Here is a 576,716-nt window from a genome sequence, read left to right as displayed (position 1 = left end):
TAGAGAAAGAACATTCTTCTCCTTGTCCGTCTTCTAATGGGACTTACTTAGCCAGTAGAAACACCCCCAGCTTCTCCAAGGAAGACTCCCAGAACTGTACAACAAGAATTTTTGTCTCATCTTTAATATCTGTCTTACCATAAAGTCAGCCACCCCTTGATTACTGAAATTTTTTATCAGCTCTGGCTGTGGAGCTGATCACAAGTGTCCCTGGCATCTACTACCTCTGCCCTGCTAGCGGTGTCAGCATACATTTGATTAACAGATTACAGAGATCTGAGCACCAAGATTTGATTACAGAGATTTGAGCAGAGATTTGATTACAGAGATCTGAGCACCAAGGGGATTCAAGGTGGGGCGTGAAGTAAATCACATCTCAGGCCCTTCATGTGTCCCCTGCTCCACCGGCGCAGTGCAGACGGGCTGCTGGCAGGGTGGTAGTTTGACGCCTTCACTTGTGCAATGTGAGCTGTAATTACTGCAAGGGTAATTGGAGGAAAAAAAAAAAAAAAGATCTGCCCACTGCAGTAAAATACAGCTTGTCACCTGCAAACAGGGGTGGCAAGGCCTTGTAAGGTTTGAGGACAAGAACATTTCACAAGATGCACTGTAAGGACAAGGTGCAGAAAGGGCTATTAGTTCAAATAAAATCCTGGAGATTGGCCTTGGTATGGCAGTGATGTGCGTGGGAGGCATCTTGTGCTGCTCATCTTGCAGATACTGATGCTGTAACAGAGAGCTGAAGTCTCCTTTCTCCTTGCTCCTGCCAGAAAAAGCAGAGGCTCTTGCTTAGGAATCTGTGCTTATCTGCAGTTGTTTGCCCTCCACAGCTCCCCAGGAGTATGGTCAGCTGCTTCTGGGTAGTGTTTTGTGTTTGCATTCTTTTAAATTAAAACAGTGATTTTTGGTTGTGGACAAAAGAAGAACTGTGCTCGCTTAGGGCATTAATTTAAGTGGATTTTACTATATTTCTAAGGAGCATAAACCATTATTTGGTGTCCTCCCTTTATTTAAGAGTGTATGTGCTTCCTTTAAAAATGTATTTTGTGTGTAAGTCACATAGTGATAATATTAAATGCAGTATAAAGACTGTAGTAAAACTGGTTGTAACATTTATATATTTTTCATGACCAAAGTGCTTTGCAGTTGAAGATGCTATAAACACATGCTTGCCACAGGGGGAAGTGACACATTTACACTGCAAAGGACAACAGCTGCATGACCCCAGGACCCAGTTCTGGGCACAGGAGGGGCAGACAAAAAAAATGGGGCAGGGGCATCTGCTGCGGCATGCTGTGGCCACGAGAAGATTGGGTGGCTGTTGCTGAGGAAGAGGCTATGTGGACAGGGTGGAAAATACTGCTGGGATACCGAGATGACCCCACACAAAAGCATCCATTGATACAGCAGAAGAGGAAGCAGCTGTCCCAGGTCTCCTCCTGTTGTGCCTCAGCTCTGCCCCTTCCCCCTCTCCTTGCAGCAGCAGAGGCCTCTCCACATTTGGGTCATGGTGTTCAGAATGCTCCGAAGCCTTGGGCTGTCTGGGCGCACAGCGTACTCTGAGAGGAAAAGCAAGTAAAAACAGAAAGAAAAGGGAAGAATAAGGAAAATGCTGCTATTGACATTTTCTCTGGGGTTGTCTGGTGCGGGTTTTTTCCCCTTCGTCTGATCTGTTGCAATAGGATGACGCAAATTCCAGACAGGCTGACTGCTTTCTAGCCATATCTTCTAAAACAGCCACATCTTGCACCACTCCATGTCCTTTCATAGGTACATTTTTTTCCATGGGGAGCACGGTGCTCTCCCTTCTCACCCTGTGCCCAAGGGCCCTGTGCCTTCCCTGGAGGCTGGCAGGATCAGAGAGTGTGTGCCAGAGCCAGCCGACCCTATCATCCCTGCTTATTCGTGGGGGCCCCCTGCGTGGCCACAGAAGGTGAGAAAGAGATTAAGTGCTTAGTGTGGCTAATCCTGACTGCAGTGCCCTAATGACAGTCACGCACGGCTGTACAGAAACCGCTAGTGCATGTGAACGTCACCAAACAGTCAGCCATGGAAAAGTCTCTAAATTGCTCTCCATTAGAGGGCATTCAACATTTGCAAGATTTGCAAAGTAAATTTTTTTTTTCAAATGTGCATTGACTTTTACAGAATATGCACAATGAATATTAAATACATGGCTGATGTTCCCTGAGTCATTGCCCATTACTGCACTTCAGATGCCATTATGTGGCATGACTTTTAAAAACTTTTTTTTAAAGGTCATCCTGTTTATGCTACATAATATATAATACAGTTCCACTGTACATTAGAAATGTACTTTGCAGCCTGCTGCTGTGCTTCATGGAGGTAAACAAAATTTGAAATCATGGGTTTCCTCCTCGTGGGGAAGCAGTTGTGGCAAATATTTAATATCACCATAATCGGGGGCTTTACAGACTAGTAATAAGCTATGGAGGCCTCTCTAGGACACCTTGCCACACCTCCTGCCTGCTCTCTAGCCTCTCTAGAATATTTTCCCATTCTGGACACTGTTAAATTTGATTTTACTTTACTGTTACAGGAAGCTTTGGGTTAACTGTAACATTACCTAACCCACAGCCGTTTCTTTTAGCTACAGATATGCTTGGCCCTGACAGGTTTCTGTCCCAGCAGATAAGCAGAGTTGACTTCCTGTATGTTGAAATGGTTGCAGACCTGCTCAGTCCCTATATCCACTAACTCTGTGGAAGGATTAAGCATTCTATTGCTTTATAATAGAGCAGCCTTCAAAAATGGTGTCCTGTTTCTTTCCAGGTAAACCACAGCATAGAAACTGGATTTTGAGGGACATGCAGCCCAATTAGAAACTTTCCCCTTGACAGCTCTTCAGGGAACCAGTATGAAAGGTAAGCAAATGAGTTAAAGCCACAGATCTTTGATCCTTATTTAAAAAACTTCAGGTCACGCATTGCTTCAGAAGGCAGAATACACAAAAAGGAGAGCAGCCACAGGGCACAGAACCCAACTTCATAAAACCACTGAAAGGTATTTTGGCCTCACTTAGCTGTGAAACATGTAATAGGGTTGAAAACGTATGGAAAGGTTGTGGAGAAAATGCATTGCCTGATGCCAGTGTGATGGAGATGCCAAGTAAATGAATTAAGCAGATAAACAAGGTTTCAGAGAGGTGTTAAGAGATGCAGGAACAGTATTACAAGGAGGAAACTGAGAAGTGAACTTTTTCCATGTAAGCATAGAAGTTGCAAGCCTTGCATGAAATGGAAGTCACATGATTTTTTGAGAAATATGGAAAATAATACAATTTTACATTCACAAGGTCTCTTACCATAGACTGGTATATTCTAAGAATGGTATTGGGGTTAAAGGAGCAGGCCAGGCTGCAAATGGAGGACTATGTTGTTAAGTAAGCACCTTACCAAACAGGTCTGGAGGGCAACAGCTGCCGCTTAGGTGGCACAGGCACAGGGACTCTGGGGGTCGCAGATGCTGAGGGGCAGTACTGAGCAGTGTCTCTGAAGCCATTTATGTCCATTCATAATGAACTTTACTACAAGGGTAGACCTAAACCGAGGTACCATCCTAATATATCCTCCTCATATATCATTCTTGGAATATATTCCTGATCCCTGTATTAGTTATACAATTTGCCAGAACATTCATGCATTATTACTGAGTTAGCAAAAGGCAATGTTAATGTTTGTAGGACTGATACTTTATTACAAAGCTATTTTTTATGTTTAGATGTACTATCAACATGGTCTGTAGCATATTAAAAATAGCTTGGAAAAAACAGAAGAAAAATTTCAGACACAGGCAGAAATTAGGGAATTAACTCTGTTTCTTCAATTTCTGTGCTAGAAGAGATGAGTAACAAATTATTTTCAACTGTCAACTAATGAAAAGAAACTCGGTCAAAATTTCAGAAGGATAAAATGTTTTACAGGTGAAAACCCTATGGTATTTCTGTAATGAAGTTCTTGGTCAACATACCTTAAGGTGTATTTAACATGACAGATTGCTGAGGATGCTCCTAGTTATTTGGTGCAGGTTAATTTCATACAAATACTGTATTTTCCACTGAATGTTGTTAAAATATAGGACAAAATCTTTAAAGGTAAGCAATCAAGAAAAACACATGCCAGTATGGACTAGCAGGGCAAGCATAACCTCACAAGCATAAGAAAAGAACAGACACAAATTTCTCATTTCTACTGTACAGGAACACCATTTATGCAGCCCACCCAATAATCTTATACATCAGCGCCCTCAAAAGCCTGGCTTCATAGGTAACAGTATTTTTTCCACTGTGAATCCTCTTCTCTTCAAGGGGTTGCTCAATGACAGCTGGGATGTTTCTTCCATACAGCTCACATTGCTTCAGAAACTGAATGCATTCTTGAATAACACTGTCTCGTAGCATGATCATGTGCTTGGACATGTTCTCCAGCAAGGATAGGAAACACCGTTTGGCGTAATACCACGTATCAGTGCTCAGTTTTTTGTTATACGGCTCCAGGCTTTTAATGACCCTTGAAATACCAAAATCATAGTTTCCCTTCACGCAGTAGAGGGTACCAATGACTAGATTGACAATGCAAAGATGGTAGACATTTTTATCAGGATTATCATAGGACAACTGCTCTTCCCCCTTCTCAATCTTCCTCATCAGTTCCTCTGCGTCTTCATTCTGGCTTGTCAGGATGTAGGAGACACAGAGGTTAGCTAACACAATGGCACTAACATGGAGAATGTTGTCATAGTGCTTTTTAACTATCGGCTCATAGAAGCTAATAGCTTCTTTATACTTGTTCTCTTGCATGAAGAGTACGTGAGCCACATTGAGCTTCCACACCTCGTGTTCGTTACAGAACTCCACTGATTTGCGGAAAATCTTTTCTACCATTGTGTAGTTCTTCATGTCCCAGTAGATCTTTGCCTGGGCCATCAAGACAGGCACATATTTATCCAGAGTCTCATCATACTCATTAACTGCCTTTTTTACAGCTTCATCATCCCAGTTTTGCCTAGCATCCTGTACCTGCTTCGTGAGCCTTCTCAGCTGCTCAGTCATTGTCCCTGCTGAATCATCTAGCTTGTGAAAAGCCTCCTCAGGGGCAGTTTGACAAGTAATAATGGCGTCCAAGAAGTTGTACAAGTAAGGTGTGAGCAGTTTATAGGTCAGATGGGCATTCTCTGCCAGCACATCAGCTGCCAGATCGTAGTACTGATGCTTGCAATAGAGAAGCAGCAGGTTTCCAAAAGTTTCTGGTGGACAGGGGTTCTGCAGCAGAAGAAACTGCAGTTTCTCAAACCCTTCAGTGGGCTGGCTGTCCATGTTCATTAGCGCTTGGTTGTGCAGCGTGACTGGGTCCAACTCCTCTTCAGCCCTTGGCGGCATATCTGTGAGTGCCTCCTGGGCCGCTTTCAGGTTGTGCAGCTGGTACTCAATGGCCGCCTTGAGGTTGAAAGCCTCCACCAGGGCCGTGCGGTGCAGGAGCAGAGTGTTGCCTACGCTGCGCACATCAATGCCCTCCGTGGTCATGCCCACGCTGAGCTCTGGGTGCTGGTGGATGCCGCGCTCTATGATGTCGGAGATGTGCTTGAGGGCAGGGGCATACTGCTTGGCCGCGTAGCAGCACAGCGCCATGTTGTAGGACAGCTCAGGGTAGTAACCCAACACTTGCATGGCGCCGGCAAACTTGCCGCTGGCCTCTTCGTGCCGCCCCTGCCGGTACAGCAGGCAGCCCAGGTTGATCTCGGCGTCGGCCCTCTCCGAGGGGTCCTCGGCCGCTCCGGGGCCGCCGTCTGCGGCGGCGGCCAGCGCCTCCTCCACCAGGCTCTTGGCCGCCGGGAGGTCGCCCTGGGCATAGTGGATCGCGGCCTGGAGGCGCAGGGCCCGGCCCTGGTAGGCGGGCAGGTCCAGCAGCGGGCTGGCGGCCCGCAGGGCCTCGGCGTAGAGCCCGGCCTTGTAGAGGGCCTGCGCCAGGTACAGCCGGTACGCGTCCAGCTCGGGGTGCAGCGCCACCAGCTGCTCGTAGCACTCGGCCGCCGCCGCGAAGTCCTGCAGCTGGTAGTGGCAGTAGCCCAGCAGGGAGAGCCCTGCCCGCGAGCGGCTGCTCTTCTGCAGCTCGCGGCTCAGCAGCGCCACCGCCTCCCCGCACCGCCCGCCGCCGATCAGCCCGTAGACCGCGGCCGTGTACTGCCCGTCGGGCACCGGCGCGGCCTCCATCGCCGCTGCCACGGCAACGGCTGCCGCCGGGGCGGAAGCGGAAGCCGGGCCCCTTGCTGCCGTGGCAACGGGTGGCGCCGGAGCGGAAGTACGCCCCACGCGCCCGGCCGCTACGCCGGAAGCGGAAGCGGCCGCTTCGCGGGCGGCGCGGCGGGCGGCTGGCCGCGGGGCACGGCGGGAGCTGTGGTGCCCGCCGCTGAGGCGTCCGTTTGCGGGCCCCGCCACCTCACGGCCGGGGAGCGGGGAGCGGGCTCGGGGGCGGGCGCCGGGCGCGGTGCGACCCCTCCTGGCGCCTCTCCGCTCTCCCCGCCCTCCGCCCCCAGGCGGCCTGCCGCGGCGCCACGCGCGGAGGGGCGGGGCGGCGGCCGCGCAGGGGGAGCTGGGGCCCGGCGGGGAGCCGCGTGCGCCGGCCATTTTCTGTTCCCTGTTGTGTTTCACGTCCCGGGCAGTGAGACGGGCCATTTAGTGACGATTCCAGACCGGCTCAGGGCTCCGGCTCCTGTGCGTCCCGTTTCAGTATTTCGCGAGGCTGGAAAGTGTGAAATCAAATTCAGCTCCCTTTGGTTTACTTCTGAGTGCTGTGTTATGTGCTATGTGCTATGTTACGCTGAATGTTTGGTTATGCAGTAAGTGGCACTCCAAAAGCAGGCCCCAAGATAAACGTACAGTTCTAGGACACAGGCTGTTAAGTATTTTATTGATGTCTTGGGCTTCTTGAATGTGAAACATTCCCTTCCCAGCCTACTGAGATCCAAAGTTCGTTATGGGTGATGGAAGGACAGATGTTTGTACCTTAGTACGGTACACCAGCTTTCCTGCAGCTTTAAAAAAATCAAAATTATTTCTAACTTCTCTGAAACTATTTCAAAACATAATTGTTCTTTGGAGGGTATCCCCCCCCCCCCCAGTATTTCTACTGAACAATGATACAGCCAGGATCACAAACTATAATTTCTGTAAATAGTGCTGTTAGAGTTGCCAGCCAGACTTGGTTCCTAGTCATTCCAGATTAATGCCAAGTGTACCCAGTGAAGTTTGGTTTGCTCCCAGCGACGTGCTGCAAGATCATGTTTCAGTGATTGTATCTGGCCATTCGGTTGCCTGTGTTTTCCTGGTCCTCTGTTTGTGTGGTTCAGTAATCAATTGATACAGCTCTGATTCATCCCAACAAGGTACTTTCAAAGAAAAATACTTTTTTTAAAAATCACAGCAAACCATTAAAATTATTTAATATATTTTTTTTAGAGAGATCAATAAAACCAAGTTGTTAATTTCAAAAACATGCTTTAAAAAGCTGCATCAGCATTGTTTGATCTACTAAAGCAAAACAATGAGGGTAATGGTCTTAAAGTGCGAAAAGGATGCAGAAGTCTGAAGTTACACATTTTGAAACTATGTAGGATTCACTTGCATTAGAACATACACACAGTATTTCTGTGCATGTGGCAGTTGTTTCCCATAGGCAAAGGTTCAGTGCTTATAATGGTATTCCCCACAAAACTGTAAGATGCAGTGGCTAACATGCTTGTAAATTGGTAATTAAATACAAAGTAATCCAAGAAAGAAAAGGTAACAAGCAATATACAGTATGTATTCCAGTACTGGCACATTCAAATGATGGAAATCACTGGAGTGTCTAATTTCAGCAGATTTATACCTCCCACCTCATTGTTACGTTAGAACCCATTCACATGATTTTACTCTTAAAATCTTCCATTTCTCTGACAAAACTAATAAAGAACCTTCTTGGTCTATGTTTTCCTGCTCAGAACACTCTAAGCATTGGAAGGTCTGTTATGTTTTACATAACCTTGAAATAAACCTGTTCTAAAATTTTACTCAAATGCATACATGATGTATTAGTAACCGAGACTCTTTGTTTTTATGAAGGGAATGTAAGTATTCGGCCTGTAGACTGAAACTCTCCTGTTTTTCCACTGTGATTGATTTGTCTAAATATTACAAATGATGTTAGGCACTGCTGGTTGCAGTTTTCAAAAAGTAGTTTGTGAATATTATTATTGGCTTTGTTGATAACTACAGGCACATTATGAGATTGCAGTGCACTATAAGAAGGATCAATTAGCAAGGTCACCAGTCTAGAAAAATGCAGCTGCTGTACCAAGGACACCATCTGAAGGAATACCTGAGCTAAAATGAAACATACTCATCTACTCTGCCATTATTGTCTGCAGGGCAAAAAGCGTACTAATGACCTTCTAAGCAAGATCTCTGGCCCTGCAAATAGTAGGGGCTGGCTGTGACAGAGATGCATGGGGAGTTCACTGTCCAACTGCCAGGTGAGGCATCCAGTTTAAACTTCTGTGAGCTGCCTAACCTTGTAAGCATGATTTTGCTTTGGAGCAGGAGCAAAGAGAGGCAGATGTCTGTATCTCAGTCACGCTATGAAGCTGTTCTGTTTTGTCTGTAGGTCCCAGGCTGGCAGAAAGGCAAAATGGTGGGGCACTTTTAGGGGAAACTGTCTTGATTTTACTGCTTGAATTATGGCCAAAGACACGCGTTGGATGTCTCGTTCCAACTTGGGAGGTGGGAAACCCTTCTGTCTGAACAACAGCAGAGCCTCTACCTGAGGTGTTCCTTGCCTTGGACAGTGTTTGGTTTTCCAGTGGGGTCACAGTGTCATGTTGCAGGGGAGCACTTTAATCCAGAAAGATTTTATCCAGAGCTTAATCCAGAAGTCCTGAGCTCTGCCACCAAAGCCTGTCTGCTCTGTGCATCTCCCAGGAGTGAAGCAGAAATTGGGGCTGTACCTAGCAGGTGTCCCATCTCCTTGCTGAGCACAAGTAGGGGGCTTCAGCAGGAGGGCAGGTGACAAGCCCAGCCTTGTGACTCCTCACAGGCTGGTGAGGAAGGTGCACCTGCAGTTCAAAAGCCTGCTCCAAATCAAGCAGGATTTGAATGTCAGGCTCTTTCCTGATTACACTATGCAATGCTAGGGCATTTATGCCTTTTTATTTGTTTTTATTTTTTGATATTTTTTGTGTGTGCAGAAGGGTTGATTTTGCTAAGCGGCCTCATGGGTAGGAATACTAAGTGGGATTACTGCGTGGCCTGAACTGTCGTTGAGGATGGGGATGAAGACCCAGGTCTTCTGCTGATATTTTCTGCTGATAAGGTGAGGGCTGTTGGCTGGCTCCTGTGAGACCTCACAGCCCCTAATTTGTGAGACAAGAAACCTGACGAAACTCAAGACTGAGGTTAGCACTAGTCAGTAGAACACCTAGGAAAAAGGCATTGCTGTTCAACGAGCTTGAAGCACCTTTGGGAGGAGAATGAAGCCTCAGTGACCCTACGGGTGCTCCACATGCTCACTACATCGTAGCGCTGCAATTGTAAATGCTAGAACCCTCATCCAAGGCCAAATTTCCACTACCAGCTGGGGCAAATAAGCGATGACTTGTCTTGCTGAGGCAGACCAGATGTGTTGGGCATCTCAAGGGAAAGGCCAAGCAGCAGTTTACTAGCTAGCACTGTCCTGGGTAACAATGTCTCTGCCCTCTTCTCCACATGCCCTCTGATTTGTTCTCTCCTCTTGTGGACCTGTGTTTTATGTTTCAATGGCTTTTGATCTCTCCTTGTGCAGTGGGCAGGGAAACAAGTAAAAGACATGGGAACGTCAATTTAATAACATACAGAGTCATGTTTCCTGTACACATCTTGGAAGAATTTGGCAAAACTGACAAGTACTGGGAAAATGTTTCCCTGTCAGAAATAAGGAAAAGCATATACAATTTTTGTACATTATACCAAATTTCTGTAAATTACATCTAGCTTGTAAGCACTAGCTATAAAGTTTTCCACCATCTTAAAATATAAGAAACTTGGAGTATGTTTCTTTACTGCACGCATCCACAAAAAAATCTTTTTCTCTCAAAAATGCAAGTCTCTTGCTGATTCCTAAGCTAAGTGTTAAAAAAAGTATAAGATTTTTGGTTCGTTGGGTTTTTTTAAGATTGAGCTATCACTTTCAGAGACCAAATGCTGTTCTGAGATGCACTACTGTGCCCCTCTGGTTTCAGTGGGGTTGCTTCATTTTGCCCGAGAACAATTTGATAAAGATCTAGCCGTGCTCTCTCATTTTCTTCCTTGTGATGGAGGAACAGAACCATAACATTAGTCAGCAGTTTCTGAATTTTGACCCACAATAGCAAAGATACCGAAAGACAGGAGAAATAGATGGAGGCAATTACAAACAGTCACTTGATTGATGGTTGACATTGTTAGAGCTTCAGCTGTATGTCAGGTTGCGGTGGTGCTGAATCCCCGTCCCTGCCAGTGGGTGTTGCTATGGGCAACAGCGCACTGAAGCCAATAAAAAGGAGAGGAAATAAGGGGAGACTCAACCTTGGGGGAAGCTGTAGGGTATGCGCTATAAATTACGTTATACTTAGCAATATGCAATACCAACATTCAGGAAAGCTGTGTGTACCTGCCAGCAGTACTATGTCAGTTCCTAGTACCGTTTCTCCCATAAAGTACATGCTGTAAGTTTTGTATGGCTTACAAAGCTTCCTGCTTACTATCCTGCATCTGTCTTTATTCAGGGAGGAAAGAAGTGGTAAAATAATAGCAGAAACATTACCATTTGGTGCATGTATTCACTGCTGTGCAGTCTGTGTTTCTGCTCCTTCCCTGCTTCTTTCTGCTAGAGAAAGTGATGTGGTTCAGTTGTGTACTAACAGATTGGCTTGCAATGGTACTGAAATTTCCAGCTATTCTCTTCCACACATGATCAGTGGTACAGAGTGTTTTTGTTTTGTTGTGGGTTTTTTTTAAGTGATCAGCAGATTTGTTGTTTCTGTTTGATTGTCAGACAGATGTAGTCAGCTTTTCAAAGGCGCTAACGACTCATTTTTCTTAGAAAGGAGGAAAGCTCTTTTTAGCATCTGGTCAGCTGGGCTAGATTCTGATTTCCATTAAGTTGGTGCCAGTTCAAGGTAATTCCACTAAAGTAAATGGAGTTTGGCACAGGTGTAAAACTAAGCTGAATTCAGCTTTAATTTCTGCTGCCAGACAGCCCTATATTTAGAATCCCATTTGTCATGGAGTACAAAGGCTTTTTTCCCCTATGAATGGGAACCCGTAAGCACTGCAACATGACTTCTCTTGTGACCGGTCATGCAGCAGAGAAAGCACTCTCAAATCATAGATCATAGTTTTGCTATGCTAGTGATCTTTGCACTAATGGAAAGAGACCAACTTCCAGGTAATACCAGCATCATCACACAGAAACAGATGCATTTGGTTTTGTGACCTATCATGTTTGATTAGATTTTTATGAACACCTCTACAGACGTCTGCATGTGAGTCTTGACTAGTGCTGGCTGTGCTAGCCATAATAGCATCTCAAATTGTACTGAAAGAACTGCAAGAGAAGTAAGAGGTAGTTGGTCTGGTATGATGATATTCTTCCTCTCCACCACTTCAAAATATTAATTTCAACTGGAAATTATATTAGGAAGTCTTATCCATGGTCCACTTTTCAATGTAATATAAACCTGAAGCACAAGGCAACAGATTTCTTTTTTTATTTGTATTCTACTTTCATTAAAGCCCATTAGTCTTTTCCTTACAGGACACAGTAATTTTTAAAAAAATGAATATGTTAAAAGAGCTTTTTTTAAAAGAAAAAAAACCCTCTAAAATTACAATGCAATATTTTGCCTTTATGCAAACTTCCCCTTGCTGAGAAATTTACTGCACTGTTAATATGAATTTCCTAGGGAAGCAGGGACAGGTTGGTGTTTTTAAAGATAATAAAGTTTGTTTTTAAATGTAGCAAAGGTAGGCAATTCTAAAGGCCCTGATCAATCACTAAGAAGCTTTGTTGTAAAAAAATACTTCTTTAGAATACAAAGCAGGCTTTTCAGAATGTTCAGGCATAAAAGAGGAGGGAAGAGTGAGACAGGAACATCACAAAAGCAGGCATAATTGATTCATAACATGTACTGAAGAGATGCAAAACAACAATGTAATTACATACTATTCTGTTTTCCTGCAGCTCCTTGCATATGATTTGACCAGCTTGCATCCCGGTTTTACTCTGTATTATTAATTTCATTAAGCTGTAAGTTCTTATATTTCAGTCTGTTGTCAGCTTTACAGATTTTTACAGCAGCAGTTGAAATGTAGTGCAGCTGAATGAATGCTTCTTGTGCTAAGTCTTCCGTGTCGCTCCAGATACCAGCGCAATCTCACCAGAGGCCTTTCTTTCAGTCCCACTAAGCCTCCCAGTAAAAGCAAACTATGCCGCCATCAAGATAATATCCAATCAATTAAGCATGTCTGTGAAAGCATTTCTTGAAAAAATGGTGGGCTTAAGCTTATGAAAACCTTTCAGACAGCTCTTATCGTAAAGCAACACTGACATTTGCAGGCTTAATTTATGTCTTTGAGAGACATGGGAAAGCTAGAGGAAAAGGAGGACGAGGATGCTGCCTGAGAAGGAAGCCTTTTTTGGTGCAGCTCCTCCCATTTACCTCTATTTACTGCCACGGAGTCCAGCATAGGCTTCAGTTTCACGTTCAGCTTCACTAGACACTAGAAGAAGATTAAGAAAAATAAGAGGATGAGAGAAAAAATATTGCTGGTATGTCCACTCCTTTGATGGACAGTCCAGGGAGTAACAGGATACCAAGAGTTTTAATCTGTGCCATGCCTCCACCCTCCTCACAGCCAGCTGTAAATTTCTGTCTAGGTAAAGCTTATTGTTCCATTGAGATCTCTGTATCGATCTCGCTTGTTTTACCTGAGCTTTTAAGTAAGCCACCAAAAATGTGAAAAAGCACACATAATGTGGCAGAGTTGCTGCTCAACTACTTTAGCCTTGTAATCCTTAAAGACAGTCCTTTTGAGGCATCCCCTAAGTGCTGGCATCTATAAGCAGGACATCCAGTGGTTGGATGACAAGCTGGACAAAGCTGAAATAACCCTCAGATTCTCTCCAGTGCTAGATTCTTATTTCCTATCAATAACAGCACTGTGCTTTCCAAAGCTGGCAAAAAAAATATCCATTTTTGTATGCTCAAAATGAAAGAAAAAGAAGTGTTTTCTTTTTAGGTTACACTGAAATCACCTCTTTTCTACATACCCAGTCCAAAGTTCATAGAAGCCAGTAAAAATCTTTTATCTGGTTTCAGCCAGCTTTGAATCAGCCTCAAAATTATATGATTCCTGCACACCTTTGTAAGAAGTTAATTTCACTTTCCCCTTTAGTATCAAATGCTTATAAGGAAAGACCACAAGTGCTTCAGTAGGCTTTGTGCCTACACTGAAGAGACACAGAACCTCAGTAACAGCAGAACCTGGGTGTGAAAAAAGGGTTAACCAGCTACCTCCCAAGCGGTCATGTAACGTGCCCTTTCAACACAGAGGAGTATTATTCTTTTTCTGCTTTTTTTGATTAGCAAAAAATAGGTTTTGCTGAAAGTTGGGTGTCATGCTTTCTCTGATAGCATGGAAACTATATGTATTTGTAATTTGAAATACAGGGTTAGTGCAAGATAAAAAATAATAAAAGAAGACAGAAAAGGTTGTTCTTCTAGAAGTGCACAGAATTATAAGGAAAAGAAAGGGGAAGCAGGTACCTTTGCAGTTGATAATTTCCATGATTTGCTTTAAATAGCAGGGTTAACAGCAACCACTTTATTGGTCCCCAGAGCCCAGACACCACTAAAGAATTAGATTTTTTTATAGCTAGTCTGCAAGCCATGGGAGCTTGGTTAGCTACTGAAGTAAGTCTTGGTAGATTTTTAATTGAGCTATTATATGATAATTAAGGGTTAATGGCCTGATTTTAAGATGTGCTGAAAACTTGCAATTTCAGTTGACTTCAGTAGGAAATATGAAGGCTCAGCACTTTTGAAAAATCACGCCATGAGTAAGAAGCTGGTTTGAGTGGAACTTGAAGCAAATCTGCTTGAAACTATTTCTTTAGAATACAGCAGAGACTGGGCAGATAATTTTGCAACCTTGGGCCTGGGGTAAGAGACAGAGTTTACTGCAGTCTCTGCCACATACAGTATTGTTTGCTTGTGATAGCCATTCATTTGATAGAATGGACGTGGATTTGTAACATTCCCATCACTGTGCCTCAGAGTTCCCCATTTTTAGCTCTTTATTTCAGACCACTGTGTATTCCTCAAACCTGATTTAGCGGAGTCCGAAACAGAGGGTCAGTAATACATTAGCAACACCTGAAAATACCTGAAAAGCTCACTGCTGTTATCATTAGCATCTGCATTATCATTGCCAACTCTGTGCCTAGAGGCAGCACATTAGATACTCAACTCTTGACAGCAACTTATCAGATCCTTTCTGTGCAAAGCCAGTATCCATCCCCTGGCAGTTAAGCTTGATGGTATTTCTTAAATCTTGAAAAAGTTTCTGTGAAGTATTTTTCCAATATAAGCTTTAGATGTAAAAAAAAAAATAATCGGTGTTTAAACTCGTGTTTAAAAATCAGCATATGTCAAACATCTCTAAGCACAAAGATGGCATTGTGCACTCACACCTCGTCAGCCCCGGGATCTGTAAGCCCAAAATCTAGTATCCTGTCCTAAGTGCTATACCAGCAACCTATACCTCTCACAGGCAACATAGGAGAAGGAGAAGGAGCTCATTGGGACAGTAGACTAACTCAGCGTGGCTGTGCAGCTCTCGGCTATGTTTGTGTCCATTCTGTGCAGTTTTTTTGCCAAGACTGACCCCAAGACCGTGATGCTTTCAGTCCTAGTGCCAGCTAACAAATCCAAAGGTCTGGGCATGACCTACTGCTGTGCCTGTCCCTCCAGGCCTAGGCATATGCCATGCTCTTATGGTAGGAGACAGCCCTCTCACGTACAGTGCCAGGAGGACTGAGCGTGCTTGAATCAATTAGCTTTGCGTTAACTACAGCAGAGACCAGAAGACCAGGTAAATTGAGAATGGATTCAAGAAGTACCCACACAGTTCTGTGGCAATCACTCTAACTCACAGTTAGCTGTAGACACATTTTAAGTCCGTATATTTCTTACAAATATATACCTAAGTGCATATTACAGTCTAATAACCCAGGGGCACAGAGGTTATCAGATAAATTACAAGAATGGTTAACTAATAACATTAACTTTGATGAAATAAAGGAGTATTTAAGAAAGAATAAACCATGTCTTTGATACTCATTTTTACTAAAGCACAAACAATTAATTCAATGAAATACTCACAAAATATATAGTGTAATTTTAAGAAACTTTATTTTCTTACACAGTAATTTAGATAGGGATTCTTGACAGTGCAGATTTTGCACTTGGTCTATAAAATGTCTTTATTCAGACATTGATTTGGTGTTTAAACCACTGCTTCTGTGTTTAGTATTCTTTCACTTTGGGGCTCTCTCATTCTGATCTAGGCTTTTAATTAAATCAACTACTATAATTCCTATGGAAATTAGCTTTTATTTTATTTTTTCCAAGCTACCAAAGCATTTCAGTAGGACTCTTCTGATACAAAGTACACAAATTGGATTTTATTTCTGCTTGAGATGTAATTAAAAACTCATTTGATTACTATATATCTGGCCCTGTTTTAATTATTAAACTCCAGTAATCAATTTTCTTTTATGAAGCTTCTGGGAAATTATCTCGAAACCAACACATTTCTCTCCCTTCTGGCAGGCTCTCTACCATTTACTGAATTACATTCATAGCACCTGTTCCTGATCCGGATTAAACCACCAATTTATTCCCAGAGCTATTTAAGTTTATTTGGCTGTAGCCTAGTCAGGGTTTTCTACCTCCTGGCTGCACTTTTTACTTTCCATTTTATTGCATGAGAACCCCTTGATGTACTGCTCCTCCATGCCACTATTTTTGATGCATGCCTCTAATGAACAGCTTTGCTAGTGATCTCTAATTTGGTATCCAGCTTCTTAACGCCCAATTTATTATTTGCTTTAGAAGGAAGGAGCTTGGTCTTCAACAGCTGTCTGACACGGGATACAGCCACGTAAACTCTTAGGTCCAGAAATGCCCCTTTTCCTTGCCCCTCCTTGGCGCAGCAGGCAGGCAGTGAGCTGCAGGCAGTGAGCCGTGCACAGCGGTGACGGAACCCCTGCCTGGGAGAGTTCCCGTCTCTCTGCCCGGGACCTCGATGATGCCCACTTGCAGTCCTTCCACTGCAATGCAGCTGCCTTGGTACACGGCAATTGGTACAGGATTGGTGACCTTTCCCATTGTATCCCCCTTACTGTAAAAGCTGTTGTTAACAGCAGAGTGATAAAACGTGCTGGAAAAGCAGTTACGCTGGCAGCTGCATGCTCCCGCATTAGGAAAAGCCAGGCAGGTTTGCAGTTCCCTTCTGTATCCATATATTACCTCAGATGGGTGACTAAGGTGTTGTTCAGAAAATTACTGTGTAGCACTGACTTCTTCCTACCACCCCCAATTATTTAGGTGTCTTCTGTGACTCCGTATTGTTCTGCCCACAGCATACTTTCACAAGGTGTAGCTCCTCTTACATATAAGCTCCTCCGGTACAATTAACAATATATTGTGTGCACCTGGGAGAGGTGCAGGGCTGCCTGAAGGAAGAGCTCAAAAGGGGGAGAGCATGAGATCCTCTGAGGAAGCCATTTATGGGAGAAGGTAAGGAGGGAAGTGTGTTTTTTCTTGGGTATAGAGAGGTATTTCTTAGGTATATTTTGCTAGATAAAGCAAGTCTCTTCAGGGAGAGTGTGGTAGGTAGCAGTGGAGGCATCTGTTGATAGATCTGTCTCCTGGGTTGAAGGGTGGTGGTGGGGGAGAAGACTTTATCAGCTGTATCACTTTAATCTCTGGGAAAGCATCTTAGCTGAAACAGCTGAGAGAGAGCACAGATGCGGCCAGAGTCTAAAGTACAGCTAAAGCAAATACATTTTGCTGTATTCTAATGCCAAATCCTTTTAAAGAGGAGCACAGTATGGGCTAACTTACAAACACTGCAGGACCTCCAGAGTGTATACTTCTGCCCCTGGAGATTCTCATCCAAATATTGACCAATTTTGACCTTGCTTAACTTATGAGCTTTGACAAGATTACAGCTCATGGAAGTATGGTTGCGGGTCTAATATTTGTAAAGTGAGTTTATGGAATAAGACCATATAAATTCATTTTTATGACTGAGCACATATCAAAAAGTTATAGGTCTCAGTGTTCACTCTACTTTGGAACCCAGTGGTTTCTAATGAATCACTTTTATTATGTAGGTAGTTTCTGAGTTGGAAGGGAGGACTAGTGACCGAGAAGCCGTAGGGATAAATTCAGACCTGGTGTAAGCATATGAAGCATTGCTGAAGTCAGGGGAGTCGTGACCAGTTACAGCAAAGCTGAATTGGACTCCTGAGTTTTGCTGAAGTGGCTTTCACGTGAGAATAGACAGGCCAAAGGTGAGCCATCTATCTGAAAGTCCTTGAACTTCAGATTAGTTCAGATAAAAGGGAACCTGTACTGCAGTCATCCACAGATTTGGTCTTCATAATACAATTGCTTGATGGAAGTTGTTTTGAAAACCCAAAAGTATTGCTGTATATATACCTGTGTACTAAAACCAAAAAGACTGCTAAAATTCTACTGTCTATAGGTAGAATACAGAAGATAAAGCAATACAGAGAAGATATAGGGATTAACTTGTGTCAGTCTCTGACTATGTGTGTATATGGATTAATTATTTGCCCTACTGATTCAGGGCCATGTTTAATCATTATGTTCCAGAAAAAAATACTGTATTTGTGAGGGGGCTGAGTGTATGGAAAATATATTATGGCAATACACCATTGTTGAAGGAGACTGTGTATTCCTTCTAGGGCTTACTGAGGAGAGGTCCAGGTCGTCAAGTACATAATGCATCAGTGCATTACTTGTGCATTTCTGCCAGGGAATTTTTTTCTGATGCCTAAAAATGTGATTAGATTAAATGAATGTACTACTAACTTCCCTGATAGAAAACAGGAGTTTCTTTTAGCTTCTCTGTAGAAATTGTTAGCAGTGCAGAAGGAAGCCAGTTGAGCCTGGAAAGGGATCTAATACACAAACAGGTGTTCAGATCTTCTACTATGAATTAGCATCGTGCTTCTTTCTGGTGATGGTACACTAGCAAGAGTAATGCTGCACTCCTTTGTAAGTAAACACACACACTGTAGAGGGATGATTATAAAGCAAGATCCTCCACTGGTAAAATGTGTCAGGTACTTCAGGAAGGAAAATATGTAGAGCTTCTGGTAGCCAAATGTGCTCTGACCAATATCAAGCGTGCTATGCCATCAAAGGGAGAGCAATACTGAAGGACTGGGTACCTACTGAAGTAGCTCAACTGATGTGTTGCTATAGTTGCAAATGATTCATTTGCTCATAATAATTTCATAAGACCAAGGGTTTGCTCAGAAGAGGAAGAGTTATTACTTCATAAACAATTTCTTATTTGGCTCTGCTGTTTATGGTTTTGAGTCTATGTCTAAAGCATGTGAGAGACAGAACGTTTCTAACTCTTTTCCTTCAACATTTTAACCAAGCAGCTGATCAATGTCTTCTGCTTTGCTATTAAATAGATTTTGAAAAACTCTTCAAACCGTATCAGTCTCATATGCTTATTTAGTTCTTTGAATTTGCCCTCAGCTGGGAATTCTGCAGGCAACTGTGATTCTGTTGTGTTAAACACTTACTTGAAACGTTTCATCCATCATCATTTCTACTCCTTTTCTGATGCAATGTAGTTTGTGCTTTGTCTTTCTTGAAAACTGAATGGCTGTTAAATTATCCATTTATCTTCTTTCAGATTTGCTGTACGATTTGAGTTCCCTCTATTGGCTGTCTCTTCCACCTTATCTGCCAACTTTTCAGTCTACTTCCTCAGATCTTTATATACATTTCCATACATGACTGCATGTCCTTCGCAACACATTGGGCAGATAATTCTAAATAAGACAGCAACAGAAATCGTAGTATTATGAATTATTCGCTTTTTCTCGCAAATCAGGCTGAAAGCCTTGAGTGAAGCTTAGCTTCACTAAAGTCAATGGCAAATAATGTTTTTTCTATCTTCTCCCATGCATCTCTGTTGATGGCTTGCCCTTTCAGTTGAGACCTTTTTGGCATGACTATCTGAGAAGTAAGTTGAAGTACTCGTTTGAAGAGGAAAAAGTACTTGTTTCTGCTATCTGCTATCTCTTCTTTTAAAGCAATTTGGGAAAACTTGTAAATTCTTAAAACTGCTGATAGTAATACAATGCTTCAACAATAATCTTCCTGAATTACAAAAATTCCAGCAAAAATAATATTCTGTTAATTTCCAAAAGCAAAATGAATCCTTCCCTGCTCTCAAGAAACAGAAAAAGAGGATCGAGATCTTTGTCCCCATTGTAAAAAAACATGTTTGTGATGCTCTGAAACCACCAGAACTATGTCTTTTCATGTTACACTGTGAAATAGTGACTGACTTAGAAGGGAATTGCAAATAAAAGCATTTTTTCTTCTTTTCCTAGTTTTTCTTTCTTGTAAAAGTCTTCTTCACCTTTTCTCTCTGTTAATACAAAAGTGGCAGAAAACAGTTCACTGATGCTTATTCCGTTACTGGAAGCTGTAATACAGTCATAGTATCAGAGTCTTCAAGTTCAAAAGAATTCATCCTAGGTGGCCTCGTTTAGATTAATCAGTAGACAAGCAACAAGGCAACAAAAGTGCTGAACTAGTTGACTTCCTATTTCAAGGTTACGGAAAGATCCTTCTGCAGTGCCAAAATCTCCTTTCTCTGGGACAAGCCCTTATTCCTAATGTAATCCTTAGCTACCGACTCCCCTCAGCACTAGCATTTGGCCTGATTAAGTTTCCTCTGAAGCAAATGTCTTACAAACACAGCAGAATGTGTCGCACCTGCTCTTTCTTGGATAATATTACCCCCTGGATTTCAACAGAAAGTGAGACTAATTTGATCTGCCAGTCTGTGCAGCCTCTGTCCATGGTGTCTCACATGCTGCATCCTGAGCCTATCTGCCTTACTAATCCTTGTCAGCCAGGCAGTCCCAGGAAACATAGATGCATTATCTCTGACTCTGTATCCAAATCCAATGTCAGAAATAAGCCCTGCCAAAAGTGTACATCTTTATGGTATTCTTTAGGATCTGTTGAAAGTTATCATGTTCTTCCTTCAACATGCTACAAAGGAAAAGCTGATTTCAATGAGAATCACACAGAGCTGATCAAATTGCTTCCTATGAACACATTTTTCTGAATAGCTTATGCCTGGTTCCATTTTTCTTTTTTTAAAACATTTAATAACTTCTGAATGTATTTCAGGGAATGTCTATATATTGCTCACTGCCTAGTGCTATCCCTGCCCCCTGACTAGATGCAAACTTAAAAATAGAACAGCAGTGCTCTGACTTTTGTACCAACAGTCCCAGATATGGGTGAGTGGTGGGTACAGCAAGCCATTTCCAAAATGTTCATACAGCTAAACTCTTCCTTATTAAATAATTTAAAGAGTTTTTTAAATTCTGACTGTATAGAGAGGACAGAAATATCTGAAACAAAAAGTAATTGTTTTGGCTGCGTCCAGCGACTCTTGCCTGAGTGAGGACTATCGCACACATTTTGTTCTGGAAAAGGACTTCTAGAGGAGTGGTCCAGACCCCGAATTTCTTCTACAATATTTCCTCATATAAAATTGTAGTTGAAGCAATGAGGGAAGGGGGGTAGAAGCAGTAACCGAGGAAAGGCTGTGTCAGGACATAGCAGTATAAGCACGATTCTTAAAGCATACCTTTTCCTCCTTCTCTGCAAAGGAATATTAAAAGGTTAATCTCCTGCTTTGTAATTGTAACTACATAATACACTTGTGGGGAAAAAAAAAAATCACTGTTCGTGCATAGGCACTTCCAAGTCATGTATCAAAGGCAACTCTTGAACCAGAGAAATTAAAAGCACAGAGGTAGCCATGATTGTTGGAGATTTCTGTGTATTTTTTCTATGCTTTGTAGGGGCTCTACCATTTATGATACCCTGTGCATTTCATGTATGTTTATGAGCAGAATAGATGCTTTTGCAGCTACCTCATTGTATCTAAAGACAGAAATCTAATGATAGATTTAACTACAAGGCCAGACATTGTCTTCTGTAGGAAGACAGGCATATTAGAACTCTTGGAGTTGTAGAGTGATTAGATTTCTTTCTAAGTACGTCAAACAGCATGATAAAGAAGGACTTTGTCCCTCCACATTCCATTCAAAATATTTAAAGTACTTGCTAGGCCAAACATAAATGTTTCTACTCTTCCCAGATTCCCCCTAGAATCCTGGATGGAGTAATGCAAATTCACTTCTGTAGATACTATTATATGTTTAAAGCTCTCAATACCCAAGAAAATCTTGAATAGCACTAAAAATAGCACTAAAATGGAGCAGTTCAATGGAGCACCAAGGTAGAGGTGAGCAGGGCAATCTCAGGCACGCATAAGTTGTAAAAGCCATGAGCTTCTTTATCTTCCACAAAGCCATCTCCCTTAAATTTAAATAGCTGCTGTCATTGTCACTGACTACCTGACTATGTATTTATCTGCCCAGAAGCAGAGTGCATGGCCTTTGGCCCTGCTATTCATAGTGTTACTGTCTCTGCCTAACAATGCTGTGAACAGAGCTGGGCTTCTGTTAGCATCTTTTGTTTGACGTGAATTGCTGAAGCTTTGATGTTATTTGTGAGAAAAATAATGATTAAAAAGAGTAAGATCTTCACTTTCCCATTCTGTCTGCTCCCCACAGAGAAATCTAATCTGAGTTGGGAAGAATCTGTGGCTGATTCTGCCTTAGGTATATGCAAACCGTGAAGTTCAGGACAGAAGTCTGTCTGTGTTGAACCTCTTAGCATCTCTGTACTGGAGGGTCAGAGAGGTAATTTCTTCATGATCAAAAAATTCTGTTTCTGGTTACACAAACATGTACGTTCAAATAGGTACAGAATACTCTGTGTGGTGAACACAGCTGTCAGTGAAGCCACGGTGCTTTATTTTCATTGGGATGTCTTAGATTTTCTGCTTTAATTGCATATGCTTCCCCTTTATAGAACATTCTAACAAAGAAAGGGGATGATTACTTCATGCTGAAGCTGCATTAGTAGATTTGAAATGCTCTACAGTTCAAAAAAATGCATTTTTCCTTATAAATTATTATTCTAATAAGCTTGTTTCTCATCTCTACTGATGAATGCTTTTCTTGCTGGCATTTTTGAATGAAGAGCAAGTGTGATGCAGTAAAGCGTAACTAAAGCCCCTAAAATCAGAGCTTCAGAGTAAATGGATGGCTGTTCAGCTACTCAAGGCAAAAACTCCACTGTCACATAAAAATACTCTGATCAGTGATCACTACAGTAACAAAAAAAGTAAATTCAATAAAATTATAATGTCCCAAGTGTAATAAAAAGCAATGAACAAAAAATTGGGAAGGTTTTATCCTCACAAACCTTTGATCGCCAGCGTGAGGGAAACAGATTTGATTACTAAGGTATTTTGAAATTGGAGGTGGCTTGATTCCCACATTGAGCGGCAGATGTGGGAGAGAGCAAGGGAGCAGAGTCATGGCTTGCCTTGTGCCGAGAGCAGTCAGGCTTACAGAGCAAACGTAGAAAAGTTTTGGATTTAGACACTTGGATATGGGAAATATAGCTGTGCATAATTCCTGGATGTTTTTTTTTATATATACCCAGCTATCATTATATATCTATATTCAGCTTCAAGCTCCACATTTGCTTATGATGTAGCACGTTTTGTATATCTTTGACCTTTTTTCTTCTGGGTTGGCAGGCATTCCAAGGGGCAGTCAAACAGGATTGCTAATGGAAGCAGCACAGATCTCAACGATTTGCTGTCACTCGTAAACGTAAACCTTCCGACAGAAAGAGGCCAATCAGGAAACAGTTCCAGCCAGGTAAGCAGAGGGATGTGATACACATTTCCCAGTAAAGGAAGACTCACTATCCTTTACTTGGAATAGGAGCTGCACCTCACAGTGAGTTGTCTTGAGCTACTTTAAGGAAATGCAGAGAGCAGAGCAGATGTGTAAGGAGGAGGTAGAACCAAATTTCCCCAAAGAATGTTTCAGAATGGAGAAAAAAAATAAAAAGGCTAGAAGGCTGTAACTCCCTAAAATGCTCTGCAAAGTTTATATACTGTTTTAAGAATGAAACATTCCTCATGGGCACTCCGGTATGTAGCCTAGCTCCTACGCTTTAACTGTGGAGAAGATATGGTTTGTTATAGTACTGTCAGCAGCATTGGGTGGTGTCAGACCACTCCTGGAAGTCTGGGTTGTGATGTTCCTTCTCTGTTGCATGTTTCTGACATCCACAGCTGCCAATAGCCTACACCTGGGAACTACTCTGAGCAAAGAGAATTTCAGGGGACTTCGCTGATCTGTCTGACTTTAACAGGAGTTGCCAGCGTTCACTGGTTGCTGGGGCTCTCTCTACTGTGTGGGTGTCAAATAACTCAGAGCACAGCATTAGGTCCTGCTGTAGCAACTGTGTCGGTGTGGACACATGCATTCCCCACAGAGTTCCCTTCAGGGTTCTGGATACTAAGATCTAACCACACAGATTCAGGACTTCTGATCACTAGTATGGAAAAAACCTATATGCAGAAGCCTTGATTTTGTTCTCTATGGTTTAATGTAATTTTGTCATCAAAATAAGTGTCAAATGCTTATTTCAAACATACGGTTCTTATAAGCACTATGCTAGTGAGCTATATAAGTACCACTAAGATTTTACTAATTTGTCAGCTGCCACTCTGCCTCTTTATGCTGCATTTGTAATGATGTAACCCATTCTCTCCCCACATGCAGTCCCCACAACGTATTACAATGGCGAGAATTTTAAAGACTGTATCAGGAAAGAAAAAAAAGTATCTGGGACTTAGCCATAGTTGTAGTGTTCAGCTGGCCCTAAACAGGGGATTTACAATGCCTGAATACACTGCTGATGTGATATGTGTATTGAGGTTTGATTAAGCTGCATATGAAAATTAAAACTTGGCTCCACAGCGAAGAGAGAATCTCCCGCAGCGTGATACTATGACATCAAGTTTTCTGTTTACCCCTAAGGCTGGTGCTGCAATGACTTCCAGGTTTGATGGTGTCTCTTTTTTAAGTTGTTGAGCAGCAGGCTAATAGCTGCACAGCATGATGCAAAGACAGCAGAAAGCAGGGAAATCAGATGTGAATATATTCCCCAGAGATCTCCTGCTAAGATGGAGCTAACTAACCAGAGCTTTAGTGCTCAGATGTAGTCTTCTCATGCAGAGGATGGGCTGATTATCAGCTCTTCCTGCTTTATTGTACATTTTTGGATTACAGATGCTATTACAAATCATGAATTCTGGTATAATATGCATTCTAGTGCAATATGAACTATTATATTGAAAGGAACACCACAAGAGTTTTTTGTCCGAAGTCAGTTTTCCCCATATTGTCCAAAATGATTTTGGTATTTTAAAAATACAGGTTTATATTCTTCTTCTGTGTTTGCTTTGCCTTAATTGTTTGGAAGCTGGAGGTTTAGTTTATTTCATTACAACAAAGACCCACCTAAGAAAGGGACAAGATTTACTGGCAAAGCAGCAGCCCACCTCGCTGTTTACATAAGCGCATGTTGTCCATGTCACACAACAGGAGCTGCCTTTGCTGCTGGGCACCCCCTTCATTATTGCCACCATGGCAGCCTCAGATGCCACAAGGTACAGAGGGGCAGGGGAAGCACATCATCCTTCTTGCCTCACACGCTACTGGTGACATATCTGGTCTATAAAATGAAAAGGAACTGCCAATCCATTTTTGTTTGTGTGCATGGAAGCTAGTCCATCAGTTTAATGTTACCATGGGAGCTGGTACCTGCTTCCCAGCTCTTGGCTTTGTATCATCACTGACCTGCTCATTGCTTGGAGATGTGAGGCAGTTTAGGGTACAGAGGTAACAGGGAGGACATGTTGCAGTTCCCAAAAAAAGCCTAGTGAGAACATCCCCATGTTTTCTCAGGTATCAGTGGCCAAACTGGCAGTCTTTAGTGGCATAAGGCAGTCTGCGCGGTTTCAGTGAGTAAGAAGAAGACTGGCTGACACAGTTACACTGACGGTTAAATAGTTCTATAGTGTTATTTTCCATTTACCATCCTGCTCGTGTAGCTCTGCTTTCTATACAGATAAGAGAGAAAAAGTTAAAATGGCGAAGCATATGTTATGCAAGTCAAATTCTGAAGCTGGTTTAATCCAAAAAGAGAGAAGCATTATTCTGTTCATCTACTGCCTTAATAAAGTAGTACTTGAGAGCTTATACACCTTATATCAAGCACCCATGCAGTCAGTGTAGGAGCATGATTAAATGAGTAAACTCCAAGTTAAACAGCACACAGGTTAAACCACAAATCATTTGTCACTGACCTTAAAGGCTTGGCCTAGAGTGCTCCTTAACAGTTTGGAAAGGAGCCAGAAGGGAGTGCAAAGGGTCGGCCTCGAGCTTCCCTTTGGGCCACACATACTCAGAGGTCTGACAGCAGCACCTAAGAGGCTGTCCATCTGGCACCTCTCTGCAGAGCACTCCACACCTTGCCATGATGAAAATCAGTTTGTCTCCAACAAAATAAACAGGTGCCCTATCAGCTTTTATAACTTAGAGTAATATTGTTTACAGATATTACCACCTTCAGGGAATCCACAGTTTTCTGCATAGAATTCAGACTTTTGGTAAAGTCGAAGAAAGATAAGAGTTCAAATAGCCTTCAAGGCTGTAAGCTAACTCTTTTTCCCTGGAGACGCAAGAACAATCTTCTCTGGACTCTACAGGAGCAGTAAGTAAAATTTACCTCATACAATGGCATGCAGATGCTATCAATCCACTCAAGCTGCAACCTGGGTAGTTCATCTTTCCTGTTCCGATCAAAAATGGCCTGAATTGAGAAGGGAACAAAACTGTCATGCTTTATTACACTGGAGTATTTTACAGACACATAATCCAGCACTTTGGAGCTACGATCAAATTCTCACAACCAGAATCATAATCAATATTTGCAGCAGTCTTCCTACTGCTTTGTCTGCATGAAAAATAGACTGTTTATTTTCAATTCTGTTTTGAAATTTGTAGGCTGAATGTATTTGGATTTTATAATTCTGTGATGTAAAATAAATACACTACAGTTGGAGCTGAGCTGGTAAGAAACCTTCTGTAGAAATGTTAAGTAGATACCTTTGCACACAGGGTTTTCCAGCTCAGCAAAATGAACAGTGATGGATATGGGCTGGCTCCCTCCCTCCCAGTTACAGACCCTTTCTGCAGAACCAGCCCTGTCTGTGAATCCCAAGGGTGGGGAATCAACAGATCCATTTTGGGAGCAGTTACCAATTTGTTCCTCTGGAAACAGCCTAATACATGGCTCACTGCACTGCCCTACAGAGGAAATTAGAGAGACTGAAGACTATGTTTAATGAGGCTCAAAGGAGACGGAAGAAACCCGGTTCTGCAGAGTCTGAACGTTGAGTTGTTGAGTTGAGTTTCCTCCATTCCTCAAGTAATCTCTACTTGAGATTACTTGGCTCCATCAGCTTTCCATCTACAGGATTTTAATCCTCCTTCTAGTGGCCCATCCACACCATTTACTGATACTGAATGGCTTTTTTTTTTTTTTTTAAAACTCTCTGAGTATGCCAAGTTTTAAATCTTTGTCTTTTTCTGTGGAAAGTCTGTTCTTCCTCTGGGCCCATCTCCTCAAGGTTGACATCTCTTGAGAAAATCTACTTTCCTTCTCCACCTTCTAGAAACTCTGGACTACACATATTACATTACATTAAATGTCTGGTTGATTTCTTCGTATTTGTAGCTTGCTCTTTCTGACATACACAGGTATCACACCATGTACCTAAACAAGACCAGGAGGTAAGTTTCAAGGACTCTCTGATCTTAAATGGGAATCATGGATTTGATTTTGGAAAATTCTGCATTTTCTATTCCAATAATTTTGAAAAATCCTGTAATTTTCAGATTTTTATAAGCACAACATGAGAAAAAAACCCTTGAGTTAGAAGAGAATATCACATTATCTTGATGACTTAACAACTCTCATTTAACAATAGCAGCAATACCTATCTAGGTGGCTTGTCACAGTGATATGTCATGAAGTACATCAGGTTTGACCTTGTTCAAAAATTCCTCATTAATGTGGTAAAACTCGGCATGACTTTGACTCTCGGCCATCAACTGTTAGAAGTGATGAACATTTTTTTCACATTGTGATTATCTGCTGGCCTTATCTCCCGACATAAAACACTTAATACATCTGTTTACTGGATTTTTTTGAAATTGTGAAGGGCCGAACAGAGAGGAAAATCTTCTTTCAGGATGTATGGCTTCAAAGTATCCTATGTGTGGCCCACAAATTGCTGTATTCCTTGGTGCAAGACTGTAGAGTCCAAAGGAAGAGTGAGAGGGCTCCTGTGATGGAGGAAATACTAAAGATATTTATAGCAATACACTCTTCTTTCCCATCTGTCTAGGCTGTTGGATGCAGATGTTCAGAAGACATGAGTCCAGAAGAAAGCTCTGGCTTTTGTCTTTCTCTGCTCTTCTACCAAGTCTACAGTATGTCCCAGGTGTAGATGTAATACCACCTCAAAATAATTCTTAAGGTTGCTGGACCTGGGCCATTTGCATTGGAATTCATTGCTACTTGAAGACAGTAACATTAATGTGTGTGTTGACATAAAATTACTTCCTAGTATTATTCTTATTCCTTCATTAGCATGAGAAAAACACTTTGCAAATTTTACATACAAGGCAGGAAAGGCATTTAAATCTGTATTATCTGGAATGGTACTTGCAGTTATTCAGGCCTAGATTTGGTCTCAGAATTGTGAATACCATGACTGACTGATTACTCTTGTACTGGACTATAGCTACTATTTTTTCTGAGATGTACACACAGAACTACTGTAAGGAAGAAATTCATTAGTGTCCCAACCTCTGTCAGTATACAAAGTGAAAAGCCATTTATTTTATCTGAGCATTATTTATTACAAACTTTCTAACTTTGATTCCATTACATCACTGCAGGCTCATGGGGCAAGTATTATCAAAGTGAAAACAAGTCTGAGCCACTGGAATGGTCTTTTTATTTTTTGGAAGAAAAAACATATATGTGAATAGCTTGTAAGTTAAATTCTTTAGAATATTCTGTTACTCTTCTCATGTTGCCTCCAGATAACAGCTTGTCAACATTTTGAGGTATTTAATCTGGATGAAGATTTCTCTTCAAATTGTTCATGAAAATCTTTATGAAACTTTTTTCTTAGTTCTTGTTTAACACTTTATACCCATCTGCCTATATTCCACTCAATACCAATTTATCCTTTCAATCACAGTGATATATTTAGTAGTATACCTATAGAAATGCTCTTCAGCATTTGATACATCAAATAACGGAGGTAAGACAGCTGCAGCATCAAGTAAATCTGACAATTTTGATTTTCGTTAAGTAGCTGGTGATTTTTCATTTGAATACTGTGTGTTAAAAACAGTATCTTGCTTTGAAAATTGAGAGAATAACCTTGGGAATAGGTAAAGAAAATGGGAAAAAGGGCTCAATGCAAAAGTGACTGAATTGACTGGAGAACTTTTATATGTGGCTCTAAATGCATGTCCTTATTGTACAAAGCTTTTATTTATCCCAAGATTTTTCTTTACATACAAAATACAGTTAGTTTTTCTGAATGAACCCAATGATATTTTCTTACCCTATTCAAGTTAGTAACTATTTCAGAAATGATAAAAACTTACTGAAGGGGTGAGTTTGAGTTCAGATCTTTCTCTGTCTCCTTGTTCAAAGAACTCACTGGTTACCAGCTCAGCTGCCTAAAACATAAATCATGATAAAGATTAGAGCTCTTGCTACATAATTTTTAGGGTAATGAGTTCTTGCTCAGACCATAACTTCAGCCTGTGCTGACTGTAAAGAAGTGACCGGCCCCGCTCACATGACTGCTGTCAGGCACGGGTTTGTGTAGTTTTCAGGACTGGGCGTACAGCGGGTATAAACAGCCGTAATCACCGATAAGTACACTTATCCCTTTTTGATAGGGAATTGACTGGGGGAATTGCATCACAATGTTGAGATAGCTCTCAATGCAGTTATATGCAACTTACTCAAATATTGAGAACAGTACAGAAAACTATAGCTGTTTCTTGGCATCCACAATTACATCTGTGAAAATGCTTTGTAAAATGTGCAAGAACTCTCTGGGTATTTACAGACTGTTGCCCTATGTAAACAACTTAATTAACCAATAACCCCTGTTGTCTTAATTTAATATGACATCATAAAGGTTTTTTCCCCACTAGGCTTTACTTTTTTTTTCCTGTGACTGTCATCACGATAGGATCTGAATATCTAAATATGAACTTATATTGTGGTTATCATATTGAATCAAAATCAAGAACCGGTGGGCTGGAAGTTGGAATGCATCTTTCTGACTTTTGTGAATTAAGATGTTCTATTCACAGCAGAGGTTTGTGCTTCTCAGAACACAAGATTTAAAAACAAGATCGGTTATGGAAACAACAGGAATTTTAGGAAGTCAAACAGCGAGCAATCCTCATATAGTAGCCTTTACATAGCATATTCTTGCCATGTGGGGGCTTTGAAGGTAGGCACATGTTACATTTGAGATGCAAAAGAAGGAAACTAATCTACTGAATGGCATTCAGTTCCTAAAGCTCCTGTCATGCCTGCTTATTGATTTTAAGTGTTTTCAAGCTAGGAAATGATTTCATAACACCAAGGCACAGGAGGGTGAACTAAGCAGTGAATCTGCACTTCATAAAATATCAAAATTTCTTGCTCTAGCAACTGCACGGTAGCTAACATTCACAAATCCTAAACTTGTTACAGTTGAAATAAGGAGTACCAAAATAAATTGGAAGTAGGTGAAGAGATGTTATAATGTATTCTTAAATCTTGAGCCAGGCTATCCTACACTTCGGAACTTTGTAATGTGTGCAGTCCCAGCGCACTAACAGAATTCTGGATCAATGCTCCAGGCAGAGGAATAATTTAACAACTTGGCAGCAATTAAGGGTTTGCCAAGTGTATTGTGTAAAAATAATCAAGACATAACCTGACCCCTGTCTCTTACTGCTATTCTGATCCTGCTCTTCTTGTGCCCCTTTCCCTCTTTTGTCTGTTTCTATCTTCTCTTCCTGAATTCTGCCTTCTTACATGTAGCCTTTATTCCCTTTGATTCATGTATTTTAATCTCTTTCTCCCTGGATTTTCATGGTTTTTTCCTTTCGTCACAGTTAAGGTTCAACTATTTCCTGGTTTCCCTCTGCAGACTTAATAGCCCCTCTGCTCAACAGGTAACATTTCAATCAATCCCAGACAGGATTTTTCAGTATAAAGTAAACCTATAAACTATGCTGCAGGGGAATTTTCACCAGCAGACCTCAAAAGCGGTAAGGATAACAAAACAGTTTGCCAGAGACTTCAGCGCCAATTCAGCACCATAGCACAAAGACTGACAACATGGAAAACAGACCCTAGCTGACATCTTGGCTGTCAAAGAAATTAGTGAAGCTAACTGAGTTAAAGAGAAAAAATGAGGAGAGACTGCACATGCTGCAGCTGTGGCTAGGTGGCACTGAAAAATCTAGTGACTCACTTTCCCACTGCAGGATATGAGCAACTTCCCTGATTTCCATGTGTGGTGACCATAAACAGCCTTAGAAGGACTATCTTTGTAGTCTGCTTATAAAACCAAAAAAGACTCATCTGACAAAATTGCAAGCTGAGCTGAAGCCCTCACCACATAAATGCTTTTTTACTGAGTTCACGTGCATGTAACTTTCATCAAATCCCTTTCAGGTTCTTGTTACTTCCTTGTCCTTCATCCAAGAAATCTGGCTGCTCCTGCTCACTAGTTCTCTGGTCTAGCTTCTCTTTTTCACCCCATCTGTTAAAGTCAAGCTCCTTCCAGGTGCTTAGCCACACTCAGCTGCGCTAGTGTATCTCCTATTCCCTTTTTGATGCTGTATATTCCTCCAAAACCCTACACAGCCTTCCTTCTATGAGCTTGTTCTGGACCTCAGTAAAGGACAGAGAATTATTAGCATGGATATAGAAAGTATTAAGGATGGATGCTGAGTAAGGAAAGATGCCTAGAAGAGGGAAAATCATCTGGTAAAGGACAAGGCTTTTGGGACAGGTTGCTTTCTCACATTATAATTGTTTGTCAATGCTGGACCCAAGTTTTATGTATATTTCTAAAGAGTCTACTCAGCAGAAGTCTGAATTTTTATTTGTTAGTTTCTGAGTAGAGGATGCTAAAGAAGGCTCTATACTACAACTGCAGCTTTTTTCCATCGGTGTTGAGAAAAAAAAATTCTCTTATAATACTGAAGATTTTATGTTAATCCAAGTTTGCAGATCATCTGCTGGTTTTTTTGGTTTAGGGAAGATTCTGCCCCTACCAAGGAAAAATCTGGGACAAAACAAGTAAGCACAGCTTAATGTGGCTAACACTTCATTTAATTCATCCATTTTTTTAATATGGATTTAAAAGGTTAATAAGAGGAGAGGTTGTAAAGCCAGACCTCTTCAGGTACCTACATGCTGCTCACCAGCATGTGTACATGGAAAGATTATGCAATAAACCATTTCTCGCAGAAACCCCCTGCTATTTTTTTATAGCATTAATACTGCTGTAAATTGATTCCAGTTTTGGTCCCTTGTAAGCCGGGGCCCTGGGAATATTGTCCCACCAGTCCCGCCTCCTCCCAGCCCTGCTATTAATCATGACTTGCCTGTCTTGAAATCTCCCACGGTTTGGTCACAGCTCCAAGGTCACAGGCTGTCATTAGCATTGATCTGAAAAACAGAAATGAACAATACAAGCTGAATCAACCTTTGTTGGATTTCTAAACAACTCCGCTCTGGATGCATAAATAAATAATACATATATAAAACGTCAGCCCTGGCACCTTCTTTTCCTCCAGAAAAGAATGACATGTTTGAAACCTCAGCCATCAGCACAGCTTTTACATCACAATTGTGCCTAGGAAGCCTAATGTGTTGCAGGTCATCAGATGATGAATTTTGGTATTGTGCATTGCACACTAGAAAAGAAATGATATTGCAAGGAAGCAACTGCTAATTTTGCAATACTTATAACACTACTTACATTAACACCTATAATATACTAGAAAGCATGTGCTTCACATGATATAGGTAAGGGTATTATTACATAATAACACCTGCAAACTGGATTAATTTATATGCCTATTTGTAAGTGACTGCTGTAGCAAGAGATCCTATAATCACAGGAGGCATCCCAGACACTGTTTAAGCAGTTTCTATTGCTCATCTACAATAAAAATTTAAGATTTACTATGAGCTATACTGTTCCACTGTAGTTTAATACCTAGCTACTACCATGTTTTATATGCATTAGGAGAAAGAAACCATTCAGCTGTAGAAAGCGTTTATGTACAGTACATGATGCAGATAAAAGTCTAAGAAAGTTTAAATGAAGAACAAGGGCACTGAAAATGAAGCATCGAATATATTGCCTGAATCTAAAACTAGGAATGGGTGAAATGATATGGAAAATAGAAAATGTCCAATATTTTGGTCAAAAGACCAAAAGGAAACAGAATTTTAATGAAATTTCAGATAAAATGAGACATAATCAGGCATGCATATGCAAATGCACACATTTTATTGTTTCAAAAATGTGGTGTACTCAAACCACCCACAATGTCTGAGGTTCTTAATAGGATGCATTCTCAGATCATTCTTGAGGGCTAAAGAGTACTGTGTATCTGCAAATTCCTAGGTACAGGCTAGAACAGCAAAGAGAAGCATGGCCAGTGAAAGAAAACAGCTGAGGGAGGGAAACAGACAAGAAAGATTTTTGTGTCCTGAGGCAGAATATTGATGCTTTCTGGAGAAAGAACAGAAGACCTGAGTGGTAACTGGTGAGGCTGGGAGAAAGGGAAGAAAACATGACAGACTGTGAAGGCAGAAACAGGAATGGAGAAGGTGAGGTCACACTGATTACATCCCTGTTGTTTGGTAATGTTTAGAAATCATACCGTATATTTCATATCATGGATCATATTTTTAAAACAAGCTACCTCCTCTTGTAAATCTAAGACTTCACGATATGTGAAATTCCTGAAATAAATATGGTTACACTTTAAAATAACCAGAAAGCAAGGAATAGTAGTGCTCACCGAAATACTTCTCGGTGTTTTTTTATATTCCAATCATAACCACCTTTACTGACAAGTTCAAAAAACTCGGTCCTCCTCCTGCAACAAAACAGATTATCAGAGAAGGAAACAAGACACTTCCAGGGCAGTACTGCGGTAGAAACACAGTTCTCTGGATGATATGAAATCATTGCACCTCATGTATTATTGTTAAAGTCGTTACACTGACAGTCCATTTAAGCGAAACATACTAATTTCCGAACATGTTCTATAAATGTCTGTTATCAATGTCAGAGTTGCCTAGTAAAAGTAATAGTGTATTTATGGTCTCCGCAGATAAGGAAATAAATGGTACCAAAATGTTCAGTCTTCCATGGAAGCATGAAATGTTCAACTACAGCAGAGGACAGACAGACAATAGAAACCGCCCGAAATATATACACACTTCTCTTTACTTGTCCTTGCAAAATGGTTTTTACTTCTGTATCCTGAAGGGTTTTTCTGAGATATGCAATTCCTGTTATTTCCAGCATACAGAACAGACCAGTGAGACACAGGAGCTGCAGATGTCTTGAGACATCTAGTTCTTATTGACTAGAAACTAGGTCTCCTTGCTTGGTCCCATACTTTGTCTTCTGGACTATCTTCCCTATGTCCTCAAAGATGGACAAAACATGAGCCAGAACATAATGTTTGTTTGGTGCCTTTAAATACCAAAATTCTGACTCATCATAGTCTGTAATTTTTCATGGCACTGAGACCCCAAGTGGCTCTTAATGCATGCAGTGTGACTACACAGTATGAAATAATAGATCCTGGCCCAGATATAACAGAAGTTGAAGTACAAAAATATGGAGCAACTTACCCAGAGTGACACAACATATTAGCATCAAAGCTGGAAAGCAAATACCTATGTTCTGAGTGACAGCCCAGTGCGCCATCTCATAGGGGACTGTGCTATCTCTTTGTCAAGTGGAAATGTCGTTAAATTCCCCAACAGGAGAGAGTTTGCAGTGTCTTTTATTTTCTACATTTACTTCAGCTAGACTGAAATTTTGAGCAGCGACTATTGAAAGCACAGTCTGATGGCAGCCAGTACAGGTTTTACACATGAGGAGATGCACATTTCCAGGAGCATTGCCCTTGATCAATGGACAGAATTTTACGTGGGGCATGTTGCATTATACTGGTCCATGACTACTGTGCATTATATGACCCGTCACTCCTACTCTAGGGCCTTTCAATAATGAATTTCATGACAGCAACTAAAATAGGGGGATATAAGGACTACATGATGATATCTAATCCCTTGTTTCCTGAAGTAAGATATAAAAGAATTTCACGTTACCAAATTTGCTGGGACAATGCACTGTTACACATGCAGAAAACAAAATTCAGTTCTTTCACACAAAGTCAAAGCATCATGCCTCCAGTGGAAATAAATACTGCAATGATGACAATTTTAATGGGGAAGAGTAGTTGGCACATAAACCTTATACCAGCCTACTCCCGAGCAGATCATCAACTACGTTACTGACTAAGAGAGCAAGCAGTGAATTTCTGCATCCTGTATTTCAGTGCCTAGTCTCACAATACAGAATATGGTGAATTTCATTTTGAAGTATTGGATGTTCTGGGCAATTCATATGTTACTGGACAAAAAACAGGCAAGAATGTTTAAACCTGAAAGCTCAGGAAGATGAGGTCCCAGAAACCTCAAACATTCAAATTTAAACTAGACATCCATAAACAGTAACTGAAAATGCGAGTCTCAAGGCCTTATGTCAAGCTGAAAACTTCAAAATAAGAAATACCCAGAGAATTTTTAGTGTAGGAAGGAGTCAACCTGAGGAAAGTGACCATGCATAAGGAAATATTTTAGTGTTTTCTACCAGTTGTTTATGCATGGTATCCAAAACGAAGAGGTTTGCTATTATTAAGCAAACATAATATACTAGGATTTCAGAAATAAACAGAAGTAGAACAATTCTAGAATGTCTTTGTGTAACATTGACTCTGGTTGTATTTTGCCTGGAAGGGAAAGTTGTCTTGCTATATATAGCAAATCCAGTTGCTCTACAACCCAGTGGCTCAAGACATCATTTGAGTGAATTACGACAAACTTCATTTTGGTTCCATGTTTTAGCTTCTTCTATTATCTACGAGCATCATTATTTAGAATTATCTACTAAAATCAAGTATCTTTTCCATCTGATCTTTCACTGGAAGTAATCTTTTTGTTAGTTTGTAGAAAAGGAGTGCCTTGAGAAGGTCATAAAGCCTTACTCTGCCTGGAGTTTTGCTAGCTGGAGTTTGTGATCATTAGGTTTAGGCATTCTAAGAATACCAATATAAGAATTTCCTTCTCTACAAAAATCTTGAAGATGTAGCAAAATGAATAAGCAAGTTAGGTACTTGTGCAGAAACATCTGTTCACATAGGGTGGCTTTAAGAAGTGTAAATCATCATTTCCAGGGAGTGATTTTCAGGCACTTTTGGAAGTAAAGTAGCATAACAACTACCTGATTAATGAATCATAACACAAGAGGAAAAGATAACTTATCTGCAGACTTCTGAGTAAAGAGGCCTCATTTGCTAAAAGTTTTCCGATTCATGTAGCACATGAAAATCAATTATGCAAGCAAGGAAGAATAATCTTGAAATTCAGCTGATGTCCCTTTTTGGACATTATTTCTCTGTATTAAAACTAGAAGGACAACTTGACCATGTCGTTTTTCAGCCTAAGGCAGGCGGGGAAGAGAGCTCCATCATGTCTGAGCCTGGCCTGGGTTCCCTCCCAGGGCACGGCTGCAGGATCTCAGCCAGGGAGAGCACATGGGGCTGTGCCAGAGCAGCTGCCCCCTCGCCCCTGCCTCTCATGTCTTCCTTGACAGCACAAAACATTTCTGCAGCACTTGTTATTTGTGGTGAGACAGGAGAACCCGTACTGACACATCCCTGTGGTCCTTGTATCTCACTTAAAGCTGTCAGCAAATTCCCCTGTCATACCAGCCCCCAGATAACAAGATCCTAACAGACAGCTTCAGAAAGAGTATGCTTAAATGGGTTTATTTGTCCTGCTCAGGATTTTCATGTTGTCAAGCAGAAATTTCTTCATAGACTAATGTTTAGAAGTTACTTATAATAAAACTACTAACTAAAGCTCTTAATTATTACAACTTCTCTGAGAACAGACTTGCAGGAAACAAACAATATCAGTGTGTCTACTGCCAGTACTGTTTAGAAACAGCTCATGGCACAGTAACCAAACACTGAGAAAAAGAGACAAACACTGCAGCATCCCACTTAGTATTTTTACAATTAAAAAGATACAACGTTGATATAGATAGCTGAACAATTCCAGGGTAAAGAATCTGCCTGAAGTTTTCTAAAAACTTGGTTTGGTATCAACATTCAGCACAGAAGAGGAGCGGAATCCAGGTATACCACCCGCAGGAAAGCACGACTAAATGCTACCCAGCACTGCACGCAGTAGGATGCTGGTGGACATCAAACGAAAATTCTGAAGGACGAATTACTGTCAAGACTGGGAAGGCAGTCTGCTGAAACTGCACATCCGACAGCACTTCTCCCTGTAAGTCAGGCAGGCCTGTGCCAGAGGGGGGGATGTCACACGTGCAATGTGATGGTGACACGATGACTCCTCTGACTACACGCATGCTCCCACAACACTGTCTCTGAGAAGAGCTTGCTAATAATGGTATTTGAAAAACATAAAATAGCAGCAACTTGAAATTTACTTAAGAGATCTGATTTGCAAACATGGAAAAGAAAATTGAATGAGAGAGATCCTATTATACTTATCTTAAGTTTTTTAAGACCTCTTCTCATGTGATGCAAATTGGCATAATTTGCCTCAAAAATCAATGTGTATGCTTTCATTACCTCTGCAACTGGGTCTGTAATAAATATATTTCTTAACATGTTTAGAAACTCTGAAATGACAGAAAATAATTCTAAAATGTTAATTTTCTACATGCCTGAAGAAATTACCACAAAAGGGACAGAAGAATTAAGGGACTGAGCTGTAACTGATTCCTGGGATTGCTTTGAAGTATAAGTGAGGATTTCAGTTGCTTTTTGTTGGTACAGACTTGGTACACAGTAAAGCACAACTTATTTGGACACTCAAGATGTTTCTATTAGCCTAAAATATACTAAGTATTGGACTAAATCCCTTCAACCACAGCTAAACACTAATTTTTCATATTACGTATCCTTATTGGTATTTAATAGGTCATTAGAGTAAGTTCTTTGAATTTTCATTTGTCAAATACAAGAAATGCCAATACTTACTCAAAATACAGAGTGAGGTCTGTTGCCAATATCGATTGCTTTAGAAGCTGCATAAGGTCACTGTAGTCCTTAGAGGACAAGTTAGCAAAGATGTTGTGACCCTATAATGAAAGAGATAAAAGAGGTAAAGGGCTAGCAATCAATATAGGTTTTTAAAAGGTTTTCTAACACTTTAGTCTACTGTTTCCCTGTAACAGAGGCCTTTTCTGATTCATGGCAAAACTACGACAAAATAATAATGTTAATACTGCTGAGATTACATTGGGGTGGAAGAGTTGAGGACTGTAATCAAGTACCTTGTATGTTTTTCTAAACTCTGCTGAAATTATAGCCTCTTGAGGAAAGATTTACTCTTCGCTCTGACCCTGCACAGACTCAGTTTATGGGGAAAAACTATGGATACATCTCAATCTTTCCTCTTATTAAATGTTTTGGGAAGCTCTGCATTGCAGCTTTTGAGTTGTGCTCCTAATAGATTTATCTGTGCTGCTGCTTGCAGGCACACAAACTGCTGTTAGAGCAGTCAAAGACACTAAATCAGTTTTTCATTCAAAACAGCCCATTTGCTCACTCTGCCCATTACTGCGTTGTCTTACAGTATATACAAGCATTGCCTATACAGGCTACAGAACCACAACTTTATGCAATTTAAGTGCCCTTTGTAAGCCCAACAGGCTACTTTTTAAGGGATCATGGATTAAGAAGTTGAAAGGTGCTCTATGGCCAGAATGAAAGGAAACAAAATTATTTCATATTGCCGTCTGACAGCAGGAAGGTCCTTTTGTAACCAAATTTCTGAAAACGAAGAGGGACAGAGATTCTATAATTTCTCTGTAAAATCCTAGAGAAAATAAGCTGAAAGAAACAAAACTAATGGAAAATTCTAAATGTAAGCTTAAGAAGTGGTCTTTGTGGCATCAGTCACGTGTAACTAAATTAACGTTAACAAGACATAACAGCACTACACTTTTTTTTCTTTCCTAATCCTCTATAGAATAATGAGGTTTTGCTAAACGGAGTCTTATTTTGCTGGTATTTAGCACTGTAATGCACACATTCAGTATGCACCGCCATCTACTGCTTAGGAAGATTAAAATGCTCTTAAAAACAGAATTTTCCAGCAAGAGGATTGCTATTACCATGAGGGTCTGAGGACATAGATGAGATAAGGTCTGGAGGTAGAGATGGTGTTTTTAATAGATCAGATAACTGTTGGACTAAAAAAAATAATTTGCTATACATAAAGGATGGTCTTCTCTGTGACAATGAAATGATTATTTCTTTTCAGCTAAATACTAAGAAGGATTTGAGAATCCAAGGCTTATTTATGAAACACAATTTTAAAACCAAAGTACTTGGAAGAAAATAAAGCAAAATGTATTAGGAAAATAGCAGCTCTTACAACAGGGGTAATTTACCGAGTACGTCTGTTATTCTGTAATGTCTGTTGCCTTTCTAACCTGTTCTGTGGTGTATAAAACCATGTCACTACAAAGTTCAAGATCACTTATACTGAGGTTAGGATGTCAAGAGTAAAGGATAAATAGCTCCTTTGCCCAACATGATAAAAATCTAAAGAAACAATACAATATACTATGTTTCCTTCTAGATAGCAGACAGACTACAACATCAACATGAGTGGGTAGGATATAATCTAATTTCAGCTTATTTGAGAGAGGAGACCAACAGCTCAGCTGGTGAAAGTTGGTGTATCTTTAAGCAGATTGGAGGATCCAAATCTGCATTTATTCCAGACTAAGGGGTGTTTTGTTCCATTAGCAAATAGTATCTACTGGATAAAAATCCCATAGAGTTAATTTTCTAGAAATGAGCACCTGGAGAAGAAGCTGCCTGAATGATCGAAGAGGAGGGCCTGCATTTCAAGTAATATTTTATATCTCTGAAAGAAGCTGGAGTAGATTCCAATGAAAAAAGTATTATTTTCATAAATTTCTTGATTTTTAAGCTGAAAAAGATAAAGAAAAGCATATAGACTGACATGAGCTATAAACTTTCAGAGTTGCCTGTGTCTTGAGCCTGTCTTCAGAGACACATTCAGTCATAATGAAGATTTCAGGAACTACAGAAATCACTGTTTCCCAGGAAAGCTTGTTCCAGGGGCTGAACAGTCTCACTGGTTTAGAGAAAAAAATGACACGAGCGAGCCAACCAAACAAACCAAAAAACCAAACCAAACCCCCTTCCTTTTTTCCTATTCCGAACCAGTCTGTTTAACTGTCAAATGCTGCTTTTTCTTATGCCTTTCCCTGGTAGTACAAGGAGCCATTTAATTCCTAGTATCACCTTTTAGATAAGCTAGGCTAGGCTAAGCAGATTGAGCTGTTTAAGTCTCATGCTGGTGCTCTCTGTTCCTATGTCTACTTTTTAAATAGAATGGCAAGAAACTGAACACTAAAGCCACAGCCCCATGACTCATCTCTGTGGCACTGTACACAGAAGTAAAGCCATCACCCCATTCCCATCTGTCTGATCACAGGACGTTCCCAGATGCTCTTCAAAAGATACGGCAGATCAGTATATGGTCTCCATTTGTGCTGCACGAACATTTTTGTTTTTATACACACACTGAATGCATTTTGTAACAACCTATCTGTGTAAATTAAGAAAACACACCCATTGTTTTGTAAGGACTGCATAGCCATCCTACTTTTCTCACTACACCTCTGGGGTAGTGCATGCTGCATACTGTTCTGCATAAGATATTCTAGGCAAGAACTATGTCTTTATATCTGTCTGCAAAGCAACTAGTGTACTTTGGACAGCAGAATCACTGATACTCATTTTTTTAAAATCATTTAATAGAATTATGCAAAACCATCATAAAAATACTGATTACAGAAAGACTGTCAAATAAATTGGTTCAGTAAAGGATGACTGTGATACTCTGAATACAACACCTGTGGGGAAAAGTAAAAGCTTGTTTCATCTGCCTATAAACCACTGAGCAGGATATGTGTAAGAAGGCTGAAAAAAGCTGACAATACAATTAGGATACGTTCTCCTTGTCCCTAGCTGAATAAGACAAACATAATCTCTGGGCTCTATGATCAGCATTTGTTGTTGTTTAATTTTGTGCTAGTTGTGACCTTTGTGGTAACCAATAAATAAACCCTCAAGGAGAGGGCACTGAAAAGGTACTGTGTGTGGTATTTCCTTTCTCCAGCTGAAACGGCCCAACAGCTTACAGCAAGATTAATAATAATGCTTTTGTACCTCACTTTGGAGAATCATGACAGCATGATTGAAATGGTGGTGCTCCAAGGTAGCAGAGGTACCGTAGAGCTGAGCTAAGGCTGATCCGCTCCTGAAACAGAACACAGAGAGTCAACAAATACTGCTCGTCTGCTTACGAAGCATGTTTCAGAAACAATTGAGTAACAAAAGCACGTAGCCACACACTCTGTTTCAGCAACCACACTTAAGACAGTTGACAGGATCAAAATAGTAAGTCAAAGCCAGATACAAGACATTTATGTTCCAGACTTTGCTAAATATCATCCGCTGACTAAAGATTTTCCTGGAACTACATGAAATTTTGTAATGCGACTTTCAAAGCACCGCAGTGACGCAACAGCGCTGGCACATTACTGTGCAGTAAAGACAAACAGTAACATCCTTGAGCTAGGACCGGCTGTTCTGCTACTACTTTTTATTTTTAATCCTTAATAAATGCAATGGCTTACAACGGGTGAATACAAACTTGTTTTAAAACTACAACTCTTAAAAACCAAAAAACCCAAACTCTTAAAAAACAACAAAAACCCAACTACAAATGCAGTGAGGTTGTCTGCATGTAAAATCACGTGCTTGAATACTAAGGTAAACAGAAAACATTAAATGAGAGCGGTGAATATAAAAGTAAAGTTTAGCATCTCTTTAGAATGTATTTTCTCATCATGTTTATTGTCTAAAACAAAATTAGCTTCAAAATGGACAGAGCAGGTGAGTTTTCTAAGTTTAAGGAACAAAACTCTACAGACTACAATTATAAAATTGTGAATCACTGGGAGGTGCAGAGAATAGAACTGGGTTGTCAGAATAGTTACTGTTCACCATTACTTCACTTCTGGGACCCAGCCTAAAGCAACAAGATAGGTTTTCCGAAATAAGAGATTATGCTAGAGACAAACAGAAAGAGTCTCCTAGGAGCACATACTATAAAACTGCACCATACTGATATTTAATTATCAGAAGCAGCTATATTAGAGAGAAGGATGTCCAGGAAACATCATCCCTAGAGAATGTAGTGTTGAGATATATAACAGAGCTATTTCAGACAACTGTGATATTGCCTCCATCATACACCTCTTGAACTTTCATCACACAGAACAGCAGTATTGAACACTGAAGATAAAATAGGAAAATGTGATGCTTAAATTTATGTCAGGTTGAAGGAATAAATCATAGCTGCTGTTATGAAAAATACAGCTTCTGTTTTTGGGGATGTTTTATACATGCGTGGTAACGTTCATCTTTTGTTAAATGTCTTCAACAATTTCTTTATGGAGTCGTAAAATGGTAGCCTCCTCTTCGTACTGTGGTGTCAAACAACAAGTGATAGCAGTCTCATTCTGAAATCTCTACCTTTAACTCAGCCATCCCCCTGCACAAGAGATATTGTTGTGTAATGTTACAGCGGAGAAGTGGTTAACTTAATCAGAGCCTAAAACGGTCAGGATGTAAATCTTTAGTCTCGTTTTTGTAAATTAGGAACATAAACATCAATCAGCTGAGCTTCCTTCCCATTTGTCTCTCCTTTTTTGATTCTCTTCAAGACTCAGCTGCAAAAAGGCATCTAGCAGTGCTTGGTAACCTTTGCACCATGAGCTCTGTCTGTTGAGCACTGCAATTGATTTTCCTTGCTATGGTGATTGAAGATCCAGACAGTGTCATTGTTTCATTGAGAGTGTACCGCAACACCAATAGCTCAGGAAATGGCAGCTTAGCGAGTATCAGAAACATCAGTTTGAGTGATGTTCGCTGAGGCAGCTCCCCGCCCCCCCCCAGAATGCAGCTGCCCATGCCTATACACACATTACAGCAGAGTACTTCTGCAAAAGGTAGGAAAAAATAGGCTAGTACAACACGACACCGTCTTTTGAATATCTTTGGACAACCATTTGACCAGTTCCCCATCATGCTGGAGGATCAGTAGTAATGCGGAACAGACAAAGCTGAAAATGCATGGTGTGATCTGCAGCACAAGAGAGCTTCCAGGTCTCATATTCTGACTGTAGGGGACCTGGTGAGTTCATAAAACAACATGGGATTTGGAAGTCTCTGTGTCTGACAGCTTTATTTCACAACTTGGCCAGGATGTTGTCTGGGGACATTTCCTGTTGTCTCCTCCAGTTTTCAGGGAACGCAGATTTTTGGAAAGAATCTGACCCTGGTCAAGGGCATTCCCTTGCCACCACAGTAAGAAGAAATACTTTCAAACCTTTCACCAACCTGCTTCTGCCTGAGGGCAGCAGCCTGGAAAGTAAAAATATATGCAAGTCAGGGCTGCTGAATCAGGTCCCAAGCACCTTGAACAGAATAAAATTCATTTTTAGAATTGAAAATGGTATGGGGAGCAAAATTTCATATAGGTAATGTAAGAATCTGCCTTAGAGATGCAGCTTTTTTTTGTGTTCTGATGGGTACTGACCACTGCAGGGGGTGGCCAGCCCACTCCTGCCCACCGCAGCAGGTGTCCGAACAGGCTGTGTGTGCTTTGGTGTGTGGGGCAGGCCAGGGAGGCAGCAGTGCTACAGGGCAGGGACCCTGTGCGCTCCGCAGCTGATGGGGATGTGGTGAGGCAACGATTCCAGCCACCTGCTGTAGGCAATTTGCATCAGAGCTCCAGCACGATGGCAACCGTTTCATACTTCATAAGCTAGCAATTGCTTTCTGTATGCTTCCCTATACTAGTGTGAAAGTTTTTGTGAGCGCATTATTTCATTTACCCATTTCCTTTTCTTCTTAATAGTTGTACATGGTTTTGCTTAATGCCATGCATTCCAGCCAGCAAGAACAACTCAGACAGTTTCAGTGTTTCCTGGGTTGAATACCAGAATCAATAACAACTGAGCCTGAAAAGATCATAAAGTTTTGGCACCACGTTTCAGTATGTGGTGTCAATTCAACAGTCTGACACAAAGGACAAGCCAGCAATTACCCAAAAGAACAGAGAATGATAAAGATGGATAGTTCCTCACTACATTAGAGAATAAGAATACCTGGCCCTGGTCTAAGAGGCCTGAAATTAATGCTTCATTCCTTATTCTGGGTCACCTCTTGCTCTTCTGTGGAAGAAAACCAAATTAAAGTAATAAGAATTAGAAAACTTACTTAGCTTGGAAGGCATTGTTGGTTCCCCTGTGGTCAAGGTCATGACACAAGCATCCCACAATCAAAGCTAAAATTTCAATTTCAGTTAGAATCTCCTGAAATCCTGCAGTCTGAGAGCAGAGGAAAAAAAAAAAAAAAAAGCAGCTGTAACTATCCGTAGCAAAAGGGATAAGTAATGTTAGTCCATCAAGAAACAGTCAACTTTGTTTTGATACCATGAATGTTTCAGTAAGGAGAAGATAAATGCTTTATTGTCATGTTATATTCCCTGCTGTATGTTAGATGGTTAGCAGAATAGATAACATCCTTGGAGTGATCTGTTATTATCTCTTTGTTGCATTTCCAGCATACTGTTTCTCCACTACCCAGAAGGCACTAAAGACAAAAAGAGCTGAAAACACACACCAATAACTACACACTGAGACAGGAACTGGAATGTCATATCAGAGAAATAAAACCCAAAATTGATTCCATTTTGAAATTATTGTTCAGAGAAGTGTTTAGACAGATTTCTTCAATCCTGAGATGACCATTTTAGTCAATCCCTACTGTCAGGATAGCTGAGATGTTAAATCAAAAGACCTAAAAAAGAAGCCAGATAAAATATACTCTATGGAATTGTTATGAACTATTAAGAGATTTGTTATCTGGGACACATGAAATGAAGCAGCGTGACTTAAAGAGGAAATGTTTCAAATGGCATGTTTCTGGTGCAGACACCCACTTGAATTTGGGAAAGAATTTTGAGAACTGATGTATTGAAAATCCCCATAAGCAACTCAGACCAGATATGCCTGTGTGAATGGGGGAGGTGATCCTAGAAAAATTTTGTTGCCACTGTACTTCTCCTTGTGGATACTTGCTATAGTTGTTTTCCTGCCTGAACTGCCTCATTTCAGGAAAGAAACACTACTGTTATTGCTAACCTCAGGCATCCTGAACAGATCCTGTCTGGAGAAGGTGCTGGAGCTTGTATGGGACACCACCTCTTTGGTGCTGTGCATCTTACCCAGGCAAAAACCTGGCTCTCCAACTCTTTAGAAGCACAAGGGCATAATGCCTGCAAAAAAGACTGGCTGAGCTGGAAAATTATAACACTTGTCTTTCCACAGTGCTGGTCTCCCGTGTCACTCCTCAGTTAGCCACATGATCTAGTTACTATGAAAGGAAATTATATAAAAGGAATATGAAATAAATTTATATTCAAGGATGAAACCAAGGCTGAAGACTAACAGTGTGCAAGAAATCCTGAATTCCACTGATTTTCAATGGAATTCCACCTACTGGCAAGAGCAGGGTTAAGTGATACAAAGACAGTATCAGTGGGATCACTGACGTCCTTACCTGGCTGGAACTTACAGACCACTCAGAAATGCCAGTCAGTTTCTGCAATACCACGTGAAAACTCCGCTATTCACCCTGAATACCACAAATTCTACTTAAATAAATGCACATTCAAATCCAAACAGCCTAAGTTTTTACAGTCTGAAATGTGACCACAGTTAATGTGTAGGCAGTACAAGGAGCTAAGCTCCCCCAGGTGCTCAGGAATGCATTTCAGTTGGAACTGAGGGAGTGCAGGAAAAAAGCTTTAAACAGTGCTCAGTGTTTACAGATCAGCAAGATGATCAAATATGAGAAAAAAAGATTCCTTTTGTGTTGAATCCACTGCTGTACAGAGTAATTTGAATATTATGAAAGAATTATCTTGATTTCTAGTGGGATTGCTTTTTTTTTTGGCTTCAGTAACAGCTACACAGGCAGACGAAATTCTCTAAATAGCAGTGTTTTCTCTTTTTCAACATTGTTCTTATATAACAAATAATCATCACCTATTGTTAAAAAAAGGATTAAAAATAGGATTGTAACTGACAACATGCCATGTGTTGTTTCAATCTAGAGAAAACATTCATGGCTAAGTTAAAACAACTTAAAATAGAAGTTTTTTAATATAAAGTTGATGCTGTAATAAATATTCTGTAGCATAACACAAGCTTTGATTAAATTTGAGGATTCAACCTGTATTGCAAATGTAGGAAAGCCGATTAAGGAATTTATTAACAGTAGCAATATCTCAAAAATAAATGCAACATTTTATGTAATCAAAAGTCTTGTCATTGACTATATGAGAGAAATATGGCATATTTCACTTAAAAAATATTTAATTTAAAACAATGTTACGGTCAGGGGGTATCTGCTTTGAACATAATGCAAAAAAATAGAGGATTTCATTTCCCCATTTTTTGAATTTACAGAGGGAGAAAAAATACATGGCTATAGACGACGGTGCAGTAAAATTTATTTTCACCAGAAAAGGAATGACCCATAACTCATGAGTGGCAGAGTCTCCAGTGAGTTGTGGAGGTCATTCTTTCATGTGAGGAAATGAATTGGATTCATTATACCTTGCCCCACATTTATATGTTTTGTTATTAGCACACCAGATGGGATTATAATTTTGTATTGCTTGCGTGTTCATTTTTAATTTTTGAAATAAGCATCAATGTGAACTGTGTTAGGCAAAGGCACTGATAATGAAGCCTGGGCTTGATCGTGCAGTTTACTCTCATGTGACCTCTGTAACAGGAGCAGTCTTTGCTTCAGCGCTTGTCCTCAAAATATTTGGGCAAGTCTGGAAGCGCAGGGCTGGGCTTATAATTGTTCAGTATCTAACTGGAGAGAGAAAATACATACTTAGATATAAAGGAACACACCTTAGATATGCAGAACGCTGACCAAGGAGTGAAACAACTGGTTTAAGCTTTGTTGGATTTCTGTTGCTCAGCGTGATAAACCCAGCTGAATTTTCCTTTCCTGCATTCAGTAGGAGCACGGCCAGGCCACTAGAGGCTACTGCATTACAGATTAAACATTGCTATGCTACAGCAAGCCCTACCTGAAAATGACCTAAAATAGGCTTATTGGTTTATATTTGTGGTGCAGCCAATATTGCTGACTGTCATGGTGAGATCAGGAACAGGGTACAATAACTGCACAAAGCAGGGCCTTCTTGACCATCAGAGCCCATCTCTAATGGTTAGAGAGTTTTCCCCTTTTTGCAAGAGAAAAAACAAGACACATACTAACTCAGATGGTTTGCCCACGACACACAGAGTAAGAGCAAGCCTTGTGCTATTAGCAGTCTGTTGACTCTCCTTGTTGTCTTTTTTCACAAGGCCAGTTTTCCTACCTCTGGAAGGGAGAGCAGCCCAAGCGGATCATACATCTGAAGACAACATGCTCTCAGCCAGAGCCACAGCGAAGCGAGGTGGGAAATGCGGTGAGTCCAATGCCATGGGCACAGGCATCCAGCCCTGCACATGGAATTTCTTGTTCGGTTTATTACGAAGAGTGTGGGTAGTGAAATGACTTGGCTTAAAAATACTGGATCACCTCCCACAGACAGTTGTGTCCCTCTGCTGACTGCTAAAAGGATCCTGAAATTATGCTTTGAGAACCCTGGTGAAAGCAGTTTACGGCTGAGGCCTCGCAGGCTTGCTGGTGGCTGCTGAAGCAGCAGGGATCTGCTTTCTTCTTGCCGGCTGCCAAAGCAGCCACCGCTAGCCGAGCTGGAGCTGCCTGGTGGGACAGGGCTTCCCACCGAGACCAGCCTCGTTCGCACCGAAATCCTGGCCTCGGAGCGCCACCTAGAGGTCCTCACGGGTGAGGTCGGAGGGCTCCCCACCCGCGGCAGCGCTTGGCAGAACCGAATGTAATGCCCTGCTGAACGGCACTGCCCGACTTCGCCCTTACTCCTCAGAGTAAAAAGGTTTTCATTTTTCTGTGACTGAAAAAAAACCCATGTTGTTTATAAACCTTTAAAAACGACTGATGCCCACACACTGTCATGAGATTTCATTAGAGTTTATCAGAAAGTGCCTTCTGAAACTATGTTAATTCTGCTCAGCTGAACAGCCTCACGCCCAGAGGAGGAGGTGACCCCTTCTCCCTTGCTGACCATCCCTGTTTGCTTTGCCTCACACTGAACGGTACAATTTTCCATGCCTCCGCAAACGCTCACCGCCACAAACCGACAATGCTGGGACAGACCTAGGACTAGACCAACATCCACCTGCTAGGGGATGTCATACTCCATTTTTTTTTTTTTTTTTCCCTTGCCTGACACATGAAGTTCTGCCACAGAGACAATGCCAAACGCAGGAGGCAGCTGGGAACCCGTGCACCAGGCAGCTGTGCCCTGTGAGCAGGAAACAGGCCATGGACTGTCTCAAGTCCACATTACACGGCGCTGATGTGTGCTGCGAACAGCACAGGCTGTGGAGCCTCCACCTCTACGGACAGGGTCCAGCTGCTAACTACACCGCAGAGACTGGCCAGCGCCGAGACCATAAACATTCAGTGATTAAAAATTAGCAAACAAATACATGATATCCCAGATAAATAAATACCTGTACAAATGCTATTACTATGACCACTTTAAGGTTCACAACAGATGATGCTGGCCATTAAAACCAAACATGAAAAAAATGGAAAAACTTGAATTCTTAGTTTTATCTGGAGATAAGGCAAACTCGAAATACAAAGTATAACAGAAAGCGTTGTGTGCGTACAGACATGTTGCTTCTCTTTTGCCATATTAATGAGAATATTAAATACCCAGGACCACCAAGCTTTTTATCGATACATTTACAGAAATTAACTAGCCAAATATGGGTTATTTCATGCAGTAAGGTTGCTACCGGGTAGGGAGAGAGAGCAAGAGCAGTGGTACTTTCAACAGAATTTACTTGTATGTTGAAAGAAGTTACAGGTACTGGTGGAAATACATGTTAATAAAACCCAGAAGTGTTACAGTGTCCAATGGAGACACGAGATTCACTTAGATTACTATGTTGGAAGATAATCTTAAAATGTTTTAAGGCAATACCTTCTACAACTAAGATGAAGCTAGATGAGAAGGTAATAAATACCAACATAATAAATACTTCTGGGATTTTAATCTTCCTTGGTTTTGTACTTTGCAATTTAAGAGTCTGAGATAAACGTCAAATCAAAGAGTTCCAAAAGATAAGCATTTTTGTAAGACCAAGATCTATAGTAACAAGCTCACTCCAAGCCTGCCATCTGTTTTTAGTCACTTTAATGTGCCTGTGATATCGCTGTCACTAAAACACTGTAAGGTTTTGTCAGATACGTGCCACCTTAAATTGAATAAATTCCGTGTGCATTTCTGTTGGAAATGAATGAGTTCCATAATAACTAGAAAAGAAATCAAAATGTTGGAAAATGTTTAGACAGGTAAGGCAATGTGGCAGCAAAAGCTCTTACGGGACTGTGTAGCTGGATACTTACAGTTAACATGGCAAACATTAGCTGGCAGACGTTGAAAGCATGCCTCCAGTTGTGATACAAAACCATGCGATAATTCTTCCTAACTGTCAAAAGCCACCTACACAGCGTCTGAAATGAAAAGTACAAATTGTATCAGGGCTACTAAATGTGTACAAATGGACAGAGCAGTGCCAAGACAAAAGCAGCAGATATCTCTGCAGCGCAGATGGTTACCTCATAGTCAATTTTAAATTTCTGAACCATTCCAAGTTCCATGAACATCCGCAGGGCTGCAGTAATCATGGCATCCACATCAAGCGAGAAGTCATCAAAATGGATATCATCAATGCCAAGCTCTGACACCAGAGGGATGTTTGCTGCCTGAAAATGCCAAAGGGAAAGGGAAACTTCTGATTCAAAACTTGGGTCTTTTTTTCTGTGTCACTCTTACAAGAAAGCATCCATACATCAGTTCTGACCTGCCAATAAATCCCCTGCTTGATTTGAATGCCGAGCAATAAAAGTCTTCATCTGTGAAATACAAACATGTCAGGCTAACAGAGTGGGGAAACAGTGGGAAGGAGAAGAACCCGGTACGATCAGGAAATATGCTCACCATCCCAACTGGAGCCTGCATATAGCATTTAGACTGTGAGAGCTGACCACTTTATAGCTACTGCAGTAACACAATATATTCCAATGCAAATTACAATGCTGTAATGCAAGAAACATCTGGACAGCCAGCAGCTGGAAATTTTAATTGCTACCATTCAGAAATGCAAAGTAAATATACTGCTCTGCAGAATTTCTTCATCCAAATGTCTTTACATTCATAAGCATACAAGTGCCCTTTGCTTTACACTGTTCACTACACATTCATAGAACAACAACAACAAAAAAGTTAATACAAGAAACGTGTAGGGGAAGCACTTTTCAAAGAAAAATAAAAATAATTTGCTAAATGCTGATTATGTAATAAGTCAACAACAGCAAAAGCCTTACATTTTGCTTTGTTCGTGTAACAGCAGACTCCTGTTCTGTTTGTAGGAGAGGAATAAGCTTTTCACGCACACCAAAACATACAAATGAGTGTGCACGACTGCCTAACGTATACAGTTGCGCACACAGATGTATTGTGGCTGGCCCGGTGGCAGCACCTGTGGGAGCCAGGCAGAGGTGCTGACAACCCTCAGAGGCTTGTTTGCCCTTCTTTACGCCCCTTCGGACTTGCCACTCACCTCCCTAGAGAGGGCAGGTGGAGGAGGCTGCATTTGCTGAAGGAGCATCTGTTCCCCGTCTCCTGCTGTGAGAAGGCGATGGGTCAGGTAGAAACCTCACAAAGGGGCTGGATCCAGCCCACAGGCCATGAGCTGGACCATGCTGAATTAGTCAAAAATCGCATGGACTCAGCTGGTGTGGCACATGCAGCTACTCACTTGCTCAAAACACCAATTTGTTCATGCAACTGTAAGTTCACCTTCACAGTTACAGCTTCTATGCAACCACCTTATGGTTTCCTTTTTGAAAACTTGTGTTTTGAAATATTGTACCCTAACTACAAGTCACTGTCTTGTAAAAAGCTTTTTCTGGCCAAAGGGAAAGTGCCACCTTGATAATTACTTTATGCGGAGATTAAGCTGGTTTAGCTATACCATGTAAGAAGATGACTGTGCACACCTGCCATAAAATAGCATTAACATTGCAGCGTGAACTTACTTGCTAGCTAGAAGAAAAGTCCTTTTGGTTCAGCAGCCAGTAAACCACCCCAGTACCACAAGTCACAGCATTACGCCAATGAGGTTCACTGACATACGAAATACAACAAACCCATCAAGTCAGGCATCATCCCAGGACACAGCTGAAGAACCTTTGCAGCGTGCAGGCAGAGATGTAAGCTCTGTTAACTGCACACTTTATCTGCTAGCATACTTATCCAGGTTGAATCAATTTAGCATATTTTTTTGAATAATTATTGAAATACTTCTAGGTGATCCCAACTGCAGTTACACAGCAACACCCTTTAAGATCTGGCTGAAAAGCAACGTATTTACTTCTGGGGTAAAGAATGAACAAAAATACGGTTAGGTGTGAAACAGGAATACTGACCCAGAGGCTGTGCTGTCCAGACATTCAGAGGTCTTATAGAAACTGTGACTTTTTTGTCACATTCAGTTATTCTTCAGAGCTTTGGGGGATACTAAAGATGCATACTAATATTTAGCTGATGAATACACTCATTGCATAGTAAATGCACTCTCTACAAAATGTCTCTGAGGGAAGAAACGCGTTTGTCCGTCTTGTTTATTCCTTAGACAGAAGTTTAAATAACAAAGATGTTGAAACAGAAGCACTTGATTGTAAGCAGACCCACTTGAAATTGTTATTATTGAGATTATCTTTACAGGCCTACTGCTGCATTTTCATTAACTTTGCAGTGGGCTTTGATTAAAATTTTTATACTTTTTGTCATCTTAAAAGAAAACAGATATTCTTGCTTTTTTTTTTTTTTACTGGAAACAAACACATTTACCAGCCTGTTACAACTCAGGGAGAACACTTCAAGCAGTCGCTCAACCGCAGTTGTATTTCCCTTTGTCAAACAGTAGAGAAATAACAATATATTCCAAATCTATTACAAACTGAACAACAGGATATTAACAAAGCAAGTCAAAAACAATTTCTTCCCACGTCAGTCTGAAACTTTTAAATATTTATGAGGTTTTACATTCCTAAATTTAACAGGAGTGCCATAATCCAAAATAACTGCTGAATTAATAGCCAGGAGATAACATTTGTATAAAAGAACCATTCGCTTTACAACAGCAATAAAAAGGAAACAACAGAATTATGAGTGTTGAGACTAATTTGAATAATGCTAAAAAAAAATGGTATGTTGTGGGTCTGCAGCAATATTCTGGCAGCACCTGGCATCGCCTGTCCTCAGCTTCTTATGCTAGTAATGCAGCAGTCCAGGGTTTATAGGACAGCAATCATTAAAACTTCATTTATGCAATTACAAAGATATAAAAATTATTCATAATACAAAATATTAAAACATATACATCCCTGAAATTTTGCTGCACTGCAGGAGAAATTCCAGTGGATTTCTTAAAATAGACGGCAATAACAACACTTTTTTTCCAGGAAAACAGAGGGGATGAAAGTACCATAACAGTAAGAGGAAGGGGCAGGCAATTAAAATTCAAGTTACAGTGAAATTATTTTTTTAAAGCACCCCAGTGATTTAGAATCACTTAAAAGGCTTGCTTCCTTTTGAACATTTTGAAGTTCAAGTTCCCCTTTCTAAAAACAATTAAGAACATTATACTCTGAGTCTTTTTACCCTGCGGACCAAGCAATTTCAATGCTCTTCATCCCTAAGAAAAATTCACATGACTCTTCTGTGAGCTTATGGTAAATTAAAGCCGGATGTGCCTCCTCTGGTCACATCTCCATACCCCCTGGTACTAAAGCAAAAATTGGTCTTGAAAGTAACCATGAACACAAGTTTGGTTTAGCACATGGAAGGCAACTGGTCTTGCTTAATACAGTGCAAACTCAGCAGTTACCAGACTGGGAAACTATCACCACTTGTAAGCAGCCTGAAAAAAAGCAAGTCCTGTCCCTGAACGACAGCATAAAGACAAGGTCTGTGGCTACCCTACAGTCAGATGTGCGTGGGATGGGATGGATACAAGGAGGAGGAAAAGCACCTTTGTACTAAATTCAGGATTGGAGACAGATCTTCCTTTCCTCATTGCTCTCTGCTATCGTGTAAACGGTTCCACAGCCTGCTTGGTATAGTCAACAGCCAGGAGAGGAGTGGCTGGTTGAGCCTGACCTTACACCAGTCATTGTGAAGGGGCCATATGTCATTAATGACCGTCATACTTCCAAACACATGGAACATCAAAGTGGTTTCTACTAACAATAAAGTCCCAATTCTGACCACTATAAAAGGCAGCCAATGGGAATAGAAAAATAATGTTTCTGGTTCAGTATAATAAGCCTTTGGGCTGCTGTGGATGAACAAAACCTAAAAAGGAAAACTTTAGGAAACTAAAGAATCAAAGCTATAGGGAAACTTTGAAAGGCTAAATACTCAAAATAAAAGCTACTGTTTGATGTGTACACCTTAGTGTTGCTGAAGACAACTATTTCACAATTTTGGAAGTATGTATAAAACATACACTATATTAAATGGTTTCTTTATATCCTTAGCATGCAGCCAGATAACAATAAAGGTAAGCACTCGGACTTTCTCTGGGCAGTATGTGTTCATGTGTAAATGTATGTCAGAAAAATGCAGTATAATAAGCACACACACATACACAGAGCATTTTACAACATTCTCACTCTAAGGGCTGAACAAAGCGATCACAATCAATCAAACACAAGCAAAAGGGAGACTTGTGCTGCTCTTACTGAACATATTTCCTGAATGAGAGATAGGTTTTATATTCAACTTGGTTGTTACTGCAAATTGTTTTCCTTTCAATTCTGCTTTCAGTTTCTGCCATATACCACAGCAGTACTTTTCTAATGGTCAATACTGCTATTGAGAAAACATGTGGAAAGCATATACCATTCAATGTCCTCTTACAAATTAAATTTTAACCAGTTTATAGTTATAAATAGTACAAGAATGATCCCTTGGAGTTGGCTGAAAGGAAGTGGGGCAAGCTTGCTGCCCTGAATAACTTGTAGGTGTGATAGCTGCTATAAGATCATGATAGGTGTGACTATTTTAGGATCTGGAAACACATTACCAGTCCTTCCGAACAGGGAAGAAACTTTATGGATTTCCCTAATGGTCCACACAGTTTTACAAACCAAACTTCCTGTGTGAGTTGGAAGCCTAGTTTTCAGTATGTGAAAGCTATACTAAGCAAAAGCCTTTCGTTCCAGCTAGTCAAATGTACTGCCAGTGGAGACCAGCAGACAGGTCATGTGCTGCCAGCATAAAAAAATGGTCAGAGCGAGGTAACTCCTTATATTTAGGGAAAAACTGTATCATGTCAGGACCAAATATCAATTTGGGTATTTAATGATCTCCTATAGCAGAATGTGGCCTCCTATAGCAGAATGACAGTCTGCGTCAGTGATGGAGAGAGGACAATTTCAAGGTGGTTATTACATTTTGTCTCATCTTGCCATAATCCTCTTATTCCATCATTATTTCCTACAAATTGGCACACACTGATAGGCAGCTTAAGGAGTTTCTTAAACAGAAGGCACCTACAGCTCAAGGGCCTGATTGTAGTAACTTCATTCAGCATTACATTTATATGAATATATGAATATGATCCCATTTGATACTAAGAACACAGGACAAAAATAACATCCCATGGATTGACAGGGAAGGCTTACTAAATGATTTTGCACTAGCTCTTCTAATACCATACTCTTCACAATCTTCTATATCCATATTTGATAAAGTAATAAAGTTAGATGTAAGGAAACTGGTGGGTTCTTCAGAAAACATTCTTTCTCCTTGTAAAATCGTTCACTACCATGGAAGCAGTCCAGCTAAACACAGAAAACACTAGACTGAAATCCTACTTTGCTGTGCCACCTTAAACTCCGTTCTTCAGTTCACTACCTGTTTGGATAAGACATCTGTGCCTATTATGCAAGGAAAGCATCTTGAAACCTACTGATAAGTATATTAGTATAGCTTTGTGAAAAAATAATAGCACGTTCTGCCAATTGGTATGCTCAGCTTCTTTCCCATGTGATATCAGAACTATTCTGTAACAATAACTTCAGCTACTGAATATAGTCCACTTACCATATAGCCCTATCGACAATGACATGTGGAACGGTTAGCAAGGTTTCCTAATCAGAAAATACCGCCAGACTGATGGGAAAAAAGTATTAAGAAACTTGAATGTACCTAACACATATAAAGATATCCCATGGAATATATGTCCCGATGTAGCAAAAGAACGGCAAAACAATATGGTATGCCTCTTAACTCCCGGGAGCACCATCTGAGTCAGGAGCTCATGTACTGTTTCAATAGTGTGTCAGGATCTAGACCTCATTTATAGCAAAACTGGAGCTTCAGACAACGTGATATACACCAAAAAATAAGACTACCCTTTCAAGTATCTCTTCACCTAGAATCTCTGTCAGAAGATTAGGAACTGAAAAACCTTAAAGGCTGATCATCAAAACCCGCACAGAAAGCATCAAAGTGGAGAATATTTAAATGTAAGGCCTTCTTTATGTCTCTTTCTTCTATCAAACTATACTGGAGACAGTATTTTCTGATGGCAAAGATTTTTATTTGTAAAGGGTTCTTTCCACACATAAAGGCCTCTAAAATACTTGATTATATTTATAGCCACAGGCATTTTTAAAATGTATCTTTATAGTCAGTTATTACCAGTAGTGGACAAATTCTGCACTTCTTCATAGCCATGGAAGACCAAAGCCTGTCATGTTCTAGTCTGACACATTTCTTACTCTCTCCAAAGGGGAAAGAATCAAATGTTTCAGCTCAGGGATGTTTTAATGCCCAGAGCAACCTGGTTTTTAAAGACCTCCATCTGTTACTGCAGACTGCGGCTGGCATCTCTCTGCCCTTCACAGTGCTGAGTTAGCACCTCTTTTCCAATGACCAACCGCAGCAGAAGCAGGACAGCAGCATTTAAAGTAAATTTTATAATATTTACAGTAAAGGAGAGTAGGTATGGAAGAGACTTCAAGTATGTACATGTATTAACCTCTGGATTCTGATTCTAATGAATTTTTAGTGTGATTATCACACTAACATTGCTGCCGCCTTCAGGAGTGAAACCGCACAGAATCACTTAGGTTGGAAAGGAGCTCTTGAGACCAGCCAGTCCAACACCCCTGGGTCAAGCAGGGTTAAAATCCCCCAACTTTATTTGTCCCTCAACTGCTTTCACCAAATTCCAATTCTTTGAATGAGGTCACTGTATGAAGGGATACTCAGATAACCACAACTGGCGACTGGAATGAGACAAGAGTGGGGCTTTGGACTCATCTGAAAGCAATTGGACAAAAACATGAGATAAGGAGACCACAACACTGCCACATCAACATGCTTTGCCACCGCCAGATCTACCAGACTCCCTGTTTCTGTGTGCCAGACTGTCTGAATGTTTTATCCATCAAACTGTTCAAAGACATCAACAATCCCTGAAACATGATTTACGTCTTTTAAACCTCTTCAGTGTAACGCAGCAGATAAGCAGAGCTTGCAGTTGTGAAATCAAATGCCCAAACTCTGCCTGAAGTCCCACAGTAGGTATCTGGGCCCTTTGCTGGAAAAGGTCACTCCTTGCTTTAGTCAAAGTTTTACATCTGTAAACTGAGAATAATGCTACTTCTGCATCCAGCTTCAAAATCTGCAGCTGAAGCATGTATATGTGGTGCATACTGCTTTATCCTCAACTGACAAATTAACAGTATAACATGTAATTTAGACATGAAATATGGAACAAAGAAAGTTACATCTAGTCTTGTTTCAAAAAGTTATATTGGCTTGACCATTTACCAAACATAACTACTGCTTAGTATGGATACTGGTATTTGCTTTAATTAAAAGAGAAACTTCTTGGCATTAAGAAAGCTATTTATTCTGCTGCTTTTATCAGAATAAGTAGTCATTAAGCCATATATCACTATCAAATATAGCATTTTGGATTGGTTTTTTTATCATGCACTGTGAGCTTAGGACAAAAGTATGGTATTTACTTTCTGCTTTTGGTATAAAGCTATATGTGCCCGAGGAAAGGATTTGTCATCTTATAATTTTATTTTTAAAAGGACAAGGGAAGATATGTCATTACAGAATTATACATACTATTTCCAAAGGTAAGCCCAGAATTACAGCTAAAAAGCTAAAAGTATTTGAATTTTTCTGGATCAGTGAATCAATCCTGTCTGAACATGCCACTTTCTGAAACTGGGATGCATCAAAAGGAATAATCAATTTCAGAATAAAAATATTACATTTAAAATTTTGTTACAAACTGTAACAGAAGACACAAAATACGTTATTTACATTGCTAAGAATCAATCCTGGATGTTAAAGGTGTTTCCTAGTACACAGAAATAAAATATATGGCAGCCTATAAAAGGAAAAAGAAATTTCTATTTTAAAAGAGCAGAGACATAAAATAAAAGCAATTAATGGTCTGAGCATCTATTATTCTTAAGGCCAAAGTCCATAACCACAGCAGCCTAGGACTGGAGTTTTACAGGGCATGCACATTTGACACAATGATCTCCTGAGGCGCACCAGGGAGTGTTCACGTCCTTTTGGCTTATGGTGATTAGGAAATAACCAGTGTGTCACATACTACAGGCTAGCAACTGTCGACTTTTTATGGCCATTGGTGCAGATGAGAAGCTCATACAAAGGACTCTATTCAGTCTCCGTCCCAGAATTTTAAACAAACACAAGCAGCAAACCTAGGGCAAGTATTTCCCTGATACAAAAGTGCCGAGGCATGCAAGCTGCTATTTCCCACAACAGCCTTGCTTGGTTTTGGTAGGCAGTCAGCTTTGTTGCTCCCATGAAGAGCAGAATGGGTAATGCAGGCTGCCTCATGCCTATAAATTTGTAAGGGTGAGGGAAGAGGGATGCAACATAGTCTTCTCCCCCACAGTGATACCTGGGATGGGGAAGGAAGGCTCTGACTGCTTCCTTGAAGACTCAGAAGAGGAAAAACCTCATTATGGGTTGAAGGAACAGGGTCAGGGTTCTTCTCACAGAGGACATGATGTGAAGGCACAGAATGGAACTGGCTCTTTTGGTGGCAAACAGTCCAAGCTGTGCCCTGCAGTTCTCAGCTGGACACATGGAGTGAGGAAGTATGTGAGGGAGAAAGAAGTGAAGGCATTACCAAGAACAGACACACAAAAAAATTAAAAAAGAAACAATAAAACCTAAAAAGCCCCACCAGTGCCACAATGGTGTATACACTGGTATTACGCTATTTTTTCTATCCCAGTGTACTCCAGCAGCACCTGAGCCAATCTGCAGGACCACTGGTCACATGCCACTGTGGGGCCGTGGTGGTGCTGCAGGAATGCACAGCAACAGGGCTGGACTGTGTTCCTGCTGGCCACTGAAATTTTCTTTCTGAGCACCTGCGACAAATCAGGCTGGCAGTATAGTGACTGGTGGTGAAAGTTATGCAAATATATGAGCGGGCAACTGCTCCACTGGGATGAAGTCCTATTTCAGACCCGCTAGAGTGACAGCTATAGCAGAATACTGTCAGATAGCAATAAATAATATTGAAAACACCTTCAAACTTACAACATACATTTACAGAAAAGCTACAGAGAACATTGCAGTGATAATCCTTAAAACATGTTTTTGTCTTTTTCTCCTTAGTTTTCATCAAGTTCTGATTGCAGGTTTAAATCCTATTCTGAATCCATAAATCACACCCTAGGAGCACGCAGGGCTGCCCAAAAAAGCATTCTCAAAAAATCCAGAGCTTCATCTTGCTACAGTTTTAACAAGCCAGGAGAGTTATCCTGGGCAAGGCTTCTGCCGGTCAGATGTGAACATGAACGCCAGTCCGCTCCCAGCAGAATGCGAATGCACTTCCCCCGCTGCCCCCTGCACCCCATGGAGCAGGCCAACAGGCAGCCTGCGCACCCACCCGACACAGCAGCACAGAGCTCTAGTTCACACAGCACACAGCCTAATCAACACATTTTCTGCCAAAAAAAAATATATAAAAAAGTACTTGCTCTTTCAACAAAAACAGTAGGTACTTAAATATTTGTTTCAGCTCTTTACTTGCTACCTACACATTACTAGCTTTATAATTTTTCTTTAAACAAAAGTTGCTTTCATCTGCAACACAGCCATAAATACTTGCTGCTTGTCATTCGTGAGGTTCTTAATGAAGGCCCTACAGTACATGCTAACCGGCCCCTATTAAAATACTCTTACGATATTTGACTGATGCAACTGTTCCTTTTCTTCTAGGCACCTTGCATCTGCCAAATTACTGTTTTGAATAGAACATCTTATCCTATGCTTAGACAGTGCTGCAGAGCGGCCGCAGCATCAGCCGAGGGGGTACAAATCTCCGTGAAGAGGTCTGTCTGCGTGACTCCATTTTAGGGACCCTGAGGATTGTCCATGCCTGGCAAAAAGCAGTGGGGTGCTGCCACTGACTCAGGTAGCTAATGTACAGGTAAGTGAGAAACCAGCCAGGCAAGGAGCTGGATCTGGGACCCTACTGCACCGCTGTGCCACGCAGCACCCAGCTCATCAGCACCTTCCCCAGGTTGCTGCCATGCGACCCTGGGGCAGGCACTCCCGACAGACCGGGTCTTGCCACAACTTACCATGGGGTTGCTGTCATTATGCCACAACCTTTCCTTACTGCCACCCACAGCAACAGGTCTCTTTCAGGGTCAGTGCAGATAACACAAGTAGAGATACCTGAAATCAGTTTAACAGTAGAGTTTATGAAGGCCATGAACAGAAATCTTTTCTTGTTGTTTTGGGATGGGGTTTTTTGTGTGCCCATAAGCTTGTTGTATGCCTGGGACAAAACATAAGCTGCCGCATGGCAGCACAGAAAGCAGGGTTAGCTGAGTTACCCTGTTTGGTGTGCCTAAAGGTGATGTATGGTGGGGGTGGGTGGCATGTGTGCGTGTTGGAGGGTGGGTGGGTGTGCACACGCATGTGTGTTCAGAGCTGGGTCACAAAGCACACGATGACGGAACACTTCACAGAAATGGCCTCATAAAATACTCAGTTTCCTGTTTTTGCCTGAAGTACAATCTGCACGTTTTCCGTACAGTTGCAGCAAGAAAGACAAGTGCTAGAGTCTATTTCTCATACATTTAAAGTGTTTACACTTTAAATTTGAAAGACTAAAACTGCACAACTACTGACAAATTTCTCTGTTAGAAAGTACATTTATTCTGCCTGGGATTTTGCCCAGACTAAAACATGAGACTTCCTGAGACTCAGACAATGGAGGAATGCCCCTCTAGGCAGACAATGAAACAGCATAATAAATAACCTGTAGAAGGCTGTAATCACAAATATTTTTTACGTAATATATGCCAGATATAGTTTTGCTTGGGTGACACGGAGCCATACACCCCAAATATAAATTTAGGGGTGTATTGATCTAGAAAACAAGGGTGCATCCATGTAATTTTTTTCCTTCAGATAATCCCAAAGCCTAAGTTAATACTGCACACTCACACACTCATGGGTGGGAATAGGTCTTTCAGCACAGCCTTGCTCTTACCAGCTGATGGAGGAATGCAAAGAAAAATTGCTGGATATAAGACTGTGCATGTAACACGGCTGAACCTGTGAAGATACTTCTCCTGAGTCTCTTGGTGACTCACACAAAAAGGACACTGCTGCCTGTGCTGCTAACATATTCTACTACATGCACACATACAAACATTATGATGGTGTGAAATTGCACTAGTATTACCTTTTTCAGGATTTTACAGCTTAACAGAAATGCTGCTAGGCAATCAGCTTTAAAGTGGAGCAAGGATGGCACCCAGTGGCCAAACAGATTCATCTCAGAAAAACATTTCTCGTCTGTTTCCCATTTTTCACTTCTGGGAGTTTAAATTATAAGAAGGTTCTAGCTTTAATATCAACTCGTTGGCAATGACAAAAGCCTCTAAAGGACACTGCCTTCTTCCTTTGGGGGACATTTATATTTCCTTTTGTAAAATATTTTGTAAAAAGAAAAGCCTTTAGAAATATTGCCATTAATAATTTAAAATCGATACCAGTAAACATTTATGACAAACAACTGTTTGTGGACAGAACACTGTATAGAGACAGTAACAAACAAAGAAAAGTATTTTTTCCCTTTGTAGGGTATTATGCTAGGGAAAACAAAAGATTTTTTCCTGGTTTTAAAATCAGTACAACTAGTAAAGTGTTTGTTTAATTTTAAAATCAACATTGATATTAATAATGCCAATTAAAAAATGTCTATCCAGACAAAGTTTGGTGAAAAGCAACTTGATTTTTTAATGAGAAAATTCCCAGTTATAACTTGTCAGTCTGCTGGGCTACAAAAGGAATCCAAGCACAGGTAAATAAAGAATAATTTCACATGTGAAATATTATGGTATTTTTCTGGATTTCTTTGAAGAATTTTTTCCACAAGTTACAACAAACACAACAATGGTCTTACTGGGCCAGTCTGGGAACGCAGGTTTCAGAACAATGAGCTGTCACATACAGGGCTTGCCCCAGGGATGTCTATAAACTTTGTGGGGAATAATTTGTTCCTTACTGATGGACAAAAGAACCATGATAAACCCACAGTGAAGAACTTCTGAAGTATCATCGTTTGCTGAAGTACCCCAATATTTTAAATTATTCTGGTCCAATATAAGTGCACAAGTCTTTGATAGATAATTTTTAATTCCTGCTTGAAAAGCTTTCCAAATATAAATTCCCAAATCTGTCACTAACTGAAGCATATTACTTTATTATTTGATAAGTGTTGAGGGTTTTTTTAGTCATTCATCAGATACTCCTCAGGCTTGTATGACATTTTAGATGTATTCCATGCCTTACCACTTTTTTGCATGGTCATTGGCTTAATGGTGTTAGCAATGTTGAACTGTATTTATTCCTTGGTGCTTTCTAGCTGACAAGAAATTCTTGTGGAGTATGATGACTGATCAGTTTGAGGGACAAACAACAGGTCTGTTGGATAATAGATCATTTCACCTCCACTTGTGAGCAATACTATGTCCACAACAATTGCTATTTCTAATTTGTTTTTAGAAGCATTCTCAAGTCCTGGACTAATTGTGGTTTTGGATATGAAAACTGATGCAAGAAATACAAAGCTTGCCATGTAAATAACAAAATCCAGTATTTAAGAGCAGCAAAGCAGCAGCACACTTTTTTTAGTATGGGTAAATTAATAACCATAAATGTTTTATTACTCCTCTGCTGAAAATTTGTTGTTGAAGTACCACTGTACTAGTGTGCATAATTACTAAGAAACTGAAAACCAGCCACTATTAAAGGCAATAAGCCAGTAATATTTTAAACTACTTAGAATGTTTTTTCAGTACTGTAAAAGAATTTTAGAGTACAGCAGAAATTCTTAGAATTATTATCTAAATCTGTTAAAATCTATTTCAGCTTCACAGAAGAGATTGATTTTGACCATGCACGTAATTTTCACTTTCTGTTACTTTCAGTGATTGAAGTTTATTACTCCTTAAGGTATTTAACAAGGTGATTTGGGCTCTGGTCTAGCAATGAAGTAGCTGACCTTAGAAGTAGTCACGTATTATTTAACATAGCTGTGTGTTACTGTGTATCTTTACTGTGCAGTCAGAATATCAATATTGACTTTTCAAATTTTTCCAACACTAACCCTTATGCTCCCTTCTTTTTAACCTACAGTGTAAATGTATTCAGAAATTATTCTCTATAGCATAAATACTTATGAATAAATAAATTTTGCCTGTGCATATTAAAATAATTCCACAGAAGTTCCTTATTGACATCTGCATTATGCCCTTGCCCTAATTAAATCACAGACCAGAATATATTCCTTGCTGAAGGAAGCCTATCCCTTTCAAAAAATTTAATGACCAGTGCTAAACTCATAAATGAACAGAAAAAAAATTTGTATAGGCATAAATATATGATTAAACTGTGTGTTTTATCTAGCTTTAACTGTGTGCTTTATCTAGCTTCCAGGCCACAGGTTTCTGTCTTTTGCCTTAAATGTCTCAAATCATATATAGCTGTTCCTCAAAAGAAAGATTTTTTAAAAACAGAATTTATCACCTACACTACAAAATAAACTGGTTTGGTGCAGGCTTATCATACACATGCAACACAGTTGCACAATACAAATCTCCTGCAGTCAGAAAAATGTTTAAGTCTTTTACAGAGATATTTTAATATCCCTGTCCCCTCTTTGCAGATGGGAAACCAAAAAATGAAGAAGTGCCTTGCCCTGCTCCATTGATATGACAACGTAAGGGCAAGGAATATGCCCAGTTAAGACTACACATGTTCAGAGCTGGGCAGACGAGGTGGATGTACTCCTCATGACCACTATAACACCCTTTACCCCTCTATAGCCAACAAAGAGGGCTGGCTCCTTCAGAGAGCAGCTCAGCATCGTAGCCTCACCAGGTTAAACCACTCGTAAACCCTCCCTCCATAATATGAATTATCCCAGATAATTCATATTTCACCTGCCATGGAGGGAAGAAAACATTTGACTCTGGGAGCTCCAGGTTTTCACCTGGAAATAATACATGTGGTCATACTAGAAATACAAAAGGAATCCTTTCAGTGACCTTTTGCAGCAAGTTAATCTCATCTTGATCGACTATGAGGCCAGTAAATTCAACTGGTGACATTTCAATAAAACTGAATATTTAAATTTTTGAAAGAAAATTCAGAATTCCCATTAGTTTTTTCTATTAACTATCCCTAGGCTTAGGGTAAGACACTGTAGTATGACACCTAGTTCAGCAGGAGAGCTCCTAAAGTAATTTGTAAACAGTTGCCTCTCATGCCTCTGACAGACTGAAGTCATCCCACTTTATTTATTTCTGATAAAATGCAGAATCACAGGTCCCAGCACTGAGACAAGGAGCTGAAGAACACGTTAGCAGGACAATCCAGAAGTGCTTCCACAGGCAGGTGGTTGAGAAAGGAAAAATAGCTTGTACTAAAACAATTCAGCAGACTTGGGAGTTTTCATCAAACCCTGGTATCTGCAGTTTCTGAGATTTATGACAGTAATGATCAAGTCAAAGCACATCTAATTTTAAACAGAGAAGGCATGATCTCTTTTCTGGGTGATAAAATGTGATGCAAAGAATGTAGTTTCCTTTTTTTTTTTTTCCAAGCAGTGCTTGGAAAGTGTTGGAAGGCACTGATTAATAACATAAAGTTGTGTTGTGTCAGACCAAAGGTCCTTCCAAATCCTGTACCTTAGCTCTGAGACTGACCAAGAGCAGGGAAGAGAACTGAGAAAACACTTCCTTGGTACACTCCTCTTGACTTTGGCAAGCTGCACTTCAGAAAATTCCTGAGCCACAGACGACTATCTTCATGCAACTGCCATTGTTTGCCTTTTTCTTCTGTTAATTCATCATTTTTAACTCATAACATCCATGGTGATAGGTCATATAGTTTAAATACACGTTTGCCGAAGAGATCTTTAGTCAGATTAAAATCTGTACCCTGATAATTTAATTTGATACCCCTAAACCTAAACACTGTATGAGAAAAGACCACGAACAATCTTTCCCTACTCTTGCTCTCTATGCCCTCCCTCACTGAAATGAAAAAAAAAAAAATTATTGCTATATATCTTTGAACTACAGAGCACTAGCCTGACGTCAACAGATGACAGCCTCACATTTCAAAAACTAGTATAAAACCCCCAGTATTTTACTTTTAATCATTATTTATTATTTTTAATAATTTTCAGTGTATTCAATGTGTTCCTGACTTGTTTCCATGACAACTGAAGACATAGGCACATGTAAAAGTGTATGAAATAATGTAATACAATAAAGACCTCAGTTTCATGAATTATGAAACTCAACACTGCACTTTAGGTCTTGTCTTATGTGGGCAGTGCATGTAGAAAAACAGAGGAAAAAAACCAGTGGTTTACATCTTGTGAACATGTGCATTTCTCAAAAGGAAAAAAAGTACTTCCTAACAGTTGTTTCCTTTTTTGCTTCAACTCTTTCCGTCGTTCCTTAGTTAAATACCTTGTGTTTTTAAGAAAGACAGAAAAGCCTCCCTGTGCGGAGGTAGGTCTTAACTAGCCATACCTCAGGCTACTAGAATTGAGAAATACAGGAATTGTTATTCACGCTATATTTTGAATCAAAGATTCTGTAAAGCAGGTGATACATTATTTTCTGTTGTGTAGCTCTCCTGTGTGCTGTTTGACCTAAAAAAGGGAATCTCTCACAGGGCTATAAATAATGCATCACAGTCATTAAATATTGATCTGATTTATACCATTCACAGCTGCACAATTAGGTTAGCTTTTTAAAAATACCTTCTTCTATACTACCCATAATAGGACAGTGTTTACATATTCTCTTTGGAAACTATATTAGCTAAATTTAAAGGTGATGTGTGTTTGTGGGACTGCTTGCTAAGTCACAAGGCTTGTTCATTACAGTCTCAGAAGTCAGTAACTCTTGCTAAAAATACTCTGTTCTGGACACAATTCTGCATTCTTTACTCACGTATCTTGGCTTTCTAGATTTGTCAAAAAGACACCTATTTTTAGGCTTGGAGAGCCTGTATTTCAATAGTGCACTACAGGACAATGCTATAGGATAGCATCAATCTTAGATTAATCAGACCTTGCTAGTCTTCCATTTTCTATTCCAGTAATACAAATGCTTATAGCTAAACAGTAGTGCTAGTACACAATGGAAATAATGGAATTGTCTTTTAAGCCTAAAAGATGAGAGAATTGAGTTGCCATAGCTTTTAAAAATCATACTTATTTCTAACTTCTTAAAAAAATAAAATGAATATTGATATGGGCATGATTCATTGCTGCATTACTTTAGCTTATCCTGCCAAAATTCAGTTTGAATTTAGTGTAGTTATGTAGATGCAAGTGAGGAGAAGCATTATGATAAACCAGGCTCAAGACTTAAGACATTTTCAGATATGCAAGAAATGTTTGCACTTGAGGTGAATTTTGGTTTACATGCAAATGCCACAAAAAGTAAAGTTTAATTTTTCTCCCTGCATCTACAGTCATGGTATCAGAAATCTACCTACCACAGTAATGAAGCACGTATCAGAAAACCTAAAAAATATTATGCAGTTTACATGAATTTAGCAGTTTATCTGATTTAAATATTTTTATTTTTTTTAAGCCATCGGAATTTAAATCTAAAAAAATATATCAGAGTTGAAAAATACTTAGTAGCAAATAAATATAAAATAATCTGGCAATGGAGAGTCTACAAACAATACTTACTATAAGTTGTATGTCTTCGTTGCTTTTGTTTTAATCCTATAAATAATTCACAGAACTCACATCATCTTTCTTAGAACCTGGAAGTACAGCGTATATCCCAAATAGAGGAGTAATGGTAGATACCCCGTGATTAATTCTGATTAATAATTAATTCTGATTCAACTGCCTGTTATTGAAACTCTATCAATTAAGCTTCCATATGTTTCCCCCCATCATAAACCCTACACATTTTCAGGAAAAAGGACCCATTTTACACTGCATGACAACTCAAGTTTTCACTTAACCTACATTTTAAACTGGCATAGAAAGAGGACTGGATCTTAAATTTTAACTTTTTTCAGGGATTTCTGTCAGAAAATGCTATTCAAAAGACTGACTTGCCATGAATAAATAGATGGAAGGTGGCAGAGGTAACATCACTACGCAATTTTACAAATACCAAACAAAGCTGAAGACAGCAACATCCTGCTGAAATCAATGGCAAACCTCCCATTACCTTCCCCAAGGCCAGATTACCACCTACAGAGACCAAGGGATTTGCTCAGGGTCTGAATCCAGATCTCAGCAGTTCAATTTGTGTCTACCTGGAGGGATAAGCCCCCTCTCATTGCTAAAACAAGCTCACTGGGTTAAAGGTGTGAATTTTCCATTCCCACTTCCCCTGGGTGCAGGCAGCAGGCTGCGTGGGTGGCTCCATCCAGGTCAGCAGTTGCACCTGCCTACACTGTATTTGAGGCTCACACTGGTCCTGCTTGCGCTGGCTTCCTGAGAAATGTGTGCCTGCTAGCTAAGTGCTAATGAATCCCCAAAGCTTTAATGCAAATAATGAAAAGGATGGGTGACACATATATTTACAGTAATGATTCATAGAAATGAACTCTCTTCTGAGTAAAAACCCCCATCCATTCATTAATAGAACAATTTCTAATCTTATAAGCATTTTTAAACTTGGTTTTCAGATTTTTATTAGTGAATGCTGTATTCTAGTAACACCAGAAGTGGAATCCCTTCAGCAATGTGCAAAACCCCCATTCAATGTGAATCTATGTTGCTGCTTTGTTTTTAGACATGTTGTAGAAATCAGATATGAAATAGGTCAATTTCACGACATGGTCCATTATCATACACTTATGTTTCTTTGTTTGATACTGTGAACTTCCCTCTGCATTTTCAGCTCCACAACCAGTGGTCCTCTGCACTTTTTCCCACCCTAGCATCTGGAGAAAGGCATTCATTTCTTAAGGGTTTCTTATTAAGGTGGTGGGTTTTGTAGTTTCATTAATTCTTAGACAGGATAAATAGCAACTGAAATAAATATTATTTATTTTACAGAACCTGCTCACAATGATTACGTTTAATTCTAAAGAAGATACTAGGGACATTTGTGAATTCATCCAGTAACAGTAGGAAATTATTGACAAAATTTCAAGTAAAAAATCAACTTTTACTCATCTTGCTAGGCCTTCTACACTGCAATAAAATTAATTTACTAGTAAAAGCCAGAGGAAAAATAAGCTTCAAGTACACTGGCAATTTTTCACTTTGTATCAAAATACTATTGAGATTTTAGGCAAATAAAAATTAAAGGTAAAGCATTTTATTAAGACTATAAAGAAATAAAGATGACAAAGATGGAAATAAACGACTTGAACTAGGAGGAAGAATATATAATTATTTCCAAGCTGCTGAGGTCCAGTTACAGTACGTTTGGGGTAGTACATTGAAAAATTGTTAACTCAAATGTATTGTCACTCCAAAGTCATTAATTACTGTTAGGGCCCATGTCAGTCAAGGGCCAGCAGTGAACTACCAGCGTTACTCTCATTTAGATGTTTCTATCATGTGTGTTTGTTACTGTTCTGACTGAACCAGAACATTAGATAAATCATAACAGACATTTCCTCTGACATCTGCCAATAAATCACCAGAGGGAGAGAGGAGTTTTAGCCCCAAACACCCCCAGAGGGAGGAATTGTTTATTAGCCAGTCAAGTCTAGAAGATGACCCTAATATAACAAAGGGCTTATGCAAAATATAACAGTATAACGAACAGAGAAAAGAGCAATGATTTCAGGGTAGGATGCCCCTAGAGACCCTGACAGGGAGACTGCTGCCAGAGCTCTGCACGGGGGAGATGGGAGCAATTTCATCCCACAGATGGATGGCCTTCTCTGGGGATGAGCTCTCTGTTGAAGGCCCACAAGACATGCTGCTCCGCTCTGGGTTTTTGTTGATATGTTTTGTTCAAAACCAATGGTGTAAAGCATTAACAAATAGTACCTGGCACTCATTTTGTCAGGAATTGAAAGCGAGACAACTGGATATAGGAAAGGGAAAATTTTTTCTGAAAAAAATACCTCAGCTTACTTTAAGTATAGTTTGGTTATATTTCTCATTTTTTTAATCTATGTGCTTTATAAAAATGTATTTATGTGGGTTATTAATGAATAAATGCTTTTTCACTTCCCTTTACCTTATCATTAACCATTAAATGGATAGATATATGCTGTCAAGGTAAATGGATAATGACATTTCTTACCTGGAGACTGACAAATCTATTAATGAAGACACCTGGGAAAACAAGTAGAATAGCTCCTCATCACACTAGTATCTAAGTCCAAAGAGTAACATAGCAGGCTTTTATTTCAGCTACACAGACCATCAGAGAATTGTCTTTCAATGGCTGACAGCAACCAAGGAGTCTGGCCCTCTGGTATGTAGAAAGATAGTGGTTGAATCCTGACAGTCACAGCAGCTGTATTACAGATGCTTACTCTAAGGCAAACCAAAATACACATACATATAAAAAAAATATTAATATTTATGGCCCTTTATCCCTTTCTTTTCCCTCTCTCTCACACAGTGTTCAACATTCTTTTTGCCAGACATAAAATACAACTTATTAGGCACACAAAAGTATATTCTGCTGGCTGCAGTGTTGGAACAATCTTCCAGCATGTTTGATTCCAGCAGTAGTTCAGTAATCTAATCTTCAGTTTACAAAAGGGTGGGTAACTGCACCAGTAACTACCATGGAGGGAGAATATTATACCCTTATCGCCAGGTATCAATACAGAGTTCTAAGGCACAGACATTGTTCAGGAAATAATCTAAAAACCAAGTAACTAAACAGCAATAGCTGCCCTTCTTCAGTCCAGGTAACTCATCAGCATCTGTTCTGCTAGATCACCCATGGCTACCCCCTTCCACTACAACCATCCTCATGACACAGAGAGCAGCAAGTCGGCCAAGTATCAAAATAACCATCAAACAGCTATTTTTCAGCCAGATGGGTGCCAGGGAGCCACAGCAGGCAATGCCAGCAGTGCAGGGTCACAATAGCCCAGATTTCTTTCCCAGAGACCTCGCCACAATGTCCGATGCACTTTGTGTACAGGAAACCAACACCGACAGCCACCATGAGAGCCTTCCAGACAGCTACAACGCTGACTCCTCATAACCAAGGAAAGTGCCACCAAGTTTCCCTAGTGCTTCCTCAAGCAGAAAAAGACAAACAAAGCCTACCACAAAACCAGCTCTGGAGTGCTGGCAGTGATGAAAGAGCAAGGTCACCATTCCCCCTCATCTCTACTGCTAGGCAAGGCAGGATTCAGTGAGAGAACACATAACTATTTGTCCCTAGCAATGCTATACGTTCAGCACACATCACTTTACAGTTCTGCCCAGGGCACTTACAGAAGTTAGAAGAGGATTTCTCACCTTCAGGTCCAGTCTTCTGAGCCTGTGCACAATCTTGATAGTGAATGCTTTCCTTTTTTAGCAAACACAGGATAACTTCCACACTGTAAGCATGTAAAGTCTCCAGCTCCTCTTGTTTTCTCTAGCTTCTTCCTCACCTCTCACTGTGGTATGACTTCCCTATGGTGGTTCTTGCTGAGGAGGCTACCAAACCCATATTGACATGCTGTTCCAGCAGCTGGTGCTGGGACAATGGTATTTTTCTGCTGTGCACCCATCACTGCAGCTCCTTATCCTTTAAGAGATTTTTTTTCCACCTTCCCTGCCTAACAGCCTAACACGTAATACATCCTTCATAAACCATTGTTAAGATTTTCTGCTTTTGATGTAAAACTTTTCTCTCAGATAATCTGCATCCTTTTTAATTTACTGTTATATTTTCAGAAATAACTAAAAACTTAAATCCTTACCTTGAATTTATCAACTTCTGCCTTCGAACATGTTGCATGATAAGATAACACCTGCCCCAGAACAAAAGATAAAAAAACATTTTTGTAGACTTGACAAGTAAAAATAATAGGGCTCTGTACTGCTGTCTAATTGGTGATGTTTAAAACAAATTTAGTTAATATTTATGCATGGTAATTCAGTTCTGAATGTCAGCATATAATAACTAATTGCAGGTTATCAGGTATACATTTGGCATTTATGTTTCAGGGAATTTTATAGGGAATCATGGACAGTAAGTGATTTAATATTATAAGCATTCCTACATTGTTCTCTCCTGGAGTTCTACAATTAAAAAGAGAAAGAATTTAATGTAAAAATAACAGTAGATTTACAGGCTTTAAATAATGCCTTTTGCTATACTGTAAAGCTTTAACGCCTTTGCTAGTGGCACATCACTGCATGCAAATTAGCACCTCTATGCTATACCTGACATTCTCTGCAATATCGTTCTGGAGACAAAAGCATCTAATGAAATGCACAAAGTACTGCACATCTCTTATTACTTATAAGTATGCATACATTTACATGGAATACATTATATCCTTATGTGACAATACTAACATTCAACAAGCACTCCAGAAGGTGCAAGAGCCTGCGTTCTGGACCCACCGAGGTCTGACTGCGTGAGATGAGGTGCTGGTCCATGAGGAAGCTCACAGAGCCAGAGCACTCCTAGCAAGGACAGGTCCCCCCCACCACACAGCAACACCCGATCTGATTATGTACTAAAGCTTTGATATATATTTCTTATTTTGAAATTGTTTTCATCTATGAATGTCTCTGTTACTCATACAAATACCTAAACTCTATCTCAAATGCCCTTGGCTTGCAATACGTTGTGGCAGTAAGTCCCAAGATGTATTTATTCATATCAGTTTTAGAGATGTCATCTTTTACAGTAACAGAAAATCATTCCTGCACTATGAAAGAATAAATAACAAACACCAATTCACTTGTTCTGTCCTACGTTTTACTTTCAATAACTATACATCATGTCCTTCCTCAAAGAGTATCTATTTTTCTGTCCAACCATACTGTAGCTTCTCTCAGATATCTGTAAGATTAGTAAAATTATGTCTCCTGCTATGACAGATTACACTTAATACCAATATTCTCGTCAAGTTTCTCTTTTATCTGCATTCATTATATTCCTCTAGATTTTTACAGTCTTCCTTAATATTGATTATTCTAATCTTCGAATCATTAGCAAATTTTGCATCCTTAATATATAAATTAGCCTGGTTTTGAACCATACGTCATCCTACTGTCAACCTTTCCCCATCAATTGCTGACATTTTGGTCTTCTGTTTATTAGTCAATCTTATGAGAATTCTATATGAAAAACAGTATATCTGGATCTTATTATGGTATAAATCAAATTGATTTATTTTACATTTGATATCAATGTCATTTTCAAACGCCACTCATTGCCACCCTAGCTAAATACACAAATACTAATTAAGTGTTCTACTACTGAAAAATGGATTCACAGTCCTTCAGCATATACCATTCTTTTGTTCAGCACTTTTCTAATGTATCTTCAATCACTTTACACAAATATTATCATGAGTTGTTGCTCATTTATAGAAAGAATTACTCTTCACTGAAGCATAGTGGCCATTTATCAAACCTATAATCTGCATTCAAGCTATATAGCTATTAGCCTTTGTTAGATAAAAGAAGGAAGCTGTATTTTAAACTAAGAAACTTAAACTTCCTTGATTTCAGTGGTAAATAAACTTCTATGTTAACTTTCATTCTTCTGTATCTGAGTGTGATATCTGGCACTGCTTGTTTTTCTTGCTAGGAGGAGTAATATTATACAAATATCTGGGGGATATGAGGGTTTATAGTAATTCATGACTATGATATATAAAGAATAAGGAATCTTGCAGGAGGTCTTTTCCTCCTAAGTGAATACATATAGAGGAATAACAAAAAAAAAAAAGCACCGCTTATGCTTAGAATGTTTTCTAACACAAACAGTCCTATTGACTTCAAAAACATGTTACAGGATAGATCCCTGATATATAGGTAACTATATCCAACCCTAAAGCAAAGAGAAAAATAATTATGTCCCTTTCATAGCAATCCAGTTTGATTTTTGGTTTATTAGAGAGAAATTCACATCTCAACCAGGTCAACACTATTTTTGTAGTTCTTACTGTAATGGTGGGTATTGCATAAGTTCAAAGGAGTTACACAGGTAAAGGGTGCACGCACCAGGGATAGCTAGATGATTTTCTTCTCTTGTCACATGTGAATTTTAAAACAATACTGAAATCTGAGCAACATAAAACATTCCTCCAGTGAAAGGGTAAAGATTAATCAGTCTTGTATAATGTTTTTTGCAAGATCTTAAATTTCATTCAAATCGTTCTTAATTATTGTTTTAGTAGGAATAATAAAGATTTGTAAGGCTATCCTCAAAACTCCAAGCTTTGTTCTCACCAAGATTATTTTTAATGTGATCATGTTCAAAATCTCCAGAATATAATAGAGAATATAGTGCTTTGCTGTTAAATCGGCTTAATGAAGTTTAAATAATCATAATTTTTTGAAACATTCTGCCTTTTAGAGTTTGTTGTACAGCAGGTGGTAGACTTCAGTCTTTGTGAATGGGGCATGGGGGAACAGAAACAGGAAAAGAAATTGCTACAAAGGCAACAGACAAAAAAAGAGAAAGCTTTGCATCCATTTAGCCGGTCTGTATGCATCTTATAGAAAGATGAAATAGGTTGGCATGCCAGGACCTTGCATTATGTATTGGCCTTGAACCACAGCAGAGCTCTTAGTGAGCTGCCAGCCATCCTGCTTTGACTTTATTCCAGCAAGACACGTATCTGAGAAGGGTTCAGCAGATGTTGCTTTTGATACTAAAAAGCCCTATGATGATCGCTTTTTTCAAATTTTTCCTGCTCACAGTATGTTTTACTTACACTTTACAATAGTATATAAACAACAATAAGCTGTTTAAAGTACCAAATTCAAAGGAATTCTCAGTTACTGATGGACAAGAAAATACATGTAATGTCTAGATTAATTCCTACACTTACACCTGTAAGAAACTAGATTCACCATCATCACTGTCCCCACTTCCAATGTAAATAACATAGGCATCAAGTGAGATATCCAGGTTCAAAATCACTTAAGCTGTGCATGAGCTCCGCAGCTAAGCACAGCCTGAGAAAGTTTCCCTTCAGCATTATCTTAGTAAGACAACACACTAAGGTGCAGAGAATATCTATATCTAGATATAGAAAATGATGCTAACTACAATAAACTCAGAAGCAGGAGGTTTCTTTACATGTGATGGTTATGAGCAAGAAGAGGTTTCATTAAGATGTATACATACGTCAAGAGCCACAGACTGTTTTGCCCAGGATTTCTTCACTTGGTCATACATAATGGTGTTGTTGATGCCCAGGCCACAGAAAATAACAAAAGCCTAGAAGTAAAAAGAGAAAAAAGAAAAGAAAGTAAATTATAAGTCAATTGTAACACAAACATAAAGATGAATGCTGGCTTAATCATGAAAAGGAATTGCATGGAAATATTAGGAATAATCATGCTTAGGCGGGTTATCTTGAAAATGTAGCTTAGTCACTGGCCTCAACAAGATGAGAAAGATCAGATGCAATAAGCTTGTTTTAATTAGGATGCAAACTTATTAAGCGAGAAGTTCTGAGAATTAATGTCAAACCACAAACACAGACAACATATTCTTTCCTCCTCCCTAGAGTAGCATTTCCTCCTCCCTGAAGCAGCATTACCCAAAAATACCAAATCCTGCTGAAAAAGTATGTTATTGCTACAAAATTGAATGCCTCTTACTTCAAACAGTCGCTGGTCGGCATCGTCAAAGGGTTTCCCATCAAGCCTGTTCAACACTTGAGCCACCCCTTTAGAAAGAGTTAATATGAATTATAATCTTAATTTATTAATTCACAATGCAGAATATTTCATTCATTGGTAACATTTAAAATACATCTTTCAAACTGAAAAGCAAAATTGCAAATATTTATTCTGAAAATCATTAAACAAACATAAACATGAAAGTCTGGTTGTTCTGATACCAGGACTCAGTTTATTACTTTCAACGATTATTCTTTACCCTTCAAGTATAATACTGCAAATCTAGAAGTTGCAATGGTTTTCACAAAAGGTTTAAGATCTTTTTGGGAAAGAACCTGAGCACTTTGCTAATAGCAATCATATAAGTTGTCCTAGCAATGTGCATTTTTTTAATAGAGTTTAATCAATCAGTATGTTCATTCCTATAATCTTTGTTGGTTTACAATCACCTGGATATGTAAGTCCTTTCTTTCCTCATGACTGGTACATAAATTTACCAAACAAATTGAAAAAAAAAGTGATTGCCTTAAACCACTTGAGGTGTTCAAAGCTCTTGGCTCTAGCTGAACTGAGTCTTACTACAACAAACTATTTCTATTTCATTTAGCTACAATACGCTTTTAGAAAAATAGCGTAAGAGCTAAAAGCAGTCAAGGGTTCAGTTTCTTTCTACTTCTTCAAGGTAACATGAATTCACAACAAACAGTGAGCCACATTTTTAATACTCAATTCTGACATCATCTCTGCTGAATTAGTTCAAAGATCCTGATCCTGCATGGCACCAAGGGCTTCAGCAATGCACTACTGATCTCAGCTCTCATTGACAGCTACAACACACAGGGATCCAAGTCTGGCCTTTCCAGTTTAAATTGCTATTGCTTCAACTTGAATTCTTCTGTAGAAATTAACAAAGGAATCTGACACTGTTATTGACAAATGGCACTCCTTTGTGGAAAAGCAGGTAATAATGCTGGGCCAACTATCATAGCTGGGAAGCATCCTATCAAACAAGCAATAAAACCCTGTCATGTCCTGATCCAGCACACACCACGGGTACTGGCAACTCTGACAGCTGCTGTAGCCTCCCTGCTAAGTCTTCCCTGACTGTGCAGTTCATCGTTAAAGAGGGCAATGACCACTTTGCTTGAATGCAGAAACAGTTGCTTGAGTTGTGTACAAAAAAGGGAGACCCAAGAAAAGTATCAAAGCATACCGAACATTTTTCACTAATATTATTATAATTTCTATTTTTATCTCATTAGTCTTCAAGTTCCAATACAATAAATAAATACGTCACAATAGGAAAGTTAAAAAAGTCCATACAGTATCCAAGTCAAAACATTCCTTCTTGGATACTTAGCATGCATCCTAGCTTACTTCTTAACAATATTCAGCTGGGAAAAAGAAGAAAAAGGAGCATAGAATTAAAAAGACAGAACTAAATTTACTTTAGCACAAAAAATGATGCAGCTATGAGGAAGGTCTTACCAATTATTTGGTGGTTGCTATTCCATATAGGAACACACAGAACAGACCTTATGTGAAAGCCAGAAATCTGGTCAGCCTAAAACACAGAAATGAGAACTTCCATTAGTAGTAGGGACCATTTGCACCCTTTTACATTCTAGTAATAGAAAAGTCAAGGAGTAAGTTTACATTTACAAATATCATTCCATATGGATCAGCTCTCACTCAGAAAATATTTCTGCTGAAACCTCATTCATAGTAAGAGTAACCAAAAGTCATAAGGATTACCCTAAAAAATTGCCAGAGAAAATACAAACATCACCATCTTCGCCAGAGAAAGCTTACACTTTTGACTTTGATTTGGAATTAAAGACAAACGGTAATGGAGGCAATGCTCACACAATTCCTGGATTACTTACACTGGTAGATTAGTAGGGCAAACCTCTGCTGAGTAAGGGTGCCTTAGACATACTCTTCCCAACTGCCAAACTGAAATTTGATTTAGCAAAGCAGCTGTAAAATGAGGCTTACAGGAAATATGCATTTTCAGAAGAAAGATGAGAGTAAGTAGGGAATTGTGCAGAAATGCAAGCTAGGAAGAAGTGGAAGGATGGGGTCAAAACCAAGACTTGAGATTTTCTGTGTAGGTTTAGTTGGTCCCATAGCTCTGAAGAGAACATTCTGCCCCATTTACTGTTTTCTATCTAATGTAGTATAAAACTTTGCAATTTATTGTAAGTGTCACTGATTCTCTTTTTTCTACGGTTAATTAGCTTTATTCTTTAAGGTCACTGCTGCAAAATCTGAAGAAAAAAAAGTATTTTTTCAAAAGAGATTAGAGCAAGAGAGTGGGATGAGCCCACTCACAAGAGATCAGGAGATGTTCTCCTATGAAAATGTTAATGCTACAGGCAATCTGTAATAGAAGTAAAAGACCAGCAGTAATTCATCAACTGGAGGCAAGATGTGGTCGCTGTGAACTCCTAGCTAGCAAAAGATATAATTCAGGTTTTAACTGGAGTGCTGCTTATTTGTACATACACAGAACTCATCACCGAAATCAGCGTGGACTGCCACCTAAAATCCATGGGAGTGGGGAAATAACTTCCTCAGACGTGTCTTAAAATGAACTCTAAAGTGAAAATACTTTGGCATTAAATTGTTGGTGAATGAGTTGAAAATAGAGTGTCAACATTTGAAAATGGCGATTAGTATTCTGGGAGCAGAAAGAGGGTGTTTTTAACAGAAACAAAGAACAGAATATCTGTTCATAACTGCAAATGTATGTTTGATTTTATCTAAATTATACGGGATAATATGTTCCTCTCACTACACTTGACTATAGAAATAACTGATTGTGACAACTTAATTTAAGAATTAAATTTTCATAGGCAACCAGCAACAGAAGAGAATTACTGCCCTTTGTATTAAGTGCTTTCTTTTTCTCTATACAAATTGGGCAGTGGCTCTAACTTGGAAAGGACTAATGTGAAAGGAATAAGAGATAGCTGAATTATTCAGGACATAATATATTAAAAGTGCAACTGCAAACATATCAAGGATTGGCATGATTTATTTTACCATATCTCTTTGGCAAGAAATAGACCCCAGGCATTAATTGTACTTTTTGAATTTTGGAACAAATTCATATCAACACAGTTTTCTTGTATACTTTTACAGCAGGTCCCTTTTATTTTTCTTGTTTTGACAGGTTCTGCTGGTTTGAGAGATAATCCCTTTAATGATACACGGGATAAAACTGGAACCAAGCAAAACTCCCAAGATGAAACACTTCCAAGCACACTTACTGTAGTAATACAGTTTAGCAAACTTGCTGACCACTGATGAATGTGCTGCCCAATTGCTGGCCAAGTCCCCACAGTAATACTGTTTCACTGGATAGAATTCAGTGAAGATTTTGTCCTTCCATATGCCTCTAGTATTTATTAGGTGTTAAGTATATATTTTTGTCTGTATCAACACCTTCCTAACTGAGGCAGGAATGAATACCTTAGGATACACAAACAACTTTTGTTAGGAGTGATATATGTATCCTGGAGAAATAACTAATCCAGTGTGTGTATTTTATTTGTGCAAATTAAAAGGTTAGTTGGCTAAGTTAGATCACAAACAACATTTGCCTCTCTAGGTTCTGTTTACACTCTGTGTATGTACAGTCCCAGTCACTCCAACAGCTAACAGCAATGGTGCTGCTAACACTGAACATCAACAGTGGAATTTTCAGCAATAAAAATTAGCTTGCATACACTCAAAGCACTTGATAGGGGAAGGTAGCACTTATAAATAGAGAAAAATGAAACAAGGACAGACTAAGACTGCCTAAAGTCATACACTAATTCAGTGACCTGTGTTTACTGTATAAAGCCATGTGAATACCAGCAGACCAGAAAGAGGACATACTAGATAGAAAAAATAATGCAAAATAAATACTCACATGTTTTACAGCCACTTGGATATAACGATAAAATTGTGTTGTATTAGTTGCAATGCCAAAAATATGATGTATATTTACATTTCTAAAAATCTCTTACTTCAGCATCAAAGCGAGGATCCTGATAAGCATCACTGATGTTCACTGGGAGACCCGTGGAAGCTACGAGTTCAGCAATGCTATTATTTATTAGCCAGTCAGAATAAGATGTTGATTTCTCCACATTGTCTTTGAAACTATCAAAAGGCATAGCAAGGGAAGAAAAGGACACAGTCAATGTTGCTTGGAAGTCCAGCATGTGTTACAGGCATATTCACAGGAATAGCAGAACCATTCACAGTTATTAATGCTAACTAAGCATTACCTATGGAACAATAATTTGGTATTTATTGAAATAATACACCAAAAATTTTCACCTTTACACAATTCTTTCTATTAAAAATAGCATGGCTCTCCCAAGTAAAGTAAATACAGCACTGAATAATGAAATGTATTTACATGTGAATCAAGAATGTGAATATGTTTCAAGTTTCCATGGGATACTCATCAAAAGCAATTCTAAATAATATATTCTGTAGAGCTACCTAAAAGTACATACTTTTAAGATTTTAATTTTTCAAATTAGTCTAAGAATTTGAGGTATTTTTAATTCATGCTTCCAATAATTTTCCTGTCAAAGGAAATGCCTTTCTTTTTTTTGTCTGAAATGCCAGACCTGAATGGCTGAAGAAGCGATCATGAATTAAGTCTGCAAATCAGTAAAGCAAGTGTGTTGCAGCAGGTGGATCCACGTAGGCATACAATACGTGAAGGTTTGGGGTTTTTTTGCCCTGGCTAAGCTTCTGCCACAACTACGGAGGGGCTAGAGATCTGTGAGTAAATGAGCTTAAGACACTAGAATTATGGGTTCAACTCACCACACTCCACCACAGCTTCTCCAGAAAACTCACAGACCTTAAAGTCCTCACCTTATACCTCATCTAATCAGCAGGAAAGTTCTCATTGACTTATTGAAGAACAGGTTTTGACACTGGTGAGGTGTAGCTATTCATGTGTGAATAAACAAATGCATTTTGTCTTAGTTTTGAAAATAAAACAGATCAATTTTCAAGACCTGAGAAATATCACCTAGAAAAAAGTGCCTCTGAGCAGCCATGGAGAAGACTACAATAGCTTGAAGCTTCAAAGTAATGCACATGAATGAAAGAAGGATGAACAGTAAAATGCTTGAATGACTCAAAGTGAAAAGATTGATTTTTGTCAGCTGCATTGATTTTCTGGAGACTAATTCAACTAAGTCACTCATTTGAAAGAAAACTCAATATTCTTAAAATACAATAAAGATAGATGATTATAATAATAATGATTTACATAAATAAATTAAAGTGTATCAACTTTCATTTGGGATAAGGATTTTGAGTGACTGTAGTAAATGTTATGTGTATACTTTGACAGGAACCTTTACATAAATATAATGTTTTTTGAGCTAAGTAAAAAATTCATATTTATAATTTAAAATTTATTTCAGGACATCAATACTTGACAAGCAAAAACAAACTTTAAGGATAAGAATCTAATTTCAAATGCATAGCTCCCAGTTAACACCTTAAAAATCTGGATGATATTATCATTATAATGTAAGACATTTTAAATTGGGACTGCATTACGGCTGTCACACATTTTAAGCAGCAAATGAATTCAATTCAAAGAAAAAAGATATAATTCAAGAAGTTTAAAAGTATGTTCTGCTATGTTGTCTCCATTCCTAGCAAGTGCTTTACAACCGTGCTCTAGAAGAGAGGCACTCAACTTTCACTAGGAGGAAATATCAGTGATTAATTCTGATGCAAATCACAGCCAGCTGGCACTCTCTCCATCCTCAGCAGTTCAAACCCCTCAGAAGCTACTCTAAAAATCACAGCAACCATTTTTTCTGAGCTGTGGAAAGCCATGAGTCCTGCTGGACTGATGCAGGCAGCTGCATGTCACTATCTCCCTGTCTTGCCCAAGCACTAGCAGGATCGCTGCATGCCAGGCAGGAGAGTAAACCCAGCTCAAGAGCACTGAGTAGTGCTGCAGGCTCCCCTTACAAAGCTGCGTGTCTTCCTATCTTCCCCAAAGCCTCTCTGACAGGAATAGCAGCAATACAGTGGGGAAGTGGTACAGGCAAAATTGCAGGAACCTTCAGTCCTCTCTGAACAGTGACACGAACCCTTCCAGCTCCTAGGACTACAAGAGCAGAAAGATGCCTTAGGAAGCATAAAAATACTGCAGGGAATGGGGCGATACCCGAGTGCACATCATCACAGGGACAGCCACAGTGAAACAGCAGTAGCAGGGGTTTCAGCACTTTCTCGTTACCAGCCTAACCAGTGGGGAGCACAGCTGTTTTTTCCCACACAACCCACACTGGCTCAGGCAGCTGACCTCTCCTCTACCCCTGGTGCTCAGGATGCAGAAGTGTAATCCCAGCTACACCATCTGCCAAGATGACTTCTGTGTAGGAAAGACATAGCCCACAGTGCCTTCCCTCAGGCTCATCTTCATCCGGAATACATCAGAACTGAACTCTCAAGGCTTCTAAGATTTATGTACTCTTTTTTCAAAGGGAGAAAAAATTTAGGAGACTTAGCAAACCTGTACTTCAACAACAAAATGATTGGCAAATGAGAGCATCAGTGTGCCATTACGGATAATAAACAGACGATCATGGTGTGTGCTGGAAAAATGCAAACTGAACAGGTAATTCCAAGTATGGTCTTGCAAGGTGTTTCTTTACAACCAACAGCAAAGAAAAAAAGACAGAAATATTCATTATAATATTTAGGGACTAAACAGGTGAGCTTCTATTAGCCATATGGAAGAAGGGCAAAAGAAAAGCCAATTTCTTCTAAAACTGTGTGAGAAAGTATTTAGGACATTAAGAGTTATATTGTCCTTGGAGCTTCTCTCTTTTTCAGTTAAAACTTAGTACTGAACTGTTCTCAGCCTATAATCTCTTTGGATTTCCACTAAAATTTCAAAGAAATAATATTTATCTTCACTGGTGTAATGATGAAGAAACTCATCCTGCCATTTTTTTCCACATGAAACATGTCATGACTTTACATCAGTTACAGCTGCAGAATGTAGAATGAAAAGAGCAAAAACTTACTAGAAAAAAACGCTCAAATGTCAAGGGCTCACGGTGTTCTGTATCCTAAATAACCTTCATTTTCCCACTATAGAGCCAATAACTCAAGCTGTGCCTGTGCTAGATCCAAATGTGACATCACATCTGCCAGTCTAACCTTGGTCATTGTAACACCAACTTTACTCTCCACTGGATGAAAAATGAAAGAAAAAGCAATAAATCTTCCTATAAAGATGCACAGAAGCGTACCCTTACAAATCTTATAAAGACTAGCTACCAGGTTGCATGTGTTTATTCATGTCTCATACGGAAGTTAAAAGAATCTTGACGACTATATGCAGAGCAGGCTACTACAAATTGCTCTGTGGTAACATGCTAATATAACTATGGTAACAAGAAATGAGCCAGCTTGGTTATCTTGACACCACTCTACGTTGTTTTGACTAATCTGGCTACAGATCAAGTTTGAGAAAAACAGGAATAACAACCGCATCCCTTGATTCATACTCCTGTCCCTGAACAAAAGGAATGTATTTTCACCCATTTAATTGACCTAGGAAAGACCAACTGCTACTCTGAAGCTCTTTGTCAAAAGCAGTAACTTGTGATTCCCAGATGAATCAACAGATTATTTATTCATATTTAAACCTTCCTATTTTTTCCCACTTGTTTTCCATTTGTCTCACCATTCCCATCTCTAATCTAGTGGATAGGGCATGGAAGAGACCTAGCTTCTGCCTGTCTTTTTGCATGGCCCTGGACTCTGCGGTCAGCTTGCACATCTTAAAAATAACACTACTCATTTTTGTAATGCTATGAAATCAATCCATCAAAAGCATTAAGAATTACGACCTGTTGTAATCTGGAGTATAATGTGCACATTCACCTTAATTAAGTGGTAGCTTTTCACTACACTGCGGTTGAAGAAAGAAGGCAAGTTACCAAAAATATTTTTAAAATATGCTTAAAGGGCTTAAATATGGCAAAGCACTAAGTAATCTTCAAGTTTGCTAAGCTATGGGTGGCATGTTGGACAGAAATCTAGGTTTATCATTATGGCAGCCATTTGATATGGAAAATTTCAATTCAGAATCAGTATGAATTGATTTGCATAAAATGTGTATGATAATCATTGAGTTTGTTTGGTATGTAGGACGTTTTACATGAACTGTTACCAGTTGTACTGTCTTGTAGGAATTGCAGGAATCCCATATGGACAAAAAGCTTTTTCTATGACTACTTACAGTTAGCCTTTTATCAATGTTTAAATACAGATCCTACTAAGCAAAACATATACTTCTATTTTGACTGGACTCCAAACAAGAGTCACAGGAACATAATTTCTGGGAAAATACACATTCTCTGAGGTTTTTAGGCTTTCCAACTTGACAACAGAAGCAGAAAATTTTACTGGAAACTTTCCAACTCAACTGTAAGGAGTTTTTTTGTAAGAGATCAACAAACAACCTAAAATAATTTTGTAATTTTTACTTCAGTATTAACTATGCAAAAACCCCATGTGTCCTCCATGAGTTCAATAATAAAAAGTCATCAGTAATTTCTTCGTTTCTTCTCTGATACACTGATGCAATCTTAGCACATACATATATACAAACATACATATAAAAATATAGGCATGTATATTTATGCAAGCAAGTCCCCATTTGAAGCAAGCAGGAGTCTTGTCTGAGTAAAAACTGTAGGCTCACACTCTTCAATCATCTCTATCCGAAGTTCCATAAGAACAGAAAACTGTGATCAAGCAAATTTAAAACTATGTGAAAAAGAATCCATTACCATAGAAGACATGAGCACTAACCTGTTGTCAGTATCAGCACTGCATTTTGGAGATAACAACTCAAAGGATTTAGTAAATTTCACCACCTGTCACAAAAAAAGTAGCATAATTGTTATTAAGATGAATAAATATGTAAAAAACCAGTAACATAAGCTTCCTGTATTTAAAACATTTTTATCTAATGGTCTTAGAATAAAAATTCAATCTGTATTCCCCCAATTTCCTCCAAATTCATGTTCAAAATACATATTGTGCACAGTTCACTAACAAACAATACCAAATCAAATGATATCTTCAGATTCCTTTATGAAACTATTTTCTGCAACAATATATACCTCCCTTCAAAGGGCTCTGGAATATGAATTATGGAGGCTGATGCAAACTTCATTTTTCTAATATAGAAAAATAAAAAGAAAAATACATTTGCACTACTAATTCCAACCTATTTTCCTAGAACTTATGTGCCAACAGCACATAAGTGAAACATCTTAAGAGGGGCTAGTGTGATATAGAACACAGGTAATATTTCTGGATGCTAGTATGGGTCCCCATCTTCCACTTTGGTTCTGTATCATAAAAGCTTTTCGTACAATGCACAAATAACAGTATTTTTGACATGGCTTCACAATCAGTTACTCTATGGGGTTCTATTTTGATATATAGGTTAACCCTCCAAAATCCAGGGAAATGAGGAAAACAATTCTGCCACTTGTAAAAATGACCACATGGGTGGCAAGTTGCTATTCTCCTACTCCAAATTAACCTAAGATTTATGACTGTTTAGAGAAGTTTAGGCTTAACTGAATACCTTGGCTGTCCACATTTCAGATTTCACATTTCAGGTCTAGAGGAATAAGAACTCATTATCTGTGGTTTGGAAAAAAAACCCCTCCATCCTCAAAGGTAGAAACAGTACCAAGAGCAGAAGAATGAAGTGAAAAATGCCACCCACAGATTGCTACTAACACAATGTACTGTTCTGTGAAAAATAAAAATCATATTATACTTGCAAATATAGTGGCATTTCATAAGAATGTAGTAGAACTGTATCTTGTAATTATAAAATCAGTGTGGGGGGTCTAAAAAGAGAAAATAAACCAGAAACATTAAAATTCTGTAACAGAGAATATATAAACAAAATACAAACCTAGATCTTGTTTTTATGAAAGCTAGTGTAATTTAGGGCATACTCCACTGAAAGTATTTCATTTCTATCAGTTTAAATTAAATGAGAAACATATCTTTCCTCAAGGAAAGAAAATAATGGCTTTTTTCTGCCATACACACAAACTTGTGATTCTGTCTCTGATAATCATTTAGACTTGTCACAGCCCAGCAACAAATAATCAATTACAGGGTCAGTGAATCCAAAGATACTTGGATAGAAAAAAGAATGATATTACAAGCAACACTTTTATCCTTCAATTACTTCTCAAATCAGTAGAAAGGAGGACAGTTTGTGTTGAATAGCCTGAAAACACTGAAGAGATCTATCAAGCTAAAGGCAGCTGCTTTTTTACTACTAATAACAATACTGAAAAATGTTAAACATGTTTAAAAAGGCTCTCATATCCTATGAATGGCAGTATTACAAAGGCCGAGTGAAAGCACCTGTCAAAACTGTGCGTGAAATCCAGCTCTTGATAAATACTTTCATATAGCTTACATTCATCTGTTCACCTTAACAGAGCTCTGCAACAAAATCATTATTCCTTGGTCAAATGGACAAAGCAATTGCAAAAACCAAGCATACTTCAGTGATACTGAAAGTAAAATTTTCACTTCACCTGCTCAATGCAAAAGCTTCTTCCTATCACATGACCAAGTACGTGACTATCTAGACATTCTTACACAAATACGTCTCTTCCAATGGATTTTCTGTTACCTCAGGAGAAAATTACTAAGTCAAAATAACAAAAGGATTTACCTTTTCACAGCATTTTCATTATTAAGGAACTGTGACCAGCTATCGTTATTTATTTTGCAAAGTATTAAAGGAACTTATTAAAGATGTGCAAACATTGCTAGTCCCAAACTTATCCCTGCCAACAGCTAGAGTGAGTGGAAAACTTCCAGGAAGGAACAAATCCCATGAAGTAGTGGCCACCAAGAGTAGCTGAGAAGACTCCATGTTGTGGCTTCAGCCCTTACTGTCTTGCTATTCTTCCACATTAAAATACTGGATTTTACAAAAAAGCATTCATGAGTCAGGTTCAGAAGCTGACTCCTGTGAAGACACTGATTAGATTGCTGTAAAGCCCACTGAGCTCCTGAATACACAGGACGGTCAGCTAACAAAGTCCTGATGAGTTTATTTTTATCTGTTATTTCTGAAAGACCAGTAATCTGACTCAAGATATAACGTTACATACTAGAATAGAAATTACCTAAGTATTTGTGTGCTACAGTTAAACCATAATGACATGTGAAATTATGAACACTTTAGAAATACCAAGATGTCTGATAATTATTTATTTTAATGTATGTAGACAAGGTTAGTCCTAAAAATGACGATTAAAGATTTGGTTGATGATGCAACTGTTTCTGGTTCTGAAACTGCCTGCAAGCACCACCCATGTGATAAGTGATTAGGCTGAAAATGTGAGCTAGGTCATAAATTCCAGGTAAATGTAAATGAAGCTAAAGAAAGGAAGTTTCTTTCCTTCTCATGGCTATATAATGAAGGACAGGAACTGAGCAGATAAGTATCTGTTAACAAATCAGGTCATTTTTCTTTCTACGCAGACCACAGAAGCACCCTGCTTCTCAGTTAAGCTGTCCTAGCTGCTCTGTAGCAAGCATTAATTCCATCACACAGACAACTGAGAATCAAAGTGTATCCAGTTGTATCACACCTATGAAAAATACAGTTAGATCCATCAGCAACTTACAGACACCTCAGCCTTCAAATGACCAGAAGGAAACATAAATGTATCTTTTCAGTTTCCATTTGAAAAAGTGACTATACTGGTTTTGGCTAGGCTAGAGTTAATTTTCTTCATAGTAGCTTATACTGATTTAAAGTTCTGATGAAAACAGCGTTGATAACACAGGGATGTTTATATTACTGCTGAACAGTACCTACACAGTCTCAAGGCCTTCTGTTTCTTACTCTGCCACCCCAGTGAACAGATTGCAGGGTGCACAGTAGATTGGGAAGGGACACAGCCAGGACAGCTGACCCCAACTGACCAAAGGAATATCCCACATGACACCATGCTCAGCAATAAAAGCTAGGGGGAGGAAGAGGAAGGAGGGAGCTTTCAAAGTCAGGACATTTGTCTACCCAACTAACCATTACATGTGATGAAGCCCTGCCTTACTGGAAATGACAGAACACCTGCCTGCCAATAGGAAGTAGCACACAAATACCTTATTTTGCTTTGCTTGTGCACACAGCTTTTGCTTCATCTACTGAACTATCTTTATCTCAACCCACAAGTTTTCACACTTTTACTCTTGGTTCCCTTCCTCATCCCACTGGGGTGGGGAAACGAGTGAGTGGCTGTGCAGTGCTTAGCTGCCTACTGGGGCTAAACCACACAGTGGTGTTGATAAACGTTCAATCTGTACCTAACTTATACTTAAGAATAACATGCTGGAAGAATACTTGCTGTCCAGTACTTACATATGATAGGAAACAGCTTCATCACAGTAAAAGCCGCTGCTCTACCACTCAAATATTAGCCTTTCTACAGAATGTGCAGCCATACTTACTGGTGATTCGATATCTTCCAGAAGTAATACTGAGCACCGTTCACACTTCAGCAGAGTCTGGGCCCGATGCATTATTTTCTTGACAATTTTCTCTAGGTCAGTCTGTTCCTCAAAGAGATCATTCACTACTTCCAGTAAAGCCTGCATACAAGGACAGAAAATTCTTGTATTGGTTGTAGAATTAATTAATACATGGAGCACTGCAAAAGACACAATCTCTGGGATTGATTTTAATATGAGAAATCCATTGAAATCTTCATTCAAAGAAAGTTCTTAGTGATTATGGCAACAGAATTGGGGTGGGGGTATCTGAAGAAAGAAAGAAGTACTTCTTAGCTCACAACTGAGCACAATCCAACTCCTAGCAAACAATGGGAATCTTTCAAACTATTTCACTGTGGTCCAAAAATGAAACAATGGCTGTAATGGCACTCTCCAAGTATGTAGTATGGATTGAGTTACTCGATTTGCTATATTGAATTTGCTGGTGCATTTAAACTCCATTTTACTAATTTATTACCCATTTTGCATGTTCAAAGCTGGAAAGAAAAAAATCACATCAATACTTGCATATTCCAATAGCACTCTGATCCAGTCTTTACCACTAACAACATGTCTGTAAAATACAATGTTTTAAAATGAAGGGCTTCCTCTCTCGTTTCATCAGTGTCAAGAACATGTTCTTTCTTACCATGGGTCCAAAGAAGTGTGCTTTTTCCTTTATCCTGATTTAGGGCACCAACACTGAAGAACACATAGGTAAGCATATAAATGTTACTGGTCTCAGCTCTCCTAACCCAGTGGTCATCAGCAAGATGTTGGTCACAGGCACTGGAAGTTGCCACCACTGGTTCTAGTTTGATAAGGAAGGCAAATCATGGGCTTGTCCATCATGTGTTACTTGCCAACTAATTTCAACCATGAACTAGGCCAAGCTAAAGACCACCAACAGAAATGCAATTAAGTATGGGCCACCATGTAACTGCCAAATGACAATGATAATTGTTATGCTTTGGAAGGCTGAAGTGGCAACAAGAAACAGAGAATCTGTATATCTGATCCAATTTCCTGATGTGTCCAACCACCAGAATTTACCATATTCTAATGAAATGTCCCTAATACTCTTCTGCTGAATGCTTCCCCCAAAAGATTAAATGCCAACTCCTCAAATTAATGTTCTGTCTTTTTCTTCATAGCTGTGAAAAAAAAAGTCTGTCATTGTTCCCAGCAGGCTGTGAATCTGCAGCAAATTTTAAGTCTCTATGTTGTCAAACAATTGTTTGAAGATCAAAGAAAAAAAAAAAAAAGAAAAAAAAGTCTTTGGCAGAAAATATTTTTTCCCCAAGTCTCCTTTCCATCTCCATCCCAAAAACACAGTGGTCTGTAGTCAGACCTGGGCAGAAGACAAGCTCATATGCTTCTTGACCCTTAAATATATACACCATTAGAAAGGGCTATTGTTAGTTTTCAAAACCAAGTAAACTAAAGTTTAGTTAGCAGAAAGCATTAGCTTCTACACATGGGAAGGTCCAAAGTCCTGAATATACAAATGTCAGTGCTCAGTACACAGACCCCCCCCCCACTGTAGTTTCACCGGCTTGTAAAGCAAAAGCAGGTTCAACACTAGCAGTCTATTTCTATTGAAGCTCTGGAGCTGTGATCCATGGTAACAGAAGTATCATTTCCTGTCATTGCAGGAAAGGTAATTTTTTTTTTTTTTTAAAGCCAACAATTATCAAAACCACCTCAAAATTACCATTTTATTTCTTAAAAAAAAAACAACCTCTCTGAGAAGAAAATGACATTCAAGCTCCGCATTATTTTCACTTCTTTGGAGCCTCCTGTCCCAACTCATGCATGGCATCAGCAATCATGACTAATGTGAGTAATGTATCTATACAGACACATGCTGCCAAACCCCCTCATATACAGATTTTTTTCTTGCTTCCTTTACAAAGATATATCCACATTATTTGCACATGAATTGAATATTTCAAATTCAGGATGGCAAAGGTTTGATATTACTGGAGTTTTAAGAGAGTTTGAATCTCTGCCAAAGTAACACTCTCTCCTGCACTGCCTATGTCACAAACACAATTGTTTCAGCACTATGAAACAGGGAACTGACATCAGGAAACAACAGCCACCACCACGAGCGTATTTCCCTCCCACGCTCCCTGCTGGCTGCCTCAGTCAAGATAGTGATCTGTTGAAAATGCATTTTTTGAAATAAAACATAGTCAAAACTGTCTGCTTAGCAAACATATTTGCATAGCTGGAATCTGAAGAAACAATAGACAGAAGTTTGATATTCGTCCAATATACATTGTTTTACTTACCCTGCTTCTGTCATATTCCTTCCTTGAAGCTGCAAATAGCTGGGCATTGGATATGGCAATCCCACAGAATGGGAGATACATCTGCATCACCTAGTACCAAAAGAAACTCCCAGTCATTAAAACCAATGCAATTAGACACTCATGATACTAGCAAAGAGATCTAAACGTAGGGGACATATCCCAGGAGGGTCTCAGCTTACTCATTCTTTAAAAAAAACACCTGAATATAAAATAAAATCATGGGCAAGGCACATAAAATGGGTGGAACAGAAACTGAATGGATAAGAAAGAACAAATACATTTGAGTTCACAGGTCCCAGCAGTTAGGGTCCTCTGTAAGTTGTCTGGAAAACCGCAGATTCTCAAGTCTGTAAAACGTCCGCTGAATACTACATTAAATTACTGCAGACACTACAACTTCCCTAGAACAATACGTACTTTTCTGGACTGATTTTTTGTTCCAAGCTCAAGAAGCAAGCTTGAGTTACATGTCTGCTGATTTCTAGAGGGCGTAGATTTTGGAGAATACCAGCACAGTGGAACAGCACATTGATCCAAAACTATTAGTCAGAAAGCTGACTGTCTTCTCAAGGGGGGCAGGGAGTTCAACACGCATGAGGAATTAGGCCTTAATGCATCACCCTTCATTAAGAAAGACTGGATGAGAGGGACTGGGAAAATATTTTGAGGTGCTGGCTATGACTTTAGGCATACCTTAGCGTGGCTGTGTGAAATGAATAAACTAGGCTAGTCAAATATTTGAGTACCTGTAGGACTGGCACTTTCACAAGGATGACAATGGATCAAAGTCCAATAACATTAGCATTTTTAAGCGACATACTGATAACAAGTTTATAACATACTGCCACTGATTGATTCCCAAGCTTAGGTCTGAGATATTGAGTACATTTTAAAGGTGCTGAATAGCCTTAGCATTTGCAAAGCCAATGAGAGTTGGGGCACTCTGCCATTTACAGAGCCAAAAAAAATGCTGCAGCAGCTAACCTTTCTTCTCCACAGTCTGTTGACTGGGAGATCCACCATAAAAAATCTTTTCTGTGACAAGTTTTGGCATTGAGAAAGTGGCATTTATCTTTGAAATTCAATTTAATTAGAAAAATATTGCTAACGCAGGGAAGTAGGCTATTGAGACTATGTGAGGAAAAAACCCCAAGAGTAGGAAGCATCCAGAAGAACCGAAACAGCAGCAAGTGCTGTTCTACTTTATCTTCCTTAAACACTCCATTGGCTACATGTCTACTTAGTGCGTGTTTGAGTAATGATGAGTTTTCGAAAAGTACCTTCAGATCCTCTGAATTCTGCACCTTCACAGCTGCTATTCTGTCAGAATAACTGCAGATTTTAAGGGTGCAGACAAATACACCTATATTGCTAACGCGCAAACACTTTACTTTCATCCTCTTCCCACAATGGTTCTCTCTGAAGGAAAATGACATACTTTAGACTCTACAAATACTCATCTTTTTGGGGAGGCAGTAATTAAACTAGCCAACTATCACAACAGATCTACAGGAAAGAATACACAAAATGGAAAATCAAGTGTAAAAAATTGCTAAGAGGAGTTCATTTTTTAATTATAAGAACTTATCTGAGTTCTTATATTCAGTTTAGATTTCCAAAATGAAACAAGAAGCCCTATCTATACTTTTTTTGTAATAGTACTAAATATCACAGCCAAGTAAGAGATGCAGAGCAGAAAACTTTAACCTACCAAAGTGAGACTGGGTACATTTTTACTTAATAAAAGTAAGTAAAGACTAGTATTTATTCCCCCACCCCAGCCCTGAAACCTCCATTTCCAAACGTAATATGCCCCTGTGGCAATGGAAAGCATACAAGAAGTTTATGAACCTTCGGCCATCACAAAAACAGTTTGCAAAGATGTCTTTTTTAGGAAGAAGAAAAAAATGATTTTGCAATATTTAAAAACACCGCTTTCTGGAAGCCAAATTCCAGGAGACTAACTCTATACAGAAATTAACATCCATAAAACAATGGTTTATGAAATGTCAAGAGTCTGGAAAGCTGCTGACTTACATCACTGTTTTTGCCACTTAAACTAATTGTGTAAGGTGCAGTGCAACTAAGAAAGAAACACCAAGCTGTTTAGGATAATCAGCAAAAGAAATTAATAAATGTCCACAGATATGAAGAAAAAACCACAACCATCAGGTAGAGAGGAACCACCCTGTAATAACAGATTAAAAAATTATCCCTGTTTACCTAAGAACAACTGGCAAAACAAAAGCCTACAGTCGTTCCTCTTCTGTACGTTCTGAATGGTAAGGGTAACTGCTGCCTCAACAGCTTTTGTCAAATTATAATACAGTACTAAATAAACAAAGAATAAAGACGTTTCTAATGGTAACTGAATTTTAAATAAGTTTGGGGTTTTTTTTAACCAAAATTGCAGAATGGAGTAGAATTACCACATTCTGATTTCAAATTACAAATTTAAACCCAAACTACTCAAGACTGCTTTACAAGTACCTCCAACATGTTTGTGCTGTGGCTGTTGGCAGTCCATACAAACATGGAGTAACGTAATCATCTCTCATCTGTCTGAGCCACATACTGTAAGGAGCTGGTATTATTATGTCAGATTGACTTCGGGGATTTTCCCTCCAAAGAGAACACAAATTGTTGAGGAAATGGCACATGCCACCATAAGCTGGATATATCTTTTTCTCTTCCTTCTAAGTGATAGATACATAATTACTAATCCTCTGGTGCTCCAAGGTAAAAACATATTGCATCACTGAACCATAATGCACTGTATGTAATAGAAGACTGTAATTCTGTTTCCACTTCTGCCAATTACTACTATTTATCCTTAAAAAGAAGGATGTAAATTTTCATGAGCATAAAATACAGTCCATATTTTACTGGTTTAATTCTCCAGCATGGATATGCTTCCATAATATAATACTGACTTTTGGTAACAGCAAATAAATTGGGTAGAAGACTAAATTGCATTGTAAGGACACAGTATCGAAAGGTTGGCCATAGAACATTGTTAAGCAGTGTGTGAAAGGAAATGACACAGATAAATGACATGGTTATTTTAATTTTCCTTGGTGAGACAAGATCTTGTTAACAAAGAGCTGTTTTCTTTTTCCTTGTCTGCTGTTCTTCCAGCAGCTCTGAACAGGCCAGGACAGCTTGCCTCTACCAGCCAACATCCGTAACAGGTTTTACCAAATAGTTTTATTACACAGTGAAGCCAACCTGATGCTGGATTTGCAAAGGAATTACTGACACCTGGTCCAAAGGTTGAGTATGCAACATATTTCCATTACACCAATGCACAAAAGAATGGTGTGAACTCATGGGAACACCTAACATACCCTTCTGAAGGACATAAAATAATTACGCTTTGCTATACTGAAGGCCATTAAAAAAATAATTTCCAAGCAAAATGGATTACATCTGAAAGAAAATTTCCTTCCACATCTATTTTGAACTAATGACAGGAAAAGAGCCTGCAGATTTATTAAACAAAGTAATTTCCTGAAAAAACAGATAGACAAAATATAAACCCATCAAAAGTATAGCTTTAACAGGTACACCTCATTAATTTATTCTGGCAAATAAGATTAGTTGTAATGATTCATCACAGTTCTTTGTGGCATATTAACAAACAAATCAGTAAATATGTAATAGTATATTTCATAAAAATGTTCCATTTGAGCAACAAGCTAATCTAATGAACACGCTGAGATGGTGGGAGACAGTACTATTTTTTTGTTGTTGTGCCAACTATAAGGCATTCAGTTACAGTAACTGCAGGTTAACAATATTATATTATGAATTACTTGAGCATTCAGGGTCCAGATAACTTGAGCCAGTTTCTCATAACTAACCCTCCAAGAAGTGCCACATCCTTGGATAGCAACTACACTCACCTTTCAAATTCACAGCAGCATACAAAAGCTAAGAAGCTGTTCAATAAACCGTTCAACAAACTGTTCAATATTTTATCAGGGCAGGAAACATTCTATGAAAAGAAGATGAAGTAATGGGCACTATTACTATATCTCATTCTCTTAATTTCTAAATTATTTCATTATGGGGTTATTTTATGTTAGGAGTATTAAAACACAACTACCAAGGGAATGAACAGGATAAGTATCAGAAGCTTTAATAATCAGTTATGCAACCATTTACATTTTCAGCTATGTCCTGAAGATGACATATCTTTTCTGCAAAAATGACTGCCTTGACCATAGCTATTTTTTCCTTCCCATAGAAGGACATATTCCCATTGCCTTATTATCGCCACATCTCTTCAAACTTGTAGGCCCAAAGTTAGACCTTTAAATCCACAATAAGAACTAAAGCAGTAGCTTGATGCTTGGAAGTACAAAGGATTCCCAAATTCTGCAGTATTAACTGCTAGGACAAGAAAGCTGCAACCCGTGGTTGTTTCACTGCTTCTCTATGGCATCAGTTCTGAAATCCAAATGAAACACACCAGTTGTCCCTCAGAATTTCAGAGGACAATCTTCCATATGTTTCCTCTTCATAATCATAATTTTATAGAACAGAAGTTCCATACCTGGCTGCATAGCTGCCTGGGCACATCACAGCATTTTGACACCTACACTACAGCATCACAATGTCTTCAGATGTGACACTCATTTTCCCTTCATATGGCTTTTCATAGATCCTGAGACATAGAATACCTAAGTTAATAGGATGCTTATCAGTGTGCCTTTGAACTACTAAAAATAAGTTAAAGGTGTCTCTCGTGATCTGCGCTTGGGTTTCACAATAGTTTCATACATGATATAAATTTTTTTAACTGTCAGAAACAGGCAGGAGGAGACCTCTGGCCAAGCTCTTTCTGACGACACTGGTCCTCAAAAGAGACCACCTTTCCCTTCATTGCATGGCCTGGGCATGATGGTTCTTAAGGAACCTGCAAACCCCTCCTTTGCTACCAAGAAAAGCCCTTGCTGGCTTCTACTTTAAAAGTTCAAAAGAAAGCTGTTTTCTAGAATTGGGTGTCTCATCAGAAACAAGTTTTGTTTTCTCTCTACAATAAGAAGGCATAAAAGCCTTTAGTTTCCTAACTTCAGTGGTTTTTTACCCTCACAAATAGCACAGATTCCACATTAACCACAAAACAGTATAAAATATTACTTTCCTTACCCTATTTAGGAATACAGGTGTTCATATCTACAGATCTCAACATGTTATTTTAAAAAAAGGAAAGCAAAAGACAGGTAATAATATAAGCAATGAAGCTGCACGCATGCAGACCTGCAATGCAGTAATTTACTAGCTACTTCTGAAAAATAGCCAATGCTGCAATGGCAGCACACTGCAGAGTTAAAATGCTAGCTTCACGCTTGCTGGCTGGAAATCAGCCCTGAGTCCAGCTTCAGCTAAATGCAATGACATTTACCCTGCCTCCCCTGCATGCAGTTTTGCCTGCACTAAGCATCCTCAGAGAGCACCCACTGCCATAACTATCTGATAAATATAGTCTAACTCATGGCTTCTGACATACTCCAAGCATCCCCCTGCCTGTGGTCACAAAAGAAAACAATTCCAATGTCTGATGGAAGAAAGGAGCCCTTCAGCAAGGCTTGCATACCCAATCTGGCACAAACTCCAGGTTAAGCTCTCAGCAAATGCTTGTCTGGTTCAACTGTTTTCTTTAGCGGCCACAGGAGCAACTTTTCTTTACACAGCTTGCTTGGTAAGCCTGGGGGGGAAGTAACCTAGTACAGGCTTCCTAGAAAGAGAAAAAACAAGTCCTTTTAAAGTAAATGTTTTTATTATAGTTTAAAGTTATGTTTTGTGAATGTACTTAAAACCAAGTCAGGGAAGCCAGCTGCTCTTTGAAACAATTTCGAAAGTGTTAAAAATGGGTTCAGAGAATGAAATATTCTACTGAATTCTGGAAACGATAAACCAAAATCAATTGCGCTGCGGTTAAGCACAAGCTTTCATCAAAACTCCATTACTTTCTGCCAACTGTGGAGGGTCTGGTTATCCATGTCTCTGATAAAATCTGTTCATCACCTAGGTTTGCAATTCTCAGAAATATTTTCCAAAATTATTTTTCCACCCCAAACATGGGCAGAACAATTACTTGGTGGAGACACCCCATGAATTATGGGCATACAAATAGGGCACATAGCTCCTGCTTATATCAGTGAGCCTGCCAGAGGCTCCTGGGCCAATTTTCTATTGCCTCTAACTTTTTTTTTTTTTTTTTTTTTTTTAGTTTCCATTTGCCTGTGATTACTATTTATGCAGTACCATAAAAATGCCCTATTGCTCACAAACATACAGCAGCATCTCTGTCCTATAAAGCTCACTAGCTAAGGAAGCTTTTGGTGCCTGTGAATAGCCTGAAAAGGACCACAGGAACATTCCTTCAGCACTGACTCTGCTTGCCTGCCTCATATAATTACTGGCACACATTCAAACTAGATAACTGTGTCACCAGACAGATTACAACACACGTCTCCTGTAGGAGCAGACTTATTACAGTTTTAAAACCTGAATCCTATGTAGGTCACTGTCCTCACAAGCCATGGCACTGGGAGACTAACACATGCAGGACCAAGGGGCAGGAGAGGGCAGGAGTGCTGCTTAAAACGTCTTCAGCCTCAGCCTCTTACCTTTTTCCAGGCCCCCATCACTGCCCCCCCGGTTGCTACAGCACAAACCCCATCATCTCTCTTTTCTGCTACGGGCCTATGATCTTTAAACTGGGGAAACAAATGAACACATTTAATTTGATTTACAATAATGTAATTGTTAAACCATTTATCCAGTCAGAACTATACACATCTACTAATCTTATTTCATTTTTCTGGCAGATAATTGGAGGTTTCTTGCCCCAGTCACTTTAGAGCTAAACATAATTCATATCTGCCGTCACTAGCAGGAGGTGAAGCTCAAAAAAATATCTAAACAAGCCACACTGAATTACTGTCATACACACAAAAACATTGGCAGTGGCTATTAAACCTATTTTTAGCAATATTCTGTAAAGACATATTTAAACATTTTAACACTGCATTGAATTTAGCACGCCATATAAAGTAAGAAGGACAATAAATTGTACTGTAAATTTCCACAGAACACCTTATTTTAAATGCTGGTGTTCCAAATAAATCTGAAATATAAAAACATTTCTGCTAAAGACTAGAAAGCCAAAAATAATTTAAATATATGTAAAATGGCTACTATTCTAGGATCCAATCTTCTGATCTCATGCATGCAAAAATCCAGCTTTTTTCACTGGAAATTTCTCCTTATTTTACACACACCTGAATCAGTGATACCCAGTATTAAGGCCTGTCCCAGCAAACACTTCAAACTGACACTCAGTTAGTTATTCAACATATGAAACTAAGCCAGGATTTCCAGCAGGAAGAGGGGGGACAAGAGAAGGAGAAAAGTTACACTATTAACAATAGTGGTTCTATCAAAATAAGAAGTGTATGAACTGGGGAAGAGTAGGGGTAATAGTCAAAGACAAAAAAGCAGTGACACAAGGAGCGTCACCACGCTAGTGTAAGCCCCTGTAAACCCAATGCCTGGCATTCAGCGCTTAGTCCTGGGGGTTCAGCCAATGCACATCAAGCTTGAAAGCAGGGAAAAGTCACCTTGCAGGCAGCCCCAGTGAGGGCTGAAAAGTTAAAAGCAGTATGAGTAAACCTGTAAACCAACACGCTTCTATATTATAAGCAAGCTGAAAGCCATGGAGACTCCTCACTGTAAAGGCTACTGAGGACTCTCAAATCTGCACGGTGGAGGTATGCACCACGTCTGTGTGAGCGCCTGCAGTTGGAAGGCCTTTAAATCAACCCAACAATTATAGATGATGTTTCCTTATCAAGTTTAGGGTTTCCATCCATTGGTTTTGAAAGTTAGCAGGGCACCATCCTTTGTAGCAAAGTCTTACAGAAAAGTGCTAGGCAGCTTTTATTAGTTCATCTGAAATAGCATTGAGCAGCATCATGAAATGTCAACAAGTGTCCTCAAAACCACAACTCCTACCCACCACCTAACTTTCTCTCCTTCAAAGGCTGAACATCAGTCATCTTTGACACATCCAAATTTTACCATCACCTTAATAAAAGTCAATCTGAGAGGGTTCACAGAGGACATTTTACCTGTGTAAAGTTTTCTAGAGAGACCAAGAGGGGCTCTTACTGCCTGGCTGCTCTCTCCTGTTTGAACACGAGCCACTAAAGGCCAGTCCCCAGGCACAGCAGCCTGCAGCCATTGAGTTCTGCAGTGCCTTAAATCTCAGTACATGAAAGCACTTTGGCAGACCATGAGAAAGTTTTACAGCAGCCATATCATGCCATAATTTTTTTCTAGAGACAGCAAAAATGAGCCAAAGAAAGATCAATTGATTTATCTGAGGGGAGGAAGAAGGTCACAAAAAAAGATTTTATCAAAATTTTGAAAAAGCTCCTGGTTCCCACTATGCCTGCATCAGTGGACCCAGCCTGCCCAAGACACTGTTTATAAAAGCTTTATGCTTTATAAATGTAGCTGCATGAGACGGAAAGATCTTGGTATTGGCACTGCAGAGTGAGAGCAGTGAAGAATGATACTATCAACACACACATGCACACACAAAAAAAAATAGCTGCAGATCAGAACTTTAAATTGGCACAGAAGAATTAATAAGTATCACTATAAAATTGATTTTTCCTACAACACAATTGCAGACTTTGGTTTTATCATGTCAAATTGCACCACGTGTCTGATCTCTTGCAGGTAACTGACCATACTAACTGAATGGTATTGAAACCAAGAATAAATTCCATATGCATCCATACACCGAGAATGTCATCTTCAAGTCAACAGTTCTACTTACAACTCAGTTGTCAACTCCCAATTCTTGTCGATGATGAGAACTAAATTTGTTTACATACTTCTTGCCGCAGTTTTAAATATTAGAGTACACAAACTGAAAATTATTTCTACTAATTCTTGGCTTAGCCATAACTGAATGAAGATGTCTTCTTTTGCTTTTTGTACAAATTAAATTTTAATCTGGAGCCAGAGTACAGGCACAGAATCAGAATCACAAACTGGTTGAGGTTGGCAGGGACCCCTGGAGGTCATCTGGTCCAGCCCGTGCTCAAGCAGGACCACCTAGAGACTGTTGCCCAAGACTGTGTCTAGACAGCTTTTGAATACCTCTAAGGATGAAGACTTCACCACCTCTTTGGGCAACATGTGTTCTCAAAAGTGTTTCCTGATGTTCAGACAAAGTTTCCTGCGTTTCAGTTAATGTCCATTGCATCTTGTCCTGTCACTGGGCACCACCTGGCTACATCCTCCTTGCAATCCCCCATCACCTACTTAAACAGACTGATGAGATCCTCCCCCATAAGCATTCTCTGCTAAACAGTCCCAGCTCCCTCAGCCTTTCTTCATAGGAGAAATGCTCCAGTTCCTTAATCATCTTTGTGTACCTTCATTGGACTCTGTCCAGTATGCCCATGACTGTCTTGTACTGGGAAGCCCAAAAGTGGACACAGTGCTATGAGTCATGAGTGAAACTTAATCCTGCTGTTGCATAAACACTGTATGCAGTTTAACAAAAAAAGAATTTAGCTCATCTATATATAACAGTCAGTAATATCCCTGTGATCTCAGCACAAAGTTTCTATTCAGGTCCTTCTCTTGTATACTTCAAAAAGTGTTTTGTGATTTTTGAAGAAAAAAATTACTTGAACAGTAACCTCTTTTCATATCGGACTTTGTTTAACAAAGAGAGAACATTTTGGGCAGAGCTTACTGCAGAGGATTCTTTGCTATGCTGAGGTCCTCTTTCAGCAGAGTGGGTTTTCTTGCCTGACTAAAGCTAATGCCAGTAAAAGTTCTTTCTTCTAACTGAAACCCCAACTGGAATACAAATGACTGAATCTAACATGTAAACCAACAAGATTTCCTGGATTAAACTGTGTGTGGTATGAATAAGTTTAGCTACCCTGACTGTCCACCGTTTGCAGTATTAGTCCAATAGGCATGGAAAGGGTTGCTTGTGTTCAACTAGAAAAAAGCGTGAAGCAAGTTTTCCAATACAAGTAAGATCCAAAATTTGGGGTAAAGCTTAAAAGAAAGCCAGGGACTCAGGACACCTGCTGTATTCCTTCCATTACTGCTTGTCAAGCAAAGCATTTCCAGTGTTTCTTGGGCTACAGAAACTTTACCCCCCCAAATCTTCAATGGAGTAGAAATATCCCACAAAGGATGATGTTTGGCATAACTAAACGTTCCTTTCACCACATTATGTCTCTTGTCCAACCAGGATGCACCTGTACCTCGACCTTTTCTTCCATAACACATAGAAGCATCACAATACAACATAATCACATCATGTCTTTGACATACATCCTTATGTTATTTTGTTGAGCTTCTCCTCAACACTGGGAAAGTTGTCAGTGGTGTTCTACAGTTGCCTATTTTGAGTGTATGTATATTTAGTGACTAATATAATTGCTACTAAATGTCATGGCACCTTATGCTGGTGACACTTGTCTACTCTTCATACATTTCTCCTGAGAAAGATGTTCTTATTCTCCTTTCCAGTTTTTTAAGATGAAAAATAATTGTAAGAAATACAATGTACTCTCAGTGTATCATTTTTATCCATGTATTTTTTCTTAGAAATGCAGTTTCTGCAACAGTGCAGAATCTTATTCTAGCGGAACTGATTATACAGCTGGACACACTTGACAATACTATTATCTGAATCTGATTATACAAATTAAGTAATCTGAATTTGTTTCTATTATAGCATTTTCAGACCTGAGTAAAAGCCCTTCTAACAGTTACAACAGGTATTGTAATTTCTACCTATCACATTGTGTTAATGTTTCACATAAGGAAGTAGGGGAATAAACCTTACATTTGCCTTTAAGAAAACAGCTCACAAACCCTCATATTTAGCTCATATGTGAAAAAAAACCCCATAGTATTGTAATAATATAATCTTTAGAACAGTTTCCATGCTAAGTGACAGAGAATTTCCCAGAGGGAAACTTATCTATAAATCTAGACAGCATAATTCTTAGTGGTCTAAGGTTAGTTAACTACTGTATTAGGGACAAATGAAAACTAATGTAATACCAAGGCAATAAAAAAATTCTTACATTTCTTAAACCACAAGGAACAGAAATATTAATTCTTCTTCAAATGAAAGGCACTTCTGAAAGACCATCACAAAGTACAGAAAAAAATCCTTAACTGTTTTCTTAATAAAAAACCCTCTTTTGGTAAGATCTAAAGCCACAAGTTTAGAAAAAGTGATCTAAATTCGTGCTTCAATTTCTTCACTACTTCTGTGCTTCTTCACTACAAAAACAGGAAAAGAACATATATGGGGGAAAAAGATTGTCCAGCAAATAGTATAATGTGCAATTTATGAAGATACACAAGTATTCAATCTGCAATATTGAAAATATATCAGTTCTAGAACGCATACGTGTCTTCATATGAAGACGAATCCACTTCTGTCTTTGATCTTTGCTTACAACAAATAACTTGAAGCCTTTTTGAATTCAATTGTTTTTCCCAGAATCTTCATTAGACATCAATAAGAAAGAATCAGAGCATGGATGAGAGCCACGAGCTTCAGGAGTCAGGTATCCCCTTCCAGCTTAAGTTAAGTTGTGCAAGGACAAACTTTGCCAGACCAGTTAGAAGTCAGTCAGGCATATTCCTGAACTAAAAGCTCCTTCCTTTTTTCCTTTCCCTGAAATTCCATCCAAAGCCAGCACCTTATCGTAAGTGCTTTTTTGGTACTTGTTCATTACCTCCTTACAGCCTCCATTAACTCTACAATCAGGGAGGTCAATACCATTTACTGCTTCCAGTTTCAACTAATGAAATTTAAAAAACCAAAATCAAGTAATAGTTTGGGTATTTCCCCAATTCCTTAAAACTCACACGTATATGTTCTAAAATGATGACTTACAGAATGCAGCTTTGATAAGCGTTTTGTGTGTGATGTTAATCTATTCAGTTGAAATTGTAGTAATTAATGCAGACTGTAAATTAGAGTCTTCCAAAACTGCCTTTTGAGCATAACTGATCAACAACACACCGGGAGAAGCGCTGCATTCTATATTACTGCAGCCTCTGAGTTTTAAGACTGGGTGGGCTACAGCAGCCTGACTTGAAGAATTTGATTTTTAGTGTGCTGCAGACTTCAAGGGGCTGATGAAAGTGTGGGGGCTGGTTTGGATGTGAGCCACGCTTTTTCCACACATCACTGTGTCTCCTGCACTAATGACTCACACCTGCATGTGCTGCTATCTGACTTCTAGGCAAAGTTATTTATAAACTGGAACTGCAGGGCCAAATCCTGGTGGTATAACTAGATCATGATTTACCTAAAGCACCTGTATGTGAAGCACAGACAATTTGGGGACACTGCATTCACTCTCCTCTCAGATGTCATGGAAATTGGACATGGCTTCTCCCCTAATAAAACCCACATGACAATTTTATCTTTCAGATTGCTACGGATCTGAGGTGGTAAAGCACTACTTTTCACCTGACCACAAGGTAAACATAATCACAGACTTCCAAGGTCCTCTGGACACACAAAACCATTCTATCTTCTCTCACAGCAGGTATAGGAACTATTTGCCATACAGGCTGTTTATACCTGGAGACTTGTGTATTGCAGGCCACTGCAGACAAGAAAAGATACTTTATTCAATGAAAAATACTGTTGCCCCAAGCTTGTGGTTACAGTCTTGCCTGAAGTGTCTTCTCACTCACTGGTCCAGAGAAGTATCCAAACCTTCATGTTTCAGTCTTTGCTTTCAGACACTCTTCCCCAGTGCTCAGAGTCTTTTGCTAGTTAAGACTGCAGAAACATCACCATTTGGTAGCAATTACATAACTACTTCTCCTTTCTCTGCAACTGGCCATGAAGTGGTTTTACTACAGCTTCAGATGAGGCCATTTGTCTTCCTTTCTTTCTTTGGGGTAATTTGGTGAAGGGCACAAACCCCAGTTCAGAACAACTGCTTAAATGACCTGTGAGAACAGCATTATGAACCACAGAATGAGTTACATCCTCAGAGATATGAAACAGTGATCTGCTGCAGCGTAAATTTTCAAAGATGTTAATCTTATACCTAGTAAGCACACAGCATCCTGCCCCTTAATGCTCAAAATCATATGGTGTTTTGAATCTTTAATTGAAATGTTACGTATCTAAACAAAGTTCTGATGAAATGGAAAAAAACCGAAGCCCTTATATAGAAAATCAGGTGTACAAGCAAGCCTGTAACAGTTATTTATACAGACTTGCATTTTGCTTCCAGCAACACAAGGTTCTTCTAAACATATACTTATGTATACTTCACTGCGTTGCCTCAGAAGGGAAACAGTAAGGTATTAATATTTATATGGCTGTTGAACTGGAGGGCATTTGATTTTAGGTAGCTGAGTTGTGTTCAGAAATCAATATGCTACTGTCATCCTTCGTGCAAATTTACTGATGTTAAGGGCTTACTTCTGCATGTGTTTTTAACAGTTCACTCTGGGGCCAAATTATTTTAAACATTTACAAAGCACCCAGAAAAGCAAGGCTTCACCTCCAGCTGCAGCCTTTAAGTAGCATCATAGTTCATTCAGCCTTAGCTAGTTCTGTAGTACCAAGGAGTAAAATACTTTACAAACTAAGTAAGGATATCTGGTCTTTAAGCTACAGAAATAATAGGAAAACAGTCTGTCCTGTCATCATACAGACTTTTCTGTCCTCATAGACGTTTTATTAAAAAACTAATGAAAAGAACAGTGTTCTTTGATTTGATTAGAATTTGAGTAGGCTTGCTCATTTTTTTTGTCTCCATAATTTTGGACTGCAAAAGTTGTCATTAAACAAGCAATCAATACTAACCAAGGCAAGGCTGAACGATCAGGGAAGTGCCCTGGGTCATACACCCTTGCTTCCCACAGCTGAGCAGAACTACAACAGAGTTGCAGAGAAAAATTAAAATTTAGCTCACTGTGCATCTGCCCACATTTGCTCTCCTTTTGCTTTTATTCCTTTTCCATATGAGTTTAAACATTTTCCTAATGCCATGTCTTTATCTGCTTAAGAAACTATCAATCTTAGCTTAGATTATCTTTTGATAGGTTTTCAATCTTGCTGCAGTCCTTAAACCCACTCATTTTTCCATCTTTTCTGCCTTCTTTTTCTAATATCGGTTTACACACTTCTCAAAATTCTTATTTCCAACTCCATCTCTACTTTTGGAACAACCAATTTTAACTTAGCTATTGCATCTCCAATAAGAAGTCTATCTTTCTTTGTTTTAATTAATTTGATGTTCTGATTTTTTAAAAAATAAAAGTCTTTTCTTTATTCACAGAACTGGAATAGCCCAAGAAAGAACAGGTGAATTCTGCATGCTAGCTTGTCAATCGTCTTGAAATACCATATAGGCAGATAAACAGGATTTATTTTTGTACTTTTTCATGACAGAATTTTTACCAGTACCTGTATGACAGTGAATTTTACAATGCTTCTAAGAAACAGAACTCAAAGCACAAATTGATTTCACTGAAAAAAGACCAATAGATGGTGCCAGTACTATCAAATCCAAAGTACCAAAGAGCTCTGTATCTTTACACAAATTGCCTGAGGCATTTAAATAAAGAGCTTGCTGCTCCATTTTCTGTGAAAATAAAACCCACTGTGATTCTGAAAAGTTCATTTTTAATTAGCAACTCTAAATCTGATTTCAGATGCGAAAAAAGACACACTGAAAAAAATCCCTATAGCACATACTACATATAATCTCCTCAGTGAGCACACATACTAATCATCAAAATAATTGCAACTGTGATAGGCCTTGAATAAGCAAGTCCAACTACACTGAGTACTACTTAAAAACCTCTCAAAACGGACCACCAGTTGAAGTTTTATGCAAAATTTAAATCAAAGAGTCTTACCTCACCAATAGCATCTTAGGATACTTTTTGTTGTTCAGATGCTACTTTGGCTCACGGGTAATAAAAGACTGCAATGACATTTACACAGTCACTGGGACTAAATGGTGTCATAACCAGCTCCCTCTGCAAAACCTGCAGTGGTACAGTTGTGTCAGAGACAAGCTGTGTCTTCAACTAGCATACAGTGGGCACCATGTTTACACTCAAAACAATTAAAGACCATACATAATAGATTTTTTTCCCATGCTTTTACTATGTTTCTCACAGCTACATCATGCAGGAGAATATGTTAGAGTGATTATTTTAGTAGTTTTACACCAATGGTAAAAAAAGGGGGGGAAGGGGCAAATCAAAATTTGTAATTCATACAGTGATCAACGTCAGTGTGTCTACCCATTTCCTATGGAGTTCACAGATGAGGAGAACAGGTGTAACGTTTGCTATTCCATGTCACCCCAGCCTCAGCCCCACTTCCTATCCTTTGGTGTTGAGGAATCTTTCCTCTACGATGTTCTTAAGGTCTGCCTAGTTTTTATTTTATAAAAACAGACATAACTTTAGATGGTATTCACAAATTCATACAGAAGATAACTTTATCACAGTACATCCGGTACACATATGTACATCATACACATAAACCAAAAATGAAAGATATGACAGATAAAAGAAGAAAATATAGAAAAAGAATTAGTGTTTTTCACATTTCCCAATTAATGTTGAAATACAGTATCACTACCAAGCTCAGGACAATGTTGACTCTGTAGCTTCCTAAGATCAGACCTAATTACTGTCAGAGGCAACGTCTCATTGCAACAACAGACTGAAAAAGCTTGATAAGAAAAATGAGTTCTGAATCAAAGGGGTTATACTGTCTCATGTGTGTGCTGGCTCTCTGAAATGAACATATGAATTGCTGTACCACCACTTTATTTTGTGAAATTCTAAAAGACATTTAACGCAAAACAAATTCAAATACAATAGATGCTAACTAATTTTTCCAGATGTTCTTATTCTCATTCAGCTTCCTAGGATCAAAGAATTTACAAATCAAACTCTGCTTTCAAAGGTGCTACTTCTGACTGGATACAGGTTTTATTTCAGTCTGATTGTTCACATATACATAACCACAGAAGATGAAATGCTGACCTAGACCATAGTTGTGTTAACATATATATTTTTCTTTAATAAAATATACAAGGGCAAACTTATACTTCGTAAAGCTTCTGTCCCAAATCCTCAAGAAGTCAAAATTAGTATGGGGCATTTCCTTTAACTGAATTCAACAATTCACTTTTTCTCATGCAAGCTGCACTTATGCTGCTTTCAATGTGATCATCTCAGACTATCATGGGCATACAATTATTTTCTCTCTTATTAATGGAAAAGAAGATTAGTTCCAGGACACAAAGAAGTAAATGGTCAGAGTTGTGGTTTCTTTCTCAGCTCCACCACTGACCTGGAAGGTTACTGCAAGCCAGTGCTTCTAAGTGAACGCCACCAGAAGATTTCAAAGTACTGTGAAATTACCACAAGGGCACAAAATGTTTTCATTTCCCAAAGAATTTTCATTGAAAGCCAGATTCTTCCTCTGCTCCCATATCAATATGAAAGTTTAAGTTCTTCAGAGATCAAGTTTTCCATAAGAACAATTATAAAGACAATTTTTTTGCTCATGTTTTTCCTGTTCCCCAAACAGCTCTTTCTTTTCTCCTACAGTTGTTCTGTACTGAAGAACAGAAAAGGCAACAGACAGGCACTGCTTGCTTTCTGTGTTAGTTACCACTGTGGATCACAGCCTCCGGCTTCAGAAGTGCCAGACCTTCTCCTTGTCTTGCACTAACATTTCCCTTCTCTGGGACTCTGAGGAGCATTGACACTGCTCTTAGGTCTCCTTGGGAGGAGATGTCTGCATAAAGATGTACTATGTTCAGATGATAACAGCTGGTAAATGAAGTGCTGTAAAGCCAAAGGAAACTGAAACCATGGGTTTCCATGCCTGAACTTTGTCAAGTATGCAGACAAGCATACTGAAAACTGAGACTTTCAGAGTCATCCTGCAAGCATGTGATCTATGTGATAACAAATGTTACCCTTCCTACCATAATTAATCAGGCTTGACTTATTACCAATATCTACTAGAGCTAGGAGACTAACTGTAATAAATACACAAATGAATAAGTATGAAGCTTCATTTTGAATATAAAAATCAATTTCCTGCTGATGTGTTCAGTATTCTTTTACACCGGGGGGGGGGGGGGGGGGGGGGGGGGGGGGGGGGGGGGAGAAGCACTTGAATTTATAATTGAATTTATAAGTAATTCTTATTTATGAAAAAAAAAAATTCCCTTCCCACACACTGTTTGAAGGCAGACAATGGGAACAATGTTACATTCAAAATACCAGTAGCAAAGTGATACTTCGTGCATTGCCCTAAGTGCAAGAGAAATGTGGAAGGGTACCAACCAGTTATCTTACACTTTTTGGATTTCTGAAGGCAAAAGTCAGGCCATGAATGGCTACCACAAACCCTTCTGCAATTTCTAGAAATGTGTGGGGAAACTCTTCAAACACATGAGTTGGGAAAGGACTTGCTTCATTGAGAAGGAGCCATTTCTGATCACAAGAAAATTAAACACAGATAACAGGTACAGATTTAACATTTATATTTTAGTAGAAGTACGGAATTTTTCACACTGCTGCCCCATATTTTTAGGCCCATTTAGACCAATTGTGACTGCCAGCTGGTTTCAGGTTTCATTAAAAGGAGAACTAGATTAAGGAAGTAAATATTGCTTTGAAGCAATGTTATTTTATATAAGGAGTACTTTAAGTCTCATCATGTTGAGCCAATTAGAAAATAAGCAGAAGTTTTGGTTTAAATGCTAACACCCTTTGAGTTAGCCTTCAGTCAAAAACTCAGGGCTCTGTTCTTTCTCACTAACATGTGCTCACAAATCTCTGTTATTTCTGCTTACACAGATATGTAAGTCATAAGCATCTCTGTTTTGGGCTGTGACAAGTGCAAGTCAGTTTGGGGACATCTGCTGACTTGACCCTTATGTTCCACAAAGAACCCTAATTGCTTCACATGGCTTACAATAAATGAAGAGTCCAGCAATCAAAGCTACCAACTTTAAGAAGGTTTAGTCCAACACTTGAAAATACCAACATGTACATTTATAATGCACTTGCTGTTCCATTAACCAATGAATGGATAAACACTCTCCTTGTTTTAAATATGAAAGAGTGTTGTGATTGTCTCCCTGTGTTTTACAGCATGAGTCATCTTGCATAAAAAGCCCCCTGATTTCAAGTGTACTGCAGAACACCACATTCATTTACTTCCAGCTGTGTGGAAATCTATAATCTGAGCGTCTGAGAGCTCTTTGGATGTGAGCTGCTGCCCATTCATACAGTTGGTAATACAACTGGCTAATAGTATTGAACCCAATTATTTGTGTTATCCTGTATAATACAAAATATAATTGCGGTTCTAATTCAATAGCATTAAAAGACACACAGAGAATTAAAACCTCATGTAGAAAACTGACTGCATTTCTCACAAAGAATAATGTAGTGCTCCCTGTAAAACAAAAATGGATTTTTAGTTAAAAGGGACAAATTTTGACCTTTCCTTCCCCAGTCTCAACTCAGGAGACCACTGACACCTACTCTTCTCCTTAAGTCATAGAAGATACATATAGGTGGAAGGCAGATATGCACAGGTGAGAATTGTATATATAAGGAGATAGCACAAAGTGAAAGGTGGCATTTGGAGCTCTTACAGACTGCAGACAGCCCAGAGAAGCTGCAATAAATTAGACTTGCTGGATTTGACTGTTCTAATGTCTACTGAACATTGCAGTGACCTCCAGAGTACCAAATAATCTTGAAAATTTAAAACAGTTCCTCTCCCTCCAAGCTGATCTCTCCTTATAATGCTTCTGCCAGGTATAAGAGATTCTCAGCTAAGGACTGCAAGAATTGAACCGAATTCTGTGCTTTGTATGCTCTCAAGTCAGTAGAGATTACCAGTAAATACACCATTTATAATCAAGGCTTACAACCATATATAAAATCTTGTCATCCCCCCAAGTCTGGTGTATTGTATATGTAAACTGTAATCTCAGTTGCATGACACCTTGTACATAATTTTGAGAGTTTTATTATGGCTTTATTAACAACCTGACAGAGGTATACCTTCTCCCTTCACTAATTACACAAATGCAAAAATCTGTTTCAAAAAAACACACTGTAAGGAAAAACATATGGCTGCAGAAGACAATAGTGAAAGCTCCTTGAAATAATGTCTAATTTAACCCTGGGTTCCTATTATCATCAGTAGAGTTGCATTGCTATGTCTGTGCAGCACTGAGTGATATTTTCCTACTACATTTTAATAATACTGCTAACAGGGCATAATTCATCAATAATGCCCTTTTACGCAAAAATACAGTTTTATTTGTCCAGAGTCAGGGAAAATTTCCTGCCCAAAAGAATCCACATGCCTCCACAACATGAAGGAAAAACTTTCTTAGTGTGAATCTATGTCTATGCTCTGGGATACATAGTGCCTACGATGAAAGTCTATATAGTATGTCAAAAAAGATTACAAGAAAGGTGTATTGAAGTGTGCTGATGCAAAAAATATGAACTGGGAACTAAACAGAATTTATGGAACCTACTCCAAAAAAAACAAAGTATGCCGAAGAGCTGGCTTTCCTGAAAACGTTAACCATGTTGATAGAGCAAAATCATCAACACAGTTGGGGTTCTTTTGTTGCTCTGGTGGTTTTTTTGTAAGGAAAACACTTAGTATGTTTTCAATAGAAAGGAATCTTTCCTAAAGATTTCTAAACAAAACTGTATCAGGATCCTTTTACTGTATTGTAACCACTAATCCACAACTGCATTAATGCAAAAGTGGCAGAGGTATCCATCTATTATTCTGTCCCTGGAAAGACTAGATCCAACTTTTGACCTAATGCCACCATCCTGTGATTACCTGAGCCAGCCCAATCTGCAATCCTAGTCTAGTTCTTAGAGGTGAAGAGTTTGCCACTTTTACCGTTTCTCAACTATGACTACTATTATGTGATTTTTCTTCTTCCCTTGATGTTTCTTTTTGTGGCCTAGTTTCAGATGAAAAATTTATAAAGCACAAAAATTAAATTCCCTCAATGTGTCCAAAAGGTCTACAGAAGCCTACTAAAAAATCATCAGACATGTATTTACAACATCCCATCTGTCTTTTCTTTAATACTTCCTAACACCTCTTTGGGGAAGCTGCCTCCTGCTTGCTGCCTGTACAGCACCTACCATACTGGGGTCTTGGCCCATGAGTGGGGCTTCAAGGTAAAAAAAAATAATATAAAAAAAAGTATAAACACATGAAATAAAAGCACACTTTCAAAAAAGATAAACCTACAATGAGCCTAAAAAAGCTGAAGATTCATCATCTCTGTATCACTTGTATTGAAAATTTTCTCATTAGATTTACCACTCGTTATTTTCTTGAGAGAATGTAAATAATTACTTAAATAATTTGTTGTATTACATATGATCTCCTAAAAAGGAATCACAACATATAATAGAATTTGGTTTAGGACTGTTCAAGAGCAGCATATATTAATGATGATGCAAAATACACAGTATTTTACTTACAGGTTTGGCTTGGAACTTGCACACAGTGAGCACCCGAGAAGGAGCTGCACTGCCCAGAAATGAAGGCTTGCCCCCATGTCAGACCCCAATCTGGGCACCACTGCAGTCAAACCAACACCAAGGCTTGAACCCTGGATTCCATGTTTTTAGTTGACTGGTGAATTTTAACTAGAGTATATTTTATTTGGAGCACTTTCTGGTATTCAAGAGCTGGCTAAGAATCCCATATAGAGACAGACAGTGGTTATATCTAAGCACAGAGTTAGTTTCAGGATCCCTTGCAGCAAGCCTTTGCAGCAGAAGAGGTGGCGGCTAACAACAATAGTTCAAAGAGCTAAGAAACAACACAGGGTAAACTAGGGACTCTATTCAAGGAAAAAAAATGGCATTATTTCCATTTCTACCTGAAAAACAAGTACAGTACCAGTAGTATTTGCTAAACAGTTTAAATTGTTTAAACAAAAAGTCTTAAGGGTCTTAAAAACACAGTAGCTTCCATATCAGAACTATTAACTTTTATTTTGCTTTTTTAAGCAGATACAATATCCCAGAGCACTTAGACAACCCAGTTAGACCAGCCTAGACCTTTGTTTTATGGCTTGCCTCTTTTTGACTATTTAATTCCTCTCCCTCTCACATACTTTCCCCCAAACCCCCCAATTTAACCTAGGCCAGGAGGTGTTCTCATGTCTACAACATAAAAAAAACAAATTTGGGACTGTTGAAAAGGCATTAATATTCTTGTAACCAAAGCTGCCAGCTACATACAAAAAGCAAGAATGAAGAGGTGACTTCCTGAAGAATTTCATAAGCTTGCATAAAACCTTGGTACCACTTGCCTGAAACGTCTTACCACACAGTTACCACTGCTGCAGGTAACTATGCTTGCAGGATGACAGGTGAAAAAACAGAATACATTAGAAGTTTGTTAAAACTCGAGTTCAAAGAACCAACTAGCCTGCAGTATTTTTAGGCTTGGCATCCTGACAAATGCCTTCTGAAAGTATTAGTACTGAGCAGCACATGACAAGAAGAAAAATTAAGATACATTTGTATCCTAACCTAATTTCCAAGACAACTCAACTGAAGTTCTTACCAATTTTGCCTCTTAAAAGGGGTGTGTGAAAGCAACTACTATCTTACTAAAATTCCCGAGGCTTTGCCTATTATTTCAAGACAGCTATCCAACAATTAAAGCTACCCTATAAACAAAGCTCAATTTATGTCAGGATTGATTTGTTGATTTTTCAGGTTTGTTTTGTTCATGGGTTGGTTTTTTGCCCCTCCCCTTTCTTCTTTTTCCTCTACATTACATTTCTCCTTGCGTATTTAAGGGTATACAACCAGCTCCTCAGCTGTGCTATTATTTAGCCTGGCAAACAGAACTATCATTTTTTGTTGGCTATGTGCACCACAGATGCAGTGATGTATGTCCTCCACCCACTACTGCTATCATGACCAGAATTGTTCCTCTTTGCATCTGGTGGATCCTTTCTCTTTTTTAGTTTCTGCTTTTGTTTCATGGATGAGCAGCCTTTCTGCTGATCTTTCTTACAAAGTGCTCCATTTCACCTTGGCAAGGGATAGTCACCAGTTTCATACTTCCCACATACTCTCCATTTTCCTCTTTAACTTTTTATTAGATATTGTGCCTACAGTTGTTTTGTTGGTTGGTTTTTTAAGTGCTGTATCTTTCACTTGCATTGCTACCTTTAGGTCCCTGCATGACAAGGATCAGTAAGGCAGAAAGTGAGAAGAAAATCCCTCTTGTATTGCAGAATAATAAGCGAGAAATAAAACAGTATTACAGGAATAAAAATTTAATGCAAAGAGATAGGACAGCAAAACAAAGGAAAATTATACACAAAACTAAAAGGGTAAAAAGGCTTAATAAATTAAATGGGCTCAAAAAGAACAGACCCACTGCATTGTACATCATATAGCTCAATTGGACTTAGTTGCTCGTATCTGCAAATAATTCGGTGGGGACATAGGACATTCTACATCCTTGCATTCACTTCTAGTAATATCTGAAATTAGAGACAAACAAAGCTGTATGACAAACAGTGCCAGACCAGGATAACCTCCAGGAGCAGCTTTCATTGGAATGAAATCTAGTAGTCCTCTGAACATACAGAACTTCTTATAACACCAAGAGATTTTGTGGAATGACCTTTTCTACCACCATGTTCAGTGTCTGAGTGAGAAGTGCTACATGTTGAGCTCTATCAAAGCAAGTCTATTGAGACTCTTAGCCCTTTCACAAATGCACCCATCTGCACAAAGCACAGGGAGGAAACAGACATTTGCAAAAGGATAGCAACAGGATAGGAAAAAGGGAACACACCATGGGAAGACATGTTGCAAAAAGGATGATACAACCGTTCAAGTGGGAGAAGAAAATTGAGAGATGCAGAATAAGCCATAAACTAGAAAGCAGAATGACAAAATTTTGAGGATGCAATTAAAAAAAAATTTTTTTAAACTACATTGACAGCATTGGGCTCCTCACAGTATCCGTGACATGTATCCAGCTATGTGTATCCCAGCTCACAGCCAATGTCAAGGTTTCCTTTCCAGAACTTTGGTATGCTACAGCTCGACAGAGAAAATTTTCTAAAAAGTTTGAGAAAAATATATTTTGAGTAGAATAGAAGAAAAAAGGAAAATTCAAAGGACTTTCTGCGAGACTAACAAAAGCAGCATGGAAACATTCACCTTAAACATCTAAAATGTGATAACGCTATAAATAATTTAAAAAATATCCTGTTCAGCTGCTTTCAGCATCTAACAAAATAAAAGGTTGTTTAATTTTTAATAATTGATGGCATTGATGTGTCAGTCTGGCAGCGTATGCTGACACAGTGGATAACTTCGTGGATGAACAGGGAGGTAGCTACCGAGTGCAAGGCATTTCTTGGATCAGGTAGCCATAAGACTGTCATTGAGTGAAGATGCCTGAAGTAAACTTGATTTCTTGCTTTTGGTGTCTGAATCCATTTTTGGGTCTGATTATCTCCTCATCTTCAGAACAACATTGAAAAGTGGGAGGCAAATAAGGTCTGAGGCTACACAAAGTCATAGTAGAATAGAAAAATACTGCTCAGAAAGTAAGCATGACTCATGAAAAGCCCTGAATGCAGTTGTGAACGCGACTTCAATTGTGGCAGTTACTAATGTTTGAGTACTTCAGACTACGTTAAATGAAGTCTCAGTTATTCACACGAGATAAGGATATCGATATCCAAATTGGCCTCGTCTCCTAAGTCTGTTGCAGACAAACTATGAAGCAAAAAGATCTTGATTATCTTCCCATGTACACACATGGTTTTAAGAGGACTAACTCTATTCTTCAGCATTGCAGGCATAAAGGAGAGGCCTCTGCAGGGGTTGTCAGAATCAGACGTGCAAGTAAGTGAAGTTAGGTTTATTAAGATTTTTATGTAATACAAAGGGGATGACAAACTCCAAAAACCACGCTGGTGCCGTAACGCCTCGCATCCACTTGATGGCAGTGTGAACAGGCTACTTCCACTCACACTGTGACCGTGGGCACCGCACGGCTTCAATCCTCGCCTGGAAATGTAAAGCGCTGGTTTGACAGAGAGCGAGCTGCAAACACTTGTCGAATTCTTAGCCCAAAGTTGGGCTGCGTTGATGTGGCGTAAACGTATATCCGCAAACGTGGAAGATGTATGAAAACGGCTAACCTGATTTATATTTAATTAACGCTAACAAAACCTGCTATTATCTTTCAGCCCTAGAAAAGTCCTAAAAATACCAGAAACACTAAGCTAAGGGAAAGCCACAACTTATCGCTTGGAGGCACTACTCTACTTATGTAATACAACATTATTTTACGATTTTTATTATCATCACAACCAAGTAGGAAAGTGAGCCACTAGAGGGGGTGAGACCCTTTTCCGGTGGCGCATCAGTGCTAGACTGAAACGCAGGAACGCAGCATGCTTTCTCCATCACTTGTTGCTCTGCCCTCAGCCTGGGTCTGCCCCAGCTTTTCACTGCTCCAGCCCTGCTCTTTCCTGCCTCCAGTTCTCTCCCTTCTGCAAAAACCTCTCAAAGACACAACAGCTTCCGCGTTCCTATATGTGTTTCTGAATCCTATTTTACCATCAGCCCATTCTCAGGGTTTTTGTGTGACAGTAACTGTAAATGAACATAAGTTATCAGCATGCAGCTCTGGTTAATGCAACAGTACCAATCACAAGACCACAAATTTGAGTATTAATTCTGTAGTCCTAATGCCAGACTAACAGGGACATGATAACCCTTCTATTAGGCATGGCAACAGATACTCCCAGCAGCAGCAGCTGCTGCCAGTCAGACAGAGACCTCTGTCCTCCAGGAAAAGCAGAATGCAGGATTAACTAAAAAAAAATAATAAATATTGAGAGAAAAAGTAAATGCAAAATAATTTCATTAAAACAAGAAAACAAACACTGCTATAACTCTGCAATTGTAGAAGATGCATCCAGATATACAATGTTCTTCTGGTTACTGTTCCTGATACTCACTTTCATAGCTTTCGCAATCATAATCAGGCAGTGTGATTTTATGTGAATAACTTCACATCAGATTTACAGCAACTATCCCAGAAAAGCAGGTTGTTTAAAACAGTATCCCATGGATGTTCTTAACAGTTAGGTATTTCCAGCTTCAACATCACATTCTACTACAAGCATCTAACATCTAAATCAATCTTTTCATATAAGCAAAAATAGATCTTAATATCTGACTTGACATCCTCCTAAAATCCACAAAACTGACAGCAGAAACAAAACAGAAGGCAATGCAAACTACAACAAATTAAATTAGAATCAATCCAGACTATTCATCCCTAGTTCAGTGTTTGTTAAAAGAAGTTTAAGTACCTGATGAAATAATAATTGAAGTATTTTGTTTTGATGTTCAGGACATACTAGTTTAGCATTACATCAGCAAGGAAGATGATCACAGTGTTAGTCAGTGGAAGATTTAATTTTATTGTTTAATATACATTAAATCCTCCTTATACAAAGAACAGAGGCTTATAAATAAAATTTCTCACCATTCTTTTCCACTACTTCTACTCTGAAAATTGAACCTAATTTTTAGGGAAGATGTGAAAAGCTGTAGTAGGTTGAGGGGAAAAAAAAAACCCCAAAAAACAAACAAACACCAAAACCCCCACCCCTTAATTCTTCCAAAAGTAAACATCAATGCAGCAACTTCAAACCTCCCAAGACTGATAGCTCAGCACATGAAACACTCAGGCTCCTTCCTACAGGCTCTTATGGTGGCTTACACCTTTTCACATCTCACTGGAATGGCCTCTGCTTCCTGTGCACGGTGATTTCCTAAAACACACTTCAGAAAAATAAAATGCTTTCATTTGTATATGAACTGCTTGGGCTGGCAGCAACTATTGAGTTTACCACTCAGTGGTCAGATTTTGTCCTATGTTCAGGACATCACACAAAACCAGAGAAAGTATACCCACTTATATGTAAAATTACAGTCTGTGTTGCATGTTTTTCCAAAACTTCAATTAGATGCAATATTTTGTTGCTCTAACTTGTTAGTCAGAAGCTTCTTGCTGATCTACTGGTTTAACAGTTCTTAAGGCAGACTTCACAAAATATACCCACTTATATGTAAAATTACAGTCTCTGTGTTGCATGTTTTTCCAAAACTTCAATTAGATGCAATATTTTGTTGCTCTAACTTGTTAGTCAGAAGCTTCTTGCTGATCTACTGGTTTAACAGTTCTTAAGGCAGACTTCACCTTTTATAAGTCATCCACATCCCTACTGCTGTCATCTACCAACTTCATGAAGTTCAGAATTATTTGATATTCTTTAAGAGACTAGAGATCAGTTTACCCTTGTGACAGTTGTATTACTGAGGCTGTGTTTCCGCTGCTGTGCATTGTCCAGTAGGGTAGCAACAATTTTTGCCATCACCAAGAACTGAAATTTTGGGTCATATAGGATTAAAGTCTCATGACTTCACACCTTCAATTGAAGGAGAACCCCTGAGATCCTAGGCTAAAGCAGATTATAAACCTTTGTGACTCAAGCATAGAAGTATGCAGCCCCCACTAACTACACTAAATATATTTTCCACTCTGTGCGACAGCTGAAAATGAACATTCAGATTGTGTTTATGGTAACATGTCTAGGCAAGCTTCCTTCTTACACAGCCTCCTTTCCTTAGTAGCAAGCAATACTACATCCACAATTACCCTGCTCTATAGGCCAAGTCTGCAGGGCTGCTCCAGCTCAGACCACAACATATGGCCCCACTTTTCAACAAGACATCCTGCTGACACCTCATGGCAGCTAGGACATCCTCAGCTCTCCACAAGTCTATCACTGCCTGGCACTTGCCTCCCCACACCTGGGACCCCACAACACAGACCTACACGCTGGGTCCTGTCCACTACAGCTCCAGGGCATATCCACTCACGTACCAGTTGAAAAGCATGCCACAACATTGGAGACCACACTAGAGAGCTATTATCATGCCAGAGAGCTATTAGCATTGAATTTGCTTGTAACCATGACGCCAGCAACGCAAAGTTCTAGTCTGTTTTTATACAGCAAAAACATGTTTTCTTTTTTTAAAAAACAGATAAGAAAAAAACCACCAAGATTTGTTTTTATCCATTCTACCACAGACAGCTAATTACCAGCAAATTAATACTAAAGTTAAATTCATCTCAAGTTCAGTCCAAAGACTGTAGCCTTGATAGCTGCATGTATTTTCTTTTTTGTTTCACTGAAAATGTATGTGGATAAATATTCTAAGTAAAAGGGTTCCCCACAGACTGGATTGACAATTAAGGTGCCTACTCACAGCTTTCACAAAGCACTGTTAAATGCAATGTTCTTCCTGGTGCCCTTGCCTGCATCACTGCGCTGTTCACAGAAAATATTTTCTAAACACCATTTGCTTACCCTGCTAAGAGTTACCTGAAGTGCACTGCATAATTTCCTTGCTGAAATCTCCGACCACCAATCACAATTATAAACAACGTGGCTCAATTATTTCTGGCAGCTCCAACAATGTTCCAGTTAAAAAAAAATCATCATAACGTTGGTTATTTTAACCCTAGTTTAGTGTTTGCCAGCTAGGTAAGAGACATGAAATCATTATTGTTAGTTTAACTACTTTATCTTTCACTAGTCAGCTCTACTGTGGAACATGCAACTTTGCTGCACCGGTAATTCTTAATCTTGTTGACTAACTTTGAGTGGTGATCTGACATGTTTTTCATGCTTTGTTCTATTTTTTTTTTAATTAAAAACACATAATTTCCCAACATCCACAATGTTTCAGTGAGCTCTAGAATCTTTCATAAGAAGAATAACAGTTTTTGCTGAAATTAACAATTAGCAAAGCAGACTAGCTAGGTTAGATAATGAAACTTTTTTTTCTTCTTCCTATTCTGGTAACAGTGACATCAAGATGTCAACAGGCAATAAAGACCTGTCCTGGATTTCAAAAAACAGTTCAAAACACTAAGAAAAGTGCAGTTCTTGTTTCTTCAGGATAGAGCGTACAAAAAAAAAATAATGGTTCAAATGCCTTCAGCTTCTCCAGACACAGAAAATACTGTCGCAGCAGACTGGAGACACTACCCAGGGCTATGCAGAGCAGGCACCCTTGCCCCCAAAGCAGACAGCTTACTGCAGGGAAAGACTATTGCACCAGGTAGGAACTTCACAGCTTCTAAGGGCAAAACAATTAGCATGAATATGAATTGAGAACAAATCTTCACTGTGTTCACTAAAAGCAAAAGAGGGAGGAATAACGTGAAATTAATGGAAGTCACATGACAGTTCTTCACACAATGTGCAGGATGTTGTGAAACCTTAAAGTTTGTCTTGCTTCAAGAAATGTCTGAATAAATTCCTAATAGAAAATCCCTGGGGTGGTATTAAATACAAAGATACTCCCTCTGGCCCTAAGCTGCAAGTCACAAGGAAACTGGTAGAGTACATGTGAGAAATACCATCCCTGTACTTGCCTCGTCCCAGGCATTTGTTTTCAGCAGCTGCCCGAGAAAGGTCACTAGGTTAGACAGACCTGTGGTAAGAGTTGGCCAATCTTTTCTTATATTCCTATGAAAGAAAAGGACAAGCGTTCATTAATTTGTGGCCACAGAATTAAACAGCTATTTTCCCCAGATACAGGGGAAACATTCCTATACTTTCTGAGCAGGCATTACAGCTACATTGCAACTTACACACTCCCAGCTGCTAGGATGCAGACATACATTTCTCAAGCTGGCATTTGTAAAGATAGCATAGAGGGCAACCAAGTTCCTTCTAATGTGAAACGAGGAGTTCACTAATTATAGGTCAGTTACACCTTTGCAAACAAGTCAAGGACAGCACTGTGGCACAATTTTCATGGAGATAAGAAATATTATATGTAAAAAGCTGGGAATATTAAACAAACAGCTGAAACTTATTTTTGTGAAAATGTTTTGGTGTTTTCTAACCAGATTTGTCCAGATTACAGCTGCTGCATGCAAAGAAAGCATTCAACAAGGCTCCAAAAGATCAGGCTGAGCTCAACAAGAGGGGAAAATAATCTCCTTATTATAAAGTAAGAATACTTAAAATGGAAAGTCTGACAGTACATATGGAACCACCTAATGCCATTTTTGGAATTGTTTCAGAAGAGAGACCACTATAAAGTAATTTGCCCAAGGGCATACCATGAGTTAGTACTAGAATGACAATACTGTTTTAATTACAGTTTCTTATGAAGCCTGTAATATGTCAGAGGTTGACTTAATTTTTAGCAAAATTATTTGTAAGCACTTTTCAATATCTCATCACATAACCTATAGCTACAGACAGGCCCAGCATCACTACTCCAGTGGGAAATACTTCTGATGGCAGAACTGCTGTACAAATGTTTCATTCTGCTTCAGGACAGATAAGCAATTCACAAGAGATGTGAAATGCTGTTTTCTAAAAGTATATCAAGCCTTGAAGTTATTATGAAGAACAGCTATGGAAAACTGAACAGACTGGCAGAAGTTCAGAAAACACTTCACCAGGGACAAAGTCCTCCCATCCAGCCCACAGGGCACATCTCCAGTAATTGTCAGAAATGAAGGCCTTCACCAGCTGCCGACCAGAAAGGCTTCCTCTTACATGCATCTGTAACAAGGTCTAAGCACAGGCTTCACTTGAAGCAAACAAGATTTTTCTAATGAGCCATTTGATCAAAAGTTTTGTTGGTTTAAGGGAGTTTTGCCAAGACGACAGCTGAAGGTAAAAACTTTGTTAGGTAACATAACATGGTTTTCTATAGAAAAGCAAAACAACAACAAAAAAGCTTTTCTAGTCAATTCCTTACAAAAACAGTACCTAAGAGTTACACTGCACACAAATACACATCATAGCCCTCAGACTATTTTGTGGCAGTCTTTTTTTAATGCTGACAGATGAACCAAACAGAATTCTAATCTGCCTGAGTCCTTGTATTATTGTTATTTGGTATTCAAAGCATTTAAGTGAAAATTCTATTAATACAGTATTAATAAAAAAGATAAAAGTAGTATTAACATCACAGTTCTAGTTACTGAAGTGTCTGAAAAATACCATCAGAACAGCAGCATTCTTGGCTTCTAGGCTTTCTGTTGAAAACTTCATTGTGCTTCTCACTGAAGAGCGTAGTATGGCTGCACAACACCATCCATGATCATGGCACTTTGTTGCCTTCTGTTCATGTGTTTGACCAGTAGAGATCTGGACTATTTTCTCCACGCCTGCTGCAACCCCTTGTGAATGCCAACAAATGGGGGAAATGGAGCACACACACAAGCTCCAGGGCAATTTTTATGCTTCAGAATTTGCAGGAAGACCCAGAGGTCTCTTACTTAGACCCAAGCTGCTACTGACTGCTTCATAATTAATGACTCTAATGGATCACTTATCCTCGCAACTCCTCTGGAGTTTTGTCAAACAGGGACATAAAAATCATTGAAGTACAATTTTTTATAACGTGACAATTAAGCATGAAGGAAAGCAGCAATATGTGTTCTCAAATGCTGTGTTGGATAGAAATATTTAATGCCCTCACACCTGAGGAAAAGGACACTGATTTCCTAGGAAATCAATCCAGCTGGTTCCACAAATTGCCAAACAAAACAGCAAAAAAACCTTAGTAACTCAGGCTGTAAAGCACTGCCTATTTTACCATCAGCCTGTTGAAGGCTCAGGGCTCTGTGTGTCTGTATTTTAGACAATGAAAGCTTCTTAAGTGTTCACACAGTTGCAGAGGCCACCTTACACTAACTACTACAACGCTGCCTTTGTGATTCTAATCCACTTGAAATAGTTGATCCAAGAGACACAAAGATCACCCAATGCATTTACTGGATGCATTTAACATAGTATTGGGTACACAAAACCAGCAGCTCCCATACTGTGATTAGACTCAACATAGTTCTGTACAGCTGATGAAGCCCAACATGGGAAGAAATACATACAGGTTTTTCCATGTGCCAACCAAGTTGACAGAGTATCGACAAATATTATGAAAAATTTATTCTGCTCTTTGTATGGCTCAGTTTCCAGGACTGAGTACCATTTCTAGATCTGATTGATCACCTTTTTCAAGGTCAGAGGCAGCTTCAGACTCTAGGCAGCTGTCAAAACATGTCCTAGAAAAAAATTAAACTTGAGGGAGACTGAGCTTTGTTGTGTTGGGGGAGAGGGGTGGCACAACAATCTTTCCGGTTTTATGACTTTTCAATGAATGTTCACAAAAGGAAGTAAGAAAGATGACTGCTTATGTCTGATGAATCGAGGCATATGAGAGAGGTATTTGATCAACAGCACAGTCTACCACAGAAACTGCGTTCAGCCTATTGGAGCCTGTTTGCATCCAGTGGAAAGATACAGAAGCCAAAACTGATCCTTAACTGATTTTTTTTACAGTGCTCTGACCCAGATGAATTTAAGCTTTATAAAATAGACTTAGGGGTCTTCATTTAATGAAATGCTCCTGTGGTAGAAATGGACATAAGTTTGATGTTTAAAAGCTCATGAAGTCAGCAGAGATTCTTCCATTTGGTTTATTGAGCTATGAGTCAAGTACTACAATATCAGCCAAATTAGAATCTAGGTTTACAGATAAGAGCTCTTATTTGCTCAAGTATCTACGTTAATTAAGAAGATACAAACACAGGAAATATGGGAAAAGCCGACAGGTTCGGATTCCTGCTGGCAATTGCAGGGAGAATCCAGATACCTTCCTTACTCTCACCGCTGTACAAGACAACAACAAAACCCCAGTCCCCACAAAAAAAACCCATGAAAATGTTCACTGACCTGTTCTATAAAGAAACCCTCCCTGATGACAAACCTGACAATGTGTGTGTATGTGTGTTTTATGATAGCATCCAGAGGCCTCAAACAGGTAATCAAGGATTTAGTGTAACAAGTACCATAAACACACAGCAATAAAAATAGTCCCTGAGCCTAGGAAAATACATATATATAATTGTTCACTAAAATATCACTGTAAGACATCTTACATGTTTCCATACCTCAGGGATAAACATGTGTGATTCAAATACTAACTGCCAGTCTCAAAACAGAGGCATTGATACAGATATATTTTAAGTTTCAAGCACATTTATAGAGTTCTGTAATTAAAAAGAAATCCAGACTTTCAGCTTAACTTGAAAGTACAACTGACTATGCAACACAGAGAAGTTCATTGAAATATTTGCCACTACAGTCATTTTGTGCTGTTGGTTGCAAATCAGTGGTGTGAAGCTGCCTTAAAGCAAATATTCGAGTAAAATATTGTTTTAAACTCCCCCAGCAAGAGAGTTCAGTTAGTGTGATTTATTTTAATTTAGATTTGTGTAGCAAGTACTTTTTGAGAACTGTGCCTAATAGACCATTAGAGTCCTCCCAGATAGTTGTAGCGCTTCAGCACCTTCATCCTTCAAATGTCTTTGTTATTTTCTGCCTCCTTTCAGCAAATCTGTCTCGTTCATTGGGATGTAAGTGACATACAGGCCACATGATACCTTTGAGGATTATGCCAATTTTAAATAACAGCTTTTGGAGTCTCACTGCCATGCAGATTTTCAGAGAACCAAAGTAGATGTTAGCAGGAGGTCAGCACATACTGCAATATATTAAACACACAAAAAAAATAGTTTTCCTAATTTTTTTCTTATGTTCCTTTCAGAGGACACATTAAAATAATTTTCATGTGACTTCTTAGGTAAATTCCACACATACACAGAGCTGGGGTCATCTTTTTCACAACAGCCAGAGATGTTTGCCTGGTCTGGATCACTCCCTTCCCTGTTATAAAACTATTTACCATTGACTACTTCCCCAAGGAACTGTCCTAACTGACTTCAGAATTGTCACCTGCCAGCCTAAGCCCATCAAGCAAAAAAAAATAGCAGAAAAGAAATCAGCAGGTATAGCAAAATCCCTGCAAATCATTCATCACTACAGCAGACCCAGCACAGACTATATTTAAGCATTAACTAATACAGACCAGGAAGAGCACATTAAATTGAGCAACCTGGAATCACAGGGCTGCTATTAGGAATGTAGGAAACAGAAATGCTGGAGTATGAAAGAACTGTAACTTAAAGCCCCCACAAACCAAATATACACCAGCTGAATCCTGGAATCCATACATACATTTCATAATAAAATAATCCGCAGAGTGCAGACAACTAAATCCAGTTCTTCCTTCCCCCTTCCAGAAGGGATCTCACTGCATTCAAACTAATGCTTTTCAGTAAGTCAAGCAGGATTTAATTCAAGCTGGCTACCCTGGGTAGCTTCCCTGCAGTCGATTCACTTCTTTCAGACTAGAAGGACGTCAGAGCCAGAGACAAGCAGGATGCCAGCTTAAGTGACAGTAGAGCTGCTGCTGCTGTTTGTTAAGCTTCTCTGATAGAGAATGAGATTTGTTTTGGCACAGCATCTCAGAAGACTCTAAAGGGCATACAATAACCTAAACTACAGTTGAGCTCTTGTTAGGCTGTGTTTTTCACCAGTCCTGGAACAAGTATGACTCACCAGAAAGCAACACAAATATTTAATCTTCAGGACCAGTACTGGGAATGCATGGAATTTGCAGTTCTTTTCAAGGTTTTGGGGGTTTAACCTTCCTGTTCTACAGCTGTGCAGATGAACTGCTGTCTTCATTTGCAAAATACACGTAAAGGTATATCACCAGCCTATTCTTCCAAAAGGTTACCATTTACACAACATAATGTAATAGTGATGGCTGCTATACAAAAGTAATAAGGTATTCTACTACTGTTTGCATTAAACTGGGAATCTCTGAAACCTGACTGTTCAGTTGAGCCACTGATGTTGGGGAGACAAAACACTTTGTGAGACAGAACATTTTCTCTTACGCCAGTGGCTGTCAAATCTAGTTCTGCACTCAAACAATGAATTGGCTGAAACATCCTTTACACCAAAAGGAAAAACTAAATTTGGTAGCAGAAAACAATCATTCTTTCAATGTGGAAAATTCACTTAGACTTGTTATTAGTGCTGTGTTATCATCACCATGATCAGAGATGTAAAAGAAAAAACCTGAAAATTTGCTATGAAAAACAAAACTAGAAACACTTTGAAATCTAATACTCCATTTTACATATTGCAAAATATAAACTTGGTTACAGCTTGGGAGCATTAAAAATTCCTCAAATCTTAAATATTTTATTTGCTCTTAACTTCCTGAAAATAACTAAGAGTACATAAAAATGATGCTAGCATCTACTTAATTCTAATTGAAAACATAATTCCTTGTTCCCTATTGACTAAAGACAGTAGTGCCCCCAAGTGACATTTCATTATACAATATAGTCTTGTAGCTTTATAAAAAAACCCAAAAGATTATTTTAATTGCTTCACACAAGACTAAGAAGATAAGACACTCACAAACAAAAGTCAGACTTAAATGATACTGACATTTCTTTAAGAGGGCTTGGGGCGGGCGAGAAACAAGAGGAGTAATTTCCATTTTCTAACCGTTCTGAAGCTGCTAATTGTTGGAAATTGTAACATCAACAAAGCTGAATTTACATCTTTTGCCAGCTACTCATCAGGTTTTCCTGCAAAACCCACCCCAATACCCAGGTAGATCTTCCCTTATTTTGAAGGAAATTCCCCAGTTTTGGTTGTCCATGACGGGGGGTGGGGGGTCAGAACTAGATGATCTTTATGATCCCTTCCAACCCAACTCATTCTATGATTCATGCAATATTTCACAGCCTTTATAAACCACTCTTAGTTTAGCTTTATAATGCATTTTTTTTTATGTCAAGTTATCTTGATTCTAGAAATTATCTGTCTATTTAGCTGAACCAATGTGACAGGATTTTTTCCTTCCACTAGGCATTACTTAACATCTTTTTGTCATAGCACAGACATATCAACATGTAGATAATGCACCAACAATGGCTCTGCACCAAGTATTAGCTGTTTTGAATCGACATAAAGAGCTTTCAGGAACAAAACCTGCCTCTAACTACACTTCCACAAAAATGAGATTCAATACTGTTTTAAAACACAGAAGCGTATTTCCCTATTACATGCTTGAAGGAGACTCCATTTCTCTCTCCTGGACAGAGATGTTCTGCTCCTCCGCAGCTTGCTGCCTTCTACCATTCTCTTCCACAGTCATCCTTTGGCTTCACGCACATTTTCCCTCCATTCTCAGCTGTATGCATCTGCCCTCGATGGCACCATTTCCTATTTTCCTCACTTGAATTAAAGCTCCCTCTATTCTCAGGTCTTTGAGGCTCACTTTACTCTCCAAACACACCTAGTGTCCCCCTCCTGCCGTCTTTGCCCTTTCATGGGTATTTCCAAGTCTTCTATATTTTAGGATAGCATAAAGTTGCATATGCAAAATCACTGAAGGAAAATTTCTTTGCAAATACTACAGGCATTTATCCCATCGAGAGCACTAATAGAAGATGGTGATTGATAAAATCAGCAAGCTTAGGAGTGTCTCTGTGAGACTTTTCCTCCCGAACTTATTCTTATAGGCAAGTTCTCAAAAATAAAAAAAATCTTCCTATTAAGATCTACTACATGAAAAAAGTCTACATGAGATTTAGAGACAATTAAGTTGGAGTTTCAGCCACAAGATCAGCTGCGTTCACAGAACAGATACATGTTTTATGTTGAGAACAACAAAAACATACATTTTATGTTAAGCACTTCTAAAAAACATCATTAACAAGTGCTGTGCCATTTACTTATTTGGATTAAATATCTTGTCTACCGAATTACAAAAGAAATTAAAAAAAAAGTAAAAGGTAATCTTACTTTTTCATCGTCATCAGAAAAAGGGGCACCTCCCGGAGTCTTATTTATTGCTTGGGCAACACCAATAATCTCTCCATCACTGTTTCTTATGGGCATGCACAAGAGTGACTTTGTCTTGTATCCGGTCAGTTTGTCAATCTCGTCATTAAAGCGACGATCCTTCAAAAGAAAATAAGGAAGCATTAACATGCATGTCATACATCTAAGCTTTCTTCATGCAGCAAAGAACTGTATTTTCCCAATGTCTTAAATAGTATTTCCAGTAGCATTATGTTGTTACCCCATTCTTTACCAGTCATTTTTCCTCAGTTAAGATACTAAGAAATATAGTTTTCTCACAGGATCAGTACAAGGTTTAGCATCACATAATTGTATTTACTGAAGTTCCATTTTTATACCTCATTTAGAGGAATGACCTACCTAAAGGATCACAGCCAAAGCAGCTACCAAGAGAACATGGAAAACTAAGACAAATGAAAGAGAGGGCCCTCCACAGCTCCATGACAGCAACACAGGCCTTGGCACCGGCCAGATGGTCAGAGCAACCTTGCCCATGGCTTTCACAGGTTTCCACACAGATAAGGAAACTTATCAGTGGCTAAAGCTGTGGTATGGTTCCTGCCCACCACATATTCACAAGCAGTTTTCAGTTTCTTCAACCTTAACCAATACTGCTTACTTTACGACCCCTCTATACTGCTGCCAATAAACTTTCTTACCAGCAAAACTGTGGGGTAACCACACAGCCCATGCAGGCATTAGCGAGGGCCCCGAGCTCCTCTGCACACACCATAGCTCCTGCAAGGTACACACTAAAGAAAAACCCGTTTGCAGTTCACCAGACATATTTTCTCATAATATCTGTGTGAAGCATGCAGATGTTGGGGTTTGTATGAAAGGGTAACAAGCTCTAAGGAGTGCTCTGTCACCTTCACTGAGAATGCAGAGGGGGAGTCACACAGATCTGGTATGTACTAATTTCTAGACTATCCCTAGCTGGGAAGCCACCATGTTTACCCCAGAGTGGATCAACCGTGTCCATTAACTGTATATGGCATGGGCAGCTGCATAATTAGGACTTTCATGTAAAACAGGGAGCATACCAGCATGACACTATGTATTCATCCTAAGTCTTTATCTGTTTTTCAGAAGCTTATGCCAGTTCAATGTGATCAGTGATCCAAGTGTGCTTACATAGTTGCTCTAATGATCTGTACTTGCTCTTCACTCACTGGTATCTGCACCAACAAAGAGAGCTTCTCAATTTCCTTGTGCATCCTAAGTTGTCAGTTTCAACATGAGAAATACCAGGAAGAATCAGTTTGGCAGAAATGCTATATGAAGTCCCAATGCTTTACATCTACATTTGTCAAGTTACTATACTCACACTACAAACCACAAAACAATGAAAGATTTCATGGTCTAACAAATACTATCATCCAACTAAACAATTGTGAAGTGAGCCACAAATGTATGGGTAAATATTCCAGTAGTCTGAAAGTTCCTAAAATTTACTATACATCAACTAGAGTATTTTTTCATTAATCCATACTGCTCTAAGGGGCAAATTAGGATTAAGTACAACTGAATCCTCACAATAAATATTTACCTTTAAGCATTACCTGGCAAGTAGCAATCATTTATTCAAGAATTTTGCAAATATAATTTCTTTTAGTTTGGTTTATCTTCAAATTTTGCTAGCCAAGAATTGTATCATTAACAGGGTTTTTTATTGTTGTTACATAGATTTTTTTTTTTTAAGGCATGATTATTTCATATGCTTTTATATCCACTTGCATTTCTTCTTTTGAACAGTGTTAATGCATAATTAACTATGAAGATTTTAATCTATTTTAATTAATGATTAAAATCTAAATCATGATTGAAAAAGCTTTCAGAGTAATTCTATTGATCATAAAGCATGCACTTTCTCAGAGACACAGAATCTCTTACAACTAAATAAAAAATCAATCTTTTACAACTAAATAAAAATGTTTGTAACAGGTCACGTTGAAAAGTAAAGTTACTAACAGCAGCATTTTGTTAAATTTTTTTTCTAAAGCAATGAATGTGCTTAAGGTTACGCATTTGAGGGATGTACGTAAGAACAGTGCTTGCATCACATTCAAAGACAACTTCACTGTTAAACACAAAATCCAGGTCTTACTAAAACTAGACTTGCTCCATACTTCTTGTTGTCATTCCTATTCTACGTAGGGTCACAGTGCTACACAGAGCATATTTCTATCCCCAAAGCTATTCAGGTACTAAAATCTTAGTACTATTACTGCTAATCCCAATGCATCAAAAAATTGGCTTAAGTTGCATTTAGACAGTTCTTAGTACATGATCTGGGGCAACAGACATAACACATTTTACACTAAAGCACTAGAAGCAACGTCTCATGTCTCAGTGATAACCCAGGTGCTTCAATACTCATAGGAATTTCAGGATGCAATACAATGTAAAAACCATCTTCAAAAACTTTTAGTGGTGCAAAAAATAAGCATAGGGTGACAATATTACATCCTGAGATCAAATTAAAATTTCATCACCATTAAAAAAAATAATACCGTCACTTTATAGAATACTTCTACTGAATGACATCCAGCAAAGACTGGTATCTAGTGTTAGTCATATGATCATACAACACGCTTATGCTGGGCAATGCTGCTACTTCACATCCATATCCTGTAGGTGCTCATGATTTCTGTCAGGTAGATGGATACTCTTTTTGGACCCACTTCCGTCTGTTGCACTTTAAATTTAGTACATCAAGTAAGACTAGTTATGTGAGCTAGTATTCTAGTTAGGTATGAATGCTTTTTCAAAACAAAAAATAAAACCTCAGGTCTTTATGGAAAACTAAGTACAGTTATGTCCCTATTTAAAAAAATAGTCCCCCATATGCCAATATATTTCCTAGCATATAGCTTAGCTAAACGCATGACTCAAGGAGTATATTGTTTGGACTTACAGCCTGTTTAACCTTCCTCTACAGAATACACAGTTACCTCTGAAGGAAGATTACTACATATACAAACAGAAATGTCTAAAAGATGTATTAATATATTTTCATACAAATATCTGTTTGCCAGAATATTAAGAGGAGCTTATAGTAGTTTTGATCATTCAACAGTCCAAAGTTTTTCTTAAATATAATAAATATTTGCAATAAGCAAACAGCTGAGAGAAAAATTCAAATCTTGGCAGAAAAGATACATAGATAGTATACTGTTTCAGTATAGATTGACAAAAACTAAAGGGAACTGAACTATATATGGGTCATTTGTTTACATGACAACGTGCAGAAATTCATTCTCTGCAACAGTACAACCAACTGCAGATCACAAAGGAGGCTGCAAAGTTCAGAAGAGGTAGTGCTAACAGCATCTTTGTTCATCTTGGTAGAGGATAGTCTTCAACAGCTCTTCTATCAGCCAGGGAGGGAATTACTGCTATTTACTGGCAGCAGCTCCACTCCTCCAGGGTGAAGTTAGCATTTATGCTGCAGACAATAGTTACAGCCAGTTCCAACTCCCCTAATATGAGGGAACTGAGCTGTTTTACAAAATAAGCACAAGTTTATTTTGAAAAGTTTAGACATTGGCTGTGAAATAATGTCCATATTTGTCTCAGATGATAAAACCAATCCATACAGTCTTCAAGATAAGATCCGATTCTGATGAGGAAGAGATAATCCATTAAATCTTTACTGAATCTAAAACCTGACAGATTTTTTTTCCTGGAAAAATTATTTCTATTTCCCTTTTGCAAATTGCAGATCCTATAGAAACAGACTGGTTTAGTCATCTCAAAGGACATAGAAATGCTCTACAGTCACCCATAAAGATTAACATATACATTTGGCTATTTTATTTTTTGTTGCGAGTTTTCACACCTTTCTGCCACAAGGAATTAAAACCAACTGTGGTATTCATCTACAGTTTATAGTGCTCTTCTGCCACAGAATATCAAGCTCTTTGTTCTTTTTTTATTATACTATTTTCTTTTGTTCTGTTTTAATTCTGTAACTTCATTAGGAGTTCTTCTTTCTTAGACCTAGTTCTGCCCCTGGAGCGTATTAAACAGTCTTTGCTTCCATAAAAAACAGATTACTAATATGCAGTCTTTGATAAGGCTTTGATGAGATTCCCTTGAATTATTTGTGCCTAACAACTTCCTTAGGAGAACGAGAACCCCCACGATGAATGGTTTTAATAGTGGCACCAAGGACCCAGACCTACCTGATCTTGTAATCTTTCCACATGCTTCTGAACAATTTTATATCAACTTCAATAGAAATTGACCTGCTCTACACTGTGGAAAATCCTCCCTAGAAAGACTGTTCTTGTAAAACAGAAAGTGAAATAGAGTGCAATTATCACACAGCAGCTTCATCAATGAATAAATTCAACATTTAGAATTAGCTATTAGTTATTGATGCTTAAATATTGATAATATTCTTTGTGTTACTGAAGAAACAGTCCCTGCTCTACTGATTTTGTTTAAAGCAAAACCAAGGACATGGGGAAACACTGGGAATGACAACATGCTTTGACTGGCAGTATTGTTGCCGATTTAAATCTTGTGGGCCTTATAAAAGAAGTAAGCCTTCAAGGTGGAGTTTAACTGAAAAAGGACAGCTGTCAGACCAAAAATGACATCTCGGCAATTAATTTATCTGAATACACTCAATTAAGAGATACATTGTAAGACAAAACAGAGGTCTGGGATAAAAATTAGGAAGATATATTCCCATTAACCTGAAAGTTTCCCTTATTTCAGTAATAAGATTCACTGTAGTGTGTAATTTAATCTGGTTGTAGTTTACAGTCCTGTGGCAGTCATTGCCTTTTCAGCAGTCCTCAAGAGTAATACACAAAGTACTGTTTGACCTGCAGTGGATGGTGGCACATAGGCCAGGCTTGTAAACCTGTCTGAATTGGATATATACAGTTCAGCTGCCAGTGTCTGGAACAGATTTAATGATGAGCCATCAGTCCTGTGCTCCTTGATGGATGCTACATAAAACCAGAGGCACAGCAGGAATTATCAATATGGAAAGGTTTTTTTTAATATACAGCCCATTCCTGCTATACCGCTTCTCAAGTGAATTTTGGAAGTTTCCTGTTTGTATCTCTTGATGGAACCTTTATGCCAGGAGAAAGGAAGTGCAGGAATCCCGGAGCAGACAGCCTTAATGTCAGAAGTATGCCATTCAACAGAGATACAATATGTTTTGGTCTTCCTACCATCCAATACCAGATTTATGCTAGAGAACTGGACAACTTTTTGCAGAAGGGTATTACATCTTTGGAGCAGAGACTAAAGGTATACAGTGAGCACAGTACAAGGAAGTTCATGCATTTAATTGGAAAAAGGAGAGATTTGAGTAAAACCTCAGTAAGAACTTAGTAAAAACTCAAAATCATCAAATATGTAAAGTGAAACTCTATCCCCAGCCTTTTGTAGAAAAGCAGGCAGGAATCTTATTTTGGCAACATTTGGGGAAGTGATGAGGAAAGATACACAAGCAAACAAAATAAAATGTTGTTTCTGGCAACATGAATAATGTTGACCCATGCAATATACAGATAAGAAAACTGAATGACTGGATGGCCCATGTTATGTTCCAAACCTCTTATCCCCACATTCCATCACTTACTATCATAAGATGTTCATGGCAGGATCGAACAGAGGTGTTTTACTAGGTTTAACAGCATCAATAAAAACCTCAATGCCCAAGTGTGAACTGTGATGGCTGAGAAGCTTGTACAAAATTTACATCTGCCTCTCCTCACAGACTAGTAACCTTGAGCAAGGAGGCCTGTTTAGCAGGCAATAAAGCTGCTAAATCAGAGAAGCCCTCTGTCAGACTGCAAGCATTTTGAGATACAAGCTGTACTACCCCTCATGTTAGAACAGCCTGCAGCCCAACAGGGTCCTCATCTGCACCAGGCTCCTGGGTAGTAAGGAACTGTTGATGAGATACCAGTGTACCACTTCCTTAAGTTTACATTCAGAAATCACCAGATAAAGATAACACTTTTGAGAGAGAGGCTTTACCATAATCGTAATTATACTGGAAGTATTTACATGCAAGAACAGTCAAGAATTACAAGTCAAGTCTTCCACTGATTGTTTAAAATATTACTAAAACCAAACATAGCTGGGTTTACTGCTTTGGTTCTCTATAATCAGATTTCTAGATGCCAGAGACATTCAAAGTGTGAAAACTGAGGCACTTTTAACTAGAATTTCAGAACTGTCAAGAAGGAACGGTTACTGTATAGAATAAACCTTAACCTTGTCTCAAGTTATTTATTGATTGTAAATTCTTCTTTGGGGAAATATTACCCTGTAAAATGTGACATTCACTCAAATAAAAACATAGAAGACAGCAGGCTTGATTCATCAATCCAAGTGCTGGTATTTCAGCTGCCTGTGCAGTGACACTGTCCTAGGTCTTTTTAGACATATTTAAAGATTGTTAATAAATGAGAACAGACAAACATCTTCATGCTTTTACTCTATACAAGACCAGATTAAGGTACAGACAGGGTTTTTTTCTAGGGTTCTGGAACGATATGTTATCAGAATCTCATCTTCCATTTAAAAAAAAAATAAATTTCTAGTTCCTGTAACTGTGAGGATAACATTAAAAGTGTGATCTGCAAGTAATCAAGAACATAAGGATCAGAAATGCTAGAACCTGGAACAGCAGTTGTGAGTAGCACAAATTCTTATCAGTGACCATGTATAGTCAAATTCACTTTTCTGCATCTCCTACCTTCATTGTGTCAAATGAAAACTCAAGTATTGACCATGCTTATAAGCTCTGATCCCATAAGACACTCATTATCTTGATGCACCTAAGGCTTCAGGCGGTTTGAATCAGGACTTAACCAAATAATGCTTATCTCCTGTATGGCAAGTCCTCCAGATTGACCTCTGTATTCATAAAATTAGTCTGTAAATTCAACTATGAGAGCTATACAGATATTGGGCAAGGACCGAAAAAAAGTCAGCTGCATTATTGATATAAGTGGCAAACAAGAGAAAAATCCATTAGGGCCCAATCCTCTTTTTGATATTAATAGCAAATTGACCACGAAGCCACTAAATAACAGTCATTGATCATGATTAAACCTGCACAGCTACACTTAGAGGAGGCATACAAAAAATTACCCATGCTGACCAGGAAGAAGAGTTAAAGCCTCATTAAAGAGTCATCATTTCTATCATTTACTAAAAGAATCTAAACATTTCCAACTAAAAAAAAAAAAATAATCCCTTGAATTCTAAGGACATGCACTGTTCCACAGAAGGCCACAGAGGGTCTCTGAAACTTCTATGGAATTGTCAAAACAGTGTTTTGATTTTGTTTTATCTTACTTAAATCTACATTTCTTCTTTTCTCAAGACATTTGAGGTAATAGAGTAGGTTATGTTATAAATTAAAACAGTTTTAACTTCTGAGCAAAGTTTCACCAACTGCATTTCAGTGTTGACTTTCAGTTTAAGTAGATAGCTCACACACTTAGCAAAAGGTACAGGTTTTGTTGTTTTGGGGTTTTGTTTTGATTTTTTTAAAAACATAGGATAGCTCTTTGAACTTGAGAAGAAAATATGGCCTTTATATCCTTATCAAAGGCTAATACAATTTCTGTATTATTAGCATGATTTAGAACAGAAAAAGTATAATCCTAAACACCAAGTCAGCTAAGAGTCAAATAACATAATGGAAGACAAAACCTGCCTGAATACATTTCCAGGAATTAAGTCTCCATGACAAAGACACCGTTTTCCTTCTCCAAAGTCTAAGAAGGAAGTGTTCAATCTAGTGAAATGGACTTAAGTGACTCAGCCAAAGCTGACAGCTAAAAGGAAAAGCCATTTCTGATTTTATTTTATTTGAAAATACTGCTTTTTAATCACACAAAACAGAACACCACAAGAGGTGGTCAATTAACAGGTCTGGCCTACTGTATTTTACAGTTCACTGCAGTTTGGGGTTTTTTTTTCCCCTCTGAGGAAGGGCTCAAGAAAAAAAAACAAACCAAGAAACTTACAGTATATTCAAAGAAATCTTGCTGCATTGAAATTACTGATTAAGTTAGCAAAGTTGTATCAAAAATAAGTAATAAGATTAGTATGTTTGATAGAATTGTTAAGCAGAGTATTATTTGTACTACCAAACCGTGTGTGATCAGACAAATTTGGTTTAATGTACTTTTGATTGACTTTATAGGAAGCCATCCTGCAGAAGCCTCTACATCTACAGAGATAAAAAACCCTGAAGTTGAAAGAGACCTATTCAATTTTTTTAATCATGATTCCTGTATGTAACACAAACTTTCACAGAAAACTAAAAGAGCAATCAAAAAGACAGCAAGTTATCTAGATACAAAGCGTAACATTTAAAAAGCTAAAAGCAAATAAAAAAGGCAGTATCCAGTCTGTTCTGGATACTCTTCTCTAAAAATCACATATGGTATAAATTACATTGTGCATAAACAGGAAACAGAAACAAAGTAATAAACAGTGAAAACTTGTAGCTGTCATCTCCCCCAAAGCCCCAGAGACAAAGGCAGCAGGAGAATAAACTAGTACCATCAGACCTAATTCTCCCAAGTAAATAAGCACACAGTCCAGTTATATTGTATTTATATAGTGACAGCAATATTTCTTGTAAGATAAAATGAATAATACAGATAAGAACCTGCAGAATAGCTGAGCCAACTCTATACCTCCACTCCCAAAACAATTATTTAAAAAAAGCAGGGAACATCACCATCAACAAAAATCTTAATTTCCAGATTTAAGATTAAGTGAGGCCCTATATATTTTGAAAAAAAAAAAATCTTACTTTGAAAAAAACCCTAAAAAATTGTTCATTTGCAATGCTACATTTTTTCTTTTTTTTTTTTTCCCCCTCTCCTTTTTAACACGTCAGTAGGTCAGGGATTTTTGTTTAGTTAGATTGGTGGGAGTATGTTATATCATTTATGTAGTTTTCTGACCATTTTTAAGTAGTTAGAAAATGGACACAAGTAACAGTGCATGTGTGTACTTATGACTGGCACAAAATTACCGGGATAAAATACTTTCTTCGACAGCAGTAAATAACTTAAGTACTAGCAAATTTGCAGACATGACTGCCAAGCTAATAAGCATATTAAATTTCATACTTCATAGAGCTGATCAACAGCAGGGACCATAAAAGATTCCCCCATAGGACAAAATTAACTAGATTATCACAAAGTTTTTGTTTTCTTCCTTTTAAACCAACTCCTGTTAGATCACCAATAGCACAACAGTAAATCAAGTTGTGGTCTTAGATATGGCAGCTTCTGTGCACTTCTGCTCTGCTTGTATCATCATTAAAGAAAAAATGTGTACAAAGAAAGATATTCCTCTAGTTTCAAATAGTTAAAGATTGTACCCGCTACTGTTTACTCCATCACAGTGTCTCTCTGTACCCTTCTGCACTGGACCTGACTAACGCCCTGCTGAGAAACAACCACAACCATGTCCATGTTCCAATCTCATTCCAACCTCACACTGAGCCAGGTCCTAGTGCTGACTTACTAAATATCCATAATTATTTATAGAAAATATATTCACACACAGAGTGGCTTTAAAAAACAGATACTCCTCAGCAGAAAGGCCAAGACTCGTGGGCATTTCTGTATGGCTTTAAGCTAGCACCTGCAGGTCATTAGTCAGGTGAGCAACACATGGCTTCAAGCATTACAGAAACAGTACAGTAAAACTCTTGAATTGAAACACTGAAAATATCTTACTGTGACAAAGCAGTAGTGTTATTAACTAAGCTACAGGTTTTTAAAAGTGCACTGTAGAGATACTAAGCTTGGACTGCACACTATTACTGTTACCCTGTTAACACCCAACTCTGCTGAGACATTAGCTTGAGTTGTTTATATTTCATAGTTTGTCAACAGGGTTATTCTAGAAAAGTAAAACAAATTAACTTATGTAACAGTGTATGTATGCTTATTTATTGACTTAGTTTTTCTATAGAAAAACTAACAATAGCATACAACTGTAAATAACCAAAATTAAATACCCATTTGTTCTGATAAACTGAAAACCAATCAAATGGAACAGCAAAACAATTTACCAAGCAAAACTACAGCTTTACTCAGTCTTGTACTTGCAACAGAATTTCAACCAAAATCTGAAGGGCCTAATCCTGCAGTTTTTTCTCACAGCCACTGACCTGCTCTAATCAAATATATATATATATTTCCTCCTCACACAGAAGTTACAGGTCATTGAGGTACCAGCTCTACAAGTGTCTGAAGGAAGAAAACTTGAAATGGCTGTCCTCTTCAGACAGGTATACCGGCTGAGCAATAAACCAGTTAAAGCCTGCCAGCTTAACAAGAGATGGTCTTACAGGGGGGAGGAAGGCCACCCCAGCTCTCCAAAAGGTTTCTCCCACTCGCGCTCTGCACAACCAACAGCCCAGGGCCCACCGCAGGAGGGGGAGCTGGGGAGCCAGGCCTTACAGCCACTCCTTTTGAGAGGCCAAAGGCACCAGGGCACTGAGCACTTGCACTGTAGGGCAACTAAGAAATAGAACCAGCCAGATATTATTACTTTTAATCTTAAAAAACCCAATAAAACAACCAAAATTACTAACCTGTTAATGCTTTGAAGCCCTCTGTTCTTGTGCTTGCCTGGGAGCCTGTACCCACCCGAGCACCCCCTCACACCAGCACTAAAACAAGGCAACACAACATCCTCACCCTTCAGCACCGATTTTCAGTGTGCAAGCCCCACAAAATGGCAGATAATTACCCAAAATCCTCAGCGGGAAGTAGCAAAAATTCATTACGCAGGAGTATGGGCAGACTCCTTCCCCCCAGTCCCCTGCCACTCCGCTGCTCCCGGTGCAGGGACTTGTGGCAAACAAGCCCCACCTGGGCACCCCGCACCCAGCCACCACCAGCCCACCCAGCCACCCACCTGCTGCTCATTTCAAACCGACGAGGCAGCCACTGTGGGTACACCTGGGGCAGCAAACAGGTGCTGTGCATCCATGTTTGCATCCATGGAGTAACAGCCAGGCAACCCTGCCTGCCTGGTTGGTGAGGTAACCACCTGCCCCATGCAAGCAGGGGGAGGAAGGTGTGTTACCTCACGATACCTGAGGGCTGTCACCAGCAACATATGCTGCATTGTACAGCCCTGTCTGTCCTGGTGATCCACCTGAGCAGCAGCATAGAAATGTGAAACTGTATCTAAGCCCTCGAGTGGCTTTGGACACATGCTCTTCTATACATCCCTGGTGCAGCCATCTCCAAGGTGAGAGTGGTGGTGGTGTGATCCAGTAAGGCCTTAGGACCTTTTACACATCAATCAGAAACTGTTCCCTGAGAAGAAGACTTACAAAGTGAGGGAGGTGACAGGAGGTGGGGAGACCCCCTTGGCTGCTGCCCTGAGGGCTCTCTGCTGGGGACACCCAGGAAGGCGCTGCCCTCAGTGGGGAGATCCCTCTCTCCAGGCCAGCGCCACTGTGGCCTGAAGGCCATGTTCGCCTCAGCTGGGCTGCAGGTGTGGAGATAACTACAACATCCCTCCACCCGTTCACTGACTTGTACTTAGAATTTCAAGCTTTCCTAAATTCTGTGTGATGGGCTGGAGTGTCCTATTGTGGAAAGCACATCAGAGTAGTTTTAGTTCTTTACTGTTGCAATTATCTCCTGCATTCCCTGGGGTACTTCCTAGTCATGTTTAATGCACAGCAAAAAAATGTTTTAACTTTTTTTCCTGTATTACATGGATTTTTTTTTTAAATTATTGTTTATTCTGCTTGCCAGGTTTCGTGCTCTCTAAAGAGCAACCTCTGTCTTTGTTAAGAGTCAGCACTGAAATGAATATGGCTGTTGGTGTCTGCTGCTCAAGTGCTGCTGAATAAAAGAGTGCCTAAATGCTTCCCATTTTCAGAACTGAACATCCCAGGACCCAGGGTTTTAATGCTTTAACTGCTCTTAAAATTGGAAGAGATGTGCTGTTAATATTGATGACAACAAACAGCTACCCTGTGTAATGACGTGTGGCTCCTGCCTGTTCATGACCACCTACACCAACAGCCTGTCCCACACCGGCACTCCCGGCTGAAAGGTTTGCACCCAGGGGCAGCAACTTTGTAATGCTGTCCCAGCAGAGCAGGAGACAATGAACGCTCAGACCTCACCCAGAGGGCCTGAAAAAGACACTGATGCTTGTACCTAGGTGTTCAAGGATGTTTAAAAATTACTGTAAAGGGTTGTGTGTGCATTAGCCACATTACACTTGGCCTAACCTTGGAAAAGGTGACAGAAGAGTCCAGAACACAGAGCTCAGTTTGCCTCTTGTTTTGCTTGATTTTAGTTCCCAGTAACATGGTTAGGTTTTCTTTTTAAAGACCCAAGCCATACTGAAAAAATATTTTCTGATCATCTTTTATGGCACCTTCTCCAACTTACAAAACTCCATGTCTTTGCATGACTCTAATATTTCTCCTTTCTTTGCTCCCTACTTAATTAAAACATCCATCTGGAAAGCCATTTTTTCTTCTGTCTTTTAAAGCTACTTTTTAAATTCCAAATTTAATGTAAGACGTACAAAAATTATTCAGCTGACATTGGCAAATGGCAGAACATATCTGTCACTACTTTCTGATGTACGCTTGCTATTCTAAAGAGTAAGTTGGCTTTTTTGCTAGTTAGAAGGACTTGGGATGCTATTAAATTATCTCCCAACTTTTGCACAGATAAAGGTATAACAACAACCAAACATTACCTGTGATTTTAATTTTTTATCATTTAAATACCACTCTAAAAGACAGAACAAAACTGAAATGATCAGTAATTTTGGCTAAACATCATAGAAGACCTGTGAGAAGAAGGGATGACATGAAAAAAACCCATAACTTTGAATAGGAAAAAGCCTTAAATTTTTGAACAACTCATAGGATCTGCAGATAAAGGTTTAATGGCCTCTCTGCCACAATATGCTTAACAGTCTTCATGGATGACTGCAAAAGCTCTGTTAAAAGGAACTTCAATTGAAATTTAGGTCCCAGATTGACTTGCCAGTATGACTGGATTCTTCCAATATGTGTGCTCAAGACATAGTGTTATTCACATTAAGAATAAGGAATCAGAAATGCTTCCCAAAATTAATGTAGGGGAAAACCCAAGGCTTTATTTTAAAACTTAAACTGACTAGGGTTTGACTTACAAGTCAAATGGATTACTTTCAGGAGAAAGTTTTAGACTGGCTTCGAAATGCAAAGTACCCAATTCCTTTCCTGTTCTCAAATCCTCTGTAGTGCTAACTCTTACAGATTGCATCATCTATTTCACAAACTGTTAAAATTATAAACTCACTTTCATTATGTCTTTGAAATATAATAAATGGAGCTTTTAAAGCCGTAAATGAAATTGTGCAACTTCTGAATCAGTCATATAACATTCACCTAACCTTTCCATAAATTTGTCAAATTCCCTGATTCTGTGAACCTCCAAAAGTTTGTTCAGTCACTGCTGAACTTCACAGATCAAATTACCATGGGATGTTATATAGTCATTGTTTAGTATTAAAAGAAGTGATTATTATACAGTCTTGAACACATAATATTAAGTCCAAACCTTGTATCAAAGTATGCTTATTGAATTACAGAAGACTGTTTACAGGAGCAGGTTTTGAAAGTCAAACTCAACAACAGCAATACTATCCTGGATCATGGAAAAGCCCCGGCTTATTATTTAATTTTTTAGATTTTTTTCTCTTTAGAAAAAGAAATGTATAATTGAAACTTTACAGTATCTCTAAAAAATTACACTGCAAGTCATTTACAAGTATCTCCTAAACCAATCAGTCCATGTGCAGGCACAAGGGACTGCTTGTATGAAGCACACATTACAAGACATGACAGGATTTAAATGTAGTGTTGATCACACTTAAGTCCCATTAATGTCAGTCGTAGCTGACGATACAAGCAGGCAAACCAATCTGTACTCGATGGTAGAATTCCAACTGGTATTTGATCAGACTCTGAGAAAATAAGGATGGTTGGATGATAACAAAACACACTTCCCAATGCTGTGAACTAGCTAACTGATGATACGGAAGTATCTTTACCCCTTTTTAAGCAAGTTTGTTAATTTAAAAAACAAGCAAAAATCCTTTAAATTAATCTAGAGGTGTTTCTCTGACCTAATATAAGGCCTTTTCTTACCAAATGGGTAGCATCAATGTAGACACTCTCTTCAATGGACAAAGGGTGCTGCGCTGTCACCCCTTTTTCTCCAACTCCATCTGTCGGCCTGACAAAGTTTCCTGGTGGTGCTTTGTTTTTACCTGCTGGTTGATTAATCACTTCCATCATCAGTGGCAATGCTGATGAAAATCATATCATCATATTTATTAATTTTTAAAGTGCTGTATTATAAGCACTACAATGATCTGAAATGGAACAGCTGTCACTTCTTTACACACACATACCTGGGTTTCCACAGGGCTCTTTACTGAATTAGAAAGGTCTCCTTTTAATGATTCACAATGGATATATATGTGCCAGTTAAGAGAAGATAAACTACTAACTCAGAAACATAACAGAAAGCAGATCCCCCATTTTATTATCAAGCAAAACTTTCATTAAAGTAGCAAGGTCTAAAGTTTCTTTTGCACTGGTTAGTCAGAAGTAACTCCACTGAAAGCAGGGAAGTTGCAATTGGTATAATTACAGGATGAACTTGGCTTAGAACTTTACCTTCTACTGCAACTAATGTACTTATGGTTTAAACATGCAGTGAATTGTATTATTAATAATATTTAAATCGATTTTGAATAGGAGCCAGACAAAAGTATAATAGAAATAGTACTGGAAATGGCAACTGGATGGATTGTTTTTCACTTTTATCTGCGAGTGAAACAGACAATGAACTGTTTAAAGTAGCTGGGCTTTTTCACAGGGAAGTGAACACAAAATGAACAAACATTGAAGATAAAACCAACACAGTCCACTAGGACTAGAAAATACACTGCCTTTTCAGTGGCGTTCTCGCCTCAGAAAAAAAAAAAAAAAGGTGGCTGGAGCGATCCAGAGTTAAAAGGAGAGATCAAGCTCTTTCCCAGCCAAACTCTGATATCCTTTTTATCTGTTTAGTCACTTGAGACTTGAGAACATCTTCTGCTTGACCCCCAACATTAGGTATTTTGGGAAGAGTACAGTTTTAGAAGTTAAAATAATAAAAATCAGATGGGAAGAGAAAGTGAAAAATGGAGAAAAGGAAAAATACAGGAAGAAAGCAAGTTTAGATTTTTTCAAAGGTGATCCAACACTCAATCATTTTAGTCTGAATACTACAGCATTTTAACCAAGCTCTGTTCACTCCCTTTGAACTCTGGTGGGCTGGGAACCTCTGTCAAGTCTTGAGGTGTGAGGTGCCTAGTATTTTTCACTGCTTGGCAAATAAATAAATATGCAGCCCAAAATATGTTTACCCTGGCTCTTCTGTATGTCAAATAAAAATAACCCAACCTTATTTTTCATGTCTCTTCCTTTACAGTTTACTGTAATACATCATCAGTTTTCTAATGTTTATTATTTTTGTTACTACTGTAGAGCAAAATTAGACACTGGCCAATGGTTATTACTAAAATTTTTAAACATACATTGCTCACCTTTCTAAAACTTTCCATGATCCTAACTGAGAAAATATGTCACTCTGTCATTCTTAATTTTCTCAAGAACCTAAAATTGCTGATAGTGTCTCACTAACAACACTAGAAATAGCCCCTAGGACTGAGCCACATAAATGTCAAACTGGTAAACTGAATGCACTGTTCTGCGGCAGGCAAAGGCATGTCTGTTCAGGCTGAAGTCGAAGTGGATTTTTCCCTTGAAGACCGGACTACATTTTCACAGTTACACTGAAGCCTCTATAAAAGTAAAAGACGGGGAGAGTCCTGGCAGGAGAGTAACGGGACTGGTTATATCACTCCTCGGGATGGGTTTGAAAACACGTGGCATGTGGGGCTGAGCAGGCACATGCAAAGGTGCTCTTTTGAAAGCGATGAGATTCTTTCAGGGGCGAGAAGGCAGGGAACGTTAAGTGCAACCGCGATTTAAGAGTATTATCATTAGGGCTGTTACGAGCGGTTTTTTAAACTTCTCTTCAGCAGATTCCAAAATACGTTTTGAAAACGCATGAAGCCGGCTACCGCTCCTGCGCAATCCGAAAGCGCTGCTGTACCGAACTGATGACCGCTTCAGCCCCGCCGGCCATCCAGAGGAGGCCTGCTCTCCCGCCTTCACGGGAGTCCCCGTCCGTCCCCCGCCCCGTCAGCAGCTGCCCGAGCACACCGGCGGCCGCTACGCGCAACCCCCGGCTCCCCGATGGTAGCAGCGCCGCCGCCCCGGCAGGGCCGCCCCGGCAGGGCCGCCCCGGGGGAGGCAGGGCGGCGGGGAAGGGGTGCCGCGGCGGGAGGCAGGGCCGGGCGGCGACGGGGCTTATCGGCTGGCGCCTCCGCCGCCGCGGTCCGAGGGGGAGCCGGGGACGGCGGCGCGCTGGGAGCCTGCCCGGTCCCCTACCTGGTAGGCGTCGGGGATGTTGACCGTCTCTCCGTGCTCCGCTACGTAGCCGATGATGCCCTTGCCCCAGGGCACCTGCACCTCGTTGCTGTTCTCGGTGGAGCCGCAGGGCAGCAGCGGGGTGCCGGCGTGCACGTCGAAGAACTTGGAGACCAGGCTCTTCTTGCCGCCGGCGGCCCCCTCCACGAGGAACAGAGAGCCCCGGTCGGCGTCCACCATGAGGCAGACGAAGATGAGGATCTTGTAGCTGAGGCTGGTGAGGTCCAGGTCGTTGGAGATGTCCTTGACCAGCTCCAGGAAGAACTGGCGCTCGTTGTGCTCCTTGAGGTAGCGCTTGTAGTCCAGGGCGGTGGGGGGGGTACTGGGGCAGGCTGACGCGGGACTCCAGCAGGGCGCTGAGGATGTGGGCGGTGGTGGGGGGCAAGGAGCTGGCTTTCCGCAGCAGCGCCCGCCGCCGCACGCTGCTCAGCGGCTCCTGCGCCCGGGCGTGCACATGTTCGTCGTAGGTGAGGTTGACGTGGATGGCCTTGGAGCGGGCGAAGCTCTTCCGCAGCTCCTTCTGGGAGGCTCGGCGCTGCAGCCCCCCACCGCCGCCGGGGCCGCCGGGCCCGCCCGCGCTGCCCCAGCCGCCGCCGGGGCCGCTGCTGCTCCGGCGCTCCTCCGACGGGTCGGGGGCGGAGGCGGCGGGCGCTTTAGAGAGCGACATCTTCCTCTTCAGCCACTTCTCCACCAGCTCCGGGTGCCTCTCTAGGAAACTTTCCACCGCCGCCACGTCGAGGCCGGCGTCGGCGGGGGCCGCCATGGTGCCGGCGGCGGGGGCGGCTCAGGCCGCGGGAGTCCCCGCGGCGGCCATGCCCCGCCGCCGCCCCGACGGCTGCCCCGGGGCGCGGGGGGGCTGCCGGCAGCCCCGGCGAGGGCCTGCCCCTGCCCCTTGCCCCGGCCCCTTGCCCCGGCCCGTCCTCGGAGCCGCGCTTTCTTCTCGCCCTCTGCTTCCCCCCGCGACCTCCTTTTCCTGCCCACCACTCTTTATTGTTATTAGTAGTAGTGTTCGTATTATTCTAGGTATTTTTCCGTTCCCCGGCCTTCAGCCCTTCGGTGGCCCTGGCCCTGGCCCCCGGCTCTGGACCGGCTCCCCCAGTGAGTCGGGCAGGCGCAGCCGCCGCGCCTCTGGAGATGCTCCGGGAGCGCTCGGGCAAGCCCCTTCTGCCTAGTGCTGTCAGTGCTGGCGGCGGCTGCTGCGTAACCCAGCCGGCGGACCACTGAGGAGGGAGGGGAGGACGCGTGAGCCGAGCGGGGGGGCAGGCGGGGAGGAGGGAGGGCTGGCAAGCGCCGCTGCGGGTGGAGGCACCGCCGCCCGCCTGGCGACAGCCGCCTCGGCGGCAGCCGCCGCGGGGAGCGGGCGGGCGGGCGGGGCGCGGCGGCAGGGTCCCCCCGCGGGAGGGCCCCGGGCAGCGGGGCGCCGCGCTGGGGAGCTGCGCGCCGGCGGGCGCCTCATGCAGGGGGGTCGGGGGGAGCGGGCGGGTCCTTTTGTCTGTGATGCGTGTGCGGGGATGGGGCAAGCCCGGCCAAGATCTGCGGGAGTGGCGGGGGGCGCAGGGCGCAGCGCGAGCGCTCCCGCTAAAGATGTCTAATTTATAGCACTATTTGCGTTGCTTCCGTGCTTCGCGAGACGGGCGGAAAAGCGGGGCCCTTTCAGAAAGCCCGAGCGGGTTCCGTTTCTCGAAGCCCTGAGTTGACACGCCTGCAGCCCCTGCCGTGCGGGGACCCGGCTCCGCGCGGCGCGCACCTTTCCGCGCCCGGCGCCGTGTGAGAACGAGGAGCGGAGCGCGGGCCGCGGCCCGCCCGCCCGGCAGCCGCGTTCCCCCGGGGCCGGGCGGCTCGGCGGGAGCGGGCGCGCCGAGCGCTGCTGTGTGCCCGCTCCTGCAGCACCGGCTGCCAGACGGGGACCGGCCGCATCCCCCGGGGCGGGCGGACCGGGGTTATTTTTGTGCGCACGTGGAGCACGTTTCCTTGCTAAATCGATGCCCACGCGCCAGCGGCTGGAAAGCCGGAGCCACGGATCCGACACGTGAAACATGTCTTTCACGCGCTCACCGGAGACTGAATGAAGGCAGCGTCAGAAATTCATGAATGGGAGTTCGGGTGGCTGGGAAAACACACGGGCCAATCTTCAACCAAGCGAGATTCCGACCTGCGGGGGGCTCTGACCCTGCTGGGGGGACCCTCTCCCTGCCGCAGACCCCCCCTGCGCGGGGTCCGGGCGGCGAGCAGAGGGAGCGATGTGGGGCACGTGTCCACAGTGCGGGCGGGTGCGCGGGCGTCAGCCGGGGAGGGAGGGCTGCGCCTCCGTGCCCCGCGGGCTCCCGCAGCACTCGGTGGTAACGAAGGGCTCCGTGCAGGTGCTGTGGCCCCCGCGGAGCCCGGAGAGCGCGCAGGAAGCGACAGACAAAGGATTTCGCCCGGCGGTCCTGGTGCCAGCCTGTTGGCGGCTGAGCAGCAGCTCCCCCACTGCGGCGGGGCTCCGTGCTTGCCTCCCGGCCGCCGGCGGGGTTTCCTTTTGCTCTGCCGGTCCCCCCCGCCGCGCAGGACCGAGCCGCAGCGGGACGGTTCCCCATTGAGATCCGCGCCGCCGGCGGCACCCCGCGGCCGTAGGGGCGCGCAGGCGCGCGGGCAACAGGGGGCGGGGGGCGCCGCCCCCCCAGCAGCCCTCGCCGGTCGGGGTCGGAGCGGGGAACCGGGCCGGCCCCGGGCTGCCGTGGCGGCGGGGAAGGGGCCGCTGCTGGCCGCCGCACCATGCCTCTGCCGCCGCTCCCTTCCCGGGGATGCCCGGCTGCAGCGAGCGGGCAGCGGGGGGGGGGCGGAGAGCGGGGCCGTCGGAGGACACGCTATAGGGGATCGTTCCCGAGCACATCGCACCTTTGAAGAAGCTGAGCGCTTTCCATACAGGCCCTGGACATGAAATTGCGGGCGTATCTCAGTAAGGGCAAGGGCGACTGAAATACTGAGCTTCTCAGCGTTTCTCTCTGCGCTGCAGACAGGCTGCCGGAGCTGGGAAGGAAAGGGATTTCATGCGCAGCAGCAGGCACAGCCCCTCAGCCTACGCCAGAGACTGTCACATTGTGGAGGCCCCGATCTCAGGAGGACACAGCTGAAGTGCCACCCTCGCTTCTCACAGCATCCACATTGTTGGTGCACATCTGTACACTGCTGCCTGTGCTGCCACTGAACTGTCCTTGGCTGCTGGCGCTTGCGTCACCATCACCCTTGAAGGGCACACGCTTGCCCGAAGCCAGTAATTGCTGCTTAGCCTTTCGGTGGCATTTGCGTTTTTGCAATACTGGCACAAACACTCCACTTACACAAAGAAAAGGCTGCTGAAGGTCTGACAGGCACGTACCCGAGCCCTCAAGCAAGGACCTTGGGTGTCTGCATGCAAATGAAATAATTTTATGTAAATAATTTTTACCATTTCGCTGTAGTAAGGTTTGGTTTGAGCACTCACAGCAGTGTTTACCTCAAAATGGTTACTGTGTAGCAGTTTTGTATGTAAACACATAAAGCAACTTAGTGTTTCCATAAGCCTAGGTATAAACAAGGTCTTCCCTTACAATTTCTTCAAACAGCCTTGTAGCATCTTCAGTTTATTTGCTGGGATTGTATGCATGGGGTACAGCAAAAGCTGCATATTGACAATCTCTCAAATAGCAGAGTCAAGACTGAAGGAAGTAGAAATGCTGTTGTCTCCATTGCGTAAAATACATAGCAAACAATTTACGTAACACCTTAATTGTAAAGAACTCTGCAGCTCCAAATCTGTTATAAACTATAATCCTCACTTTTAAAGGTGAAATGTGACACAGATTAGCACAGTGGTTTTTCTATTCTGTAACTTGCACAAGGCTTTTGACATGCTGTCACGGTAAAACCTGCTTCAGAAGCCTGGCCTGGTGTGCATCGGTGGATGTTAGGAGAAAACTTGCGTCTGTGCTCTGGCACACATCAAACTATACCTCTGTTTGCAGGGTGAGTAAACCAAGTGCACTGTATGCTGGACTGCAGCTTCCTATGTGGGTCTGAGAGAGATTAGTTGCAGCCTTTTGTGGGAGGGCCAAAAAGACAAATGTATTTTGTCAGCATCATGGGATTGTGCTGCCTTCGTAATTCTACAGGTATGCTGCAGTGAGGTACAGGCAGCTTGTATCTGATGCATCTTATGTATGATGCAGCTTTTATCAGTGTGGATGCACAGTGCCAAGTCAGACAGCAGGGCAGGCTTTAGCCAGTCTCACCTTGTCTCCTTGAGTACAAACATACAGAGATGCCCTAAAAGAATCACAAGAACTGTCAATGTGTTTCTCGGGCTGAGCGTATTTCTCTATTCAGAAAGGCAGTGGCATAGCACTTTTCAAAATGCAATTGAGAAAAAGCACTCAAGATTTTTTTTTTTTCATCCAGGCAGATGCTTTCATTGTCTGAACAATCAGCAGAACAGGTCCCAGTTATTAAACTGGAAGGGGGGGGGGGGGGGGGGGGGAGAATATAGCTACAGCACAAAAGGAAAAAAAGTGGGTACTCATCTAGTTCTGTCACAGAACTTTTTACTTGACTCTCACTTATTCCCTTGCTTAAAAACAGCAGTTCAGCTTTATGGAGCACTGTGAGATGATCAATTAAAGCCCCTGGTATGTAAACACTGGAGCAATACAGCTAAAATGAGTACCTGGAAATAGACGCTATAGCAAATCAGTTTTGTACTAACGCTCCCTCCTGCGATGACATAAGGGAACGTTGCTTTAGTGAAGCATGTTTTAAACTATTACATTTGTGTAAACAGAGAGTTAAACTGAAGGTCATAATTGAAGTGGTAGAGATTCATGTGAAGGTTTCAGGAGGATGTTAATCACCTTCATCAATCCTCTACTGTTGGTGAAAATATCTACTATGATTTCTTTGAGCTATTTAGCCCTCATTCATTCTACTTGTTAGAGTATAAAGGTGCCATAACATGTTAGCCACAAATAGAGAAAAAAAAATCTACAGCTCTGAAAAATGACTGGTAGGTGATTATGGTTGTTTAATACACAAAGGAACACAACAATACAATGAGAGAGACTGTATTTTCAAACCACAAAGATCACGGGTATCTCCTTAAGATTCTGTTAGTCAACATCACTACTGAAAGGTTACTTGTCCCCTGAAAATACCTGATATTCTTGATACTGTGCTTCTGTCATCCTTATTTAGTGTTCTTTTAATGTAAGGTTGTATTTTGTTATCTACTGCATCTGGTACTTTCCTTCACAGATGATAACGCTGAGGATTTTTTTTCCCAAAATTAAAACTTCATTTAGTTGTCAGTCCTGATACTTACAGGCACTTTCTTATTTACATAGCCACAGTTGAAATAATAGCTTCAGTGGGTGTGTGAACAACTAGTTACGGAACTGGGGTCTTGGATCTCCTTGTAGAAAGGAACGGTACTTCTATAGTACACTCCACAAAGGTCTATGAAATACATAATATAAATAATGCTCACCTCCATTGTTGTTTATTAGAAAATAGCATCCTAAAATATATCCTTACTTGATTTTGCTAAGGCCAATCCCCAATGAATAATTAATATCAAAATACTAAAACTTGACATAGGAGCTAGTCAAAATTCAAAGCATTTTTTCACTGACATTAGAGCTGCTGCAGAAGTTGCTTTTTTCAAGTATGCAATAAGACCGGCTCTTTCAGCAAAAATTCTGAAATTCCAGCAAAAATATTTTTTGTACCAGGAATGTATTTCTTAAGGTTTTCCAAATAGTCCATCAATGTATTCTCACTTCAGACAAATCCTGAAAAACAAAAAAGATAGTAAAATACAAGGCTGGTCCAACATCATATATTTATGAAAATATCAATGGTCTCAAATCAAAGGTGTGATGCTCCCGAACATAATGTGCCTAGAATCCAAGATGAATGTGAGCATAAATATACATAATATAAAATGCACAAGGTATACATTGTCTTTGTGTCACTTTAGTAAGTCAAATTCAAATCCTTTGCATCATGGAGAGTTGCAGTTCTTTGCACCATTTCACATACAACTACTTACTACTTTTAAACTATGTAAGTATCTTTGTGATTCCAGTACCCAAAAGATCCAACTTTACTTTCATACAGTTGTTGAAAATGTGCATCTGCAGATTTACATGAAATTCATCAAGGCTGTGCTTCCTTGAAGGGCATTAGAAAAAGGGTTGTCAGTGGTCAGTTCCTGGCATCTCTTGACAGAAGCTGAGAAACCATTAGTGTTTCCTTCCAACTGTGGTAAAACCTGTCTCTGTCAACAGAAGCCTGCTGTTGAATTGAAGATGACTAAAATATCTATGACAACATGTTCAAGTTTCTCTCCTGTCCTCCAGAGCTGACTTTTCCTGTTGTCTAAAGTGGATTTACATACCAATTTGTAGTGGATTTGCATGGCAAGGATTTGGTAGCCAGGGGGCTACAGGGGTGGCTTCTGTGAGAAGATGCCAGAAGCTGTCCCCGTGTCAAATGGAGCAAATGCCAGCTGGCTCCAAGGATGGCCAAGGCTGAGCTGATCAGTGATGATGGTAGTGCCACTGTGATAGCATATTAAGAAGGGGGAAAAAAGAATCTGCACCAGTGGAAGAGAGAAGTGAGACTATGTGAGAGCAAGAACTCTGCAGACATCAAGGTCAGTGAAGGAGGGGGAGGATGTGCTGCAGGCACTGGAGCAGAGATTCCCCTGCGACCTGTGGTGAAGACCATGGTGAGGCAGGCTGTCCCCCTGCAGCCCAGGGAGGTCCACGGTGGAGCCCCCCATGGGGGACCCCACGCTACAGCAGGTGGATGCCTGAAGGAGGCTGTGACCCATGGGAAGTCCATGCTGGAGCAGGTTTGCTGGTACGACTTGTGGATCTGTGGGGGACCTAGGCTGGAGCAGTCGGTTCCTGAAGGACTGCACCCTGCAGAAGGAACCCACTTCATGCTGGAGCAGTGGGTGAAGAACTGCAGTCCATGGGAAGGACTCACATTGGAGACACACACTTTGTTGGCTTTCTTTTAAAAACTTGTACTAACATCTGTATGATTTGTTCACTGAACTTTTAATGAGAAAAAGTAGTTAATATATGCTGATGATGTTTTGGATGAAAGAAATACCAGTATAAAGTGAATATCACAAAACGTTTCCTAGAAATCATGGAAAAATAAAGAAGTCAGCCAATTCTAAAGTACCTTAGTAACAAGGAAAAAACCCAACCAAACAGGACTGTGTCTGTAATGAATAGCTTCATTCAAATTATATAATTTATATTCAAAGAATATAAATAAGCACAATGAAACCCACACAGATTTACTTTCCATTTTTAGCTGCTCCACTCCTTTTCAGGACTGTATGAAAAGAACAAGTCATAGCTTGCTAGTAAGTGACGGTACTTAGTCAAGTGTTCTGAGCAACAACAACTGCAGCACACCACTATGCCAGTAGAGGGTAGTGACCAGCAAACAAAATCTAAAAGCGCTCAAACAGAAATTTCAATCTGCCCATTTATACTACAGAGTTCTGGGAAAGCTATATACCTTCAGACCTGGTGTGCTGAATATTGGTAAAATTTTCTTTTAATACAGGGACCAAGGATTTTTGTTTCTGAAACCATAGTTCAGATTCATCTGCAGTAATGCAAAGCAGACAGTTGTGAGAGTAACTCGTAAGGCTTTCTATTGTACCTCTAAAGAAAAGGGTTTTTTCATAGATGTCCCCTCCAACACTGCAACTCATCCATGTCACCTGTTAGTTTTACCTTTGTTCTTGTTTGCATCTGAGCAAGAAAATCCTGCAGCTTGTCCTGTTATGTGGCTAAATAAACCCCTAAGATTTGGTCCTGTCTTGTGCTTTCTATCTTTTTCAACTGTGTGGCACTGAAAACTTTTCTGAATAAAGATCTTCCTTCTTGTCTTTTTCAATATTGCCCATTTTGATCTATGTAAAAAATTAAAAAAAAAAAGGAAATTTGAACCATATTACAGAAAAGTTCACTGTTGTTGGTCACATTTATCATCTCCTTCTACAGTTTTATAAAATATTTCTGTCTAGCACAGTAATAAAAAATGTGCCTCAAAGTAATGACAGTCTGACCCAGACTTAACAATAAAGGTAAGTTTGGGTAAGACTCAGTTAAGCTGCACAATTTCTTAACATGATCTGACTCTGATAGTCATGAATTGTATTTTTTTAAGTTGTCCAATTTACCATTAGGAAAAAGCACCATGGGGTTTTGCTGCATCTCTGAGAGGTGTAGAATTACAAAATTTGTTATTCTCTTTGGAGGTTAAGGTAGCTTTAAGTTCCTTGATTGCTTTCCTAGAGGTACTTCAATGTTAAGGGAAAAGGTCAATGCACTTTTGTCTAGAAGGCAGATCTAAAACACAGCAGCACTTCAGGATTTCCTTGTGGGTGGCAGTGCCATCTAGAACGTCTCCAGAACCACAGAATTCAACCCCCCCTCCAGTGCCTGTCAGGACACCTTCATGATGAGGGGGATTTCCAGTGGCAGTGGCCCCGGCAGAGGGGGAAGGTGCCTGTGAGGGTGCCCTCGGGCCCATGTCTGCTAGGGAAGGAAGGAGAGCTGAGCACCTTTTGGCTCTGGCGGGCACAAAAATCAAGGCCTGCCCCTGCTCTCCAGCATCTCCCGGGCACCCCCTCAAGCCTGATGAGCTTCCTGCCACCACTCCATGCTTGGCTGTCAAACAGCAGGTGCCACCGCAGCGGTGTCCAATTGTGGAGAGGAGAACTCGGCATGTTCTCTGCCCCAGGCAGTGTCACCTGCCTTCTGCAGGGACCTTCCCCATGCCAAAGTGCTTGCTTTTCAATCTGGGCGGTGTGGCACCCCTGTTATGGCTCCACTCTGCAGTGCCAAGAAAAAGTGTTGTCAGGAGTTGGGAAAAAAATGAGCACGGAGTCTGGTGCTGGAAGGGACATCAACTTCCAGCCCTAAAACACTGCTCCTGATGCATTGTCGTAACCTAGCTTTTCTCTAGAGGCTTCACAGTGGTGCACAAAGAGCTTACTAGATTTTCTGAAATAGTCTACATGGAACCAAACCCAACCACTATATCCAAGTATGTTCCTCTAAAAATAAATCATCAACCTACATTACACTCCCAAGACAGGACACAATTTACCCCTCACAAAAATGCCGCTTCTGAGGACACCGCCAGGACTGTGTAGTGCTCAAAACACTGCCTCCTCCAGATCTTCAGATCACCAGACCTTGCCTCCATGAAACATTGCTGATATGAACTTGACAACTACATCTGCGCATGTGAGAGGGAGGATTTCTGCACATCTGATTTGCTTGTGGAAAATAATAGAAAGAAAGCATGCATCCGATCCCCTGATTTCTTCATTTAACCCCATTTTGCACTAGGAGGTGTTGGTCCATTGTGATCCCAGTAAGAGCGGCACTTAGACTCTGTAAAGTATCACCTACAACAGGGGTCCTCAAACTATGGCCCACAGGCTGGATACGCCCCCCCCAGGGTCCTCAATCCGCCCCCCCGGTATTTACAGAACCCCCCCGCCCCGCCCCCCCCCCCTCCCCGCGGGGGGTTGGGGGGGGGAAACCAAGCAGCCGCAGATGGCTGCCTGCCACTGCATCCACGCACCGGCCCCGTGGTTAAAAAGTTTGAGGATCCCTGATCTACAATGTTATTAATTTACAATGCTAACGCTATAAGAAGATAATAGTATAATCTCACATCCCTTTAGATGGTGAGAGGCCTGGGTGGTGTGGCATCGAGCGAGCCTCCTACACACAGCACGCTCCTACACACACTCCTACACACATCCATAGCAGAGATTCTTCCCTTTTGATCTTTCAAACTTTATAGGATTTTCTTACATGGAAACAATGCTTATCATTTCTAGTTTCTGTTTCTAGCCAAATGAGAAATTATGTTCTCAGGAGGACTTTGTGCTCCACTGTTAGATAAAGGCAAGGCCAGGCGGGTGGTGTAATTGCTGGTACCAAGCGGTGGCTGCCTGTAATCGACGAGCTGGCCAAGTTTATCCTGCACCCGAGGGAAGAGCAAAGCACGGCATAGCCTGAATGCCAGGCTGTACCTGCAGCACAGCCCAGCATAGCTCCAGCCTGCACCTGCCTGGGGTAACCATACTGGGGACCACTGACCCCTCAACGTGCAGTGGTCAGGGCCACTACAACCCTAGGGCACTGGCGGCTCCTATATTCAGCTAAAGAATTCTGTTCGTTTTTTTTTTTTTTAAATCTAACTGTTGAAGATGTGATTAACTTTATAGTAAGATCGCATTGTTCACATTTTATTAGCCTGTGCTGCTTTTCCTACAGATAGTTATTTTTCCTGGACATTTTTGTGTTTGTTTCCCATGAATACTTTGCGTTCCCTGGCCCTCTGTGTCCTGAGAGTTCACGAGATGCACATTAAGCCCCATGGCTGCCTATAGCAGCAAAGGCCTTGAAAACACCTTCTTCACAGACAAGCTTTCTGTATGACACTAGTGCTGTTTCAAAGGAGGAGGGTCACCATGTAGTGTAGTGGGTCTGGTTGAAAGAGGCCCTTTAAAAATAAATAAATGATTGCAGCAGAAGTGAGTATATTAGGAAAATATTGACCCAGGGTACAAACTGGGAGGAGCGGTCGATAACACCAGAGTCATGCTGTCATCCAGATGGTCCCGACAGGCTGCAGCATGGCCTGGCAGGAACATCAAGAAGCTCAAGAAGGGGAAGTGCAAGAGTCCTCTTGGGGAGGAACAATCCCATGCAGCAGTGTATGCTCAGGGGTGACTGGCTGAAAGCAGCTTTCCAGAAAAGGACTTGTGTGTTGTGGTGGACACTAAGGTGAACATGAGCCAGCAATGTGTCCTTGTGGCGAAGAAGGCCACAGGTATCCTGGGCTACATCAGGAGGAGTGTCTCCAGCAGGACAAGGGAGATGACCCTTCCACTCTGCTCAGGACTGTGACTGAGGCCACACCTGGAGTACTGTGTCCTGCTCCAGCCTCCCCAGTAGCACAGAGACATGGACATACTGGAAAGAGTCCAGTGAAAGGACACAAACATGACTAAGGGACTGGAGCATGTCTCACAGGGAAAGGCTGAGAGATCTGGGACTGTTCAGGGAAGAGAAGGCTCAGGGTGGATGTTTTCAATATGTATAAATAGCTGAAGGGAGACATTGAAGATGAGCTTTCCCAGTGGAGCCCAGTGACAGGACCAGAGGCAGTGAGCACACACTGACGCACGGGAGGTTCCATCTGAACATCAGGAAACACGTTTTTACAGGGGCGGTGACTGAGTGCTGGCACAGGTTGCCCACCGATGCTGCGGAGTCCCCCTCCTCGGAGCCATCCCAGAGCCGCCGGGGGCGGACCGGGGCAGGCGGCTGTAGGGGGCCCTGCCCGAGCAGGGGGGTGGCCCCGCTGCCTGCTGACGGTTCCTCCCGGTCGGTGGCTCCGTGGCGCCGACCCCGGGCGGGCGCCGCCAGGGGCGAGGGGGGAGCCCGGGAGTTGCCTCGGCGCCAACCCTCGATTCGTTTCTGCTTAGTCCTTCCCACCCGCCCGCCCGCCGCCGCTCCCGGGGAGCAAGTGCCTGCCTCCTCCGGGGTAGAGGCACCGGTGCCCCGGGCAGGCCCGGAGGCCCTCCTGCCGCACGGCCCCTCTCCCCGGCAGCGGGGTGCGCCGCGCAGCCCGCCCAAAGGTGTCCTGGCCCCCGCCGGCAGCCCGGGGCTGAGGCCCGGCGTGGAGCGGCCGAGCAACCCCGCCCGCTGCAGGCGAGGCCGCGGCCCTGACGAGGCGCGGGGAGGCGGGAGGGGCGCGGCCGGCGCGCAGGAGGAAGCGGCGGCGGACATGTTGTCTCCCCGGCGGAAAGGGCGCTGCGGCCGGTCCCCGCCGATCCCCGAGAAAAGCCAGCGGTCCCCGGCGGCCCGGGAGCCCGGTGGCTCCGCTATGGAGGAGGGCAGCAGCTTCCGTCTCTCGGCCGAGTGCCTAGACGAGCCGCCCAACAGCCGCGTCTTCGTGGTGCTGGGCAAGGACACTGGGGAGGCGCTGATCCGGGAGCGCTTCGCTCCCTTCGGGGACATCCAGAACATCTGGCTCCTGCGGGACAAGCGCACCAACGAGTCCCGCGGCATCGCCTTCATCAAGTTCGCTCGCAGCTCGCAGGCCTGCCGGGCCATGGAGGAGATGCACGGACGCAGCCTGGCCCCCGACACCAAGCCCATCAAGGTACCGCCGGGCCGCGCAGCCGCCTTCCAGACGGGGAGCGGGGCCGGGGGCGAGCGAGCGGGGCCCGGCGGGGTGCCCCCCGCTCCCTTCCCAACATGGCGGCCGCGGGGGGCGGCGGGCCTCGGCCGTTGCACCCCGGACTTGCCGCTCGGACGTCGTGTTGGCCTGCGTGGGGGCGAGGGGAAGCCGCTCAGTGGGGGGCGGCGGCCCGCCTGGGGCAGCCCCGGGGAGCCCCCGGGCAGCAGGCCCTCCCCCCGCGGGGGCTGCCGCCCTTGGGGGGCTTCTGGACTGGGCCGCGTTCGGCTGCGGGGGGAGCTGCTGGGGGTCCCACCCTTGCCCGCAGCTCCCACGCGTGGCATTAGCAGCCACAGGCCTGGGGAATATGCAGTGTCTGGAAACTGGGGTTTTTTGTTTGTTTGGGGGGCGTGTGTGTGTGTTTGTGGGGTTTTTTTGGTGTTTTTTTTAATCCTTGAGGGAGTCTCTGTCAAATATTCTAAACCAGTATATTTTAAGATCCATGTGAATAAATAGAACTGTTTTTTCAGGTATATTTTATATCAGTTTTATAGCTTGTGTACAGTTTTTTCAAAACAATTACGAGTTTTTTTGAATCTGTGGAACTGGCTGTCAGCTTTTAGCCTCTTGAATTATTCTTATATCTTGTTACTACTTGAGGAATATGAATGACTTCGAACAGTGAAAGAAGATTCCATGTATTTCATTTGAGAATGCAATTGAATCAGTAAAATCTTTTCTGAAGAACTTTCCATTAGAAGTGAAGAGAGTTGTATTCCTTATTGCCCAGCATGACTATTACAAAAGTAATTTAAGAGCTCTTTGAAGTAAGTTGCTGCTTTTGTGTAACAGACTTACTTTGAAGGTGGTTTGTATTTTTCTTATTTGGTTGGTTTGGGTATTTTAGTTTGGTTGGGGTTTTTTTGCCTGGTTGTCTTCTGGTGTGCACTTCTGAGATGAAATTTCTTTCAGTAATTAAAAAGGATTTTAACAGTTAGAGATGTGAGAAGTTACAATCCTTGACAGAGCACTAGACCTGCAGAGTTTGGCCCAACTGAGCACTGAACTGCAGTAGCAAGGTTTTAATAAGCTGCTCAGCTTCTTTGCTTGCTTATATTTTGTTACTACTGCTATATTAGGCCTGTTGCAGTAATGCATTTTTTGCTACCTCACATGCTACCAGCGACATTGGCAGTGCTGCTGAATCAGTCTTTGATATTCCTGACCATTTCTCATTATTTCCAGTGAGAACTTCTGCTGGCATCTGTCCTGTTTGGGAGACTGTTTGGGGTGTGCTGTATCTTTTGTCACAGATGCATCTATGATCAGAGATGTTATCTTTTTCCATGTAACGAGAGCTAGCTTATGTGAAAGATAAATACAAAAACTTGTTGAAACAAACTATTTTTCTTGGTCGTTGATATGTGATTAAGACCCTTTGTCCAGCAATTAATGTCTATGTAATTATTCCATTAGGTATTTATTGCACAGTCAAGAGCTTCTGGAAGCCACCGAGATGTTGAAGATGAGGAGCTTACGCGAATCTTTGTTATGATACCAAAATCCTATACAGAGGAGGATCTGCGAGAGAAGTTTAAGGTAGTGATTTGCTATTTGTTAATTTTTATTTTAAATTGCCTTTGTCTTAATTTATCAGAAGGGCTTAATGCATGGCACTAATGCATTTTCAAATATTGCAAATTAATGTGCTTTTTAATTGTTCTAGATGTATGGAGACATTGAATATTGCAGCATTATTAAAAACAAGACTACTGGAGAAAGTAAAGGTTTGGGCTATGTGAGATATTTAAAACCATCGCAAGCTGCCCGAGCAATTGAAGAGTGTGATCGAAGTAAGAATCTGACTGAATTCTTTCAAGTTTTTCACAATAAGTGTGTATCATCATTAATGTACCTTTAATTTTTAGTTTTGTTTGCAGGTAAATGATTTATGATGTAAACACATCTTGAGACAAGGTTCCATTGCAAATAAAAAACAGTATTATTAACATTCATTGAGAACAGTCACCTGATTACATTCTTGAAGGACCAAACTGCAAGTAAGATCAGTGAAAAGAGTTTAGAAATGGATGAAGAGTTTTCTGTCATGCATTATTATTGGCCTGTAATGTAGGCTTCATACCCAGGAAAACCTCATTTTAATTTATCCCTGGGAATATGCATTTTAAATCAAATGTATTTAATAAAAATTGAATTTATGTATAAAATGTATTTGATAGTCTATATATTTAAGGGTAGATTAATCCTAATTGAAGTTTGGGGGATGTTTTGGTTTGTTTTCATTTAATGTCATGATTAATCTATTACAGAAAGAAAGACTTCATATGCTTTATGACCAAACGTGTCACTTATGCTCTAGTACCACCAAATATGTATTAATGAATCTGAGTGAGTCTGGTGGAAGGCCACTAAGGTGGTCAGGGGCTGAAGCACATGACTTAGGGGGAGAGACTGAGGGAACTGGGCTTGCTTATCCAGGAGAAGAAAAGCTTTTGGGGAAACTTAACAGCAGCCTTCCAGTCCAGCCTCCTGTTCAATGTTTGCTTAATCATAAATACAAAACAGCTTGGTGTATGGGTGTGGTTGTTGTTTTTGTTGTTGTGTGTGTTGTTGTTTGGTTTTCTTTTTCTCTCTCCAGTAATATACGTGGTGGTTCTACATCATATCTATCATAAGTGGTTGTACAAAAATTGTATTTGTGACAATTCTTGTATAGGAATAAGTCTGAGATCACTTAGCAGTTAAATTTTACTTCCTTTTTGCTGTGAGGCTAAAATGAGATTAGTTGGATAGCCTGAGGTAGTACCTGTGTCTTTCATAAAAACAAAATGTAGAACAGTGCAAAACATATATAAACTGCTATTCTAACACAGAAGTTCAGGTGACTGCCTCTGGAGTGTCTCTGAGTCCTGCCAGGTGTTACAAAATGGTTGAAGTTGGGCAAGATGACCTTCAGAGGACCCTTCCAACCCCTCTGCTCAAGCAGTGTCACCTGGGCACCATGGTTTCCCAGGACCATGTCCAGACAGCTTTTGACTGTCTCCAAGGATGGAGACTCCACAACCACTCTAGGCAACCTGTGCCAGTGCTCAGTCACTCTTACCGCAAGTAGGCTCTGTTGTGCTTAACTTGTGACTAGGAGTAGTTCTATGTGGAAGCTGTTAACTTTCACACAGTTATTATGCAGACTTAGGGAGTTACAGATTAGTTACCTTCCTATTTTTCTTACTGGGTTTTCTAAATGATACATTTCTAAATACAGTACTTAAGAATGTGGATGCGATCAGATAATTCAGATGTACTAAGGTGTTGCTATATGTGTGGTTGTTTCAGGCTACAGGGCCATTTTGGCTGAACCTAAAAATAAGTCATCTGAGTCTTTTGAACATGATTACTACAGTAATAACACGAGACAAGAACCAAGAGGAAATACACTTCCGTTTTGTAAGTCACAGCTTTTTATACTAAAAATTATTTGTAGTCTTGAGTATGGTGACAAAGTAAGAATGCAGTCTGGACAAAGGGAAGCTAACAGAGGCTTAGGTCAACACTGCAATAGTAGATTGGATGTTGGAGTTAGAAACAACCCAGGCATTTTATTTCTGTATTTTTATGTCTTACTTTGCTCTAGTTGGCTGATTATTTTGTGACCTGCAGCGGTGAAATAAATGTGTTACCTTTAGTATATAATTGACTTGGATTACTTTTACAAGTTGAATGAAAAATACTTAGGAAATGAAGGCATGCTAGTGTGATGACTCAAATTATTTGTTGATTCTTGAGGTGGGCAGCCAGAGTTTTGTAGTTTTGAAAAAAATGAGAGCAGAATTCAAGAGTCGGTCTCCAAACGTCTGTCAGTGGTATCACGGCTTCCCTTTATACAAGAGCAGCTGTTTGCCCTCTTTGATATAGTTCCAGGACTGGAGTATTGTGATGTTCAGCGAGATCCTCACACCAACAGTGGTAAGTAAAATTACAAATTATTATTGTACTTGACTTCATTTGTATTGCAAAATACAGTACACTCGTTGGGAAGAATTAATGTTTCATGTATCAATGGTTGCTGCTATCACTGATGCATAAGCCCCAAAGTCAGGTTTGTTTGAACCTCTGTTTACAGATAGCCTTAAATGCCTTTGCTTTCAGATAATACAATCTCAAGAAGGACAGAATCAAACCCATGAGAAGCGGGTTTGGTAAAACTAAGTTAATTAGTTTCAGAAATTATCGGCCATCTGGTTTAAATGTCCTTTAAACACATCTTTTGAGTTTTCATCTTGAAATGGGTGTGTCTGTGTGTAGCAGTTGACATGAGTTAACAGGATGAAATCATAAAAAAACAAATTGTGTTTGTATTGGAAGGTTTTTTTTTTTATTTCAGTCTTTTGCTGTTGCTGAGAGAAAGAGGTTGTTCTCAAAGAGGCTTGAAATGGAAATGATTCAGAGAGTTAAAATGTACAGTACCGGAGATTCACTGCTGATGGGATAATTGCATTTTAAAATGAAACTGTGTATGTGTGTGTTTTTTAATTCAGGCTTAGGGAAGAAGACATGTTTTCACTTGTACTTTATTACCAGCTTTTCAAGTTATCATAAATATAGCTGATTGTCACTACTTAATTCTGCTGAAGTTTTCCTCACAAATGCTACTGATTAAGTAACGTAATGTGTGGTAAAAAAAGACTTAAGAATTTTTATCATCCATGACTAATGTGAAGTTTAATCATATTGCTTTATATGAGTGTAGTTTGTTCTTAAGATTTACCTGTATCATACTGAAGCTGTGTGCACTGTATTTGTAGGGCATGCTGTGATTCAGTATAGTACTGCTGCGTCAGCTATATATGCCAAGTATAAATTACATGGGTTTGAGTATCCTCCTGGAAATCGATTAACTGTCATTTTCCTAGAAGATGGGAGTGATAGCTCAGAGTAAGTACCGATAAACAAAGAAACTTGTGAGTTGTGTTCTGGAGAGCAAAGTTTAAAATAAATACATTTTTAATATAAGTAACAGCAATGTCATTGTGATCTCGTTTCATACATGCAGATAGTATTGTTTAAAATTTAGGTGGATTTTTTTAATTTTTTTGAATAGTTTATAAACCTTTTGAAACTTACTAGTCTTTGAAAAAACATTAGAATATATACACATTGGAAAATCTTGGATTTGGCAAGAATCTTTGTAAGTATCTCTAATACATAACAAGGCTGGAGTCTGTTTTTGATGAGGTTTTTGTATGAGAAACAGATTTATCTAGTTGATCTCTTGGTTGAATTTGCAGTGCTGCAAATAGTAGCCTTGTGAAGGACATATGTAGAGTAAAACTGTGTGCTGAGGATTTGATACTCCCACTGCATGGAGATTGTCAGGTTTTACTTTGACCATCTTTAATCTGTTCCTGTGATTTGAATGCCCATTACAGGTTGCAATGGCTTAGGTGTGCTCCTGCAGTGAGTATTTTGGCTTAGTTTCATCCTAAAGGAATCTAGTTTGTCAAACCTATTCTGGGATATGAATGAGGTCAGTAAGGAGGGACAATGGGGAGATTCACTTCAGAAGTGCATGCCTGATTTAAACTGAAAAAAATATTCATTGCAACTGTCCTTCTTGCAGGCAATTTCCTTCATTCTTCAATAATTCCTACTAGTTCATGGTCCTACAACACGGGCTGTGAATGTATACAAAAAATGCAATTGCTTTTTCTTATTCTGCAACAGAACAAATTAAAAATTCCTGGAAAACAAGAGCTGTAAGTAAATTTTGTGTGATAATGTTCTGACTTCTGAATTGAATTTCTGTGCTCTTTATGGAAACAGGTGAAATTTTTCTGTCCCTTCTGCCTTTTAGTTACCTTTTACAAAATGTAGTGGGCTCTATAGACTTAATTCCCTCCCAAGTATTAAGAAAAGTAAAGAAGAGGTTTTGTATCTTTGTATGTAGAAATGTATGAGTGTTTTCAGTGAGTTGCAGCTAGCATGCATACTTTCAGAGCATTTCTAGAGTGTCATGGAAGCCTGCTGTGATTTTCATTATCTACAGGAGTTTACAGATTTCCAGAGACTTTTCGATGTGCATTAAAACTTATTTTCTTTTGCTGAGTTTAAGATTACTGTGACTTAAGGCTATCCTTTAAATAGTTTATTATCACTTCTGCTTGCAGTCTCATCAGAAAAATGGCCACACAGCTGGTAACAGCACATGTGTCATCAGTGTTGCGGAATAACAATGCAATTGTTCAGCAGTATAGGACACCGCCTGTAAGTTTATTAACATTACATTAATTGTGTTTGTATTGCATTACATTAATACATTAATTATTAATGGATGCTGTTAATACTCTCTGAATTGTAGGAAACTTAAGATGTGTCAATAAAGAACACTGCTTACTTTCTTCTGTAACTGAGATGCTATGTTCTTAAGATGTACCTCTGGTTGGTTTGTACATCTTTATTCCCTGTAAAAGTGTCTGACCTTACTTGGATTTATTGTCCAATTTAATGAAATAACCAAAGTAAACAAATTAATTAAGATGAGAACTCGTAGAGCCAGTTTGTCCTGTGATGGGAACAAAAATTTTAAATAAGGCAAAATTATTTTCACCCTGACCATTGGTTAATTTATACTTGCATCTTTTTTCCCCCTCTGTTTCAGCAGGCATTTGGAGGAACTTCTGGCTCACAGTTACTTCAGCCACAAACAGATGCCATACTTCCACCACACAAAAAAAAAGTTCCACCTGACACTTCTGTGAAGGAAAGGCTTTTCATACTTTTTCATCCCCATCCTTTACCTGTAAATGTATTGGAGGATATATTCTGGTAAGACTCCATTTACAAATAAGTGCTCTTTAACCAAAAAAATAACCATGAAATATTTAAAATAAATGTTGAAAATAAAAAAGATTGTCATCATGAAGAGTGCACAGTGATCAGTAAGTAATAAATGATCAATAGGTAACAGTTGCTTTTTGAAACAAGTGTGTAATGGAATTCACCTTGAGGCATAGATAGTGTCATCAGTACAGCAGCTTTATTATTGATTAACATAATCTCAAGTAAGATGTCTAGTCTTTTTTTTTTAACCAAAAGATGTTGTACTTCCAGTTCTTATAGCTTGATCTATTTGGCATTTTCTTGTACGTATTTCTTTAAGGAATTTAAGTATTTTGATAAAATTCCACAGTAACTTTGGGGAGTAAGTATAGGGAGGGTTTTTTTTTTCTGATACATCCTGGGACATTTTGATGGTTTGCATCTTACTTAGACTATTTCAGCTGTCCTTTCACATGCCTCCCTATGAGGAACAAAGGCTTGAGAGACAATTTTTGCCATCTTTAAAACAAATCTATAGTTTAGCTGTTCTCCAATGTGTTGTATTACTTATTTTTAGTAAACTCCTGAAGAAAAAGTAATTTCCCTTTTCTGGCGTTTCTGGCATTTGCAATAACTCTTTGGAAAGCCAAAAGCACCAGGAGAGGAAAAGAAACAATATGCACTTGTGTGGGATTTAAAACTGTACCTATTTGATGTGCTGGAGAAGAAAAAGGCTATGCACCCTAGTCTTGACACTTGTATAACTTCTGTATCAAGGAAGCAGACTTTATTTATGTTTTTTAAGGAACTGTCTAGGAATCTCCAGAGGAGTTGTAAATCTGGCTTATTCCATAAAGCTTTAGTGCTTGCTTTCTGAGTCATTTCAGTGAGACCTTTTCAAAGATAATCACAACTGAGCAAGTTCATTTAAGTAAGATGCAAGTTTAGCCTCTTAAATTATCTGCTAGTCTGTGTGTATTCCTGTGTGGGTTTGTTTGGTTTTTTTCTTTTGGGGTATGCGTGGTATGGAGGGGTGTTGTTTTGGTTTTGTGGGGATTTTTGAGTTCCATTTAGTCTTTGGGGACCATAGTATTGATTAACTCGTATACATTCTTTTAAATAAGAGAGAAATCGCCAGTGCTTGTGGTTCTGTTGTAATATTCCATAGAAAACATCGTCTTTGGACTTTTGGTTTTATTTCTATTCCTGCTTGGAATTCTAGAGAAAGGAAAGTAAAAACTGGGCATTTTGAAGGAGAGGAGCACAAGAAAATCTAGCATGCATGTGAGAATATAGTTTTTGCAGCTACAAAATCATATCTGCTTCATATTGGGTAATAGGTATCTCTGCAGCAAAACCTGTAAATTACCTAATTACCTCTTCCCCCCCCCCCCCCCCCCCCCCCCTCCTTTTTTCCAGTCGTTTTGGACACTTGATAAAAGTTTACCTTGTGGCTGGAAAAAATGTGGGCTATGCAAAATTTGCAGACAGAGCAAGTGCCAGTGATGCCATAACTGCGTTACATGGGAAGATTGTGAACGGAGTCAGGCTTAAAGTAAGGTTGGCAGACTCGCCTACAGAAGAATCTAATAAGCGTCAGAGAACTTACTGATCAGGTGAGTACCCCATCTGAGCCATTACTTAAACTGAAGCTCAACTACTTGAAATAGCGATAGGCAAAGTATTTTGAGGTTAGATATGAACTTGCAGTGATAAACTTAAAATCTCTTTTTAACTAACCACTGGAAATTTACTTTTGTGATGTATGTGTGTCTATGTATATATGGGGGGGTGTATGCTTATATATGCACGCATACGCTTTATTTTGGTAAAAATCTATTTTTATAATTTTTGAACAAATACGAACTAGTCGATTAACGTCAGTCTGGGTGTTAATAGAAATATTCACTTTATGTAGAGAAGAGTATCAGTTAACATTGAAAAGAGTATGCAAAAATAAACAATGGAACTGAGATCAGCTTGTGTGTGTCTTTCTTTCATTAAAAACACATGCCCTCACTGTGATGTTGGATAAAGATGTCGATTTCAGCCCCTGAAGGGCAGAGGAGAGAAGGGGTAAATAAAAAAAGGGCATGGGAAGGACAGGGAAGGTTGCCGGGTGAAACTGAAGGCTTGGGATATTTGGATCATCTGGATTCTCAGAAATCAAGTGTAGCTGGAATGTGTGATAGTGAAGAAAATATTGCAGTGCGTGTTGTGGAGGGATTGAATTGGGGGTTTTTTAACATTAGGATTATTACCAAAAGAAAAATGTAGTTGGGGGAGGAAAGGCTAAGCCCTGTTTTCTACAAAATAACTCCCAAACTCTACTGTAGCTTCAAAATAATTTCAGTAGCCATATTATCTTTATAGGGAACGTGCAGTTTTGCTTTAATTCAGAGAATATCACATGAAATCCTGACTCTCTCTTCACATCAATGTTTTACTTCTAAGCTTCACTCCTTTTACCTTTCTGTGTGTAGATACTCTTTGTGACCCAGGGGTTGCAAAGACCAAAAAAAGATTTTGTCCGTCATGTTCTTTTCCTCCTTTTTTTCTTAAGGACTTTCATGCTGTTCTTTTGATAAGCAGTGGTTACTAAAAGTAGTCTTACTCTTTATCCACAACTTGCTATTTAAAAAAACCCTGATCTCTAGCATTCTTTTTCTTCGTTGAATTGTGGGTAAAACTCATTCAAAGCTCCTTTTTTTTTTTTTTTTTTTTTGAATCAGCAGCTCTGGTGAATGCCAAGTTAAGTAACTTGTACCCACGCTCTTACCTTTGTACAAAGGCTTTGTTTGTTTTTGATGTGACTTTTGCTTCCAGTAATAAAAGGCTAGCCTCTTGGTCACTGCAGGAAAAACTATCATGTAAAGTGTAATGTAGTACCAGGTCTGCCTTTACTACTTTCTAGGAGAAAAGCATAGATCCAGTATGCATCCAAAATTAGAAAGTTTGTTTATTATTATTTATTTTTAAGAAAGATCAGAGTGAGAAGACTGGGAGGTTCTTTTCTGATTGTCAGTCTAAACCTGATTTGTTGTTGTTGTTGGTTTTTTTAATTCATACATGCACATAGATGAGCACACATTTTTTCAGTGTGATTTTTGAGAATAATATTTTTACACATGCAAAATTACAGCAGAGCTCTTTTTCCTTTCCTAGGTTTCATCATTTCTGTAAATTTTCGAATAATAGAGAATACTAGTTTTAGTTTGTTCAAAGACAGACACCCTAAATCTATCTTGGACAGATACTGGTTAATTCTGGTGCAAATGACTGCTGAATACTTCCCCTCTGGTTACTCCCATCTGCTGGGCCTGTGCAATAACGCCGGTAGAAGAGCTTTCTGAGTTTACTGTATTACAGCTTACTACATCCTGTACATCAAGTTCCTGATTGTGAGACTCTTAGCTGGTTGTCTTAGCATCTATTGCTGCTTAGGACAGACAGACAAAATTACTTGCTCTCTTTTTGTCCTTAGTGAGTTTCTCAAATTCAAACAAAATGGTACATAAAAAGTAAGATTCGTCTGTGCTGCTTTTAAAATGGTTTGCCCATTTAAATCAAGCTTACCACTGTGTCTCTGTATTGGACTGACTGACAACATTTTGCAGTAGTTGAGGCTTATATTTTGCTTTCCATTAAAGCTTTATATTGTGCATGTGAAAGGGGATGGAATTTTCTCTTCCTCTGAACCAGTACCTTTTTAAAAAAGATTTTATCATACTAACTTTTGTTCTTTTATAATTTTAGCTGGAGGAAATAATCTTCTTAGCTAAAACTTCTGTGAGTTTTCACTTAAGGAAGTCATTGCCTTTTAAAAAAAAAATAAAAACCTTTCTAATGTCCTGTTGTATTGCTTGCTTTTTGTCTCTTTAACAAGGTGACTGGATTTCTGCAATAGTACTTTCTGTACAAGGTTCTTTGATTAAAATCTGATAAGATCTGTGAATTCAATAGAATATATGAAAATAAATTAATTCAATTGACTAATTCAATTGAGATACATTTATTTCAGCAGTTTTTATCTGACTTTTTTGAAGTTTTTTTGCCAATAATATTTTTCTTAACAGAAATAATCTTTTTTAAAAATATAATTTACAAAACTGTGTCTTAAAATTTTTTATGTTAATGGTATGCTACAGATAATGCTCTTACAATGTAAACTTCTGATCATAAGAACAGTCTGTTATCTTGAAACAACCTTTGTTCATCAGGAGAATTTAAATACATGTGTATTAATATTCTAAACTAATCCATTTAATGAATTTTGCAGGCTCTGGCTCTCCTACAAGTCAATGAAAATTCAGTTGTTTATATGAATAGTTAAAAGTAGCAGAGAATTGATGGAAATACAGACCAGTAAGGTTCTCTTAACTACTTTTAAGTTCTAATGCAAGTTTTTTTTGGTTGAGGTTCTCCCCTCTTACGCTAAGTAAGTATTAATGGTTGAAATAATTTTAAGCCGTCTTGCTTTGAGTCAGGGTAGGCTTGAGAAGACAACTACAGCGTCTACTTCTAGGCGGTTGCTAAAAGCAGAAGCTATCAATGTTCTTGGCGTTGACCAGCCTCGTGCTTTCTACTCAGGTTTTTGCATTGCTTTGAGTATTTCGTGAGAACCTCACTGCAAATGTCTGATGCCTGTTGTGTAAATTATGTCACTCAAAAATACAAGAGGAAGGAAAGGATTTGGTATCGTTCAGAAGAATGGATTGTGGAATTCTGATTAAGCTCTTCATTGCGACCTGGTAGCTCTATTTAGATACCACTCCCCCCAACCCCTAAAAAAACCCACCCCAGACATTTTTCCTGAAGCTTTCAAGTAGTCCTTAGAAATCAGAGCTTCGAACTAGAGCTGTGTTAGAAATGCAAAACACAGATTAGATCTGGATTCTGTGTCTTTAAATAATCATGGCTGTTTGGCTTTAACCTACAGCAAGTGGTTTCATTGCATTTTTTTCCCCTTCTGAAAATGTTTGGTCGTGTTTTAAAATAATTATTTAATTAGTTACTAAGTTATTCCATCATGAAATACTTACTACTGTCTTTTATTATACTTGTCGTGGAAAAGTCTTGCGTCACCGATTTGATTTGCATTCTTTTTTTAGTTAAAACTTTATTAAAATCCTGAAATTTAATCTGTATATTTATAATTATTTCTGTGCAAAAAAATTTTAGAAAAAGTAATTGTATCATAATTGAAACTATACTCCAGAATAAAAAATAAGTTACCTATATTTTATATCAACAGTACACTGCAGAAAAATTGCTGGCTTTCACACACTGCTTCAGAAAAAGAGGTACTTCTTTAAAAGCTAGAGAAGCATAGATAAACTTTCAATATTATTCTAAAGATATTAAACCCCTCATTTATATGCTGTTGGATCAGTTATGTTTTATAATATGTATATTTTAAAATAAAAATAGGTACCTTGCTTTTTGATACTATTTTTGTACTTGTGTTTTTTCTACAGAAACTAAATAATGACATGACCCTCAGCTAGCTGACTGACTGACTGAAAACGTGACTAGACATGGTTCCTGTGGACAGTGACAGCTTTTTTTTTTTTTTTTTTTTTTTTTTTTTTTAAATTGTTACTTGATATCTCTCCCTCTCTCTCTCTCTGGTACTCCCTGGTTTTGAAAATGCAGACATGCAGTTTTGAAAATTATCTAGGCATTAAAAATTGTAAATTGGTGGTTGTTCTTGTAGTCTATAATTTTGTATTTCAGAAATATCTCTCGTGTTTAACTGGATTCCTCCTCTAAGATGGAAATTACAATGACGGGGAAATAAAGGAGTCGGCATTTTGTGGCTTGACTGGTTAATTGATAGTGATTCAGGTTGTAACTGTTAAAATGGAAGATATTTCCCATGATCCAGATTGCATTGAAAACTGAAGTACATCAGTAAATTCAAAGAAAATGAAAAAAAACTTTCAAAAACTGCTGGCAAACATGACGGTATTAAGCTAGATTTAAGAAAATAGCTGTAATAAAGAAAATTAATCAGGCACTTTCTTAAACATTTTGTTGATTTGGGCCAGAAGTATTGATTATGTGTGCTGTTTAGAGAAAAGGACATTTGACTGTGGGTCAGACTACCAGAGCTGCTTACATGTATCCTTTCTTACCCCGAGGTCTTTCAGTTACAACTGTGGGGCAAGTATGGAGTTTTGAGGGGTGGGTGTTTTATTGGTGTTTGTCCCATTTTTTGAGGGTTGTTCAATGCATATGTTGTTTAAGTAACAGTTAGGCAATTCAGCATTTCAGCAGGATGAAGATTTCAGCACTGATGATGAGTAAATGAAGATCGTTCAAATCAGTATTTGCACAGATAATTTTCAAATGCCAAATGCTTTTCTGTGTTATCCTGAATACTACTAGTTGAATTGAAAATATCCTAGTTATTAAAATAATTTATGCAGATAACATTGATAACTTCTGGGTTTATGCACAGTAGAGGACAAGCATGCTCTTGGGTGCATCCTGCTTCCCAGCTTCTCCTGTCCCAGTCCCTTGATCATTGGTGTGGGCGAAGACAGTGGAGCATGCTGTAGCTTCCCAAGCTGCTCAGAGCTAGAGGAAGGATTTCCTTCCAGGAATTCCCTAGCGCACAGGAAGGTAGGGGTGACAATGCAGGTCTTTAGTCCTTTTAGTTATCAGGTATCGGATAGCGAACTGGGTTTCAGAGTAGACACAGCCTGTGTATAGAGTTTTGATGTGATGGGGGAGTTATTTGCATTGATAAGGGGGAATTGCGTCATAGGGGGGAGAGAGTGAGTGATAGCCCGTGGTAGGTCTGGATGGTGGGGGTTATTTAAGAACCAGCAAGATTTGAGCTTTTGTCCTACTTTATAATTTCACACACTTACCTGCTTTTCTCCCCTCCCCACCAGCGGTGTTGGGGTGCCTTAGTCTCAGATTCCCTTCCCAGCAGGAAGATGGCTGCTGTCAGGGGGGTTGAGCAGAAAGTTGCATAGCAGCTCGGTCACCAGTCTCGGGTCCTGCTGGCCGGTGTCCCTGGGCAGCCTTTGGACTTCGTTTCTGTGCAGCTCACTGAGCTCCAGGATCGTTCCCTGCCACTTCCATGATTCTCACCTGCTTCTCCAGCCCCTTATTCTTTCCAAGAATGCTACTTCTTACCAGGAAACCTTCCTTGCAGCCTCCTTTCCAGTGCTCCAAGCCCCTGACTTACCTGATCTCAATAGCGAATGTGCAGAGCACAGCACCTTATAATTAGTGACATTGTCTTGTGTCTCTATTAATTTAATCTATGTTTTTGTCTACAACAGATGAGCTCCTTTTCTTGTTTTGTTTGTTTTTCAAACAGAAGGAGGAAACAAGAAGGTATTGGGGAAATGCCTCTGGTTGTAAGTACCTGAAAGCTGCAGGGGGATCTTAATTTTCACCATTGTTTTCCAGTGGCAAAAGACACATACCCATTAAAGCAAGCTCCTGGCTGGGGCTTGGGGGGCAGGGATGGGAAGAGGAGGGAGCAGAGAATTTGATATAATCTTTTTAGCTGGAAGATATGCTTACTCAAAACTTAGAACTTTACTGTTCAGTGCTTTACAGTTAGCTGTCTCAAAATACTGTCAGGGTACAAACCTAGATTAGCCATCTAGTGATGTCATGTGACTTCACCTACTATGAAATTAATGCGATTGGAATAATATTTACATGCAGTGTACATAATGTTTCTTACGCAGCAAATATTTTAAAGCATTTAGTAAGTTGGTCTCTAATACGAGATACAGGCACATTCAACTAGTTTTTCTGTTCCTGCTCTTTATAAGAAGTATGAGTAAAAATATTTTTGCATTAAAGAGGGTATACGAGAATAAGCACTGTCACTCCAACTGATTCAGAAGTTTAAGGTGACAGAAACTGTGTATTTAAAAAAACAGTATTATTTCTTATGTTAAAAGAATATTAGAATTCCAATGCTCAAGTGTGAGGCAGCTGCAGAATAAAGGTTGCCTAAGAAACCTCCTTCTCTCCCTTACTCTAGTATGTGTTATGATGCAGTCCTTGATGACTCACCAGTAGCTTTTCTCCGCAAGAGTGATTGTTTCATTCAGCACAAAGAGTGAAATTGGATCAGGCATGGTTAAAGCAGGCTGCAAAATTCTTGCTTCATTTGTTGTAGGTATTAGAAATTACATAGTGACCAAAACAGGTTTATGGTTGAGCCTGGAGAGTTGGATCCTGTCTCTGACTCCAGCCCAAAGACTGTGACCAAAGATGCCATTTTGCTGGGTTTTCTCTGGGAAAGTCCTGTTTTTTGGGGTTTGTTGGTGTTTTTTGTTTGGTTGTTTTTTTTGGGGGGGGGAAGGTGATTTTTTTTTTTTTCCTCCTTGTCCTCATGATAAATTTTGAGTAGAATTTGGGGCTTTCCTGTATTTGTTCAGGGGAAATAATTCTGACCAGGTTGCTGTAGACAGAACCGTGAAGCTGCACCTTTTGTAGCTTTACCTGTACAGTGTTATGTGTGCAGTGAGCCCAATATTTTTAGAAAGCATTGGTCCTTCTGTGCAGACATGACAGAGGCACCGCACTCATACATGCTGCTAAATGTGCATGGTGTGGTGTACCTGCATGTTAGGAGTAAGCTAAAATGCAGCTTACAAGGGGTGAGGTACTGTGCCAGCACACCCATCTTTTCAGTGTATGTGTGGATCTTTACTGCCTTTATTTGCCTTTACTCAAGAGAGTGCTTTAGAGTATAGGATAGTGGTGGGCATTATTTAGGTACCAGGTGAAATGCTGAGAATCTCTGAAGAGTCAGTTGAAAAAATTTACGTGTTTGAATCAGCCTTTTTGATGAGTCTTTCCTCAGTCAAGATCCCCAGTCTCATGTGGCACTGAAGGTGGATGCCTGTGTGTTTAAGTGATGTAAATATCTCCAGGAGTATAAATACTGGAAAATGAAGTGACTGTTGTCTGAGCCTGGCCATCCAAGATGGGAAAGGAGAATCGTGTTAGAATGGTCCCAACAGCTACTGGAGGGAGCATTCAACACACACAGAGTGTGAAAAGGTATCCTTTACAGCTCAAAGTAATGTTACAAAGTAGACGGAATGGTGCTATTTTCTAATTGTTCTCAATCCTGGTTTTGTTACTGCATGCCTGTGGGAATAGTGGGCCACTGCACTCCTCTGGGCAGGGAAGATGTGTATGTAGTCTTGCTTCAGGCTACCAAGCTCCTGCTTGTTTGGTCAGGTCTGGAACTGAAGAGAATTGTGCTGGTACTCAAAGGAAAGACAATTCCCCGTTTTCAGTACTGAGACTTCGAGCTGCCCTAAGAAGCAACTCTGCAAGCAGATAGTATCATTGCTGAATCGGTCTGTTAGGTGACTCACATGGAATCATTTGTGGTGTTCTGGCAACCTTTTTTAGAAGATCCTTAAAAGCAAAATTACTGTTCTCCTCAGAGTTCAGTGCATTTCCTGAAAGCATTGATGTCTTCTCCGGGTAAATACCAGTGTTGAGTAAATACATCTTGCCATTTTGAAGTCCCCCAACATTTTTTATTGGATATGATATGCTTCACTCCCTGTTTAAATTGCTATATTGTGTTACTGATAAGTGGCATGCTGCTTTTCTAGGTCCTTTTGTTGGTAAGTAAAAACTGTCTGCTGTAAGAATGAGCATTACGTTCCTGTACTGTAAAAAACTGTGTCACTTATATTCCTTTTGCTGGTGGTTAGTGAATTGGCCAAAACTGTATAGAGTTTTTTGTGTGTTGTTTTGCAGTATTAGTGTGTTAGTGTTGGCAAGTAGAATTTAGTATGCGTACCTGTGAGCGGCTTGGATTTCAGCTGTGTTCATCAGCCATGGTTCCTGTTGGCACTGAACAGGGCTTTTGTACCTTTTGAAAACAAGGTAATACAGATTTCATAAATTATGCTAAAGGATGTCCAGTAAAAATTATTTTGTTCATTTATTGAGTCATGACCGCTTGGTCAGCAGAAGAGCCTTTTGTTTGTGTAACTGGAGAAAGATACAAATTTGCTAATGTTGCTTGAATGTCTACTTTACGGTAATTCTGATCATTAAGTGAAAAAAGGCTGTTCTGAAGAGGGTGATGTGTTCTGAATGTGATCTGTGAGTCGGTAATTGCAGTTAGTTCCCTTCACTGGGTCTTGGGGCTCCTTCCTGAGACCTTTTCCTTTGGTGGTACAAGCCACTGCTGGAGTACCTCATGTGGGGGCAGAGACCAGGTTTGCAATGTGCGGTGGAACTGGATTTCCTTTGCATCCTTCCTCTTTTTTTTTCTTGTTGATGGTCCATTTTCTGACTGAAGGTACTCTGTCATGGCATTTCTGCTCTGTCTACAGAGATACCATCTAATGTCTGCAATGCCAGGCACCTCTAGTCTTTCAATTACTGTAGCAGTAAGTGAGGGGCAGAAGAAGGAATAATCACATATAAGTGGAAGCTGTTGAAGGGAAAACCAGCATGTAATTATGTGCATGGCTCCACTTCAGGAAAACTACCAGTTCCATATTGTTGCCATACCATTTTTCTCAACTTCCTATCTTTATTAGTTCAACATTCACTTAAAACTTTATCAAAGGTTTATCAAAGAAAATTAATAGGAACTAGGAAGAGAACCAGAGGAAAGGGGGATAAAGCAAAGGAAAAATAAGGAAGACTATAAAGGAGTTTCTGATTTTTGAGACAACAGAACAGGAAACAGTTAATAAGAGGTAAGGCGTAGGAGGTTGTGGGGGTTGTCCTAAGGAAAAGCCAACTCTGATATGGGGAAAAGCAGGATAATCCAAATGATTCATATCTTAAGACAGAAAAGATGGAGGGCACTGTGCTGCTATGGAAGCCAAATGCTTTCAGATTAGGTTGGGTGTAGAGATTTGGAGTCTTTTAGATGGATGTCTATCACAAATGAACTGCAGAAGCCCTTACATCAATCTGTAGTAACACCACTGTCTTGTGGCTTATTTCCCCTTTGTTTTGAAATACACTGGTTGTCGTGCACCATGCGCATTTCATATGTACATAATGAATTTATGGCACCAGGATTACTATTAAAGCAGTATCTGGTATAAAAAAATGTGTGCTTTCTGTTGAGCTCCTTTATCTTGTTGGGTAACTTCTCCTTTGTGCCTCTGCTGTGCGGTGGTTCTGTTCCTCCTCCTTGTGCTGGCAGCCCACCCCCAGCTGCAGCTGTCCTGAGGTCACTGAACAACTTGCAGCACAAATTCACATCAGATCACTCACCCGCAGTCTCTGCTTTTGGCAGGGACAAGCACGGCAGCAGAAGCTTGGGTTACAGGCAGGATTAGGACCCAAAAAACCTTCAGGTGGTTCCAGACGCTTCAGGCAGCTCTGGTAGCTGAAGCTGTGGAGATAAAAGGAGGCAGCCCTGCATCAGCCAACTCTGCTGGGTGCAAGAGCGAGCAGAAGTGTGCGGCTGAACACAACACAAACCACAGTTCAGCTGCTCGCTCAGCTTTGTTATGAATACTTTAAAGGAAGCTTTAAAGAGGAGCAGCTTCGAGGGATGATGGCCTTTATGGTCTTGATGCTTTGTAAACATCATAAATCACAGCTTGAAAAAAAAACTTCAGTACTGTACAATCCACGTATCTCATAGGTAATGCGGCTGTTGTTTTGAACTATACATGGCTCTGTCAGATTAATTAAATATTGATATAAGACTTTTATTTCATCTGCTTCAGCAATATTCATCTGCTTGCTCCCAAACCTTACTTGTCTTATGAATTTCTCTTGGAAGCCTGCAGGCTCTGCGGGGTGGGACGGTGGGGCTTCAGCCAGCGTGAAGTGTTTGAATGTAAAGTTAACATGCAATATTGGCAGGGCCTTACAGAGACTAAAGAGTTAACTGCTGACTAGACCCTACTCTATATTTAGAGAAAGTGTTTACAAATCTTGACCATGGGAGGGAGTAAAGAAGACACCCTGGGAATTCTTCCAACTCTTCTGACCAAGTTCTGTCTTTGGAAAGTGCTAATGAGTGACTTTTTCACATGTCATTTTTAGAAATGCAGGACAATGTTAATGGAGCGTATTCAGGTATGTGGACATCAAAACTCTGCTGGAAATATTTTCTGAAACTGAAATTATAAGCAACTTCATGAACAAAATTGCAAGATTGCTAGAAGTTATTTTAAGTATCAGAATTTTGATTGTCCTCATCGTGGGGACGCTAAATCCCCCTCCTACTGTGTCTGTTACGTCTAAGGGTAGCAAGAGTGAAGTTATATCTAATCAGCAAATAAAACTAAAGGCAGTGGCATATGAAAACATGCACTGAATGTCTTGACCCACTGACGTTCTTCAGTCAAGTCCACAGAATTCACTTCTGTTCAGAGTTCACTTCTGTTGTAATAATGCTAAGGGATGCTAAAATTTGCTACCTTTTTCCGTGACAACGTACCAGTTTAGCTACTTAAAATTATTGCCAGAATTTTGGACACAGGTTATCCATACACAGGTATCACATATTTGCCTGTGTAAAGGACAAGAATACAAAGATGGCCTCAATGCCTGTATATAACAATGTTCTTGGAATTTTATCCTGGAGGCCATCTGAAACTGTTTGAAACTGAGTAATCTCTGTTGTTGCTATGGAAAAAAAATTGGGTAGTTCTCGGAGAGTGCAGAGGAAACTGTAGCACTGTGACCCTTTTTAAAGCTATTCTAGGGGAGGTATTGAGGCAAAAGTCTTTTAAATATTGATGTTTGAAAGAACTTCATTTAAAATAGAAACTAGAGTGCTAGTAATAGCCAGTAGGGTTATAAGGGTTGTAGTAACAATTCTTCCAACCAGAGATTTCTTTCTTCTTGTTGTTCAAAATGCATACCTTGAAGTGTTTATACTGCTTTGGTTTTGCAGTCTACACAGTAAATAAATCTGGTATTCTGCTGAAGATGAGGCCATGGGACTACTATCTACTGCTGAAATCAAGTACAAAACAAATTCTTTTCCTTATCTTTGACTGGAGGTAACTAGCTACACAATCAACCATACAGATTTTGTTTGTGATATTGAACCACTCCAGCTGATTTATCATATATTTGTCTTCAGGGATTCTTGGAGTTCTGACAAACTGCATTTCAGATTTCATTTTCAGATTTCTAGTTAGTTGTATTTAATGGGGATATTCTTAATAGAACTCTTACAGATGTTTACTTGTCACTTAAGTTTTAAAGCACCTCTGGGTGTAATTGCTTCCCTTTTCAGTTTCTTCAATAAGAAGTCCTTATCCCTTTCCCTTCCAGGATGTCCAAGAATGGTTTAGATTTTATTTCTGTGATGTTCTATGAATATGGAAAGTATTTTTGTTGTATTCTATGCATATCTTATATTGTTACACTTCAGGATTTCTCCTGCTATGTAATGCCCCAATCTTGTATACAGGAGAGCAAAAAATGGTGCTGGAATGAATGGAGACCAGTGCACATGCATTACCCCTACTGAAACTGAAGAGCAAAATGTTGAGAAGATAAACACTTTTTTTCCAGATTCTCTTTGGGGGAATGGAAATACACCCAAATGGGAAGTTCGAGAACCAAGAGTCTGGTTTTACTCCTGGGGAAGACAGGGAAAGGCAGGAGTATGCTTTCATACCTGGAGATGCTGCTTGCCCTTAGTTTCTCACACCTAACTGAGCAGAATGAAAAGAATAAACTATCTGAATGTCTGCACAGGATCAACATAAAGGTCCATTTAATTGGGTGTCCTGCTCTCCACCGTGGCTGGAAACCGATGCTTGGGGACAGCATTGAAACAGGGCAGGTAAAGAGTGTTATTTCTTGGGCAACTTGCAGCAGGCAATGGGCAGGCACTTTTTAAGCAGGAACTGCAAAGGAAATACTGTGCTTAACAGCTACAGCTATCCTTTATTCGTTTGTACAATCCCTGCTTTTAAGAACATCCGTCTCTTCAGCTCCATAGTATTGTATAGCAGCAAGCCATCCAATTTAATAACACTTTGTATGGAAAAGTTTTTCCCAGTTGTCATTTTAAACCTGCTGCCTGATCGTTTACTGAGTCTCCCTGAAGTCTTGTGTGATGGAAAATAGCATGATTCTTTCATGTCAGCATCCTACGTACCATTCAGGATTTTGTAGATCATAAGACCACCCTTTCTCAGTCTTTTCCTCAGCTAGAAATTGTCTCCTCACACAGATGTATTCCCATACCCCTGCAGATACTCGTTTAGCTGTGTACATGCATTTCCTAGTCCCACATTTTCATATCAAGGAACTGGAACTGTACACAGCACTCAAGTGCACAAGAGATTTACACAGGGATGTAATGAGCTCTCCTGCTTTGTTCCTGGCTGCTTTTGGAGTAATTTCTAACATTGTTTGCCTTTTGGGCTACTGCTGAAGAGTAAGCTAATGTTTGCAGAAAACTACTCACAATGGCTCCAAATGATAAAGGCTAATTTAGAGCTCATTATTATGCATGTTTAGCTAGCGTTGTTTTCGTTACTGTTTACATTAGTTTGCAGTTACTGGCATAGACTTCCAGCCACCATCTCACTGCCTTGTCACTCACTGTTGTCAGGTCCTTCTGCAACTGCTCAGTCAGCTTTTGGTTTGCTTACTGAGTACTTTTGCATCATCAGGAAACTGTGAGGACCAACGATCTTCACAGAAGTAATTTTAGGCTGTTCAGGTGCAGCAGTGCTGGGCCAGAAGGATTCTAAGGAAATCAGCCTTAAGGAGGACTCAAAGAAGAAAGTAAATAATGTTGTGTTGGGTGGTCAGCATCTGTGAAAGAAAGAAGACATTGATCCTATGCAGAATGGAGTTACCTGACATAGGTCCTGATGGCAGCTGTGCTTTCTGATTCTTGGAGATGGCTCTTCAGTCTTCTGGCACTCCTGTACTCTAGGGCACATCCAGTTTCCATCTCACTGCCACTTGCCTTTTGCTGCCTTCACAGAACGTGCTTGCTATGAGCCTCCCACTGCCTCCTGAATTCTCCCTTTGCCTAATTTGTTTTACTATCAGACGCTCTTTAATGCTCTTTGGTGCTCTACTTCATTCTCATTGTTCAAAGCATTTCCAGTTCACTGGTTACTACTGCTGTACTCTCACAGTTTTGCATAATTCGAATTAATTTGCAAAAAAGACAAGCAGTAGTTTGCAAAAATCTTTAATAAAAACATGTGCCTCCTGCCTATGGCTTGCCTCAGGATACCGTTTTGCCAAATGTACGCAAACCCTAACAACGAACAACAGTAAAGAAATAACAATATTGCTACTACAGGAGAAAATAAAAATACTTTCTTAAGACTCTGTAAGTAAGTATTTTCAGTGCTCATAGATCTCCTTATCCTCAGCATAGGGATGGTAAGAAAATATTACGTATTATAATTAGTATAACTTTCCTGCTGCCTGAATTAAAGAATGGGACATTTTAAAGGCATTAGTGTCTTGCCAGAAATTGTGGAACTAATTCTATCGTTTAACCTGTGGAGGTTTTATGTTTGCATGGAGAATCAAACTATGTTTTACAGCTTTCTTTTGGAGACAATGCCTCCCAATCGTTAATGAGACTAAACTTGAGAAGTTCTTGGGTGGACAAAATAGAATGTAGCTCCTCTCTTGTGTTTGCATTCTTACCTCAATGTTTCATCAAGATGTTCAAATCTTTGCTCCTGGTGGTGTGAATTATGAGTAAAAATCAGTGGAAAAAAAATCTCATGTCATTGGGTAACAACTGCGCTGATTTTCAAGAAAGTTTATGTAAGACTACACAGGGCTGGCTTATATCAACACTTCTTGCCAGTGTTTCTGAAGTGGTATGGTTATAATCTTCTACAGTTATTCAAGAAATGTCTATATGAATCCATATAAATAATGGCTTATGTCAGGACTGAAGTTTTATGTAGGTAAGCCGTTAGAAGATGCGGAGGGTATCATACACTTTACTAGCATTTTGTTATCTGCCATTTATGTAATATTTGTACTGTTTAAACCAAATATTTAACCTGCCTTTCTAAGTGTTTGTTTCTCTTTGGTTTAAGTATAGGTAAATTAGTTTTAAAAAATTAAAAATCTCTGTAGAATAGCCACCTAAGAATTTGGTATCAAGATCATTAAAGAATATGAAAGAATAAGTTTTTCAGAAACAAGCCAGCTAATTAACAACAGAGTTTCCTGTAATTTCTTTCTATCCATGGTTCACTTTTTTGGGCCACAGAAGTTGAGTGGTCTCTTGACTGAAATGAATAATGGTGGTGTTGAATGGTGTCCTTAAGATGTGATTAAGAGTTGTGTTCTTTATCTCCTTGTGCTGTTACTTATTTCTTTTAGGAGAAAATTAAGTGACTACATTCCTGATATTGTTAAGTTTTCTATGATGTATGTGGCTTGTTACTTAATCTTTCTATGGATTTTATATGAAAACTTTGACACCTCCCAAAATCCTGCTTAATGTTTTTCCTGCTTCAGCTCTGGAAACTGAACACAGAAAATATAAAGTTGTGTTACTTAATGAATTCCCTGACTTTATTCAGCTACATTCAGAATGAGACTTGCAGGTTCAGCTGAGGGAATAAAGCATTTTTCTCCCCAATAAGCTTATCCTTGAAGTTACACTAAAAATACTGTGTCAAGGGAACCTTTTCTGGAGGCTTTGACAGGAAAACAGCCACGGCTTTTTGTATGCCATGGTCCTCAATATGATCCTTTGCTGCATGAGGATGCTGCCAAATCTGGAACTGCCAGTTTGAGAAATGGGGAAGACATAAACCAGCATCACACAGCCTGTCTTTGTTTAATGAATAGTGTAGGCTCAATATTAGATTTCTTGAATCTTGTAAATCTCTCTACTTTTTCTAAGGAATTTGCCATTTTTTCCCCCTTCTCTTATTGAAATTTGTTGGCAGTGGCATCTAGTTCCCTAGGGGTTCAAACTGATTTTCTTGGACGACAAAATACACATCCCATCTTGTTACCGTGAGCCAGACAGCAGGGCTAAGCTGGAGGATTTAAACAGGGCAGCCAGAGGAGTCCAGTTTGCTACGGGAGGAGAGGCTCTGGGCCGTCCCTGGAGGGCAGGACAGTGTGCCAGCCCTGGGGACAGGGAGGGACCGGGCTGGACCTTCGGGGCCAGGATGCCAGAGGCGAGCCCTTGGCCACCCAGGTGAGCTGCTCAGGAGCTGCTCTGCACAGGACAGTCCAGCTCCCCCTTCCCAAAGGTGTCTCTAAGGCACAGAAGGATGTCACAAGTGCTGTGGTGGAAATGTACAGGGAAAAAAAAAGGAGAAAAAAAAGAAAAGCAAAAAACCCACAACCCAACCCAAAACATAAACAAGCCAATATAAATTAGACTAAGGGAGTAATTTCTCTGGAAGTTTCCAGGAGTATGTAACAGGTTTTTTCCAACAGGCTCCCATTACTGGATGCCAAAGGCCAAACCAGCACACGCACGGTGAGCTGTGGGGAGGTGCCAGAGCCATGTCGTGTGTGTGCTCGCGCTGGGCAGCCCGCGCAGGGCAGGGCCCCTACCCGGTACTGAGGCGCGGGTGTCCCCCCGGCACCCCTTGTCCGACACCCCCGGCCCCCAGGTGTCTCTTGCTTGAGCGCGTCCCCGTCGCTGCCCGGTTCAGCCCCAGCCCTGGCCTCGCGCCCGTCGCTCGGCCCCGCCGCTGCCCCGTCTCCCCGACACCCGGCGTCGACTCCGCTCCGCGCCCCGGGGCCGGCGGCGGGAGCGCCCGGCGATGCGCCGAGCCAAGCCGAGCCGGAGCCCAGCCCGGCCCAGCCCCGGCGCCGCCCCGCGCATCGGGCCGCAGCCGCACTCGTGGGCGCATCCCAGCGCCGCGGGCCCCTCCGCTCGGCTCGGCGCGGCCCGGCCCGCGGTACCCGCTGCCGGGCCCCGGCCCGCTGCCGCAGGTGGGTGCCGGCGGGCGCGGAGGGCACCTTGGCCGGCGGGCGGGGGCGGGGGGCGGCGCGGCGGGGCTGCGGCGGCGGCGCGGCGCGGCTGCCCGCCCCCTCCCTCCGTCAGACGGGCGGGGAGCTGCGGCGGGCGGGCGCGGGGAGCGGCGGGGCGCAGCCGCCCGGGCCGCAGCGGGGATGCGCCGCGGATGCCGGCGAGGAGGTGGGCGCGGAGCGGCGGCGCTGGGGGCGCGCGCGGGCGGCGCGGGGGCCCGGGGCGGCGGGAGAGGCCGCGGCGGGGGGCGGCGGGGCGGGTCGCGCCGGGCGGCGGTGCCGGGCCCCGCGGGGGGCTGCGCGGCGCTGGGGGCGCAGAGGCGGGGGGCGGCGGCGGCGGGCCCGGTGCCGGGGCTGTGGCCTGGCCCGGCGGCGGCGGCGGCTGCGGCCGGCCCCGGGGCGAAGCCCGAGCATCCGGACCCGGGGGGCCGGGGCCACGTTACGTAACTGCATCCGCGCCGCGGGATGCGCTGCTGCCGGCCCGGCCCGGCGGCGGGGTCGCCGCTCCCCCAGGTCGCTGTCCCCCACCCCCCGTTCCCGTGCAGAGCAATTCGGAACGCCCCGATAACTGTCTGGTCTGCGGGAACGAATTGCTGATCAGGTGCGGAGAAGTTGATGCGCTCCTGGGCTGCCTTTTTGTTTTCATTCGGTCTCTCTCTATCTCTGGAGAGAAAAAAAAAAAAAAAAAGGCAGGAATGGCCCGTATTCCCAATTTGCTGGCAATGCCGCAACCTTCTTGCAAGTACTTTGACTGTGTATGGATTCATTTGAACAGTTGTCTGGAAATCATTCATTTGCTGGGAGTGCTGATGCTTAAAATTACCGTCTGAGGGGGGTTTTGCCGCTGGCCCTTTATTTCTTATTTTATACTGCTTCTGCTTGCTGCAAGGCTACATTGTTGATATTCTTCCCAAAAGCTTCAGCAATGCAGATACTATGGACTGGTAGTAACTGAAACAAAAGACCTCGCTGTACTTCGCAGAGCGAATTAGGAATCCAAGGTCGAACAGCGAACTGCGGTGCAACTTGTGCGGAGGAACGTAACAGAGCAAAAGTATTCGCAAATCTTATTAGAGAGTTTAAGTGAAAAGTGTGCCTTAAATAGACTCTTACTCAGTAGATGAAAAAAATTCCTTAGTGAAGGTGTGAGGAAATAGCTATTTTAGGACTACAATTAACTATATCAGCTCAATTTTAATGGAACTAGTACATTTAATTGTGTTCCTAACAAATTTTCTGTTCTCCAGATGATTAACTTGCAGAATGATACTAATGCAAAGATTAAAATCTCATCAAATATCTAATGGTTTCTGTATAATATAATTGTGTTTGGTTTATTATAGTGATTTTCTAATAATCAGCTTTTGTCCATATAACTGTAGATAGTATAATTAGATTTTTTTTTAATCTTGGTACAAACTATATGACCTTGACCTTTAGAGGTTAAGCAGATGTGGTTGTTACAGGTCACAATATCTTATATGTTTAGAAAAACATTTATATATATATATATATAAAATAAATAGGGTTTTCTTTCATTCTTGTTTAAAAACTATACAAGGGGAGGACTACTTTCTCTTTTCTCTCCCTTTTAGACAAATTAACAGAGATGCATACAGTACTTGTTTAAAATACCCTAAAGAGGTTTATATTTAAAGTACCTTTTCTGTACAAGTAAGTGACAGAATATATGTCTGGAAAAACAAAATATTGCAGGATTTGTGACTGAAGACATCCTAAACATTCTCCCTTGCTACTGAGGGCTGGAAGAGGTACCTTTTGTTGTACTATAGCTCCTCAAGCTCGCTGCTTCCACTTCCTATTAGTTTGCTATTACACTCCCAGATCCTCCGCAGCGCTCATGAGCCGTACTGTTAGGGGTCTTGTTAGCAGTCTTTCTTATTACTGGACCTTTTTTGTTCTTAGCCCATTCTGGGAGCTTGTTCATAAATCTCTGTGATGCCCCAAGTTCCTGTTGCGGCTCTTCTAGTCTTTAATTTGCTTCAGTTTGGGTCAGGAATAATGAAACATTGGTTTGCATATTTGTAGGACCAAGTTTGGTTTTTTTTTTTTTTCTAGTGCTGGTGTTGAAAGGCTGTACTCTCTATATTTATTTATATGTTTGGAGGTGTTTTTTACGCAACTATCAAAAACATAACTTTGCTCACAGGCGCCAGAGTTACTGTGCAACAAAGCGGCCATTCAGACCTTACTACAAAGCCGTCATGGCTATGGAAATATAAAGCCTTGTGATCTCTTTAGTAGGGGAGTCCCCTACCTCCTGCTCTATTGCAAGTGCTGCTGGAGATGGGGCTGCGCTCCTTTCCCACTTGTTCCTCCAGCTCACGCTGGAGGTGAAGGCGAAGGGTGTTCACAGTACTGCTTCATTTTCCTTTGGTCCTTTGGCACGTGTGTGTATGCAGCCCTTGGTGCTTCAAATTTCTTCAAAGGTATGACCTACCACTGGATTTCTCCGTGTGACAGAAATGAATGTTTTTGCTCTTGTTTTGCCAAATACATGAGATATCAGCATGGGTTTTCTCGGGGATTTTTTATTTTTATGTTTTTGGCATATAATCATGTAGATTCCTGAGAACTTATGCTTCTATACCACGTGGCTTTGTGTCAGGAGGGTTGTATTTCTTAAGGGACATTAGTCCTCCAGGTCAGCTCTTCTGTGCCACCCTGGAGAACCTGCTGTCACAGATTACTGGTATTGCAGTGGGAGATGGGGAGGGAACTGCCAGTGCTTCACTGCTGAAGTGTGTGTGTTTGTGTATGTATACAGTGAGCCCATACTAATGGTTTAATTAATCCTTATGCCTCATATATAAGGCAGAAAACAATTGTTCATTATCCTGTCTTTTCTAATATTTTTATTAAAATGCTGAACAATTCAAACAATTCCCAGAGATTTCTGGTGCATGTGATGATTAAAAACTGGGAGGCTTTCTTTTTCTTTTTTTTTTTTTTTTTTCCCCCGGTAACTAAATGCTTGCTGGTTTTGAAGAATTTCACTATGCTGGCATGGGAAAAGGCAGCATTTTCTGTAGATAATTTTCATGGGAAATGTTCCTCTGGGTAATTGTCCTTCTAAAAGGAATTTTCCCAAGAATTTCTTTCAGGCTTGTGTTTCTTTCTTAAGCTGAGTTTAATGAGATTAAAAAAAAAAATAAATTCTTCCCAGTGGAATGCTAAAGTACATGCTTGCTTTTGATATTTTTTTTTTTTTTACTGGTTGTATTTGCTATATCAATGTTCTAGATGTCAAAGGAAGCAACAACAGGTACTATTATGTACAAATGAAAGTAAACATGCTCAGGCCACATGAGGGATGTTGGATTTTTTGCAGGTCCAAAACAAGGTGATAGATAGGGAAACCCTCCAGCTGTGAGAAGTCTAATGATGAGAATGTTGCATAATGAGGTGCCAGGTAACACTGAACTGAGTTTGGCAGTAGTATTATGAAATATTAAGGAATATGACATTCTAGAAACGTAGAACTGTTTGGGTTGGAAGGGACCTTGTAAAGGTCATTTAGTCCACCCCCCTTGCAATAAGCAGGGACGTCTTCAACTACATCAAGTTGCTCAGAGCCCTGTCCAACCTGACCTTGGATGTTTCCAACGGTGGGGCATCTTCCACCTCCCTGGGCAACCTGTTCCAGTGTTTCCCTGCCCCCACTGTAAAAAATTTCTTCCTTATATCTAGTCTGAATCTACCTTCTTTTAGTTTAAAACCACTACCCCTTGTCCTATCACAACAGGCCCTACTAGTAGAGTTCATGCTAGGAATGATGCTATTTATATATGTAATTAATTTTACTATCTCCATACCTAGGTTTTTTGAGCTGTAAATACAAACCCTCAGCTTTTGGCTATTTCCTGTAAGTCAGAATACAGATGTGAAGGCAGTTGTAAGTTTTCTTTAAAGACCACCACTGTATATATCCCAGTGAATGCTGTTCCTAGCATATCCCTCTTTCAGGGTTCTTCCTTTCAGAAGAGCTGAAAAACGATGGAAGAACCTTTCAGTGCTGATAGCTGATAAGCCAGTGAAAGGGAGGATAGCTAAATGTGGACAATAGAGTAAGACCGCAGGAATTATCGTGTGTAGACAAACTTGTGTCTTTTGGGGAAACTTCTGGGCTGAACAGACTTGTTAAGATATTAAGGGAGGAAAAAAGTTAACAATACCAAAATACTACAGACAACTGTTTAAAGAGGAAACAACAGGGTTGAAGTGGTTTTTTGTGTGCGTGCTTTTCTTTTTTTAAAGGGGGTTTGGACCAAGTGACATCCAGAGATTCCTTCCAGCCTAAATTATTCTGTAATTCTGTTTTGGCATTAAAGGCAAAACCCAGCCACTACTATTTTCTATTTACAATGGAAAATAGATAGTGCTTAGAAACGGAATTATTTTTTTCTGGAGCATCTGTATTAATCCTACAGATTTTCCAGCTAGTTTAGGATCTGGTTCCAAGTAAAATGTGTCAGTACATGCTGAAATCTATATACAGTTATGGGTGGTAGCAGCAGCGAGGGAGCTGCTGAATTTCCAAGCATGTCTTTCTGAGAAAGCTACAGGCCGGTTGAATTAAATGGTGTCATCGTGGGCCCCTCCAGCACCAACTCAGAAACAAAAAAGATTGTATCTCATTACTTGTTTACCTATAATTTTAAAAAGCAAAGCTTTGAAGGGAGAGGAGGAAGCTGTAGACTGAAGAAAAGTAAGAGGATGGGTCTGGAGTGTATGGCAGTTATAATGTCCTAAAGATTAGGAGAGCTTTATAATGGTCCTTATAAATGCTTCACTGTAGCAGAGTGAACAGCTGCATTTTGAAACCAAGTTAAATAATCTCCTTATCGGGTCTTTTGAGTTCCTTAAAGGTGAATATATTTTAATACTAATTGAAAGCACTTTTCTTAAAGGAAGTAACGGATACATTGACTGGAGATGTAAAGAAAAGAAATCTCTAGTTGATTGTGAGCTTAATATAGAGTTGCAAGAACTTCAAGTAGCAGGTGTCATATTGCATTAGTTTCAAAGATTACGTTTTCTACCAAAAAAATCAATTTCCCTCTGGGAAACTTGGTTGTCTTGCTGCCTTCTTGCTGGGGCATGGTATCTGTATTTCTAGCAGAGTGTGGTCTGTGACATCTCTTTAAGGTTCTATGTTCCTCAACCAAATATTTCACATCTGTGGAAGCCCCCTCACCCCCTCCTCCCACTCCAATGAATCTTTTCCTCCTTATTTCAGGATACTGGCAATAAGCTGGGTTGAAGCTACCCAGAATTGAGCAGATAGGAAGTCCAGTCTTCGTTATGATCTCTCACAGTGCAATCTGACTGCTTGCATTTGTAACTCTGCTAAAATAAGTTTTCTTTTCCCTGTTTTACAGTGGAAATTGAGAGGTGAAAATGCTTATAGCCTATAAACTACATAAACCCCCTGTACTTTTCAGTTGACACGAAAACTGTGACAATCACAAAAGGTATGCCTAGTCCCTATTGATCTGCATGTTTCTAGTCCAAGCACAGATGCTAAGGAACTTATGGATTCTTTACTTAAAGGCTGGATTAATTTATCTGTTTATGGCATTGGATGTAGTCCCATCCTCTAATACAAATGCTGTTCTATTGATACAGATATTTTCTATAGCATATATTATTTCCAATTAAGTTAGTGAATTGTTTGTGAAGGATTCAAAGGTATCAAAATAACATATATTAGATCTTTTGCATCAGTACAGTAGGGCATATATCTGGGATTGCATTGTTATAAAAACAACTAAACTCTAAGTAAGTAACATTTGTGTAAGAATGATCTATAGATTGATTTCAGGATACCTTATCTTGGACTGTGATATCCTTTTTTTGGATGATGAACTGAAGTTTTCTGTTGAGAAGTGGAATAAGCTCAGGTTGCCCAAAGAAAAGGCTATGTGAAACCTGTGCCGTGGGGTGAAGGCTGCCTGCCCCAACAGAGGAGACCTTGGCTACATCTGCCCAACTCTAGCGGACCTGATTAATCCTGGAAAATGAAAAAAACCCAATAGAATAACTTTGTTCCGTAACTGTTGCTGACTTCAAAATCCCTGTGACACATTTGGGGTGGGAGACCAAAATGTTACAGAAACCTTGGTGGCAACTGCTAAATGACCTTAGATATGGGCTGTGGAATTGGTGAGACCTTTGATGGCTCATGCTGACAGTTTAAATGAGAAAGCAATAAATAAAGCAGCAATCCCAGGTGTGGGAGATATGAGGGAGCACATATGAGGACATGCACATACCTCTGACACTTGGAAGGCTGAGCTGGAGGGGAACAGCCTGGTGTGAGGTCCAGGCCACCAGCCAGGACTTGGACATGCTGGGCAGTTGGGGTGAGCATTCTGTTCCCCAGGGTCTCTGGTGGCAGTGCCATCTGGACCTTGATTTGTGTGTGTGTGTGTGATAGAACAGACAAGCTGGAACAGAAATGCCGCAGCCATCCTGCTTAATAAAACACAACTAGATCATGTGGCACAGACTGATGTCCTTCTGTTCTTGCTGCCACCCCACCCCATTCCCCTGTGACAAACCAGCATGGATAAGGTGATGTTAAACAGGATTTGGGTCAAGAGAAGTTTCTGGGAACATCTTACAGGAATGGTTCAAAGCTGGAGATTCCTTCCTTTTTTACCTCTGCCTTTACTGCCTCTCTCCTATGTAGTCAACCTGCTTCTGCAGCAGGACCGCAGATGGGTATGAGCGCTTTTGTGCCTGACCTACTCAGGCTTGCCTGACATCCTTGTGATCTTGTTCAGGAAAACAGCTTTAACTGTTTGTTGCCGTCCTGTCTTTGAAAATAAAATTCAGTCTTGCTTGGATAGTAATGGCACTGCGATTTGAGGAGTGGGAGTGAGATAAATCCAAATAAACTGTGGCTCATCTTCACAGATTATGGTTTTTGAGGTTTTGGCCACATGAGAAAAGCTTCTTCTTAATTTATTTGCTAGAGTAGGAAAACTTTCAGGGAAGTGGTGCTGGGCAACTGTCTTTTATACCTTTACATTTAGGGTGCTGGTTAGCCATGTTGCCACCTGGTAAGGACTGAGCTTACCAGTTGTGATTCAAGCAGAATCACTGATGGAGAACTACAGAAATGGCAACAAATGTAACAGATAAAAGGACTTTTGGCTTGTAAATGGGAAGCTGAAATGGTTAGTTTAGTGACAAATGTTTCAGAGTGCAGTGGGTCAGCTGGGTGAGAAGGTGGTGGCTGGTGGTGGACATGATACTTGGCTAAAAGGAAAAGCTTTGAAATAAAACAGCTTGTTGAGATCTGAAACTGGCAGTTGGTGTTGAGTCATCTTGGGGTCCCTCTGACCCCAATGTGAGCATGACATATGCATCACTCTGGGAAATAATTATGTCTCTTTGGTGTTTAAAGTCTTTGTTTCTTGGTTTTAATCTGTTACTGGAAAACAAGCTTTCTGCAGAAAATGTTTGCAGAAAACAGAAAGATGGGTATGATACGAAATGGAGCTATAGGGTACTTGGAGGATGAGTCTGGATGTGAAGTATCAGTGTAGTTTTTGTACTGGCAGGTTAGCTCTGTAGCCGTGCAAATTCTTTCACTGTAATGGCTGTTGATGCATCAAATCCATCTTCCTTTTCCCCTGCTCCTGTCGGCTAAGTGCAAGTTGTCTTTCCAAATTCACTTGCACATGACAGCTGTGCTTTTTTATGCATCTAACTTCTGGTAATGATGGTCAGGTCGTTGCTACCTGGTTTAATGTTCTTGGCTGACATTATGATGACTGAATTAAAAAAAGGAGAAATGTTCTAAAACTCTCCTTAACTGTGACCTGTATTTGTGTGGGTGTGCAAATATGCTGTGGGGAGCTAAATGTAAAACATATGGTGATCCATTGAGCAGGCTTCTGTGTCTCCTGTGACTGGTGGTGTAGCCTACATGTAAACCCCATGGTCAGTTTGCAGTGTATGATTCACAGTGACACGCTGAGCAAAACAACCTTTAAAAAAAATTACAAGGTATTTTCTTTTGTAGCTGCACACACTGTCCCCTGCCCAGTCATCATAAATACCGTTGTGTGACAGAGTTTACAATTAATAATTAGAATGGCTTCTGTCTCTAATTAATATAATAGCGGTTGTGTTTTCTTGTAAAATGTGAGTTGAGGATTAATGGGGTACGCCTCAAAACAGGTCAGAGTGTGAGGATTAGAATTAGCCAAACTGACTTACCTTCAGACCCTTGCGGGGCTCCTCCATAGCTCCACATGGATATGCAGTATCTGTGAGTTTAGGGAATAGAAGGAGTTTCAAAAGTAATCTATGATATGCTTTTTAATTTCCATTTCTGGCGATGCAAAGGTTGCTGTCAGATCTGCAAAGCAGTTGATTGCTCTTAAATGTAACAATGAAAGTGGCAGCTTGGGTTCCACATAGCTCTTACCTTTTCCACAGCAGCTGCTGTGTGTCCATCTGCCTGCAGAAGAGAAAATGGGCTACAAATTTAAATAGTTTTGCGAATTACACTAGGAAGAGGAAAGAGTGGCAAAGTCTTTGCCTTTAAAATTTATATTGCAATTCATAATTTTCTTATATTTTTCATAGTATTTTGGCCAAATTAATGTAACATGAAGCTACGAACAGTAAGTTCAGGTAAAGGAGATGGTAAAACAACGACTTGGTCTTTCCCAAAGCTGTGATATTTGTCTTAATACCCTTAGGTGTTAGGTTACCAGCTTGAAATGCCCAGACCAGCTCCCCAGAGGTGGTGTGACAGATCGCTGCTCATGGTTCTCCTGACATTTTGTACCTTCTTGATTGCCTCATTTTTCTCCTGACTGTACCACCTTTATGGATCCAAATATGTACTTGTCCTCTATGACATGTGAACTTTCTAACAGTTGAAATGTTACTCAGACTGTTAATGAGTTGTACCAGGGCTGTGTTGCGGGGTGGGCTGGGGTGCGAGGATCATTGCCTTCAGCTCTGGTACCTGCTGACTGTCCAGTCCAGAGCTGTACTGGCCCTTGGCTGCCAGCTCATGGTGCAAATACACTGTAGTATTATTAGCCCCTGCCACCTTATGGTATTTCTGGTGTAATTATTTTCTGATATATTTATTATGAGATTTCCCCCTCCAATGTTTAGAATTTTGAGAGATTTATTCAGTGTTTGGAAATTCCATCTTAACTTTGTGAGCACATCAACTTGATCGTTTTGGGAAAAGCTATTAAATAATGTCAGTCACACAGCTGTGCTGTACCTCTTTACTATTCTATGTACTATTTACTATTCAAATTATTTTTAAGTTACACAGCACTCTTTTGTAAATATCTTGACTTCAGCATTTTCTACATTTTTTTCATTCTTTTTCACTTGTGTTATTTGTAGTAAGTCAGTACAAATAATTTCAAAGACGCAGTAAAGAATGATGTGAAGTAAAAATAAGTAGAGACTAACAACAAGGACTTGATAAACACTGTGATGTTCCCTTTGGGACAACAGAAGTATGCTAACTTACATCAGTTGAAGGGGTTTTAGGTACACTAAACCAGAACTATTTAAGCTGGGATTGATGTAAATTAGACTCATAATGTGCTCTAAAAAAGGGGCAGTATCTACTAACAAAGGAGTTTTATTTCTTGATAATGCTGTGTGTGTTTGATAGCAAACGCGCTCTCTTTTTTCCCTGTTTTCTGTTCTCTTGCTTTGTCTGGTTGCAGACACCATGCTCAGTGCTGAGAAATGCAGAACGTGCTTGTGGAGGGCATGGCAGCTTTATTAAGTTCATACTTTAACATCTCTGGCAACATTCCCACGTTGAAAGCTGATGGAAACAAACTGCTCTTTAGGCCACAGATTTCTTGAGGAACATGTAGTTCTGCTTTCTTGGCTGGTTCTTGGGTGGTTTGCCATGAAAAATGTGTCATAGCTGTGTAGATACAACACTGAAAAAAACACCAACGTTAGATAAATCTGTTTATAGGTGAAATTTAGTTTCTAACAAGGAAATGTAATGAGTACAAACTAATTTTGAAACTCATTTTTTTTAAAGTGCACCAAGGCTGTGTTCATTACTTCTCTGGGTTTCCAGCACTGAGATGTGCTTTCTCAGCTCTTGCCCTCTTCTGTCATCCTGGCTCTCCTCCATGGGTCACACCCTACCCATCAATACACCCCTCTCTGAATTTCGGTCCTGTGCCCAGCCTCACTGATCCCCTCTGGGGACACAGGTGTGTGCCCTTGTCCAGGCTGCCAGTGCTCTGTGCTTCTCCCCTCCAGCTGCCCCACCTGCATCCTGGCTGATGCAGTCTTCCGTGCTTCTGCTGAGGGTCCTTTGCCATCTCCTTTGCCAGGAGATCCTCGGTGGGGGCTGTCAGGGGCTGGGAAGAGCAAAATGCCTGGAAATTCTGAGTGCTAAGCATACTGGGGGAAATCTGCTATTTTCCTAATGGGTCTTATGCCTAATAGCAGTGGAAGGTGCCATTTCTTAATGGCAGCAAGTGAAATTTTTTTTGCACTTTATGTTGGTGATTCTGTCAAGGTGGGTTAGGCATTTCAACCATGCTGAAGCAGATTTACCTGTAATGGTACAACTTCCATATGCGAGTTTCTCATTATAGAAGGACAAGCCTGAACAGAAATAAATGTATGTGTGTATTGTGAGATCCAGAAAGTAATTCAAGCAGACCTCTCTGAATTTTTTCTTTTTAAACAGTCTCAGTATGCTGCAAAAATGACTTTCAGCTCTTTAGGCTCCCACAAACTGCAGCACAGAAAATCAATACTTTTTCAGCTAATGTCAATTTTTTCCATTAAAGGATAAATGAGGAAGCATGAGGCTCCTAGTCTTCTCTGACTTCTGTGTGCTTCCCAGCTGATCTTTATTTATCTTTATATTTTGTATAACATATACTTAGTGCTTGTCATTTTATTCTCATTGCCAATCATTGCTTATGTTTACAAGTTCAATAATGATGGAATTGTGGTGCGTTTTTAAAGCCTTTGTTGAAGAACCTCAAGTTAAGAGGGTGAATGTTTTATCTGAGGAAATTAAACTTTGTAAGAAACTGAAAATGATCCCTATCATGTTAGTTTTCTGCTCATTCAGTAATGTGATGGCTTGTGTTATCTTTGTAGTCACTGAAATTTGTCAGCGTTTAAGTATTGGTACTGTGGAGGGTTTGTTCTTCAGTTGAATTTTTATAAACTGAAATGTTATGATTTATATATCCCTGAACAAAAGTTTCCAATTAATGTATTGGCAGCAAGCTGAATGCAATTGTTGCTTTAATGATCTTCTAGATATCCCTGTACGTGTTTTTTGGAAATACTGTAGATATGAATTAGAAAAAAGTTTTTTTATTATCTGAAGCAAACATACACTTTGCATTTGTATTTCCATAAACTGATGAAGAGTAGCAAGAGTGGCACAGTCAAAGGCAACAGAACGGGTCAGAAGTGAAAGACTGCAAATCACAAAATTTAGGTTTTGCTTATTATTTCTGTTTTGCTAATAAGGGTATACACGCGTATGAGCAAAATGCAAGAGGCAACAGCATTTGCTTTGCAGATGAGTGGAGAAATAAAGTATTTTAGGTCAGTGGTGGCCCATTCTAGGAGGAGACAGATCTTGCAAATACTGATGTTAGAATTTTGCTAGTTTCTCCCATGATGTTTGCTTTTACTGTTGCTGCAGTTTGCCTCAACATAAGAGCAACCTCACTTGTTAGCAGTGGCTGACATGGACCGTGTGGCATGAAGTTTCGCTTCACGATCTATGAAAGACCAACATAAATAAAAATAGGGAATGCGTATCTCAAAAAAGGGTGTGGGGAGAACAAGATTTAGCAAAAGGGCTCTGTTGTTCAGAATGCAGGGTCAGAAACTTTAAGCAGAGACAGAATATTTTCCCCTGTGCGTTATGCCCGATTGCAGATTGCCACGGATGGTTCAGAATGAGTTTTTAAACCTGCATACCTTGTTCAGCCGCAGTGTGAGCGTGTGCTGCGCAGCCAGACATCAGCCAGTTTGGGCAATGGCCGTAACTGTGCTTTATCTACAAACCTCTGTAGCTATATGCTTTGGTTAGCAGTCTTGCAGTGAGCTGAGCAACACACTTCAGTATTTTCCATTGTAATTAACCTTTTATGTGCTTCAGTACATTTAGTACCACGTTCCAGTTCTTTCTGCTCACAAAAGCATGTTTTCCTATCTTTGTTACTAAACTATTTAGCTGTAAGAGACGAAGTCAGTGTTAAAGAGAAATGTGTAAAGGAGAAAGTAAATGGCAGAAAGTAAAAATTAAACAAGCTACTTTCAGTGATATTGCTAGATTTAAGAGAGAATATGACATTTTACAAATAGTTTTGAAGACTAAAATATTTGAAAGGAATAGCTGGTAGACTTCAAATTCATAGCACTTGTTTGTCAGGGTTGCCTGTTGTCTTGTTGAGGGTCTAACTGGGCTGGTGTAGAACCGGGGACCATTGCCCTGCACAGCTGTAGAGAGATTTAAAAAAAAAAAAAAGGAAAACAAAAAAGAAGTGGCAGAAGTAAATTTCCTCTTTCCCAATGCATGGGCGAAGCCCTGCTTGGTAGAATTGCTGCAATTTTTCCTGCTTCAGGATGCTTATTAAAAATCAGAGAAAATAAGGATGAATTTGAGATTTTCTTTCTGGAACACTGCATTTTCCAACTATCTAAAGTGCTTCCCCCCGGCCCCCGTTAATCTGCCTTTTAGAGTTTTTATAGTTGGGAAGCTGTCCCAAAACACTTACTTGTTAGATGTCACTACGTAGCAGTAGTGCAATTAACCTTGCAACTCCTTTTTTATTCCTTAGCATATTTGCTTGGTAGTCTTTCAAGAATTATTTTACTGCTATTTTCTGATGCTGATTAATTTTGGAACAGGTATTCCATACAGCAGGGGAGTTTCTCTTCTGTGTAAATGGCTATGGGCATCTTGGCTGCGGCTGCTGACACATATTTGGCTACACACTGACTTACCAGCTATTGTCAAGGACTAAGGAATGTTGCAAAAATAAAATGAGTTACTTAAGAAAATGACTGGTGTCCTTACAGTTGAAGTGATATCCCCTCCAAAGGAAGAAGCAATTTTGCAACAAAACTTGAATGTTGATATTGAGATAAGTGTCAGGGTTAACAAAACATTTTATGATGTTTGAGTATGAAATTGTACTAAAGTGCCTTAAAAAAGAAAAAGTGACTAAGTTGACTATCTTTGTTCATTCAGTGGCAATATACACATTAATGAAATGTTTCAATTGAAAAATGCTGACTAGGACTCACTTTTAAGTGGAATTTGGGTGCTTCTCTGTCATTCAGTCCTCTCGTATAACTTTCTGGAGATATATTTATTTGTAAAAAATGACAGTATCATGACTGGTAATACATAATTTTTTTGACATTACATTTATGTATAAATAAATATATCACAATTTATTTTCATGTTTAAGTGATAGATGACTCTAAGTCAATGGAGCCCAACATTTTTATTCTAGTGAATTTATAAAAAATACCGAGTTGCGCTGCATATAACCTGAGTTTTTAATTTATGAATGGTAACAAGGAGCAGAGGGAGAAATTTAATCTGCATTTTTATTTTTGCTGTATCTTTTATGTTTTTTAATATATGAGCATTTTATTGTTTATACTTTTGGCGTTACTCTTGCATGCAGTATACTTTTCAGGACTATTCTTATACCTAGAGGTTGCTGTTAGATAATGTTAGGAGATTTCTCAGTAGCTATGTAATCAGTAAGCAACAGTAAGAAAAGCTGAAAAAGGAGATGCTGAACTTCAAACTATGGGTTGTATGGCATTAGAAGTTTAGAAAAACCTGGTGTCTTGAGTTGCAGTTTCTGACACAAACTGTTAAGGTCTTCATGGCCTTTGTAAACCCTTCTATGCCATTTTCTGCTTCAACAGGTATACATAACTGTTCCATTTCATAAACATGTGTGAATTCCCTGAAGAGGGAAGAGGATGCTTGTATTTTGGTCATGAGTTTTAGTCACACAAATTTATCATTAGAATCCTCTCCGTGTTTTGTTGACTCTTGCTCTGGAAAATCCAAATTTATTGGCATTTCACACTAGAATCAGAAGCTCTCAGAGTGGGGACAGTGCTCCCTGATTTGTCAAAATCTGTGAGCAGAGCGAGGAGGAATACTCAATGAACGCCGTTTGAGCACACTCTCTGATAGCTGGCACATCTTCTGGGCTCTGACAAAGACCGAAGATAGAAATCTTAGGGTAGCTGTTAACAGCAGGGGTGGAGGCGTGGATGGGATCCTGGCAACTGGGGTGTGTGTTAATGATACAAGAATGAAGGCTGATGTCATAATGAAAGAAGATTTTTATTGTCCTGTCTTGAGCATGAGTATATATAGCTTAATGGTAATGCCTCCTTTTCAGGTTGAGAATCAGTCCTAATAGAATTGCAGGTGAATGTTGTGCTTCTTTCTCCTGAGAAATCATGACCACAGTAATTGAAACAACCAGATTTATGTTCGGCTGCTTGCTGCTGCAGGTCTTTTTGTTATCTTTAACCCAGCATTGATTTAGGTCACCCTTTAATCTAAGTAAAAGAGACCATGTATGCTTTCTCTTTTGATTGTATGTCAGTACAGAATGTCCAGAGAACGCTGTTCATTTTGGTGCTAGTGTGTGTTATGAAATTTGAGCTTATAATCTTTGATAAAAAAAATGTGGCTTTTAAAATAATTTGATAGTTTATGCTGCGAGTTTGTTTATTAAGGGTGTCCTCCTGTCTTTCTACTTTTAAATACAGTACCAAGTCCTTAACAATTATTTTATTGAAGCTCAGTGTGGATACGCAAGTGCAGTAAGAGTCTGCGAGTCTGTAAAAGCTCTGCCCTGCCATTTGGAGTGGTCAGGCAGCGTCCTGCTGGAGCCCCACTGGAACAGATGAAGGGCTATGCGTGCTGTAAACTCCAAGGCCTGCACAAGAATATCTGTACAAGCAAAAGTGCCTTGCAAAAATTAGCTCAACATTGGAAACAGAATACAAATACAAAAACCCAAGTTAAGTTGTTTTGGTTTTTTTTTCTTTGTAACACCAAATAGTGCAAGGAATGTTTTAATGTGTCATTTACTCACGTAGCTCCTCAGAAAAGTAACACACTGTTGATAATAATAGCTGTAAGGACAAGTCTTTAATTTTCCTGTTATTGATCTCCTGAGTACAGTCCACCACTATCACATGTTTTATTAACGATTCAGAATGCATAATGATTTACAATAGACAAATATGACTTCTGGTGTCTCTTCCTCCAGCCTTAATGAGAGTATCTTTTCATATCTATTTATATTATGTATTATTAAATCATCATTATGAAATTGAAAATACCTCTGAGTATGTTTTGTGAAAGTTGAAAGCCCCTGAGTGATAATGGCAGGATATCACTGACCTTGGTGGTGTATTAGTGCTAGCGATAACTGTTGCAGGATGCAGAACATTTTGATAGTTATCTGTGACCTGGGCCTCTCCGACGGTCTTGTTCAAGTGTTCTCAGTGGTTAAATCTGCTTTCTTATGTTAGAGAACGGGAGTGCTTTCCTTGGAGTGGGAAAAATATCTGAAAATGTAAAACAGTTACAAGAAAGAACCACCCATTCTGGAAGTAATAGAGGCCAAGAAAATTTTTTGGCCAAAAGTAGTTGAAAGTGCTTGCAAATCTAGCTAAACAAACATTATAATGGAGCTTTCTGACCAGTTGTGGCTAAATATGTCCACCAGAAATTGCAAAAGTTGTATTTCTTACTCAGATTAGTGGGAGCTATTCTCAGGCTTTGGGAACTGGGATGATCCATGGGGAAGAAAGGGGTTATAGTTAAGACAGCATCCTTAGGAAAGTACTGCTAATGGCTTTGGAAATATTTTTTGTTCCCTTTTTCCCTTTCCTCCACGTGAAAGATCAGCATAGGATGGCTGCGGCACATTAGGTCTGTTGAGCTCCGTCCTGCCTGTGGCAGTAACGCACAGCAGGGAGCACAAGGAAGCTCTCAGCCCTGCTGCCCCAGGTGCTCTCGGACTGGGAGGCATCTCAGGTAGCTCGAGAAACAGCTTTCCCTCTCTAGCTGGTCCAGTCCCTTCCTAGACCTTACATTTAGTATTTATATGTGCTTATTACAGTATGCTACAGTGTGTGTAGGTTTGAAGAAACTTGGGGAGGATAGACGTTGCATCCAGTAATGTGGGCTGGTTAGCGTAGGCTGGGGAAACCTTTATGTGTTACAGGGCAGAGGCTACAGTGAAAGCAGAGTAAACACAATCAAAAGAAAAATTTGGGTTATATTGTATCTTTCTAGTAGGTTTCTAAAAGAACCACTGTAAGTTTCTGTGGAAACTTCTGGCATCTGCCAGAGGGCTCTCCAGGGGCGAGGAAAAATTCAGAGATTCAGGTGGATTTGTACCTGCTGTGGGCCAGACAGAAAATAGAGAGGCAGTACTTGGATCCACGGAAGGGGAGTTTTGATTCTGTTAGATTAGGAAGTGCAGTTCATTGGTTCATTCTACTCTGAAAAAATTTGCAGTTTTGTACCTTTGCTAGTCAATTTGGATTAAATGTAGCAAATATTTTCTATAAAAGGAAAAATGGAGAAAAATTTGAAAAGCTGAAACTTCATTTTAATATGTTTGCAATGAAATGATAATTTTGGTGCGTCTTGATGTTGAATTGGACACCTCCCCCCCCCCCCCCCCCCCAGTTACTTGAAATTTTTCCTTTCTTCCTACTTTTGGTCTCTGAACTAAAAAAAAAAATCCACTGTTGATACCAAAGCCAAAGTAGGTTCTTTTTTCAGTTGAGGATTTGAGGTTTATGAAACATGTCGATAAACATGCCCAAGGAAAAACTTGGCTGTTCCAAAAATATAAGGCAGACTTTTCTAGTTAAGAAAAGCCATCCCAGCATATGGTGTCTTTCTTTTAAGATGCAAAATATTCATATACTCAGATGAACCTTCTGGAGGAACTTTGAGGCAATAGCTTCTGCTCTTAAAGCTTCTGCCTTTGTTTCAGCAGAGGTTTACTTTCTGAAATTTGTTCTTCCCGTTCTCTAAAAGATGTTAATAGTGCCCTGCCGGACTGTTGGTGACAATCTATTTCTTGTAGGATGCTGTTGTATATAAATACCTTTATTTATATATTTAATTTTTCAAGGCAGAAGAAATGTTCAGATTTGCTTTCAGCATGAGTCTAGAATAACATTAATGTCTCTGGCATAGTAGTTGTTGTAGTCTTGTATGACAACTGTTGTACACATTATGTTACATGACTGTAGTTGTTGGATAGATTGGGTTTTATATGTGATTGACATGTTATTGCATACAGCGCTGCCTCCTCTTTTTTTCTTTTCAGTGCCTTGCTTGCTATACAGTAACCTGTGTTCGCTGCCACCAGGCTAGCGTGACCTTCATACAAACCAGCAAAAAACCCATGTTGTTTGCTCAGCATCCCAAAAGACAATTAGGAATGGTTGCCTGAGCAACATAACATCCTTGTTGAATACCACAGGGATTGCTGTGATGCCAGTTGGACCGTTCCGTCAGAAGTGGCATGCTTCCACACGCAAAACAGTGGAGTAGTGAAGGAATGTTTTTGCTTCCCATTTGCTTTTTATCTTTGCTTGGACTCTTTTCTGCTGAAGTGGTAGAAAATAAGCAAAGGCATGAAGTAAACAGATGAACAGAAAACAAAATTTAAAAAGCAACATGAACAAGGAATGGAAACCTGTGGGGAAGAGAGGTGGGGATGCTCTGCATTTTGGACACAATGGAGAAAACCAGAAAAGTGTGTCAGTGTGGAAGAAGCATTTAAATAGAATAAAGCCATTTAGAAAAGCAAATGAAGAAAATATGAGAAGTGCTGAAGGAGGTGGTATAAAGGGGTAAAAATGGGAAACATCTCTTTGTAAGCATCTAGTAACTTATTTTAAAACTATTTCCTCATGAGAGGTACAGTTTTTGTCTTTGTTGAAAAATCTGTATGTCAGGTGGTTTTTTTTTTTTTTTTTTTTAATTAAAAAGAAATCAACAGACTTATTAATGCTTTGATGCTTGGATTTGTTTCCCTAATGCAAAACCTGCCGAAGATCCCTTCTGGGTGCAGGTGGCTTATTGGTCTTGTGTGGTTAAGGCACACTTGTATTTTGCAGCCAACAGCACACAGGGGAGCAATATGGCTAGGATCACATCTGTCTGCCTTTTTTCTTCTCAGCTTGAATGAAGAGGTACCTATTTACAGCTAGGATAACTGCAGGAAGGCCTTGGCACCCACCCAGACAAACAGCTCACACATCTCTGCATCTATTGTGGGATGCTGTAGCTACTTTCCTGCTGTTAACCCACCTATTTTTTCTTGTTTTATACACATATAGTCTGAATTCTTGGATAGCTCGTGTGCTGTATGAAGTATTTGTTCCATCTGTTCAGCACATTTGAGCTTTAAAATAAATTCAGAGCAATTCAGAGGTTTGGATCTTGACTGTTTTCTTTAGCCAGTAAAGAATTACAATGTATGGCAGTCTTCTGAAATAAAAGCTAATGTGTGAGAAGAGAACAAAACAAACTGAATAGGAAATAACAAATACCCTCTTTCAGTGTTTTTCCTGATGTGTATATATTTGTTTGTTACCTGAGGTCTTATTAAGAGTCAGTTTATTCTGCCACTTAGGTGGTAGTTTCTTCAGTTCTTACAGAAAGACATTCCTTGTTATTCCAGAAGTGTTTGTATTGTCTTTTAATTTACATAGCTTTTCTGCTGTGTAATTTCATTATGGATGATGTAATCTTTAAGACTTCCCCCCCTCCCCAGTAGTGTGGTTTGATGGGATCAACAAAATCTGTTAAACTGAAATGTGTCCTAATGTATTAAAATCCAGTTTTGGCTGGTTATTGTAGTACTGTGCTCTGTCAGCTCTTTTAATGTAGCTGCTACTGCCAACAGTCACAGTTACTACAGAGGACTTGTGCACGTGGAATTTGGTTTAGAAAGCAGGGTGCACTGGTTTATAAGTTACAAAGCTCTAATGCTAGCTACAGCAAAACTTACCTGCCTTCTCTGGACTGCTCAGTAGTTGACAAGAATTTGTTTGATACTTTCATGGGGTCCACTTCTGTTCATGTCCTATTTATATTAGAATCTGACCAACATCTCCTCATGTTATTGCATGGTGTTTAGACAGCAAGGTGAAATTCTGATTGTCTAGTTAGCTTCTTATACAAACATCAATTACCAAAGTAGGAGAACATAATGAACCTGCTACATAAGAGTACCTGTCCTGTCCTGTCCCTCTAAATTCAGTCTTGGCAGCATCCCACTTCAAAGGACCTGTCGTTTTTCTTTTGGAGAGTCTGCACTCGATCAGAGTTCCCTTTTTGCTAAAATGTTTATAAATTGCAATAGATAGGTGTATAAAATAGTCACCCTGCTGTAGGAATTTGAGCAGATTACTTCTAAGAGCTTTGAGTCTGCAGTTGGGAATTTTTATTTTATTTACATTTCAAGTCTGAATACAGACTTAGGAGGTTAATTTTGGGATCCCCCTTGTTAAAAATAAATAATTTACTCTTAAATTGACTCTTATCTCTAAGATAAAACTAAAATGAAAAGTTGGTAAGTTTGGGTACACTGTCCTCAGCCTAAAGCGTGTCTGTTTATATACATAGAGCTTTTCTGTGTTTATTTTAGATGATAAATGATAGTAAATTTTTAAACTGTAGTTGCAGGTAAAATTCTTCCTATCATTGTATGAATGTTGTAAATAATAATCAGAGACCTAGCTTAATTTCCCTAATATTTAGAAAATAGAATAAATTTTACTGAGGGTTTTTTTTCCTTCTACCTTGGAGTCAAAAATCTCTTTTATGGTATGTGTATATAGAAATTGGTAGTTTTTGTATATTGACTAAAAATATTCATATATCTCTATAAAAGAAAAACATCTATTTACTCTTCAATAAAAAATGTTTACTTTGCAAAGTACACAGTTGTATATTTCATAGAATCATTTAGGTTGGAAAAGACCTTTGAGATTAGTCTGACTGTTAACCCAGGACTGTCAAGCCCATCCCTAAACTGTGCTGCTAAGCACCACATCTACACATTTTTTAAACACCTCCAGGGATGGTGACACTATCACCTCCCTGGGCAGCCTGTTTCAATGCTTGACCACCCTTTCAGTGGAGAAATTTTTCCTAATACCCAACCTACACCTCTTGTGGTGTAACTTGAGGCTGTTCCCTCTAGTCCTGTTGCTTGTTATTTGGGACAAGAGACCGACCCCCACCTGCCTACAACCTCCTTTCAGGTAGTTGCAGAGAGCAATAAGGTCTCCCCTGAGCCTCGTCTTCTCCAGACTGAACAACCCCAGTTCCCTCAGCCGTAGATTGTTCAGTAAATTCTATCTGATGCACCTAAAATTTCTTGTATTTTAAAGAATACATTCATGATAATACTGAAAGTACTTCTAGTCATCATTATCTCCTTTAAAAAAGAAAATGACCATTCTATATCTGTAGATTTTTTTTCTCTTCCATTTATCTCCTTTACCTGCAGCCTGTGTAAACTTCTTAGTTTTTATTCTTCTGATCCCATATTTTCTGGGAGATCTCTATGTATTGTTATTTTTATTAGATTAAAATAGAACCTGAAATGTTTTCTGTATCTCTGCTATTAATATGATTGGGAAGGGACTCTGGGCTGTTTTATTTATTTATTTCCTTGTACTCATATGTTGGAGTGCCTTGTCATAAACACTTAGGCAAGTCAAGTGGATTGGTGAGTCACTATGATGTTACAATCCGGTTAACTGTCAACCCCCCCATCTTTCAGAGATTTATGGTCATTGGTAATGAGTCACCTCTCTTGACTTCACTGATATATTCCTACTATTTCTTAAAACTTTTTTACTGTGGCAGATGCAGTACAGATACAGAACAAAATAAGATGGAATATTTACTAGCATGCACGTCACAACCGAAAGGAACTGGCTCTATTCCAGTTACAGAGTTTTGTGTCAGTACAGTTCAAGATACACTTGCAGGACTGATAGTGCCAAAATATTTTTCTTTTAATAACCACATAACGAGTTTTTATATTTGAAACCAATCAAATAACATACCTTTTTTTAGAGGCAACATTCAGAACAGGTCTGCACTTGTGTATGCATTAGAGAAGTGTTGAGAGTATAGGAAGAGATGATGGTTGTCTTGCTTGACCTGCTACATAACACAAGAGAAAAACACTCACTTATTATTCCTGTAACAGTTCAATTGATCTGCAGTATATTTTTTTTTTTGCAATGATTCTACTCTTTGCTTATACTAACTCCATTTAGAAACATAACAGTGTAGAAGAAACCATCTGAACTATTGAATCCAGCCTACAGCATCATATGCAATTCAGCAGTGGGAAGTAAGTCCAGAAGGTCTGTAAAAGCACCTGCTGGGGCCAGAAGTCAGACATATGCCCAGCATCGTAAGTTCTGTTGTATCAAAATCCCAGAGATAAAACCATGAGTTGCACTGCCAAGAGAACAAGACTTTTTTGATTGTCTTGAGGTACCCCAATGACTTGGAAGCATTGATGTGTCCCCAGCAAAGTGTTCATACTCACATGTCACATGCTGTGCTCCTTTCTTCCTGCTTCTCTGTAAGCCCTGGCAGTTTCAGTTAGAGGAAAAACTTGTTCTTGATCCTGGGTCTGGTAATCAGATTAATTCTGGAAATGTGCAAGTTCTTGAGAAGCTTCTCATTGCCATTAGGATCATCAGTGCTTCCTGCTTGGTACCAGACCTGTGCCTTCCATAAATCTCTCATGGTTCAGGATCTCTGGAAATGTGATGGTGGAGGAATAGGGCACTTCCAGGGATGGGCGGACTTCTGGCACCAACACTGGAATGTGATCCAACTCAATTAAGAAAAAAGAAACAGCAAAGCCAGTGTTGGTCAACAAACCTTCCAGCAATGTCTGTTGTCATCCCATTTCTGCAAAACCTGACAAACTGAGCACAAATCAAGTTGTTCCAATAGTCCTGCTTGAAAATGTGTACTTTATTTCTGTATAAATGTTAGCTTCAACTTGAGAGCAGTGCTTCATTTCTCTCTCCAAACCCCTGAATTTAGAGCAGGCTGAAACCCAAGACTTTGTGAATCACACTAGTATGAGCACTGGTGATGAGGGTAAAACTGCTGTGTGTTAAGTGCATGCAATGAGGAAGGAAACAACAGCACTTTTAAAAAGCTGTAATTGCAATAGTAGTCCTGTTGGCAGGGTCAATTCCAAGGCAAAAAAAAGGTCACAAATGATTTTCTGTATGAACTCTTACTCAATGTGATGTTATTTGTGACCTTTTTTTTTTTAATTTACATTGTCTCGTAAGTTCAGAAATATTTTTCTTCACATTTTTGAGGCTGGAGAAAGGCAAGATTGCAAAGCCCACTGACAAGATGGGTTTGGTGAGATGGTGGGAAGAGAGAGAAAAGGAAGGGTATACGGTGACTTCTGAATTTCTGTCAATAACACTTGCTAAACTGTGATGACCAGAATGGTGATGCAGAAGTCCAATGTGCTGTGGCTAGTGGTGAATCTTGCACGTCATCTTCACTGGTCCAGGGCTGGGTTTCTTTGCTTAGACAGCAGATAGTTTTCCAAGATACACCATGCTGTTAATTGTTGTAGCATTAATTTGATACACTGGATTAAATAATAGATTTTGTCATAATTTCAGCTTATTGTATTTTACAGGATAATGGCAATTAATAAACAAGGTTATGTTCAAATAGGAAGAAAACAAAGAGAGGATTATATGCAATACAAAATCTAGTCAAAATAACTTAAAGACTGAACTGTGGTTTCTTACACTGCAGCTGATCTGACTATTGAGAGAATTTATTTTGGAGTATTAGTTTTATTGATAGTCTAATAAGATATTTCTGCAGTATTAAAATCTTTGCATTTCGGTTGGTATACTGCAGGCAAACTTGCTGCTGAAGGATTTAACTTTTTTAGTTGAAAATGGAAATTCTGTTTCTTTCTGAATTCTGAATGACAAATGGCTGAATAATGCAACAAAGCTGATCAGATATGAGCAGGGTATGAACTGTTAAAGAAGAGTAATTTGATTGTTTATACAAAGAGAAAACCTTTTCTTACAAGACTGAGAATACTCTCTTTTCCATTCTGGTACATGAATAGTTGTTACTAAAATGCTTTCCTGAAGAAGTAACAATACAGCAATGGGCTCATAATTTTGACTTTTTTTTTTTTTTTTTTTTTTAATAATTTTATTTGTGTGTCAAGTTTGAGGGTGCTCTTTAAGTAACTTGTATTTGGCCTTGGTCTGGAACTGCTGCACCATCATCTCTCAAGCGGCTTCAAAAACTTGGTTCATAGCTGTTATGGTTTAACTCTAGCCAGTAACTAAGCCCCACAGAGCTGCTTGCTCACTGTCCCCCCGCCCCCCCCCTCCCCCCCCCCCCCCCCCATGGTGGGATGGGGAGAGAATCAGAAAAGTAAAAGTGAGAAAACTTGCGGGCTGAGATAAAGACAGTTTAATAAGTAAAGCAAAAGCTGTGCACACAAGCAAAGTGAAACAAGGAATTCATTCACCACTTCCCATTGGCAGGCAGGCATTCATCCATCCCCAGGAAAGCCGAGCTCCATCATGTGTCACGGTTACTGGAGAACACAAAAGCTGTAACTACGAAAGTCCCCCCTTCCTCCTTTCCCCCCCAGCTTTATATGCTGAGCATGATGCCGTATGGTATGGAATATCCCTTTGGTCAGTTGGGCTCAGCTGTCCTGGCTGTGTTCCCTCCCAGCTTCTTGTGCCCCTCCAGTCTTCAGACCGGCAGGGCATGCTGAAACACTACCTTAGCAACAACTGAAAACATCACAGTGCTACCAACATTATTCTCGTACTAAATACAAACCACAACATGATGCCAGCTACTAGGAAGAAAATTAACTCTATCCCAGCTGAAACCAGGACAGTATCACTGCAGGTGTAAAGATGATGTACTCTGGCATTGTGTGCTCTGTTTGTCCTGGCTCTAATAGTGGCTCTTCTGGTTCAAGAAAGGCAATGCAAGCAGCATCTGCGGCTTTGCAGCACAGTCAGTCTTCATAAGTGTGTTAGCTTCTTCCAGTGAACAAGTACTTAAATGACACTATTTTCTCTTTGGTGGGTTTGCTTTGTTCCTGAGGAACATGTTCCTGAGGAACCAGTCTGTTTCTTTTGTGTGATAGATCGCAGTGAGGAAAGGATTTATGTCTTTTCCATGTATCACTTAGAGTAAGAAACGAGACCCATTAAATGACAGTGTTGATTTCAATGACCCTCTTTTGGTGACAAATACGTACATGTGTAATATCTCTGAACTGGCTATGTTACATAGACTTTTTTTTTTTTTTCCAGTTTTCCAAGGTGATCTTGTACACCAAGATACACTAGAGTCTTTTGCTGAAGATTGCAAAGCATCCAGAGTTCCTCTCAGCTGCTTTGTCTCAAGTGTGAAATATGCTACTTAGATTAATTAGTCTAAAGTTTGTGATGACAGTTGTCATGTGTAGAAATGCTATTATATAGTAATTGTCAGGTGATACTTGCAGGTTTTCAGGAAGTGCTGGCATTTTTGATGGTGCTTGTTTGTTCCTGGAGGGCAGCCCTGTTCCAGTAGCTTGCATGTGTGTGCTGGGCTTCCCCCCCCCTCTTTTTTTTTTTTTTTACAGTTTTGCCAGCATTTCTGTTTTAAAGCATTTGTTAAATAATCCCAATTGGGATGCTGGTTTTCATGTTACAGAATTAAAGTCTGAAGTATTTTGTTGTGGTATGTTAAAGTATTGCTGTAATGACTGGCTCTTGTGGCCTTTCAGCCCACCAGACAGGCAAATGGTGGAAGTCTAAAACAGTTTTATATCAGGATAAATAAAATATTTTAAATTAGTATAGTTAGTGTCACTGTGACTGAAAATTCTAATTTTTCTGGGTGACTATAGAGCTTAGGACACTGCAGAATATTCCCGGTATCTGCAGTGTAGAGTGTAGGCAGTGAGTCATAAATGTTCTTCTGTCTTAACTGGCTTCAGGAGGGAGGATAATGCAAACTCTGCATTCCTTAGCTCTGGCTTCTCTCCAGGGGCTTTCAGGCAAGACAGAGTGGCAGTAGTCATAGTGGCTGTTGTGATGGGAAAGATTTTATTGATTGCATTAGTAACACCAGTGCCTTCTTGCATGCGGTAGACCACAAACTGGTGTTAGTGAAAAGTGGGATTTGGTTGCTCTCCGTCTGCTTTGAAAATGTGACCCAGTGGGCTCTGACTATTTCTGAGTTGTGAATTGCAGCTCTGGTATTTGACTTGGGTGTGCGAGCTTAGCTGGATAGGAAATTACTGAGATTCCTTTTATAAATGAAATTATGAATCTTGTGTTTGTTCTGATATGGAAGCACACTACAACATATACATTTAGGAAATTTTATAAAAAATCTCAGTTTTCTATAATTTCTACCTTTTATTTCTCCTTTCTTTCCAAACATATAAAAAATATTGAAAAGGGATATTTTAATGTTGTTTTTTCCTGGGATGTTATTGTACCATTTTCTTCAAGTGCCAGTTAAGTGCTGTGTGGATATTTGCAGATCCACAAACCTTTATCCCTGTTACAGTGAAACAACAGTTCAAGGAGAGCTAGCTCAGCATTCTTCCACTATTAAAATACAATTAAATAGACACTGTGGGGAAAATACTGCAAGAGGTAGGTATTATTTATTTCTGTCCTGTTCGTCAGCTGTAGAATGTCACTTTGGTTTTACATGTTAATAAACTCAAATGTTTAATAATGCCATCAACAGAGAGAAATGTCTTGGAGTTAATACCTTGGGGTGTGGGTGGTTTGCTTTTTGTGGATTTTTTGGTGGTTTTGGTTGGTTTTTTGGCTTTTTTTTTTTTTTAAAAAAAAAAAAAAAGGAACTACTGAGTTAATTACTGAATTGCAGTGAACCATATGAAAATGATGAGTCCTGGCCTGATGACTACCTTCCTCTGTTCTTTACTTTCTAGCATGCTGCTTTGAGCTCCCTATTTTCATGAAACCCATTCTGTCTTGAAGGGGTAGCTGCACATCACAGTTCCCAAGTGCTTGGCAAAAGGGGAGACTAGTCCCCCTGATGTTCAGTGACAGGCCTTTTAAATACCACTTCTCTTGTCATCTTGTCCAAGCAGGTCTATATTACGGCTAAATCTACTGTTAAGGATTATGAAGATGGTGCTGTACAACATACATAGCAGTTGGATCAAAAAGAGAGTTGAACTGATGAATAGGTGTGGACTATCCATTCCATTTATAATCAAGCTTCCTCATAGTGAAGAATAATGGATTTAGTTTAAAATTTGTGAATAGTTTTATCAGGGTGTATTGTGATCAGGACAACATAAGGAATTGGAGCTTTTATTGCAGTACTTCTTGTCTTGCATTATTTTCAGCTTCAAAATTGTAGAGATAGATATCCAGGTAACTGATCCTATATTGGAGCTTCTTTTTGTGGCAGACTTTTACATGACGTTAGTTGAGGTGATGTTTTCCTTTTGATTTCTAAATAAAAACTTTTTGTTGTGGAGCAAAATGTAAGAGTATTTTAGCTGAGACAGGGTGGGACTAGAACATTAAATGTAGGCAGGTTGGTTTTCACCTCCTTATTTTATGTAGTAGGGTCACGATCAGCAGTTTTAAAGGGAAGAGTAGTAACTTCAATTTATGCCTGTCTGGAGCAGATAATGTATTTGTAGTTGGAAGATGCTTCAAGAAAAGGGTACCTCAAGTCTTTGGCTCTGTTCCATTTGATTGAATGTACCATCATTGGAACATTTCATCATAACTTAGCTAATAAGTCTTTTCTGACTCAGGCAAAGAAATAAAATCAATTTATAAAGGAACCAAGTTTTGAAATTAGCGTGACAGCCAGGGCTGAATAAAAACATGGAATGTTGGACATCTGCATATGAAATTCTCTAGCATCTCCATGTTGTATGCTTTTATTTGTCTCGTGGATGAATTTATGAAGAAAAACATGCTTGAAATCTATCTACAATTAATGGAAGGTATTGTCAATTAGGTAATAGAATAAATGATTTAATTACATATTCTTGAAATAGTTTGTCTTGTATAACCAGCAGTAGTTGGATTAATGAAATGCAGTGTATGACAGGTTTCTCTTTCTCTTTTGCTAAGTTCCTTGAACTGCTGGTTTTCCATTTACTTCACTCAGGCTAGTGAGGTGATGGTTGCCATGCAAATATATAAAGGTGGTGGTAGGGGAAGAGAAAGGCAACAGAAATGTGACAACCCTTTTGCTCAGGACCATACAAAAGTGAAGTCCTTGTGGTCTTTTTGATATAGAAGTGGCAGAACAAAGCCAGTTCCTTGTCTTTTACCCTGTTCTGAGTGAGGCTGTACAGAAAAGTCCCAACATCAGTGCCGCTGTTGAGTCCTTTGTGTGCTAGGCAGTTACGTTCTACATTCACTGTTGACTTGGTCTTGCCAGTACTGACAAGCCATCCACCAGCTGGTGCTTTTTCCCTTTGAAAAGGGACCTTTGCAGTGCCAGCTCCAGTTTGCTGAAGGCCTCAGAGCAATTTGAGCAACAGGAGGCAGTGGAGGAGAGAGGAAGATAAGATACATATTTGTGGTAGACCAACTTACGTAGTGTCATAAAGGGTTTGAGAGAACATGCAAACATTTTAATAAAATTAAACAATATGAGACTTCTACATTGTATACTAGCCATCTGCTTTTGCTTCGTATTTTAAAGTCAAGGGAAATAGCTGAATATTTGCTAGGTATACACAGAAAAATGTAAACTCAGTATTTTGCTTAATGTTTCTCTTACTTGTGCTTTCTTAGACAGCTTCCACATTTAGAGGATAGGCTGGGTTAATCATAATATTTGGCTGAATTAACTTTCAAAGACAATTTAAAGGTAGTTTACAATGCATCCTTCTCTTAACTATCTTCTGTGCTGAATCATCCTGCAATTGTGAATATTGCAGTCTTAATCTTATGTTACAGTTGCTGGATGATCCTTTTATTACTGGGATTTTTGTCTCCTGTCAAGCTAAAGGCATCATTGCCTCATGTTAAAAGGACCAAAAAAAAAAAAAAAATTTCATATTATAAGGAGCAGAACCCTATTAATTCTAGGACCTTTTCTTTCTACTTGCTGCTGCTTTATGTTTTAGTTGCTGCTCCCTCAATGTTGAAAGGAGCCAGCTGTGTTCAAAGTAGCATCTCAAGAACATGATTTGTCATGTCAGCACTTCACCATTCAGTTTTGCTATGCTGAGACGGTAAAGGAGGCATCAACACAGTGTTGATCCTATGGATGTTGCTGACTTTGATCATAAATTACCTTTCCTCAAGTGTTTACCATCCTTGATGGTGCTGGAATCAAATTTCTGTATATGTTGGAAAGCTCTCTGACCCAAAATATTTACGACCACTGAAAAACTTCCCTCAGATTCCTTTTCATACAGCAGTTCATTACCATACACATGCTCTTGCATAGTTGCTACAGCTTTCTAACTTGCTGTGCCAGTTCTTTTTACTTTAGGTTCTCTGTAATGGATGTGATTAAGAAGCTGACAGCATTAGCAGGTAAAATGAATATTGCCGTGTTCTCCGTGACATCCTTAGCCTTTGATTTTTTTGGCGTGTGGATTAATGCAGTGTGTGGCAAACACTGTGGTATTGGCAGTTGGCTACCACAGGTTCCTAAGGGTAATCGCTGCAGGCTTGTTTAAGCAAATAACCACAACATGTAATTACTTTGTTAATGAATATAAAAGCTCTTTAGTTTTCTATAGCTTCCTTTTTGGATTCATTAGGATGAGTTAGAAATAGTCATTATAAATAATGAAACGGGGTTTTTCTTTAAACCTCTGTGTGAAAAACATGGTCTGGGCAAGCAGGCTAGTCGTCTTTATAAAAATGGTTTTGGGAGCTAGCTCCTGCTGAGCCATTCTCTGGAGGCTGGGGGCAGAGCTTGGTTTAATACTTTGTGCCAAGATCAGCATTTCAAACATGGCAGCTTTTTGTTGTGTAGTGTGAGAAAAAACATTTTTTTTATAGATCGTGTTGACAAACACAATCTGTGAATGATTTGTTAGTGTAAAGAACAACACTTAAAAAGCAGGCAAAAATAGTTCCAGAAATACCTTCTTAGCCAATGGCAAAGTCTAATACCCAGCTATGATTTCCCAGACACTGACAAAATCTTTTTCATTTCAGTGTTGCCTTGTGGAGATAGCTGTGTTGTACATTCTGTTTTTACATTCCTGTGCTGTGGCAGGCTGACTATACTTAGGAACGGTCAATTAGTACCATCATCTCTAATCTATGATATATAGTATGTCAGGGAAATACTCATCTGAAATGTGACACAATTATGCAAAAAAAGTAATAGATTTAACGATCCATCTGCAGTTTACATTCTGCAAGTTTCTCCCTGCTCTTCTAAAGTAAAACATGTTGGGCCTGTTCTCAAGAAAATTTTTAGAATCCAGTTTTGAGGCAGAAGGTTCCTACAAAGGCCTTGTCAGTCAAGAATGAATAATCCCTGAGGTGTTTGGAGTCATCAGTTTTATTTTTGGAACATACTAGTTGCACAGATTCTTAACCTTTAATTGGTGCTACCTTAAAAGCCATTTTTTTTTTTGTTGAGGACTATAATATATATTAATATAATCATTGCAATACAAGTAGTAACTCCTGTAGCACAACAATATAAGTAATAACTCCTGTAGCACAACATTATATGTTATATATATATATATATTTGTTTGTTCAGTTGTATGTGTAGCCTTTCAGTTGAGACTAGATAGGTAGTGGAGAGTAAATGAAACAACCGCAGACCAGGACATGCTCCAGTAAGCAAGGGATGGATGTGGAGTGCAATGCTCTTGAGCTGTCAGCTATGGAACTTTATGGGAGATAGAGCCAGAGGTACCAGAGGAAGAGCAAGCAGAGGAAACTGGACGGGGAATAAAAAAATATTTGTTGGGTTTTGTTGGTAACGAGGCATTGTATGAAGATGGAGGATTGTTACATTATAGATAGTGTGATGTAGAGGCGCTTTGTGTACTTGAAGCGGTAGGTAGTGGGATTTGATTCAGGCAGTGAAAGCATGAATACCAGTGTCGTAACTAGTTGCTTTCATTTTGAAACCAGATGTGTGTCAGCACTGGATTAACACATGGGAGGGCATTCTTTTCATGACATAATTTCAGAAGTTGCTGTAGGGTCATAGACTCCCCCCCTCCTCCCCTCCCCGCCCCCCCCCCCCCCCCCCCGATTTTCTGGCTGTCTTAACACAAATTGGAAATGTTTCACACTGTTGCTAGGAATTGGTGGACTTCAATGCAAAACCTTATATGGTCCCATTAACATTTTCTGATTGTAAAAGCTTGTGGTGGATTGCTGCAAACTTGGAAACTGTTATGACCATATTCTATTATGTTTTATTTAGGACAAAACCATGCAACCTGCTTGGCACTGTGCTGAGAGTGCATAGCACTTTTACAGCCACATCTTTAGCTACCATTGCACATGCTATCCTGTGTATACAGCGCAGCAAGTGTTTCACTCAGATGATTTGAGACAGTAGGTGCATGCTGATTAAATGATTGTCTTTGGTGCTTTTTCCAGTACTTAAAAATTTCATACTTTTGAAATACTGCTCATTGTATCTTTTCATTACAAGCCCATCACAAAGCAAACGACTATTCTCCCCTTGAGTAGACTGCCCCAAATCTCAGGAATTACTAAGGAAGGTTAAAATACTGCAGAGTCATACTAACTTCCTTGCATCTGCAGATAAAGCTTGGTTTGCAGTTGCTCACTGGTCTTAATGCAGAGGTCTTAATTTATGGTTATTTGTTGCTTACTAAATTTAGATTGGACAGTTTTGCTTGCCTGTTTTTGAAATAAAAGTGAGGTATTTTACAGTTTGCTTACTCAATTTTTGTGAATTACTAAGTTAAATTTTAAAATTAGGCTCCTCTGAATTATGTTTTGAAAGCACATTTCCTTTCATTTACGTGGCGTATTCGCAGGCCAAGTCCAGAAGGCTGCTCATATAAAAAAGTTGTGTTGGTAATCCAACTCCTTAGTATTGACAAAGTGTAACTAATAGGAGTAAAATTTTCCAGGTACTCCTTAGAATTACTGATTTGTTCAGACAGGTGAATACATCATATGAACTCTCATACTAACTTGTCCAATGCCATGCAGAAAACACAGGTGCAGCATGGCCATCAGGGATAACCTAACCAAATGAGGATGTGACCACCACTGCTAACATCTGGTGCTGGTACTTAATCCTCCTCCCGGGATTTGAAGGCTGTCTGGGTGGAGTGAACTGTAAGAGACTTTGAGCAGCTCCCTGTTTGGTTCTTCATCCTACTCATACCTAGATGGAAAACAGTCTATATTTTGGTTAGATTTCTTTGAGTTGATAGTACATGATAATCATATAAGTTAATAATTAAGCAACAACTGAAGAGCAGTAAATAAATATTTCATTTCAACTTTTAACTATAATAAAATGTTCCAAGATTTTAAAAATATTTTTAGTGTCTTTTTGTTTTCCCTTTTCTGTAAAGTGTGTGTGTGTATAAAAACTTTATTATGAAAATTGAGTTGTAATCCTAGTTCTGACAGTGAAAATTTCTACAATTTGTAATATAGATTTATAACTAACTTTCCACTGTCATTTCCATTTTTTTGATAAACTGATGATAGTGTGTCCATCACAAGAGTCCAAAGAAATCAGCCTTTCGCACAGCACAAAGCAGGAACAATTCCAACTTCTTTTTGTTTCCTTTTCAAGGTTGTTCCTGCACTGTTGACCTTTCCATGAGCTGAAATGGAGGCAGATTTAGGCCTGAACTGTACTCGTTATTCTTGATCAATCTTGTGTTACCTCGTGTGCATGAAAGATTTCATTTTCTGAGTTGGTAAAACCCCCATGTAGTTCAGTGGTATATTATGTAGCTGTTTAGACCTCCCTATGCGTATGATACAACATTAACTGTTGTCTTAAGTAGGAAACACAGAAGTTGAACAGTCAAGGCTTTCTGTTATTTCATTGATGTTCATAAGAATGAGAGGGCAAGATGTTATTTTAGATGATGTTGTTATTTATTTGAATTCAGACAGAATTCAAATCTAAATTCATCCTTAATTGATGTTACTTTTAACTGAATGTATTGGAGAAAGAAACGTTATGCATTAAGCAAGGTCAGTATTCATGAAAAGCCATCACTGTGTGACTGATGACTCATCCTGTCCAGCCAACCAATGTGGAAATGGTCAAGACTGCAGAACAGCTCTCTTTCAGCTGTATTTGTTATCTTCGTCGGCTTTCTGCACTAGAATAGGAATTCTATCGACTACTAGATTTTGCATCGTCTCTTACTATGTGCTGTCACTGTAGCTGAGTCACTCCCTTTGGCCAGCACAGGCCAGATGCTGGGTTTGCCTTTTGGCTGTTCTTTTCAGTTGTGGCATTTGCTATTCGCTTTGACATTAATGCCTATCAGACAGCAGAATGCTTGAGTGTTGCTTTCACAATGGAACCTCACAGTTGACTGCTCATGTTTGGTTAGCAGCTGACCAACTCGGGGCCCTTGTTGTTGTTCAGGAAAAGAAGGAAACACCACCACCACCACCCCCCGGCTCCCCTAATGTCCATTTGCCTTCTCTCTCATGTTAGCTTAAAATAAACCTCAGTTTTTGACCTTCCGAGTTCTGTGATGTGTGTCAAAGCTTGCTGCAGGTTTTGTATTTGACCTAGCTCACTGTTACTCTGAGCAGCTCTCCAAAAGGCACCTCTCATGTCTGCTTCTACATATGTAAGATACGAAACTGTGACATTCACAGAAAAGCAATATATCATTTTATGTGTTGTCTGTTTTAAAAAAGTTTTAAATTCACCTTAAATAATCAGAGGGCTTTTAAAACTTTTTTGTCCTTATCAGTGTAGTTACAAAGTAAGATATATAAGCACCTTGTAAATATAGCATGATTTGGACAGTTAAAAAAATGAAATTAAAATAAAGAAATTTGATTTCCTGTATAATCTATTGATTTTTTGAAATGATAACATTTCCTTTTAAAAAATGTATTTCATTTATTTCTTTTATTGGGTTAATAGACTGCTAAATCAAAGTTTCGAAAATTTGGTACTGAATATGAGATACTGGATTTGTGTGGTGTTTTTAGTTAGGAATGTGTACTAAATTTTGATAAATATACTAGGTTACTCACATTTGTTATTAACATTAGGTAATAGTTATTTGCTCTCAAGACTATCAAATTAGATGCAACCCTAAAGCATGATTTAATTTGTCAAAAATTGAATTTGTTTCTTACTAATGAAGCTGAAGAACTATTCTGGGTCTCTAAAGTTGTATTGAAATTAGGCAGTTTGGAATTTTCTCTTGAGATAAGTTTGGGAATTTTGCATTTGGGCACAAAAGAAAATGTATTAGTTCCTAGTAAATTTTCTGCTAAAGCACAATGACAAATGGTGTTGTGCATAATTGGCAGCCACTTGCCATTTAGAGCTTGAATGGAACTCTTATTTCAGATCATTAATGAGAACTTTGTGAGAATTGATTGCAACCTGCAAACTGTATCTGCTGTGACTGACTTGACTCCATGCTAAAATTAAACTACTATTTCTTAAAATGCTTTTGAGAAGTACAGCTGAAAAACACCGTGTAAGTGCTGACACTTGAGTTGCTGGCATAACTTTAAGCCCCTCATTACAAATTGTTTTGCAAAGAAAATTCCGAACAGTTTGTGATAAAATGATAGCCTGCCACAGGTTTTGCAGTGTTGAAATAAGACACTTCACTTGTTGTTATGCCATTTAGTTTTTGTCAGATCAAGCTGAAGAAAAACTTTCTCATACCTCAGCCATAGACAGAGGAAGGCCTGTGTATTGCAAAGTGGCAGGGTGCAGATGTTTAAGTCTTTTAATTCTAATTGTAGTTCTTCTAATTTGTTTTTTTCTTATAACTGGAATCTGCAGCTGTGGCCTCTCCCAGAAGGAACAGTTTTTTGCAAATACAGAGTATGTTTCAAATTGTTTCTAAAGTATTTGTTGCCGTAACCTGACCTTCTAGGCTGGGCTGTGTAACAAAGAGCATGGGGCACGTATAGAGCTTGGGTTAGAAAAGGAAAGATAAATTCAGAGGATTATGATTGTGTACAGTTATTGAGAGTAGCATGAATAAAGAAAGAGGAAAGGGGACCTGTCACAGTAATTGTGGGAATCTGGGATTTCCCACAGTAATTGTGGGAATCTGGGGTGACGCAAGATCACAAAGTGGGGGGGGAGGGATAAATTTGTAGTAAAAAGGTAAGATGTTATATGGTGGCGTGTTAGGGATCTGTGCTCTTTTATCCCTACAAGTCTTCTGTGCTGGCTATCACAGGTTGTTCATATGGCACTTGGGGGCTGGAGATGTTATTAAGCATCAGATAGCTTGCAAGCACCTAGCTAGGTTGGCAGGTGTGAATGTTGGTCGCCAGCACAGAATAGTCCTCCTCTCTGGTCTATGTAAAATTAACCTATTTTTCATTTGATTGACGGAGCTTGATATGCCTGATTTCCAGGTTGCATAGCTTCATCTGAGTATCTCAGTCTTATTCGTTGCTGCTGTTGTACATACTGTGGTTTATTTTGTGTCAAGTAGAGGAAAACTAATTTCACATCTTGCAGGCGGTGTTAATCGAGCAGGTCATACAATAATGATCATACTCATTGAAGTGTTAAAAGGCAAGTTGTTTTTAGAGAGATGAAACAGGATTCTCAGCTGGGCATTACTAACCTTGGTGCTTTCTATAAGACACCAAAAGGTACTAAATGTAAGTGTCCTGTCCCTAATTACGGGAAGTGTAAGTAGAATTTATGTATATTATATTCAAAGAGAATACTCACGTTTGATGTTAGGAGGGAATGATGGTTGTTTCTCAGCACACAAGGAAATAGTGGAGAGTACTACTTGCCAGCTGGCATGTTTATTGTATTGCTAAGTTATTGGATATACAAAAGTTAATTGTGACCAAAAACTTTTGTGATTTTTTTTTGACATGTTCTTATAATTTGATCCTTCCTTCATCCCTCAGGCTTCTTGTTATAATTTGTAAAGCCTTAACAGCCTCACAAGAAGTGTCTCTTTGGTAACTAGTGCCTTGCATAGCTTATGTGAGTTTTGCATAAATCTGGTGGAAGAGTGTAGTGTGGGTTATTATGGGTATATAAGCAACTGGCTATTGTGAAATTCATCTGTGATTGGAATAATTGCTTGAGCATACACCTAACTGTTATTCTGTTGAAGCACGTCATGTCTGCTACTGTATGCAATGTGATTAAGTAGCATGCTGAAGTCTAGAAGTTTGTGAACAAGTGCATTGCTCTGAGAACTAAGGAAGTTACCTTATTATTGCTCAAGCAGCCTTTCAACCCTCCTCCTAATTAACTAAATACAGAGCTTTCTGTGCATCAGACTATGAAATGTTTGCCAGTTTTTTTAATTCTGCCAGTTCTTCTCTAAACTTTATCAAAGGTATTAAAAATCTTTCAGAAAGCTGTGAAAACTGACATTAGATGCCTAAAGTGTTGTATCAATAATAAAACTGGTATATTTGTGCACTAGCAAATTTTGCATTTGAAGAGAGCTCTTCCATGTAGTAGACAAAGGTTTAACAAGAGCCTTTAGCTAAGGTTTAAGGTTAGACATATTTAAAGAGAAATAGCATGCATATTTTGAATAATGCAGCAAAATTAATTTTTGCAAGAACTTAGTAGGTTTTGTCGTCACTTCACACCGCTGGATGCTTTTGCATTGGTGTTGGATGATTTACAAAATTACATGGTTTATTTTAAACCCAAGCTAAATGGGAAAATTCCCTTGGTCCTTTTTATGTTAGATGACCACAGTCATCTTCTGGTTTTATAATCTTTTTATGTATAAAAATCAATACATATTAGGAGTAGTTTTCTGTCTATGTTTTGGAAATCAGTGACCAATGGAAAACGTACAGCTTTTCAGTGATAAGAATATTCTAGGATTACTTGGATATTTTTTTCTGTGCAGAGTGCCTGAGGTCATTTCTGTTCGTGTGTCAGATCATTCTTGGTGCACAGGAGGAGGCAATTTAGTGTAGTATCATTTCAGCTGAAATCAGTAGTAGTGTTTGAAGTTGAGAGTTCCTTCTGTGGAAAATGAATGTTACTTCTGAGTGTTTTTACACTCTGTTTTTTGTCAGTGCAGCTGAATGCTCATTAATTAGTATTTCAAAAGTTGGAAGAACTAAGCATATCTAGCTATTGATGTATGCAGGACTTGGTGTTTAGTGTGGTGATAGGAAATAGTATGTATTTCCCTCTTGGAAGAGAATCCAGAGGTAACCCGGCTGTGTATTAAAAGAAAAGGGATTTTTTTTTTTTTCCCCCACTGATTTGCTCTGTCAGGAAACTACTTTTGAGCAGCTTGGCTGTTCTTGTGCTCAGTTTAATTCCAGTCAACATAACTTAGATTTTGCAGGAACTTCAAAAGCGATTATTCCATCTCATGGTCTTTTCAGTCATGCCTGTGATTCTTCTGTGAAGTGCTTGAGACATTTTTGGTACTTCCTTGAAATGGACAATAATAATCTATTTTTGTTCTCTACCTTTCTAATGAAACCATCACTTAGTAAAGTGCAAAGAAATTCAGTTAGTAATGAGATTTAAAAATTACGTGCTCCTGCTCTTCCATGGAAACTTATGTTTTAAACATATATGTCAGTGAGACAGTTTTCTTTAAAGTGGTAAGAAAAAGAAATATTAGCAGTAATCAGAATATATATTGCTCTAGACTTGAAGAACACTTAACATAGTTCCATATAAAAGATCAGGTTTAATAAATGCCTAGCAACATATGAGGATACAATTGGAGAACTGCAAGTGGACAGATTGTTGGGGTGCGCCAGAATCAGGATTAAGGATTTTTTTTCTTAAAAATGAGAAAAATTAAAAATTTTAAAAAAGAAATTTATTCCTTTTTCTTTATCCCTCTTTTTCTGGGTTAATTTGCTGGGATTTTTTGTTCACGGATTGGTTTCAGTTGTGGGAAGGAAGTGGAAGAGGCTGCATCTAGCCTGAGCTCTTACCATGGAATAGGCCATTAGACTGCCTTGAATGAATTCCTCAGTGTGTTTTATCAGTGTTTAATTATCTTCACTGTTAAAAATCTGTGCCTTATTTCTAACCCGTGTATATTTATCTCTCTCTTTTTCTCCTCTTAGATTTTGTTATACCTTTGAGAAGAATTCTAATAATAAATTCCTTTCATCCTACCCTGCCCCTCACCATGTAGTGGGCTATAGATCGTCATCCAGTGACCCTTCAATCTTCTCTTTGACAAATTAAATAGACTGACCTCTATAAATCTTTTATTAGTAGTGATGTTTTTCAATCTTGTTGACATGCTCATGGTTCTCTCTTGAACCCATTTGTGACTGTCTTTGAAATGTTGGCAGCAGAACTGGACACAGTGATTTACTAGCAGTCACAAAGGTAATACAGCCTGCCTATTCCTTCTTGATATGTCCCAAATTATATATAAGCCATTAACTACATTATCCTGTGCAGCTGTGATCCGCCATGACACTTACACTTACAAACACTAATTTGTCAAGCTAATTGCTTCTAAGAATAAAATTGCATCCTGTTTTTTGTTCCTGGATGTGACCTTCTGTTTAGCATCCCCCCCAAAAAAGGTTCAGTGGAAGCTTTGACTAATCTTCCCTCTCTGTTCTCTTTGACCTGAGCAAACTCCATCAACTGCAGTCTTGTATTTGCTTCCATAAATGCATTGTATTTATATTCAGGCAGCACTGATTTTTTTTTTTTTTTTTTTTTTGTGTGGCATCCTCCCTACGAGCATATGATGATAATGCCATTTAAAATTCAAGATCAATAAAATAGGCAGTTATTTACTCTGAATCAAAATTTTACGTGGTAGGTTTGAACCATATGGCAAAAATGCAATGTTTGTGTGGTAGTGGAAATAAAACATGCAGAGAAATAAGAGATAGTTTAAGAAAAGAAAGGCAGTAAAATGCAGCCAGACATGGATTTCAAGGGGCACAAGCACCTTTTAGACGCCAGTGCTCTGCAAGATTAGTACCATTTTTCTGAAAACATTTTCTAGCCCTTTAATAAGGGAAATTAGGTTCTTTGCTTTAGATCACTGTCCAGTTGAGACACTAATTAAAAACCAGTTTAAGAGTGTTTAGGCTTCAAATCTGTTTTTCCTTTGTCCAAGTTGCCCAGTAGTAAAGAAAAAAAATCATTACCAAAATAAGGAAAAAAGTCATGGGTTTGTTTTTCTTTTTTGGGGTGAGATGGGGGTGGTTGGTTTTTTTTTTTCTTTTTTAAGAGTTTATTGAAAATTGTGAGGGTGTTTCGCATGAAAAACATCAGGATACATGAAACTTTTTTTATTCTTTAAAGCATTTCCTGAGTTTTGATGAAAATTTTCAATCTCTATGGCTTTTTTTTCAAGAATTGAAAAATGTGATATTTGAAATAATTTTTATGGAAACAAAAATCCCCCAGCAATGTTTTCAGTTTATAAAAGGGGTGGAGGGATGGGTTAGTATGTGTTGTGGTATTTTTTTGTTTGTTTTTTTTTTTTTAAAAAAGTCCTAGACTTAGGATAGTCTAGAAGGGTTGATAATATCTACCAGTTACTTTTTCCTGTTTAATGTTTAACTGGTATATATTGCATATTTGTGTTTATGAATTTGTAAGTTTGTATACATGCTTAACCCTTTGCTCACAGCAGTCTGTTACAAATACATACAACACAGTTTGATGTGCTGCGTCTGTAGTATGCAAAATCTTTACATGCCAAGCAGATCAATAGTATTCTGTTACTGTGATAGCCTGAGGAATGTGGAACAACAAAGACATCCTAATGAAAATTCTAGGGTCGCTTCAGCTATTGAGGCAATCCTCAGAGACTGCAAATGAGTTGAGGGCTTATTTTGAAATTATCATTTAAACTGGAGGGTTGGATATTGTGGAACTCCACTAATTACCATGTATGCTTCAGGGTTTCTGGAATAGCGGAAAACTCTGGCTTAATCATGTAGGCAAGCAGAAAATAGGGAAGGCAGATGTACTGACCTCTTCTTGCCTGAATCTGATTATCTGTTTTTTGACCTCATCCATTTATTTGATGAAGTCTGTTGTTAACTGTGTATTTTACAGGATATATATGCCCATACAAATATTTTTTTAAGTATTTTTTTTACTTTTTACATTATTGGGACATACTTGGACTAGCCACTAAGAAAAAAAAAAAAAAAGATACCTCAGTGTTAAAGAAATTATACCAGATGTAAAATGTTTGGGGGCAATACATTCTGTTAAGGATGACATGATAATAAGAGTGTCCAGTGATGTTTGCTGATACTGCAGTCTCCTGTGGAATATGCTGTTTAAGATGTAGAGACTGTGTACAGAAGTAGACCTTAAAAGCAAATAACCCACAAAATTCCTCCCCTACCACCACCCGCAATCAACCCCCTCAAACCCCCTACCCATTAATCAACCCCCTCAAACCCCCTACCCATTTACCCAACCACCAGAGCAAAGCCTAAGGACTTCAAAACCCACTGCATTTAATAAACGTAGTCACTGTTCACTGTTTTGGGAAATACCATGTTAATTCATTTTAATTGCTTTGACAATTCTTCCAGCAAATGCTTGTTATGGGAGGTTGTCAAATGTAGGGCTGTAAAACATGACATCTATGAAATATGTATTGTTTTCCATTACTTTTCCTGCATGATTGGCTATCAGTCCAGGAGAAGTGGTAGCCTAATTAAGAATAGTGAAACAGGTTTAGACTTTGCTCTCATTGACATAAACAATGTGCTTTAGCCAATTAATTATCTGATCTTGAAAGAGTTTACAGGAAATTGCATGTTTAAAACAGGTAAATACTGCTTTTGTCTATCGTCATGTGAAATAAGACATAAAATAGCAAGGCTTTTTTTTTTTTGCTTTTTTTTTTTTTAAATCAGAGTTTAGTGGTTGCATTGCTACAATGTACATCTAGTTACATGTTTAGCTAAATCAGCAAGTAATCCGTGAGGTGAAGGAGTGCCAACATCTGACCACATAGTAAACCCTATAAGCGACCACAAGATCTCAGAGTTTTGCTGAAGCCCAGCAGTGTGCTGGCTGTAGAAGGGAGGCTGAGGGTGTGCCCTGATCACCCCACAGCAGAGAGGCAGCTGGTTGACTCCATGCTCTTGGGAAGATCATCATCACTGCTGTGCTTGGTTCAGCACATAGAATCATTTAGGTTGGAAAAGACCTTGAGTTCAACCATAAACCTAACAATGCCAAGTTCACCACTAAACCATGTCCCTAAGCGCCACATCTACATGTCTTTTAAATACCTCCAGGGATGGTGACTCAACCACTTCGCTGGGCAGCCTGTTCCAATGCTTGACAACCATTTTGGAGAAGAAATTTTTGCTAATATATGATCTAAACCTCCCCTGGTGCAACTTTAGGTGATTTTTCTCTTGTGCTGTCACTTGTTATCTGGTAGAAGAGACCAACACCCACGTGCCTACAACCTCCTTTCAGGTTGTTGTAGAGAGTGAAGAGGTCTCCCCTGAGCCTCCTTTTCTCCGGACTAAACCACCCCAGTTCCCTCAGCCGCTCCTCATAAGACTTTTGTTCCAGTCCCTTCCCCAGCTTTGTTGCCCTTCTTTGGACATGCTCTAGCACCTCAATGTCTTTCTCATAGTGAAGGACCCAAAACTCAGCACAGTATTCAAGGTGCAGCCTCAGCAGTGCTGAATGCAGAAGGAAAATCACTTCCATTGTCCTGCTGGCCATGCTGTTTTGGATACAAGCCAGGATGCTGTTGGCCTTCTTGGCCACCTGGGCACACTGCTGGCTCATTCAGCTGGCTATCAACCAACACCTCCAGGTCCTTTTCTGTCAGGCAGCTTTCCAGCCGCTCTTCCCCAAGCCTGTAGGGCTGTGTGGAGTTAAAGGTCTTAGACAAGATCTTGAAGGTCTTTTCCAGACTAAATGATTCTGTGATCATGGAAATTGCAAACTGCATTGACCAAGTACAGCACTTAGGTCTGTACCAGAGCTCCTCCTCTCCAGGGGTATTGCTGGGCTTGACTCATTTCCTACCTACAGCCAGGTTCTAGATCCTCCTGAATATGGGCTAAAGAGCTATTTATAGCAGTATTTAGGCACAGTATGTATTGCCATTTATAGTATCAGTTTGAGAGTTTTTATATGCCAGTGTTGTTACAAATGCCTGCAGTTAGACGTGTACATTTGTTATCCAAGTCTTGAATACGCAGCTTTTAAAATACTTGAAAGGAGCAGTGGTAACACAGTCATACGAATTCTAATATCTTCTACCTTAAAAACCCTTTAGTGCTAATAAGATTTCTGAGATTTCCTACAGCACCTCATTTATTCCTACTTATAAATATTGGACCTGAAAATAATCAGTGGTCCCCTTAGATCAACAGTGTTGTTTTGGTATCTGTCTAGGGTTTAAAATTCAGTGGTCAGAGGTGAACATGTGATTTTTGATGACTTCTCTAAATTTTCACCTTGAAAGTTATTGCTGGAGCAATTACGCTATTAAAACTGCCAGGAAAATGAGGGAAATGGATTTTCTTGATGAAAATTACTGATTATGAGTTAAAAGAGAAAAGTTTGCTCTATTTTTTTCCCCTATTGTAAACATGTCAATAACTTTCCTGAATCTGGAGTTGGCCCTTTATTATTTCTGACAGGATTTGCAAATAAAACAAATCTCAAAATGAACTGATTAAAGCCTTTCCTTAAAAAGTGGATGCTTTGCTGAAATAATGTGGCTGATTCTCATATAGTGGCTTTAAAGAGATTGGGTTATTACAAAAAAAAAAAAGACAGATTGCTTACTTCCTATAAGTGGTCTATTAAATTACCACAGCTTTGCTACCGCACTGAGATGTTTTATTTCCATTACATTCTTGGGTTAGCAACATTCATGTACTGTAACGAAAGTCTGGTTATGACTTTCCTACATGAAAGGTCAGTAGTAAAGGGGGGAACAGACTGTTACATATTCCTCATAATGTAAGAACAAAGGTTGGCCTCCACTGAGTGCTCAAATATTGAATGATTGTGTTATACAGCTACAGAGCACCACAGAAAACCTCTTCCCTCCCAAATGAGAAACAGCCCCATATTGATAGATCAGTGTGAAAATGTTTTGCTTGAAATGCCAGTGACAGTCACGTATTTTTGGTTTGTTTATGTCTAGAGACTCAGTTTTGCACCCTAAATTGTCTTCTCAAATTACTCCCAGTACTGCACAAGATATTAAGTAGTCTATAAAGCATTCTGGGCATTCTTGCAGAAAAGACTTAATCAGAGTAAGGAACAACACAACAGATTTTATTTGGAGTTACTCATTGAGAACTTCCATTTATCTGTTATATGATATGCAGGTTTATTTATCACTGGGTTTATGCAAGTCATGTATTTGTATGTTTTCGTTATTTCTACTAACAGCTTTTTCACAAACTGGACTGCAGTTGGTGCAGTTTCCCAGGCTCGGTCGAACATCTTCAGATTTTGGGAGAGGACAGAGATTCCCTAATCAGTGTCAATGGACTTACCATATGGTGGAGGCTCGTGAAGCAAGATAGCTGCAAAATCCATACCTCTGATATTGCTAATATTTATTTTGACAGGCTGCTTCTCTCTTCTGTGTCAACCATTTATTTTGTGATTGGATTGTGATTGGAGAAGTCAGAGCTCTGTCTTCAATATGTCATAATTTCTTGAGGTTGCAGTCATATCTGAGCTTTAGTTAATGTGTTTTTGTCCTGGTCTCATTTAACATGGTTCAGGACAGCACCTTTCTCCACACCCACCTAAAGCTAGCTGTGCTGTGCTGACCCTTGGTGTGCTGTTATCACAGTGTATGTGGGAAGGGCACTATTTATATATATATATAAAAAAACCCATACAATTAGAGGGTGGTGGAGTAGATAGATGAGAGTTTCAAACAGGTGACATCATTCAGGGAACGATTTTATCCTAGGGTAATGGAAGATCAGACATAGTATCTATCAACTGAAGCAAGATCAAAGTAATTTGTTAAACTTTGAGAACTATAACTCCATTGCTGAACTGTCGTGATAAACTGGTGATGTACTTGCAATATTTTGACAGTGTTTGATAGGTAGCATTTGGCTGTTGACACAAATATCCTCTGTGCAGTTCTGAGTATCTATTTTTCTGTTCTCGGATGGAAATTAAATGCTTGGGTGGAGAGAAGTAAGAGAAAGCATCTAATACTCACAAAGAGGTATATATACATCACAGCGGCCGAGTAAACAGTAAAGAGAATGGCCCCTGTAGCTGTGGTCTGTGGTGGGTTAGCCCTGGCCAACAGCCATATGCCCACCCAGCTGCTCACTCTCCCCTGCCTCAGTGGCATGGGGGGGACAAAATGGGATGAGAAAGCTTGTGGGTTGAGATAAAGGCAGGGAGACTACTCATCAACTACTGTATGGACAAAACTCAGCTTAGGGAAAATTAATTTATTGCCAATTAAAATAGATTTGGGTAGTGAGAAATGAAGGACGTTAAAACACCACCTTTCCCCCTGTTTTTTCCATGTTCAGCATCACTCCTTTGTTCCTGACACCTCTAGTCTCCCCCTGCCCTGAGTGGCATGGAGGTGGTGGTGGTTGTGGTTGGCACATAGTAGTTTCTCCTTTTCACTCCTGCCTCCTCACACTTTTTCCCCTGTTCTGACATGAGTTCCCCACAGGCTCCAGTCCTTCATGGAAAAATCTGCTCAGCATGCGTGCTCCACGGGCTGCAGCTCCTTCAGGATTATCCATCTCCTCCAACGGCTGCAGGGAGTCTCTGCCTTGGTGCTTGGGGCACCTCCTCTTCCCCACCTTCTCTGACCCTGGTGTTCCCAGGGTTGTTTGTCACTTGTTTTATTCCTCCTTCCTCCTCCTCTGCCTTTATGGTGTTTTGTGCCTTTTCTTAAATATCTTTTTACTGAGGGGCTCAGCTGCGCCCTGCGGCAGGGCCACTGCAGAGCTGGCTGGAACTGGCTGTGTCTGGCCCTGGGCTGCCCGTGCCTCAGGGGGGCCGCCCGCCCCCACAGCCCCCGCGGCTGTGCCTGCGTGCCTAGAACACCCAACACGGCAGCCACAGTGTCAGCTTGGCCCTGGGTAGCTCCTGCCTTCATCAGTAGTTGGTTGGGTTTTTTTTTTAACCTGGGATTCAACAAATACATGATGAAAAGATTAATAACCCCAGGCCACAGTCTTGTGGCTGAAAGTGTTTTCTGGTCGAAGCGTTTTGTATTATCTTTCAGTCATCTTTGAGAGAGAGACGTGAGCGTGTGGTGAGCTCTGAGCAATCTGAAAGGTGGTGATCTGTGAAACTTGATTGTCCAGCCCTTCAGCAAGGCCACCATCTTTGAAAGAGGGGCCTGCTTTTAAAAAACAACTTGCAGAGTCCTCAGTCTAATTGGCAGGATTTTTAAGAAGTGCTGAATATAATGGGGTGTTCGGTGGTTTGTGTGTTGTACAGGAACTCCGAAGGAATTACTAGATGTTTTGATATTATGCAAGATGGGATAACGACCCCTTGTCAAGGATTTGTAAACTTTGCCTGAGAAGTGGTGTAAATTCCTTAAGCTTTTCTGTAGGAGTTTTTGAAATAATGTGATATCACTTTCATCTTTTGTGAGAATGCAGAACAATATATATACGTGTTTGTACTAGGTAGTTGTTAGGAAAGGAAGTAAAAAAGTGGGAGATCTGTTGGATTAAATAGTGACTGTCAACATATTTCTTTGCTGCAGAGCTAATTTGGAGTGAAGGTGTATTCATTCACTCTTTCTCTCACATTCTTCTTTATTAAGGTGCAGTTCAGCTGAAACTGAATTCCTCTTTGACTGTCAATAAACTGTGAAACATGAGGATGCAGAAGACTATCCTTTGCCTTTTTGTACATGAGTGATAAGAGCACAAGATCATTACTACAAGTTTGCTGCAAAGATGAGTTCAGAGGAGAAGAGTGTATCTCCAGCTCACAAAACATCCACTCCATCACATAGAAGTGCCTCCTCTTCATCATCGTCTCAGAGGGACAGGAGGCAGGTAAGGAAAAGATCTAGATGTTTGTAACATCTGGTGAAATTATTCATTTATTCTTATAATATGGCTGTTAGTTCCCACTAGCTCTAAATTCACTTGCTTATAGCACTGGATAACATTACTATAGCCAAGAACTGCGGATTTTTTTTTAAATCACTCCCACTTTCTAAAGTGGTTTACAAAAGATTCAGAAGCAACATGGGCACTACGTGTAGCACTGGAGCAGGAAGGTTATAATCATGTGGGTAACTAGGAAACGTGCTTTGAAGTTTTCTGGGAAGTGGTTTCTTGGGCAGCATGAACCTACCTGCTTCCAATTGTTTTGTCCTCTATGAATATCTCTTTTTGTAAATGTAACTACAGAGATATATTATCTTTTTACAAGGTGATATTTCAATTAAATTTAAGTAACACATTGTTCATCCTTTATAGAAGCACCTGATATTTTAAATATTATTTGATTTACTAAAAATTTACACTGATTGTCCCAGATCATATAGTACTAGTTCAGTTACGTCAGACTTCCATTTTCACGACACCCTTGTCTCTATGGGTGTAATTTGTCTTTTCTGAAGGATCCATTTGAGATGAGGGCTGTAATATTTCCCCTCAAAACAGCCGGGGCATTCCTGTGGTTTTTTTAGGACTCGGAGTATAGTCTGGATCCAGTATCAGTGGGATCACTTCAGAAAGTATCAGAGCTACCCACTAAATTTCAGATAGTTGTTATCTGTATATTTACAAATGCAAAGGTTGATACTAAAAATTAGAACAGAAACATAATACTTTAAAACTTTGATCCATGGAAATCTTGAACACTAAATCATCGTCTGAGTTAGTTTAACATAATTATGTTTAAAAAAGAAATGTACAAAATGTAAGAATATAATGACTTCATAATCTAAAATATTGTGAAATTTTTTAAATTAATGCAATATTGGCTTCTTTTCAGCTTGACAAGGAAAAGAGGCAGGAGAAAGAACTTAAATAATTGTTTGCTGTGTTATGCATTTACTTGAATGGCTGTAGCTTAAGAACATTTTCACAGCTACTTGTATGGCAGCTGTGACACTTTTCTCAACTGCTGCTGATACAGTTTTTTTCCCTTACCTGAGTTATAAAAATTTTGAAAACTGAGAATTTTGATGAAAACTGTAACATTTACAGTTTTGAATGTAAATATTCTTACCATAAGGTATGTTCAAAATGTTAAACCAGGAGAAGAATTCTGATGTGTATTCAATAACATGTGAGAAATCACTCCGGAATTTTAAAAATAATTTCCATTGCTTTTCAGTGAAGCCAAAAATTGTATTCTTACAGGTGGTAAATATTTTCCCTTTCATGCTGTACAGGATTTGGGATACTTTACTCAGTTAAGTCCTGGTTAGCATATGATTTCCTCTTAATTTTTAGTAGTTCCATTTGGAGCAAGAATTTTGACATCTTTTATTTAAAGCATCAGTATATTTTATCTTCCACATTTATAGCCAAGTAAGGTGAATGCAAGACTTGTAGGAGCTGCTGAGCTCAGCTAAGAGCATAGTCTTTGAGTTCTTTATGTAATTAAGTAGTTTGGTATGATCATACAAGTGAGAATAAAAACAAAATTACCTTTTGGGAATACATTTTGCCGTAAAACTAATGGCTACCATATCTGTTACCATAGCAACGGGGTAGAGCAAAGTATACCTGTCATCATAATGAAATGGATGCTTAAGTTCATATTTGGTCACTGAAACGTGAAGCATGATTTTAAAATAATGCTGAAGAGGTCGACGGTGTAATGCATCTAGAGCTCTCTTGGATCCAATAATGTCTGATAGTGCTTAACAAGCATATTTAGGAATGTAAATGTGGACTGGAAAGGCTACTGCTAGGCATTAATTTTTTTGCTTTAGAGTGCTTTTCAGTGTTAAAGGCAGAGAAATATGCAGGAGAACGAATGGGTGGGCAATTTTTTCTGCAATGAAACTGAGGTACAGCATACAACACAGTGTGAGGTGCAATGATACTATATTCAGGGAAATAAACATACAAATGTTTCCCTTGTGCATGTAGACACAGTAAATCAACCAGCTTCATCATACCAGCTACTGTAACAACTTTATTTCTAATTTCTTTCTTTTCTTCTGGCATTATTTGTGTTTATCTTGATTTTCATAGGCTTTCCCTCACATTCAATGATAGGTAGGGGATTTTGGTTCAGGGGCTGTTGGGCTTTACTTTGAAAAGGCTTGAAAATTGTGCCTTGCTGTCTCCTTGGACTTTTCATAGCAGCTAGGAGAAAAGCACCCTTCCTGAAGGGCTAATATGTATGGGTGTGGAAAGTGATGTGACTGGATGAAGTGTCAATGTAGCTTTCATTGTCATATGTGAGGATAGCACTTGATATTTCTAGATAGTTAATGACTGAAGTCTTCTCATCATATAATTCTTGTCAAAGTCATACTGGCAATTATGGAACAGTTTCCCAATAAATTATGGCACAGGAGGCTCAATGAATGTGAACATGACTGATAAATCATTTCAGTGAGAGTGGAAAATGTCATGCTGCATTATGCTGGCATTTTAAGGCAGCTTTCTTATTTGCACAATATACATCACCTAAGAGAATTAGCAGTCAGCAAAAGCTTTGACATTGCCAATTTGCAGGCTCCATGACTAAGTAATTGGTAAATGAACAGACTACTGAAGCCAGCAATAACCAAAAAACTGGGTTCAGATTTTTGTCGTCGTAGGAATTTCAGTGTCATTAATTTTCATCAAAATCATGGTTAATTTGGACTATTAGATAGAATGTGGCCTAGGACCAACTTGGTTTGTTTAACCCCTGAGCTGAGCAGAGTGGGAGTGGCAGGGCAGTTGTAGTGTCCTTCATAGGAATACTTTAGAATGGAGCAACAGCAGTTTTTCCTACTGTGGAGCTGTTGCAGAGCATAGAACCCCTGTCATTTCCACTGTTAGGGGATCTCCCTAAGAAAACTAAGAGTCCCCACACAAAGTTGTGCATAAAAACTGCAGTTCTGACAGCCTTTTATGTGGGCTGTGCTGGAAAGGGAGACTTTTTTTTTTTCATCCCTCGTGAAACTCTGAAAAGGCTAGTTGTATTCTGTTGCACAACAAAAAGGAGGAAAACTAATATCGTTTTTAGAAAGTACAGCTGAATATGATAAAATCGTGTTGTGTATTCAGTTTGATGGGTGTGAGTTATGTATAAATATTCCATATTTTATTTATTGACTAAGTATGCAAGTCACACTGCATGCTGTAATATGTTATATATTCTCTGCAATGCATGTGTAGTAATACTGTACTGAGAAGGCAGAAAGAAGTAAATACATTATAGAGTTAGCAGCGTGCAGTTTGGTAAACTGGGGCCTGATCTCAAGCTATTTAAACAGAGGGAGTGATATAGGAGAGTAATAATGAAACTGAACAAAGGAAAGATTTTGACTTTTCTGACCAACATCTAAAGGCTAGCTAATACATGATGTGAAGTGGATTTAGCTATGCCTGTTATTTAAATGCAAGGATTTATCTTCCAATGTCTCAATTTTCTTTTTCAGGGCAGGGATGACCAGCTGTTATCTCCTTCTCTCTCTGTTTCTCTTTGTCAGACTGCTGTTTCAACAAATCCGTGGTTGTTTTCCCACACAGCAAACACAAAGGAGAAAAGCTTTTAGTCTTATTGCGCTGAGCTTTGAGTCTAAAATTTTTTTTCTTTCTTTTAAGAGCAATATTGACTAACAGGAGAAAGGATGTACTCAAAGGAGACAGAAAGGACTGAGTTTGGGCAGATGATGTTTACTTGGTCTTGAAATTTAGGAGCGGAGCATGATTGCAAAGTCAAGTCTCTGGTCTTGCCTAGATGTCTATGCTGGAAAATGCCTGGTTAGCTTTTTATAACCACTGTGTTTTAGTTGCCTAAGTAATCACCTGAAAGCATTATTTCCTAAGGCAGGTATCAGCATTTTGTAGATAAACAGGCTGTAATGATGATGGAAGGATCAAGTCATTTGTCAGCAGCAACCTTAACTAAACCTTAGTTTACAGAGTATCTGGAGAACTATAACAAAGTTATTGCAGTAGGTGTATCTGGGAGTGAAATGCGTAGTACCTGAAAAAAAGGACAAAAAGGACTATTAATCATTATTTAGATATAGAGATACAGTAGTAATCTAGGCCTCACAGTCCTATGCACTGTATTAAGCATGTAATAAAAGGTAGTCACTAGCATAAAGTGCTGATTAGATGAGATGGACATAGATTGGGAGCAGAAAAAGAGAGGTGACTTGTCTGTTGTCTCTTTCATTAACTAATGATAAAGCATAATGAGAAAAGATGTGCATAATAGGAAAATGTCATGGCTTCTATGTCATTTCTAGAGTTTCATGCTTCCAGCTAAGATTAAGAAAAGTAGAATCATGAAGGGAAGTCTCTTGGCTAAGAAAACTGCCATCAAGTTTTTTCCCAGAAATGAGCTGCAAATTTTTCATAAATGGTACTGCAGGACCATCAGGTTCTGTGAAGCTGAGTTCATATAGGCCGTCTGCATGCCAGAGCAAGTGCATGGTGCTGGGGGAGAAGTGAGAAGTGCCAGAAGTAGAGTGCTGAGCTGTGCAGTGCAGAGGGGAAAAGGTACTTGATTTAGAGAGTGAGACTCTTGGTTAGGAAATGAATAGGTGAAAGAAATGAGTAGGACAGAGAGAACTGGGTGGGCCAAATGTTTCATGTCCTACAACCTCATGAAGCTAAGAAGCAAGGCCTGGTTTGTAGGGAGAAAAACAACTGGCTGAAAAAGTAAGGGCAGAGTAGAGAGAAGGAAAGCAAGGAGAGAGGTGGTGGGGTTTTTTTGTGACCAGGAGTATCTGGGAGAGCTGATTGGTGTGTAGAAGAAAAAAAAAACCCAAATAGGTACAAACAGTCTTTTATTCTAACTGCTTTATGTTTAAGAAGCTCTTTTTATGGGGTTATTCTAAGCAATAGCAGATTCACTTTTAATCTGTCCCACAGAAAAAGTGGTCTAGTATTTGAGACTGGAGGTACTTAAGGTAAAATGCTGGGGGTTAAAATGAGAGACCTGCTGTTGCTATTGCTTTGGCTCCTGTTGCTGCTACACCTTTCTGGGCAGCTCAATGGGAAGTAGCAAAGCAGTGGCAATGGGAAGAGTCATGGCAGGAGCAGCTGCAGTGGCATTTCAGCCACTAGTGCTTTTCCCTTGGTAGGCTAGGTTGGCAGGGTGAGGTCCATCACGTACACAGATTCATCTTTCCTGGTGGAAGTTAAAGTGCTTTGAAAGAATCTCTCTCTTTTCATTGTCCTATTTTTCCTGGCAGACTGGGAACAATTGGGTGTCTGAGAGTTTGTGAAGGGATAGGAAGGAGTGTTTGTGCTCATGTAGTTTAATTTTTTGGTTGTAATATATTGAGATGCCTCAAACTCAACTTTTTTTTTGATTGTTTGTTTGGTTGGTTTGGTTTTATGACCAGTTAGGATCAGTGACATAATATCAAGGACAATTTTGTGGCTTCATTATAGATTTCTGCCTCATAAACAATGGCAATATAATCAATTGGCATTTTTACCATGCCTGCCTATCTGTCCAGTGTGCCTTAGACAGTGTTGCTCATACAAGATTGGAATATAATATAATGTAGTATATTCTATGTGGAAGAGAAGTCTTAGCACATTTATATCCCTTCTTTATTTTTAAACTGAGTAGCAACCTATGTGCTCGCTCACTGTTGTCAGCCTGATGTGACATCTAGGAAAAAAATCTTGGTGATTACCTGTAAATTTCACTTGTTCCTGTCTCTGTGACTTTAAAAGAAAGGAAGGCAGGGATGAACAGTCGTCTAGTAGATACGGTACACATCTGAGAACATGGAGCCTTATTTCCTAGCTTTGCTCTGTAGCAAAGTTTAGACTTCTAAGAGCATTTTTACTTCTCAGTAGTTTATGAGATTTATTTCAATAATAATTATTAATATCTTTTAAGAATTTCAAACTGAAGATGCTACTAAATGGCAAATACTGTTATTACAGTGATTTAATTATCTTTTACTCTTTTTCCTAATTAACTCTCTTCACATAATACAGTTGAAACAGCATTAGAGCAGAAAGTGTTAAGTGAATACCTTAAAAGCAACAACTCACTGGAGCAAGCAAATGTTCTGAGGAAGCCAAATAATAAAGTGCCAAAATTGTTAAGAAAAACATGCAACTATTCTTTAAATTGGTTAGTTGCTGCTACTCCACAACATATTTTTTTCCCTGTGCCTATAGTAGAGTCTAGACATGTTCCTTAAGTTCAGGAGGTAGGGGGTCTTACTTCAGTATCTGAAAAAAAAGTCTGAAACAATGTAATTTATGAAGCTGTAGAACACACGTGTGAGTTACATTAAGTTCAATGTCATAGCACTTGTCTTGAATGAAATCATAAATCTCAGGCCTGTTTAAGATTCCTTTTTCATCACTCAAATGGGTAACAGTGAACTACTTGGTGAGCTAACATTTATAGGTGGCACAATCAGACCTTCAGTAGAACGTAAAGACTTTCAAGTGAAGTGCTCTGGACTACAGATTTGTCTGGTGATGGGATAGGAACCTGTGTAAGTGAGACTCGGAGGGGACTGGTGCAGATTGACACTAGGGGTGAGGCAGGCCCCCCGAGCATGAATGCTGATGGGTGCACTGAAAGTATGAGACATTCCTGCTCTGGCACTGGGAATCCTTGGGGGCAGGGCTGCTGGCATGTATTGGCAGCAAAACATGCCCAGGAGCCCAGTTAAGACTGAATGCAGCCGGCTCGCTGTCTGTATGTTGTGAAGCCAGCCTGCAGGCATGCAGCAGATGTCCCTCATCCTGTGCCTATATTTCTGCCTAGAATTTACTCAGTTAATACATGGCAACCAGAAGAAGTACATCTGTGTGCATGTGCACTGGATAGACCCTTTCCAATCTGATATTTGGATCACAAGTGCCCCTGCCCTTGGTAATATCTGTAGTGGTTTGAACACAAGATCTCCCAGAGTACAGTCCTGGAGATTAATAGAGGGAGATGCTGCCTCTTTCTAAGAAAAAATTGGTCTTAAAGCTGTTAAAGACATAAAATGGTTGGAGAAGTCAAGGAGAGACAGCCTAGTGTACAAGTGTCCTCGTTTTCGTTAAACCACGACAACAAGGCAAACCAGCACAATAAAATGTCTGAAAGACCTGTGAGGGGAAAAAAGGCTGTGTGGGAGACTTGGTCCCGTTCTTGACAGTGATAGTGTGCATGCCACGCTGCCCCACGGGGCCACACGTACGTGTTCTCTGAGCTGCATAAACATTGCGATCTGAGTTATCTTACCTCTAGGAGTGCTTTATAGACTGCATGGAGAATGCTAAAGTTCAGATATGTGCTATGAAGAAAGATTTAATTTTTTAAACTGTGTCAGTTTGATTAGAAATGGCATATGTAGTTATCTTCTATTACAAAAGCTGTGAAATTGCTCACATAAAAGCTTAATTACCCATGACAGATAAAGTGGTGTTTTCAGAACATGGTCACTCTTAACATTCTTCCTGTATCATTCTTATTTTTTCCCCTCTACCATATATGCACATCCATAGCTATGTGTGCATGTCTCACTTTCCTTGAAAATATAAACTAAAATATCAGGTTGTATGTTTTAAAAAAATGAATATTCATACAATTAAAGTGTCCTCAAACACTGAGTGATATTATCATAACATGCACTCATTTTTTAACTGCAACTTGATCCAAAATGGGCTGTCTGGGATCAATGAGGAATGTGTATGTACACACACACATGAATTCAGAGGGAAAAAGTGCAACTCTTCTGAAGTGCTATTTAGGATTTCTGGGAAATGGGGGGAAAACAAAGAGAGGCATGATTTTATTTTCATTTCCTCAGTGGAGAGGAAAGACACAAAAGTGAAAAGGGGAGGGAGGTTAATGGCAGCTTTCAAACGAAGGCTTCTGTTTTCAAGACAACATGCATGATTGGGTTTATCCACATTCAAGACATGCAAATGTATTAGGCAGAATAAATATATGCCTTAGTAAAGTATTTGCTGTTCTGACATCCTTCTATTTTATACTGGGATTGAAAATGAAGCTGTTATACCCAAACTTCCCAGCCCCCCCCCCCCCCCCCAGTACAATATCCCCCACCCCCCCCAGTACAATAAGACTTCCTGTAAAAAAAAACAAAAAGTGATGAAGTTTTTCAACCCCCCCTTTTTGCTAGCTCCTGTATTTTTGTACTGCATATATTAAAGTTTAAAGAATATTGAGAAAGTCTAAGTGGGTAGCTTACACAAGGATGTGAAAGAGAGTCCCAGGAAGAAAGGACTTTCTTTTGAATCTACACACTTTTTAAAGTGAGTTTCCAGCTTTTTTGCCTATTATTTCTGTTAATTTAGACTCCTTTGCAAGCATTCATTAAAGTGAAAATTGCATATATTTTCTGAAGGCCATTCAGTTTGTCTAAAGTGGTTTCGTTAATTAACCAAATAACATATCAAGGAATGGTTTTCTTTTCTGTATGTAATTTTATTTTTCCTCCTTTTTTTATTAACTATATCAGCAATTATAAAATTAATTGCTAGCCTGAGACTAGTGAAATATCCATCCTTTTAATTGTCATTATTCTATAGTCATAGAAAAGCTTTGCATCACTACCAAACATTTAAATTCTCTCTCTCAGATGTGTCAATTAATTTATCTGTTTGGTCTCTTTTGAGATAAGTGTGTCAACATCTAAAGTGTGAAAGGAGAAGATTGTCATTAAAGAATCAGGCTGCAACCTGGTAGGCGTTCCAAACCATAGAGAGAAGATTGCTGTTACAATAGCAAAGAGAAGATCGCTGGTGCAATGATAGCTCTTTCTGCTTTATCTAGTTGTGCTAGTACTTCCCTTCGAGAAGCTCTTCAGAGGAGTAAGAACTTAATTCTCTTCAGAGTTTGTCGAAAAGTACCCTGAAAAGCAAAAGCTTCTTTGCTTCCAGAGCCTAAAAGCATTGTTCTGAGGTACCACGTACAATACAGAGCTGGAATTCCGAAAAGGGCTGACAGAGAGCTCATGAGTTAACAAATCCTTGACATTTCTGTAATGCAAGAAGTGTTTTATTTTGCATGTTCCAGAAAAGAAGTAGACACGTACATGCAAGCTGCTGCTTAGATATACTTGTCTTTCAGTAAAAAGGTTACAAAGAGAAAATGTTGCACTTAAGCACATTTCTGTACAAGATGAGCATGTGCTACAAGAAGAAAAAAAAGAAAGATTAACTACATGTGCTATTCATAAAGTATTGTTTAGTTCCTTTGTCTGTTGGTTGATAGCTGAGATTGTTGAAAGCAGCTATGGAGCAGTGTCAATAGAAGAGACTGAGGATGAGAATAGGACCACGGTTGCTTTATACAAATTAAAAAAAAAATGTGCTGGAAGAAACAAAGGAGAAATACATTGATAGAGAGATGTGGTTGTTTTGCTTTATACTCACGCTTCTCTCACAATGATATTCAAGAATTTCTTTATTCCACTATCAACAAAATGAAAGCCAAAACTGACTGAGATAAAAGCAAGCATCAAGGTTGTTCCCTTTGCAAATAATATTGCAGATTAATTCAGCATATGTCACAGCTTTGTTTAAAAGGTAGTAAAACCTGGTACGTCTGCAGTCAATTCTGTGTCTACCTTATTACTGCTGCTGTATTTCAGATAACTGGAGAATACTGTTGTTCTTAGTTTGAGAGAAAGTGATTAAAGATTGTACTTCATACTAAATGGTATTCAAATAAGCATAGGTTTGTGCAGGGGCAGCTGTGTTGCAAAAAGAATGCCAGTGAATAGTGGATAATAAAAGATACAGTAGTGAGCCCTTTGGGTTGAAAAAAAACAACACAAAAAACCCAGACAGAAAAACTCTATTTTGAATTACTGTATAGAACAGTGTATGTCTAGGCCCTGTGGTTATGGGTGTTGAAGACTCCTGAATGCTGTGAGCAAACAAAATGACCCACCAAATCTTTTTCATTAGTTAACTGTTAGCCACGTTGGACACATTTCTGAACTAAAGAGAGTATGTGTCCAATGTGAGTGATAAATTCCTCACCAACTTGTCTTTTTCTTGGAAATGAATAAATTACAATTTAGAGAGAACTCACTGTGTTAAATATTACTCATTCCATTAAGTAATTAAGCAGCGAAGCAGAAAGGAGAGGCACGAGTGCCAGACTTGTCCTTCACTGGATTTCCTATTTCTGCTTACCCAGTATCTTTTTTCTTTCCTTACCTTCCCTTTGAAAACAGTTGAATGTCTTTTCTGTTAATGGGAAGTCAGAGTCAGTTAAGAAATGTTAGGGTCTTCAGCCTCTGGCCTGATGGAGATCAGACACTCCATGTGCTGGTATTTGTTATGGAGGACGAGGTGAATGGGTCACTGAACTCTTCAACTGAGAAATGAAGTTGTCAAGATATATAGAAAGATATGTAAAACACATTTTCCATTCTTCGCCTCTAGAGAAGATCCTCACATGTCTTTGGGGAAAAAAAAAGGAAAAAAATGCAGGGCAGAAATCAACATTTGTTTTCCCCATGTGTAGGCTTGTTAGCAGCATTTTGGGCAAATATGTGCTTTACATACATAATGTATGTTGTGAATAATCTCAGCTGAAGGAAGGACTGTAGTGAGGACTAAGATTTAACAATGGAATTACAAAGCAATTTCAGTTAAATTTGTAATCTTGCTGAATTCATTTCCAAGAGCACACAGAATTTCATGGTGCTGATGTTTTTATCCAGGGCAAGCCAGCTATAGTGCCCAAGTAATCCTGAAACATGAGGGATGTGTGGAGTGGAGCAGTGCAGAGGTTGATTTTGTCTGCCTCTATTGTTGGATTGAAAGGAATGAGTACTAGGTTGATTGATATGCCTGGATGAATGGATTATTCATTTTTCTATGTGATTATAAACAAAACCCAGAAGCTGTATTGATCTGCCTCTTTTTTTTCTTTTTCTTACTAGCTTTTTTTAACTGCTTCCTTTACTAACTATTTTTCTCGTTAAAACAAAAAAATCTTGATGATAACTTAAAGATGGGGAATAAACAAGAGGAGTTAGAGGTGTGAGCAGGCCTGCAGGGCTGTGATCTTGTTGGCATCATGGAGTCATGGTGGGATGGCTTTTATGACTGGAGTGTTGGAATGGAAGGAGACAGGCTCTTTAGGAAGGACAGGCAGGGGAGACAAGGAGAGGATGTTGCCTTGTGTGTCAATGACTAGCTGGAGTGCATGGAGCTCCACCTGGGGCTGGAAGAGGAGCCAACCAAGAACTTATGGGTCAGAATTAAAGGGAGGGCAGGGACAGGTGACATTTACAGTGAGTGCCTGCCACAGGCAACCTGACCAGGAAGACCTGAGCAGGTAAGGCCTTCTATAGACAGCAGTAGCCTCACATTCACAAGCCCTGGTCCTCATGGGGGACTTCAGCCACCTTGATACCTGTTGGAGGGACAACACGGCAGGGCATAAGCAATCCAGGAGGTTCCTTAATGAATATATTGTCGGTAAATTCCTTCTCCAAGTGATAGAGGAGCCAATGAGGAGAGGTGCTATGCTGGACCTTGTTCTCCTCAACAAGGAAGGGCAGGTGGGGAATGCAAAGCTTAAGGGCAGCCTTGCCTGCATTGACCATGAAATGGTGGATTTCAACATCCTTAGGGCATCAAGGAGGGTGCACAGCAAGCTTGCTACCCTAGACTTCAGGAGAGCAGATTTTGGTCTCATTGGGGATCTGCTTGGTAGAGTACCATGAGGTAAAGCCCTGGAGGGAAGAAGGGCCCAAGAAAGCTGGTTAATATTCAAGGATCACCTCCTCCAAGCTCAGGAGCGATGCCTCCCAACAAAGAGGAAGTCTGGAAAAAAACACCAGGAAGCCTGCATGGATGAACAAGGAGCTCCTGGGCAAACTCAAACACAAAAAGCAAGCCTATAGAGGGTGGAAGCAAGGACAAGTAACCTGTGAAGAATGCAGAGAAACTGTCTGAGCAGCCACGGCCCAGGTTAGAAAAACTAAAGCCCTGACAGAATTAAATCTGGTCAGGGATGTCAAGGGCAACAAAAAAAGCATCTGTAAGTATGTCAGTGATAAAAGGAAGACTAGGGAAAATGGGGAAAATGTGGGCCCTCTCCGGAAGGAGACAGGAGACCTGATTACCCAGGACATGGAGAAGGCTGAGGTAATCAAAACTCTTTTGCCTTGGTCTTCCCTGGTGAGTGCTCTAGCCACATCACCCAAGTCACAAAAGGCAAAGGCGGGGACTGGTAGCATGAAGAATAACCCACTATAGGTGCAGGTGAGGTTCAAGACCACCTAAGGAACCTGAAGGTGCATAAGTCTGTGGGATTTGCTGAGATGCATCCATGGGTCCCATCCAGGGAACTGGCAGATGAAGTGGCTAAGCTGCTATCCATCATATTTGAGAAGTCATGCCAGTCCAGTGAAGTTCCCACTGACTGGAAAAGGGGAAATGTAACACCCATTTTTAAAAAGGGAAAAAAGGAAGACCTGGGGAACCTCAGGCCGGTCAGTCTCACCTCTGTGCCCAGCAAGATCATGGACAGATACTCCTGGAAACTGTGCTAAGGCACACAGGAAATAAGGAGGTGATTGGTGACAGCCAACATGGCTTCACTAAGGGAAAATTGTGCCTGACTAAGCTGGTGGCTTTCTACAACAGGATTACAGTGTTGGTGGATAAGGGAAGAGCAACCGAAATGATCTACCTGGAACTTGTGCAAAGCATTTGATGCTGTCCCTCATGACATCCTTGCCTCTAAACTGGAGAGACCATGCATTTGATGGATGGATCACTCAGTGGATAAGGAATGGGCTGGATGGTTGCACTCAAAGACTTCTGGTCAATGGCTCCATGTCCAAGTGGAGACCAGTGACAAGTGGTGTTCCTGAGGGGTCAGTATTGGGACCAGCACTGTTTAATCCTTTGTTGGCAACATGGACGCTGGGATTGAGTGCACCCTCAGCAATTTTGCCAATGACACCAAGCTGTGTGCTGTGGCAATCACACTGAAGGGAAGGGGTGCCATCCAGAGGGACCTTGACAGGCTTGAGAGGTGGGCCTGTGCAAACCCCATGAAGTTCAACAAGGCCAAATACAAGATGCTGCACATGGGTAGGGCCAATCCCAAGCACAAATACAGGCTGGGCAGAGAATGGAGTGAGAGCAGCCCTGAGGAGAAGGACTTGGGGGTGTTGGTGGATAAGCTCAACATGACTGGGCAACGTGCACTTGCAGCCCAGAAAGCCAGCTGAATCCTGAGCTGCATCAAAAGAAGCATGGCCAGCAGGTTGAGGGAGGTGATTCTCCCCCTCTACTCTGCTCTGATTACACCCCACCTGGAGTACTGCATTCAGCTCTGGGCCCCCCAACATAAGAAGGATGAGAATAAATCCAGAGTACAGCCATGAAGATGATCAGAGGGCTGGAGCCCTTCTCCTGTGAAGACAGGCTGAGTGTTGGGTTTGCTCAGCCTGGAGAAGAGAAGACTCTGGGGAGACCTTATTGCAGCCTTTCAGTACCTCAAGGGGAACTACAAGAAGGCTGGAGAGGGACTTTTTACAATGGCATGTTGTGATAGGACAAGGGGTAATGGCGTTAAACTGAAAGAGGGTAGATTTAGATTAGGTATTAGGAAGAAATTCTTTACTGTGAGGGTGGCAAGACAGTTGCCCAGGAAAGTTGTGGATGCCCCATCACTGGAAGTGTTCAAGGCCAAGTTAGAAGTGGCTTTGAGCATCCTGGTCAAAAGTGGAAGGTGTCCCTGCCCTGAGTCCTTTCAACTCAGACCATTCTTTGGTTCCAAGATCTAAATAATTTTTATTTCTGTGACGCTAAATAACTAAATTCCTGCATTACAAAAATATCTGCTTACCAAAGTATCAAACAAATGTGTATTTTCTAGCTGTACATTTGCAGAAAAACAAAATGCATTAATGGAAAACATTTTGCACCAAGTAATGTCTCAATATTATGCTAGAGACATGTAAAAAATTTAAAGAAATTATTTTGTGTCAGTATAATGGTGGTCATGACAGAAAAAATTGGAAAGCAGACATTTACAGAAAACAAGACAAGATGTCTTGAAGTAAAGACTGTAAAGAAGGCAATTTTATTTCAAAAGTGTTCATTTTCTTATTTCCAAACAAAGAGCTGAATAAGTCAGCATTCATTAAAGTGCTGTTAGCTAATAATGTATTTTGTAACTGAAGTGGAACTGTAATGACTGAGGGCTGATTTAAAATAAAAAATAAAGGCACAAAACCCCCTTGCCTTAAAGTCATGCAATTGAAAATGTCACTGGTAATCTGGCAAGCCAAGGGCTATTGGGTTACTCCACTCTAAATATTGTACAAAATGATATTGCAGTTATGTAACAACAAACTGCACGGGCTGCTACATATGAGACCTTCAGAACATCTGTGTTGGGCATTGCTCCATCTCAAGATGGAGCGATTCCTGCCTGCCAAACAAAACTGGCAAGAAAGTTGGGAATCGTCCTGATTATGCTAATGAAGTGACATTTTAATCTTTCTTGGAGGAACAGATTCAGGTTCTCTTGTATATTGTTTCAATGTGATACTGTGTGCATAAGTAGCATTTCGTATATTCAATGAGAAAACTTTATCGTAGTTTATCATTAATAACTTTGTGGCGAGTAGCTCAAACAAGCATATTAAATTATTTGACATGTAATGTAGGAACTTGTGCTACATAAATACAAATGTTTTCCTCATTTGACTAGCAATAGACATACTAATAAGATTGGCCTGCCTTTGATAAAGCAGAAGATTTCCAAGCATAGATAACAAAGCTCTTGCTTGTTGGCCCTGTGGAATGTGGCAGGTAATATAATACTGCTGCTTTTCCACATTCTTCACTGTAATAGTATATTTTAAATAACTGAAAATAAATGCTGATTATTGTTGCATAGTGGCAGGGATGCTTATTAATCTCCACTGACAACAGAGACAATCCCCATATTTTCATAATGTCATTCACAATTGCACATTGAAAGAGAACAATGAAGGTCTGTGTTGCTCTGCAGCAAGATGGGGTCTGTGTTATATATGCATTTATATGAATAGCTGTGTTTATTTTCATTTAGTTTGTTTATAGTCCTTATGCACTTAGTTATCTGTATAAACAATAATATTTACTCTGCTGTTTCTATGTATTTTTATATTCCCTGATTGTTTCTGTTGTCACTTGTACCTGTGTAATCTTTTTCAGTGAAGGTAAATACGCTTAATTGTGAACAAAATATAATTGCCATTTTCAGTTGAGAAAAACTTACCCTTTTCAGAGGGTAATTGCAATTGCAAGTTTGTCATTGTGCTACATGTCCTGGAAATTAAATAGTTTTATGTTATGCCAAAGAGATACTACTGCCATGTTGTGCTGGAATTCATAAGAAATAATAATATGAAATATAGCAAAATTTCACCAGAGAATGAAATGCAAATTCAAACAGGCAGAATGTGGTTATTTTCTCCTGTAGCAAAAATGCTTTTTCTTTTACAAAATACAAGTGAAACAATTCTGGAAAATGGGAAGACATTTTTAGATGTCAAGAATAGAAGTTTTTTCAGGACTAGTTGTGACATTATATATTTTATTTTTGTACCATGCTTTGAAGATACAAATTTTTATAGTATTGTCATACATAAAACCAGCTGTAATTGTTTAAGATCATTGCTTTCCCTAAATGTTCACCAGTGAGCCCATCAGCTGAGATCCAGTAACTGATCTTGTGATCTCATGTACTGAGTTACTTCACCTCAATTGAGTAGCCAATAACACAATGCTAAGGTGTGATAATGAATATGTTAGAGGCACTTAATATCTTACGAGAAATGGCTTGCTTCAGAAATGAATGTAGGACAGTGCCAACTAAATGATATGTATACTTAAAGGGTCTTGTATCTTAGCAGAAAACATAGTATGTCTGGCTAGGAGCACTTTGCATCTTGGTGGGTAAGAACTGTATTACTTGTCTTTCCTGTTTTTTTTTTAGTTTGCAGTTATTCCTAGACAGAGTAATTAGTTTAAAAACCAATAATAAAAAAAGAAAGAGTGGAAGGAGAGAGAGAGATGTATTGCCTCAGAAGACAAACTATTTCTGCAGTTATGTCATGCGTGGGAAGTACTTGGTACATTTTGAGCCATGATGCTGATATTTTATACAAGGAGTGTAATTTTTAGTCATTGATTACCTAACATGTATTTTAAACAGTAACACTGAATTATAAGTTGTTATCTTTAAATATTTTTTTTGTTTGTTTTTGGTGGTTTTTTTAGAGTGTTCATATTCTGGAGCGGAAGGCTTCTTCAGGAAGCACAGACCCTTCTTTAAGCAAGCAGTTCCTTGAAAGCGACCCTATTTCTCTATCCAAGGTAGGCAAAAACGTGGGATGTAATCTGGGTGAGGAGTTGCCCTCTGTAGTTACAAAGTAGTTTGGCTGACAGCTTTGGGTTATTGTTTTATATGATTCTACTGTTGAGTATATTGTGAACGTGCCCTGGAGGCTCCTATTCCCCAGCTGAGGTGTTAGAGGGGCCAGTAACCTTTAGTAAATATTATATTAACAAAATCAAGGATTTGGATGGGGCTGGTGGTCTGGTTTCTTTTCTGTTTTTGTTGTTGCTCATGGATGGCCCCCAGGAACAAGTTTTACAATCTCAGAGTATGGGGCTAGAAGGGACTTTGATAAAACAAACCAGTTCAGTCCTCATATTAAGATAGAGGAAATCATATCCAGGTCCAAAAGTGCTTCTAATTAATAATTATATAAATTTTAAAAATATGTCCTAATGATATTCTTTTTAGGTAGTTTCTTAAAGTTTGAAATTTAAAATCTCTCGCTGATACATTTCCTGGGGCAGAGAAGTGGATAGAACTGTAGGGGTAACATCACCAGTTGCTGAAAGGTGCAGCCTTGTGAGTGGTGCTTTGCAGTCAACTTCTTCCTGGCTGAGTTCTTAAGTTTTGGAATAACTGATTCCAAATAAGTTTAATTCCATATAAAGGAGGCTTCATTTTACAATACTTCATATGAAAAAGACTATTACTGAAAAGAAATGCTTTGCAGTCAAAATTCTGGGTTCAGAAGGTTGTTGGTAGTGGCTCCCTTACTCCCAATACCTGGGGCATATGCAGACCCTGGGACTGTGAATTGTGCTTGTGTTCCCCTGGTCCTGCTGCTTCATGCAGAGCTTTTCCTCACATAATATGTAGAGAATCACGGAAGTTCTAATGTACTAATGCCATACTTGAGAATTGGCATCAGATGAAGACCCTTCAAGCATATCACTTTCACGCTAGTTTTCCTGTTTCTGGCTGCTCTTGCATAATGTCCCTTGTGTTAAGCATACCTCATCACACCAAACCTGTGGGATGAGGCACAGTTAGGATTGCTAGGATGGTTTTAAGAACAGCTTGTAGCACTGATGCAGCAGAAGACGGGTATTCACATTGCGCTGAATAATCGCTCATTTTGTCCCTCTCTATCTGGCCTTTTGTTTAAATGACTAGCTATATGAAATTGTGTGATTTCTAGTTGAGAAGTAGTCAATACTGATGTTATCTAGTAGAGAAAAGGCTTATGCCTGCAGCTGATCTTCTAAAGGAAAAATCAATATGGTGAAGAATCAGTTGGCGGAGCTGTGGAGAGTTTCTCTGCTCGCCCCAGGGGACTCATAGTTTAATTTGCTCGCCTTAAGTGCCAAGTGTTTTTTTGTAGGAAAAATGAATGCATATATGTTTCCCTCTACAGTAGTGGAAGTAGAATGTTCAAGCAAAACACAGGGAATTGAAAAAGGTGGTTTTTGAGCATGGCATTTATAGGCACCAAGATAGTTCTGGTTTTATAGTTATGCAGGGAAAACTAAACTACGTAAACGTTTCGATTAACATTTACTGCAGTATGTAGTATTTGGGATAGAGCTTTTCACCCTTCTCAAAATAACAAGACCTTACTGAAAATTGTAGATTTGTAATTTGCTGTTACTTTTGAAATCATATTATCATAATCATACTGTTAACGTTATCAGGGCTGCGTAACTTACTTGGAGATGTTACAAAAGGCTGACAGTGCTTGGATTTGAACGGTTTTGTGTGAAATGGAGGCAAACTTTTTTTCCCTTTAAATGTTTGTTACTATATGACCTCCTTCCTCTCTCAATAACTTTTCATAAAATTGTTGGGAGCTGTGAAAGATCAGCTGATAAAATTCAATTTTACAACTTTGTAGGATACAATTAGTCTTAATGAGCAGGCAATATGAAACTTTTAAATTGGTACAGAATTTTGTTGATTATAGCAGCAGAAAGAGAATAGAAATGAAGGCATGACTGTTTTTCCTCCTTAAAAATGTTGTTCTTTAGTTGTTCACTATGATATATTGTAAGTCTGGCTTGAATTGTACAGTCAACATGCCTAAAGTGCTAGGTACAAGAAATATGCTTTAATTGGCTCCCCTCCCTGAAAGGCATACAGCTGGTTATATACGGTCTGAAATAATGCAGTTCCTATTCTTTTCTCCACAGATAAAATTAGTTAGCTTTCCTATAAATTTCTCTTAATGCAGTGAAAGTGAATGCAAGAAGATTTTAAAAAAATAAAAATCCCTTTTGCAGATTTCTAAATGCGCAATTAGCCTGTGAAACTGTCATAAAGTGCCTTTGAAGACAAGAGCTGGCTACATTCAAAACCAACAACAAACCAACCTCTTCTGCTTGTTTTTCTGATTTTAAGGAAAAATTAGAATATCCAGAATCAATGTATCTTAAATATATAAATATTTTATTTATTTATATAAATATAAATATATAAAGAATTAAAATTATAAAAATATAACACAAACCAAATATTGTACTTTAAAGATAAGAAAATGTGCAGGTTTTTGTGATGGGGAATACCACAAAGAGCACTGTTAATGTATGCCCATATATTTAACAATATGGTTTCTTGCTCCTTTGTTCATCTTTTTTAGAGAAGGAATACTCGGAAGAAAGGTACATTTACATCTGAGTAAACTGCCCATAACCCACTTGCAAAATGTCTTCAGTCCTTTTAGTTACTACAGTGCAGTGCTAATTTGTGGGGTGCCTTCTAGATGGACTTAACAAGTGGTCAGAGCCACCTCACTTCTATTCCTGTAGCAGGTCTGACGTTTCTTATACTTAGGTCAGCCACAATTTGGTCTTGTATTTGGATGTATTTATTTCATTGGGATGCAGTCCTTGTTGTCAACAGCACATCCAGACCCACCCTCAGATTGTCACTCAGTTACAGTGTCAGACTTCTTTAAAAGCTTCAACTTCCTTTTAGTTACCTGGTGAGGGTTAGACTTCCGAAACTGTTCTTATTCAGTAGCATTAAATGAGATACAGCTGGACATAATACAGTGACCATGTAGTTTGCTACCTAAATAAGCTAACTTAAAAGCATAGCCCTTCTTTACAATTTGTTTTGCACTGGAGGATTTGTGCGCTACATGCAAATGAATTTTTTTATCATGTGTGTGCACAGTTAATTATCAACTTGTATTCATGCTTTTTCACCAGGAACCTGACAGCTGGGAAATCATAGAGGGTCTGAAAATAGGCCAGACCAATGTCCAGAAGCCAGACAAACATGAAGGTTTCATGCTGAAAAAGAGAAAATGGCCTTTAAAAGGTTGGCACAAGGTAAATGTCTCATAAAACAGTCAAAAGATTCATTACTTCATTTTATGAGTTGGAATTTTTTGTCTAGAGGAAATTAAAATGTCCAATAAACGCCAAGGATTTTGGTGTATGACTTTTTCTTCAAATTGTGTAAAGAATTACTTTGCGCGCTAGAAGCTTGTGGCTTCCAGATTGCAGAGCCTGCTGCCTAATGTATTCAGAATCCAAGTGGAAGTTGTAAATAATGCAGCAGATGCCTTGTGGTTTAAGAGGTTTAATCAATATCCCTTTTGTTCTTTCTGATATATTATAACAAAATATAGCCATGTACTGTAAGGTTGCATTGAGTTTACATTAAAGTACACAGGATAGCAGAGGAGAGCTGAGGGACTTTTGCATGGATCCAAGGTGTTTGTGCGGGATAACATTTCCCTTCAGGTATGCTGACTGGGCAGATTTGCTCAGTTTTGTCCCTGAATTTTGTTTGTCTTGATTGCAATCTTCTGTGTGGGCATGGAGTGGGACAATGCACTTTTGCCGTTAGGTGTCTCAATTCAAAACCAAACCAAACCAAACTACCCCAAAACTCAACCCCAAATCTCCTGTTTCTGTTTAGTTGGTTTGGAGACATTTCTCCATGTATAATTCTACTTTATTTTAGCCCTAAACCTGGTGCTCATAAACTCTTTTGTCTGTGTTTTATACCATAAGAATTAAGTTTTTTCCCCTTTTATGGCAACAAGATTTGTGGTATCGATGCTCAGCCATCTTTATGTAGCTGAGGGTACTTGAAGCGGGATTATTTTCTAGGACAGAATGCTTTTTACTGCAAAGGATAGTGGTGCCATTTTATATACATGGTGTTTTTTCTGGGAAAGCATTCACTTTGTTTTTTTGCTAAATACTGTGGGACCTACTCAGGCCTTGAGTCCGAATGCAGGCCATACTAGTATAAGTTACACCTTTTTTTAATTTCTCTGTTCTTTCTTGTATGTTAGACATATGCCTGCCACCCTTTTTTTGCATGCCTAGCTACCTTTGATTTTTTGGTTTTGTTTTACTTAAACAGAGTTTGTAGTTTCAGCAACCAAATACATATGCGCTACTTGAATTCAGTCTAAGGGGTTTAAAGAATTTCAAATGACATACCTGAAACACTGAAAGAACAGAAAAAGAGAGCTTATTAAAAAAAATAAACAAACCCACCACAAACAAGTACACCAAAAAACTCCTGAACAACCCCCAAAAACCACCTCCATCACCCAAAAACCCCAAACAGTTAATCGGATATATAAGAATATATGAAATAACCCATTGATTCTACTGCTTTAAAATAAATTCTGTTAATGTTCTGTTTCTTGGACATGTCTGTTTATGTAAGGAACTTTATAGAGAGCAAGGGGAGTCCAACTGTCACAGTTTCTATAAAGGAGATCACTACTGATTATCTGTTTTTCATGCTGACTTTAGAGAAGTTACCTGTGAAAACAATTTTTAATGTGATTAAGAGCTTCACAGTTCAGCATCCCCCTCTACTCTGCCTTACATTTCACCTAAGGATCTACGCCGAACATATGTTTTGAAACTGTGGGTTGGTTAATAAGTTTCTTTCTTTTTCTTTTTTTTTTTCCACCTTTTTTTTTTTTTTCCCTTTTCCCCCTCACCTGCTGCCTTGATATCCTGCAATTTCTGTAACAATACTTTGTGGTGAGAGGCCAGTGAGGAATTCTAGAGACAGTAATTGTAGCATGCGCTGTGTTAGTGTTGCTACCAAAGCCATAGCATCCTCTGTCTATTCAACGCTGCAAGTCGTATTCTGACAGTTCTGAATGTGCTTTAATAGCATACCAGGTATGACACGTACAACTTGGAGAGTAGCTTCTCATTTTCTGAAGTGCAGTATGCTATGGAACAAAATATGAGGAAAAATAATTGTCTTTTGTGTGTGTGACTTAGAGATTCAGACCAGCATGAAATGAGTATCATGTTCTTGTGAAGTCAATTAACTACCATACCTAGTTAAAAAAACAACAGAACCAATACCCCTCCTGTTGTTTTGATATCTTATTCAAGAAGTTATGTGTCTAGGAAAGCACTGTTTTCTGGCCCTGCATGAGATATAGGTACCGTCTGCTGTGTGACTGACGTAATTTCCAGAACCATCTTCAGGAGATGTTTTCTGCCACTTAACTACTGACCCTGCTCATAGTGTCAATTTAACAGGTTCACATCATGAAAACACGGTCCTTCCTTTCCATGTCAGACAGCTTAGAGAGTCTAGGATAATATTTTGTTCTAATCTTGATTTTAACACAGGTGAGTACTTTAGTTTAGACTCTAAAAATATGAATTAATTTATGTTAATTAGCATGTTTCAAAATTAGTGGTGGTAAACATAGGTTAGTGAATCTTATTTCAAGTCTAATTTTCCTGCTAGGCTGTATCTTTATACTGTGTGCCAAAGTCTATGCTAACTTGTCTGCAATGCAGCTTGGGTGGTGTGACATACACAAGCTAGGGCAACTTTAGTTGCAGGAGAAACACACTGTGAATAGAGATTTCTGCTCTCTGCTGTAAGAGCCAGTCAGCAAAATGAAGGTGTAGCAATGGCACAGATAGGCATCGTCAGGTGAGCCTAGCCCTGGGGACTTTGTCAATGAAGATATGGTGGCTCATACCATATCAATGGCTAACGCTCAAAATGTAAGCACTCATGTGACTTGGGTATGTTGCTGGGAATGCTGTTACACTTGTATTGACAACTGTATTTGCTAGATTACAGCTAGAAAAGGTATAATCAGCACAAATTACAATCTCATCTTTACCTGACTGTGTAGAGGTCTGTCAGGAGGCACAGAGTTTTGGGTGGTAGAGCCGGATTTCACAGCCTGTGGTTTTTTTCTCAGCTGGAGATCAAGGAGACCACAAGAACATCCGTATGTGGGTCTTCCTTTTGCACTAGGAAAGTCTTTTCAGTTTTTGGATAGGGAAAGTAGGTTGTTAATTTTAAATGTGACCAGCTTCTGTGGAAGGAAAACGGGAAGAAAATGAAGAAACAGACGTAAATCTTGACCTACAATGTCTTTCTTATAGAGTTTATTGAATTGGCTGGAAAACTGAAAAAATACCCTTCGTTATTGAGGTTTGTTAAGTTAAACCTAGAACATAATGTTGAAAAAAGAATAGTTTTTCTTGCTTAGAGGACAAATGTTGTCAAAAACAAGCAAGAAAATTATTCAGTACTGTATTTATCCTCTCTTTCCAAACCACAAACATTCCTTAATTGCTACAGAGTAATCCTTTGCTTTCGCAGATGAATTATTACACATGGTTTAAATTGCATGTGCTTATTAAAAAAGAATGATTTCTTTTTCTTTCAGAGGTTCTTTGTCCTGGATAATGGAATGTTGAAATATTCAAAGTCACCAATTGATGTAAGTAAAGGTGAAGACCATTTTAAAATTTGTATTGGAATTCAGCCTGCCAGGGTGATCGAATCTCATGCACACTCTGGGCATATTGTTGTGGTTTAACCCTAGCTGGCAACTAAGTACCACGCAGCTACTCATTCACTTCCCCCTTGCCTGCCCACCAGCAGGATGGAGAGGGGAATCGGAAAAAGGTACAGCCTGTGGGCTGAGATAAGAACAGTTAATAATTGAAATAAAGTAAAATATGATGATGATTGTGATTATGAGAATAATAATAGTAATAGTAATGAAAAAGGAGATAAAGAGAGAGAGAGGAATAAAACCCAAGAAAAACAAGTGACGTACAATACAATTGCTCACTACCCACTGACCAATGCCCATCTAGTTCCTGAGCCTCCCGGCCAGCTCCCCTCAGTTTATACACTGAGCATGAAGTTCTGTGTTATGGAATATCCCTTTGGCTAGTTCAGGGCAGCTGTCCTGGCTCTGCTCCCTCCCGGCTTCTTGTGTACCCCCTCACTGGCAGAGCACCGGAAACTGAAAAGTCCTTGACTTGGAGTAAGCACTACTTAGCAATATGTAAAACATCGGTGTGTTATCAACATTGATCTCATACTAAATCCAAACCACAGCACTGTACTAGCTGCTAAAAAGAAAATTAGCTCTATCCCAGCTGAAACCAGGGCATATATTTATGACAACGCACACGTGAAAGTTGTTGATGAATTCAAAGAGAGATCTTGTATGGAAAGTGTGTAAGGTTTTAATTCTGTCCTCAAGAATTCTACCTTTTCTTACTTCTATGAAAATAAAAACTAGATTACTTAAAGTAGTTTATTTAATGAAGGTACTTGAGAGATTAGCCTCATGTATTTTTCAACTTTTATGTCCGCCAGAGCTGATTATTCTGAGATGTGTGGATAAGACAGAGAATTGATTAGAATGTACTCAAGAGATGTGAAGGGTAGTGTTAAATTAGATCTGCTACCAATAACTATCAAGCGGTAGCAGCAGGGAGCTAAGTATGGTCTAATTTTCTCTGCTTCTGACTTACCTGTAGCTGTGTACTGGTGTGAACCAACACTCTTTTAACATTGGAGTTGGCTCTGCACCAAGCACTTGTGAGATGCTTTTTTCTGTCTATACATACAGTGGTTAGTCTGACTACAGGTTTTATTTTTTAATATGGCTTTATATTAAATTGTTCATAAAATGCGAAGTGATTTCAGCCAGATATTTTTCTGTTAGATATAGTGGAGAATTTTGTGTTACTACCAATTTCTTACCATACTTTTTGATTTTAGATACAAAAAGGCAAAGTCCATGGGAGCATTGATGTTGGTTTATCAGTTATGTCTATAAAAAAGAAGGCTCGTAGAATAGATCTTGACACAGAAGAACACATCTATCATCTGAAGGTAAAAAGTGTTGCAAATACTTATCTCTTTTCATCTGCAGTGGAAATAAATAAAAATGTAAAAGATGTGCAGAAAAGTAGTATTTTGAATGCTTTCTTGATAGTGAATTTGTTTCCAGGTGAAGTCCCAGGATTCATTTGATGCATGGGTTTCAAAATTACGCCACCACCGGTTGTACCGTCAGAATGAGATTGTGAGATCTCCCAGAGATGCTAGCTTTCATATATTCCCTTCAGCCTCTACTACAGAGTCTTCACCAGCTGCTAATGTGTCGGATGGAAAGGTATGTTGTGTTCTTTCTTTGAAAACTCATGCCTGCTGGGCCTGCTTGTGGGCAGTTTCAGCGGGCTTTGCTTGTAATGCCAGTAAAGAGGAGTTTCTACTGTGGGAACCAAAGGCCAGCAAAAAGCTGTGAGACTGTGCAGCCTTCATTAACGGGCTGCTGTAGAGACCTTGCAAAGAGTCCACCATCCCCACAAGAATTTATACTTACCTTTGTCATCAGGGATAAATCTGTCTCTTTACTATTTGATAACCTTCTGTCTCTTAAACAACAGCTTTTCTAACTGGTGGTTAGCAAACACAGTTGGCTTGTGAGGTTCTTGGTTTGGTTCTCCAGTATGCTGATCAGAAAAATCTGCATCTTGGGGAACTATATAGTCAAATCACAGATGTCACTGAAATCACAATGCATATTTCGTTTTCTTATTCTGAAATAGCATGGGGATCACATTGACTGAGAAACACAGCAACAGTAAATTTAAGCATTTTATTATGCCGTAGGTGCAACAAAATAGCTTCCCCTGGCAGTCTTCTATACCTTGTAGTAACAGCCTTCCTGCCACCTGCACTACTGGTCAGAGTAAAGTAGCAGCCTGGTTGCAGGACTCAGAAGAAATGGACAGATGTGCTGAAGGTTAGTCTTAACCTTTTCATGGCTTGTTCTTTCAGCAAAACTTCTTGTTCATATAAAATAAGAAACAGTCAGTAAAGTGGTTAAGTTGCATCTTTACATGCGCATGAAGTAGCTTTTCGGGTAGGTAGATACTTGTGGTGGGAACCTCCTTCTCTGCAAGTTTTAGGATGTTGCTTTTAAAATTTATCTTAGTAATCTTTATTATCTTAATGGATGGCATTGTTAAAATATGATCAACTTTTGAGGTCTAGACTTGTTGCTGACTTCCATAGAAGTAACAAGTGCTCAACATATCTAAAAATAAGCTTTTACTTACTACTAGGGATTTGGACATTTAACTTCTATAATGCAATAAGGTGCCAATGATGTACATAATGGTGAAAAAAAAAAGTCTGAACTGAAACACCTAATGTATTTTTGTTTTATATCTGTTAGATCTTGCTCACTGTCAGTCAAACCTTGTGGAACTCAGTAAACTTCTTCAAAATTTAGAAATACTACAGAGAACTCAGTCAGCACCAAATTTCACAGATATGCAGGTAAATATGCTTGAATATAAATCATCACACTGATCACACTGAAACATTTGCTCTTTGTGTTAAAGGAAATACAGTGATGTCTGTTAACTCAGAATGATTTTCTGAAATTATATTAACTCTTGGATGAAAAGTTTTATCGTATATGTTTATTTTAATCATGTGTAATAAGACATTAATTATTTGGGTTAAATAAATGATTAAGTCATTTGCAAAAGTGAGAACTGTTAAAATAGAGATATCTGTATACATTGAAATTGTATTTAAGAAGGTTTTTTTTGTGCTGCACAAGATATTTTAAGTTTTGAAGGAGAGAAGACCCAAAGACCCTCAGAGGTGAAGTTGCATGCCTTAGAAAAGAGGGCATAAGTACAAAGGTCCCAAGGGTTGGACCATTTCCCAGTTCAGGGTGAGTTTTCCTCTTGACTACAAGAAAGCAACAGCAGATCGTAAATCCTAAATACTTTCTTCCTTTTTCACTCAGTTCCCTTGAGTACACACATCTCCCAGTGGTGCTGATGCACTGGGAAGTCTAGTTCCAGTGAGGTAACAAGACTTTACCGTTGATTTCAGGAAGAGGTGAACTCTTCATTTCTCTGAGTAGTACCAGAATAGAAATCCATGAGGATTTCAAGATCTGGTCCTAAGTATTGTGCACTCGTGAAGAAAGTATACCAGTAGTTTTGGTAAATGAGCTAAGGATACCATGTGTTTATAGAAGTGTATGGATAGCTACAGCTGGTCACTGTAGTAGTTGCGGGCCCCAGCAGTGGCATTCTTCTCTTTACTTTCTAATTTGTAGATGTCTAATGCTACAGTTCTTTACTAACTTGCTGTACCGTCTGTGTTGCTTCTGTCAACTTAATAGTACTTTGTCACTTTTAACTATTTGTGTAATGTAGGCTAACTGTGTAGATATTTCAAAGAAAGACAAGCGGGTCACGAGACGATGGAGAACAAAAAGTGTCAGCAAAGATGCAAAAATTCAACTTCAGGTACTGAACGCACTATGTTTTATTTTTCACTGTACTTTTAGATTAACTTCTAAGCATGGAATGATTTATTAGCTGAAAGTAGGAAGTCGGTGTACTGTCTCTTATGTTCCTGATGAAGTAAATTAAATCTCAGTTTGTTGTTTAAAACTCAGAGAAGGTAGTGAGAGAAGTATTGATTTTACTTTCATTCATATGAAAACATTGCCATCTAGGGAAAGGAGTGGTATCTAAATACTAGTCAATTAAGGTGCAAAAAAGGCAATATGCATGCAGCATACGGGGATACTGATGTTCTATCTCAAACTTGCCAAGAAGGGCTGTTGAACAGGTGACATCAAGCTAAAAGAAGGAAATGTGAATGAAATACTAAACACACCAGTTGTCTTTGTTCAGACCTATACTAGGAACCTTACCAATAAGAAGTATTTTCACAAGCCGTCTCTTATGGAAAAGGCTAGTATGGGAAGAAAGGGAATAAACCAAAGAATAAGTTACGTGAAGAAAAAATTGACCCCATCCTGCCTTAGAGCTGAAAAGTAAAAGCACAGAAATAAGCATAATATTCTTGTATTATTGCTAGATCCAGGGTGTCTTACTGTGTTTTGTCAGTAGTTGTGTATTTTGAGGTCTAATCAAAAATCCAATTTTTTTTAATGGTTGAGCAACCATTAATGAAGACTATATTCAACTGACTACAGGTGCTAACAGTCACCACTGCTACAGAATAATTAAGTGTCAGCAACTTTTGATCCATTTAAATTCCTTGAAATTCATGCAAACTTTGAAAGCCTTTAATATTTCCCCTAGAGGCGTAATAAGGAGTTTTCTGTGACTCATTTAAAATTAATAACCTTAAGGAAAGAAGAAATTGTAGTTGCATCAGCTTTCTCATTGCAGCTGTTATAGGTGGTTTCTTTCTACCCATTATACTAGATAAATCACAGTAGGTTAAACAATGAAGCATATGTTAGGATGAAAACGATTGAGTAACAAAGGAATTTTGGTTATTGATGATGTCCAATTACCTGCATTTGAAGTATCAATGTGTTTCCCTGCTGCTGAATAATATAGACAAATAAAAATATCAGGAAAATGAATGCAAGTACTTGGTGCCTAGGAAGAGACAGTGCCAACACTGTATGTTTTTCTTTCATGCCACAGTGCTCTTAGAGAAATTCCTCTTCAAAAAAATGATGAAAAAATGATGAAAGCACTTAATGTATGATGATCTAGGATGGGTCATGAGGAATTACAAGCTGTTCCTGTGTTGCCTGCACTTTGCCAAAGTGACACTGGCTTAGGCTTCTGTCATTTTGGCACCTGACTCTCAGACTGCTCTTTGTGGTTTAACAGTTGTGCCTCAGCTCCTAAAATTCTCAAATGTGGTCGGTTTACAGGTTCTCCTGAGACAGTTTGTGTGCATAGCACTGCTTTACATGGGTCTGTCACTTCTTGCGCAGTAATAAACTCTTCCTAATTTGGGTCAGCATTAACTCCTGGCAAGTGTAATCCTGGAAATGTAAAGCTTATTTTGTTAGAGCAAAGCACTAAATTATTGTTGACTGATTTATATATTAATTTGCAGTGAAACAGAAATTAAAACTATTCTAAATTGTATGGAAGATGAAGACTCCTTTTTGGCTGCTTGTTTTAGGGGATAATGCTAATACTAACATTAACTCTAAGCTAGTTGCACTATTAATTCCATTTGAAGTACTTGCATGTATTTATTTTAGAATGAGCAGTCGTTAGCTACCATCAAAAGACACTGATAGTACGATGTTGAGAAATATCCTTCTGGGGAGCATAAAAATTAGGGAGCTTTATATATAGGTGTCTTGATCATGAGTAATGGGGAACAAGGGTGTAATTCTTGCTAGCTTAGCATCCACTGCATACAAAGCAAAGAGGGAATTCTCCCATCCAGATTTTGTGTTGTACTGGTTGGCAGTTTTTTGTTGAGAAGATAGTTTTTGTTGCATTCCTGATAACACATTCTGCAAGACGAATGCTAGATGTATAATGTGTTTAAAACATACTTTTTCTTGTATGAAAAGCTACTTGCTTGTCTTAGATATATGTATTTACCAATTAGGCATACCAGTTTTGTATGCAGTTAACTTGGCTCACACAGCTAATCCCAATGACTACAGTGGGGTTACTCCACAAAGTAAAATTGAGCATAGCATGTGTATATACGTTTGCAGGTTTGGGTATTTAGTATTGCTAAATTGTTTAGAATTAGTTTAATTTACAGACTTAGACTCAAGAGTAATACATGGACTTCTTCTCTGAAGAAAGATTGCTTTTATGAAGGTTTATTTTGTTTTTAAAAAGCCTATTTAAAGTCTTATGAAAATGGCCTGCAACAAGTTAGTTGGCCTGTATTCATTCATTTTACAAATGATGCTTTTGTACAAAACTTGAATTGTGTGGTTTGTTTTTTTCCCTTCATGTAAAAGACCAATTTGTCATTCTCATGACATTCTAAAGATCTTCAAAAGAAAAAAAAATACTGAAAAGCAATAAAATGAAATAATGATGATTTAATTTTCCTCAAAAGCTCAGAGTTGTGAAATTCCAAGACTTCTTTTCTTTTTTTTTCTTTATTTTTTTATTTCCTGCCCCCTCCACCCGGGGAGTAGTTTAATGGAAAACTATATAGTATGGAGCAACCTGAAAAGTCATCTTGCTCTACTGAGGCTTTCGGCTGAGAAACGAAACCAGACCTAAAGGCTGACTTATTACTTTTCCCCTTGAATAAATACTTCTTTATATTGTAACTCAGATTTTGACCTCACTTTCTAGTGTGTTGAGGGGAGTGTGTGGTTCTGCAGGAGTCATTGTTCCCATTTTAATAATGTATACCTGCATTCATAATCTTGTAGATATATATATATATCTTTGTGCATATCTCTCTCTCTGTACACATAAATATTTATATACGTCCCTATTAGTTAAACAAGAATATGCTTCCAGACTCTTATTCACAGAATAGACATACTTTTGTGGAGCACAAAGTGCTTTACATGATGCATATGCTGTGTTCTTTGCTTTAACATTTTTACTTATATGGCACTCAGACTGCTTTTCAGAAAAGGTAAAAATGTGTATAGATTTAGAAATGCTGAAGTGGCTATACGTGAAGACATGGGGAAAGGAAAATGTAATGGGATTGAAAATAATTTTCTAAAAGCAGAAAGGTGGCTTTTCTAGTCTTCTAAAATCTTAGAATGATTTAAAAATGATAATGGTTTGATTAGACATTAAATAAAAAGTTTATGATAGGTGTGGAGCTCCTCTGTATTAGACAATTACTTGTTTCACTGTAATGTACCATGATGAAATTTTCTTCAGAGTAAAATAGAATCGAAATAAAGCAGGATGAGGCCACAAGTTAGGCATGCAGAAGAGGAAGTATTTTTGGAATACCTAGTTTTCATTTGTGCTGCCTTATCTTTATTGCGTTGCTTCGAAACCCAAGCCTTTAATAATGTACAGGAAAAATAGCTGGAACTCAAAAAAGTGGTGTGTGGAGAAAATGAACAAATAGGCTTAAGGATGGATGCAGAAATGCTGCAGCTGTGCACAGGGATGTTTACATAAGCAAGCTCACTATAACATACACACTGAAAAGTTTTACCATTGAGATGCATCCATCTTCAGTGACCACAGTTCATGCACTTCCACTAATGCAAAGTGATCTCTTCCAGAATTCATCTTCTAGATTAGGGGTCCTCAAACTTTTTAAACAGGGGGCCAGCGCGCAGATGAAGTGGCAGGCAGTCATCTGTGGCTGCTTGGATTCCCCCCTCAGCCCCCGGCAGGGGGGGGGGGGGGGGGCGGGGGGGATCTGTAAATACCGGGGGCCGGATTGAGGACCCTGGGGGGCCGTGTCCGACCCGTGGGCCGTAGTTTGAGGACCCCTGTAATCTAGATGGTCAAGTGACCCCCAAAAGGAGTTTGTTTTTTGTGTTTTCTACCATGCCATAGCATCCTTTTTGTTTTCTTATTCCATAATTGCCTTATGACTCTGAATGGCAATGCTAATAGAATTTTTTTCCTTTTTTGGTAGTCTTAGTGAGTGCACTGCAGTCCAACTCATCTGGAGATAATTTTAGTGAAGTATCTAGCTTTTTTATGTCTCTGGCATACACAACTGAAAACATGTGATATGTCCTCAGAATGTGTAGGCCATAAGAGTTAACACAATTGAAATCCACTTAAAGACTCTCCCTCTCCCTTTTCTGATCACCTTTCATCTTCCTGTGTCCCGTCACCCCTTTCCATCTGTTTTTCTACTTCCTTCTTTTCTTGCATTCACTGTCAGGAAGGGCCGGCACCGAAGGGCCAGTTCAGCACAACACGACGCCGGCAGAGACTAGCAGCTGCAGTGGCTACAACAGTGAGTGGATTTAAAAATCAAGGGATAGCTCTAAAGATGGGGAGCTGTGTAACTTGAATGTGTAATAAGCTTATGAAAATGTTTCTTGCGCTTTTTGGAGGTGTCCATGCTACCCACTTTTGGCTGAGTTTCTTAGAAGTGGTCAAGCCTGACACAAAGGAATTCCATAAATGTGGGTCTGAGCTTGTTTACATGGTAACATGTCCCTCCTCCTTTACGCAAGTGCAAGTGACTTTTAGACTCAGGGCCCTGCAATATTTAAGCATGCCTTGACATACTCTGCTATATACTATACAAAATGGAAAGAAATGATCAAATTTTGTTAAAAGATTCTTGTAGCAGTCTATAGCAAGACAGCAGAACCAAAGCAAGTTGTTACAAACAACCATGGAATTACACAATTTCCTGGGTTTTTTTGTTTTTGGTTTTAGTAGTATAAGGTTAGTCTTTTCATTTGAGACACTTTCTATTACATTCCATAGTTCAAAAAGTCATATTACTACCTCTAGTGTCTGTATTTAGTTTTGCTAATTCTCTTAAGTCTTTGACTTCTGGAGCTATGAAATCAAGACAAAGGCTGAGAACTGGAGGGGAAAGCGCTGTCTGTGAAATCAAATTAGCATCAAAAGAATATCTTCAGCTGCTGCTTTATCAGGAAAGCACTTATGAGGGGCGCACAACAGAGACATTAATACTAATCCATCAACTGATTAGTACAACAGCTAGACAGGGAAGACCCTGTGCAGCCAAAGACTGAAGTGAGCTTTAAATACACACCTCTTACCTAGTCCAAGCAGTGAATGTTTTCACCAGGCTAAAGTACTCCAGGGTCTGCTGCTCTAGCCCACAGCTAAAATCCCCTAGATCAGACATAGCTTCTACTCAAGCTCAAATACCTTGGGCTGCTGCTACTTGAACCACAAAACTCAGTTACTGTTAGGCCCTTCTAAAAAACATGTAAGAAGTCAGCATTTCTCCAGTTCCCAGATTAACTCATCTAAATTTAATGCCCCGTAATCAGTTGACGCTGAATGCTGTGCTCAATAATTGATTGATGTTCTGACCTTATCGATCTGCCTGCCTAGCAGAGAAATCAACCTGCTTCCTGGTTTATGTGTCTGAGCAGTATCAGTGGGAGGCTCTAACCAGGAGGTTCCGCAGTAGTTAAATAGCATTGGCAAGAGCTGTACCAAGGAGTCCTTCAGGGGAACAAATACAGCTGGACTTAGATTGCAAGGCAGTAGGAGTCCAGGGAACCGCTGAGTTATTACCTGCAGCTGAAGTGAGGACCCATTGAGGAAGGTCTTGGAGGAGCTAGAAAAGGGAGCTGGAGCAGGAGGAAGGAAAACCAGAGGCACCAGAATGACTGTACTGCTGTTGCAGTGGTCATGGCAATGGCCCATTCTTCCTGGCTGATGTAGCACAGTGCTTCTCTCCCAGACAGTGAAGCTGTGTGTATAGACTGAGGGATACAGAATTATATCAGTTAAATGCACACAAGAAAGAGGAGGTTTTCCTTACAACCCACTCTACCAGGAACAGTCTGTTCCTACATGAACACATAATTTTGAAGAAGGTGATGGATGAGTGGGTATTAAGTCCCTGGCGTAAAGCAGAAAGGATAAGGTACATCTGAGGTCATGTCTAGAAGAGTGTGTGTATGGAGGAAACTGAAGTGATGCATCAAGAAACTAAATATTTTGAAAAAAACTCCAAAACAACAACAAAAATACAATCGGAAGAAGAATGGGTAGTAAAGTCAAAATCAAGTCACCATGGATATATAGAGAAGGCACAGCAGTGAAAGGAAAAAAGGGGAAGAGAAGTATGTTGGCAGTGTTTCTTGGACTGTTGTGTGTTCAATGTGGATTTTTTTCATTTGTTGTGGAAAGTAGCTTGGAAACTGTTCTGAAAGATGCATACGAGGAGAGTTCATGTCAATCAACAGTTAAGTATTTTTTGTTCTTGTGTTTAAAGCAGTTGGCAAAGCAGCTGCTTGTCTGTGTGCTGTGAATGTATTTCTTGCAAGCAGTATGACAGTATTGGTAGAACATGTAAATGCTATTTCTAGGACACACTTTAAAATGCTATTTTTCCAATAAATATCACCGCAGAAACTTTGCTTTTCAGCCTGGCCAACTGAGGTATGAGGCAGAAATGATGGATCTAAAGCAGGTCTCTTCAGCTAGGTTCATCATAAAGTGAATAAAAAGCACCCCCCACTCCACGTGTGGGCAGCCTACCTGCAGCTCTGCCAGTCTGTGCTGGGCTGGGGCAACGAGCCCCATCACCACAGGCACATGGGGCTGTGGGGAGTCTCCCTCAAGCTCCTGCATTATAGTTTAGGAGCAGCTTCTTTCCTGCCTTCAGGATGGGCTTTGAGGACTGGGTACATGCTTCCTGCACACACAGCTATCATGTAGCCACCTGCTCTGCCCTCCTGGAGCCACCTGGAGCAATTGAACCTTGGCGATGCTCCCAGTCAGAAAGTGCTGGGAATGTGCTCTCCAATTTAAGAAGTGAAAAAGTTTTGTGAAGGAAACTTGAAATTAACCTACATTTAGTCACATCAGTCAATTAACCTAGTTTTGTTGGGCTGTTGAGAAAGGCAGTCTGGTACTTGCAAAGAAGATAATGTGTTAAATATCCAGTATGAATGGAAGGAATTTATTCTACACCTCCTGTGAAGTCATCTTGATATGAGGCTAAAATGAGGTCCAATAAAAAATACCCTCTTTGTTGATATAGCTGGAGCTCAAAATACATGAGAGTAGAGAATGAAGGTTATACTGGATAGGTGCCATAGAGCTGTTATTTTATGTGCTATAGGTATCTTGGAAATTGAGAAAGAACAGGATAGAAAACAGGATTTTCCAGAGTATGCTCACGAGTGGAATGAGATGTGATGAATAGATCCAACAGGATTTTGAGGTTTTAACTGGGGAATCGGAAAACTGAAATGTATATTGATGACAACTTTTATAGGAAGGGATTGATAAAGCCATTCCCTGATCTAATCAAATAACAAGGTACCAATTTCAAATACTGATGGTATTATAGAACTTATCTGTTGATAAAAATTCTTAGTAATATGACTTTTTATGTTATCTGCTGCTCTTTATCATGCCTTGGAAGACACATTTTATATTTTGGCCCTGTTTTTCATATCTGAATAATTACATTGGGCTGCAGTGTGGAAATTCTTGTTTAATACATTTGATTAATGTATTAGATTTGTGTTCAATGTGTTTAACAGTGCTTAATATTTAAATAAAAAAATGTGTTCTGCATGTCTTTTCTTTGCATCTAAATTTGAAAATTGGGTTCTTGGCCTGATTTTTATACAAATGTGCAAATGGTAAAATTAAAATAAAATACAACATAGGCTCACACACACATGCATCACATATATAACAGTGGTAGCCATACACCGCATATGTAGTTTATAGATAACTGTTCAGTATACATGAGACATGTATGTAACTTCTAAAGAATTGCATGTATATTTTAATTACTGTGTCTGAAAAATACAGGAGAAAGATAAGTGGAAATGATAATAAACTAAATTCTTTGCTCCATCTTACTAAACAGTTTCTCTTTGTATTTATTTATGGTTCATGTACTTTAAATGAAAATCGGGTGGAGTTTTGTGGTTGTTTTTTTTTTTTGTTTATTTGTTTAGTTGAAGGAATGTAGGAAAACGATATGCTTTTCCCCTCTTCATAGTTGCCAGTACAGTGAGTTTCAACTCCGAATGTACCAGTAGTTTTGAAAAACTTCAGTGATGTGTTTGATGATACTATATCCTATTTTTAGATCTGTGGAGGAGCTTGCATACTTCAAATGTTGATATTATAACAATAGTGTCATACTGCATGTATTCTCAGATGTCTTGATATAAACCAGCATATGTCATGGTTCGATTTTCCTGTCATCTTTTAAGCATTAGGAAATGGTTCATCTTTGTAGATGTTAGAATTGAAATTCTCCATCATTAGCTATTAGCTATGTATTTAGGCCTTCTTTTGTCTGTTTCAGTGAAAAATTTCAAGAGAATTCTGCATCAGCTGCAATGAGATTTAGGAGAGTAAGAAGTTACATGTCCACTCCTACCATGTTCTTTGCATTGTGAACTAAGTCTTTTGTTTGCAGAAGGAATTTGTATTTTGCTTCAACAAAGCCAAAAGGTTGGTTGCACCTTATACAATATTTCTTCACTCTTTCTTGCTGTAGGTCCCTTTCAGTGCTACAATGTCACCCGTTCGACTGCATTCATCCAATCCAAACCTTTGTGCAGACATCGAGTTTCAGACTCCCCCAAGCCATGTAATGGACCCTCTGGAGTGCTCTACCGAGTACATGAAGCTTCAAGAAGAATTCTGCCTGATGGCGCAAAAAGGTAATGGGAAATGTCAAGTCTTTCCTTTATTGTGCTTCTCTGTTGTGTTTATTGCGCTTCTCTGTTGTGTTTATTGCCTTCACTTAGTTATGTCCAGGGCATTCATCTGCATTAGGTGATATTGTGTAAGAAATTTTAGATGGTCAGCTGGCTTACATAAAGATGACATGTATTATCCTTACACTTTCTGTGGATTACATGAATATAGAGATAGGTAAATTCTGATAAGACACATTTTTTAGAAGTCTTCTGAACTACTTGCTGTATCTTGTAAATACATGACTAAATTTACAAACATTTTGTTTCTCAATAAAATGCTTTATTTCTCCCCAAAGATGAACCAGAATGTCACTGCTATATAATGTTGTGCAATTAATTTTTGTGCAATGTTTTCTACATCAGTGGAAATAACAGAAGAAGAGCTTATTACTAGAATGTACCTCAGAAATGCGATTTTATTGCCAATAAATGAATGGTCCTACAGACTAAAAAATACTATTTAAAAGGGTTTGTTATCAGTTGCTGTAACAAACATAGGACAAATGTGAGACTGATATCTTAAAAAATGTCAAAAACCTGTTCAAAGACCAAGTAATACTCTTTATTAGTGCAATACTGAGTTCTTAGCAGAACTGATTTTTTTTGTTACTCAGAAAATAAAATAAAAAAAAAAAGAAAAGAAAACAACACACATTGGACATAGGTTTTCCAAATATGCATCTCACCGTATGTTCAGCACCACGAATATTGTCTGATGACATATGCTTGAATTTACTGTATGCACATTACAACCTCAAGCTTTAAGTGTTTGTACTTTGGAATGGATTACTTGAAATTCAGATTCTTGTTTCAAATTTCCGTAATTGTGGGATGGAAATATCTCTATTGCTGAAATATTGTAATAGATGGCAATGAGCAGTTCTATAGCTGAGAAAAAACTTGGTTTTTTTTTTTCTTTTTGCTTAGTGCATTCTCTTTTGAAGTCTGCCTTTAACAGCATAGCTATAGAGAAGGAGAAGCTTAAGCAGATTGTTTCAGAGCAGGATCTTGCAAGCCACAATGCTCAAATAGCACACCTCAGACAGTCCCTCTCTCAGGTATGTTCTTGATTTGATTTCAAGCACTTGTAGCTTGCCAGATGCACTATTTCTTTTGTATTTTGGCCATTTCTTGAGGTAGAAGGAGCCAAGAAAAAGCCAAGTTCTTGACCAGAACTGTGAGACATATTCTGTTATGACATAAGTCTGACCTCAATGCATGTGGAGGTGAAGGATATCATTTGTCTGTGTAAGCATGCATCTGTTATGGTTTTCCAAAGCAAAGAAGGATCAAATGTTTTTATACAAATGCTAGATATCTTTCCTGGACTGTTTCCAGCACAGCCAAGGAAATATTCTTGTTTTCTTAATTAAGTTTTAAATTTTTACTCTATATTTTCAGATTTGTTTTATATGTCCATGTCTCTAACTGAAAAAGGAATCTTGGGTTACAGGATAGTCGTGGGTAAATTGGATTTTTTCAAATAACACATCTGTTACTCTCCAGCGTCTCTCTCACCTAAGCCAAAGGAAAAACTGTCATTGGCTTTAGTGGGGAAGAAGAGGTAAAGCAACAGTAAGTCCTCAGGATGCAAAATAACTCAAAATTTTTAATTAATTGTCAAGGAAAAACATAAGAGCTTTTACTCTGAAGATTGCATTGGCATGGAGTACTGCATCTGCCAGAAATGTGAGCAGAGGTTTAAAGGCAAATAAAACTTCACCAAAATGTGTATATAATTTCATACACTGTTATTGTTATTGGGTTGGAGGTTTTTGCTAAGAGATAATATTGATGCACAACGTTTGTATAGATACAGATGATATTATATTACACAGATTGATTACTGTGTGTTGTAATAAAGAAAGGTTAAGGACAAGAGGTAAGGGTAACCATTTCTGGTTATTGATACAAATTTAACTAAGACCTGTGGAGACTTATTAGCACTTGTATGAAATAGGTGGTCATGTTTTCTTATTGTTCTTGCCCTCCGTTGTCAGTCTAAAAGTCACGGTTGCATATTAGTTTATAGTCTCAATAGGCAATAAATGGAAATTTGACCTTAGATGGCTGGGTTTGATCAGCCTCCTGAACCAGGTTTGAGCAGTTTAAGAAGGTACTGTCAGGCTGCTGTCATCACCTTTCTTTCCTGGTAGATGGCAACTGTGAACATGCCTGGTCCATTTCAGTGCAAAGCAAAATGGGGTAATTTAAACTGTTTAGTGACAGTTTAAACTAACCCGTTTTACTTTGGTCCTACTTTGTTTCAGTACATTCATGCAATCTATTCCTGATTCTGCACTAGGGGGAGGCAAAAGGAGGTTCTTACTCCATTACAACAGTAATTTTCTACTAAAACAGTATGTTATTTTCTATAATCCTCAGTGCTGGGGATATATTAGGGTGAAGTCAGTTCACGTTGTAGATACGTAACATGCTTTTTCTGAATTTCAGAGCCTTTCATGTGAGTCTTTCTAGATAACAGACAATATTTATATATGCACCCAAATGTATAATCTAGGTTGGGTTTTAAAAAAGGAGAAAAATCAGCAGGTATAAGACACCAGTTGAATGCTGTTGGTATTTGTGACACTCTAATATCAGTAGTTTGAAATGAGTACATGTGTGCAAATACATCAATTGATCTGGATGGGCAAACACCCAATGATACTAGTCATTACATTGGTTTTGCTGGAAGGGAAGCCATTTCCTTTTGCAGGGTCTAAGTGCTGATACCCTTGGCTCAGAAAGAGCTGAGTAGTTGTAAACCAAGAATTGCTTCTTTGGGCATTGTGCAGGTAGTTCCCATTTGTTGTTCTGCAGCTTCATTCTTCCTTGCTGCATTCACTCCCTGTTTCCATAGTGTACATAACCCACCAGTATACCTGCCAAAGAGCGATCCGAAGAATTAAGGTAGAATGCCACTGTTATATTGTGGAAGAATATCTGTCCCCACTGCCTCCTGAAGAAGATCAATGAAGGCAAAATAAAAGGTTAAATCATTTTAGAGAGGATCTCAAAATAGGTATCTCTCTAAAAATGGAAAAAAGGAGGTTCTGTGTTTTCTTGGGAAATTGCTGGGAAGAAGCTACTTCTTTTTTTTTCTTCTTCTTCTTTTTTTTTCCCTGTTTAATGTTTACTTTAAAATTTTAAATGAAATGTGCAATTTTTATTTTAAGGCTCTCAACCAGAATGCTGAACTAAGGAGTCGCTTGAACAGAATACATTCAGAATCTGTTATTTGTGATCAGGTTGTCAGTGTAAATATTATCCCTAGTCCTGATGAGGTAAGACTTTGGCCTTTAATGGATTTAGAGTACAATCAAACCTTGCTAATTCTCACTAACAGCTGAAACACATCTGGCAAATTACAGGATTTTTCAGATTGGCAAGTGTTTATTTATAGATAAAGTCAGATTATATTTTCCCTATGTGAAATAAAACTTCTGTCTTTAATTTTGCATATGTCAGATCTTATGAAACAACTCAGTTTAGTCTCTGCAGAGAAACAAGGAGGGACTCCGGTTTTGCAATATTAATTGTTGGCTGTGGGAATTAGTGAGGTTTTACTGTATTTGAATGTAACACACAGTAGCTAATCAATTCTGTATCTTAGTTTCTTGCCAAATCAACAGAACAGTTTAGTATGTGATGGCATGATCCTGCAAGTGCCTAAAGGGCCTGATGTTTAATATCAAGTGACACTGCTGAAATCAAAAAGATTTAGACTATGAACCAAATACTATACTGATACCATGTTTGCAACATCTGGTTTTGCTTTCCTCAGTCAAGAGATTATCTAACATTTGTATTAATAACAAGTCAGCTTCCCTCATGAGAAGGACAAATCTGAATTTGTGAGCTGTAATATGTTACAATTAATGTGGTCACTTTGACAACCATTCTGCTTACATTTTACCAAAATATTTTTCATCTGTCACTTCCACTAATTTTTTTCTATGCATATGTCATTTCAGTTAACATACTCTTGTCTCCTAATTATTTCTTCCTACAAGAAAGGAAGGTGAAAATGTGTTTCCAATTACTTTTGTTTATTTGTTTTTTTGAAAATGTCCAAGCAATTTTTCCAAGAGTCCAGCATGTTGGAGACTAGCAACAGAAGATAGAGGTGAAGTGGTGCCACAGCACAGGAATCTGTTGTGAAGTTCTGAACAATGACCATGTCTTCTATTTTGGATTTGTTATTGGTTAGCTGTTTCTTTTTCATATGTACATCGTTGTCTTGGTACCAGTGTGTCGGACTAAAGGAGTTTTTCAAAGAGGTTCCCAGATCTGTCATTCACTTCTCTTGATTGTGTTATATATATTTATATATTTATATATGTATAATCTTGCAGTGTATAGATAAGGCCTGTGTGAACATCTTTTTCAGTTAGGGGTATGTGTATTTTTCCAAGTTCCTCTAGCTTATACAAAATCTTGAAGTTTTAATCACTTTCTGTAAAGATAGCAGTGAAATGAGCTTCTGTTTCCATTATAATTCATCAAACATTGTAAACTGTCTACAAGCTTATAAGCCCCAGTGAAAGAGGGGTGGGTTTTGACCTTTTGACCTCTTGGCTTGTTTATGGGGTTTTTTGATTTTTTTTTTTTTTTTGGTGCATTTTGAGGCAACTATATAGAATAATTCTACAGAATTAAGATGTCAACAAAAACATTTGCACGATTACTGTAGGAAGATTAATGGGGATGGAGTTGCGGTCTGGAGTTAACTGTTTAAAAGGGCTTCAGTAGTTTCATCTGCATTATATCCCAGAAGCAACATGCTGTAAAAATGAAGGGATTAAGTCAGAAGCCTGTTTCCCTCCACAGCAGCAGCTCCTTTGGTGGAATGGTACAGGGAGAGAATAATTTTTTCCCCCCTTCTTAAAGCAATATCCTATAGGGTAACACATTGAAACCTGGTGTTCCTCCCATCGATAGGAAGAAGAGGTTCTGCTGTTTAAATTAGCTGCCCCCCTACTGATCTATACATAACACAGTTTTGAACCCTTGCCTTTGCTGCTAAATTCTTTTTATAATAAACAATAGAGAGTTCATTCCCTATAGTAGTACTGAGTCAGTGTTAATGGCATAATTCAAGTGAGATTTGGAGTACAAACGTGGTATAAAAGCACATAAATACATATTATAGCCATCCTCCTGAATATTCCAACATTCAAACAGTTGTTACTAAACCGGTTGACAAGTGCATTTATTTTGAAAGTAACTTATAACTCCCTGACCTTATAAAGCTTTATATTTGAAATTTGATTGGATCAAAGGTAGCTTCCAGTGATGTCATTTGTTATGACCAGGTGTATTTTCATCTGAATTTCATGGTTGAACTTGTCTGACAGTTGAGGTATTGTCCACAAAATCACTCTTCTGGAGACAGAACTAAATCTGTGATTATTCACACTGTTAAAACTTGGCAGTTGATGCTGAGCAGGCCTCAAATGAGGACATGTAGAAGACATGTAGCTCACTGCTCAGAATGCACTTTATTTTGTAATTGTCAAAGTCTTGTCTGTTAGGTACACACAAAGCCTTGCTAAAATGCTGTCTTTCCTATCTATGCTTACATTTGGCATAGAAAAATTATTCAGGTGATTTACCCCTTCTATGCATATTTCTTTTATATTAGAAATAATACTTCTATTTTTCTGTGCTTTATTTACAGACAGGTGAACAAATTCATGTCAGTTTGCCACTGTCTCAGCAAGTTTCTAATGAGAGCAGGCTCTCTATGTCTGAATCTGTTTCAGAGTTCTTTGATGCACAGGAAGTGCTTCTGTCTGCCAGCTCGTCAGAAAATGAGGTAGGCTATGACAGCATGCTGCAGCTTTGCTGTTGGACAGATTTAGATATTACTCCACTAGTGAATGATTTTTTTATTTTTACAATGCTATTAGAATAAAATTTATCAGCACGTATAAGGTTTAGATAAACAAACCTGAGACTCCCTTGTGATGGGGTGCAGAAGTTCACTGGTAAAACAGTTGAAAGTTGTTTGCATCAGTAGCTTATGTTCAGTACGTGTCTTTGCTAGATGATGGCAGTTTCGTGTAAGGATGACATAGACAGGAGAAATTATGTCTGACTATGCAGTCAACTAATCTAGAATTTAAAATAGTCTCTTAAAAAAAAGTCTTCTAGTATACATAGAAAGTTATTCTCAGAGAAGTAGACAAAAGCCTGAAAAATTGGCTCACTCAAGCTCAAAGTTGAAGCAGTCAGATACAGTTCAGGCTCCTGAATCAAGTTGCTCTCCACAGCCCTTCTGTGCTACCTTAAATAAATGTTACCATTTAAAAAAAATATTTATTTTTTTAAAATACCTTTTTATAAAGCCACAGTAGTGCTGTGGTCTACCACAACTCTTCTGTAAGATGCCACCATATTTTGCCTTTGACAGGGATTGCTCATGTGCCATGAGTTAGCACAACCACAGCTGGAGTTGTTCATCTAAAGGATGGAATGGTTCCTTATCTTATTGTTTCTCTAGTTGTAAAGTACATGTTATCTCAATAGTCTGGATTGTCTATATCAGCATGGAGTATTGGTGCATCTGTATGGTATAAACAAAATGGAATCTTTACAAAATCACCCCCAAATGATATAGGCCTCATAATAAATACTGTGTCATCAGTAAAAACTGTAAAATATTTTGAAAGTCATATTTCTGGAGAAAAAGTTAGTTTTGTTAAAAAAATTCTAAAAAATAATCTAACACTGATGTAGTTCTTGTTTTTCAAAATGGTAGGTTGATGTTTGTATAATTTTTTGCTGAAAAACAAGCTGCATTTTATTCTTTGGTTCTTTTATAAAGAGTACAAATCAGACTATCTCTTCTCACCTCCCATCCCCAGCACGTTACATTGTCAATTTTTTGTTTATCTCTGAACTCATTTGTAGTCACCCTTTTCGAAATTTAATGTTTGTGTTTGACTTCATAATAAAGAATTCAGAAACATAAGGAGAGCATAGCATTTGTTTTGACATTTTAGTGCATTGGCAGTATGGGTTGACTGAAACATCCAGTTGATTTAGTTAAAAGCTCTAATTAGAGTTGATTTCTTTGAATATTTTTGTTTCAATTAATTATATTTTTTCTAATTTGACAGTATATTTTATATGCATTTGACTTAATATTTTATTTATGTTTTAGGCTTCTGATGATGAATCTTATATCAGTGACGTGAGTGATAATATATCTGAGGACAACACCAGTGTTGCAGACAACATTTCTCGACAAAGTATACTGCTGTGTTTTAAACTTTGGGAAATTACTTTGGTTGTGTTCATGTACCAGATTTACTGCATGTCTGTACAAGACCAACTCAGCTGAAATCAGTGAAGCTGGGCTTGCTTGTTCTGGCAGTGATTTGGTTCAATGGATAAGTCTTTTTTTCTTAATCTGGTGCTTTTTTATGATAATAGTTTTTTCCCTTCCCAGTTCTTAATGGTGACCTAACGGGAGGTGCATTCAGGAACGGACGGAGAACTTGTCTCCCAGCTCCCAGCCCTGACACCAGTAACATCAATCTGTGGAATATTTTGAGAAATAACATTGGCAAAGATCTTTCCAAAGTATCCATGCCAGTTGAGCTAAATGAACCTCTGAATACCTTGCAACATCTTTGTGAAGAGCTGGAATACAGCGAACTGTTGGACAAGGCTGCTGAAACAGATGATCCGTATGAACGCATGGTAATAAATTTAATGTAGCACTTCTTATGTCTATATTAAAAAGGGACCTATTGAGTGAAGGTCTCTGCAGGGCCCTGTTTCCCTCTTCCTGTTCACAGACAACAGACCTCCCTGCTGGGTCAGATGAATGCTGTGAACAATTACAAGTGGTAGGTTTGACCTGAACAAGGCTGAGGGCCTTTCCTTGACTTCAAACGAAGTCCTGCAATTTTGACTCACTGATGTGAAAACTGATCTCACTCTCCATGACTGTATATGTAGGCACTGGCAGTTTCTAACCCTGCAGCATCCTTTCCCAGCTTTCAGTGATCAAGTCCAGCAGCCTCCAAGAGCTAATCAAGTCTGTGGCTGGCTTATGATCAATGTAGATGTCAATAAGATGTCATCCTAGGCAATTTCTAATAGAGAAGTTCCAAAACACCAAAACAAAGTTTGCCTGGGCAGCCTGACTTCAGCTCCCCTGTAAGTATGTCTTGTTTTCTTAACTGACAGCCAGCAGCCTATGTTCAGCTCTAAGGGTGTTTTGGTCTGTTGTGTCTCCTTTTCCTCAGAAGAAGCAGGGAAAGGCTGTTAGGGGAAAGTTGGCAGTGTTCTTGCTGAACGTATCTACTGTTCCCTGGTATGGGTTGGCAGTGCTGTGGTTAACTGGGAGAAGAGAAGTTGCCTGGGGCTGTCATATGACCACATGCTCAGGTCCATGAACTGCCATGTTCATGTGGCCTGCAGGAGAGTGAGGGGTCCTAAACATTGGTATTTTCTCCTTGTCACTGAAGACGTTGGACCTACCTTATGATACAGGGGGTTGGATTATTTATCATGACATGCTGTTTTCCTACAAGAGTCTTTATGTCCCTCACAAAAGGGAGACCCTGTAAGAACTGGGCAGGATTGTACTGAATAAAGCAGCCTGTTGGCTGTAGGACTCTGCCTCCTTTGTTGAAAAGCTTGGAAGGTGAGTATTGAAGGAGTCAGGAGAGTTCAGAAAGGAAAAGCCACAGTGCAACCGAGAGCTTCCTTGGAAATGTGGATTCAATCCCTTTCTCTGCTACAGATATCTACAGATATCTACTGCAATACTGGGGATACAAGCCAAATTACAAGCACCTTAAAAATATGAATCGCACACCCACACTGAGACATGTGGGACTACCTTACAGAAGTGCTGAATATCCAAAGCATCAGTGGTAGCAGTGCTGTGAATATGTTACCTGCTTTGTCACCATTCTTTGAAAAATCAGGACGTTGCTATCTTAAATAAGTATCCAAAAATAGGAAAAACTTTATTCTTTTCATTGCTCTATATATCATAAGAATAGATATATATCATAAGGATAAACACCCTCATTTCTCTATAGTGTCTTATAGTTAAATTCATGAAGCAGATTTTGGAAGAATGAAGGTTTTTACTGTTGAAGAAAAGCTCTTGGAGAACGTTAATTCTGTTGATGCTGCACTTATGAATAATATGAAATTAATAAAGAATGGAGCACCCATTACACTGTTCGAAGAAAACAAAGCATGTAAAAGCTCACATGAATGTTGCATCCTTGCTAGTATGAGGGGAGTGGGATGTGGTTAAGGTTCAGCCTGCTGTTAGCAGATTATCCACAGCTGAGAGATTTTTATCCCTGTATTGCTTTACTGAAGCTTTGTTTGGATGTCTTGAGTGCCTGTTGTGATTTTTTAAACTCTGCTAAAGGGAGCTGCAATCTAAATTACTGTGGCATGTCATTTAGTTTATTACTCCCAGCTAGGCCTGGTTTAGAGATTCCTGAGTTTTGGTTGTACATGTAGACAAGGGGGCTGATAGGGTGGTACGTGCATGGAAGATCCTGAGATAACTCATGATTAAGGACATCCTGAGTGAGAGCTGTTTATGTTTGGCACTAAATAAAATAGTTCCCATAGGAAAATGGTATGCAATCTTATCATTGAAGTAGTCATATAATATTTAGTCACCAGTAGCATAGAGTAGAGCTGGTTCTGTGTTTTAGATTATTAATGATAAGCCTGGTTAAGGTGGAAAAACAGTATATTGTGCAGATTGTTATTGTAGGGGACCATTGAAAGAGACTGACTGAGGCCATGAAGAAAAACAAATTGTATCAACTAAAGAAATAACAGTTTATACTGCTTCTGTTTGGGTTGCATGGCTTCACTCTGAGGCATGCTTCATTAACCCAGATTTCACTCTGAGTGGAGTGAGTTGTGTGATATCATATAGTGATGGCATATACACAAGAATCTCTGCCTATTCTCACTTTCGTTCCTGTTTGTATTTTCACAGGTTCTCATAGCTGCTTTTGCAGCATCAGGCTATGCCTCTACATACTTTAGAGCAGGAAGCAAGCCATTTAATCCAGTACTTGGTGAAACTTATGAATGTATTAGAGAAGACAAAGGATTTCGATTTTTCTCAGAGCAGGTAAAGCATATTTCTGGATAGACACTTGTTTAAATTCAGATTTTGGTTTCTTTTTTTTTATAGAATAATCTTGGGGGTTTTTTTCTAGTTAGAATAGTTTGCTTTTTTAGTAGTAAAGAAATGTTAGTATGAGTGAATTTCATTAAATGGTAGAAGGTATATATTTTTATAGTAGTTATAAGGAGTTGTTTTAAGTACATAACATTTTAAGTACAAACTTGGGTTGCATCTGTTTTCATAGCAACATAGGCTAATAGCTATTTATTACTTTCATATTGCAGTAAAAATTGTATTGTCTTAGAAAGGAAAATGATTTGTTTTAACTTAGCCAAACTGTTTTTCAGGTTAGCCACCATCCTCCCATTTCAGCCTGTCACTGTGAATCGAAGAATTTTGTGTTTTGGCAAGGTATATTTTTAATTCAAAAGCATACACTCTTATTTTTTTATTAGCAAGTAAAAACTTTGTACAAGCTGAGCTTTGCATTTGGAACTTACTAAAAATTTCTATACTTATTCTTTCTGTAGTAACATAGTACAAACTGATCTGAAATATTTCAGTCCAAATTCTCAGTAAGAGTGAGCAGACATGTTACAACTTCCCTTGTCACTTGCAGTCTTTTTATGCTTTTCCACTTAGAAGTTCGTTTACCAGGAAAATTAATATTTTTTACAAACACAAGCAGTTCTTTTTACACAGCTGAACAAGCAGCTTTCTTTTCTTCTATCTGCTGGCATATGCCTTTAATTTGTATTGAGTGTTTTCATGAGAGATTTGACAATTATGTAGCACAGGCGTGACTCCTAGAAGAAAATGAAACATATCTTTAGTTTTGCTGACCTAATGTAATTTTCTAGTTTTGTTTTTTTGTTCTTTTGTATCTTCATGGCAACCTCATACTGTCCTTTTTAAACTGGATGGTCTAGCATAGATCATCTTGTGCCACACAGATCACTGCAAGGGGGAAAAGTTTGGTCTTTCCAGTTTTGTAAATCTTTCACTATTATATTCAGATATCAGGTGGAAAAACAAATTCTGGGGGAAATCAATGGAAATTCTACCAGTTGGAACCTTGAATGTGACTCTTCCAAAGTAAGCTACTGTCCTATTTCCTTTTTATTTCACATTTTATTTATTTGTTGCAATCTAATCTGTTACGCCTCATGAATGGGGTGGGAAGTGTATGCAGACATCCCATGAATGGTACTGGTGAGAGTTAGTGTGTAGCTCACATCTTGCCTTAGTATACAGGTGGCTATACTAAAGCATTTTTGAGCCTGAAGGTCCATTTGGGTTTTTGGAGGAAAAATATATAAAGTCTCTAGAAAGCGATAGACAGAGGAGGATAGAAATGTTTTAGGAGTGACAACCCGAGTTTTACATGTACAGTAGTGATCAACTGTTCAGAACAAGACTGCAATACAGGACTGTCAGCAGCTAGTACTGTCCTTACTAAGGCTATCAATACTGCTAAGTGTTCCCTCAGAACAACCACTAGTAACAGTGTAAGGTCATTTTTCAATATGTAGATAAGCCAAAATGTGTTCTTCAGATGTTGACAGAGTAGTAAGAAGAAGTTGTTTCCCCACAGGTAAGACTAGTTGCAAGTTGTAAATCCTGAGAGTAGGCAAGAGGGGGATACTTTAAATGTGTCTGCAGGTTTTGCAGTACTTGTCCTGCTCCTGGATATTGCAGCCAGCCTTTCTTTCTGCCTGTAATGGTATGGCATCACTCCACCTCTTTATCCATCTCATGAAATTGAAGTAAATGTACTCAACAGCATCTTTGTCTACTGTCTTCATGCTTGCCCCTCAGCTCTGAAGGAGAATGTGCTTTGCATGATGTAATTCCCTCACTTTATTCCATTTTTTGACAATAGAGATGCTCTGACTCTGAGTAGTTACAGAGGGGAAGGGATAACGTACCACAGAGCTCCTGCTTCCTACTTCCTTTCTGTTATCTCCTTTCTGTATTTGTTTATTCTATTTGTAATTTTATTACATTGTCTGCTTTTAGCCTCAGTTCAACCTAATGTTGATCTTTGGGTCACTGTCCTGCCCCTAAAGGAATTGTGGCCAAAGCACTTAATGCTCTGGGGACAGTGAATATACCATGCAGGGCTTTGGTAGTTCATGATATTTTGATTTGTGACCCATAGTACAGTTCTTCGGTTCTCTGCTCTAGAGCTTAGGTGAGCTCCTCTATGGAGGATTAGTTATGTACCCAGAACCAATGCTTTATTAAATTAAGCTATTGTTTCAAAAGTTTTTGAGGAATATGGTCCTGTATTTATGGTAATGGAGTTACAGTTTACTTTTTTATCCGTAACGATCGTGACTAATTTATGTTACCAACTACTTGTTAATCTGTTCTTAGGTATGGAGACTACTATGTCTGGAACAAAGTCACTACTTGCATACATAATATACTTAGTGGAAGGAGGTGGATAGAACACTATGGAGAGATAACTATCAGGAACACAAAAAGCAGTGTTTGTATTTGTAAACTCACATTTGTCAAGGTAACATATGTAATCTAATACATATCATATAATCATAAAACTGCATAGTTTAAGCATACATCAAGCTGTTTCTTCGGTATTCCTGAATTCCACATTCCACGTTTTGTCTTATCAACATTTGTAAACATCTAAATTGCCAGATGAGTGCTATGTTAAGTAGTATGACTATTCCATTGAACATCTGATATCAGTGTGTTGCCTTGCTGTATAGCTGCGTGCTATACTGTTGTTGGTTTTTGGTTAAAAATGAAATGTCAAAATTTCTCTTCTATTACCACAATGAAATTGCAAATAATTGTACACTTCTGTGCCATTTTACTTCTGCCTTTACTGGAATTAGGCAGTCAATATTTTATGTCTTTAGATTAAATAATGCCGCTTTGGTTTATAGTATTTTAATATCTAGAAAAGGACTATATATAAAAACAGATCACTGTATAGCTATGTAACTCAATTATTTTCCCTAAAATTAAGTTTGTCTTCATATTGCAACAAAATACATCAATACCATTAAAGTATCAGCAATGGTATGTTACTGTAAATCTGAAATTAATATTTTGATGTAGATTCTGAGAATGGGCAACTGGCTCAGTAGCGGAAGGTGTAAGAAATAAATATGTCTAAGAAAAGCAAAACAGAGAAACGGAAGGCAACAAATAACAAGTAATACTGCCGGAACCTCTCCCCTGCTGCAAAGTGTAGTGTGCAGCACCTGTTGAAGGATTCCCTTATGGGTACAGGTATATTCAGTATTTCCCATATGGAAAGAAGAGAGTTAGCTGGCTCTGATTGTGCAACTTTCAAAGTGTCAATTTTGCTGATTTTTTTGTGATTTGGGTTAATAAACAACAATATAGTTGCCAGATGTGCAGATAATCGAAATACCTTTATACCAAAATCATGTATCAAATTATTCAGTTACTCATATACTAAATCAGTTAATATTCAGATCATCTGAATATTGAATTCTGATATTCAGGGGTTCAGGTGAGGTGTTCTGATACAAAATTTGGATGGCTGGTGCCACATTCATTCATGCAGTATATGTATTGGTATAATGGGTAATGCAAAAACCAGTGTGAACTATTAATTCTTTGTTAAACTTGCAGGTGAACTACTGGAATTCAAATGTAAATGAGGTCCAGGGTGTTGTGATAGATCAAGAAGGGAAGGTGGTACATCGCCTTTTTGGAAAGTGGCATGAGGGCCTTTATTGTGGGGTTGCACCTTCAGCCAAATGCATATGGAGACCAGGTAAGAAGGTTGTAATAAACTCTGGCAGGCACTGTAGTGTAACCCTAAACTATTTAAAGCTGTTTTGGCCATCATTTTAAATATTCAAAATACTGTTGGGAGATTAATTTTATGGTTAGACAAATAACCAAGAATTTACATGGGTTTATAATAACAGTAAATGGAAGGGCATAGTCTTCTACATCTCAGTCTGACTGCTGGTCAAATATTCTGGGGTACTAGGGTCAACATAAGAACAAAATATATATAAAAAAATTAATATCTAGGCCTGCCTTTTCACGGAGAGCAGGACAGCTTTTTTGAATTCAACAAACAGGAGCTGCTGATTTACTGAGTTTGTTGTCTTAATGCTTTATTAGCCTAAAGGATTGGACTTCAGAGATGGCAAGCTTCTGTGATTTCAGGAACTGATTTCAACTTTCTACTTGATTAGAGGCACTGAGGTTGAATTAGTCATCGTTTGCACCTATAGTATCTTTCATACATGCAGAGTCATTATCCAGGAATTGTCAATATCATTAATATTTTGAACTCTACTCTGTATTGATAGTATTTGAAACCCTACATTGCACCCTACTCTCTGCAACACCAGCTCTGACTTCTGTTAGTGCTAAAGGTGTTGGACAGTGCTGAATCAGTCTGCAAGTGAGCATTACACTCCAGAATTAACTCTGAAGATCAGTTAAGGTTAGCTTTTATACAGACATTTGATAAGTCCACTTTCCAGAGAACAGGAAACTATGTTTAACTCGAAAATTCTGAAAACAGTAATTTTTATTTAAAAAGGAAGGAGAATCATGAACGTTTTGATTCTTAGCATGACATTACAACCTCTGCAGGATAAGCAGTTGAAATTTTTAGTGAATGTCGTTCCACCTAGAAAATAGCTTTTGGTGCTTTTTAGTTGCATCTAAGAGTAAAATATATTAATATTTTTGCAGTTATAATTTAATAAATAAATGAATCTCTTGCATATTTAGAGTAATAGTTTAAAAAGCTTTTTTCTTTCTCATACATACTCATACAGGCTCCATGCCAACCAATTATGAACGTTATTATGGCTTCACGAGGTTTGCTATTGAGCTCAATGAATTAGATCCTCTACTGAAAGATCTTCTTCCTACAACAGATGCGCGATTCAGGCCAGATCAAAGGCAAGAATGCTTGTTTATGCACTTAATATTTGGTGGTTTTAGGGCTGGGTTTGGCTGGGTATTGAATTCTGTCTGTGCCTTCACTACAGTCTAAACTAAGCTTTGGAGGATTCTGCTAGAAGAGAAGATATTCAGTATTGCAGTCAAATTTCTGCTTTACCCAGTTGAGGGAAAGTAGAAAGGATCTTGTTGGTTTAGTAGAACTGTGCAATCTTTGGGCAGAGGTAGGATTCCTCATAACAAAACTGGAAAGACAGGCTCTGAAATGTCATGGCTTTCTGCTGTGAATGGAAGCAACATTAATTCCCTCCTCATTCTCAATTCACAGTACTTGAATGTTCATGATATGCTGAAGTTACTAAAGAAAGTGTATGCCTTAGGCTATATATAGGTCAGGTACATGTAACTAAGGAGTCACATCTCAGTTACATCTCAGTTTATTTTATGAGGTTATGACTAGACCTAAAAGTAGTACAATGCAGATAACAGGCTTGGCTTCTGTTTGTCTTATGTGATGATTCGTGCTAGAAAATTCCTTGTTCTAGACACTGTATGATTGCTATAGGACCTGCTCTTATTCTTACAGGCTTCTGGAAGAAGGAAATATAGAAGCAGCAGCATCTGAGAAGCAAAGAATAGAGGAACTCCAGAGAGGTCGGAGGCGGTACATGGAAGAAAACAGCATTGAATATGTACCAAAATTTTTTAAGTGAGTCTATTCTCTTCATATTAATTGCAATAGTAAGTGTTTTCTATAGTATGACTGGACAAAGTACTACAAGAATTACCACCAACAAAGCCTGTTAATTGTGAAAGCCTGGAAAATGGCAATTTTAAGAAAAAAAATCAGTTACCTAATCTCTGCCTGAAGCAGTTTATACATAGTTTAAAATTTCATAATTGAAACATTATTTTCCCACAATGGGCAACAGCTGTACAATCCTGCTGCACCCCTTGGCCAATGTTTTTTGAATTCTGAAGTGGAATAGAAGCATATTAGGTTCTAAGATTTAACTATATTATTGTTTTAAGTCATTGCATAAACAAAGTAATAAATAGTGATCTGAATAACAACATCATACATATATAACTCTCTATAAAATGTCTATATAAATAATGTGGAGGGTCTTTGTTTTTGTTTTTAATTAAGCATTTTTCTGAAACAAGTGATAGTCATATCAGATAGCCTCATGCTTAGCATGAGGAATCAAAAGTGAAAACACTGGACATGCTTGATGCAGTTTTGTAGTAGAAGATGAGCAAAATACAGAGGAGACAAATGATTAAATGATAAAAGGCTTGCATTCGTCAAGCTAGATCTCATGATTGATCCACTGCACATCATCAGAATCTGTAATGGCCAAAGAGGCTTTATATGGCTCTAAGACCTGCTTACACAGATCAGACAACAGATCTGCAATCTTGGCTGTTTTCAAAACCTTCCACTTTTGACACAGCTAGAGGTTGATTTTGATTTTTAAAACCCTGATGGTTCTTGTGTCCATTAGAAATATGAAATCAGATTTAGTATTGGATTAGATCAGAGTGTTATGGAATTTGATTTCATATTGTATAAGAACAGAGATCTATGGTCAGAACTTTTTTTTCCTCTTTTTTTCTTTTTTTTGTTTTCTTTTTTCTTTCTACAGAAAAGTTATTGATGCTAATCAAAGAGAAGCCTGGGTTACCAATGACACCTACTGGGAACTACGAAAGGATCCTGGCTTTAGTAAAGTAGAAATTCCCGTACTCTGGTAGACTGAGAATGTAGATCTAGTAAACATATCACTCTGAAGAAAAAAATAACTATGCACAATATGTTTCTTATAGCTAAGCGTGGTTTGTGGGTCTATGGAAAAACCTATCACTCGCATTTATATTCATCTTTATAACGGACTTTTGAAAGTGCATTAGACCAGGCCCCTGACCACTTCTGGATCTTTTTAATTTTGCAGCAGCCATTAAAAAAAGAAAGAAAGAAAGAAAGAAAAAAAAAAACCACAAACAAACCAGAAACCTTTTAAAGTTTCATACACTGAAAATTCAGAGCAAAAGAAGCAGATGAGTTATCCAAAGTCACTCGGAAGAGGCGGTAAACACAGAACTGCAACCGGTGCTTTAAACAGACATTAAAAGTAATGTAATTTAAATTAAGAGGAAAAAAAAAAAAGGATGAAAAAGAGAAAAAAAATCCATTTTGTTTCAACCTATTTTTGTTAAAAACTTTTGGGTCACAACACTGTCATTTCTGGCTTCAGGTTAGTCCTTTGGTGTGATGTGCTTGGACTAGCCCTTGTCAAAAAGATATGCTTTTCTGGAAGCTGTTCCCACTCATATGCCATTGTTCATGCCTTAAACAAAATATGAAGATGTACAGTAAGTAATTTTAAAATATGTATGCTTAGGCTTGTGTGAAGGGCAGATTTTTAAAACACTAGAATTTTATCATGATATAAATATTGGAGAACCTGCATTATTTAAAATCAAAAGACAACGAAACATCTAACTATATTTCAGAGGAATGAGATCAACTGTACATGCTTTACCTTTGGGAAGCTGACTGTGTAATCAGACTGAAAAGAAACTGCTAAATGGTTGAATTTGAGACAATTTTGATAAATGCATATAAATTGCTAGTCAGAAAGTTCATAATTTAAATGACTGATGCCAAGATGCAATCATCACTTTTACCATGGCTGGACATAGTCTCACAGTGAATCTCATTTCCCCATAACTGTTTATACAACTAGAATTCCCTGAAGCTTTGCAACAGTGTTGAAAACACAGAAAGATTTCATGGGAAGGTCTCACTGGCTTCTCTCCAGAAACTGAATAGTACTGTAAATGCAACTATTTTCTGCCACAAGGTTTACTTTACTGGCTCTGTTTTTTCCTCATCCACTTTTTTAATCTAAATTTATATTTGATAGTATGGCAGAGGCTCCCATGCGTTGTAGCTAACAACTACTTCTTGTGTTGCCAGAATAGCTTTTGTGCAAAATTATATTTTACAGTTTTTCATAAAGTGATTCTATATTTTTGGTTAAGAACAAGTCTCTTAGGTGTTGTTAAGTCTCAGTTAATATATGTGGGAGAAGGCTTGGCACTTTCTATTTGAAAATCTCTGAAACATTAAACAGTAGGAGAGCAGATTTTAATGAAAGGAAAAAATAATTTTATTAGGTAAAAACTGCATTCCATATGGTATGATCTAGTCTTCCGTTTATGCGTGTATTAGAGATCCAGGCACTGATGATAGGTTAGATTTCATGCATGTACACTGTATTTTTTTCAATACGTACATGGCATACATAGCGCACTTGAATTTTTCTGTTTGAGGTTGATTCCAGTACTGAGACCTAAAAAAATGATGAAATAGGTATGTGATCCTGCCAGCAGAGCTGCTTGAACAGTTCTCAGTAGATTACCACACATACCTAGTTCTCCACCTTCTTCTTCCTTTTGCAATCAGGTCCCTACAGAACTGAGATTACTTTATTTAATATGCATTTAGTTCTCCCCCTTGTTTGTATGACAAAGCAACTGGCAGAGCAACTAGCTACTATTGAATTCAGATTTCTTCACACAGTTCTGTTATCAGGAAGATCTATGAAAACCTATAGAAAATATTAAGTAGACTTGTTAAGAATTCTGAATGCTCATGGATTGCTTATGAATATTTGGTATAAAAAAACCTGTGTGCAGATTAACAGGATTTCTTCCAAAGCAAATTTTGAGTTATTCAAAGAATGCTGTATTTTTCTTCCCTAGTTTAACTTACCCTGATTTTTTTTTTGTTCTGCAATTGTTATTATAAGAAAATGGAAATATATCAAAATTTGTTTTTTAATCATACTTGGTTAACTTCATCATACTTGCTTTAATGACATTGCAGTATGAATCAAATTGGCACATTGTGTGCAAAACAGCAATTATTCTGTGTCACTTTCCTTAGAAACAACATTATTAAACATTTGCCCACCTCATGCTCCAGTCTTTTGTGCAGTTCACCGTGATATTAGAAAGCATTGTGTGTGTATGACTGCAAGTACATGTGAGGGACAGAAACTGCATGTCCTCAAATTTTTTTTGAAAATTGGCTTTTAATTTAAATACAGAAATAAGGTCTTTAATTTTACAGTGTTCTGCTAATGCTTTGTGAATGCAACTACTTACAGTGCAAACTGAAACCTGGTGAACACTAAAGATGCTATCACTGATTTAATTATTTTTTACAATTGCTGATTGGACACTCACTGAAAAAAACCCAATATTTTTAGAAATTTTAAAAGTCTATGATACACTAAACCTTTCTATTGAAGGCAGTTTTAAAGCCTACTGAATGTTAAATTAGTTAATTAGTAAGTAAAGAAACAGAAAACAATGCATCACAAAATATTTGCAGTCTTTAGCAGAAATTGAAAAGTGCTAGCAGATGTACCATAAAGCAATTATAGTGCAGAATTATCTGGATTCTGTGCAAAATCTTTTATTAAATTTTTCCTATAGCCTTGGGGGACATTGTGGCATATTTTGTGCTGTTTCTAAGGAGAATGAGTTAACAGAGGATAGGTCTGGGGGCTTCTATCCAAATTATAATTTTTAGACAACCTGTGAAATTTTACCGGCACCGAGTCACAGGGGATTACAGGCTTTCCACATTCCCTGCCAGTGTAGCACAGAATGGTGTTTCCCATGTTGCGATGGGAACTCCTTTGCACGCTGGCATGCATTGTAAGTGCCTGCTGCTTTTCAGCAGGGCTGCTGCTTGGCCGTCTCTTCCCAGCACGTGGGCTTTTTCTGCCACAGGTGCAGACCTTTGCACTTCTGTGGAACCTCATGAAGCATCTTCTGGCCCAGTCCTCAAGCAGAGCGATGTCCTTTCAGATTAAAACTCTGCCATTTGGCATGCCATCTTGTCCTCTTAACTTAATGTCATCTGCAAACTTGTTAATATATGGTCTCTGTCCTTGCCCAGGTCAATGGTGAGACACTGATTGACATGGGCCACAAAATTGACCCCTGCAGGGCAGTCCTCATTGCTGGCTGCCAGTGGGGTGTAAGCTATTGATCAGCGCCCTTCAAGCCTGGGGATTCGGGCAGTTTTCAGCCCACCTCATTCATCTAGGCAGTATTTCCTCTTGGAAAGCATGAAAAATACTTATCAACTCAGTAGATTTAACTGCTATAGGTTTGGTATGTGATGAAAATTAGTGCAAAGAATTTGACATTTAAAACCTTTAAAAAATTTGTTCTAACTTTCCCTACAAAGACATGTCCTTTGCTTTTTCCTGTGTTTTCTCTAAAACACTTCTGTATAAAATACACAATCCTTATGCTTTAGTTTCACAATAGTGAACTGTACTTTCCATTAATATTTCAAAAGTGTACATTAATTTGTTCCCTGTTTTGATACTGCAGATATAATAGGGTCATAATAGCTATTTTCATCAAATGTAATGTCTTCTAAAGACTTAAATAGCTTAATTCCACTTCTAGATCTGTATTAATAAGGTGGTAGATTTTTTGGCATATTAGAAATTGTTATCTCACTGGGAGATAAAATTTGCATATGAGTTGATTTTTGTACAGTATCACTGTGATTAAAAAGTCATCTATACACTTATTCTAATTTTAGACAGATGTAAATTGCATGAAATAAACTTTTTTTGTGTTTGGTTTTAAAAGTGAACTCCCTACTATAACACTCTTTTCATCTCACAAATAATGTTACCTTTTTTTTTGGTCTTATTTTGAACTTCTGGTTTGTATGGCATTTGTGGGGTTTATTTAAATAGCACATGCTAGGCATGTGTCAAGTATTGCAGTACATATACATGACACAATTTTGAAAGATACTGCCCTTAAATTCCTTACTGAACACTGTCAGAGCTTTATGGAAGCAAGTTGCACAAACCTTAAAGCATACTAGAAGCCAGCACCGATCCTGTGCTGATGGGCTCCTGGTGAGGAGCTAGTATGTGGGCCATGCCCTCTGTTTCCCATGGGTATCATGGGATTTTCTCACCATCAAACCAGACAGAGTGGAGCCCAGCACAATGCAGTCTTGCTTGTAGAGTTTTTCTCAAAAATCCAAATCTAGGAATACCCTGGAAGGGAGGAGAGGTTCACTTGCACTTGCACAAAATAACCAAGAGGGCTGAATATGCCAATTCTCTCTGAGTTTTGCAGAACTTGCTTTGATTAGCTGAGCTCTGATTGTATAGGGAAGATTTGTGTGGTCTCCTTGTTTTATAGGGTTTTGAATATTGCCTGGTGCAGAGATAAACACTAGCTGTTTAATGTGCTGTTGGCTGCAGTCATAATCTGAGGAATTAACTGTAGTGTAGACGTCATGACTAATGCTGGAGCTGCGTAATGGAAGTAAAGGAGTTTTCAGATTAAATCCACCTGAAAGGAAAGGGTATTGGTGTTCACATGCTGAAATGACAGGAGGTGTTAAGTTAGAGAGTTTGGTCCAGCTGTGGGAAAAATGTTAATATTGACAGAAATGTGTAAGAAACACTGGAATGGCCTCACTGGTCACCTTGTGTTATACAAAGACCTGGGAGAAAGCTAAAAGTGTCGTAACCACTTACCTGGGCAGCTAGTGGAGCTGCAAATACTATCTTGGGTCTTCTTCATGTATGTCATTAAGCAGCAGTCATCAACATTTTACAAAACCTGTATTTGCTCTTTTCTTACAGCTTATATTGATAGAACTTGAGGTAGGAAGGGATATGGTGGCAACTACGTTTTTTTGTTAATGTGCTCAAAATTGCAGAAGTATATTTAGTATAAAAAGTAATATAATTTTCTACTTTACCATCCCTTGTGATTTTTATTATAATTTTGGTTGTTTCATGGAGAAAGGCCTTTTGTGGGTTTATTTTTTTTCCTCTTTTTGTTTTTAACAGAAGAATCTAGACTAATGTTAATAAAGGTTTAATTACTCCTGGGGAGGCTGTCTCACAGAACTCCATTAGAACAGTGAATGGCACCCACAAGAAAGTTGCAAATTTCAGTAAGCTCAGAGAAATGGCTTATTTACAGCAATTTATTTTATGTTTGTATTATATATTTTAAGGAGTCTACTTACAAAAGCAAATATGTTATTTGCTTTTTAAACTAGGGAATGTAAACCACCTTCATTCATTAGCTTTGGTGTAAGCTATGTCTTTCTTCCACTAAACTGAAATGCCTCTTTATAAAAGGATTTTTATATGGTATCTTGCAGTTTTTAAAAGTGATAGAAATATACTTGTATGTGTTTTATATACTCATGTCCTCCTTTGTCAAGTTTTGTGGTATTACAAACTCATCTTTAATTTTTTTCCCATTCTTTGCTATCTTTGACAAACCTCAGAAAAGGGAGGGAGAGACTACAATGGACGACAGTAAAACAGTCAGCCACTCTGTCAGTGGCACAGGTGTAACAAAATAGAAAGTTTTCTAACTTTTATGAATTAAAATGTCAGCAGAGCTGCTGAAGCCGTTTCAGGCAAGTTATCTTAATACCATTTTTCTTTCCACTGATCCATGACAGCATGAAAAAAGGGAAGACTGGTGATATTTCCTCAGAATTACTTCTGAAGGTAAAGGGAAGGTTATATTTCTTTTATAAATAAAAATGACTGTAGCCAGCATTTGGCTGAAGGTGTGTTGGTAATGTGGACAAAAAAAGTTACGTATTTTATGAATAAGGAAACCATGAATATATAGTCAGCAGTGTGTAATATATTGTCTTGACCTATGAATAATTCATTGAAGTATGGTAAAGCTACTTATTTGTACTCCTGGAGCAACGATCCAGATGTTGTCTCCTATGAAACAGTAAAATGTATTTCCCCATTGACTGCTGCTTTTAACGATCTCCATTAATGAAAGAGGGATGTTATGTTAGTGCAGAATGCTGCTGGTCCATAACATTAGAGATGCAAAAAGGGAATAGGTGAGGAGATTGCTTCAAATAATCAGAAGTGGGTGACATCTTTTATACCTTGAGCATCAAAATGACGTAAGTGCTATACAAGAGCAGCACACAGAGTGATGAATATTCAGCCAGAACTATTCTCCATTGAGTAACTCACTCATTGTGCCAGTCAGTGTATCCACACATGGAACATCTTTTTCTGAAGTTGCATTACTATTTATGATTGCACTTGTGGCCCAGGGGTTGATTTGTCAGGTTCACTGGGGACAATCAGTGTGAGTCAAGATTGCAAACTCAGATTTCTTTTCTAGTAGTCATGTGCTCAATACAATGCTCTGTCTTCCTTTGTTAAATTCACCTGAACAAGGACTATTACAGTAATGTTAACAAAATTAATATGTTTAATCCTCAGTATTTTCCAGGCAAAGGAAAATTCAAGATAACTTCTTTAACTGTTCAACAAATACAGATGAGATCTTCAATTATCTTTGTATTTGCTTAATATTTTAGACAATATTTTCAGATTGGATCACCAATAATAAAATTATACATAAATATATTAAACTTGCTTTGTCACCTATCTTGAAGTCAACATTGAGAATTATTGTTCCAATTTGAGGTTAGAAATTAGGTCTATTTAGTTCTTGAAATAAGTGCTACTGGTATTCTTTAGGGGTTGAAATACACTATAAAAATCCAGATCACAGTAAATTTTATTTTCAGCTAAGTCTCAAACAAGACCTTGCTAAGAACTGAGAAATAAATGCTGATGAGTGTATTTTGGTATGGAGGCATAAATGCAGAGACAGCAACTTCTAACTTAGTTAAGCTTTTGCTCTGATTAGCAAAAGCATTGCTTTCATTCCTTTATAATTATTTCTAAACTAATTATTTTCAAACATTCATTCCTCACTAAGAATTAATTACATATGAAGTCTGAGTTTTAAAAATTAAACAATGTTTGGAACTCCACGGACATGAGGGCTTCTGGCTTGCACCTAATGCTCAGATCTTGCTAAATCTCCAGCTCTCAGAGCAGAGTGGACCTACAGTGCTTAATCACTAAAATTTCATCCTTAGACCAAAAAGAAGTATCAGTGGGCTTTTCTGGATGGGATTCTTCTTTGTATATTGATTTATCTCTATGTTATTTACTATATAATAAGTAAGAAATCAAGCTGCTAGCATCTGATGTCAGAAATATTTCCTTCACCAAAATGCATAGCAAACTTCTTGTTCTTTATCTGTTGCTGCTAGATGTCTGAAGAGGATACTTTATTTAGCACGTAGAAAGCCATCATAAAATTAAACTACCATGGTGTCCAGAGAGATCATTATGATAGTTCTGTATTAGGATATTAGGTTTTTGGGTTTTTTTGTTGTAACCAGTAGCAAGACTCTGCTTTGGGTCTTTATCTACTTTCCTTTGTATAATTAACTGTCTGGTGAATTATGAATTCTCAGTATTTCAAGAGCAAAGAATTCTGCATTTTGTCTCATTTTTGCACAAAGTTAATATGAATTGGGAATAATGTCACACATTTTTTGTGAGATCAGATCACATACGCACATGTATGAAATGTAGTAAGCTTTAGTATTTATACCTTGCTCAGGCTCTGAGAATGCCATTAAAAGGGTAAGGTTTAGATTAGTTGTCTATTTTACATTGCCTTACTGAGCTTCTTTGCTTTTAACAGCCTTTAGTTTCAGATGGGAAACAGCCCTGCACCATATCCTTAGCAGGCCAAAATGTCAAAACCTAAATAGCTAAAAGAGCATTCTTTGCTGATTGCCCATATCCCTGTGCTCATTCTACAGAAGGACCCCAAATCTGATTTCTTGTACATCTCTTTATGTAGCATACTTGTAAAAAGAGGTCCTCAGAGTCTTTCCACTGTGATTATGCTGTTATGTTCGCTAGAAAGGTATACAGAAACTTGTTTCACAGTTTTGAAGATAAATTTTAAAGTCAAATAGTTGCTTTCTAGAAGTCTAACGTATAGAGCCAGTGCGACTTTTGAATACTGGGTAGACAGTGTCTGTTTCAGAGGGAAATAACAGAGTGTAACTAGAAAGGGTCTCTGTTCCTAGATGCACCAGACAATTTTTTCTGTTGTTTGAAAGCAACAGAAAACAATTACTTAAGGGAAAGAAAGAAAATAAGAAGCATTTATGTATCCAGCTACCCAAATGTTGCAGAAGGCATTCTTTTTGATCACTGTAGTACTAAACCTCATCTGCAGCACCCTTGATTTAATGCTCAGAAGTTCACTGTGGACTTCCCCAATGAGATGAAGAAGAAAATGATACTGGGAAAAAAAGTCAGTACCATAATTTCTAAATAACTCAATAGAAAATTGATTTGAAAATATTTGTTTTGAAAATTGTATAAACTACTTAAAGTATTGCAAACTTTAAATGTGCAAGTTTGGTCCTTCATAGTACATTCAGTAATTCAACATCTAAAAAAAATTTTTGATTGATCTTGATTGCTTTCCTGCAAATGCATTCATTTGTGCTTGACTATTCACAAGTCTGGAATATCTTTCAGGATGATTTTTCTTTACATCTTATTAATTCTGACTCCAAATATTGGCTGTAACTGTGCCTGTAAAAACAATTTTATTGCTTACAGTTACTGTGCGTCAACAACTGAGGAATAACACAGGTAGGATATAATTTGTATATTCCAAATCTATAGACTTTAATTTCACATGCAAGAGGTAATCAGCAATGCATATCAGATTTCTTTTCGGTTTCATCTGCTTGGACTCTGATCTTGCACAGGCATCAATAGGTACTTAGCATAAACATTGCAGACCGTCATTGAATTCAGTTTAAAAGATGTAGGTACTAAAGTTCAAATAAAAAGGCTGAACGGTGACATTCCTAAGAAATCAAAACTATGTTCCTGTTTACACCAGGCTTTATAGTACATGAATTTAAAATCCTACATGCTTAAACAAATGACCACCTATGCAGATGAGGCTGAGCTGCTGTTGGTACTCCATTGAACTCTGAACTTCCAGGTGAGTGGATGATCTAGCTGCCCAAATGTATTTCAGCTGTAGGCCTAATGTACAGTCAAGCCTAGGTATTCAACTAGTTACACTTAAGCTTAATTTTGAATGTGTGCACTGTCTTGTGGAAGATAAATGTGTGAAATACAGCTGGTTTGACTGCTTGCCCATCTGAGCAATATATTTGACTTTCCTTTGACTCACATTTTGGGACCTTATTCTGGGGCTTTTAGTATTTAAAACCCAGTTAACTTTGTGTGTCTGCAAAGCTCAATTATGTATGATGTTTGGAAGAATGAACAGGAGATTAACTCAATGACAATTCATCATATTATGTCTCACTCTGGCAAGCTTAACTGTAAGAATCCTTTTTTCTGATTTGCAAAGAAGGGGGGTGGCTAACCAAAAGCATGCTCCTAATCTCAGCCTAGAAAAGCATGAATGTGAGAAAGTGTCTCCACTCTCTCCTTCTGGGCTATAGCACATAAATAGAATTGCTTTTTTTTTGGCATATCAAGTTCTCTGGCTGCTTCAGAGATTGAACCTAGCCAGGAAGGAGCAGTAAGACAACCAGTTTTAAGTTCCCACACAATGCAGCTGCAACAGTTATTCTGTGTCTTTGCACTTGTGAGTTGGTTTTGAACATACTGTTGTAGTAGTACAGAATGCAGATGAGGCCTCATGCTGACTACCTCTCATGCAATAAAAAACAGGCTCATACAGTAGTTAATGTTGATTACAGTCAAGCATCTTTTGGCCACATGATTCAGGGAGGTGGCAGCTGGGGGGGTATAGTAAACAAAAGAAAATAATTTAATTAAGACTTTATTCCAGTGATGGATGTGGTATACACAATACCCATAATACCAACTCCAACTGAGGGAGATCCTACAGCTTCTGGTAGAAAATAAAGGTGAACTTGGCTATGCTATAATTTGTGTTGTGCTCTAAAATGTAACAAAAGATGTCATCTGTTTCCTTCAGGCTGAGCTGGATTTACCAGGATATTGTGTCTAAAAAACACACACACAATTCTAGTTTTTGAGGAAACATGATGTTCTTTTACCTGTTGCAATGTAATTGGATAATGCATGTACAAATGACTTGTTTAGCCTGCCAATGAATGTTGCTAATGCCTTACCAAAAAAAAAAAGCATATTTTTTGTATTTTTTTCCTCAGAGGCAAATCCAAACAATGCTAGATTTGGGAAACTGTTTACTGAAAAGCATTTTCTAATAGATCTCTGAAGAAGTGCAATTGTAAAATTATTATTGTTCAGTGCATACAGTACATTGTCTCCATCACTCTGTACACTGCTGCTATTAGTGCTTGTTCTAATAAATCTCAATGTACACTGTTTAAACTGCTGTCATCTGTGTTCTGATTTATTAATGTAAGGAACACTTTAGAGTATGGTTCTTGAATGAACAGTTTGTAACTAGTTAAGTGAATTGACTATTAATCATAAAATTCTTAATATATGTTGTACAGATTGATTTTGGAGAGGTGGGTGATAGTGGCAGCAATAGCTTTGAAACAGCGGCTTCTCACTAGCATCATCCTCTTCCTTTCTAACCTTTTCCAGCTGCAGGATTATTTTTATAAAACTTTTCCCATGTGATTTTCTGTGCAGTTTCTTTAAATCTGGCAGGAGCTACCAACTGCAGTCTCAAGGAAGATAATTTTATTTTTGGCAGTTCCCTGTTTTATCTTCATGCTACAGCTGGTAAGAGCCTTTTGCTTTTTTTTCACTTCAGCTTGCTCTTTATGATTAAAGAGAGCTTGCAGTATGTTTCTTAAGTTTTTTGAGAAGGTGTAGGGAAAATGGTTCCTGATGTTCTCTAATAGAATTGAAAAAAGAGGTGTGGAAATGGAAAAAAAATATTATTATTTGACACCCACCCCTTCCGGCATCTTGGAAAAATAACAGTACATGGGATTTTTCCATTATTTGTTCTTGTCAGTTGTTCAGCCCTTAATTACATTTTATTTAGAATGAAAGCATAATAGAAAACAAGAATTTGGTTTGGAGGAGAAATTAAGTTTTTTGCTGGTTTTTGGCATTGTAAAAAGAACAAGTGTTCAAACAGTCTGGAATATTGCCTGAGTGGAAGCAACAGCAAAGGAAGGGAAAACATGAATAGCAATGCTTGCTTTCTTGTGTCAGAGTACACATCTGATCTCATCCAAACTGATGCTCTGTACTAGGTTGTGTACTGGGAGCTTATTCCCTGTTAGACAATTCTACGAGTGAAATTCAGCTGTGGTTGCACATTTGTATGCTTGGGATCTGTACTTTACCTCTAAATGCTTTGCAAAACAAATTAACACTTTTTGATTACTGTTGCTTAGCCAAATTACTGTGCATAAGTGAAGAGTGAAAAAGCGTTATGTCATTACTTAATTGTTTAAAAAACCCAACACAACAAACCTTTGGGAATAGATGCAAGAGGCCAGTAAAGCCGCACTACTAATCTGACATCTAATTTGGCATTAAAACTATTACTTAAGCATGGAAGTAAATTTTATATTTGAATTTCATCTAACCAAGAGACAGATGATACTACTTCATAACCACAAACAAGTAGGCGCTGTGCTGTGGTGAAGTGAGACAGTGTGGGAAGCTATTGACAAGATTTCATCCTGACTCAGCTAAAGGAGTTGCCCACAGAAAGCTGTTCCAAGTTTCACTGCCGGTACAAAAATCTGTTCTGATGTGATGATACACAGCATTTTTGCCCAACCAACATATCAAGCCACATGGTTCTCTAAGTCCTTATTAGCTTATTAAATATTTAAGTTGGTGTAAATGTTAAAAAACACAAGTGTGCAATGTTGACTCTTCCTGCACCTGAATATTATCTTTTGAGTAAGTAATCATTGCTAAATCAGATAAAAAGGAATGAAGCTGAAACATCATTCAGCACTAATGAAGTACTGAGGGCTAGCTGAGGAGGTATTCCATTTTATCTGAGTGGTGACTCTAATTTTACTCAAGGCCAGTAAATGAAATGTCTTATATTTAGACTGGGTTTTGTCTCCGAAAGTTTTGTCTAAGATGTAACTTAGTTACTTAGGCAGAGTAACTAAGAGACAGGTTGTTCATCCCATATCTATATCCCAAGTGCTTATTAATAATAGTAAATTTAAAAAAGAATTCAGAATGAGATAATAAAGTATGCATAAATGTATGTTACAGACATGAATCTGGTGTGAAGATGTTTTTTACCTGTGATTAGATTACATTAGGTTACATTTGTAATCACATGGAAAAGTTCCTAAGTGAAATCAAATATGTAGTTGCTTTTCTCACTGATGGCTGTCTGGCTATATTTCCCTCAGCAAAGAAATGAAACTAATTACAAGCTCAAATGTCGCGACTACCCCAGGTTTCTTCAGCAGATTTTTTGACCAGTCAGTTGAGGAAAAAAGCATAATTAAACATTTCCAAAAGGTTACACTTCCTGGACTGCAAGTGGATTACAAGTTCTGGTAAGGACATTGAGTTATTTTTTTAACTGATAAAATATAATGTGTAGATTGTCTTTTAAGTTCCTCTTTAAGTAGGTTAGATTTGAGGGCCTGGCATTATGTTTTGCAGTCAAAAAAATTGAGGTGATCTAGCACAACAGCACACCCATTCTTAATTCTAGTTCAAGAGCTGATTTCACTTAAATGCTCATCAGCCAATCTAGTAATACAATATTACTCAGGCTGCTTTTTATGTTTGGTGACAATAATTTTTTGTCAGCTGTCTGTTAAAATATTTAGTATTTCGAAACTGCTCAAATATCTTCTTATTTTATGCCTACACATGTAGAAATGAGGAAGTATTCTTGTAGGGTGAGAAGGAATAGCCTGAATAAGCATAGAGGAGGTGATTATGAAAGAGGATACTGAATTCTTGCATGACCTGCAAACACCTACTTCATTTTGTCTGTTTATAAATACTCTGTATCCAAAGATCTGAGAGTACTTTATGATACTAGACAGTTCTTAGCAGTATCATGCTCAGGGAAGTGATATATTACCACAGCCACATGTACAGTAGGTTTCACAGACTGAGATTAATCGCCCAGTATTAGAGAACAGCTAGTGGCGATGCCAAAAAGAAATTCAGTTCAAGCCTGCTGCTCAGATTAAAACAGGAGAAGCAAGGAATGAGATGTGTCTACTACTGAAGGAAGTATTGTATAGAGGTAACTGTACCAGTGCCCATCAGACAGAATCAGCATGTGAGTTGTATCACAGTAGACAAATCCTTTGTTTTGCAATCTTTCTTCAGACATAGTGGCACAGCAGCAGCAGCCACAGTTCCGCATCCTCACACAAGTGGATGCACAAGCCCACAAAGCTGTCCTCTAACACACATACATCCACTCACAGACGCTGGAAAAAATGATTTAGTTTTTCAGGTGGCATCATCCAAAGGGAAGGCAGCATTAAATCTACTTTAGGTCACACTGACCTTGTTTGTTTCCAGATTTGTCTTCACAAAGTAATAATGCTAGATGATGAAAGTAGCATCATTGTATGCAGTAATGTTTATGTAACAAACGACCACTTCTTTTGGCTAAGAGATGTGCCTGCTTCTTATAGATAGTAAGTTTAAATGCAAACACACTGTCTCAGCAAATTTCTCGATTTCTTATTAGTAAATGCTTCACAGCTAACACATCCATCTGCCAAAAATACTGCCAGTAATATTAAGGCAATTGCAAAGAGTCAAAAGCTGAGATATTTCATGTGCTTTAGCCAGTGATAGTCATTTAATATCATTATTATTTGAAGATGAACACATGATGCATATGTTAAGTAGTCTGCACATCCGTGAACAAAGGTCTGAAACCTGAAAGGTAAGTCTGTGGAAGAGCCTATAAAACGATCACCAGAATGTATGCTCCTTAATCTCTTTTGTGTTTCCTTTTCATCATTAACATGGCTCTAGTGAGAAGGCAGTGAAGTGGTACAAAGGAGCCAACTGTGCAACACATTCCCTTTTCATCAAATCAACAGATGTTGCTTGTATAAAGGTGAAAGGGGGATGATGTCAACCAAAAGCCATAGAGAAGCCAGTTGAACTCCACGTCCTGTATCTGTTCATTAGTGTAACGCTTACAGTAGTACAGTGCAGCTTTTAATACTTTGATTGCTGGGCAAGTGTCATGTTATAATACAGCACTTCCTGGCAGGAGATCTACCTTTTATGTGTACTGTAGCACAGACTATGAATATGTATTATTGCAGTCTGTTCTGTGACAGAACAGAAGGAGGTTCCAACAGAGTTTACTTGAGCTGTAAGCCTGGACTATTATATAGGAAACATAGTAATAGTGAGCATGTGTATGTGTCTTCCAAACAGACCGTTAAAAGTGACCTTGAAAATAATTTAGAATAGCCTTAATGGTATGTTTTAGAGATCTGTATAGAAAAGGACAACGGTGTTTCCAGCACCTTTTAATTTTTTTTTTCAAATCCATTCTAATTGGTGAAGAAACTGCTCACACACAGAAGTCTCATATAAATAAAACATAAAAGTCCATTAAAATACTTACCTCTAGGGGCTTTTATTAACATTTTCTCATGAGACTAAAGACAGTAGTGGAATATTCAAAAGGGTCTGGTTCCACAAGAAGTAAAACATTGAATGTGGGGAACTTAAAAGATTTTAGGACTAGGCTTCCGATGAGTTGCCTCTTTGAATTTCTGAGTTCTCTAATTTTGATATGGTCTGTTTATCCTACTGCACAGAGAGGTTTCCATAAGGAACCAATCAAGTTCCAGAAACACAGGAAGTGACTACATTATTTTACTGTTTACCAAATTGAAAGCTTAATAAAGTAAGTCTCCACAAAATTAAAATATTGCCATAGCTAATTTAATTGTTCCCCTATACTGTATAATTAAAATAGCATTTGTGAACTGATTTAAAATTTTCACTGCACTTAAACAATACAGTAAAGAAATCCAACATGGAACTATCTCTGCTGAAGCGAAGTGCTGAAAACCTTCATCTTGCTTTAACTTACTTTTCTTCCCACAATAGTCTGTAAATACCATAATGCTTTGGTAACAGCTGCGACTGCTGTTAGCGTTATGCCAAATGACCCCAGTACCCCTGCAAATTGCTAGACCAGGAGTTCAACATGGTAGTGGTACTGTCTTCATACTCAGGAGCTCCGAAGTGATAGTAAATCATGATTTTAAACTGACTGTTTTTGCTTATACAACGGGATATGTCTCTAGACAAACTCCACCTTGGGGCAGGGGGAGCAGAGTCAAATGTTGCTAGAACCACTTAGGCAGAGAAAAAAAAGAAAAAGCATATATGTGATAGGGACCATATTTGGTCCCATAAATTGTTGTTTTTGTTACTGCCTGAAATTTAAGTGTCTATATTGCACAAATCCTTGCTTTCCAGGGAAGTATCATGCCATCTGCTGGAGCTTTGGAATTCAGCAGGCAATTTTTTCAGTAGCATTTTATTTTGGTGGGTTTTAGTTGTTAAATTCTTGCACTTGTTCTTTTGTAAAGATCTGTAGGTAAATGCAATACAGTTCAAGGGCACTTAATCAAAGTCGTCTACGAACGGACAGCACCTTTTTTGTACACTAAGAAGGTATTAAATTGCCAGCAGAATTTGGTACTAATTATGTAGGCTTAACCCTTCAAGCAAAACACCAACTCAGATTATACAGTCAGTTAATACTTAAGACTTCTCTTCTCCCCTCCACTGACTGGTTAATCATACTAATTTTATGATATGGTTGACTGTGACAGAAAAAAATTAAAATCAGATCAGTTCATGTAGATTACAAAAACATCAAAATAATCTGCAGATGTTTCTAGATTTGTGGACTGAAATTACTGAGATAATTCCACATTTTCCATTCCCTGGAAAAGCCTCTAGCTTGCATGCACCTTGGGTCAGCCTATAAATGCATCTTTGGACACACCATAATTACAGGTATCCAACATTCCTGCAGGGATAACTACTGTAGGATAACTAATAATAAAACAAAAATTATTGTGGAGTTACTTAATAACTACAAAAAGTATTTTACATCCTCAAAGGTTCTACAGAAAGCAGTACTCTCCTCTAGATTTTACTATTAAATACTTTCCAGGTTCATATATAAATATGATGTAAGGAAAAAATACAGTATCTTACCATCAAAATTCTCAGCTATATGTAGCTAATGCTTGCCTGCTCTGTTACTACTCCATGGCTAAGACCAATTCTGAAGAAACCAAACTCATCTTCCATATGAATTAAACTATCTTGATATTCACTCCAGTTGAAGATCTAGCAAAGAAACCGCAGAACACAGAGCTGAGTAAGCTACCATGAAACTGCTCCCCATGTTGAGGCTTGTGATGTCCTTAGGCAAACTTACGGATACCTCCAGTCTGCTGGGGATGGACAACTCAGACAGAAGCAGAACAGAACATGGTAGTTAGGAGCAGAGAGTAGAGTTAAGCTAGAGTTATAGGGACAGTAAAAGCAATTTTAAAAAATGTAAAAGTAGAGCATTGTATCTTTACATCACTTCATATGTTTTCGTACACAGAATTCCACCTCCCCGCTTACAGATGAACCTACTCTGCAGATGAATTGGCAAATGAAGCTTCTGCCAGCAAGAGCCTTGATTGATTTATTTGTTTATTTACAAGGGTCAGAGGGTATATAATTAGAGAGAGAAGGATTAACACAAACAAAGTGTGTTCTCATGATCGAGAAAATGGGGAAACTGGAGGAATAATTTTGTCTCTGACACCAAGTTTGTATACGATTCAGGGGGGCTCACTTAAGCACAAAGGTCATCACAGATGGATACTTGGCGATCTGGGGTGGGGTGGTGGTCATGTTTTTTAATTTGTTTTTTAAAAGGTGCCTGAGTCATGATGAGGTTCAAGTGTGACCTCGTTCAAGTAATGTATAAAGGTGGGCTAAGACAGGGCTAGAAAAGTCCTTTTGTTCTTCTGTGAAGTATCCGGTGTAGTGAAGGCAGGTGGGGTGCCTTATCACTTTCATTATGTGGCTCTGTGCAAAAGTGTACAGAGGGTTACAGCCCTGGCACTTCCTGGAGGTAGCCTTGAAACCTGTGTGTAAGCAAGGTTTTTCATCTGTGCAACTTGAAGATAGGCAATATTTATTTGTTCAGGTGCTGACTCAGGCATAATGTATGCACAGCACTTTAATTTATTGGTTGCCCAAAACGAGAGCATGCTAGGGCTGCAGAAATGCTGGAAGTTCATAAGTACATTTGTGTGCCAAGTACAAAAGTGCCTAGTACCGGACAGGTGGCAGAAAGGTCTTGGGTTTCTTCACTTGGATAAGCAAAATTAGTGAAAGTTTTCTGAGCATCACTATGTTAATATAGTTGCATTCCTGTTCTCTGACCTGTGGCATGAGGATGATACAAACAGTTGCTACAGCATTTATGGTGGATTATAGGGTTTAGAGTAACAGGAATAGCATGTAAACATATCAAATTAAACTATTTGTTATCAAAATCAGTGCTAGGATCAGACTGAGTATGATCTATGACTACATACAAAGCAAGAGAAATACAAACACATTTTGAATAAACAGTGCCAGCTGAGCTTGAAAAAATAGTATCCTGTCAAACCGTTACAAGAAAAATACAGGATAAATCTATATCAAGACTGAACGGGCAAGTTTAATGTAAGAATTTCCTTAGCTTTTCCTTTCCTTTAGAACCTTTTAAGTTCTGTTAATGTGTTTTGATTGAGTAAATATGTACAGAGGCACTTTTTTTGTTGTTAGTACAGAGTAATATGAATTATCGTCAGACTGAACTGCCGCATTTCACATGATTTCAGTTCAAAGTCTATATGTAACCAGCTTCGATTTTTCCAGCACCTTCTAGAGTAAGCAGAAAGCTCTGGCAGCCTTTCCTTTCATCTCAGATAGCTGAGGTAATATACTCCCTTTTTGCCTTTTTATTGGACTTCCTGATACTCTGAACATTTACAAATATTTGTGGAAGTATCGGAAAGAACTAAATTGAAATGTGTTAAATTATTAAATAAGTGATCATCTTATAAAAACAGCCCTTAAATGCTTTCATGTGAAAATCCTGCTTCAGAAAAAAAGGCAACCAAACAATGGTTTTTAACTGGTAATCAGGGATCTATTCATATTAAAGTGTAGTTTTATAAGCCTGTGGCTGGTATTTTACCTACTGTAACTGCAAAAGGAGTTCCTGGGACATGTGCTACACGGTTTAGCAGTTGTATGCTCACCACTCTTGCAAGAAAATCAAGTAATTGTTTATATGAGCATGGGTCAGCTCCTGCTGCCTCCCTCACAGATCCTCCACAGAGCTCACTACTGACTTTCTTTTTTCCCATTACGATTTCGTATCTCTGCACTGGTGCTTTCCCTCTTGGATCCTTGAGCTGCTCCTTAATCCTGTATCAATAATCTCCCTTCTGTCTGCTGTTTTACTTTTATTATTCTGCACAATTCTTACAATTTAGTGAATTTCTCAGTAGTCTGAGCCAAACACATGCAGCTGGCTTGTCTCACAACTGTCCCTTGGGTCACACGCAGCTGAGTCCATAGGAGAAGCATAACATATAATGAAAGCTCACCACTGTTTCCCCACTGCCTGCAGCCATCTCTAATCTTACGCTTCAGCCCACCACACCGCTTGCTTGCCAGCTGAGCGTTCACAGGTAGGTTATTTCAACCGCTGTTGAAAGGCAATACCGTCCCAGCAGACCTACCAGCTTGCCCGAATGTGTAATTCAGGCAGTCTCCATGAGCGCGTCTGGGCTGCTTTTTTGTTTGTTGGTAAAACAGTAGAATTCAGCTGCAGCAAGGACCCAGTAAACAGTAATACATCAATAACTCCTAATAGGAAACTAAGAGTTGCAGGACTTACTGTCTTCTGTTTCTAAGATTGTAAATTTTGTTTTCAAAGAATGGCATTGAACTGGCAAAAAAAGGGCAACTGTTTCCCTATCAGTTTACACTGGTAATTCATTATGCATGATACAGAATTAGAGAGCTTAACTGAAGGTCTTTGAGAGAGGTCTCGAGCAATACACCATAGAAGCTTTGTAGCTAAGATGCTGCTGTTTCTTTCCAAGCAAAATATATCTCAATCTAAAAAACCAGTTTGACAGCTTTTTTTTTTTGTTTTTTAAAAAACGTTTTTCTTGTTAATTTGTTTCAAAGAACATTGTAAAAAGAATTGAACATGGGCTTGATGTCTGGAAGTCACACTTGATACAGAGCTTTTTATTATCATTTTTAATGTCGTAATATGTTTGCTGCTGCAACCAAAAACTTTGTTAAACAGGTTGGTGATGGAGGAAGACTAGTTCCAGTGCCCAGTCTCAGTGAAGCTGACAAATACCAACCTCTAAGCCTTGTGATTAAGAAAAGAAAATGTTTACTTTCAAAAAAATCTAGATTTGCTTCAACACCTTTCACATTAAAAGACATTCTTCAAGGAGAGAAAGAAATTTCTGCAGGTAAGTTTTCTATCTTTCTTCAAAGTGGGAAGATGCGTGTTTTCTAGTAAACAGAATGGTAGACATAGTTTAAACAGTGCAGCTAGTGTGATGGTTCTTTAGTACATGGGTAATAAAATTTGTCTTGCTTAGTTGTGTAATGAATAGCTAAAAAAGCACAAGTCAAACTGGTAAAAAAAGTAGGCACCTTTTGGAAAAAAGAGTAAAAAAAATAATTCAATTATACTAAAAAGCCTTGATATTTTCTGAACTAATATGAAGCAAATTCAGTCGAGCCTTGTGTTTTTTCATGTTGCAGTAGATTCCTGGTAGATGTATTCATGTATGTTGATCAATTGCTACTTAAAATTTGGCTTTAGTGTTTATCTTTCTCTGTATACTTGCTTTTAAGTATGTAAGAATGGCTTCAGTTCTGCAGCTTGTTCCATGCTAGTAATCCCTGGTGTTGAACTGGGCTCTGCACTGGCAGAAGCATTTGACCACAGCTATCTGACTGAAGTAATTGGATTTCCATAAGATTTTTTCCCACATTTGTGATCTTTTTTGTGTATTTAAAGAGCTTAACTGTGTATAAGTTGCTTTTGCTATGCAATATCAGAATTTTTTGAGGACATTCTGTGGGAATTAGGAGGTGCAAACTTGAACTATACTGTTTATATTTTCCTGTACCTTCCTTTGGAAAAGTCTGTGTAATTCTTGTCTACATGCTGTGTTTTCTCAAAACAGTTTCATTGCTTTATTTTCTTTTGAAAAAAGGTCCATTTTGACAAAAGTACCAATCACATTAATTGCACCACAATTGCATTAATTAAAAACTCTACCAAGATAAACTAGTATGAGCACAAGAAGGCAGAAATACCGATTGACCCCACAAAGCGGTGATTCCAGGACACAAGCATGATGAAAAAATTGTAATCCCACTAATCCTACTAGTCTTACATTCAGGACAAGTCAGCTGGCTTATCCTGAATGAAAAAAAAAAAAGAAAAATCTCATTAAAATGTCTGAGAAAAAGGTTGCAAAATCTCATTAAAAAGTCTCACAAAACCTTCCTAGTCTTTTCTGTAAAGGTTAGATGTCATGTGTGAAAGTATTGTCCTTTAATGTAAGCAAAGAACTCTGTAATTGAATTTCCTTTTTTATGTGACCAATATAAGCATTTGCAATCTTTTTAGAATAATGAAAAAATATACGAACCTTTTCAATTTTTGTTGAAAATAAAGACAAACAGGATTCGTACTAGGTGACTTCATAATGTTAGTTTATCCTAAAAACTTCAAAGGATTACAAAAAAAAAAAAAAAAAAAAGAGTAAACCCCAGATTCTTAAATGTATTTGGATGCCTAATCCCTGTGTTCTACCTGCTCTGTTTATTTTAATTTGGCAACCAATGCATTCTAATGTTTTTTTGGTTAGTGTAATGGAAATGTATTTAAGGTTTAAAGAAAGCATTATAGAAATGCTTTGGCACCTGCTTTCTGATTGTACAATAAATCGATGCAAACTTTCAAGTAAGTCAGAGCTAATCTGTTGTTTTCCTTCCAAATAAACTGACATAGCCCCTGGAATAATCAAGCATACATGGAAAAAGTGCTAAGTCTTTCTAATTACGATGTGCCAGGTAAAAGGCAAAGTCAGTAAAAAAAACATGTTAGTGGCACACACATGTCTCATTCACTTATTGCAAAAATGAAGAAATACTAGGTTAATTTTTACTGCATCTAGACAAAATTCAGAATTCACTAATACTATTTTACACACAGTGGTTTTTATTTTGTTCCTAGTTTTAATATTCTGTATGCCCTCCACTAATTCATGTTGTGTCTTGGAGCCTCTGTCGTTAAACCCAGAACACGTTGCATGTTTAGTTTATACAAGTACCAGTGGCGTAGTTACAGGTAAAAGTTAGGAGACATTAGGAGAATAATGAGAAGCACAGAAATGTAGAAATAGCCCTAACTGCCATTTCATGCCCAGGACGTATCACATGCAGGAGCAGGGGCACAACTGCCAGAGAGAGGCACAAAAATCCCTCAGACCCCTATGTGCTTTTTCCATTTCTCATCAGCCGTAACACCAATAAACAAGTGTTCAGTGTCGCTCTGAATTTGACATCAAAATGGTTGACAGTACCATTTATTCTTTTCTTGCTATGTAAAAGTACTTCATTCAGACTTTTCATCACACAACCGTTATCTTCTTTTACTCAGGTGTCTCATCTTACCAGTTGCTCAACTATGAAGACAAATCAGATGTTTCACTCAATGGTAGAAGAGGAAATCAGATAATGAATGATGTTGGGTTTGATGTTGCTGGATCAGATTCTGTTGCCTTTAAAGCTTCGTTTGGCATAGTGACCAAACATGAGGTTGAAGTACCAACGTTACTTAACGAACTTACTACAAGGTTATATTATATATTTTGTTTTCTGGTTCCATAATTATATTTCACACAGTTAAGTTGGACTTCTGAAATAGTTATGTTTTGATTATTTTTAGCCAATCAAAAGCAGTCACCATTGGATATTTTCGAAGATTTTGGGTCACTGGGACTAGACGTGACCTTCTGTATAACACAGACTGTAGATTTTTTTTTTAATTAATTCTTGTTTGAATTACAGTGCATCATTCAGGGGGGAAAAAAATAATCCAGAAAGGAAGAGTTCAGTCTGTCCAAGATTCTGTCTATTTTATTCCATACTACTTAAAATTTGGAATTTACTTTGAATGACATTACTCAGCTTCAGGTTTCAGAAATATGATTTGCTTTTGTTGAAGCAGAGAGTCTTATTTATTATTGCCAGTGTAGCTGTTCAAGATTTTATGAGGTTATTACACATCCTTTTCTTTGAAAAGCAAAGTAGGTTTATCTACATGAATTTTTCATAAACTTCTGTGGCTCTTCTCTAAAGGCAGTCTCCATTTTTCCGACATCCCTGTGGAGCTGTGGACATTGAAAATAAACTTGTTGTTCCTGTAGTGCTAGCTTGGATGCCAAACACATACAAATATGATGTGACTAATTCTAGGTGTAATTCTCTAGTTTATATTTCAAAGATTATCCCTTGTCCACAATGTCATCCCAGTAAATCCCAGTGTTGCATCCCAGTAAATTATATACTATGCATGATGTGACGTTTTGTATTTTCAAATATATATTGTTTCCTTGTAGTTATTTACCAAGCACTGCATATAATTTTGTATCTGTAACCTCTCTTGTTCTGTACCTACCTTTTCCTAGTTTATTTGTAACCTTCAAACAATATCATTAATAATTGGGGTGGGATGGCAGAAGAGGTCCTAATCCTCTGATATCAGTGTTACAGGTTTAAGAGCCAGTGCCTGTAGAAATTATCCTACAAACACGTGTTTCATGATTGATTGTGCCTTGTTTACAAGTGATATAGTTCTTTTCAGTTACAGTTGACAGTTAACCAGTTTTTAATCTGTTGAGTGTATGCCAGCTTGTATGGGCATGATTTAGGTTTCTAACCAAAACACTGCATCATCGTGAGCTTTATAGAAGCCTAAAGGTAGAGCATTACAGCTGTTGCTTTTGCTATCTATTTTCCATAAATTCTTCCTGAGTGGCATAAATTATATCACTTTAAAAAAATTATTAATTAGGGTGTGTTGACAGTTCCTTGCTGTCACTAAGAACAGTGTCGGATGGACAGACTTGGAATTTTCCAGGATCTTCCATGTATCCTCTCTAACATTTGTACATTATTTGCTTTCCTTGAATTTTTAGTGCTTCTGTTCCCACACACTGAAAATGAATATTAAGTTTCCAGACACATCCTCAGTCAGTGGTTTTACTGGTATGAGACAGAACTTTACGGTGATTTATTTACTGATTTGAAGTTACTAATTCTATTACCTGCCTTATAAATTGCTAGTAATTTCTGAATTTCCTTCCTGCCTCCCTCTTGATTTTAGAAAAATAAACTTTGATCATTGTCTAGTCCATCAATCAAGAAAAAGTAGGATGGAAATTTTGTGTGTGGTTATGGAAAGTATTAGAACTACGAGGCAGTGCTCCTTAACTGTCCATACTGGAATGCGTGGAGAAACAATGAGGGTAAATATGTTTGACAAAGTTCTGTAACATAAATTAACAAACATAAAAAGCTGATTTTTGTAAATTTTATGGTTGGATTTGATTGCATTTTTGCTGATGTAAGCTCAGAAAAAATCTGAGGTAAATCAATAGTATTGCACTGATGTAAACTGAATTAAACGGTGGTTTATTGTTAGTATAGCTTATGCGACGGAGGGATGGGAAATGCATGAAAAGATGGCTAGGCAATGAGCCATTGCTTTGGATGAAGCCTCAGCAAAAATGTGGAATTTACTGCTTCTTAGTTTATTATTATATTCACCTTCTATAACACATTGTAATTATTTCAAGGGTTGGTGTCTTACTCCCTGTCTTATGTTCTTCCTCCCTTTCCCTCTCTCTCTTTGGCGTGTTTGAATAATTGAATCTACAAATCTTCTGATGTTTGCCCGTAACTAGTATTTATAAACGATTCACATAATTTTCAGTAAGTGTTGCAATTAACTTACTATCTCTGTATCAAACTTCATTAAAATGCAGTTGTTTACAGAAAATTCTTTAGTTGTGAGATATGATCTTCAATTTCAATTATAATTCTCAATATATACAGTTAAGATATTTTGTTTATTTTTTCATTTAAATTTGTAACTTTTTTGTCTTTTGATGCTTTTCAAAATTATAGTTTCACATTATTGAAGATCAGAATTATAAAGGGCGAGACAAAGCCATTGTTTTTCCTGCACATACAACTATTGCTTTTAGTGTATTTGAACTTTATATTCATTTGGATGGTAATTTCGGTAAGTGATGTGAATTACTGTCATTACTGCTATTATTTATAATTATTTGAGTTTTTAAAATGATTTTCTTGCTCTTGGTGTACATAAACCCTGATCCCATGCAATGGTATGCTTTAATTTTGTGCATGTAAGCAGTCTGACTTTACAATTCTTGAAAAGATAAGCAAGGTAGGTGTTGGAAAATACTCTGTTGCGGAAATTTTTTTAAAAATTTAAGTACGATTTCCTTTTTTTTTTTTAAATCACGTTGTTTCATGGAACAAAAAATCACTTGCTTATATTTGTGATCTGTAAGGAACAGGCTTATGAGACCATCTGATCAGTTTTGCATGAAATATGCAAGTAAAATATTCAAAAAAGAAAGTGTGTGGTACTTAGAGTTAACATTTTTTCTGTTGGGGCTTTAATTTCAGTCTGATACATCTTTAGCACATATGAATAGCTGAAGATATTTAGGAAAAAATAATCACAATTACTGGAAACTAATAAAAATTGTATAGCTCCTTTAATTTTTTTCTCCTTTTGGGGAAAGGACAGCACCTATTATTTGTACTAATTAAATTGTAGCCTATAACATTATCAATGTTATTAACATTGTTTGTAATAACCCAGAAAGTCAGTTTAGGATTTGATATAGCACTTAATAATGTGATATTAAAAACTCCCAGCTGAGCTGACTAAATTGATGTTAAAAGTTTTAACCGCCAGATTCAAATGTACTTCAATACAGGAAGCCCTGTGAGAGTCACTCGGCTGTTCTCAGGAATTGCTTGTCTCCCTGTAACAGTGTGGCTTTCTGTAAACAGCCTGATGAAAGACCTGGTTAGGGAATGAATCTCTTATCTCTGCAGATGTGTACAGCAATGTTTTAAAAGTTGCAAATAGCTCTGTATCCTTTGGCATACACAGTATAAAACTTCCACGAGAGGTACTCTACATTGTAAAGCACCTTGTAACTGAACCGTGGGATACCTTTATCCTTCTGTAAAAATTTTAAATATACTCCAAACCAGGCATAATTACTGGATTAAAAGTACAAGAGAGAATACAGTATGGTAGTTCTTTATATTCCCTTCCATAATGCACATCGTTAGTTTCAGTACAGGAAGTGTTTTAATGTTATTTTACCTTTATGCAATGGTAGTACGTGAACAGTGTGTTTCCTAAAGTTTATTGTCAGTGAAATAGTCCATTAAGCTGATTTTTTTATTTGCATAATTAAAGAGAATTCTCAGTTAAGAAAGTTTAAAACATGTTTTTTCAGTTCCTTGTAATAGATTATCCTTAATTTCACTTCTAAGTTGTTTTTTTTTTTTTTAAAGTTATAGATAGAAACACAGGTGATACTTCTTTTTATTTAAAAAGTTTTAGTCGTTGATTTGGTGCTGGAAGAGGTGACTACAGAACTCACAGGCCTTGCTTTTTATCCTTCATTTTTAGTTTCAAATGAGATCACAGAAATATTCCTCCTTCAAAAGCAGAGCTTCAATTTATATGATATTGACTGTCTTAGTCCCTTAACATGGCCATAAATTGTGTATAAACCAAAACAAACTCTGATGGTGTATGTTGAAAGCCACAAACATTTTAAAATTCCCATTAAATCTGAATCACTTGATTCTGTGGGCTATTACTGTGTGCAGAGTTTCATTAAAAAGTGGTACTAGCCATTAAAAACATTAGCAAAACTGAATTTAATCACAAAACATATTCAACTCTGTTGTGCAATTACTTTTATATTTTGTTCTTCTAAAAACTGAGTTTTAATTTTTACAGAACTCTGTGTGACTCCAGTTTCAAAAGGAGGATTTGAAAAAGAGAAATCTGGATCATCTTCACTGACCAAATTAAGGAGGTTAAAGAGTAATCTGTTTCATCGAAGTATGACTTTTGATATTTATATTCAAATGTCTTAGTTAATGCATGAGAGTGTATTTTTGTTCCTTTAATTTATGTGCAAGAATAAGAAAATTTTGATGAAAAATGTACCTCTTTTTATTTCTTGTGTATTGAAATTATTATAAAGTTATTAAAATTTCTATTTGAGAATCTGACACACAAATAGCAAATTTATGGTACTGCTGTTCATCAGAACTCTAAAGAGCGTAAAATAAAAATTTATGGCTGCTGATAAACTGGTATGGAGTAATCGTACAACTAATGTTAGTTAACATAAAACCTACTTCATATGCTTGCCATTTACAGCTAGTGTTATGCAATACAAGTTATGATCTAAAATAATATTTCACGGCAACCTCTTTAAGTTCAAATATCAAACAGTATTAATTTAAATATTTGAATGTACTCTTTAGGCTATATATTAATGTGGCAGGGACATGGGCAAGACCATCAGTTCTCTTCTCATTCTGGTATGAACACAACATCCAACAAAACTGTGTATCACCGTATGTAGCTGTATTTTCTTCAGAACAAGATTCTATAGTTATAACACTCCCTGGTCTAAGTATTTTGGAAATCTGCAAATCTGAGTGTGAAGATAAATGCTGAGTGGTAAGCACATCCTTCGAAAGGCTGTTCTGTATAGGTGTCCTTGCTCCATCGTATCCTGTTCTTGATCAAAGGGCTTTTATGGACCAAGCCTTTAGCGCTGCTCCACTCCACGCTTCATAATAATAAATCTTCAGTGGATACGATACATCTCAGTAGCTGTAGCTGCCTAAAAGTTTGTCATCCATTCTATACTAATCAGTCCCTGAAGAGAGAGGAAAAAGGTAGGTAGTTCCAAAAGTGTTTTCTTCATGGGGCGTTTAGATGCTCAGAGATCTGCTTAGGGAGGTCAACACAGAGTCCTCCAGATTTTCTAAACCTGTGATGTATTGGTAGGGTTTTTTTGTAATACTAGAAAAAAAGTGAATTTACAATTTTTTGAAAATAAAACTAGACAGTCAAAAGTAAAAATTATTAAACAGGAAATGACACAGCTGTGATTTGATATGGCACCTATTTTTCATAAGCTTGCTTCATGCCTTTTAGGTGTATTTCTAAAAGTATTACAATTATATAGATAATATACAAAAAGTTTCTGGCTTTTGTCAGTGACTTTTGTGAAAGTGCAGAAAAAATTTCATCACACAGGGCTTCTGATGGGAAGCAATCTACAATGTGGCATATTTAGAATGGTCTCATGAATCGGTTGTTATTTCCATGATTTGATTGACAGATTGTTTCGTAAACAGGTCATAATGCAATTACAAATCACTGCTTTCTTTGTATGTGCATTCTTTTTCAGATAAGAGAGTAGTGGATACCATTGCTAACTCTGATGCTTACTTGGAGGATCTTTTTACAGATTACTATGAAAAAGCTGCGAGCATGACAGACCTCTCTACGAGCTATCTCAGAGAAGGGTCTCATATCCGAATTAATTTACTTAATAACAACATCCCCAAAGGTCCCTGTGTACTTTGTGGAATGGGAAGTTCTAAAAGGGAGACGGTCTACGGGTGCCTAGAGTGTTCTTTTAATGGACAGAAGTATGTACGACTGCATGCTGTGCCCTGTTTTGACCTCTGGCATAAGAGAGTAAGGTAACTGAGCTAGGTAAGTGCCTGTTGTCACAGACATGGGCATAACTGTGCCACAGACTTTTCAGAATTAGTAAATATGTTGACATGCAAAATAGTGAAAGTGCAAAACATTACACTATTATCTTCAAATTATTTGCTTCATAGTCAATGACCTTTTACTTGAAAATGCCCTCATGCATTCCCCGACATTGCCCCTCTTCTTTCTAGAACCTTCCTCTTTCATTATCATTATGAAAAATGTACTTTTAAACTATATTTTCATAATATCAAAATATATGCTAGAGCTTAATTTTAAGTTGTTTACACAAACTTGTTGTTAAACCCCCATACATTGCCTTTATCTACACTGGCATGATGGTAAAATGAGAGTATTTGTTAATAATTTAGTGTTCTCATGAATGTTTAATTGAAGTATCAGATTAAAAAACATGCTAAAACTTAGCTCAGTCTAATGTTTCATTTACAAAAGGGAACAACTAAAACTAGGGATAGGTGTCTCATATTAGGATGCCATTACCATATTTGTTGAGGTTACTAAAAAGTACCAGCCAGGCCACCTTCTGCATTTGGATTTTAGGTCACAGCTGCTCGACTTTATGTGTTTAGAAAAAAAATACTTAGCAGAAAATATTTTGGAAAACACAATGAAAATAACAGAACTAAATCCTTCCAGCAAGACTTCAGGGGTGGTCTTCAACCGGTACATCTCAACCACAGAAAATTAGTCTTCGGAGCATAGAAACACCAGAGGGCACTGCAGAACTGTGTCCGATACTGAGCCTGGGCGAGCTGTGGGTTAGTAAACTTGTTGAAGCCGTCTCCATGCTATTTGAAACTGGGAAGACAATTAAAAAAATATTTTCTACCTTTTAGAATGACTGTAAGGATAACACAGGCACGGAACCTTTTTAACTTGTGCTGCCACTTTCACTGTGTACATCTGATTATTACATGCTCAAATGAATAGACGTTGCTTTTTGTGAAAAAAGTACGTTACACAAGTATTATGATGAAATCCACGTAAGCAAAACAGTTACTGAGCCTAAGTACTGACTATTAACTATTGCTACTTCTTTGCATTTTTCCAAAGTGAGGGAAACCAGAACGATGCCCAAATATTTACTTACATTTATATATAGTATCTCCCATCATCTTTCACCTTGTTCAAGTAAATGATGATGGTGTAGGTCTTTAACTCCGTGCTGCTGAATAAACTGGCTAACAATAATTTTACTAAGCCAAAGTTTATAAACTCACTTAAAAAACTACTTTTTCATGAACACCAAATTATTCAGGTCAATATTACATCAGAGGGGTTATTTTAATTTGCTTTAAAAAACATTTGTGTTTTTATCTTGATATTCCATAAACAGTGTTCATTTATTTTAATGCCTTTTATAGTTAAATTTGCTACAAACAGCAATTCCTCAAGAAGCTAGCCTAGAAGCCTACAGAGGTTTAACAGAGATACCTGCCTGGGATTCTGTATTCCCCTTTTATTTTACAGTGGATTGAGAAGGATTCATCAGTTATGTTCTAACTATGTCAACAGGAACCATTTTTGTGTGCTTGATAGGACAGAAATCATTACTTTCATCAGTATTTTAAACAGTGAGAGAGACTACTGAGCAATACAGTAGGCCAGGAAGCAGGAACCACTAATAATAGATCATGGTGTTCTCCAGTTCTGTTTCTTTCTTTCGAAATATCTAACACATTTTATTAGTTGAATATTAAAAATAAGATTTTTACAGTCACATTGAGATATAAAAAGATGGCGCTATAAAAAAAAAATTACAAAAAAATTTCTGTGACCAGGTATTATTATTTAAAATTCAGTGTCCAGAAAACAGCCAAAGATTTTTGAAGTACTTAGAGTTCATCATGCTGGTAGACATTGTACTCCTTTGCTGATATGAAACCATCTCCATCGTGGTCGTTCTTCTTAAATATATCAGCTAAGATTTCATCATGGACTGAGGGATGCCGTCTTTTGCCATCTCTTGCAAATTCTTCTTTCAAATATTGGCTTATCTAGGAGAAAAGAAAAAAGTCCAACCATTGTGGCTTTTACAATTTTCAACAGCTATCTTCAAGGACACTTGGGGTATATAAATAAGTTATTGTGACTCCAGTGCAGGCATGACCAAAGTTTGTTTCCCAGCAAGTCTGAGACATACTAATGTATTAATCAAAGCACATTACAACATCACACAGCGTAGCTTGTGTAAGCATACAGAAGTTTATATGATCAACTACAGCAGAGGCAGCTCATGTAAAGATAACACTGATACAACTATACCTGTAGTTTTATTGTTATTTATTCTAAATTAGTTACATCATATTACCTCTAGTTCAGAGAGTTTCCTGTCACTGTCCTTGTCTATTTGATTAAATGCTTCAACACTGCGAGGTCCCTTATTTACTGCATAAAGTTCAATCTCAAAGATCAATGTTGCATTGGGTGGAATCTTGCCCTGTGCTATGAATAAAAGGAAAAAAATATGTAAGAAATTGGACGTTATGGTCAGAGATCACACGTATGATAAATTCACATCTGAAGTGTCTTTTTTTTTTTATTACAAAAGGCTGGGTTAATATTCAGATTAAACTCTTAATTTAAATATTATACACCTAGACAGGAAGATTGTTCAGATCGTGTTAGATAAATGATTTTGTGAGAGATCTGCAAACAATATACTTCCCCGAAACAAAATTACATTGCTCATATCAATTCAGGTACTTTTAAAATTTAAGAGAAGGGTTTGTGTTATCTTGAAAAACAAGTAGTTCTGAAATTCTCACTCTTTCACATACTGTCATATGATGTGGCTTATTGAGAGAGTGATTTTAAGACATATGCATGCAGTCTGATTTAAAAGATTGCGGTAATACACCAAGGCTTATATGTTTTTTCTGTCTGAAGAAACAAGCAAGTAGTATCAGGTTTCACCAACTTCCTATGAATTATACCAGTGGTTAAAGGACTTGATGTAAAATAGTGTTTAAAATATCCATCTCATTAGAAAGAAGCCACAGAATGTAAGTCGTTTGATTCACCAAAAAACCCCCAAACTACTGGGATATTTTGCCTGGTCTCTGAAGAAAACAAAACCTTAGACTTCATTATTCCTGTGTCAAAGCATTTTCTTACCTGATGTAAAACCTGCACTTCCTATAAAGACAGGTTAATGTATCATGCATCTAGCAAAAAAAGGGAACTAAAGAGGGACAGCAACAAACAAATGAGGTCTAAATGTAGCGCCAAAAAAGCAACAAGAAATCATGCAGTGTAAAAGTAAAAATGTAAACATGCAAGTTGCTTCTATTCCTAGCCAAAGCCAGTGAGCATGACATTGTAACCTCGGAATTTGGACAGAATTTTGAGCTTGTGCCCATCTTTCATGAACTGAAGAAAAACTAAAGAATGTACTCCAATTTATAAATAGAAGGTAAACAAAACTATTATGCACGCTACTCATCTAAAATATCCATAGTAAAAATGCCAGGTTTCAGAATTCAAAAGATTTTAGTATTACAAGCTTTAAAAATAAACAGCTTTTAAATATATCTGAATATATATCATGGTTTATATACTACTTAGGAAAGAAAGATACAATACTAGAATTCAGTGCCAGTAATTTACAAATATACATACCAACAAAGGAAAGATATGTAAAGATTTAGAAAGCCACATGCATCTTTTCTAATTCAGTATTAGACAGGCATCTTCCCCAGCATGCAGGAATACGCTGAGACAGAGGACAGGTATGCTGTAGGAAAATAATACTGTCTTGAAGTGCTACCTAGAACAAACAGTTAACATTAGTATTAGAGTTAAGGAACATACTTTTATTTGTGTCAGTGTTTTTCCTGTTAACAGACCTACTTACGGGAAAATTCATCCCTAATAAACTTCACTGGCTACAGTGGAATTGTACGAAAGACAAAATTGGTGCATGGATTCCTGACACATCACTATCAAACAATTATCATAGAGCAGGAAGTACCTTTTCACAGAAATTACTACACCCAAGTCAGAGCCAAGTTTGTTATTTACAATTAAAGAGTGCTGAAACACTGCATAAAACTCTGGAACTTTTTTTTTGGTAAGTAGATTGCACACTTAAGCATTATAAAGTCAAATCGGATTTCACGCATTGTACTGTGCAATTATTATGTAATGTGATGATATTGTCCATTATCTATCCACAATGTAAGCAGTATTTAAAACAAATTATTTCTGCTTAGGTTAATTCTGTGGCATGCACTGGATTACACTGCATTTTACTCAGAAGATGCAGAATATCATTGAAAGGCTAAGCAGGTAGGAGTCAAAAAATAGAAACTATCACGAGTAGAATATAATAATTAAGACCAAAAAACGCTTACGTCAAGATCTTCCTTTTGCTGTCAGTTTTTCATATTATGTCAATACTTGGAAAAGCACATTGGGTGTCACATACTGAATTCTAATGCAAACTGCAGGGCCTGGGTATGGGTCTATGAAGTGGAATACTTAAACTGCATAGGAATGAGCAGGATTAGGCTCCACAGCTGCAGTAATCACCTTCAGCGCCTCCAAAAATAACGGCAGCACCAATTCTTAACAGTCATTTACATTACTGTATGTTTGAAAGGGTAACACAGAGAAAAGACAGAGTTCTAGTATTAAAACTTCTTTTTTTTACCGTATCCTTGTTGTCCATATGCTAATGATGGAGGAATGATCACTTTCCGTTTTTCTCCAGGACACATACTCATCATAGCAATATCTAACCCTTTTATGACTTGTCCAACACCCAGAACGAACCATTTTGGATGACCTTCATTTTGTGTCCGACTATTAAAAAGAATTGTGAGTGGATAACAGTCAATTTATTTATTTATTTTTTAAAATAAAAATAACTTGAAATTAGCAGTCAGTGAGAACATACGTTAGATTATTAGCACACAAGAATGTTTATAGAGTGCAAGAATAAAAAATATTAACACTTTTTTCTGCCACATTTATAATTAATTTAAGGTCAAATCTTGAGATGTGTAAGGGGCAACCTCTTCTGAAATCAAAAACCCTTAACACACATCAAGTACACTTTACGTCAGAAACAAGGTGCCACTGCAGGAAGTCTGCAACGAGTGCTGGTAGCAATTCACTGCTAAAGGTGTCTTCAAGCAGTTCACAGCACCGTAGGATGGGATGGGACGGGACGGAGCATGCAGGTGTGTGTTGGGGGAACCTGCAATCTTGGCTACAGTACTGTGTGCTCACCCACCGCTCTGTTCAGTTTAGATATTCAGTGCTTCAGGCTGCTTCTGGTCACATGAGGCATCCCTGGTATGGGAGCTATACTCAGCGGCAACTGAGCAGCGTGTAGCTCAAAACTCGGAGGGCAACACTGTATGTGCCAAAATAAGTCACTTCAGTGGGCAAAGAAAAAAAAAAAAAGCAAGTAAAATGGCACTGCTAAATGTAGAATTATCCTGTATTGATTTCTTCCTAAATGATACACGTGGGGGAACAAATCAAGATTTTGTCATAAACCAGGCTACTGTCTGATCTGTCCAAATAGCCAGATCTGTCCAAATACCTGAAGGATAGAAGACTCTCCTCTGTAGTTCTGAACAGGTGAGTTCTGCCTCACTAGTAGGATGGACCAGTATTAAAAGCAAGGTACTTTAAAAATAAAGCCTTTGCACAACCGTTTCTGTGCAAAGCAAGCTAAACCAAGCCAAAACAGCCTGACGACAGATGGGTGGGACAAAGCGAAAAAGCAAAAGCCTAATGCCGGAACCGGGGCGAAGAGGAAGGCAGAACAAATCGAGGAGGGATGCAGCGACAGGGATGGGGCACAGCGCCTGCAGCCCGGACCGTGAGGCGGCTGCCCCGCACCGTGCCAGCTGTGTGCATGTCTCCCTGTCCCGGACAGCCAGCCGCCGGCCCTGCCGGCCGCCCCGCCGGCCCGCGACCCCCGGCACAGGCCGCAGCGCAGGGCAGGCGCCAGCGCGGTGGGGATTATTTTCCCCTGCCAAAGCGGTTCTCCGTGTGTCGGCTCTCGGCCACCCTCGCCGGCCCCCTCGCTGCGGCGGGCCGCCGGCCTCAAGTTCGGCTCTGGCCTCCAGCGCACCCCAGCGCCGGTCCCTCCTGCCCCCGGCAGCCCTGAAAGCGTTCAGCGTCGGCTGAGGGAAAACAAGTGCCGGGAAGGGGGAAGCCGCTAACGCTGAGGCGGCGAGCGCGGCCGGCCGCCGTGCCAGGCCACGGGGCAGCGGGGCGGGCAGGCTGCGCCACGTCGGCGGCCGGAGCCGGAGCTGGTGCCCTGGGGCCCACCTGCAGTAAAACTTGGATCCGTCGCTGGCCAGGAAGCCGTCGTAGTGCGCGTTCAGCAGGTCCCCCTTCTTGCTCTTGGGGCTGCAGGCCTCGGGCAGGTGCAGCACCTCTATTTTGACCTCCTCCGCCGCGGCCGCCGCGCCGCCCTCGGCCCGAGCCGGGGCGGCCAACAAGGCCAGCGGCAGGAGGAGCAGGGGCAGCGCAGGGGCCATGTCGCTACGAGGAGGTCGCCGGCGTGGCACTGTCCCCGCTGGGCCTGGGGCGGGGGGGGCGGGGGCTGAGCCTGCGCCGCGGCACGGTCCCAGCCTCCCCGGGCGCGGGGATGAGGCCGGGGCCGGGCCAGGCAGCCGCGGGGCGGGCGGTGCTGCGGACCGGCCCCCTCTGCTCAGGAAGTGAAAGGGACGTCAGGGCCGGCAGCCCCGGAGGGTGCCGGGGGCGCATGGGAGGTGCGGAGCGCCCCGCGGGGCGGGTGGCGCCCCGGGGCCGCCGCTGCCGCCGCGCCTGAGCTGAGCGGCTCCGCCTCCGCGCGCAGGGAGTAGCGGCGCGGGGACGGGAGGCGAGAGCCCATCCCCGCGGCGGCGGCGGCCGCCCGTTCCCCGCGGCGGCGCAGGAGGATGCGGCCCGGCGCCGGGCTCTGAGCGATGGAGGGGGTCCTCTACAAGTGGACCAACTACCTGGCGGGTAGGCGGCCGCGGCGGGGGCTGGGGCGGCGGGGGCGCCTCGGCCGCTCGGCGCAGGGTCCCGGCCTCCCGCGGCAGCCGTTCCTAACGCGCCGGCGGGGAAGCTGCCGGGCGCTTGCGCTCAGAGGCGCGGCGCTGGGAGCGGCCCGGCGGGGCTGCCGGCGGCCCTGAGGCGGCTGGCGCGGCGGGGGCTGGGCCGGGGGCCGGCGCGCGGCGGCGGTCGCGCTTCCGTGTGCGTGGCGCGGGGTGGCGGCAGGCCGGGCCCGGCCGAGCCCTTTCGCCCCTGCCCCGCAGCCCGGCGGGCACCGGCGCGGCCCCCGGGCGGCCTCACGGCCCAGACGTGCCCGGCCCCCGCCGTCCGCCGCTGGGAGCGGGGCGGCCAGGGACCGCCGGAGAGCCGGCCTGCGGCCCCCCGGGTGGGTCGGGGGCTCCTGCCGGGACCGGCGGCGGGGAGGCGCCGCCTGAGGTGCCGCGTTCTAACGGCCCCGCTGAGGGACTGTCCCCTCCGCCTGTGCCCGCTCAGAAATAGCGCTGATTTGCAGCCCGCAAACTTGGAAGGTGTCCTTGCTCGCAGTTCCGGAATCGTTTAGGATTGCGTCTTTTAATCCCAAGTGTTAGCACTTAGATGTAAAAGTCCGCGTTCTCTTAATTTGCTTTTGAATGGTGTTTTTTGGGAGGCTGGTGCTCCCGTATGCTAACCTGTAAAACATAAAAAAACTCTAGTTCTGGGAGAGGTTTCACAAAATGTATTTTCAGAAGCGCTGCAGATGAAGATGCACCTAATGCCTGCATTTGCCATCAAAGCTCCGGTTCTGTTTGCCTCACTCTCTGCCCTAACAGACACCACCTCCCTCTGGAGAGCGCAATGGGTAGATGGTGCTGTCCAGGTGAAACATTTCTTTTCTGACACTAATAGGACTAATTGTCCCCCCAGAGCAGATCAGTGTTGGATCATGTACCGTGCTTAATCAGGCCTTGTGTTTGACTGCTTTGGCGATATTTTCTGTGCCCTCTTGTTCACTGGCACTTCATATGTGCTGTCCTTACTTCAGCATATTCAGATTTTGAGCGTGGAGTGGTATGAAACTCTGTTCTGAGCATTTATAAGGATGTGGGCCACGTTGCAAAGACACTGTGTGCTTGCTGTGTGAACTGAAGTGTACAGAGCGTATCTTGCATTTTGCATAGCAAATACGTGACCGCTTATACTGGCCTTCTGGTGAAAGAGAACACTTGTACTGTAATTAAATAGATATTTAAGAAGATACATGTGTCACTAATTCACAATAAATGTGGAGAAAATACAGGAAAAATTGCAATTATGAAAGAAGTAACAAGTACATGTTTCTTTTCAAAATAGAGTGGAAATTGTCACTTATGTGACCAGAAATGTCACTGTCGCAGAAGGTAAAAAAGTCACAGGTAATGAGCCCATGTGATGTTTGATATAAACTTCCCATTTGAAGTCTGTTATTTAATAAGTAAATATTCCATAGTAACTGTGAATGCTGTGCACACAATAGACTGTTCCATCAACGTGCAGCTAACTTCTGCTGAAAGGTCAGTAGCCCTCTAAAATCAGCAGAACCCTTCCTTCTGTGCGCTGGCCAAGTGAGAGCACTTGCTCTTGCATTTCAGAATTACAGTGTGTCAGGAATTCCCTACAATTTCAAGAATATAGGAGGGTAGCAAATTTTTTAAATTTTTTAAAAAGTGATCTAATCATATTAGTGGAACTTTAAAATTTTATTACTAACTTTCTTGTTACCCTGCTATCTGTTTTTGTAACCAGAGATAGGCTGTAGTAGTTGTGGTCATTAATGGTAGAAGCCAAGCAGCAAAAGAGCTTGTCACTGTTGCTGAGGCATTGTGGAAAATATTCAAAATGTTTTCTCCTTCATTAAAAGCAAACCAGAAATAAATACAGCTCTCCCCCTGCCCCCCTCCCCCCCCCCCCCCCCCCAGTAATACAGTATCTAAGAATTTGTGAGGTTCGAATTTATTAAATACTTTATCAAACATGGGATGCTGTGCAATTTTGAATCAGAAGAGGTGGTTTTGTTCTTTAGCTTGCTTCTGTGAGGCACTTGGGAGTCTTAAGTCCTTTGCTTCTGTTTTTTCTAGTACCAGCATCATGTGAGGCTGCAATAATCATCTCTGTTTTATCAGAATCAGGCTGTTGAGACAGGGATCTACTTACCCACCCCTGCATGTGCTTAGGAGATAAGGGCAGCACAGAGTCAACATTTTGCAACACTGTAGCAGAAAAAAACCCACATCAGTGCATTTCTGAGCTTTGTTTTACGGGTCCACTCATGATTGTGTGCATTTTCTTTGAGTATGAGTGGTGATGTACGCACAGGATTTGAAATATTTCCTATGGGAGTTGGAATCCCTCAATGTTTATACTTCTTTTACATTCAATTTTAATATCTGAGTGTCGATCTGCCTATTAGTTACCACTCTGCATTTTGAAAGGCACAGACACTTACCATTAAAGCAAATAAATAAAAAAAAATTAGTTGCATGTTGTTATTTCCTTATCATGGGATTGAGACATGATGTAATGGGGCCCGGTCTTACACTTCTTGAATTAGTGTTGAAACTCATAATGACTTAATGTGAGTAGTCGGAGGCCTTTAGCTGATTTTCAGGAGTCTGGTACCTGATTAAGCCTCCTGGTCTGAATGGGTGCAGCTTGCTTCATTGGAATGGCGATTGCGAAGTGCCGTGGATCACACCTTCGTATCGCCAGCTGTGTTGAGCTCTTGGCCACGCAGTTGTTGCCATTCCAAACCCTAAGCCAAGCAGGAAGCTAAAGTTTCGTGTTGACTTGTAAAACAGAGGGATAATCTGCTCCTATTGTACAGCTGACCCAGACTGTAATGGGCCAGCGTAATTGTTACACTACTAAAATATTTTAGTTCTTGCAGTTAGTATTAAAAATTAGGGCGCCTATTCCAGTGAGTGTTGAGTTTTATGAAATAGCTGTTAAAAAAAGAAAAGGGCAGGATGGGGAGTAAAGTATGCTAATATATTTTAATCGAGCAGGACTTGTGACAATAATTTACTGTATGGTGTAATGCTGCATAGAGTTCTCACAGATATTTGTGTCTATGCATAAACTGCTCTGTTTTGTAGGTGTAGCGAAGCTGGAGATCATTACATAATTTTGATAATGCTGATCTGGTATACGCTGTCCTCACAAATGGACCTAGGAATATAGCTCTTGTTTCAGTGCTCTGCAAAATGCCTGACATTAAATTGTTGTTGAGTGGTGGAGCTGGGGCTACTTTCAGAGAAGATGGTGTGTCAATAGTTAAGTGTGAAACATAAAGTTTTCACTGAAGTACAGTAGGCAGAGGAGACCGTAGCGTAGCAGTTGGTGACATCAGTCATTTCTTCATAATTTACAAATAAGATCCTACAAACTTAAGAAAGTCTACCTGAAAAATATACTTGAATGAGAATGGTTCTTCAGAGGTATGTAATTTATTAGCCTTCAAAATAGGCACCTGCTTGGTGGCTAAATTAAAATTTAATTTTGCTCTAGAACATAATATAGTGGAAACTGAAATACTGCTGGTCTTGCATCCAAAAAGAATGGGAGTGAAGTATCCATATAATATTAGCCTGGTTATAGAGCGGCTCTGGTCTTCAGGCTGTGCAGATTGTTTACTTCCTTGTGTGTTACAAGAATAGTTTAATGTTTGCATTTTTAATAAAAGTTTTTTAACAGCCAATGTGCTGAATTTGATTTGCAGTTTTGTAATTAGACTAAACTTTCCTTTTTGTGTTTTTGATCTTGCTAGGTTGGCAGCCTCGGTGGTTTGTTTTAGACAATGGGATATTGTCATACTATGATTCACAGGATGATGTTTGCAAAGGCAGCAAAGGAAGTATAAAGATGGCTGTGTGTGAAATAAAAGGTAAGAATTAATAGATTTCTGCTTGAGGAAATTTTAGCTGTCAGGGAGACAGAAAAGATCACCCAACAGACATTTTGCATCACAAGTTTTTCCTCCTCTGTTTTTGTTTATCTATAGTCCAGTGTGACTGCTTCACAAATAATAATGAATGTGAATTATGAAGTGGGTGGCAAAGAAAAAAATGTTTTTGACAGAGCTCTGCTTTGAGATTTAGAACCCACAATATATTCATTTTTGTTTTAAATAGTTGTGTGCAACGTGGCTTACTCTTGAAGTTGTCTTGTCTAGTTATTTAGTTCTCCCACTTTTCCCTCTTAGGACCAGGGATAAGAGACTGAATTATGAATGGTAGTTTTTCAGAGGAGCAGCAGCAGTTACCCAAAAGTGGAGGTTCTCATAAACCAGAAATGTTTAGCCTTTTGCTTTCCTGAGTCATTTTTTACTTTTGTCACTGTTAGCAGATGCCCCTGTGTTTGGGTGATGGGTGTATTAGAGTTAGTAAGTGAACTGTTTGTGTCAGACTGAGTTCAGCCTTTGTGGGTCAGCCTTCTTGGCTAGTAGCAAGGCATTGTCTAACTCTGCATGGCTCTCAACGCTTGACCTCTTTCCAGACACCCACAGATGACTGGGCTTGTGATATGGGTACTTGCATATTAAAAAGTGAGACTTCTTATTTTACATGGGCCACCATGTGTTTTTCCTGTGGTATCTCCTATTTGTTAGTTTCCTTGATGTAGATGAAATCAGTGATGTGGAGGATCCACTTTTTGGCCATTCCAGTTGTTCATTTTGCTTGTCATCTTGTTCTTTTGGTGAAGGCAAGATAGTAGCTGAAGTCTGGATTTGGTACAGTTTCCTGCATCCATGGCTGTTGGGGAGTAGGTCTGAAGGAACTGTGGTTGATAAGATGAAACTCAGCAGAGTATTCAGTTAAAGATGTAGTATTGAGAATAATAGACTGTAAACAAAGTCCACGTTGGTTCTTGGTTGACTTTGCAACTTTGTGAAGCCAGATTTTGTCTAGAAAGGGAGATTATTTCAGTTCTTATCTTATTCCTCCATAAATAACTTGTCCTTGCAACAGACCTCTTCAGTTTACCACGTTTAGACCAGGTTTGGAATACAACAGTTACTACAGATCCATACGCCATGTGTTGTTAATGCAGAAAGGGGACCCCGTTATACTCGAGTCTGGCTGCTGTTCGGCATCTTGTGTTCCTACCTGTTGTCTTGAAGGCCTGCTGAGGAGAAGGGCTGAGCAGCAGGTTGAGTAACCCAAAATCACAATGTGATTATTATTACGGGATTGTAATAAACATTTCAAAATACTTTGATCAGTACTTAATAAATAGTTGTTACTGAGTTGAGGTTGGTTTTGTTTGTGTGGTTGTTTTTGGGTTTTTTTTTCAAAATTGTTTTTTTCCTCTCTATCATAAGTTCATGCAACAGACAACACAAGAATGGAGCTAATCATCCCAGGGGAACAGCATTTCTATATGAAAGCAGTTAATGCAGCTGAAAGGCAAAGGTGGCTGGTAGCACTGGGGAGTGCAAAAGCATGTTTAGCAGATACCAGAACAAAAAAAGAAAAAGGTATGTGTGTTACTTAAAGCATATACAATCGTACCACTTTTTCAAATGCTTGTTTTCAGATAATGATAGTGTATAGATATTGTGGGAGAAAGTCAGTATTATTGTCTTTAAATATAAATTGTAATTATTTCTAGTCATCTATATGGTAAATTCCCCCTTGATGTTTGGATTAGAGGTTGCCTCCATTGACCTCTTCTATAGCTGAAATACCACCAGCTTGTTGTTACAAGAACAAACATACGATTCATAGCCGTTGTGAAGCCATTTCATTTCTGCTGGTTTGATTCTTTATAATTACTATTGTGTTTTCCATAATTTTTCTTGGCTGGCTTAATGTAACTATTTCCAGCCACTCATGTGGGTGTAAATTTCATCCACTAAACTTTTTCTACCTTACATTGCAGCTAAGAAAGATTTCAACTTTATCTTTTGTAGTAATATGCCTCTTTCTTAACGGTCATTAAATTAGTGTCAGTTATCCAAAGGTACAGACTATTGCCTGCCTCAAGTACAGTTCTTGACTCATTGTAGAATGCAATTTTCCTCAAAATTAAGTGAAAGTTTAAGCGAATTTTTGAACTGCTAACTAAATTAAAAGGGAAAGTGCTTAAAAATTAAAATGTGTACCTACATTGTATGCAATAAATTTATACTTCCTTTATTTTTTATAGAAATAAGTGAGACCAGTGAATCTCTTAAAACCAAAATGTCCGAACTTCGTCTCTACTGTGATCTTTTAATGCAGCAAGTTCATACAATACAAGAATTTGTTCACCATGATGAGACTCGCTCTTCTCCCAGCATTGAGGTACAGTACTTCTAGAATGCCATTGGAGAACCTAATTATATAACAGACCTCAAATTTCTGTTGACATTTTATGGCTTTTTAATCTCCCTAACGTTGGGAGATTTAACCTAAGGTCAATTTTTGAGTGCTTGTGTGTGTATAATACTAACTGAATATATGTGCATAAAGTACCTGGATGACTTAAATGTAATTGTAACATGCATTAGGAAGCAATTGAGTCATTTGGTTAAAAGGCCAGAAGAGCTGCTGTATGAGTTGGGCAATAATTTGTCATGTTTTGCATCTCCGTTATGGGCAAAGTAGTTGAAACAATCTTGTTTGTCCATTCTTCTCGTCCTTGTGTTAGGAGGGTTTGCCAATTTGTTAGCAGTGAAAGCTGGTGTTACAGGTATTGGAAACCTGCAGTGTAGCTAAGTCTGTCTGAATATGCACAAGTAACATCATGCTAGTATTTCTGCTTTCGAATGAAAATTAGTACTGGAAATTATGAATGGCTTCATACTTTACACTCTTGAGCAGCGTGTGGACAATATAGTTGTCCACCATAGGGCAAAGCGAGGGGCTGATGGTATTGCAACAAAGCAAATTGTTTACAGCAAGGTGAAACTGACCTGCAGGCTCCTTCCACTGGAGTGATAAAGCTGTTGGCGCATTCTGCTGCAATTCATTTGTTTCACTGAATGATCTTCTGACACTAGTTAGTCACTCACACAAGCTTTGCAGTAAAAAGTTACAGCATTGTTGGCTGATACCCTAAACAAATTCAGATGCCAGAAAGAAGTTACCATGCTGTCATGTTACTTGCTTAAATTATCCTCATTGGAAAATGTACATTTGCTTAAATAAAATGGGAAATGGAAGCTCTTTTTGGTAATGAGGGAAATTGTGTGGGCGTGGTGGTGGGGAGAGTTGTATTTGCATCTTTTAATATTTTTTTTTTCTTGCTTATGCTTGTGCTTTCATTTATTTTCAGAACATGCATGAAGCCTCTTCCTTGCTTAGCGCCACATGCAATACATTTATCACAACACTTGAAGAATGTGTGAAGATTGCTAATGCCAAGTTTAAGCCAGAAATGTTCCAGCTGCCTCACCCTGATCCCCTGGTTTCTCCTGTGTCACCATCACCTGTCCAAATGGTTTAGACATTTTGAAATACTATTTTTTTCTTAAGTCTCATATTGTTGGTTGAATGAGGGGAAAGAATGGCTGATGACTATGCTATTGCTATGTGCTATGATGTCAGCAGTTGAAATCTTGACTCTGTTATGATCCGTACTGGTCCTAAATATAAATCAATAATTTTCCATTCCCAGTCTTTGTTTGCTAGCCTTTACAGAATCAGTCTTTTATTTTACATATCAAGACCCTGTAATGAGGTAACTTGCAAATGAATGAGGTTTAACTTTTCCTCAGTTCAACTGTTTCTTTTTTTTTTTACATCTCTATCACCAGTTTACTTACAAAGCCGATCATTATTGATATAAATTAATAACTTTCTTGGATATGCATAGAGATTTGACAGTGATAATCAGGAGAACCACAAGGAATCAAGAGGCAGGATTTGACTTTAGTGGGTGATGGAGAATTTAAGCTGGCATTTGGTAGAGGAAACATGTCTTGATATTTCTGCATATCTTAGCAGTTAAAAATGGCTGTATGAATAACTTTGGAGCAAAAGAGAGTGAATTCCATAGAAACTAGGTAGTATTTTGTTGTAGAAAACTACTTCCTGTGTGAATGTTTTAAAACTTCGAATGTTGATGGCAGTCCATCTGTTTTCATATAGTTAAATTAGATTTTTAACTAAGAATGGTTGCTTTTAATTAAACAAGAAAAGTTTGCGCTGTATTGTAAAGACTGTAAATAAAGTAAAAATTAATTTAGGCATGCATATTATTCTTATAAGTAGGTTGTGACATTTTTGGTGTGGTTTGTTGTTTGGATTTTTTTTTTTTCCCTAGATGAAACGTTCCATTAGCCACCCTGGTCCTTGCTATTCAGAAAGGTAATTTTCTATTTCAGTAAGCTTTTTTTCTTATGTCTCAAAAAAAACTCCCTGAGCCTGCTAGCATTAAAATAAAAATGTGAGAAGGATTGTTTGCTTGGGGAAGAAAAGTTAAAGAGCGTAAGCTGATGCAATTTTGAAAACTAGGGGTGGAGATTATCAGCGTTGGTAGCAAATAATGCAGCTGCTGTCTCTCATGCACTATAAACTTTTCTTCATACTAGAAGCTATGCAAATTACTTATTCTGGCAAGTTCATGACACAGAGCTTGAAATGTTAACATTCTTTTTGAGTCAGTATTTCAGATTCTCAATTTATTTTCTTCTGGATGCAAACATGGTGTTATATTTTTATTTCCATTTTCAGGCTTTCTAATTGTGAAAATAAAGTTTTTAGTTTTGTATAGTGAAAAACATCGATACTAACAGTTTAAGCACTGAAATTATTTTAAGTCTAAAGTATATTAAGTTTGGGGGGGTTGTTACAGATTTTGCTTACTAATAGATCTCATTTCTTTTGTAGGAATAATCATTCTGTAAAAGAACCAATTTCATCCCTTCACCGATTTTCACAGTGGCGCAGAAGAACATACTCAGATACAGAATTTTACAGTGATACTCCATTTGAAGATTCTCAGAGTAAGTTTGGAAGAGGGGTGGTGTTCATTTGTATTTCTCTATACAATTTATTACTCTTTTTATAGCAGCTGTTCCAGTGTTGATACCAGTATGAGGAAAAAACTTTTCCTAGTTACGCAAAGTTTTGGTTTTAAGATTCCTATATTATAACTCAAAGCATTTGTAGTTTGTGACTGACTTGTGCTGGCTTTCATTCACATTGAAAAGGATTTTGCAGCTGCAGTAGTTGTGTCAATATCAGTGGGACTGCTGGCAAGATAAAATAGAGACGTAACTAGAAAAGGTATGTTTGCATTAATAGAATCTTACGTAAATGACGTTCTGGTACGTGGTGTGGAATACTGTTTGCCACCTGCTTGTAGTCACAAAACAAATTCTCCTTTCTGTGACCCCTGTGAGTGGTGGAGGGTAATTTCTACGCAGTGCATTGTGGAAAGATGGTTCATTTTGGTGGCTGCTTGCCTTTTGTAGAGAACAGCTGTTCTGAAGGAGTGCAACCTTGGCCATGATAAATAAAACCAACCCAAAAACCTATGAAGTTATGTCATGATCAGAATATTATTCCCTCCTGATCAGATGGGCCTATAGCATTGTTAGCCAGTTCTGTGGCTTTTCCTTTTGAATCTTGTTGTCGTTTTGACTCCATCCTAACTCTGCTCAGGGAGATTTTAACTTGACTAGTTCTTCTTGACTAGTTCTGGCTTAGTCTTTCTTCCTTTTGGAGTGCCTGGTGCCTCACTTGGATTGAAAAAAAACCCTGAGGCCTGCGCATTGCTGAAACCATGTGAGCACAAAGAGGTACTAATGCTTTGCAATCTACCATGAAGCAAGTGTTCACACCTCCGCACTGTCTCCTTGCTTCTCGGATGCTTGCATGTTGCAGGGTAACCGCCTCTTTCACCTTGCACATCTGCCAGCAGCATAGGGTATGCTGGCATGTATCCCAAGCTCACAGAATTAGGTTAGAACCTATTTTGTGTCCCATTGCTAATGTGGGTGCACATCAATTTCACCTGCTGTTATGCAAGGCTTTTGTTGTTACCAGCTGGACTTTCTGGTGTTGGTTGCCCAGTCTCGACTGCTTTCAGGACTGCTCAGAAGAGTGTTTGTCTTGTGTCTTTCTGCTAATACCAGGCTTTTTTTTGTTCCTTACTACATAGCTCTAGTTTCTAGCTCAGTTTCTCTGTTTTTTTTGTTTTCTTACGCTGTTAGAAGCTCCCTCTGATACCTTCCAGTTATCTTAGTCCTTTCTCTTTCCTGTCAGGTAGCCTAGCCATACCGAAGTTGCAGTAAGTCATCCATTTCATTTTAATAACGGAAAATGTTTTAGTTAAATGCTTACCAATACATCAGTCTTTTTTAAGAAAACACAAGTTGATATGTTCCTTATACAGAATATATCTGCACCTCACAGATTACAGTCCTTTTATAATGTAAAAATCATTGTGTATTAAAAAATAATTACTTGATTTATACTAGCTGAATGAACGTTTTTCATATCCATCATTCCTTGGGCATGATATTCATTGAAATCTTTTCAGGAAAAGTCCAGACTAATTATGCTTATGGTTGCTTATATATAGGAAATAGCAAAAAAACCCCTGACAGACTCTGTGAGTTTTTTTGGGGTTGAAAATTAAATACTTACTGATATCTTTGTAGGATCTGCTCACTGTTCCAGAAGTGCTGTCAATGGAGATCTGGTATCATCAACCATTCCTGAAGAAAATAGATCAGTATCAAATGAAAGATCTGAACTGGAAGAGACTCTTTCATCCTTTTCTTCCTGAAGAAAGTACTCAATTTTCTATAAATAATGCTATGCAAAAGCTGCTGTAATTATACTGTTGTTATAGGAAGTAGTCATTTCCCTTTTTAGAAGGATTTCTCTGCACTTTATAGAATTACATAAAAACTATCTTTGAAGTGTATTTTATCTTTATATAGTTTATTTGCGAGAGTATTTTCCTAATATTTCATAGTTTGAATGTGCATTTTTTTGGAACAAATGATGGCTTAACAGATAAGCATCCACATTTGTAAATGTAGCTCTTTTTAAAAAGTGTGAAGGTATAACTGATACATTAGTAAACCTGCAGGTTATAAACTTCAGCAAAAAGGTTTCATTTTTTTTGCGAAAATGCACCTTGTGCCATGGGCCTTGTGGTCATTTGTCACCAGGAGCTGTGATTAGCCCTGCAGTGGCTTTTTTTAGCCTGTGTAAGGGCTGTGGGCATGGGCACCAGTGGGTCTACTCGAGCAGCTTGACAGTAATTGACATTGCCTTCTTTAAAAACACAAGGATATACATAATCCGGTCCTTATTTTTAGCCAATGAAAGTAGAAGTATTTAGTGTATTTTTCTAAACAAATGTATAAAAATAACTTAATATGAAGCATTTGTACCAAACATTGGATATTTAATAGTTTTTATTTATTTATTCTTTTTTGCATCAAAAATTTCTACCTACTTTCACTACTAAAGATCTAAAGATCTACTAAAGGCTTCAAAATGTGCATAAATTGTTTCTGGGGTGTGTAGCATCACAAGTAGCTAATGCAGCACTGTTAAAGATTTACTCTGCTCACTTAAGAAGCATTTTTAGCTAAGTATTATAGAAGCAAGAGCTGAAATATTAGACCATTAAGCTGCTGTTGTAATGAATATTTGTATCTATACATATTTTATTTATGACATATTTATACAAAAGGGAGCTTCTGTTTTTGCAACTCCTTTATATTATTTGAGAATGGCATACACCAGGAGATGGATTCTGCTCTCAGTTACATCAGTGTAAATTTGCATTAAGTGTAAGTGAGATCGGAGTTTGACTCTTTAATTAATGAGTGATATAGTATAACAGTGCCTACTAGCACCTTGGTCCATAAGGTTGTTAGTGTTAGCATTGTAAGCTTTTGGAGATTTTTGGGGTATTAATTTAGGGATAAACTTGGTCTATAAAGTCTTAGCTGTAGAGCACTTTAAGCAAGCCATTTAATGTTCTTGATTTACACAATTGCTAGATAAATGTACAGGGTTTTTTGCATTCGAGCACATACCAAAATCTGTTTTTATAATCAAATATTCTTTAATTTGGTTTAACTAGTCTTCCTTTTGTGTATATGAATAATTTGGTGTTTTTGAAGCAGGCTGGAAAGGACAGATGTGAATGGAGTGGAAGTTTTCCTTTTAAGTTTCTGGATTGTTGATTTATCTAAATCAAAATAGGTCCAAATGTTGAGGAAAAACATATGAGCTGTTGCCCATATATAAAATACCAGTCTATAAGCCATTAAGTAAGGGTCAAATGGAGTGGAATGGTTTGTACAGGTCAAGTTATTTGTGGATACCAGCTCAGACCTGTCATTTGTGCTGTTCTGTCAGTTTTCATGCAGCTAGCATTTGCGTATGCATATCAGCCACACATGTGCTTGTACGTTGTTTTTCCTGAATGTTTGCTTTAATGTATTCTGTATGACACTTAGAACAATTGTAAAAACAAGTATTAAAAAAGATGTTCAGACAAGAAACTGCAAATTGCAATGAGTGTGTCTTGGATTATATGCTGTCTTAGATCTGCTTTTTGAAATGTCACTGAGGTTTCTGCCGGTTTGTACAGTGTTAAATACATGTCACATTAACAAGTATCTTTTTCTGGCTTTCAGCTGCTACAGAGGGGATAGTTTGGACTCCACATTGTGCAGAAAAACCTCTGCGACTTATCAGTGCATATAGTAGTAAATAATGATTTACCACTACATAGATTATAATGTTCAGTCAAAAGTTGTAATGATTAGATTCAGGCGCAGAGTTTGCATATAATTACTTCAGCACCATTTTGGGTTTCTAAACGTCACTAAATCTGGAATGATGGCTTTGTATGTACATAACATGTTCCTGGTAAAGTTAAATCGGACTTTTTATATATACCTGTGCCAAACTGTGGCAGAAGTCCTAAAGTACCATCTTCACTGATTCTGTTATAATACATGCCGTCATACTTCTGGCATCTGGAGCTAAGGCGGCATTTCTGAAAATGATGCTTAGCTGGCTGAATCACAGTGATCCATGTGTAGTAAGACTTAAAGAAATCTGGATGCTCTTAGATTTTTCCTTTCCAATTCAGGGAATAGCTTACCAGGAATGCCTAATTGCATCATTATTCTTTTTGGTGGAGAGTGGGAGCTGAACCTCAACACAGAATGTGTAATTAGTACTTCTAAACCAATTCAATTTTTAAAATAGTATTTATCACTTAAAGAATACAAGCATACTACATATATTTGGGTGAAAAATGGTAACGTCTAATTATGGAGTTGTATCTCTGAACTCTCTTGACATTCTTGACATCAGATAATTAGAAATGGAACATGCTTAAATGGCTTACTAGCTTGTACTATAAAGAATTAATAATCAAACAGTTGATTTGGAGATTTGTCAGAGATTACTGAGATTACAACATTCAGGGGCTTTAAACTTGTGAAAATTAATCTTTGGGCTAGGAATACTTCAGAGGTTGCTTCTGCATAAAAAAAAAAATATTTAAAAATTGAAATCACAGCTCTTTGTGTTAGGGTTATTTTCACAAACTATAAACTTGAGTTTTGCTTGCTATGCCACCACAAGTTTAAGTATTGCATAGCTGTTGTTCCTGCTGGTCTAAGTTTATCTTTTTAGAGTTATAATACCTGAATGAAGTAAACGTCTGTGTCTGAGAATTTGACTTTTTTTTTAGATGTTCCTCATTAACGTGCTTTAAAAGACTTAATGTGAAACCTGCCTGTTATAGCTGTTTCTTGACTGCTTTGAGGGCTGAACCTAAGAATTCCAGATCTAGAAGAGAAAGTTACTCTTTGAAGGGGATTTATGTAGAACCTGGATGCCCAAATCCACAGCTGCCATCCTGAAGACCTCTAGTTGTTTAACACTGAGGACCAAAGGACGGTACCAATGTTTATTTCACTTGTAAAGCTTCCCCAGGTAACTGCAACTGTGTACAAACATCCTGAAATGTGCTGCTGTCTTGGAAGGCCGTGGCGGCCCCTTAGCAGCTACCTTAAGCAGTGAACTAAGATTTGGAAGCTAGGCAGTCCCCTGCCTGTTCAGTGGGGGGACCACTGCTTCACTGGCTTTGCAAAGGATGTCCAACACGCTAATGTGAGAAAGCCGATAGACTAATGGCCTGTACTTCAAAACATTCTAAAAGAAGTGCTTTACCTCTGCATTTCCCATTGTGTATGGACAGTAGTGATTAGAAGGTGCTATTTAGGTGTTTTGTTTACTATTTTGATATTAGTTAAGTCTTGATGAACAATCGAGAACGTTTGGCAGGTGCATGTATACCCATAGCCATACCCTGACTGTTCTAACCAGCACATGTAGAGGAGAGAAGGCTAAACATGAGAGCACAACTGTATCTTATGGATGTGTTGGGGGCGGGGGGAAAAGGCAGGCTTCCTTCAGCTTTTTCAAAGGGGCAGGTAAACAGGCATCTCCAAGATTTTCAGTTATAGATGTCAAAGTCAATACTTTAAATCCTGTTGAGGGACAGCATTCAAAGAGCGTTTCCTCCTTTTTCCAGTGTTTTATATACTCTTGTGATAAATACTGCTTTGGCTGCTTCTGTGTCTTCCCTTTCTCAATGCACTCTGCAGGCTGCCTAGGCATTTTCTGCGAAGTCTGGGTGACAGTTGCAGAAGCAGGTTGTAATTACTGTACGTGAATCTGACTCTTACTTTTCTATGCACTGACTGTCATTTTCTGACATGTCAGAGTACCTTGTTTTTTCTGTCATCCTTTCGCCTTTGTACTGCTGCTATTAGTACTGTGGCATGTTCCAGTGTGGGGAATGACTGAATGATTTATTTTTGACTGTTATGCTTTTTTTTTTTTTTTTTTAGTAGACATTAAGTATTCTGATTTTTTTCTTTTTTTTTTAAATCCAAGCTGTAGAACAGTATCATCTTCAAAAAGAGGGAAGGAAAAAGCCCAACTAGAGATGTTTTATCAGAGATGGAGATTTTTGTGTTCTGTTCATATAATTTTCTCCCCTTGAAGGGAAAAGTCATTGAAAGTGGAAACAATGGTAAAAATTGAAATGCAATGGTAGAACTAGGGTTTCTCGTCTGTTAGCAGTAAAATGAATCTCTCAGTGTTATCATAGCTGTCCACCATCACAGTTATTTTTCTCAAGCTGTGAGATGTAAAATGTTAGAAGAGAATGTATAGCCCTATAATAGAATTTATATAGCAGCTCACAGAGCTTTGTTAAAGTTTTTCCTTACGCTGCAGGACCCAGGAAACATGAGGTCCAAATGCTGTCACACACCTGTTGGTGGTAGGATATTTTTCTGAACTTCGTCCTATGGTGCAATAGATTTTATCTTTAAAGAGAGAAAGTATCAGCTTGTACTTTTAAAAATCTGAATATTCAACTTGAACATGATAAGCAAATAATTTTAAATGTTCCCTGCTCATTTGATGTTTATTTTCTATCCAGAGACTGCTTAATCTGTTGTCTTGAGAAGTGTTACTGTTTAGGGAATGGGTTCTGTGAAACTGAATTTGGAAGCTTTAGGTTGTGACTTTGTCGATGTCACTCTATATTGGCATGCACTTAGCAGTCCTGTGAAACAGCACTGCTCAGCAGGTTGGCGTGTAAAGTTACCTATTAAAGCTGTGTTTCAGCAAAGTCAGTGAATACTGTAAACCCTATTTTTAGGCATGTGAGTGACTCAACTCATCCATTTAAAGCTAGATGCACTTGCAGAGTTGGGCCAGAGAGGTACAGGCATAGTGAACTTGCACTGCCACACCTCTTGTTTAAGTAAATATGTTCAGTAGAGGTGATGGAGACAGAGTTTCCAGTAGCATTTGTGGAGAACAGTCCATGCTTAAATCTGCAGATGCTGTCTGTCACTATATATAACTTCCTGCTGAGACATTTTTAGTGTTAATTTTATTATGTGCCTGTGTACACGTGTTAGTTGTTGGTTAAACAAGACTGTACCTATGTGGGTTTGTCTTGTATTGAGTTTCTTGGTTTGTTTTGGTTTTTTTTTTTTTTTTTAACATCTACTGGAATTAGAATGAGAAGCTTTCTTGAGGTTTTGGTTTTATCTTTGAGTACTTTAAATAGTGAAATAATTTTTTACCTCATGTTAATTATTCTTTTTTACTTTCCTCCCTAAGGAAGAAATACCACACACCCTTGAGTCTTTCATCTTTATGATTTTTTTTCTAAATGTTCCTGGATCTGTCACTGGAAAAAGTCTGGATCTTGTCCGGACCCAAACCTTTGCTCTTCTGAAATCCTTATTTTTACTTTAGTCCTTGTTCCATCCCCATTTATTAGCTTTCCTGCATCATTTAGATACCTAGTGGTTGGTAAGTATAGAGGTTTGTAGGAAATTATAGTAGGCTACTTTTTTTTTATAGACATATTTTTGGGAATAGATTTTTAAAGATATGCTACCTGCTTTACTACTTCTGACAAACTCTTTTGTAATGGTGGTAGTAGTATGCTGGGAGTCATAGTGATACGTAGTGTTGCTAACTAAGGCCCCTGCTCCACTTGGGAGAATTTTACAGCCCCTGAGGCAGTGTTTCATTGCTGAGTATGTTTGTTCTCAAGCTTTTTCTGCTGACCAGAGTGAAATCTAGGAGCTGAGTTGCTCCTTTGACCTTGATACTCTTTTTCCATAGGTAACCAAAACTGTGACCTGCCTGCATGGGATTTCTGTTTTCCCCCCTGCCCCCAGAGTGTGAAGACAGGCTTTGCTCCTATAGGTATGTCAGCTGACTTGAGGGATGGGGAACTGATGGGGCATGGGCCTTTAATCACTTATGGGAGGAGACAACCTGTAGGTACAGGCAGTTAGGGTCTACCAGTCTATACCAGTTGCAGCTGCCAAAAAAAGGAAGCGATAGCTGGGTTTCCTGGAGGCAGGTTTTAACCCCTTGCAGCAGAGACCAGCTATAAAGAAGAGAGATTAGCAATTTATCCACATAAGGTGTAGTGGAAATTCACTTACCAGAGGAATGGTAACTGCATAATGCTTAGGCATGTGCTACTAGAGTTTATCCTTTGTCGATGAAGAACCTATAATGATATTTTTTTTTTTCAGTCTTGTCTTTAAGGCAGACTTTTCTGATGGTCAGGCTGTTTCTGATAGATGGCTGGATTTTCAACAACTACCTGACTTACACTGGAGAACTGCATTTCTACCTAGTCTTTTCTTTCAGTAGCTTTTTCTGTAGTGTAGTACAGGAGCTGTAAAAACAGAGTGTAATAAATAAATAAAAGGAGTCAGGTTTTATGGTGCAGAAAGCATGCTTTATTTCAAATGAACAATTCTATCTCAAGGAGGTTCAACAGCTAACAAGATTTATTACTACATTAGGAGAACTAAAGCGAATTGAAGTGCAGGGCGGTATTTGATGTTGTAACAACAGTTTGTTTTCAAACTGCGGTTCATTGCTTAGTTGCCCAGAAGTGACTACTGGATATCTAATACTACCACACAAACTCAATCACTGCACCCTACGAACCTCCAAGAGGAGGTACTGCTGCTGCACTTGAGTACCTAAATAGCCTTGTTGATTAAGGGGATGGCCAGGTGATGTTACTTTTTTAAAGCTATTCAGGCAGTCAATATGTCAGAAACAGTACACAGGCAGTGGGTGAACAAAGTGCTGGCCGCTTGCACCTTGTCCAAAAGTTGTCAGTCAGGTATGGAAGTTATGACATAATCAGATCAATGTAAAACATTAAAGCAATGCTTACAGGAGGGTAATTGCAAACATCACCAATGCCTTACATTTCTGATTCAACATAAATATTTGTGCATGTATGAAATACTATGCACAGTATCATCTCTTAGGTGTAGGTAATCTTCAACAGGGAGCCTCTCTACCTGTTGAGGCATTCTTAGACATCAACAATGAGTTGAGGCGCAAAAATTAGTTAAATGTTGAGCAGGGTAGTCATTTGCTAAGAAACTTTCTCCTACCAACTGTTAGTTCCAAAAGTTACGTTTCAAAATGTCATAAAATAAATGGTACAAAACTTTATAACCGTTAACTTCGGCTATATACAGTATGTACATGTCAGTGAAAAAAGTGTTCAAAATTCTTAAGGCCAATAATGACTATAAGTCATAATGTATAGCTTTGGACTTTGTCTCATTCAGGTAGGTACAAAAATATTTTTTTTTTTTTTATATTTACAGATCAGATATTTCAGTCCATATATGAATCACTTGTAAAAAGACAAGTGTAAATAATACAGCTTAAGCTCTCTAAATTGATCGAATATTAATATTCACAGTGGCAGAATCTGTACCAAATTCATTTCCTAAATTTAGGGTATAAAGTCCACCGTCGTTCTTCTGGACATCCATGATGATCAGGGTGGTTAGATCTTCACTGGTTTCAATGTGGAATCTGCCTTGCTGGTCCTGACTGGTAATTTTTCTCCCTCTGCAGTACCATGTTATTTCAGGAGCAGGTTCACCAGAAAAGGCACAAGATAGTGTGAGAACTTTTCCTTCATCAATGCTGATATCGGAGGGGAGAGCTTCAATTTTGGGAGGTACTCCTTTACAAAACAGAAAAAATACCAAGTTAGTCTGTTTCCACTAAGCCATGCAGCAGGTTTGCTCTGAGGACTACTTCAGGATATCTGAAGCATTAACTCTACCAGTAATTGTATTGCTCACCTCTCAGACCCGATTTAAGCATTTTACTAGTTGAACTCTCCAGTTGAGCCATACTAGATTTCCCCATAATACTGCTGGAGCTCATCTCTACAAAGGATTCTTGCATGGAGGACATGCTTTTGGCAGACATGCTTGCAAATTTCATTTCAGTCATGCTGCTACTGCTGAAACTGCTGAATGAAGCCTCTTGTTTAGAAGAAGCCATTTGAAAGGACTGGGAAGAAAAACTTCCGTGCATGCTTGCGTCGCCACTTGTCTTCAATACTACCTCTTTTGGAGGTTCTTCAATTAGAGCTGAGGAGCATTGCAAACATAGAAGGAAAAACCGATAACGTCACATTAACAAAATCATGCAGTTCTGTATGGTTAATTTTACAGAAATGAAGAGACAGCATAGTTTGCTTTCAATGGAAAGCTGCAGTGGAGTATAAAATTGTTTACAATTTTTTTTTGTAAACATTATTTTGGTTACATTTGATTCAAGATGTCCAAATCACAAACAGTAATTTTTAAATGAAACTGTTATTAGTATGTATGAGCTTGAAGGGAAAGCATACTTAAGAAGAAATAGGTCATCCCACAGCATTTCCTATTAGAACCATTACTAGAATTAGACACTGTAGAAGTTTTGAAACATTTTCAAGTCTTACAAGCATGGTATAGGAAGGTCTGTATTTCACTGCATTGTTCTGTAGCTATAAAAGGCAACAGAAAAGCTCAATCACTGCAGCTTTCTTTTAAACCTAAGCACAGTCGTACCAGCAAATCATAGCAACCCCTTGATGCTAGGAACTGGGAAATAGTACAGCCAATAAAATATTAAACCCAGTTCAGCTATGGCTAAATTGCTATAAAAAAAATTAACTGTGTTTTATTGGAAAAGATTCTGCTAGTTATTGAGGAGTAATTGCCAGCATCAAGGTCTTAATGCAGTCATCCTAGAAGGAATGCTCATAGCCTTCTGTTAACATGCATCTATTGAAGTAAAACAGCATCTGTGTGCTCCTCGGTGGGTGTTATAAAGATTTCTAATGCTGTTTTAGTACTGTATATATAACATACAAAAGAAATAGGAACTTGTTAAAATACTTAAATCAACATTACCAGTAGCTTTTCTCTTAAGTCACTTTAGTAGACACACTACAGCAAGAAGTTGTGATTAGTCTGAACCCAAGACTCTGAGAACAAACTTACGGAGTACAGTCAAAGATGCTGTAGCAGAGCACTGCCCATGGTAGTTTTTTGCTTTGACTGTATATTTTCCAGTGTCATTCACTGCTGCATTTCGAATCTCAAGAGAATATATGTTTTTAGAGCGTGTTACTCTGATGTGCGATGAAACAGCAATCTGAGGAGGGGAAAAAAATGTTTAATTAAGATCAGTTTTATGAATAATTCTATTTTTTCAAATAAATATATTAAATAAATACTTACAGGTTGATTATTCTTAAACCACTCAATTTCAGGAGAAGGATCCCCAGCAACTTCACAGGTGAACAATACATCTTGTCCTTCATTGACGTTTTGAGACTTAGGCTGTGTGATAAATGCTGGTTCGTTGGAGCGCTCTTTAGAAAAGGTCAGAACATACTGGCATTTAATAATGCCTTCATCAGTTTTACCCTCACAGGTAAGTATACCTTCATCTTTATTACTGGCCTTTTTGATAGTTAGTGTGTGATCACTTCCAGAAACACCATATCTGTAATCATCTGAATTTCTCAGCTCCATTCCATTCAGCACCCATTTTACTTCAGAGGCACCAGGAATGTTGGCTTTCAACGTCACTTTCTGCCCTTCGGACACTGTCATTTTAGTTGAAGAAGCTTTAATTTCTGCTTTCAATTGTTTCACATCTTCAGTAGCAACTGACTTTTTAATGACTTCTTGAACTGCTGCTTTTTCTTCAGTTGCCGCTGCTGATTTCTTCTGAGCAGCAACTGTAAGCACCTCATCTTCTTTCCGAACTGATTTATGACTTTCAGACACACCTCTTACCTGGGAATGTATATTTTTAAATACTTGGCCAGTAAACTGGAAGTTAGTTTTTGAAACGCCTCCTTCCCCAATAACTTCACAGGTGTATTCTCCTTTATCAGATTCCACAAGATCATGGATTTTGAGCTCATAGGTGCCATCTGCTGCATAATGAAGCTTGAAACGATGGTTTTCTTTCAGTTTTTTGCCATCCTTATACCAAGCCACTTCTCTGACACTTAAAACACTGCTTTCAACTGCACAGGATAACTTTACCGTATCTCCAAGAGCTTCTGCTTTCAGATGCTGTTTTATCTTTGGTGGAGAAGCAGCTGGTAATTTTACTTTCTCTGCTGGTGCTGTTTTGTCTCCAGGTGGTGACTTTGCTTTTGGGGGACCACTGATGGGTTCAGGAGATTTCACTCGTTTAGGAGACTTAACTGGTTCTGGCGACTTTACACGAGGCTCAGGAGATTTGATTGTTTGAGGTGATGTAATTGTTTTTTCTGGAATTTTTGTTCTTTGAATGGTCAAAGTAAAATGTGCTTCCTGTCTTCCTTCAGAGTTTTCTACCACAACAGTGTAACTTCCTTCATCTGACATCTGGACCATAGAAATTTCAAAGGTAGACTTGTACTGTGTTCGTGTTACTTGGAAGCGCCTCGAAGAAACAATGGGTTGACCTGCGTGGAACCATGTTATCATTGGTGCTGGTTCACCATCAACATCACAGGAGAATCTTGCAGTCTCCCCTTCAGAAACGGTGATTGACCGTGGCTTTGTAAGGATGGTTGCTGGTAGAGTGCTTTTAAATGCCTTGTGTACAGTCCTTTCTTCCAATGATTTTTCTTCAGCTGCAGTGATTTTTTCTTCAGAAGCAGCATAGTGTTCATATGATAACAGTGATTCTCTTGTTGCTGACATTTCTGATTTGACCTCTCTCACCGAGGAACTTGCTTCTGTGGCAGATGCTTTCTTAAATGAGGAGAATGCGTATGCCTCTGTTTTTGTCAAGTCAGGTAGAATTGGCCTTGGTACTTCTTCATCTCTCCGCTGGGAAGAGTATGTAGTGTAATCTCCTCCAGTAACATCTAGTGTTGCATAATCAGAGCATTCACCTTTGTAGTTTGTGCATACAGCTCGGTATGTTCCACTGTCATCAATGTGGCAGTCGAGTATCTCCAGCGTTAGTACACCGCTGGTGTTAGTAAAATGTATCTTACGGCTCTCCTGGAGCTCAATACCGTTATGGTACCACTTCACTTCAGCAGTTGGTTTTGACTGGACATTTAGAATGAACCTGGTATTATGGCCACATGGTACCCGGTGTGAGCGCATTCTCAGGGTAATGCGAGGAGCGTGGTCAAGGGTGAAAGGCTGCTGAGTCAGAACTTCGTATTGCCTTTCCATAGTTTTCTGAGTTTTCAAAGCAGATTTCATGGACTCATATCTAGAAAATATATCAAATCTTGCCATCCTCTCAAACCGAGAGAGCGATCTTTCACTAGAAACTGGGCTAGGTGAGCGTGGTCGAGTTCTCTCTGGTGTTGGGGATCTTCTCTCACTTTCTTCAGGAGGCCGTGAGCGAGGTCGAATTAATTCAGATACAGGACGCATCAACTCAATGTAAGTTGGAGAAAGAGATCTTCTTCTTCTTAGTAATCTAGAGGGAGGTGAAAATTCCCTGTGAACCTGTTGCACCATTTCTATTTCTTCTTCTTCTTCTGATGTGATCTCAGTTACTGCTCTTTCCCTCCTTCTCCTGAGTCTCTTCTTTTCCTCCTCTGCCATATATTCAAGCTCACTCCTGTATTCAGAAAGTCGTTGAACAGTGCCAACAGGACGGAGCAATTCTTCATCCTCTCTTTCATCCATTATTCTTTGCTTTTGTTTAGGTGGTCTGTAGGCAGCCCTGTCGTGGCGCTGACGAAGCTCAGCATAGCGTGCGCTGGTGTCAGCTTTAGTGGGGATGTGATAGCTTGAATACCTCAGCTCTTTTTTCCTTTCTTCCTCTGAACTGACCTGTGCTCCTGCAGCGGAATACCGAAGGGCAGACAGTTCAAAGCGTGGGGGGCTTCTGCTTGGTGGGGAGGCGGAAAAGCCTAACTCCAGCTCTTCTTCAAGGCGCAGTCTTTCCTCTTCAGTTCTCTTCATGGCTAAATAGTCATCAATAGGCAGGAGTAGTTCCTCATCTGACAAGTCACCAAGTGATCGCCTTCTTGGTCTATAGTAGTATTCATAGTCTGGCGATGGGGTACGCCGACGTGCAGGTCTCACAGTTTCAAGATCATCTTGTGTGAGCTTTGGTATGCGCCATTTAGGCTTATACTGATCAGAAATGCGTGGTAGTGGCATCACATAGAATTGCTCCCACCTGGAAAGACGTATGCGCTTCTGGCGTTTCTGAACAGTTCTCTCAAGTTTTCCTGGCATTTCATACTGGTCTCGCAGTCTCTTGTACCACTTCATGTCGGACAGAGGGACAAAGTGTTTAATACTCTGGTCTTCTTCAAGAGTAGTGCGCACATGTTTGCGAGGCTCTGGGACCTCATATGGCATACGAAGTCTTCTTTCTTCTTTCTTTTCTTCTTTCTTAATTTCATATTCACCTTTGACAGTCTTAGTGCTAACAGCTGGTTTATATAAGATAGCAGCTTCTCTGAGAGCCTCTTGTGCAGTTTGTGTCAGTGGAACAGCTTCAACCCCAGAAAGGATTTCTGCCATTCGTAAGGTCTTGTCTATTTGCCTCTGTACGTGCTTCTCCCGCTCTTCTTCAGTCTTGTACTCACGCTTGACGTATTTCAAACGCTCAACTTTTAGATAAGCCTGACAGCTTGTTGATCCAGCGCTGTTTGTAGCAGTAACTCTGTAATAACCACTGTCTTCTGGTAAAGTATCTCTGATATGCAAAGCATAATAATCTAAACCTTCATGAACTATATCAAAGTTAGGACCAAAGGACAGAGGTTGACCATCTTTCTCCCATTTCAGCGTTGGTTTTGGTACACCAGATACCCTGATCTCAAAACTGACGCTTTGGCCTTCTTGACATTCAGCATTTGCCAGCAGTCTTTTAAACATGGGCCTTAGCGTGGCATCTGCTGGAGGTGGATGCGGAATCACAGTCAGCTTAGCTTTGCAGCTGTCTTCGCCATATTTATTGCGTGCCACAATACTGTATTCAGCATCATCCTCTTCAGTGACGTTATTGATGACAAGTTGATAAAGACCCTTGTCTGATTCAAAAGCATACTTCTTGTCATCATCACCAGGTTTGATTTTCTGGCCTGATTTGAACCATGTTAAGCGAGGTTCTGGGTGAACTGTTATAGTTACTCCAAACCTGACATTTTCTCCAATGTATGCAGTGCGGTTATACAAAGGCAAAGTAAATTCTGGTGGACGCTCCAACAGTCTCATAGCATCAACCCGTCTTTTCACTTTCCTAACAGTCCTGCATCTGTAGTGCTCTGAAATTTCTCTCACACCTTTAACAAAAAGTTCTGCATAAGAGCTGTCTTCACCATAGTCATTTACTACCTTGCATCTGTAGGTACCATCATCAGATTTAGAAACATCTTTGACATACATGGTTGCCACACCTTCTTCGTATTTGATTTCATATTTCTCATTGCTTTCTAATTGCCTCATACCAAAGTACCATGTGACTTGTGTGGATTGATCATAGTTTTCAATCCTACACACATATTTGGCATGCCCTCCTTCTTCTGTAACGTTATGCTTTATCTGCCCAGCAATGGGACCAATGTCTATTGGTGCAACTTTAACTTTAGCCACCGTTATGCCCTTCTGAGATCTGATTGCACCTCCACAGGAAATGCGGGCTACAGACACAACTGTGTTCCACTCCTTCTTTACTAAAGTTTGGTAGTAACGCCTGTGCCTCAAGGTCTTGATGGCTTTAGTGCTGGTCTTTTCTGTCTGCTGTTTTAGCCACACATGGTTAAGTGCTTCAGCAGCTGTCATCCGAGCTTTCCTTTCCTTAACTAGCAGGCGATCAATGAAGTCCATGGCCTCAATGCTTATGTCTTTGAATGCTTCATCATCAAAGTTGTATTCAGCATTTAGAATATTTTCAATAACTTGTTGGTTTGTTTCAGCAATGAAGGGATTAATGCCACTGAGAAGTATATATGTTAGAGCACCAACTGACCACATATCAGTAGCTGTGCTGACTAAATCGTGATGATGTACTTCAGGTGCATAATATTCAGGAGAAGTGAACTGGAGTCTAAAGCTATCTCCAGGCTTCAGTTGTCTGGCTTGACCAAATTCAACAATTTTAACTACAGAGCTTCTTCTTGTGAAGTAAATAATATTGTCTGGTTTAATATCAAAATGTCCAATGCTGTGGCGATGTAAAAATTCTAGTGCATCACAGACCTGGCGTACGTAACTTACTATTTCTCTTTCATTAAGTTCAAATGAAGGTGTGCTGATTCTTTCAAAGATGTCAACTCCAGAAATGAATTCAAAGATCATGACCAATTCTTCTAGGCTCTCAAATGATTCATGAAGATACAGGATGTTTCGGTGCCTAGCAATGTTTAAAATGGAAATTTCTTTCTTTACCAAAACTTGGTCAGCACCCTTTACTTTGACAAACTTGGCCAGGTAAGTCTTTTTCGAAACTGCCTCAACACAGCGGTGTGCAATGCCAAACTGCCCACGTCCAAGCTCTTCTGCAATCATGTATTTGTCATAGAGTTCCTTTGTAGAATAGTGAGCTGCTTTAACTGTGGTGACTTCTCTGGTCTCATCTACTTCTTCATCATAGTTCATTACTCTGGTCTTATCTTCCTTTGTTATAATTGGATCAGTAGGTTCAGAAGGCTGGCTTTGGCCAAACTTGTTTTCTGCAATTACACGGAACTGGTAGGTGGTCTTGCCAAATAGGTTCACCACTGTGTATCGTGTATCGCGAGCTTGTGCAACACGAATCCATCGCTCTGCTGTTGTAGCACGTTTCTCAATAATGTAGTTTATGATTCTGCTTCCTCCATCGGTAGCTGGTTCATTCCAGGTTAAGTTGACTGAATCCCTTGAAATGTCAGTTACCTTCAGCCCTCTTGGTGGATCAGGCACATCAGCCACATCTAATTCAACTGTTTTTTGATCGATTCCAAATCTGTTTTTGGCACAAACAACGTAAAACCCTGCATCTTTTCTGTCAACACCGTTTGGGAAAACAAGGGATGTGAATGATCGTGTAACAATGACTTGGTAGTGTCCATTAGTATCAATGAGGTCCTGTCCCTTCTGCCATGTGATGACAGGATGAGGCTTGCCACTGAATGGAATCTTGATGCTCACTACTTCCCCTCGGAGGGCATGAACAGCTCCCATGCCTTCCAGGTTTTTGGGCAAGTGAATCTTTGCAGGAACTGGAATAGAAAGAGGAAGAACAACAGCACATGACCAAAAGCACATAAGAGCAGCACCAATAGTCTAAATATTCAAAGCTTAAAAATCATTTGTTAGGAATCAAAACCCTTTATTCACCTTCAACATCCAAAGAGGCAGTGCCAGACACCGATCCTCCTTGGTTGGTAGCTCTAACTTGATATACTGTGGCATCATCATCTGTTACATTTGTGATGACCAGCTGGTGATATCCACCCTTGAATTCCTGTATCTTGATCTTTTCACCATCTGGCATGATCTCTTTGCCCTGTCTGTACCACTTGACAATTGGTTTAGGATGACCAGTGACTTTGCAAACAAATGTGGCATTAGCTTGAAATTTCACATTCAGATTCCTTAGTTCTTCCTTGAAATGCGGAGCTTGAATTGGTACATCAGATTTTGGAGTGACTGGTTGTGATACCTCACTCCATTCACTTTCACCACCAAGATTTTCACATTTCACACGGAACTCATATTCAAGACCTTCAATAAGATCTTTCACAGAATAGACCGTTTCACGAATTTCATCTGTTGTTACAGAAATCCACTTGTTTTGTTTTTTCTCACGCTTCTCAAGATAGTAAGTTCTAATCTTGGCACCACCATCACTTGCAGGTGGCTTCCATGAGACAACACAAGAATCCTTTGTGACGGCACTTGCTACTGGCTGACCAGGTTGTCCTGGTTTTTCTGTAAAGAAAAAAAAAAAAAAAAAAAGAGTTCAAAACCTGAAGTGAGCTTAGTAATTACAGGGGACATACAGAAACTGGTATTTTGGCATCCACTTACCAAATGGAGGCTTCATGACAACAACTGATGAAACCTCCAGTGCTTCACTAATGCCATATGTATTCTGAGCAGAAACACGGAAATAATAGCCTGCATTTTCAGTTAGGTTAACAATTCTACAGGTTGTCCCTGAAATGCTTGAAGATACAAGTTGCCATTCTGCTCCTTCCTTGGCTTCACGTTTCTCTATGATGTAATTGGTTATCATAGCACCACCATCATCCTCTGGTGCTTTCCAGCTTATCACCACAGAATTCTTCAGTATAGACTCTATAACAATTGGTCCTACTGGTTTATCTGGCTTATCTGTAAAAGAAAAAGCATGATATTTTTAGCTCTTTTGCCAGTAAATAGTTGACAAAATATTCCACAAAGATACTGAAAATAAAAATAAATACCTTGTATTTCCACATTGAGTACAGTGTCCACTGTTCCAAATGTGTTACTGAGTTGCACTTTGTACTTCCCAGCATGAGTCTTGTGCTGGACATTCTTAATAGCAAGATGAGTATAATGCTCTGTGTTCTCAATAGTAACCGTTTCTGATCCTCTCAAAGGTTTGTTGCCATGGAACCAAGTTATTGCTGGTACTGGTCGACCAATATACACAATGTGGAGGCGGAGGGTGCCACCTGCACCTGCATAGTATTTCTCTTTCAATGGGAAGCCAGGGTGGAACTGAGGAGGAGCCTGCAATAATAGCTTGCCACTAGATTCAATTTCTCCCACATCGTTGGTAGCCATACAGGTGTAGAGACCTTCATCCTCCTGTTCGTCCGTTATTACTGTCAGTGTATGATTGCGTCCGTCAGATGACATCTTGTATTTTCGGCTTTGTACCAGTTCTTTGCCGAAGCGGTACCATTTAATATCAGGCAAAGGTCTCCCAACAATCTGGCATGTAAGCTGAGCTGCTTCACCCAGTTTAGTTGTAACATCCTGCATTTCTTTCTTTATGGCAGGTGCTTCTCCAGCTATGACAAAGGAAATTTAAAAATAATTAAGGTTACTATGAAATTTTTCCTCTATTACTATATCACTGGAAATAAATTAATTTTCATTTATACTTGTGCCTCTTGTACTTGAAAGACTGTGCTTTAGGACAGTCATGTTGGCAAATAACATGTAAAACAAATAGGCAGCTTGCTAAGTGCGGCACTGTAATTTATGACACAGCAAATCTCAACATATCACAGCAAATATGACAATGTATTTTTGCTTACATGTTAATTTAGTTTTCACTGCCATAGCAGTTCTTCGAGGTCTGCTGAGGCCGGTCTGATTTTCTGCAAAAACACGGAACTCGTATTCTGTAGCCTCTAGCAAACCTCCTACTGTAAACTGCCTGTCCTTGATGCGTTCTTTATTGCACTTTTTCCAGGTGCTTTCTCCAGACTGACGATATTCAACCCAGTAGCCAAGGATCTCTTTGCCACCATCGCTTTCTGGTCGTTCCCATTCTAATGTAATGCTGTCCTTAAATATAGACGTGATCTCAATTTCTCCAGGTTGGCTTGGTTTGTCTGAAAATTAAAATATATACAGAAAATAAATTCCTCTCTAAATGTCACTAACTTGCTCTTCAGAATATCTGTTAATTCAAATGCTTTCTTACCAAATGGATCCTTGCATACAACTGGTTCAGAAGCAGGACTTGCTTCACTTTCACCAATGTCATTTTGAGCAATGATACGGAACTGATACTCAGCATCTGGAACAAGTCCTGTGACTGTGTACATTGTAGTTGTAATCTGTGTCTTATTATGCCGCACCCATTTTTCTGTAGATGTCTCTTTACGTTCAATGTAGTAGCCAGTTACACGAGAACCACCATCATCTTTAGGTCTGGACCAGGACAAATTGACAGAACTCTTTGTAACATCAAGCACTTCAGGTGGGTTGTTTGGAGGCTCTGGAGGATCTGTTAATAATTATAATAACAAAAATAATAGAGTAGTGCCATAGCATTAAAACATTTGCATATATTATTGCAATTTTAGAACCATAATGTAGTAATTAAAATTATTTAAAAAAAAAAATCTGAAAGGGAACTTACTTAGAGGTGTCTTTGGTACTGCTGGTTCTTCAGATTTGAGAGATTTGCTAATACCAAAATGATTTTCAGCGGAAACACGGAAGTGATATTCCACATTTTCTTTGAGTCCTTTCACCACTAGTGATGTCCCTTTCACTCTAGAGTCAACAGTGTACCAGGCGGTCTTTGGTACTTCTCGTCTCTCAACAATATAACCTAGGATATCTGCACCACCATCATCTGTAGGAGGTCTCCAGCTCACTCTGACAGAACGAGCTTGTATATCATCATACTCAAGTGGCCCTTCTGGTGGATTCGGAATGCCAATCACTCTGACTTTAATATACACAGCTTTTTTGCCACACTTGTTTTCAAGTGCCAAATCATAGGTGCCTGAATCTTCTCTTTCTGCATCTTTGATCACAAGTTCTGTGTGAGTGTCCGAAGTTGCAATCATGGCCCTCTTGCTGATGTCATGTCCTTCTTTTGTCCATTTGCATACTGGGATGGGCTTACCCTTAATGGGTATTGTAAGCCTGATAACTCCACCTTGTCTCACCATGAGACCTTCCTGGTATTTTTCATCAAGTTCATAGTCAGGATACTCTGTAAACAAAATTAACATGTCATGCTTTGTCTGTTTTACAGATTATATCATACCTGCTTTAGACAAATACATTTTTAGGACAAATTTCAAAATTACTTAAGACTTAAAGTGTCTTACCAAGCATTTCTGTTATTTTGACTGTTCCTGGTACTTCAGCAGGTTCTCCTGGCCCACCAGCATTACAGGCTAGCACACGGAATCTGTACTCTGCACCCTGGGGGAGATGTGTCAAGGTGTATTCCCGAATCTTGGTTGGCGTGGTATTGCATTTGGTCCATTCAATCTGATCAACCTTCTGCATCTCAATTAAGTAGCCAGTAACTTTAGAACCACCTTCATCTTCTGGTGGACTCCAAGCCAGGGAGACGGATGTTCTTGTAGTATCAGTGACTCTTGGATTCTGAGGTTTACCTGGAGGAGCTGGAAGGGAAGATCACATGGAGGGGCTGGGATCTTTTTTTATGAATATTTAAAAGATACAACAAACGCTAACTTGCAATATATGATCTGTATTAAGTCCATATAATTTATACAGGAAAAATAAGAATAAAGGAATTTTCATTAATATTTTCTTGGTTTTCTTCGGTCAGAATCTCATTTATTAACACATCCAGATACATTTCCAAATTAAAAAAAGGGTAAATTTTACTAGTATCATTCTCTTCTGTCTTAATGTGCTTAACCTATGTAGGAAATTACTTACCAATTGGATCTCTGGCAACAGCAGACTTGGAAGGGCGGCTGGGTTTGCCAGTGCCTCTGGCATTGATTGCTGTGACTCGGTGTTCATATTCTAATCCTTCAACCAACCCAGTGGAACGATAACGAGTCATAGTAACTGGTACTTTATTTACACGGATCCATCTATCTGCTCTAACTTCTTTGCGTTCCACAATATAACCAGTAATCTGTGAGTCACCATCATCTTCTGGAGGATACCAAGTTAATGTCATGCCATCTCGACAGATATCAAACACTTCTGGAGTGCCAGGAGGACCAGGAATACCTGTAAAAGCATAACATCGTATTAGTGAAAAAAGCATCAAATGATTCTACACATTAGTAATATGCAACACATTGTGAATGACAATGTAATACCAACGTCCTATCAAACTCTTTTTATCAGCAGATATCAAAGTACTTTACAAACTAGGTCAGTGAAATACTAATACTAAGTTTTTGTAATGGGGTAAAGCAATTTTTCAAGGCTAATGCTAGACCTGAGCAGAAAATGCAAGTTTACCATCCAGCTTCTGTGAAGTGCATCTATAATATCTGTATAGTTTTACGGATGGCATTTTTCTCTAGAAATATAACAAGTCTACTGTGCATCATAATGTACCATTTTATTTGACAAAAGAAGTAGTAGCCTCTAGAAAAATCTAACCTATGTGTGGAAATATAAGCCTATTTAAATATGCATTTTTATTTTTAAAGGTAGAGAATAAAAAATTCAGACTTACGGATTCTGCTCTTGCATTCTATAATTTCAGACTGCAGGTAAGATCCAATTCCAAAGCGGTTGGTAGCAGCCACACGGAACACATATTCTGCACCTTCAACAAGTCTGGTGAATTTAAACGTTGTCCTGGTTACTGACTCTGAAACTGGCAGCCACCCAGGACGGTGAGCATCACGCTGTTCTACCACATAGCCACTAAGAGTAGCTCCACCATCCAGCTCAGGTGGCTCCCAGGAGATGGTTATGTAATTTGAATCAATTTCATCAATTCGGATAGGTCCAACAGGTGGTCCAGGTTTGTCTAGAGAAAAATAAAACCAGAAGATTAAAAGACAAAAAATAAAAAAGGGGAAAAGCAATCATATTGCTTATGTAACAAAATGTACAAATGGAGAAAGATCATACAGACAATTATTTTCATAATTCCTTACCGAGAATTATAACTTTTAATGTATCAGTAACTGTTCCAGTTGTGTTCTTCAGTTCAAGCGTATACTCTCCAGTGTCATGTATGGTGGTCTCACGCACAGTTAATTTAGCCATTTTGGCAACAGTCTCAATTTTGACGCGTTCTGATTCTTTTAGTTTAGAACCAGCGACAAACCAAGATGCAGCTGGAGGTGGTCGTCCTTCAATTGGAATAGCTAATTCAATGGGCTTGCCAGCAGGTACATGAATTGTCTTCTGAGGTATTCCAGCAAAGTCAATTGTTGGTAGAACTAAGAAAAGCAAATCATTGATATTTTAAATACTCATTTTATAAATATCACATTCATCCGGTGTAAACTTCACCCTGTTATTTTTAACAGTAGGTACCTACCTTTTTGGTCTTGTACTGTCACTGCTGTGACAATCTCTCGTGGTTCTGACACACCCTTCTGATTCTGTGCTCTGACCCTGAACAAGTACTGTTCACCTTCATTGAGAGAGATAATTGTGTGCTCGTAGACAGTAGGCTTCAGTGTCACCACTTTCAACCACCTTTCTGTTCCAGCTTTGCTGGCCTCAATAACATAGCCGGTCAATCTGCTGCCACCATCATGCAGTGGTTTCTCCCATGCAAGAGTAACGGTTGATTTAGTGGTGTCAATCACTTCCAGTTTTTGTGGTACCATGGGGACATCAGATACCAGTACTGCATCAGATGTTTCACAAGCTTCACCAATGCCATAAATATTTTCAGGTAGTACTCTGAAATAATACAAAGCTCCTTCTAGAAGTCCAGTAACTCTACAAAATGTCTTGCTGCATTTGATAGTGACAGTCTTGTAAGCTCTCATGGAAGCTTCGCGTTTCTCAATTATATAATTGTTGACTGGGGCTCCACCATCAATGGCTGGAATATCCCAAGTAAGTGTCACAGAATCTTTCGATACTTCCTTAATTCTCACTGCAGCTGGTGGACCAGGTGTATCTAAAACAAAAACAACAATTATTTTTTTCTTTTGCATCCTTTCCTTTTACAGTCAATGGTTTCTTCTGCATAAAAAGAAACAAGAATGCTGGGATCTGATTTACAAACTAGCACAGCTTTAGAATCCCTGTATTTTCCTTTGTATTAGATTGTTTCTTTGACTTCCCAAACATTCCCATGTTATTTATACTGCAAACTTCCTTTGGAAATGAAAGACTCTTATTCTTGAGCAACGTACACTATGAGTGATGTAATGCCCATATATAATTGTAGCAGTACTTACCATACACTTTTACAGAAATAGTTGCAGATTTTTTTCCTGATTGATTTTCAGCCTCAATGACATATTTTCCAGCATCATACCGATTAACTTTATCCACGATAAGCAGAGTGTAGCTGTCTGTGGTATCAATAATACCTCGACTTACAAGGTCAACACCCTGCTTGCTCCATGTGATTACGGGAGCAGGTCTGCCAGATACAGAGACCATTAGGCGCAGGGAACCGCCAGCTCTGACTGTAACTGTCTTCTTCAGATCATCAGCAAGCTCAAGCTCAGGTATTTCTGATGAAGGGTGTAAAAAACATGGAATTAATTAATCTTTTAGTGGTTCTGAAGGAAAATATAATTATTCCTTAAAATGTACATTAAATTTTCAAATTACCTATTCTTTCCACAGGTTCTATTTCTGCTGATGATTCACTAAATTCACTCATACCATTCACATTTGTAGCAGCAACTCTGAATTGGTATTTCTGGCTTGTTTTAAGACCAGTCACGGTGAACTCAGCATTCCTCAGAGTGGCAGTGGTATGTGGTCGATACCACTGTTCAGTGCCTTCTTCTTTCATTTCAAGAACATAGCCTAAGATGTCAGCGCCACCATCATATGTGGGCTTTGACCATGCTAAACTTATGCTGTGCTTGGTAGTGTCCACAACTCTTGGCGCTGAAGGTGGTGCAGGAGTATCTTTGAAATAGAAGAAAATGCATTTCACATTGGTGCAGGAAACATTTTACAGTCAAAACCAATTTCTAAACAGCTAATGCCAAGAAATGTATTTAAAATGAACTACAACTGCTTTTAAGTCTATTCTAATACTAGCTAGTTCAGTGAAATCATATGTGGGTTTGAGTATCTTAGTCAAAGGGTCAACATGGCTTTATGCTCCACTATTATAAGTAAATATTAAAATATGTTTTAAATGTGGTAACTTACATGATGGTTCTTTACACAACATGTATTGTGAAGCTTCACTAGGCTCGCTGTTCCCAGCAGCATTCACTGCAGTGACACGGAACTGGTACTGGCTGCCTTCCATGAGACCAGTGACTTTCAGTCTGGTATCATAAACAGTGTAATCTCTGTTCACTCGTGTCCAGCGCAGACTTTTCTTTTCACGTTTGTCCACAAGATAGTCCTTAATCTCACTGCCACCATCTGATTCTGGTTTCATCCACTGAATAATGACATGTTCCTTGCCAACACTCACTTCTTCAGGAGCACCAGGTGGTGTTGGGATAGCTGGGGTTTTTTTAAAGGTGAAAAAAAAAAATTGTTTAACAAATTGTTTATCTGTGAGAAATATTCCACAAATTCTGATGCAGAATGGAAGGTAGTAACACTCACTGAAAGCATTCCTGGCAATCACAGGTTCTGTTTCAAGTGGAACACCTGGTCCATATTTGTTGACAGCTCTAACACGGAAGATGTATTCATTATTTTTAATAAGTTTTGTTACTACATGTGATAAAGTCTGGCATTCAGCCTCAACAATAACCCAGTGAAGTCTGCTGGTTTCACGCCTTTCTACAATGTAGTGGGTGATTTGTGCGCCTCCATCTTCCTCAGGAATGTTCCATGCCAGAGTACATTTCTCTTCTGTTACTCTGCTAACTGTGATTTTGCCTGCGCATGGACCTGGTGAATCTGGGTAGAGATGAAAACAAGTATTGTTATTGGCAGCTAAGGACAGGTATCTCACTTATTTAAAAGAATGTGGGGGTTTTAGTATACTAAGTATGAATATTAATCATGGGATACATACCAAGCACTTTGACAAGAACAGAAATTTGTTTCATCCCACTGGCATTTTTAACTGTTAGAGTGTATTTCCCACTATCACTTCTGTCACAGAACTTGATAATTGCAATGGCTCGTTTGCTGGTGTATTGCAGAGATATCTTTTCACATAGATCCAATTCCCTGTCACCTTTGGACCAGAAGACTTTTGGTTCTGGTTTCCCACCAACGGCTGCATCAAGAACAAGATCTGATCCAGCCCTAATGGTCACAACTTCTCCCTGCAGTCTGGCATCAAGTTCAGCCTTTGGTGGTGCTGTCATAAGGAAAAAGAGATTAAAAACAAATTACATGACAGTACTAGAAATAGAACATTATGATTTCAGTTTTTCCAAGTGAGTATTTCTTACAGTATTCATCTTTGCAAATGACAGCACCAGTGGATTCAGATCCTTTGCTAATCACACCAGCCGCATTCTTTGCTAGTACGCGGAACTCGTATGCTTCATCTTCACTAAGAGCTGTCACAGTAAAAAAGTTTTCTGAGACAATGGTATAATTGCATTTCAGCCAGCGTCCATCACCAGATTTGTTATATGGTTTGCGCTCTATAATATATCCGATAATTTTGCTTCCACCATCATAAAGGGGTGCTGACCAGCTCAACGACACTGTAGATCTGGTGACATCTGTTACTTCTGGCCTTCCGGGTGGATCTGAAGGAATAAACCAGAAAAATGTGACGTGCAATTCTATTTTAGCTTAAATAACAACATAACCCTAAAAGTAATACTTACCAACTGGATTTTGAGCCACTACAGGTCTGGAAGCTTCACTAGCTTTGCTAACACCTGCAGCATTTAGAGCATAGGTTCTGAATTGATATTCTAGGCCTTCCACCAGTCCTGTGACTTTGTAGTTGCATTCACAGCATGGCACTTTGTTCTCCTTCACCCAAAGGATGGTGTTGCGCTCCTTCTTTTCAACCCAATATCCAATGACTTTGCTGCCACCATCATGATAGGGTTCCTCCCAGCGAATGGCCATGGAAGTTGCAGACACAGAATAGACTTCTGGCCTCGACGGTGGGCTTGGTGGAACTAAACACAAAAAAAAGATGGGGAGGAAAATGTTAGTTATTACAGATACCTCAGAGGAAAAGAAGAGATTTTGAAAAGTGTTTCACTTACCGAATGGATGCTCAGCGACTATTGTTTTTGATTCAAGCGGTTTGCTGACACCAAATCTGTTTTCTGAGCTTACTCGGAAACTGTACTCCTGGTATTTTGTGAGATGAGTGACTTTGATCTGTGTACGTTTCACACTGGAATTTACCAGCTGCCATACTGTTGTGCCAGATTCACGTTTCTCTACAATGTAGTTTGTAATATCACTGCCACCATTATCTTCGGGTTCTTTCCAGGTCAACACACAGGAATCAGCAGAGACAGATGATATTTCAATTGGGCCAGTGACAGGACCTGGCCTTCCTATGACTACCACTGTGACAGTAAATGTTTTCACACCAGCAGTGTTTTCAAGTGTGAGGTAGTATTTACCAGAGTCACCTCTCATACTGTCCTTTACAGTCAGTGTGGTTCTGTCTTTTGTTGTCTTGATGGTCACTCTCTCAGTTTCCTTCAGCCTCATCTCCTCAAGTTTCCATGTCACTTTTGGAGCTGGGCGCCCACTGATTGGTATATCAATAGTAAAGGTGCTTCCAGCCTTGCATGTTATGAGCTGCCTACTTATTTCACTGAGATCTGCTGTTGGTTCGATCTGTGGCTCCTTAATAATAACAGAAGAGAAAGCTTCTCTTGGCTCACTGTAGCCAGCATCATTCTTTGCCTTGACCCGGAACTCATATTCAGTATTCTCCACAAGGCCTTCAACAGTGAAAGTAAGTTGTTTGGTTTGTCCAGCTTCAATCCAGGAGTCAGATCCTTTTTGTTTCATTTCAAGAAGGTATCCAGTAACACGGCTACCACCATCGTGATCAGGTTTAAGCCAAGCTAAAACTACAGAAGATTTGGTTGTATCAACAATATCTAGTCTCTTAGGTGGAGCAGGTTCTTCCGTGGCTACAACTGGTTCTGTTAATTCACAGGGTTCACCTACACCATATTCATTTTCTGCTGACACTCGGTAGTAATATGGTACACCTTCTGCCAGATCAGTGACTTTAAAGATTTGTCGGGTGCATTTTGAACTCACTACTTGCCAGCTACGACGGCTTGCTTCCCGTTTTTCCACAATGTAGTGATGGATACGTGAACCTCCATCCAGAACAGGAGCATCCCACAATAAAGTAATAGATCCTCGAGTCACATCTTTAAACGTAATAGGACCTGGTGGACCAGGTGTGTCCAAAACCTTTACAGTGAATGTAACAGACTTACTTCCACTGTTGTTTTCCACAGTAAACACATACTTGCCAGCATCATTTCTGTTGCATTCCTCCACAGTCAATGTGCTGAATGAATCAGTTGTTTGAATGTCAGCACGCAAGCTGAGATTAGCATCTGCTTTGGACCACACAGCAGTAGGAACAGGTCTTCCAGAGAAGGCAATGAATAGACGAATGCTTGCACCTGCTCTTACAATATGAGTCTGCTTGAAGTTTGCATCAATATCAATTTCAGGTGCAGAAAGCCTGTCCACAGTTTGGACTGAAGCAGGAACTTCACAACTTTCTCCTTTGCCAGCAGCATTGACAGCACTAACTCTGAATTTATAGTGTTCTCCTGCCTCCAAATCAACAACAGTGTATTTAGTAGCAATAACAGTCTCTGCATTGACTTTCTGCCATGCTTCGAGATCAGCTTTGCACATCTCAATAATGTACCCAATTATTTCCGTGCCTCCATCAAAAACTGGCTTGGTCCACTCTAAGCTTACACTAGTCTTTGATGTATCTATCACCTTTACAACATTAGGGGCACTTGGTGGGCTGACTGGCTCTCTACATTTAATCAGCTTTGAAACATCACTTGGAGGTCCAACTCCTGCAGCGTTTTCAGCCATGACATGGAATTCATACTCGTTGCCTTCAATAAGGCCAGTTACTCTGTATCTGTTCTCAGAAATGGGCCTCTTACTGGATACTTTAACCCAGCGCATACTCTTCTTTTCTCTCCTTTCTAGAATATACTCATTTATCTCACTTCCTCCATCTGATTTTGGTCTTGCCCACGTGAGTGTGATACTGTCTCCTGTTACATTGGTAGGCTCTGGAGTTCCTGGTGCATCAGGGAGAGCTAAAAAAAGGAAAACATCATTAGAAAGAGAAGATGGTAACTCCACAGTTATTGCTACAGAATGAGGTGGAAACTTACTGTAAGGTATTTGTGCGGTAACTGGATCAGACTCCAAAGGTCTGCCAACTCCAAATTTGTTCACTGCAGAGACACGGAACTGGTACTCATTGCCTTTAATTAATTTAAGTGCTGTGTAGCTGCAAGCTTCACATTTATCTTCAACTAATGCCCAAGCAATCCTGCTGGTTTCACGTTTTTCAATTATGTAGTGGGAAATAGAAGCACAGCCATCATTAGCTGGAGGCTCCCACCATAACGTGACCTTTTCTCCAGTAATGTTCGTGAATCGTATCGGTCCACCAACTTTTCCTGGTGTGTCTGCAATTTCAAAAGTTCAGAATTATAATTTCCTGACACTTAGAATAAAATACTATTTCTAAAGAGGATGCTGAAAGTGTTTCATGTGTTACCTTGTACTCTGAAGGTAATATCTTCTCGTTTAGTGCCTGATGCATTTTTGGCTTCTACTGTATACACTCCACGATGATCCCGGGTAGCATCTCTAATGAAGATTGTACTATATCCAATAGCTGTAGTTATTTCTATATTCGTTACTTTCTCAATCTCCTTACCATCCTTAAACCATGTCACTTTAGGTACTGGACGTCCTTTGATTAGAGCTTTAAGTCTAATGCTCTCTCCAGCTTTAACAGTAAGGCCTTCGAAGTGCTCAAGGCCAAATTCAATTGTTGGAGCAACTAAAAAAGGAAAATACAATTCAGTTCCCATATAGCTAAGTATTTTTTTCTGATACTCTTTTAAATGTACTAAGTATAAAAAAATTGTCATAAAGACAATTCTTTCACTTAGAAAATGTCATTCTCTAAAAAGCAGTTATTATAGGAACTATAAACTTATTTTTCCTGTAAGCACACAGTACATCATATTAACAATAGGTGAAAGACACTGTTAATATATGCTGTTACAGTATGCCAAGCTACCTGAGGTACATTTTGATTTCTAAATTACTCAGTACATCAGAATATTACAGTTTATGATTTCTTTCCCACTTTGCTGCTGCTGCTTATCAAACACAACTGTAGAGTGCCATGCACCAATTGATTACATATGTCTGCCAGATTTGGGTCTTTAATTTAGACCCTCCCACCTTGAAGTACAAACAGAAATGTTCTGAGTCGAGTGAAAGGGCCTCAGTCACATGCTTTTTTCCCCATCTTGGCCTCTCATTTCCCATCAGTAGAGCCAGAAGCTCTAATTTGCTTCAGTAGCCAAATATAAGCATATTAAGAAATTATTCTTACTGTTTTCATCTCTGGTCATGATATAGCCTGAAGATTGCGAAGGCGGGCTGATTGTACCAACGGCGTTTCTTGCAAGCACTCTGAATTCATACCGGTCACCTGAACTGAGTCCTGTAACTGTATATTGGCATTCACTGACATCAGTAAAGTTACATCTGAGCCAACGGTCTTCACTCCCTTGCCGTTTCTCAATGCTGTAAGCCACAATCTTACTGCCTCCGTCACGCAGTGGGGGTGTCCATTTAAGGGTGACTGTTTCTCTGGTGACATCAATGTAATCAGGAGTACCCGGTGGGTCTGAAAAGAAAATAATTAAAGTTTATTTTTATTACTGCTCACCGTAGTTTGCAAGGCTTGAATTTTCTTAGATAAGTGACTGATCATTCACTCACCCACTGGAGAGACTGCCAAAGTAAATTTGCTTGGCTCGCTAGCTCGGCTTAGACCTGCGGCGTTTTCAGCATATACTTGGAACTGGTAATCCAGGCCCTCCAGCAGTCCGGTAATCCTGTATTCTCTGCTAGATATTAATGCAACATTAACCTTCTGCCACAAAATACTGTTTCTTTCCTTCTTTTCAACATGGTATCCAATAATCTCTGAACCACCATCATAAACGGGAGCATCCCAAGATATGGTCATTCCATCAGCAGTTATGTTGTATACAACAGGCTTGCCTGGGGCACCTGGTGGTCTAAACTGATGCTTTGCCACAACATCTGCTGAGACAAGAGGTGGGCTCACTCCATATCTGTTTTCTGCACGAACTCTAAACTGATATTCAGTGTCTTTAACAAGGTTCGGTACTTTGAAAGTTGTTCTTGCAGCACTTGAACACACCAGCTTCCAGTTCATTTGTGAAGTTTCTCTCTTCTCAATACTGTAGCCAGTAATTTCTCCTCCCCCATCATCTTCAGGAGCTTCCCATGACAAAACTACACTATCTGCTTTGATTTCATCTAGTCTTAAAGGTCCTTTTGGCTTAGATGGAGGACCAAGAGTGATGACGGTAATTGTGAATGTTTTTCTGCAGGCTACATTCTCAAGAATTAAAGTATATTTGCCACCATGCTCCTTTTTCACATTTTTGATGCTTAAGCTGATCTTGTTTTCAGTTTTCTTGAAACGAAGGTGTTCAGTTTCTTTAAGAGGGAGGTTGTCCTTGAGCCAGCTCATTGATGGCTTAGGTTTACCTTTATAGGGCAATTCGATGTGCAGATTATGTCCAATTCTTACTGCAATTTGACCTCCAGGAATATCAGAAAGGTCAGCTTCAGGTGTTATTACATATTCTTTCACCGTAATGGGTCCAACAGTAACACCATCACTCAGGCCTTTTTCATTTTTAGCGAAGACTCTGAATTCCATGACAGAAAGCTCTTTAAGTTTTTCAACTTCAAAGTCACAGCTCTTGCTTGTGCCTGCATACGTCCATTCTTTTTCATCCTTCAATTTCTTTTCAATAACATAGTCCGATATAATGCTACCACCATCATAGTCAGGTTTGCTCCACTGCAATTTAACAGAAGTCTTTGTAGAATCTTTCATGGCTAGGTCTTTTACAGGTCCAGGTACGTCTGCAGCTTTCACTGGTTCAGATGTCTCACAAGGTTCACCCAGTCCAATTTCATTTTCAGCAAGAACACGGAAGAAGAATGCTGTCTTCTCTGACAGGTTAGTTATCTTAAAGGTGGTATGGGAGCACTTTGTTGTTACAGTTGACCAGGCCCTCTTTGTAGCATCTCTTTTTTCAACAACATAATTTGTTATTTCAGAGCCACCATTAATGAGAGGTGGCTCCCATACCAGTGTAACTGTGCCACGGGAAACATGCTTAAGCTGCAGCTTCTGGCAGGCAGATGGTGTGTCAAGTACTTTTACATTCACAAATGATGATTTTGCCTCTCCAACTCCATTTTCAATTGTAAGAACATATTTTCCTGTATCATTTCGGGTAACTTGAGGAATCGTAAGTAGTGTAGATGATTCTGTGTCCTGGATGATATATCTTTCATCAATCCCAAGATTCTTGTCACCCTTTCTCCACGTGACTGTTGGAGGAGGTCTTCCTTTGAATGGAATCATTACTTGCACATCTTCACCTGCTTTAGCAACAATAGAGGTCTGGAGAGCAACATCCAGATCAATCTCAGGTGCCACTGTGGAAATAAGTGAAAATTAATAATGTATACTTGGAATGTAAAATACAAAATATTTTTTAAAACCTCAAAACATGGAAAAATTATAAATCACTGAAAAGTACAGTACCAAGAATATCTTTAGCTTGAACAGGTTCCATCATTTCAATAGGCTCTCCTTGTCCAGCGCAATTTATAGCAGACACGCGGAAATAATAATTAACGCTTGGCTGAAGGTGGGATACAACATACTCAGTTGTTCTCACTTCTCCCTTTGTACTGACTACAGTCCATTCTTGGTCTTCACCTTCCCTTTTCTCCACCACGTAGCTGGTAATTTGACTTCCTCCATCATAAGCAGGTTTAATCCAACCAAGAGTGACAGATGTCTTGGTTGTATCCACAACCTTCAGCTTTGCTGGTGAGCCTGGCTTATCTGTAAGTGATAGTTTACAAGAGGGTGGGGGGGTGGGGGGGGTGGAAAATCAGAAGCCATATTTACAATTAATCACAAAAAGGAATAAAATCTGCCCTCAGTTACACTGGTACAATTCCATCCCAATTGCTCATTGTCTATTGATTTCTAACCAATTAGAAATACTGCACGTTGTATCTTACCAACAGGATCTGCAGCTTTGTAGAAGTCAGAAGCTTCAGAGAATGGACCTTGTCCAGCTGCATTGACAGCACAAACTCGGAAATGATATTCGCTGTTTTCAGTCAGACCTGTTACTTTCTGTCTGGTGTCCCGAATGGTTTCTTTAGTAACCTTGAACCAACTTAGACTCTTCTTGTCACGCTTCTCAAGGAAATACCCTGATATTTCACTGCCTCCATCAACAGTGGGCCTATTCCAGATAACAGTCATAGAATTCTTGGTTATCATTGTGACTTCTGGTACACTAGGTGGTCCAGGTGTAACTAAGCAAAAAAAAAAAAAAAAAAAAAGTATCAGTAGATCGTACTACTTCCAGATAATATGCAAGATGATTCAGTTGCATACGTTACTTTATATTTTTCTTACCAAATGAATTTTTGGCTATAACAGGTTCAGACTCCAGTGAATCACCAACTCCAAACTTGTTCACACCACGGACACGGAACATATATTCATTTCCTTTGATAAGTTTTGTTGTAGTTATGATACACCCCTCCAGTTTTTCAGAAATTAAAGACCATACAACCCGACTTGTCTCCCGCTTTTCAACAACATAGTGTGTTACAGGTGCACCACCATCATCTGCTGGCGGATCCCACATTATTGTAATCTTTTCAGCAGTGACTGTCTTAAACTGTATAGGTCCAGTTGGAGGTCCTGGCTTGTCTGTGGAAGGCAGAAGAAGATGTTAAGCATTTATTGCACAGTTATTGTTTAATAGTGTAAACCCAGCTGCAGCTCAAGACATACCAAGTATCTGTACTCTAACATGGGCTGATGCTGAACCCATGGCATTCTTCAGTTTTAATTCATAGGTGCCACTGTTGAGTCGAGTTGCATCCTTGATGAGTATAGAAGCAAATTCTGTTGTATTTTCAATAGACACTAGTGCACTGCTTTGTAGCTCGTTGCTATTTTTGAACCATTCAATTGTGGGTGTAGGCTTGCCTGAGATGCCTAGTTTCAGCTTAACTGAAGTTCCTGCTTTATATTTCACCACTTCTGTATATTCTGGTGGCACGTCAATTTCAGGTGCACCTTAAGAAAAAAATAAGAATAAGAAAAAGCTAGAGCCATAATTATTTTAGACTTGTATTTAATAAAACCAATAATAATACTACTTTACTTAAGGTAATAGTTACAGGCATTTTATAAATACAGATCAGAGTAAAGATAGCATGTATAACTTAAATCATAAACCTAGAACAAGTTAGAAACAATCCTACCAAGAAAAGGCAACCACATGTATAAATTTAACTACTTTGGCCATGGGGCATGAGCAGACTTCTGTTGGTAAGAGAATAAAGATACCATAAGACTTTAAAAATGCAGATACAGCCAAAGATGTTCATCACAATCATGCCCAAATAGCTCACATTCAAGCTTATTGAATCAATCATTGTAAACTAGCCTTTTATATTTAAAAGACTATGGTTCTACAAAACAGTGCTGCCTTTAAGCTTTCTAGTACCACAAAATGGTACCATTATGTCACTGCAAAACACTTACCATATGTATCAACACATGTGATAGGACCCACAACATCTGAGGGATTACTAATGGAACCAACAGCATTCTTAGCAAAGACCCGGAATTCATACCGGGAGTTCTGTGTCAGACCAGATACCGTGAACTGAGTTTCAATAACATTGGTGAAGCTAGCTTTTGTCCATCTGCCATCTGGAAGATCACGTTTTTCTACAATGTATCCGGTGATCTTGCTACCACCATCAAATGCTGGTTTCTGCCATGTCAGAGTGATAGCAGTCTTGGAAATATCTGAGACACGAACATTTCTTGGTGGTTCTGCAGGAAGAAATGTAAAAATATTGCTAATGATAAACAGCTGGTTTGGATATTGGCTTAGTGTACAGGACAGAATATCACAGGGAAGGAAAAAAAAAGTACTACTTAAACGGTTGGGCTTCTGTATTTTCTAGGGAATACATACCACAAGCATCAATTGCAAGGACTGGATCAGAAGGATGACTTGCTTTTCCAATGCCAGCTGCATTTTCTGCATAAACTCTAAATTCATAGATAAGGCCAGCGCTGATGGTGGTGACTTTGAAGTGAGTTGTGCGAATGAGGGTCTTGTTAGCCTTCTGCCATAATATACTATTCCTGTCTTTCATTTCCAGGTGGTATCCAGTGACTGCACTGCCACCATTACTGACTGGTTCATGCCATCCAACAGTAATACTTTCTCGGGTGACATTCATGACCCATGGTGTGGAAGGAGGGCCAGGGGTAGCTGATAATATCAAAAGAAGTGATTGTTAACAAAATTGTATTTTCAACATCAGAGCATTAAAACATTGAGTGTAAGAAGTAGATTACTCACTGTAAGGAAGCTTGACAACCACACATTGTGAGTCTATGTGATCGCTGATGCCGAAACGGTTCTCAGCTTTGATGCGGAATTGGTATTCTTCTCCTGTTGTGAGCTTCATAACTTTGATGACAGTTCTAGCAACGGTTGCAGACACTTCAGACCAAGCAGCAGTACTTGTTTCTCTTTTCAGTACAATATAGTTGGTAACTTGACTTCCACCATCGTAAGCTGGCGGCTGCCATCTGAGTGTTACACTCTCTTCAGTGATATCACTAAGAACAACAGGACCAACGGGAGGACCTGGTCTATCCAGCACAACAATATTAACAAATGATTTTGTGGTGCCACTTGAGTTGGCAGCAGTAATGTCATATCTGCCAGCATCAGCAGCCACACTTTCTTTAAGGTTAATGATTAGACTTTCTGCAGTTGTTTCTGTGTGAAATCTCATGGTAGGTTTCAGTGCAACACCATCTCTAGACAATGTCACCTTTGGCACTGGTTTTCCAGAAACTGGAATTTCAACTTTCAGGTTTGATCCCGCTCGAATATATACAGTGTTATGAGGGAAGCCCTTCATGTCAATCTCAGGAGATTCTGAAAAAGAAGACATTTTCAAACCATTAAAAAATGTTCCCTTTTAAAAAATATGAATCCAATTTAGTATGTTTTGCCTCATGTCAGGAAGCATACCTAATTGTTCTTTTACTGTAACAGGGAGCAGTAGTTCCTTTGGATCACTTAAACCAGCTTGGTTTTCTGCAGACACCCTGAAGAAATAGTCAACATTCTCCTTAAGACCATGGACAACGTGATGAGTTGTTTTTACAACAGCACACTTAACCCATTTTTGCTGTCCTTTCTCAAGAGCTTCAATGAGGTAGCTCACAATTCTGCTTCCACCATCGTGTTCTGGTTTTAGCCATGAAAGAGAAACACTGTCCTTTGTGACATTTGTTACTCCAAGTTTTTCTGGTGGGCTGGGTTTTTCTGAGGAAAAAAAGTGCAATGGGTTAAACAATATAGCAAGTATTTATGTTTTATATTAGCAATTACACAGCAGTGCCATCTGGATTGAGAAAATATGTTTTTAAATTTGTATATTAAAAGCATTTTAAGTAAAATGCAAGCAAAATTTAAAATTCAAGATATTACTTAGCTTTTTCATTTGCAAACCCACAGACATATCTGCCACAAAATTATCTTATTTTACCATAAACAGATTTAACACTGTTATTTTGACATAAAGGTTTTAAAACATGTATTGTTTTAAATATTAAAAATATTTTTATTAGTAAAACACACCTGTTATTTTTGTTCCCTCCTTGGTCTCAGAAGGCACTCCAACACCATATTCATTTTCTCCAGAAACCCGGAAGTAGTAAATGGCACCTTCTTGCAGGCCAGTCACTTTGTAGGACAGGCGATGACAACTGTTTGTCACAGTGACCCACGCTTTTTTGCTAGCTTCTCGTTTTTCAATAACATAGTTCTTTACAGGTGCTCCACCATCATTTTCAGGAACATCCCAAGATAACACAGCAGATTCTTTGGTTACGTCTTTTGCTGCAATATTAGATGGTGGGCCAGGAGTATCAAGAACTTTGACAATTAAAGTCAAGGTAGCAGTGTTCAGGATGTTTTGCAATGTTAACGTGTATTTTCCAGAATCGTTTCTTGTTGCTTTTTCAATAGTAAGAGATGTGCAATTATCTGAAGTATCAATGCTTGCTCGTGTACGGAGATCAGTGTCTGGTTTGTTCCATGTTACATTTGGGACTGGTTTGCCTCTGAAAGGAACAGTCATTGTGAATGATCCACCAGCCTTTACAATTAAAGTCTTCCGCATTTCACTGTCAATATCAAAGGCAGGTTCTTCTTCTCTTTCTTTTGCCACCTGAGGTTCTGAGACATCACTCGGTTCACTGGCACCCATTTTGTTAATGGATTTCACTCTAAAGATGTACTCAGAGCCTGATACTAATCCAGTTACGATGTATTCTGTGCCTCTTAAGTTCTGAATAGCAGTTGTCCAGTCAGTTTCATCAGTTTTCTTGTACTCAACTGTGTATCCTGTTACTGGAGAACCTCCATCAAACAGTGGCTTTGTCCATCCAATTGTGATACTTGTCCTTGTAGCATCCATAATCTTAGGTTTAGATGGGGGAGATGGCAAAAAGACTGGATCTTCTGCCCGAATCAATGGGGTGGTTTCACTTGGAAGACTGAGACCAGCAGCATTTTCTGCATAAACCCGGAATTCATATTCACATCCTTCACGGAGACCAGATGATTTCACTCTTAAATCATAAACTGGCTTTTTGTTTACACGAATCCATCTTAGGCTAGTTTTCTCACGCCTTTCAATTACATAGCCAGAGATCTCACTGCCTCCATCAGAATCAGGTCTTGCCCAGCACAGAGTTATTGAATCTTTGCTCACATTGGTGATCTCTAAAGATGTAGGTGGACTTGGAACTGTAAATGGGTCTAGGGCTTTGACAGCAATGCTTTCTAGAGGCTCACCAACGCCGTACTTGTTAACTCCCATCACTCTGAAAATATACTCATTACCCTTCAGTAGTTTTGTCACTTTACAGGACGTTGTTCTAAGCTCTCCTTCACAAAGTGTCCATGCAATTCTGCTGGTCTCACGTTTTTCTACAATATAATAATCAATATCTGCACCGCCATTTTCTTGAGGGGGTCCCCATGATAAATGGCACTTTTCAGCAGTAAGGCCATTTATTTCTAATGGGCCTGCAGGTGGGCCAGGTCTATCAAGCACTTTGCAATTAATTGCCAAAGATCTTGTTCCTGCAACATTTTGTAATGTTAGTACATACTGTCCTGAATCACCTCGGATACAGTCCTTAACGGTTATTGCAGTAGTGTGATCTGTTGAGGATATTTCAACTCTGGCTTTTCCTTCAAGCTCCTTGCCATCCTTTGTCCATGAAATCACTGGGATTGGCCGTCCTGCAATATCAGCATTGACTTTAAACACTTCTCCAGCTTTCACAACCACAACATCCCTGAATTTTGCATCCATCATAATTCTTGGAGCCTCGACATCATCTTTTACAGTCACAGGTCCAGTTGATTCAGACGGCTGACTGAAGAGTCCAGCAGCGTTCTTTGCAATCACACGGAATTCATATCGCTGGTCTTCTGTAAGTCCACCTACATCAAAGTATGTTTCTTGCACATTAGTAAAATTACACTTTAGCCAACGACCATCTGGTATCTCTCTGCGTTCAATAATATATCCTGTTACTTTAGCTCCACCATCATATTCTGGTTTAGTCCATTTCAGTGAGACACATGTTCTTGTAATATTAGTGACTTCTGGTTGACCAGGAGGATCACATGGATCCCTTGCAGCTACAGGTTCACATGATTTACTGCATTTGCCTATTCCAGCAATGTTTTCAGCATACACACGATATTCATACAACAGTCCTTCATCAAGACCTGTAACTTTCATTTGAGTATCGGGTATGAGGCTCTTGTTGACTTTTGTCCAAAGAATGCTGCTTCTTTCTTTACGCTCCAAGTGATATCCTAATACTCTGCTACCTCCATCATTAACTGGTACCTGCCACGTTACAATCATGAAAGCTTTAGTTGCATGTGTCACATGAGGAGTTCCAGGTGGTCCTGGAGGCTTAAATGGATACTCTGCCACAACAGATGGAGAATTAGTGTAAGTGCTTTTCCCATAGCGGTTTTCTGCACAAATACGGAACTGATATTCAGAGCCAGTGGTGAGTCGAGATACTTTAATTGAAGTTCTTGCAACTGCTGCAGATACTACATCCCATGTTGTTGTGGTAGTTTCTCGTTTCTCCACAATGTAATTGCTAATATGGCACCCACCATCATATGTTGGAGGTTTCCAAGACAGCGTTATGCTATCAGCACTAACTTCATCAATATGCACATCTGTTGGTGGTCCTGGTCTGTCAAGGACAACTACAGTTAAAGAAGCTGTTGTTGATCCAGCAGTATTTGAAAGATGTAATTCGTAATGTCCTAAATCTTCATTTGAAGCTTCCTTGATGGACAATGAAGTTGAAGTCTTTGACATCTGAACATTTACCCTGGTTGTCTCTTTTAAGGGATTCCCGTCCTTCTTCCAGGTAACGGTTGGAAGAGGTCGCCCTCTGATTGGCACATCAATCTTAAGATCATCTCCAGCTTTCACAGTGAATGTGTTGAAAAGGAGTTCAGCAGATGGCTGAATTTCAATATCTTTTGCGATGACTGGGACACCAAGTTCTCTTGGATCACTTTTTCCTTTTTCATTAACAGCAATCACTCTGAAACTGTACTCTTCTCCCATACTTAAGCCTGTTATTGTTGCTTCTAATGTTTTCACCTGTGTACATGCACTCCATTTTGTACTTCCTTTAGTTTGCATTTCTACAACATAACCAGTAATTTTACTGCCACCATCGCTTTCTGGCTTTTCCCATTTAATTGAAGCAGAGTTGCGAGTCACATCAACAAGAATGACCTTTGCAGGTGGAGAAGGTGGTTCAGAAACTTTAATTGGGTCAGGTGTTTCTGCTGCTAAGCCAACCCCATATTCATTTACAGCTAGAACACGGAAGTAGTAACTACATCCTTCTTGTAGTTGAGTAATTTTGAAGGAATTCTTAGTACAGTTGTTTGTAACTGTGGCATATGCCTTTCTTGTGGATTCTCGCTTTTCAACTACATAGTTGGTAATTTTAGCTCCACCATCAATAAGTGGTGGTTCCCAGGCTAGTGTTACAAAATCTTTCTTCACTTCTCTGATTGTCAGGTTTGTAGGTGCACTAGGTGTATCAAGCACCCTGACATTAACAAAAGCTGATTTTTTGCCACTGTTGTTCTCTAAAGTAAGATTGTATCTACCACTATCAAATCTATTCACATTGTCAATGACCAGCATCGTATAGGAACTGGTGACTTCAATCTGAGCTCGCTCACTAATGGTTCCTTCTGCTTTCTCCCATTTAACTTCAGGTTCTGGTCTTCCTTTGATGGTGACAAACAGGCGCAATGTAGCACTAGCACGTACAGTGACTACTTTTCTGAGATCTGCATCAAGTTCAATTTCAGGAGGCTCAACCTTGTCTGCTGCTATGACTGCACCTGGTATAGTAGCAGGTTCTCCTACTCCTTCTGAGTTGATGGCACAGATGCGGAAGTTATACTCCTGGTTCTCTTTAAGTTTTGTTACGGTGAACTGTTTTGCTTGTAAGCCTGTTGGTGGGGTGCAAGTAGTCCATTCATCAGCAGCAGCTTCTTTTACTTCTACTACATATCCCTTAACTGGAGCACCACCATCATAAATGGGCTTACTCCAGGCAAGGGAAACTGATGACCTGGAAGTGTCTGTAACCTTTGGATTGCTTGGTGGACCCGGTGGATATAGTACATCACAAGCCCGATAGAAAATGGATGGCTCACTGGGTTCCCCTACTCCTGCAGCATTTTCAGCAGAAACTCTAAATTCGTAGAAATGCCCATCGGTAAGGCCCGTTACTCTGAGTCGCAAGTCTGTCAGCCTTTTCTTATTGCATTTGGTCCACCGGATACCATCTTTGTCTCGTTTTTCAAGTATGTAACCTTCAATTTCAGCTCCCCCATTGTCTTCTGGGCGACCCCATGTTACCACCATAGAATCTTTTGTGATTGCTGAAACTTCAGGTGTTGAAGGAGGACCAGGGGGTTTGTACGGATTACGAGCCACAACTGGCTCAGATTCCAAGGGTTCTCCGGTTCCATATTTGTTCACTGCCATTACACGGAAAATGTACTCATTGCCAGCAAGGAGTCTGGTTACTTTGTGGTTAAGAGCTTGCACATCTGTTGCTACTTGTGTCCATGAAAGCCTGCTTGTCTCTCTTTTCTCAATGATATAATGTGAGATACTAGAACCACCGTCATGCAAAGGTGGAGCCCATGCCAAGTAACATTTTTCTGCAGTGACACCTGTAACCTTCAAAGGTCCTTCTGGAGGTCCTGGCCTGTCAAGCACTTTTACAGTGATTGGTATAGATTTTGTGCCTCCAACATTTTTGAGGTTAAGAGTATAGTGACCTCCATCTACTCTTATACAGTCTTTGACAGTAAGAATTGTTTTCTGAATTGTAGATTTAATTTCCATTCTTGCAGTTGCTTCTTCAAGGTCTTTACCATCTTTTGACCATGTAATGTCAGGAACAGGTTTGCCGCGAATATCGGCTTCAAGAACAAAGGTTTCTCCAGCATGAACAACAATGACATCTTTGTATTTGGGATCCAGTGAAGCCCCTGGTGCTTCAATTTCATCTCTGGCAGTAATGGCCCCTGTACTTTCAGATGGTTCACTCAAGCAACCTGCTGCATTTCTTGCAATTACTCTAAATTCATATCGTTGGTCTTCAACAAGACCACTTACTGTAAATTCTGTTTCCAACACATTTGTAAAGCTGGCTTTCATCCAGCGACCATCTGGTAGTTCTTTCTTTTCTACAATATATCCAGTTATTTTGCTTCCACCATCATACTCTGGCTTTTTCCACTTCAGCGTGATATTATTTCTTGTAACAACAACAGCCTCTGGGCGGCCAGGTGGGTCACAAGGATCTCGGGCAACGTATAATTCTGATACTTTGCTGACTTTGCCAATGCCAACAATGTTTTCAGCAGAAACTCTGAACTCATATTCAAGACCTTCTTCAAGGCCATCTGTTTTATATTTGGTGTCTGTAATGAGTGACTTGTTCTGTTTTATCCAAAGAATGCTGTTCTTATCTTTACATTCAAGATGGTAGCCAAGAATTTTGCTTCCTCCATCATTAACTGGTTCATGCCATTGTACAATCATATGGTCCTTGGAAGCTGCTGTTACAAATGGGGTTCCAGGAGGCCCAGGCACCTTGTAGGGGTATTGCACAACAACTGGTTTAGAATCCAAAGGAGAGCTCTTCCCATACCTATTTTCAGCAGAAATCCTGAACTGGTACTCAGAACCCGTTTTAAGCTTTGTTGCTTTGATAGTGGTTCTTGCAACAGTTGCTGACACAATGCTCCATGTGGTAGTGCTTGTGTCACGCTTTTCTACTATATAGTTGCTTATCTGACAGCCACCAGTATAATCAGGTGGATCCCATGATAAAACAACAAAGTCTGCGCTAACTTCGTCAAAGCGGACAGGTCCTCGTGGTGGGCCAGGCTTTTCCAGTACAATTATGCTCAGGTGCTCTGTTGCTGTACCAGCTGTGTTTGTTGCAGTTACTGTATATTTACCAAAGTCTTCCTTGTTGCTTTCTTTAATATGTAAGGTGGTTGATGTTGTTGTATCCTGAATATGTAATCTGGTTGTCTGCTTCAGTGGCTGGTCATCTTTTGTCCAAGTAATAGTAGGTTTGGGTCTACCTATAAATGGTACTTCTACCTTCAGGTCTTCTCCAGCCTGTACACTGTATGTATTAAACATCAGTTTGAAACTTGGCTCAATTGTCAAGTCTTTAGCTATCACAGGAATTCCAAGTGCTCTGGGATCGCTTTTGCCTTTTTCATTGTAGGCAATTACACGAAATTGGTATTCCTGTCCTGGACTCAAACCAGACACTACTGCATTGCATGTTTTGGTCTCACTAACAACACTCCATTTTTCCATTCCTTTAGGTTGCATTTCAACAATATATCCCAAAATTCTGCTTCCTCCATCATGTTCAGGTTTTTCCCATGTAAGTGATGCACTTCTCTGAGTCACATCAGTGAGCGTTACTTTCCCAGGAGGCAGAGGTGGCTCTGAGGCTTTGACAGCATCCGTGGTTTCAGCTGGAACACCAATTCCAAATTCATTTTCAGCCATAACTCTGAAGTAATAAGTTGCTCCTTCTGTGAGATTTTCAACTTTAAAACTTGTCTTTCCACACTTAGCACTTACATTTGCAAATGCCTTCCTAGTTGACTCACGCTTGTCTATTACATAGTTCTTTACTTTTGCACCACCATCGATAATCGGTGGTTCCCAAGATAATACAGCAGAATCCTTCTTTATATCCTTTACCACTAAGTTTTGTGGTGGTCCTGGTGTGTCCAAGACTTTTACGGTAACAAATGCAGTTTTAGAACCACTGCTGTTCTCCAACTTAAGAATGTACTTTCCAGCATCATATCTATCACAGTTGTCAATTGAAAGTTGCGTGTAGTTTATGCCTTTATCAATCTGAACTTTTTCTGTGAATTCACCTTCTTCTCGAGACCATGTGATGTCAGGTGTGGGTCTTCCCCTGAATGGTATGTGAATCCTAGCAGACCCACCAGCTCTAACCACTATCCCTTTCCTTAGCTCTGAATCAATATCAAGTTCTGGAGCTTCAAGTTTGTCTTCTGGTTTAATAGTACCAGGAACTGATGCAGCCTCTCCTACACCAATCTTGTTGAGGGCACACACTCGTAGTTTATATTCTTGATGTTCAGTAAGCTTTTTGATTTCAAATCGAGTGGCACGTACACCTGTCTGTGGAGTAACAAGTGACCATTCATCTTCATCTGCTTTACAGATTTCTACAAGGTATCCCTGGATTTCACAACCACCATCATAAATCGGTTTACTCCAACCAAGCGTAACTGAACTTTTGGTAGTATCCACAACATGGGCATTAGTAGGTGGGCCAGGCTTGAACATGGGGTCACAAGCTTTGAAGTAAAGAGAAACTTGGCTTGGTTCACCCACTCCAGCAGCATTTTCAGCAGAAACTCTGAATTCATACTCATGATCCTCTGTTAATCCTGTAACTCTTAATCGCAAATCTGTAATTCGTCGTTTATTGCATTTTATCCATCTAATGCCCGCTCGGTCTCTCTTTTCTACAATGTAACCTATGATTTCACTACCTCCATCACTATCTGGCCGGCTCCAGCAGACAGTCATTGAATCCTTTGTGATGTTGGTAATTTCCAAGGCCTTTGGTGGTCCAGGAACCACAAATGGATTTTTCATCATTACTGGCACAGATTCTAATGGCTCACCAACGCCATATTTGTTAACTGCCATAATACGGAACACATATTCATTTCCTTCCAAGAGTTTTGTTACTTTCAGCATTGTAGGTAAAACCTCTGGAGCAACAACAGTCCACGCTAGGCGACTAGTTTCTCTCTTCTCTACAATATAATGAGAAATATCACTGCCACCATCATGAAGAGGAGGAGCCCATGCCAATGAACATTTTTCAGCTGTAACTCCTGTCACTTGGACTGGGCCCTCTGGTGGTCCTGGCCTGTCCAGAACTTTTACGTTTACTGGTACTGTCTTTGTTCCTGCAACATTAGAGGCTTCTAAAATGTACTGTCCACCATCAACTCTAATGGCGTCTTTTACAATTATTAATGCACTGAAATCTGTGTTCTTTATTTCATATCTAGCAGTTTCCTCAAGCTCTTTATCTCCCTTATACCACTTAATGGTTGGTAGTGGCTTTCCGTGAACATCAGCCTCAAGTCTGAATGTTTCACCAGCATTTACAACAATTGTGTCTTTGTACTTTGGATCCATTGAAATTCGTGGAAGTTCAACTTCATCCCTTGCTGTTATTGGTCCTGTACTGTCAGAAGGTTTGCTTATTGCACCTGCGGCATTCTTTGCAATTACTCTAAATTCGTATCGTTGGTCTTCAGTCAGCCCTGTTACAGTGAACTGAGTTTCAATGATATTTGTGAAGCTAGCTTTCATCCAACGACCATCTGGTAAGTCACGTTTCTCTACAATATAACCAGTAATCTTACTTCCACCATCATATTCTGGTTTGGTCCACTGTAGAGTAATAGAGCTTCTTTTTATTATTATAGCTTCTGGGCGACCTGGAGGATCACATGGGTCACGAGCTACATAGCACTCAGAAACTTTACTTGTTTTGCCTACACCAACAATATTTTCTGCAGAAACTCGAAACTCATATTCAATTCCTTCTTCAAGGTTAGTTGTCTTAAAACTTGTGTCCTGAATAATAGTCTTGTTCACTTTAGCCCATAAAATGCTGTTTTTCTCCTTTCTCTCAAGATGGTAGCCCAACACTCTACTGCCACCATCATTTATTGGTTCATGCCACTGTACAACCATGGAGTCCTTTGTAACCGTTGTCACAAATGGTGTGCCAGGAGGTCCTGGTTCCTTGTAGGGATACTGTGCTACAACTGGTGGAGATTCCAATGCAAAGCTCTGCCCATACCTGTTCTCAGCAAATATTCTGAACTGGTATTCTGATCCAGTTTTCAGTTTAGTCACCTTCAGTGTAGTTCTTGCAACAGTAGCTGAAACTGTTTCCCATACAGTGGTTGTTGTATCTCTCTTGTGAACAACATAGTTGGTGATTTGGCAGCCACCTGTGTATGCTGGGGGATTCCACGATAGGGTAATACTTTCTGCACTTATTTCGTCAAACTTCACAGGTCCTACTGGCGGATCAGGTTTGTCTAGAGTTATTATTTCAACAGAGGCAGACTTTTGCCCAACAACGTTAGCCACAGTGATTTCATAAGTGCCGCTGTCCTCTTTGCTAGTTTCTTTAATATTCAATACAGTAAGATCAGTCAAATCACTAATATTGACTCTTGTCGTCTGCCTTAGTGGCTGGCCGTCTTTTACCCAGGTAACAGTTGGTTTAGGTCGACCTGAAATTGGTACTTCTACTTTCAGATCTTGTCCTACTTGGATACTATAACTGTGAAAAGCAGGTCTTACATCAGGTTCAATCACCAGGTCTTTGGCAACTATTGGAACTGCAAGTGTTCTAGGATCACTCTTACCCTTTTCATTTACAGCCATTACTCTAAAAAGGTATTCTTCCCCTTGAATTAGGTTACTAATAACTGCTTCAAGTGTTTTTACACGAGCACACTCTGACCACTTCTCACTACCCTTTGCTTGCATTTCAACAATGTATTGTATGATTTTGCTGCCACCATCATGTTCAGGTTTTTCCCAGCTTAGTGACACACTGTTTCTTGTGACATCATTCACTGTTATTTTCCCAGGAGGCTGTGGAACTTCAGCAACTTTAATTGGGTCACTGGTTTCTGCGGGGAGGCCAATTCCATATTCATTCTCAGCAGAGATTCTAAAGAAGTAATAGCATCCCTCCTGAAGCTGATCTACTTTCCAAGAAGTCTTGTGGCAGTTTGTTACAACAGCTGCATATGCCTTTCTTGTTGCTTCACGCTTTTCAATAATGTAATTCTTTATTTTTGCTCCACCATCCAAAAGAGGAGGTTCCCATGAAAGTGAAACAGAGTCTTTAGTGATCTCTCTGATTTTTAAATTAACAGGTGCACTTGGGGTATCCAGTACCCTTACACTGACAAAGGCAGACTTTGTTCCACTGCTGTTTTCTAAAGTCAGAGTATACTTTCCAGTATCAAATCTGTTAACATTGTCTAGAACAAGGGAAGTGAAGCTGCTAGTGGTATCAATAATAGCTGCCTCTCTGATCTCACCATCCATTTTAGCCCATTTTACTTCAGGTGTTGGACGACCTCGAATGGGAACAAACAGTCTTAAAGAACCTCCGGCCCTCACATTTACAATCTTCCTTAATTCCATGTCGAGGTCAAGGTCTGGTGCCTCCATCTTTTCTTCCACAATAACAGAACCAGGAACATCTGCATGCTCTCCAACTCCTGCTTTATTAACTGCACATATGCGGAATTTGTATTCATGTTTTTCCACTAATTTTTCTACTTCCATGTGAGTATTCTTAATTCCAGTTGGAGGGGTACAAATTGCCCATTCACCGTCACTTACATCACATTTTTCCACAATGTATCCCTGAATTTCGGAGCCACCATCATAGATAGGTTTACCCCATGAAAGGAAGACTGAAGATCTTGTAACATCCACAACTTTAGGATTATTGGGTGGACCTGGCTTGTAAATAGGATCGCACGCTTTGTAGTAAGTGGAAGGTGGGCTTGGTTCACTAAGACCAGCAGCATTTTCAGCTGAAACTCTGTACTCATAATCATGATTTTCTATAAGCCCAGTCACTCTGTATCGCAGTTCACTTATCAGGCGTTTGTTACATCTTGTCCAGCGAATACCTTCCTTATCTCGTTTTTCAAGGACGTAGCCTAGAATTTCACTACCACCATCTGAGGCTGGCCTTTCCCATACAACTATCATAGAATCTTTGGTAATGGCTGTGACTTCTGGTGCCTTCGGTGGAAGAGGCACTACGAATGGGTTCTTTGCGAGTACTGGTTCAGACTCAAGAGGTTCACCAACGCCGTATTTATTTACTGCCATGATGCGGAAAACATATTCATTTCCTTCTAAAAGCTTTGTAACTTTGCAATTTAGAGTTTGCACATTTGAATCCACAACTGTCCACACCAAGCGACTGGTTTCCCTTTTTTCTACAACGTAGTGTGAAATATCGCTACCACCATCTTGTAGCGGAGGTTTCCATGACAGCATGCATTTTTCAGCAGTAACACCTGTGATCTCAACAGGTCCTTCCGGTGGTCCAGGTCTATCAAGAACTTTGACATTGACAGGGACTTTCTTTTCACCTGCAACATTCTTTGCCAGTAGTACATACTGACCACTGTCAACTCTAATGGCTTCCTTCACACTGAGGCTTGTTGCAAAATCAGTACTTTTTATTTCCATACGAGCAGTGTTTGTCAGCTCATGATCGCCTTTTAACCACTGAATGGAAGGTATTGGTTTGCCATGAACATCAGCGTCAAGCTTGAATGACTCACCAGCATGCACTACAATAGTGTCTTTGTATTTTGGATCCATACTTATATGAGGTGGTTCTACTTCATCTCTTGCTGTAATTGCCCCTGAGCTCTCAGATGGTTCACTGAAAACACCTGCAGCATTTCGTGCTATAACACGGAATTCATACCTCTGGTTTTCAACTAGACCAGTTACTTCAAATTGGGTATCAATGACATTTGTAAAGCTTGCTTTCATCCAACGACCATCAGGTAGCTCCTTCTTTTCAACAACATAGCCTGTGATCTTACTTCCACCATCATATACCGGTTTCTTCCACTGAAGTGTTACTGAGCTTCTTGTGACTATTATAGGTTCTGGACGACCTGGAGGGTCACACGGGTCATGTGCAGTATAGCATTCAGATGCTCTACTTGCCTTTCCAATGCCCACTATGTTTTCTGCATAAACTCTGAACTCATATTCAAGACCTTCCTCAAGGCCAGTTGTCTTAAATTTGGTATCTGGAATAGGTGTTTTATTCAGTTTAGCCCACAGAATGCTGTTTCTTTCTTTGCGCTCCAAGTGATACCCAATGATCTTGCTACCACCATCATTGACTGGTTCATTCCATTGTACCACCATGCTGTCTTTTGAGACATTTGTTACAAACGGTGTTCCAGGTGGACCAGGAACTTTAAATGGGTATTGGGCTATGATTGGCTCTGAAGTGAGATAGCTGCTCTTCCCATATCTGTTCTCAGCTGCGATTCTGAACTGATATTCACAGCCAGTCTTCAATCGACATGCTTTTATAGTTGTTCTTGCAACTGTAGCTGACACAATCTGCCAAGTGGTGGTGGAAGTGTCTCTTTTTTCTACAATATAATTATTGATAGAGCTACCACCATCATACTTGGGTGGCTCCCAGGAAATAGTAATACTATCTGCTGTGACTTCATCTACTTTTACTGGTCCAGTTGGAGGTCCTGGTTTGTCAAGGACAACAATATTTAGTGTTTGAATTGCTTCACCTGCAGAGTTTGTAAGTTTAACCGAATACGTCCCCACATCTTCTCTACATGCTTCTTTTATTGTTAACACTGTGTTATTTTCTGAACTTTCTGCATTTACTCTCGTAGTCTGCTTCAATGCCACATTATCTTTATGCCAAAACACTGCTGGTTTGGGTCGACCAACAAAAGGAACATCAACCTTTAAGTCCTCTCCTGCTAGAACACTGAAAGTGGTAAACAGTAGTTTGAAAGCTGGTGGAATCACAAGATCTTTTGCAACAACTGGTATACCCAGCTGGCGAGGATCACTGATACCTTTCTCGTTCTGAGCTGAAACACGGAAGGTATATTCTTCACCTTGTATCAATCCTGTGATAGTGGCTTCAGTAACTTTTACTGTAGCACAAGTTGACCACTTTTCACTGCCTTTGCTTTGCATTTCTACAATGTAGCCCAGAATTCGGCTACCACCATCATGTTCAGGTTTTTCCCAAGATAAGGATACACTATTTCTTGTCACATCCAACAAAGTTATTTTCCCTGGTGGAAGTGGTCTTTCTGATACTTTTATGGATTCTGAAGTTTCAACTGGAAGGCCTATTCCATACTCATTTTCAGCTAAGACTCTGAAGTAGTAGTTGCAGCCTTCTTGCAGTGAATCAACTTTCCAGCTGGTCTTGTGGCAATTGGCATTAACAGTTGAATAAGCTTTTCTTGTTGATTCACGCTTTTCCACAATGTAATTTTTTATTTTAGAGCCACCATCTATGAGAGGAGGCTCCCATGTGAGTGTAACTGATGATTTTGTAACTTCTTTTATTTTCAAATCTTGAGGTGCCCCTGGGGTGTCCAGAACTCTGACATTCACAAATGCTGACTTACTACCTGAGCTGTTTTCTATTGTCAGTATGTATTTGCCACTATCAAATCTATTTACGTTTTCAACAATAAGTAGAGTATAAGAGCTTGTTGATTCAATGCTTGCTCTGTCCAAAGATTCCCCATGTTCTCTTGTCCATTTGACTTCAGGTGCTGGTCTTCCTTTAATTGGGACAAAGAGCCTTAGAGTACAGCAGGCTCTAATAGTGACAACTTTACGTAGTTCTGCATCAAGTTCAATCTCTGGGGGTAGCATTCTTTCTTCAGCTTTTGGAGTCCCAGGAACAAGAGCAGGTTCTCCAAGACCTTCAGAGTTCATAGCATATATCCGTATTTTATACTCTTGATTTTCTTTCAGGTCAGTGATGGTAAAAGAAGTGGCCTTTAGACCTGCTGGTGGAGTTACAATCTTCCACTCGTCTTCTTCAGGTAGCGCAATCTCAACCATGTAACCTGTGATCTCTGAGCCACCGTCATATATCGGTTTGTTCCATGCTATTGTAATTGAGGACTTGCTGCTATCCAAAACACGAGGATTACCTGGGGGACCAGGCTTAAATACAGTATCACAAGCTTTATAGAATGGACTGGTTGGGCTTGGCTCACTGACTCCAGCAGCATTTTCAGCCATGACTCTGTATTCATATTCATGGCCTTCTGTCAGTCCAGACACTTTATAACGTAAGTCAGTAACAACCCGTTTGTTGCATTTCACCCACCGTAGACCAGCTCTGTCTCGACGTTCCACAATATAGTTAGTTATTGGGCTCCCACCATCAGAATCAGGATGGCCCCAACAAACAACCATAGAATCTTTTGTAATTGCTGTAACTTCAGGTGTTTTAGGTGGATCAGGTGGGACATATGGATTTACTGCAAGAACGGGCTCTGATTCCAGTGGCTCACCAACTCCGTATTTGTTAACGGCCATAACACGGAACACATACTCGTTGCCCTTCAACAGCTTAGTAACCTTCAGTTTAGTCAATGGAACTTCCGTGGCTACAGCTGTCCATGCCAATCTACTGGTTTCACGTTTTTCAACCACATAATGGTCAATTTTTGCACCTCCGTCATCCATTGGAGGTAGCCATGACAGCACACATTTTTCTGCAGTGACTTCAGACACAGCCAAAGGTCCTTCTGGGGGACCAGGTCTATCAAGAACTTTAACATTGAAGATATGCTTAGCAAAGCCACCAGGATTTGTTGCAGTAAGTGTATAGGCACCGCCATCTCTTCTTGAAGAATCTTTATTGACAAGAACAGTAGAGAAATCTGCTATTTTTATTTCTAATTTTGCTGTGTCTTCAAGTTCTTTTTCTCCTTTTGTCCATGTCATAGTCGGTGGAGGGCGACCTGAAACATCAGCCTCGAGTCTGAAAACTTCACCTGCTTTCAGCACTAAAGTGTCTTTGTATTTAGCATCCACTCTTATCTTTGGTGCTTCAATGTCATCTCTACAAGTTATTGCATCTGATGGCTCAGAAGGCTGACTAACAGCCCCACCAGCATTCCTAGCAATCACACGGAATTCATAGGCAGCATCTTCTGTCAAACCACTTACAGTGAACTCAGTCTCTAGTATATTGCTGAAATTAGCCTTCAGCCAACGGCCATTAGGAAGGTCTCTTTTTTCAACAGTGTAGCCAGTTATCTTAAAACCTCCATTATATTCTGGTTTAGTCCACTTCAGTGTAACAGCATGTCTTGTAATGTTTAGAGGTATTGGCTTACCAGGCGGATCTATTGGGTCTAGGGCAAACACAGGCTCAGATGGCTTGCTTGGCTTACTCTTCCCAGCCAGATTTTCTGCTATAACACGGAATTCATATGCAATGCCATCGGTAAGTCCAGTTGATTTAAAGATATTGCCTGATACCAGCATTTTACTTACAGTCTGCCAAAGAATGCTATTTCGTTCTTTTCTTTCAACATGATAACCCAGAATAGGGCTTCCACCATCAGTTACTGGCTCATTCCAGCTAATAGTCATTGTTTCTTTGGTGACTGCAATCACCTGAGGAGTGCCAGGAGGCCCAGGTACCTTAAATGGGTAGTTGGCAACTACAGACTCTGAAGTAATGGCTGGACCAATTCCATATCTGTTTTGAGCTTTAACACGGAACTGATACTCAACTCCAGTAGTCAGATGAATGGCTTTAAATGTAGTACGTATCACTGTGGTTGCCAATTCAGTCCATGTGGTACTGTCAGTTTGACGCATTTCTACAACGTAGTTACTTATTGGTACACCACCATCATTCAAAGGAGGCTCCCATGAGAACGTTACAAAGTCAGATGAAATTTCATCAAATTTGATTGGTCCAGTAGGAGGTCCAGGTATGTCATGAACCTGCACTGTGATTACTTCACTAACTTCTCCAACAATATTTTTAGCTGACAACGGATATTGACCACTATCACTTCGTTTGCATTCATTAATGCTTAGTATGGTTGCAGTTGCAGTATTTTCGTAATTCACCCTTTGTGTTTGCTTAAGTATCTGGTCTTCTTTCTTCCATGTCACAGTAGGCCTTGGACGACCAAGCACAGGAATTTCAATCTTGATATTGTCGCCAGCTTTGGCAATGACTGTTTTCTGGTAGATACCACGGAGGTCAAACTCTGGTAGCATTGTTTGCTCCTTGATAATAACTGGCCTGCTCTCTCTGGGGGCACTCCTTCCAGCACTGTTCACTGCCATTACCTGGAAAGTATACTCTTCATTTTCAGTTAGATTCTTTACAACACAGTCCAGCGTTTTTACAGTAGTGATGTGTGCCCACTGGTTGGTTCCTTTTCTCTGTGCTTCAATTACATACCCAGTGATCTTGCTGCCACCGTCATGTTCTGGTTTTGGCCAAGCCAGGCTAACTGAGTTCCGTGTTACATCCATAATATTAAGGCTCTCAGGTGGGGATGGTGCCTCAGAAGCTCTTACTGGTTCTGCAGTTTCAGCTGGTTCACCAATACCATACTCATTTTCGGCCAGCACTCTGAAATAATATTCACAGCCCTCAGTCAAATTAGGAATCCTGAAGGAACACTTCTGGCAGTTGGTTGTGACTGTAGAATATGCTTTCCGAGTTGATTCACGTTTCTCAACAATATAGTTTGTTATACGTGAGCCGCCATCTATCAGAGGCATATCCCACTGGAGGGTGATGCTGTCTTTGGTTATTTCTCGAGGCTTAAGGTTTATTGGTGGACCTGGTGTATCCAAGACTTTTACATTTACAAACCCAGTCTTCTTACCAGCAGCATTCTCAAGAGTCATTACATATTTTCCTGCATCATATCTGGTGCACTCTGTGACAATCAAGAGTGTGAAAGAGTCTGTGTTTTCAATACTGGCACGTCCTTTGAGAGAAACATCATCTTTTGTCCATGTAACTTCTGGAGTTGGACGTCCTTTAATTGGCACAAAAATCCGAATAGTTAATCCAGCTCTAACAACAAGTGTTCTTCTTAGCTCAGCATCTAATTCAAAGTCAGGAATCTCTTCTCTGTCTTTGATTTCCACACTTGGAATTACTGCTGGTTCACCGACACCTGCAGCATTCATGGCAGATATTCTGAAATTGTATTTGGCTCCTGTCTGCAGATGAGCAACAACAAACTGAGTGATTCTTAAAGCAGTCCCTGTTGTGTCTTTTACCCATTCTTCTTCTCCTTCCTTTTGATGCTCTACTATATAGCCAATAATGTCAAGACCACCGTCGTAGTGAGGCTTGCCCCAGGCTAAAGATGCACTTTTCTTTGTAGTATCAGTCACTCTCGGATTTGCAGGTGGACCTGGTGGATCTGAAAAGTGAGGAAAAAATAAAAACAATACATTACAGAGGAAGTCACTCTTATGCTGTCTGAATGTGCTCCCTGGCCTCCCAGCCACCCCCCAAAAAAAGAAAAGGCATGATACTAACATGTAACATCCTTGCACATTACTGAGTTAGAAGCATCACTTGGTGGTCCAACTCCTGCTCTGTTTTCTGCACTGACACGGAATTCATATTCATTTCCTTCCTGGAGACCAGTTACTTTGCATCTAAGATCTGAAACTGGTTTCTTTGTTGCTCTGACCCATCTTAAACCTTTCTTTTCCCTGCGCTCCACATAGTAACCTGTGATTTCACTTCCACCATCATCTACTGGCCTTTTCCAGGTAACTGTGACAGTATTTTTAGTCACATTTGTTACTTCTGGTTTTCCAGGAGGGCCTGGGGGACCTGTTAAGGAACAGAACAGTACAGTTAACACAAAATTCAGGTCTTCAGAGATTAATAAAAACGCACTGGAAATTCTTAGCTTTCTACGTACCAAATCTGTCCACCATTTTAACTGGTTCTGATTGTACTGGTTCACCCTTGCCATATTGATTTACTGCTGAGACACGGAAAACATATTCATTTCCTTGAATGAGCTTGCTAACAACATGCCTACAGCTTTCAATATTTTCAGCAACCAATGTCCAGAGCAGACGGCTAGTTTCTCTCTTTTCAAGAACATATGATTTGACTGGTGATCCACCATCTTCTGCAGGAGGTGACCATGTAAGAGTTGCTTTTTCTGCTGAAACGTTGCTGATCTCAATAGGCCCCGGAGGTCCTGGAACATCTAAAACTTTCACATGTATGCTTTCCTGCTTAGTGCCAAAAGGATTGGTTGCAGTGATTGTATATTCTCCAGAATCTTTTCTGGCTGCGTATTTGACAGTTAGAGTAGAAGAAGTTGGTGTTGTTTCAATGTGCACGAGCTCTGATGGTCTAAAATCTTTTCCAGCTTTTGACCATGCTGAAGTTGGAGGTGGTTTACCACGGATACTAATAGCAGACACTGTAATGGTCTCTCCTGCTTTTACTGTTAAACCTTCCTTCAAAGTAGGATCGATAACAATGCTTGGTGCCTCTGTCAAAACAAAGAAACAAAACCCCCCAAATGTTATAACAAGAACGGGGGGGTGGGGAAGAGAATTTAGTATTAATTATTCAAATAAAATTCTACATTTTTTAGCCATCTACATACCATACTCATCCTTGCATGTTATGGTTCCTGTGGATTCAGATGGAGGACTGATAGCCCCAGCAGTGTTCTTTGCTCTAATTCTGAACTCATATTTGGAGCCCTCGGTGAGGTCAGTTACAGTAAATGCACAGTCTGGAACATTCACATGGTTAGCTTTTGTCCAAGTCTTTGAGGGTAATTCACGCTTTTCAACAATATAGCCAGTTAACTTATGGCCACCATCGTATTTTGGTTCTGTCCAAATGAGTGTTACTGAGTTCCTAGTTACATTGATAACTTCAGGTTTCCCAGGAGGATCTAGAAGAAGAAATAATAGATAGTGGTCAAACAAAAGTTTTTTCAAATTTCAGAATTTTCCTTTTTATTCTCATGTTGACTTACCAATAGGATCAAGTGCCACAACTGGTTCCGATGGCAGACTTGGTTTTCCTACTCCAGCCATATTGATTGCCATTACTCTGAATTCATATTCCAGACCTTCAGTTAATCCTGTCACTCTGAAATCTTTCATTCTTATTGGTGTTTTATTTGCTCTCTTCCACAGAAGACTATTTCTTTCTTTGACTTCAATGTGATAACCTAGAAGATAAATGGTGAGATGAAAGTATGAGTGGTTTTCTAGAAATCTTAATTTCTCATAGCATTGTGAAATATCATACTGCCTGTATGGCATGTCACATACACGTTGTACAAGAGGAACACTGAAAAACAGATTAAGAAATGGATATGGACATACCTTACAGTTATATGTAATCACAATTACGAGATGTCTGTAAATGCAAATTGCTAATTTTATAGACCCAAGTAATGTAACATGTAAGTTTGTTTTTCTTTCTTTAGATGTTTTGACTCTGTGCAAAAATATTGTTTTTCAGTTAGTCTTTTCCTGACTTTTAAGTTAAATATTTTTTAAAAATAATCACAGACAAAGAGTAGGAAGTAAAACAGTGAAATCAATCAATCAATCAATCAATCAATCAATCAATCAATCTAAAGCATAAACACCTGATAGTTTTAGCTTACCCTTTGACACAGGGAAAGAACTATTAAGAATTGAAACACTAGGGAGGCTTTTGGGACATACCTGTGATTGGTGAGCCTCCGGTTCTTCTGGGATCAGTCCAAGTTAAAGCTACAGATTCATGCCGAACATCAACAATGTTGGGAGGTGGAGGAGCATCTGGCACATCTGAAAAATATTAAAATATATATATATATGCAGTAACACTAAAAATAAATACCACCCCTAAAACATTTTTTTTCAATTTTAAAAATTATAATGGGTACTTACCAAATGGATGTTTTGCAATGACAGGGTCAGATTTAAGACCTTCACCTACTCCATATTTATTTTCAGCCCTGATCCTGAATGTATATTCATTTCCTTCATGAAGTCTTGTAACTCTAAACGTGGTCTTCTGGACTGCAGAGGCACAAGTCACCCACTTATTGTTTACATTATCTCTCTTCTCTAGGACATAATTAGTGATTTCTGAACCACCATCATCTTTTGGAGGGCCCCACTTTAAGGTTATGGCATCGGCTGTGACTTCGTCAAATTTCACCGGACCAGTTGGTATGCCAGGTTTGCCAACAACTTTTACAGAAATAGTGCCTTCCTTGCTGCCAACAACGTTTTTTAGAGTTATTGTGTATTTTCCAGCATCAGCTTTTTGGCAGTCATGTACTATAAGTGTGGTGTTAACTGCTGTAGATTCAAATGCAACTCTTCCACTCTCAGTAAGTGCCTGGTCTTCATCTTTCTTCCAAGTTACAGCAGGGACAGGTTTGCCTTTAATTGGGATTTTAAGACGGAAATTGCTACCCTCTTTAGCTATATAGCACAAATCAGGTAGATCTCTTAAATCAAGATCAGGTGCCACTGTAAAAATAAAAGAAACCCATTATTAAACTATACATAAATTATGTGATAAAATTAAAATGTTGTTTTGTATTTATGTAAGCACCTGATTTGTATGTATGCATAGTAATGATAATAAGCATAAAATAAATGTAATTTGGGTAAGTGAAGCTTTGCATCAATGATCTTGCTTCTTACCAACATCATCTCTTGCCACAATTGTGATCTCCGTTGGAGTTCCATATCCAGCATCATTTTGGGCTCTCACTCTGAAAGTGTATTCTTCCCCTTCTTTTAGGTCTCTCATTGAAAAATGGAGGTTCTTTGCCCGCATGACTTCTTGCCATTTATCTTCACCAATCAGGACCTCGACAACATATGCAAAAATACGGCTTCCACCATCACTGATAGGTTTTTTCCATACTAAATTGCATGAAGATTTTGTTACAGCTGAAGCTTTTAGATCCACAACTGGCCCAGGTGTTTCTAGATGGAAGAAAAGTATAGTAAGTGTCCATTCAAGCGAGAAATATATATGATTTGAACACCAAAACAAGTTAAATGGATCTTTTTTTCTTACCAGAAGCTTTAACAGCATCACGAGTTTCACAGGGGTCACCAATACCATATTCATTTTCAGCAAAAACCCTGAAGAAGTAAGATTTGCCTTCTTCTAAGTTAGTTATCCTGCAGCTTGTCTTTGGACATTCTGTTGTTACTGTGGACCATGACTTTCTTTCTGCATCACGTTTTTCAACGACGTAATTTGTGATTGGACTGCCACCATCTATTAGTGGAGGTTCCCATGTAATGAAGGCAGAATCCTTAGACGCTTCCTTTACAATCAGGTTAATTGGAGGGCCCGGAGTATCTAGATAAACACAACAAACCGACATTTGATGTAGTAAAATAAAAAAAATTATCAGTTAAAAAGTTAACAAATCATTATAATGGGGAAACCCCTGACACTTACCAAGTACTTTTACAACAATGGTGTACGCCTTTTTGCCACAGCTGTTCTCCAGACTGAGAACATATTTTCCAGCATCGTATTTGTTTACATTTTCACAACGCAGGAAGGTATCAAAATCAGTTGACTTGATATCTAATCCTTGTCTATCTCTTAGGTTGGCACCCACTTTAGACCATGTAATTTTTGGAGGTGGACGTCCTCTTACTGGTACATAAAGTCTCATAGTGACTCCAGCACGCAACACAAGGACTTTCCTTAGTTCTGCATCAAGTTCTCCTTCAGGAGGAACTGTGTGTTTAACAAAAAGCATGCAGTTAAAACATCATCTTTAAGACTATCACTAAAGTTACTGCAACAAAAAGTTCCTCTTTACTGGCATTTCACTAGTATGAACCCATGATGATGTTAGTGATTTAGTTTCCTGACTCCCGTTTCAAGATCATTTGCAAACTTGGCATTATTTTGCACTCGTTTAAATTCCATTTTTTTGCCTTTTCCACCATTTATTTTACTTATCACATGAAGAAGCCTCCTAGTTTCTCTAGAATTCAAAGGAGTTTCAAAGCCTCCTGGACTATACTGCTTTTCTTGAACCAAGACAGTTCTGTGAAGCAATGCTTTTGTACATACAGCAAAACGCATACAGAAGCCAGCTTCTTAAGGAATAAGTGTCATACAACTAAATAGTGTGTCACACAGATGGTTAGAATGGTAATCTTGTTCTCAAATTATTTAGAAGACATGAAGAAGAGTGGAAGTTTTAAGAACACAAGAGAACTGAAAAGTCTAATTTTAGGCTTAGAGAAAGAAAAAATTCTTGAAGACCCAAACTAGAAGGCAGCAGAGCATCTAACATAAAAATGAAAAAGGCAGACACCACTCAGATTCTACTCAGTTCCTGTTCCTAATCACCCTATTCTCATCCAAATTAGCCACTTCTAGCCTAATTTTTTTGAGAAATGACAGATTCCAAATTAATCTCCTTCTGTGTTCTGTGACAAACCCTGTCTTTGAAACCCATCCCATGAACTAAAGCAAAAGTCAACAAGATAATTTGTTTTCAGCAAACATACTTAAAATGTCTTTGGCAGTGTGTTTATCAGGAACATCACTTGGATCACTGTATCCAATCTTATTGACAGCATAAATGCGGAACTGGTACTCTGTATCTTCTATCAGACCTGTTACCACAAATCGTGTAGCCTGTAAGTTCTTGGGTAGATTGCATCTGACCCAGTTATCTGTGTCAGCTCTTTTTGCTTCCACTAGGTAACCAATAATAGGGCTTCCTCCGTCATATGCTGGTTTGCCCCAGGACAGGCTTATCGAATTACGAGTAGTATCAACCACTTTCGGGAAAGCAGGTGGGCCAGGAGGATCTGAGAGCAAAAATAACATAAAATGGTCACACCAAATGCTGTAAAAAAGTATTAGGAAATAAACATGGAAAATATTTGAGACTTGTAGCTTACACTGAGGATCACGAGCGTATACTGCTTTAGATGGTGCGCTAGGCTTGCCAGGTCCGGCCTTATTCAACGCTATGACCCGGAACTCATATTCTGTTCCTTCTTGGAGTCCAGTAGCCTTGACAGTTCTTTCAATGACAGGCTTTCTGTTTACCTTTGTCCAGGTAAGACCCTTAGTTTCACGCTTCTCAAGTATATAACCAGTTATTGGGGATCCACCATCACTAGCTGGTGGCTTCCAGCTAACAGTCATAAAGTCTTTCGTTACATTGCTAATTATCGGTGGATCACAAGGTCCGGGTACATCTGTGAAGATTTATTTGAAAGTTATGTTCACATTCGTAAGGCACACAAAAAACCAGTGACTAATGAAGCTACCCCACAAAGCACTTACCATATGGATTCTTAGCAACTGCTGGTTCAGTCAGGATAGGATCTCCAACACCATATTTGTTTTCAGCACATATGCGGAACTGATACTCATGTCCTTCTATTAGTTTCTCCACTGTGCAGCTTGTAATGGGTACATTGGCAGTGACCTGGGCCCAGTTTGGTCTGCTTGTTTCACGCTTGTCCACAATGTAGTTAGTAATTTCTGAACCTCCATCTTCCAGAGGAGGCTCCCAAGAAAGCATTGCACGATCGGCATACATGTGTTTGATTTTAACGGAGGCTGGTGGACCAGGCTTATCTAGAAGAATTAACATCACATTGTTATAGCTCTATCTCTTGCTGTATCATTTAATTATAAATGTTATTTATTATTAACAGATAGTCTTTAGCTTACCAAGTACTTTAAGCTTAATGGTTGCTGACTTGGATCCACTTGTATTTTCAGCAGTAATAGTATAGTCTCCCGTTTGCTTCCTGTTAACACTGAACAACTCTACCGTAGCAAGGTTTCTCTTAGTGGTGATCTTAACACCTTCAGATGGCTTTAAAACTTCTCCGTCTTTCTTCCAGGTGATTGTTGGCATTGGCTTGCCATAAACATTTGCCTCCAGGCGCACATTAGTTCCAGCTTTTACTGTAAGCTGTGACTGCATAGACAGATCCAACTCTATTCTGGGGGGAACTGAAAGAACCCAAGACTTTATCAGTCTAGTAAGAGATAAACATCTCATTCTCCACATGAGTGTTAGTTCAATATGCACACACTCTTATCAGAGTTCTCAAATGCCTTTACATTCCTTACCATTTTCTGGGTGAATGGTCACTGGATCAGAAGGTTCCGAAGGTCGGCTAATGTTAACTGCTGTTTTGGCAATTGCTCTAAATTGATACTGAGCATTTTCTTCCAAATCAGTAGCAGTGTACTCTTCTAGAGGTATTTGATGTGGTGTTGTATTGCACCGAACCCACTTATCACCAGGTAATTTGCAAGCTTCAACAAAGTAGCCAATAAGTTTGCTACCACCATCATGCTTTGGTCTTGTCCATACCAGTGATACAGTACTCTTAGTAACATCAATAACTTCAGGTTTTCCAGGGGGATCTAAGGCAAATAAGATCATGTTATAGTCTGTTTTGCCAAAAAAGGTAACATTAAAAAAATGGCTTTAATAGGGCTGGATCCTATTTACAGCATACCCACAAAGTGCACTCACAGTGCAGTCATGGTATACATGAAAATACAAACATAAGGGCAAACTGAAGATCATAAAGAGTTGCAGATATACTGAAAATGACCATAAAAACAGCAGTCTGTTGCAAATTATTGGTATGTTTGACTTACCAACTGGTGCTCTTGCTGTGACAAACTCAGTTGGTTTACTAGGTTTACTTGCTCCAGCTCTGTTCAATGCATAAATTCTGAAGGTATACTCAAGACCTTCGATGAGCCCCACACAAGGGTATTCTGTGGAACGGACAGCTGTGTCATTAGCTTTCACCCACAGTAAACTGTTTCTTTCTTTGCGCTCAATGAGATAGCCAGTGATTGGACTGCCTCCATCACTATCTGGTTTATCCCAGGCAACAAAAATGCAGTCCTTATTGACCTTGGTAATACGTGCATTCTTTGGTTCACTAGGAACATCTAGGATGAAGCACAAAGATGAATTTCAATCACATGCTTTCTTACTAGGAGGACTAAAAAGAGAAATGCAGCTATGAAAAACTGACATACCAAATGGGAATCTTGCAATCATCTTGCCAGAAGTAAGGGGCTCAGAAATCCCAAAACGATTTTCAGCACGAACGCGGAACATATACTCTTGTCCAGGAATCAGCTTTCCAATTCTGCAGCTTGTCTTCGTGACAGAAGCTAAAGCTGTTACCCAGTCTCCTCGGCTTACATCACATTTCTCAACTACATAGTTTGTAATATTACTGCCACCATCTTCAAGAGGTATATGCCATGCAAGAGTGCAAGCATCAGCATCTATTTCAGAAATATCAAATGGAGGCTGTGGTGGACCTGGTTTATCTGCAGAAAAAAGTATATTAAGGAAAAAAAGGGATGAAAGAACGTTGCAACCCCTGGAATATATTAAATTAGTTCTGTATAAAGCTGGGTTTAAAAATAATTAAATGAAACATACCCATGACTATCACTCTGATTTTCTGACTATCCATACCAGAGCTATTTTCTGCAGTAAGAGTGTAAAAATCAGAGTCTTTTCTAGTTACATCCTTAATGATAAGAACAGAAGACTTTTCTGCTTTATGCACAGCAAGGCGACTGGATGTAAGTACATCTTGATCTCCTTTCAACCATTTACAGACTGGCTGAGGCTTCCCATATACATGAGCTTCAATTCTCAGTTTCTTTCCAGCTTTAATGTGAACATGATCAGGCATCAGAATCTTAGGTGGGACTGAAAAAAAAAAAACCACACAGACTTATAAATTCAGCTTCTGTGGCATATTGATTAACATTTTCTTATATTTTCTTGTAAACATTCTCTGCTTCTCTCCTAAGTGGAATCACGAGCAGGAATGGCTTGATAATTTTTAATTTAGGTTCCACTTATGGACAACTAGGGATTCTGCAGTGGGCAGTATCTATTCTAGTCTTACTTTTACATTCTGCTAAGTTTATAAGAGAGTATTTTTGAGTCTGGATTTCCTTCTCACGTGTTTACGTAGAGACTTGTGCACTATTAATGCATGACATGTAATTCCACTTTATATCTGGAACTTGTTTCTCCCTTATTGCTGACTTTCTACAAGACAAGTATGAAGGAGGAGAAAAGACAGACCGAAGTTCCTACTGAACTAAACCCATTTCCACAGTCAATCCTTTAATATCCTTGGATTACTTTTCAGACAGAGCCCCTTCTACAACTTCTTTTTGCACAACATCTGATTTCTTAAAAAAAGAAACCTGGTAATATGTTTGATGTACTTTCCTTCCTGCCGTTGGCTAGTTTTCTCATTTGCTCCTGTACCTCTCTCTTCCTCTTTCCATTTCACAAATGAAGAAGGTTCTCTCATCTGCCTCTAACCCCTATGTCTTCCTGTACCTCAGGGACCCTACCACCCTAATTAGGCCAACCTGTGCTCCCTGCCTTTTGCTTGACATCTCAAACAATTCTACAATATAAAGAACTTGTTTCCTCTTCTCTTAAAACAGCTGTCACTTCTGGCCCCATTTATCTCTCAAATTATCACTCTCTTTTCCTCTCTCATCGTAAGTTCATTGAAGGTATTTATTGTTTCTCCTTAGTTCCTATCTTCTGGTTTCAACTGAAACCATACCTGCAAAATTCTTTAATATTTCTGAATTAGAGGTCAACTCTCATCCTTTCTGACCTGTCAAAACATTCAATACAGTTAACCATAGTCCTCCAGATGACTTCACAAAGCATATGTCTTTCTGGAACTCACTCAAAGAACTAGAATTCTTGGTCATTTCATTATTAAAGCAGACTATTGCAGCATAGGTAGTATTTAAATTTTTACTTACTGAGTTGTTCTTTAATTTCAAATACTCCTTCAGCTTCTCTTGGCAAACTTACTCCTACAGCATTTCTAGCTGCCACTCTAAACTTATATTTCTTTCCCTCTTTCAGGCCAGCTACAACAATGGAAAGATCTTTAACAATTGAATATTCTGTCCAACGATCTGCTGGTTGGTCATCTTCTTTGTAGCTAACAATGTATCCATCAACTTTAGAACCTCCATCACGTAGTGGTGGCAGCCAGCCTAAAGTAGCACTATTTTTCGTAATTTCAGTAACTTCAAGTTTTCTTGGTGGATCAGGTTCACCTTTCAGAGGAAAAAAACACAAACACATTAAACATTGAATTTAACAGATTTTCTGACTATTGACTACTTACTGAATTATTGGATGCTGTCCATGCTAAATCAACAAGGACACTATGGAAAACATTCTTTACAATTGCAAAGGTACTATATTCATAGATTGTATTATTTGAAAGAAACTGATACTGAAATATTTATGTTTATCATTGAGTAGTTAGTAGTATTGTCCAGTTTAGAAACAACAACTTTCAAAAAATGCAAAATATTAAAATTAGAGAAAAAAATGGAAGATGTGCATAAAGGCATACTTACTTAGGGGATCTGTTGCTAGAACTGGTTTTGGTATGTCAGTTGGAACACCTGACCCATATTCATTTACTGCTGTTACTCTAAAGAAATATTCATTTCCAGGTACAAGGTTAGCTATTTGGAAACTCGTTTTCTTTAATTCTGCAGTGACTGTTCCCCAGGTCTTCCTGTCAGCTTCACGTTTCTGCAGGATGTAATGAGTCACTGGGCTACCACCATCATTCTCCGGAGGTGCCCATGAAAGATGGCATGACATCTTGGTGACATCTGAAACCTTGAAGTCCGACACAGGTCCAGGAGTATCTATAAAGAAATTTCAATTTATGCTAGTCTTTTCTTCTTTATTAAGTTAAAATTAAAGGGGCTAACAGCTTCGTACACAGGAGGAGTTAGTGTCAGCTGATACAGTTGTGCTTAAAAATGGTAGCACCCTGGGGTCATAAAAATTCCTGCAATGAACATTCAACGTAGTTAAAAAATTATCTAGACATATTTCTGTCATTACTTACCCAGCACTCTGACGTTCACAAATACAGCTTTTTCTCCAGCTGCATTAACAAGTGTCAATGAATATTTGCCTGAGTCATCACGTGTTGAATTGGGAATGACACAGAAGGCCATAGTGTCAACTAGATCAACTTGTCCTTTTCTGATAACATTATCAATACCCATTCTCCTCCAGGTGACTTTTGGTGCTGGGCGACCCCTAACAATGGCAAAAAGTCTAATAGGGCATCCTGCCCTGACTATCACTAACTTTCTCATGCTTGCATCCAACTCAATCTCAGGAGGTTCTGAAAGACAAAATGAAACAATAAAATGCAAAGTTTAGCACACAAAACAAAATAAAACAAACCTAGTACAAATAAAAGACTGTATGTAAATACTCATAAAAAGGATGGGAAAACTCACCAAGTATTTCTTTGGGAGACACAGCTTCCTTCAGTTCAGCTGGTCGGCCAAGGCCAACCTGGTTTTGGGCAGAAACTCTGAACTCATATAATTGGTTCTCATCGAGGCTGGTGGCTGTAAATTCTGTATGAATAATTTGGGCAGCAACATTGCATCGTTTCCATCCTGCTTCAGGATCAGCACCCTCAACTTTTGGTCTAATTTCCACAACATATCCAATAATTGGAGCACCACCATCATACACTGGTTTTCCCCAGCCAAGTGTTATGGAACTCTTTGTGCTATCAACCACTCTCAAGTTTGTGGGAGGACCAGGTGGTTCTGAAAGACAACGAAAATGACAGATAAGAACACAGTTGTGAATCCAGCAATCTGTTATGTTAACATTAAAAAAATTACAGTAGAATACAGTGGTATCATACCTATTGGATCTTTTGCTACTACAGGTCTTGATGGCAAGCTTGGTTCTCCAAGTCCAACTTCATTTTCTGCACTGACACGGAACTGATATTCATGACCAGGGATGAGGTTAGTAACCTTCTTGCGTCTCTCTGGGATTGCAGTCTTAGTAACAGGAACCCATCTTAGCGATCGTTTCTCTTTCCTCTCTAAAATGTATCCTGTAATTGATTTGCCACCATCATATTCTGGTGGATTCCAAACTACAGTCATCTCATCTTTGCTAACTCTTGTGACATCTGGAGGGTCAGGGCGTCCAGGTCTATCATATTTTGTTTTGGCAATAATTGGCTGTGTTTCTGTTGGTGGACCAGTGCCAATTTTATTCTCTGCACGAACTCTGAATATATATTCATTACCTTCAATGAGCCGTGTCACATTTGCATGGTTCGTTAGGACAGAGGAAGAGTATGTAGACCAAACCATACGCTTGCTTTCACATTTTTCCAGGATGTAGTTCTGTATTTCACAACCACCATCATCTTCTGGAGGGTCCCAAGTAACAGTACATCTATCACTTGAAATGTCAGTGACTTTCAAGTTTCTTACAGGACCTGGTTTATCCAAGACAATAACAGTAGCATATGCTACAAAACTTCCAGCTGTGTTAGTTGCAGTAATCACATATTTCCCACCATCACTACGTCTTGATTTTGTGAGAACAAACTTAGATGTGTCAGAAGTTGTTTCAATACTGACTCTTGGAGATCTGGTTAGATCTGTGGCATCTTTGTCTTTTGTCCATACAACTTCAGGCTGTGGTTTTCCTCTGACTCCAGCCTCAATTCTAATTGTTTCACCTGCTTTGACAGTTAACACTCCACTTAACTTCAAGTCTAGCACTGGTTTTTGCAGATCTTCCTTCACAACAACTTCAGCTGTTTTTACCCAGTCACTTTCACCTGCCTCATTCTTGGTTTGAACTCGGAATTGGTAAATCTTATTTTCAACACATTTATCTACCATGTAGTGTGTTTCCTTAATGCTGCCTTTGTGAACCCTTTCCCATTCATCTGAATCTTTCAATTTTCTCTCAACATGATAACTCAAATTGGGACTTCCACCATCATAATCTGGCCTTCTCCATTTCAGATAAACAAATGTCTTTCCTTTCTCTGCAATGTGAAGATTTTCTGGTGGTCCGGGCTTGTCAATAGGATTGATGGCAAGGATAGGAGTCTTGGTCTCAATGCAAGGACCTGGACCTATTTTGTTTTCTGCACAAACTCTGAAGAAGTATTCACGGTTCTCTATAAGATTTGCCTTTACTAATCGTTTAGCAATATCAGAGGAGACAATTGACCATCCCCTCTGGTTAGGTTGACGGTACTCTACTATGTAATTTGTAATTTCAGAGCCACCATTATCCACTGGACTCTCCCAAGTGATCATACAAGAATCTTTTGTGACGTAACTTGTTTTCAGGTTCTGACATGGTCCAGGTCTGTCAAGTACATTAACAACAGCAAAAGCTTGAGCATGTCCACAGCTGTTCTTAGCTGCTATAATATATTTGCCATGATCAGATCTTTTGGCTTCTTTCACTTGCAGTTCAACATTAGGTAGATCATGGAGTATTTCAACACGCTTTTCTTGGACTAGTACTTTGCCATCTTTAGACCACGTTATGTCAGGATCTGGCCTGCCTTTTACTTTACCAGCAATACGGATTGTTTGGCCTACTCGGACAGTAATTAAGTCCCGACAGGTCACATCTAGGCTTACTTCTGGAGGAGAAAGAATATCCTTTGCAAGTACAGTTTCTGCCAGTTCTCTTGGTTCTCCCTCTCCCACAATGTTGACAGCTTTTATTCGGAATTTGTATTCATTTCCTTCTATTAAGCCAGGTACTCTGAAAGCACACTGTCTAATGAGTTCATCTTTATTAATCCTATTCCACTGCGTAGTTCCAGTTTTCTGACATTCCACAATGTATCCCAGAATTGGGCTGCCACCATCCTTGAGGGGCTTTGTCCACACAAGATCAGCTGTTTCTTTGGTTTTGTCTTTTAATTTTGGATTTATAGGTGGCCCGGGAGGAGTGATAGGACGTGATGCTTTTATTGGATCAGAGCTTGGAGATGGTTTGCTTAAGCCCACCATGTTTTCTGCAAATACTCTGAATTCATATGTGTTGCCTTCAAAAAGACCAGTGACTCTATATTTCATATCAAGTATAGGTGCCTTATTGACACGCACCCATTTACCAGATGCTTCCCGACGTTCAAGTATATAACCAGTTATTGGAGTTCCACCATCAGATTTTGGTAGGGTCCAAGACACTGTTGCAGCATTTTCTGTAACATCATAAACAGTTGGTTTACCAGGTGGGGATGGTGGATCAAACATATGTTTTGCAACTGTTGGTTCTGAATCAAGCGGTGCACCAATGCCTATCTTATTTTCTGCCCGAACACGGAAAATATATTCACAGCCTTTCTGCAGTCGTGGAACCTTAATTTTTGTGTGACTTGTTCCAGAGCTAACCACTCCCCATGTTTCCTTCTTTGACTGACGCTTCTCCACAATATAATTTATTATAGGACTCCCACCATCATCTTTAGGAGGGCGCCAAGAAATAACCATATGTTCTGGTGTTACTTCAAGAATATTAATAGGACCAGTTGGTGGGCCAGGAACATCCAGAACTGTAAGGTGCAGAGCAACAGTTTTGCTGCCAGCTGCATTAGACACTGTGAGTAGATATTCTCCTGTATCTTTTCTTACACAGTCCTTGATGGTAAGTACAGTTGAATAATTGTCAGTCTCAATCTTGTATCTGCCATCTGTTTTAATTTCAACGTCATCAGTAACCCATTTTGCAGTAGGAACTGGCACACCTCTCATAATTGCAGGAAGTCTCACTGTGGTGCCAGCTTTAACAACAAGACCTTCAATTAACTTCACATCTAGTTCCACAGATGGAGGTACTGAAATTAGAGAAAAACAGAAATTACTTTTTTAGGATAAATGTTTAAAGAAAGAGATACAGAATCAGCAAAAACCACAAAACCCCTAAAAATTACCTAGTTTTTCTTGACACTCTATGGGTATAGTTGTATCTGGAAGGCTAAGACCAACAATATTCTGAGCTTTCACACGGAATTTGTATATTTTTCCTTTTTGTAGGCCTGTCACAACACAGTCTAGCATAGGGACCGTCTGGAACTTTGTCCACTCATCTGCACCGTCTTCTTGATATTCCACCAAATATCCAGTTATCTCAGCACCACCATCACGATCTGGTCGATTCCAAACAAGGGAAACTTCAGTCTTGTCAACATCTACATGATGCAGATTCTTTGGTGGCCCTGGAGGATCTTTTAAAATACAAAACCAAAATGGTTACTCAGATGACCAATCTATGGTAGCAGTGTACTGTGTTCGCATTAATACCACAAGATGATAAAAAATTGCCAACAATAGGAACAGAACAAATTATATAACCTAAAAACACTTACGCAGTGGATCTATAGCTTTAATAGGCTTGAGTGTTTCCACATATGGACCTCTACCAAACTGATTCTCAGCTGCAACTCGGAAGACATACTGAGTCCCTTCCACCAGATATTTTGCCATGTGACTGCGTTTCTTGGAGGATGATGAGATGGCTACCCACTGTGCAGAAGCTACATCTTTCCTTTCCACCACATAGTTGGTAATGACAGAGCCACCATCATCTTCTGGTTCCATCCAAGTGAGATAGCAAGAATCGCTTCTAACTTCACTGACTTGCAGATTTCTGGGTGGACCAGGCTTGTCTAATATTGACAAAAATTGAAACTGTTACTTATTTGATAACCAAGGCATTTTTTTACAAAACTTAGTAAACTTCACAAGAAATTAATGCATCTTATATTATTTTTAGTCCTTTTTTTTTTTACTATGTATTTCTTATAACTTAGTTTCTTGATATTTTCCAGGCATTCCATTACTTCTTAATCTCTAATTATAGACTAAAAGCACGCAGTATAAAAGGAACATAAAAGAGATTACCTAAGACCACAACTTTTACTGAAACAGTCTTTGAACCAGCTGGATTTTCAACTGTCAGAGAGTAAATTCCACCGTCTTCATGGATAGTGTTACGAATTTCAAGCTTACTGCCAACTCCTGTAACCTCAATATCAGCTTTGGGTGAGACTTCACGATCTTCTTTCTTCCAAGAAACTTTTGGGAATGGAACACCTTTAATAACAGCACTAAGCCTTAGAGTATCTCCAGCTTTTACATGCTGTTCTCGGGCCATATTAGCATCAAGTATCAGCTCAGGAGGTTCTGAAATCAAAATGATATGTTTTTTTAGAAAATGAGGGGAAAAAACCCTCTTAGGTAAACTTATCTGATTTTATTAAACTCACCAAGTCTGTCCTTTACTTCTACTGGATCAGGAACATAGGCTGGTTCAGATTCACCTGCTTCATTGACTGCCTTGACCCTGAACTTGTATGTCAAACCCTCAGTAAGGCCAGTGACTTTGTATTTTGTTTCAGGACAAGAATCTGCTGTAAGATTAGCCTTTTTCCATTCTTCATCTCCAACTTTCTGATACTCAACAATGTAGCCTATTATCTTGCCATTACCATCATGGCGTGGTGGTTGCCAAGACAAATCAACTGAATTTTTAGTTTTATCTACTGCTTCTGGATTAATAGGTGGACTTGGTTTTGCTGTTTAAAAAACAAAAAGAGAAAGAAATGGGGAAAAAGGAATCCATTAAATTTTTTTTCTAACTGAAGAATACATTGAAATTTCAATGAGAAATGAAATTTAATACTTTACCAATTGGATCTCTAGCAAAAATTGGCTTTGAGGGTGGACTAGGATCACCAACACCAATTTCATTTTCTGCTGAAACACGGAATTCATATTGACAGCCTTCAAGGAGGTCAGGTACTTTGAACTGAGTACTGGGGAAAATTGGGTCTTTAGTAACTCTGACCCATCTTGTAGCCATTGTTTCCTTCTTTTCTACAATATAGTTTGTTATTGGCTTGCCTCCATCATATGGTTTGTTCCAAACCACTACTGCAGAGTCTTTGGTAACATTCTTAATGATGGGTTGCTCAGGTGCATCAGGAACACCTTGGGGACAGGGGAAGAAAAAAAAAAAAGGGGTTTAGAAGCACTACAAACAGAGTAAAGATTAAAGTGTCAAAGTAAGATTGCAAATGAATGACATACGGAAACGGTCCTTGGCTTTCATCTCATCAGAGATGAGCGGATCGCTTATGCCGTAAAGATTTTCAGCATAAATTCTAATTTGATAATCTCTTCCTTCAAGCAGCTTCGGAATTTTGCTTGTTGTCTTAATTGTGGCAGATGTAACTGGCATCCACAGGTCTCTGTGTGCATCCCTCTTCTCAACAATGTAATTTGTAATTTCACTGCCTCCGTCATCTAATGGAGGTTTCCAGGAAATTACCATATGATCTTTATGAACTTCATCAAATACAACTGGGCCTACTGGAGGCGATGGGCGATCTGTTTAAGAAAAAATAAGGCATACCCACGCTTTTATATGAACTTCACATAGCAGCATAGATTAAACAGTTGTCAATACAGTAAATATATTATGAAATCAGAAACCTGGCATCACAGATTTAAGAAGGAATCAAGACCTCGAGACTATTCTTGTTAATACGTGTTTGCTTATAAGTTAGTTGGTGATTTATGTTTTCTACAGTGTTGACATTCTCTAAATGCATGCAGACATTAAATTATTCAGGCTGAATAAACTAAGCCAGAGTTTACTATGTACTTAAAATTAATAAATTGTATTTCAGTACAAATGAGAATGCAGCAAATCAAATTAATGTAATAAAGGATACATTTTAATAATTACATTTTATAAATTCAATGAATTCTAATCACTACTAAAAATGACAGACAATAGTGTTATTCAATAAAACCTACCAACAACATTAACTTGACAAAATCCTTTTCTTGATCCTGTGCTATTCTCTACAGTAACACAGTATTTGCCTGAGTCTTCACGAACAGATTTTAGTATCCCCAAGCAAAGAGTTGTAGGAGTTGTCTTGATCTTTGTACGGTCATCTTCTTTGACAACAATATCATCCTTTAGCCAAGTAACCTTTGGTGTGGGCTTGCCCGAGTAACGTCCTGTCAGGCTGAAAGCTTCACCAACTCGAACAATAAGCTTGTCTCTAAAGTCAAGATCAAGTGATGGAGGAGCTGAAAGACAATATTAAAAAACACAATGCCCACAAATGTCAGCAATTTTAATAAGAAAAAGTAAGGAACCAGTAAATATAATCGCTGTTTTCAAAAGAAATATGAAAAAGATACATACCAATTTCATCCTTGCATGTGATTGGTTTTGTGCAAAATGATGGCTTGCCTTGCCCCACAATATTACAAGCACTCACACGATATTCATAGGTATCACCCTCTTTCAAGCCTCCTACAGTGTATTTCCTATCAAGCATTTTCTCCTTTGTCACTCTGTGGAATTTCTCTTTTCCAATGAGACGGCTCTCTAGAACATACATGGTGATATCTGAGCCTCCATTATATTTTGGAGGGTTCCAAGTTAATGTAACAGAGTTCTTGGTAACTTCTTTTACTTCCAGGTCTTCTGGACGGTCAGGAACAGCTGTGAATATGCAAAAAAAATATGGTAAATGCATTTTTTGCATATTCATCCCATATGACAGTAATCCAAACCCCAAAGTATACTTACTTATTGGATCTCTAATGACAATCTCTTTTGTTGTCTCTGTGAATGGACCCATGCCAATTATATTCTCAGCTGCAATTCGGAAAAAGTAGGCTTTCCCTTCAGTGAGTCCCTGAACAGTAGCATTCTGTCTTGTAACTGTGTAGCTTACTGGAGTCCAGGCTCTATGGTCAGATTCACGTTTTTCGATTATGTAGTTGGTAATAGGAGAACCACCATCATCTTCTGGAGTAAACCATGTCAATTTACAAGAGTCATTGGTTAGGTTCTCAGTAAGGAATGGCATTCCAACTGGGCCTGGCACATCTGAGAGCAAAGAAGAAATGGAGTATTTAAGTTTACATGCTGAATGTTATGAAATTTTACTTGTTCGCAAGGACTGAGGTTGCTATTTACCTAGCACATCAACAATAATAGTCTTCTTCCGCTCACCACCGGCATTTTTAGCAAGAAGAGTGTATAAACCCTGATGGCTTCTTTTGCAATTCTTGATGACCAAAGAAGAACTAATAGCTGTTTCTTCAATTTTGGCTTCTTCTGGTAAAGCTCGGTCATCTCTGCTCCAAGTCACTGTTGGAGCTGGCTTTCCTGAGACATATGCTATGATCCGAATTACTCCTCCAGCATGAACAACAATCCTGTCCCTGACACTTGCATCCAAATTAATATCAGGAGCCACTGTGGGAGGTGAACAAAAAAATTAAATGATTTTTTTTTTTCTTACTTTGACTTAAAGGTACTAAAAATATAAACATAAACCATAAATACCAATTCTGTCCTTCATTTCAATGATGTCTGTAACTTCTCCAGGCTCTCCAATACCAGCAGCATTCACTGCTCTAACTCTGAATTTGTAAAAGCATCCTTCTTTTAATCCTGCCACAACGAACTTAGTTCCTCTAACTTCTTTATCTTTTACCTGTAAGAAAACACTGTAATGTCAGCTAACATTAAAGTATCATCAATTTCTTTGTGATGTTTGAAACTAATCTTAAACCAGATGTTGTTTCCGATTTACAAGCACAAGGCAGTTTTAAGCATACATGAATCTTGCTCACAAAGAATTCTTGAGAATCCATGTAAAGAAATATAGGACACGGACATAAAAGCTATTCTGAAGATTCACTTTTTTAATAATTCTAACAGACAAGGATGTTACACCAATTGTAACAGCCTGTAGTCTCAGAAAAATTACATGTATTATTGGACAAATAAAGTCATATAAGTGAGAGTGGCAAAACAAAAAGGAATTCTTTGGGTTTTTTAAACCCCAATATGAAGCCTGTTTACCTGGAAACAGTGCAGGGAATTTAGGTATTATTTAAAATGTACTCAAGTGTTTATGGAGATACAAAAAATAGCCAAGGTATGCATTAGTTAAATTTTCAGTAATGCATTATTGAAAAAAGTAGGAAAATGCGGAGATGTGGTAGTTGCAAATGATTTGGCACCAGTGAGACTTACTTTTGTGCCAGTTCTAACTTGGTCTTGTCTTCTGTTCTTTTATCAAAAATTACCTACATATTTTCTCACATCTTTAAACAGAAATTTAAAAATTATTTAGGAAACTACAAAATTAACGATGTTGTGGTGGGTGTAGTCTTACATTTTAAATATATGAAGATAATAATGGTGCAAAGATACGAACTTTAAGAAAATAACTTGCATAGTGAAAATCTGTAAACTACGTCTTTTCTGGTGTGATTTATTTTGATGGACACACAGAGAGAAGAAATGCAAATTCTGTTATAGTTTTCCACCTACCCGTTCCCATTGCTCCGTTCCTTCCTCTTTATACTCAACAATGTAGCCAGTGACCCTAGAACCGCCATCCTTTAGTGGTGGACTCCACTCCAAGTCTACAGAAGACTTTGTCCAATCAGTAACTTTTGGAATAGGAGGGCCAGGTGGGGCTGAGAAACATCATCATACCATTACATCTTAACAATATATTCTTTGTTATTATTTGAATATTTTCAAATTAAACAATAGGAATCTAAAATATTTACCAATAGGATCTCTACAAATTGCTGGATCAGATGGCATGCTTGGTGGACCAACACCAGCTGCATTGATAGCTGAAACACGGAACTGATATTCAGAGCCTTCAATAAGACCTGTAACTTTGTATGAAACCCCCAGTGTCATAGGTTTGATAGGATCACGGTTAACCCTCGTCCATCTCTTCCCAGTGGTCTCTTTGCGCTCCAGCCAGTAACCAGTAATAGGAGAGCCACCATCATGTTCTGGTTCTTCCCAATTTACAGTCATTGAGTCACGTGTTATACTGCTGACTGTTGGCTTGTCGCAAGGTCCAGGAACAGCTGTGGGAAGAAATTTACACATACTTGTAAAAAAAAGCTAAAGGAAGATGGAGGTAGCTAGAGAGCAAAAATAGACCCATGCACTCACATGGTCACAGCCGCATTAGACAGTTACCTATCTGCATGAGACACTCTCCCTCATTCACCTTCCCATCCCTATTCAGGTACATATACTTCTGTGAACCATAAAATATCTTTCCCTCAAATAACAATTGTCAAAAATGACTTTTTCTTGTGTTCCTGGATCAGTACCTCATTTCAGTGGCCAGCCTAACCTTGGATGTTTGAAAAATTATTTTCTCTTGCCAGCTTAACATTCCTTCTACATCAGAGCTACTCTGCCTAATTTCTCTTTTAAAACTTAAGGCAGAAAATTGACTCTTCCTGATCTCTGAGGTCAATAATGTCTCAAATACAACAGAATTATCTGAATCTTATCAGATAACCGTTATTAGTATATTTAAACCTTAAAAAATCATGAGTTTGTATTTTAATATATAACAAGGAGGGGGGAAGTATTTTTAAGTACTGCATGTGCTTTTAAGAAGTAACTACTAATGCTAAAGCTCTTCAAGCTATTCTAGAAAATTTATTTATGTGAATTGAGAAAAGTAGCAGTAGTTTTTAACAGATGCTGTACACATGCCAGCATATGAAAATGACTGGCATAATTTGAAAGCATATTCCTACTTACTGAAAAGGTTTCGTGCTGTTTCTGGTTCACTATCCAAAGGTTCTCCAATACCATACTTGTTCTGTGCCATAATGCGGAACACATATTCATGGCCTTCCATCAACTTGGGAACAGTGAATAAGCATTCCTTAGGCTCATTAGTAACAGGTACCCATGTCCTTCTATTTGCTTCTTTTTTCTCTATGACATAGTTTGTAATCTTAGAACCACCATCGTCTAATGGAGGAAGCCATGATATTGTCATTTTATCAGCCAAAATGGATTCGAACTTAATAGGTCCCACTGGAGGTCCAGGACGACCTAAAACATACATTTTTTATAAAGAAGAATTAATTCAAATGCTATTAAAATAAAGCATCACATGAACGCTATCAATTAATGCAATGTACAAGAGTTATTGATATCTACCCAGAACATTTAGTCTCATCTCCTTTGAAGCAGTTCCCAGATTATTTACAGCTGTTATAGTATATAAGCCTGTATCACTTCTGCGAGACTGTTGAATCAATAAAGTGCAAGTATCGTCACCAACAATCTTGTTGACGTGCTGATCATACAGCACAGGTGTTTTGTCATCTGGTTTCTTTGGAGAAGCTTTTAGCCATGTTAATGTGGGGAAGGGCACACCCTTTATTTTGGCCACAATGTTAACATCTGTTCCTTCTTCAACCTCCATAAATTCTTTGAGTTCAATAGATGGTGGGCCTACAATGAAATGTTGAAAAAATTAACATACAAAAATACTACATAATGTTAAAATGAAATTTGTATTTACTGATACCAGTTATTACTTACATGTCTGGTCTTTGACAACAAGTGGACCAACAGTGGCTGATGGCCTACTGGGACCTGCTATATTTACAGCTTTGACTCTGAATTCGTATTCTCCGCCTTCTACAAGATCCTCAACAGTAAACTTTGTTTCTTCCACGTCACGTCTGTTGCATTGCTTCCAAGTCTCTTTCACTTCTCCAGTACGATCCCAGCGGAGACATTCAACATTGTAATGTGTAACAGGAGCTCCACCATCATTCTTTGGTGGTTTCCATGTCAAGCTCACTGTGTTCTTGGTTACAAGGCCAATCTTTAGTTTAATAGGTGGATCAGGAGGATCTTCACAAACAGAACAAAAATGTGAATAAATCCACTGTACAATACCATCTGGTTTTAAAGAATTTATTTTACTTTGATTTTACTTACGGATTGGATCCCTGGCTGTAGTCCGTTGGATGGTTTCAGCAGGAGGGCCAACACCAAAACGGTTTTCTGCACGTACCCGGAAGAAATACTCTTGTCCAGATATGAGATCAGGTACAACAAAGGAAGTACTTCCACAGTTTGCATTGACTTTAGTCCAGGCCTTCCCATCAATAGTTCTTTTCTCTATAACATAGCCTCTGATTCTATCTCCACCATCATCATCTGGCATCTTCCATGAAAGTTTACAACTACCTCTTGTGATATCACTTACTTTTAGGTCTTTTGGTGGACCTGGAACATCTATTAAGGTAAAAAGCACAACAGAAACAAATTTACGTAAGTATGTTGAAAAATATGACTAAAACCTACTATTTGAATACTTTGATATGTGTAAGCCATACCAAGGACATTGACTCTGACATGCACAGTTTTTTGTCCTGCTTTGTTCTTTGCTGTAATACTGTATCGTCCAGAATGACTTCTGTTGCACTCTGGGATGATAATCACTGAACGTGTATCAGTTGCTTCCACCTGTGTATTATAGAAAGAAAGAAAAGTTATAGATCAACTTCACATATTTATGTTTGAAAAATGCAACAATAGTAAAGTTACAAAAGTTGTGTGCTTTACCTGAGCTTCTTCAGGTACATTATGACCACCCTCCTATAAACAAAGGGAAATAAACATAAATATAAGAGGGGATAGGCTTAAATGTCTAGAAACACAGGTAGAAAAAAGCTTTTATTTTGCTAACCTTTGCTGTTGTCTTTGCTTTTCCTTCAAACTCCCAAAATGATTTTGGAACTGGACGACCCTTGATAACAGCTGGGATTTTAATTGTCGTGCCAGCACGACAAGAGAGGAAATCCTGTGCTCCAATATCAAGGAAGATTTCTGGTTCCTCTGCAAAAGTATTTCAATATATAAATTTCAAAAGCTACTGAAAGTAAATTTTTGTCAGCACTGAGCTAAAACCCCACACAAACATGCGGAATCCATGTTTATGTGAGAAAGGTTGGGTGTGCAAAAAGGAAGCTGGGGAGTATATGGATAGAAAAAATTTTGTTGTCATTTCTTCATAAAATATACATTATTTCCTTAGTATGACTGCAGGTGGTCATCAGTTTTCTAATGGATCCAGCCCTGGTAATGGTCATCATAACACTTTAAAAAATGTGTGTCAATCTTTTGTTATATTTTTACATAACTGTTCTGTTTTGACTTTGGCTTGCTTGGCATCCTGCTTGAACATTCCCAGCAGTAGATGGCATTTAGATATAAATACCTAAATTAATCCCCAGAACACTTACCTAGAATATCTTGGACAGGTATTTCTGATGTCGCAGGACTTGGTTCTGATTCTCCAGCAGCATTTACAGCTTTCACCCTAAATCGGTATTTTCTAAGCTCTTTCAAGTTGGGAATAACACATTCACAAGTAGGAAAGAGTTTGTCTCCTTCATTCACCTTCTTCCAGTCAGTACTACCTTCATCTTGCATTTCAACAATATATCCTTTTATAGGACTACCACCATCCTTTTGTGGAGGCTTCCATGCAAGAGCTACAGATGATTTGGTTTTGTCTTTGACCTCTGGGCAAGACGGTGGACCAGGCACAACTTTTAAAACAAGAGCAAGTAAAAATTACCTGACAGTTAGTGCCTGCATGTATTTTTTTTTAATAGTTTCTAGAAGAATGCAAGTATTTTCATTTTCTTCTGTCATACACAGAGAGCGTATAATCCTAGAGCATGCATACTTAATTACATATATTACATATGTTCTTAAGGGATACTTAAGTACAAGGCATAAAGATTGAGCTTTTTAATGATAAAGAAAAACAATAACATGAAAATCTGACTCTGTAGTCAAGTTTATTTGGCCATTTTTTCATTCATATAATGGCAGTTTAAGGTTCATAAAAGAAGTAAAAAAACTGAATTAAAGCTTATTATTTTTAAATCAGTGAAAACCAGTAAATCAGGAAACTACTTTATGTCAATATATTCCTTTTGGTTTAGTGAAAACGAAGCATTGGATTAATTGCACTAAAATCAATATAAATAGTAGTAGCACATTTTGGTTCTGGTGTGATATAGTCCTTTAAAATAGTCATACAAATGATATACTTACATATGGGATCTGCTGCTAAAGCAGGATCTGATGGTTCACTGGGAGGGCCGATTCCAGCCAGATTTTCAGCCATAACTCTAAACTGGTATTCAACACCTTCGGCCAAACGAAGCACAGTGTACTCTAGACCTTTTACTGCTGGTTTTGTTACTGGAGCCCTGTTAACACGTGACCAGTAGACGCCTCCCACCTCTCTCTTCTCTAACCAATAGCCAGTAATTGGGCTGCCGCCATTGTTCAAAGGAGGCTCCCAAGTTACCCGCATTGATGATCTGGTGCGATCCAAAATTTTTGGCTTTCCAGGAGGTCCAGGAAGGCCATAGGGGTCCTTAATAACAACTTTTTCTGAGAGGCATTCATCACTTATTCCATATTTGTTTACAGCCCGGACTCTAAATTGATATTTTCCATCTGTTTCAAGATTCCATACCTGAAAAATAAGATTTAAATCAATCCTTGGCTACTTTCAGAATAAACTTATTTGGAGTTATGCAGTGGTTTTCACTCAAAATTCTGTCTTGGAATCTCATTGACATACCTATGTTTACGTACTAAGCAGCTGTATGTAATGCCCTAGGGACTTTCTTATTTCACACGCACAGGATCAAACACAAATAAAAATGTCGTTTGTTTTTGCAGTTGGTAAAGTTATGAATAATGCTGGGAAACAGAAAGGAAGATGTGTTCTAAACTCAGCTGAGATTAAGTAGCAAAAGAGAACAATTTCTTTTGCTTTGTCATGAGGCAGACACACATACATAGATGGGCAACATTCATCCAGTAATTCTGGAGTCTAAATGGAGTACAAGCACAGGCATTTATGCAAATAGCAGTTTTCATTAGATGTGTACTATTGTTATTTTTTATGCATACTATAGTACATAATAAAGATATTTCATGAATTACCCCAAATCTTCTCTCAACAGCACTTTTGGAGACTTCTTCCCACTCAGATTTCTTCCTACTAGCATCACGTTTCTCAATAATGTAATGGGTAATTTCACTACCACCATTATCAAGTGGCGCATCCCATGTTAAATAGCATGATTCTGCTTTAATATCAGAAACAGCAAGATTTCTTGGTGGGGAAGGACGATCTGTATGAAAGCAACACAGCACAGAATTACATTAAGAAAAAGGCGAAAGCGTTTAATTAGCTGTCGTTTTATTAAAATGTCACATCCTTACCATACACTTCAACATGCACATTGCGAAATGCCGTGCCAAGACGATTGGAAGCTCTCACAGTGTAAGTGCCTTTATCATCCCTCACTGTTGCAGGCAGGATAAGTTCAGTTTTTGCCTCACTTCTAGATACTTCTTCCTTGGTTATCTTAAGTGCACTGGATGTTTGGTCAATTAAAACTTCATTCTTGTCCCATTCAATCTTTGGCATTGGCAGACCTGTCACATCAGCAGGAATATTAACTGGTTCTCCTGCCTTCACTTTGATAGTATCTCCTCTCACAGCCAGGCGTAATGTCACAGTTGGAGGTACTGAAAACAAGAAGAAAAATGACAGAGTGAAGATGCAGATTAAAGACAGAAATTGCCTTGCAGTGCGCTGGAGATGATTGTGTGGTTTTCTTTACAGCAGATATACCTTCGTCATCTTGTATAACTACATTGAGGGGCAATGATGGTTCACTTTCTCCAATAGCATTGACAGCTTTGACACGGAATTCATACATATGAAGTTCATCAAGGTTTTCAACAAGAAGAGATGTTTTTGGACACAGCCTTGCATTAACTCGTTCATAATCTTTTGAATCATGTCTCCTCTTCTCAACGATATATCCTAAGACAGGACTGCCACCATCACTACGTGGAGGCTTCCAATCAAGTGTAATTGTTGACTTTGTCCTCTCTGTGTACATGAACCTCTCAGGTGCTGTTGGAGGACCTATTAACATACACAAATCATAATAAAAAAACCCACATTTTAAAAGTTACAGAATTTTAAATCATAAGAATACAGTAGTTCTGACTTTTTAAAGCCACAGCCTTTGTATGCAAAGTAGTTGGGTAAGGTTATGGATAGTATAGTTTCTCAAGTATGTGGATAAAAAGGCAACAAGTAATGTCTCAGTAGACGTCAGTATTTTGTTACATAAAGAACCATAATAGTTTTACAAAACTGATTCAGAGATCTGACTGAAGTAATTCATCTAAGGCAGATGCCTTATCCAGGTAGTAGAAAAGTACATTTTCTGTATAGAAAGCAATCCACACAATACTGGTTTAATAACGTATAATTAAAAATTGTTTTAAAAAATTCCATAAAATTAGTCATACCTAATGGATCAACTGCAAGGATGGGTCCTATTTCAACAGGTGGACCAGTACCAAACTTATTCTTGGCGCTAACACGGAATTTATATTCCTGCCCTTCAACCAGACCAGTAATATCACATTTAGATCTCTCTGTGTCTACAGCTAGTCTCCACGTATGCATTTTGGCATCCTTCCGTTCAACAATGAAGCCTATGATATCACTGCCACCATCATCTTCAGGATCAGACCAGTTAAGCAAACACATTTTTCTGTTTGTGACCACTGGCTTTAGGTCAAGGACTGGCCCAGGAACATCTGAAAAACAAAATCAAACAAATGGGATAAAGCCTGAAGATTATCTCACCAAAAGAAATGCTCAGTTGATTTCAGAAAATATTTTTCTTACCAAATACTTCTACTCTGGTTCCTGCAGATTTGGAACCACTGCTATTGGTAGCAGTAATTACGTATCTTCCATGGTCTTTTCTCAGTGCATTCTTAATGGTTAACTCAGACTTTGTGCCAACATTTTCAATAACAACTCTATCTTTGTCTAATTCACCCTCCTCCACAGCCCATTCAATGGTGGGAGTAGGACGTCCTGTCACAGTAGCAGGAATTTTAATAGTTTGCCCAGCCATGATCTGAATGCCTGCTTTGACAGAAACATCCAGCTCGACAGTGGGAGGCTCTGCAAAAGAGAAACAGTTCATTAGTTCAAGGGAGAGATTCAAAATTACTTTTTAAACAGCTGGACATTTCTTGAAAATAACACAATTGCAATACCTTTAGGTTCTGCAACTGTTGTGGGTTCAGTTTCACCAGGTGGTCCTTCACCAGCGGCATTAAGTGCAGTAACACGGAGTTTATAGTCTGCACCTTCTCTGACTTCTTTAACAGTATACTGTCGAACTTTAATGGGCTTCTCTGTGCAACGTGACCACTCATTGACTCCCACCAGCTGTTTGTATACATGGTAACCAGTGATATCTCCACCACCGTTATATGCAGGAGGTTCCCACTCTAACTCAATAGAAGTTGAGCTTGTATCAGCAACCCTTGGAATCGGTGGACCAGGTGGCACTATAAATAAATAGGTGTAAATCAAAGTTAAAGGCTATGAATCCTATTCTGTCACCTGTCTGCTTTTAGCTTCTCCTAAGCTACTTACTTATTGGGTCCTGCGCAGTTTTTGGATCTGATGGCGGACTAAATTTACCAGGGCCAGCTGCATTTTCAGCACATACTCTAAAGATGTAGGTTAAACCTTCCAACAGTCCTTCAACTTTTATTTCTAGAGCATTCACAAGGTTCCTGTTGACCCGAGCCCAATGAGTACTATTAATTTCACGTTTTTCAATCCAATATCCTATGATCGGGCTGCCGTTGTCTTTTGGTTCATTCCATTTAACCAACATACTGTTGCTGGTAACATCTTGCACATCAGGCTTATTAGGTGGATCTGGTGGAGCTGAAAAAAAGAAGTAATTTTGTCATCATTGCTGTCTTCCTCAGAGCTTCCTCAAAGCTAAGAGAGAACTAAGATATGAGCGACTACTAGTTTTAAGTCATTCATAGTTCTCCTACACTCTCTCTCTTGGAAACTGATTCCTAACTGCAGTTATCAGACTTGCAGTGGTTCTCTCTTTTGGTAAGGATATTAATTTACTGAACACAGAGAATGTCACTATTCAGATGTTGTAAGTGTAAAGTTTTATCACAGTGACTGTCATTCTTATTTCTTTCCTACTGAAATTAGTATGTTTTCAATATCTCCCTTTATTTCAGTGGTTTAAAATGTGCAAGAAATAATAATTACATTGCTCGAGTTTCTTCTGGGAAACGTTCACATACATGAAGGCTGAGTATTCTAAGAGTCTGTGTAGCTTTTAGACTGGTTTTCTGAAAAAGTTGTATTTCAAAATTAAAACTTACAGAAAGGATCTTTTGCTGTCATTGGTTTTGAAACACATGGTGGTCCTGGTCCAACTCTATTTTCAGCAAATACACGGAAGAGATATTCTTTTCCTTCAATCAGTTTTGTTACATGGAATTTGCAATGCCTGAGTGTTGAGCTGACAGTCACCCAGCCCATTTCAGCTTTTGTATTGTCTTTCTTTTCCAGTACATAGTTTAGGATTTCGCTTCCACCATCATCAAGGGGAGGTTCCCATTTACAAATGACAGAATTTTTTCTCACATCTTCAAATACAAAGTTGACTGGAGGCCCAGGTGTATCTGTTAATAAAGCAAGAAAAATGGTGAGTACTCATCTTGTCTGCTTCTTACCCAATACTCTGAACAACTAGGTGTTCTTGAGGACACTCATTACATACCTAACACATTGACTTCACATGAGGCTTTTGCAACACCATGATCATTTTCCACTTTAATTGTAAATGTGCCATGGTCAGCTCTGATGGAGTCACGAATTGATAGTACAGACTCTCCTTCTTTGTGGTTGTCAACACTCATACGTTCTGGCAGTGAAAGCTGGAAAGGTTTCTCTTCTTCAGCTTCACCCTTCTTCTTCCTTGTATACGTTGTTGCTCTCTTTTTTATTTCCTCTGGTCTGACAACTTCATCATTCCTCAGCCAAGTGATAGATGGATAAGGTGACCCTGAAATATGTGCCTCAAGTATGATCTCATCACCTCTCTTCACCTCAAGGCCCGACTGTAGGTTTGCAGCAAGAAAGACCTTTGGAGCCTCTGTAATAACACAGAATGATAAATGCAGAGTAGAACCTTCCAATACGTTTGAGGATGTATGGCAATTACTACAAACAATCAAATGAGCAATGCATACCGATAGGATCCACAGCTTTCACAAAAGGAGTAATTCGAGAAGGCTCACTAATGCCAGCAGCATTCTCAGCACGAACACGAAACTGATATTCCTTTCCTTCCTCAAGACCTTTCACTGGATAAGTTAATAGAGGTACCAGATAGTCATTGCATCTCTCCCACCTCTCTTTGCCCTTAGCAAGCTTTTCTATTATATAGCCCATAATCTTGCTTCCACCATCAAACAGGGGTGGTTTCCACGTAAGTGTTACTGATTTTGATGTTGGATTATGGACCTCAAGGTCAACAGGAGGATCTGGAGGCTCTGTGGAAGAGTAGAAGAAGAGGGATAATATGAGAAAAAAAAAAGTATGAAGATTTGAGTTAAAATTCAAGTTGCTAGATCAGTTAGTAGTGAAAAAAAACTTACGTTTTGGGTCTTCTGCAATGATTGGGTTTCTTAGTTCAAGATATTCACCTCCTCCAATCTTATTGACAGCTTTAACACGGAAATAATATTCACAGTTAGGGATAAGATCTTTGACTTGCCATGAAAGCTTATTTTCACCAGACATGACTGGGATATATGTTCTACGACCAGCTTCTCTGCGTTCCAGAACATAATGCAGAATAGGAGTACCACCATCAAAGTCTGGAGGTTCCCAGGATACTTTGCAAGAATTCTTAGTTACTTCGCTTGCCTTAATGTCTTTACACTGTCCAGGTGGACCTGTTTTAAATAAGAATAATAAAATTAGTTAACTAAATAGATGGGAAACTGTATTCCTACAAATATGAAATTATACTGCATTTTTTTGCTTTGCAGAAAGCAAACCAAAACCCACAAACATTGGCTACACGGCATATGTATGAATTTATGATCCTAAAGGTGAAAAGTATTCAGAATTCTTACAGGTTTTTCATATTTATATGATGACTACTCACAATAATTGGGCTTTGAGCAGTCACTGACTAGTTAGACCAACTTGGGGTAAAGTGTTTTTTTTGTGGGATTTTGTAAGATTAATGCCTTTATGGCTTTCTACATGTGTCTGAATTGAAGTGATTCCTTCACATGGCAGAAAACGGATTTTTCGAGTCCTTTCTTCTTTCAGCTGTAGGGCTCAAATGAGGATAAGTATATTTCTCAGAATGGAAGAAGCCTACTTACCGATGACTTTGACATTGACTGAGCCAGTTGTTGATGCCAGCTTGTTTTCCAATGTGATAGTATAAACACCAGCATCAGCATGAACACTGTCCATGACTTCGAGCAATGCAGAGGTGTAGTCACTCTTCATTGTTGTTCTGTCACCAGCTTTCAACTCTTTGCCGTCTTTGTGCCATGTTATAGTTGGGGATGGAACAGCTCTGAAGGGTACAGGGATACTTAATTTCTGTCCTTTAACAACAACAATGTCACGAGTTTTTAGATCAATGGTTGGATTACCTGTAAAAGTAAGTATAATATTAATAGAAAGTTGCCAAACAACATTCTTTTTTCAGTTATGCAGATCCCCCCCGCCAAAAAAAAAAAAAAAAAAAGAAAAAAAAAAGAAAGGAATCTATTCTTACAGTCTGGGTCCTTGGCAACAACTTTTTCTGAGATGTCTGATGGCTCACTAGCTCCAACAGCATTGACAGCTCTGACTCTCAGCACATATTCCTTGTCTGGAACAACACCTTCCTCCACTTTACATTTTAGATCTTTTATTGGGCGAGAATTGATTCGCATCCATTTTTCTGTTCCTGCTTCGCACATCTCAACATTATACCCAATAATAGGGCTTCCACCATTCTTCTCAGGTGGTTTCCATGCAATGCAAATGTGCTTTCGACCTGCATCTGTGACATGTAAATCCTGAGGAGGTGAAGGAGGACCTGCAGGAATGGAAAAGAGTTGTGTCATTTTTCTCCAGAATATCTGTTCTACACAGTATACTGCTTCTGTAATCCATACACTGTATATTATACTGCTACTTACTTGTTGGATCTTCAATATGAATGAGGTCGGTTGGTTCACTGGGATGACCACAGCCAGCTTCATTTTCTGCACGAACCTGGAACTGTACATCTGTACCTTCAATGACATCAGTCACTCTGAAATTGCAGTCTGGACCAGCTGTCTTTCCAGCTTTTACCCAGCGAGTGGCGAGTTTTTCTTTCTTTTCAATAACGTATCTGAATAAATTGGGGAAAATACTGTCAGGCACTTGAAACATGAACACTTCAGACTTCTTGCTCAATAGAATAGATAAATAGGGATGAGAATAGTTTGGCCAATGGAAAAGTAGAGAGTCATGGGTGACAGATTCAATGAACTTCACACATCAGCCACGTAGTCCTGGTAGGTCTTGGATGTAATGGGGCTGACATTACTGATAGAGCCAATTCTGAAAGCCAGTTCCTGAACTTCTGCTATGTTCTTAGGTTTTAGAGAGCTGCAGAAGAAAAAGAACCTCAAAGCTATGCTTGTATCTTTGCTAGTTTGGATCTCAGTGGTTAGTCCACTGAAAGTATTTTTAGGTATTATCTGTGAGTTACTCAGCTGTTAAAATTCTGCCTATGGTAGACTGTGGGAAAGTAAGGTGAATTAAGTGACTTATGTTGCTGCAGGGAGATCTCTGTAGTTGTTTGTTTAAGATACGTTTACTGTGATTGGGAAGGAAAGGAAGAGTGAAAATACAAAGAGGAAAAATCTAACTGGCATTCAAGGTGAATTTCAGAGGACTGGTACTTTAGAAACCAAAGAAAAGGACAAGTTAGAAGCAACCCAAAGGAGTAAACCAGTTTGCTTGAAAAGTGTAATAAAAAGAATGAACAGAAAAGTGATGAGCCTTCACTTTAAGTCATACCATTTGAATGAGAAACTAAGGCAGAAGGAAAATGTAACAATATTAAGTGGTAGATGGGCCTAACTGGCTACAGCTCTGGAGGAACTGGAGACTGGATACCTTATTTTTTTTCTGTTTTATATGCAGTTCAATTTAATCTCATTTTATTAGATGATGTTTGAGGATGTTGACATACATTCATTATTCATGCACATTGGGTTATTTATATTTGCATAATTTCCACATTTTAAAATCAAACCTTTAATTACGTTGATCGTATGGCTTCTCTTTTACATTCATTCATCTCTTTTTCATATAAAATGTGTTCATTTAAAATTTAAACATTTTGACAAAAATGTCATCACTCATAAAAGATCTTAATCTACAGGAAACACTAAGCAAACTTAAAATTACTTTACCTTTGAATTGGTCTGCCACCATCATTCTTAGGTGGTTCCCATTTCAAATCAACATGACCTTTTGTGACTTCAACTATTGTAAGAGCATATGGAGGTCCAGGGGTTGCTAAAGAAAAAAAATACACAAATTAGAAGAATAGGAATCCATTACATGTGAACTGTTTCTATTGATCACTCAGTAAGCAAATCTGAAACTTACTGAAAGTATCTTTAGCAAGCACTGAATCCTCAATTTCACAATAGTCACTCTGTCCAATGGCATTTTCAGCAGCCACACGGAAGACATACAATGAGCCCTCAGTCAGTGGGCTCACTGTGTACTTGGTATCTTTCACTGTCGTATCAACTGTCTGCCAGCCTTTCCGCCTTACATCTCTCTTTTCAACAATGTAGTTGGTAATTGGGGAACCCCCATCTTTCTCTGGTACTGTCCATTTAAGATCTGCTGTGTTTTTAGTAATATTAATAACCTCAAGCCACCGAGGTGGTGAAGGAGGATCTGTAAAATAGAAAAAGAAGGTAAAACAGATTAGTGTATTTCACACCAAAAATTGCGGAAGACAGGGAACACACCAAAACTACTAAAACTTTGTATTTTCTTAGCTGAAGCAGGACAGATTTTAATATTTCATAAGCCTTCCAAGAGTTCACTACAGAGACACGCAGACATGGGGCTTTTATAAAGACAGAAACTGTGTATTTGCAGTAGCAGCACATTCTGAAACAATACTTACAGAGCCTCTCCTTGCACAGCACAGGGTCACTGGGTTCACTGGGCTCACTCTCACCAGCCTTGTTCACAGCTCTTACACGGAATGAATATTCTTGCTTCTCCATAAGCCCTTTGAGGAAGTGTTCTGTTGTGGGAACTCCTTCTGCCACCCTCACCCACTCGTCTGTTCCGGTCTTTAATAGTTCAATGACATAAGATTCGATCTTTGCTCCTCCATCATGTTCTGGCTTTGTCCAGTTCAGGAATAATGATGTCTTGCCAACATCTTTCACAGTTGGCTTTCCAGGAGGCCATGGTGGATCTAGACAGGAGTCCAATATTAATTACATAACTGAAAACAAATAATTTTTTTGTTGTTGTTAAACTAAAACATTAAAAATGTGTTTATTATACCAATTGGGTCTTTCACTAAGATTGGCTCTGTTTCCTTGCTTGGTTTTCCAGGTCCTGCAAGATTCTCTGCCAAGACACGGAACTTGTATTTCTTCTTATTTGTAAGACCTTTAACTCTGGAAAGAAAAATTAAGTTTGATTAAACCACACCTACATGTTAACTGGTACCTAAAACATTATCCTCTCTTTGTACTACAGTTTACTTGGAAAATCTGAAAATACTTAAATTACTGCTAATGATGTTTTATGAAATGGTGAACATCCAAAATAGGTGTATTGTCAACAGTAAAATGGTGCACCACGACACAGAAACCAGTGTTTTGAAAGTCATATTGCATTTATGTATGTTCCACAGTTGTTAGTAAATATGAGTATCAGGAGAAAAAAGCCACCAGGCTTTTGCCAAATTGAGATGGCTATGTCTGCTGTTTTAGAAGGTGTTATGAATAATCAAATAGCACAGAAATTAATAAGCATAACATTTTAAAAAAAAAGAATGATTCAGTCTTCTGTAAAGATGTTGCTCTTTAAAACTAATTGTCAAAAAAAAGTGTGCCACCAGATGTTAGGTGGATCTGAACTTGTGGAAACAAGGAAAAAATAGTAAACACAATGTAAAATGTGTTTAAAAGGCTACCAATACATTTTTATGTCTCTGTGACCCATTTCAGATTGAACTGACTATAGCCTTACTTGAATGTTGTATCTTTCACTGGCATTTTATTGCATTTTATCCATTTATCCTGCTCAGGATCATATCTTTCAACCCAGTAGCCAGTTATGGGGCTGCCACCATCTTCATCTGGTTCATTCCATGTTAAGGTGACTGAGTCTTTGGTGACCTCTATAGGCTTGAGACCGGTTGGAGGGCCTGGTGGATCTGTATAAATAAATTGAAACAAAAACAAGAAAAAAAACACAGAACCATCATACATATGTTTTTCCCCCCTCTTAAAATATTGTAAGAATTTAACATTAATTTAATCAACTAACCAAATGAATATTTTGCAATGATGGGGTTACACTGTGCTGGCTCCCCAACACCATACATGTTCTCAGCACTGACTCGGAACACATATTCTTTATGAGGAGTTAAATTGGTAGCTCTGAATTTTGTATCCTTAATAGTTGATGACAACTTGTGCCATATTTCACTGTCTGTAGCTCTTTTCTCAAGGACATAGTTGGTAATTTTAGAACCCCCATCATCTCGTGGAGGATTCCATGTCAGAAGGCAGGATTCATTTGTGATTTCTGATACATCAAATGCAGCTGGTGGACCAGGTTTATCTGTAGAGCACAAGATGTGAATGTTAACCTTCTGCTTGCATAACTCAGTACATTACTAATAATTTTTATAAACAACATAAAATACATGTATACCAAGAACATTAACTTCAACAACAGCAGTAGCACGTCCACTGGAATTTACAGCTTCAATAATATAGGTTCCACTATCACTCCTCTTGCTGTCTGTAATAGTGACTGTAGAATGATTAGGTTTGGTTTCAATGGTGATTCTGTCATCAGGTCTCAAAATTTTTTCAGCCTTGGTCCAAGTAATCTGGGGCTCAGGCTTTCCAGTTACTTTAGCTGGCAGTTCAATTTTAGTTCCAGCTTTCACAGTAAGTCCAGCAAGAAGCTTCACATCTAAGAAAATTTCTGGAGCCTCTGATTTAGGAGAGAATAAAAGCATTGTTGTAGAAACAGTATTTCAAAGACTGGTAAAAATAAAGCAGATCTTTTAAGTCAGTGATTGAAGTAATTACCTTTTGCATCAATGGCCTGAATATCATCTGTTGGCTTACTTGGCTTGCTAGCTCCTATTCTGTTCAAAGCCTTAACCCGATATGCATACCACTCTCCTTCCTTGAGTTTCGTTACTTCCATTCTGTTTGTTAAGAAAACAAAATCAAGGTATTTAAAGCATTGAGGATGGCACAGTTAGTTGAAAGGATATAACTTCTGATCTTAATTTGCTTACTTTGTTTCAACAACTGGCTCCCCACATATCTCCCACTTGTCTGTGCCACGTTGGGATTTTTCTACCAGATATCCCTTAATGCGGGCTCCACCATCATATTTGGGAGGCTCCCATGTTAGGAAGATTCCTTTTGATGTTGGATTTCTCCATTTAACATTCTCTGGTGGATCAGGCACCGCTATTACGAAATTAAAAACAAACGGGGTGTTAGAAGCCAGTCTAAGGAAGACATCTTTTTACATCTTACTTTAAAGAAAATCAGCAAGATTTCAGAAACAGAAAATCAGCAACAATGTGAAACGATTGACTCACTTGCTGGTGCTGACATATTTACAGGTTCATCAATATATGCAGGTTCTCCTGGGCCACATTTATTGCATGCAGAAACTCTAAATAAATATTCTTTTCCTTGGATGAGGTCAGGTACAGTGAACTCTTGGTCAACAACATGATCCATAACCTAAAAAGAAGGAAAGCTCCAATGTGTTTCTAAAATTTATTTCCAAAGTGCTATTAACAAAATAAGACACAAAATGCAGTAGCACATGTGGAAGCAATATAGCAAATCGAAATGAGAAAGCAAAACTGAAATGAGAAAAAATGAACTTACTTTGCTCCATGTTTTCCGGCTTACATCACGTTTTTCAATTATATAGCCAGTAACTGGACTTCCACCATCATCTTCTGGCGGTTCCCATGACAGCTGTACTGTGTTCTTGATTATGTCTAAAACTTTAAGTTCTCTTGGTGCACTTGGACGAGCTAGAAATCATCGAAATTGTATTAATTATTTTGTAATCAGAATTTGACAGATCATCTCCATGAATCTATCTGCTAGGAGACTTACACTTCTTAGCCATTCTACCTTAAACAGCAAAGCTGGATATTGAAAACCAGAAAAGAGATTTTTGGAGGATGGATTCCTAATTTTTAGTTATATTTTAATAGACATGGTTTACTGAAGGTTCTGTGATTTCACTTTATTAACCTAATCTGATTTTACCAAGACAAATATGGAATGATATTGCTAGAATATATACATGTCCACTTACCAATAACATTAACATCAATTTCTCCTGAAACAGATGACACAGGATTTTCTAATGTTAAGGAATAAATTCCCTTGTCTGGACGTTCACTTGGAGTAATTACGAGTTCTGCAAAGGAGGCAGTGGTCTTCATTGTTACACGATCACCCTCTTCTAAGACTTGGTCACCAAAAGACCATGTGGCGGTTGGCACAGGGTAGCCAGTGATAGGAACACGGATCTTGATTGGCTCTGGAACAATAACTTCCAGCCCATCTTTAAATGCACTTAGATCCATTGTAGGTCCAACTGGAAAAAGTAGAAAATGAATTCAATTAAATACTTTCAAATGTTCTGAATATGGCTTATGATAGCTGTGTGGAGAGGCTGATTCTGACTATATCTCAACCTGCAGGTCGGAGCTGTCTAGGACTAGCTGTCACTTATCACTGACTAACTCTTTTGGTTAAATGCTTTTTAGAAATATGTGAATGATAAGGCAGCTTAGCCTATCAAGTAGGAGATCTAATTTACCCTTTTTTTTGTTGTGTTTTGGGTTTTTTTTTTGTTTGTATTGTATTGTTTCGATTGTTGGGGTTTTTTTGTGTTTTTTTTTTTGTCTTCTCTGCCTCCCATAAAGCTAGATCAGGAGACAAAAGGTCATGCCTTGGTCTTCAGGCAACCTAATAGCTCTCTGCTTAATAGTACAGCTAATTATCTGCAGAATTCATAATGGAGGAGGAACAGCTCAGAAACGCAAAGGTCTAAGGTTCATGTCATCAGTTGTCATCACAGTAATCTGGTAAAAAATATACATATTATCCACAAGATGGACTTTAATTGTATGTCTTATTTAATTAATTCTCTTTAATAAGTAGCATATAGCTTACCAAAAGTATCATCTGCAATTAATGGCCCAATAGCCTCTGCTGGGTCAGACACACCGGCTGCGTTTTCTGCTGAGACTCTGTAGTAATAACTGGATCCTGGTTTCAATCCAGTTACCTAAAAAGCACAAATGATAATCTCTTAAATTGTATTAAAGATGATCTATGCATTTTGAGTACTTTGCTGATGAATGGAGTATCTTACCTTAAAAGTAAGAGCTGGTACTAGTTTTGGGTTACAGCGAATCCACTTGTCTGTTCCTTCTTCTTGCCTTTCAACAATATAGCCTAAGATTGGACTTCCTCCATCGTCAAGAGGAGGTTCCCATGTGAGCTGCACTGATGACTTAGTTTGATCTGAATGACCAAGGTTAATAGGAGGACTTGGTCTCTCTGAAAATAATTTGAGAGAAATACATTTTTGCAACTAATAAAGGAGTATGGTTCTGCATATCAGCCATCTATACCTTAAAGTACTCTTTTTAAAGCCTTTGCATAGCTTTTTCTAAGCCAGTTTTTTAAACTGAAGTTGGATCCTAATTTCAAAGCAAAAATATTTGGAGTTCTTACTGAACCAAATGGTAGCAAAGTACTCCTGATACGTTTGAAGGACAAAAGTAGGAAAAATCTAAATGTACATAGTATTTCCAGCACATGTTTCTTAATGGAACTTTCCTGCACACATAATATATAAACGGCCCAAATGTCCCTGTCTCACATAAGGCAATCACAATCAGTGTGCATGCATACTTACTGATAGGGTCCATAATTTTTACTGCACGTGTAGCAGGACTTGGTTTGCCAACTCCAACCATGTTTTGAGCTCTTACTCTGAAGAAATATTCTTCATTTTCCACAACATCAGTCAGGACAGCTGACAGTTCATCAGCTCCAGTGGTCATAGCTGGCTCCCATTTGATGGAACCTCTGTTACGTAGTTCAATAACATAGCCAGTAAGTGGAGATCCTCCATCATACTCAGGTGGTTCCCAGGTAAGTGTAGCTCCAAACCTGTTCACATCGGTAACTTCAACATTTTGAGGAGGACCAGGAACATCTGCATTTTATTTTACAGAGAAAAAGGAAAAAAAAATTGTGGGTTTTAGCTATTGTTAGTTTGTACTGGTTTTCTTACACTGTCATCAAACACTGAGTTTTTCATAACTTCTACTCACCAAATTTGCTCTTAGCTTCCACAGGGGTCTCTGTTTCCACTGGCTCACCAGTACCAACTCTGTTCCTTGCACTAACACGGAAGAGGTACTCAACTCCTCCCTTCTGAAGTCCAGTAACAGTGTATTCACAATTTTCAGCACGATCAGTGACCATAACCCAGGTCTTACGCTTGATATCACGTCTTTCAATGACATAGCCTATTATTTTACTTCCACCATCACTTTCTGGTTCTTGCCAGGCAAGGCCAACTTCACCATCATAAGTTTCAGTGACTTCCAAGTTTCTAACTGGACCTGGAACATCTATCAAAAATATGACAATATTTTAGGGCATTGAATCTTTTTTTTTTTTTTTCCCTGCTTTGGCTTAAATAAGCGTAAGCAAGATTTTAATAATAGGAGTACTTACCAATGACCTCTACATTGATGAATGCTTCTGCCTGGCCATGTTTGTTTCGAAGTATAACCTTGTACCTTCCTTTATCTGATTTCTTTGCTTTATAAATTTTAAAGGTAGTGCAGTCAGTTGTTGTATCAACAGTGGCTGTGGGCAGACTTTCCTCCCCTTTCAACCATTCGGCTTCTGCTCTTGGGTAGGCATCATATGGAACAGTCATAGTTAAAGGCTTCCCAACATCAACCACAAGGTTTTGATCACCAGTCTTGATTCTAGGTGCAGCTAAGGAAGATCAATGTGACAAGTAAGTACTTACATTTTTTAAAAAATTAGATATATTTGCGTCATCAGCAAAAAGCTAACATAGAAAAGTAAACTGAGCTGTTATGTGAATTCTAAGCAAATCCTTCATATACTTATTAGATTGCTCTAGAAAAAGAAGCTCAGGCTGGTTGGTGTATACTGTGTCCTATAAAATCAGGGAAGAGGGAGTTGCTTTTTTAGCATTAACTTAATGTATTTTATTGGTCTGACCCTGTAGAATAGAAAAATCAGGAATTACATGTCTTATATGATTGAAATGAGTAGGCCAAATAATTCTCATGTTTTAGATCTGCATTGACTGAACAAAAAGATTCTGTCTTTACACTCAACTCATGCTTTTGGTATAGACACTGAGAAGTGACCTATGTTTTCATCAGCAGTTGAATCAACATAGTATAATAAAAAATGTTTGTTGTAATACAGTTTAACAGACTTGCAATTGTCTCGGCCTGATTGTGTATTCATTTTAATCCAACTCTTTTGAAGAATAAAAATCAATTTAGTTAAATAGTTAATTCACTAGTCTAAGATTTTATAAAAGAAACACAAAGCAAGCAACTTACCAGCTAATTCAAGCTTAGCTCTAGCTTCCTTATCTTTGGCAATAAATCTGTATTCCCCTTGGTCACGGGGCTTTATCTCGCACACCTGCAGCCTGTGGACCTTTCCTTCACTCATCATCTGATGTTTGTCACCTTGAATGATAATCATGTTGTTTCTCAGCCACTTGACCTCCACACCATCTTTGTTCAACTCAGCCATGAAGATGACATCTGCACCAGGAGCTTCATAAATATCTTGTGGTGGTCGGATGATCTCAACAGGGATTTCTGAAGTAAATGTTGATTCGTTTGGTGTTATTTGTATATTGTTTCTATTATTACTAAGTAATGAAGAAATAAATCCTATTCAATTTTACACATACCTTCAACAAAAAGTCTTGCTCTAGATTTCCTGTCATCCACGCCACAGGAATATTCACACTCATCATCTAGTCTACAGTCTTTTATGATTAATCTGTGCAGATTTCCATCCTTTTCAAACTGGTATCTTTATGGGGGAGAAAAGTAAGCAGTATTTTAGTTTCCAGACAAAGCAAGAAAGTAAAGCAAACACAGTTAATAAATTAACAATCATAATAACATGTACATACTTTTTGCCTTCTTTTATTTCTCTTCCATTTCTGTACCATCTTACACTGGCTTTCTCTTTGGAAAGCTGGCATGTAAAGACAGCATCATCAAATTCAGTGACGGTCTGGTCGCGGAGGTGCTCAATGAAGTCTGCTGGTGCTTCTGTGATGAGAAGCTCTGCAACAGATTTGTCTTGTCCAGCAGTAACAGTATATTCACCTTCATCTATAAACCCACAGTCTTTAATGATGAGTGAGTGCTTGTATTTATCAATTTTGTACAAAACTCTCTTGTTGAATGTGATCTCTTCACCATTCTTTGTCCATTTGAGGGTTGCATTAAGGCGATTGACTTTGCACCAGAATGTGACAGTTTTCTTTTCCATGGTCTCAATGTCTTCAAGGGGCTCAACAATTCTGAGATCCTCCTCTGTTAAGACAAAAACCCCAAACTGATTAATTTACATCCTCAAGATCCTGATGCGAAATTGAATGTAAGATGATGAAATAATTTTAATACATTGCTAGTTATTTACCTAATACTGTTAAGGCAGCAGAACTTTTGACGTGTTCACCTCTCTGGTTTGACAGTGAGATGGTATAGGTGGCTTGATCTTTCAACTGTGCATCTCTGATTCTGAGAGTGTAAACTAAATCCTTCTGGACAATAATGTATTTTGCACTATCAAATATTGCCTCATCATTTTTATACCACTTCTCTTTAGCACCTTCTTTATTGACTTCACAGTTGAAGATAATTTCTTGACCCTCATTAACTTCTTGGTCCTTAAGAGGAGTTATAATCCTGAGTTTTTCTGAAATTGAGAAAACAGAAGAAATAGAACATCATGTAGTGTAAGGAATGCAACAAAATATGCACCTGCACATTGATAAAATAAAGCTTACCGATCACTGTTAAGCGTGCTGTAGCTTTAGCTTCACCAACCATGACAGTATACTTTCCTGCATCCCCTAGAACAGAGTCTTGAACCACAAGTGTTCTCTTTTTGCCATCTGAAATGATGTTGTACTTATCACTAGGCTCCAGGACCGTGTCACCCCTCAGCCACTGTACTGTAATTGCCTCTTTGGATACTGAACAGACAAATTCAGCTTTGTCTCCTTCAAGCACCTCAAGATTTTGTGGTCTGGTGAGAAATTCTGCTGCAAGTTCTGAAAGAAAACATTTTTGTAGATATATATGACTTTATTTTAAGTTTTACTTCCGAAGATAATCAACCAAGTTGTGTTCTTCCTGATTTTTTTATCTTTAAATATTTTTTCCAGAACACAAGGCCGGTAAAGTAACTCTCTTACCATGCACAGTAAGTTTTCCTGTTGTACTAGAGCTTGGGAGCTTGCAAGTATATTTGTCAGCATCTTCAGGATGAGCGTTACGTATGACAAGAATTCTCTTTCGGCCATCAGAAATGTGTTCAAATCTACCACCGTCAGGTACCTCCTTATCTCCTTTAAACCAACTGACTTCAGCATTAGGCTTTGAGACTTCACAGATCAATTTTACAGTGTCATTTTCATTTACTTCAAGATCAGGAAGATTTTTTGTGAATACAGCCTCTTCCTCTGCAACAAGAATTTCAAAAGATAGTTACAGTTGTTCATCAAAAAAACAATTTTTCTTGTTCATAGATTACATTCTGAAACACTGTGCTTACCTATCACTGTAAGTAGGCCTGAAGTTCGAGCTGTTTTTGCTTCACAGGCATATTCAGCTTCATCATCAAAGACACATTTACTGACAACAAGAATGTGTTCTGCACCTTTGGAGATTATGTCATACTTTTTGCCTTTTCTAATTTCAATGCCGTCCTTAAACCACTTCACCTGTTTTAGAACAAATAAACTTCATTATTAATATTAATATACTCATCATAATTTCAGTTGCGTGTTCTTTTGTAACAACACAATTAAGTTGTCAGTTTTTTATAAAAAGCTCTAGTTCAATGAGTTACACAGGTTAAAAAGTATTATTACTGACCTTGATACCTGGACGAGAAATTTCACATTCAAACCGAGCAGATTCTTTTTCTTTAACTTCAAGGTCAGTTAGGGGTTTCAGGAACTCAACACGAATAGCTAAAAGAGAAAAGAAAATTTATAGTAGAGGAAAGTCTCCAGTAGAGAAGAATAAATTGTTGGCATTGATACTATTGCCAGTCATAGACGCTAGTACATAACATTTATAGCATTCAGACATTTTGCAGAAAATGGTAAGTGACTCACGTTCCACATTGAGAAAACATGATGTCTTAAAATCCTTAGCATCACAGGTATATGTTTTTGCATCATCCAGTGTGCAGCCATGGATAATGAGTTTTCTGATCCTGCCATCAGAAATGATATCATACTTCTTTGTTTTGTGGATTTCTTCTCCATTTTTGAACCATTTAACTTTAGCATTTTCCCTGGAAACTTCACATTCTAGTATTGCAGTGGCCTCCTCTTCAACAGTCTGGTCCTCAAGTGGTTTAGTAAATTCAACTGGGGGTTCTAAAAGAAATAGATAGAATTTTTGATAGAAAAGATCTAAATTGTAGCCAGCCTTCTGCTAGTACAGAACTGTCCCATTGCGTTTACTTGTTTTCCTTGACTGAATAATAAAAAAGGCTCTTAGGCATCTCTGCTGAAGAGGTTGTTTTATTTTTTTTTTAATGCCCAGACATGTTCAATTAATTCAGCTAATTTCCTCATTTTCCTCCTACTTTAAGATTAGACTGAACAATATCCTTGTTCAGTGGGGTTTTTACTTGCAGATCATCACAAAGCTTTGCAAATCAATTTCTTTAGCTGAACTATATCCACATGATCTCACTGACTCTGAAGTTATACTGAACTTAAGGAATTACTTTTTGATTTCTCCCTGAATTATTGAATTAGTTAAAGTGTGTGCAGTTTTCTTGACTTAGCCATACACAGCTTGCAAGCAGTGCATGCAGGTATACAGTCAGTGTTATGTTGCTTGACTGATGGTGTAATTGTGCTCTCACAGAATTCTGGATACTAAAAAGAACAGAAAAAGCCATTGGGAGCCATAAAGGCCAGTACTGGTGGGTCATCTTGAGGGCAATTGAATGTTCAAGTCTGCAATAAAGCCCTGGAGATCCCAATGAACTGATTTGTTTCCCACATCTCACACATTTCCAGTATTTCCTCCTTTCATCAGCTCTTCTGTGAAGCATAAAGATTTTAAGTAGCTTTTTTAATCGGGAAGGTTATCTACCAGTCCAATATTGTATGTATGATCCCACTAATTTCATATATGGTTTATATTCCAGCATGAATCGCAAATGGACCATTAACACTGACTATGGTATAATTAAAATAACTGACTTACCTTTCACAAAAAGATTTGCTTGAGTTCTGAAATCTTTTGCTGTCAGTGATACTTCTCCTGCATCTGTTAACTTGACGTCTCGAAGAGTAAGTGTGTGAACTCTGCCTTCAGCACGTGTCACAACCTTATAAAGTACATAAAAAATCCAACTTTTTAAAGTATCTACAATAAATATTTAAGAAATATTTAATGAAATAGCATTGCTATTTATGGTTATCTGTGGAGTTTTGTTGTTTAATTGTATATAAAATTTTGATAACTTTCTTTTGAGTATACTAGATATAGCTCAAGACACAAATGCTTTGATGATTTTGAGAATTATTTCTGTGTTGTACTTTTGCTTACATAAAATTGTAATTTTAAATTTCCCCATGTTCTAAAGGTATTTATGACCTTGTAATTCCTTGCAAGTTTTTCTGTCTGAGGTTTCCTATTATTTTCATTTGCATTATTTCCCTTAGGCCTAGTACATAAAAAAGAAGTCTTAAACCCAGTGATATCAATTTATATTTTATATTTCTTAATGTGTTTATTTAAAGCTTTTTATGAATTTCCCCTACCGTTAACTTTAAATATTAAACTGACTGCATTCCAGGCTGCTCAGATCTCAGTTAAGAGCCAGCACTTGATGAAGGGTTAAAAATAGCGAGTGAGAAGTGCCTGACAAGCAAATCTGCCCAGAAAGTTATCTGGAGAGCCAGAACAAATGCCTGAAATGGAATTTGAATCCTCTTAATCCCCTTATATGCAGAATTGGACTGCAACTCAGCATTCAGAGGGGAAAAAAAAAAGCATTTCCTGATAGCACACCTCAAAACCCTCTCACTGTAATTACAATTAACCTGAGCAAAAAATAATTCAGAACCCCTGTGGCTGAGTCTCCAACAGAACCAGGCACAAACTCCCGGTGTAATGATTTTGGAAACTTAGTTTTTCTTAGTACAATAAACACTTGCAGTATTCCAGAATACAGGAATTTCTGGGGGGAAAAACAATATATTTGATTTAATGAGGATTTGCTACGTGGCACAGCAGCACTACCACATTACTGTGCTTTAGTAATTCTCTTGGCAGAGTGTAAATGAGAAATAAAGAAGGAAAACGGGAGTTGAAGAGAGGAAGGAAGAAGAAACATGAGTCAAAATAAAGTTTAATTTCTTTACCTTATCACTGGGCTCCAGTTTTTTTCCTTGCAGGAACCACTCGACTGGGATTCCCTCATAAGATAGTTCACAATCAAAGGTTGCTGATTCCCCAGCTGTCACTGTTACATCTTTCAGAGGTCTCAGCAAGCCAATTACTCGAGCTTGGTAAGAAGAAGACATCATTTTCAGATTAGTCACTTCTACCCAAGAGAGAGCTGCTGTCTTTATGCACTAATCTCCATGGTGGCTTCCTTCAAGAGAGACAGACATCGCAATTCTGCTCTTTACATTCCCTAAATAGAAGAGGCCACCCTGGGTTTTTAGGGGGAGGGCTGGTCACCTAAAATTTCCTATTTGCATAGTGTGTTTCTTTAAATTGAACAAGGTCAGCAGGAAAGTTGTCGTACATCTGTCTCCCTGCCAAGCCTTGCATGCCTCTTGCTAGATAAGGCATGTGTTTTCCAAAATAGCGAGGGCTAGGATTGGAGTGGGAAACAAGTGGTCTTCAACCGTGTGGTCTGTCCCTGTCTATCAAGCTCTTAACCCTATCCCCAGATGTCACTGTGATCCCATCCTCTCAGGTTAACATGATACTTTAATGCAGAAAAGCCTTTGCTTGTAATACTTTGATTTCATAACAACATATGATGCCAAGAACATGAAACAGCTTTCAAGGCCATCTCCTTATTTTTGCTTCTCTTATATGAATAAACTCTATACAAGATCAAAAAAAAATATAGGACATTCTTTAACTAAAAAGTTAAAATGGCTTGACTAATTAATTCTTGAGTTGCTCTTCTGGAAAGAATTGCTGTGGGTTCAATACAGTATAGAGATTTCTTTACCCGTTCAGAAGAGGCAATGAGTAATTAATTAATTTCAGTTTGAAAGACACTTACGTTTCACTCGAAGGTGGGCACCGGATTTGGCATTTGCTGCCTGGAAATCTACTCCACCAGCTTGATCTAAGCGTACATTGTACAGTGTAAGGAAGTGCTTTTTGCCTTCCTCCTTGATTTCACATTCCTGTAAAAGGAGAAATGAAAGAACATTTTCAGTATCTTTTTTGTGCTCCTCACTGCAAAAGCCTCCACTTCTCATACCGTGCATCTATTGCCTTCTCTTCTGTTCACAACTCTTAGGCCCAGTACCACTTGCAATGTAACTTACGAACTTTCATTCATAGGCCTTTTCTTTTAAAGCCTCTGCATAATACAGTCTGCTTCCTCTTAGAACAACAGGGCAAGAGGCAACACATTCATGTTGGTGAATGTGCTGACTGACAAGCCAACACACCTATGTGTAGCCCAGTCAGAGACCTAAGGGACCTAGAAATTACTAAGCTTGTGCTGTGTCATTTCCTTGAGAAGGGTCTTTTTTTTTTGTCCAGACACTGATTTTCATGGAACTTCTGATCTTTGTGTATTATTCACATTGATACTGTTGCATCAAAGAGTTGCAAAATTATTGCCAGTCATGACTGTATTGCTTTTTAATTTTCCAGATACCTCCAGTAAGGAATTAAGAATATTTGATTAAGTCTTATACCATTTTAAACCAATTTAAGCTGTCATAGTTGTGGAAAAGAGTTTGAAAATGTGATCTACATCTATTTAAACCAAACATAACTCAAAACCTAAAGGTAAACACAGAATATCCAAGTTCATATTTTTAAATGCCATTACACTTAAGTGAATTCCACAAGGTATTTGCACTTTGAATACATGATTGTTAGGGACTAGAAATACAGAATGTACTTATTTATGTAAAATAATTTATTGTTTATCTATGTTATATAAAATTTTGAATTCTTTATACTACATTTAAAAAGTTATTAATGAAAAACCCCAGTATTTTTATTAAAGTTTCCCTTACTGAAACCAAAAGGAGTTTTCGCTTAGTTTCTGTAGCCACATTCTTTTCCCTCACACCCTACCTCCCTGCAAATTGTTGAGACACACATAATAAACATCCTGAAATATTTGCTTACAGCTGATTCAGTCAGGGGTTCTCCTTTTAGCTTCCAGTTGCCATGGATGCCTTCCTCAGAGATTTCGATATCAAAACGGGCAGTCTCTGTCTCAATCACCTCCACACTGTATAGTGGACGTACAATCTCAATATCCCGGTCTGGAGGGGAAAAAAAAAAAAAAAAAAAAAAAAGCGATTGATTCCCTCAGTCTCTTAACAGACCTCAGACCTCAAAAGATCTCTACTACAGAGCAGCCCAGTAAAATAACCGTACCTTCAATATTGAGTTTAGCAGAAGTTTGATCAGTACCACAGTCACAGGTGTACTGTCCAATGTCTTTCTTCAAAGCTTTCTTGAGGATAAGGATTCTCTTTCTACCATCAGCCTTAATAACAACATTCTTTGATGGAGTAATTGGTTTGCCATCCTTCATCCATTTCACTGGTGCATCTGGTTTGCTGATTTCACACTGTAAGATTACTTCATCTTTCTCTACAGCAGTGTAATCCTGAAGCTTCCCAGTGAAGTAAGGGTCTCCCTCTGCAAGCAAAAGTCAAGATATATTTCAGTCTGAAGTTTCAGTCTTTCAAGAATGATTAAATGTAGTCCTTATTACACAGTTCTGTTGCAAAATGAGAAAACAAGTATCTAAGAAACAATTCAGCATATTACTAATATTACTGCCAACATAATTTTGGTGCTCTAAGAGTTTCAGAGCACCATTTAAGTATCTAATAGTTAATTCTGCAGCAGTTGCATGAAGTTTGAAAGTTAATTATCCTTTGTGAGTGGGGAAATGGAGACCCAAAGATGACAAAGTGTAAAACTGACAAAAAACACAATGTAGATTTAGGCCAAACCAAAAAACCCCCCAACAAATCCCGAAAAGCACCGAACCACCAAAGCAAACCAAAATCAACCCCAAAACTTTCTGATCCCCGTTCTTCCTTAACAAGACTCTTTTGACAATACACATTATGTAAATTCTTTGGGGTATTCTTACCAAGAACAGTGAGTTTAGCTTCTGAGGATATGCCCATAGCTTCCACTCTAATCTGAGAAGTATCATCAATAGTAAGATCTTTGATTGTGAGTGTATGGAATTTGCCATCATCTGTCATTGAAACAACTTTGCTGGTATGTAATCGCTGGTCATTCCTGAACCAGACTACAGGGATATTTTCATGGGAGAGTTCCACAGTGAACACTGCAGTTTCTTGCTCCTTTTTTGTTACATCCTTGAGAGGAGTAATGAATTTCAGGCGGATACCTATAACAACGTAACATTTCATTACAATAATGTTATCGATAAAAACTATTCAAGAACTATGGTGCAAATCTTTCCTAGAAAGGCAAAGTCAGACAAACCTTCAATAATTAGCTTGGCACTTGTTCTCTTATCCTCAGCTTCAAACATGTATTTAGCTTCATCCTCAAAGGCAACAGATTTAATAGTCAGAGCATGCTTTGTTCCATCTGAAATAATTTCCAGTCTTTCATCAGGAGTGATCTCTTGTGTTCCTTTCAACCAGCGGAAAGTCTTGGGTTCTCTGGACACCTCACATTCAAACTTAGCTTCATCCTTCTCAAACACCTTTACATCGCTTAGTGGAGTGATAAAGATGAGAGGCAATTCTGAAATCAAAGAAGAGCACTTTCAGCTCAGTGATAGGTTCATATAGACCTTTCTGCTGCTAGATTTGTTCTAATGCTCTGAGATGTATGTGGAAATGTTGGCAAACTGAAGACTGTACCTTTCACTTTCAGGTTTGCAGCACTTTTAGCATTAGCAGCTTGGAAAGACACTTCTCCAGTCATATCAAGTTTGCAGTTATGAAGGACAAGAATATGCTTCTTCCCATCTTCAATGATTTCACAGTCCTGGTAATAAAGAAACACACAGCCCCACCCCAACTATGAATGTTCTGAGAAATTACTCAGAATACATTATTACTAAATATGCTTTTTTTCCAGTGAAATTATAGTCTAAAAATAAAGAAGCATCCTTACGGGTGAAGGTGTTAGAGTTTCTCCCTTTAGCTTCCATATAGGACGGACATCAGGCTCGGAAATTTCAATTTCAAAACGTGCTGTTTCACCAACAAATACTTCCACTCCATACAGTGGGCGCTCCACTTTAATTAAGCGAGCTAAAATAAAAAACCCCAAAAGTTCACATCTGTTATTCACTCATTCTATACCATAGAAATGTACTGTTAGAAAGGATCTCAGCTATCTCCCTATCCCTTCTTTAGGGCATTCAAATACTATCACTGATTAATTTTTATCTTATTTTTCCTAAAAAGCTGCAAGTTTGGGCAGCCTACAACCTACTTCTACAATATGTATGAAAGTTTGGTTATTTTTAGTAAGAATGCTTTTCCTTATAATTAATCCAGATATTTGCTACAGTGAATTGAATTAACTGCTTTTTTCCTGACTGTAAATGAATATGAGAAATATTGATCACCATTGTCTTTACAAAAGCCACTTAAATATCTTAAGATACATTGTCTCTCATAAGAACTCTTGACAATCCAAATCCAGATATTTCAGCTATTTATTATAAGAGCATGTTTTCTAAAGGTACCATGTTTGGTGTTGTACCCTAGAGAGTGTCTGTCTACACTGTCTTACAAATGTTTAAAGTACTTTTCCTTAGCCAAGGCATGACAACTTACGCTCAACACCGACATTAGCACTTGTCTTGTCAGTTCCACAGTCACACTCATAAACACCCTTATCATTCTCTGCAGCCTTCTTGATCTTCAGGATACGGCGCAAGCCATCCGTTTTTATGGAAATTCTGTTGGAAGCTACGAGTTCTTCACCATCTTTGTACCATTTTACTGGCACATCTTTGCTAAGTTCACACTCCAGAGTAATATCATCTTTCTCCACAGCACTGTAGTCTTGTAATTTCACAGTGAAATATGGATCGGCCTCTACGAAAGGCATAGTGGATATGAAATGGTAAATTAGTAATATAAATTTACTAAAACATCAATATTTTGTCACTTTGTACTTATAAAAATTGTTTATACGTATTATATGGCATATTTTAAATTACTTATGTAATTACCTAAGACTTTGAGGTTTGCTTGTGTGTTCAAGTCCTTGACCACTGCCTTTATTTCAGAGATATCATCAAGTGTTACTTCTCTCATTTCTAGTTTATGAACTTTGCCTTCTGAAGTCATAAAAACTGTTCTGCTTGTGTGGAGTCTCTTGTCATTTTTGTACCATTTCACTGGCATATCTTCATGAGAAAGCTCAAATTGGAAGTGAGCTGTTTCCCCTTCTTTTACTGTTTGATCCTGTAGAGGTGAGATGAACTTCAGCCTCACACCTGTAATGTAGACACATAAATACTGTCAGAAAAAGGGTAATGTGGTTATAAAAGATATATTCTTTATCCACTTTTTATTGTTTCATTCATAAGAAAGTACTTGCCTTCCACAAACAGTCTTGCTGTGCTCTTCTTGCCATCAACTTCAGCAGTGTATTCTCCCTCATCATCAAACTGAGAATCATTGATTACAAGAATATGCTTCTTTCCATCAGCAATGATGTCAAATTTTTCTCCAATCTTGAGTATATCAGTGCCCTTAGACCATATAACATTGGCTTCTCTGGTAAGGACACATTCAAACCTTGCTTGGCGCCTCTCAGGGACAGTAACGTCTTTCAGGGGCACAGCAAAGTCCAGTTCAATTTCTGGAAGCAAAACAGAAGGCACCATTTGTAATGTGCCCCATGTGTACCTTGCTTAATTTGATATACACCATTGTGCATCATACCTTTCACAGTCAGGATAGCTGTAGTAAGTGCATTAAGTGCCTGGTAAAGGACTTCACCAGCTTGCTCTAATTTGACTTTGTGCAAGGTTAGGAAGCGTTTTCCTCCTTCAGCTTTGATTTCACATGTCTGGAGAGAAGACAGACTTTGGTAAATACAATGTCAGTGCCTTACTGCAAGGTATTTTTAATAAAGGGATTCTATAATTTTTTTTATACACATTAAAGAGTCAGCTAGAAAGACTGGAATTGTTTTCAAGGAAAGTTAACACTCAACAATAAAGAAATGGAGTACATTTCTTCAGCATTCAACATTTATTTTCAATATCAACATAATTACTAACAATGTATGTAGGATTATTGTCTGAATTATTATTATTGTCTGAATAAGTACTGTAATCCCAGCATTTTTTAATTACCATAATGTGTAGCCTTTCTAAGTTCTAGAGTGAGTAGTAATGACAGACCTGCAAAGATCTTACCATAAAGACTCAAGGGAACCTGTTCACAGTGTTAAATTTAAATAAATTATGTTGTAAAATTCAAGGATGCTTACAGGTGAGGGTCTCAGGATTTCGCCTTTCAGCTTCCATTCACCAGGAATATCATCCTCAGATATTTCTGTATCAAAGTTTGCTGTTTCTTTCTCATAAACTGTAACATCCTCTAATGGCTTCAAAAGCTCAACCTCACGTTCTAAAAGGCACAAATGAACACATATATGGTTAGGCCAAGTTTTGATAGAGCTTTATATTAATTTAGGTTACCTTTTTCTGTTTCTATTTTGAGACGTTTTTGAATATTGGCCTATGAGTTGATTAAATATAATACAAATAAAAGCTTTCTTACCACCAAGCGTCAGTTTAGCTGGGTATCTGCGACCTTCAACTTCCACTGCATATTCCCCAATGTCAGCAGGGCCAGCATTCTTGATTTTCAGGAAAATTTTATTTCCTTCTTTCAAGATTTCTGTCTTGTCTGTCGGTTCAGCAGGGATTTCCTCATCTCCTTTAAACCATTTAATGTTTGGTGTATCTTTGACAATGTCGCAGGTGAAAGTAGCTGTTCCTTTTGGTTTCACATGCTGGTCTCTTATGGGTTTTACTAACCAGTCTCTTATCACTTCTGCATGACAAGAAGTTACATAAAAACACAGCTTAGGAGTCTTCTACTACAAATAGATGGGTGATAAATAGAAGAAACAGAACTAACAGATTTTGTATTACAACAAGATTTTAATAGCTGTAAAAAAAGTCCATTTATATTGTAATACTATGAAAAAAAAGCTTTCCTGATTTTAAAACAGCCCAAATGTCTTGCAGAAAAAGGAGAACATTATTTTGATTACTTACCTACTACCTTAACACAAGATGAGCACGACAGCTCAGAGTCTTCCACGGTAACAGTGTAAGTGCCAGTATCAGCATCATCTGAATCAGTGATAGTGAGGGAATGTGACAAACCAATAATGCCCAGAGCAAATTTCCCAGGCTTGTCTTTGATGATCTTCCCATCCTTCCTCCAAACCACGCTTCTTTCTTTATTAAGCTCACACGTCAAGTACAGTGGCTGGCCTTTAACCACAGTGACTTCTTCTTCAAGAGTTTTCACAAACCGCACTGGGAGTGCTGTGGGAAAAACATTTTGATTTGTCTCATTTATATACAGAAGGTGTAATGCAGAAATGCCTTACATATTACATCAATTTGCGTAGCGATTGATGGTGACAAAAGGATGCACCTAGCAACAAATGTAAATTCATAAAGTACCAGTACTTCTAGCTTGAGGAGTAGCTAGCCTTTAAATTATTGATGAATTTGAAACAGGAAATACCTTCAACAATGAGTTTGGCTGTAGAGGTCTTCTCTTTGTTCCCCAGTCGTAATACACAGGTATATTCACCAGCATCTGCCAGCTGGACATCAATAATATGCAGCTTCCTATCTTTGCCATCAGCAATAAACTTGTGTTTTGGGCTCTCTCGGATGTTACTTCCGTCCTTCATCCAGCTGGTAATTGCAGTGGATGGTGAAATAAGGACTTCAAAGATTGCAGAAGACCCAACAGATTCAGCTTCTGTTAGCACTATATCTTTCATCTCCTTGACAAACTTCAGTGGTACAGCCTTGAGTTGGTAAGTGAATGGAGGCTCTTCAGGAGGTTTTTCACCACCACTGCCTGGCCTGAGTTTCCTTCTTTCTGCATCTGCTGGTGAAGGTGTCTTCTTGGCTGTAATTCAGATTTAGAAATTAATAAACTAATTCTGATTTATTGCTTTTGCTTGTAGATACTGTCTTGTAGTATCCTACCTTTGACTGGACTGATACCCTTTGGAGTTTCTTCTTTTGGTGGCTTGGCCTCTGAAGTAGAACAGCAACATTATTAGGAATGTAGATAAATATACATACTAAAATCAAGACAAACATTTCTTTTACAGATCAGACCTTCTCTTCTTGTAGTTATACACACATACAAGGGTAAGAAGATATTAACTTATGTATATATTTATACAACTTACACTGTCTATATCTCAATGGTAAGTTCAGTTTCTTTAAGCATGGGGAAGACATATATTCAGCAGTGGGGACTGAAAGGCAGCTTAGGAGCTCCTCATTCCTCAATTTATCATCCTGCCTTTTACTTTGTAAAATTGCGCCATTCCCTGACACTTGACTTACAGTTAGGCCCTTGATCAATACCCACCTGTCAACCAAAATAGCTCTTAAATGCCTATTACAAATTATGGGGGTTTTTTGGTTGGGTTTTTTTTGTTTTTTTTTTTTGTTTTTTTTTTTTTTTTAGGAAAAGTATACACTTTTACTAAGGAAGACAACAAAAATATAAGTTTTATAAATTATGTATATTTTTCAGGACAACATGATACTCTCACAAGTGAAGTATGTTCTGTTACTTGCCCAACTTGTGATGAATGATCTCAGACTTTTAAAAATATTTCCCATGCTACGCTGCTTCTTGTCATTTTGTGAAAGGAAATATAAAGGATACTTTTAATGGGGGAAGACATGAATAAAATGCCAGACAGTTTTTATTGCAGTGGAGGGAAAAATGAATACTAGAAAAAAATGTGAGTTTTTTTGAGAAAGTCATGGCACACAACATGATTTAGGCAAACTTATAAAAATGTAAGACTAAGACAATGAACATTGATCATACAGATGTATGTACAGACAGGTAAGACAAACATGTCAAGAATGGCTGAATGCCAATACGTCCAGCTGACAGACTAGATGGAAACATGAATGGTATTAAAGAACAAAAACAAACATCACAATGGCAAGTGCTATTCTCCTGAGGCAAATAGTACAAGCACTTTGTGGAAGAATTTGGCAGCAGTCTTCCTCACCTCGCTTTGCATGAGACTTTGCAGGAACGTCCAGAACTTCATGTGATTCTCCAGGTGCATCCAAATTCCTGTTCTCACTCAAAGGTCTGCTGGCCTGCTCAATCACACGAGCAGGTTCAGATTTCCGGTATTCTTTCTCTCCTTCTGCTTTCTTGGGACTTATCATCTTACCTATGCTTGAGGAGTAGGTAACTTCTCCATTTGCAGGGATTCCTTTGCTTGATATTGTGTTTTCTGAAAGCTTTCCCTTCTCTTTTTTCATAGTAACAGATGTGCTTTTTCCAATGCCATGTCTAGTTGCCATTTTTTCATCTGATGTACTTTCTGGAACTGGAAGTTCTTTTCCTGAAAGGTTCACTTCTTCCACAGTCAAAGAAAATTTATTTTCTTCAGTTTTACCTTCACTGCTTTTGAGAGCTGGAGTTTCTTTGTGTTCATCCTGAATGGTATGAATTTCTTGAAATTGTTTTTTACTGTGACTCCCCGATGGCCGAACAGGAACTTTCTTTATTGTCTTAGATCCTTCAACTATTTCATCTTTGACTCCCTTTTCATGTTCTCCTATGGAAACTTCACCTTCCATTCCTTCTCCTGTAATCACTGTATCAAATTCTTCTTTTTCGACAGGCAGCTTTTCTGAGGCATCTGACTGTCTAAATATGCCTTTTTTCAAGTGGGTGCTGAAGGTAGTTTTCTCTTCCTTCTCTGGTATAATCTTTTTGGCTGTTTTTTTATCACTTAGGAGAGCTTTGTCAGTCAAAAATTGTCCTGAATCCTCCTCATAATGAAGTTCTCCTTCCTCTGCAGAATATTTTTCTCTTGCTTTTTTTCCCACTACTTCTGGCTGAAGAACAGATGGTTTAAAGGCTATGTAAGCTTTTTCTCTGGGAACACCCTCATCTTCAGTGGGGTGTTCTAGGTCAATGTCTTTTCTCAAAGCTGGTTCAGTCTCCTCAGACAGGTCTAAGGAATGTAGTTCTGCTGATGTAAAGTCCAGATTCTCATCTTTCTCATCACCTCGAATAATTTCCGTTTTCTTTGTATCTTTATTAAGAATATTCTCTATAGGAATTTCATCTACTGTGGTACCAGATTTCTTCATCCACTGGGTTTTATTTTGTATACCATGGTGCTTCATGGACTCTTCAAGAGGAACTTCAGATTTCTCTAGAGTAAAACCTCCTCTCTGTTCTTCACTTCTAAGAAGAGGAGTTTCATCTATTCCTGCCTCTGTGATATTCTTTACAAATGAAGTTTTATCCTTATTGGGAAGTTCTTTAGGTTGCAAACTAATTTTTGATTTTTTCTCTTTTCCTAGAAATCTTTTCTGGTCCCTGGGCTCGTATGACTCTCTGGGTATATGTTTAGGTACATAAATTGACTCAGCTTCCTCTTCTTTTTCATGCACATGAATCTTTCGTTTGTGAAGCTTGTCAAAGACACTCTGTACATCACCTTCCTTGTGAATAACCAATTTAATTTCATCCCCCTTTTCTTCTCCAGAATCTCTTTCCATGTGTTCAGATGCTACAGAAACCAATTTCAATTCCTTATCAGGTTGTTCATCTTTTGCATAAGTAATGTGATCTAATGCAACTTCTATTTTCTCACCTGTAAGGGTAGTCTTTCTTGAAACTATAGGTGTTATTTCAGACTCCTCTTCTTCAGGAGCCAGCATAAAATATTTAAAAGCCACTTTCTCCTGCTCATCTCCCTCTGGCTTCAGTATTTCACCACCTGTTTCCAGTGAGATTTTAAATTCAAGTGGCTCTACTGCATGAATGTCCAGAGCTGTCTCCTTAGGACTTATTCTCTCTTTCAGATGCAAGCGTTTCTTGGTAAAAGTCTTCTTTAATACAATTAACTCAGGATTTTCTTCTTCCACTGGAGGAATTTTATCTCTATGCTTTAGTACAGATGATGCATCAGGCTTTTCTGCAGCTACAAAGGTTTCACAGGTAATTTAGAGAGTTAAAATCCATAAGAAAAAGCATCAGGAACAATAGATTTTAAGACAAAATTTCCAGCTATACCTGAAATAAAATGAACATAGAACACTTTTCTCCACACAACAGAAAACTTAGAGCACAATCACAAAAGAAAGGTAAGAATGGCACACACAAACAATACAGAACACATTTAAGTAAACCACTGTTACAGTACAGGGCATTGTCTCACTAGTTTGCCAATTTTAATCCAATCCAGGTTAAAAGTAACAGTAAATGACAACTTTCTAAGGTCTACCTAGCAACCTATACAAAGTGGGTTAGTTCTGCCACTGCAGGCCTGGCCACATCACCAAATCAATGGCCCAGAGACATTCATGATTAGGCTTCTCCAGTGCCCAAGATCTAAGCTCTGCTGTAACATGAGGCCCTTCGAACGATGGGCAGGAAGCATGTACATCAGCTCTACCCATGGTCTTCAGGCTCAGAGTGCTTCAGAGGAACTGGACTCTTCACAGTTCTTTTTTCACAGCAGTGTATGATCCAGGGTCCTAAGCATAGCAAATGAAGTAGTAATACTCTGATTCTTCAACGCCACTGTCACTTTTCCTCAGGACTTCAATAACAAATTAAAAGCAGAAAACCAAATGACACAAGAATTGTTTAAAAACACATGTAATCTGTCTTTTGCTATACAGAAAATACAAGATGCGGTTCACAAGACATACATCAGGATATAAACAACATCAAGGAATCAACAGCATACACAAATTTCACAGCTGGACAATAAATAAAGGCACACACATCACCATCCAGAAAAGAGAGCAGAGATTAATCTCTATGGTGTATCAGAGACATTGGTCTTTTAGACTAGATGACAGTACCTAGAATAACAAGATCCTTGAACAGAACCTCAAATCTTTCTGTAATGAATGATTGTACAGCTCTTCATTCTCTTTATCCTGAAGGTATTTAGGTATCTCTGAGAGAAAAAGTCTATAAATAGTATAGAATAAACATAAATACCTGCTTTCTTTCCAACCACTGGGACTGTCACTGGGGTAGTAACAGCTGGTTCTGGTTCTGGTGCTGGTTTTGGAGATTTTAGAGCTGTAGAAAAAAAAGAAAAAGAAGAAAAAAAAAAAAGAGTTCTCATGTTTTTGTTTTAAGTATGTTTTTTAATATGTTCTGTAGGTTGTATGAAAGTTCTAGTCTTAGTAATACTAAATACATTTGTTTAATGTCCTTTTAGCCAGAAGTCTCTGAATGGAAAATACTAGACGCACAAGAAAGACTGCACTGGTATTCATGGCTAATGAATTCTTACCTACTACAGGTTTAGGTTCAGACCCAGGAAGTGGGAGAGCTGCTTGCTTAGGTTCTGTCATTTCAAACACAAGAATTACAAATAGGTTAATGTACATGTTTTGTAACCCCACTGAACACTGAAGTTAGAAGCAACAATACAGAGTTAATCAAAGACAGAATTTATTGTTTTGTATTCTATATAGCCAGAAAGCAAGAAATTAACTTGAGATAAACTCTTGTAAAGCAAGATACAATGGAAAAAAGATGAATTTTTCAAGCACTGAAGAATTAAAGACAACAAGAAATCCAGAAGAATGCAAAGTGGTCAATCATGACAGAATAGTCACAGACAGACTGGATAATAGTAATGCATTAGATTAATATAGCACGACATTCAGGCATGAATATCATTTAGTTGCTGCAATAAAGCAAAAGAACACCACACGTCTGTACCTTTTGGTGGTTCAGGTACATGTTTCTCCTCTTTCTTTATGACAGGTATCTCCGTTTTCTTCTTAGGAACTTCTGGGACTAAAATATTATTTTTATTTTATAAGATATATTGGAACACCTTAAATCCCCAAATACAATTATCTCCAAAGTATTTAAAAGTTCTCATTCTTTTTAGACATAAACTGTTTCAGATGTTCATAAGGTTTAGGAATATGTATTTTTAAGAGTGAAATTTGAATAAATTAGAAACACTAAATGGACAAAAGGACAAATATTTGCAAACTTAAATAAAAGAATGGTTGGATTAACTATTTCACGGTAGTTATATTTTTATCAGTACTATATTTGCAAAGTTCTCTTCTATACACAGTGAAGATTGAGAAACAAACCTAAAATTCAGAATTCAGACCCAAATATGGATGTCAAATTTGGCTGTGTTTTCAGCAAAGCTTTAGTTTACACAATTAGTTTTATGCAAACCATCTTTTAAAATCTGTTTAATTCCTGAATTTCAGAGAATACTACCTAAGTGGGATTTTTTTTAAATCATGCTTTACTGGATAGGTTTGAATGTAATCTAATACCTTCAGGTTTCTTAATTTTTTCTACTGGCGTAGGTACTGGTTTAACTTCTGGTTTGGGTTCTTTTTCTGGTTTAGGTTCTTCCTCTTCTGATTTCTTTTTAAGAACTTTAAAAGAAAAGGAATTTCAGTTTTTAAAGCACAGATAACCAGAAGAATAGGATGGTGAACAAGACAAAAGATTAAAAATATATCAACAATCATGGAGAACAGGTATGGAAAATACAGTGTTTGATATAAATGGAAGATTTTGTGTAAGTATTCAAGATACTATTCTGAAAGATTTTTAAAATTCAAAGTCATCTAGAACAAAAAGCTGGTTTTATTAAGAGCAGTCCATCTGAAAGGAAAGATGTCAATGTTAACTGTCTATGACAGAATAACATTTCTTGTATTTCTTATCATATTTTAATGATGACTTACTATACATAATTATGCATTAATACCTGCAGTTACAGATGATTTTTCAGGGAAAAAATGCAGGATTATGGATTAAACTCCTATTGACTGCAGTGAGAGAACAAGACTGAATCAAGTGTTATATTTGGAGAGTTCAAATTTATATAATGTCTGTTTTTCATTTTACTTATTTTATTTATTTTTGTCCTGTCAGATATCCATCTTGGATATCTAATGAAACTGTCATCTGAAAAACTGAATATCCCTATTTTATTATGTTGTCTGAAATCTTCAAGGTACATGGCCATGAGTCATCCTGCTGTATTATTTCAAAGAGAATTGGAATTAGTGCTTCCTTTTTCTAAGCAATAATTGAGCATAAAGTGATTCAGAAGGCTTCAGACTTTGAAGGAGAGAGGATTGATGTCCAATAGTACCACAGGGTTCTGCGATCTGTATAGTACTTCTAAGAAAACTATGAAAGAGAATACAGATGCTACATATGTGACTTTAATAACACTTACACTGTCACTGGAAAATATTTAGGGCTCCAGAAGCTGAAGACAGTGGAAAACTGTTAACTTTAGTATAGACTTTGCAGAGATTAGGAAAACAGTAAAGTTATGGGAAACCAGATTTTCAGTGTTCTGCTGTGTTTTCATCACAGATACTTTGGATCTGACAGATTTTCAGGGTATCTCCACTTCATCCCCGCAACTATAAACACTTTCCACAAAACACAGACATTAGGTAGTACTTTGTTTGTGTGATTTTCCATACCATACACATAAAATAATGTTACTTAGGGGAATATACTGAACAATGTTGATATGTAGGGCTTTTTAAAACCGAGCCAAGTTACTATACCTCTTTTCAAAACAACTTCTTCTTTTGGTGGAGGAGTAACTTCAGGAATTACTCTGCGAGGTTTCTTTACAAGTCCAGGCACTTAAAAGAATATTATTCCAGATTTCATTATGGTTTCATAACAGTAGTAAGAGCTAACCAACAACTAACCATTCCAAACACATAAATCAAATGCTGGTGCGCTACTGAACATTAAAAGCAATGGTAAAACTGTTGAGATTGGAGTCAATAGTTTTAATATCTTTTCTGTATTATTTGTGTACAGCTGTCTTCTAGACTTATGCATAAGAGAAAATTTTCACACAAATCCACAAAAGAGAAATATGGTTTGACAAAACTATAAAGGTTAAGTATTCAAGGAGAGTTAGCAACATTTTTATCTCCTTTTCCTCTTTCATTACAGGCTTATGTTACATATCTATTCATCTGAACTTGGTGATATTCTTAAGGATCCATCTAGTTTAATTTCTAAACTTGGAACAACATTAAGAAGAGATGTTTGCTGCTTAGTTGCTTAGCTTGTGTTAAGCTCCAGTACATACAAAAATATAAGGGAGTACTTGTAAAGTGGCTTGCACAATTCACTATTTATCTACATCTCTGGAAAGTGTCCTCTCACAAAAGTAAGTTATATTTCAGACAAATAATAAACTAAGTATGTTTGAACAATGCTGTACATATTTAAACAGTATATTATTTTTATTTCTCCCTAAGCAGAGAACCAAAGCGAGCATCTACACAGTGACAAAACTCATAAAAACTCTCACTCTTCTGGGATTCTGTCTCTTGAATCTCATGAATGATGGGAGATTAAGGTGGGTGAAAATATAACATGAACATATATATCCAAGACTGGAGTTCACTGTTGAACATAATTTAACAAATTGATATTTCTGAGCAAATTAAAGAAGATACTGAGAACTACAACTTTGGGCTCATGACAGGCTTAATTTAAGTAAGATTCTTATATTAGCTAGGTACCTTTAGCAGGTGGAGGTTCCAATTTTGGAGGCTCACCAGGTTTTGCAGTCACAACTTTCTTCCTTGATTCAGGAGCTTTAAAGAAAATTATTTGAATTTTAAAACAAGTCATTAGATCCAAAAAAGAAAAGAACTTTCCAAAAAACTGCTTAATACTATTGACATAATGGAAAGACAAGAGCTACAAAGCTAGGATTCTGGCTGATCAACCATTTAGAAGAAGTCAGATGATCTGTACGAAGCACAGTTGTTCTGAAACCCATGTTCATATATTAACACCAGCAAATTATTGCTGGGGATTCTTTTCATTTGTAAGAACATTTTAAAGATAGAAGAATTATGTTAAGGATAGAAGAGTATGTTAACTAGGTTAAGACTTTTTTTAATAAATTGATTTTTTCCATATCTATTGAAAAGAATCCATGTAAACTAACCTGGCATAACAGTGGTAAAAAATTGTAAGGGATTGAGCATTAGTAAGGCGCACCATTAAAGCAACAGTAAATTAGAAAAGAAAAAAAAAAAAGAACCTGCAAAGTGGTATGTTTAAAAGCATGCTTTTCAAGAGTCATCAGTATCATTTAAAAGGATTATATGTTTGAGTTCCCACTGTTAATTGTGGCTTCAGATGATTATACCTTTAAGCAGTTCTTTTGCCAATTTAATATCTTCTGTTGGTGGGGTAGGTGGTCGTGGTTTTCGCTTTTCAGGGATCTTCTTTTCGGGTTCCGGTGCTTTAAATAACATTAGGTAGATTTAGTATAAATTTACTACCACAGTAGTTATGTGAAGAGCAATGTACAAATGTAAAGATGGTCATTTTCCACTTTCAATGAAGACAGTGAAAAAATCTTATTGAATTAAATGGGTGTATGAAAGAGCCTTAGGCTGCGGTTTTGTAGCATGCACACAGTACAAATATCCAAGCTGACTTAAAAAAACATGTTAATAATATAAGAACCAAGGTGGGGAACCAAATGATGGGAAGACTTTTGTTGATAAGAAACAAAGTGAAAGCATTTAAAATAATCCATTTGTTGTACTTAGAGTTAAGAGATCAGAACTCATTTCCAAAATGTACTAACAGAGGAAGAATGACGCAGACACCTACAACATACAGACACACATGTGAAGAACGACAGAGTAAGAAAAAAGTGCACAATAATGAAAGAAGGATGTCCAGCATAGGTACTTTGTATACCTTCAACTGGCAAAGCTGCTTCTACTTCTGCAACTGGAATTTCTTCTGCTTCTTCAGACTCAATCTCCTTTACGATTTCATATTCTTTAAAGAATATTAACAACTGGTTAACAAGTTTCCAAAGAAAAGATTGTTTGACAAGAACAATGATAGCTATCACCAAAGAGAAAGCTATTCCAACAGACACAGACAAACAGACATTAGGGTAAGTAATCATTCAGTATCTATTACATTTGCAGTTAATGCATGCTTTTGAAAAACTACTTTTTTCTATGTAATAATGAATCAGGGTTGTGTGACAGATAGTATTTTTCATGTGCACAATATAACCTAAACATTAAACTTGCGAATGAGTCATCGTAAATGGAAAGAATAAAAGCTTCAGTGCTCTCATTATGATCTTAAAAAGAGACACACTTTGTTAAGAATATCCTGTGTATGTCACTTGAAAATATTTAATTTTGAAAGTGATATTTTACTTCCAAATGTGAAAATATCATAGTAGATGCAAGAAACAGACTGGTATCACCTAAAACGTGAACAATTTACAAACATTACATTGGGGGAAAAAAAAGATGTCTATTTTAAAATTTATATTTGGAAGAACAGGACAAAGGATTGTCCTTACAAGTAATAGCTATGATGGCATATACCTTCACTTGGCAGTGGTTCAGGTATTTTAGCAACAGCAACAGGTACTTTCTCCTCTGGGACAGGTTTCTTGAGCACCTCAGGAACTTTAAAATAGATTAATTCTTTTTATTTGCATGTATATAAATGTACATATGAAACATTTAAAAAAAAAAAAAAAGACATCCAACACACAAAAAAATCACAGTGAGAAACAGTGGCCATAACCACAAAAGACTGTGCTACAAGCAGTCTGTACCAAGGTAGTCTAAATACAGCTGACATATTTAATCACTCAGTTACGAACAAAGAAAAGAGAGAAGAATAGAAAACACTTTTTCTCGGGAGATGCTTCCTGGCAATATATACCTTTGGTTAGAGGAGGCTCTGGTTTTTTAAATTCTGGCCTTTCAGGTGCTGTAAGGGGCACTCTCTCTTCTGGGACAGTTGTCTCCGGTACTTCAGGTGCTTTAAAGATATTAGTAATTTTTCAGTTTTGTGAACACAAAGATACATATATATGTACAATAGTGAAAAGTGCCATGATAAAAAGAGTAAGACATTCATTAAATGATGAATGAATTTTAAAGTGACAGATTATTCACCCAGATACCTCAGCACTGTGTACATCAGTGAAACAAAGGAAAATGTATTCAGAGATTAGAGAAAAGGAGAGACTCAGTCACTGATGTATGTACCTTTAGCTGAAGGAACTGTATGTTTTTTAAGGACAGGCACAGTCTTTGATATTTTTGGCACACCAACAGGCTCTGGTTTCTTGGGCACAACTGCAGGTTTCTTGGGCACAGCCACAGGTTTCTTGGGTACTGCCACAGGCTTTGGGGGAATAACCACGGGCACCTCCTCTTCTGGCTCTTCCTCCTCAGCCACCTCAGACACTTTAAAGATAGTAGTCCTTTTTACTCAACCGAGTTAAAGGACAGGCACATACAGACAGAACACGACCAAACAGTGTTGCCCTCACTCCCCTACACACAGTGCAGAGGGGCAAAGAGACTCAGTACTGCAGTATCTCAGAGGGCAGAGCAGGCTCTTTCAGAACACCACCGTATGTATACCTTCAGCTGGAGGAGCTTCTGGCTCTCCAGGCTCAGCAACTGGTGCCACCTCTTCTGGTGCTTCTTCCTCCTCTTCCTCTTCGGGGGCCTCTGCCTCAGGCATCTCAGGCACTTCAAAGATATTAGTGCATTTCATTTCACATTGGGGAAAACATGTGCCAAGTAGGAACAAAAACCAGGGCAACACAGACACCAAACATCACAACAGCCAGCTCAAAACCTCACACACACGTGCAGCACCATTTACCCAGCACGCACAACCTTGAGAGTCTCAGTTTGGAAACAGAGACAGGCCAAGAGAGGGTAGGACAATGCTTAGAAGAAGAAGAAGAAGAAGTAACTTCTTTGTTAAGTTATCCATGAAGACAGGTACCTCTGGGTGCTGGAAGCTCTGGTGCCTTGGCAAGGGCCACAGGTACTTTTTCCTCACGAGTAGTCTTCCTGGGCACCTCAAGTGCTTCAAAGATATTAGTAACAGTCAGTTCCATAAATTAAACAGCAAGATGAACAACAAAACATAAACTAGAGATGCGCTCATGGAAGTAACTCAGCTGGTCTCATAGCACCGACCCCTGCCTGCCTCGGTCCCTCACAGACACACAAAACCACACGCGGGCACAGGCAGGGGCACAGGCACAGGCACAGGGTGGTGTTGCCAAGTAGGTTCTGTGAGAAAACACTTGGCTGTGTTTAGGTACAGCTTGAGGGTGAGTTGTGAATTAGGATACCCGCTCTATACTCGGCAACCTTCTGTCCCTTCTCAGCCCTGCTAGGCTCTGACTCTTCCCTGGCAGCAGCCTCAGCCCACATTTTATGTCGCCATGCCTCACAAATCTGCTGGTGCTTTGCAGTCAGCACTGTGGGCAGTGTTACAGTGAGGCACCCTGTATTTCTTTTGTGTGCTTTGTTCTGTTTGTCTCCATTTCCATTCTTTATTTATGCGTTTCTTCTTATTCTCTTATGTTTCTATCTTAAGTAGCTATCTTCCCTCAGTTTTTCATTTCACTGTGGCAACTTCCACAGCCCATGTAGCCCACTGGAATTTATAACAATTCCTTCTTCATTATAAACTCCAAAATTATCAGCGTTTTCTTTAAACACTTGATAGGCTGTCACTTCTTCTTACTGCCCTCCTATGTGTATTTCTGAGAAAAACCTATTTTTTCATTTTGAACGATTTATATCTACCACATATGTTAAGTGAGACTGCCAAAAGTGTCATGGAGACATTCACTGTATCAATTTAGGACTACAAAATTGGGCACTAATCTGGAAAACTTATGATCAAGTTTTAAAATATACCATTTTAGTATCTGACAAGTCAGAACATGAAAACAAAATGGTAAAATCAAATTATAATTTGGGTTATTTATGCAAAATACTAGATAGTTGAATTCCTAACTGATACACAACACAGAATGTAGAAATTTCAGGTAGTCACAGTAACAGACAACCAAAATAACACATAAGACAGTAAGAAACAATCTCATTCAGGCTGATGCACAGGGTGACAGGTACCTTGAACTGGTGCAGGTTCTGGCTTTTTTGGCACAGTTATAGGTATGGGCTCTTCCCGAACACCTTTCTTGGGCACCTTGGGCACTTCAAAGATATTAGTATATCTTAGTTTTGTGGGCATTTACAGATGCACATGAAGCAACAAGACAATCAATAATACATGCACACAGTCTTCTAGTCTTTGAGAAAATGCTGTGGTTACATTCAATCACCAGTTATGCTTTGCTTCAAACACATGGAATGACCAGGATGTCAAATATGTCACGCAGGAGATGGGAATTTTGTGTTTAGTTTCTGTTTCTGAGTCAAGGTAGAAATGTAGAAAACGTACACCTTCTTTCTAACTACTGATCAGAGACTTATTCATGGAATCCTACTGTATTTGAGTATCAATCATGTATCATTCATGTATACTTTGTCATTGTAACATGATTTTTTTAGGAAAGTAACATTTGCTTTACCATTAAAATTTCTTTTCTATCAATTATTTTCATTCTTTACACCTCCTCTTCATTTTCAGTTTTCCACAACTCCTGTCTTTTAGATTTTACTATTTACAGAAATATACACTATTTCTCTCTTTTGGGCTATATTAATGATCTTCCATGACTAGTAAGATCATCAGTAGATATATCTAGTCTTTTGCTAGCAAATCTACCTCAGGTACGCTGGCATTAACTTACTTTTAAAGAGGTAGAGAACTGATACTACTGCTTTTACCCAGCAATACAGCCTGTCAGAAAATCAGGGACGCACCATTATGTTCTTTAAACTGAAGACTTATTCTCAGGCTCTTCTCCAGAACATTATGTTAATCTGTTTAAACTTAGCATTCAGTAAATGTTAATTTGTAAACTTTACAAAAATTCTGAAAGCTGCAGATATTTCTTGAGGAATTGAATCTAGATTTTCTTCCATGTTTTTGACACTCCACAGTGTACTTCATATTCCTTTCACACTTTTATCCAATAGAACATCACCAGAAAAATTAGTTCAACTTAAGTCCAGAAGAGCTTGATGTTTCTTTCTAATGATAATACTAATAGTCATGGCATGTACCTTTGGCTGGTGTCGGTTCTGTTTTTTTGGGTACGGCAACAGGTGGTTTTTCTTGTGGGACAGCTTTCTTGGGCACCTTGAGCACTTTAAAGATATTATTCCTCTTAATTTCACAGTTAAAAAAATAGAAATGATCACAACACTTATGACGAAATCAAAGAGTTTAGATAATTCTAACACTGTAACATTCTTCTAGTGAGTGGTTGGTTAGTCACATATGCAAAGATAGGCGTAGCAGATGCTAGGGGCAGAGGATATGTAAAAAATCTTACACCAAAGAAAGGATAACAAAAGAAAATTATTAAACAATACACTAAAATGAAAAGCAACTCCATCCAGAAGATATACCTTTAGCTTGTGGAGCTTCTGGTTTCATTGGCACAGCCACAGGTTTCTTGGGCACAGCCACAGGCTTTGGTGAAACGACCACGGGCACCTCCTCTTCTGGCTCTTCCTCCTCAGCCATCTCAGCCACTTTAAAGACAGTAGTTCCTCTTATTTGACTGAGCTAAAGGTCAGCAAACAGCCAAATGGCAAGTAGGACAGCAGAAAAGTAAACCCTTGACAGACTACCAGGGCATGCTCTTCAGACAACCACCTTCTTTTAAGGCAGACAAGAGCCAAAGTATGGGCTCATCAGAGAGCACGTCCTGACAAGACCCACCCCCACCTCCAGGCATTACCAGAACATTCAGACAGAAGACGACCTAATGTTACTGCCCTCACACCTCAACACATAACACAGAGGGGCAAAGAGACTCAGTACTGCAGTATCTCAGAGGGCAGAGCAGGCTCTTTCAGAACACCACCGTATGTATACCTTCAGCTGGAGGAGCTTCTGGCTCTCCAGGCTCAGCAACTGGTGCCACCTCTTCTGGTGCTTCTTCCTCCTCTTCCTCTTCGGGGGCCTCTGCCTCAGGCATCTCAGGCACTTCAAAGATATTAGTGCATTTCATTTCACATTGGGGAAAACATGTGCCAAGTAGGAACAAAAACCAGGGCAACACAGACACCAAACATCACAACAGCCAGCTCAAAACCTCACACACACGTGCAGCACCATTTACCCAGCACGCACAACCTTGAGAGTCTCAGTTTGGAAACAGAGACAGGCCAAGAGAGGGTAGGACAATGCTTAGAAGAAGAAGAAGAAGAAGTAACTTCTTTGTTAAGTTATCCATGAAGACAGGTACCTCTGGGTGCTGGAAGCTCTGGTGCCTTGGCAAGGGCCACAGGTACTTTTTCCTCACGAGTAGTCTTCCTGGGCACCTCAAGTGCTTCAAAGATATTAGTAACAGTCAGTTCCATAAATTAAACAGCAAGATGAACAACAAAACATAAACTAGAGATGCGCTCATGGAAGTAACTCAGCTGGTCTCATAGCACCGACCCCTGCCTGCCTCGGTCCCTCACAGACACACAAAACCACACGCGGGCACAGGCACAGGCAGGGGCACAGGCACAGGCACAGGGTGGTGTTGCCAAGTAGGTTCTGTGAGAAAACACTTGGCTGTGTTTAGGTACAGCTTGAGGGTGAGTTGTGAATTAGGATACCCGCTCTATACTCGGCAACCTTCTGTCCCTTCTCAGCCCTGCTAGGCTCTGACTCTTCCCTGGCAGCAGCCTCAGCCCACATCTTATCTGTCGCCATGCCTCACAAATCTGCTGGTGCTTTGCAGTCAGCACTGTGGGCAGTCCTAGGGCAGGTAACAGAAACGCCATCACCGTTACTGATTTTCTCCTCTATTTCTGTTCATTTTTCCCCCCAACTCTTTCATAGGGTAAGTATGTGGGGGCTTTTGACTCCAGTGCTGTTTCAGGGCTTCTACAGTTCTGCATTTAGAAATTGCTTTTGGGGAGGATAAAAGGGCTACCTGCAGAGCAAGTAGGTTTCCTTGCTCTCCTTCATGTGATGCAGAATTGTTCTGCACAAATACAGAAGATCTGGTGGTCTTGTACCTGATAGCTATGTGCAATTCAATTGTAGATTTGCTGAACCCACTTTTCTACTTCCCCGTGAACCTATAGTTAGAAAAATGTACATTGATGTATGACTACAGCTATACATTTTTCTCATATGAAATCTGACCACAGAACAAAGACCATCCTGATCGACCATGCATTTGAGTAAACACTGCATTTGCTAACAACTTTGGAGTATCACTTATTTGGGATCTAGGCCCAGATCACATTTGACCAAATCTTAAAATACTACTGTCCTGTGCACGTATGTTCCTCTTTTTACTTTGGGACTTTTTCCCATATCAACTTCAGTTCCTTCACTGAAGGTTCCTTCAGGACCTTCAGGTCTGTTGAACCTGGTTTTCCACCTTTTTCTCTCTGAAATGATAATTTTTTATGGTTTTTTATTTTTGCCTGTTTTTTAATATTGCTCTGTCATGACAGTGTGTAGTTGTTACTACCACACAATAAGACAGTTGGTAGCGGTTAAAGAAAAATACTTTCAGTAAAAAAACCATTTATATTACTTGAGATTCCTGTCAAAATGTTAAAGACAGAAGTTTACATTAAAAATTCAAATTAGAAAGCTCTGTCCCATGTATCTTGTAAGTTTTGATATACAGATTTTTAGGTTTTGAACACATGAAGGAGATGGGGAGTGTCTCTCATATTCCCTATGTATTTGCCATTCTAACAATAGAATTTGCACATAGCACAGAACGTAGCAAAATCAGGTAATCAGAAATGGATAGGATAGCAGACAACCAAAATAACACATAAGACAGTAAGAAACAATCTCATTCAGGCTGATGCACAGGGTGACAGGTACCTTGAACTGGTGCAGGTTCTGGCTTTTTTGGCACAGTTATAGGTATGGGCTCTTCCCGAACACCTTTCTTGGGCACCTTGGGCACTTCAAAGATATTAGTGTATCTTAGTTTTGTGGGCACTTACAGATGCACATGAAGCGACAAGACAATCAATAATACATGCACAGTGTCTTATCACTCTATCCTTTAAGTTGTCTTCACCTTTCTTTTTCTGTCTTTGTACTTTTCCTCTCTTTTTTTTTTTTTTTTTGCTTTGCACATTGTTTCCTGTAACAGCTCTGGCTTCTATTTTAATCACTAGATGCTGCTTACAACTGTTTCCTGTAATATTAATTTATGTTCTTTAAGTGCTTTATATATCACTGTGAGTGATATTTATATAGTGACTTGAGGAATGTCACTGTATTTCATATGGACAAAATCTGGTGGCAGAGGGAATGCTCACTTTTCTGGTGTCCTGGTTTCAGCTGGGATAGAGTTAATTTTCTTCTTGGTAGCTAGTACAGTGCTGTGGTTTGGCTCTGATGTGAGAACAATGTTGATAGGACACTGGTGTTTTTAGTTGTTGCTGGGTAGTCTTTACACTAAATCAAGGACTTTTCAGTTCCTTGGGCCCTGCCAGCCAGAGGGCTGGAGGAGCACGGGAAACTGGGGGGGACACAGCCAGGACAGGTGACCCAGGCTAGCCAAAGGGGTATTCCATACCATATGACGTCATGGTGAGTATATAAACTGAGGGAAAAAGAAGGAATTGGGGGACATCTGGCATTATGGCGTTTGTCTTCCCAAGTAACCATTATGCGTGATGGAGCTCAGCTTCCCTGGGGATGGCTGAGCACCTGCCTGCCCATGGGCAGTGGGGAATGAAATCCTTGCTTTGCTTTGCTTGCATGCACAGCTTTTGCTTTACCTATTAAATTGTTCTTATCTCAACCTTTGAGTTTTACATGCCTTTCTGATCCTCCTTCCCATCCCTCTGGGGGGGGCGGGGGGGCAGTGACCAAGCGGCTGTGTGGTGCTGAGTTGCTGGCCAGGGTTAAACCACAACATCTGGCCAGCGCTTGGGACTTTCTAAAGGAAATGTAATCATGCAGCACTGCATCAACCTATGGTATGTACAGTTTTAAAGTATCTTAAACTGTTTTTTTGGTATTTCAATTATAAAGTCTCTCATCCTGATTAATCTGAGAAAATAAATGCCTCTTACAAGGCTCAGTGAATTCAGTGTTCACAGGAACTTTAGAGCTCTTTGGTGTTATTCATACAATACAAAAACTTCACAAACCACAGAGTGGAGAATGTTGACATATGACCAAAATACAGGCACATTATAATTAACAGTTCAAAGAAAAGGTTCTGCTTCATGATGCTACCCATGGCAACACAGGTACATAGAGATATTTGCAATTACTTTGCTTTATGTACAGAAACTGCTACTTTCTGCTTATTTTGTCCTTTGTCACAGAATCATAGACTCGTTTAAGTTGGAAAAGATCTTTAAGATCATTTAGTCCAACCATAAACCTAATACTGCCAAGTCCCACTAATCCATGTACTAAACCATCCCTTCTAATAATGTGAGCAGCAGTTTATGCATTCATTCTCTTGTTAGTATCCATAAAGCTTTGGCATTTATTGGTAGACAGGAGTTCATCATACTGCTTGGTTTAATTCTGTAGCCTAAGAAATCAAATCTTATATCCTGAACTTTTTGAAAATGCCAAAAAACCCCCAGTACAACAAAAGTTTGGGTGGTTTTAGTTGAGCAAACATTTGACAAACCTGAACAGCAATTCATATTTGGTACATCTCTCACATTTTACATACCAAAGTATATAGTGAAAGATCAATTTAAAATTAGATTGACTGTAAAAACAAACTCCATCTTTATGATGATAATCATGGTGGTATGTACCTTTAGCAAGTGGAGCTCCTGGTTTTTTAGGTACAGCAGTGGGCACTTTCTCCTCTGGGACAGCCCTCTCAGGCATCTCAGGCACTTCAAAGATATTAGTGCATTTCATTTTACAATTATAATACAACTAAACATAAGCACAGACGCTGAAACACAGAGGACAATACAAATGTTCTGAAGTAACAGTTTGACACACTCATACTCAGTGTGATTTGTTTAGCAAGCATCATTTAAAGCCTCAGATTTGAAATGACAGACAACAAGAGGTTAAGATAATGCTTAAGAGAAGATTAGGAGTGTTTATCATGTATTCATGATAACATGTACCTCTGACTGACGGAGGTTCTGATTTTTCAGGAACAGCTACAGGAATTTTCTCTTCTGGTACAGACTTTTTGGGCACTGCAGGCTCTTTAAAGATATTAGTAACTTTTAGTTATATACATTAAACTTCAAAACAAGCAGGAAAACATAGTATGCTCAAGAGAAGGAGAAAAGATCCTATTCATAAGAGGTACCTTTAGACCGTGGAGCTGTTTGTTTTTTAGGTATAGCAACACTCTCTTGCTTTTCAGTCAGCTCAGCTGGTGGTGGTTTCTCAGGTGCCAAAACAGGCTCTGGTTCTTCAGATGCCACTTCAGGCTTTGGTTTTCGAAGTGCTGTAGAAGGCTTTAGTCTTGGGGATGCTAAAACTGAGTCTGTTTCCTCAGGCACCATGACAGGTTCTGGCTTGCAGGGAGCCACAACAGTCTTTGATTTTCTGGACACTTCAATAGTGACTGATTTTTTGAACTCTGCAATAAACTCTGTTTCTTCAGGTGCTACAACAACCTCTGGTTTTTTGGGTGGAGCAAAAGGTTTTGGTTTGGGGGGCACCACAACACGGTCTGATTTTTTGATTGATACAACTGTCTCTGACTCCTCAGGCACCCCAGTGCGCTCAGATTCCTCAGGGGCCATGAATAGCTCTGGCTTTTGGGGTTCCAGAACAGGCTTTTGTTTTGAGGGCATCACACCATGCTTTAGCTTTTGGGGTGGTGCATCAAGCTTGGATTTCTCAGGCACCACAGCAAACTCTGGTTCCACAGGTGCTACAATATGCTCTGGTTTTCGGGATTCCACAATAGGCTCTTGTTTTGGGGGTATCACACCATGCTTTAGTTTCTGGGATGTCACATCAGGCTTGGGTTCCTCAGTTACGACAAGAAATTCTGGTTTCTCAGGCACCACAACAGATTCTGGTTGTTGGGATACCAAAACAGTCTTGGGCTTCTCAGATGCCACATGCTCTAGTTTTTGGGGTGCCATAAAAAGCTTTTGTTTTAGGGCTATGCCAGCAGATTCCAGTTCTTGAGGTTCTACTTCTTGAGGCTTTGGTTTTGGGTGTCCTGCAATGGCCTTTGGTTTTCGGGAAACTGGAACAGGTACTTTCTTTTCTGGGAAAGTTGTCTTGGCCACTTTATGTACATAAAAGTTATTAGTTCTGAATTTAACAACTGCACTGACAATCATAGCAAATTTAAGTGAATCATGAAACAAAACCACATAAAAACACTAAAAGCTTATCAGGTACCAACCACTTATGTTGACCTTTTTAATGATGATTATACTATATACTGGCTCTTCTCCCTTTTCTCTCAAATGTACACACACATCCCCCTCACAAGCCTCATGCGCTTACATGCACTGATAGTATAACTTATGCTATAAATGAAATCCATGATAATTATAAACAGAATGGACAGGACAAAAGATATTAATAACATTGCAGGTAATAAGATGAAGACTCTTTCAAGAAGTAACAGTGACAGAATCTAGTTTTTCTTGGTGGAGCTTCTGGTATTTCAATTTCATTAATGTCTTCTGCTTTTAGCTACTAGAAGAGGTTCTTTGTTTTCTTCTACTACTGTCACTTTAAAGATATTAGCTGTCATTGTTTCCATGAACCCAAGGAGGCAGAATAGTAAGAATAATCCAAAATAGTAAAAATTTAATTTAAGCATAAAATGCAGGCAATTCAAACATCCAGGATTTGTCACTATTCTTCAAAAAACCCCACGTATGTCTGTTTCACACACATACGCAGACACATAGAACAAGCATAAATCAGAATCTCAGAAAACAGAAGGCCTGGAAAATCACAGTGTTAAAAAAAAAGGAAAAATATTGCCTTTGTTATTTTATTAGTGTTGAGATTTACCTTCCTCTGGTAGAGGTTCTGGTCCTTCAGGTGCAGCCTCTGGTTCTGGGACAATCACAGGTTCTGGTTCTTTAGGCACAGGTATTTTCTTTTCTGGAACAACTTTCTTCGGCACTTCAGGTTCTTTAAATATATTTATTTGTTTTAATTTCAGGAGTTTGAAGAATAGGAATTACAAAGGCAACAATAGCTCCAAGGTGAAAATTATCAAACAGCAACAGAAAAAAAACCCCAAACAAACAAGCTTATTTATAAGTTTTGGGTTTTTTTCATATTGCTAGATGCACAGTATTAATAGCCATTGTTGCTTACTAGAAGCTATTCACAAGTGAAGAAGACAACACAATCTGTAACATTTATAAATATTAGAATATAAAAAAGAGGATAACACAAACATAAAAAAGATAATATTTAGAAAAATGGATTAAATTTTCTGTGCAATTTTATTGGTATTGAACATGTACCTTTAGGTGGTGGAGGTTCTGGTTTCTTAGGAACTTCAATGTGTACTTTTTCTTCTGAAACCACTTTCTTTGGCACCTCAGGCACTTTAAAGAAAGTAATTAATTTTGTTTGTATTAAATTCAAATGTGTCTGCAGCATCAAGACACTAAGAAAAAGTAAATCTCAGGGACATCAAAATAATCAGTGGTCCTGGATGTATCAATTTTTCTTTGCCTACAGAATATTCTCTCTGATGTGTCACTGAGGTACAGATGTAAAAACAATAATTTAAATAACATAAATATTTTATAGAACATTTATAGTAAATTACCAATATGTTAAAACGGGACCCTAGACAAGGAAGGGGTTTTTTTTCATTAATTGTGTACAGCAGTTACCTTTAGTTGGTGGAGGTTCTGGTTTCTTTGGTACTTTAACTGAAACCTCTTCTGGGACCACTTTCTTTGGTACCTCGGGCACTTGAAAAATATTAATAACTTTTACTATAAGAATTTCAGAACAACATTAAAGCATAACAGCAGAACAGTATGAGAACACTAATTGCTAAGATCTATTTTTTTCACACAACACATTTGTTCACTTGAAAAACCTTTGACCACAGAAGACAATTCTAACGGAGATCTTGGGTACTGTTTTATATAGTGTTAAAATAATAAAAGAGTGATGTTTTTGATTCTGTTAATTTTATCATAATGACAAGTACCTTTAGCTGGTGGAACCGCTGGTTTTTTAGGCTCCGCAACTGGTATTTTCTCATCTGGGATTTTCTTGGGCACTTCTGGCACTTTAAAATTAATAATCATGTTAATACCAAGAATTTGAAGAATTTAAATAGCATTGAAGTGGAAAAAGAAAACAAACAAAAGGATTACAAGGTAACATCAATTAAACATCATACCCTTTACTAAATAGGCTTTTTGCTCTCAATATTGATCAAGAGTCATTTGAGAAGAATAAAGAGGCTGCTCCAAAAAATTAAATACAAAAATCACAGTTTCTAAGATAGAAAGGTGGGGAAATAGTATCAAAAGGTTTTATCATTGAAGGTAAGAAAGATTATTTCCATGGGTTTATTAATGACAAGTACCTTTAGCTGGTGGTACTTCTGGCTTTTTAGGTACAGCAACTTTGATCTTCTCTTCTACAACTACTTGCTTGGGTGCTTCAGGCACTTTAAGGAAAGAGATTATTTTTGGTTATTATATGACATTTTTATTCACTTACAGTCCTTTCATGGCCCTGTAAATTCTGAGGAAACACCTCAGAGTCTTTTGGAGTTTCTTCTTCTACATTACATTATTTTTTCCATTTTATTAAACAATGTCCCAAATCTCCATCTGACTAAGGCTACCATTGTGCGTTCTGTATTCCTTGTCACATTCCCCTATGCCTGATGGCTTCTTGGTATAAATTTTTCATCTATGCATGGAGGGTTTCTCCTGTTTTAGACACCTGTATCACTTATTCTATACTGTGAAATTCTTAACCTCTCTTCTGGGGTTAATTTTTCACTGTCAGCTGGGAGTATTTCAGATCACAGAAGCCCTGATTTCTCTTTAGGATTTCTGCTGTAGTTCTCAAGTATCAGTCTTATCTCTGCCCAGCCACATCAGTATTTCTAGTAGACTGATTACAGCAATGATTCAAGACGAATTTTCAAAATGGTAGCATATATGGAACTGTAAGCACAGATAATAAAAGTAACAGGACAACACCAACATACATTCAAAAAAATAATCAATCAAGGCAGAGTTTTTTTCTCTTCCAAATTTTAGTTATCTTTTGTGCAACATACCTTTGACTGGTGGTGGTTCTGGTTTTTTAGGCACAGCAATGGGCACTTCCTCTTCTGGGGTTTTCTTGGGCACCTCTGGCACTTTAAAGAAAACAGCATTCATTTTTATTATATTTAAAGCACTCAAAAATATGTAAATTATTAAGAAGAAAGAGTCTCACAAGAAGCATAAAAGAAAGAAACATAAGGTCAGATATAAAGAGATACATCATGCAAAAAATATTGTATACTATTACATACTACTAGGATTTTTTGTAAATGGGAAATGAAGGTTAATTCTTTCTTCTACTGTAAAACTTACTGACCAAGAGAAAGAGAAATCTCCTCAGAGAGTCACAATTATTGACATATAAGCTTTAGGTGGTGTTACTTTTAGCTTTTTAGGCACAGCAGCATTTACTTTCTCTCCTGAGACAGATTTCTTAGGTACCTTGGACACTTTAAAGATATTAGTCTGCTACTAAGAATTGTGAAAATAAAACATGCAATACAGAGAAATATGACAAAACAAGTAGATGTATAAGGATACCATGAAAACAGCTACAAGTTTAAAAAAAGTCTCTGTGGTTCTATCCCTCTGGCAAAGTTTGAAGCAACTTTGCTGGAGATCTTTTGTCATACAGTGGTGTCATGCCACACAAACTGCTAGTTCAGACAGACTTCTAAAACGTCTGAATGAAATGTCACAGCTGCTTTCTGTGCCTTATGCTATGTCCATTCAAAATTAATTGACCCCATAGTTTAACACGAGCAATGTGAAAGAGGAAGTACATATATACTTCTTGCTTGAGTATTGATAGAATTTCTGAGGCTGTTTACAGCACCTATAAACTCCTATGAAGTGAAAATGTTTTTTCTGTAAATCTCACTGTATGTTGACTCAGCTAGCATTGTCCTTATTTTTAGTCCCTTTGACTAGTTTCTGTGACAATTCTGCCATCATAATGGATTGCTCTTGGGCAGAAGAATAAGAGAAACTCAACTAATTTTTAATGATTTGACAACAACAAAATAAGGGATGGAAGAAAGCTGAACAAAAAGGAGAAGGAAAGGATAGGTTGACCTATATCTTTTGCAGGTGGAGCTTCTGGCTTTTTAGACAGAGGGACAGGTTTCTCTTCAGGAATACTTTTCTTGGGCAAATCAGGCACTTGAAAGTTATTTACTGATTTTAATTTTAATTTTTTGACTTAAAGACAAGTTGAGAAACAGGAAAAGGGACATATACAACATAAATACCACAAATCTGACACAAGTGGACTATGAACAATTAAATCAGAAATGATGTAAGAAACAGAAAAAGATGTTATCAGCAAAGACCTCAGTTCCATTAGGCTATCAAAGTACCTTTAGATGGTGGAGATTCTGGTCTTTTAGGCAAAGGAGTAGGTTCTGGTTTTTTAGTCACAGCAATAGGCACTTTTTCTTCTAGTACAGATTTCTTAATGACTGTGGACACTTTAAAGATATTAGTTCATTATAAGACTTTATACAGAACAGAAATAAAATTCATAAAATATCCAAAGTTTGTAATGTAAGTAAGGTACTAAAAGAATGAACACAAATATTAATTACATTGAACAAGAACTAAGCCACCAACATGAATAATTTAATTTTCCTGGAGTTCATGACTTTGCAAATTGCAGGAAGAGATGATGAAGATATATACCTCTAGGTGCTAGAGCCTCCTCTTTTCTACGAACAGTAGAAATTTCTTCTTCTATGTGCATCTCCTCATAAACTTCATGTACTTGAAAGATATTAGTTTAAATACTTAAATTAACTTAGAATATCTTCAGAAAAAAAGACATTGTTAAAGAACAAATGCAACTACATATGCAAGTTCATCTTAAGACAGATGCTCTATTTTATACCTATCCTCAAAATTAGGATTCTTTCCAATGAGGGAAGAAAAGAGTCTCATATTCTACCCTGATCTGACCTCTGCAGCTTGCCAGAAGAAAGATGTGTGGTATGTCCTAAAATGAGGTACTTCCTTGAGTACAAAGAGATAGGCCCTGTCTATCTAAGCTGTCACTTTTTCTGTTCCTGCACCAGTCCCCACCCACACCCAGACTGATCTCAAGTTGGAGTCCCTCACAATTTCTTTTGCACATAAAGCTAATTTTCCCCTTAGGAACAAATATAGGTGATACATTTTAAATTTTTTTAAAAAATCAGTTTTATACTGTTGCAGCTAACCAAAGCTGCTAACTAAACTCTAGTTTATGGTAGACACGATGCTTTCAAAATAATTAAAGATTTATATATGAAAACATATTTTTTTATCCTTCAAATCCTAATTAAAATTTTTTGTACCTTTAAGGTGTGAAGCTGCTTCTTTAGGTAGAGCAGGAGGTATTTTTTCTTTGTGGACAGCTTTCTTTGGTACTTCAGGAACTTAAAAATATTGGTTTATTTTAGACATTTGCACTAGGAAATAAGTAGTACAACTTTGTAAAACAGTAACAAATGCCACCAGAACAATATGAAAATACATGGTATTAACCTGTGAATACACCTCACCAACTTTCTAGAGTTCACTTTTTTTTTTTAACTCCTAGTGCTTACAGGTCTGAATTTGTCTTCTCTGAAAAGATAGTAGTTAGGGTTTTTTTTCTTATCAAACAGTATCTAGCAATTTTGGCAATTTAAAAGGTTTTATTTTTTTTGAAATTTCAAAATTACCTATTTTGCAAGGCAAAACTCCAGTGCAATTAACTAAATACTGTTTTAAACATCTATAGAGTTGTTCAGCACTGAAATAACGTAGAGAAAATGCTCTTTGAATTTGTTTTCCTGAATGATGAATTATTCTTAGTTGTTAATTAGTTTAACATATGAAGAAAGATGTTGAAGTATTTTTTGAATTCTTTGTAAATGGTCACAAAATGTTTGCATTTTTAATCTCTGATCTCCCTGTATGTATGCTGTCTTTCTAAGATAAAAACAAACAAACAGACAAAATTTACAACAAGAGATCAAATGGAAGAAAACTGTACATAGCACCTGGTCATACTGTTCAAGAAAAGCAAGCATGTTGTTTTTTTTCACTTGGTACCTCACTTTTGAAAGAGGCTAGAAGAAAATTCATTTGGAGGTCATGTACCTTTAGCTGGAGGAGCTTCTTCTGTAGGTACAACAGCAGGTATTTTCTTCCGTGGGACAGTTTTCTTTGTCACTGCAGGTACTTCAAAGATACCACATTTTTTAAAGAACATTATACAAAATGTAAGTAACATAGAAGCAATGACAGACATATAGCATCTAAGGAAACATTAGAATAAACACATTAAATAACAGATTAGCACATAGATGGAATGATGAAGATTAATAACTAATTTGTAGAGAATGTGTTACTTTATAGATTGCTTGCAAAGTTGGTTGTACCTTTAGATGGTGGAGCTTCCGGTTCACTAGGAATAACAATAGGGACTTTTTCTTCTATTGGAACTTCTCTGTGAACTTCAGGCTCTTTAAAGATATTATTTTACATACTTTAATATTATTTACAAGACAAGATTAGAAAGACAACTTACAATACAAAAATGCAGACATGTAAATTGACAAAGAGCTGTTTGAACATAAATTATTTAGGTATCTCATTTCAGCCTGATCATTTACCTACTTTTGCTAGAAGTGACCACTCCCAATTACTAAAATACAAGTTTGCTGAAATATTTAGTTTTATTTTCTAGTTACTTAGGTCTGTGTATTAGATAGAAATTGTAACTGAATTTCACCTGTCCTCATTTGGTGTTCACTATCTCTACCCCGGCTCAAAAAATACTTGTTACTCAGTATGGCTCTTAAACCAGTGTCTACTTAAGATCATTTATTTGGTCCAATGTGGCTATAGTGCTTTCCTGGATCAGAAACTTAGTTTCTCTCTTATTTATGTTTCTCTGATTATTAGAGGGAGAAAACAATATCCTAAAAATGCTAAACTATAACTAATGTTGGGGGTAGAGAGAGTCTCAAAGACGTGGATGGAAGTTACTTTTAAATAATTAAAAATATGAATTCAAAATGTCTCACATTTTACAGAACAATCTACCGCATGAATGGATATATTCTCTGCAATTTACTGCTTGGTAGATGTGTCATTGATGTACCTTCATACAAAGGAGGCTCCTCTTCTCTAGGAGTAATGGTGGGTACTCTCTCTTCAAGGACAGCTTTCTTGTGAAACTCAGGAACTTCAAAGATATTAGCTTTCTTTTAGTAACCTCAAAATAATTTCCAGCTTTTGCAGTACCAAACAGAAATAAACCCAGAAAACTAAGTTCTTTTGAGGTCCCAAATACTGTGCCTTTTCAAGAATGAAATACTATACAGTTCTAGAATTGTCTTGCTAGAACAATTATTTATGTGAATAAATTTATATTTGCTGCTGTCAAAAAGCATAAAACATTTGCTTTTCTCACTGCATTGTGATGTGTTTCCTCCTGATATAAAGAACAGCTTTAATGGTTTTAACTTACTAGCTCTTGCCCTATTACTTCACCACCAATATCATGACGGATGTATTGGCTTCAAAACTCCAGTTTAAACTAAGTTCACAGCTATATTACAAATATAAAAGCTATAAAGTTTTATGTAATGGTAGTGTAAGCGGTGACACCTCCTCAGCATGTTTTCACTCATAAATCAATGTATTTAATATTTAGCACATGTATAGCACATATCTGAAATGTCTGCCTCAGTTGTCCATCTATCACTGAGAGCTGAATCCGCTTAGAGCACTTAGAGACTGGATACTCTTGCCATGGTGTAAAGAACATAAAGATCATTTTAGAAGATATTAGTGGGGAAAAAACCTACCAATATTTCCTTTCCACAGAACCTCATTTCAAAGGTTCCTTTACCTTTTATTGACGGAACTTCTATTTCAGGTGTGTGTGTAGGCTTCTTTTCTTCAGGGACAGTTCTTTCAAGAACAGCTGGCCCTTTAAGATACAATCTACTTTTAGGGCTTTCAAAGTTATTTGGAAGAAGTTAGAAAGAGAAATAGCAAATCTAACAAGGAAGATTCATGAAACAACAAAGGATTAAATGCTTCCTGAAAGAACAACTGTGTTAGTTTTGAAGATTACACAGAAGAATAACATATTTAAAATATATTCTTGAAAGATAGCCATACATTGGGTTGGTGGAATCTCCTTCCTTTTCAGAAGAAATAAAAATATTATGCCTTTCTGAACTACTTTCATGTGTAGTTTAATGACAGAACACACATTTTTTTAAAGCAACTATCACATATTTTCGACAAATGACTTGAAACCAACAGGCAAATACAGACTCAATCACAAACAGTTGAAAAAAAACCCTGTGAGGACTTTAAACATATGCACATCTTTCTCAACAAATAATAAAGGCAAAAGACTGAAATCAGAGCTCACGATTAATGAAGACAATGCAGAAGTAGTATACCTTTAGCTGGTGGAGTCACTTTCTTTTCAGGAACAGCACGTAGTTGTTCTTTTGGAACAGGTTTCTTCAGCACTGGTGGCACTTCAAAGACATTAGTGTTTTTTTAAGAACTTTTGCAGTACGAATATTATGTAAGAATAGAAGTTAAACAAAAAGCAAACAATACAAAGAGTTGGAAAATTTAGCAAAATAGAAAATACGGTGTCCTCAATTGCTATTAAGTGGCAACCTTACAAGCCACTCATCCAGACTGTTTTGCTTGGGTTCACATAGCTAGAGACTTCACTGAAAGAAAAACACTGCTCACATGAATTTTTGACTAGGATAAGCCTTATCAATTTGGTTTCATGAACTATGAGCTCTAATTAATGCTAGCTGGGAATATGGTACGGTTTCAATTTCCTATCAACTCCAAGTCTTTATGCAAAAAAACCCCAAAACCCTTTCCCACTGATTTCATTCTGATAATTCATATGAGAAACAACTATTTTCACAATAACTAACAATTATCGTGGTGTTATCATATTATATAATTTTTGTTAACTATTTTATTAGCACAAAATGGAATTTCTGGCAAACTAAGTGCTCTAAACAGAAAGTTACAGAGCTCCAAACTTGCACAGATATTCGATTAGCATCCACTGACAATTGCTATTCATGATACTTCTCTTTTGTACAGCCTGATACAGAGAACACTCATCAGGACTGTATGCACTCCAGCAAATTGTGAGGTTGAAGCAGGTCATAGTGTTTTAGGATTCTGTAGGGAACTAGTGTTTCACTGATAGGGTGCTATAGCTCAACAGACTTTTATTCATTTATTCATCTGCTTATTTTCAATAATTAGCTATAAAATGTCACTTATATTGTGACAGCAAAATTTAAATCTTGAAGGTCCTACCTGCACTTTCTTTGTTCTCAGAAAGTAATTTGTACCAGTTTTGATTTGTTAAAGAAATATTATTTTGTTCGTAACTTAATTCCTGTCTTTGAAAAGAAAGTTAAAGGTCTAGCAGTCAAATAGGAATAGGTAAATTACTGGATATGGGGATTCAGAGACTCAAGCAGAATGCTGTGTTTTTAAATTTATCTAATAGTTGATGTACCTTTAGCTGGTGGAGCTTCTTTTTTAGGAACAGGAACAGGTACTTTTTCTTCTAGCAGAGGTCTTTTAGGCACCTCAGGCACTTTAAAAAATATTTAATTATGGGGTTTTAGTTATTTATGAGGAATTACAACAGATACAAACACAGAAAGCAGTGCAATCACTCCTTTATACAGGAACCATCTCATCATTTATGCAGAGGCAAGTTGAACAGCTACGTAATAGTTCTTGAGCAACAAAAGCTAAGGAATACATAAGCATACATCTTTCTGGTATATTTTAGACATGCTTTCTCTTTGGCATGAGGGATCCTATGATCATAACTTTAAATGACGGGAAGGAAGGCCCTACGTGAATTTAAACATCTCTGTAACTTACAGGAGCTAAACTGGGCAAAAGAAACAAATGTTAACATATAAAAATATCTAGCTCAGGCTGAAGCTGAACTGTATCAGAAAATTATCATTTACTTTGTTTGTGTCATATCTACACTAGCTCACTCTTGGGCTGTCAGATGGGGAATCCTTCCATTCCACTCTTAAGGGAAGTATTCCTCAGGAAGGAGGAGGAGAGAAACAATCTTTGAATGAATTTATCGTTACCAGCAACAGACATACATAGGACTACAAATGGGGAAAAATATGAATAAACACCCAAAGCAGGCCAAAAGGCCTAAGCAGTAGCTGAGAATTCAAGAAACTATAAGAATAAAGAAATAATGAATTGATGTACCTATAGCTGGTTGGATTTCGTACGCCTCCTCATATACCTCCTCATATTTCTCATAGATCTCTTCCTTCTCCTTAAATGCATACTTTTCGTAGACATCTTCTTTCTCCTCAGCCTCCTCTTCATATTCCTGTTCCTGAATCTCCTTGTATCTCTCAGGTTCTTCAGGTTCCTCATATGCCTCAATTTCTTCAGTTTCCTGAACCTCCTCAAACTCTTCAAAACCTTCATATGTCTCATACTTCTCATACTCTTCATATGTATACTCATGCTTCTCCACCACAGGAGCAGGAACAGGGACTTTTTCTTTCTGGACAGGTTTCTTGGATACTTTGGGCATTTTGGAAACAGTATTATTGTTACTACCTTACAATATTTTATTTTTTTTTTTACATTTAGTCAAGACTATCCATATAGAACAGAAAATGTACATGATAGCCACAAGATTCTTACATTAAAATATAAGAACATTCTTCTCAAACAGTATATATACTATAAAAGATTTTAAGAATGAGGAGGAAAAACAAATCTTTGGGAGGAATAAGAAGAAATATATCTGTACCTTTAGTCAGTGTTGGTTCTTTGGGTTTGGGAACAACAGCTGGCACTTTCTCTTCTGCCACAGCTCTTTTAGGCACCTCAGGGACTTTAAAAATATGGATTTCTTTTAGAATTTTTTTTTTTAAAAAACAACACCTTAAAGCAGTGTAAGTGAAAAAGCACAAGAAACAGAGCTTTATGTTTCTACAATGTAAACACTGCTAATGAAGAGTTTGAACATAAATTTAAGCAGGATTCTCATACAACAAAGACAAAAGCAGAAGAAAGTCAAGAGTATTTTTCGCATACATATTAATTATATTCAGGAGTACATATACCTTTTGCAGCTGGAACCTCCACTTTTTCAGGGGGTGCAACAAGGACTTTCTTTTCAGGAACAACCTTCTCAGGCACCTTGGGTACTTTAAAGATAGGACCTAACTTCAGTGGGTTTTTTGCACAATTTTTAAATAGACACAGAGCCCAAAGCTTACAAACAGCAGAACAGAAAATCACAAACAAACAAATAGCATGGGGACAAATATAGTACAAGACAGACATAATAAAATGTCCCTTGCTAAACTCAACTTGAATGAAGAATGTTATCTATTAATGAAAACAGCATTTAGAAACTGCAATACCTTTGGCTGGTGGAGGTGGCACCTTTTTAGGAACAGGTTCTTTCACTTCAGGAACACGTTTCTTAGGCATCTCAGGCACTTTAAAGACATTATTTTATTTTAAGAATGTCACCCACCAGTAGTGTGAGAAAGACAACAGACAACATATACAAACAGACTTAATGAAATTAGAACTGATCTGCAGAACGTATTTTAAATGTTTTAAAGATGAAACAGAAATAAAAACAAAAGACACTTTATATCCACAGGCAGACTTCTTGAACAAGTCAAATCACTTCAGAGCTTATATTTCGCTATGAATTTGACAGGAACCATGAGACATCAATACAGAAAGACAGCAGGGACACAAAACTAACATAAATAACAAACAAAATAAAATAGAGACACTGAATAACAGCACATTTTCCTAGGTGTTAATTTATGTACCTTTTGCTGGAGGAAGCTTCAGTTTCTCAGGTGCGGGTACAGATATTTTTTCTTTTGAGACAGGTTTCTTAGGAATCTCTGGCTCTTTAAAGATATTATTTTGCAAACATATTTTAAACTTACTTTCAGAGCATTAAAAGCATGAAAAAACATGAAACAAGATCACAAGCTCCCCAGAAAGATCATTAAGATTTACATACAACTTAGAACAAGAAATGAAGATTAATTTTAATGAAGCCAAAAGATCTCATGGGTAACTTGCAAGAAAAGATCATGTACCTTTTGCTGGTATGATTTCCTCGGAAATAGTTTCCTCTTCTTCTTCCTCAGGAACAAAAATGGGAACCTTTTCTTCAGGCATAACTCTCTTTGCCACCTCAGGCACTTTAAAGATATTATTTTAAGAACTTTACTTTCACAACTTCACAAAGAAAAATCCATAACATGAAACACAAGGACACCAACTCTAAAGTAACAACAGTAACAAAAATAAGAGAAACTGCCTTATTTTTCACTCCCTGAAAACAGCAAAGTGCAATTATGTTATAAGGATTATATAAGAATTAACTCTTTTGCCTATTTTAATTATACAGTGTCATTGCCAACAGAAAATATTAGCAAGATATGCTACAAAGACGAGGTTGTAGAAGATTATAAGCATCTATTTTTCTATATAAAAAACTTCCAGTGTCTTGCTTTTCAAATTTTTTTCTAAAAACCTGAGCTGCTGTGGTGGAATTTGCTTAGCACCAAACAGCAGCCTCTACAATATTCTGCCTTCACTTTGACTTTCATATTTAGAGTATATCTTCTGGTTATTTTTATGGTCATTTGTGCCTTGATTTTATTTTTATATAAGTTTAGCTAAAAGGCTTTTAGAGTTTTAGCATACTCTTGAGGTACTTGTCAGAATGATCTCCCTGAATAGGAGAATTTCTGGGTAAAGGCCCATAAAATATTCCACATATTTTGTTTAAACAAAATTTAAATTAATTTAAACATTAGTTCTGAATATTGTTACCACAATGAATTATTCAGTGGGCTGAAGGCAATAACAGAATGGACAATCAAGCCCTGCCTGAGACCTAGCACTGCTCACTACAGGGGAGCAGCAGGGTGCTAGAACCAAGGCTCTGATTTTACACAAGTATAAATTGATTTTTAAAATGAGCTTCCACTGCAGTAAGAAAATGCAAAGGAGAGGAATTATCTGCATACACCATGATGTGATATACCTTTGGCTGGTGGAATTTTCTTTACTTTAGGAACTGCAACAGGCACTTTGTCTTCTGGGACAGCTCTCTTGGGCACCTCTGGCACTTTAAAGATATTGTTTTAATAAGCATTTTTCAATTAATTTTAGAGCACCAAAGCTACTAAAATCACAGACAAAAGTCACAAAGACCAACAATAAGAAGAAAACTCCCCTCAGAAGGATAATTAAGGTTTACATCCAAATTAAAACAGTTAATAGAGATGAAGATCTTTTAATGAACTGAACAAAGGTCTGTGACAGTTTTCAAGAAGGAATGGTGTACCTTTTGCTGGTATCTCTGGAACAGCTTCCTCTTCCTCCTCTTCTTCTTTAGGAACAAACATAGGTATCTTTTCAGGGGGAGGTCTTGGAATTTCTGACACTTCAAAGACAGTATTTAATTGTAGAAAACTTAGACACAACATCAGAAACTGAGAGACAACTTACACAGAAGCTAAAGACTATGAATTAGCAAGTACATTTGTCACAAACTGCTACAATACATCAGTTAATGTCTAATACCAAACATACAGACACAATAACAAACATCATACACATGTTCATTTATAAGAAGAGATACCTTTGGCTGGTGGAGGTTCTGGCTTTTTATGTACAGGGACAGGTACTTTTTTTCCTGGAACTTTCTTGGGCACTTCAGGCACTTTAAAGATATTTTAAATTAATTTTCAATGTAACACAGAACATACTAAAGTGATAACTGTGTAATTAACATAACTATACAAATATGTTAAAATGTAATTGTGTATGAAAGATAACATTGATTTTATCCACAGATTTATGCACGATGTAAACTTACAAACATAGAGACTACAGCATTACAACTTCACATAGTAAGGCTAAGGGTGAAGTCTGGCTGTTTAGGTACATTGTCTTTTGAAGTATCTGTTCTTGGAACACCAAGTAGTTTAAATAATTTAGATACACAAGATCCAAAAGACAGAAAATACAGGACACAAACATAGAGAATAAATGTAGATTAAGCACAGCACCCATGACTAACAGAAACGTCCACAATACAGTGGCTATGATCAAACATAGGCCAGTGAGTGGTTCAAACACACCAGGACAAGGAATGGGATTGTTATTTGCATTCTTCTAAAGCTGAAGAAACAAAACTAGAATCACACTGTTGAACCAGAAACCAGTGTACCTTTGTCTGGTGGATGTTCTTCCACTTTTTTAGACACTGGGACAAGTACCTTCTCATCTGGCACAGGTTTCTTTGGTACTTCAGGCACTTTAAAAATATTGTTGTAGTTTAAGAATTTAATTTTTTAAGCATAAGCTAAACAACAACTATATGAATCAGTAAAGTGGAATGACAAAGAACTGTCAAGAATAGAAAACTCTCTTCACTCTACATTACATTAAAGATGACAGGTGAACAAAGACCAATTTTTAAAGTTTTTTTTTTAACATATTCAGTCAAGAGCTGATATACCTTTCACTGATGGAACTTCCCTCTTTTTTGGTACAGGAACAGGAACCTTTTCTTCTGGCATGGGTTTCCTCAGCACTTCTGGAACTTAGTAAGATATTATGGTAAATTGAGCTTGGCATAAGAATCTAAACCACTATGACATACAAGCCAGTGACACTAAACAATTAAACACAAACACAAAGAATCACAATTCTTAAGAGCAACAATCCTTTTACTATCCTAGTATTTAACACAAGTGGGAAGATAAATGAAGTCTAGGAGACCTTTCTGATCAAAAGTAATTACAAGTTCATATACCTTTAGCTGGGGGAGCTTCTTTCTTCATCACTTGAACTTTCTTTTCAGGTACAGGTTTCTTTGGCACCTCAGGCACTTAAAAAAAATATTATTTTGGTTAAAAAAGAATCCACAAGCTATCCAAAACAGAAAAGAAACAAAAAAGACAGCAGCACAAACATTTCATATGAAGAGCCCTCTCTAAAAAGAACAGAAAAAAGTAACGATCAAGTAAGGCATCTGTAAAGTACTGTGAATTACATACTCAAAGGGTGACTGCTAATACAAAGAGAGGATATATACCTTTTGCTGGAGGAGCTTCTTTTTTCTTCATAATAGGTACTTTTTCCTCTGGAACAGGCTTCTTAGGAACTTCAGGCACTTAAAAGATACCATTAATGTTTTAGCTATTTACTTCCAAAACAACAGGAACACAAAGTGCAAGCAAGTGTCACGAATATATACCCCAAACATAAAGCTGTGATTTAACATGGTTTGATTATTAAGACAAAATAAGACAAAATAAAATGGCAAACAGATATTAACTGCTATCGCGTCCATTCTCCTTGCTAAGCCATTAAGGCCATCAATAAAAATATTTTTAACTTCAAGAGCTTACTTGCTGGTCAAAGGATTGACTTAAGACAGAGTTTGGCTTCTTAGAACCAGCTGTTAAAGCAGATTCAGAAGTGTTATGGTGGGAAAACTTGCTAGAATACAATTTTATTTTTTCCTCCCATTTTTGATGTTTATTACAAATGTAATTACAAATTTATTACAAATGTAATAAACTACTATAGAATTGCTGTATTTGATATTTAGTGGTTTCACTACTTCTCCTTATTTTCCCCTAGAGCCATCATCCTAATGCCTCTCAGATATGTAATAGGTTGCATCTGTTCATGTTGAATAAGCCAATTTTGTATATGTATTGAATATATATTGCTAATTAGATTTTCTTTCTTAGAAATCTCCAAGTACTTTCTACATGTAAAAAGCAAACACATTAAGTGTATCAATTGATTTACTTCAAGCACAGAACTATGGACACATTATAAATGCCCAGCAGTTTATACCACAATTTGTTGGGTAACAGCAATGTTTATGAGTGATGTACTTTGATGAAAAAAAAAAACAAATCTTGACTGCTGAAATCGATTTTCCCTTTAACTGCAGTGAGGTAAAAGTTTCAACTAAAATGTATCTTGATGGTTTTTGTAGTCCAGAACCCAGAAATATCCATGCAAATTTTATGATGACAGCAGAGTAACCCCACTGGCTCTGAGCATACTGAAGAAAGTTTGGAGCACATATGACTTAAACTTAACTATTATGATAGAGTCAAAGGAAATTTTAGGTAACCCTAATCTTCCTGTTCAGGGTTAACCTGGTTCTTGCCGTGTACATATTGGCCTTTTCTCTACTAGAGAAAATATGTTAATCAATATGTCAAAATTCTAGTACAAGCAATGTTAAACATAGTTTTGGCATTTATTAATTAGGCAAAAAAAATTCTGAATTTCATTTTTGGGAAGAGACACTATGGAATGATTTGAAACAGGACTGGAAAATATACATTTTTACATACCATTAGATGATTATTTAATTTTGGAAAATTGGATATAGATAGTCTATATCTTTCTATTACAATGCAGAAAGGCTTTATTACCAAGATCTTGGCATGACCTTGTTGTCCTCTCTAAGTAGTGATCAGTATGTTCATCCTGTACTAACAATGTTGAAAATTTATACTAGTACCATAAAAATTTTTCCTAAGGAAAACACCTAAGTATTTTAAAATGGCAATTTAATAGAACTTTTACATCTTTGCTTTCCATGAAAATCTATTATTCCCTTCCAGAAATAAACAAAAAATATAGGGTTATAAAGACTTCTGAGAGAAAGTCAATGCAACTTGTGTTCTTAATTCACTTATTTTCAAGTACACTACCTATTTTCTAGATAAAGTTTTTTTCTGTGATTGCAGAATTCTCATAAACATTTCTAAGTATTTTAATCACAGTCTGATAGCATAATTGAACCCCAGACAAGGATAAAATAAAGCTCAATCAAATTTTCTTAGTGGGTTATACAGACTTCATATGAAAGATGAAAGAACATGTATGGTATAGAACACTGAAATTCATAGAGGTGTCCTGGTTTAGGCTGGGATAGAATTAATTTCCTTCTCAGTAGCTGTTGCAATGCTGTGTTTTGGATTTGTTGTGAGAACAGTGTTGATAACAGATATTTTGAGTTGTTGCTAGGTAATATTTGTACCATGTCAAGGACTTTTCAGTTTCTCAGGCCCTGCCAGCAAGAAGGCTAGAAAAGCACAAGAAATTGGGAGGGGACACAGCCAGGACAGCTGGCCAGAACTAGACAAAAGGATATTCCATACCACAGAATGTAACGCTCAGTATTTAAACAGGGTGGAATTGGCTGGGGCCTGCCAATCGCTGCTCAGGGACTGGCTGGGCATTGGTCATTGGGTAGCGGGCAATTATATTGCATCACTTGCTTTCTTTTCTCCCTTCCCTTTGGATCTTTTTCCTCTCTCCTTCTCTCTCCTTTTCATTATAATTGTTGTTGTAGTAGTAATAATAACAACAATGTTACTGTTGTTGTTATTATTACTGTTGTTTTTGTTTTATTTTATTTCAATTATTAAATTGTTCTTGTTTCAACCCTTGAGTTTTACATTCCTTCCCAATTCTCCTCCCCATCCCTTTTCGGGTTTGTGGAGTGAGAGAGCAGCTGCATGGTACTTAGCTACTGGCTGGGGTTAAACCATGACAAGAGGTAGTAGAAGAGTAAGACATACAGCCATCAGACATTTTCTACACCATATACTAATCATTAAACATGTTGAAAAAAGGCACACTGTAAAGCACACTGAAACATACTAAACCAAAATTTTGGTATATTACCAGAATGAAAAGATACTACTTTTTCTCACACAAAAGTATACCTCTAACTGGTGGGGGAGCCTCCTCTTCATACTGGGGAACTTCTGACTCTTCCTCCTCATATTCAGGAGCTTCCTCTTCGTAATAAGCCGCTTCTTCTTTGTAATGTGTGACTTCTTCCTCTTCATATTGAGGAACTTCTTCATACTGAGGAACTTCTTCCTCATAGTGACTAACTTCTTCATAATGGTGGACTTCCTCCTTGTAATGGATTACTTCCTTCTCATATCTGGTGGCTTCTTCCTCTTTGTATTTTGGAATCTCTTCTACTTCTTCTTCTTCATACTGAGGGACTTCAACAAACACTTTCTCTTTTCGGACAACTGTCTTCCGTACTTCAGGCACTTAAAAAGATACCAATTAAAAGAATCTTAAATTTTAGCACATAGATCTTAATAATAATAAGGATCACAAGGCATTGTCAAATAAGAATTAAACCAAAGGAAGAACATTCCATAGAAAACAAGTCACTATTCACTGCACATGGAACATACAAGACACAAAAAACATTTATATCATACTTCAGTACTCTATCCAGTATACCTTTGGCTGGTGGTCTTGCCATTTTTTTAGGAGGATAAATTGGCACTCTTTCTTCAATGATAGCCCTCTCTGGTACATCAGGCACTAATAAGATATAGTACATTTACATTTAAGAATTTTTAAAAGTGTTGTTTAAAAGCAAAACTATTCTTGGCAAGAAACACAAAAAGATATCTTACAAATATATGGCTAATACATAAAAGACAAGTGTGTTTATTGACACTGGATGTGTAATTATGGAAGCCATTAGGGTGGCTTTCAATTAAGTAACAACACACATTTCAAGATCCCAATATTAGCATCTGATATGATTCCTGCTTCATCTACTGATGCCAGCAGTGAAGTTAAGCTTGCTAATGGGCAGAACTCAAAATCCAAATTCTTCTTGTTTCAAAATCATGAAATCCCACTGTCATCTGTGGCAGCCCCTCTCCACAACAGTGACACTTTGCCCCAGTTCCTGCATAGGAAACCAGACGAAGATGAGGGAGCATGTAGAGAAAACGTTTGTGAGTGACTGACAATGTATAAGAGCCCTGGTCTAATTAAAGGCAAAAGAATTAATTGCTTAGTGAAGAAGGTATTTTCCTCTTCTGTTGGTTGCTTTACAAAGTGGCCTGTTTGTTCAGACATGGCAGGGAGCCATTCCCTGTCAAGGCAGGAAAATTTCCAAAAGATTAAGGTGTGAATATGTTCAGTTTTTAAGATATATTCAGGAAAGAAAGCAATCTGTGTTTAAGCAGCATATTCTCTTTTGCAGAGCAGCAGTGCATGGGCCTTGTCTTGTGAGGCACATCTTGGGAAATTTTTGATCAATGTAACTGGAAACTGCACAGGAAATTACCATAGCGTTTTAACATCTGGGAAGCTACTAGACTTTCCAAGTTAGAGAATAACTTTCACATTTTCTTAACAGATTGGAGACCTTTTAATCTTCCTAATATTTAATTGTAAGTGCCCGGTACATCTGCATTTGAAATCTTAAATTAAAACTGATTGGAACTGGTAACTTTGATTGATTTGATGACAAAAACTGCATTGTGCATGAGTGCCCTTGCCAGGAAGTTCAGGTTCTTTTGGATTCTAGCTACAACACCTCTATTTGGTATTCCACAGAACTGTTACAGTTAATGTCCCCTTCTGCTTTGACCTTTTTTTCCCAGACCAGCTAGCATATTACCCCTGCCTTACAGAAAGCCAGTCAAAGATCCTCTTCCCTCTTCCTCTTGCTACTTATGATCTGCCCACCCCCCATCATTCTCCAACAGAGAGACTAAATAGATTATTTAACTTCACACTGATGTGATTATATTAATCTCTCATAATATGAGTATGACAATGCAATGTTTACCAACAACAGGAGGTCTGAATCAGCTAAGTATGAGGCATGTAGGTCATATTCTACAAGCTTCAATTTCAGGATAAACTGCTGATTTGCACCTTTTTTTTTTTTTTTTTTCCCCAAGTAGATGACAAGTTGTAAATCTGGACATAGAATCTTTTTACTCCTTTCATACCTGTGTATGAAATCTCCTTTTCTGTGTGAAGAGAAATGGATACTTCCTCTGACATAGCCCAGTGTTCTTCTTCTGTTGGTACTTCAAAGACAGAGTCTAATGTTAATATTTTTCTCTGGTGTAGTATCATGTACAGTAATAAACACCCCATTTAGGGTTTCTTAGAAATCTAGTTATTATTTTCTGACACACACACCCAACCCAGAGTAACTGGGAAAAATATGTCTCTAGTGTTTCTCAAAGACTCTGTTAAGGTTCCCTTGGGACTATGGTGGAACATAGGGGTGGACTTGGTAGTGTAAGGTTAACGGTTGACTCGACGATCTAAGGATCTTTTCCAACCTAAAGGATTCTATGATTCTTACATTAAAATTTTAAGAAAGGTGCCAGACCAGCAGGCTTGAAGCTTTGGTGGTACTGCACAAGGATAGTCTGTTCATAGATTAATCCATGGGCAGGAGTACCTTCTGGTGGTGGAGACACTTTTCTCTTTGGAACAGCAATGGATACTCTTTCTTCTCTGGCTATTTTCTTTGCTGCTTCCGGCACTTTAAAGATAGTAAATGTAAGAATACTAAATTCTAAAAGAATTTCTGAACTTTCTGAAGTTCATACAAAAGAATTATGGACAAACAATTATGTGCAGATAGCACATATTTACATAGCAAAGATACTTACAATAAACGCAAAGAATCACACTATACATACAAACATAAAGACATTTAAATTAACAGAGAAAAAGACCAGCTGAAGCTTTAATGCACAGTAGCTAGATATGCATTAAATATTTTGAAGACTAGTGTGTGGGGTTGCAGGAATTAATTCCACAGATAAATTAGACACTTCAAAACACTGTGTGCAATTTTAGTAACCACAGAAATATATTCAATTATCTATAAATATCTACTAAAATAATCCGCATAATATTAGATTAACAGACATACAGACCAACACACATCAAAAACAAACAGCATATTCACACATCATGAAATAAGATGGAATGACTGAGATGAAACTAAGATGTAAATAATTTGCCTCTAGGCTCTTCAGAAACATAATTAAACCATAATTAAACACCACACATACAGGATACATAACAAAATCACTTTTCAAACACAAGAAAATCACAGAAAGAGAGGACATATTTGTAAGTTTGAAATCCTTGACTGAATACTGACAATGCTACATTGTAGCTGTTTTCTAAATGTGTTCACATTTATTGAATTTCTTCACTGAGTAAAAGTCTTTGCTCCTCTGTCCAAAGGACTTAACAGCCAGAGTGATCAATGAAGTTAAATAAATAGCAGCTAGAAAATGCAAGGAATGCAGGTGTGTGTTTTCTGTCACCTTCTACATTCTTTTGCAGGGGAGGAGACAAAGGTCCTTTTTCATTTATAATCAAGACAGGAGAGACTGGGATTTGGTTAACCAGGCAGATGGTGAGTATGATGCACACAGACATCTGATATTTAGAAGCCTTGCCTAATTTCAAAAGAACTTGTATACCTTTAGCTGGTGGAGCTGTCACTTTCTGTGAAACTGGAACAGGTACTTTGTCTTCTGGCACAGGCTTCTTGGGCACTGCTGGCAATTATTTTAAAAAAAGTTTATTTTAAAAGGTTTTGAATTAATCATAGTTTATGAACATAATCAGACGACAAAACACAAATGTGGAGACTTGACATTTCTTCAAGTCAAATAAAAAAAGACAGCAAACACTGAACATTACAGCTTGTGTTAGACAATTAGACATGATAAGAGTAAATCAGTATCCTGAAACAAGACTTCTCGTGTAGCTCTGAAAAATTATATACCTCTTTTTGGTGGTGCCTCCTCTTTTTCAGCAACTGCAACTTTTTGTTCTGTGATAATCCTCCTGTGCACTTCAGTCACTTAAAAAATATAAGTGTAAGAATATTTGATTGCAGTATTTGAAATACAGACATATGTAAGTTTTTTCTATTTAATCTGATTTTTTAAAAAAAGAAAATCTAAGTAAACTTCAACAGCAACCAGCAACAAACATTAGACACTGTAGAAGAGTGTATTTTACAGCCATAGTATAAAGATGAGTAAATAGTCAAAAGAAAGAGGAGATCCAGACAGAGGTTACAGATATTAACAAACAGAAATTCATTTAAGTAAAATGACTGATCATAAATACCGCAAGGCCAAACAAAAAAATCTCCATTATATTAATATTTCTAGTTCGTTTACCTTTGGTTGATGGAGGTTCTTCAACTTCTACCTCAAAAGTGGGTACTCGTTCTTCTGGAGGTTCTTAAAAAAGATTGGTGAAATCAATCAAATTTTCTGAAGTTGCCAACAGGCATAAGATAAAAGGCAAAATAACACATAAATCTTACCAAGATGACACAGGCCACAGGCCACATTGTACACAAATGGACATAAGTATGTGTTTAATGTTGAAGAAATATGATCTATGAGATATCATTTATCAACATGCATATATGTTAAAGACAGAATGCAGCAAACCCAGCATTTTTTGCAACAGGAACAAACCACTGATACCTCTTGCTGGTGGAGCCTCCATTTTTTTACGCACAGGGACAGGTTCTTTCTCTTTGGGAACTGCTTTCTTATGAACTTCAGGAACTTTAGAAAAATGAGTAAGATGAGAAGGAAGATGAGAAAGAATATTAGGGTGTAATACTTGTAATTGCCTTCTACATCAATGTGTTTTACTGAGTTAACATAAACAATACTTTTCATAGTACAAGATGGAATTTGAGACAACCATTCATCACTGGAAGCAGACATTACCCATGTCAACATGTACAAACAAGACAGTAAGACAGACACACTACCCCTGAAGATACATCACCCAGAGGAGGAACTGGTTTATACCTTGAACTTTTGGAGCTTCCTTAGGGGCAGCTGGAACTTTTGGTTCAGGGACAACTCTCCTAGGCTTCTCAGGCACTTTAAGAGATTACAATACAAAGTTTTATGAAGGCAAGAAGTATCAATATAACATGTACACATTTCTTTAATACAAAAAAACACAAATGGAGAAAAACATATAGTGGCAACATAACACTCAGAATGATGAAACAACCAATATTTTCTAATGAAAAAAATGTATACCTTTAGTGGGTGGGGCTTCCTCTCTCTTAGGAACAGTTACCCTCTCCTCTATGTAGTAAGACTCTTCTTCAGTCACTTAAAAAGAGTAAAATAAAAAAAATACTTATGTTTAAGTATTTGACATCTATTACTGCCTTTACGGTCCTGGTAAGCAACAAAATATTTGTAAGACAAGAATAAGCAGTGTGCTTTACTAATAGACACCTCTGGTATTACAAAATCTACATTCAAACCATCCTGCTACCTCCGAAGCCAATGGAAAAACTCCAAGCAATTTAAATGGAACTGAGATTGAGCTCTCATCTTGTATTTCTGTGGAATTTGAAAGTGCTCAGTGTTTGAAGTACTAGATCAGCACTTTCCATTCCTCTGTCCACTAGTTCACTAATGCTCGAACTTGCCTACTTTGAAAAAGCCTCTTTCCCAAATACTGAGAAAATTCCTTGACTAAAGCCATCCCTTGACATACTTCCTATGGTGTCACTTGTAATGGATATTGAGTCAATCAGCATATGTTGCTGTCCTTCACAGCATTATGTCACCACCAACAAACTTACAGGTGCAAACAATATAGTCATTTTATGATGAAATGGTCTGAGAAACCAGGGTGCACCATGACATGCTGAAGGATCTTTACTTCATCTAAGTAACCTGCTGGAAGGGGAACTTCCAACAGAGAATGTTTGTAAAAAAAAAAAAAAAAAAAAAAAAAAAAAAAAGGAGCTGATAATTCTCAGCATCCAAGAGATACTTCATTATTTTCACTGTATCAAAGAGGACTAACTACTACACTTTTCAAAAGCAAGTAATAGAAATTGTAGACTTTCTTAGCATTAAAGTTTATAAGATATGAAACATTTATATAGTAGTAAAGTTTTCTTTATGAGTAGAGTAGATAGTAATCCATGCTATTTTTGGTACGAAATGAAAATTACTTTTTGCTTTTGCCTAGTATTCCTGAATTGTGGTCGTACCTTCAGAAATCTCTTCTCTGTGAATGGAAATAGACACTTCTTCCATTTCTTCTTCAGCCCATTCTTCAACTGTTGGTTCTTTAAAGAAAATTATTAGTTTTAGTATTTTTGGTGGATGAATGGATGGAGAGATCAGTGGATGGGGAAGATGAAGACCAATTCTTACAAATTCTATATGACAATGACAGATATGAATATAATACAGAAAGTGCTGTGCACAATTATATGTATGATTTGCTCTAAATGATGTGTTTTGTCTGTGCCCCATGTACCCTATTGTGTGCTGTTTTCTCTCTCAAACATCCTTCACTAGCCAACTGTCACTCCATCAGAATGCTTCCACTCCCCAAAATTCCCCATCACAAAAGCTGACAACAGTCAAAGAATTAGGGGAGAATTAGAATGAAAGTAAGGACAGAAACAAGATGAGAAGGGTAGATCAAGAATTGAAAGGAAGACTGGCATGTACACATCTACAAATGTGACTATATCAGGGAAACATCAACCTTTTCTGGGGTAAAAGGTTAATACACAGGAGACAAACAGAAGTTAACACTGCACGTATCCATATGAACATATATATGCATGTTCATGTTTTAGATAGTTAACTTCCATTTCTGCTTTTAAAAATTCATTTATGCTTTTTAATAGAGTAAATTGTCTTGACTGGCTAGTTATTAATGGAATATTAAAATGATCAAAATGTTGATTTCCGCTATCTTGAAGCAGGTATTTTGTGGAATTACACTAACTTAAATCAACGGACCTCAGCCTTCCCTGAGCATGACAATGTGAACTAAAAGAGTTAGTGAGAAGCTAGCACTGCAGAGAGAAATAGCATTGTTATCTGCAGGGCTACAGACAGCTTTGTAGGCAGTCTGACAAATGGATGGTTACAGTTCTAACTAGTGGAGTCTAAACTCAACACTGTAAGTCCATACTTATTATGATTTCATGAAAGCCGGATCCAAAAGATCATAGCATTCAGTGGTAGTTTCCATTCGTGTCAATAGGCTGTGATCCTGGCATTCAAGACTGAAAGGTAAATGGTACTCAGGAGGCTCTTAACTGCCTCCAAGTCTGTAAAATGTTCAACATAAAACTCATACAAGATAACTAACACAAAATTTTTGTGTATTTTGATCTTGGTCTAAGAACAATAGACTTGTAGACAAAGCACAAGTTTCTCACAATTGTCTGTTTATAGTGTACCTTCTGGTGTTGTGATTTCTTCTGGAATAGCAACAGATATTCTGTCTTCTGTAATACGTACTCTTTCTTCAAAAGTGGCTTTCTTCTGCACTTCAGGCACTTTTAAAGATAATAAATTAAATGTATGCTTTTCTAATTCCATTGTGAAAGCAATGTTGCAGAAAGCTGAATCTAGGTTTCCAAAGAATTCCTTAAGCGTACTGAGCACATAACACGTAACAGAGATTCAACATTTAGAAATAATGTTTTTACAAGTATTGCACAACACATGCAACATACTGCAACAATTCATTGTCACTAAATCAGGACAGCAGAATTCACAGGGAAAGCACAAATCAACAACTGGTAACAATACAGAACATATAAACAGAAGCTGAGAAAAAACTTTTATTCTACTGGAAACCATACCTTTAGCTGGAGGAGCCTCAACTTTTTTAGGAACTGCAGGAGATACTTTTTCTTTAGGGACAGGTTTCTTAGGAGCTGCAGGCACTTTTAAAAAAAGGTATTTAGTTTTAGGACATAAAAAGTACAAAACTGGCAACAGCATCACATAACAAAAATGCATATTTCAAAAAGATTACACATGGACATATTTTGCTTAAAAAGCACAACAGCTGAGCAAGCTGAGACAAATGCAATGTTCTGAAGACTACAATAAATGTTATTACAGTGAATGATACTGACCTTTTGCAGGTGGAGCTTCTTCTACTTTAGGAACATGGGGTATTTTTTCTTCTGGAGCTGGTTTCTTAGGTACTTCTGGCAATTCAGAGATACAAATTACAGTAATGTTAAGTAACTAAAATTATAGGTGTTTTAAGACTGCATCTACAGCACAGTTACTGACAACACTGACACAAAAGATACATAGCTAATGTAATTGAAGTACAACTAAAACCAGATTCGCTTAACAACCAAAACCAAAACTGGACATAAACAAGATACTTAGGATAACAAGAGAAGAGTGTTTGTTTAGGTGTACCTTTAGGTGGTGGGGCTTCCTCTCTTTTTGGAACAATTTTTTTCTCTGGGGGAGCTCTCTTAGGCACCTCTGGCACTTAAAAAGATAAAATATAAAATAATTGAACTCTGTATTTCAAAGATTTATTGGAGTATTATAGAATTTCATTAATCCATTTATAAGAATATCAAGACATACCACATAACGCTTAACATACGCTTAACATTCATACGCTTAACATACAAAGGTATGAGACAAAAGCAACATGTATTTGAAAAGAAAAGAAAAATCAAACCAGTCTCTGGAAGCCTATCAAGTGCTTCAAGACTGATTTCTCAACTGAAGAAAGAGCTGCTCCCGTATGTTACCTGGCCTTAAAAACTGTTATATATGCACAAAGAATTATACATAAAAAAAAAAAAAATAATCAATTTTTAACACAAACATGCTTACATACAGTCTAACAAAACCAAAAAAAACCCCACCAAAAAAAGATATTCAACAGGTACATGTACACTCCATCACTAAGTATACTTTTGGCATGTGGAGGTTCTTTGGGAAAAGGAATGCATACTTTTTCTTCAGGCACAGGTTTTTTAAGTACTTCAGGAACTTCAAGGTATTAAAATTTACTTAAGCAACCTTTCTAAGGCTTTTCAGTTTTTCTTAGATGATGACATACAACATAGCACACAGACTGTATTTATCATATGCTTCCACTGACAAGTGAATAGTGATTAGGAATACAGCACAACAGTACAGGACTGGTTAAAGCCCACATTAAAAAGATGCTGTACCTTTTGTTGGGGGAGCCACCTCCTTTTTAGCAACAGCAACTTTCTTTTCTGGAACAGGTTTCTTAGGGACTTCAGGCACTTTGGAAAACATTTTCAAAATGAGAGGGCTTTAGTTTTTGGACCAATTATCCAGATTTCAGTAATCCAAGATTGCTTTATAGAACACAGTGTCTGGACAAGTAGCTGCAATACAGTACAGTGTACAACCTTTTGGACATACAGTGGACTATATGGGAAAGACACTATGATACGGTATAAAATTTCAATGTTAACATTATTGCACTATCACCTGTCATGGTACTCTATTGAAACACGCTACACTTGTCTGCAACCTAAATACAAACAACAAGCACAAGATTGTTAGGAACGAGAAAGGCCAAAACTGAGACAAATGAAAGCTGTAAGTGAAGTTATAGCACAAATAAAAAGTGAAAGTATGGAGATAACACAAAATTGAAGAGTGCATATGGAGATAATGCAAACCCAAAGACACGTGGAGAGTAAATTCATAAATATATTCAAGAAAAAAACGAACAATATTATAATGAACAACGACTTGTTTGTTTTTTGGTTTGTTTGGTTTTTTTTCTGTTTTTTACTAGGGCAGTATAAATACCTTTAGCTGGTGGAGCTTCTTTTTTAGAGACAGGAATGGGCTTTCTTTCTTCTGGAGCATGCCTCTTTGGTATCTCAGGCACTTTAAAGAGATAGATGGTGAACACTTAGGAGACAGTAAAATTATTTGATAAATCACAGTAGGCTACTTTCAACATGATGGATAAGCAAACATCGTATGTCAAAAAATATGCTGTTTTACCAAACAGATACAATATGCTAATCTCAAAAAAATCTATTCAAAGAATTATTTAAAACAATGATGAAGAAGAATTGGATTTAGAAATCCAGTAGGGCTTGAACTTTTGAGAGAAGAGCCATAGAGAGATGGAAAATTTCAGCTCTGATCTGCTATCCTTTGGTTAAAAGTGGTACAGGCAGATGATGTGAAAGTTCAGAAAAATGGAGCGCACGATGGTACAGGTTTTATTCACCTTCAACGTGAGGGATCTCCAGTTCTGTAGAAATTACTTCTTCCTCTTCTTCTTCCCACTCTTCAACTTCCTCACGTGCTACAATAGGAATTTTGAAGATATTACATTTGGAGATAGGAAATATTAGTCTGCAGTACATCTGAAACACATTTAAGAAGATATTATGTGTGTCCAGTACACAAAGGTCACTGAAACACATATGCTAATATGTGAAAAAATTTAACCCAGAAAACCAATAGCATGTGCAAATCTCACAGTGAGTTTTGATAAACTACAGATTCAAATTATTTTATAAATCTTAAATATTGATTGGCTTCTCATTCTTAATCAATCTACCTTCAGTTGGGTAAACAGCTTCAAAGAATCTTTCTTCAACTGTTTTCTCATGCTCTGTTGGCTCTTCAAAGAAAAGCATTTAAACAATGTTAAAAGAAAATTGTTGAAATGTTGACATCTATTAATCTAAAGAAAACTGAGGCTACATAACACAATGAACAAGAAGAAGCAATGCATATTGAAAGACAAATATATGGTGTGTCTAAATATGTAATTTGCCATACATAAAAACAGATTAAAAGAAAATCTAGTAGGATTGAAAGTTTGTTTTGATTTGGGTGTGCAGATTTTTGGTTTTGTACATACCTGTGACATATGAATACTCTTCTTCTCTGTGGACAGAAACCGACATCTTTTCTTCTGAAACAGTCCATGTTTCTACTGTCGGTACTTTAAAGATAGGACTTTGTTTTAGTATTTTATATTCTAGATCCACATTTGTGGTAGTCAGCATGTGAGTTTTTATCAAATCTGTATCTCTGTTGCACATTTATGTCTTAGACATATTTAGACAGTCAGTATTCATATTCTAAAATACTGAACACAAAACAAGCATACAAGTATAATATTTAGTATCTGTTATAAACTAAATACACAGACACCTTTAACCCACAAATTTAAAATAAATGCATGCATAAGCTTTAGGAAATAGTATGTCAGAAGAATTTCAAAGGCGGTTCTTCAAAGAAATTTTGGGTCACTGGGACAAAATTATGCTTATTATCTAAGCATAGGCCTGCAGGCAGAACAGATGAAGAAAAATCTAAATCACACTGCAATATCCTGCAGGCTGTTTAACCAAGAATCAAAATGCTAGCCACAAACATGTTAAAAACAAACTTCATGAAAGATAAAAGCATGGTACACATACTATTCAAACACTGGGAGTAGTCATGGCACGACTAGTACAATAGATCCAAATGCGTACAACGCAGGCCCACGTATTCACAAGAAGCACAAGAGCACAACACACATGGTGCTGGAAAAAACGTAAATTGCAATTGAAAGATGCTGATCTGTACCTTCCTTTTTCACAACTTTTTCTTCAATGATCATTGGTTTAGGTTTTGGTGGTAGAACTTTCTTGGTAACTGTTGGCATTAAAATTTTGTTACTCAGTCATTTATTTAGCAAAAAGATCAAAACAAGTCTATAGCTGTCTAGCAATGATGTTGAAAAAACATCAAAAGACAAACATAATCTAACTCAGTGGCTAAGTCAGGCTCCTTGGAACCATGCAAAGCAACAAAAGGAATATGTTTGCTTCTTTTTATTGCTTCTAAAGGGGCTGAGTAACTCAGGGCATTTAGCACACAGGTCATATCCTGACATACACTGAATTGCAACTGACAGATGCATGCTGCAGAATGGGAAATGCTACACAAGAGGAGGTGGTTACCACGAGAATAAGCAGGCATCTTAACTTCATAACCGAACAATTAACCAAGACATCCTGGTAGAGAGGTCAAGAAATCTGAGGAAGATGGGGATTTCACATCTTCAGCTCAGAGTGAAACATACTGTTTCACCCGGTGCAATTTGACAATCACTCTCTTTCTTAAAGCATTGGCAGTTAGCATGTGCATTTAGTATTTTCCCCTATAAAGCTTTTCATTTTCCTTTTATACAGTTCAGCACAAGCTCTTGTTAGATGTTTCAAAAAATGAAAAATTGACCAGATCAGTGTTAAATGAAGACAAAGTGTATGCAGATCAGCTAAGTAACAATAGCCATTACTTTCATGTAAAGATGACATTAAGGTAATTAAACAGTAGTTACCCTCAGCCTGTTTGATTTTTTCTTCTGCAATCCTCTGAGTGGTTACTTCAACTTTTTCATCAACAGGTTTCTTGACAACTGTAAGTGATTCAGATATGTTTATTGTTTAGATAATCTTGCAAATTATCTTCTGGACACAAACCAGGTAGAACTGGCTATTTTCATGTTTAGAATGTTATAACCTTTGTGCATCATGTGTGGTGAACAGTGGTGGTAAAGGCACTTCTGAAACAGGTGATCATGCCCCACTCTCCCCTGAGACATATGCAGTGATCTAAGCAGAGGACACTTCACAGAAGTGCAGCGTTCACTGGCTCAAAAGCACCACCTATGCCCAAGGCTAACGTACAGTGAGAAGGAAAGATAACTGAAGCTCGGTTTGATTTTGCCAGCAATTCTTGGTTTGCTTCACCCACTGCTGCCACTATTCTCTCTCCACTTGAAAATATGAGGTGGGAGAAGAGGAAGGATTGCCATGAACCTTGCTCTTGTCACTGTCCAACATAAAGAGAACTATCTTTTTTTCAAGGGAATGTGAATAACCAGCAGTTCAGCTTGAGGAAGATGCATGAGAGATGTTAATCTGCATGTTCCTGTTGGTTTTGCAGGAAAGTCATACCTTTACGAACTGTTACTTCTTTCTTCTCCTTCTTTTCAGCTGTAATTGTTGGTGGTTTTCGTTCAGGCACAGGCTTCTTAGGAAGTTCAACCACTTTAAAAATAATAACATCAGTTAATGATGAAAAATGCATTGTCTAAAGGCTCAATACAGTAGTATAACTAATACCTTTTGAGTGTAAGATTATGAAGTTGAAAAACACAGAGTTTTGCAGATCCAATTGTTGCAGTAAAATTTTCTGCTTATTTCCAAGTTTGATCGTTTCTCATCAGAGCCAAATTCTGTTTCTAAAGGCATAGGTATTACTACTACTCAAGAGAGCTAAAGCAATCAAGGAATTTCAAAATACAGTTATTAAAACCAAGCAATTACTGTGTGAAACATTTAACCTAAATCAAGTTTATTTACAATACATGAAAATGATAGAAGAAATAGATAGAAGAAAAAGACAGAAGAAAAAATGACACATATACTTACAAACTACTAACTCATGTTAGGTTTTAAAGATGTTCTGATATGCAAAGTCCATTGGTAACTGAATTATAGTGTATCAATTTCTATCTGCATCTATAACTTGTCATACTAGAGTCCTTGTCTTATCATCAAGTGTCAGTTAAAACTTGGCAGTATATTAAGGTTCATGATATTGTAACAAAATAAATCCAAAAAATATTTCCTGGCTCAAAATTGTTTGACCTTAAAAATAAATATGAAAAGAGAAAAAATAAAATGGTATGACAATTCAAATACCTTCTTCATGAATTACTCGTTTTTCTTCGTAAGTCACTTCTCTTTTCTCATAAGCTTCTTCCCATTCTTCTTCCCCTTCATCATAGCCTTCTTCCCTGAGATAATAGTCATGGTCTTCTCCATAATCTTCTTCCCATTCTTCATAAGTTTCTTTGGGCTTTTCATATATTTCCTTCTTTTCTTCATGAATCTCTTCTCTCCTTGCCATGGATGTTATTTTGGGCTTCTCTGGAAGCACCTCTGGAACTTAATAAATAAATAAAAATTATTCATATCGCAACCTGGAATTTGCAAGGCATATTGGATGTTTGCAGTTAATGAAATGATTTTGCTCTCACAGATGGTTTAAAGTGACCACTTTTTAAACAGTCTTAATCAGCTTGGATTTTAAATGTATATGTTTTTGACATAAAGAGAATAATCAAACACATTTGATTGATTCAAAGTAATTCAAAACAAACTGACTTGTTTCCATAAGGTAATTTTACTGTCTTAAAAAATGTTTTTTTAAAAAAGGAAAAAAGTTACCTTTAGGTGGTAGGACTTCTTCGGGACCTTTTTTAACCACCTTTTTGGAGACTTTCTTTACTGGAACCTTTTTTTCTGCTTAAAAACAGTATATTTGAAAATTTTAATTTAATTTAAAAACCACCAACATCCACAAAGAAACATGTAGATACTGTACAAATACTTTAACTATTGTTACCTGGCTTTTTCTCCTCTGGTGGTGGAACAATAGGCAGAAGAATAGGAATAGGCGCAGCTTGTAGGAAAAATGAAATGTTTAGAATAAAATGTAAGTATGGTGTTCTCTTGTAAATGAAGAAACCTCTTAGTGTATTTGGAAAATAGATAAGATGATTTTATTACAGCTGCTACATAAAAGCAAACATGATCCTCATTCTGTCAGTTTACGGTAGCTGGAAGAATGTATTTTGAGTGGGAATCCCCAGTCTACCTTTATTTGAATCCTGATTCTTCTCAGCTTTATTTTCTTTACTTCCATCACTTTCCTATCTTTGCTGATAGTAATTCACCTAAACATCAAACCTTTGCCCTCCTGCTGTCACTGAAAGCATTTACCAAATTATCCTGGAAATCAAACCAAGCTTGAAATTATAATTTTCATAGTAAACTAATGAATGTAACAGGAATATATGTAATGTTTGTAGTCTGTAGTCCAATACCAGAGCCTGGAGAAAGACCATTTACAATAAACATGCAATCCATTGTATGGCTTTAAAAGAACATTTGTAGTTTATTTTCCTTCCACCCTGCAAACAGTAGTAGTTCAGATAGCATTTTTAAAAGATATTTCTGTGGCAAAAAGAAGATATGGTGAAAATAAAGCATGATAAGAAGAGGAACATGGAAATAAAAGAAAGATCAAATGAATAAGAAACTCATAGGAAAAAAAGACGGAAAGGAGAAACTCCTTTTAAGAGAAAAGGCTTCATTCCTGCCACTACCTTCCACACAACAAAACAACCCTATCCAAGACAAGCCTTGCTCATGTTATATTTTTACAGAGATAATTAACTAGATCTTGACACTTAGCCATCTAAGATTTTTGTCTGAGGTTCCCCCTGGTGTGCTGCTTCACTGCAGATATAAAACAGCACTATGGAACAAGTATGGTTTTGTTACTCTACCTTCAGCTGGTTTTTGAGGTGGAACTGCAACCTTGGCATCAGGAACATCTAGAAAATCAAAATATTTAATTGACTTAATAAAAAAAATAGATTAGAATATGCTGCCCCCAAGAACAGTGGTTCATGGTACTTTAATCTTGCTTGTTCTAGGGTACAAGGATTGGAGCTTGCTCCTCAAGAACAACCTAGCTGACCAACAGATAACTAATTGCATCAATCTTTCGGTCTGGCCAGACTATACACTGTTTCATTTAGTTTCTAAATAATTCTTGGATCATATTGGAGTAGACTTTTAAGAACATCCAGAAAAGAAGATCATTATATATCTCAAGGAGATGATTTTGCATCCTTGGGTTGTTTTTTTTTTTCAGTTGTGCAGAGGACATTGAATCTATTCATTGGTACCTCTTCATTGTTTTATTTCTCAGTCATTCAAAAAATAAATTAAACTTTTGTGTTTTAAAGAATGTGGCTTCCCATATTGTACAAAATAGGACCCAGGCACATTAATATCACTGAATTTGGAGTTATCAGAGTATTCATTGCCACTATTTATGAGAATAAATAGTTCCTTATATCTATGGATGAGGAATATTTTTTCAGGTGGTAGGTTTGATGTACTATAGCCAGGAAAAAAGGATTTGAAAATAAAAAGTAAAGCAAAGCAATGAACCAAATTTATGACAGAGTATAGAAAGATCTTGTGCCAGTCTTGCTCATGATCTTTACCTGGTGGCTTCAACTCCAGTTTGATTTCTGCAAAAGAATATTAGATTTCTTTTAGGAGTACTTATTTTTCCAGAATCATGTTTCAAATTCACAAATGTGCAGATGGCTATCATCACAAATTTGTTTAGCAAATTTGCTAACCTTTGGTTACCAGATAGAGCTCTGCAGTGCTTCTTGCTTCTCCTCTTGGTTCAAGACGAGCAATTACAGAATATACACCTGTAACAGCCAAGAGATATTTATATGCCTTTATCACTAAAAAAAGACAACAAAACCCAATAAAAGAATGGCATCAGCACAAATATTCCATGCATTTTTACCTTCATCTTCTGCATTAACATTGTGAATAGTCATATAATGACAGCGACCTTCACTTCTGAAGCTGTACTTGGGGCTCTCTCTCAGTTCAGTGGGGCCTTTATACCATGTCACAATTGCATCGTCAAAAGACACCTCACACTCAAAGGTTGCAGACTGGTGTTCACTCACTACAATGTTCTGGATGCTCTTTGTGAATTGAATTGGTTCCGCTGTTTTTAGAAACAAAAAATAAACCAATTGTTATGCGCCACCAGGCCATTTAGCTTATCTAATTCCTTTTCTTTGTTTTCATAAGTACATTATATTAAGAGATAATAACAATAGATCTTGAAAGAGTAAGAAAAAGAGATTCCATCTTCTATGAAGTTTTCTATGTAAGAATGAAGAAGACGTAAGAGTACAACTATAACAAGATTGCTGTGCAGATAAATTATACAAGAGAAGCCATTAAGGAAATTAAAGGTGAAGAACAAGAAAAAGAGGAAGTCCAAGGAAAATATAAGAATATCAGAGAAAAAGAAAACAAAAGCAAGTATGACTCAGATTGTTTGAGGGCCAGGGGACATTAACAATGATGATTTAGTCAAAAATACTAACTTACACAAGTATGTCTCATATTGTTCAAAGAGAAAGGACAGCAAAATTTCTTGTTTAGTCCATTTCCAAATTTGGGAATATGTCTTTAAGAAATTCCTTGCATTTTCAATTGTACTGTTAACGGAACATCCAGAAACTGTTTATCAATACTGCAATAAAAAGATTCTATATCTGTTTACAAACCTTCAATGGCCAGATCTGCAGTTGTTTCTAGATTATCAAGCTTGCAGGTATACTGTCCCTGGTCTTCTGTTCTAACATCCTTGATGATGAGTTTGTGTACTTTGTCAGAGACTTGTGTTGAGTATCTCCCTCCTATCTTAATGGGTCTCCCATTTCTATACCACTGAGACTTGGCATTTGGGATAGAGAACTGACAAGACAGCGTGCATGTGTTTCCTTCCTTGAAAGTAGTGTCATGAAGATGCCGTTCAACTGCAGGTTCTATTAGCATGTTAAAACATACATTTTAGCAGACATCAGACAGTGAAATACTTAAAGTGTAAATTAATTCAAATGCATACTTCAAAAGTACACTTACCAATCACAGTTAGCCTGGCACTGGCAATGTGTGGTCCGCACACTATTCTGAAATTTCCCTGATCTTCAAGTTGGCAGTTCCTGATTCTCAGTATGTGGCGATCACCTTCAATTCTAATTTCGTATTTGTCATTGGAGTCCAGTTTCTGTGTTCCTTTGTACCATGAAAGTTTAATTTCTGGATAGTTAATTTTAATCTCACATTCAAAGATAGCATCCTCATCTGTTAAAACTGTCTGATTTTCAATGTCTCTGATCAGAGTAATAGGCTGAAAAATAGTAGCTTAAATTAGTTTTAGGTTCCCTGTTTTGGGTTTGAATGTTTCACAAATCAGTCCAAAAATTTGTTACCTCTGTCTGTGAGAGTCGTTGCTGAATAAAAGCTACAAGTTCATCAAACTCCTGATCTTCTCTTTGAGCTTTTTCTGTGAGCTCAATTTCCTGTAAAAAGGCAGAAAGTACTCAAAAATTAAAGGATGTTAAATGTCAAGCTGTCATGTTTGTTCAACATAGAACTGGTTCCTACATCAAATTTTCTGTAACTGTATTGTAACTAGTGTTATCTTCCCATCTTAAAAATTGCAGCCAAGTTGTGAAGCTAGGACATACTTTGCCAGAAGGCCCATTCCTCCTTCCTGGGTTTGAGCATGCAAGAAATTGAGAACTCAAAGACCTAATGAGGAACCAGAAATTCCTGCACACACAGTAAAATCAGAGCGTGGACACCAAGTCTGTTCAGAGAAACCATGTTAGATGTAACAAAGCCAAAGCTGCAGTCATGCTATATCTTACCAATCTATGGCTTTCTTCTGCTTGGGTTTGCTTTAGTAACTCAAAGGCTTGCAGGAGGCCACGGAAATCTGTAATTCCATACATGCGAGCATATTTCTCATATTCTTTGGGATCTACATTTTTGAGAAGTTCCAGGATATCAATAGGTTGCTCTTCCTCTTCCTTCTTTTTTGTTGGAGTGCTATTCAAATCAATGATGTAAGTTAAATATACAATGCTTCATTCCTAGAAAGCTGTTCACTGAAAAAATGAATTGGCTGAGAGCTGCAATGTGCAGCGGACCCCTTTAGTCAGGTGCTTCTATTTTTAGTACAGTTATTAATATTTAATGAATATTAAAAATCATATCTTGATCTGAGATATATACAATAAAAACATTTCTTCTGTGTTGATAACAGATTTATAAAAACTTTCCATATACCTTTTTAGTTTTGCCCTGAGATCGCCTTCAACAACTTCTTTCTTTCTTTCTTCAACTTGTAGGTTTACACTCCTCTCAATTTCACCATGTTGGTTAAAAGCTACACATTTGTACATGCCAGAATCAGTTTTTATTGCATCCTTTATTTCTAGTTTAGCTTCATCTCCTCTCTGCTGAATTATAATGCGACCTCCCTGGTTGAGTTGCCTCCATTTTCCCTTCAACCATTTAACATTTGGAATTGGGTCTCCTCCAACTTTTGCAAAAAAGGTTGCCACAGTCTCTGCAGAAAGATGCAAATGAGGAAGCTAAGTCTTTCCAGCTGTTTATGACAGCAAGACGTAATCTCAAACAAAAGGTGTAGGCAAATAGAAGACAATGTACTTTTTTGAAAAGAGTTCTTACTTTCCATGACTTTGATACTCTGAGGCTCTGACACAAAATAAAGTTTTCCTTCCACTTCTGCTTTCTTAGCTGCTGGTGCAGCTGCTGGTTTTTCTAAAAAACAGAGTCAAACAATTTAAACAGATGGTTTAATGTAATATTTTATGCTCACAAGTGATAATGCTTCCAAAGGGATTATAAAAAAGCAATTAATTACAGAGGTGGAACAAAATATTATGCAAGAGAAAAAATGCAAAATACTTTCATATTGTTTTAATTAACTTGTATTTTACTTCCGAGATGAAACTGAACATTGTGGGCCATATTGTGCTGTTCATTAACTTCAGTCAGGTCATTTACATTCTGCATGGATGCAAACTCATAGATGGATATGCAAATAAGAATCCTTGTTTTCTAAAATGTATCAGTATTTAGTAAGGTATTCTCTTTTCTGTCTATTTCTGGAAATTACACCCTCAGAGTTACTTGCATTTTTTTATCAGTGATCTGTTAATTCTTTGTTTCTTTTGCATTGTTCTTAGCCTTGTGGCTAGCCAATTATTATTTTGTATATTATAGAAAAAGATATTATTTCTATATCTTACTGAACTCATGTCTTTTATGCAACGGTAAGGCAAGACCTCCATGTAAAGATTCATGATTAGACAATACTTACTTTCAGTTAAAAGGTCAAAATGCCTTAGCGTTGTAGTAGTCCTGAAGCAATTAGCCTCTAAGGCTACACACTCAATCAAATTATTTTTGTATCTTCCTTTATTATACTGTTTCTATACTTTCCACAGAATATGCATGTCCAAGTAGTTTCATTCATTTAGCTTGCATTTTTCTTGAATTTGGTGTTTAGATCTAGAAACTAAATTTTTAATCTTTTTGGTGAGAATGTACTATTGATTTGACACTGATCTCCACTGTTTATGTCACTATTGATATTTAAATTATTGTTACATATACCGTCTTCCCAGATTGCACAGTTCTGCAAAGAACTAAAATGTACTAACTGTTTGCAATTAGATTATTAATATTTGTATTCCACAGAAAACAAAAGATGGAATTTTGTTTTAAATTTTCATCATATGCCTTGATTTTCTCCATATTACTGTACCTTTAACTGTTACTTTAGATTTGCAAGTATCAGTGCCAGCTGCATTTGAAGCTTTGCATACATATTCTCCTGAATCAGATTTGGTAACTGCAGCAAGTTCCAGAAGAGCTACTCCATTAGCAAAGCTGAAGTTGCATCTGTCTGAAACTCTTATTTCTCTCCCTGCCTTCAGCCACTGAATCCGGATTGGCTGAGATCCTTGGACATGGCAGCTGAGCTGTACAGTATCACCTTCCTCTGCTGCTGCTGGCTGAAGAGGCTGGTCAAAAACTGGAGGCTTTTGAGGTTCTGGAACACGAAAATGCTGGAGTAAATACTCAAAGAAGGAAAGTATGATTAAGAACATAAGAGAAAAGAGATACATGTGATTCTTAAGAAGACAATGTCAAGGAATGAAGGAGGATAAACAGAAGTCTGAGAATGTCAATCATAGTTTTAGAAAATGGAAAAAACATCAAGAGAGTATGTTTTCTATGCAGACGTGCAAGAAATCTCCAGGTTTTCTTCAGAAAAGAAGTCTTTTCTCCACACAGCAAGGACATTCACATGCAAAAAATAACGTAATAGCTAAAGCACCACTATTAGGCTGCAAAACTGTATAAGCACCTTTAAAGAAACAAATATGCAATATATGCAATCTCTTGCAAGAGTATTATGATGAAAGGCCATGCTGCCAAATCACACTGTCAAGGCTGCACAATCTTAGATGTAATTGCACAGAAAAACTGTTACTCCATGAAAAGAGAATGATTAAAAATTCAACAAAAATGTCAGATGTCAATGTTCACTTCATATTAGTCACAGCAAATATTGAAAAAGAAGCCCCAAAGAAGATCCCCCCCCCCCCCCCCCGAAAAACTTTTAATTCATTAGTATACAAAATTGAAATAATTCCTTCTTTTGGGGGTTTAACTCAGTTTTATCTTGCCCATCTATGGACAAATTACTGCTGTCAGAGTAAGAAAAACCAGCTCATAAGATAGAAGCTGTATATTTGCAGCTAACATACAACAAAGAAAAGTAAGAAAGAAAAATAAGACTTCAACTAACCTCTGATAACAACAGAAGATGTACACAACACGCTTCCTGCTTCATTGGACACTTTACAGGTATATAAACCAGCATCTGATTGCTCTACACTCTTTATATGGAAAAGTAAGGTATTGTTTTTGAAAGATATTTCACAATGAGGGCTTGAATAAACTTCCTGATTGTTTTTATACCAAGCAACAGTCAAAGGCTGAGAGCCAGAAACACGGCCCTCAAGTTTAAGTTCATTCCCTTCTGTTTCTTCTACTGCTTCAGATAATTTCTTAGTAAAAGTAGGTGGAGTTTTTCGTTCTGTAAAAAAAAGAATATATTATTCAATTTCTAAGAATCAAACCTGAAATTAAAAATTCTAAAGAAAATGTTTCAAGAAAAATCTGAATATTGGGGAATTGATATTTACTCTTATTTAAATAGGATTTTTTAAAAAATTGAAAGTATGGTAAGATAAAGAGCAGGTATCTTGCTCTTACAGTTACTGTCAGAGTAGATCTTCCTATTTGAAAAATAATCCTCCTAAATCGATTTAAGTCAAATGCCATTAAAAAAAAAAGAGGATTTTTTTTTTAGTTCTCAAGAAAGAAATGGGCCAAAGCCTATAAAGAAACTAGACTGAAGAAAATATTCTTTCATTTCTCTTGTTATTATTGACCCTTCCTAATTCCCTTAAGAGACCTACGGGTATCTCAGAAGTTTTTCTCAAACTTATCTTGCAGAAAAAAGGCTAATTCCTTTACAATTAAAGGAAGAAAAATGTGCACACAATGTACTATGCACTCAGTACCTTTAACAGTCAGTTGAGCTGTGCAAGAGTCTTTTCCAACTTCATTGCTAGCATAGCACGTATACTTTCCAGAGTCTCCTCTGTCAACTTTCAAGATGGTCAAGCGGGCTGTGTTGTCTACATAACTGATCTGGTAGTTTCTTCCTGTTCTAATCTCTTGGTTATCTTTTGCCCAAGTGACTTTAATAGGCTGTGTTCCAGAAATGTGACACTCAAAGTCAGCAGTTTCTCCAATAATACCATCCAGAGGTGTAATTGGGATGTCAAAGAATGGAGGAGTCTTCCCTTCTGAAGAGTGAAAGAAATAAAAAAGCATCACTTTAAAAATCTCAATTTGCTTTAAGCCTCTGTGAAATAAATATTTGTACAATATTAAATCCATATATAAAGCAAAAGTGAGTTTTAAGATATTTCTATTAAATATTTCACAGCCCACCAACCTGTAAGGACAAGCCTTCCGCTAGAAGAAGCAGTCCCGATGGCATTGGTAGCTGTGCAGGTATATTGCCCAATAAGGCTCCTATCTGTCTTCAAAATCTGGAGAGCTGCTACATTATCTATGAAGGATGTGTGAACATTGTAGTCCTCTTTTACACGTACACCGTCTTTAAACCAAGATACTTCAATAGGTTCTGAACCAGCAATGCCGCAATCAAATGTAACTGGTAAGCCAACAGTTTCATGAACATCTCTCAATTTTCGTGTAAAAGAAGGAGGAAGTTTACGCTCTGTAAGGAAACAGGTATTGTACAGTGAGGGCTTCCAGAAGATACGCACTTGTTGCTGTACTCACCAGTAACCACTGCCTAATATACTGTGGAGTATGCTGGATTTTTGATCATAACTTCCAATTAAAAATGTTATTCAGCATATCATTTATTTGGAATCTGATGTGAAAAGAGTGCTGTGCATATGGTTGCAGCAAAATACATGACCATTCTGTCCTCAGTTACACCCAGTGAGCGTATTTAACCCTCAGGACTGACAACAGTGGAAATGATCAAAGCCATATCCTCAGTGGGGAAGGAAGATGCAAAAGCTTGTATCCCTACAGAAAAGCTGTGGTCAGTAAGAGATGTCTTTTGATTAGCTTTACTGGTAGGCCTTTGCTGATGTAAGACAGTGCCATGGGGTATCTTACACATCAGAAAATAGTAGTGTGTTTAAGAAGGAAAAGGTGATCTTTGTTTTTTTGAAATAGCAAAGCATAGTTAAGAAAAATAGGTCATTTCCTACTTCTTAAAATGAAATATTCACCTTGAACTGTCAGCAAAGATGATGAAGCAGCCTCCCCAATAGTGTTTTCTACTTTGCAGATGTACTCTCCACTGTCAGTACTGTCTACTTGGCTGAAAACCAGAGTGGCAACTTGGTTTTTGAAGTGCATTTTCACAGTAGCAGTTCCTCTCAGCTTTGTATCTCCTTTGTACCATGATACAATCATTTCTGGTGTTCCAGCAACCTGACACTGTAAGGATGCAGAATCCCCAACAGTCACCTGCACTGGCTCCAGGGGTCTAACGAAGTAAGGTGGTTCTGAAGAACAAACACACACAGTTAGCATAGAAAGGTATTGCACAATGACCATTAGTAGTTCAAATAACACTTGATTAAGTGATGGTAGCTTGACGCACCTAGTATTGTGACTGCACCATGACAATTATCTTGTCCAGACTCATTTTCAATATGACAAGAATATTGCCCCTGATCTTGTAGTTTGCTACTAGGGATTTCCAGTATGGCAGATGTTTCTGTAGTGGTGATGTTACACTTTTCAGAGTGTGTTATTTTTACTCCGTTTTTCTTCCATGTCACTGAAATTGGTGGAGTACCCGTATATGTGCATTCCAAGATTAAATTTTTCCCTTTCTCTACACTTAAATCATTCACCTTCTTCACAAATTTGGCTGGTTCTATAAGGAACAACGGGAAGAAAAGAAATTTAAAGCCAAGAGATTATTTTCAGAAGCATAAGGAGCATAAGAAACAGTAGCCTGGACAAACCTTTGACAAAAAGACGTGCTGTGCAAGAAATCTTCCCTGCCTCATTAGAGACCTGGCAGGTGTAGTCTCCACTCTGAAGTGGATGTACATCAAACAGCTCCAGTTCTGCAATTGAATCTTGCAAGGTGATACTGCATCTGTTTCCTGGTACTAGCTCAACGCTACCTCTAAACCATTTAACTTCCAATGGAGAGGAACCTTTTATGATACTGGTAAAGGTCACATTTGCCCCAGATAAAACATTCAGTGTTTCAGGTTTCTTCACAAAAGATGGCGGTTCTAAGTATGCAAATAAAACAGACAGAGAAGAAGTACATTTGAATTTCTGATGAAGAGTATAGTAATCAGAAATATGTAACAAAACCAAGAATGAAGTCTTTTTGAAAATAAATTTGTGCCCTCTGACTCTGACTTCTTATTGATACTGACCTCTAACACTCAAAAATGCGCTGCATTCATCAGACCCTGCTACGTTAGTAGCTGTGCACAAGTAAGTTCCAACATCAGATTCCTGAAGTGCATTCACTTTCAGAGAACAGGTATTGTCTGTAAGGGTAGCCTGATACTTGTCTCCACTGGTAATCTCTTGTCCATCATGAAACCAGGAAACAAGAATAGGTGGTGAACCATAAACTTTGCACTCTAGTACAGCAGAAGAACCCAGCTGACCATATGTTTCTTTCAGTTTTCTTGTGAAAGAAGGAGGTATAATACGATCTGCATTTGTTTAAAAAAAAAAATTAGTATTACCATACAGAAGCTTAAAATGCAGAAACTTCCCCATGCATAGTAAAATCAGTTAACTTTATTTTGATATAACTGCTTTAGCAATCTGCTCCTATGCACCCAAGTCATTGAAAAAATAGATAGGTTGATGGTTAGACACATGCTGGAGCTTTCATTCAAACTTTTGACGGACACCTTTTATTTTTGCAGCTCTTTTTCGTAAGCAACAATGTTATGCCAGCTGTCCAAGCAGACAGGTAGATTAAAGCTGAAGAAATCAAGCCCTTGCGACAGCTCCCACCCCTCAGAGGTTAGGTAGGCATTTATTCTTGATGCCTGACAAAGTGGCATGCCAAGCGCTCCTAAGATTATACAACCAATGAGTTTCTCAGGCTGCCAGTCATGAGAAAGTTTGCTGTCTGAAGGCTTTGTAAAGGAACTATAGGATCAGATGTGACTCAAAAAGAATAGTCAACTAACCTGAAACATGCACTGAAGCTGTGCAGCTGCTTTTACCAACACTGTTTTTCACCTCAAAAGTATATTCTCCACTGTCTTCTAGTCCTGCATTGAGGATCTTAAGCCCAGATACTTTATTGAAGAAACTGATTTTGTATTTATGATCTGTGGACAGTTCATTCCCATCCTTAAACCACCTAGCAGTAAGCTCTGGTGTGCCGTCTACCGTGCATTCCAGAGTACAAGAGTCTCCAGCTGTAACTTTCACTGGGCCTGGCTTCTCTACAATGACTGCAGGTTCTGTAATGAGATGCAAGTCACACAATTTTTAAAAACAAGAATGCAATAGTTATTACTATCACAAAATTTGAAATTTTAAAGTGAAAATTTAAAACACATTGTGTTTTTTATCCCATGCTACCAACCTAGCACTGTCAGCGTGGCAAAGCATTCCTGAACTCCAGCATCATTTTTTATCTGACAAATGTATTTCCCAGCATTGGCTGGTTCTGCATTTCCAATCCTCATAGTTGCAATATTTTCTGAATAGGAGATCCAGAGATTATCACTTTCTCTAATGATTTCTCCTTTGTCTTTTAACCACAGAACAGAAATGGGCTGTGATCCTTCTACTGCAGCCTGCAGTTCAATTGACTCCCCAACTACAACAGTGAGATCACTCAGCTTCTTCACAAAGGTTGGCGGTGCTATTTAAGAGAAGATATTTAACAGTAAAAAAACACGTCAGGAGCGGAAAAGTAGGAAGAGTATGACAGGAACAATGAAATGCCAAGAAGGTGCCAATCTTCATACAAACCTCTTAGTGTTACAGAGCCAATACAGGAGTCACTTCCCACATCATTTACAGCTTTACAGTGATATTCACCAACATCTGCAGTATCCACACTGAGAATGTGAATACTAGTAAGGTAGTTCTCAGACATGATCTTGTACTTCTTGCTGCTCCGAATTTCTCGTTTGTCTTTATACCATGAAATCTGGAATGGAGGAGTGCCCTGAAGCTCACATTCCAGGTGAATATCAGACCCTTTCAAGGTCTGGACTGGATGAGGTTTCTTGGTAAAAATAGGGGGTGCTGAAGAAAAAAAAAAGAAAAGAAAAAAAAAAGAGGCTTAAAGTTTGTGTTATTTGAGCAAAGGAGATTAAAGAGGACAGACTATGCAAGTAGCTGTTCTGATGCTGAAGAGCAAAGACAGACCATAAATAAGAAAGATCTCCCACAGCATAACAGGGAAGAGATTTACCATATATTCAGACAGCTCTTGGCCTCTAACTGAAGAAAGTGGGAATTAGCAACTCTTCCACAGAGGAGGACTCATACAGATAGAAAGGTAAGGGAAGAACTGGGATTCTGACCTTTTACTTTCAGTGAGGTACTGGTGCTTGCACTACCCGCTGGATTCTGAGCTTCACAAGAATAATCACCGCTGTCTTCAACACTGAGGTTGTGCATTTCAATGACTGCCACTGAATCCACAAAGGACATTCTATATTTTTCGCTGGGATGAATCTCTGTTTCACCTTTGTACCAGGTGACTTTTATTTCTGGAGATCCACCTATTTTGCATTCATACTTAGTGGAATCATGCTGTTTCACAAGTCTTGAGGAGTCTAGTTTCTTAATAAATCTTGGTGGTTCTGCAAAGCCAAAAAGAGGGGAGATGATGCTTTAAACTGCACTGGTTCTTTGAATAAGCAAGGAAATATGTAACAGAAAATGTAAATTTATGCAAACATTCTAATTTTACAATGCTATAATTTTTTCATTTAGATCATTTCAAGTTGGACCAAAATCTAGATTAGGAAGGAAACAAGTTCTCTCTCTGAATTTCAGTTACTTTTTCCTTTATTGTCCCACTCTACTTCTCCTTCTATGTATTCAGTACAGATAGCTGATGTGGTTTTCTTTAAGTAATATTCTCTTGCAATACATAAGTAATCAAAATGCCTGATGGAAATGCAAGAATCCAAACTTTTCAGCCAAGAAATCTTATTAACAGCATTTATGCTCGGCATTATAACAACTACTTTATATCTTAATATGTCATTAACAATCGATCTAGTCAATAAATGTATCTACATTATAACCCTTCACACATTTATTGTAAAGCCAAACATAAAGGTGCATATAAGGAATAAAGGTTAAGTAGTTTAGGTAGCAAAACAAAGAATTTCAAAATAATCATACTGGGAAGAATTATGAGATAGCTGGTATTACACAAATTGGTGTTAACAGTCCTGTGACTGAAAAGTAAACCGGACAGTTGCATTTTGTTCTGTAAGGAGAGAAAGGAGTGAAGGTTTAACACATTTCATCAAAAGTACCATAAGGATGATTCAGAATCAGAAGGCTGAATGCTCATAGATCAAAGATTTAACCAGTAAAATGAAGAGGTGGTAATGTGGGCACAACAAACAAATCTCTCTGCAAAACAGGATGAAGCACCTCTTTGTGCATCTGTCTGTAAAGTGTAGGAAGGATATCTATTTTATTGTGGGTTACTTCAATCTGTGGGACATTTACAGAACATCCTATGTTGTTAGTAACAAAACTTCCTTAGAGTTTCTAAAAATAGAAATGATGGCTTTTTAACACAAGGTCTCTTGGAACCTTAGTAATTTACTATCAGATTTCACTTTGACAGAGAGATGATTATCTATCTGCATACTAACAGCTGCTGAATAGTCACAGTCAAATTCCATTCCTTTCCAAAAATGAGGATATATGAGTTAATAAGGTATATACTTAGAATGTGAAGTAGTTTCTAGAACCTAAAGTGATTGTTGAAGCTACAGATTAGGAACATTAGGTGTTAAAGTGGGAAAGTTAATAAAAACTTGGGACATTTTCAAGGGTAGTTGAACAAAAGATCTTAATTCTACAAACAAAAAACTGTGCGTTGTAGAAGTGAGACAGCATCTGCTCAAATTAAATGTGTGCAAATAAATGCACACAAAGAGCTTGCCCTTCCAAGTTCTATAGAAACTGGCTGAAAAACAGTGAAAATCATTAATTTTACAGCCCTGGGGAAACTGTGTAAATTCTAAAGAATTGAAGTGAGTGCCAGTAAGTATGTTCAGGATAAGTTACATGAAGTAAGTTCAGAATAAAAAAAGAAAATAACAATCCTGGAGGGGAAAAAATATATCAGTATTTTATGAATAAAGAGTTGAAGAGTAAGAAAATAAATAAGGACAATTGGAATAATTTTATGAATGGTAACTCCGGTAAAATGAACCCATTAGTAATGCTATCATTAATAATAAATAGAATTGTGATTCCAGTGGAAACATGCTTTAAATCTTTTAAAGAGGTTAGATTTCCTGCTACAATCTTTCAATGATTTTTGTAAGTCAAACTACATAATAACAGCATCTCTACTTGCCACTGAAGCTACAGGTAATCCAATCTGCCACACACCACACCAAGAAAAACCCCTATGGGTAGAATATACTCGTGTGTATACACACACACACACAAATCCACCTGATCTATCTATATTTATGAAATAAATTTGTCAAGCAATTATTACAAAATATTCCTAGTGGTAGTTCAGCTTCTTGTGCTATTTGTTTTAGTATAAGTAATAGTATCTACTCCTGAAATGTCTTTGTTCCTCCCTCACACATCCCCCCAATTCATATAGAAGTTTTAAAAAAGAAAGCACTAAACCAACAGGGACATTTGAACTCATGCACGATTTAAGTGGTATATTTTCATTTGTTCTTTTATAAAATCAGTAAGAATGAGATACATTGAGCAGCTATAAATAAATCCCACGTTCACACCTACGCTGAGGAAATTAATATACAAATGTCACTTGCACCAAGACAGTTGGATCCAGTCATAAATTTAGATCACTGAAATGTATAAAATCCACACACTGTGTGGAGAAGTGAAGTGTTGGCGGAATGGGTATTTGTCACCAAGTCTGCCCTCAGATCCTCCAGTTTTGCTGTCTAGAACAGAAGTTTTCAATGTTTTTATCGTGTGAAGGAGTAAAGTTATTTGCAGGAGCTGCCCACCCAGTAAAAAAACATTTACATCTTGTAAGTGAACTGAGTTTCTCCGTTACCTTTCTCTCCCCTGGACAACTTAGTGAATGTCACTGCTGGAGAAAGACTCTAAGGAAGACAGATTTTGCTGGCCAACAAGACCATTCATAAAGGCGCAACAGGGTACCACAGTAAGTCAGAGTTAATGTTTCAGTGGAAGAATACCTTTGGTAAGTCAAATCATGCCCTATGCCACAAAAAAAAAACCCAAAAACAAAACAAAAAAAAACCCAAAAAGATTACTAAGTATTTAAGTTTTACAATAATATTTAAATTAAGTAAGACATCTCAGTGTAGCCTCTTGTAAAGGTTGTTAGTCTCAGATGTCTGCATTCAGGGCTTTGTTTTCCAGGTGTCTGCCTTACAGAGAAAAACCTTATGAACAGTAAAGCTCACAGCAATACCTTGTACAGCTAGCTGAGCTGCGCACGCGTCCTTTCCAACACTGTTGCTGGCAGTACATGTGTAGAGTCCAGCATCCCCTTTACCAACTTTTAGAACTGTCAAGCTGGCCATGTTTTCCACCAGAGTCATCTTGTAGTTGCCACCTGGGCGGATCTCTCTGTTGTCTCTGGTCCATGTAATCCTCATGGGAGCAGAGCCAGTCACATGACACTTAAAGGTTGCACTTTCCCCTAGTGCCACATCAATAGATACTGGCTTGATGTCAAAGATGGGAGGCTGTAGATGTTCTGCAAAGAGGAAAGCATGGCAAAGCTTACCACCAAGCCCTCCTGACCACATAGGTCACTGTGCCATGCTCATGCTCCCTGGCCATCATACAATGGGTAGAGTGGGGAAAAGGGTGAGGAAATAAAAAAACCAAAGACATACAAAAGATCTTTGCTTGAGTGTGAGCTACAAACCTGTGAGCAGAAGTTTGGCACTGGAAGATGCAGTCCCCAGAGCATTTTGGGCTGAGCAAGTATATTGGCCACAGTAAGCCATACTAGTTTGCAAGATCTGGAGAGTAGCAACGTTATTTAAGAAGGTTGATTGCACGTTATCGCTGTCACTTAAGAGAACCCCATCCTTGTACCAAGACACCTGGATAGGCTTTGAGCCATTTATGCGGCAATCAAATGTCACTGGCGCACCAATCACCTCCTGAATATCTTTCAGTTTTCTAGCGAATGTAGGGGGAAGTTCACGTTCTGCAAAACAATAATAATCACCACTATAAGAAGGAATCCACCCTGTCAATCCAGAATTAATTAATTCTGAAATTAGTAAGAACCCCTTGGTGTAGACAATAAAGAGTTCCTACAAAATACCCCAGGAAGGAGTGGCCCTTGGCCCATCACCTTTAACAACAAGCGAAGCTGTGGAGGTGGCGAAGCCAACGCTATTTTCTGCTTTGCAGATATATTCTCCAATATCACTGTCCTCCACGGTGGAGAATGCCAGTGTTGCCACATTATTCTTGAAGTGCATTTTGTAAGCCTGTGTTGATCTGAGCTTGGTGTCATCTTTGTACCAGGACACTTTGATTTCTGGCGTACCACCAATCTGGCATTTTAAGATCAAGGGCTCACCAACCTTCACCTCCATACGGTCCAGATGCGTAACAAAGTAGGGTGGTTCTAGGGAAGGAAAGAACATGGTGAACAGAGGCAGAACATCACTGCATCACTTAGGAGGATCGGGGTGATGCATACCTAAGATGGATACAAGGCTGTGGCAAACATCCCCACCAGCCTCATTTGCAACCTCACAGGTGTATTCGCCTTCATCACTCTTGGTGCTGTTGAAGATTTCAAGAATGCCAGATTTGTCAGTAGTTGTAACACTGCAGCGTGGAGACTGAGCAATGAGCATGCCATTTTTTTTCCACGTGACAGAAATAGGAGGGGTGCCTATGTAGCTACTTTCCAGCACAATGGACTTCCCCTGTTCCACGCTGAAATCACTTAATTTCTTCACAAAGACTGCAGGCTCTGTGGGGAGGTATAGATCAATAATGAGAAGGGCAGATGTGGCAGGGCTCCAGGCAGAGCATGAAGGCAGGTACCTGTGTGTACACACACCCACACCCACACACACACCTTTAACAAAGAGTTGGGTTGTGCATGAGGCACTGCCAGCATCATTTGTGACCACACAGGCATAGTCCCCACTGTGGTCTGGCTCCACGTTGTACAGCTGCAGCTGTGCCATAGACTCATCCAGGGAGATCGAGCAGTTGCTGTCCGGCACCAGCTCCCTGATGCCTCGGAACCAGGTCACTTTGAAGGGGGTACTGCCCTTGATGTAGCTGGTGAATGTCACGCTTGATCCAGGCAAAACTTCCTGGGGATCAGGTATCTTCACAAAAGAAGGTGGTTCTAAGGATCATGCAAAGAAGTGAAGAGGGATAAAGATGTTAATAGGAGAGTGTCTACAGGAGAGGAAAACTGGAGCAGGTCCCAGTCAAAAAAAAAAAAAAGAGAGAAAGAGGGAGAAACAGAAAAAAACATAAAAAAGAAACCATGGGAAACCAGAGGGAAGGGAGAGAAAAGGGAAGAAGAATTTTGTTGAAGGGGCTGTAGTATTCTTCCACTGACCTTGTACAGTCAGGAAGGCACTGCATTCATCAGATCCAGCCACATTGGCTGCCACACAGGTATAAGGCCCTGTGTCTGTGACATCCAGGTCATTCAGCTTCAAAGCACAAACGTTATCCAAGAAGGAGATTTCATATTTTTCTCCACTAACAATCTCATTCCCATCCTGAAACCAGGCCACAGATATGGGGGAGGTGCCAGACACTTTGCATTCCAGAAGCACTGAGGATCCCAGCACCCCATTTGTTTCCTTGAGTTTTCTTGAGAATGAAGGAGGAACAAGACGATCTAAGAAGGACAGGGCAGAAGAATAGAAAGAACAGTGTTGGGTTTTTTTTTCAGGGAGAAGGAAAAAGGGAAAAAGCTTCCTTTAAAGACAAACATGAACAACAAAGATATAGAGCTGACCTGAAACATCAACTGAAGAAGTGCAGCTGCTGTCCCCCACCTCATTGTGCACCTCAAAAGTATACAAGCCTCTGTCTCCACTGTCCGCAGAAAAGACTTTCAAAGTGGATATGTTGTTGAAAAAAGTAATTTGGTATTTGCGGTCACTCCTTAGTTCTCTGCCATCTTTATACCACCTGGTGACAAGTTCAGGTGTTCCTCCTACTTTGCACTCCAAGGTAAAAGGATTGCCAGCCATTACTGTGATTGGCTCGGTCCTCTCTAAGATGACTGCTGGTTCTGAAATAGGAAGGGAGGGGTCAGTGTGTCACCAGGAAATCTACCCGCAAACTAATAAGCACAGGATATAAGCAGTTAACAAAGGCTTGTAGAGGCAATTGAGCAAGCTTTAAGACATAGTATCTGTGAAGTAGGCTATACCCACCTAGGACTTGTAAAAAGGCAGAGCACTCCCGCATGCCAGCATCATTTTTGATCTGACAGATGTATTTCCCCACATCAGCTCCCTCTGCACTGGCAATCTCAAGAGTTGCAATGTTGTCCATAAACCACATCTGGACATTTTCACTCTCCCTAATAACTTCACCCTTGTCCTTGAGCCAGACAACAGAAATTGGTGGGGATCCTTCCACCACTGCCTGCAGGGCTGTTGGCTCCCCGACGAAGATTGCAGTGTCACTCAGCTTCTTGGTAAAGCGTGGGGGTTCTGACGGCAAAAACACGGCAGAGGAGGGTTAATTACACATGCCTGCTTGGAAGAGGGACAACCAGGGTATCAGAAAAAGAGGGCTGTGATGCTGTTAATCCTTTAGCATACAAACCTTTGAATTTCACCGGGCAGGTGCAAGTGTCGCTTCCCACCTCATTCATAGCTTTGCATTGATATTCTCCAGTATCTTGAGATTCCAGATTGAGAATATGAAGGCTGGCAACGGAATGCTTTGCTGTCACTTTGAATTTCTTGCTGCTCCTGACCTGCCTCCGGTCCTTGAACCAAGCCACCTCAAAGGGTGGAGTCCCTGCTATCTCACACTGGAGGATAACATCTGAGCCTTTAAGTGTGTCCACAGGGCTTGGCACTTTGCTAAAAACAGGTGGTTCTATAAAAAAAGAATCACATCATAATGTGTGAGTCTGCTTCCCCGGGTGGATTTCTGGATAGTAGCAGGAGGAAACATATTCAGGAAGGGGACCTATACTTATTCTTGTATCCCCAAATTTAGCTTCCAAATAAGTGGCATCACCTCTAAAAAAATCTGTTTGGAGTCAGTGCTCAGTGCCCCTCCCCAAAAGCAACTCTCCCCTCTTTCCAGGACCACATTCCAGCTTCCCCCGCCTCTTCCCAGTCTTTAAAGCTACCATCAGCAAGACTTAGCAACACAGCCTCCTCTTCCGTCTTAAATTTCATTCCTGTCAGAATCACTGGGTATAAAGAGGAGGTAGAGGGATGGCTGCAAAATACGCCCAGCTCCCCCACCATGGCTGGTGTTCCGCTCTAGTTCATGCTGCCCTTGTGATCTGACAAGCTTGCCTTATTCAGCTTGCAACTGGTTTAAATGGGAAGAGAAGGGAATGGCTGCACAGTGCTGAACACCCACCACAATTTCCTGCTTGGTCTCCGCTGCTTAAACACAGAGGTATTTGAATGTGAGAGCACCTGGAGAGACACTGCCCCAGCAGCCACCAACTGCCATAGCAGCAGCTCCCTGTCCAGGGGTATGTGCTGCTGGGACTGGGCCTGGAAACCAGGGATTCTAGTGGTGTGTGGAGCCATGCTGCTAACCTTTCACTGTGACTGAAGTGCTGCAGCTGGCTGTGCCAGCAGAGTTATGGGCTTCACATATGTAATCGCCGGCATCTTCAGTGTTGGCATCCAAGATAGTTAGCATTGCCATGGAGTCTACAAAGGACACGTGGAGCCTGTCGCTTGCCTGGAGTGCCTGATCATTTTTGTACCACATGGTTCTGATCTCTGGTGTGCCACTGATTTTACATTCAAGTTGCACTGTGTCCCCTTGCTTCACAAACCGTAGAGCTTCAGGCTTCTTGACGAACTTGGGAGGTTCTGCAGAACAGAGTAAGTATGTAAAGAGTGACTGTATACCTGTTTGCCGTGTAAAATCTACAGCATTGAGCAAGACTTATGGGGAGCACAAGAGTATTGGGGCACAACAAAGTAAGCTTGCTACAGCAGCTGGCTACATCTCCAGCAAGAGTTTCCTCTCAAGGAAAGATGCAAGACAGAGAAAAGAAGGCAAAGACAACTAAAACTATGTTCTGCTAACTCTGGAGCCTGCTGCGTCAGACATCTGGAGCTGTAAAAACCACAAGAAGAATGACTGCTCCACTCAAGGGAAATTTTGCTGTTACATTTGAGGCACAAAAATATTCCCAGGCCAGCATGAAAGATTTGACAAGCCCTTCATTCCCAGACGCAGCAGAAACACGGTAGGGATAGTTTCACTTGCTTACACATCTTTAAAACATATTTCTGCATGAAGAACTTAAGTGATTCATTATCTAGATTAAATCAGCGATTCAGTTGAAAACCTTCAGCAAATCTGAGCCACCAATGCTGGCCTACAAATGCAAGGTAGTTCTATTTACCATATCATTTTCCATATAGTAATTGCTGTGTATCAATACCACTGTGATTGTAGTTTAAGCAGTAATGACAAAGTAAAATGCAGGGTGAGTGAAACTCTCCAGACAGTTTCACAAGAGGACCATTCCCCTTGGAGATTTTGTGGGCACACAAGGCTTCTAGCGCCACACAGTATGATAGGAAAAGCTCACTACACGGTATATGTCTGCTTTCCAGAAAGCTACTTTCTATGTATCTCCAGACTGTAAAGGGTGGAAGATGAGACTCAGTAACAAAGAGTTCTCTTAACCCAAGAAAAAGAGAACACACAAATGAAGGCAACTTAACCTTAATACCTTTGACACTGAGTTGGGCTGAGCAAAAGTCTTTCCCAGCTTCATTACTAGCTTGGCAAGTGTATTGGCCAGAATCTCCTTTACCAACTCTGAGCACTCGAAGGTGAGCTATGTTGGCTACAAATGTAATATTGAAGTTTCCTCCAGTTCGGATCTCCCGGCCATCCTTGGACCAGGTGATGTGTATTGGCTGGGCTCCAGTAACATGGCATTCAAAGTCAGCACTTTCTCCAAAAGGCACATCGATAGATTCTGGTTTGGTGTCAAAGACTGGTGCTTGCTTGGGTTCTAGAAACACAAGAAAACCACATAACACTTAGACCTCATGAAAAAGCTGATCCAACATCCAGGTACCATCACATGCATGAAATGGGAAGGAGGAGCCCGTGATCCAGGCAAAAGTTTTGTAAGCCAACACACCTGCCACTGTGAGCCTAGCACTTGAGGTGGCAGTGCCTACAGCATTGCTGGCTGTGCAGGAGTACTGCCCAGTGTGATTCATCTCAGTTCGCACCAGCTGCAGCACTGCAACGTTATCTACAAAGGATGTGTGCAGATTGTGGTCATCACTTAGCAGCACACCATCTTTATGCCAAGTCACAGTAATAGGTTCTGAGCCATTGAGACGACACATAAATTTAAGGGGTAAACCAACAGGGTGCTCGATGTCCTTTAATTTTCTTGCAAAGGAAGGTGGCCGTTTGCGTTCTAGAAGAAAGCAAGTAAAGGATAAATATACCCCAGGAAGCAATTTTTTTTATAGTTTTGCAAGAGAAAAAGAATTTGTAGAAAACTAATATAAAATCATCACCTTGAACTGTTAAGAGAGCCTTTGTAGATGCAGTTCCTACACTGTTTTCTGCCTTGCAGATATATTCTCCACTGTCGTTGCTAACCACTTTGTTGAAAATAAGTGTAGCAACATTGTCTTTAAAGAACACTTTGTACTCAGGAGTAGACCTGAGCTTGCTATCACCTTTGTACCAAGACACAGTGATTTCTGGTGTTCCAGCAACACGGCATTGCAACGTTGTATAATCCCCAACTGACACCTCAAGAGGTTCCAGGTGTGTAACAAAATAGGGAGGTTCTAAAACAGAGAAGCAATTAGAAAGACTCATTATAGTGCCAGGCCTTGGTAAGCATACACTTGAAAGAACAGGGAAGAAAAAGAACCAAAGTGAGCACACACCTAGGGTAGAGACTACAGCCTCACAAACATCTTTTCCTGCCTCATTTTCAACATGGCAAGTGTATCCTCCTGCATCTTCTTTGGTGCTGTCAAGTATTTCCAGGATGCAAGATTTCTCTGTGGTGGTGATGCTACACCTCTGAGACTGAGCGATAGTGTGGCCATTCTTCTTCCACGTTACAGAGATGGGCAGGCTGCCAGTGTAAGTGCCCTCCAGGATGATGGGCTTGCCAGGCTCCACATACTGATCGCTCAGTTTCTTCACAAAGACAGCTGGCTCTATTGAAAGGTAAGAAGTCACAAATGTTGAGAACATAAGGGCAAATGGAGGGAAGGAAACAATATTTTAAGGTAAATAGAGAGACGCTATCTTCACAAACCTTTTACTGTAAGGTGTGTTGTACAATTTGCCCTGCCAGCATCATTAGTGACAAGACAAGTGTACTCTCCGCTTTGGAGAGGAGTTACGTCAAATAGCTCAAGCTCGACAGTGGAGTCCTCTAAGTAGATATTGCATTTGTCCCCTGGCACAAGCTCATTGGCCCCTCTAAACCAGTTCACCTTAAAAGGAGGAGTTCCTCTGATAACACATGTAAAAGTGATGCTTGTGCCTGGCAAGACATCCAGAGGCTCTGGTGTTGTCTCAAAAGAAGGTGGTTCTAAACACACAAGAGAAAAAGAGAGGTAAGACAGGTTGCTACAGCATAACCCTGGTATTTCCATACACCAACTGAAGACAAAGAACAAAATCTCTATTTTCCAGTCAATAATTGCTCCTGAGTATATTTACAAAAGACCATAGGCAATTTCAAAAGAGAAAGAGAAAAGAATAGCTCAGAGGGCTTTCTGACCATCATATACTGACCTTGTACAGTCAATACAGCACTGCATTCATCTGAACCAGCTACGTTGGTAGCTTTGCAGGTGTAAGTTCCAGTATCTGAGTCACTTAGTGAATTCACTTCTAAAATACATAGGTTATCTGAAAAGGAGATTTGATGTTTTTCCCCATTAACTAACTTAAGTCCATTTCGGAACCAGGTAACAGAAATAGGAGGTGAACCCGACACCTTGCATTCCAGCAATGCTGAGGAACCCAGGACACAAGGGGTTTCCTTTAATTTTCTTGTGAAAGAAGGAGGAATGATTCGATCTGCATGAGAAAACATATTAAATCTATGGTTAGAGAGAAAAGGAGGGAAGGAAGTGAAGAAAGAAAAGAGAATATAACTGAACAAAAGTTTTTGTAAAAGACAGAAGACAAGCTGCCCAACCAACCTAAAACATCAACTGATGCTGTACAACTGCTCTTCCCCACGTCGTTCTGCACTGCAAAAGTGTACAATCCACCATCTTCCTTTTCTGCATCCATAATTTTAAGCGTAGATACTTTATTGAGGAATGTAATTCTGTATTTTTGGCTGCTGGTCAGCTCTTTGCCATCCTTGAACCACCCAGTGGAAAGCTCTGGCGTGCCTGCCACTTTGCACTCCAAAGTACAGGTGTCTCCTATAGTAACTCTTGTTGACTCTGCTTTCTCTACAATGACTGCAGGCTCTGGAAGGAAAGATGGGTAATGTGTAGTGAAAACAGGATTTGGTCAGTACTAGCTGTAATTATTATAGCACTGTGAGATGGGGCTTACACATTTGATACTAAGGATGTCTCAATTTGCTGGACTGAGGAATTTTTTCAGCTCTGTTTTTTCCACCCTTTATTCTACCCTAAACTGAAGATTTCAGATGCTCTCCAAACTGAAGTAAAAATATTTTTAAGCTCCTAGGAGAAAAAAAGCAACTTTCTGTCCCTCTCCAAGCAGGTGTGAGCAGAAGAGGACTTAGAAATGCAGTCAACTGTATCCCATCACACTGTAGAGGCCTGTGGTTTCTTCCACCTTTATCCCCAGACAACTGGAAATAAGGAACCTGATTACTGCTTGTTGGGAACACAAAAATTCTCTGTTTTGATTGTTTTGAACTCAGGGACATAAGCAAAGCACACAGCTGGTACTAATTAGCCAAGTTCCTGATTTTAAAAAAATGGTTTATGAACCTGTGCTTTTTACCAACCTAGAATAGTTAAGGTAGCCATGCACTCGCGACTTCCAGCATCATTTCTGATCTGACAGATGTATTTTCCAGCACTGCTTGTCTCTGTGCGCAAAAATTGTAAAGTTGCAATATTTTCCATAAATGTGATCTTCGTGTTTTCACTTTCTCTAATAATTTCATCTTTGTCTTTAAGCCACTGCACAGAAATTGGCTGGGAGCCCTCCACTCTTGCTTGTAACTCTACTGGTTCACCAACCACAACAGTCACGCTGTTTATTTTAGTCAAGAATTTTGGTGGCTCTGAAGAAGAAATATGCAGTTACAGTAAGTACTCACAGTATCTAAGTAAAGAAGAGCAATGCAGTACCATTGGGAGCACTGCAGAAGGCATATTGTGCCAATACTTTACCTTTCAGCTTCACAGTGCAAAAACAAGTGTCACTTCCTACATCATTCTGTGCTTTGCACTGATATTCACCAACATCTGCAGCTTCAACATTGAGAATGTGAACGCTTGTATGGTAATTTTTGGCTGTAACCTTATACTTCTTACTACTGCGGATTTGTCTCCTGTCTTTGTACCAGGTTACATCAAATGGTGGTGTTCCTGAAATCTCGCATTCCAGGCTAACCTCAGTTCCTTTGAGCATGTCTTCTGGAGAAGGCTTCCTGCTAAAGACAGGAGGTTCTAACAAGGGAAGAAAGGAACATTTTTAGAAAGGAGTCTGGAGTTATTTAGCCAACAAACAGTTTACTGACACCTGCTTCTACACAACAAGACTGCTGAGAAAATCATCAGAATGGGCAAGGACTTTCCTCATTTTCTGGGCACATTATGAAATGATCTTGCAGGTAGGTAAGCATTCAGAGCTTTTAGCTTCTCTGTACAAAAGGTAAATGGAGGGGTGACCCTTGGCAAAGAGGATACGGGTCTCATTTAGCTGGTAATAGTGTCAAATACAGGGTGTAAAACCGACACTGATCAGTTTGGGTCTGTTTTTCTTTGTATTTCAGCTTCTTTATACAACAATTTCCACTATGATATATGTCTTGGATGTTGACAATCATAGAACTGGCAAACACCTAGCTTAGGACTCATCTGCATTAAGAACATCTCTTTTGTGTGGGCACTGGCAGAGGGGGCATCAAGGAACAAATATGACATGAAAAAAAAGAAGTCCTGAAATGATAAACAAATCTAATGTTCCTGAAGATTCCCAAGAGATAAAACCACCAGCGAAAAATAGGATGGAGTCAGAGAACAAAAGGACAGCTAACCTTTCACTGTGACTTTGGTACTACAACTGGCCTTGCCGGCGGGGTTGTGAGCTTCACAGATGTAGTCACCACTCTCATCAGTGCTGAGATGATTCATTTCAAGCACAGCCACAGAGTCAATGAATGATGTCCGGAATTTTTCACTGGCAACAATTTCATGGTCATTCCTGAACCACACCACTTTCATCTCAGGAGATCCACTTACTTTGCACTCAAGCCGGGCTGAGTCACCCTGCTTGACTACTTTTGCCACCTCTAGCTTCTTAGCAAACTTGGGTGGTTCTAAAAAACCAAAAAAGTGGGGTCAGAAAGGTCTGAATTAACACTGGAAAGAAAAGACAAGGGAAAAGAGCCAAACAACTGTGGGTTGCAAACACAGGGTAAGGAATTCACTTGGCGGTATATCAAAGATCACTGAGGTGGGCTTGGCAAAAAAAGAAAGAAAAGAAATAGATGAAAAGACTGCAACACAACAAGAAAGAGTGCACACCTGTTACCATCAACGTTGTAGTGCAAGAGTCACTGCCAACGTCATTTGAAACGTGGCAAGTGTAGTGCCCACTCCTAGAAGTATCCACTGAATAGAGGGTTAAGAACCCAGTTGACCCTTCAATCCCAATGAAACAAGTTGGACCAGATACAAGTTCTAAGTCTTCTTTGAACCACTTTACTGTAAAGGGTGGTGTTCCTTTTAGTACGGCCTTAAACTCCACTGTGGACTCTGGGATGACTTGCTGGCTTTCAGGCTTTACTAAGAAGCTTGGTGGTTCTGCAGTTTTTAAGAAAAAATAAATACTCAGTTACATCACAAATGCTGAAGAATGAAGAAAATCAGTGAGGTAAGCATGGAGACCAAGTTTTCAGCATTCATATTAAGAGGTGTAAGAGTGGCATGTTACCATAAGATTTAAGACATTTTCCCAGCATCTATCACAAATAAGAAGTAGTAGTAAAAGAGTTTCAAACCTTTCACAGTCAGGACAGCACTGCAAGAATCATTCCCAGCAACATTAGAGACACTGCATGTATAATTTCCACTGTCTTCCAGCTCTAGATTAGCAATCTCGAGTGACATAGTGTTCTCATGGCACAGGCTTCTATATTTTGCACTGTCAGTTATCTCTTTTCCATCCTTAAACCATTTTGCAGTAATAGGGAGTGACCCAGAGACTTTGCACTCCATTTGGATAGAAGATCCCAGAACAGTATCCTTTTTGGTTAGCTTTTTGATAAATGCAGGAGGAATTGATTGATCTGTCCAACAGAAAAAATGGCAAAACCATACTGGTTACCTTCTTGCTTATCTTTCACAAACATATATTGTTATTTTTTCACTCCCTCTCTGCTGGACTAGCGAATTTGCCAAATGACAATACAAACCTAGCACAGTCAGAACAGCTTCACAGGTGTTACTTCCGAAGTCATTTTCAACCTTAAAACTGTATGTACCACTATCCTCCTTTGATACAGGCTCAATCCTGAAACTGGCCACGTTGTTTTCAAAGCTCATTGTGTAGTATCTACTGGGCAGGAGCTGTTTGCCATCTTTGTACCATCTTATTCGGAGCTCTGGTGTCCCAGCCACAGTACACTCCAAAGTCACGGGGTCTCTTTCAGTGACTTTAAGTGATTTAGCCTTTTCTATGATCCGTGCAGGCTCTGAGGTATAAAGTGTATAAAAATGGCAGTTAGCTACACAGATAGGGGACTGACTTTCCAAATACTTATCAAGGATGAGCTTAAAGGGTTACACCTTGTACACACCTTGTACAAAAAGCAAAGCAAAGCACTTCTCCACACCAGACTCATTCTTTGCCTGGCAGGTGTATCTCCCTCTATGGCTGAGGTCGACACTGGTAAGTTTCAGTGTGGCCACGTTGTTCTCAAAAGTAATCTGGTGGTGCTCATCATCTTCCAGTACTTTCTCATCTTTTATCCATGACACAGATAAGGGTTGAGCACCTGCTATGACGCACTGGAAGACTGCAGTACCTTTCAAAATGCTAGTGACGTTCTCCAGCTTCTTGATGAATGATGGTGGTTCTGTGATGTGAGGTTTTGTTTGTTGTTTGGAAGAGAAGTCATGGAAAGGGAAGAGGGGAAAGAGAGACCATGTGAAGTCACCCTAGACACTACAGTTTAGCTAGGGGATGAAATATTTCGGGTATGCTTCCTACAGGACTGACCTTTCAAGCTGAGCCTTGTGCTGCAAGAACAGCTCCCACCTTCATTTGATACAATACACTGATATTCACCAACATCTGAGGCATCACAGTTAGTCACGTTAAGAGTAAATACTGATTCTTTGGTGGAGATGGCATATTTCTTGCTGCTGAACATCTCCTTATTGTTCTTCAGCCACTTCACCTCAAATGGAGGAGTACCAGTCACCTCACACTCGAGTGTGGCCTCCAAACCCTTCACTACCTCGGTGGGACTCAACTCTCGAACAAACGTTGGAGGCTCTACAAAGAAGAATGAGGGGAAAGCAGACAGTAACCTTGAAAGCTTTTGAGGGGAGAAGAAGTCTCCCCTGCTCTATCACCCCAGCTGTGTGGCATAGCTGGATGATGACAAGATGTTAAAAACCAACCTTTCACTTTCAGTTCGACGCTGCAGCTCTCACTACCTGCATCATTGTGGGCTTCACAAACATAAATCCCACTATCCAACACTCTGGCCTGAGTGACTTTCAAAGTGGCTAAACCATCTATGAAGGAGATGCCATACGTAGCTTGGTCAGTCACTTCATTCCCATCCAGGTACCATGTGACGTGGATCTCTGGTGTGCCTACTACCTGGCACTCAAAAGTGGTGGACTGTCCTTCACGCAAGGCTACTACAGAAGTTGGCATCTGAATAAATCTGGGGGGCTCTAGAAGATGGACAGAAAAGGTGAGTCTTTATAATACTCAAGGTGGTTTAAAGAAATACAAGGGTTTCCTACCCCCTCCCCCAAAACTGCACAGAAAAATCAGAACTACAAAGATAAGAACATTGGGTCGCACACCTTTTACAAACAAAGCCGCTTTGCTCGTTGCAGTCCCCACATCATTGCTTATCTGGCAAGTGTAGTTCCCGGAGTCAGATGTCCTAGCTGAGAAGAGCTCCAGTACACTAGATGTGTCATCCTTCCAGACAGATCTATTGGCTCCAGAGAGGAGCTCCTGACTGTCTTTAAACCACTTTATCTGCAGAGGTGTAGATCCTTTCACCAGTGCTTTGAACTGAACCCTAGCATTGGGCACAACCTCTTGGGACTGGGGTTTTTCCACAAAATACGGCGGTTCTATAACATGTGAAAAGGAAGAAAGAGGATTACTCAGAGATACAGGGATTCCAAAATTACGAATTAGAAACCTAACACAAGACGAAGAAGGAGCTCAAACCTTTGACTGTTAAGAACCCACTGCACTGGTTGCTTCCTGCCTTATTTGTTGCTTCACAGGTGTAAGAGCCACTGTCTGTGCCTTCCAGATTATTGATTTCTAAAAATGCAGTATTATCATGGAAAGAGTATTTGTGCTTTTCACTTGCTGTTATTTCTTGGCCGTCCTTGTACCACTGGATACTTATAGGATGTGAACCAGACACGATGCACTCCAGGTGGACAAAAGACCCCTTTATGCTGTCCATTTTCTTGAGCTTTTTGGTGAATTTAGGTGGTATAATGAGATCTATCCAAGACAGAGTAAAAAGACAAAGTATGAAATTCAGCCTTGATTGTGGCAGATGTCAGCTGAAGAAAAAAAGATTCTGTATGTAAAAAGAATGTTAAAAGAAAGCCTATACACACCTAGGACATTAATGCTGGCAGAACAGCTACTGCTCCCAACATCATTGTGAACCTCAAAAATGTATTCCCCGCTATCTTTCTTTTCTGCATAAAGCACCTTCAGGACTGAGACAGTATCTGTAACACTGATCTTATATTTTGGGCCTAATGTCAGTTCCTTGCCATCTTTGAACCATTTGGCTGTAATATGTTTTGTTCCCGAAAATTTACACTGCAAGGTTGCTGGGTCTCCCTCAGTCACATCTATTGACACGGCCTTGTCCACAATTGTAGCCGGCTCTGTTGTAAACAAGGAAACAGAGTGTTAAGGGCATCCACAAAAATTGTAAGGGAACCATCTGAGATCACTGCAAGCCCTCAGGGTAGGACCAACCTTTGACAGTCAGCAGAGCAGAACACCTCTGAATTCCTGCCTCATTTTTAGCCTGACAGAAATACTTCCCATCGTGTTTCAGTTCAATAGACCTCACCAGAAGAGTGGCAACATTGTTCACAAAGGTCATTTTGATATTGTTGTCTTCGATCACTTCATCATTGTCTTTCAGCCAGGACACAGTGATGGGCAAGGAGCCTTTAACAGTGGCCTGAAACACGACCGTGCCCCCTCGAAGAGAACTGATGTTTTCTATCCTCTTCAAGAACTGTGGGGGCTCTAGCAGAAAGAAAGTGGCTATGTCAGTGGGGGTCTGGTGCATGACAGCATGGTATGGAAATGACACTGGGATAAGAGCATGACAGTGGTGTTCTGCACCTTGCACTAACCTTTCAGTTTGACCTCCGAACTGCAAAGGCAGCTTCCAACATCATTGGTTACTCTACACTGATACTCGCCAACATCAGAAGCATCAAACCTGAAAACGTGGAGGCTAATCAAAGCTTTCTCAATGCTTATTCTGTGCTTCTTACTGCTCCGCACAGGTTTATCATCTTTCACCCAAAACACTTCAAATGGAGGTGTGCCAAGCACCTCACACTCCAAAACCACATCAGAATCCTTCAAGACTTCCATGGATTGAAACTCCTTGCTAAAATAAGGTGACTCTACAGTGCAAAAGAGAAAGTAAAGTTTGTATTAATCATATTTTGGAAGCCTTTAAAACTGCACTGAGTTTAAAAGACACTCTGTGGCTGGATGTCACACACACCTTTGATTGTAACAACGCTACTGCAAATATCTTTTCCAGCATCATTTTTGGCCTCACAAATGTATTCCCCACTGTCTTCAGTCTCAACTTCTGTAACTTGGAGTATTGCCAAGGATTTTGCAAAAGACATCCTGTATTTGTCACTCGCTTTCAGCTCTCTATCATCCTTGAACCATGTGATTTTAATCTCAGGAGTACCAGTGACTTCACAGCTCAGCTCAGCGTATCCACCTTTCTTTACCAGATAGGTTGGCTCTAGCTTCTCCTTGAAGGCAGCAGGTTCTGTGGATTTAAGAAAAGTGTTCAGGACAAAGACAGCAGGAAAGAGTGCCACTGGGTCAATCCAGCAGCTGAAAGTTTGAAAGAGAGTAAGAATGCAAACCTTTTACAAACAAGTTTGCACTGCATGTTACTGAACCAGCTACATTTGAGACTTTGCAGGTGTATTTTCCTGAGTCTGTTGGTTTGACTGCATAAAGCTCCAAGTAACTTGCTAATGCTTCTGTCATAATGTAGCAGGCTCCTCCTGTCGCCAGCTCAGCATCACCTTTAAACCATTTCACAGTCAGTGGTGTTGTGCCTTTAAATGTGCCTTTGAAACGTACAGTTGATGCAGGCAGTACATCTTGGGACTGTGGTTCTACAATGAAGCTGGGTGGCTCTAGATTGCATTGAAAGGAAACAATTGTCAAGAGTAAGACACATGGCCTGAACTTTAGGGAAGAAAAGTATTATCACATGAAAAGTAAAACTCCAATAAATGTGAAATAAATTGCCAAACCTTTTATAAACAAAGTGCTACTGCTCTCTTTGCTACCAGCAGAGTTTGTGGCTCTGCAAATGTAGACCCCAGCATCACTTGCATCCAGGTGTTTTATTTCCAAAGATGCAGAGCCTTCTGCAAAATACACTGTGTATTTTGCACTTGAAGTGATCTCAGTGTCCTGCTTAAACCAAGAGACGGTCATTGGAAGAGAGCCTGAAATTTTGCAATCTAGGCGGCACGAGGTGCTAATGATGCTGTCAATATTCTTCAGTGGTTTAGTAAAGAAGGGAGGGAGAGTGCGATCTGTTGAGAGTGAAGAAAAGGGAAACAAACAAACACATGAGCAAAATAGGCATGCAGTTCTGCTTCTGGCCCTGTTGGACTCAGAGCAGAATAGTAGGGCTCTTTGTGAAGAGTCAGTACCAACCTAGCACAGTGAAGCTGGTAGTACAAGAGCTGATGCCCACATCATTGGATATTTCAAAGGTGTACTCGCCACTGTCCTGCATTTCGGTGGCATAAAACTTTAGCTGGGCAACGTTATTTTTAAAGCTGATCCTATATTTTTTGCTGGCAGGTAGTGGCCTTCCATCTTTGAACCATTTGGTTTTTAGCTCTGGAGTGCCTGTGACAGTGAATTCCAAAATGGCTGGTTCCCCTGCTGTTACCTGGATCATTTCAGTTTTTTCAATGATTTTGGCCGGTTCTACAACAGAATTAAATACCTGGTGTTAAAAGACAAAAGGAAATTGCTCTTCCTCTCAGGTGGGAGACAATGCAGGGATCACAGCACTCTTCCACTGACCTTTCACTGCTAGTTCACCAAAGCAAGATTGACTTCCTGCATCATTCTCAGCCACACAAGTGTATTTGCCACCAGAGCTCAGCTGGACACCAGTCATTTGCAGCATTGCTAGACCATGTTCAAATGTCACTCTCACTTTGTTATCATCTTGAATAATATCTTTGCCCTTCATCCACATCACAGAAATAGGCTCTGACCCTTTTACCACAGCCTGTAACGTAATACTGTCTCCAGCCAGAGCTGTGACATTTTCAATTTTCTTAACAAAAGATGGAGGTTCTGGTTCAAAGAAAAGAGGCAAAAAGAAATACTCAGCTGCTGTGACACCATCCCATGAAATCTGCTGCTTAAAGACAGTTTTATAAGACAGTATGTGCACTACATGGCGCAGTTCAGCTAAAGAGCAGGCAAGAAGGGCTGCATTCCCCAGCTGGGAGCTAATGCATGGCCCTTTAAGTTCAATGTCCTTCAAATTCACAGGTTTGATGACAGATAAGTATTAAGATATATGTAGAATTTTAAGAGAAGAAGATACTTTCCCTCCCCACCCTCCCTAGCCACCCACAAATCCAAGGAAAAGACATTTTAAGAAATGAGAGGCATTTGCCAATCTCTTCAGTAAGTGGAGTTTTCTCTCTCCCACTGACCTTTCAAGATGTATGTTGCACTGCACATGCACTTCCCGACTTCGTTAGCTATCACACATTCATATTCACCGACATCCGCACTATTAAATGAGGACACCTCCAGAGAAATAACAGCTTTCTGAGAGGTCAACCTGTATTTTTTACTACTGCGAATCTGTTTCTTGTCTTTGTACCAGCTAATCTCAAATGGTCCGGTCCCAGCAACCTCACACTGAAGAACGGTGTTTGTTCCCTTCACTACCTCTGCTGGTTCAAGCGTTCGGATGAAAGACGGAGGCTCTATAAAAGCAGCGAGAAAGAATTAGTCAACCATGTCCCCCAAAAAAATGAAGGGAAGGCTTTTCTCAAGAATGTGACTGGCAGCAGCAAGAACAGACCTTTGACAACTACTTCAGTGGTGCAGCTGTCACTTCCAACTTCATTTACAGCTTCACACGAGTAGCTCCCACTGTCATCAACTTTCATATCCAAAATATCTAACACAGCCACAGAATTGACAAAGGACATCCTCTGTGTGTTGCTTTCACGGATTTCCTTATTGTTCTTGAACCAAGTAACCTGGATTTCAGGAGACCCTTTGATTTTGCATTGAAGGCGTGCAGAGTCACCTGGGGTCAGTAAGTAAGACGGATCGACCTTCTTCACAAAGGATGGTGGTTCTGAAAAGGGAACGAGGAGGGGAAGAGGAGGGGAAGAGGAGGGGAAGAGGAGGGGAAGAGGAGGGGAAGAGGAGGGGAAGAGGAGGGGAAGAAAAGGCTGAAATACAAAGCTTTGAAAGACTGGTTGCTAGTGCAAGAACAAAGCATGACTTCAGAAAAGATCAACATAATGTTTGCTCAGCTACAGTTCTTGTGGTTTCTGTTGCCCTCTCCATCCATCTCTCCCCTGCATGCAGAAGCAATTATTGGATCTGGCTGGTGAAAGAAATATTGAAGCAACACAGTGCACCTGAAGGCAGCAGGGGAAACAAGAGGTGAATGGACACCTGATGGCAGGTCTGAGAAGAGTTCAAAGTGTGATTTCAGCCCAAAGAAATCTTTTGCCTGCAAAAGAAGAAATGGGGACCCCAAGAAGAGTGAAGGTAAACAGCATGTAGGACTATCTTACCTCTAACAGTGACGCTGGCAGAAGAGGAGCTGCTTCCTGCCTCATTTGAGGCAGTGCACATATAATGGCCTGAATCCTTGAGCTTAGCCAGGGGAATCTCAAGTGAGGCTATTTTGTCTTCAAAGAAAATTTTATAATCTTTGCCTGGAGGGATCCTGTTTCCGTCCTTTGTCCACCCTACTGTTACTTTCCTGTCTTCATCTACCTGACATTCGAGACGTATTTTTTTATTGACTGCTGACTGCACTGACTGCAAAACTTTAATGAAGTGAGGCTTGTCTATAATGGCCATTTCAGCCTGGCAAATGTCAGCCCCAAACCTGTTGGAAGCTTTGCAAGTGTAAACCCCTCTGTCACTGGTGGTGACAGAGGAGATTTCTAATACATGTTTATTTTCCACTTTGGAGATCTTGTGGTGGTCTGAAGGTGAAATGGTTGTACCATCTTTCTGCCAGGCGATGTCGATGACTGGAGTGCCCGAAACAGTACACAGGAACTTGGCATTTTTGCCCACAAAAGTAGTGATAGATTCAGGTCTGGTAAGAAACGTTGGTGGAAGTGCTTCTGCAAAACAAAAATGTTAAAATGTTATCGAGAGGTGAGGACCAGGGCTTACGCTCTTTCCCCACATTTGCCAGGGACAGAGAGCAAGGGGGGCCAGTTTGTCACTGGACGCTCTTAAGCAAAAGAAGACATCAGTAAAGAAGATAAGACATGTTAAAGATGATGAACTTTAGCTTTTAGGTTTGTACTTCTTGGGTCTGTATATTGCTCCAGAGCTTGAAGGCATTTTGAATCTCTGAAGCAATGTACAAAATAAAGGAAAATAAACTGAAAGCCAGAACTTCCTCCCCCAAGACTGACATGTTTGTGCACTGTTCCCTCAAGATGGACAAGTTTGCAAGCATTTTACAGTTTGTTCATCTTTCTTTAGTCTCTAGCATCTGACACTTAGCAAAGACCACATAAAGACTCCTCCAACAAAGAGAAAAGTCAGATTAAAAAAGTAACAAGCGCTAAAAGCCCAGAAGATACTGTTGGGTTTTTTTAAGGAGGAAAAAAAAAAAAAAAAAAAAAAATAATTGTATAGCTTTCAAGAGACAAAAAAGTTTGTAAATCGAAACAGCTTTAAATCCTTTTTTGTTTGTTTAACAAGATTTACACCCCTAATCACACAGAGTTTCCCTCTGGCCATGACACACACACGTTCAGGTATGTGTAGCTGCATAGCCTGCCCTGCCTCACAAGTATAACTGCAGGATAAACACAGAGTGCTAGGATAATCACACAGTGACTATTACACCAAAGAAATCAGATTTAAAGTGTATGTTTTCTTGTTGCCTGAAATTTAAATAAACCTTCTTCAAGAATGTATTCACAAAGCAATTCTATTTGGTTGACAGTCTAGTTCCTCCTGCTTTCTCTTTCCCCCTTCTTTCTTCCCTTCTGAAACTTTTCATACCGATTCCCTTATCTAGGTACAGAAAGCACATAAAAGCAGCATTCTCAAAAAGTGTTTCTTCTGTATACTTGCACCTCCAAAATTAGGTATGGATTATTACAACAACGGCAATCAAGAGCCCTACCATACACATGTGTAAGTATAGCAGTGAAAGCCTTACAATATACCAAGATATGTTGTGGCATAGTGCTTGGAAGTCTGTACTTACCAGTTACTGTTAAAAGGGCTGTAGAGCTTACACTGCCATGCTGGTTGGAAGCCTTACAGCTATACTCTCCACAGTCAACAACCTGAGGCCTCGGGATCTCTAGCATGGAGAGGTAGTTGGAGGTACGAATGGAGTATTTGTCCCCATCGTATATCTCTCTGCCGGCTTTGTACCACTGGAATTTGACGTTGGGAGCAGTCTCTACCTCACAGGTAAATTTGGCCACATGATTTACAGCCACCTCCAGAGGTTCGAGCCTTCTCCTCAGGATCGGTGCAACTGAAATCAGAAGCAGAGAGGAAGCTGACATTCTGGAAAGTAACAGTGAAGTGACTGACTGGGGAAGGGGGAAGTGATTTACTTGCAATCCACATAAAGTGACTGCAAAAGAAAAAATATAAGAATTGAAAGCAGTACCAGGCTTAGCAGACAGACAGTGTTATGGTGCATACTGACATCAGGAAACACAGCAGTGACACTGGAAAAACAATGTGCAATAATAGTGATGCACAATAACAATGCAATACAAACATACACCACACTATCCTGAAGCTGTGAGAAATGGTGTGAATGAGAAATTGTGTTGAAACTGCAATGACTCTAAAGAGTGAGAGGGGGTGCAGCTGTGAGAACAGCAGGTTCACTTCACAGGCAACAATGGGAGAAATGGTTAGGACTGAGATACAGCTTGTCCTGACCATGTTTGTGTGATGAGAATAGGAAGCAACAAAGTTCCTGGCCAAAGACTGAGGTGAGGGAAGTGGGAGACTTTGCAATGTGGTAAAAGGAGACGATAAATCCAAAGAGAAAGGGGGCCTTCTGATTAGTGCCATGATGATATTAATACTGTATCTGTATCCAAAAATACAGACACATCGTAGGGCATTTTCATTAGTAGTGTATTACAAAGGCAGCATTTATCCCATAATCCAACCTCTTTTAATAACTGTGAGTTTTGCTGCTGTTGATCTTTTTCCACCTTGACTCAGCGCCTCACAGGTGTACTCTCCTTGGTGAATCTCCCCACACACTTTGCTTATTATTAGTGTGTAAGTGTCCTGATCTTGCAAACACTTGAATTTGTCGCCTGAAGACACCAGTTTACCCTCAAAGTACCAGTTTACCTCTCTGACATTTGTTATGACAGACACCAGACTGACACTCTCCCCTTCCTCCACAACAGTGTCAACCAGGTTGCTGTGTATGATGGGATAACTCTCTTTGTCCAGCTCATCCTCTGGCTTCCTAGGTCTAGTTTCCTGACACTCTCTACGCTCTTGCTCACGTATTTCTTCCCTTTTCTCCCTCCTTTTCAGTATTTCTGTGGATGTCTCAACGGGAACACCTGTGGAGGTTACATCAGCAGAGGCTGCAGCTGCACCCACATCCTTGATTTGACCATGCCCAGTGACAGTGTTGACTACTTGTGCAGACAAAGGCTGCTCCAGGGGTATTTCTGCCTCCGTAGTCCTTTCAGCCTGCTGGGGCTTCAGCAAAGATGTTTCATCACTTGTTTTTCCTGAAAGAAGTGAACTGGAATGGACTGGCAATGCTTTGGATTTTTCATCTGTCCAGAGGTGTTTTTCTTCACAAATAAGAGAATAGAAAGCCTCCTTCAAGACCATTTGCTGGTCAGTTGTCTGAATGCTGACTTCTCCCAAGGGGACTGGGATTTCTATGGGACTAAGTCCTCCTGCGGTCACAACATAGGTGCATAGGGTGTGTTTGTGTTCCTTGGTGATGTTTATTGTCTGTACTTCAACATTTTCCTTATCAGCCAACCATTCTGAAAACAAGAGGTTTTCCTCACTTACCACTGCAGCTTTTAGTGCATTTCTAATTTGAAGCTTTATGTCTAAGTTGCTGCTCTTGGGGATCTGAGCAGCAAGCTGGCTCTCACTGTTGAGGACTTGGCTTAGCTGGAGCTGGTGAGCATACATTTTTTCATGGGGCTGTCTCTCTTCCCTTGGATACTGTCTAAGCGGGCTGGCAAGATTGACAATATGTTCCTCCTCCAGGGGCTGGTTTTCTAGCAGCAAGGGAAATCTCACAGCCTGTCCCTCATGGATTCTTGCAGCAAAATCTTCCTCTGCCGCTTCCAGGGAAGAAATGTTCTCCAGGGGGACAGCTTGGCCCTCAGTGAAGGCCAATTCAGAGGGAAATCTCGGTTCAGTTTGCAGGTCACCTTGTGTTGCCTGGAAGTCCTCAAGGATCTGGATGTGCTCACCATCTGTGGCATGGCTCTCAGTGGTGCTTGACACTTGTAGAAGGACTTGAGAAGCCTCTGTCTTCAGAGCAGCCTTTTGCTCTGCTGCCTTGCAAATTACTTGCTCTTTGGGCAAGAGTATCTGCGCAGCTACAGTCCCAAGGCAGCCTGGCAGTTGTGTCTCCTTCACTGCTGCAGGCATCACACCCTGGGGGCCAGCAGGGAGGGTTTGCAGTGACTCTGCCAGAAGCCTGCTGCTCCTTTGTGTTGTGGCCACCTGGGTGAGCATCTCCTCAACACTCTGTGCAGCCTCACAAGCTGGTGGCAGGCTAGGCAAGATGTCCTCCCTGGGCAGCACATGCTCTGCTTGGCTCATCTGGAGCTGAAGGAGGGCTGGAGGTTCCCTCATGGCCTCAAGGCTGAGCGCTCCTTCCATGGCAGGAAGATCGCCAGCCTCCTCATAGGAAAGGGGGCTTTGGTCCTCTGCTACTGCGGAGTGCTGCAAGGTTGGGCTCTGCCTGCATACAGCATGTTCCTCAGGCAGCACAAGGAGCTCAGCAGAGCATGTGGCTTCGCCCAGCACATTCACCGCCCTGCACGTGTAGAGTCCGGTGTCCTCCTCTGTGCACTGCTGCACCGTCAGGGAGCCTGAGCCATCAGGGTGGTGAACAACAGAACAACGTGCATCAGAGGAGAGCTGCTCACTCCCCTTGAACCACAGTACATCAGGGCATGGCTCCCCAGCCACGGTGTATTCAAAGACAGCGCTGAAGCCTGGTGCACACCGCACACTGTCTGGCTCCCTGGCAAAGCAAGGGACCCCTGCTGTCCGCTGCCGCACGTGGAGGTGGGCGCTGCATGCAGTCTCACCATGTACATTGCTGGCCACGCACGTGTACTCACCCTCATCCTGCACAGCTGCATATGGGATGATGAGGCTGTGGTCATTGCCAGCAAATACTAACTTACAGTCCATGGATGGGGTTAGCTTCATACTGTCAAAAAACCACTGGACTTTGGGTGTGGGGCTGCCAGTAACAGTTACAGAGAGCCTAGCTACATCTCCCTGCCAGACTTCAACATTTGAGACCCGTTTGAGGAAAACAGGGGCTTCTCCCCCCTCCTCCCCCATTTTCATCTTTGCTTTGCTGGAATAAACTGGGTTTTCAGGCTCAAATTCAAGTATTTTCACTCTATCAGGCAACTGAAGGCCGCTTCTGTAGCCTTCACTTCTTCCTTCCTCAGAAGACACAATAAGAGAGCTAGCGATGTCTGTATGGGAAAAAATTGTTTAGTTTTACTAGAATGTTTAAGAGAACACTTGTAGATAGCAATAAACAGTGTTAGTGCAACTATTTCTGTATATCTGGAGGTTTTCTCAATAGTATACAGCAGTTAACAATGAACATCAGGTCCTCTTTCTGTCAAATATACACCTGCTAAAACCGGCAAGACATGCTGTGGTATCAGTTTACTCATGAACTTCCCGTCTGGATCAATAAGTCTCTTTAAACCTGACATCACAGTATCGGTTAGGCATACCCCCGGGGTGTACAGTGCAAGTAACAGTCAAGAAACATTGGTGCATTTCACAAATATAATTAAATTGGTACGTGCCATACATATTTGTACATACACTCATAAAAACAGGTACAGCAGAGCAGTGCTAAGACCCTGGTTTAATTCAGAACACCAAGAAGCAGAATGCCAGAATTAGGATTGGAAAACACCACAAACTTTTTGGCATACCAACCTTTCTTCTGGTGCAGTTAGTATAACTTCTGACTCTTTCTTTTGTCTAACACACTAAAATACTACCTCTTCCTTACCAGCTTTGTCCTGTTTTTTGTCATTAGACTTGTATGCTTACAACACTATTATTACTACAATCACAAGTTTGCATCCTTGATTTAATGTCACTGATTTAAATCTCTGCTTTTAAACTCCTCCATGTCACAATGTTGTCTATTAAAAACTCCCACAATACCCCAGAAAAAGAGGACAGAGCACTTTAAGGTTTGGGGTTTTTTCTTGCCTTTGTGAATTTAGACATTTGTGGGTTTGACCCCTTTGTTCTATTGGTAGTTTAAAAATGAGAGGAAGCAGATGTCAGAACATGCCATTCTTTGCAGACACTTGACACTAGAAACATCAGGGAAATCTGAGACTTCCAGGAACAGAACAAGCTATCCATGACAAGCACGGCGCAGAGAAAACCTTTGCAAACCAAATACTGTTGTCTTCACTGAGTCAATTTTGCTCAGTTAAGGCCCACAGTATTTGACATTGGAAAGATATGAGAGTTAAAAAAAGACTAAAAGAAGTGTGAGTGGATGTTGATGTTTTGTGCTAGTCACTCTAATAGTGAACCTCGATAAGCTTCTCAATTACAGTGCCTTAAATTCCAAAACTCCTTGTGAGATAATTTTTGCTGCACTCCAATAACAACTATAAAGAACAGAATATGCCATACTCAATTCTTTCTCATTGGTTTTAGCAATTATTAATCTTGCCACAAATACCATATTATACATGACACAGCACAGTGCATACAGAGAAGAGATGCTTAGGTTAAAAAAAAAGAATAAAAATTATACCAGTATTTAGTACAACCTACCAGTCTTATTAAAAAAATAGGACAGTTTCCCCGGAAATACAATGTGCTACTGAATTTTGATAATGGGTGGTAGAATTGGGCCCATAATAAAGTATTAAAATTGCAGAATGGAATCTGTGCTAATACAGATGAGAATGCTTTATATACAGGAGTGTGGCAAAACTTAATGCACTTTTGTGTGTTCCTGGGTATTTATGACAGAAAAACTATACAAATACTTCATATTTTAGCTGTCTGTGAAATTAATAAATTACAAGAAGCGACGGACTTAAATCATTTACATATTTATTTCACAAATTAACTATACATGTTAACATTCAATACACATTGGTGACAAACATAATTCATCTTTTCTTAAGATACTTTGTAGAAATGAAGACAACATTAAACCTGGCAATGAAATAGTGAGTTTTGTAATTCCTATGAAAGCACAAAATTTTGAAGAGAGATGGTCAGTCATGGCCCTAAGCTACACCAGTTGCCTCAGAGTAAGTTTATTCAAAACTAGAATTACTCCAGATTTATATCATTGTAGCTTAGGTGAGATGATGTATCTCCATAAGCCCATGACAGTGCTCCTGGCTAATGTATGAAAGTTAAAACAAGACTTTTAAACTTACATAAACCACAAACACTACTACGCAGGTAGAGATAAAGATGCTTGGCCATATAATATTTCAGATGTGAACACAAACTTGGACCTGTTTAGCTTATGGTTTCAAAGACAAGTTATGGGCTTGTTTCTACTGAAAATACCAGTTCATTTACATGCAAATTAAACATAAGTCATAACTGCTTAGGACCTAACCAAAGGGCCTCTGACCTCTTTAGCTTTGGACCTAAAAGACCCTTCATATTACAACTGACATGTAACATCAGAGAATTCATGCCAACTTCCCCAGGGACCTCTGCCATCTAATGAATTGGTTAGTGCTACACATCTACATAAGGAATGGATTAAGGACACACCGTGAAGCAATTCTTTCCCAACACAACAGTGTCAGGCACTCATGCTTCTTTTTCCTACCACCATTTCCTATGAGAAATCACAATGATCTCTGCCTTTTAACAATGTACAAATCTTAAATATTTATCATGGGCTCACAACTGGAAAAAAACCTGAAGTGACACATTGGTATTAGCCTAACCACTCCGGTCATTTTCCCCAAGTTTTGGGTTATTAGAACTTGCCACTCCTGATTTTAAGTTTTTATCAGGCAACACAATTATGCAAAGTGAATCTTTTGATCAAAAATTACTATCCCAGATGAGCGATGGGATAGTCTTAAAATATTATTGAGTTTTTGAGGCATCCTGACCTCAGCATGAGGACACATCAAACTCAGAAATAGGAATATGATTCAATATAATTGAATGTACTATAGGAATAGTTCTTTTATGCTTAACATCACCATGTGCCTTAAAGCAGTTTGCAAGGCAACTGACAGTAATCTGTAAATAACGGGAAGATCCTCATGAACAGGTGTGATCAAAGCAAAACTAGTTTTTGCTTAGGGTTGTTGAACTCAAGGTTTCACCTTGACATATAGGTAAATGGAAAGCTGGCACATGCATTAGAGAATTAACTTCTGATAAACATGAATTAATAATTTTCATACTTTTAGCATATTTTTCCTAATTAAGTTACCGTTTACGTCAGATAGATTTAGTTCTGATTTAATTATGTCAGCTAGTGCTGATTCCTTCTCCTAAATATTATCGTTATTTTAAATACAAAAATATATACTCAAATTGAGAACATTAACATAAAAATCTCTTCTGCTGAGAAAATGCCACAGTTAATTGAATGTATTCTACTTATTTCTGGCCATCTTGACACATAGCACACTTAACTGTCACTAACTTAAAAAAGAAAAGAGGAAAATGTATAGACTTATTTCTAATGTGAAACAAGAATACTGCATAAAAATCTCTCACTTTTTACTAAGTATTTTTTATGAATGACACTGGAATACGGGGACAACTAAAATTATTTTAATGAATTTACAGTTACATCATTGACTTATTATGCTCCCTCTCCTTTCCCTTTAACTTCTAAAGATACAGTACAAAATATGTTTTCATGTTTATTACTTGGTAATAGAGAAAAAAATCCTGTCCAGTCTCTACTAACGCAAAACTTTCATTTTCTACCCATTATGTTGCTTTTCTTTGCAACAGCATATTTCTATTGACTTGAAGAACAAGTCATTTAATTCCATGAGTCAGTAGAATGAGGCCCATGGATGTAAGAATTTTGCAGTGATAGAAACTGTAAACACAGGATTTGAATCAGTGAGTCTCACATGTTCTGACACAACATTGTGAGAAGGGGGAATACCAGTTTAACTATAACCAAACTAAACAGCAAGTGGAAGTTAGTATTCCATTCCTTTACGTTATGAGAAAAATTGGTTTCTACATTTTCAGGTAATTTCTAGCCTACATAAAACAATAATGATTGCACTACTACAAACAAACAGAAATATGTACACTATATGAAAAAAAAAATCAGTCCTAAATAAATGAATTTCAATTACAATATCTTTACAAGAATGGGTAAGGAGCTTGGAAAAAGCCTGAAATATACCTCGGTGCAGAAAGTGTGCACAAAGCCTACGCACAGATGAAATCTCACTTGAATTACCCAATTAAGTGAGCCAGAAATATGCCCAGAGTGGTTTCCATCCCTAAAGAGATGAAAAACAATGCCCCTAAAATGAGTGCTGCATTTTTACCTGCAGTGACCAACAGCATAAAAACATTTAGTGTTTCAAAAGAGACTCTAAAATAAATTATGGAAATTTAGTATAATGTTAACACAGCACAAGTCTCAGCAATCCCTGCCCTGTTAGTAGCTATACATTTGTACTGCCCACTGTCATTCTGCATCAAGTTTTCAATAGTAAGGCTATGAGAGCCCCCCTGCTCTTCCTGCATGCAGTACCTGTCCCCCTCCAGCAACACCCCATCCTTGTACCAGCGGACACTGGGGTGGGGGGAACCAGTAACAAGACACTGGAAGCATGCTGAGGCACCTACAAATGTACTATAGTCAGAAATGAGCCTCAGAAATTTGGGAGGGGTTTCTGTGACCTGGAACTCAAAGCTGCAGCTCTCAGAGTCCTCTGCCTTGAACTCAACCCGTTCCTCTTGGGATGGCTCTGCAAACACATCAAAACTAACGCTGACACACTTCTTGCCTTCTACGTCCTGGTCTTCCTGAGTCGCTGCAAGCAGACGGATTGCTTTCTCTGAGTCATCTACATGCGGCTCAAACTCAAGCTCCAGCTCTATTTCTGAATGGTCACCTGGGCTCACAGTCTTACTCAAAAGCATGTCACACTTCCGGGGCCTGTGTGGTTCACTGCCCGTGACACTCTCACTTCTCACGTTAGCACTTGCTCCCTGCTGAACCATGACTACAAGGGAGCCTTTGCACACTGCTTCTCCCAGCCTATTCACTGCCCGACAGCGATACCAGCCACCATCAGAAGGACCTACATTTTGGACCTTCAGAGTGTGAAGTCCCTCCTTCTGACTCACAACATACTTCCCTGTGGCAGGCGTCACACAGGCGTCGCCTCTGAACCACTGCACTACTGGCACAGGAGTACCTGTTACCACACATTCAAACACTGCTTCCAAGCCTTCTATCACCTTGACATCAGCAAAGGGCACAGCAAAGCGGGGAGGCATTTCAGTTACTTGGAAATCGATTTTTACATCCTCATTCTCCTCTGTGGCCAAGCCTGCAGCTTGCTCCAACAAGGCAAGTGGAAGAACATCCAGGGAAACCACCATGCTTTTCTTATCTGGGCTAAATTCGGGACTGGTTATGATTTTGACCTGCTTCTCAAACTCCTTCACCTCATTTTCATCCAGCTCCACTTCTAGGAGGATTTCCTGTGGTGAAGGTGACCTTGAAGATGTGTTTTGCTCCAAGTCAAAGTGTATAACATGCTGATGTGTGACAGGAGGTGGCAGTGCTAGTGACCGCCCATCTTCAGACAAAACTTCCACCTGGGCGATACTTTTAGCTTCCCCAACAATGTTCACTGCATGGCACAAATACTGTCCTCCATCAGCTTTCTGCATGTTAGTGATCTCCAGGAAAAATTTGTCACCATCCTGCTCTATCTGCACTCTCTCATCCAGCTCCAACAATGATTTATTATGATACCACTTCACCCCTGGCTTGGGCACACCCACCACCTCAGCCACAAAGCTCAGCGTGCTGCCCTCATACAGCCTCCTCTTGCTCAATGCCTTGAGGAATGCAGGTGGCATCTCCCTGCCTGATGGCTCCAGGGCTTCACAGGGGGTCCTAAACACCTCAGCCTGTGGCTGGTCCGGAGGCTGCTGCCTTCTCTCACAGAGGGGAAGCATGGTCAGGGCATCCATATACTCCCCAGTGGGGGTCCAGTAGCACTCTGGTGGTGTGCTGTCCCCTGATGCAGAGCAGGGTCCCTCGGAAGGTGTGAAGTAGAGCTCCAAGGGTGTGTTGCATTTTGAACCCTTGGAGGGGGAGTGGTGCTCAGGTGGTGTGCTGTACACTGAGCCTTCAGATGGTGTGGAGTAGTGCTCGGACAGGGTGCTGTACCCTGAGCCCTCAGATGGTGTGGAGTAGCGCTCAGGTGGCGTGTTGTACCCTGAGCCTTCAGATGGTGTGGAGTAGCGCTCGGGTGGTGTGCTGTACTCTGAGCCCTCAGATGGTGTGGAGTAGCGCTCAGGCGTGCTAAGTGGTGTGTGGTAGGATGCTGATGAAGCAGTTTCAAAGATCTCCACTGAGGAAGGAGGTGTGTAGAAGCGGTCCGAATCAGGTGACTCCTCTCCGCTCCCACTCTCCAGCTCTATAGACATTTCCGACTCAGGAGAGAAGGGCCGTACAAGTTCCTGCTGGTTGTTGTAATAGTCGTAAACTGTGTTGAAGGTAACCTCCTCCACTTCCAGTGAAGTGATGGTCTCTTGCTGCTCCTTCTGAACTGTCCCTTTGAGATCTGGAGTTTCCTGCATCCCAGTTGACCTTAAATACTTGGCTAGGCACAAGTCAGGCTCCAGCTCTGACGTTTGAACAGCACTGGGCTCTGGACCTGCAGAAATATCCTCCAACAGTCCTTTTCCATCCAGGCTGTTCTCAGAAGCTTCCTCAGTAGGAGTCCTCTTCTTGCCCCAAGAATCCTTCCTTTGCTCCTTTTGTGCAACAGGATCATCCATTATCAAACCAAGCAGGAGTCGCCCAAAAGAGAAGCCCTTGGTTGTGTTTAGTTCCTGTTGGGTGTCCCTGACCATCTCCTCAAGAGAATCTGTGCTTTCTACCTCACAGGTGGAGCTGCTCATTCCTGTCTCAAAGACCTTTACTATCCCAGAAACTTCTTCCTCTTCAGCCTGATGTCCAGCCTGGGGTTTCTTTTCATGTGCAGCTTTTTTCAAGTCAATGATAAAGCTTTCACTTTGGGAGTCTGTAGTCTCCAGTTGTTCCCCACTCTCCCACACACGTGTTTCCTGCACTCCTCTTTGGAAATCTGCTCTCGACTCCCCCAGAAAACTGTGAGTTTGCCCTTCAAGTGAATCCTTGCCACAGACACACACTTCTGACTCATTAATTTCTTCAGCAGAAGATCCCTCTTCAGCAGATACCATGATGCTGCCACGGTCCCCATTAGAGATTTGCAAATCAGCACTTCTGGCTTCTTTTGGCTGTGCTTCTTCCTGGGCACTGACCTCCTCCTGCTGCATCCCATAGCTCTGATGCAGCTCCTCACTCAGAGATATCTCTTCCACAGGCACATCACATTGGTGCGCAGCAAAAACAAGCCCAGTCACTCCTACCTTCACACTCTCCAGAGCTGTGGGGGTTTGTGCCTGTTCTGTGTCCACAGTCGCTGCAGCTGGGAAAGACTCTGCAAACTTCTTCAGATCAAATGTGATATTGGTCTCATCAGTCTCAGATGGCAATGGCTGCTCTTTAAAATGCACTTCTTCTAGGTGAACTTCAACTTCCTCAGTAAAATCCTGACCTGAGTTTTCTATGCCAGGAGTGAGAATTAGGTCTAAACAAGAGTTGCCTGCATCAGACTCCGTTTCTTGCAGTACTTGTCCATCATTGTGCATTTCCCAGTGTGTGGCTTCCTTAGCATCAATTTTTTCTTCTTTATAAGGATGATCAACCTTGATGCCCTGCTCAATATCAACTGATCTCTCTTGCTCCTTGGCCTGTTCCTCCTGCTGCTGTTCTGTACAGAAGTCATAAAAGCCAAACTGCTCCTTTGTGGGTGTGCCTGTAATGATATTCTGCAGGTCAGGCACACTTGGCTCTTCTACAAGAGGCACATCAGGAGACATTGCCTCCCAGGCAGGGGCCTTGCTCTCCTCCACGTAAACATGACTCCCGCCTTGCACCACAGGTGACATAGGAATGAAAAATTGTGAATCCTCACACTCACTTGCCAGAGCAGACTGCTTAGAGGCATGTGTTTGCCCTTTCACTTCCATAAATGGTGACTTCAAGATGTCCCAGGATAGAGTATCTGTATGTGGTACCATCTTGTCTCCTTCAGCCTCCAGCTCCTCTGAAAAGTGACCGGAGTCCTTGGCCACCAGTTCATGCTCTTCCTTGGACATGCTGGGGTACAGCTCAGTGGCATCAATTCCCAAGATGTGTTCCTCAGAGACAGCTTCTCCCCTGGGCTGCCTCATCTCAGACATACCACCTGTATCCCTCACACTTTCTTCTGTATAACCCATTTCTTGCCTTGCATAAACCTCCATGATATCCAGCACCATTGTTTCCTCCATCTCTCTTTCCCTGAAGTCAGGATTTTTCTCACACTCCTCTTCTAACTGTTCACCAGGAGATGGAGACAGCCTCAGGGACCAGGGTACGTGGGCTTCCTCCTCCTTGGGGCATGTGATCTGTTCCTCTTCATCCTTACCAAGTGTGCTGACATCTTGGAGGTGCAGAACATCGCCTATGGCAGGCAATTCCTCAGCATCTCTATCCTTGCTATACAACCTGGGTGCACTGGGCTGCACTGTCAGCTTAGAGGTAGTCTGCACTGTTCCAGCCACATTCTTGGCCACACAACAATACAGCCCAGCATCCACAACAGAGACCCCTCGGATGTGTAAGCGGTACACACCATTCTTGCCTTCCTCAAACTTTAGCCTCTCACTGGCAGAGAGGCTCTGGCCATTCAGGGACCAGGCCACAGCTGGGGGAGGCTGCCCAGACACAGCACACTCCAATACCACTGCCTCCCCTTCATGGCAGTGAATGTGTGCTGGGGCTTCTGCCACAAAACGGGGTGGCTCATTTCCCACATCAAATGAAAATTTGAACTTGTGCTTTATGGTGGGAGCAGTCTGGTCTGGAGAGGGCCGCGTGGTCTCTCTCATCTCTGTGTCTTGCTCTGGTGTTGGAGTGGGGGCAGTGATTTTGATTTCCACAGGCAGTGACAGAGAGTCTGAGTCTGGAACTACACTTGGAAGTCCCTGCTCTGCTGTGAAGGCCAGGCCCACTTCCTCCTCCTCCTTATCTTTCTCCCCTTCTTCTTCCTCCTTCACTTCCTCCTCCTCCTTATCTTTCTCCCCTTCTTCTTCCTCCTTCACTTCCTCCTCCTCCTCCTTCACTACTTCTTCCTCCTTCACTTCCTCCTCCTCCTCCTTCACTTCTTCTTCCTCCTTCACTTCCTCCTCCTCCTCCTTCACTTCTTCTTCCTCCTTCACTTCTTCCTCCTTCTTCACTTCTTCTTCCTCCTCCTTCTTCATGACCTGATGGACTGGCATCCGCGGCCTCACATGGAGTGCAGCCGAGGTGCTGACTGTGCCCAGTGGGTTGAATATCACACAGGTGACAGTGCCACCATGCTGTGGGAGCAGGGATGGGAAGGTCAGTGTAGAACAACACTCTGTGGTGTGAACAGCAGTGCCCTGGATGCGCCCCACGGGCTTGGCGTTGTTGTACCAAGTGACTGTGGGCTGTGGACGGCCATGGAAGAGGCAGGAGAAGGTGCATCTGTGCCCCTCAACAGCCTCCTTGGGCTTGACCTCCTGGACAAAGAGGGGTGGGCAGGGCTCCAGGAGCCCACCTGGCATCTTCCACCTCTCCCCTACAGCCTTGGGCCTGCAGTACCCTTTTACTACTTGCACCGCAAGGGCCTCCGAGCGCTCCATCATCGCAGCCATCTCAGGTGGGCTGGGCTTCCCAGGAGGGTGCCCCTGGGGCATGGATACGAGGGATTCCTGCTTCTTTTTCAGCATTGCCCTCTTTGCCTCCCGCAGCCGCTGCAGCTTCCACCGGGTCTCCTCATCCAACAGCTCCTCAGCATGCGCCACTGTGCCACTGTGCTCCTTACGACATGCCAGCCCTGGACGGTGAGGCCCCACCAGTGGCAGCCTCTGGAAACGGATGGTTCGTACCATGCTCCGGGCTGGGGAGAGGTCCCCAAGCAACTGCTCAGCATCCTGCCCCTTGTCAAAGGGTGAGCCAGTGCAGCGGAGCACCACTCGCAGCCGGTCCTCCTGCCTCTGCTGCAGCAGGCACTCCCAGCTCTCCTGCATCCACTCTGCTTTCCCTGCAAAACCCAGGCCCTGCTGCTCCCTACTGTGTGCCACCAGCAGTGAGGCAGTGGACTCAGCTGAGCCCTCACTGTTAATGGCAAATACCCTGTAGCTGCCAGCATCATGCTCCCTCACATCCCGCACCTCCAGGCTGGCATGGTGTGTGTGCTCCTCACTCTCAGTGCGGATCACCTTGCGGCAGTCCTGGTGGACCGGCCGGTTGTTGTGAAACCAGGCCATGTGGGGTGCCGGGCATGCCACCAGCTTGCACCAGAAGAGTGCAGGGTCCCCCTCCATGACAGACCTACACTTCAGGCCCTGTGTGAAGGTAGGTTTACAGTTCTGGGAGCAAGCCAGCATCGCCGCTGTCCCAGGTCCCTCAAGGTTGGCCTCGCTGTGCCGCTCTGTAAGAGAAGGAGACTGGGTTACAACACACCACACTGCCTACTGTCTGATTGAAAAAAATGAAATAGCAATATATTGAAATAAAAAATGGGCATGCAACAGATTTCATCACACACCCAGGAAAAAAAAAGTAATTCACTCACCATATTTGTTCGAATAAACGCAATGCCTTGCTCTGTTTTAAAGATTGACACGAAAATCGTTCGTTGTCTGTTCTTTCTTCAGACTGTGGAAATTTCTTCTTGAACAAGCAAAAATGTATTTCAAAACAACACGTTCTTCTGCGTGTATGTTTTTGCTGCCTGGAAAAGCTGTGTGTCTTTGGGTGGCAAAGAAGAAAATCTTACCTGACTTGCAGACAGTAGAATAAACGCCCTTTCTGACCCCTCTGTTTGTAGATTAAATGTTTATATAATTGAGAAAAAGTATTTTGAAAAATATTTTTAAAAAGTAAGTAATTAGCTAACATGAAATGAGAAGGCGTTTATTCGAACTAATACAGCCACTAACTTCACAGTGTTATGCACAGGGAAAAAAGCAAGCAACATGAACCACGTATGCTATCTGCAAGCCAGGGTAAGAGATGTATAATGATGAATTAATGTATGTAAAAAAAGTGCAAGGAATCAATGGGAATGTGTAGCTTTCATATATCCTAAACAACAAATGCTTTCTAGTATACTTCATCCATCCATTCGTCCATCCAATAGTGTCCACTGAACTGTTAGGTAGCTAACTTATTTAAAAATAATGATTAAGATTTGTATGACTTCCTTCTGAAGTAAACTATTCCATGCATTCAAAAGGAAATAGAACAAATAAAAGCTCTGTGAACAGCTGCAAAGCATGAAGTAAAAGTTAAGAATATGGCTGCAAAATTATAAATTTGAAGTTTTAAACATATTTTAAAACTTAAATAACTTTATAATGCAGGTAACCCTTTGCATATCAAAACAAACATGCAACATGTTCCAATATGCTTTAAAATGTGTCTTTCTTTCCCCATCAGACACTACATGTAAGCAGATAAAAGCTTTTCACGATGTTACTAATTACTGGTACTAATTATTCAGTGTATCATCATTGGTGACTGTACCTTTCACTTCCATTTCAAACTCTTCCTCTAGCTTCTCATGAATAATTTTTTCCGGAGCTAAAATAAAAAGACAAAGAATTTTGAGCTATGGTTGCTCAATATACCAATCAACACTTTATGTAGTAAAAATATCCAATCTCTCTTGCAAATCTACAGAAATTCACACATACATACACATAAACGCATGCCAAACAATTCAAACACTTGATAAATTCTGAGAATAGATTAATCAAATGCTTTCAAACTTTTTTGCAATGTACACTTTTCTCTAAGATTTTCTTTCTTTTTTTCAAGGTGGGAGAAAGTTTCTAACGTAACATGCCTTTATCATGCCTTAAATCTCTGAAGAATACATTCAACAACCCACAGACTAATGAGATGCTTCTCGTACTTTACCATCTCCCAGGGAATGAATGTACTGGAATGCAATGATGCTATGCATGAGGAATTGATACTTGGAAGGAACATGCAGTTGCCAACCTGTCACTCTCAGATGGGTGCTGCACTCGGCTTGTCCTGCAGGATTAACTATTCTGCACTTGTATATACCCTTGTGGTTCTGACCAACTTTCAACAATCTTAAACTGCACAATGGCCCATCATGTTTTAAGGAACACAATGCAGACTCCTCAACTATTAGCTGATTGCACAGCCAGACCACGCAAGGTGTAGGCACACCTTTCATTACACAAGACAGTAAAACATCATCTCCTTCTTTTACAGTGGTTTCTGAAGGTAGAGTTTCAAGAAACTCTGGTGCTTCAGCATCAGTTTCTGTGATGTCCTCACATGGCACAACATCAGGATAGCAGACTCTGTTTCTTTGTTTCTCAGTTTCATATGGTCTTTGTGATGCAGATATAAACAAGCTCGATGTTTTCTTGGAAGATTCTTGCTTAACTTCAGATGCTTTAAACTGACAATCTTTGGCTGCTTTAAAGCTTTTAGTATCTGATTCAAGGGTAATTTTTGTTACTGCTTTTGCTTGTGCTTCATTTGCTAGGTAAGAATAAAGTTAGGAAAAGGATTAGGTCAATGTTTTGCAGGAATAAAAAAATATACTTAGGGGGAAAACCCCAATAATTAGTACTGAAAGAATGTCCAGTATATTAGTGCTACAACAACACTATTAAACATGAGTGATTACACATTTAAGAGCTCTATTCCTGCTGGGCTAATTCTAGGTACCAGTTAAGCCTGTAGGACTTTCTTGGGACCAAGACTTGGTTGGTAATGCCTAATACAAGCACATATTTTCTTTTAATGTAGAGCCTCAATTTAGAAAGTAGCAGCAGAAAACTGTGAAGTGCTTTGCATAGTTCAAGAGTGAAGAAAGAAACTTCAACATGTAAGAGAAAAATCAACAGGGTCAACGGCTTCCTCACTATTCATCTGAGTTTTCTGCTCTTGATTCCTTTGAGCTCACCTGAAATACAATCACCTGTCCAGTGCGGTGATAATAAATTTTTGCATCTTCACTAGTGGCAACACTACTAACATTTTAATACACTGATGGTCAGGAAGAAGTGTAAGGAGTCTTAGCAAAAATAAATATATCTCAAGGAGAGTAGAAGTAGAATACAATTCATTAATGCAGTAACACAACACTTGCACCCATCAGTCCTTTCAAGTACATTGACCCCTATCACTAACCTTGGAATTATAACCTTGGATTTACTGGAAACAAGTTGGACGCACAGAGTTTGAAATGACCAGGTATCTAGTTTAACGTTGCTTATCTGACATTATAATCTCCCTTAAACTCCAGGAATTCTCAAAATATAAGAATTCCTGTCAGCCTGTTTTGCTTTACATCTCACTGCATATCATGAAGGATATGAGGAATAAAAAGCCCCAGACATCTGTGACTTGCTGGGAAGAAGCATGAAGTTACAATACCAGCTTCCTGGGACTGCACGTGTCACTTACGAATAGAGCTGTAAATGTGGAGGAAAAACCCGAAAGCATTCTTACTAGAGCTTAGTATTACTGACAATAAAGGAAATATAAGTGATCTGTAGGCAGTGATAATGAAGTGCAAAAGGTAAGTCATAATGTTAAAAGTCAGATAACCACCTTTGACTGTTAGTATTGCAGCAGTTGTTGTCCCTCCGTAATCATTATATACAGTACAACTGTACAGTCCTTGATCTGTCAGCTGAGTATTTAGGACTGTGAGCAGTAGGACACTTCCATTTTGTGATATCTTCAGTTTTTCAGACAATTCTATCCTTTCACCTTCATGGGCCCAAAGATACTCAGAGAACTCATTTTCTAAGGCACATACGAACTGAGCAGTGTCACCACATTTCACAGTTAAGTCTCTGAGAGGCAAGAGAATCTTTGGAGGGACATCCTTCATTTCCTGAGCAGAGGTCATAGAGATCCTGGTGCTCTGAGATGTTTGGGAAAGGATTGTTGTGTGCATGGCTTCCATTTCTTCAACTGATGTAGCCTTCATGGTCAAATTTTCTGATATGTGCTCAAAAACCTGTACACCCAATTCCTGTGATGGTTGTTGCATTGATTTAAATTCTTTTTGATAAGTTTTAATGTTCTTCTTTGTGAGAGGAGCAACATGAAGTTCTGATATAGCCTGTGACCGGATAGACTCTTTTACATCTTTCCCAGAACTTTGCCTATCTAGGGCTTGCACTGTGTAATCAAGTAACAAAAATAACAACATTAGTATCTAAAGAACTTTACTGGGTCCTGCTCTGAACAAAACCAAACAGCATGGAGGATGAAAATGAATGATCTTCATTTGAATACTCAGCATGCCAGATGCACTACTCTCTTGACACAAAGATTATCCATTCGCATATATGAATGACAAGTGATGCCTAAGCTAGTTTATACATGCAGTTGATACACAAATGCCCATGTCTCTTCTTTCACCAAAGTTGACCATTTTAGTATTGGAAACTTCTTATGGAAATGTTTAAGGAGGTATTTTCTTCCCCGCCCCCTACAGGATAGTACAAAATACCTCAGTCAATGCTATAAAGATCACTAAATTACTTGTTTTAAAAATTGGAATGCCTTCAGTAAAGCGATCCTAATCTTTTGACTTGTATCAAAATACAAATCTGCAAATTTCTGAATGTTACAGCTTGAACAGAAGAAACGAGAGTGGCTGGGTTACAGACAGTAGGTGCTAACATTAGCTGGTAAAGAAAAGGTGTGAAACAAGAACATTAGTAACAGCGTAAAAGTATGGTATACAACAAACTGAATCCCTTTGAAGTAAAAATGGGGTTTTACCTTCTGCAGTCACTGTAAGTGTAGCTGTACAAGTTGTTTCTCCAGCACTATTTCTTGCCTTGCAAGAGTATTGGCCAGCATGCTTTAAGAAAGCATCTACTATAATCATTATAGCTGTGCCTGTAGACTCATCAAAGTAGAAAACTAAGTCTTTTGTTGGCAACATGAGTTGTTGATTATGAAACCACTGGATTTTTGGTTTGGGCATGCCAGTGACTCTAGCTTGAAATCTGACTGATTCCCCACTGCGTACCCTGCAGCTTGAAATAGGCTGGATAAAGGTGGGCCTTTGGCCAAAAGACTTCTCCTTAAATGAAACAGATGAAGAAACATGCCAATGGGACTCTGATGTAACTTCTTCAACCTTTTTAAATCCTGAAAAGAAGCACGCCAACTTTTAATTTCTTACCCTACGCTACAAGAAATTTTCTCTCTCATCAAGATTTTTTTTTCTAACTTCCAACTTAACAGCATGACTCTAATTCATCATTTATAAAATCTGTTGCAAAAAAAACAAAAAAAAAAAAACCAAAAACCAAAAGATTAGATTTATGGTTAAATAATATTAAGGAAAATATAGAACTTAAATAGAAAATTCTGCAGACAGTATTTCTGCTCTTAAACTTTGGTCAACATTTCATCAATTCATATGAATGTAAACCATTTCTTTTCAGCTGCCCCCATACCTGGTACACATCTTATTTAACGTGTTCTCCAACACTTTCAAAGTAATTCATTTTATATAAAAGCTCTTACTAGATTCTCCTCACAGTCAAATCAAAGAATGTGTAAGGAAATCACTTCTATCAGAAAGAAGGTTTCTATCATCTTTAGTGCATGACAGATTCTAATACTGGAGAGAATGAAAAGGTGATGTGCACTGAACATCAAAAAATTGTGAAATAACTTTTCCTATGCACGACATATTTTGAAGACATAAATGTATGTTGTGGACATTGTAAATGGTAGCAATTAACTGAGTTAAAAGACAACATGACAGACAACGACTCACATATGATTAGCAGTGTATATATAAGATTAGTATTGGAACATGACCGAAACAAGACATCGTCTTTAATTGCACACTGTACCTTCTAACTTCAAGGTAGCAGTGCTTGTCACTTGGCCTACAGAATTACTAGCCACAAAAGTATAGATTCCTTCATCCTCTGGATAAGCTTCAGCAATCTCCAGCTGGTAAGTGTCTTCAAACTGGGTCATTCTAAAGAAACGTGACGGCTTGATCTCTCTCTCTTTGCTGTACCAAGAGACTTTCAGATCTATTCAAGCAACAGAAAGAAGAAAAATAAAACTGTGTGAGTCATGATATTAGACTAGTAAGTAAATACTATTTTTTATTTATATGTCAGAAATCTTAATCTTAAGTATCTTTTTAAAGTTTAAATGTGCTTTGTATTACTCTGGTAATGTATGATCAGTGGAAAGTGGCCTACTTATTGCTTAAAGTTTTGATTTCTGCACTGGAAATATCTGTATGGGAAAACATATTCTGGTGCTGCTATATTTAGTAAAAATAAGTTTTCCTTTCCCTTCTTAATGTATAAACTTAAAAATATTTTGCTACTACTAAAATGAAATAAAGTCTAATTTTTAAAAAGGGATTCTGCTACAATTGATTAAACAGGCTATAAAAATCACTAGGTTGAGCTGAACAGGTCAAAGAAATGAAAATGGAATATTATTTTGATAAGCACAGTATCTTGCCTTTTTTTGTTGGAAATATTGTAAGGTTTACACCTCGTATTTCTCAAAAAAGATCCTGTCTTCGTACCTTTGTAAAATTCTTATAGAAAATGTTGCATTATTTGACCTATATAGATTCTTGTAGACTTGGGAAAGAAGAGGACTGAAGCAGACTTTAACCTTGCCTCTCCACCTGGCACTATATTACATCAGTAATCAAATGTTTTCACACAAACAGTGTGCTATCAGTGTCATAAGAAAAAAGAGACAGTGTTTTCAACAGCCAGCTTATAGTATGTATCATTAAACAACTGTATTTGCAATCATATATTACCTAACCTAACAGAAATGTTTTTCACAACACAAGTGAGAGATATGCAAATCCATCTGGATAAAGTATTAAATAAAGAAAATCTCAATAGGAAAAATTTCTTCTCCAAAACGATTGTCAAGCACTGGAACAGGCTGTCCAGGGAAGAAGTTGAGTCACCATTCCTAGAGATATTTAAAAGACCTGTAGGTGTGCCACTTAGAGACATGGTTTAGTGGTGGACTTGGCAGCACTAGGGTAACAGTTGGACTACATGATCTTAAAGGTCTTGTCCAACCTCAATGATTCTATGATTCCATGAAAGGGGACCTAGATGAAAGGATCCTTGTGCTCTATGCTGTAAATGCAGCTTCCACATATACATAAATGCAGTTCTTGTAAACAGAGTTACACTAGCATGCACAGAGGGCAGGCCAGTCTTTCCAACATATATTTTCTGAGTTTTAGCACCACTTCCAAAACAGAATCAGATTTGTTGTATAGCTTTAAAAAAAAAATAATGGGAGTTTGATTTCAAGTTATGGAAGTGCAAATTACATATTTTTGCATATATATGTATATTACCAATTTTATGTGGACTTTTACACAGCTACCACACAGGATTATTGATACATTTGGAGATTTATCTTTAAATAACTGTAAATTTATTGGGATTAGAACTGGATCTTATTCTGCAGTTTACTATGTGAATATTTTATTACTAGTCATACTCAATACCATTTATTGAAGTGAAGAAATGTAGACTTATGTGGTTTTGTGTTAACTTGGAAAGAATTATTTTAACTGTAAAATTATAGTCTATGTAACAAAATAGCAAATTCATTCAAGGAAAATGTATACTTAAGACAATGAGCGAACACATTTTTATGCTAGGAAAAAGAATGCAATGGCAGTTTACTGTTTGCAGCACTCAGGAATATTAGGATAAAGACTGAGGCACTGAGAGTTTCAGTTGTTAATTGACATAACACTGTGTGTCATCAGAAACTTTATCACATTCATTTAACATGATAATGCTTTTCCACCATGATACTCTGTGTTTGAAGCACTGCATTTTACTGACACAGTTTCCCAACATCAGTTTGCATTCAAAAAGCTGAGAAGCTTCCCAAGACAAATTGTTTGAAACAGGTCGTCTTTTTAGAAATGCTTAATCTTTATGACAGCTTTTAACTTCCATGCTTGATGCCGTCTTTGACAAATGACTTGCTTAAATAGCTGTCTGTGAATAACATAGCATGTATCAACAGTGTATATCAAACAACTGTACTTCTATGGAAAGACTGATACCAGCACATATACATGTATTTTTTTTAAGTTCAAGATGAAAAATTCTGAGATGAAAGGATGTAGAGGTTTTCATTAAACCCACCTGTCCCTGTAACTCTGCACTGAAAACAAGCAGACTGTCCCTCAGATGTAACAGCATCACGTAGAGGTATTATGACAGCAGGTGGATACACTGGCACTTCTAGCTCAGGAGAAACAACTTCTGGGACTAAAGAATAAGAAAAAAAGTAATTTTTAAAGATTAAGATCACACACATGCTGACAATCTCATTTCACAGATACTGTTATGAGTATGGGAAACTCACTTTCCACTGAAAGTGAAGCCGAAGTTGTAGCAACTCCATAGTCATTTTTTGCTTCACAGGTGTATACTGCTGCATCTTCAGGGAAAGTTTCAATCAGCAATAGAGTATATTCTTGTGCGTCATGAAGAAATTTGCACTTGAAACCTGGAGAGAGCTGTTGATCATCTTTGTACCAGGAAATTTTGGGCTGGGGTTTGCCTGATATCATAGCACAGAAGCGGGCAGGTTTGCCAGATTCCACAGTGGTTGGCTCTAGCTCCTGAATTATCCGGGGTGGCTCTGGAGCTGCAAATTGGGGCAGGAAGAAGGAGAGAGAGAAATCTCATTATTGATATTTATCAAGACTTAAACAAATATTAGCAAGGATTTATTTATTTATTTACTTCATTACTCCCAATATTGCATGCCTATGAAAATCTGCCCTTTTCCTTAAGACAGGGGGAATGATCTAGCAGCAAGTGCCTTAATAAAATCAGCTGTGTTGGCATAAGTATTTTCTGGCAAAACGTGTCCAAGAATTGATAGGTTATCCCTCTGGCAAGGCATATTTGTCCAAATGGACAAATTAGTTTTACTTGGACCTGAGAATTTCCTGGTCTAAATAAATGTAGTGGTGAAAAGAACTGCTATAGCATTTTCATATAGCTAGCTATTTCAGTACAGCAACAAACATCCATGTACATGAGGATTTTGCTAATGTTCCAGACATAAGATTCTCTTTGGATATTTTTTTAATTATTATTTTTATTTATTTATTTTTTTACTTTCAGAATTAGAATAAAGAAATCAGGAAAAGAGAGGGCAATAAATACAATCAAAACATTGTTTGTGGGTACACATACCATTCACATAGAGAACAACAGAACTCCTATTCCGTCCTGCAACAAAAGTATATTCTCCAGCATCAGAGTAAGTGGTTTCAAAGATGGTCATTCGATGAACTCTCCTTTCCACCACATAACTGTATCTTTCCTCATACTGGAAGTTGATCTCAATACCATCCTTGTACCACTGTGGTTCAATGTCATCTTCATTGACTTCAAATTCAATTTCAGCTCTTTGTCTCTCAATGACCTTTGAATAAGTAGAATAAATATAAGAAATACCTGCCTTTTTTTTTTTTTTTTTTTTTTTGACAGATAGTCGCACATTTCAGTTTCCTAAAAAAAGGCCCTGACCTTATGATTACAGATTTTTGTGTTAGGACTCTTGCTGGCTAAATACCGTTGCTTTTCCTTTGCATTATTCTTTGCATGACAAAGTTATAAAATATTTATTCTTCTGTATAGGACATACCTGAATATCTTTACGGATGCTTCTGATACGAATGTCACGACCTTCCACTATCAAATTGGCGCTGGATGTGTTCCCACCTGCTACTACAGTGTACTGACCAGCATCAGACATTCTTGTGGAAGGAATGATGAGACGATGGACATATTTTTCTCTCTGAATTTTCATCCTAAGGACATCAGAAAATAAAATAAGCAAGTTATTTCCTGGAGGAAAATACATGACAAAAGACAATATGGTGTAGAAGCCATCATTTACCTGTCACCAATCTGGAGTTCTTGCCCATCCTTCATCCACTGGACCTGAATGTCAGGTTCTGAAATTTCACATTCAAAGATAGCCCTCTTCTTCTCCACAACCTTGATGTCTTTAATATGCTTCCTAAATTCAATGTGACGAGCTAGGGAAAAAAAAGCAGTATGAGTGACATGCTGCTATTTAAGTCACCAGAACTCACTAAATATACAAACCAAGAGGGCAAATACCTTCCACATATAAAGTGGCTGATGAAGCTGCTTTTCCAGCAACAAAAGTATATTCTGCAGCATCACCAAAATGCACATTCCTTATGGAGAGTGAGTGTGTGAGCTTCTTTGTTCGTATCTGGCACTTATCGGTCGATTTTATTTCCACCCCATTCTTTAGCCATTTATATGAGATACCTTCATAGTTAACAGTAACTTCAAATGTTATCGTATCTTTCTCTTCAGCATTGATGTCTTTTAGCATGGAGGTAATCAGGATGGCTAAAAGAGAAGAAATGGACATGATCTGGGTTCTTTTGTTCTTTTTTGCTTTATTTTAAACACAGTAACTGGATCACAGATGTTTAAAATTCTTTAAGAAGATTCTGATTTTTAGTAATATTAAAAGGAAGTCTCTGTGTCCAGAATCAATATTACAGTTAAATTTCCCAAAACTTCTGAATGACATAGGAATCGAAATTCTGTCTCCTATGGTGACTTGGTGTTTAGGCATGTTGGCCTAAACAGAGGAATCCAGGATCTGACTTTCAAGTCCACAGCTTCTAGCTCTCATTTTAAAATGTAATTAAGGTTGTTTAGGGTTATTTGAAAATACCTCTACAACAGTGCTGGTTTTGTCTGAATTGCACAAAGTGCATATATTAACATAAATTCTATTATTAGTAATTGTAAAATAGTCTGGTTAACTTCATTTTTACATACGTTTTACAGTCAGAGTTGCACTGACTCTGTCATTTCCACAGACAAATGTATATTCTGCAGAATCTTCACTGCTTGTGTTCATGATATTGAGCTGATGGAGTTTCCCTTGGACCACTATTTTGAACTTTTCACTCATTTCAATCTCCACACCATTTTTCAACCAGACAGCAGGCACATTGAAATGAGAAACTTCACATTGAAAAGAGGCAGTTTTGGTCTCAGGGATTTCAATATTTTTCATGGTCTTTGTGATGTGTATGGCTAAGAGAGGAGAAAATAAAGACAAAAGAAAAGAAAGGATTTTTCAGAAGTCAATATGTGTGGAAGACTGCAAAAAACCAAGGGTAAAAGGCTATGAAGTGTCAGGTCAAGTTGTTCAATATAAGCTGGTGTAGCAATTTATATAATTACTTTCTTACAAACTGACAATACTTACTTTCCACAAACAGTTTTGCTTTACACTCAATTTGCCCAACAAGAGCTGTGTATTCCCCAGCGTCAGCAGGAGATATGTTATGCAGCATAAGCTTGTGAACTTTCCTTTGAGAGATCATCTTGTATTTTTCACTTTGTTTAAGCTCAACATTTTTGTGGAACCATCGAACTGGTACAGTATCATGGGATACACTCAGTTCAAAGGAGACAACAGCATTTTCCAAAGCAGTCACATCCTTTGGCTTTTTGATAATCTTGACAGCTTGAGGAAAGAAATTAGCAAGATTCAGCAGCGTGTTTGATTTGAATTTCAAACCGCATATTGAAGCAAATATTCAAACCAGATAAACTTACTTTCCACATGAAGTCTGGCATTTGCTCCTATCTTTCCAAGCTTAAAACTATAAACAGACTCATCAGTGACAACACAGTTTTTGATTTTCAGTGTGTGAACAGTTCCTTTCACAGTAATTTCATATTTGTCATTTGATTCAAGTTCAACACCATTTTTGATCCACAAAGCTCCTTTTACATCAGGGTGGGTCAGTTCTACACTGAACACTGCCTCCTGTGTTTCTGTCACCGTCAAGTTCTTTAGTGTCTTCTTTATCTTAACAGCTACAAGAAAACCCAAACAAAACAACTTGGCAAAACAGACCAAAATTAAAAATTATAGTAAATATAATAATCTTAATAAAACTGAATCATGGTGCTTCATTTTAAAATCTAGTATCTATACATTGATTTACACAGTCTCTACCAAAGTGATGTTTGGAACATAAAAAAAGAACATTTACTTGCAGCATCCATGAGAAACTATGGGGTTTTTATTTGATACGTTTACTACACAACTAGCAAAGAGTGTATTTCTACCTGCTAGCCAGTACCTTACATAAAATGTGTTTTTATTAAAATATCATGCTAAATTCCAAATCCAGAGACTCCAAAATACAGTAAGCTTGCTACTTAAGAAAGCACATAATAATATAAAAATACTTCCAAAAAATGAAGCAAAATATGCTTGTATCTTAGGCCTGATCCAAGACACAGTGAATGATGCTGGACTGAGTCTTAAAGACATTGGTTATAAAAAATACTGACCTTCGACCTTCAGTTTGGCAGATGTTTTTGAGCTTGCTATTTCATAGCTATATTCACCCATATCATCCAGTTTTGTGACAGGGATATTGAGCCTTCTCTTTACACCATCAGATTCAGCACGGTACTGATCTGTCATAGGTAATGGTCTACCATTTTTTAGCCACTGACCATCTGATTCAGGATTTGCCACCTCACATTCAAAAACAGCTGCCTGGGACTCAGCCACAGTCAGGTCAGTGAGAGGCTTTGAAATGGCACCACCTGTTGGGAAGCAAGAGCACGTGTTTTTGTTGTGGTTCAACTTTACCCCGTATGGAAATGCAACCATATGAAAAGTACATGCTGGAATTCTTTGCTCTGATTTGGAGCATGCCCATAGACATTCTGAGTTCTGTGAAAAATCAAGACCAGAATGTGACCTGAACATCACAAAAAGATGTTTCTTAATTCTATCCTAGTCATTCTCATTTATTATTTCTATTAGCAGCAGAGGTTTACTGACCACCAAGACAAAACCCTCCTTTTTTACATTAATTACATCAAAAGCATACTACAGCATTCCATACTATGGCTCTGATCTAGCATAACATATTAGCGCTTACTTAAAAGCTTTGTTAAATTCAAATTATACTAATCACAAAATATAAGGGGAAAAGCAAGGAGAACATAGAAAAAAAAGATAAAGACAAAAATGTACAGAAACAGCACAATTGCTACACTTACATAATATAGTACATTGAGCATTGTTTTAAATCACTGTAAAATAAAAATCTTGGACTTTAACCCTACTAACCTGATACTATAAGCTTTCCAGATGTTTTCTTCTCCCCAGCATAAAGTACATATTCTCCTTCATCATCTTTCATCACCTTCATCACTGTCAATTTATGTATTTTGCCATGTGCTTCAATTTTATATTTAGGACCAGCCTTTATCTCTTGGTCTTTGAAATGCCAAATTACATCAATCCCGGAATGGGAGAGCTCTACCTCAAAGCATACATTCTGTGTTTCAGTGCAGGTGATGTCATGAAGACCTCTAATAATCTGAATTTCTATAAAAAGAATACATTACAAATATATTAGTTGTTTCCACAGTTTTGTGTTTAAAGAAATAGTTTCACAAAGAATTCTGCATCTGAAAGGAAACCTACTTTCAACGGTGACATTGCAACTTGTTTCAACTTTGCCAACCATTAGTTTATAATGTCCTTCATCTGATGCATGGGTTCTGGTAAGCACTAGCCTCTGTTTAGTGCCTTTACATACAGCTTGTACACGTTCATCAGGCTTTATCTGATGATCATTTAGGTACCATTTGGAGGAAGACACATCAGGTGCTGAAACTTTGCATTCGAGGACAGCTTTTGTTCCTTCAACTACGTGTATATCTTTTAGAGGCACCACTATTTCCACACCTGTGAAGTTACAAAAATATTCATCGTGAAAAAAACTATGCCTTTAAGGAGTAACTCTAAAGGGCCCAAAAATCAAACACACCTTCAAAATCATGATAACTACTTACTGTACACTGTGATCCGTCCAGTGGTTGACAGTCCAAGATCAGGAACACTAAAAGAGTAAGTTCCACTGTCTTCCTTTGTTGCATCTTCTATCAGCAGCATGTGTGACTGTTTATCCAACACAATGTGAATACGATCACTTGATTGAATTTCGTGACCATCTTTCATCCAGACGCATTCCACATTTTCTAGGGAGACTTTAACTTCAAGTTGTACAATATCTCCCTCACAGACTTTTTGGTCAGTAAGTCCCTGAAGAATAACCATGGGGCGAGCTGTGGAATGAAATTAAGTTAATTCTCATAACAGATAAGCAGAATATTGAAGATTAAGGCAGTATGGGATATAGTGATATAGATGTAATATATGCCATAATATAGAAAATCTGTAACATATAAACAATGTAAGTATTAGAAATGCTTACGCTTCATCTTCAGTTTGCAGTGAGTCCTTTTTCCATCAACAACAAAGCTATACTCTCCTTGGTCATCTTTATTAACATCTTTAATAGTGAGGATTTGACGACCACGGCGGGATGTGATCACATATTTAAGATTAGAAGTGAGTTCAACATCACCATGATACCATTTCCCTTCCACATCTTCTGGGGAAACCTCACATTCAAGTTCACCTGAGAAGGATTCTGGTACTTCAACATCCTCAAGTTCTTTAATAAACTCAACCACAGCACCTACAGGCAAAAATAATTACATTCATAAATCGGCCTGATTAGATACCCCTGATGGAAACATTTCTTATTAAATGAGGCTAAGGAAATTAATGTATCTACAGTGTAACCATTTTACATAAATATATCTCCAAAATTTCATACTGGATTCCAAGATTATGAAAGCAACTTGAACGTTTCTTCATGCATTAGGCATCAGTTTAAATTGTTTTGTTTTTTTCCTGAAGCTGATTTCACTTTAACAGTACTGCATGGCACTGAGCTGTGTGCTTCTTACCTTCAACAGTAAGCTTTGCAGTAGTTTTTATGGATTCATCTTCTACCAATGCACAGCTGTAGTCATCAGCATCAGACATTTCAATTGCTAGTACAGAAAGAAAATGAGCCTTTCTGTCTGAGTGCATCCTGTATTTGTCTCCAGAATGAATCTCAATTCCATCCTTAAACCATTTCACTTTGACAAAGGGTTCTGATGTCTCACATTCAAATGTTGCCATGGAGTCTCTCTCTTTAGCAACAATATCTTGTAACTTCTGGGTGAAGCTGATCAACTGCTTGGCTGCAAAACAATATGCAATGAATCAATAGTGTACTGACCATCTAGACATACACTATGATAGGCACTAGGATAGATGTAAGAGATTTTAAATTACCTTGTACTAACAGGAAAGCATGGCTAGAAGTTTCACCAGCTATATTGACTGCTTTCACCATGATGCTGGCAGAATCATCAGAAGTCACATCTCTGATGACTAATTCACAAACATTATCTTCAGGCCAGTACCAATACATACGATCAGTCCTTTCAATCTGCACACCATTTCTGAACCACTGGCACTCAGGGTCTGGTTTTCCTACTACTCTTACACGGAAGTGTGCATCTGTCCCCTGGGCCACAGTCTGGCTTTGAATTCTTTCAAATATCTTGGGAGCCTCCATGCTTGGACTAAGCTCGACCTTCTCTGGTTTGAATGTTGGAATGGTGATTTTGCCTTCAGGAGGAAGTTCTTTCTTCTCTTCCTCTGGGATTTCTTTGGTCCAGTGAAGAAGTTCTTCTTTAGTCTTTTTTAACATTTCTTCATATGATTCATCTTTTTTGCGAGACTTAAGTTCCACAGCAGTGATGGCTTCATAATAGCCCTCTTCTGTCCTACGCTTGAATTTACTACGCAGCTCTTCAGATTCCTCTGAAAGCTTCTCATGAGTGATTCTTTCAGCCCTTTTCAGTTTCACCACTTCTTTGGTTGTTGCCTCTGCAGGTTTGTCTATCTTCTGTACCTCAAAGAGAAGTTTTCCAGACTCTGTTGCTGCAGGCTCATGTTTGGGTTCAGGAGCACGACGAAGAACAGATCTGAAGTCTTCCCTCTGCTGGATCTCAAGTCTCACCTTATGTTCAATAAAGCCTTCTGGATTCTCTGCAGTGATTTTCACCTCTCCTGTGTCATATGATTTGCAGTCCACAATATCCAGGTAGTAGATTCCATCATAACGGAGTCTAAACCGTTTGCTCTTACGGATGAGCTGTCCATTGAGGTACCAGTTGACCTTAGGTAAAGGATAACCTGTCACACGGCAGCGGAATCGTGCTGTTTCACCTTCCAGAACTCTTGCAGGTTCAGGAACCAAAACAATTTCTGGTTTTTGTTTTTCCTTTTGGTCTACTGCAACTGCTGGAACAGCACCTTCATGGGCCATTCTTTCTAACTCTTCAATTCGCTGGAGTCCCCTTCTGCCTTCTGGCAACTGGGATTCTTCCACCAGGCTTTTCTCATCCTTCACAATCAAAGTAGCAGATGTATGGTCTGTACCATATTTGTTAGTTGCCCTGCAAGTGATCACTCCACTATCTCTGGAATAGGCTACTCCATAGTCCAGGCTACAGTACCCAAACTCATTGATCATGCGGAGTCTGTTAGCTGCTTCCAAGGGTTTGCCATCATGCAACCACTCCACCACCATGGTTGGGTCACCAATTGGTGTAAGCCTGCATTCAAAGTGTGCTGGTCCAAATTGTTTGAGCCTTAAAGATGTGAGCTTCTTCTTAAAAAATGGTTTCTGTTGCTTCTCTTTATCATAGAGATCCCCTTCCTCCCATTGCTCTTGACCATAGCGTAAATGGAGAGGCTCTAACTCCGGTGCTGCAATCTCCTTGGCTTTGTAAGTTCCTTTTGGAATGATTAATCTCCTTTCTGGTTCAGGTTCAGCATGTTCAACTTCAACATTTACTTTGCACCGAGTAGTGTCCCGCCCAGCTTTATTGATAGCAGTGGCAGTATACCATGCAGCATCTTGCCTGGCAGTAGATTCAATTTTAAGGGCAGCCGCCCCTTTGGTTCCCTCAATCCTGAAATATTTAAAAAAAAAAACAAACAAACAAACAAAAAACTTTTTTGCACTTATTTGTCATTCATTTTTTTCCTCCAAAATTAGGTCAAAGCCTCCAAAGGCAAATCTATCTCTACAGGAGTTAGACATGTTTATTCAAGTTTATAAGTGCAGTGCCTAAGAATCAAACAGATAAGGATAATAAAAAACAGTCTTGAATTCAATGGCTGAATTCAAAATCAGAAACGGCTTGATTCCCTAAATCTCTGTTGTAAAAATATTGGCTTTGCAGAATAAAAAATACACAATACAGAAGCTGGAAAGAACTGAGTGAATCCTACAAGATATTTTATATCTCTTAGCCTTGTTGCAATGCAAAAGCTGTTAGTAGCTTCAGTAACCATTGGACTAAAAACTTAGTGAAACACTTCTATGGAAGCAAGGGTAGGGTATCCAGCACACTGTAGGAGGTACTTTGCAGAATAGTGAATATTGACTCATTTACTATATAAACAAAACAAAAATGCTTACTTTATCTTGGGGTATTTATGAGGTACAATGATGTCACTGTTCTTCAGCCATACAATGTCAGGATTAGGGTTACCAGTAGCTTTCACTGCCATTTCCAGTCTAGACCCTTCCTTGACACTAACATTCTTCAGCCTTTCCACGAAGTGTGGTCTAACTAGGTCTTCCTTAGCTGAAAGAGCAAGGGTAAGTTATCACAAAAGGAAATGACGTAACCACAGGTTTTGATAAAAAACACTCCTCGACCTCCTAAAAACCAGCATGCACAGTAGATACCTTCCACAGTCAGTGTCATTGAGACTGAAGCTTTGCCCGCTCTATTCTGAGCAATTACAGCCCACTCCCCAGAGTCATCAGGCATAGCAGGAACAATGATCAATGACTGGGTGCCATCTTCTTTAATCACTATTTTATGAGTGTAGTCATTTACTACTTGTTGACCTGCAGATACACACACACACACACAAAAAAAAATTCGCACTCAAAATAGTGTTTCAACAAGATGTAAAATGCATATAAGCTTGTTTATTAAGATTATCTGTTGATGAAAATGAAGCTGATGTACCATCATGGAACCAGTATGTCTCTGGCATAGGTCTGCCAACAACTTTTAAGTCAAATCTTGCTGTCTGCCCCTGTGAACATTTAAATGATGTAGGTTTCAGCACAAAAACTGGTTTATATAGTCTCTCTAGTTGTCCTTCATCAGTTTCTTCTAATCTGCGGGCAGGAGAACGAGAAGGAGAACTGCGGGCAGGAGACCGGCTTGGAGATCGTGGAGAAATGGACCTGAAAGGAAAAGATAAGACAAATGTGTATGACAATGTCATATAGCAGTGGGCTGACATGATAAACAGAGTTCAACTTTTACCTTTAGTATAATTTGTTTTAAAGAAGTTAACCAATTTATCTAAGTGACATATTGTGACAAAATTAATTTTTATTTGTAATCCATTTTCTTTAGGCTTTTGCCAGCAATTTGTATAGCTGAATAGCATTAGGATACACCACAGCCAGGGAAATTTTTGGGTTTTGGGTACTGTACAGATATGGGTGTAATCCTCTACATGTTTGTGGAGACACAACACAGTATGTGGCAATGCTGAATTTTTTCTGTCATAGAAATACAGCTATTTCAAGGGTGGGAAATAATAGTTGTACACAGTACTAAAACTCCACCATGCAGATTTTTTTTCCAAAACATGGATATTTCAAGAAATAAATATGTCTACTGAGGTTGTAAATCTGATACTGTGGCTGGATATGCATGTGAATGATGGTACTCTGAGAACTGTATTCCTCATTAAGAAAGAAATTCAGACAGAGTTGGCACATTAATCAATATAAGCCATGAAAACAGCATTTAGAACTTCTCTACAGGTATGCAAACTCCAATAACTTAAGCTGTTTAGCTGCTGTGTAATGAGTTTTTTGACTGTCTATCACAGTAGACTGAAGCCTGGTGAAATTTATGTATTATTGTAGGTAGTAGGTACTGGTGGTCTACCTACCTATATCTTCTCATAACTTCTGGTCCTGGCATATAACCTGGAGTTGCTGTGGGTGCAACTGGCTCAACATAGAGTTTTGCTGAGCAAATGGCATTTCCTTTCATATTACTGGCAAAGACAGTATAAATTCCTTCATCTTCAGGTAAAACAACAGGCAAACGCAGACTGGCACTGCCATCTTGCAGAACTTCCATGCGATAGCGTTCTCCGTGCCTTATGCGCTTACCATCTTTGTACCATGCAATCTGCATGGAAAGAAAACAGTGGAATGCTATGTGAGCTCTCCTAAAGACAAAGATTCAATAATGAACCATGCATACAACATATTACAACTTACTTTTCAGGTGATGCATCATCACAGCCCATGTATATGCCTTAATATTAATGTTTTTACTTGTAATATGTAAGATTAAAGTAACTTGTTTTCACAGTAATCTGAAACATGAGTTTTTGAGCTAGGAACAGATATCAAGTCCACTTTGATGAAGAGCAAAGCAACCTAGACCAGACTTGCTACTGTGTTCCCTACTTTTCTGGGCAAACTTGAAAAAACTCAGAAGCAAGAGCAACTTAACTGGTAAATTTAACCTACTTCTGAACTGGCTAACCAACCTAAGACTTTTCTATTAAAAGACAAAAATAAAATTCATCTTGATATCATAACAAAAGACCGGATTTCCTTAGATCTTTGCTGTTTTCTATGAATGTAGAATGCCTGACAATAAGATAAGGGATTTTTCAAGTAAAGCACCGTAAGTACAAGTAAAGCACAAGTAAAGTTTTTTCTTTAAATAGATTAATGTCATACAGGTTTAGGGTACCTTTGGCAATGGATATCCAGTTGTCTTGCAATGGAAAGTAACTCCTGTTCCTTCAAAGGTTCTGTAATTCTTTAATCTTAAATCAAATCCTGCTTGTATAGCTTCAGATTCAGAAATATCAACCATCATCTCCTCTCCGTCTTCTTCAAGAAGTTCATCCAAGGTGGTCTTAATAATTCTGAGTTCAATTTCCTTGATAAGTCTTTCTTCAAAAGAAGAAATATGGAATTCCTACACAGAAAATCAAGACCATTAGTTCTGTGTGTCAGATAATGAACTTGTAAAGAAGTGATTTATACCGGTAAAATTCAGTGTACAAAATGAGTACAGAGTGGTAGACATACCTCATCTTCTACGAAAGTTCTGACCATCACTGTATCTTTTGCCATTTTCTTCCTAATTAGGGCTTGCTCTTTTTCATATTCTTTTTCAAAGTCACCATATGAAATAGCTGGGGCTACCTCAGCCACTTTAGGTTCCTGTACATATGCAGTCACCTGAGTTTGATACATCATTTCTTGTTGCGATTTTATGTAGGCTTCATAATCAGCTAAGAATTAAGAACATTAATTTTGATAAGGTTTTGTGGGTTTTGCTGGTTTGAATAGAGAAAACAAGTACAAACTTATTTTACAGTTTTTGGTCACTCAAGCAGAGTTTCTGTCTGTTTAGCTAATAGAATACAAACAGCAATAAACTGCAAAACTGATGCCCTCCAATGACCTTTAGAAACAGGTACATTTCACTGTGCTATTTAGGCGTTCTAGTTCTTGAAGTGGAAGCACCTGTAGAAACTATTTTACAGTTTCATCATTATGGCTCTTTCCTGCAAACTTCCATGCATTTTTACAAGGACAACTGGGGGGGTGGGGGGTGGGGGGAAGCTTTTTTCCTTGTAATAGAACAACCTATTCCTTGATTAACCTCCTTTCCCCACATCATTCTCTGAGTGTCTTCTGTTATGTAGATTGTTACGGACATCAACAGAAAGTTCCTAAAGCTACATACTCTAGCAAAGAATAAAGTCCTTCAAGAACCTGACGTGAAATACTCTGTCTTACAGAAACAGAGCTACCAGAACCCCCTTTATGTTTCTTGAATTGACCAAACTAAGCTGCAAAGAATTTGCAGCACTATTTAAAAACTTTTTCCTATTTTAAAGTTAATTTTAAGAAATATTTTCCCCATTTCTATATATAGATATAATATATAATATTATATATATAATGTACCTTCTTCTAGTAAGGAGACCGTTGCAGAAGCTTCTCCATGTTTATTACGAACAACAATAGTGTATTCTCCGGCATCATCGGCAAAAGTCATGGAAATTTCAAGTTTGCATTCCCCGGTTTCTCTTTTGTAACTTACTTTGTATCTATAGAAAACATACAAGTACAAGTTCTCTGTAACTCTGATGAACAGACTTTTTAGTGAATCTGCTTTTAGTTATACAGTTCATCTGAATAACCCCTGACTTGCACAAGGACAAAAAAAGAGAAACTTTTGCAGGCAATTCTCACTAAATGAATCTGAGGAATATCATAGGAAAAGTAACCACACTGAAACTGGAATACACATCTACTTCCTTTCTGTTGTGACTGAAATAAATGGGATGCAAACAGCACTACTGAAATATCAGAGATCTAGTTATCAGAAAAGTAAAATGTTATGTGCTGTATGCAGTTTGTCCTAATATAGGTCATTATAGCATGATGTTTTCCAAGAATGTTATTAATGTGGGATATTTTTTTTCTCTGCTAGAAAGCATGTCTCTTTCTATTTGCATAGACAGTATAAAACAAATACAAAACTTCCCAATTTGTTTTTAAGGATATGTAGCATTTCTTGTTTTACAGTCTTTTGAATATTTATATTTTAAAGCTCTTTAGCCCACTAAACTTTCACATTAAGACATGATCCTATGATTTTTCCATTTAAAACCTAAAATTTCACAGAAATCAGTGATGTTATTAGGCTCGGCATCAGTGAGGGAATCAAAATTACGGTACTGTCAATTACATATTCATTTAAAATTATGTTTATATAGTTTGTGTGTATTGCATTCAAAGTACCTGTAGCCAGTCGTTAGAGGAACTCCACCTTTTTTCCAGTAGACATGTGGCTTTGGGTTGCCCCCTACCTGGCATTCAAAAATAATGCTCCCACCTTCAATTAATTTATGTACTATGGGTTTTCTTATGAAGAAAGGAGGTATGGGTTCTCCCGATACTTCCTCTGCTGCAGCAGAGACATCTTCCATTACAACATCCTTTGTCTCCACATAGCTGAAATAAAATTCCAGTACAGGTAAGTGAGCTGATGCGGAAGCTCTCATAAACAGAGTGCAAGAAACTAATGACCACAGTAGGAGCAATCTGTTTAGGAAAGTAACTTTACCGTTTCTCTTCTCTAACAGCCTTCTCAGAAATGGTTTCTCGAGTTTCAATCTCTTCTGAAACTGCAAAGCAAATATGATACAATGGATTTTAAAATACTTATTATTGCTTAAGCAACAAATTTAGTTGACAGAAAGAGAGAGAAGGTTAAGTAGTTAGTTGGCTCAGAGGTCCAGGTACTTCCACCTGGGAAAAAAAAGAGTCTCCATCAGCCTGTAACTGGCCTTTTTCTCATATTTTTACAACCCTGTTACCTAACACCCCTGGAGTACAATTCAAGTCATATGTTCTACTTGGCAGCTGACAAAATGTCTAAGTCACATTACAAGAAATACGCAGTTAACAAAAGCATAATCTTCCAACAGTGACAAGAAGAAATGGCCTCAAGTTGCACTAGTGGAGGTTTAGATTGGATATTAGCAAAAATTTCTCCTCTGAAGGAGTTGTCAAGCATTGGAACAGGCTGTCCAGGGAAGTGGTTGTGTCACCATCCTGAAAGTATTTAAAAAACATTTAGATGTGGCACTTAGGGACACAGTTTAGCGGTGGACTTGGCAGTGTTGGGTTAACAGTTAGACTCAATCTTAAAGGTCTTTTCAAACCTAAATGATTCTATGATTCTATAAATACGCTTACCTTTCACATATAAGTGGCAAGATGTGCTGACGCTCCCAGCCTTATTGGTAGCAGTGCAGGTAAATCTTCCACTGTCTTCTGCAAAGGCTTCACGAATCATAAGGCGAGCAAGCCCTGCTTTGAAAGTGATCTGGAAGTCCATTGAGCTCTCAATCTTGTAGTCTTCCCTGTACCACGTCACAATAGGCTGAGGATGACCAGAGATATGGCACTCCAGAGTGACAGATTCACCTTCAGTCACAGTCTTATTTTTGAGGCCCTGTATGACAAAAGATAAGTACCACAGTCAGTATATATTTTCACTACTAAAAAGACATTTAAATAAATAAAATCTATTTGAATGGAAAACAATGTCTACTTCAAAACAGTGTTCTGTTCAGTAGTGTATTCAGGAAAAGAGGTATTTTCCAAAGGGAAGTATTTGAAACTGGATTTGGGATCTCTGAACATTTACTGTTATTAACAAGAAAATGAAAAGGAAGGTTGATGTTTATATAGATCATGGTGACAAATTGTTTCACTGCAGCAAAGGTCAACCTACTATAAGATAATTGTGAAGAATCACCTCCATAACAGACATTCAGAATAGTTCATATAAGAGATAAATTGTATGGCTTATTAAGTCTAATACAGAAATTAAAAGATTAAAGAAAGCCAAATTTTCATGGCCAGGTTTTCAAAGATAAAAAAAAATACCAAATGGGTAAAAACATAGTGTAACTGCCTTAATTTACATACAAATTACTTACTGAGACTAAGGTGGGTGGAGTAGCCGGGATTTCTGCAGGCACAGGAACTCTGGCAGTTTCTGTCACCTAGATCATTAAAGCACAGTTAATAAATACCTAACAAAGCCAAGGACATAAACAGCATAATTTAGATACGAAATTATATAAAGAGAACTTTTTGCTTGTGATAGGTAAATATTAGATCCTTAGAAGGATTTGTGTAAAACAAAAAAGATATAAAAGTCAGCAGAATGGTGTAAAAGTGGAAAACTGCAAGGAGGAAACGGCAAACAAGTGAGGCTGTGCTGTTCTTAAGGCAAAAGTCAGTCAAAGTGATGGAAATTTGCTTAATAACATACCTTTGCTTCACCCTCTTTCCGCAACACCAAGTGTTCTTCCCTCACTGCTTCACCTTTAATGCTTATACCTGCCTCTTTTTTAGTCTCAACATCATAGCGACTTTTATAGGTCTCAGCAGCCTCTCCAAAGGGAAATTGTGGAGGGACAACTGGTTCTGCTTTTATCCTGACTTCATGTGGCTTTAGCTGAGGTGGTTTCACAGGCTTGGTTATCTTTTGCACAGCAGAAGTAGCTGATAACTCTTTTTCCAGAGTAGCCATGGCAGATCCAGCTATTGAAACCTAGGGAACAGACAAGAAAGAGTTACATCTTTGTTCTCTTGTTTTCAAAGACGACAGTATAACTCTTGAGCAAACTGCACATACACTGGTTGCTTCCTCAGTTACTTATTTGTTGACAGTGAAAAAGCTATATATATATATAAATGAAATCTCGTTTTAGACTGCAGTAGTAGAATCCCAGAGATATAATACCCTTGTATTATTTTTGCTGTGTCAAACATTCAGATATTTTCTCTTTCTGTACTTCAGAATTTGATCTTGAAATGGTCAAGAAGCTATTAAGTGCAACATGAGAAATGTCCTCTAAATTTGTTGACTTGAGACCTTAGCTTTCCATTTAATGAGTCTGATACTGCAATAAACAATACTGCTAATTACATAACTGTCAGTGATTAAAATAACTGAAGAGATTTCAAAATTTTATTCTAGGCGTAATAACTTTGGAAAACGTACATAAATCTTTAAATAAAAATATTTTAGGTAATTTTTATAGTGTTTAATTATGTTTGATGGAAAAATAATTTCATTTTTGAAGTCCAGGTGAAAAGGAAAAGTATGCTTTCTCATTCAGAAAAAAAATAATTAAATGAGAACTTTTGCTATTATGTGAAGGAGTCGAACAGAAGTATAGAAGAAATAACATTAAAAATGAATGGTGTCATATGCAGTCTGGATTTTTTTTATTTCAAAGATTAGTTTGGTGTGTAGTAATCAGCAAGGAAGAACAAAGCACTATTTCCAATGTTCTAGTGAACTGATTCACTTAAGATTGAAGAGGGGTATTTCTGCTCTTTAAAAAACATAAAGCTGCAAGAAAAATATTTGTGTTTTCAGTGTATAACATGCAGTATTGAAGCTGCATCCTTAAACAGATGATAAGCTTGCTTAAATAACTAATAATTATAAATCACATTTCAGCAGTTTATGTACAGCATTTCTTTTTATTAGTGAAAGAAGCTAATGAAAACAATTGTAGAGCACTTACATTCTTCTTGAGAAAGCACCATACCGGAGTGGGAGAAAAAGCCAAATGGAATGGGTGACCTACTGGTTATTATAAATGAGCATGCTGTTCCTCTTGGATACAGTTTTCACTTCTTACCTCATATGTATGATCTGGTTTAGGAACAGCAATTTTGGAGACTGTGAAGTGAGGACTTGCTGTGCGGGGTCGTGGGTGTTCAACATGAATTGTTTTCTCAGTTTCTGTGGCTCTTTTTATCTACACAAAGCAATGAAAAAATGTTGAGAATGTGATGCTGCTCTCCAAACTGAAATAGATTTCACTGGGGCATAGGGTTTGGAAAAGAATCCAATGTAAACTGAGTCTAACCTCTGTTGATACATGAACTTCCTTCTTCTCAGCAGCTGAGATGTGTTTCTCAGGAGGAACATAGACAGTTTTAACTTCTTTAGTGACAACATGACGTTCTGCTGGGGCCTCAGCAATGTGCTCCGTTACAGCATGCCCTTTATAGCCATATTCCAAAGTTTTCTGCTTTACATAAGCTTCACCTGCTTGTTCTGGCTCCCAGGGTGATCGAACACGTGCCTGATCAACTGCTGCAACCACTGTAGCTACAGCTTCAGCCTTTTTTCCAGCTTCAATCTACAGATAACGTTGGCAGAATTTAAATATTCACCACTATACTAAAGGCTTGCATATATGGCAAATACTTATAAATATAATGCTCAGTAAAGCATATTCCAGACAATGACAGAATGCATAGATATGCAAAAGTAATAATGTAAACATCAAATGTGTTCACCCATAAATACACTTCAGAGTCAGTGAATTCAAACATAGACATAGTTTTTCTAAGCTCTATCTATGCATATTGAGAACACATCTGTGCTTGTGTGCTTTATACATTTCAATATTTGCATGCATGCCCACTTTTAATACTTTATGTTCACATTTATGGCTACTTGTCTAAGAGTACAGCAGGTGTGTAAATGTGCACATAATTTTAAAACTCAGTATGCTCATCAGTTCCATATAGCTGTTAGATGCTACTAAAAATTCAGAGAATGTCAGGCATCTGATGTGAATGTATTTACTAAGGAATATACACATAAAAATTTTAACACAGGCATATCTGTTAATTCAGTGTTAATCTATTTGAAATTATTTTACAAAAGAAGGAAAACAGCTTTCTGAGAAAATGGAAATAATGTATTTGTATCAGGACTTATATTCGTTTCTAATAACTGATAAATACTGTCAGTTTCTATGTCATCAGGGTCCAAATTTCTGCCCAGTCAGCCAACAGCAAGTAATTGGATGATTACTACTAGTGTTTATTATTACTGTCATAATTGATCTGGATGCAGCAACTGAGCATATGAAATATATGCCTTGTAGATGGGAAAAAACCTAATAGACAATTTTATGCTGATTGTAAAATCATTATCACCTTAAATAAAAATAACCTAAGAGAGGTCAAACTGTGATTATTTACAGAGATTTTGTTTTATTAGTAGTGTTTAAGTAACAGGGACATTTTATTCAGTTATAATTGCTGATTTCAAAATCAGTTTATACCAACCTGAACCTAAATTTACATCATCTAACAAGTAACTAATCTCTTAGCAGTCTGACTCCTCTGAGTTTTATATGCTATGCTCTTTTAATTAACTTTTATAAAAGTATTTTATGAATGTACCATACTGTTTCTAACAACGTAGATAAATAGACTTTAAATAAAAAGCTGTTGGCAGCTATGCTATTCTTCTACACAAGGGAGTTCCTGGTTGTATGATAATAGAAAAGCTTTTCTACTGTGGGAGTCCTACTGGAAAAAAAGCAGTGCCTGATTTTCAAAAGTAATAAACTGGACATTAAAGTATGTATTGCACAAAGAACAATACAATTCAAACCTTAATAGAAAGAGGTTGTTTCATCTGACTAGCATAAAATCGCAAGGAATCATCTTCCAGAAAAAAAGATTGCAGAGTCAAAAATTTGAACAAGTAAATATGACTTGAAAGTCATTTGTAGGGAGTGGGCTTTCACCAAGAAATCCAAGTGTAGTCTTAAAAGTGGCATTTCCTAACAGAATGAGATATAAACCTCTTTGTCACTAGAAATTTAAACACACTGACTCTGTTGCTTGACAATCATCCCACTTAATGGCTATGTTATCAGGAATTAATTTGAGGGCATTCTATTGTACCCAAGTAACTCTTAAAAGGTGAGGTTTGCAGGTAAAACAATTTGTAACAGCATATTTCACATCCGCAACAGCTATATTCACCTGATCATAACCCAGATGAATTTGTTCTTGCTTGGCTGTAATTTCTTCTCTAGTTCTGGACACTGTGACTGGTGCTTTAGTTTTATCAGTGGCAATTATTTTCGGAGCTACAGTAGTTTTCTTAGCTTCCTTTTTAATCTGATCATTATAGAGGAAATACAAGTTTCAGTTATGTATGGTCTTGAAAGATAGTTGGACAATGGAAAAGCATTTTGGTATGGGAACAGGGAAGGAGAATTAAGGGGTTAGATCCTTCTGCATGGCACACAGCTCTGTATTATATGTATATGGATAAGTATTGTTACACCCTGACACCTATTTAAATAAAAGTAATGATTTTTTAAAAAAAGTTAAAATGCATTTCAGGAGTCAGCTCATTTCAAAGGTCAGTCAGAAGAGAAAAATGGGCATCCTATTAATCAAAACAGTTAGGAAAGAAAGACAGAGGTGGAATTATATAGCCTAATTAACAGTAGTTCTAAAAACTTGTAAGTGGAATAAATCTTAGAAAAAATGAGCTGGAAATGTATAGTTAGTATTTTTTGAGGGACACAAGGTTTGTAAAGAAGAGAGGACAAAAACCCAAATACAGTTGTAATAGTGCTATTCACCTTTTCATGGGTTATGCTCACTTGCTCTTGTTTGGTAGCAATTCCTTCTTTACTTTTCGACATTATGACCAGTGGTTTAGGTTTATCAGTGGTAATCACTACCTTAGGTACAGAAGGTTTCATATCTTCCTTTCTTATCTAGTTTTTATGGTAAAGAAAAATAATAGTAATCAATTATGCCTGTTGTCAAAATTACACAGCTTTTTGGGAAAGTGAGATAAGGTTTCAGAATGTATATCAATAAGAGAAATGGCATATCACCTGAGAAATTGAATAATTCCTTTCTAGAGACCATGTTATAGCCTGATATCTTAAGTCATATTTTATATGCTAGTTGAACAAAGTGCATTTAAAGTTATTAACATATCACATTAATCCATGTGTGAATTAGAGAAGAATCTTCCCACTTCCTAGTTAATTGTGATATATCATTGGTATGTTTTGTAGAAATTGTTTGCATAAAAATTAGTATTACTGACTTCATATTTACTGCCATCAGTAGATGGAACTATTTAATCAGTTACTCCAACAAACAATGGTTCCACAATATGGTCCAGCAGATTGCATTCAGTCCTCACACAAATATGAACTTCATAAAATCAAACTCCACATGTAAGTATACCATGAGAGATAACCTTTACAATTTATCTTCAGAAATCTACCTTCAGACAAAGGTCATTAAGCATCAGATGAAATTATGACTACCCTGGCAATAAAACCCGTAAAGCTCAAAGGATCTGTAGGAAGGGCAGCGGCGCTCTTCCTCTGTAGACAGAGCTGCTACAATGTTAATAGAACTGGACCTTCAATGCTGGGTCTGTATCTGGAATACCTTGCTTTACAATTTTTTCATTTTGTAATCTCTTCATAAGGAAGCAGAACAAAGATACATAGCACATTTGATGAAGAATGACATTTTATAAACTTATTAGAATATAACAGTGAGTTAAACATTGTAACATTTATTTACCTTTTCATGAGCAATGTGCACTTGCTCACGTCTGGTAGATATTTCTTCTCTAGCTCTTGATATTCTTTCTTGTTCTTTGGCTTTATCTGTGGCAATTATTACTGTGGGTACTGGAGTTTTGTCTGGTTCTTTTCTTATCTGGATGTTTATAAAAACAAGTTTAAATGACATATTATTTAAAAATATAAGGTAAGTGATTTTTGATACATTTGGAAAAGAGGATACAAACAAAGAGGAAAAACATCAAACTGGATTTCAAAATTATCTAGTCTGGAAACAATAACAACAACACAGACATTTACAAAACATATATACATTTAGCATATAAATATTTAGCAAATAAAATATAAACAAACATTCCACAAATGTTTGCTTTGCTACTGAAAGCAGTAATAAAAAAAAAAAATCTGATCAGAGAAAAACTGTCCTGCACCCTAATCAGTTTGAGAATGTGTAGGATATTAAAAACAAGTTTTAGGTAACATTCACATTGCCAAGAAGTTCAGATGTAATCTGCACATAAACAGGCAATTTTTTGCCAAGGTGGATTTCAGTTTCTCAGTACTTTAAAGATAGGTTATGCCTTGTTCCTCATGCATTTCAGCTAGAATGCAAATGTAACATTTCTTTACAAAAGCTGGCCTTCCATGAAATCACATTTGTCTGATAAAACACATGCTAAAATAATCTGACTTCCAATCACTCATCAGTATTTTCAAAATTTATTTCAATGCAGAATGAGTTTTTCCTCCTTTTTCTGACCGATTGTGCTGCCAACAAACAAAGCAGGCTACAAATTGAAAGCTTAGAAGGAAAATCAGAACAACAACAAAAAAGGAAAATGTAAGAGTAATTTCCTCCATGTTAATTCTTTAAATGATTGAGAATAGTATCTAGTAAATCACCATACAATATATAAAAAATACTTTTATAAGTGAATGTTTTGCAAGTTTATCACATTCTTAGGTATTAAGAATGGAAGTGAAATAAAAAAGGAAAGACAGTCATCAAGGACAGATAGGAGAATGACAGCAACGTCAACTAGAAGAGTGAATATATATAAAAGGAGAAAATAATATTATAAAAATTCACTTCTCTTGTTCATAGGCTTGTCTTTTTGATGAGATAATAGATTTTTTAACAAGGTCAGGTATGACAATTATTGATAACATCTGTATTCACCTTTTCATGAGAGATGTGCCTTTGTTCTTGTGAAGTAACAATTTCTTCTCTAGTTCTTGACATTACTGTTTGTTTTGTGGCTTTATCACTGGTAACTACTACCGTTGCCTCCTTTCTCATCTGATTTTTATAGCAACAAACAAAAACCCAGTCTTAGAATTTATTTTAGCAGACTGATTATCAAAAGAAGAGGAGAAGGAAAAATGGGAGAGGAATAAGTGTGAAGGAAAAATACTAAGGGAGAATTAAGTTATTCTTAGTGAGAAAATTATAAATGAGATATTATAGGAAAAACTTTATCAGTGTAAGAGTAATGTTAGAGAATAAATGACAAGGGAGAATACAGGATCACTTTCATAGAAGGCATTCTTAAACTTAAAAACAGTTTAAGAATAATTAGCTCAGTCCTGCTATGATGGAAAGCAATGGAATAAGTGATCCACAAGCATCCCTATCCAGTCCAGATGCTCTATATGAGTATGCATGCTTTTGTGGTGCACTGGATAATATGTTAATTCCTCACAGTGAATCATGCCTTGTTTGCATGTTGGATGAAGGGATAAAGGGGAAATCATAGAATGTCTGTGCTCTATTTCTACCTGCTCTTGAACAGGCTGAACGTGGACTGCAGTCATTGCTGTCCTTTTAGCAGTTTGCTCTACAACACCTGGAGCTGGTTCTCTCACCATGGCTTGATCCACAGCAGCAACAACTGTAGCAACAGCTGCTGTTTTTTCACTGTCCTTTCTCACCTATATCAGTCACATCAAAAGACATTTTTTTCATGTTTTGTATACATTCAGAATCACAAAACCAGCACAGAGACAGAACGTTGCAAAGAAGCATTTCAATATTTACAGAACTCTCTCAACAGCAGATACACACACATTTTTATACACAGCCTCTCAGACTTTATTTAGCAGTGGTGAGTCCACACATAAAGCAAAACCAACGCACTTTCCAAAAATAGACTTTACCTCTCTAGCACCAGCTGCATCCTCACCAGCAGTAGCACCACTAATGGTAACTTGTTCTTGGACCCCATATCTGCCCTCCCATCTTTCTTCAGTTCTTATTTGGGTAGCACTTGTAGATACTCTTGTTTCCTTCATCTGGGCTTCTGTGGTTGCAGCATATCCTTCCTGCTTCCAAGGAGGAAGGACTTCGGCCCCAGCTGTTGTCACTACATGTGTTTTACGGATTGGAGATGGAGATTTCACTGGTCTAATAGGTGAGGTGGAGATTCTTCCAGCAGGAGAAACAGACCTAAAGAAAAAACAAAGTATTAATATAATTTATGTAGTGTCGTACCATGACAACTATACAAACAATTTCAGCCTGAACTTGAATTCACTCCCAATTTAAGGTATCTTCAGTACTTTGTAGTTTGATTTGTAAAAGGTTTTTGAGGTGTTCTACTTGTAAATTACACTTACCTGTTTTAAACATTATGCCTAATGTGTGTTTGTGTCATACACATAACTGTAACACATCTTTGTACTATCTTAGTTAGAATTGAAACAAGAAATAAGGGTAAATGTCAAAGGGCATTTCACTCAAGCACATACATTTACAATATAAAAATTCATCATTAGTTTCCATTTGCTCTATCTTAATTCTCCTAATAGGAGTAATATAAAAGGCTTACAGGCTGTGAGTATTACATATTATATTTGAGTCTGGTCCCTGCAGAAAGACAAAATTAGTGTAACTGCTCTTTGTGAAAGTATCATGTGGCAGCCACCTTGCAACAGCATAACTGTATCTACTGCTGCACCACATCTCATTGCCATGTGTCATCCACACCTGTCTTAGGACTCCAGGCAAAGTTCTGATCAGGGCCTATAATTTTTCCCATACTTACATTTACAAATCTCACCCATAATAATTGGCAGCAACTTGGAAAGTATGTATTTTTTTTTATTGTATAGAAAATACAACATTTTCTAAATTTTGATATTCCAAAAATTCAATCCCAATCCTAGCTGATCATTTTAAAGTATTTTTCAAAATGCTTTAACAGGCTTTCTAACTTGGATTTTCTTTGAGTAATATTTTTATTCTGTATTTCCCACAGAGCATTAACAAATTGCAGCAGTAGGGGGCAGCAACATCATATTAATTTTTTAGATTTATTTTCTAATGGGTTGTAGGTCTTGAAGTGGTTTGACTAGCAGGGGAGTACAAACTTCTAGTTCCACATACACTCTAGATGGCACTATTGAAATACTCTTTCAACTATGTAGTTTGTTAGTTATTGCTAGTTACTACCAATCAATTTCTTCTGGTGCTTGTAAGTTAGTCTTAATGGGGCAAAACTCACCATCATACCTAGCTGTGGCAATTTACACGGGACTCTTCTGAGCACTCAGCTTGGAGACATTCCTTCCTTGACACTGGTGCTTCACAATGCCGAAACTTCAGGACATCCAAAGCAGTTTTCTTTTTACCTGCCTCTCAGCACAGACCTCCTGGGGTCTCCCAGACCAAGAGCCCTGCTCTTCAGATCACTCACTTTCCCTCTCAAGACTCTATGCAATGGAGCTAAACTTCATTTTTTGATAACCACATTTACCTTGCCTACCTTCAAAACATTATTTCTGGAGTCATTACCAGCACACACACAGAACATGCTTTCACATTTTTTTACACCTCCTTCCATTCTGTTTGCCACTCACCAGAGTGTCATTGCTCTTTTTTCCTCTGCTTGTCTGAAATAATCCATTTTCTTCCATATGGAATAGAAAATTTAAATGAGGCATGCACCTCCACAACAGTGGCAAATACAGCAGCACATTATAGTTCACCATCAGAGTAAACTCCATCAGTATAAAGTCAGGGCATTTTTCCATTTTATACCATGCTCTCATCCTACAGCATTACTGCTATATGTGAAACTGATTCAAAAAGCAGTTGTTTGAAATAATAAGCTTACCTTACTGGTGAGGGTGTTGGTGCTCTGACATGTCTTACAGGTGATGGTGATTGTCTGACAGGTGATGGTGATTGTTGTCGTGCCATTTGTGCTTTTGCAGCAATTATCGGTGGGGTCGGTGATTTTGATGTAGGTCTGGGAGGCATTCGTGGAGGCGCTTTGTGTGGGAGCTGGTGGGCTGTCACACCTTCTATGACCATTTCAACACTTGTAAGCGATCTGGCATCAAAGTGGGCTTCAGTCTTCTACAACAAAATCAAGAAAACACGTCTGGGATACTGTAGAAGTAACGATCCACATTTTAGCCTTACCTACTTTGTTTTTGAAAAATATACCTTTTCAATTCTGGCTTGTCTTGTTTGTGAAATCTGAGCAGTCGAAACAATTGTTTTTGTCTTTTTAGCAGGAACGGCTTCTTCCTCACCTTTTGGAAGAGAAAACATAGTCAGGAGAATTGCTTATGGCATAAAAAGTAAGCAGCTGCAGAAATAAACGAATGGTCAATTCCAATTATATACAAGTTTATATTAACAACAGAGAAAAAATTAAGCAAACATTTCTTTTTCCTCCATTATCTATAGACAGATAATTGTGAAAACAGTTTAAATAATATTTTTGCATTACTATGTCATTAGGAAAACAAAAACCAACCAAATCAAACCAAAACACATTTATTGTAGTTTATTCAGAATCAGTCCTGGATCTAAAATGACTACACAGTCTGGAAGGCTGACTGACATGAAATCCAAGGAAGATTGCTCTGGGTAGAATGATTCACTCTACAATTCTCTATCTAAGACTGTCTTCAACCTTACCAGGCTCATTTACAAGACCATGTACAGTAAAGCAGTCTAATATATCTATTCCATCAAAGCCAGCTTACAAGTACAAGTTGAGAAACCTACAGAACAAAATGAGAACATCTAAAAGGAACCCCCCCCACTTTCTTCTGTCTACTGTATCCTGAGTTTAAAGAGACCCATTCTGGACAAAAGGTCCTTTTCAGTTCTCAGACAAAAATCTCTGGCAAATTTTATCAAAGACACTACTTTTTCACAGCAAGTTCATAACTGTTGATAAAGAAGTTACAAATGAACTTATTGATGTAACTTCGACGAAGTGGTGTGTATACCATTACAACAATGAATGCTCTGTTGTTTTCATGGCTTGTAACCTCAAATCTGTTACCTTGAATTAGCAATTCAGCTGTTGAAGTAGCACGTCCCACATTATTTGTGGCATTTACTGAATAAGTACCGGAGTCTTCAGGATATGCTTCTGCAATTATTAAGCTGTAAAGGTCTCCTTCTCGTAAAATTTGAAAATCGGGGGAGCTTTGGATTTCTACTCCATCCCGATAGAACTTCACCACAGGTGTAGGGATTCCAGTCACTCTCACGTCAAGTCGAACTTGACTTCCCTGCCTTGCAGTCATGCTCTGTAGTCGTTGTGAGAAGTTTGGTGGTGCTGTTCCAGCTGCAGTTTTATTGAAGAAATAAACAGAAAACCAACAACGTCTATTAAAAAAAGCTGTAAGGGCTAGATATTTTCATTACTAGGAGTGCACAACATCTCTTTCTCCTTCACATGCTACTGACACACGACACTACCTTCTCAAATATTCAAAATATTAACAGTTGATTTGCCAAAATGCAAGCACCCTCAACTTTTCTCATGTGCTTAAAATTTCTGATTGCAAAGCCAATAATTGCAGACGTTCTAGAATTAGAGATAGGTTGATTACAACCATAGGTAGTAAACGAAAGTCTCTTGAGCATGCCCCTTTATGTTAGTGATTGTATTAAGTATAATTTATATCATTAAATATCATTAAAGGCTCCATCCTGCAGAACTTTATCCTTTCTTTTATGTGTAGTTTGAATGTAGCCAGTGTGACAGACCACATGAGCAGAAGTATATCGGGTTAAGCCAGAAGTTTGTAATTGTGATTAGGATTTTATAAGATCAAGATTAAACTCTATGCAGTTAAGCTGTAAAGGACACTGTTAGAAATTACTGGTGAGAATATATGCTGAATTCTAGACTGCTTTAGGGAAAGGAATTTGGTTTGCTATTTCTTTGCTGATCACATACTTCAAATACATTTTTCATTAAATGAGACACTTCTGCTATCATTCTCTTTCTCACATTGCTAACAGAGAAAGCTGTCTTTCTTTAGCTGCCTGATACCTGTGACAAGTAGCTCAGCAGTACTAGTTGCTTGCCCAGATCCATTGGTGGCTTGTATGGTGTATCTTCCACTGTTTGCTTCTGTCACGGTGGGGATCACCAGTTTAGCGCGGCCATCACTAAACGAGATCTGCACACCGGGAAGAGTTGCAGCAGAGAGAACCTGGCCATCCCGATACCAGCTCACCTCAGGAACTGGGAAACCTAAAGAAAGACAAAAGGAAATTAAGATGCTATGAAATGCCAGATATCCAAAATTACCATAATACTTGTTCATGTATAAACAGTTATAGCAGCGTGTAATGGCATAGGCACAGATCTATGATTATATGTCCAGTGACACAGTGGTAAAGGAATTTCTTTTTAGAAAGGTCTTTACACAGGGCAACAGGACACCTGCACAGGCTACTGCATTTAGGAAACCACTTGAATGAGTGGACTGAAGTGTTCGGCAATCCTGTTGAGGAATAAAAGTTCATCAAAATTATAAGGGGGATGAATTAATCCATGTGAGGGTGTTGGTTTTTTATTTATTTGCTAGTATCTAAGTAGTACTGCTTATTGCTAACAAATTTATCCAGTCCAATAGTTTGGAGACGAAGTAAAAATCAGAACTTCCAACCAAGTTCTCTTAACTCTAAATGATTGTAGAAAATAAAGTGACAGAAAAAGTGACTGTTGTAGATGTTAACACCAAATGCTAGTAATATTTTGGGGGGTTTGTTTCCTTTTCCTGGGGTGTATTCTGTGTGAGTATAGTAGAAAACAGTTGGGGGAATCAGCTGACGTTTTGCTGTTCAAATATATTATTATTTTGTTGTCAGGGTCATCAACAAGACTCTTCTGGTCAGAAGAGTTTCACCTGTATCTATAGCTGGTTTTTTAGCTTTAAATGGTGATTTTAGATTCCTAATGGAAATTCTTTTGCCAGCATTCTACTCAGCCAACTTTACTGAGCAACTGAAATACATTTGACAAACAGGTAAAATTTTTACATGAACCACATAAGGACAACAGCTAATTTCCAAAGGAGACAGTTCCACCTCAAAGTCTTTTTTGCAGTCCTAGGACACCATTTCTCTAAAGTGACAATCCCTGCAAATTTACTTCATATATTTCCCCACTCAAGCCAAATCACCAATTGTACTGCACAGGGGCTCAGGAATGAGATCAGAGATTGTGCTTACTCCAGCTGCTTTCATTTTCCCAGTTCTACTTTCTGTGGTTTGCAAAAACACAGGACTACATAATTCTGTTTCATTTCTGGAGTATTCCTCCTATAATCTCATTTCATTATTTGGGGTTTTAATGAGCCAGGAATATGACTGGTGAGACTAAAATGAAAGAGAAGCTTTTGCTGATCATCTGTTGTCACACCAGACTTGGTTAGGAAAATTTTAAATTTTCCTCATAGTTGAAAAACTGATTTTTAGACGTACGTAAGAGAAAGAGAATGTGGCCAGTTTTAGAGAGGATTCAAAATCAAAAGGGTAAAAAATACCTTTAATCATTGTTAATTCCGCAGATGGAAGTTATCAAACAGCTCTGATGGGGCTGGTATAATTCAATTTATTACTACTGGTATTGGACAACTTGGGCATTATCACCATGAACGTAAGAGTATCCATCAGATGCCACTGATTTAATCCAGAGGTATGTGTCTTCAACATTTGTGCAAATGAGTTTCAAAATGTTTTAAGCTAGGCAACCAAAAAAATCATGTTGTCAACAGTGAATTTCTTGAAACATTACCAAAATGTTTTCTTTTCTTAGTGCAGCATCCTATAATGATTAACAAACACAGGGGGTTAAGTGGTAGGTTGAACACGGCCTACATTTTTAAAAATTGAGTCTATTCTGATGTCTCAAACTGTATGTTCAAGGGATCCAAATTTAGAAGCCATTTTGGAAATCTGAGCCCAAATTCGTATTAAAAGAAACTCAACTTCACAAATTTACTAGCACTCTGCTAGTCCCATGCCACAGAGCTGGGGACTAAAAGGTGAGATCTACCTCAGATTATAGTTTTGTCTGGACTATATAAAGTAGGGATTTACTTCTACATGTGCCACACGACACATTCTCTTTCATTTTAAAACTGTCCTTGAGGGTTTTTTGAGCTTTATTGTCAAAAAGAAGAAAATTGACCTGAAGTGCCTCAACTTCACTGCTTAAGTAATTAAACTCAATAATATTGTCCTGACAATGCTGTGACAGGAACTGCCAACCTGTGTGTATAATCAATGTGCTGTATTCAACAATATGCAGAGTGTAAAGGCTGTCTTGCATTAGGTAATGCCTGAAATACGCGGAGTACAGGTTAGTCCTTTATGAACAAATTCAATAGTTGATCAGTACTGTGGAGACATGAGGATGGGCACAGTTCTAATCCCAGCAGCACTGCAGACTTTCTTGAGGATGACGTGCTGTCTCATGTCCCCTTAGTCACTGCTCACCCAGCAGGGCTCCCCCTGTGATGATTGCCTTATCCCCTCTGGCACTTAATGCTTTTAATCACGGGGTCTGTGTGTTCTGTGCTTTCCAAGTGCAGGGCGTGGTACTGGGTATTTTTGTCTGATATCAGATCTTTGTTATGTGGCACTTAATTCACAGGCTGATATAAGAGTACAATTCATTTGTTCTAGTTTACAGACTGCAAAATTGCATCTCAGATGGTTTCTAAGCTCTTCTTGGTACTCTTAGATTAACCATGCTCTTCATGTTTGAACTGTAGCTCTGTATTAACACCTGAGTTACATATAAAAGGGCAGTGTTACCAAAGATTAAAAAAAAGCCTGAACTTCGAAGTCAGAATAACAGAATAACAGACATATAGGAAGGCCAGACAAGGTAGTAGAATAAAGCTGTGTAGTCCATTATTTATGCAATTAGTTCAAAAAGTAAAAGGTGCATATTTTTTATACATTGAAAACCCAAATGCCAAGCCACCGTCAGATCTGTCAGTCTTGGTGGATGCTTTTGGGGCAGGAAAGACATTCAAGAACATCACAATATGAATAAAAGCTAATAGGAGATGGCCTCACATGATATTTAAGACTAAAATACACGCATGGTATATGCTATTAGAAAAAGTGCTGTATCTTTTCTTAGTAAAAAATCAAATTCCCCTTCCAAGTATTCCATGATATCACACAATGAAAATAGCCAAAATCACATACTGAGCCATAATACTAGCATCCTAACTTGTTCTGATCATATATTTATGTATTCATAATAGGAATTGCAATCATCAGTGGAAAGAAACTTACATGGAAAATTTATAGTGTACAGACAATAAGACAAGGTTAGGGCAATGAACTGAAGAGTAGAGGGCCAAATAACAGAATATGGCATAAAAAAAATACGGATGTAGACTACAGGACATGTTCAAACACCTTGTGTGAGCCAGCATTATCCAAAGGGACCAAGGGAGGAACCACAGTGGACCACAGATATCAGAGATCTTTATAGTTGGACAGCTCATGTGTTTGCACCTGTCATAGAGCATCTGGGTACTGCTTTACGGTATGTGGATCATCACATTGCTAATGCCTGTAAGACAATATAATTCCATCAGCAGGAACACGTGTCATTTCTCCTTAGTCACTGCCGAGGTTAGAGGCACTTTTAGAACAGGGTGTTGGTTATCTAGTAAAGTTATCTCAGGGGTTTGCATCGGGTTTTATGGAAGAGAGGGTGTTTTAATAGTGTGTAGACTGGCAAAGTGAAGTATCCTTTAAAATTATTTGACCTCTTTAAATTGCATCAACAAATTATGTTAATCCAGCCTTGTACTACCATCATGACCACCATACACATCTACTGTCTAGCAAACTAGGGTTTTCTACCCTCTTCAGTGGCCACATGGACCTAGATTTTGTGCTTTTAACCCCATTGACAGAATTCTGGAATGAAGTAAACTCAAAGGCACAGAAGGCAGAAATACAACTTAGCCAGAGTAAGGCTTAGCACTAGGTCAATAAAGAACTATGCTATGTCTTGCCTTTTGCACCTTGGCAACTCATTCTGTCTGACCATCATCATCTAAACAAGATAACTCTCTCTGCACCCATACGAAGTTCCTTTATTAGCACAGTATGTATTTTTATGCATATACTTTTAATGCTACTTCCCCCCAGTTTTGATGATTCTAACATAGATGAGAATTAGACACCAGTCTCATTGGCAGGATGATTAGCTGTTGACTGGGAATGTTGCAGTGTGTGGGTATCTGACAGCATCTCACAATGCTGATCAGTACCATATGATGCGGATATATATTTACATTTCAGCACTGATCTTTACCCATTCAGATCAGATTCTGATCTACAAAAAGTGTTATCATATGTCTTAGCATAAACTTTACAAAACCTAAGAATAAAAAAATAATCAGTCTTGCAAGAACGAATCAAAACCTTACCACTAATATGAGCCTCAAAGGTTGCAGCACTACCCTCCAGTGCCACAACACTTTGTAACGGCTGCGTAAATGTTGGTGCTTTTGTCGTCATCTTGACAGGCACTCTGAAAGCAACAAAAACATAATTAGATATCAATGATGAAATTGTTATTATACACACATCCTTCTTGCTAGATTTTAGGAATACTTGTAATTATTTTCATAATAATTTACTCTTATCAGTTTAAAATCACATTGACCTGGTGAAATGTGAAAACTGTAGGTTTGGCAAAGTTGTAGCAAATTACTCTTAGGGGACACTTGGTTGAGTTGGATTTGAAACATATTTGGTGAAGCTGTGATTTGGCATTACAAGTATGCAGCAGGAGACAAAGTTCTGCTTGAGTCACTACATGACCTTGTGCAGGTCATCTACCCCCTATTTGTCCATTATTTGTGCATGTCCTTTACTGAAAGAGAAAATAATCTCCATGTAAACATTTTTTTAAATTATTTGAAAATACTTTTTAGTGCAAAGCATTTGAATTCTTGAATGGGAAGACAACTAGGTCAATAAGTAGCAACTGAAAAAAAAAAAGTGAAGGTTTACAATCTAATGCCAAGAGGCTTTTTTTACAAGTAGTCTGGAAGTAGTGAATAATTTCATTTTACACAGAAGCATATTGGCATTAAAAATGCAGATAAAATTCTACTCTTTCTTAGAGAGTATCTTAGTGGAATTTTGAATATGGGAAGACAGCCACTGTCGAAATGTGAGCTAGGATATAAGGTAGCCACTGACACTGATGGTTTGAACAACTGCAGATCCATGTGAAACCTTAAAGAAAAAGTTTGCTTTCTCTTCCTATGCCACAAAATCCTACTTTGAAATTGCACGCTACCGCTAGAAAAGCTTCTATATCATGAATATTTTATATTTGCATGAACATATTTATTTACTGACGTTGAACTGTGCAGGTTTTTTAAATGTGGCTAGTATCTTCTTAATAGTATCATACATCTATTTAAGTTAGATTTTTTCTCAATAAAAATTCCCCTGAGAGCATCTAGATTTTACTAAACAAGGGCTTACCCCACAATCTTTTCAAGTCAATCTCACTCACATATTTACTATTGTTTACTTTGGCTTTTATACCTTATATTTTATGACAGTCCCAGGCTTAACCTAAAAATTAATGAGAAAGTGAAGTTTCTTTCACTATGAGCCAAATTTATGCTACCTTTGAAAGCAGCTCAAATTCTTCATGATGTGAGTTCCTTCATTGAAATCAGTGCCTGATACCCACATAACAATAACTGCATGAGGGCAGAACTGAATATTGTATTGGGATTTTGAGCTCCTTTTTATTGTCTTTACTGGTTATCTAAATACTTGTTCCAGCTTGACAGAGGAACAGCCTTTTATCAAAGCTTTTCAGCTTTGAAGGTGAGAGGAAATGAGTTCAAATTAGAAAGAAATGACCAACTTTTCATTCTAACACAACACCAGTTTTCTGAAAGGAAGATGAAGACAAATATGTCTCACCTATTTCACTAAAATCTACTTCAGTTAGAATTATGTTTGGAAGCTCAACTAGAATATATGGAAATAATCTTACAATATAATAAAACATTATGAAAGCTTATATATGTAATTTCCTGACTTCAGAATAGATTGGAAATAATCTAATTAAGTAGAATTGTCATTGAGTTCACACTAGGTTTATGTATTTCACTATCTAGCCAAATTTTGGTGATGAAGATCTGATCCTATAAGGCTTTTTGTATAATTAGAATTGAAAGTATGCATCTGAAATGTCATGTTCCAGAAATAACCTTCCTGGCTATGAATGACAGCAGACAAGTGTTCCAGAGCTGCCATGTAATTGATACCTTAGCAGTTGATTCCCTTAAAAAGTCATCAGCGCTAAGCTGATACCATGTGCATTTTATCAGAGCTATTCTTGGAGCTTCTCAGTTTATCTCTCAGTAGCATAACCTTGAACACTCCCCACAGAAAGGAGTTTTTAAGTTAAGCATATGTTTCCACGCACTTTTCAAATCTTAATTTATATAGTCATTAACAATAAATATACTGAGAAAAATTTTTGCTGTTATCAAGACTTACTTCCAGAAATTTAAGACATAATCTTGCCAGAGAATTTAAGTGCTCCATGTCTATCCAGTGAAAACTATACCCCCTCTGCAGGCAAATTTATAAATAATAGAACATATCAGGAGATTATTAATGACTGATAAAATACTTATTACACCAGCAGAAACATGCTACTAACCTGATCTCTCAAAGTGCCTGTGAGAGTGGGCTAAGCCCAACGAAATCTTCTTGAACGACGTCCTTATCCAGAGTAAGATTTTTTCAGTCAATCCCAGCATGAGAATTGTAGAGCCTCTAATCATAAAAACAAAACTACACAGTCTTGACAGTGTAGTTTTGTTTTTTTGCAATCCCTACACCCGAGGCGAGGCGGGGAATGCACGACTGCTCAGAAGTGCTAACATAGTTGTTTTGCTTTATATACCCCAGCTCTGCTGACAGGTCTGCCTCATCATGTCAGTGCCAGTTCTGATTGGCTTCCTAAAAGAAAGTGTCTTGTGAGAGGGGATCCACTCTGTGTAACCATACACCACCTGTTGGTTTGATTGACAATGCTAATTTTGGAAGCACAAAAGGGATTCACTGAGGAGACATCATCTGTTCCAAAGTTTTTGATTTATAGTTCAATTTCATTTATACTGTGTAGTTTACAAGCCATTGCAAATTTCCCAAGTCATAAGCAGAAGTTGAAGAAAGTAATGAAGAAGTGTTTTATATGGACAACTCAGAAGTAGTCATATCAGTGAGATTCAGCCTTTCTTTCATTACAAAACATCCAAGAAGCTACCAAATGCATCTGTCAATCACAAGACTAAATAAGTAAGCTGAGCTCAGACATGTGGCCAAACACTATTAGAATACACTGCGCTTTTTTTTTTCCCGTACCTTTGAATTCTAGAATTGTATTTGGTAATATATAGATTTGGCACTCTGCTGGCTTTTTTTTCCTTCACAATTTTTCTGTTGGATGTTCCAAGCAGTAAATCTTAAAACCAGTACCATACAAAGTGCAGAAATACAAATTTTATGAGAGTAAATTAACACGGACAACTACTGTAATTTCTAAAAAAATCAGAAGTCTAATGACCTTTTTCTAGACCTGTGGAGTCCTTGTGAAGATCACAGAGTTAATCATCCACAGAACAGCATATTAGTTTGTGAACTTCCACTAGCCCAGCTTCCTCACTCTATGCAGCTAATTGTACCATTAGATTGGTTACCTCTGAAACAGAGGCCAGAGTTCAGAATCACAGAATGTTCAGGGTTGGAAGGGACCTCTGGAGATCATCTAGTCCAACCCCCTGCTAAAGCAGGTTCTTCTAGAGCAGGTTGCAATTCAGCATTAGAATGCTACTCTCATTTATAGCTGGAATGGAACATGTTTTGCCACACCACATCTGCCTGTTTCTATCGACACCTTCTTACCTAAATATCCTTTCCCTTCCCTAAGAAATGGAATATATATATATAATGGATGCCTAGCAAACTCTTTGAGCACATAACTAGCTCATAAGACTACTGAGGTGCTTGAAGTCAAGCATGCGCTTATCTTTTCTGGTAAATGGAGGACTTCAGTCTGCTATTACCAAGATCCACATTGAAAAGGATCTCCCAGAGGATACCTAGAGAAGTAAACACAGGTTGGAGTTTTGTACTATCAGCTGCACTTGCATCTGGAAACAACCTGAAGGAAACCTCCAGCATGAGCTCCAGATAACGCCAAGAAGAGAGAATACCACCACTATGATTCATGCAAGGGGATACTATATTATAGTTTGCAGATCTGAAATAAATGAGAAAGGACATATTGCTGTGATCTCATAAAATAACTTCAGAAATTTGATTTGCCCTTAATTTATCCATCCCATAAGATACCAACTTTATGGCTATTCTTGGCATGCAGCAGTTACAACAGCAACAGAAATTAGAACAGTCTCTACACTAGTACTATCTGAACTCTCACAGAGTTTGAAAGTCAGAGTACTACGGCTAATTTTTAACTCTTTGTTGTGAACAGATGTCAGACCTCTCTCTGTATAAGAGTATAATAACAAATACAACTCTACGCATTAGCGTAGAGAACAAGTTAGCTTCTACTAAAAGACACAAAATGTCCAAAGAGATCTATGAAAAAGGTATCTGTTTTCTGCTTCTAAATAGAGACTTACTAAATTGGCAGATGCCTGTTTTATTCTGTGGTTGAACACTCCAATATTCAGTGAAAAATTAAACTTGGAGAAAGAACACAGGCTAGTATCTGCAGCTCACACACAGCTAGCTTAATGATGACGTCTAAGTCAAATGAACAATGAAAAAGTTTATGAACATGTGATAATTTCTAATTGACAGAAATGTGCAAACTGTCACTTTTCAAGTTATGAGATGGCTAGAAGTTCAAATTTTTCTATTTCAATCAAGTTAACAACAGTTGGTGACAACAATAGAAAGTTACAAGGAAAAATGTTGCTGCATTCAAATACATAAAGCAAATATATTGTATTTTTAAATGTATGTTCCTTCCCACTTATTTTTTTTCAGAAGTTTTACATTTGCTTTTGATCACTATTAAATCTAATTCCAACAGAAATTTGTACCTTCTCAACTTTTTCTTTTGCTGGGGAATTCAGAAATGGAATTGAACAGTGCAGTATTTCTCAAGGAAATACAAATTACTTGCATCACATGTCTTCTGCTAAGAGTGACTATGAGCCCAGTGTGATTTCTACATGTTTAGTCACACAGTGTAGCCACAATAAAAAGAAGGATGATTTCAGTCCTATTATTGTGCAGCAAAGACACTGCTGGTAAAACCAGTATTATTTCTTTGCTCTAAGATCAAAAAAAGTCAGATCCAGATAATGACAAAGACATTTTTTTCAGGCAGACATACAAATTGGTGATTATTATGGAAATTTCAGCATTTGCTTCAGTCTGCTACTGAAGTATATACATTGCCAACATTACTATAGTACACGTATCACATCATATACCAACAATACATTTAAGAAACAGCAGATAATCTTCAACACAATGCAACATTGTGGTGTGGGTACCAGCAACCTCTTTGTATGTGATTCACTTCGATTAATTCCAATAATGCTATCAACTTGATGAGTGGAGTTGCACAAAAGTAACAATTACTTAAGTAGGCCCATATGAAGATGCCTTGAAAGCTGAAGACTCTAGTCAGAGCTTAAAGATAGATTCATTGTTTCTTGAACACTGAAAGTTTCAAACTGCCATTTAGGCACATTTTCAATGTGCTTTTTCAAAGCAGAATTTCCTGATTTGTTTCTTTAAAAAACATTTTTTCATTATTTGTCAAACAGTAGTCATATACTATGTGCTGTAGCTGCACAGCCAATATAGCATAAACCCTTTCTTTCCTAGTCTCTAGATCTATCTACACATGCTAATTTGCAAACTGCGAAAGAATGTCTCTCTCGCATTTCCTTCCTCACTTCCATTTTCCCTCACTCCCTGCATTTTGTCCTGTTCTTTCCTATACAATGTCTGTTATATCTCCTCTCATACGCTATTTTCATTTTGCACTTTCTCCTAACCAAATATGCAGAACCAAGGGAGTAATGAAATAAATAATTTGATCACTTTAAATAAAACTTCTCACTGGTAAAGATGCCATCCTAAAACTTTACAGAACTGACAAAACACAACCCAAAACATATTCTGGTATTATATCCTTGCTGAATTTCCAGTTTTCTAAAGTCTACTTTTGAAAAAAAGTTTTGCTTTCCCTCCTCCCACCCACTTTTCTTTAAACTTAGAAATATCTAAAGAATTATTAACTGTTAAACCATTAAATCCTGACTGAAATTAAAAAGCATTTCCACCACCTTCATCAACTCCCCCTTCTCTGCAAACACTATAAACAGTAATTTGTAATGAAACCTTTAGAACCTTAAATAAAAGCTATAAAATGCATTATATTCACAAGAATATCCACACTTGTGTGCTGCTGCTGTCTTCTGAGAAACCGCAGCATTTTCAAACACTAACGTCTCTTATCTGAGCTATTGCAGCTGATTATGCAAGATATATTAATCTTTTTCAATACAAACTAAAACTTGCTTGCAGAAAATTGTTTGTTACTGAAGAAGGCACTACCAGTTGCTCCCAAAGCAGAAAAGATAACTAAGGCATTAAGCAATTTCTGAAACAACTTTAGCTATTCCACATATGAACAATTTACTGGGAATTGTGACTAGATCTGAACGGGTGCAGAATAGTTATCAGGGTTCATATTCACTAACTTCATGTTGATAGTTATCACTCATATCATCTCCTTGGAAATATCTAAGGAAGAGATTTAGAGACATCACTTTTCCCAAGTTTTCCTTGTATATTATTTCTTTATACATCATCCCTGCACATTTATGTATGTGGAAAAAGAAACGAATAAAAACATTACTCACTCAGCACCTCACCTTAGAAACCATGGCCCTATTAACAAAACCTGGATCCTGAGTAAAGAATGTGTTTCTAACTGTTCCACTTCCTTCCACAAAACAATAATTAATATCATAATACTGGGGACAAATTTTAACCAACATTGACATAGTCCTTAGAATTTAATAGATACATACATTCCATCAAATTTTGCAGACCTTTTAACAAATTCTTAGGTATCTACGACTTATAAAATGAAAAGACAAATATACTCACCACATTTCAGAATGGAACCATTCCCTGGGAACACATGGAACAACAGCTGTGTTCCTCATTGGCTAAAGAAGGTTGTTGTTGGGTTTTGTTGTTTATCTGTTTATAAATACCATTTTCAACTATTTTGTAAGAAAACCATAAGTAAGAACAGACATACAGGTTTCTGTTTTGCTTCATCTATTATTTAGAAAAGCATTAACACATTTGTGTATTTTTTTTTTTTTTTAAGTAAAGCTGTGTTTGGTGAATCAAGAGGGAAAAAAAGCCCACCTCAAATATTAAAGTTCAAGTTGTTCTTACAGGTTGACAATCAAGAGGAAAAGCAAGAACCCCTAATGCCTTCAATTTGCTGAGGAATCAAGATCAGCAGGCATTGAATTCTACACTTCTATTTTTACAGAAAGGATTTTTAAATAGAAAATCTTATATGCCATACTTACAGATTCCAGCTGATACAAGAACATACATTTTAGAGATTTTTTTACTTTGGTGGGGGGGATTGTCTGATACTTACTTTGTCAGTTCTATGAATGTGACTGCAGTTAGAAACAACATTTTCTGTGACATTGTCTCTGAAATCTTTAAATTTAAACAACATGTACAAAGTCAGCAGAAAGGTGATTTTATGGAGTCCACAAAATATTTGATATTTTTTCCGTTCCATTTTGGAAAAAACTGAGAGTGAGAGGGTAAATAAGCAGATCATGAACCTCAGTCCTCAGCTACTATATTTATGTGCACATATACACAGCCTTCTGACTCTTCTGTGGGCAGGATGCCATTGACTTTTCCATAATGTCAAGCAAGTGACTTATGTGATCAGGTGAAGACATGTACATGACATTTTTTTTCAGCTCATTTCCTCTCTATGCATTTACTTTAATTTAGAGATAAATTTAAGTTTCTACCAGCCAACCTGCACCTTGCTGGGGACAAATGCTTAATGTTTTGGTATTATTATTTAAGTAACTCTCAATTTCAGTTCCAGTTTTGCACAGATGACAACTACCTGGATGCAGCCCAAAGATGCAGCACGGCTTAAACCCCTGTCTGCTCTATGTGAGAAGTGAGAGTGCATTGCTGTGGAATACAAACCCAGTGTAGGCCTAACCAATGTGTCTATAAAGAATGACAAAATGTTGCACAATAGGCAGTTGCACAATACACATGTACCCGTGGTAGTGGCCAAGCCATATGCGGTGCACTAAAACTGAAGTCTAAGTAGCATGAATCATTTGCTACGCAGGACTTTGAAAATCTGAATCAGAAGGAGCAAGCTGAAGAACAGTTATTTCCAAGTCTAACTAGATGTTCTGTTGGTTATTGTGCCAGTCAAAGAGCCACCCCAAATGGAGCTTTTTCTGAACTATTTTTTTCAATGCTGCAAATAGATGACACTATGAAAATCCTCCTCTTTCTCTGCAAGGAGCTTTGCAGTGAAGTGAAAAAGACACCTAGACTCTGAATTCAAGACACGGAGACAAAAATTTCATCATATTGCTATGACTGCCCTACAATCCAAAAGATTCTATTTCAGTTCAGGTTTTCTTTGTACCTTGAATGGGTTCTGTGGGTCTTGAAGAGTTCTATCATTGGGAAATCCTTAGGTAAACTAAGGATGTGCTCTGAAAGTAGCGTGGATATCACTACATAGTCTGCTCCTTGGATTACATGGGCTGTAATGACTTGCATCAACTGGAAATGGACTGCTTTGTCACACTAATCCAGGCCTGAAAGCAGAAGCAACATCACATTGTCTTAAAGAAACT

The 576,716-nt window shown here is 38.9% G+C and overlaps 8 protein-coding genes and 1 long non-coding RNA gene across 24 annotated transcripts; 5 read left to right on the top strand and 4 right to left on the bottom strand.

Annotated features, from left to right (window-relative positions):
• Nucleotides 1-2,430: 2,430 nt before the first annotated feature.
• LOC130153931 (uncharacterized) lies at nt 2,431-28,700 on the top strand. 2 transcript variants are annotated; one of them, XR_008823542.1, is made up of 4 exons: nt 2,431-2,885; nt 23,051-23,174; nt 25,929-26,085; nt 26,493-28,700. It is a non-coding gene; the product is annotated as an uncharacterized LOC130153931 (long non-coding RNA). The 2 variants fall into 2 exon arrangements; XR_008823543.1 differs by lacking the exon at nt 25,929-26,085.
• Nucleotides 3,691-6,446, bottom strand: IFT70B (intraflagellar transport 70B). Its single transcript, XM_056349421.1, has one exon. The coding sequence runs from the start codon at nt 6,227-6,229 to the stop codon at nt 4,229-4,231; it is 2,001 nt and encodes a 666-aa protein (XP_056205396.1). The 5' UTR covers nt 6,230-6,446; the 3' UTR covers nt 3,691-4,228.
• On the bottom strand, nt 6,740-143,308 carry PDE11A (phosphodiesterase 11A). Its single transcript, XM_056349422.1, is given in 21 exon segments — nt 6,740-12,790; nt 26,101-26,184; nt 29,064-29,134; nt 32,081-32,148; nt 33,516-33,593; nt 37,812-37,912; nt 41,046-41,136; nt 44,166-44,275; nt 49,479-49,586; nt 49,692-49,838; nt 70,636-70,686; nt 74,031-74,123; nt 74,510-74,577; nt 76,019-76,094; nt 78,550-78,685; nt 83,402-83,466; nt 87,098-87,238; nt 89,437-89,526; nt 125,445-125,603; nt 142,060-142,416; nt 142,418-143,308. Coding segments are annotated over 21 exon segments (2,700 nt in total). The 5' UTR covers nt 142,862-143,308; the 3' UTR covers nt 6,740-12,628.
• Nucleotides 143,309-153,467: 10,159 nt separating this feature from the next.
• On the top strand, nt 153,468-167,023 carry RBM45 (RNA binding motif protein 45). Of its 3 annotated transcripts, none has more exons than XM_056349181.1 (10): nt 153,468-154,335; nt 155,827-155,949; nt 156,077-156,203; nt 157,705-157,815; nt 158,155-158,334; nt 159,174-159,303; nt 160,536-160,632; nt 161,027-161,193; nt 162,607-162,803; nt 166,665-167,023. In XM_056349181.1, the coding sequence occupies exons 1-9, from the start codon at nt 153,958-153,960 to the stop codon at nt 162,797-162,799; spliced, it is 1,506 nt and encodes a 501-aa protein (XP_056205156.1). In that variant the 5' UTR covers nt 153,468-153,957; the 3' UTR covers nt 162,800-162,803; nt 166,665-167,023. The 3 variants fall into 3 exon arrangements, 2 of the variants coding, with proteins under 2 accessions (XP_056205156.1, XP_056205157.1); XR_008823509.1 differs by having other exon boundaries at nt 153,470-154,335; nt 162,607-165,938; XM_056349182.1 differs by lacking the exon at nt 166,665-167,023 and having other exon boundaries at nt 153,669-154,335; nt 161,030-161,193; nt 162,607-163,162.
• An 11,958-nt stretch (nt 167,024-178,981) lies between these two features.
• OSBPL6 (oxysterol binding protein like 6) lies at nt 178,982-287,759 on the top strand. 4 transcript variants are annotated; one of them, XM_056349796.1, is made up of 25 exons: nt 178,982-179,091; nt 224,244-224,481; nt 240,868-240,963; nt 244,135-244,257; nt 247,617-247,670; nt 248,972-249,085; nt 249,204-249,368; nt 249,869-250,001; nt 250,437-250,540; nt 251,440-251,532; nt 255,863-255,937; nt 260,171-260,336; nt 261,303-261,433; nt 263,555-263,662; nt 266,059-266,196; nt 267,547-267,634; nt 267,835-268,088; nt 270,376-270,513; nt 270,858-270,921; nt 271,527-271,605; nt 272,890-273,034; nt 274,144-274,288; nt 275,316-275,442; nt 276,029-276,151; nt 277,092-287,759. In XM_056349796.1, exons 2-25 carry the CDS (start codon nt 224,380-224,382, stop codon nt 277,198-277,200), a joined length of 2,874 nt encoding a protein of 957 aa, XP_056205771.1. In that variant the 5' UTR covers nt 178,982-179,091; nt 224,244-224,379; the 3' UTR covers nt 277,201-287,759. The 4 variants fall into 4 exon arrangements, with proteins under 4 accessions (XP_056205771.1, XP_056205773.1, XP_056205774.1 ...); XM_056349797.1 differs by lacking the exon at nt 178,982-179,091 and adding an exon at nt 179,209-179,296; XM_056349798.1 differs by lacking the exon at nt 255,863-255,937.
• Nucleotides 287,760-296,020: 8,261 nt separating this feature from the next.
• PJVK (pejvakin) lies at nt 296,021-305,753 on the top strand. Of its 2 annotated transcripts, XM_056349802.1 has the most exons (7): nt 296,021-296,101; nt 296,731-296,905; nt 299,116-299,311; nt 300,844-300,985; nt 301,647-301,764; nt 303,541-303,645; nt 305,015-305,753. In XM_056349802.1, the coding sequence occupies exons 3-7, from the start codon at nt 299,193-299,195 to the stop codon at nt 305,314-305,316; spliced, it is 786 nt and encodes a 261-aa protein (XP_056205777.1). In that variant the 5' UTR covers nt 296,021-296,101; nt 296,731-296,905; nt 299,116-299,192; the 3' UTR covers nt 305,317-305,753. The 2 variants fall into 2 exon arrangements, with proteins under 2 accessions (XP_056205777.1, XP_056205775.1); XM_056349800.1 differs by lacking the exon at nt 296,021-296,101 and having other exon boundaries at nt 296,144-296,905.
• A 464-nt stretch (nt 305,754-306,217) lies between these two features.
• FKBP7 (FKBP prolyl isomerase 7) lies at nt 306,218-312,003 on the bottom strand. 2 transcript variants are annotated; one of them, XM_056349806.1, is made up of 4 exons: nt 311,641-312,003; nt 310,004-310,155; nt 307,661-307,794; nt 306,218-307,346 (listed from the first exon to the last, which is right to left on the bottom strand). In XM_056349806.1, the coding sequence occupies exons 1-4, from the start codon at nt 311,850-311,852 to the stop codon at nt 307,185-307,187; spliced, it is 660 nt and encodes a 219-aa protein (XP_056205781.1). In that variant the 5' UTR covers nt 311,853-312,003; the 3' UTR covers nt 306,218-307,184. The 2 variants fall into 2 exon arrangements, 1 of the variants encoding a protein (XP_056205781.1); XR_008823602.1 differs by lacking the exon at nt 306,218-307,346 and adding an exon at nt 308,971-309,118.
• An 86-nt stretch (nt 312,004-312,089) lies between these two features.
• On the top strand, nt 312,090-342,417 carry PLEKHA3 (pleckstrin homology domain containing A3). Of its 8 annotated transcripts, none has more exons than XR_008823598.1 (13): nt 312,957-313,207; nt 313,681-313,742; nt 316,133-316,249; nt 317,687-317,842; nt 318,514-318,650; nt 319,624-319,788; nt 320,614-320,657; nt 321,180-321,295; nt 322,958-323,090; nt 326,086-326,240; nt 329,001-329,084; nt 332,482-332,645; nt 342,007-342,417. XR_008823598.1 is itself a non-coding variant. In XM_056349803.1 (9 exons), the coding sequence occupies exons 1-9, from the start codon at nt 313,194-313,196 to the stop codon at nt 323,083-323,085; spliced, it is 939 nt and encodes a 312-aa protein (XP_056205778.1). In that variant the 5' UTR covers nt 312,959-313,193; the 3' UTR covers nt 323,086-324,826. The 8 variants fall into 8 exon arrangements, 3 of the variants coding, with proteins under 3 accessions (XP_056205779.1, XP_056205778.1, XP_056205780.1); XR_008823600.1 differs by having other exon boundaries at nt 326,032-326,240; XR_008823599.1 differs by lacking the exon at nt 326,086-326,240 and having other exon boundaries at nt 342,010-342,417.
• Nucleotides 329,610-568,260, bottom strand: TTN (titin). The gene is made up of 255 exons (XM_056349795.1): nt 568,170-568,260; nt 563,750-563,953; nt 562,748-563,035; nt 561,895-561,983; nt 561,560-561,804; nt 559,597-559,890; nt 559,224-559,371; nt 558,625-558,744; nt 557,443-557,580; nt 556,473-556,610; nt 555,862-555,999; nt 553,938-554,213; nt 553,707-553,826; nt 552,323-552,604; nt 551,985-552,050; nt 551,236-551,494; nt 550,601-550,661; nt 550,276-550,488; nt 549,436-549,578; nt 548,548-548,753; nt 548,204-548,434; nt 547,383-547,627; nt 546,437-546,660; nt 546,148-546,312; nt 545,875-546,043; nt 543,672-545,362; nt 543,296-543,577; nt 542,755-543,021; nt 542,333-542,605; nt 541,962-542,225; nt 541,602-541,862; nt 540,809-541,069; nt 540,062-540,325; nt 539,709-539,969; nt 539,273-539,533; nt 538,571-538,831; nt 538,344-538,485; nt 538,089-538,254; nt 537,635-537,866; nt 536,793-537,077; nt 536,570-536,695; nt 534,254-534,442; nt 529,899-529,955; nt 515,013-515,291; nt 513,343-513,906; nt 512,613-512,894; nt 512,236-512,514; nt 511,589-511,867; nt 511,211-511,489; nt 510,799-511,086; nt 510,400-510,678; nt 510,018-510,299; nt 509,635-509,913; nt 509,246-509,524; nt 508,873-509,151; nt 508,466-508,753; nt 508,087-508,365; nt 507,670-507,951; nt 507,263-507,541; nt 506,841-507,119; nt 506,457-506,735; nt 506,043-506,330; nt 505,567-505,845; nt 505,077-505,358; nt 504,208-504,486; nt 503,817-504,098; nt 503,026-503,304; nt 502,613-502,900; nt 502,128-502,406; nt 501,748-502,026; nt 501,367-501,645; nt 500,976-501,263; nt 500,556-500,843; nt 499,399-499,680; nt 498,437-498,715; nt 498,040-498,321; nt 497,616-497,894; nt 497,208-497,495; nt 496,710-496,988; nt 496,323-496,601; nt 495,969-496,247; nt 495,531-495,818; nt 495,069-495,356; nt 491,965-492,246; nt 491,405-491,683; nt 491,013-491,294; nt 490,609-490,887; nt 489,832-490,119; nt 489,403-489,681; nt 489,033-489,311; nt 488,656-488,934; nt 487,839-488,126; nt 487,399-487,686; nt 486,618-486,908; nt 485,568-485,855; nt 484,466-484,558; nt 484,061-484,343; nt 483,640-483,820; nt 483,199-483,288; nt 482,849-483,116; nt 482,491-482,751; nt 481,710-481,919; nt 481,531-481,608; nt 481,390-481,416; nt 480,661-480,708; nt 479,715-479,771; nt 479,537-479,614; nt 479,009-479,254; nt 478,259-478,351; nt 450,525-450,605; nt 449,817-449,900; nt 449,107-449,187; nt 448,729-448,812; nt 433,627-433,731; nt 433,043-433,120; nt 432,609-432,662; nt 432,308-432,391; nt 428,281-428,331; nt 427,805-428,200; nt 427,324-427,599; nt 426,821-427,096; nt 426,528-426,667; nt 425,975-426,101; nt 425,628-425,891; nt 425,257-425,523; nt 424,856-425,119; nt 424,185-424,324; nt 423,929-424,055; nt 423,543-423,809; nt 423,178-423,444; nt 422,448-422,714; nt 422,193-422,332; nt 421,102-421,228; nt 420,221-420,363; nt 419,058-419,181; nt 417,947-418,213; nt 417,702-417,799; nt 417,379-417,547; nt 417,020-417,286; nt 416,609-416,875; nt 416,239-416,517; nt 415,724-416,132; nt 415,496-415,620; nt 415,134-415,400; nt 414,259-414,528; nt 413,850-414,152; nt 413,429-413,731; nt 412,880-413,067; nt 412,678-412,792; nt 411,812-412,096; nt 411,370-411,521; nt 411,072-411,219; nt 410,760-410,937; nt 410,545-410,666; nt 410,159-410,446; nt 409,769-410,065; nt 409,469-409,655; nt 408,776-408,891; nt 408,384-408,683; nt 407,849-408,148; nt 407,650-407,755; nt 406,381-406,577; nt 405,972-406,277; nt 405,568-405,846; nt 404,827-405,126; nt 404,419-404,721; nt 403,947-404,321; nt 403,546-403,848; nt 402,782-403,081; nt 402,397-402,693; nt 402,017-402,301; nt 401,632-401,925; nt 400,940-401,239; nt 400,525-400,833; nt 400,243-400,433; nt 399,337-399,766; nt 398,514-398,822; nt 397,958-398,106; nt 397,834-397,866; nt 397,605-397,734; nt 397,204-397,503; nt 396,799-397,116; nt 396,412-396,708; nt 396,004-396,303; nt 394,995-395,309; nt 394,750-394,898; nt 393,754-393,904; nt 393,382-393,663; nt 392,989-393,291; nt 392,599-392,901; nt 392,199-392,480; nt 391,467-391,766; nt 391,065-391,367; nt 390,644-390,952; nt 390,279-390,560; nt 389,744-390,043; nt 389,309-389,602; nt 386,246-389,212; nt 385,824-386,144; nt 385,421-385,705; nt 384,915-385,214; nt 384,303-384,605; nt 382,936-383,211; nt 382,521-382,820; nt 382,128-382,430; nt 381,588-381,887; nt 381,180-381,467; nt 380,787-381,083; nt 380,396-380,698; nt 379,997-380,302; nt 378,924-379,211; nt 378,531-378,821; nt 378,149-378,436; nt 377,381-377,971; nt 377,174-377,278; nt 376,471-376,668; nt 376,090-376,386; nt 375,385-375,972; nt 374,991-375,293; nt 357,766-374,871; nt 357,154-357,450; nt 356,470-357,057; nt 356,077-356,379; nt 355,635-355,931; nt 354,876-355,163; nt 354,492-354,791; nt 354,086-354,388; nt 353,598-353,903; nt 351,722-353,488; nt 351,330-351,626; nt 350,478-350,765; nt 350,086-350,385; nt 347,941-350,007; nt 347,548-347,850; nt 347,161-347,466; nt 346,776-347,066; nt 346,358-346,657; nt 345,947-346,252; nt 345,392-345,697; nt 345,010-345,291; nt 344,133-344,726; nt 343,744-344,031; nt 343,314-343,613; nt 342,554-342,856; nt 341,968-342,270; nt 341,265-341,849; nt 340,824-341,129; nt 340,432-340,731; nt 339,607-340,182; nt 339,209-339,514; nt 338,516-339,109; nt 332,450-338,397; nt 332,210-332,363; nt 331,016-331,309; nt 329,610-330,894 (listed from the first exon to the last, which is right to left on the bottom strand). The coding sequence occupies exons 1-255, from the start codon at nt 568,258-568,260 to the stop codon at nt 330,596-330,598; spliced, it is 94,305 nt and encodes a 31,434-aa protein (XP_056205770.1). The 3' UTR covers nt 329,610-330,595.
• Between the last annotated feature and the right edge of the window lie 8,456 nt (nt 568,261-576,716).

This window comes from Falco biarmicus, chromosome 8 (genome assembly GCF_023638135.1).
Source record: "Falco biarmicus isolate bFalBia1 chromosome 8, bFalBia1.pri, whole genome shotgun sequence".
Taxonomy (NCBI): Eukaryota; Metazoa; Chordata; class Aves; order Falconiformes; family Falconidae; genus Falco; species Falco biarmicus.
This window is presented reverse-complemented; position numbering and strand designations above follow the sequence as displayed.

Coding starts and splice junctions, on each gene's coding strand:
- RBM45 (XM_056349181.1), top strand. CDS start 153,958: ATGTTGTCTCCCCGGCGGAAAGGGCGCTGCGGCCGGTCCCCGCCGATC. Junction 155,950..156,076: donor ATCTGCGAGAGAAGTTTAAG/GTAGTGATTTGC, acceptor TAATTGTTCTAG/ATGTATGGAGACATTGAATA. Junction 160,633..161,026: donor AGCAGTATAGGACACCGCCT/GTAAGTTTATTA, acceptor CCTCTGTTTCAG/CAGGCATTTGGAGGAACTTC.
- OSBPL6 (XM_056349796.1), top strand. CDS start 224,380: ATGAGTTCAGAGGAGAAGAGTGTATCTCCAGCTCACAAAACATCCACT. Junction 268,089..270,375: donor ATGATCCGTATGAACGCATG/GTAATAAATTTA, acceptor GTATTTTCACAG/GTTCTCATAGCTGCTTTTGC. Junction 271,606..272,889: donor TTGAATGTGACTCTTCCAAA/GTAAGCTACTGT, acceptor ATCTGTTCTTAG/GTATGGAGACTACTATGTCT.
- PJVK (XM_056349800.1), top strand. CDS start 296,695: ATGTTTGCTGCTGCAACCAAAAACTTTGTTAAACAGGTTGGTGATGGA. Junction 301,765..303,540: donor TCATTTGGATGGTAATTTCG/GTAAGTGATGTG, acceptor TAATTTTTACAG/AACTCTGTGTGACTCCAGTT. Junction 303,646..305,014: donor GAGTAATCTGTTTCATCGAA/GTATGACTTTTG, acceptor ATTCTTTTTCAG/ATAAGAGAGTAGTGGATACC.
- PLEKHA3 (XM_056349803.1), top strand. Junction 317,843..318,513: donor CAGAACAAAAAAAGAAAAAG/GTATGTGTGTTA, acceptor TATTTTTTATAG/AAATAAGTGAGACCAGTGAA. Junction 318,651..319,623: donor GCTCTTCTCCCAGCATTGAG/GTACAGTACTTC, acceptor ATTTATTTTCAG/AACATGCATGAAGCCTCTTC.
- TTN (XM_056349795.1), bottom strand. CDS start 568,260: ATGACGACAAAAGCACCAACATTTACGCAGCCGTTACAAAGTGTTGTG. Junction 401,240..401,631: donor CCTTGCAGTTGATCCATTAG/GTATGACTAATT, acceptor GTATGTTAATAG/GTCCTCCAACAGCACCTGAG. Junction 350,766..351,329: donor CATGACCAGAGATGAAAACA/GTAAGAATAATT, acceptor TTCCTTTTTTAG/TTGCTCCAACAATTGAATTT.
- FKBP7 (XM_056349806.1), bottom strand. CDS start 311,852: ATGGCCCCTGCGCTGCCCCTGCTCCTCCTGCCGCTGGCCTTGTTGGCC. Junction 310,156..311,640: donor GGATCCAAGTTTTACTGCAG/GTGGGCCCCAGG, acceptor TCTTTTTAATAG/TCGGACACAAAATGAAGGTC. Junction 307,795..310,003: donor ATATGGACAACAAGGATACG/GTAAAAAAAAGA, acceptor TTTTATTCATAG/CACAGGGCAAGATTCCACCC.
- IFT70B (XM_056349421.1), bottom strand. CDS start 6,229: ATGGAGGCCGCGCCGGTGCCCGACGGGCAGTACACGGCCGCGGTCTAC.